Source organism: Ranitomeya imitator, chromosome 1 (genome assembly GCF_032444005.1).
Source record: "Ranitomeya imitator isolate aRanImi1 chromosome 1, aRanImi1.pri, whole genome shotgun sequence".
NCBI classification, from domain to species: Eukaryota; Metazoa; Chordata; class Amphibia; order Anura; family Dendrobatidae; genus Ranitomeya; species Ranitomeya imitator.
In genome coordinates this window covers 704963982-705521602 of record NC_091282.1, presented here as the reverse complement: position 1 = coordinate 705521602, position 557621 = coordinate 704963982, and the positions used below count along the sequence as shown (strand labels likewise).

Below are 557621 nucleotides of genomic sequence, written 5' to 3'. Positions count from 1 at the left end.
CTCATCTCACAAAAGTCGCTACATGCATGTCGCCACACGCAACTCAACACACACAACTTGACAAACGAAACTCGCCCTAAAACACACACAAGTCTGGTATTATCCTTCAAAAATAAAAATCTGATTAATAAGCAGACAAACTACAAGAGCAACAAATGTACCATATAGGAAATACGGCAGCTGTCAGTCACATGACCTGTCTATTATGTGTATGTGTGAGCTAATATATACTGCCAGGGGGAGGGCTTCCTGTTGGCTGGGGATTTATCAGGCTGCCAATTTAGCTTACAAATGCTGAGGTAAAAATACTGAGCAAATAACGTGTGAACGAGGTCTAATACAGGAGGAGATGACACACAGGTATATACTATATAGAGGAGAGATGACACACAGGTATATACTATATAGAGGAGGAGATGACATACAGGTACATACTATATACAGGAGGAGATGACATACAGGTATATGCTATATATAGAAGATGACATACAGGTATATACTATAGACAGGAGGAGATGACACACATATATACTATATACAGGGGAGATGACACACAGGTATATACTATATACAGGAGGAGATGACATACAGGTATATACTATATATAGAAGGAGATGACATACAGGTATATACTATATATTGGAGGAGATGACATACAGGTATATACTATATACAGGGGAGATGACACACAGCAGGTATATACTATATACAGTTGAGATGACATACAGGTATATACTATATACAGGAGATGACATACAGGTGTATACTATATATAAGGGAGATGACAAACGTATATACTGAGGTGAAAATGAGAGGTGTGAGGTGAAAATGAAAAGATGTGAGTGCAAAATGAGAGGAGTGAGGGAAAATAGTGGAGTGATCGGAAAATGACAGATGTGAGGTCGAAATGACAAGTGTTAGGGGGGAATGAGAGGAGTGAGGGAGAAAATGAGATGGGAGGGGGAAAATGAAAGATGTGATTGGGAAAATGAGAGGCGTGATGGGAAAATAAGAGAAGTGAGGTGCTTTAACTAACCACAGATATTTACTATGCCCAGGCAACGCCGGGCTCTTCAGCTAGTCTAATATATAAAGCTGAATGTGTGTGTGTGTATGTGTATATGTCCGGGATTGGCATCTGCACCGTCGCAGCTACAGCCACAAAATTTTGCACAGTCACACATCTGGACCCCGAGAGCGTCATAGGCTATGTTGTGAGGCAAAATTTTAACCCCGCGCGTTCCAATTCACCAAACAATTTTGCCCCTATCTACATAATGGGGAAAAAGGAAAAGGAAAAGAGTTGGAGGCAAATTGACAGCTACCAGATGTGAACAAGGGGGACTTAAAGAGTGAGAGCGATGGCGCCAAAGAGTATATACCGTACAGTTGCTAAGGTGGGGCCCCGACATGGGATATTCACCACACACGGGGATATGAACACACACACACACACAAAATGCGCCACACACTACCACGTGCTTGAACACATATACCACCCTCAGCACACATTTCACCACACATACACCAACCTCGCCACATAAAAGTCGCCGCTCAAAACTCGCCACGTTCAAAACACGCCACGTGCAAAACTAGGCTCACGCAAAACTCGCCACACGTGTAAAACTCACCTCATGGAAAACTCGCCACACGCGGAAAAATTGCCACATGCACAAAAGTTGCAACACATGCAAAAGTTGCCTCACATAAAACTTGCACATACTCAAAACGCACCACACATAAAACTCGCTACGCGCAAAACTCGCCATGCGCAAAACTTGCTGCACACAACTTGCTACACTAACCTGTCACATGCAACTCGACACAAAAAGTTGCTACACGCATGTCGCCACACGCAACTCAACACACACAACTTGGCACATGAAACCCGCCCTATAACACACACAAGTCTGGTATTATCCTTAAAAAAAATCAGAATAATAAGCAGACAAACTACAAGAGCAACAACTGTACCATATAGGAAATACGGCAGCTGTTAGTCACATGACATGTCTATTATGTGTATGTGTGAGCTAATATATACTGCAAGGGGGGAGGGCTTCCTGTTGGCTGGGGATTTATCAGGCTGCCAATTAAGCTTCCAAATACTGAGGTAAAAATACTGAGCAAATAATGTGTGAACGAGGTCTAATACAGGAGGAGATGACACACAGATATATACTATATACAGGAGGAGATGACACACAGATATATACTATATACAGGAGGAGATGACACACAGATATATACTATATACACGGGAGATGACACACACATATATACTATATACAGGGGAGATGACACAGGTATATACTATATACAGGGGAGATGACACAGGTATATACTATATACAGGAGGAGATGACATACAGGTATATACTATATACAGGAGGAGATGACACACACTTATATACTATATACAGGGGAGATGGCACATAGGTATATACTATATACAGGAGGAGATGACACACAGATATATACTATATACAGGGGAGATGACGCACACATATATACTATATACAGGGGAGATGACACAGGTATATACTATATACAGGGGAGATGACACAGGTATATACTATATACAGGAGGAGATGACATACAGGTATATACTATATACAGGAGGAGATGACACACACTTATATACTATATACAGGGGAGATGGCACACAGATATATACTATATACAGGAGGAGATGACACACAGATATATACTATATACAGGAGGAGATGACACACAGATATATACTATATACAGGGGAGATGACACACACACATATATACTATATACAGGGGAGATGACACAGGTATATACTATATACAGGAGAGATGACACAGGTATATACTATATACAGGAGGAGATGACATACAGGTATATACTATATACAGGAGATGACACACACTTATATACTATATACAGGGGAGATGGCACATAGGTATATACTATATACAGGAGGAGATGACACACTGGTATATACTATATACAGGGGAGATGACATACAGGTACATACTTTATACAGGGGAGATGACACACAGCTACATGCTATATGCAGGGGGGATGACACACAGGTATATACTATATACAGGGAAGATGACACACAGGTATATACTATATACAGGAGGAGATGACACAGGTATATACCATATACAGGATCTGGCCGGTACACTGCTCCAGCTCCCCTCCGTCCTGTGCTCCGCTCCCCCCCCGTGCTCTTGTCCGCTCTCCCCGTGCTCCAATCACCCCCCCGTGCTCCAATCACCCCCCCTGCACTCCGATCCACCCCCCCGTGCTCCGTTCCACCCCCCCGTGCTCCGTTCCAGCCCCCCCGTGCTCCGTTCCACGCCCCCCGTGCTCCATTCCACGCCTGCCGCGCTCCGATTCCCCCCCCCATGCTCCCCCCCACCCCATCATACTTACCGATCCTGCTGGGCTCCGTCCGTCATCTCCCTGGGCGCCGCCATCTTCCAAAATGGCGGGCGCATGCGCAGTGCGCCCGCCGAATCTGCCGGCCGGCAGATTCGTTCCAAAGTGCATTTTGATCACTGAGATAGATTATATCTCAGTGATCAAAATAAAAAAAATAATAAATGACCCCCCCCCTTTGTCACCCCCATAGGTAGGGACAATAAAAAAATAAAGAAATTTTTTTTTTCCACTAATGTTAGAATAGGGTTAGGGTTAGGGGTAGGGTTAGGGGTAGGGTTAGGGTTAGGGGTAGGGTTAGGGGTAGGGTTAGGGTTAGGGTTAGGGGTAGGGTTAGGGGTAGGGTTAGGGGTAGGGTTAGGGTTAGGGGTAGGGTTAGAGGTAGGGTTAGGGTTAGGGGTAGGGTTAGGGTTAGGGGTAGGGTTAGGGCTAGGGTTAGGGGTAGGGTTTCGGTATGTGCACACGTATTCTGGTCCTCTGCGGATTTTTCCGCTGCGGATTTGATAAATCCGCAGTGCTAAACCGCTGCGGATTTATGGCGGATTTACCGCGTTTTTTTCTGCGCATTTCACTGCGGTTTTACAATTGCGATTTTCTATTGGAGCAGTTGTAAAACCGCTGCGGAATCCGCACAAAGAAGTGACATGCTGCGGAATGTAAACCGCTGCGTTTCCATGCAGTTTTTCCGCAGCATGTGTACAGCGATTTTTGTTTCCCGTAGGTTTACATTGAACTGTAAACTCATGGGAAACTGCTGCGGATCCGCAGCGTTTTCCGCAGCGTGTGCACATACCTTTAGAATTAGGCTATGTGCACACGGTGCGGATTTGGCTGTGGATTCGCAGCAGTGTTCCATCAGGTTTACAGTACCATGTAAACATATGAAAAACCAAATCCGCTATGCCCATGGTGCGGAAAATACCGCGCGGAAACGCTGCATTGTATTTTCCGCAGCATGTCAATTCTTTGTGCGGATTCCGCAGCGTTTTACACCTGTTCCTCAATAGGAATCGGCAGGTGAAATCCGCACAAAAAACACTGGAAATCCGCGGAAAATCCGCAGGTAAAACGCAGTGCCTTTTACCCGCGGATTTTTCAAAAATGATGCTGAAAAATCTCACACGAATCCGCAACGTGGGCACATGGCCTTAGGGTTAGGGTTGGAATTAGGGTTGTGGTTAGGGTTGTGATTAGGGTTATGGCTAAGAGTTGGGATTAGGGTTAGGGGTGTGTTGGGGTTAGGGTTGTGATTAGGGTTATGGCTACAGTTGGGATTAGGGTTAGGGGTGTGGGGGGGTTAGTGTTGGAGTTAGAATTGAGGGGTTTCCACTGTTTAGGCACATCAGGGGGTCTCCAAACGCAACATGGCGCCACCATTGATTCCAGCCAATCTCGTATTCAAAAAGTCAAATGGTGCTCCCTCAATTCCGAGCCCTGACGTGCGCCCAAACAGTGGTTTACCCCCACATATGGGGTACCAGCATACTCAGGATAAACTGCGCAACAATTACTGGGGTCCAGTTTCTCCTGTTACCCTTGTGAAAATAAAGAAATGCTTGCTAAAACATCATTTTTGAGGAAAGAAAAATGATTTTTTATTTTCACGGCTCTGCGTTGTAAACGTCTGTGAAGCACTTGGGGGTTCAAAGTGCTCACCACATATCTAGATAAGATCCTTGGGGGGTCTAGTTTCTAAAATGGGGTCACTTGTGGGGGGTTTCTACTGTTTAGGCACACCAGGGGCTCTGCAAACGCAATGTGACGCCCGCAGACCATTCCATCAAAGTCTGCATTTCAAAAGTCACTACTTCCCTTCTGAGCCCCGACGTGTGCCCAAACAGTGGTTTACCCCCACATATGGGGTATCACCGTACTCAGGAGAAACTGGACAACAAATATTGGGGTCAAATTTCTCCTGTTACCCTTGGGAAAATTAAAAAATTCTGGGCTAAATAATTATTTTTGAGGAAAGAAAACGTATTTATAATTTTCACGGCTCTGCATTATAAACTTCTGTGAAGCACTTGGGGGTTCAAAGTGCTCACCACACATCTAGATAAGTTCCATTCGGGGTCTAGTTTCCAAAATGGGGTCACTTGTAGGGGGTTTCTACTGTTAAGCCACATCAGGGGCTCTGCAAACGCAACGTGACGCCCACAGAGCATTCCATCAAAGTCTGCATTTCAAAACGTCACTACTTCACTTCCGAGCCTCGGCATGTGCCCAAACAGTGGTTTACCCCCACATATGGGGTATCAGCGTACTCAGGAGAAACTGGACAACAACTTTTGGGATCCAATTTCTCCTGTAACCCTTGGGAAAATAAAAAATTCTGGGCTAAATAATTATTTTTGAGGAAAGAAAACGTATTTATTATTTTCATGGCTCTGCATTATAAACTTCTATGAAGCACTTGGGGGTTCAAAGTGCTCACCACACATCTAGATAAGTTCCTTTCGGGGTCTAGTTTCCAAAATGGGGTCACTTGTGGGGGGTTTCTACTGTTAAGCCACATCAGGGGCTCTGCAAACGCAACGTGACGCCCACAGAGCATTCCATCAAAGTCTGCATTTCAAAACGTCACTACTTCACTTCCGAGCCCCGGCATGTGCCCAAACAGTGGTTTACCCCCACATATGGGGTATCAGCGTACTCAGGAGAAACTGGACAACAACTTTTGGGGTCAAATTTCTCCTGTTACCCTTTGGAAAATAAAAAATTGCAGGCTAAATGATCATTTTTGAGAAAATAATTTTTTTATTTTATTTTCATGGCTCTGCGTTATAAACTTCTGTGAAGCACTTGGGGGTTCAAAGTCCTCACCACACATCTAGATTAGTTCCTTTGGGGGTCTAGTTTCCAAAATGGGGTCATTTCTGGGGGATCTCCAATGTTTAGGCACACAGGGGCTCTCCAAACGTGACATGGTGTCCGCTAATGATTGAAGCTAATTTTCCATTTAAAAAGCCAAATGGCGTGCCATCCCTTCCAAGCCCTGCCGTGCGCCCAAACAGTGGTTTACCCCCACATATGGGGTATCAGCGTACTCAGGACAAACTGGACAACAATATTTGGGGTCCAATTTCTCCTAATATCCTTGGCAAAATAGGAAATTCCAGGCTAAAAAATCATTTTTGAGGAAAGAAAAATTATTTTTTATTTTCATGGCTCTGCGTTATAAACTTCTGTGAAGCACCTGGGGGTTTAAAGTGCTCAATATGCATCTAGATAAGTTCCTTGGGGGTCTAGTTTCCAAAATGGGGTCACTTGTGGGGGAGCTCCAATGCATAGGCACACAGGGGCTCTCCAAACGCGACATGGTGTCCGTTAACAATTGGAGCAAATTTTCCATTCAAAAAGTCAAATGGCGCGCCTTCCCTTCCGAGCCCTGCCGTGTGCCCAAACAGTGGTTTACCCCCACATATGAGGTATCGGCGTACTCGGGAGAAATTGCCCAACAAATGTTATGATCCATTTTATCCTACTGCCCATGTGAAAATGAAAAAATTGAGGCGAAAAGAATTTTTTTGTGAAAAAAAAGTACTTTTTCATTTTTACAGATAAATTTGTGAAGCACCTGAGGGTTTAAAGTGCTCACTAGGCATCTAAATAAGTTCCTTGGGGGGGTCTAGTTTCCAAAATGGGGTCACTTGTGGGGGAGCGCCAATGTTTAGGCACACAGGAGCTCTCCAAACGCGACATGGTGTCCGCTAACGATGGAAATAATATTCCATTCAAAAAGTCAAATGGCGCTCCTTCCCTTCCGAGCCTTACCATGTGCCCAAACAGTGGTTTACCCCCACATATGAGGTATCGGCGTACTCAGGAGAAATTGCCCAACAAATTTTAGGATCCATTTTATCCTGTTGCCCATGTGAAAATGAAAAAATTGAGGCTAAAAGAATTTTTTTGTGAAAAAAAAGTACTTTTTCATTTTTACGGATCAATTTATGAAGCACCTGGGGGTTCAAAGTGCTCACTATGCATCCAGATAAGTTCCTTGGGGCGTCTAGTTTCCAAAATGGGGTCACTTGTGGGGGAGCTCCAATTTTTAGGCACACGGGGGCTCTCCAAACGTGACATGGTGTCCGCTAAAGAGTGGAGCCAATTTTTGATTCAAAAAGTCAAATGGCGCTCCTTCCCTTCCAAGCCCTGCCGTGCGCCCAAACAGTGGTTTACCCCCACATATATGGTATCAGCTTACTCAGGACAAATTGGACAACAACTTTCGTGGTTCAGTATCTCCTTTTAATATTGGGAAAATAAAAAAATTGTTGCTAAAAGATAATTTTTGTGACTAAACAGTTAAATGTTCATTTTTTCCTTCCATGTTGCTTCTGCTGCTGTGAAGCACCTGAAGGGTTAATAAACTTCTTGAATGTGGTTTTGAGTACCTTGAGGGGTGCAGTTTTTAGAATGGTGTCACTTTTGGGTATTTTCAGCCATATAGACCCCTCAAACTGACTTCAAATGTGAGGTGGTCCCTAAAAAAAATGGTTTTGTAAATTTCGTTGTAAAAATGACAAATCGCTGGTCAAATTTTAACCCTTATAACTTCCTAACAAAAAAAAATTTTGTTTCCAAAATTGTGCTGATGTAAAGTAAACATGTGGGAAATGTTATTTATTAACTATTTTATGTCACATATCTCTCTGGTTTAACAGAATAAAAATTCAAAATGTGAAAATTGCGAAATTTTCAAAATTTTCGCCAAATTTCCGTTTTTATCACAAATAAACGCAGAATTTATTGACCTAAATTTACCACTAACATGAAGCCCAATATGTCACGAAAAAACAATCTCAGAACAGCTAGGATCCGTTGAAGCGTTCCTGAGTTATTACCTCATAAAGGGACACTGGTCTTTAAGGTCAAAATAGGCTGGGTCATGAAGGGGTTAAGAGTCTCCTCTTTCCTCCACTCATTACCTGTAGTAATGGCACCTGTTTAAACTTGTTATCAGTATAAAAAGACACCTGTGCACACCCTCAAACAGTCTGACTCCAAACTCCACTATGGTGAAGACCAAAGAGCTGTCAAAGGACACCAGAAACAAAATTGTAGCCCTGCACCAGGCTGGGAAGACTGAATCTGCAATAGCCAACCAGCTTGGAGTGAAGAAATCAACAGTGGGAGCAATAATTAGAAAATGGAAGACATACAAGACCACTGATAATCTCCCTCGATCTGGGGCTCCACGCAAAATCCCACCCCGTGGGGTCAGAATGATCACAAGAACGGTGAGCAAAAATCCCAGAACCACGCGGGGGGACCTAGTGAATGAACTGCAGAGAGCTGGGACCAATGTAACAAGGCCTACCATAAGTAACACACTACGCCACCATGGACTCAGATCCTGCAGTGCCAGACGTGTCCCACTGCTTAAGCCAGTACATGTCCGGGCCCATTTGAAGTTTGCTAGAGAGCATTTGGATGATCCAGAGGAGTTTTGGGAGAATATCATATGGTCTGATGAAACCAAACTGGAACTGTTTGGTAGAAACACAACTTGTCGTGTTTGGAGGAAAAAGAATACTGAGTTGCATCCATCAAACACCATACCTACTGTAAAGCATGGTGGTGGAAACATCATGCTTTAGGGCTGTTTCTCTGCAAAGGGGCCAGGACGACTGATCCGGGTACATGAAAGAATGAATGGGGCCATGTATCGTGAGATTTTGAGTGCAAACCTCCTTCCATCAGCAAGGGCATTGAAGATGAAACGTGGCTGGGTCTTTCAACATGACAATGATCCAAAGCACACCGCCAGGGCAACGAAGGAGTGGCTTCGTAAGAAGCATTTCAAGGTCCTGGAGTGGCCTAGCCAGTCTCCAGATCTCAACCCTAAAGAAAACCTTTGGAGGGAGTTGAAAGTCCGTGTTGCCAAGCGAAAAGCCAAAAACATCACTGCTCTAGAGGAGATCTGCATGGAGGAATGGGCCAACATACCAACAACAGTGTGTGGCAACCTTGTGAAGACTTACAGAAAACGTTTGACCTCTGTCATTGCCAACAAAGGATATGTTACAAAGTATTGAGATGAAATTTTGTTTCTGACCGAATACTTATTTTCCACCATAATATGCAAATAAAATGATAAAAAAACAGACAATGTGATTTTCTGGATTTTTTTTTCTCAGTTTGTCTCCCATAGTTGAGGTCTACCTATGATGTAAATTACAGACGCTTCTCATCTTTTTAAGTGGTGGAACTTGCACTATTGCTGACTGACTAAATACTTTTTTGCCCCACTGTATATCTGCAACTCCAGAGACTACTAAACTCAGAGCAGGAATACAATCAAAAACAAGCACACAGCTTGTGTGCCATAGAAAAAGAAACAGACACTTATCATTGCTGAATTGGCAGCTAAACAGGAGAAGCCAGGCAGAGATCCAATACTTCCCAAGAAACATTGACAACTGGCAAGGACTAATGAGTCCTGCAAACCTAAATACTCCAGTCAGAACTGCAATCAGCAGATACACCTGTCCAGGACTGCAGCCCAGAGACAACTGCATTACCACCTACAACCACCGAAAGTGAACCCAAAAGCAGAATTCACAACAGTACCCCCCCCTTGAGGAGGGGTCACCGAACCCTCACCAGAGCCCCCAGGCCGATCAGGATGAGCCAGATGAAAGGCACGAACCAAATCAGCGGCATGGACATCAGAGGCAAAAACCCAAGAATTATCCTCCTGGCCATAGCCCTTCCATTTGACAAGGTACTGAAGCTTCCGCCTCAAGAAACGGGAATCCAATATCTTCTCAACAACATATTCCAACTCACCATCAACCAACACAGGGGCCGGAGGATCAACAGAGGGTACAACGGACTCCACATATTTCCGCAATAAAGATCTATGGAAGACATTATGCATAGCAAAAGAGGCCGGAAGCGCCAAACGAAAAGACACCGGATTAATAATCTCAGAAATCCTATAAGGTCCAATAAACCGAGGCTTAAACTTAGGAGAAGAAACCTTCATAGGAACATGACGGGAAGACAACCAGACCAGATCCCCAACCCAAAGACGGGAACCAACACACCGACGACGGTTAGCAAAACGTTGAGCCTCCTCCTGAGACAACACCAAATTGTCCACCACATGAGCCCAAATCTGCTGCAACCTGTCAACCACAGAATCCACACCAGGACAGTCAGAAGACTCAACCTGCCCAGAAGAAAAACGAGGATGAAAACCAAAATTACAAAAGAAAGGCGAAACCAAAGTAGCCGAACTAGCCCGATTATTAAGGGTAAACTCGGCCAATGGCAAGAAAGCCACCCAATCATCCTGATCAGCAGACACAAAGCATCTCAAATAAGTCTCCAAAGTCTGATTAGTTCGCTCGGTCTGACCATTTGTCTGAGGATGAAACGCAGAAGAAAAAGACAAATCAATGCCCAGCCTAGCACAAAAGGCCCGCCAAAATCTAGAAACAAACTGGGAACCTCTGTCGGACACAATATTCTCCAGAATACCATGCAAACGGACCACATGCTGAAAAAACAACGGAACCAAATCCGAAGAGGAAGGCAATTTAGGCAAAGACACCAAATGGACCATCTTAGAGAACCGGTCACAAACAATCCACATAACTGACATCCTCTTGGAAACCGGAAGATCAGAAATAAAATCCATAGAAATATGCGTCCAGGGCCTCTCAGGGACCAGCAATGGCAAAAGCAACCCACTAGCACGGGAACAACAGGGCTTGGCCCGCGCACAAGTCCCACAGGACTGGACAAAACAACGCACATCACGCGACAAAGAAGGCCACCAAAAGGACCTACCAACCAAGTCTCTGGTACCAAAAATGCCAGGATGACCAGCCAACACGGAACAGTGAACCTCAGAAATCACTCTACTAGTCCATCTGTCAGGAACAAACAGTTTCCCCACAGGACAGCGGTCAGGTTTGTCAGCCTGAAATTCCTGAAGAACCCGTCGTAAATCAGGGGAAATAGCAGAAAGGACCACCCCTTCTTTCAGAATACCGACCGGTTCTAAGACCTCAGGAGAATCAGGCGAAAAATTCATAGAGAGGGCATCAGCCTTAATGTTCTTAGAACCCGGAAGGTACGAGACCACGAAATCAAAACGGGAAAAAAACAAGGACCATCGAGCCTGTCTAGGATGCAGCCGTTTGGCAGACTCGAGGTAAATCAAATTCTTATGATCGGTCAAGACCACAATACGGTGCTTAACTCCCTCAAGCCAGTGTCGCCACTCCTCAAACGCCCACTTCATAGCCAACAACTCCCGATTGCCGACATCATAATTGCGTTCAGCAGGCGAAAACGTACGGGAAAAGAAGGCACACGGTTTCATTAAGGAACCAACAGGATCCCTCTGAGACAAAACGGCCCCTGCCCCAATCTCAGAAGCGTCAACCTCAACCTGAAACGGAAGAGAAACATCCAGTTGGTGCAACACCGGAGCAGAAGTAAATCGACGTTTAAGCTCCTGAAAGGCAGAGACAGCCGCAGAGGACCAATTCGCCACATCAGCGCCTTTCTTCGTCAAATCGGTCAAGGGTTTAACCACGCTGGAAAAATTAGCAATGAAACGGCGATAAAAATTTGCAAAACCCAAAAATTTCTGAAGGCTCTTCACGGATGTGGGCTGAATCCAATCATGAATGGCCTGAACCTTAACCAGATCCATCTCTATAGACGAGGGAGAAAAAATAAAGCCCAAAAAAGAAACCTTCTGCCCCCCAAAGAGACACTTAGACCCTTTCACAAACAGGGCATTGTCACGAAGGAACTGAAATACCATCCTCACCTGTTCCACATGAGACTCCCAATCATCGAAAAAAATCAAAATATCGTCCAAATATACAATCAAGAACTTATCAATATAAGTCCGGAAAATATCATGCATGAAGGACTGAAAAACAGATGGAGCATTAGTGAGCCCGAATGGCATCACAAGGTATTCAAAATGGCCTTCGGGCGTGTTAAACGCAGTTTTCCATTCATCACCCTGCTTAATATGAACAAGATTATATGCCCCCGAAGGTCAATCTTCGTAAACCAACTAGCTCCCTTAATCCTAGCAAACAAATCGGTAAGCAAAGGTAAAGGTTATTGAAACTTGACCGTGATTTTATTCAAGAGGCGATAATCAATACAGGGTCTCAAGGAACCATCTTTTTTAGCAACAAAAAAGAACCCCGCTCCCAACGGTGAAGAAGATGGCCGAATATGCCCTTTCTCCAAAGACTCCTTAATATAGCTCCGCATGGCGGTATGTTCAGGCACAGACAGGTTGAAATGTCGACCCTTAGGAAACTTACAGCCTGGAATCAAGTCAATAGCACAATCGCAGTCCCTGTGCGGTGGAAGGAAACTGGACTTGGGCTCATCGAATACATCCTGAAAATCAGACAAAAACTCTGGAATTTCAGAAGAGGAAGAAGAGGAGATTGACATGAAAGGAACATCATTATGAACCCCCTGACAACCCCAACTAGTCACAGACATGGACTTCCAATCCAACACAGGATTATGTACCTGCAACCACGGAAAACCCAGCACGATAGCATCATGCAAATTATGCAACACCAGAAATCGACAATCTTCCTGATGGGCTGGCGCCATGCGCATGGTCACCTGTGTCCAAAACTGGGGCTTATTTTTAGCCAAGGGTGTAGCATCAATGCCCCTTAAAGGAATAAGGTTCTGCAAAGGCTGCAAGGGAAAACCACAACGCCTGGCAAACTCAAAGTCCATTAAGTTCAAGGCGGCGCCTGAATCCACAAACGCCATGACAGAAAATGATGACAATGAGCAGATCAAGGACACAGATAAGAGAAATTTAGGTTGTACAGTACTGATAGTAAATGAACTAGCGATCCTCTTTGTCCGCTTAGGGCAGACTGAAATGACATAAGAAGCGTCGCCACAATAATAACACAACCTATTCTGTTGTCTGAATCCTTGTCGTTCCGTTTTAGACAGAATCCTATCACACTGCATTGGCTCAGGAGTCTGCTCTGAGAACAACGCCACAGCGTGCACAGTTCTGCGCTCCCGTAAGCGCCGGTCAATCTGAATGGCCAGAGACATAGAATCACTCAGACCGGAAGGCGTTGGAAACCCCACCATAACATCTTTAACGGATTCAGAAAGACCCTTTCTGAAAATTGCCGCCAAAGCATCATTATTCCATTTAGTCAACACAGACCATTTTCTGAATTTCTGACAATACAATTCTGCCGCCTCTTGACCCTGAGACAGGGCCAACAAGGTCTTCTAAGCTGGATCCACAGAATTAGGTTCATCATATAGTAATCCTAAAGCCTGAAAAAAGGAGTCTACATTAAGCAAAGCCGGATTCCCAGATTCCAGGGAAAACGCCCAATCCTGCGGGTCACCACGCAGCAGGGAGATGACGATTTTAACCTGCTGAATGGAATCACCAGAGGATCGAGGTCTCAGAGCAAAAAATAGTTTACAGTTGTTTTTAAAACTGAAAAATTTGGACCTGTCTCCAAAAAACAAATCAGGAGTAGGAATCTTCGGCTCTAAAACAGGAGTTTGAACAATATAATACCCTAGCAGCAAGCTGATCTACACGAGAAACTAATTCCTGAACATCCATGCTTGCACAAGGCTCCTCAGCCACCCAGAGATAAAGAGGGAAGAGAAGATAAAGCAGACTGAAGAAAAAAAAATGGCTCAACACCTTTCTTCCCTTCTTCTGAGATGCATTTAACTCATTATGGGCCAGTTGTACTGTTATGATCCGGTGACCTTGGAGCAGCATGAAAACTTTCCCTGGAGTAGGTGGTAACTATACTGACCGCAAATCCTGATCTTAACACTGCAACTAGAAGTAGCCGTGGGGTGTGCCTAACAAACCCTAGACACCTCGTCACAACCGGAGGACTAAATACCCCTAAAGATGGAAATAGGAATACTATCTTGCCTCAGAGCAGAACCCCAAAGGATAGGCAGCCCCCCACAAATATTGGCTGTGAGTAGGAGAGGAAAGACACACACAGTCAGAAAACAGGATTTAGCACAAGAGGCCGCTCTAGCTAAAATAGGAAAGGATAGGACAGAGTTCTGTGCAGTCAGTATTAAAACTCTTCCAAAAATATCCACAGCAGATTATACAAAAATTCCTCCATCTAACTAAAGACGTGGAACGTATATCTGCAACTCCAGAGACTACTAAACTCAGAGCAGGAATACAATCAAAAACAAGCACACAGCTTGTGTGCCATAGAAAAAGAAACAGACACTTATCTTTGCTGAATTGGCAGCTAAGCAGGAGAAGCCAGGCAGAGATCCAATACTTCCCAAGAAACATTGACAACTGACAAGGACTAATGAGTCCTGCAAACCTAAATACTCCAGTCAGAACTGCAATCAGCAGATACACCTGTCGAGGACTGCAGCCCAGAGACAACTGCATTACCACCTACAACCACCGGAGGGAGCCCAAAAGCAGAATTCACAACAGTATATACTATGTAAAAGAGGAGATGACACATAGGTATATAGAGGAGGAGATGATATACAGCAGGTATATATTATATTCAGGGGAGATGACATACAGGTATATACTATATACAGGAGATGACATACAGGTATATACTATATATAGGAGGATATGACATACAGGTATATAGTATATACAGAAGAGATGACATACAGGTATATACTATATACAGGAGGATATGACACATGGGCATATACAATATACAGGAGAAGATGACATACAGCAGGTATATACACTATTTACATGGGAGATGACATACAGGTATATACTATATACAGGAGATGACATACAGGTGTATACTATATATAAGGGAGATGACAAACATGTATATACTGAGGGGAAAATGAGAGGTGTGAGGTGAAAATGAGGGGTGTGCAGTGAAAATGAAAAGGTGTGAGTGCAAAATGAGAGGAGTGAGGGAAAATAGTGGAGTGATCAGAAAATTACAGATGTGAGGTCGAAATGACAAGTGTTAGGGGGGAATGAGAGGAGTGAGGGGGAAAATGAGAGGAGTGAGAGGGAAAATGAGAGGTGTAAGGGAGAAAATGAGAGATGTGAGGGAGAAAATGAGAGATGTGAGGGGGAAAATGAGAGGCTTGATGGGAAAATAAGAGAAGTGAGGTGCTATAACTAACCACAGATATTTACTATGCCCAGGCAACACCGGGCTCTTCAGCTAGTATATATATATATATATATATATATATATATATATATACACAGTATTTTTCTGACTATAAGATGTACTTTTTTCCTCTATGCACTGAAGCCGATGTAGAAAGGTGGGAGGGACTATGGGCGTAGGGAGCAGTGAATATTCATTTTCTTTTATAGCAGGCACAGTGTCAGCTGCAGCCACCAGGCTATCTTGTGTGCCTGCTATTAAAGAGAATGAATATTCACTGCTTTCCACATCCATGGGAGTGGAAAGCAGTGAGTATTCATTCTCTTTCAAAGCAGGTACACGTGATAGTCACAATGGCTGGGTGAACACTGTGTCCACTATTAAAGAAAATGAATATTCACTGCTATCCTGCAGTGAATATTCTAGCAGCTGTCCTCAGTATATGAGGGTGCATGGCAGTGACGTTATGCGCTGCTTACACACTGCAGACAGCTGCCGACATCAAAACAGCACGCCGCTGTGAGGGAGTGGAGTGAAGGAAAGTAGAAGGGTTTATGTTACAGTCATGACTGAAAGTTTAGGCACCCTTGAAATTGTTCCAGAAAATGAAGTATTTCTCCCGGAAAATTATTGCAATTACACGTGTTGTGTTATTGGAGCAACACACACAAAAAAAGCGAAAAAAGGGAAATTGGACATAATTTCACACTAAACCCCCAAAATTGACAGAACAAAATTGCTGGCACAATACCAAAATTGTGGTAATGTGATGCTCGTTCAAACTTAACTGTGGCAGGTAACAGGTGCGTCCAATATGAAAATCACACCTGAAACCAGATAAAAGAGGAGTCGTTGTCTCTATTTTTGCATTGTGTGTCTGTGTGTGCCACACTAAGCATGGGGAACAGAAAGGGGAGAAGAGAACTGTCTGAGGACTTGAGAACCAAAATTGCTGAAAGATACAGTTATATGAAAAAGTTTGGGCCCCCCTATTAATCTTAAGCTTAATGTTTTATAAAAATTGTTTTTTTTTGCAACAGCTATTTCAGTTTCATATATCTAATAACTGTTGGACACAGTAATGTTTCTGCCTTGAAATGAGGTTTATTGTAACAGAAAATGTGCAATCTGCATTCAAACAAAATTTGACAGGTGCATCCTGAAAAGTGACATTAATATTTAGTAGATCCTCCTTTTGCAAAAATAGCAGCCTCTAGTCGCTTCCTGTAGCTTTTTAATGAGTTCCTGGATCCTGAATGAAGGTATTTTTGACCATTCCTCTTTACAAAACAATTCCAGTTCAGCTAAGTTTGATGGTCGCCAAGCATGGACAGCCCTCTTCAAATGATCCCACAGATGTTCAATGATATTCACGTCTGGGGACTGGGATGGCCATTCCAGAACAGTCTAATTGTTCCTCTGCATGAATGCCTGAGTAGATTTGGAGTGGTGTTTTGGATCATTTTCTTGCTGAAAGATCCATCCCCTGCGTAACTTCAACTTTGTCACTGATTCATGAACATTATTGTCAAGAATCTGCTGATACTGAGAGGAATCCATGCTTCCCTCAACTTTAACAAGATTCCCGGTGCCGGCATTGGCCACACAGCCCCAAAGCATGATAGAACCTCCACCAAATTTTACTGTGGGTAGCAAGTGTTTTTCTTGGAATGCTGTGTTTTTTGGCTGCCATGCATAACGCCTTTTTGTATGACCAAATAACTCAATCTTGGTTTCATCAGTCCACAGGACCTTCTTCCAAAAAGAAATTGGCTTCTCCAAATGTGCTTTGGACTCTGTTTGTGGCGTGCTTGCAGAAACGGCTTCTTTCGCATCACTCTCCCATACAGCTTCTCCTTGTGCAAAGTATAGTTGAACGATGCACAGTGACACCATCTGCAGCAAGTTGATGCTGCAGCTCTCTGGAGTTGGTCTGAGGATTGTCCTTGACTGATCTCACCATTCTTATTCTCTGCCTTTCTGATGTTTTTCTTGGCCTGCCACTTCTGGCCTTAACAAGAACTGTACCTGTGTTTTTCCATTTCCTTACTATGTTCCTCACAGTGGAAATTGACAGGTTAAATCTCTGAGACAGCTTTTTGTATCGTTCCCCTGAACAACTATGTTGAATAATCTTTGTTTTTAGATCATTAGACAGTTGTTTTGAGAAGCCCATGATGCCACTCTTCAGAGGAGATTCAAACAGGAGAACAACTTGCAAGTGGCCACTTTAAGTAGCTTTTCTCATGATTGCATACACCTGGCTATGAAGTTCAAAGCTCAATGAGGTTAGAAAACCAAAAAAAGTGCTTTAGTAAGTCAGTAAAAATTATGTAGGAGTATTTAAAACAAGAAAATGATAAGGGTGCCCATACTTATGCACCTGTCAAATTTTGTTTGAATGCAGAGTGCACATTTTCTGTTAGTACAATAAACCTCATTTCAAGGCAGAAACATTACTGTGTCCAACAGTTATTAGATATATGAAACTGAAATAGCTGTTGCAAAAAAAAAAACAATTTTTATAAAACATTAGGCTTAAGATTAATAGGGGTGCCCAAACTTTTTCATATAACTGTATCAACAATTTCAAGGCTACAGGTCCATCTCCAGAGATCTTGATGTTCCTTTGTCCGCGGTGCACAACATGATCATGAAGTTTACAACCCATGGGACTGTATCTAATCTCCCTATAAGTGAATGACAGAGAAAAATTGATGAAAGGTTAAAATGCAGGATAGTCCGGATGGTGGATATGAAGCCCCTATCAAAGGCGTTGGCCAAAATGAACGGCGAGGTAGATGCCACTCATGAGAGGGAGTCTTTTACTATTATTGAGCAAATATTGTCCAGCATTGAAACTTGTTGGGGAAATAGAAAACGTTCAACTTATCTTGGTCTTAAGGATTCTTCCTTACCAGCGCAACCTGATATCGTGCTATCTTTCAAATTGGTTTACTATGTGCAATGCATCATGAAATCTGATGATTACCAGTGGAGTTTGGGTTACAATATAGTGTCCAGTATCAGAAAGCTGGGTTTGCGTCCTAGGTCATGGGTCTTCCAGCAAGACAATGACCCCAAACATGCTTCAAGAAGCACCCAAAAATGGATAGAAACAAAGCACTGATAGTAATATAGGAAGGTGACGAATGATTAGAAATAAATTAAAAACCTGTATTGAACACTAGATTATTTTCTGATGAACCATTCCTTTTAAAGAAGTAAAAGTTAAGGGGAAAAAAGGAACTCTGATGGTCAGACTTTATGGGCTAGAAGATATTTTGAAGCAGTTTTACAGCATTATTCTTGGTTGAACCCATATGCCAGATCATTGCAAACATACCGGTATATGAAACTGCTCTTTACCTTTTTATTATTTTACCCAGTTGTATCATATTAAGCAGATGCATAATTTTGTTTTCTTATTACAGAGTAGTATTTTTATAGTATAAGTATTTAATCTCGATACTGTATAATCTGTCTCAGATTATAAATGTTTGCTCCAGTACCAGCCATGTTGTTTCAGGTCCGTAGGGCAATGACTATCACTGTTTATCACTACTTGGAATTTTATAGCAAGATCGTAACTATTCAAAAATAGGCAATAATTTCCATTATTTATGGAGTAGAAAAGTTCAAGAAGAACATGCTTTTTTCTTAGAATTCAATAGAAGATGCCTTCAGAAACAGACCAATCGGGAATGAAAAGCAAATGCTTTCATAGGTGTAATTGATGGTGTGCCTGGTCCCACAAGAAGCCTCCGAGTCCAAGAAAAGAGAATGAATTCTTAGGTCACCTGCGGTCTAAATGTAATGTGAAGAAAAACTAATATAAACCCATGTTTAAAGATGTCTGTTTGCATTTCCCCTCTGTTACTTTGCCGTAGAGCCTAAGAAAGGCAGTGTCGCCTTTCTTACAGAAAGAAACAAATGTATAATAAACAGGACAATGACAGCCACTTAAACAAAAACCATGCCTACCCCATTATAGTCAATGGAGTCTATAAGGCACAGATTGTGGTTAACATACGATGGATCAGTTTATTGCAGGAAATTTGATTCCATTCCTGCAAGAACTTTGGGCTGTGTGAACACAGCCTTATGGAAATTGCAACTTGCATGCAAAGAACTAATGGGGCAGACTTCTGTCAAGCATCCTTGTGGGTGTAAGTAATACACATTGAACATACTGCTCCATTCTAAGTAGTCGGCTACTTCTTGTTGCCAATACATGAATGGAAACAAATGCCCAGATAGTAGGAGATTGACCATACTCTTTCTTTTAAATATTGATTTTAAGAAAATAGGGATCATAGGGTGCTTTACAGGCAATGACATTGGCTTGTAAAAAAACATGAAAAATTAATTTGATCTGTCTTTTCTGCTTAGATGAACTCTTGGAGGTTAGGAGTAAATTGAAGGGTGGATTGATTGAAGAAACACTAAATACAGTAAACTAGACATTTTGTAACCAACCCTCTTCCTTCCAGTCCCTTCCATGATAAGTTTGCAATACTACAGCAATTATGTGAGAATTAAAAACTACAAACTACTTTCATTAATTACCGTATTCTTTAACCCCTTCATGACCTTGGGATTTTTCGTTTTTCTGTGTTCGTTTTTCACTCCCCTCCTTCCCAGAGCCATAACTTTTTAATTTTTCCGTCAATTTGGCCATGTGAGGGCTTATCTTTTGTGGGACGAGTTGTACTTTTGAACGACATCATTTGTTTTAGCATGTCATGTACTAGAAAACGGGAAAAAAATTCCAAGTGTGGTGAAATTGCAAAAAAAGTGCAATCCCACACTTGTTTTTTGTTTGGCTTTTTTGCTAGGTTCACTAAATGCTAAAACTGACCTGACATTATGATTCTCCAGGTCAGTACGAGTTCATAGACACCTAACATGACTAGGTTATTTTTTACCTAAGTGGTGAAAAAAAAATTCCAAACTTCGCTAAAAAAAAAATTAAAAAAAATTGCGTCATTTTCCAATACTTGTAGCGTCTCCATTTTTCATGATCTGGGGTCAGTTTAGGGCTTATTTTTTGCGTGCCGAGATGACATTTTTAATAATAGCATTTTGGTGCTGATACGGTCTTTTAATCGCCCGTTATTGCATTTTAATGCAATGTCGCGGCGACCAAAAAAACATAATTCTGGCATTTCGAATTTTTTTCTCGCTACGCTGTTTAGCGATCAGGTTAATGCTTTTTTTTAATTGATAGATCGGGCGATTCTGAGTGCGGCGATACCAAATATGTGTAGATTTGATTTTTTTTTAATTGATTTATTTTGATTGGGGCAAAAGGGGGATGATTTAAACTTTTATATTTTTTTTATTTTTTTCACATTTTTTAAACTTTTTTTTTTTACTTTTGCCATGCTTCAATAGCCTCCATGGGAGTCTAGAAGCAGGCACAGCACGATCGCTTTTGCTACATAGCAGCGATCTGCTGTTCGCTGCTATGTAGCAGAATTGCAGGAGTGCTGTGAGCGCCGACCACAGGGTGGCGCTCACAGATACTGGCGATCAGTAACCATAGAGGTCTCAAGGACCTCTATGGTTACAATGGAGAAGCATCGCCGACCTCTGATCATGTGACGGGGGTCGGCGATGACATCATTTCCGGCCGCCCGGCCGGATGCGGTAGTTAAATGCCGCTGTCTGCGCTTGACAGCGGCATTTAACTAGTTAATAGGCGCGGGCAGATCGCGATTCTGCTTGCGCCTATTACGGGCACATGTCAGCTGTTCAAAACAACAGAAATGTCCGGGCTTTGGTGCGGGCTCACCGCCGGAGCCCTGCATCAAAGCAGGGGATCTAACCTCGGACGTACTATCCCGTCCGAGGTCAGAAAGGGGTTAAAAAGGTGTGTGACCAATATAGACGAAGGACAATAAATTCTACAAATATTCGTCTTGTCCCAATAAATACAAACAAATAATCAGTATATGGTGCCGTCTGTAGTCTCCACAGCACTCACAAAATGTATAAAACAATGTTGGAATCTACAATGACCATTTTCCTTTTTTGTATCCAGATAAATCAAAAAACAGCGCCTCAAACTGTAGTGAAGGTAAATCTTACATTTTATTCTGCCTCCTTTGGCGACGTTTCGGTCCAGAGACCTTTTTCAAGCACAGTCTCTCTCTGGACCGAAATGTCACCAGAGGAGGCAGAATAAAATGTAAGATTTATCTTCACTACAGTTTGAGGCGCTGTTTTTTGATTTATCTGGATATGGGACACGTTCTGGGATGGACTCTCTGATTTTGACGTTCGCCTCTCAGACTTTAAAGACTTGGACACTTAAGCGTGCGGTTTAACAACTTTTTTTGTTTGCATTTTCCTTTTTTGGTCATTGATGTGAAGTATCACTCTGATATCTTAATCTATATACAAATATAATGCAATCTACTGTATAGGTATTGTCTAACAGGCAATACCTACAGGTGTTGTGGCTGTCGAACAGCTGTGAGACATGCAGGTGCGGGGCCTCAAACAAATTTTTTGAGCACGCTGAAGACAGTGGGTTAGCACCTGAGCATGCTCAGATATCACCTCATCTGAGCACATCACTAGACATTATCACCTTCCTCATTACACAAATACACATCACCTGATCTGCTTCATCCAATAAGCATTCAAGTTTATAGAGCTTGGAGTTGGAAAATCTGCATAAAATGATATGATCAAAATACTTGCCCAATAATTCTGCATAACGTGTATGTGCATATAAATATTATATATAAAATATAACGTATATTATGTAAACTCACTGTGAAGTATGTATTCAGCAGATAGGAAAACTGAGCCCATCTAGCTCCAAGCCAGTTTTGTTTGTGCTGCCACGGTCTTGTGCCTCCGCATGCCATGCCTTGAGGGTCCGGATTAATATTTGCATAATTCATCCATGCAAAATGTTCATGAAGCTCAATGTCTAAGCATAAGAATGATTGAAAGTGTTGCATTTTTTTGGGAGTACGTGATATTTGACTAACACAAAAAAAGGTTTATTAAACTGTGGTGTTGTGGGGAAAAGTTTTTCGGTATGTTTGCCCTATATTCCTCTGCATTTCCATTCCCTATCTCTATATAGATGTGAAATACTGCTGGGCTGTGCAGTTTATTCAAATGGAGCCATATTAAGGGAGAAATAGGAAAGACCCCTATTGATGCATGACTACAGCGTGTTTAGCATATGGTACATTATTTAGAAATTTAGGCCACGTGACTTGAGATAGCGCCTAAATTTCCAACAGGGCTCCCAACTTTAATTTCTTTAATATTAGTCTATTCATATGGGCCAAAGAAGACAAAGTTTTGGGCCCTCCTAGGTTCTGGGGCCCCATGTGCAACTGCAAATCCTGCACTCACTATAGCCTTGCCCCTGGACAAAGATGACCTCCTAGATTTTATAACATCAGCTACAGCAGCAACAGCACAACACTAGAACCCACAAACAGTCTTTGTAAAAATGAGGAGTGCTGAGGAATTTGTTTAATTGAACATACTGTAGGGCCGGGGTGGGCAATTCATTTTTTTTGAGGGGCCTCTAAAGTTACTTGTAATTATTATTTCATAATTACAATTATTATCAAATAATAATATTGCTAAACATTGAACAAAATAAAGCATGTTGATGCCCCCATATACCGTATGAGCCAACACAAAGCCCCCTATATTTAATAAGCAATAAGCTCCCAAACAGACCCTCTATGTTATGGCTGGCAATCAGGCAACACAGCGTGCAGTAATCAGCGCACATACAGAGATCTGGCAATAACCAAAAACAATAGGACGAGCTCTGAGACGTGGAATCTCTGTAGAATGCAGTACCTGATCTATCCTCACACAACTATAAGCAGCAGTGGATTGCGCCTATCACTACCTATGCAACTCGGCACTGCCTGAGGAGCTGACTAGCCTGAAGATAGAAATACAAGCCTGACTTACCTCAGAGAAATACCCCAAAGGAATAGGCAGCCCCCCACATATAATGACTGTTAGCAAGATGAAAAGACAAACGTAGGAATGAAATAGATTCAGCAAAGTGAGGCCCGATATTCTAGACAGAGCGAGGATAGCAAAGAGAACTATGCAGTCTACAAAAAACCCTAAAACGAAAACCACGCAAAGGGGCAAAAAGACCCACCGTGCCGAACTAACAGCACGGCGGTGCACCCCTTTGCTTCTCAGAGCTTCCAGCAAAAGTTAATAGCAAGCTGGACAGAAAAAACAGAAAACAAACTAGAAGCACTTATCTAGCAGAGCAGCAGGCCCAAGGAAAGATGCAGTAGCTCAGATCCAACACTGGAACATTGACAAGGAGCAAGGAAGACAGACTCAGGTGGAGCTAAATAGCAAGGCAGCCAACGAGCTCACCAAAACACCTGAGGGAGGAAGCCCAGAGACTGCAATACCACTTGTGACCACAGAAGTGAACTCAGCCACAGAATTCACAACAGTACCCCCCCCTTGAGGAGGGGTCACCGAACCCTCACCAGAACCCCCAGGCCGACCAGGATGAGCCACATGAAAGGCACGAACAAGATCTGGGGCATGGACATCAGAGGCAAAAACCCAGGAATTATCTTCCTGAGCATAACCCTTCCATTTGACCAGATACTGGAGTTTCCGTCTAGAGACACGAGAATCCAAAATCTTCTCCACAATATACTCCAATTCCCCCTCCACCAAAACAGGGGCAGGAGGCTCCACAGATGGAACCATAGGTGCCACGTATCTCCTCAACAACGACCTATGGAATACATTATGTATGGAAAAGGAGTCTGGGAGGGTCAGACGAAAAGACACCGGATTGAGAATCTCAGAAATCCTATACGGATCAATAAAACGAGGTTTAAATTTAGGAGAGGAAACCTTCATAGGAATATGACGAGAAGATAACCAAACCAGATCCCCAACACGAAGTCGGGGTCCCACACGGCGTCTGCGATTAGCGAAAAGCTGAGCCTTCTCCTGGGACAAGGTCAAATTGTCCACTACCTGAGTCCAGATCTGCTGCAACCTGTCCACCACAGAATCCACACCAGGACAGTCCGAAGACTCAACCTGTCCTGAAGAGAAACGAGGATGGAACCCAGAATTGCAGAAAAATGGAGAGACCAAGGTAGCCGAGCTGGCCCGATTATTAAGGGCGAACTCAGCCAACGGCAAAAATGACACCCAATCATCCTGGTCAGCGGAAACAAAACATCTCAGATATGTTTCCAAGGTCTGATTGGTTCGTTCGGTCTGGCCATTAGTCTGAGGATGGAAGGCCGAGGAGAAAGATAGGTCAATGCCCATCCTACCACAAAAGGCTCGCCAGAACCTCGAGACAAACTGGGAACCTCTGTCAGAAACAATATTCTCAGGAATGCCATGTAAACGAACCACATGCTGGAAGAACAAAGGCACCAAATCAGAGGAGGAAGGCAATTTAACCAAGGGCACCAGATGGACCATTTTAGAAAAGCGATCACAGACCACCCAAATGACCGACATTTTTTGAGAAACGGGAAGGTCAGAAATGAAATCCATCGAAATATGTGTCCAAGGCCTCTTCGGGACCGGCAAGGGCAAAAGCAACCCACTGGCACGTGAACAGCAGGGCTTAGCCCTAGCACAAATTCCACAGGACTGCACAAAAGCACGCACATCCCGTGACAGAGATGGCCACCAGAAGGATCTAGCAACCAACTCCCTGGTACCAAAGATTCCTGGATGACCGGCCAGCACCGAACAATGAAGTTCAGAGATAACTTTACTAGTCCACCTATCAGGGACGAACAGTTTCTCGGCCGGACAACGATCAGGTTTATTAGCCTGAAATTTCTGCAACACTCTCCGCAAATCAGGGGAGATGGCAGACACAATGACTCCTTCCTTGAGGATACTCGCCGGCTCAGATAACCCCGGAGAGTCGGGCACAAAACTCCTAGACAGAGCATCCGCCTTCACATTTTTAGAGCCCGGAAGGTATGAAATCACAAAATCAAAACGAGCAAAAAATAACGACCAACGGGCCTGTCTAGGATTCAAGCGCTTGGCAGACTCAAGATAAGTAAGGTTCTTATGATCAGTCAATACCACCACGCGATGCTTAGCACCCTCAAGCCAATGACGCCACTCCTCGAATGCCCACTTCATGGCCAGCAACTCTCGGTTGCCCACATCATAATTACGCTCAGCAGCAGAAAATTTCCTGGAAAAGAAAGCACATGGTTTGAACACTGAGCAACCAGAACCTCTCTGTGACAAAACCGCCCCTGCACCAATCTCAGAAGCATCAACCTCGACCTGGAACGGAAGAGAAACATCAGGTTTACACAACACAGGGGCACAGCAAAAACGACGCTTCAACTCCTGAAAAGCTTCCACGGCAGCAGAAGACCAATTAACCAAATCAGCACCCTTCTTGGTCAAATCGGTCAATGGTCTGGCAACGCTAGAAAAATTACAGATGAAGCGACGATAAAAATTAGCAAAGCCCAGGAATTTCTGCAGACTTTTTAGAGATGTCGGCTGAGTCCAGTCCTGGATGGCCTGAACCTTAACCGGATCCATCTCGATAGTAGAAGGGGAAAAGATGAACCCCAAAAATGAAACTTTCTGCACACCGAAGAGACACTTTGATCCCTTCACGAACAAGGAATTAGCACGCAGTACCTGGAAAACCATTCTGACTTGCTTCACATGAGACTCCCAATCATCTGAGAAGATCAAAATGTCATCCAAGTAAACAATCAAGAATTTATCCAGATACTCACGGAAAATGTCATGCATAAAAGACTGAAAAACAGATGGAGCATTGGCAAGTCCGAACGGCATCACCAGATACTCAAAATGACCCTCGGGCGTATTAAATGCCGTTTTCCATTCATCTCCCTGCCTGATTCTCACCAGATTATACGCACCACGAAGATCAATCTTAGTAAACCAACTAGCCCCCTTAATCTGAGCAAACAAGTCAGAAATCAATGGCAAGGGATACTGAAACTTAACAGTGATCTTATTAAGAAGGCGGTAATCAATACACGGTCTTAGCGAACCATCCTTCTTGGCTACAAAAAAGAACCCTGCTCCCAATGGTGACGACGATGGGCGAATATGTCCCTTCTCCAGGGACTCCTTCACATAACTGCGCATAGCGGTGTGTTCAGGTACGGACAAATTAAATAAACGACCCTTAGGGAATTTACTACCAGGAATCAAATCGATAGCACAATCACAATTCCTATGCGGAGGTAGGGCATCAGACTTGGACTCTTCAAATACATCCTGAAAGTCAGACAAGAACTCTGGGATGTCAGAAGGAATGGATGACGAAATAGACAAAAATGGAACATCACCATGTACTCCCTGACAACCCCAGCTGGTTACCGACATAGAGTTCCAATCCAATACTGGATTATGGGTTTGTAGCCATGGCAACCCCAACACGACCACATCATGCAAATTATGCAGTACCAGAAAGCGAATAACTTCCTGATGTGCAGGAGCCATGCACATGGTCAGCTGGGCCCAGTACTGAGGCTTATTCTTGGCCAAAGGTGTAGCATCAATTCCTCTCAACGGAATAGGACACCGCAAAGGCTCCAAGAAAAATCCACAACGTTTAGCATAATCCAAATCCATCAGATTCAGGGCAGCGCCTGAATCCACAAACGCCATGACAGAATACGATGACAAAGAGCACATTAAGGTAATGGACAAAAGGAATTTGGACTGTACAGTACCAATAACGGTAGAGCTATCGAACCGCCTAGTGCGTTTAGGACAATTAGAAATAGCATGAGTAGAATCACCACAATAGAAACACAGTCTGTTCAGACGTCTGTGTTCTTGCCGTTCTACTTTAGTCATAGTCCTGTCGCACTGCATAGACTCAGGTAAACTCTCAGACAATACCGCCAGATGGTGCACAGATTTACGCTCGCGCAAGCGACGACCGATCTGAATGGCCAAGGACATAGACTCATTCAAACCAGCAGGCATAGGAAATCCCACCATTACATCCTTAAGAGCTTCAGAGAGACCCTTTCTGAACAAAGCCGCTAGTGCAGATTCATTCCACAGAGTGAGTACTGACCACTTCCTAAATTTCTGACAATATACTTCTACATCATCCTGACCCTGGCATAAAGCCAGCAGATTTTTCTCAGCCTGATCCACTGAATTAGGCTCATCGTAAAGCAATCCCAGCGCCTGGAAAAATGCATCAACATTACTCAATGCAGAATCTCCTGGTGCAAGAGAAAACGCCCAGTCCTGTGGGTCGCCGCGCAAAAAAGAAATAATAATCAAAACCTGTTGAATAGGATTACCAGAAGAATGAGGTTTCAAGGCCAAAAATAGCTTACAATTATTTCTGAAGCTCAGGAACTTAGTTCTGTCACCAAAAAACAAATCAGGAATCGGAATTCTTGGTTCTAGCATCGATTTCTGATCAATAGTATCTTGAATCTTTTGTACATTTACAACGAGATTATCCATTGAGGAGCACAGAGCCTGAATATCCATGTCCACAGCTGTGTCCTGAAGCACTCTAATGTCTAGGGGAAAAAAAAGACTGAAGACAGAGCTAAGAAAAAAAAATGATGTCAGGATTTCTTTTTTCCCTCTATTGGGAATCATTGGTGTGGCTCCTTGTACTGTTATGGCTGGCAATCAGGCAACACAGCGTGCAGTAATCAGCGCACATACAGAGATCTGGCAATAACCAAAAACAATAGGACGAGCTCTGAGACGTGGAATCTCTGTAGAATGCAGTACCTGATCTATCCTCACACAACTATAAGCAGCAGTGGATTGCGCCTATCACTACCTATGCAACTCGGCACTGCCTGAGGAGCTGACTAGCCTGAAGATAGAAATACAAGCCTGACTTACCTCAGAGAAATACCCCAAAGGAATAGGCAGCCCCCCACATATAATGACTGTTAGCAAGATGAAAAGACAAACGTAGGAATGAAATAGATTCAGCAAAGTGAGGCCCGATATTCTAGACAGAGCGAGGATAGCAAAGAGAACTATGCAGTCTACAAAAAACCCTAAAACGAAAACCACGCAAAGGGGCAAAAAGACCCACCGTGCCGAACTAACAGCACGGCGGTGCACCCCTTTGCTTCTCAGAGCTTCCAGCAAAAGTTAATAGCAAGCTGGACAGAAAAAACAGAAAACAAACTAGAAGCACTTATCTAGCAGAGCAGCAGGCCCAAGGAAAGATGCAGTAGCTCAGATCCAACACTGGAACATTGACAAGGAGCAAGGAAGACAGACTCAGGTGGAGCTAAATAGCAAGGCAGCCAACGAGCTCACCAAAACACCTGAGGGAGGAAGCCCAGAGACTGCAATACCACTTGTGACCACAGAAGTGAACTCAGCCACAGAATTCACAACACCTCTATACATACTGTAAGAGCACCCACACAGTCCCCCTTTATATAATATGAGCCCCCACACATGCAGACCTCCTATATACAAACACACATCCCACGCACATATAAAAAAAGACAAAACAACAAATACTCATCTTGCTTTCGTTCCCCCGACTTCTGTCTTTAATGTGGGCACTGATACTCTGCACATCAGACGCAATGTAGTGACTTATGTCATCGCATTTCCTGTCTCTGTTTCACATGCTGAGTGATGGAGGGAGGAAGGAGCAGGCGGCTCCCTCCTCCACCATTTGTATTAACCTTTATTTGCATTGTGAGGCTACAGATAGTGGTAAAATAGGGATGGCGGGCGAATGGTACTACCTGTGGACCAATGTTTTCAGTCCTTTGGCTGTCTCGGTTCACGGGCTGGACTGGATTCAGGCACTGCTGAAGGAAAAATATTGCTGTCTCTTCTAATGAATGGCCTCCTATGTACCATATTATGTAGAGGGGTCTGGTCCACTAGGACGGGGAATCCTCCTTTATGACATCGGTATGCCCTAATACATGGAAATAAAGGAACAAATTGTCACACAACACCCAATCATCACATACAATGCTTTCAAAAAAAATCTGTAGCGTACCCAATATGCCAATATATTCCTGATTTAAGGCTTAAATGTAGTGGTGACTCCTATTTTTAACCCTCCGTCACATACAATATTCGGACTAACGAGTTCACATACAATGTGCCTGTCAGGCGCCTGCTGGAAAAATACCTATAATATCTAATGTTTGCAATTTCAGTGCTCTAGAAGTGATCAGTGACCTTCATAGGGATGTAATAAAAGAGACTACACATAATCAGTTGCAAAAAAAAACATTTACTTAACATAAAACTAATAACTATGAAATACAAACTTTTCAAAACTCCCGCCAAATAGTCCCCAGTTCGACTCTCTCAAAAAAATGTACAGAGAATATTTTTGAACACAAACTTAATTTTAAGGTACCTTAAGTACTATTAAAAACATATTCAATCAGAAGTAGATGCTGAGGTTTCCCCAGAAAAGTCACACTTGCAGAGCAAATAGCAAGAATTACACACCATTTTTGCATGTGTCAGGCAAATTGCTTTATGACATTTGAGACATTCATAATTTGAAAGCCTTCTGGTTCCGCTTTCCGTTTGGCAGGTGGTGCATCTCCTTCTTTTGTGAGGTGGTGCAGATGGTGACTTTTCACCATCATCTTCTGGGCGGAACCTTTTGAGCTGAACTTGAAGGCGAGAGGGGATACCGATTGTTTTCACGCTTCTCCTGCGTAGCTCTCCAAGTACTAGTTCATGGGCCAATTTTTTTAGATACAATCGTCTACGGAGTGGTTCAAGCTTGTTTTCAAGATCACTGTCACCATCTTGCTCTGTTTCAGAATCCAGGACACATTCTTCCACCTCATCATGAGAATCAATCTCACTTTCCTCTCCTAAATCCTCATTCAGTGTGAGGTCTCTATCATCTAACAGCATGTTTGTTACTTCCTCAACATCAAGTTGTTTGGATAAATTGTACATTTTCCTCTCCATTTCAGCAGATAATCTGAAGCAAGAGAATGAATATGTTAGGGAACTACTGTATTTGCCTGAGCAGCACATTTTCTTTTATAAAATCTCCCTTATTTCTATGAAATATCCTCACATTTTGTGCTATACATTCATAAAACAAGCTAAATAAACTATTGTGATGAATAAAAACATAAAATACCAACCTTACTGAATGTGACGTATTCACATACAATGAGCCTGAGAGATCTGTGCAGCTATGAAGCTCTGAAATCCAACTGTGATATCAGGTTTCACAGACCTTCAAGAGACAGGAGACTACCTGGAGGGAGGGGGTTTCCTCACAATCTGGTGAGGAAGGAGAAATGAAAGTAAAAGAGAAGCGCCTGTCAGATCAGTTGTATGTGACGGAGGGCTAAGGCTATGCTCCCATGTGTGGAAATGCTGTGGGGGTTTTTTTCCAGCAGGTTTCTGCTTCAGAATATTGCAACAGCAATCTGCTCTATTTATTGCATTTTTTGTTGCATTTTTTTGAGTTTTTCCCTTTATTTGCAGTAACTCAAATGCTGGTATCCCACATTTAAAATGTAATTCCATTTTTTTAATTGTAGTTTTTCAGGCTCATGTGAGGCAGTGACTGGTGTTATATGTGAGGGTCGCTATATGTTCCCCCCCAGGATGCGCACGGAGGTGTATTGAGGCCATGAGAGTGCATCGCTAGTTGTCCAAGGCAGGGGTAGGGAAAACCTGCTCTGGGTTTTTGTGTTTTGAAACAAACTACAGTATAGTAGTGGTGCAGTCCGTTTCATTCCGGGCCAGGTTTTCCATGTGGCTGAAGGCCACAGTTTCAAGTTAAGAACCCTGCAGTATAGGGTTTGGGTGTGTCAGGTTCAGAGTTAGTGTCAGACTGATGTTTGGAGGAATACAGAGCAGAAGGCTCTGCAGCGCTCCACCTGTGTGAGGCAACACAGGTCAGCGGAGTCAAACAGCCAAGGCAGATGAAAAGCCAGGCACCCCACAGTGTACACAGTGGTGCAGTTGCCCACGGTAACTGGTCTCAGGAGGTGGACTGGCATGTTTAGTAACTGTAAACTGGAGGATATGGTTCCCGGCTGCGATCCAGAGGATATCTTGTACTGTGTAATGCTGTGAGTAGAGACGTTAACACGGCGGTGCAGTCGCCCATGGCAATCAGTCAGAGGTGGACTGGCATGTTTAGTGTCTGTAATCCAGAGGATATGTGCCTGGCTGTGATCCGAAGGATATCTTATGCTGTGTTTATATGAGTTGAACATTAAAGAGACATTTTGCTTTGAACTTTGCTGGGTCACTGCCTCATGACTGCATAAGTGTGCTACCGCTGCACTACACTCCCCATAGAAGTTTAATGTGAAAGATAAAAATACACCCAAAACCCCATATCTGAACCGCATCTTTAAACACATGACGGGCATGGTTTTTCATGAAATTACATCTCCTTTGCTTGAAATGTGGAGTGCAGCAGATTTTATGCTCAGAAACTGTTATATCTTGTGGCAACATGGTCTTAAAGAGGATCTCTCATAAACATGCCACTGTTTTCCTGAATCTGACTTTTTTTAATTGTTCTTTCATCTCTCTGTTGCTGAGATATGTCTCCCTCTTCCTTGAATTTTAATCTGGTCTTTTTAGGCTAATGTGAGTGGTCCTCCACTCTCCTCTGTTGGCGTCTTCATGAATACCACACTCACTTGGCTAATAAGACTTAATTTCCATATAAAGAAGAGAGAGCTATATCTCAGGAATGGACGGGTGCAGGAATGAAAAATGCAAAACTGGATTACGATTTCTTGTGTGGAGACTCTTAACACATGGCCACCGTTCCGGGTGATCCCCTGTGATCCCTTGTGATCTAGATGCAACTGTTTTCTTTTACTCTTGTTTTCCATTTCCTTTTTTAATTTTTCACATAATTCACTCTGAGATGCAATGGACCATAGATATGCGGCTCATTCACTCGTCTACCCATACTGCAGATACAAAATTGCTTTGCTTTTAGCTATAGGAGAAGCAGTAACGTTATTTCTGGCTCGGAACCGCATAATGTGTAATTATCCCTATGCACTAATTTTCTGCTTCTCTCTAATACCGGACACCCACAGAGTTTTAATATTTTATCCAAATGAATAATTGCCTCACTGCATCCCATGGCTTATTAGAGAAGAAAAAGTTCATTTGGCACAACGTTGCCAATAATTGGGGCCCAATTATTTTACGTAGTTTGTAGCTGGGGTCCTTTTAATTACCGGCATGCTGTTTACCGTAAACAGGCTCTGAGGGAAGTCTGACTTATGTTGGTGATGGAAATGGTTTCACGTGTAGATTGTTCTACATATACACTGCTCAAAAATATAAAGGGAACACTTAAACAACAGAATATAACTCCAAGTAAATCAAACTTCTGTTAAATCAAACTGTCCACTTAGGAAGCAACACTGTTTGACAATCAATTTCACATGCTGTTGTGCAAATGGAATAGACAACAGATGGAAATTATTGGCAATTATCAAGACACACTCAATAAAGAAGTGGTTCTGCAGGTGGGGACCACAGACCACATCTCAGTACCAATGCTTTCAGGCTGATGTTTTGGTCACTTTTGAATGTTGGTTGTGCTTTCACACTCGTGGTAGCATGAGATGGACTCTACAACCCACATAAGTGGCTCTGGTAGTGTAGCTTATCCAGGATGGCACATCAGTGTGAGCTGTGGCAAGAAGGTTTGCTGTCTGTCAGCGTAGTGCCCAGAGGCTGGAGGCGCTACCAGGAGATAGGCCAGTACACCAGGAGATGTGGAGGGGGCCGTAAGAGGGCAACAACCCAGCAGCAGGACCGCTACCTCAGCCTTTGTGCAAGGAGGAACAGGAGGAACACTGCCAGAGCCCAGCAAAATGACCGCCAGCAGACCACAAATGTGCATGTGTCTGCGCAAATGGTTAGAAACCGACTCCATGAGGATGGTCTGAGTGCCTGACGTCCACAGATGGGGGTTGTGCTCACAGCCCAACACCGTGCAGGATGCTTGGCATTTGCCACAGAACACCAGGATTGGCAAATATGCCACTGGTGCCCTGTGCTCTTCACAGATGAAAGCAGGTTCACACTGAGCACATGTGACAGATGTGACATAGTCTGGAGACAGCGTGGAGAGCAATCTGCTGCCTGTAACATCCTTCAGCATGGCCGGTTTGGCAGTGGGTCAGTAAAGGTGTTGGGTGGCATTTCTTTAGAGGGCCACACAGCCCTCCATGTGCTTGCCAGAGGTAGCAGAACTGCCATTAGGTACCGAGATGAGATCCTCAGACCCCTTGTGAGACCATATGCTGGTGCGGTTGGCCCTGCGTTCTTCCTAATGCAGGACAATGCCAGACCTCATGTGGCTGGAGTGTGTCAGCAGTTCCTGCAAGATGAAGGCATTGAAGATATGGACTGGCCCGCCCGTTCCTCAGACCTGAATCCGATTGAATACATCTGGGACATCGTGTCTCACACCATCCACCAACGTCACGTTGCACCACAGACTGTCCAGGAGTTGGTGGATGCTTTGGTCCAGGTCTGGGAGGAGATCCCTCAGGAGACCATCCGCAGCCTCATCAGGAGCATGCCCAGGCATTGTAGGGAGATCATACAGGCACGTGGAGGCCACACACACTACTGAGCATCATTTCCTTGTCTTGAGGCATTTCCACTGAAGTTGTATCAGCCTGTAACTTAATTTTCCACTTTGATTTTGAGCATCATTCCAACTCCAGACCTCCGTGGGATATTAGTTGTGATTTACGTTGATCATTTTTAGGTTTTATTGATCTCAACAAATTCCACTATGTAATGAATAAAGATTTACAACTGGAATATTTCATTCAGTGATATCTAGGAGGTGGGATTTTAGTGTTCCCTTTATTTATATATTTTGAGCAGTGTATAATGTACTGTATATTAAAAGCATTTTTTATTGCTATGAAATTACCTTGGAGCCATTGTGAAGTCTGAACTCAAGGGCAAAAGAAATAGCATAGGGCTCTATAGAAAATATGTCCACAGACAAAGTAGCCAGCTCTTGGCCTGCACAGAATTAGAGGCTCTTGTTTTTATGTAAAGTTCTTCTTTTTTACTTCTTTTTTTGAAGGACCTACTCCACTTTCTTCTCCACAGTTTTTTTTTTACATTTTGTGCCAAATTATTGAAAAAATAATTGCAAAAAGTTCCACTGGATGAAAAAATTTAAAGTGGGTATGGAAAGTATTCAGACCCCTTTAAATTTTTCACTCTTTGTTTCATTGCAGCCATTTGGTAAATTCAAAAAAGTTCATTTTTTTCTCATGAAAGTACACTATGCATCCCATCGTCATTGAAAAAAACAGAAATGTAGTAATTTTTGCAAATGTATTAAAAAAGAAAAACTGAAATATCAAATGGTCATAAGTATTCAGACCCTTTGCTCAGTATTGAGTAGAAGCACCCTTTTGAGCTACTACAGCCATGAGTCTTCTTGGGAATGATGGAACAAGTTTTTCACACCTGGATTTGGGGTTCCTCTGCCATTCTTCCTTGCAGATCATCTCCAGTTCCGTCAGGTTGGATTGTGGACAGCCATTTTCATGTCTCGCCAGAGATGCTCAATTGAGTTTAGGTCAGGCCTCTAGCTGGGTTAAACAAGAATGGTCACAGAGTTGTTCTGAAGCCACTCCTTTGCTCTGTGCGTAGGGTCATTGTCTTGTTGGAAGGTGAACCTTTGTCCAAGTCTGAGGTCCAGGTCACTCTGGAAGAGGTTTTCATCCAGGATATCTCTGTACTTGTCCGCATTCATGTTTCCTTCAATGACAACCAGTCGTCCTGTCCGTGCAGCTGAAAAACACCCCCATAGCATGATGCTGCCACCACCATGTTTTACTGTTGGGATTGTATTGGGCAGGTGATGAGCAGTGCCTGGTTTTCTCCACACATACCATTTAGAATTATCACCAAAAAGGTCTATCTTTGTCTCATGAGACCAGACAATCTTATTTCTCATAGTCTGGGAGTCCTTCATGTTTTTTTTTTTAGCAATCTCTATGCGGGCTTTCATATGTCTTGCACTGAGGACAGGCTTCCGTCAGGCCACTCTGTCATAATGGACCAATTGGTGGAGGGCTGCAGTGATAGTTGACTTTGTGGCAATTTCTCCCATCCCCTTTCTGCATCTCTGGAGCTCAGCCACAGTGATCTTGGGGTTCTTCTTTACTTCTGTCACCAAGGCTCTTCCCTCATGATTGCTCAGTTTGGCTGGAAGGCCAGGTCTAGGAAGACTTCTGGTGGTCCCAAACTTCTTCCATTTAAGGATTATGGAGGCCACTATGCTCTTAGGAACATTGAGTACTGCAGAAATTCTGTTGTAACCTTAGCCAGATCTGTGCCTTGCCACAATGCTGTCTCTGAGTTTCTTGGCCAGTTACCTTGACCTCATGATTCTCATTTGGTCTGACATGCACTGTGATGTGTGAGGTCTAATACAAACAGGTGTGTGCCTTTCCAAATCAAATCCTATCAGTTTAATTAACACAGCTGGACGCCAATGAAGGAGTAGAACCATCTCAAGGAGGAGCACAAGGAAATGGACAGCATGTGACTTAAATATGAGTGTCTGAGCAAAGGGTCTGAATACTTATGACCATGTGATATTTGAGTTTTTCTTTTTTAATAAATATGCACAAATTTCTACATTTCTGCTTTTTTTCAGTCAAGATTGGGTGCACAGTGTACATTAATGAGAAAAAAATGAACTTTTTTGAATTTACCAAATGGCTGCAATGAAACAAAGAGTGAAAAATTTAAAGGGGTCTGAATACTTTCCGTACTAACTGTATAATGGACACAAACAATTCCCGCTTTTCATAGGTACACACTGTGTCTGTTTTCTGTAATGTATTTTGACCTTTCATAAGCCATTAAATTGAACATTGAAAGCTATTGAGTATTTCCTTTCAAACCTTCCAAAGTGACTATGAGTCGTAGGGAAGCAAAACCTGTTCTTCAGTGCTGTAATAGAAGGAATTGTAAGCAGGAATTGAAAAAATGTCATTATGTAAGCATCGATGTGTGAGGAGTTAACACAACCTTTCAATATGAATCCAGGTGTAAAAAATATGAGTACAGTGACCCTGATACAAAAAAATAATTACATAAAGTAAAATGAGTAATGCAGCTTATTTTTAGTGATGAGCGAATTTGTTCGGAAAATGATTGCCAAACATAAATTCAGCATGAATATGGCACATTCGAATTTGTGATCAGAAACCAGAGCAAGATTTGATAATATCGGTAAAAATCGGTACATTCGGTAAAAGTGTGGGAAAATATTTGCGTTGCAACAAAAATATTTTCAGCACTTTAGCAATGATAATGGTGGTGTACCATGAGCGTTTAGCATGTGTTTGAGGGGAGGGGGTTTGCAGAGCTCAGAGGCGTGGCGTACTTGTAAACAGTCTTTTTTTCCCTAACTTTATGTGTGCACATTGCTGCTAGCCAATCAGGGTGCAGGAAACACCCACAGTGTCCTGACACTATGGCTTGTCATTGGCTGCTGAAATCACATGTCCCTTTCCATATAAATAGCGGATTTCTTGTTTTAGCGCCATTTTGACACTGTAACAGTACAGAGAGGCTGCTTCTGACATTGCCACTGTTAACAGCCAGATTTTAGCTAGTTTGCTAGGTGGTTGTATATCAGTCAGATATACCTAGCTACCTAGCTACCTAGCTATAGCTAGCTAGGGTCATGTCCTACATGTGTGATGTGCACTGCTTCTATTGTGCTCCATGCACAAGTATAGCATTCTAAATAATATTTTTTCACTAGCTAAATGTGAAACAGCCTGCTGTATCCCATGTTGCATGTTGTGGCGGTGATATGAACCTGTCTGCAAACCTAACGCGCATTAAAAAAATTATAATATTTTCATTTGCTGAATGAGATACAGCACGCCGTATCCCACATTGACATGTTGTAGCGGTATTATGAACCTGTCTGCAGACCTAACGCGCATTAAAATATATATTTTTTTCTATTGAAACTGTTATGTGTGCAGAGCTGTTGCACATTAAAATATATATATATATATATATATTTGTTTATAAACGTGATACAGCAGCTGAGATCTGAGTTTGAAATTGTTTTGTGCCTATCTTCTAGATTATGTGCATCTTTGGCATTCAATGTCACTTTTAAATTGTTTGGAGCATCTTGTCAATGTTAAACAGGCCTTATCGACAGGCCCCCAGAAATTCTTCTGTTACTAACGTCATACAGTAGGGGATATGTGACTTTGAAATTGCTTGGAGCATCTACTCAATCTTATACGGGCCTTATGGACAGGACCGAAAAAATTCTTCTGCTACTAACGTCATACAGTAGGAGAGATGTCACTTTTAATTTGTTTGGAGCATTTTGTCAATTTTAAGCAGGCCTTATCGACAGGCCCTAAAAAATTCTTCTTTTACTAACGTCATACAGAAGGGGACATGTGACTTTGAAATTGTTTGGAGCATGTACTCTATCTTATATAGTAGGAGTGTATGTAGAGTAGCTGTTAATATTTCTGAAAGCACTAGTGACCCACTAATGTGACGTTCTATCCAAAGACAACTGATAACTTCTGTTAAGGTACCTTCACACTAGACGATATCGCTAGCGATCTGTGACGTTGCAGCGTCCTGGCTAGCGATATCGTCCAGTGTGACAGGCAGCAGCGATCAGAATCCTGCTGTGATATCGCTGGTCGGGGAAGAAAGTCCAGAACTTTGTTTCGTCGCTGGATCTCCCGCTGACATCGCTGAATCGGCGTGTGTGACACCGATTCAGCGATGTCTTCACTGGTAACCAGGGTAAACATCGGGTTACTAAGCGCAGGGCCGCGCTTAGTAACCCGATGTTTACCCTGGTTACCATCGTTAAAGTAAAATAAACAACCACATCATACTTACCTACCGCTGTCTGTCCCCGGCGCTCTGCTTCTCTGCACTCCTCCTGCACTGGCTGTGAGCACAGCGGCCGGAAAGCAGAGCGGTGACGTCACCGCTGTGCTTTCCGGCTGCCCGGCGCTCACAGCCAGAGCAGAGAAACACAGCGCCGGGGACAGACAGCGGTAGGTAAGTATGTAGTGGTTGTTTTTTTTACTTTAACGATGGTAACCAGGGTAAACATCGGGTTACTAAGCGCGGCCCTGCGCTTAGTAACCCGATGTTTACCCTGGTTACCGGCATCGTTGGTCGCTGGAGAGCTGTCTGTGTGACAGCTCTCCAGCGACCAAACAGCGACGCTGCAGCGATCCGGATCGTTGTCGGTATCGCTGCAGCGTCGTTAAGTGTGACGGTACCTTTACTGAATGTCGTAGTTTTTAGTGTGCTGCATTGTTCTTGCGTAATTGCAGTCTCTTATGTTTTTAGTGGGGCTTATATGCCTGCTGTTGCTGCTGCTGCTGGAGATGTTAACAATAATTTGTGGAAATGTAAACCGTCCTGCTTGCGTGTCCATCTGCTGCGTTGGGTGTAGTGGAAGACCTGTCGGTACCTTTTATACTATGTGTACTGTGGTAAAATTGATGCTACTTTGTTAGAGCCTGACACTAATTTTTGTAAATGTGTAGATTCCGCATTGGGTCTCCTTCATATGTGTGGCCTGTATCAGTAGTCCTCCGATACCGGCAGTCCTCCACTGTCTTTCAGTCAACTACCCGTGTTACTATCCTTACATTTTTCTGACAATAGTAATCTATAAAACTGATATGTGTGCCACCTCATAGACTCGGAAAAGATGGAGTGCCGCTTGCCTGAGGAGAAGCTGTTGGCTTTACGGCAGGAGGTGATGAGATGTGAAAAGTTGCGCAAGGTTACGTTGAAAGAGCTGCAGTCACTGTTGGGGCATTTGAATTTTGCGTGCCGTATTATGCCTATGGGCAGGATATTTTGTAGGAGATTGTCGAGGGCTACGGCTGGAGTGCGGTCGGCACATCATTTTGTACGGTTGAACAAAGAACACAGGGAGGATTTGGTAGTTTGGCGGCGTTTTTTGGACAATTATAACAGCAGGGCCCTTATCCAACAGGAGGATTTGAACGATTTTGATTGCGAAATTTTTACGGACGCGGCTGGTAGTGTTGGATACGGGGCTTATTGTGCTGGAAAATGGAGTGTTGGAGGATGGCCTGATTGGTGGCGTGAAGCTGGTTTCACCAAAAATTTGGCATTGTTGGAGCTGTTTCCAATTGTGGTTTCGGTGTTAATTTGGGGCAGTACTTTTAAGGATAGGCGAATACGTTTTCATTGTGATAATTCGAGTGTGGTGTCGGTGATCAATAGTCTTTCTTCGTCCTCTCCCCAATCAGATTGGTTCGGGAGTTAGTTTTGCGGTGCCTGGAGTTGAATACATGGATTTCGGCAGTACATGTTCCCGGCGTTCAAAATTCTATAGCCGATGCTCTGTCTCGTTTGCAGTGGGAACGTTTCCGGGAGTTGGCTCCAGAAGCGGAAGATGCAGGAACGACATGCCCTTTTCATTTGTGGCGGATTGTTGCGGACGTGGAGGTCGGCTGATACAGTCCTCGGTGTCCGGAAGGACGTGGTCAGGTTATGAGGCATCATGGCATCTCTGGGAAGGGTGGTTGGAGCAGTTAGGTTCAGTTGAATCGGATGGTGACAGGGTGATGGCGATTTTGCTTTTGATTGGGTCGGTGGAGGAATGGGGTTGGTCTGTGTCGAAGCTGAATAAATTTATAGCTGGTGTGGCTTTTGGTTTTAAGCTCCAGGGTGTCGTGGATGCTACTAAGGATTTTTTGATATGGCAGGCGTTAAAAGGTTTTCGGAAGGGTTTTTCAACTTGCGATACACGAAGGCCCATATCTTTCGGGACGTTGGAGCGGTTGGGGGAAGCGTTGGGGGAAGTTTGTAGTTCTTACTTTGAGGCTGTTCTGTTTCGATTGGCCTTTTCGTTGGCTTTTTTCGGGGCGTTGAGAATAGGGGAGCTGGTTTCCCCTAACAGGTTTGCAGCCGGGGGTTTGTTGGCAGAGGATATTGAATTTTGGTCAGGTGGGATTGCCTTTTGGATCCGGCGGTCGAAGACCGATCAGTTAAGAAAAGGAAGACGTGTGGTTTTAGGGAAGGTGGTTGGGGGTTCGATGTGCCCTCATCGGTGTTTGGAGGATTATTGGGGGCTAGAGCCGGATAGGTCAGGCCCACTTTTACGGCACCGTCAAGGTGAGTTTTTGTCGCGGTTTCAGTTCACGGCAGTTTTGAGACAGGCGTTGACATTTTTAGGCCTGGATCCCTTGTCATTTGGGACGCATTCATTTAGAATTGGGGCAGCATCTGAGGCTGCTGGTTTGGGGCTGGGACCGGAGGTTATTCGTCGTATTGGCAGGTGGTCGTCGAATCGTTATTTATCCTATGTGCGTAATTGATTTTGTTACTTGCTGGGTGGGGTATTAATTATCGTTGTATTTTGCAGGTCGGACCCCACTTCTGGCGTGGATTTTCGGACATTCTTTTGTGCATTGGGGGGCGATTCGTGCCAATGTTAGACAAGATGGTAGGCAATTGGGTTTTCAGAGAGATGCGGTGGTGGTCCGATGGTTGGGTTTTCGGGGCATGTTGTGGCGCGGGTTACTGGCTGAGTTTGCCCGCTCTGCTAGTTTGGATCGTTCCCCGGACATTGTAGTTGTACATTTGGGTGGGAATGACTTGGGGTTGAAGCCGGTGAGGGAGTTAATTAGGGATATCCGGTACGATTTTTTAAGATTATGGGTATCCTTCCCAGGGATGGTTACGGTTTGGTCGGACATCGTGCCCAGGAAAACGTGGAGGGCAGCATGTTCTATGAAAGGGATCAATAGGGCCCGGGTAAAGTTGAACAGGGCTGTGGCGAGTTTTGTTTCCCGTAATGGGGGTGTGGCGGTTCGCCATTTTGAGTTGGAAGCTGGTGTTGGAAATTATTGGAGGAATGATGGCGTTCATTTGAACGATATTGGCTTGGATTTGTGGATGTTGGCAATACAGGAAGGGGTGGAGAGGGCCATGGCGGTGGTGGGGCACTCGCGAGCCTGAGGTGTTCAGTGCTGCTCGTGGTTGGCGGGGGGGCGGGGTTCTTGGAGTTGGTTTTATGGGGCTGATCTGGCTTTGGTTTACTGGCTCTGGACGGGGATTTTACCTCGGGAGCTTTGGGGTTGGTTTGCCCGGTAAACGGGTTACATGGTGCCCTCGAGCTGGTGGTTACGGCTGAGGGTAAAGAAGGGTTTTTCGCTTCAAGTTGGTTTGGGCTTTTGCCTATTAGGTGCCAGATTTATTAGTTCCAAGAACCCTCCCCTCAAGTTTTATACAAATGTATAAATGGTTGTTTATGTTTGTTATTAATAAAATGGCCGCTGTGGCCAAATTATCCAAAGAAATAACTGTCATGTCTTAATTTAGGGGTAGAAACATTCCTTTGGTAAATGATCAGGGGGGGGGTAAGTTCAGCGTGGTATCTCGGAGGTCCTATCTTGGGATACGCAGTCAAGCGGGGGGGGGGGGGCTGTAGGAACGCAGTTAAACGAAAGCCCCCCATGACTGCGTTACCAAGGGAACGCAGGGGAGCAATTTTTGAAATAGGGCAGGGACGAGGGTGATTGGTTTAAGGGATGGGGAGGGAAAGGGGCTGGTCCGTGAACTATGGGGCGGGTTGTAGGAAAAGTGCGGGGAAAGGGGCCATTACCTTTTGGTAGCAGAGCTGAGAAGCCCACCCACCCTCCCTTGTTTTTGTTATTGCTTGGGGTGCTTGATATGGGTTAATGGGGGAGCAGTAAGGGAACTTAGGAGCTAAATTAGTCAATTTGTAGGGGTTTGAATTGTACTGTTGTCACAGTGGCTGGTTGGCGGGGGGCGGGGTTCTTGGAGTTGGTTTTATGGGGCTGATCTGGCTTTGGTTTACTGGCTCTGGACGGGGATTTTACCTCGGGAGCTTTGGGGTTGGTTTGCCCGGTAAACGGGTTACATGGTGCCCTCGAGCTGGTGGTTACGGCTGAGGTTAAAGAAGGGTTTTTAACTTCAAGTTGGTTTGGGCTTTTGCCTATTAGGTGCCAGATTTATTAGCTCCAAGAACCCTCCCCTCAAGTTTTATACAAATGTATAAATGGTTGTTTATGTTTGTTATTAATAAAATGGCCGCTGTGGCCAAATTATCCAAAGAAATAACTGTCATGTCTTAATTTAGGGGTAGAAACATTCCTTTGGTAAAGGATCAGGGGGCGGGGGGGGTAAGTTCGGCGTGGTATCTCGGAGGTCCTATCTTGGGATACGCAGTCAAGTTTTCTTACTCCATCCCCTCCTGACAACCAAGGACAACTTAGAGGGAATCATTTTCATTTTATAACTGTTGCGCGTCCCTCACCTCTTCTCGTCCTTTTCATGGTCTTTCTCCATTTGTTCCTCCCATGGCAAACATCTGTGAGACCACAGACCTGAACTTAAAGATATTGTTAACCCTTAAGATATCATCCTCTTCTTCCTCCTCTTCTCCCAGGATCACCACCACCACCTCCTCACCCACACTATTTAACCCCTTTATCTCCAAGGGTGGTTTGCACATTAATGACCGGGCCAATTTTTACATTTCTGACCACTGTCCCTTTATGAGGCTATAACTCTGGAACGCTTCAACGGATCCCGGTGATTCTGACATTGTTTTCTCATGACATATTGTACTTCATAATAGTGGTAACATTTCTTTGATATTACCTGCGTTTATTTGGGAAAAAAATGGAAATTTGGCGAAAATTTAGAAAATTTCGCAATTTTCCAACTTTGAATTTTTATGCCCTTAAATCACAGAGATATGTCACACAAAATACTTAATAAGTAACATTTCCCACATGTCTACTTTACATCAGCACAATTTTGGAAACTAAATTTTTTTTTGTTAGAGTTATAAGGGTTAAAAGTTGACCAGCAATTTCTAATTTTTACAACACCATTTTTTTAGGGACCACGTCACATTTGAAGTCATTTTGAGGGGTCTATATGATAGAAAATACCCAAGTGTGACAACATTCTAAAAACTGCACCCCTCAAGGTGCTCAAAACGACATTGAAGACATTTATTAACCCTTTAGGTGTTTCACAGGAATTTTTGGAATGTTTAAAAAAAAATTAACATTTAACTTTTTTTCACAAAACATTTACTTCAGCTCCAATTGGTTTTATTTTACCAAGGGAACAGGAGAAAATGGACAAAAAGTTGTTGTACAATTTGTCCTGAGTATCTGGATAACCCATATGTGAGGGTAAACCACTGTTTGGGCGCATGGCAGAGCTCGGAAGGGAAGGAGCACCATTTGACTTTTCAATGCAAAATTGGCTGGAATTGAGATGGGACACCATGTTGCGTTTGGAGAGCCACTGATGTGCCTAAACGTTGAAACCCCCCACAAGTGACACCATTTTGGAAAGTAGACCCCCCACAAGTGACCCCATATTGGAAACAAGACCCCCCAACGAACTTATCTAGATGTGTTGTGAGAACTTTGAACCCCCAAGTGTCTCACTACAGTTAATAACGCAGAGCCGTGAAAATAAAAAAATGATTTTTTTTTCCACAAAAATTATCTTTAACACCTAGTTTTGTATTTTCCCAAGGGTAACAGAAGAAATAGGTCCCCAAAAGTTGTTGTCCAATTTGTCCTGAGTATGCTGATACCCCATATGTGGTGCATGGCAGAGCTCGGAAGGGAAGGAGCGCCATTTGGAATGCAGACTTAGATGGATTAGTCTGCAGGCGTCACGTTGCATTTGCAGATCCCCTGATGTACCTAAACAGTAGAAACCCCCCACAAGTGACCCCATATTGGAACTTATACCCCCAAGTAACTTATCTAGATGTGTTGCGAGAACTTTGTACCCCCAAGTATTTCACTACAGTTTATAACGCAGAGCCGTGAAAATAAAAAATAATTTCTGTCCCACAAAAATGTTTTTTTAGCCCCCCAAATTTTTATCTTCCCAAGGGTAACAAGAGAAATTGGACCCCAGAAGTTGTTGACCAATTTGTCCTGAGTACGCTGATACCCCGTAGTTGGGGTAAACCCCTGTTTGGGCGCATGAGAGAGCTCAGAAGGGAAGGAGCACTGTTATACTTTTTCAATGCAGAATTGGCTGGAATTGAGATCAGACACCATGTTGTGTTTGGAGAGCCCTGATGTGCCTAAACAGTGGAAGCCCAAAATTCTAGCTGAAACCCTAATTCAAACACACCCCTTAATCCCAACCACACCCCTAACCCTAACCACACCCCTAACTCCAACACACCCCTATCCCTAATCCCAACCATAACCCTAACCACACCCCTAACCCTGACAGACCCCTAACCCTAATCCCAACCGTAAATGTAACCCTAACCCTAGCCCCAACCCTAACCTTAGCCCCAACCCTAACCCTAGCACCAACGCTAACCCTAGCCCCAACCCTAACCCTAGCCCTAACCCTAGCCCTAACCCTAGCCCTAACCCTAACCCTAGCCCTAAGCCTAACCCTAGCCCTAACCCTAGCCCTAACCCTAATGGGAAAATAGAAATAAATACATTTTTTTAATTTTATTATTTTTCCCTATCTAATGGGGTGATGAAGGGGGGTTTGATTTACTTTTATAGCGGGGTTTTTAGCAGATTCTTATGATTGGCAGCTGTCACACACAAAAAGATGCTTTTTATTGCAAACAATACTTTTTGTTGTTACCACATTTTGAGAGCTATAATTTTTCCATATTTTGGTCCACAGAGTCATGTGAGTTGACGTTTTTATTGGTAACATTTTCGGGCACGTGACATTTTTTGATCGCTTTTTATTCCGATTTTTGTGAGGCAGAATGACCAAAAACCAGCTATTCATGAATTTATTTGGGGGGGGGGGGGCGTTTATACCGTTCTGCGTTTGGCAAAATGGATAAAGCAGTTTTATTCTTCGGGTCAGTACGATTACAGCGATACCTCATTTATATCATTTTTTTATGTTTTGGCGCTTGTATACGATAAAAACTATTTTATAGAAAAAATAATTATTTTTGCATCGCTTTATTCTGAGGACTATAACTTTTTTATTTTTTCAGTGATGATGCTGTTTCGTAGCTCGTTTTTTGCGGGACAAGATGACGTTTTCAGAGGTACCATGGTTATTTATATCTGCCTTTTTGATCGCGTGCTATTCCACTTTTTGTTCGGCAGTATGATAATAAAGCGTTGTTTTTTTAAAAATTTTTACGGTGTTCACTGAAGGGGTTAACTAGTGGGACAGTTTTGTGGGGGGGGGGTCGTTACTGACGCGGCGATACTAAATATGTGTACTTTTATTGTTTTTTTTTATTAGATATTTTTTACTTTGCCCCGGGGGGACATCACAGTAAAGTGACAGATCGCTGATCTGACACTTTGCTGTGCACTGTGTCTGATCAGCGATCTAACATGCACTCCTGGAGGCTTCCCGGCGCCTGCTCTGAGCAGGCGCTGTGAAGCCACCTCCCTGCAGGACCTGGATGCAGCCCCGTTGCCATTTTGGATCCGGGGCTGCAGGGAGAAGAAGGTAGGAGACCCTCGGAGCAACGCGATCACATCGCGTTGTTCCGAGGGTCTCAGGGAAGCCCGCAGGGAGCCCCCTCCCTGCGCGATGCTTCCCTATACCGCCGGAACACTGCGATCATGTTTGATCGCAGTTTGCTGGGGGTTCATGTGCCGGTGGTGGTCCGTGACTGCTCCTGGCACATAGTGCCGGATGTCAGCTGCGATAGTCAGCTGACACCCGGCCATGATTGTGAGCGCGGACGATCGCTATGACGTACTATCTCGTCGGTGGTCATACGGATCCACCCCACCTCGACGGGATAGTACGTCTAATGTCAGAAAGGGGTTAAAATGTGCTCCAGAATGTAGATGACAGTAATAGGGATGCTGATGATGGCATCATCACCGCTAACCATCTTAGTAGCCATTAAGAAAACGTACAGAAGGATGCAGAGGTCCTTCAGCTGTATCCAGTACGCAAGTGCGAATTGCACTACATCCTACTGCGTTTTGCCAGGCAATGAAAAATGTCATTGTGCACCAGGTGTCTGTGCTGCTGCCACAGTCGCTGCAACATGTGCATAGTTTAATTCCATGGTGTGGTCATATTGCATATCAACTGGTTAACTGGTAGTTCGAAAGATCTAATTTCCAACTGAAGTGGAATGGTGGAGGTCAGCACGACAGTGGTTTCTGCAGCAGCGCATCCAGGTTGGGATAGTGGCAGAGGAATTGCTGTACCATCAGGTTGAGGATGCGATCCATGCAAGCAGGTGTGTAAGGTTGGCGGGCATAGAGCCGACACCAGGTTTGCACCGTTATCACACACTGCCTTTCCTGGCTCCAGGTTGAGTGTAGACAGCAAATGCTCAAACTCGGCATGGATAACTGTTGATCTGTATGACTGCGATCTCCAAGGCATATTATTGTAAACAGTGCCTGATTACGGTGAGCCCTGGCTGCGCAGTACAAAGGTGGGGGAGGGATTATCTCTGCAGTTTTGTAAGGTGTGTTTAATTAAGGCAGAGGTTGAGGGCGGAGGTGGAGGCCCTAGAGTAGGTGGAGGAGGCAGAAGCTCTGCAGGAACTGTTACATACAGAGGTTTGTTCTGCAAGCCCTGGGGATTGAAAGACTTGATGTCTAGTTACACCTTGTTGTCTACTGCTTTAGTTCTCCATGTTGTCTATTTGCTTAGTTCTCCATTTTCTGGTGTTAATTTGTTTAATTCTGCAATCATAGCTGTTTAGTAGTTTACTATTAGTTTAGTTATCCATTGTATGGTGTGTAGTGGTTTAGTTCTGCAACCCTAGCTGTTTAGTAATTTAGTTCTCCAACCCCTGTTGTCTACTAGTTTAGTTATCCATCTTATGGTGTGTAGTGATTTATTTCTCCATCCCCAAGTGCCCTGCAAGCCTTGGGGATTGCAAGACTTTAAGAACAGCCATTTCCCTGACTGCCCCTACAGCCACCATAGCCACCCAATGCCAATTCATCTAACTGTAACTCCCCTGTCCTTGCTTGCTCGTTCAGGTGTTACTGTTGGATTGCTCCATGACAGACATAGAATTTTTCAGGGAACAGGTGATGTTGTGTGCGACTTGTTGCTGTAGCGCAGGTACATCTTTCCTAGAGAAGTAAGGGTGACTGGGCAACTGGTATTGGGGGACTGAGACTATCATCAGCTTTTGGAAACCATCTGCATCCATAAGGGGGAAAGGCTGCATTTCCAATTGAAGTGGCCATGCAATAATCACAGAGATCACAGGCCATAAGTCATACAGAAACAAGCGCTGTGAGCTTAGCAACGAATAGCTCTCAGCTGGCCCCTATCGTCCAGACAATGACACGATTGAGTGACGAGTCATCCGAGGAGGCCACAGGCTGTTCACAAAAATTAGTTCTCAGAAAAGTAATAGTGAGCCTATGGCTTATCTACGTCCAGATTAAAACATGGAATATGTGTATATCCCGCTGTGCGATCACTGCTATCTCCACAATAACCTTAAGGTACCTTCACACATAACGATTTCGTTAACGATATCGTTGCAACGTCACGCTTTTTGTGACGTAGCAACGATATCGTTAACGAAATGGTTATGTGTGACAGCGACCAACGATCAGGCCCCTGCTGGGAGATCGTTGGTCGCTGGGGAATGATCAGGACCTATTTTTGGTCGCTGATAACCCGCTGTCATCGCTGGATCGGCGTGACGCCGATCCAGCGATGTGTTCACTGGTAACCAGGGTAAACATCGGGTTACTAAGTGCAGGGCCGCGCTTAGTAACCCGATATTTACCCTGGTTACCATTGTAAAAGTAAAAAAAAACAAAACAGTACATACTCACATTCCGATGTCTGTCACGTCCCCCGCCGTCAGCTTCCTGCACTGACTGTCAGCGCCGGCCGTAAAGCAGAGCACAGCGGTGACGTCACCGCTGTGCTCTGCTTTACGGCCGGCGCTGACACAGTCAGTGCGGGAAGCTGACGGCGGGGAACGTGACAGACATCGGAATGTGAGTATGTACTGGTTTTTTTTTTTTACTTTTACAATGGTAACCAGGGTAAATATCGGGTTACTAAGCGCGGCCCTGCACTTAGTAACCCGATGTTTACACTTCATGTCCTCAGGATTGACACTCCTTATCCTGAGACTTCAATAGCTCCACCTCCCCAACTGAAACCCAGCTTCTTTCTCTATTCAATTCTCGTGGCCTCTCACAGCTTTCAAACTCTGAGACCTTCAAAGACAGTAACACCCTTGATCTGGACTTTGTCTGGCTCAGTTCAATTTCCTACCTAGATAACTCAGATCTTACCCTTTGTCTTCTTGAAATTAGGAGTATAACCACAACTTAGACATTTTTAGGTGCTCCATAAAAACCACATCTGTTTAGGGCTGCCTATCACGTGCCCTAATCAACGTCCTTTATATATATATATAGCTTATTCTCTACTTCTCTGAACATAATTCACCATTAAACTCAATCGTACCCATAAAGCTCATGCAGCCTTTATCTACCCCCATTATCTCAAGATGGTGATACATTCATTGTAAATAACCACCTCTAATTGGTGTCACCCCAACCTCATTGTAGACTGTAAGCTATGAAGAGCAGAGTGGTCATTATTTTAGCTTGAATTGTTTTATTATCTTAAAATTCAAGCTGTTAGCTTTGCCATGTGTACGATTTTTTTATGTGAGCACAACTGCACAAACGAGAGTTTGCTGCTGTGCCGACACAGGGTGGAGTAGGGTGAACATGACAAGCTGCTGGAGTGTGAGAGAGGGGCAGGCTGGGATGTTATGGTGGATTGAGAAAGATGGGGTGTGCTTGGTATGTAAGATCAGTCAAAAACAGCAGGCATGTTCAATTCCATATTAGCTGACAGGCTCTCAATCACCTCATCTGTAGGGGGTAAACAATTGGAGGTCCTTCGGCCTGTGTGACAACACTTGCCACGGTGAGGGAGGATGAAGAATCAGAAGATGCGGTTGATGGGGTGGACAGTGGATGGTGAGACCACGCTAGTCTGCATTTTAGCACAATGACATTCCCAGATTAACGCATGTTGATCACGCATGTGCCATTTCATGCATGTAGTACTCAAAATATTTCATTTTTTTCTACTCTACAATGTCTTTTTTTACTAATTTGACAGCGAACATGATTTTTTAGATTTTTGCCGGTCTGAAAAAAGATGCATTGGTTATCGTGGTTGCATATCTCTGTGTCTGTGTAGCCTCCTTATCTTTCTCCTCTTCCTCCTCTGATGAGAAACTCAGCTGCATGCCTCAGGGTTTACACCAAGTGTGATCTACTACCTCATCGTCCTCCTCTCTGTTTTCCCACTCCTTGCCCTGAGAATCACTCTCCTCCTCTTCCTGCCTTGACAACACAGTACAGTCCAAGGGCACCTAAAATATCAGTGTCTCGCCACAAATGGATCACCTTCTCCCAACGGGGTTAACGTCTGTTGATGAGGGTTTGGTTTATGCTCAGACAAAACTTTGTTTGGCCATGGATCAAAGTGAGAAAAATGTGGCCATTGGTGCATATGATTTCCTTCTCTTGACTCTGTGAATCTTTACAGTATACTTCCTATGCCCATGGCATACAATGTGTTAAGAGATCTGCAAACATCTGTGGTTCCCAACGGTCAGTTGTGCACTTGGAGACTTATGATGTGCGGGAAAAAGGTTAATTGGGGTGCCACCACTGAGGACTGTACTGTGTGTGAAGTTAAGGTGGAGGAAGAGGAGCAGAGTCCACTTGATGCAGAGATTGACATTTACTGGAGCACATGTTCTTTCTGGCCCTCATCTACAAAGTGTACTGTTGTATGGCTGCCAAAGAAAGGGAGCAGAGTTGCTCATCCAGTCACAGAAGTTGTAAAAATGGTGTGCAAATTCTGACTGCAGCAAAACCAACTGACTTCTCATCCCTCATATCATACCTGTCTCACAACCCTAAACAGCTATTCAGTACTTTCAATTCTTTCCTGCATCCACCAGTTCCCCTCCCACTCCTCTCATCTCAGCTGAATACTTTGCCTCACCACCTGTGAACTTAACACAATAACGTCTCACCTCATTCCAAACTTTACCACAATCTTCATCACAAGCATAACCCTCCTCTTCAACCTGTCACAAACAACTGATGTCTTCCATCCTGAATGAAACATACCTCGATCACACCCATCTTCAAAAAGCCCACCCTTTGCCTTGAAACTACTGGAACAACATGTCCATTTTGAACTGTCCTCCCACCACTCCTCTTGCTCCCTCTTTGACTGCGTACAATCTGACTTCAGACCGCACCATTCCACTGAAACTGTCCTGACTAAAGTCACCAACGACCAACTAACCACCAAATGAAAGTGACATGAGTTTGTCCTCCTCCTTCTCCTGGACCAGGCATCTGTCTTTGACACAGTGGACCATTCCCTCCTACTACAGACTTTCTGATCTGTTGACATTACAGACTTGGCCCTTTATTCAATCTCCTCGTACCTAACAGACAGGACATTCAGTGTCTCCCACTCACACACCACCTCCTCATCTTGCCCCGTATGTTTCGGTGTCCACCAAGGTTCAGTTGTAGGACCGGGAACTATGCTTAGAGGGCACACATGCGCGCTCCCTTCCTCTTAAAGTGACTGCCCGTTTCAACCTAAGATATTCCTAACCTATAGCTGGGTGACACCTTCTATTTAAGGCTCCTCCTCCAATATGGAGGTGCGTGAGTTACGTTGTTAGTCTGCCTTGCATGTTTGCTTGTTGTCAGGCTCCTCAGGTCCGCCTGTCTGCTTGTCTACCCTGTACCCGTCTACTCTTACCTTTCTGTTCCCGTCTGCTCGTACCTGTCTGTGGTCTTCTGTCCATCAGCCAGTCCAGATCGCACTTGCCAGCGCCCATCTGTCTAACACCCGGTCCAGCCAGCAGCTGCCAGTGCTTTTCTGTTCTTCAGCCTGCCCATCTGTACCCATGGTTCCAGAGTCCCTACAGTGCCTGCATTTTTCATCCCTTCTTTGGGCCGTAGCAGCTTACCCACTGTAGGAGGTCCGCTGCCACGTTCTTTAAGTCAGCCATGGAGTAGCACCTTGTGCCACCTCTTTGTACCTCCTTGGGTCGCAGTTTTCGCCTGCTGCCACTTGTCTGAGTAGGGATTTGGTAGGCCACCTATTTACGCCCCTTCAGAGGGATTCAGAACAGTGATTCCACCACCTTGCCCATTACAGTCTCTATCTGCTGGGTTGGCTGTAGTGGAAGAGATGTTGGTCCCCACTATACTAATTTTACTTTATTACAATTGATGCCACTTTGTTGGTGTCTGCCACTAATTTTTGTAAATGTGTAGACTCCTGGTTGGGTCTCCCTCATTCGTGTTTCCTGTAGCAGTAGCCTCCGTGACCATCAGACCTCCACTTCCTTAGACTCAACTACCCGTGTTACTATCCTTAAATTTTTCAGACAATAGTAGTTTACAAAACTGATATTTGTGCCACCTGAGTGTGGCTCAGCATGAAAGCAGGTAGAGGTATTGCATGTGGTATCAGGGCTCCCAGCACAGGAGGCCTACACCGCTCCCTCACCCTCCTCATTTTACTGTGACATTCAATTGAAAGATGTAAATGCTGTCCCAGACCCCAATACCTCATTGCTGGCTGATTTCTGCAGGGCCATGCTACAATTAGTACTGTGGGTGAATTGAGGCCACTTTCCTGGTGTCTGCCCCTAATTTGATGTGTTTTGGCAGCATTTGGGGCCGTTACAAGGTGTTGTGCATGCCTTTGTTTTTGCCTCCCATTGACATGAATGGTGTTCGGTTATGTTCAGTGAATATTCGACAAATTAATCGCTGAATATTGCAAGTTCGGCTAACGTAATCCGAACCAAACATTGAAATATTCGCTCATCTCTACTTACTCAGTTGAAGACAGCAAACCGGTATTCACAAGTAACTAAGCTAAAGTCTTGTGTGAGGACTATGGACCTGTCATAAGGAATAATTAGGGCTTGTTCACATGCTGCATTTCTGATGCGCATTTTTCAAGGGTAAAAAAATGCAGCGCTATACAATACCATTAACCCCTTTATCCCCAAGGGTGGTTTGCACGTTGATGACCGGGCCAATTTTTACAATTCTGACCACTGTCCCTTTATGAGGTTATAACTCTGGAACGCTTCAACGGATCCCAGTGATTCTGATATTGTTTTCTCGTGACATATTGTTCTTCATGATAGTGGTAAAATTTCTTTGATATTGCAGATATGGCAGAGCTCAGAAGGGAAGGAGTGCCATTTGACTTTTCAATTAAAAATTGACTGGAATTGAGATAGGACGCCATGTCGCGTTTGGAGAGCCCCTGTGCCTAAACATTGAAACCCCCCACAAGAGACACCATTTTGGAAAGTAGACCCCCTAAGGAACTTATCTAGATGTGTGGTGAGCACTTTGACCCACCAAGTGCTTCACAGAAGTTTATAATGTAGAGCCGTAAAAATAAAAAATCATATTTTTTCACCCCCAATTTTTTATTTTCCCAAGGGTAAGAGAAGAAATTGGACCCCAAAAGTTGTTGTGCAATTTGTGCTGAGTACGCTGATACCCCATATGTGGGGGTAAACCACTGTTTGGGCGCATGGCAGAGCTCGGAAAGGGAAGGAGCGCCGTTTGACTTTTCAATGCAAAATTGACTGGAATTGAGATTGGACGCCATGTCGAGTTTGGAGAGCCCCTGATGTGCCTAAACAGTGGAAACCCCCAATTCTAACTGAAACTCTAACCCAAACACACCCCCAACCCTAACACCAACCCTAACCCTAACCACACCCCTAACCCAAACACGCTCCTAACCCTAATCCCAATCATACCCCTAAACCCAACACACCCCTAACCCTAATCCCAACCCTAACCACACCCCTAACTCCAACACACCCCTAACCCTAATCCCAACCATAACCCTAACCACACCCCTAACCCTGACACACCCCTAACCCTAAACCCAACCGTAACTGTAATCCAAACCCTATCCCTAACTTTATCCCCATTCCTAACTTTAGTCCCATCCCTAACCCTAACCCTAACTTTAGCCCCAACCCTAACCCTAACCCTAATGGGAAAATGGAAATAAATATATTTTTTTAATTTTATTATTTTTCCCAAACTAAGGGGGTAATGAAGCGGGTTTGATTTACTATTAATAGCAGGTTTTTTAGCGGATTTTTATGATTGGCAGCTATCAAACACTAAAAGACGCTTTTTACTGCAAAAAATTGTTTTTGCGTCTCCACATTTTGAGAGCTATAATTTTTCCATATTTTGGTCCACATATTCATATGGGATCTTGTTTTTTGCGGGACGAGTTGTCGTTCTTATTGGTACCATTTTTAGGCACGTGACTTTTTTTTTATAGCTTTTTATTCCGATTTTTGTGAGGCAGAAGGACCAAAAACCAGCAATTCATGAATTTCTTTGGGGGGGGGCATTTACACCATTACACTTTTGGTAAAATTGATATATCAGTTATATTCTTTGGGTCAGTACGATTACAGCAATACCTCATTTATATCATTTTTTTATGTTTTGGCGCTTTTATACGATAAAAACTATTTTATATAAAAAATAATTATTTTTGCATCGCTTTATTCTGAGGACTATAACTTTTTAATTTTTTCGCTGATGATGCTGTATGGTGGCTCGCTTTTTGCGGGACAAGATGACGCTTTCAGTGGTACCATGTATTTTTATATCCCTTTTTTTGATCCCGTGTTATTCCATATTTTGTTCGGCGGTATGATAATAAAGTGTTGTTTTTTGCCTCTTTTTTTTTTTTACGGTGTTCACTGAAGGGGTTAACTAGTGGGACAGTTTTATAGGTCGGGTCGTTATGGACGCGGCGATACTAAATATGTGTACTTTTATTGTTTTTTTTTTATTTAGATAAAGAAATATGTTTATTGGAACAATATTTATTTATATTTTTTTCTTTATTTAGGATTTTTTTTTTACACATGTAAATATTTTTTTTTTACTTTATAACATTGCCCCAGGGGAAAGCATGACTATATAGTGTCGGATTGCTGATCTGAGCAGGCGCTTGCAAGCCACCTCCCTGCAGGACCCGGAAGGAGCCCTGTGTCAATTTTGGATCCGGGGCCTGCAGGGAGGAGAAGGTAGGAGACCCTCGGAGCAACGCGATCACATCGCGTTGTTCCGAGGATCTCAGTGAAGCACGCAACGAGCCTCCTGCTCGATGCTTAACCAATGCCGCCGGAACGCTGCGATCATGTTTGATCGCAGTGTTCCAGGGGTTAATGTGCCAGGAGCGGTCAGTGCCGGATGTCAGCTGCGATAGTCAGCTGACACCCGGCCCCTATCGGCCGCACTCCACCTGTGACCGCGGCTGATCGGTGATGACGTACTATCCCATCGGTGGTCATACGGGCCCATACCACCTCGACGGGATAGTACGTCATATGTCAGAAAGGGGTTAAAGTGAATGAGATTTCTGAAGACTCATGAACATACTGCTTATTTTTTCCTTGCGGATTTGAACCAAGTGTTTTTTCACATCTGCAATGTGTAAATTCTTTCACCTTTCTTGCAACAGTTTCATAGGGAAAAAGCAGGGAAAAATTAATCGAAAGCACGCACAAAAAATGCTCCAAAAGTCCATGTTTTATGCAGAAGTTTTCCTGCCAATACTCTGTTTTTTGGTGCAGAAATATCTGCTACAAATACTCAACTTGTGCGCATAAGCGAAGCTTCTATGGCGAATCTGTTGTCTCATGGAGACATCCAAGGGCAGCTCATAGGTCGCCAATGCGTTGGTAATAATTCACTGTCATGCTCGAGCCCTTAGGTGTTACGAATAGGGTTGAGCGACTTTTAGTTTTTTAGGGTCGAGTCGGGTTTCACGAAACCCGACTATCTTAACAGTCGAGTCGAGTGGAATTGGCCGATTATCGCAAAAAGTCGGGGATCGACCGAAACACGAAACCCAATGCAAGTCAATGGGGGAGCATAGTCGGCAGTGAGTGGAGGCCAGGAAAACATGTACAGTGCCCATTTTAATGGCAAAAACATCCATTCTTGTTACTGAAGCTTGTCAATCTTAATTTACCTTATAATAATAGTAAGGCATTGGAAATTGGGGGTCATTTGGCTAAAGTTGTGGGGGGTAGGGCTGGTTCAAGTATTTAGTGGGCCCAGGAAATCTGGACCACGTCACGGCAGTGGAGCAGGGAGAGGTAAGTATTTCAACTTTGCAAGTGCTGTGATCCTGAGCAAGCAGGGGGGGCCCACTCGCTGGCATTGGCACTGGCACAGGGCCCCTCAAAGTACGGCGGTGTGTTTGCACGGCGGCGGCGCCTCCCACCGGCAGCGACACTTTTGCGTACTATGAGAGGCCCTGTGCCAGTAACGTCGCCAACGAGTATTCCTCCCCCCACCTGATGAAGGAACCTGCACTTTCATCTGCACCTTCTTCTTTGTCCCCGTGTAAGGTGGTATGGTATGCGGGAAGAGGAACCTGACTTTCAGCAGGGTCACAATCTTGCTGTGTAGCGTGCACGGGGAATGTTGCGTTATGGGTCAATGTACCAGCAGACTCATCTATCACTGGCTGGGCAATGGGCAGGATGAGGAGGACACACAGATATAGGCCCAAAGAATAAAGTGGGCTAAATGCAGTTCAAAATTGGTAACAGGACTAACCAGGGGGCATTGCAGTGGAGGACAACTGTAATGAGAGGCTGACACAGAGAGTAGGCCCAAATCAGTAAGTAGTCTAAATGCAGTTCAAAATTGGCAACAGTAGTAAACAGGCGGCACAGCTTTGTTCAGTGGAGGAGAACAGCAAGGAGCGGCAGACACCGATAGTAGGCCCCAACCCAACTAGTAGGCCAAATGCAGTCTAACATTAACAACTACTTAACGAGAGCCTGAAAATGGAATTTCAGGACAGGAAACCAGGAGAACAGCAAGGAGTGGCAGACACTGTTAGTAGACCCCAACCCAACTAGTAGGCCAAATGCAGTTGTTCCATTTACAACTATTTAACAAGAGCCTGAAGATAGAAGCTCAGGAAAGGCAACCTTGAGAACACCTTGGAGCGGAAGACACCGTCTCTGCAACCCAGACCCAACTTGTAGGCCTAATGCAGTGTTGATTCAACAACTACTTAACGAGAGCTAGAAGATAGAAGCTATGGAGAGGCAACCTGGAGAACACGTTGGAGCGGAAGACACCGTCTCTACAACCCAGATCCAACTTGTAGGCCTAATGCAGTGTTGTTTCAACAACTACTTAACGAGAGCTAGAAGATAGAAGCTATGGAGAGGCAACCTGGAGAACACCTTGGAGCGCAAGACACCGTCTCTACAACCCAGACCCAACTTGTAGGCCTAATGCAGTGTTGTTTCAACAACTACTTAACGAGAGCTAGAAGATCGAAGCTGTTGTGAATTCTGTTGTCAAGCTCCCTCCTGTGGTCATGAGTGGTACTTCGGCTGGTTCTGTCTATGAGCTTCCTCTGGTGGATGTGAGTGGGGCTGCGGCCTCTGAGTTCCCTTCCTCAGGTGACGAGGTTAAGTCGTTAGGTGCTGCTCTATTTAACTCCACCTAGCTCTTTGCTCCTGGCCTCCAGTCAATGTTCCAGTATTGGTCTTGCTCTCTCTCCTGGATCGTTCTTGTGGCCTGTCTGCCCTGCATAAGCTAAGTTCTGCTTGTGTTACTTTTGTTTGCTATTTTTTCTGTCCAGCTTGCTATATTGGTTTGTCTTGCTTGCTGGAAGCTCTGGGACGCAGAGGGAGCACCTCCGTATCGTTAGTCGGTGCGGAGGGTCTTTTTGCGCCCTCTGTGTGGTTGTTTGTAGGTTTTTGTGCTGACCGCAAAGCTATCTTTACTATCCTCGGTCTATTCAGTAAGTCGTGCCTCACTTTGCTAAAACCTATTTCATCTCTGTGTTTGTATTTTCATCTTTACTCACAGTCATTATATGTGGGGGGCTGCCTTTTCCTTTGGGGAATTTCTCTGAGGCAAGGTAGGCTTATTTTTCTATCTTCAGGGCTAGCTAATTTCTCAGGCTGTGCCCGAGGCGCCTAGGTCTGGTCAGGAGCGCTCCACGGCTACCTCTAGTGTGGTGTGATAGGATTAGGGATTGCGGTCAGCAGAGTTCCCACGTCTCAGAGCTCGTCCTATGTTATTAGTAACTATCAGGTCACTTTGTGTGCTCTTAACCACCAGGTCCATTGCGTTTCTGAATCACCAGTTCATAACAGTACTGGAGGCCCAAAGTACTAATGCTTCTCAATAGAGGGAAAAGAGAAGTTCTGAGACCATTTTTTTTTCTCTGCACTGTGTTTTGTCTTTCTTTTCCCCTAGACATTTGGGTGGTTCAGGACACAGGTGTAGTGATGGACATTAAAGGTCTGTCTTTTGTGGATCATCTCACTGCAAGAGTACAAAATATTCAAGACTTTGTGGTTCAGAATTCTATGTTAGAACCAAGAATTCCTATTCCTGATTTGTTTTCTGGAGATAGAGCTAAGTTTCTGAGTTTTAAAAATAATTGTAAACTGTTTCTGGCTTTGAAACCCCGCTCCTCTGGTGACCCAGTTCAACAAGTTATGATCATTATTTCTTTATTACGTGGCGACCCTCAAGACTGGGCATTTTCCCTTGCGCCAGGAGATCCTGCATTAGGTAATATTGATGCGTTTTTTCTGGCGCTCGGATTGCTTTATGATGAACCTAATTCAGTGGATCAGGCAGAGAAAAATTTGCTGGCTCTGTGTCAGGGTCAGGATGAGGTAGAGATATATTGTCAGAAGTTTAGGAAGTGGTCTGTGCTCACTCAATGGAATGAATGTGCGCTGGCAGCAATTTTCAGAAAGGGTCTCTCTGAAGCCCTTAAGGATGTCATGGTGGGATTTCCTATGCCTGCTGGTCTGAATGAGTCTATGTCTTTGGCCATTCAGATCGATCGACGCTTGCGTGAGCGTAAAACTGTGCACCATTTGGCGGTATTACCTGAGCATAAACCTGAGCCTATGCAATGTGATAGGACTTTGACCAGAGCTGAACGGCAAGAACACAGACGTCGGAATGGGCTGTGTTTTTACTGTCGTGATTCCACTCATGCTATCTCCGATTGTCCTAAGCGCACTAAGCGGTTCGCTAGGTCTGCCACCATTGGTACGGTACAGTAGAAATTTCTTTTGTCCGTTACTTTGATCTGCTCTTTGTCATCCTATTCTGTCATGGCATTTGTGGATTCAGGCGCTGCCCTGAATTTGATGGACTTGGAGTTTGCTAGGCGCTGTGGGTTTTTCTTGGAGCCCTTGCAGTATCCTATTCCATTGAGAGGAATTGATGCTACGCCTTTGGCCAAGAATAAGCCTCAATACTGGACCCAGCTGACCATGTGCATGGCTCCTGCGCATCAGGAGGATATTCGCTTTTTGGTGTTGCATAATCTGCATGATGTGGTCGTGTTGGGGTTGCCATGGCTACAAGTCCATAACCCAGTATTGGATTGGAAATCAATGTTTGTGTCCAGCTGGGGTTGTCAAGGGGTACATGGTGATGTTCCATTTCTGTCTATTTCGTCATCCGCCCCTTCTGAGGTCCCAGAGTTCTTGTCGGATTACCGGGATGTATTTGATGAGCCCAAGTCCAGGGCCCTACCTCCGCATAGGGATTGCGATTGTGCTATCGATTTGATTCCTGGTAGTAAGTTTCCTAAGGGTCAACTGTTTAATTTGTCTGTGCCTGAGCACGCCGCTATGCGGAGTTACGTAAATGAATCCTTGGAGAAGGGTCATATTCGCCCGTCGTCGTCGCCATTGGGAGCAGGGTTCTTTTTGTGGCCAAGAAGGATGGTTCGCTGAGACCTTGTATTGATTACCAGCTTCTAAATAAAATCACAGTCAAATTTCAGTACCCCTTGCCGCTGCTGTCTGATTTGTTTGCTCGGATTAAGGGGGCTAGTTGGTTCACCAAGATAGATCTTCGTGGTGCGTATAATCTTGTGCGTATTAAACAGGGCGATGAATGGAAAACAGCATTTAATACGCCCGAGGGCCATTTTGAGTACCTGGTTATGCCATTCGGGCTTTCTAATGCTCCATCAGTATTTCAGTCCTTTATGCATGACATCTTCCGAGAGTACCTGGATAAATTCCTGATTGTATACTTGGATGATATTTTGGTCTTCTCGGATGATTGGGAGTCTCACGTGAAGCAGGTTAGAATGGTGTTCCAGGTCCTGCGTGCGAATTCTTTGTTTGTAAAGGGGTCAAAGTGTCTCTTTGGTGTTCAGAAGGTTTCATTTTTGGGTTTCATTTTTTCCCCTTCTACTATCGAGATGGACCCTGTTAAAGTTCAGGCCATTTATGATTGGACTCAGCCGACATCTCTGAAGAGTCTGCAAAAGTTCCTTGGCTTTGCTAATTTTTATCGTCTCTTCATCAATAATTTTTCTAGTATTGCTAAACCGTTGACTGATTTAACCAAGAAGGGTGCTGATGTGGTCAATTGGTCTTCTGCTGCTGTGGAAGCTTTTCAGGAGTTGAAGCATCGTTTTTCTTCTGCCCCTGTGTTGTGCCAACCAGATGTTTCGCTCCCGTTCCAGGTCGAGGTTGATGCTTCTGAGATTGGAGCAGGGGCTGTTTTGTCGCAAAGAAGTTCTGATGGCTCGGTGATGAAGCCATGTGCCTTCTTTTCCAGGAAGTTTTCGCCTGCTGAGCGTAATTATGATGTTGGCAATCGAGAGTTGCTGGCCATGAAGTGGGCATTCGAGGAGTGGCGTCATTGGCTTGAAGGAGCTAAGCATCGCGTGGTGGTCTTGACTGATCACAAGAACTTGACTTATCTTGAGTCTGCCAAACGGTTGAATCCTAGACAGGCTCGTTGGTCGCTGTTTTTCTCCCGTTTTGACTTTGTGGTTTCGTACCTTCCGGGCTCTAAAAATGTGAAGGCGGATGCCCTGTCTAGGAGTTTTGTGCCCGACTCTCCGGGTTTGCCTGAGCCGGCGGGTATTCTCAAAGAGGGGGTAATTTTGTCTGCCATCTCCCCTGATTTGCGGCGGGTGCTGCAAAAATTTCAGGCTAATAGACCTGACCGTTGCCCAGCGGAGAAACTGTTTGTCCCTGATAAATGGACGAGTAGAGTTATCTCTGAGGTTCATTGTTCGGTGTTGGCTGGTCATCCTGGAATCTTTGGTACCAGAGATTTGGTGGCTAGATCCTTTTGGTGGCCGTCTCTGTCACGGGATGTGTTAGGTGTCAAGTTCCCGCTTCTGCACAAGGGGAATCTCGAGCCATCTCCGCTGCGGTCTCCCATTCTTCTCCAGCCGCAGTGGAGTCTGCTCAGCGGAGACGTCGGTCCCAGCGTCTTGCTCAGTCTCACTCTGTGCAGAGAGTTACTGCTGCTTTTCCTGCTTCTGCCATTGAAGTCAGTGTTGGGCAGCGGCGAGCAGATGCCTTTGGGGCTAAGTCCTGCTTTTCTCTTTCTGAGCATGCCCAGGGCAGGATCTCCCATTGGAGATCGAGGGTCACATGCTCAGGTACTGCAGCACATCCCATTGGTCCTCCAGGAAGGTCCTGAAAGGGCAAAACTTTGGTAGCAGCTTCCCATTAGTCCTTTATTGGAAGGTCCTGAACGTGCTGCAACTATATAAGCTGCGCATGACCGCACGGCCATGCGCTAGTGTACATTTGTAAATGTGTGTGTGTTGTGAGTGAAAGTCGCTCTTTAAATAACCCTCCCTATTGGATGACTGTTCGCGGAAGGTGTATGTTTGCTATCTAGCGCCCGACTTAGCCATCAGCACGTAAACACACAATACAGCGTCTTATTGCTGTGACCGCCAGTGCGGCGCCTTGTGCTTTCACAGCGCTTTCCTGACCCAAGCCTGGGTGGTTAGTGGCGTTCGCCAGTGCGGCACTGCATGCACTCTCGTGCTTCTATTGCTGTCACTCTGACACCTCAGTAGCGGTGTCGAGCGCATGAGGTCTATGTACTCAAATCCTTGGGATTGAGTTCTGGGACTCCTTGCTTGCGCTCTTGGTGCGGTACCGCGGCCCTGTGACGTAACAGGGTTCGCTTCCTTCACACAGGGTGAGGTTAACCCATGTGTGTATTCACTTTGTACCGCCATATAGTCCGTCATTACTTGGCAGCAGGATCCATCTCTGCACGGTGGACCCCGGGCTGCGAACGCACCATACTCTATCTGTCTTATTATTTGGTGCGTTCCGCTAGCCCTAACATTACACTAGCGCCAGGGTCTGGCTAGTAATGATGGCCAAACAGCAATCCTTGCGGTATATCCAGCAGCTGGAGGGTAGGTTGGCGGCTCTCGAGAGCTCAACCTCAGCTGTGGATGTTACCGCAGTTGCTGTACAGGCTGCTAGCGTGGCTGCATCAACCTTGTCCATTGCCACCCCTGTTCCGACATTATCTCGCCTCCTGCTGCCAGAAAAATTTTCTGGTGATAGCAAATTTTGTAGGGGATTTGTGAGTCAGTGCTCTATTCACCTCGAGCTCCTGGCTGCACGTTTTCCCACAGAGCGGGCTAAGGTGGGATTTAGAGTGTCTCTCTTGTCAGACAGGGCGTTGGAATGGGCTACGCCGCTGTGGGAGTGTGGCGATCATGTGGTGCAGAGTGCTCCGCTGTTCCTGAGCACTCTGAAACAGGTCTTTTTAGGACCTCAAGTCACCCATGATACTGCGCTCCAACTGCTGGCATTAACTCAGGGTGAGTCCTTGGTCAGTCATTTTGCCGTCCAATTCCGCACTTTAGCTTCTGAGCTGGACTGGTCGGATAAAGCCCTTATCCCCATATTTTGGAGGGGCCTGGCTGATCACGTTAAGGACGCTCTGGCCACTAGGGAGATTCCTGCCACACTGGAGGAGTTAATAACTGTCTCCACTCGAATTGACCTCCGTTTTTACGAGCGGAGGTTAGAGCAAGCCCAGTGTAGGCAGAGGTTTCGGCTGGCTCCTACCTTCGCCAAACCTCTGGAATCTCCGGTCCTGGTTCCTGAGTCACATGAGGCCATGGAAGTGTCACAAGCGGGATCTAAGTCCCGGACCGCTTGTGCACTCAAGGTCTGTCATGTTTGCCAGCAGTCAGGACATCTAGCCACCAGATGTCCTCAACGGTCGAGGAAACGTCAGCGTCTAGTGGTAGTAGGTGGAGGTACACTAGACACGGCGACGTTTGCCTCTAAATTGTCCTTTAAGGGGACAATTATTATAGGCTCATTCTCCCACTCGGTAGAGCTCTGCGTGGATTCTGGGGCGGAGGGCAATTTTATGTCTTCTGCCTTCGTCCAACGTCACGCAATACCCCTGGTTATGCTAGCTCAACCAGTAACGGTACGAGTGGTGAATGGGTCGACACTGCCCACACAGATAACACACCAGACCATCCCTTTTACTCTGTCCATGTCGCCATCTCATCAGGAGATTATATCTCTGCTCGTCATTCCTGAGGGAATTGATGAGGTCCTGTTGGGAATACCTTGGCTACGGTACCACTCTCCTCATATCGAGTGGTCCTCAGGCAGAATTCTGGGATGGGGCGAATCTTGTGGGGGTAGGTGTCAGAGGGAGTGCGTTCAGGTTGCCACTACAGAGGTACCCTGTTGTGAATTCTGTGGCAGAGCTCCCTCCTGTGGTCACAAGTGGTACTTCGGCTGATTCTCTCTATGAGCTTCCGTTGGTGGAGGAGAGTGGTACTGCGGCTTCTGAGTTTCCTTCCTCAGGTGATGTGGTGAAGTCGTTAGGTGCTGCTCTATTTAACTCCACCTAGTGCTTTGATCCTGGCCTCCAGACAATGTTCTAGTATAGGACTTGCTTCCTCCTGGATCGTTCCTGTGGCCTGCTGCTCTGCATAGCTAAGTTCCACTTTTGTTATTTTTGTTTGCTGTTTTTTTTCTGTCCAGCTTGCTCGGTTGGTTTTCTTGCTTGCTGGAAGCTCTGGGACGCAGAGGGTGTACCTCCATGCCGTTAGTCGGTACGGAGGGTCTTTTTGCCCCCTTTGCGTGGTTGTTTGTAGGGTTTTGTGTTGACCGCAAAGTTACCTTTCCTATCCTCGCTCTGTTCAGAAAGTCGGGCCTCACTTTGCTAAATCTATTTCATCTCTACGTTTGTCTTTTCATCTTACTCACAGTCATTATATGTGGGGGGCTGCCTTTTCCTTTGGGGTATTTCTCTGAGGCAAGGTAGGCTTATTTTCTATCTTCATGCTAGCTAGTTTCTCAGGCTGTGCCGAGTTGCATAGGGAGCGTTAGGCGCAATCCACGGCTGCTTCTAGTGTGGTTGGAGAGGATTAGGGATTGCGATCAGCAGAGTTCCCACGTCTCAGAGCTCGTTCTATGTTTTTGGGTTATTGTCAGGTCACTGTATGTGTTCTGACTTCTATGTCCACTGTGGTACTGAATTACCAAATCACAACAGTACTGGAGGCCCAAAGTACTAATGATTCTCAATAGAGGGAAAAAAGAAGTTCTGAGACCAATTTTTTTTCTCTGCACTGTGTTTTGCCTTTTTTTTCCCCTAGACATTTGGGTGGTTCAGGACACAGGTGTAGTGATGGACATTAAAGGTCTGTCTTCATGTGTGGATCAGCTCACGGCAAGAGTACAAAATATTCAAGACTTTGTGGTTCAGAATTCTATGTTAGAACCAAGAATTCCTATTCCTGACTTGTTTTTTGGAGATAGAACTAAATTTCTGAGTTTCAAAAATAATTGTAAACTATTTCTGGCTTTGAAACCTCGCTCCTCTGGTGACCCAGTTCAACAAGTTAGGATCGTTATTTTTTTTTTAAGTGGCGACCCTCAGGACTGGGCATTTTCTTTTGCGCCAGGAGATCCTGCATTAAGTAATATTGATGCGTTTTTCCTGGCGCTCGGATTGCTGTGCAATGAACCTAATTCAGTGGATCAGGCAGAGAAAAATTTGCTGGCTCTGTGTCAGGGTCAGGATGAGATAGAGGTATATTGTCAGAAATTTAGAAAGTGGTCCGTACTCACTCAATGGAATGAAGGTGCGCTCGCAGCTATTTTCAGAAAGGGTCTCTCTGAAGCCCTTAAGGATGTCATGGTGGGATTTCCTATGCCTGCTGGTCTGAATGAGTCTATGTCTTTGGCCATTCAGATCGGTCGACGCTTGCGTGAGCGTAAATCTGTGCACCATTTGGCGGTATTATCTGAGCATAAATCTGAGCCTATGCAGTGCGATAGGACTTTGACCAGAGTTGAACGGCAAGAACACAGACGTCAGAATGGGTTGTGTTTCTACTGCGGTGATTCCACTCATGCTATCTCTGATTGTCCTAAGCGCACTAAGCGGTTCGCTAGGTCTGCCACCATTGGTACGGTACAGTCAAAATTTCTTTTGTCCGTAACCTTGATCTGCTCTTTGTCATCTTATTCTGTCATGGCATTTGTGGATTCAGGCGCTGCCCTGAATTTGATGGACTTGGAGTATGCTAGGCGTTGTGGGTTTTTCTTGGAGCCCTTGCAGTGTCCTATTCCATTGAGAGGAATTGATGCTACGCCTTTGGCCAAGAATAAGCCTCAGTACTGGACCCAGCTGACCATGTGCATGGCTCCTGCACATCAGGAGGTTATTCGCTTTCTGGTGTTGCATAATCTGCATGATGTGGTCGTGTTGGGGTTGCCATGGCTACAAGTGCATAATCCAGTATTAGATTGGAAATCCATGTCTGTGTCCAGCTGGGGTTGTCAGGGGGTACATGGTGATGTCCCATTTCTGTCTATTTCGTCATCCACCCCTTCTGAGGTCCCAGAGTTCTTGTCTGATTACCGGGATGTATTTGATGAGCCCAAGTCCGATACCCTACCTCCGCATAGGGATTGTGATTGTGCCATCGATTTGATTCCTGGTAGTAAATTCCCAAAAGGTCGACTGTTTAATTTATCTGTGCCTGAGCACACCGCTATGCGGAGTTACGTGAAGGAGTCCTTGGAGAAGGGGCATATTCGCCCGTCATCGTCGCCATTAGGAGCGGGGTTCTTTTTTGTGGCCAAGAAGGATGGTTCGCTGAGACCTTGTATAGATTACCGCCTTCTAAATAAGATCACGGTTAAATTTCAGTACCCCTTGCCGCTGTTATCTGATTTGTTTGCTCGGATTAAGGGGGCTAGTTGGTTCACCAAGATAGATCTTCGTGGTGCGTATAATCTAGTGCGTATTAAGCGAGGCGATGAATGGAAAACTGCATTTAATACGCCCGAGGGCCATTTTGAGTACCTAGTAATGCCATTCGGACTTGCCAATGCTCCATCAGTGTTTCAGTCCTTTATGCATGACATCTTCCGAGAGTACCTGGATAAATTCCTGATTGTATGCTTGGATGATATTTTGGTCTTCTCGGATGATTGGGAGTCGCATGTGAAGCAGGTCAGAACGGTGTTTCAGGTCCTGCGTGCTAATTCTTTGTTCGTGAAGGGATCAAAGTGTCTCTTTGGTGTTCAGAAGGTTTCATTTTTGGGGTTCATTTTTTCCCCTTCTACTATCGAGATGGACCCTGTTAAGGTCCAAGCCATCCATGATTGGACTCAGCCGACATCTCTGAAAAGTCTGCAAAAGTTCCTGGGCTTTGCTAATTTTTATCATCGCTTCATCTGCAATTTTGCTAGTATTGCTAAACCATTGACCGATTTGACCAAGAAGGGTGCTGATGTGGTCAATTGGTCTTCTGCTGCTGTGGAAGCTTTTCAGGAGTTGAAGCGTCGTTTTACTTCTGCCCCTGTGTTGTGTCAACCAGATGTTTCGCTTCCATTCCAGGTCGAGGTTGATGCTTCTGAGATTGGAGCAGGGGCTGTTTTGTCGCAGAGAAGTTCTGGTTGCTCGGTGATGAAACCATGCGCCTTCTTTTCCAGGAAGCTTTCGCCTGCTGAGCGAAATTATGATGTTGGCAATCGAGAGTTGCTGGCCATGAAGTGGGCATTCGAGGAGTGGCGTCATTGGCTTGAAGGAGCTAAGCATCACGTGGTGGTCTTGACTGATCATAAGAACTTGACTTATCTCGAGTCTGCCAAGCGGTTGAATCCTAGACAGGCTCGTTGGTCGCTGTTTTTTGCCCGTTTTGACTTTGTGGTTTCGTACCTTCCGGGCTCTAAAAATGTGAAGGCGGATGCCCTGTCTAGGAGTTTTGTGCCCGACTCTCCGGGTTTATCTGAGCCGGCGGGTATTCTCAAAGAGGGAGTAATTGTGTCTGCCATCTCCCCTGATTTGCGGCGGGTGCTGCAAAAATTTCAGGCTAATAAACCTGATCGTTGCCCAGCGGAGAAACTGTTTGTCCCTGATAGGTGGACGAATAAAGTTATCTCTGAGGTTCATTGTTCGGTGTTGGCTGGTCATCCTGGAATCTTTGGTACCAGAGAGTTAGTGGCTAGATCCTTTTGGTGGCCGTCTCTGTCGCGGGATGTGCGTTCTTTTGTGCAGTCCTGTGGGATTTGTGCTCGGGCTAAGCCCTGCCGTTCTCGTGCCAGTGGGTTGCTTTTGCCCTTGCCGGTCCCAAAGAGGCCTTGGACACATATCTCTATGGATTTTATTTCAGATCTTCCCGTCTCTCAAAAAATGTCAGTCATTTGGGTGGTTTGTGATCGCTTCTCTAAGATGGTCCATTTGGTACCCTTGTCTAAATTACCTTCCTCCTCTGATTTGGTGCCATTGTTCTTCCAGCATGTGGTTCGTTTACATGGCATTCCAGAGAATATTGTTTCTGACAGAGGTTCCCAGTTTGTTTCGAGGTTTTGGCGAGTCTTTTGTGCTAGGATGGGCATTGACTTGTCTTTTTCCTCGGCTTTCCATCCTCAGACTAATGGCCAAACCGAACGAACCAATCAGACCTTGGAAACATATCTGAGATGCTTTGTTTCTGCTGATCAGGATGACTGGGTGTCCTTTTTGCCTTTGGCTGAGTTCGCTCTTAATAATCGGGCCAGCTCGGCTACCTTGGTTTCGCCGTTTTTCTGCAACTCTGGGTTCCATCCTCGTTTCTCTTCAGGGCAGGTTGAGTCTTCGGACTGTCCTGGTGTGGATACTGTGGTGGACAGGTTGCAGCAGATTTGGACTCATGTAGTGGACAATTTGACCTTGTTCCAGGAGAAGGCTCAACGTTTCGCTAATCGCAGACGCTGTGTGGGTCCCCGACTTCGTGTTGGGGATTTAGTTTGGTTGTCTTCTCGTCATATTCCTATGAAGGTTTCCTCTCCTAAGTTTAAACCTCGTTTCATTGGTCCGTATAGGATATCTGAGGTTCTTAATCCTGTGTCTTTTCGTTTGACCCTTCCTGATTCTTTCTCCATCCATAACGTATTCCATAGGTCATTGTTGCGGAGATACGTGGCACCTATGGTTCCATCTGTTGATCCTCCTGCCCCGGTTTTGGTGGAGGGGGAGTTGGAGTATATTGTGGAGAAGATTTTGGATTCTCGTGTTTCAAGACGGAAACTCCAGTATCTGGTTAAGTGGAAGGGTTATGCTCAGGAAGATAATTCCTGGGTCTTTGCCTCTGATGTCCATGCTCCCGATCTTGTTCGTGCCTTTCATATGGCTCATCCTGGTCGTCCTGGGGGCTCTGGTGAGGGTTCGGTGACCCCTCCTCAAGGGGGGGTACTGTTGTGAATTCTGTGGCAGAGCTCCCTCCTGTGGTCACAAGTGGTACTTCGGCTGATTCTCTCTATGAGCTTCCGTTGGTGGAGGAGAGTGGTACTGCGGCTTCTGAGTTTCCTTCCTCAGGTGATGTGGTGAAGTCGTTAGGTGCTGCTCTATTTAACTCCACCTAGTACTTTGATCCTGGCCTCCAGACAATGTTCTAGTATAGGACTTGCTTCCTCCTGGATCGTTCCTGTGGCCTGCTGCTCTGCATAGCTAAGTTCCACTTTTGTTATTTTTGTTTGCTGTTTTTTTTCTGTCCAGCTTGCTCGGTTGGTTTTCTTGCTTGCTGGAAGCTCTGGGACGCAGAGGGTGTACCTCCGTGCCGTTAGTCGGTACGGAGGGTCTTTTTGCCCCCTTTGCGTGGTTGTTTGTAGGGTTTTGTGTTGACCGCAAAGTTACCTTTCCTATCCTCGCTCTGTTCAGAAAGTCGGGCCTTACTTTGCTAAATCTATTTCATCTCTACGTTTGTCTTTTCATCTTACTCACAGTCATTATATGTGGGGGGCTGCCTTTTCCTTTGGGGTATTTCTCTGAGGCAAGGTAGGCTTATTTTCTATCTTCAGGCTAGCTAGTTTCTCAGGCTGTGCCGAGTTGCATAGGGAGCGTTAGGCGCAATCCACGGCTGCTTCTAGTGTGGTTGGAGAGGATTAGGGATTGCGGTCAGCAGAGTTCCCACGTCTCAGAGCTCGTTCTATGTTTTTGGGTTATTGTCAGGTCACTGTATGTGCTCTGACTTCTTTGTCCATTGTGGTACTGAATTACCGAATCACAACAGTGTTATGTTTGCTAATGACAGGTGTTATGAAGGCAATCCAGAAACACAGTGTGCTTAGCGATCAGAGCGCACACAGTGATCTGACAAATACCCAAAAATACAAGAACGAGCTCTGAGACGTGGAAACTCTGTAGACTGCACACCTGATCCTATCCTAAACACAACTAAAAGCGGCTGTGGATTGCGCCTAACAACTACCTAGGCAACTCGGCACAGCCTAAGAAACTAGCTAGCTTGAAGATAGAAAAATAGACCTGACTTGCCCCAGAGAAATTCCCCAAAGGAAAAGGCAGCCCCCCACATATAATGACTGTGAGTAAGATGAAAAGACAAAACGTAGGGATGAAATAGATTCAGCAAAGTGGGGCCCGATATTCTAGGACAGAGCGAGGACAGTAAAGCGAACTTTGCAGTCTACAAAAAACCCTAAAGCAAAACCACGCAAAGGGGGCAAAAAAAACCCACCGTGCCAAATTAACGGCACGGCGGTACACCCTTTGCGTCTCAGAGCTTCCAGCAAAACAAAAGACAAGCTGGACAGAAAAAAAGCAACAAAAAAGCAAAAAGCACTTAGCTATACAGAGCAGCAGGTTACAGGAACAATCAGGAGAAGCTCAGATCCAACACTGAAACATTGACAAGGAGCAAGGATAGCAGCATCAGGCGGAGTTAAGTAATGAAGCAGTTAACGAGCTCACCAGAACACCTGAGGGAGGAAGCTCAGAAGCTGCAGTACCACTTGTGACCACAGGAGTGAATTCAGCCACAGAATTCACAACAGTACCCCCCCCTTGAGGAGGGGTCACCGAACCCTCACCAGAGCCCCCAGGCCGACCAGGATGAGCCGCATGAAAGGCACGAACAAGATCGGAAGCATGAACATCAGAGGCAAAAACCCAGGAATTATCTTCCTGAGCATAACCCTTCCATTTAACCAGATACTGGAGTTTCCGTCTAGAAACACGAGAATCCAAAATCTTCTCCACAATATACTCCAATTCCCCCTCCACCAAAACCGGGGCAGGAGGCTCAACAGATGGAACCATAGGTGCCACGTATCTCCGCAACAACGACCTATGGAATACATTATGTATGGAAAAGGAGTCTGGGAGGGTCAAACGAAAAGACACAGGATTGAGAACCTCAGAAATCCTATACGGACCAATAAAACGAGGTTTAAATTTAGGAGAGGAAACCTTCATAGGAATATGACGAGAAGATAACCAAACCAGATCCCCAACACGAAGTCGGGGACCCACACGGCATCTGCGATTAGCGAAAAGTTGAGCTTTCTCCTGGGACAAGATCAAATTGTCCACTACCTGAGTCCAGATCTGCTGCAACCTATCCACCACAGAATCCACACCAGGACAGTCCGAAGACTCAACCTGTCCTGAAAAGAAACGAGGATGGAACCCAGAATTGCAAAAAAATGGAGAAACCAAGGTAGCCGAGTTGGCCCGATTATTAAGGGCGAACTCAGCCAACGGCAAAAAGGACACCCAATCATCCTGGTCTGCAGAAACAAAACATCTCAGATATGTTTCCAAGGTCTGATTGGTTCGTTCGGTCTGGCCATTAGTCTGAGGATGGAAAGCCGAGGAAAAGGATAGGTCAATGCCCATCCTACCACAAAAGGCTCGCCAAAACCTTGAAACAAACTGGGAACCTCTGTCAGAAACAATATTCTCAGGAATGCCATGCAACCGAACCACATGCTGAAAGAACAAAGGTACCAAATCAGAGGAGGAAGGCAATTTAGCCAAGGGCACCAGATGGACCATTTTAGAAAAGCGATCACAGACCACCCAAATGACTGACATCTTTTGAGAAACGGGAAGGTCAGAAATGAAATCCATCGAAATATGTGTCCAAGGCCTCTTTGGGACCGGCAAGGGCAAAAGCAACCCACTGGCACGAGAACAGCAGGGCTTAGCCCTAGCACAAATCCCACAGGACTGCACAAAAGTACGTACATCCCGTGACAGAGATGGCCACCAGAAGGATCTAGCCACTAACTCTCTGGTACCAAAGATTCCAGGATGACCAGCCAACACCGAACAATGAAGTTCAGAGATAAGTTTATTAGTCCACCTATCAGGGACGAACAGTTTCTCTGCTGGACAACGATCAGGTTTATTCGCCTGAAATTTTTGCAGCACCCACCGCAAATCAGGGGAGATGGCAGACACAATGACTCCTTCCTTGAGGATACCCGCTGGCTCAGATAAACCCGGAGAGTCGGGCACAAAACTCCTAGACAGAGCATCCGCCTTCACATTTTTAGAGCCCGGAAGGTACGAAATCACAAAGTCGAAGCGGGCAAAAAATAACGACCAACGGGCCTGTCTAGGATTCAAGCGCTTGGCAGACTCGAGATAAGTCAAGTTCTAAGCGATGCTTAGCTCCTTCAAGCCAATGACGCCACTCCTCGAATGCCCACTTCATGGCCAGCAACTCTCGATTGCCCACATCATAATTACGCTCAGCGGGCGAAAACTTCCTGGAAAAGAAAGCACATGGTTTCATCACTGAGCAATCAGAACCTCTCTGTGACAAAACCGCCCCTGCTCCAATCTCAGAAGCATCAACCTCGACCTGGAACGGAAGAGAAACATCTGGCTGACACAACACAGGGGCAGAACAAAAACGACGCTTCAACTCCTGAAAAGCTTCCACAGCAGCAGAAGACCAATTAACCAAATCAGCACCCTTCTTGGTCAAATCGGTCAATGGTTTGGCAATGCTAGAAAAATTACAGATGAAGCGACGATAAAAATTAGCAAAGCCCAGGAACTTTTGCAGACTTTTCAGAGATGTCGGCTGAATCCAATCCTGGATGGCTTGGACCTTAACTGGATCCATCTCGATAGTAGAAGGGGTAAAGATGAACCCCAAAAATGAAACTTTCTGCACACCGAAGAGACACTTTGATCCCTTCACAAACAAAGAGTTAGCACGCAGGACCTGAAAAACCATTCTGACCTGCTTCACATGAGACTCCCAATCATCTGAGAAGATCAAAATGTCATCCAAGTAAACAATCAGGAATTTATCCAGATACTCACGGAAGATGTCATGCATAAAAGACTGAAACACAGATGGAGCATTGGCAAGTCCGAACGGCATCACTAGATACTCAAAATGACCCTCGGGCGTATTGAATGCAGTTTTCCATTCATCTCCTTGCCTGATTCTCACCAGATTATACGCACCACGAAGATCTATCTTAGTGAACCAACTAGCCCCCTTAATCCGAGCAAACAAGTCAGATAACAATGGCAAGGGATACTGAAATTTAACAGTGATCTTATTAAGAAGGCGGTAATCAATACACGGTCTCAGCGAACCATCCTTCTTGGCTACAAAGAAGAACCCTGCTCCCAATGGTGATGACGATGGGCGAATATGTCCCTTCTCCAGGGATTCCTTCACATAACTGCGCATAGCGGAGTGTTCGGGCACGGATAAATTAAATAATCGACCTTTAGGGAATTTACTACCAGGAATCAAATTGATAGCACAATCACAATCCCTATGCGGAGGTAGAGCATCGGACTTGGGCTCTTCAAATACATCCTGATAATCAGACAAGAACTCTGGGACCTCAGAAGGGGTGGATGACGAAATCGACAAAAATGGAACATCACCATGTACCCCCTGACAACCCCAGCTGGATACCGACATGGAATTCCAATCCAATACTGGATTATGGGTTTGTAACCATGGCAACCCCAACACGACCACATCATGCAGATTATGCAACACCAGAAAGCGAATAACTTCCTGATGTGCAGGAGCCATGCACATGGTCAGCTGGGCCCAGTATTGAGGTTTATTCTTGGCCAAAGGTGTAGCATCAATTCCTCTCAATGGAATAGGACACCGCAAAGGCTCCAAGAAAAACCCACAACGTTTAGCATAATCCAAATCCATCAGATTCAGGGCAGCGCCCGAATCCACAAACGCCATGACAGAAAACGACGACAAAGAGCATATCAAGGTAATGGACAGAAGGAATTTGGACTGTACAGTACCAATGACGGCAGACCTAGCGGACCGCTTAGTGCGCTTAGGACAATCAGAAATAGCATGAGTGGAATCACCACAGTAGAAACACAGACCATTCAAACGTCTGTATTCCTGCCGTTCAACTCTAGTCATAGTCCTATCGCACTGCATAGGCTCAGGTTTAACCTCAGGCAGTACCGCCAAATGGTGCACAGATTTACGCTCGCGCAAGCGTCGACCGATCTGAATGGCCAAAGACAAAGACTCATTCAAACCAGCAGGCATAGGAAATCCCACCATGACATCCTTAAGAGCCTCAGAGAGACCCTTTCTGAACAAAGCCGCTAGTGCAGATTCATTCCACAGAGTGAGTACTGACCATTTCCTAAATTTCTGACAATATACTTCTATATCATCCTGACCCTGGCACAAAGCCAGCAAATTTTTCTCAGCCTGATCCACTGAATTAGGCTCATCGTACAGCAATCCGAGCGCCAGGAAAAACGCATCGACACTACTCAATGCAGGGTCTCCTGGCGCAAGAGAAAATGCCCAGTCTTGAGGGTCGCCGCGCAAAAAAGAAATAATAATCAAAACCTGTTGAATAGGATTACCAGAAGAATGAGGTTTCAAGGCCAGAAATAGCTTACAATTATTTTTGAAACTTAGAAACTTAGTTCTATCTCCAAAAAACAAATCAGGAATAGGAATTCTTGGTTCTAACATAGATTTCTGATCAATAGTATCTTGAATTTTTTGTACATTTATAACGAGATTATCCATTGAAGAGCACAGACCCTGAATATCCATGTCCACACCTGTGTCCAGAATCACCCAAATGTCTAGGGGAAAAAAAAAAAAGTGAACACAGAGCAGAAAAAAAAAAAAAATGATGTCAGAACTTTTTCTTTCCCTCTATTGAGAATCATTAGTTTGGCTCCTTGTACTGTTATGTATGCTAATGACAGGTGTTATGAAGGCAATCCAGAAACACAGTGTGCTTAGCGATCAGAGCGCACACAGTGATCTGACAAATACCCAAAAATACAAGAACGAGCTCTGAGACGTGGAAACTCTGTAGACTGCACACCTGATCCTATCCTAAACACAACTAAAAGCGGCTGTGGATTGCGCCTAACAACTACCTAGGCAACTCGGCACAGCCTAAGAAACTAGCTAGCCTGAAGATAGAAAAATAGACCTGACTTGCCCCAGAGAAATTCCCCAAAGGAAAAGGCAGCCCCCCACATATAATGACTGTGAGTAAGATGAAAAGACAAAATGTAGGGATGAAATAGATTCAGCAAAGTGGGGCCCGATATTCTAGGACAGAGCGAGGACAGTAAAGCGAACTTTGCAGTCTACAAAAAACCCTAAAGCAAAACCACGCAAAGGGGGCAAAAAAAACCCACCGTGCCGAACTAACGGCACGGCGGTACACCCTTTGCGTCTCAGAGCTTCCAGCAAAACAAAAGACAAGCTGGACAGAAAAAAAGCAACAAAAAAGCAAAAAGCACTTAGCTATACAGAGCAGCAGGTCACAGGAACAATCAGGAGAAGCTCAGATCCAACACTGAAACATTGACAAGGAGCAAGGATAGCAGCATCAGGCGGAGTTAAGTAATGAAGCAGTTAACGAGCTCACCAGAACACCTGAGGGAGGAAGCTCAGAAGCTGCAGTACCACTTGTGACCACAGGAGTGAATTCAGCCACAGAATTCACAACACAACAGTACCCGCAGATCTATTCTCTCTCTCCAAGCAGTATTGGTCTTATGCAGACGTGTTCTCCAAAAAGGCAGTGGAGATCCTTCCGCCCCATCGCCCCTATGACTGTTCTATTGATCTCTTGCCGGGTGCTGAGCCTCCCCGGGGTCGAGTCTATCCGTTATCTCTCCCGGAGACGGAGGCAATGTCACAGTACATCCAGGAAAATCTGGCAAGAGGATTCATTAGGAAGTCAGTGTCACCTGCTGGGGCAGGGTTCTTCTTCGTGCAGAAGAAGAATGGGGAATTGCATCCATGCATAGACTACAGGGGTCTTAACGCCATCACCATTAAGAATAAGTATCCTTTGCCTTTGATATCTGAGCTCTTCGATAGGCTTCGGGGAGCAAGGGTATTTACTAAATTAGATCTGCGGGGTGCTTACAACCTGATTCGCATCCGTGAGGGGGACGAATGGAAGACGGCTTTTAACACCAGGGATGGGCACTATGAATATCTGGTGATGCCCTTCGGGCTCTGTAATGCCCCAGCCGTTTTCCAAGACTTTGTGAACGACATCTTCCGGGATATGCTTTCCACCTCGGTCGTAGTCTATCTGGATGATATTCTCATCTACTCTCCAGATATTGACTCCCACCGGAGAGATGTTTGCAAAGTCTTCGACCTCCTATGGGCAAACTCCCTCTATGTCAAGTTGGAGAAGTGTATGTTTGAGCAGGAGTCCTTACCTTTCCTAGGCTACATCATCTCTGCCCAGGGATTGGCTATGGATCCTGCCAAACTACAGGCTCTGATGGACTGGCAGGAACCCCATTCTCTTAAAGCGGTGCAGCGCTTTATGGGGTTCATTAATTATTATCGCCAGTTCATTCTGCACTTCTCAACTTTGGTAGCTCCCTTGGTTGCCCTCACCAAGAAGGGGGCAAATCCCAAATTGTGGTCTGAGGAGGTCTCCAAGGCCTTTACCTCCATAAAGTCACACTTCGCTAGCGCTCCCATCCTACATCGCCCCGATGTTGATAAGCCATTTATCATGGAGGTGGATGCCTCTTCTGTTGGTGCTGGAGCAGTCCTCTTCCAAAAGGATGCTCAAGGTCGGAAGCATCCTTGCTTCTTCTTTTCTAAGACCTTTTCACCAGCAGAGAGGAATTATTCCATCCGGGTCAGGGAGTTGCTAGCCATGAAGTTGGCTTTCTCCGAGTGGAGACATCTCTTGGAGGGAACTCGTTTTCCCTTCCAAGTCTTCACAGACCATAAAAATTTGGTGTACCTGCAGACAGCCCAGCGGTTGAATTCTCGCCATGCCAGATGGTCCTTTTTCTTCTCCCGGTTTCATTTCACCCTCCATTTTCTTTCTGGGGAGAAGAACATTCGGGCCGACGCTCTCTCTCGCTCCGTTGTGTCATCTGCGGAGGAGGAAGAGGAGCCTCGGCTTATTGTCCCCACCGAGAGCTTGAGAACTGTGGCCCCGGTTTCGCTAGAGTCTGTGCCTCCGAGCAAGACTTTTGTACCATCCAGTTTGCGACCGGAGGTTCTCTCTTGGGCACACTCGTCCAGGGTGGGTGGACATTTTGGTTCCAAAAGGACATCTGAGTTACTGGCGAGGACATACTGGTGGCCGCATATGGCTCGTGATGTCGCAGAATATGTTCGGGGGTGTGTCTCTTGTGCCAAGAACAAGTCCCCTTGGCAACGGCCAGCTGGTTTGCTTCACCCTCTGCCGGTGGCGGACAGGCCCTGGGAGATGGTCGGGATGGACTTTGTGGTGGGCTTACCCAAGTCTCGTAACTGCACCATTATCTGGGTGATCACCGACCATTTTTCCAAAATGGTGCACTTGGTGCCTCTTCCACGGCTACCTTCTGCACGGGCGTTGGCTGTCTTGTTCATCAAACATATCTTTCGCCTACACGGTATGCCAGACAAAATTGTTAGTGACCGGGGTCCCCAGTTTGCGTCTCGATTCTGGAGAGAGCTTTGTCGTCTACTCAGTATTGAGTTGAATCTCTCTTCGGCATATCATCCCGAGACGAATGGGTTGGTAGAGAGGGCCAACCAGACCTTGGTCACATATTTACGACATTTTGTTTCTGCCAGGCAGGATGACTGGGCATCCTTGCTACCGTGGGCAGAGTTTGCGCTTAACAACGCCGTAGCCGACTCCACCGGTCAGACTCCATTCCTCCTAAATTACGGCCAGCATCCGCGTGTCCCTGTGCCCATGCCTGTGTCTTCTGCTGACTCCAGGGTGGCAGACTGGGCTGTGGAGGCACGGGACATTTGGGACCGCACTCAGGATGCCATTCGGGCCTCCAAGGAGAGAATGAGGTCCTCCGCCGATGCTCATCGGCGCCCCGCTCCGACCTTTGCTCCTGGCAACTTAGTGTGGCTCTCCGCCCGTAACATCAGGCTGCGTGTTGAGTCCACTAAGTTTGCACCTTGCTACTTGGGTCCCTTCAAGGTCCTTGAACAGGTTAACCCTGTGGTCTACCGTCTGGCCCTTCCTCCACGCTTGGGTATCACCGACACCTTTCATGTGTCCCTCTTGAAACCCGTATACATGTCCCGGTTTTCCGAGTCATCTGCCGGGACATCGGGTTCATCTACGGACGATTACGAGGTGAACGCTATTTTGGGGTGCAAGGTGGTACGTGGCAAAAAGTTCTATCTGGTGGATTGGAAGGGTTATGGCCCAGAGGACAGGTCCTGGGAGCCTGCTGAAAACATTCGGGCCCCACAGCTCATTGCTGCCTTCGAGCGTAGCGAGGCCAAAAGAGGGGGGGGGGTCCTAGGAGGGGGGGTAATGTTAGGTGTCGAGTTCCCGCTTCTGCACAAGGGGAATCTCGAGCCATCTCCGCTGCAGTCTCCCATTCTTCTCCAGCCGCAGTGGAGTCTGCTCAGCAGAGACGTCGGTCCCAGCGTCTTGCTCAGTCTCACTCTGTGCAGAGAGTTACTGCTGCTTTTCCTGCTTCTGCCATTGAAGTCAGTGTTGGGCAGCGGCGAACAGATGCCTTTGGGGCTAAGTCCTGCTTTTCTCTTTCTGAGCATGCCCAGGGCAGGATCTCCCATTGGAGATCGAGGGTCACATGCTCAGGTACTGCAGCACATCCCATTGGTCCTCCAGGAAGGTCCTGAAAGGGCAAAACTTTGGTAGCAGCTTCCCATTGGTCCTTTATTGGAAGGTCCTGAACGTGCTGCAACTATATAAGCTGCGCATGACCGCACGGCCATGCGCTAGTGTGCATTTGTAAATGTGTGTGTGTTGTGAGTGAAAGTCGCTCTTTAAATAACCCTCCCTATTGGATGACTGTTCGCGGAAGGTGTATGTTTGCTATCTAGCGCCCGACTTAGCCATCAGCAGTAAACACACAATACAGCGTCTTATTGCTGTGACCGCCAGTGCGGCGCCTTGTGCTTTCACAGTGCTTTCCTGACCCAAGCCTGGGTGGTTAGTGGCATTCGCCAGTGCGGCACTGCATGCACTCTCGTGCTTCTTATTGCTGTCACTCTGACACCTCAGTAGCGGTATCGAGCGCATGAGGTCTATGTACTCAAATCCTGTGTCTTGGGATTGAGTTCTGGGACTCCTTGCTTGCGCTCTTGGTGCGGTACCGCGGCCCTGTGACGTAACAGTGTTCGCTTCCTTCACACAGGGTGAGGTTAACCCATGTGTGTATTCACTTTGTACCGCCATATAGTCCGTCATTACTTGGCAGCAGGTTCCATCTCTGCACGGTGGACCCCGGGCTGCGAACGCACCATACTCTATCTGTCTTATTATTTGGTGCGTTCCGCTAGCCCTAACAGGATGTGCGTTCGTTTGTGCAGTCCTGTGGGATTTGTGCTCGGGCTAAGCCCTGCTGTTCTCGTGCCAGTGGGTTGCTTTTGCCCTTGCCGGTCCCAAAGAGGCCCTGGACACATATCTCTATGGATTTTATTTCGGATCTCCCCATCTCTCAAAAGATGTCGGTCATTTGGGTGGTTTGTGATCGCTTCTCTAAGATGGTCCATTTGGTACCCTTGTCTAAATTGCCCTCCTCCTCTGATTTGGTGCCATTGTTTTTCCAGCATGTGGTTCGTTTACATGGCATTCCGGAGAACATCGTTTCTGACAGAGGTTCCCAGTTTGTTTCGAGGTTTTGGCGAGCCTTTTGTGCTAGGATGGGCATTGATTTGTCTTTTTCCTCGGCTTTCCATCCTCAGACAAATGGCCAAACTGAACGAACCAATCAGACCTTGGAAACATATCTGAGATGTTTTGTTTCTGCTGATCAGGATGATTGGGTGTCCTTTTTGCCGTTGGCTGAGTTCGCCCTTAATAATCGGGCCAGCTTGGCTACTTTGGTTTCGCCGTTTTTCTGCAATTCTGGTTTCCATCCTCGTTTCTCTTCAGGGCAGTTTGAGTCTTCAGACTGTCCTGGTGTGGATACTGTGGTGGATAGGTTGCAGCAGATTTGGACTCATGTAGTGGACAATTTTACATTGTCCCAGGAGAAGGCTCAACGTTTCGCTAACCGCAGGCGCTGTGTGGGTCCCCGACTTCGTGTTGGGGATTTGGTTTGGTTGTCGTCTCATTATATTCCTATGAAAGTTTCCTCTCCTAAGTTTAAGCCTCATTTCATTGGTCCGTATAGGATTTCTGCAGAGGCGTAGCTAGAGCTTTTGCCGCCCGGGGCTGTTCCCGAGTTTGGCGCCCCCCCCCCGGCTCAATACACACAAAGGTTACCAAAAATGGTTTTCCTGTTTTGTAGAACTTAAACTGGGCCTCATGGTGTCACCCCCACATGCCACACCTGTGACTTAATACCACCACACCATGACCAGGCCACATAGTGACCGAATAATACTACATACAAGGGACAAATACCACAACACCATTTCCAGACCACATATTACCACCACATAGTGACTGAATACTACAATACTGATCAGTAATAAAAAAAAACCCACAATACTATCACCATAAGTGCCAGTATTCACAGGAGATCTGTACTTAGTATGCAGTGTCTGTGTAGAGGTAATACAGAGATCACTGGTGACATTATACACAGGACCTCTATATAGTATACAGTGTATAGTGTCAGTGTATAGGTAACACTGACTCACCAGTGACGTCTCTAGGTGAAGTCCTTCATCTTTCATCCAGCACAGACCGCCATCATTCCTTCCAGCCAGGACTCGTTTCTGCAGGAAATAACACAGTTATCTCGAGCTCCGCTTGCAGAACACATTACTTAATTTTTCACAACTTCTACATTACATCACATGAAGAAAAAAAGGTGATATAGTGTCACTCTGCACAGTAACAGGACCGCCCCCCCATTTAAAACAGTATACTCAAAAAATAAAATAAATACATCACTGCAGTAATAATATCCCTTAATTATCCCCTATGGTAACACTATTCCCCACCCTGGCCCCGTTTATCTCATTCCTGGCTCCAGCCATATGTTCTCGCATCCTGCCCTCATGAGTATCCATTCTACCCCATATGATCTCCCCATCCTGCCCCACCAGCCTCCATCGTATCCATCCTGCCCCATGATCCAATCCTGCCCCGTGTCTCCAATCATGCCCCGTGTCTACATTCTGCCCATGCCTCAAGTCCTGCCCCCAGTGTGTCCAGCATATTACCCCCATGTTGTCCAGCAATCTGCCACAGTGTGTCCAGCATATTACCCCCATGTTGTCCAGCAATCTGCCCCAGTGTGTCCAGCATATTACCCCCAGTGTGTCCAGCAATCTGCCCCAGTATGTCCAGCACTGCCCCCAGTGTGTCCAGCAATCTGCCCCAGTGTCCAGCCTTTCCCCAGTGTGTCCAGCAGTCTGCCCCAGTGTGTCCAGCATATTACCCCCAGTGTCCAGCATTGCCCCAGTATGTCCAGCATATTACCCCCAGTGTGTCCAGCAATCTTCCCCAGTGTCCAGCATTGCCCCAGTGTGTCCAGAAGTCTGCCCCAGGGTCTCCAGCATTGCCTCAATGTGTCCAGAAATCTGCCCCAGGGTCTCCAGTATTGCCCCAGTGTGTCCAGCAATCTGCCCCATGGTCTACAGTATTGCCCCAGTATGTCCAGAAGTCTGCCCCAGGGTCTCCAGCATTGCCTCAATGTGTCCTGAAATCTGCCCCATGGTCTCCAGTATTCAGTGTATCCAGCAATCTGCCCCATAGTCTCCTGTATTGCCCCAGTGTGTCCAGCATTCTGCCCCATGGTCTCCAGTATTGCCCCAGTGTGTCCAGCATTCTGCCACATGGTCTCCAGTATTGCCCCAGTGTGTCCAGCAATCTTCCCCATGGTCTCCAGTATTGCCCCAGTATGTCCAGAAGTCTGCCCCAGGGTCTCCAGCATTTCCTCAATGTGTCCTGAAATCTGCCCCATGGTCTCCAGTATTCAGTGTGTCCAGCATTCTGCCCCATGGTCTCCAGTATTGCCCCAGTGTGTCCAGCATTCTGCCCCATGGTCTCCAGTATTGCCCCAGTGTGTCCGGCAATCTGCCCCATGGTCTCCAGTATTGCCCCAGTATGTCCAGAAGTCTGCCCCAGGGTCTCCAGCATTGCCTCAATGTGTCCTGAAATCTGCCCCATGGTCTCCAGTATTCAGTGTGTCCAGCATTCTGCCCCATGGTCTCCAGTATTGCCCCAGTGTGTCCAGCATTCTGCCCCATGGTCTCCAGTATTGCCCCAGTGTGTCCAGCAATCTGCCCCATGGTCTCCAGTATTGCCCCAGTGTGTCCAGCATTCTGCCCCATGGTCTCCTGTATTGCCCCAGTGTGTCCAGCATTCTGCCCCAGGGTCTCCAGTATTGCCCCAGTGTGTCCAGCAATCTGCCCCATGGTCTCCAGTATTGCCCCAGTGTGTCCAGCAATCTGCCCCATGCTCTCCAGTATTGCCCCAGTGTGTCCAGCAATCTGCCCCATGGTCTCCAGTATTGCCCCAGTGTGTCCAGCATTCTGCCCCATGGTCTCCTGTATTGCCCCAGTGTGTCCAGCATTCTGCCCCATGGTCTCCAGTATTGCCCCAATGTGTCCAGCATTCTGCCCCATGGTCTCCAGTATTGCCCCAGTGTGTCCAGCAATCTGCCCCATGGTCTCCAGTATTGCCCCAGTGTGTCCAGCATTCTGCCCCATGGTCTCCAGTATTGCCCCAGTGTGTCCAGCATTCTGCCCCATGGTCTCCAGTATTGCCCCAGTGTGTCCAGCATTCTGCCCCATGGTCTCCAGTATTGCCCCAGTGTGTCCAGCAATCTGCCCCATGGTCTCCAGTATTGCCCCAGTGTGTCCAGCAATCTGCCCCATGCTCTCCAGTATTGCCCCAGTGTGTCCAGCATTGCCCCCAGACAGTCAGACAAAAAGAAAAAAAAAAGTAAAATCCTCACCTCTCCCGTTCCTAGCGCAGGTCCGGTGCAGTCAGCGTCTCTCTGGCTCTGCGACGCTCAGGACAGAGAGGCAGAGCGGCGCACACAGTAGTGACGTCATCGCGCCCTCTGCTCTGAGACGTCGCAGAGTCAGAGGACGCTGAAGCCGCAGGAACCAGGAGAGGTGAGTATTAGAGCGGGGGGCGGGGGGCGGGGGGAGCTGGTCGTGGTGGCGGACGGCGCCGCCCGAAGATTTAAAGGGGCGTCTTTTTTTTTTTTTTTCTTCTCCTGCAGCGCCGGCCGCCCCCCGCATTGTGCCGCCCGGGGCGGACCGCCCCCCCCGCACCCCCCTTCCTACGCCACTGGATTTCTGAGGTTCTTAATCCTGTGTCTTTTCGTTTGACCCTTCCAGCTTCTTTTTCCATCCGTTGATCCTCCTGCCCCGGTGTTGGTTGAGGGGGAGTTGGAGTATATAGTGGAGAAGATTTTGGATTCTCGCATTTCGAGACGGAAACTCCAGTACCTGGTTAAGTGGAAGGGTTATGGTCAGGAAGATAATTCCTGGGTCTTTGCTTCTGATGTTCATGCTGCCGATCTGATTCGTGCCTTTCATTTGGCTCATCCTGGTCGGCCTGGGGGCTCTGGTGAGGGTTCGGTGACCCCTCCTCAAGGGGGGGTACTGTTGTGAATTCTGTGGTCAAGCTCCCTCCTGTGGTCATGAGTGGTACTTCGGCTGGTTCTGTCTATGAGCTTCCTCTGGTGGATGTGAGTGGGGCTGCAGCTTCTGAGTTCCCTTCCTCAGGTGACGAGGTTAAGTCGTTAGGTGCTGCTCTATTTAACTCCACCTAGTTCTTTGTTCCTGGCCTCCTGTCAATGTTCCAGTATTGGTCTTGCTCTCTCTCCTGGATCGTTCTTGTGGCCTGTCTGCCCTGCATAAGCTAAGTTCTGCTTGTGTTCCTTTTGTTTGCTATTTTTTCTGTCCAGCTTGCTATATTGGTTTGTCTTGCTTGCTGGAAGCTCTGGGACGCAGAGGGAGCACCTCCGTATCGTTAGTCGGTGCGGAGGGTCTTTTTGCGCCCTCTGCGTGGTTGTTTGTAGGTTTTTGTGCTGACCGCAAAGCTATCTTTACTATCCTCGGTCTGTTCAGTAAGTCGGGCCTCACTTTGCTAAAACCTATTTCATCTCTGTGTTTGTATTTTCATCTTTACTCACAGTCATTATATGTGGGGGGCTGCCTTTTCCTTTGGGGAATTTCTCTGAGGCAAGGTAGGCTTATTTTTCTATCTTCAGGGCTAGCTAGTTTCTCAGGCTGTGCCCGAGGTGCCTAGGTCTGGTCAGGAGCGCTCCACGGCTACTGTTGTGAATTCTGTGGCTGAGTTCACTTCTGTGGTCACAAGTGGTATTGCAGTCTCTGGGCTTCCTCCCTCAGGTGTTTTGGTGAGCTCGTTGGCTGCCTTGCTATTTAGCTCCACCTGAGTCTGTCTTCCTTGCTCCTTGTCAATGTTCCAGTGTTGGATCTGAGCTACTGCATCTTTCCTTGGGCCTGCTGTTCTGCTAGATAAGTGCTTCTAGTTTGTTTTCTGTTTTTTCTGTCCAGCTTGCTATTAACTTTTGCTGGAAGCTCTGAGAAGCAAAGGGGTGCACCGCCGTGCTGTTAGTTCGGCACGGTGGGTCTTTTTGCCCCTTTGCGTGGTTTTCGTTTTAGGGTTTTTTGTAGACTGCATAGTTCTCTTTGCTATCCTCGCTCTGTCTAGAATATCGGGCCTCACTTTGCTGAATCTATTTCATTCCTACGTTTGTCTTTTCATCTTGCTAACAGTCATTATATGTGGGGGGCTGCCTATTCCTTTGGGGTATTTCTCTGAGGTAAGTCAGGCTTGTATTTCTATCTTCAGGCTAGTCAGCTCCTCAGGCAGTGCCGAGTTGCATAGGTAGTTGATAGGCGCAATCCACTGCTGCTTTCAGTTGTGTGAGGATAGTTCAGGTACTGCAGTCTACAGAGATTCCACGTCTCAGAGCTCGTCCTATTGTTTTTGGTTATTGCCAGATCTCTGTATGTGCGCTGTTTACTGCACGCTGTGTTGCCTGATTGCCAGCCATAACAGTACAAGGAGCCCTTCAATGATTTCCAATAGAGGGAAAAAAGAAATCCTGACATCATTTTTTTTTCTTAGCTCTGTCTTCAGTCTTTTTTTTCCCCTAGACATTAGAGTGCTTCAGGACACAGCTGTGGACATGGATATTCAGGCTCTGTGCTCCTCAATGGATAATCTCGTTGTAAATGTACAAAAGATTCAAGATACTATTGATCAGAAATCGATGCTAGAACCAAGAATTCCGATTCCTGATTTGTTTTTTGGTGACAGAACTAAGTTCCTGAGCTTCAGAAATAATTGTAAGCTATTTTTGGCCTTGAAACCTCATTCTTCTGGTAATCCTATTCAACAGGTTTTGATTATTATTTCTTTTTTGCGCGGCGACCCACAGGACTGGGCGTTTTCTCTTGCACCAGGAGATTCTGCATTGAGTAATGTTGATGCATTTTTCCAGGCGCTGGGATTGCTTTACGATGAGCCTAATTCAGTGGATCAAGCTGAGAAAAATCTGCTGGCTTTATGCCAGGGTCAGGATGATGTAGAAGTATATTGTCAGAAATTTAGAAAATGGTCAGTACTCACTCTGTGGAATGAATCTGCACTAGCGGCTTTGTTCAGAAAGGGTCTCTCTGAAGCTCTTAAGGATGTAATGGTGGGATTTCCTATGCCTGCTGGTTTGAATGAGTCTATGTCCTTGGCCATTCAGATCGGTCGTCGCTTGCGCGAGCGTAAATCTGTGCACCATCTGGCGGTATTGTCTGAGAGTAAGCCTGAGCCTATGCAGTGCGACAGGACTATGACTAAAGTAGAACGGCAAGAACACAGACGTCTGAACAGACTGTGTTTCTATTGTGGTGATTCTACTCATGCTATTTCTAATTGTCCTAAACGCACTAGGCGGTTCGATAGCTCTGCCGTTATTGGTACTGTACAGTCCAAATTCCTTTTGTCCATTACCTTAATGTGCTCTTTGTCATCATATTCTGTCATGGCGTTTGTGGATTCAGGCGCTGCCCTGAATCTGATGGATTTGGATTATGCTAAACGTTGTGGATTTTTCTTGGAGCCTTTGCGGTGTCCTATTCCGTTGAGAGGAATTGATGCTACACCTTTGGCCAAGAATAAGCCTCAGTACTGGGCCCAGCTGACCATGTGCATGGCTCCTGCACATCAGGAAGTTATTCGCTTTTTGGTACTACATAATTTGCATGATGTGGTCGTGTTGGGGTTGCCATGGCTACAAACCCATAATCCAGTATTGGATTGGAACTCTATGTCGGTAACCAGCTGGGGTTGTCAGGGAGTACATGGTGATGTTCCATTTTTGTCTATTTCGTCATCCATTCCTTCTGACATCCCAGAGTTCTTGTCGGACTTTCAGGATGTATTTGAAGAGTCCAAGTCTGATGCCCTACCTCCGCATAGGAATTGTGATTGTGCTATCGATTTGATTCCTGGTAGTAAATTCCCTAAGGGTCGTTTATTTAATTTGTCCGTACCTGAACACACCGCTATGCGCAGTTATGTGAAGGAGTCCCTGGAGAAGGGACATATTCGCCCATCGTCGTCACCATTGGGAGCAGGGTTCTTTTTTGTAGCCAAGAAGGATGGTTCGCTAAGACCGTGTATTGATTACCGCCTTCTTAATAAGATCACTGTTAAGTTTCAGTATCCCTTGCCATTGATATCTGACTTGTTTGCTCGGATTAAGGGGGCTAGTTGGTTTACTAAGATTGATCTTCGTGGTGCGTATAATCTGGTGAGAATCAGGCAGGGAGATGAATGGAAAACGGCATTTAATACGCCCGAGGGTCATTTTGAGTATCTGGTGATGCCGTTCGGACTTGCCAATGCTCCATCTGTTTTTCAGTCTTTTATGCATGACATTTTCCGTGAGTATCTGGATAAATTCTTGATTGTTTACTTGGATGACATTTTGATCTTCTCAGATGATTGGGAGTCTCATGTGAAGCAAGTCAGAATGGTTTTCCAGGTACTGCGTGCTAATTCCTTGTTCGTGAAGGGATCAAAGTGTCTCTTCGCTGTGCAGAAAGTTTCATTTTTGGGGTTCATCTTTTCCCCTTCTACTATCGAGATGGATCCGGTTAAAGTTCAGGCCATCCAGGATTGGACTCAGCCGACATCTCTAAAAAGTTTGCAGAAATTCCTGGGCTTTGCTAATTTTTATCGTCGCTTCATCTGTAATTTTTCTAGCATTGCCAGACCATTGACCGATTTGACCAAGAAGGGTGCTGATTTGGTTCATTGGTCTTCTGCTGCCGTGGAAGCTTTTCAGGAGTTGAAGCGTCGTTTTTGCTGTGCCCCTGTGTTGTGTCAACCTGATGTTTCTCTTCCGTTCCAGGTCGAGGTTGATGCTTCTGAGATTGGTGCAGGGGCGGTTTTGTCACAGAGAGGTTCTGGTTGCTCAGTGTTCAAACCATGTGCTTTCTTTTCCAGGAAATTTTCTGCTGCTGAGCGTAATTATGATGTGGGCAACCGAGAGTTGCTGGCCATGAAGTGGGCATTCGAGGAGTGGCGTCATTGGCTTGAGGGTGCTAAGCATCGCGTGGTGGTTTTGACTGATCATAAGAACCTTACTTATCTTGAGTCTGCCAAGCGCTTGAATCCTAGACAGGCCCGTTGGTCGTTATTTTTTGCTCGTTTTGATTTTGTGATTTCATACCTTCCGGGCTCTAAAAATGTGAAGGCGGATGCTCTGTCTAGGAGTTTTGTGCCCGACTCTCCGGGGTTATCTGAGCCGGCGAGTATCCTCAAGGAAGGAGTCATTGTGTCTGCCATCTCCCCTGATTTGCGGAGAGTGTTGCAGAAATTTCAGGCTAATAAACCTGATCGTTGTCCGGCCGAGAAACTGTTCGTCCCTGATAGGTGGACTAGTAAAGTTATCTCTGAACTTCATTGTTCGGTGCTGGCCGGTCATCCAGGAATCTTTGGTACCAGGGAGTTGGTTGCTAGATCCTTCTGGTGGCCATCTCTGTCACGGGATGTGCGTGCTTTTGTGCAGTCCTGTGGAATTTGTGCTAGGGCTAAGCCCTGCTGTTCACGTGCCAGTGGGTTGCTTTTGCCCTTGCCGGTTCCGAAGAGGCCTTGGACACATATTTCGATGGATTTCATTTCTGACCTTCCCGTTTCTCAAAAAATGTCTGTCATTTGGGTGGTCTGTGATCGCTTTTCTAAAATGGTCCATCTGGTGCCCTTGGTTAAATTGCCTTCCTCCTCTGATTTGGTGCCTTTGTTCTTCCAGCATGTGGTTCGTTTACATGGCATTCCTGAGAATATTGTTTCTGACAGAGGTTCCCAGTTTGTCTCGAGGTTCTGGCGAGCCTTTTGTGGTAGGATGGGCATTAACCTATCTTTTTCCTCGGCCTTCCATCCTCAGACTAATGGCCAGACCGAACGAACCAATCAGACCTTGGAAACATATCTGAGATGTTTTGTTTCCGCTGACCAGGATGATTGGGTGTCATTTTTGCCGTTGGCTGAGTTCGCCCTTAATAATCGGGCCAGCTCGGCTACCTTGGTCTCTCCATTTTTCTGCAATTCTGGGTTCCATCCTCGTTTCTCTTCAGGACAGGTTGAGTCTTCGGACTGTCCTGGTGTGGATTATGTGGTGGACAGGTTGCAGCAGATCTGGACTCAGGTAGTGGACAATTTGACCTTGTCCCAGGAGAAGGCTCAGCTTTTCGCTAATCGCAGACGCCGTGTGGGACCCCGACTTCGTGTTGGGGATCTGGTTTGGTTATCTTCTCGTCATATACCTATGAAGGTTTCCTCTCCTAAATTTAAACCTCGTTTTATTGGTCCGTATAGGATTTCTGAGATTCTCAATCCGGTGTCTTTTCGTCTGACCCTCCCAGACTCCTTTTCCATACATAATGTATTCCACAGGTCGTTGTTGAGGAGATACGTGGCACCTATGGTTCCATCTGTGGAGCCTCCTGCCCCTGTTTTGGTGGAGGGGGAATTGGAGTATATTGTGGAGAAGATTTTGGATTCTCGTGTCTCTAGACGGAAACTCCAGTATCTGGTCAAATGGAAGGGTTATGCTCAGGAAGATAATTCCTGGGTTTTTGCCTCTGATGTCCATGCCCCAGATCTTGTTCGTGCCTTTCATGTGGCTCATCCTGGTCGGCCTGGGGGTTCTGGTGAGGGTTCGGTGACCCCTCCTCAAGGGGGGGGTACTGTTGTGAATTCTGTGGCTGAGTTCACTTCTGTGGTCACAAGTGGTATTGCAGTCTCTGGGCTTCCTCCCTCAGGTGTTTTGGTGAGCTCGTTGGCTGCCTTGCTATTTAGCTCCACCTGAGTCTGTCTTCCTTGCTCCTTGTCAATGTTCCAGTGTTGGATCTGAGCTACTGCATCTTTCCTTGGGCCTGCTGCTCTGCTAGATAAGTGCTTCTAGTTTGTTTTCTGTTTTTTCTGTCCAGCTTGCTATTAACTTTTGCTGGAAGCTCTGAGAAGCAAAGGGGTGCACCGCCGTGCTGTTAGTTCGGCACGGTGGGTCTTTTTGCCCCTTTGCGTGGTTTTCGTTTTAGGGTTTTTTGTAGACTGCATAGTTCTCTTTGCTATCCTCGCTCTGTCTAGAATATCGGGCCTCACTTTGCTGAATCTATTTCATTCCTACGTTTGTCTTTTCATCTTGCTAACAGTCATTATATGTGGGGGGCTGCCTATTCCTTTGGGGTATTTCTCTGAGGTAAGTCAGGCTTGTATTTCTATCTTCAGGCTAGTCAGCTCCTCAGGCAGTGCCGAGTTGCATAGGTAGTTGATAGGCGCAATCCACTGCTGCTTTCAGTTGTGTGAGGATAGTTCAGGTACTGCAGTCTACAGAGATTCCACGTCTCAGAGCTCGTCCTATTGTTTTTGGTTATTGCCAGATCTCTGTATGTGCGCTGTTTACTGCACGCTGTGTTGCCTGATTGCCAGCCATAACAGGCTACCTCTAGTGTGGTGTGATAGGATTAGGGATTGCGGTCAGCAGAGTTCCCACGTCTCAGAGCTCGTCCTATGTTATTAGTAACTATCAGGTCACTTTGTGTGCTCTTAACCACCAGGTCCATTGCGTTTCTGAATCACCAGTTCATAACACGAAGCTATGGAGAGGCAACCTGGAGAACACCTTGGAGCGGAAGACACCATCTCTACAACCCAGACCCAACTTGTAGACCTAATGCAGAGTTGTTTCAACAACTACTTAACGAAAGCTAGAAGATCGAAGCTATTGAGAGGCAACCTGGAGAACACCTTGGAGCGGCAGACACCGTCTCTACAACCCAGACCCAACTTGTAGGCCTAATGCAGTGTTGTTTTAACAACTACTTAACGAGAGCTAGAAGATAGAAGCTATGGAGAGGCAACCTGGAGAACACTGGAACACTTGGAAAGCTAGGTGTCAGCCGGGAAAGGTGGGGCAAAATAATTCGAAATCCAGTAGTGGTTCATTTTAATGAAGGTTAGATCATCAACATTTTGGGTAGCCAGACGAGTCCTTTTTTCGGTTAATATTGAACCAGCAGCACTGAATTTTCTTTCTGATAGCACACTAGCTGCTGGGCAAGCAAGCTACTGCAATGCATATTCTGCCAATTCTGGCCAGGTGTCTAATTTGGATGCCCAGTAATCAAATGGGAATGACGGGAAAGGGAGAACATCGATAAGGGATGAAAAATAGTTAGTAACCATACTGGACAAATGTTGTCTCCTGTCACTTTGAATTGATGCTGCAGTACCTGTCCTGTCTGCGGTCATAGAAAAATCACTCCACAACCTGGTCAGAAAACCCCTCTGTCCAACGCCACTTCTGATTTGTGCACCTCTAACACCTCTGGTCTGCTGCCCCCTGCAACTCGTGTGAGAACGATCACCGGCGCTGTGTGCTGGAAATGCCTGAATCAAACGGTCAACAAGAGTTAATTGTTTGGTTGCTAATATTTGTTCCAAGTTCTCATGTGGCATAATATTTTGCAATTTGCCTTTATAGCGAGGATCAAGGAGGCAGGCCAACCAGTAATCGTCATCGGTCATCATTTTAATAATGCGTGTGTCCCTTTTGAGGATACGTAAGGCATAATCCGCCATGTGGGCCAAAGTTCCAGTTGTCAAATCTTCGGTTGTGCTGGGTTGAGGGGCAATTACAGGCAAATCTACGTCACTTGTGTCCCTCAAAAAACCAGAACCCGGCCTTGCCACGCCACCAATTTCCAGTGGCCCCAGAGAAGCTTCCTCATTAAAAAATACTCATCCCCATCATCCTCCTCGTCCTCCTCCTCCTGTTCGCCCGCTACCTCGTCCTGTACACTGCCCTGGCCAGACAGTGGCTGACTGTCATCAAGGCTTTCCTCTTCCTCTGCTGCAGACGCCTGCTCCTTTATGTGCGTCAAACTTTGCATCAGCAGAAGCATTAGGGGGATGCTCATGCTTATTATGGCGTTGTCTGCACTTACCAGCCGTGTGCATTCCTCAAAACACTGAAGGACTTGACACATGTCTTGTACCTTCGACCACTGCACACCTGACAACTCCATGTCTGCCATCCTACTGCCTGCCCGTGTATGTGTATCCTCCCACAAATACATAACAGCCCGCCTCTGTTCGCACAGTCTCTGAAGCATGTGCAGTGTTGAGTTCCACCTTGTTGCAACGTCGATGATTAGGCGATGCTGGGGAAGGTTCAAAGACCGCTGATAGGTCTGCATACGACTGGAGTGTACGGGCGAACGGCGGATATGCGAGCAAAGTCCGCGCACTTTGAGGAGCAGGTCGGATAACCCCGGATAACTTTTCAGGAAGCACTGCACCACCAGGTTTAAGGTGTGAGCCAGGCAAGGAATGTGTTTCAGTTGGGAAAGGGCGATGGCAGCCATGAAATTCCTTCCGTTATCTTGCCTGCCTCAAGATCTACAGTGCCCAGCCACGACTGCGTTTATTTCTGCAAGAACTCGGACAGAACTTCCGCGGTGTGTCTGTTGTCGCCCAAACACTTCATAGCCAATACAGCCTGCTGACGCTTGCCAGTAGCTGCCCCATAATGGGACACCTGGTGTGCAACAGTGGCAGCTGCAGATGGAGTGGTTGTGCAACAGCGGTCTGTGGACAAGCTCTCGCTTCTGCAGGAGGACGAGGAGGAGGAGGGGGGGCGAACGCCTACAGCCAACTGTTTCCTAGACCGTGGGCTAGGCAGAACTGTTCCAATATTGCTGTCCCCTGTGGACCCTGCATCCACCACATTCACCCAGTGTGCCATGATGGACACGTAACGTCCCTGGCCATGCCTACTGGTCCATGCATCTGTTGTCAGGTGCACCTTTGTACTCACAGATTGCCTGAGTGCATGGACGATGCTCTCTTTAGCATGCTGGTGGAGGGCTGGGATGGCTTTTCTTGAAAAGAAGTGTCGACTGGGTAGCTCGTAGCGTGGTTCAGCGTAGTCCATCAAGGCTTTGAAAGCTTCGCTTTCAACTAACCGGTAGGGCATCATCTCTAACGAGATTAGTCTAGCTATGTGGGCGTTCAAACCCTGTGTACGCGGATGCGAGGATGAGTACTTCCTTTTTCTAGTGAGAGTCTCATGTAGGGTGAGCTGGACTGGAGAGCTGGAGATCGTGGAACTAGCGGGGGTGCCGGTGGACATGGCAGACTGAGAGACGGTTGGAGACGGTATTCTTGCCGGTGCCCTAGATGCAGTGTTTCCTACTACGAAACTGGTGATTCCCTGACCCTGACTGCTTTGGCCTGGCAACGAAACCTGCACAGATACTGCAGGTGGTGCGGAAAATGGTGGCCTTACTGTGACGGAAGGGATGTAGCGTTGCTGACTAGCTTCATTGGCCGAGGGTGCTACAACCTTAAGGGACGTTTGGTAGTTAGTCCAGGCTTGCAAATGCATGGTGGTTAAATGTCTATGCATGCAACTTGTATTTAGACTTTTCAGATTCTGACCTCTGCTTAAGGTAGTTGAACATTTTTGACAGATGACTTTGCGCTGATCAATTGGATGTTGTTTAAAAAAATGCCAGACTGCACTCTTTCTAGTATCAGATACCTTTTCAGGCATTGCAGACTGAGCTTCTTTAACCGGATGGCCACGCTGTCCTCCAACTGGTTTTGGCTTTGCCACGCGTTTTGGGCCAGATACGGGACCGGCAGATGGAACCTGTTGCGATGTTGATGCCTGTTGCGGCCCCTCCTCCTCCGCTTCAGAACTACTGCCGCCTGCACCCTGTTCCCCCAATGGCTGCCAATCGGGGTCAATAACTGGGTTATCTATGACCTCCTCTTCTATCTCATGTGCAACTTCGTCTGTGTTACCATGTAAGCCGGTGGTATAGCGTTTGTGACGGGGCACCGTAGTCTCATCAGGGTCTGATTCTGAATCAGTACACTGCGAGGGCAATGTGGTGGTCTGAGTCAAAGGAACAGCATAGTAATCTGGCTGTGGCTGTGCATCTGTGCACTCCATGTCCGATTCAACTTGTAATGGGCAAGGCCTGTTAACTGTTTCACTTTCTAACCCAGGAACGGTATGTATAAAGAGCTCCATGGAGTAACCCGTTGTGTCGCCTGACGCATCCTTCTCTGTTGTTGTTTATGCTGAACAGGACAATGGAGCGACTTGTCCCTGAGCGTGAACATCCACTAACGATGTGCTGCTTTTACATTTACCAGTTTCAGAAGAGGAGGCAAAAGAGCTAGAGGCTGAGTCAGCAAGGAAAGCCAAAACTTGCTCTTGCTGCTCCGGCTTTAAAAGCGGTTTTCCTACTCCCAGAAAAGGGAGCGTTCGAGGCCTTGTGTAGCCAGACGACGAACCTGGCTCCACAGCTCGAGACTTAGGTGCTATATTGTTTTTCCCACGACCACCTGATGCTCCACCACCACTACCATCATTACCAGATGGCAATGAACGCCCACGGCCACGACCTCTTCCACCAGACTTCTTCATTGTTTTAAAAACGTAACCAAAGTAACGGTATTTGTTACTGTAAAACAACTTACAAGGTGAACTCAAACTTCTGTAGGATTTAGATATCCCTTTATAAGTGGGTGAGACTGCAAGGAAAATCAGGCACAATGTTACACACTCGGTTTTCTGTGGCACAAAATGAGACAGATGCCACACACGCAGGACTGGCACTGAAGCACAAATGCCAATATTAATCTCCCACTATTTTTTTTTTTTCAAGGAGAATTTAAAAACCAAAATAAAAAAAACAGACACTAGGCTTTCTGTGGCCCACAATTTGAGAGAGATGGCACACACGACTGGCACTCAAGCACAAATGCCAATATTAATCTCCCACTATTTTTTTTTTTCAGGGAGAATTTAAAAACCAAAATAAAAAAAAACAGACACTAGGCTTTCTGTGGCCCACAATTTGAGAGAGATGGCACACACGACTGGCACTGAAGCACAAATGCCAATATTAATCTCCCACTATTTATTTTTTTTCAGGGAGAATTTAAAAACAAAAAAACAAAAAAACAGACACTAGGCTTTCTGTGGCCCACAATTTGAAAGAGATGGCACACTGTCCTCCAAGCACAAATGCCAATATTAATCTCCCACTATTTATTTTTTTTCAGGGAGAATTTAAAAACAAAAATAAAAAAACAGACACTAGGCTTTCTGTGGCCCACAATTTGAGAGAGATGGCACACACGACTGGCACGCAAGCATAAATGCCAATATTCCTCTCCCACTATTTATTTTTTTTCAGGGAGAATTTAAAAACCAAAATAAAAAAAACAGACGCTAGGCTTTCTGTGGCCCACAAGTTGAGAGAGATGGCACACACGACTGGCACTCAAGCACAAATGCCAATATTAATCTCCCACTATTTATTTTTTTTCAGGGAGAATTTAAAAACCAAAATAAAAAAAAACAGACACTAGGCTTTCTGTGGCCCACAGTTTGAGAGAGATGGCACACATGACTGGCACTGAAGCACAAATCCAAAATATTAATCTCCCACTATTTATTTTTTTTCAGGGAGAATTTAAAAAACAAAAAACAAAAAACCAGACACTAGGCTTTCTCTGGCCCACAATTTGAGAGAGATAGAACACACGACTGGCACTGAAGCACAAATGCCAATATTAATCTCCCACTATTTATTTTTTTTCAGGGAGAATTTAAAAAAACAAAAAACAAAAAAACAGACACTAGGCTTTCTGTGGCCCACAATTTGAGAGAGATGGCACACACGACTGGCACTCAAGCACAAATGCCAATATTAATCTCCCACTATTTATTTTTTTTCAGGGAGAATTTAAAACCAAAATAAAAAAAAAAACAGACACCAGGCTTTCTGTGGCCCACAATTTGAGAGAGATGGCACACACGACTGGCACTCAAGCACAAATGCCAATATTAATCTCCCACTATTTTTTTTTTTTCAGGGAGAATTTAAAAACCAAAATAAAAAAAACAGATACTAGGCTTTCTGTGGCCCACAATTTGAGATAGATGGCACACACGACTGGCACTCAAGCACAAATGCCAATATTGATCTCCCACTATTTATTTTTTTTCAGGGAGAATTTAAAAACCAAAAAAAAAAAAAAAAAAACAGACACTAGGCTTTCTGTGGCCCACAATTTGAGAGAGATGGCACAAACGACTGGCACTCAAGCACAAATGCCAATATTAATCTCCCACTATTTATTTTTTTTCAGGGAGAATTTAAAAACCCAAATAATAAAAACAGACACTAGGCTTTCTGTGGCCCACAATTTGAGAGAGATGGCACACACAACTGGCACTCAAGCACAAATGCCAATATTAATCTCCCACTATTTATGTTTTTCAAGGAGAATTTAAAACCAAAATAAAAAAAAAACCAGACACTAGGCTTTCTGTTGCCCACTATTTGAGAGAGATGGCACACACGACTGGCACTGAAGCACAAATGCCAATATTAATCTCCCACTATTTATTTTTTTTCAGGGAGAATTTAAAAACCAAAAAAAAAAACAGACACTAGGCTTTCTGTGGCCCACAATTTGAGAGAGATGGCACCCACGACTGGCACTGAAGCACAAATGCCAATATTAATTTCCCACTATTTATTTTTTTTTCAGGGAGAATTTGAAAACCAAAATAAAAAAAAACAGACACTAGGCTTTCTGTGGCCCACAATTTGAGAGAGATGGCACACACGACTGGCACTGAAGCACAAATGCCAATATTAATTTCCCACTATTTATTTTTTTTTCAGGGAGAATTTGAAAACCAAAATAAAAAAAAACAGACACTAGGCTTTCTGTGGCCTACAATTTGAGAGAGATGGCACCCACGACTGGCACTGAAGCACAAATGCCAATATTAATTTCCCACTATTTATTTTTTTTTCAGGGAGAATTTGAAAACCAAAATAAAAAAAAACAGACACTAGGCTTTCTGTGGCCCACAATTTGAGAGAGATGGCACACACGACTGGCACTGAAGCACAAATGCCAGTATTAATCTCCCACTATTTTTTTTTTCAGGGAGAATTTAAAAACCAAAATAAACAAAAACAGACACTAGGCTTTCTGTGGCCCACAATTTGAGAGAGATGGCACACACAACTGGCACTGAAGCACAAATGCCAATATTAATCTCCCACTATTTATTTTTTTTCAGGGAGAATTTAAAAACAAAAAAACAAAAAAACAGACACTAGGCTTTCTGTGGCCCACAATTTGAGAGAGATGGCACACACGACTGGCACTCAAGCACAAATGCCAATATTAATCTCCCACTATTTATTTTTTTTCAGGGAGAATTTAAAACCAAAATAAAAAAAAAAAAACAGACACCAGGCTTTCTGTGGCCCACAATTTGAGAGAGATGGCACACACGACTGGCACTCAAGCACAAATGCCAATATTAATCTCCCACTATTTTTTTTTTTTCAGGGAGAATTTAAAAACCAAAATAAAAAAAACAGATACTAGGCTTTCTGTGGCCCACAATTTGAGATAGATGGCACACACGACTGGCACTCAAGCACAAATGCCAATATTGATCTCCCACTATTTATTTTTTTTCAGGGAGAATTTAAAAACCAAAAAAAAAAAAAAAAAACAGACACTAGGCTTTCTGTGGCCCACAATTTGAGAGAGATGGCACAAACGACTGGCACTCAAGCACAAATGCCAATATTAATCTCCCACTATTTATTTTTTTTCAGGGAGAATTTAAAAACCCAAATAATAAAAACAGACACTAGGCTTTCTGTGGCCCACAATTTGAGAGAGATGGCACACACAACTGGCACTCAAGCACAAATGCCAATATTAATCTCCCACTATTTATGTTTTTCAAGGAGAATTTAAAACCAAAATAAAAAAAAAACCAGACACTAGGCTTTCTGTTGCCCACTATTTGAGAGAGATGGCACACACGACTGGCACTGAAGCACAAATGCCAATATTAATCTCCCACTATTTATTTTTTTTCAGGGAGAATTTAAAAACCAAAAAAAAAACAAACACTAGGCTTTCTGTGGCCCACAATTTGAGAGAGATGGCACCCACGACTGGCACTGAAGCACAAATGCCAATATTAATTTCCCACTATTTATTTTTTTTTCAGGGAGAATTTGAAAACCAAAATAAAACAAAACAGACACTAGGCTTTCTGTGGCCCACAATTTGAGAGAGATGGCACACACGACTGGCACTGAAGCACAAATGCCAATATTAATTTCCCACTATTTATTTTTTTTTCAGGGAGAATTTGAAAACCAAAATAAAAAAAAACAGACACTAGGCTTTCTGTGGCCCACAATTTGAGAGAGATGGCACCCACGACTGGCACTGAAGCACAAATGCCAATATTAATTTCCCACTATTTATTTTTTTTTCAGGGAGAATTTGAAAACCAAAATAAAAAAAAACAGACACTAGGCTTTCTGTGGCCCACAATTTGAGAGAGATGGCACACACGACTGGCACTGAAGCACAAATGCCAATATTAATCTCCCACTATTTTTTTTTTCAGGGAGAATTTAAAAACCAAAATAAACAAAAACAGACACTAGGCTTTCTGTTGCCCACAATTTGAGAGAGATGGCACACACAACTGGCACTGAAGCACAAATGCCAATATTAATCTCCCACTATTTATTTTTTTTCAGGGAGAATTTAAAAACAAAAAAACAAAAAAACTGACACTAGGCTTTCTGTGGCCCACAATTTGAGAGAGATGGCACACACGACTGGCACTCAAGCACAAATGCCAATATTAATCTTCCACTATTTATTTTTTTTCAGGGAGAATTTAAAAACCAAAATAAAAAAAAACAGACACTAGGCTTTCTGTGGCCCACAATTTGAGAGAGATGGCACACACGACTGGCACTGGAGCACAAATGCCAATATTAATCTCCCACTATTTTTTTTTTTTATTTCTGGGAGAATTGGCAAGAAATCAGGCCCACTGTTAGACTGTATGTTTTCTGTGCCAGAAAATGAGACACAGATGCCACACACAGGACTGCCACTGATGCAGATTTGCCAATTTTAATCTGCACCCTTTTTTTTTTATTCAGGGAGACTAGTGAATAAATCTGGGCCACTGTGTTAGAGTATATTTTCTGTGGCAGAAAGTGGCTTGAACAGATGTAACGGAAAAAAAAAAAAAGGGACTGTCCTACAATTACTATCTCCCTGCAGTAATCTCAGCAATGTATGGCAGGCAGCAATAACAAGGAGTGGACTGCTGCACAAATTAAATAAAAAGTGTGGACAAACAAACAAGATAGCTGTGCAGAAAGGAAGGAACAACAGAATTTGTGCTTTGAAAAAAGCAGTTGGTTTGCACAGCGGTGTACAAACAGCAATGCAGCTATCAGGGAGCCTTCTAGGGCAGCCCAATGAGCTACAGCGCTGAGGAAAAAAATGTAGCCTCCACTGTCCCTGCAAACAAAAGGTGGTGTTGGACAGTGGAAATCGCTACAGCACAAGCGGTTTGGGGGTTAATGGACCCTGCCTAACGCTATCCTTGCTTCTGACGAAGCGGCAGCAACCTCTCCCTAGGCTCAGATCAGCAGCAGTAAGATGGCGGTCGGCGGGAACGCCCCTTTATAGCCCCTGTGACGCCGCAGACAGCAAGCCAATCACTGCAATGCCCTTCTCTAAGATGGTGGGGACTGAGACCAATGTCATCACGCTGCCCACACTCTGCATCCACCTTTATTGGCTGAGAAATGGCACTTTTCGCGGCATTGAAACGCGACTTTGGCGCGAAAGTCTCGTACCGCATGGCCGACCCCACACAGGGATCGGGTCGGGTTTCATGAAACCCGACTGTGCCAAAAGTCGGCGACTTTTGAAAATGAACGATCCGTTTCGCTCAACCCTAGTTACGAATATTTTTGGAATTAGAAATGTATAACTAAGTTAGTGGGATTGATCCAGTAAAAAAGAGATAAGGCAATGACCATTAACGATACAGATTTTTTGTTTAATTCAGTCTTCTCCATTCAACCCTTTTATTCATGACATAGTATTGGCAGCAGTTCTGTGGTAGTTGCAGATGTTTCAGCCGCACCTTTGAAGTGGAGGTGACGCCATAATCTTTTGGGCACAGGGCAAAATAATTTGTTGAAAACAGCAATGCAGATTTGTGATGGCTTATAACACCTACACAATAATGTGATAGGCCTAGACCACTAGTAAGTGGTTACAATGGGGGTTTCATCTAAATTGTATTTTTGTGAGATTTACAGGGAAACCCCCATGTAAGTACTCAGCGTAGAACACTATAATGTGTTTCCAGTCTTATACTGAAAGCAATCAAAAAATAAATCAATAAGCAATGAAGTTTCCAATATGGGTTTAGTTGTGTTTTTTTTCAGATATGACGCCTCAGGGGTTCGGCTAAGAAAGCCCACAATCTATTCAAGCGGAATATGCATGCTAAATGCCGATTAGTAGGGTTGAGCGAAACAGATCGGCACTTTTCAAAGATCGCCGACTTTTAGCAAAGTCGGGTTTCGTGAAACCCGACCCGATCCCACTCTGGGATCGGGTCGGGGTCGGCGATCTCTAATTAAAAGTCGGGTTTCGTTTTATATATATATATATATATATATATATATATATATATGTCATTCAGACACATATATATATATATTTATATTAACTTCAGCGCGATATAGCAGGAAAGCCGGTAATTCAATTACCGGCTTTTCATTTCTCCTGCCAAAACCCAACATGATTTGAGACATGGTTTACATACAGTAAACCATGTCATATCCCCCTTTTTTTGCATATTCCACAATACTAATATTAGTAGTGTGTATGTGCAAAATTTCAGAGCTCTAGCTCTTAAATTTAAGGGTTAAATCGCGCAAAAAATTGGCGTGGGCTCCCGCGCAATTTTCTCCGCCAGAGTAGTAAAGCCAGTGACTGAGGGTAGATATTAATAGCCTGGAGAGGGTCCACGGTTATTGCCCCCCCCCCCTGGCTAAAAACACCTGCCCCCAGCCACCCCAGAAAAGGCACCTCTGGAAGATGCGCCTATTCTGGCACTTGGCCACTCTCTTCCCATTCCCGTGTAGCGGTGGGATATGGGGTAATGAAGGGTTAATGCCACCTTGCTATTGTAAGGTGACATTAAGCCAGATTAATAATGGAGAGGCGTCAATTATGACACCTATCCATTATTAATCCAATTGTATGAAAGAGTGAAAAAAAAACACGGGAATGGGAAGAGAGTGGCCATGTGCCAGAATAGGCGCATCTTACAGATGTGCCTTTTCTGGGGTGGCTGGGGGCAGATGTTTTTAGCCAAGGGGGCCAAAAACCGTGGACCCTCTCTAGGCTATTAATATCTGCCCTCAGTCACTGGCTTTACTACTCTGGCGGAGAAAATTGCGCGGGAGCCCACGCCAATTTTTTCAGCGATTTAACCCTTAAATTGCTGAAAGCTATTAAATTTAAGGGTTAAAGGCTACGATTTGCAGCGTAGCATTGGCAAGCTTACCACACTTAAGATGGCCGCTGGGTGCTGCAGCGTTGTTCTTGGCCCTCCTCCTGCTCGACATTATTCACCGCTTGTTGTTATGGTCACATGGGGCCCCATGTGTACCAGCATCAGCGGTGACGTCGGCGCCGGGGGAGGCATGCCTTCAGCAGCAAGCAAGGGTGATTACATCCGGTTTGAGTTCTATTTATATCGCTCCGGCGTTCTTTTTGGCACGCCCCCTGAGGAAGGAAGCGTAGTGCTTCCGAAACGCGCATCGGGGAGGTTGGGAGCTCACACGTGCTTCTTTATACGATCCTAGGTAAGGTCACCCTAACATGCTGTTATGGTGTTATATTGTTTTTGCTAATTGGGCTGCGCACTTGCGCTGGTGACCATTTATTAGTATGTGTGTACTCCCACTTTTATTGTTGCTAAGTGTGCTGTGCCGCTGTGTCCGGCTTTGCCCCTATCTTTTCCTTGTATGTGTAGATTTTAATAAATAAAGGTTTTTCTACTTTGTGTACCCTGTGGACGTTTCCACCATTTTTTCTTTGTGGTTGCTTATAGTGTAGTTTGGTGGGTCCTGATTGTCCCTTACCTGGTTGTGGGGGCCTCATATTAATTATGTGTTATTAATTATTCTCTATCATTATGAGGTGTTCCTCAGGCTTGGTGCGTTTTTCAGTCTGTTACTATTTGTTTTCTGTGTTATGCACAGGTTATTTGATCAACGCAATGGATTTTCGAGCCAGAGAGAAGGCATGGCTTGAGCATATGGACAAGGTTTTTGATGGCGGCGTGGCTGGTTCACATCAGCAGGGGGACCCTGGTTGGGATATGAAATTTTCTAATATGAAATCATTGTTGGACAGACGTTTGAGACTGTGGTGGAATCGGTTATTTCTTGGCAAATATATATCAAATGGAATGATCCCAAGAGGATTACTGGTGCGGGTAATCCCATCTTTTCCAGTGGATGATGTTACATTTACTACTAAATGGGAGGAAGCGTGCAACAATTGTTCCGCTGTTCTTATGCAGCTCTTAATAGATTTGAACACTACCAGCATCAACGAGCTTGATGGTCAGATTGACACAGCACAGGCTGAGATTCAAAGTGGATGTCCACCTGATAAGATTCAGCAGTTTGAGGCTAATTTAGAGAAATCCACAGATGACCTAGTTAAAAGAATCCAGAATAATCAAAAGATCAAATACACTAGGGACCTAAAAGACTATCAGTCTAAAGGTGTCTAACTCTGGAGGAAAAGGAATAGCTCTCATTTACAGAGGAGTGGATCAAGTGTTTCTATTTCTTCCCTGAGTGGTCAGTCAGATGTGTCATCCATATCGGGATCAACGGCTGATAATTTGGGGGCCGTAAGACTCCGTGATCACGCTTACCACCCATATAAAAGAAAATCATTTTCGGTGTCGCACAAAGACAATAAGGTGATTAATTTGACTCAACATCCTCTGTCTGCTACTGATTTGTCTCTACTTGGTAGGGGCCTGTCCTTTGCTCCCACCTCGGGTTTTGATTTATTTTCTACAATTAAAGATTTGCACATTTTCGTGAGGTCATTGCTGTTCAAAAGATACTTTAACACCAATCATTTGCATTCTATCTTCCCCACAGAAGAGGAACAGGAGGCTCTAAGGATACTTGAGGAACTGGCCAGTGAACACATAGGGGAAGGAGGTAAGGTTCCACCTTCTATTCGTCCACAATCCACTAAGTTCCCTCCCTTATCATCATGTTCCAGTATTGATGTGTTTGTACAGGTGGTGATGGAGGATTTGTATAAAATACCACAATTTTGTGTGAATGACAATCTTACACGGGAGGAGAGACACAGGCTGAGTTATCTTTAGGGACTACCTAATACAGTCATTAAGCCGGCTGATAAAGGTGGCAATGTCGTCCTGTGGCCTACCAATATGTACGAGAGGGAGGTGTACCGTCAGCTGAACAATACCACTTGCTATAGACGGCTTACGTATAACCCCCTCTCGGCATATAGTGGTCAGTTAGATGTCATCCTTACACGGGCCCTCCAGGACGGCATTGTCACCACGGAGTTAGCAGCGGCTTTGGTGGTCCCTGAGCCAACGATTGCCACATTGTATCTCCTCCCTAAGATACATAAGAATATCTCCACGCCACCTGGCAGACCTATCGTATCTGGTAGAGGGAACTTTTTGGACCATATTAATAAATGGATTGATTACCACCTCCAGCCCCTCATGATGAGCCTCCCTTCCTTTCTGAGGGATACGGGAGATCTCTTGCGCAGGGTCGACGGGTTGTGTCTTGAGAGTGATACTCTTCTAGTTTCAGCGGATGTTTAATCATTATATACCAACATCAGGCATAAGGATGGCATTGCTGCCGTACGATATTTTCTCGGGTCATCATCTTTGCCGTTAGGCTTGAGAGAGCTTCTGCTGGAACTATTGGAGTTCAATCTCACCCACAACTTTTTTGTTTTTAAGGGGTCCTTCTACCTTCAGCTCCAGGGGACAGCCATGGGTGCGGCCTTTGCGCCCGCCTATGCCGGTCTTTTTCTTGGGCTGTGGGAGAGGGACCTCTTCCTGTCAAATGAACAGGGGTTAATGGACCGTGTCCCATTGTGGACACGGTACATTGACGACATCTTCTTCATTTGGCAGGGCACTCCCGTCGACCTTGAGCAATTGATTCTTACCTTGAACAGCAATGACCTCAATGTGCATTTGACTTTTTCTTTTGACTATCAGTCATTGGATTTTCTCGATGTCACCATCAGACATGATGCCTCCGGTGTATTACAAACGGATATCTTCAGAAAGGAGACGGCTACTAATACACTGCTTCTTGCCTCCTCGGGTCATCCTAGGCACATGATTCGCTCTGTGCCAGTCGGGCAATTTCTCCGTCTCCGTAGGATATGCTCGTCTGATGGTGACTTCGAGTCTAGGGCTGAGGAGCTTAGGCAGCGCTTCTACGCACGTGGATATAGTCGCAGGATGGTGAAGATAGCATACCATCGAGCTAAGTATGCTTCTCGCCATAACCTCCTATATGACAATACATTCAGGCGGAGGAAGGATGATAATATTAGATTTGTGATGACATTTAGTTCCCGCTCTGATAGGGTTCGTTCCAGTTTGCTGAAGGCATGGCCGATTCTTAAAGCTGACCCAGTTCTTAAAAAGCTTCTCCCTCCGGTACCATTGATATCTTTCAGGAGGGCAAAAAACCTTAGAGACCATTTGGTCTCTAGCCATTACCCGGAGCAGGTGTTACCTACTTTTTTGGATAAGTTTTCTATGAGGGGTGGTTGCGTTTCGTGTGGCAAATGTGTCGCCTGTCCTAATGTGGTGCGGTGTGATAGCTTTACTAACGCGGATGGTATGAAATCGTTTACTATCCGTCAGCGTATCACCTGCACCACAAGATACGTCATCTATTATGCTACGTGCCCGTGTAAGCTTATTTACGTTGGTTTGACTACACGCCAGCTTAAGGTGAGGATTCGCGAGCACATACTAGGGATCCAGGCGGCAGTTGGTCACACGGACGCCTCCACCCTGAAAACAATACCACGCCACTTCAGGGACTTTCACATTTCTGATGGTAATCTTTTAAGGGTGCGTGGCATTGAGTCCCTGAAAATAAATATACGTGGTGATGGTTTATCCAAACGCCTGTCTCAGCTTGAGACCAGATGGATTTGGGCTCTGAACACTGTTCATCCCAATGGTTTGAATGAGTGTCTCTCATTCGCTCCCTTTCTGGGGTCGTCTGTTGTGAATTTTGCTCTTGGGCTCCCTCCGGTGGTTATGAGTGGTAGTGCTGCTGTCTTTGGATCGCAGCATTTATCAGGTGTGTCCACTTATTGCAATTTGGACTGGGCTATATAGTCTTGCTTGATCCTTTAGTCAGTGCCAGTTGTCCATTGTTTTTGGAGGATTCACATCCCTACCTGGTCTCTCCTGTTTTGCTGTTCTTTTCAACAAAGATAAGTTCTGGCTTTGTTTTTGCTGTCCACATGCTGTGGGCCTCATAGTTCAGTGCATTTTCATGTTTTGTCTTGTCCAGCTTTGTCTGTGTAGGGATTTTTTTGCAGCCAAGCAGTATCTCTGGAGATGCAGATATACCCTCCATGTCTTTAGTCAGATGTGGAGATTTGTACTTTCTCTGGTGGATATTTTCTAGTGTTTTTATACTGACTGCATAGTACTCTGTCCTATTCTTTCTTTTTAGCTAGAAAGGCCTCCTTTGCTAAATCCTGATTTCAGTCTGCGTATGTCATTTCCCTCTCCTCTCACAGTCAATATTTGTGGGGGGCTGTCTATCCTTTGGGGATTTTCTCTGAGGCAAGATAGTCTTCCCATTTTTATCTTTAGGGGAAGTTAGTTCTTAGGCTGTGTCGAGGTGTCTAGGGAGTGTTAGGTACATCCCACGGCTACTTCTAGTTGCGGTGCTAAGTTCAGGGTCTGCGGTCAGTACAGGTACCACCTTCTCCAGAGTACGTCTCATGCTGCTTCTAGGCCACCAGATCATAACAGTCATCCTGCTGATGTGTAATAGGGTGGTACGGCATATTTGCTTCAGTAATTTTACTTTATTATGTTTTATTAATTTTGCGTTTTATTTTAGTGTCTCTACTCTTTGATGTCTTTTGGTGCCTGGGAAGTATCGTTGAGCCATCAAGATGAAGATACGCTGTGTTTGCTATACACATGTTTATATATATATGGATACTCTTTGTCTACCATTTCTTTATTATTGAGCTTTTATTACTGCTTAGGTGTTTTTCCTAGATACTGCGGGTATATATGTATATACAAATGGGTTATATGTATTTGTATCCCTTTATGGCAGAGGTATCTGTTTTAGCATGACATTTGTATATTTGTGCTTGTATTTGTGTATTCCTGTGTGCAGTTCTTCCTCTTTTTTCTTTTTTGGATGTAGTCCCTGTTATGTAATTGCTTTTCCCTTGTATGTTTTTTATATTTTGTAATATAGTTGGCTTGCATTTTGCTGAGCTGCGATTTGCAGCGTAGCATTGGCAAGCTTACCACACTTAAGATGGCCGCTGGGTGCTGCAGCGTTGTTCTTGGCCCTCCTCCTGCTCGACATTATTCACCGCTTGTTGTTATGGTCACATGGGGCCCCATGTGTACCAGCATCAGCAGTGACGTCGGCGCCGGGGGAGGCGTGCCTTCAGCGTGCAGCAAGGGTGATTACATCCGGTTTGAGTTCTATTTATATCGCTCCGGCGTTCTTTTTAGCAGGCCCCCTGAGGAAGGAAGCGCAGTGCTTCCGAAACGCGCGTCGGGGAGGTTGGGAGCCCACACGTGCCTGTTTATACGATCCTAGGTAAGGTCACCCTAACATGCTGTTATGGTATTATATTGTTTTTGCTAATTGGGCTGTGCACTTGCGCTGGTGACCATTTATTAGTATGTGTGTACTCCCACTTTTATTGTTGCTAAGTGTGCTGTGCCGCTGTGTCTGGCTTTGCCCCTATCTTTTCCTTGTATGTGTAGATTTTAATAAATAAAGGTTTTTCTACTTTGTGTACCCTGTGGACGTTTCCACCATTTTTTCTTTGTGGTTGCTTATAGTGTTATTTGGTGGGTCATTGATTGTCCCATTACCTGGTTGTGGGGGCCTCATATTAATTATGTGTTATTAATTATTCTCTATCATTATGAGGTGTTCTTCAGGCTTGGTGCGTTTTTCAGTCTGTTACAAAGGATGACTTGGAAGATTGATGGGCGCTTGAGGAGGACCGGGATGAGAGATGGACAGCAGACAACGTTCATGACAACCATGACCCTAGCGGAGTATTTCTCCAGAGCAGCAATCAAGGACTGGCTTGTGCGACCTGAGCCAGGGCAGACCTAAGAACAGAGCAGGAGACAGATTGGGCAAAACATAAAATGCAATCCTCTCCCGGTGTAGAGCTCCAATTTGCATCTCCAACTCGAGAGTAACCATGGTAATGGGAACAGGTAACGGTTTGCCGTCTACTGCAGAAATTACATGCTGACTCTCAAGAGTAACAACTGGTATCCAAAACTTGTTCACCTCCTCCTCTCGAATGAAATTACCAGCCGCACCCGAGTCCACCTACGCCTCCACAGATCTACACTCAAGACCTAGAAAAATCAAAGCTGAAATAGTTAGGGGTAGAGAGGGATTTGGGTCACCTAGAAAGGCCTCTCTTACTTGGCCTAGGTGGAGGAGTTTCCCGGCCTCTCTGGACAGGAATGCAAGAAATGATTAACCCCTCCGCAGTAGAGACACAAGCCCTGTGCTAACCTCTCCCTGCGCCGCTGCTCCGACAACTTAACCCGATCTACCTGCATAGGCTCTGGAATGGGAGAAGCAGGAGACTTGATCGGAGAAGGACCAGGTACCCAATTAGTCCTAAAGGATCTCCTCTCCCTGACCAGTTCACGAGAGCGTTCCTGGAATCGTAAATCAATACGTGTGGCCAGGGATATGAGATCCTCCAAGGTAGTAGGGGTGTTCCAACCAGCGAGCTCATCCTTTATCTTGGACGAAAGCCCTCTCCAAAAAGCCCCTACCAATGCCTCATTATTCCACCCGAGCTCAGAGGAAAGTGTCTGAAAGAGGATAGCGTATTGCCCCACAGTAAGGTTTCCCTGTTGAAGGTTAAAGAGGGACTCGGTGGTTGAAGCCACCCGTCCTGGCTCATCAAAGACCTTACGGAATGTGTCCAAAAAGATCTCTTTACTGGAAACTACCAGGTCATCCCACTCCCACAAATGTTTACCCAAGACAGAGCCTCTCCTCGAAATGAGACACAATAAAGGCCACTTTAGCACGATCTGAGGGGTATTGCTGGGGCAGGAGCTCAAAGTGTAGACGGCACTGGTTCAAAAAACCCCGACATAATTTGGGATCACCGCTATATTTAGGAGGCTTTCCCATATGAGGGGGAGGGAGAGGTACTGGATCACGGTGAGAGACTGAAGCGGCGGCCGAAGACTGAAGAGCGAGTAGACGGCTGTCGACGGACGCCATGTAGGAAAGAATATGAGACTGAGTATCTCGCTGCTGCGCGAGCTCTTGCTGGAGTCCCACCAGCAGAGGAGCGTTCCCAGGATCGGAAGTCTGTAGAGCAGTTAACCCGGGTGCCCATAGACTTCATAACGGACATGATCCGGGTCTGGTTCTCCCGTAAAAAGAGCAACTCTTTCTGAGTTGCTGTAGAGGCACCAGCGGGGTCCATGGCCTGATTATACTGTGACATCTGGAATGGACGAGAAGAGAGTGGACCCTCTGGGTCACGGTACTGACGCACCCACGAACGAGCGAACCCGGGAGTGCCAACCCCTATACAGGGATAGTTGGGAGCAGGCCCAAGGGGGTCAAATACCGCAACAGCTGGCACCAAGAGGGACGGCTCAGGAAGAGACTGGAGAGGGAGGACGGGAGTGAGGAGGGAAAAAACAAATAAGACTGTATGGAAAAGGGAAGCGGGAACACAGAACGGACTACAGGAGGCAGGCTAGGAAATGGAAGGAGACAGGAGGATGACACGGGAAAGTAGTCTGCAAGAGCAAAATAGTCTAGAGCGGACAAAGAGTCAGAACCAGACAAGGCCTAAACTGAGCACGAATAGCACACAATAATCAGGCGCCTCCAATATGGAGGAAATAAAAATAGATAAACACGGCACTCTGTGAGGATATGAGTTTTGGTGCTCGAGTAGGGTATCCAACCCTCAGTCACAAGTATTCAAGAATCACCCGGTACTCAAAAATTGTGAAAAGTTACAATTACAGTTTATTATTATCCAGACATAGAACCAGTTTGTTTGTTGAACGTTTTCGATCCCAGATGGACCTTCTTCAGAACAGTTCAATTTATCTGGAATGGAAGGATAATGCGTATGGCCAGTAGGGGGATCCCTCTGACAATGTACTGGCTATCACCACACTAAATGCAATGTGTACATCTGGGGTGTGTAGTGCACAGCGGCGCTACAGAGATCCGGAGGTCAGCACGTGGTGAAGCAGCAGCACTGGTGGCGTGCTAGGTCGCCGAGGGGAAGCGTGCCATATGCATTATCCTTCCATTCCAGATAAATTGAACTGTTCTGAAGAAGGTCCATCTGGGACCGAAAATGTTCAACAAACAAACTGGTTCTATGTCTGGATAATAATAAATTGTAATTGTAACTTTTCACAATTTTTGAGTGCCGGGTGTTTCCAATATGGAGGAGATGCCTGATATAGCCTGAGCAGTTACCTGATTGGAGGACCCAGGACCAGAGAGGACACGGGAAGGGTTAAGAAGAGGGAGGAGCGCGCGCCCGAGACCTAAGGCGCATCTGCGGAGCAGACACAGTACGGGGGAAGGAAGAAGCACGAACACCATGCCGAAACCCCCGAGCAGCAGGAAGATGAACCGGGGAACCAGCACAACACCCAGAGCGGTGGGCGGAGACGCAGCGGGATGACCCGACAGGAAGCAGCCGCAGCGACAGTGGAGACCGGTATGACACTAACTAATATGATTTTTTGCGTCCTTTCAGCTTCCTGTCAACTGGATTGTCTTATGCGGGACTACACCTGGAGTTTCTCATTGGTCGCTCCACGATTTCTGGCATTGTGCGCTCAACATGTAGTGAAATATGGGCGAAACTACATGAACTTGTCATGCCTGAGCCAAAAATGGCTGATTGGCTCAAAATAGCCCGTGGGTTCAATGACACTTGTGACTTCCCACACTGCATTGGAGCCCTCGATGGGAAACATATCAGGGTGCGTAAGCCGCCAAACTCTGGCTCCCAATTCTACAATTATAAGCAGTTTTTCTCTGTAGTTCTGTTAGCTGTAGTTGATAGTAACTACAGGTTTATAATTGAAGACATTGGGGCCTATGGGTGAACAGGAGACTCAAGGGTGTTCAATTCGTCCATTTTGGGTCGGCGGCTACATGAAAACCAGTTAGATCTCCCACAACCACAACAACTCCCAGGCTCCAATGCTGAAGCAGTGCCATATGTTCTTGTGGGAGATGAGGCCTTCCAATTGACAAGGAATGTCATCAGGCCTTATCCCAGGCGCAACCTGGATCACCGGCGGCGTGTTTTTAATTTGAGGCTTTCCAGGGCAAGTAGATTGGTGGAGTGTGCCTTTGGGATTCTGTGTGCCAAATGGCATCTCCTCCAGTCTGCCATTCAGCTGAATGAGGCTACTATTAATGAAGTTATTAAAGCGTGTGTTGTTTTGCACAATTTTATTAGACTTCATGATTGCCCGTCATCTGTTATTGGTGAAGAAATGTTGCCCAATGTGAGTAGGCCTACACCACATGGCCCTCCTCGGCGCCGTTCCCTTTCTGGACTAAAAGTGAAAGATATTTTCACAAATTATTTTGTTTCTCCTCAGGGTGCTACTCCCTGGCAAGATTATGCTGTTTCTCAGTTGTGATTTCCTTATTTTCAAAATATATTAGCACTATAAAATATTTTATGCCTACAGAAACTGTACTCTGTTTGTTGTATTTACTTAATTACCAGATGTTTAAGAAAAGAGCGTATGTGTGTGTTGTAAGAATGATTGTCCCACAAACGTCATTTGGCTTTTGACAACATTTTTTACTTATAGCAAAAGCCTTTCGTTGTAAACTTTAAGGCCATTTTCACACAGTGCGTTTTTTACTGCGGAACCGCAGCGGTATTGCCGCTGCGGTTCCGCAGCAGTTTTCCATGCAGGGTACATAACAATGTAACCCTATGGAAAACAGTCACTGCTGTGCACATGGTCCGTAATTTCGTTTAAAAAGCCGCGCAGAATAGCTGCGGCAAAAAAGAAGGAGCATGTCACTTCTTTTTCCTGAACCGCAGCGGTTCTGCACCCATAGACCTCCATTGTGAGGTCAAAATCGCAGTAAAACCCGCAGATCAAAAATATATCTGCGGGTTTTACTGCGATTTGATGTGCAGAACCGCTGCAGCAGGAAGTGCGGGGAAGCGGGCGGAAGTGCGTGGGCGGAGTGTGGCTGCCCCCCCGTGCTCCGATCCCGCCCCCCCGTGCTCCGATGCCCCCCCCCGTGCTCCGATGCCCCCCCCCCAGTGCTCCTATGCCCCCCCCATGCCCTAATCTCCCCCCCTTATACTTACCCGGCGTCCCGGTGTCCGTCCGGCCGTCTTCTCCCTGGGCGCCGCCATCTTGCAAAATGGCGGGCGCATGCGCAGTGCGCCCGCCGAATCTGCCGGCCGGCAGATTCGCTCCAAAGTGCATTTTGATCACTGAGATATAACCTATCTCAGTGATCAAAATAAAAAAATAGTAAATGACACCCCCCCCACTTTGTCACCCCCATTGGTAGGGACAATAAAAAAATTAAGAATTTTTTTTTTTTTTCACTAAGGTTAGAATAGGGGTAGGGGTAGGGTTAGGGGTAGGGTTAGGGTTAGGGGTAGGGTTAGGGGTAGGGTTAGGGTTAGGGGTAGGGTTAGGGTTAGGGTTAGGGGTAGGGTTAGGGGTAGGGTTAGGGGTAGGGTTAGGGTTAGGGGTAGGGTTAGGGTATTTTCAGCCATTTTAGCCCTAAAAAGCTTCCTAGGAAACACACAGTCTCTGCATAGAAAACTGCATAAAAAAAGGATAAAAAAAGCATCAAAAAACGCATCAAAAAAGGACAAAAAAAGGACCAAAAAAAGGACCTGCGTTTTCTGCCAAGAGCTGCAGTTTTTTAAAAAAACTGTCCTGAAAAAAAAAGGATGGAAATCCTGAACGTGTGAACATACCCTAAACCATATTTGTTTTATATGTTTTTTTTTGTTTGTTTGTTTTTGTAAACCACAACAGAACAAAGTGCAATCACAGCACAAAGTTAACCAAAACATGGTTAGGCGGAACAAATATAAACAAAAATAACTTTCGGTTACAGATTTCTGTACGTTAGTGGAGGTGATGGAGGCAGCTCAGGGTCCTGCTCAGGTGGCCTTTGTTGGGCCAATTGTCCTTCACCCTGTGTGAATGCTGTGTGTGGCGGATCCAAATACAGGCCTTGAACATATTGGCCAGTTGGGTATTGGCCATAAGGGATTTGTCTCTGGCCCTCATGCTGCTGAACATATTGGCTGAACTCATAGCCACCCCCAATATGGCCATGTCGTCCAAACCCAGGTTGGGACCAGCCTACAGCACTGGATCTGAAAAAGTGGGCATATTGGGAAGGTTGGTTGTAGGCTGCCATATGGTACGGTGCTGGCTTTGGTTGATTTTGTGTGGGGAGGGGTTGAGGTGTAGGCACACGTGGAGGAGGTGCTTCAAATCCTGATTGACCATGCACCTGTTAAGTTCATGGAAGGCGCAAGAGGTTATGTGGTGAAAGCTGCCTTCTCTCAATAAATTCCAAAACCTCATAGGGGTCATTTGGGAAGGTGCATAAATCAATCAGGATTTGAATACACCCTCTCACACGTAGCCTCACCTCACGGGGAAGGGGACGAAGGTATCGGGCCAGGCTGCGAGCAAAGGCCCCCTCTCCATCATCCGTGGCTGCCCTGGCCAAATAATTGAGGACCCCAGCGTCCACATTCCTCCTACTGTCTTGCAGCTCTCTCCTTCTGTGGCCTCTGCGTAAAGGCCCAGCTGCCTGTGGGGAGGACACCAGTGGGACAGTAGGGCTGCTGTGTCCATGCTCTTCCTGGCTTACAGAATCAGGTGCTGCTGAGGGTGGTGGTGCTGCATCTTGGACACTTGTTGCTGTCTCTTGGGATGCAGAAGCCGATGGGCCAGGAAGGATGGAGGTAGAAGAGGACAAAGATGGGCCTGCCACCTCTTCTTCTACACCAACCAGATCTATGACACCTCCGAGTCCGACCCAGTCTCCCTCTCAGTGAGGTTGGACTGTGTTCTGTTATAAAAAAAATAAAATTAATACCCCTAATTAATAGTTGAGTCAATTGCTAATATAAGTTTATTATACATCTGTGACCTCATCTCCCGGTACTTACCTACACGCAACCTACGATCCTCACAAGACCTCCTTCTCTACTCCTCTCTTATCTCCTATTCCCACAATCGTATACAAGATTTATCTTGTGTATCACCCCTACTCTGGAACCCTCTACCACAACACATAAGACTCTCGCCTACCATCGAAACATTCAAAAAGAGCCTGAAGACCCACCTCTTCCGACAAGCCTATATCCTGCAGTAACCACCGATCGACCAAACCGCTTCACGACCAGCTCTACCCTCACCTACTGTATTGTCACCCATCCCTTGTAGATTGTGAGCCTTCGCGGGCAGGGTCGTCTCTCCTCCTGTACCAGTTATGACTTGTATTGTTTAATATTATTGTACTTGTTTTAATTATCTATACACCTCCTTACATGTAAAGCGCCATCGAATAAAATTTGTGTTCCAAAAATTAGCATCCTTTGCTTTTTGAGTTTTGCCATATGGGTTCAAAATGCTCAGTGCATCCCTAGATGAATTCCTTTATTTGTCTGGTTTCCAAAATGGGGTCATTTGTGGGGGTTTCTGCTGTTTTGTTACCACATAGGCTCTGCAAACAAGATATGGTGTTTGCATTTTATTCCAGCAACATTTACGCTCCAAATAGCAAATCGTGCTTCTTCCCTTCTGAGCCCTGCTGCGTTCCCAGGCAGCAGATTTTGTCCACATATATAAGATCTTGCCACGTTCAGGAGAAACTGTGTAATACATTTTATGGTCCATTTTCTCCTATTATCCCGTGTGAAAATCTAACATTTCCATCTAAAATATTATTTTAGTGGAAAAAATATAGAGATAAAGTTCCTAAGGGATGAAAAAACGTGGCGCTATTTAAGCATAATAAGGTTTAATCAATTGAAAAAGCAATTATCTATAGGAAATTGCTTATCTGATGCGGTTGTGCATACTGAAGCACAACTACCACTTGAAGTATGGATGTATTTGCAAAAGACTGCCGCCGACCCGGTGATGAGGGATTAGACCCTGAAACAAGAATATCTCACAGTTTGGATGCCAGAATGGAGGACCAGGGAATGACGCTGTCTTTGCCACCGAAATCAAGGTGCTGGAACTTTGTTACGCTCGCTCCCAGACTAGTTAGCGCGAGGGTGGATTGTAGCTCCACTGAACCACGTACCAGCCTTACCCCTGAGGGGCATGACTAAGCAGGTACTTTGGTGTTTGCTGAAGCCTCTAGTGGTGAGGTCAGGCTTGTGCGGCAGGTAGCTGCCAGGTAAACTCCAGGGCGGTGTCTGGCAGTAGCAGCTGACCCTCAACGGGACAGGACACTTTCATGACAGGTGCAGGCAGGTACTGTAGGTATGCTGTCTGACTCGGCTGATTCATAGACAGGCAGGTACTGATAGCCACGGCTAGTATGCAGCTAGGTGCAGTTGGATATGGATGATGTGCAGGAAGACACTGCTGGTTTACAGGCAGGTTGGGGCAGGCTTATGATACACCTGAAGTGGGCTCCAAATAGCCGAAACACATTGTGTATATATAGTTTTTGTTTTGTTTTATATCTGTGTGAATAAAAATTTTAACCTACAAGCAACCTGAAGTTCCTGCTCCTTGATTTCTGTCAGCCACAAATGCGGCGCCCCCAAGGGCTGTGGGGATTACTCAGTACCGGGCCCTTCTGTTCTCGGTGGGGATGTCACGGTGGCTGACCCGGTCCGTGGCCCTTGGGAGGTCCGTTGATGTTGTGGGGGGAAAGGTCTTTAAAGGGATAATGTTCGTGACGCCACCAGTGTTATTCGGTCAGGGTGACCGACGCTGCTTAGGGGTCTGCTGGGGTGATGTTAGATGTTATGGCAGCTAGATGGCATACCTTCCCACAGGTGAAGTATGTCCCCAGGGCTTCCCAGAGAGCAGATGGTGGATGATGTAAGGCGCAGTGAATAACGAGGACACAAGGTTGCAGTCTCTTTACCTTTACTGAAGGCTTCAGCATCCACAGTCCAGAGTAGGGACCACAGGGTAGGCAGAGTCCGGCCGGTCTGAAGGCAAATCCAGAGTCCCCTTATCCAGGTGGAATTCAATAGCCTTCCTTTAGCGCCTGGGCATTGTAGTACCTCCCTGCTGAGCAACTCAGTAAGGTCCTCACAACTATTGTAGATGTTAAGTCTCTTCTCTCTGCCCCCCTTACGGATAGGACAAACCTATATAACTGGTGGCCTGAGGCTTTTTACAGGGACCCTAGAGATGCCCCGACCCCCACAAGTTGCCACCCTGCCTCCTGGGTAAATGGTCGGGCAGCTAACGTGGAATTAACTGTCCTGCCAGTCTCTGAAGTAACGGCATAGAGATCCTTACTCCCTCAGCGTTCTGGCTACCAGTAGTGCGCTTCAGAAGGAGGCAGCCTGCTTCTAGCTGGTCTCCCTCTGATGTTCCTCTCCTTTTGCTATGACTTCGTTGCTCACTCACTGCAACACAATTCCTTTTGTGTCCTTTCTTAGGATGCTGCCGCATGGGATGCAGGCGCAGCTCCGTATACCTTCCTCTTCCACAGACCGCAGTCTGGAGCTGGCTGGAACCCACTCCAACCAGCCTCTGCCAAACTCAGTCGGGGCTCACTGTCTGGGTGAAGCCCAGACAGCTTCTGCCTAGGTCGATGCCCAGTCAGTTTCTGCCTAACTTCCTAACCATCCCACCAGTTTTACCTAAGTGTGAGGAGTGCCCTAATAGATAGAAGCATGGCTCCCCCTGGCGGACTGGAGTGTGAAGTGTGTATTGTGGTTGTGATACCTGGACAGAAGATCTCCTTCATTGCCTTCAGACGTAACATCACTCCACCTGGTGGAAGAACAACATTACTGCAACGAACCAGGACTCTGGGGCGCTACACAAAGACCGCACCATTCCCTGGTTCTCCATTCTGGCATGCACAGTGGAAAAAAAATGTCATTTTTTCAATTCACTTGGCTTATTCATGTGAAGCACCTGATGGGTTAACAAATTTCCTAACAGCAGTTTAGAATAATATGAGGGCTGCAGATATTTAAATAATTTCTGTGGGGTTTCTGTTACATATCAAAACCGAATAAGTCCGTTTAAAAATGGACTTGTACAGTTTAAAAAAAATATGAAAAATTGCTGCTAAATTTTAACCCTTTTAACACTGTAACTGATAGGATGTTTGAAAAATGGTGCTGGCATGAATTACTTTCCCATATGTCTACTTTATTAACTATTTTGTGTAACTATAAGGTTTAAAGGGAACCTGTCATCATGAAAATGCAGTGCAAACTCCTGGCACCATGTTATAGAGCAAGATACATTGTTTTGTGAAAAAAATTTCAGTATAACCTATCAATCTACTCAGCTCTCCCTACTGTTATAACATGGTGACTGCAAATTGCACTGCATTTTCATGGTGACAGGTTCCCTTTCTGGTTATAAGCATTGAAAGTTTGAAAATTTGCTAATTTTTAAAAATTTTCATCAAATTTCAGATACTTTTACAAAAAGCAAATAAAAATCTATCAACCTAAATTTACCACTAACATAAAGTACGTGTCGTGAAAAAACATTCTCATAATCATCGGGATATATAGAAGTATTCCAAAAGTTATTACTACATAAACTGACATTGGTCAAATTTGAAATATGGAGCTTGGAGATAATTCTTCTCTTTTCCATTAGGTCTATGGCATCATGTGATTAACCCCTTTCTGACCTCTGACAGGATAGTACATCCGAGGTCAGAACCCCCGCTTTGATGCGGGCTCTGGCGGTGAGCCTGCATCAAAGTCGGGACTCGTCAGCTGTTTTGAACAGCAGACGTGTGCCCAGAATAGTGGTTGGTGAAATCGCGATTCACCCGACGCTATTAACTAGTTAAATGCCGCTGTCAAATGCAGACAGCGACATTTAACTGGCGCTTCCGGCTATTGGTCCGGAAATGCCCGCTGACCCCTGTCACATGATCGGGGGTCAGCGATGCTTCTGCATAGTAACCATAGAGGTCCTTGAGACCTCTATGGTTACTGATGCCAGTTTGCTGTGAGCCCCATACTGTGGTCGGTGCTCATAGCAAGCCTGCAATTCAGCTACATAGCAGCGATCTGATGATCGCTGCTATGTAGCAGAGCCGATCGAGTTGTGCCAGCTTCTAGCCTCCCATGGAGGCTATTGAAGCATGGCAAAAGTAAAAAAAAAAGAAGTAAAAAAAAAGTGTGAAAAAAATAAAAAAAATATAAAAGTTTAAATCACTCCCCTTTTGCCCCATTCAAAATAAAACAATAAAAAAAAATCAAACCTACACATATTTGGTATCGCCGCATTGATAATTGCCTGATCTATCAATAAAAAAAAGCATTAACCTGATCGCTAAACAGCATAGCGATAAAAATTTGAAACGCCAGAATAACTTTTTTTGGGTCATTAAAATGCAATAAAGGGCGATCAAAAGAACTTATCTGCACAAAGTGGTATCATTAAAAACGTCAGCTTGGCACGCAAAAAATAAGCCCTCAACCGACCCCAGATCACGAAAAATGGAGACGCTACGGGTATCGGAAAATGGCACAATTTTTATTTATTTATTTATTTATTTTTAGCAAAGTTTGGAATTTTTTTTCACCACTTAGATAAAAGAGAACCTAGACATGTTTGGTGTCTATGAACTCGTAATGATCTGCGGAATCATAATGGTCAGTTTTAGCATACAGTGAAACTAGCAAAAAAGCCAAACAAAAAACAAGTGTGAGATTGCACTTTTTTTTGCAATTCACCGCACTTAGAACTAATGATGTCGTTCAAAAGTACAATTCATCCCGCAAAAAATAAGCCCTCACATGGCCATATTGATGGAAAAATAAAACAGTTATGGCTCTGGGAAGGAGGGGAGCAAAAAACGAACACGGAAAAACGGAAAATCCCAAGGTCATGAATGGGTTAAAAACAGACTATCAGCTGATTCAGGAGGTGAATAGGGGAATAAGTACAGTGACAAAAGAGACTTCCTGTTTCTACATAGAACAAAGAAAAGAGAAGAATTAGCTGGGTAGAAAGGCAAAATGAGCAATTGTAAGTACACAGTGCTGTATAATATGATGACTGCTATATATTAAGAGGATAAAAACATTGATTGGAGTGCTTCTGTAAACTCAAAATTGGCTCTGTCACTAAGGGGTTAATGGATTGGTTGTTGATTTATACATAGTATAAGACATGATAGTTATATACTTATTACAAGTAAACAAAGAAAGAATGGGGGAATAAAATATTTCAATTTGCATTTCAAGTCTGTTTCCTTGGCGATGAGAATAATTATTATGCTATTAATCCATAGGTGTGATGGCCATATCCTATATATACATGGATATTTACTTGTTAAATCTTTTGACTTACAAATATCGTCAGTATTACTTGGTTCCACTTCCTCTTACAACCATATATGCTAGATTCAGTTTAAACATAAAGAAAAATAAACAGGAACATTGCACTTTAACCCCTTTACCCCCAAGGGTGGTTTGCACGTTAATGACCGGGCCAATTTTTACAATTCTGACCACTGTCCCTTTATGAGGTTATAACTCTGGAACGCTTCAACGGATCCCAGTGATTCTGACATTATTTTCTCGTGACATATTGTACTTCATGATAGTGGTAAAATTTATTTGATATTACCTGCATTTATTTGTGAAAAAAACAAATTTGGCGAAAATTTTGAAAATTTTGCAATTTTCTAAATTTGAATTTTTATGCAATTAAATCACAGAGATATGTCACACAAAATACTTAATAAGTAACATTTCCCACATGTCTACTTTACATCAGCACAATTTTGGAACCAAAATTTTTTTTGTTAGGGCGTTATAAGGGTTAAAATTTGACCAGCAATTTCTCATTTTTACAACACCATTTTTTTTTAGGGACCGCATCTCATTTGAAGTCATTTTGAGGGCTCTAAATGATAGAAAATACCCAAGTGTGACACCATTCTAAAAACTGCACCCCTCATGGTGCTCAAAACCACATTCAAGAAGTTTATTAACCCTTCAGGTGTTTCACAGGAATTTTTGGAATGTTTAAATAAAAATAAACATTTAACTTTTTTTCCACAAAAAATTTACTTCATCTCCAATTTGTTTTATTTTACCAAGGGTAACAGGAGAAAATGGACCCCAAAAGTTGTTGTACAATTTGTCCTGAGTACGCCGATACCCCATATGTGGGGGTAAACCACTGTTTGGGGCATGACAGAGCTCAGAAGCGAAGGAGCGCCATTTCACTTTTCAATGCAAAATTGACTGGAATCGAGATGGGACGCCATGTTGTGTTTGGAGAGCACCTGATGTGCCTAAACATTGAAACCCCTACACAAGTGACACCAATTTGGAAAGTAGACCCCCTAAGGAACTTATCTAGAGGTGTGGTGAGCACTTTGACCCACCAAGTGCTTTACAGAAGTTTATAATACAGAACCGTAAAAATAAAAAATCATATTTTTTCACAAAAATGATCTTTTCACCCCCAATTTTTTATTTTCCCAAGGGTAAGAGTATAAATTGGACCCCAAAAGTTGTTGTACAATTTGTCCTGAGTACGCTGATACCCCATATGTGGGAGTAAACCACTGTTTGGGTGCATGGGAGAGCTCGGAAGGGAAGGAGCGCCGTTTGACTTTTCAATGCAAAATTGACAGAAATTGAGATGGGACGTCATGTTGCATTTGGAGAGCCATTGATGTGCCTAAACAGTAGAAACCCCCAACAAGTGACACCATTTTGGAAAGTAGACCCCCTAAGGAACTCATCTAGATGTGTTGTGAGAACTTTGAACCTCCAAGTGTTTCACTACAGTTTATAACGCAGAGCCGTGAAAATAAAAAAAAGCTTTCCCCAAAAAATTTATTTTTAGCCCTCAGTTTTGTATTTTCCCGAGGGTAAGAGGAGAAATTGGACCCTAAATGTTGTTGTCCAATTTGTCATGAGTACGCTGATACCCCATATGTGGGGGGGAACCACCGTTTGGGCGCATGGGAGGGCTTGGAAGGAAAGGAGCGCCATTTGGAATGCAAAATTAGATGGAATGGTCTGCAGGCGTCACATTGCGTTTGCAGAGCCCCTAATGTACCTAAACAGTAGAAACCCCCCACAAGTGACCCCATATTGGAAACTAGACCCCCCAAGGAACTTATGTAGATGTGTTGTGAGAACTTTGAGCCCCCAAGTGTTTCACTACAGTTTATAATGCAGAGCCGTGAAAATAAAAAATATTTTTTTTCCCACAAAAATTATTTTTTAGCCCCCAGTTTTGTATTTTCCCAAGGGTAACAGGAGAAATTGAACCCCAAAAGTTGTCCTATTTGTCCTGAGTATGCTGATACCCCATATGTTGGGGTAAACCCCTGTTTGGGCACACGGGAGTGCTCGGCAGGGAAGGAGCACTGTTTTACTTTTTCAACGCAGAATTGGCTGGAATTGAGATCGGATGCCATGTCGCATTTGGAGAGCCCCTGATGTGCCTAAACAGTGGAAACCCCCCAATTATAACTGAAACCCTAATCCAAACACACCCCTAACCCTAATCCCAACAGTAACCCTATTCCCAACTGTAAATGTAATCTAAGCCCTAACCATAACTTTAGCCCCAACCCTAGCCTTAACCCTAACCCTAACCCTAGCCCTAACCCTAGCCCTATCCCTAACCCTAGCCCTAACCCTAGCCCTAATGGGAAAATGGAAATAAATACATTTTTAAAAATTTTCCCTAACTAAGGGGGTGATGAAGGGGGTTTGATATACTTTTATAGCGGGTTTTTTAGCGGATTTTTATGATTGGCAGCCGTCACACACTGAAAGACGCTTTTTATTGCAAAAAATATTTGTTGCGTTACCACATTTCGAGAGCTATAATTTTTCCATATTTGAGTCCACAGAGTCATATGAGGTCTTGTTTTTTGCGGGACGAGTTGACGTTTTTATTGGTAACATTTTCGGGCACGTGACATTTTTTGATCGCTTTTATTCCGATTTTTGTGAGGCAGAATGACCATAAACCAGCTATTCATGAATTTCTTTTGGGGGAGGCGTTTATAAAGTTCCGCGTTTGGTAAAATTGATAAAGCAGTTTTATTCTTCGGGTCAGTACGAATACAGCGATACCTCATTTATATCATTTTTTTATGTTTTGGCGCTTTTATACGAAAAAATAATTATTTTTACACCGCTTTATTCTGAGGACTATACCTTTTTTATTTTTTTGCTGATGATGCTGTATGGCAGCTCATTTTTTGTGGGACAAGATTTCGTTTTCAGCTGTACCATGGTTATTTATATCTGTCTTTTTGATCGCGTGTTATTCCGCTTTTAGTTTGGTGGTATGATAATAAAGCGTTGTTTTTTGCATCGTTTTAGTTTTTTTTCTTACGGTGTTTACTGAAGGGATTAACTAGTCCGACAGTTTTATAGGTTGGGTTGTTACGGACGTATGTGTACTTTTATTGTTTGTTTTTTTTACTTAGATAAAGAAATGTATTTATGGAAATAATATATATATATTTTTTTTATTATTTAGGAATTTTTGTATCACAGATCGCTGATCTGACAGTTTGCACAGCACTCTGTCAGATCAGCGATCTTACTTAGAGCACTGCTGGCTTACCAAGCGTCTGCTCTGAGCAGGCACTTGGTAAGCCACCTCCCTCCCTGCAGGACCCGGATGCCGTGGCCATCTTGGATCCGGGGCCTGCAGCGTTGCTCCGGGGGTCTCAGAGAAGCAAGCAGGGAGCCCCCTCCCTGTGCGATGCTTCATACCGCCGGCACACCGCGATCATGCTTGACCGCTCCTGGCACATAGTGCCGATTGTCAGCTGCGATAGGCAGCTGACACCCGGCCGCGATCGGCCGCGCTCCCCCCGTGAGCGCAGCTGATCGCGTATGACGTACTATCCCGTCGGTGGTCATACAGGCCCACCCCACCTCGACGAGATAGTACGTCATATGTCAGAAAGGGGTTAAAGGGCAAACTATTTTGCTAACTGTATCCCTAGCGTTAACCCCCACTGGTGTTTCCCTAGGGAGGGATCTTCTGTTTTATTAGAGCACAATGTATTGTCCGGCCCTTATGATAGCACAAAGGAAGGCAGCGTTTTCCAGGGCCTTGGGTCTCAGCAACACAAAGAACAGGAGACTTGTTTCTGTGTTTCTGAACAAGAACTTAAAGGGGTTTTCCAATGAGCAAAGTACATTTTAATTAATAGATCTATAGATTAATAGAAAAGCCATCCACAACCTGTCTCCTCCATATATCTCTGAACTAATCTCCCGACATCTTCCCTCACGTGATCTCGGGTCCTCCCAAGACTTCCTTCTCTCCTCCACACTTATTCGCACCTCATCCAATCGCCTCCAAGACTTCTCCCGAATATCCCCCATCCTCTGGAATTCTTTGCCCCAACACGTCCGACTATCAACCACTTTCGGATCCTTCAGATGGAACCTGAAAACCCATCTCTTCAGGAAAGCCTACAGCCTGCACTGACCCCGCTTCCTCCTCATCACTACCGAAGCTACCGCCTCACCAACACCGGAGCTACCGCCTCACCAACACCGGAGCTCCTGCAACCCTCAACCTACTGTCTCCTTCCCCAACATCCTGTAGAATGTAAGCCCACAAGGGCAGGGCCCTCACCCCTCTGTATCAGTCTGACAGTATTAGTTTGTTTACTGTAAGTGATATCTATAACTCTGTATGTAACCGCTTCTCATGTACAGCACCATGGAATCAATGGTGCTATATAAATAAATAATGATAATAATAATAATAATAATCTTAGAATTAAAATAAGTTCCACAATTGGATGTGGTAAGAAAAAATGTTACTGTGTGGAGTGGAGTGCAGCGGTAGCACTGTACGCAGTGAAGAGGCAGTGACCCACAAAATTCAAGCACAAAAGTCTCTTTAATGTGTTATCTTCACAGCATTAAAGTTCCAATTCACACAAGTGCATCTCATTAGTGTTCAGTTCACATCAGTTCATAGTACTACATAGAACACGGCTTTAAATCACAGTCCCTAAACACGCCGGATTTCCCTGTGTCCAGTTTCTGTGGGCAACTGCGCACGTATCAAAGTCTCTTACACACAACTTCATTTCATTAGTTTGCACGGTACATGGCTTTCAAACACAGTCCCTAAACACGCCTGACTTCCTTATGTCTAGTTTCCGTAGGCAACTGCACGTAGTGAGAAAGTTTCTGACCAGTTCCCGTGGGTGACTGCAGTGCTGTGTTAGCTGTTGATGCCAAGCATCTCAGCTCCCCTGGCTGTTTGTCTCTGCTCTGTCCTGTGTCTCTTCATACCGACAACGCTCCGCAGAGCCTCTCGCTCTCCTTCAAAAACCAGCCGGACACTCTGACCATGACACCCCATACCTTTCCTTGCAGAGCTTTTAACAAAGAATCCTGTGGCCTTCAGCCACATGGAAAACCTGGACTGGAAATAAAATGGACCGCACCACTGACATACTGCAGTCAGTTTCACAACACAACATCCCAGAGCAGGTTTTCCCTACATCTGCCTTGGACACTAACATGTCCAATACTAACCTTATTTATTATTACATTCAGGGCCGTATTTAGAGTTTATGCCGCCCTAGGCACTTTTCGTGCTGCCTCCCCCATTGGTGAGTATGACTAATGCAGACACTGTCGGCAGTGACTTACGCTACTTTCACATCAGCGATTTTTGCCATTTGCGGCAGATCCGGCAGTTTTTCGCATCTGCCGCATAACGGATCACTTACGGTAACACTGCGTTCGGCCTCATTCATTCCCTATGGAACTTGCAGACATGTGCGGCACTTGCGGTTTTGCTGTGATCCTGCAAATGCGGTACTTGCAGCAACGGAAAAAAAACGCTGCTAGCGGTATTTTTTTGTCTCACCACAAGTGCAAAACCGCAAGTGCTGCACATGTCCGCAAGTTCCATAGGGAAGGAATGAGGCCGAATCTATGTATATGCCCATGTAGCTCTATATTTTTATTTTTTTTCGTGCTGACAGTGGTCATTTAACTAGAGCTTCCGTCACGCAGCCGTAAATACTTGCAGCACTGACCCCCGTAACGTGATCGGGGGTCAGTGCTGCGTTGCCATAACAACCTGAGGTATCCTCTAGACCTCTGTGGTTGTTGATGCCGGATTGCTATAAGTGCCACCGTGTAGTCGGTGCTCATAGCAATGCTGTAATTCTACTACATAGAGGTGATCTATGCATCACCTCTATATAGCAGAGCTGATCAGACTATGCCAGCTTCTAGCCTCCCATGGAGGCTACTGAAGCATGTCAAAAGTAAAAAAAAAAAGTGTTTAGAAATAAAAAAAAATAAAAAAACATAAAAGTTTAAATCACCCCCTTTCACCCAAATCAAAATAAAAATAATTTTACACATATTTGGTATCGCTGTGTTCAGAATCACACGATCTAGCAATAAAAAAAAAAAATGAATTACCCGATCACTAAACAGCATAGTGGAAAAAAAAATAAAAATCAAAACACCAGAATTACTTTTTCTGGTTGCCGCGACATTGCATTAAAATGCAATAATGGGCGATAAAAAGAACATATCAGCACAAAAGTGGTATCACTAAAAACGTCAGCTCGGAGTCGGCACGCAAAAAATAAGCCCTCACCCAACCCGAGATCCCGAAAAATGGAGACGCTACAGGTCTCGGAAAATGGCGCAAATTTTTGGTGAGATTGCACTTTTGCAATTTCACTGCACATGGACTTTTTTTTCCCCCATTTTTGAGTACACTATATGGTAAAACCAATGGTGTCTTTCAAATGTACAACTAGTCCCACAAAAAATAAGCCCTCACATGGCAATATTGACGGAAAAGTAAAAAAGTTATCGCTTTGGGAAGGAGGGGAGTGGAAAACGAAAAAAGCTCCAGTCGTGCAGGGGTTAATATAATCAAACAAGTCCCATTGTGTTGATAAAGGAGATTCTTAGACTTGTAGTTCCACTAACTGCTGAGCCCCATCCTCTTTTAGAGGGGGGAGATGGGACACATCAGAGGCGGATAGCTGCACATAACTGTAAACTATCAGATGTAGCAGAGCTGAAGCGGTCATGCTGCCCTGTATGTGCTGTGTGTTAGACCAGCAGCCCCCGGGTTTATGCCAGAACATCACAGGGAACATGATGGGACATTAGTACAAGACGTAATGTGAGCAGAGTCGCCTGGTGCCCAATAAATGTGGTACTAAGAAATCACAATGCGATTCCCCCAGATAACACACGACTCCCTCAGCTCTGCTACATCCATACTGATGCCGCCTCTGCTCTGCTACTTCCATACTGATGCCGCCTCTGCTCTGCTACTTCCATACTGATGCCGCCTCTGCTCTGCTACATCCATACTGATGCCGCCTCTGCTCTGCTACATCCATACTGATGCCGCCTCTGCTCTGCTACTTCCATACTGATGCCGCCTCTGCTCTGCTACATCCATACTGATGCCGCCTCTGCTCTGCTACATCCATACTGATGCCGCCTCTGCTCTGCTACATCCATACTGATGCCATCTCTGCTCTGCTACATCCATACTGATGCCGCCTCTGCTCTGCTACTTCCATACTGATGCCGCCTCTGCTCTGCTACATCCATACTGATGCCGCCTCTGCTCTGCTACATCCATACTGATGCCGCCTCTGCTCTGCTACATCCATACTGATGCCGCCTCTGCTCTGCTACATCCATACTGATGCCATCTCTGCTCTGCTACATCCATACTAATGCCGCCTCTGCTCTGCTACTTCCATACTGATGCCACCTCTGCTCTGCTACATCCATACTGATGCCGCCTCTGCTCCGCTACATCCATACTGATGCCACCTCTGCTCTGCTACTTCCATACTGATGCCGCCTCAGCTCTGCTACTTCCATACTGATGCCGCCTCAGCTCTGCTACTTCCATACTGATGCCGCCTCTGCTCCGCTACATCCATACTGATGTCGCCTCTGCTTTGCTCCATCCATACTGATGCCGCCTCTCTGCTACATCCATACTGATGCCACCTCTGCTCTGCTACATCCATACTGATGCCGCCTCTGCTCCGCTACATCCATACTGATGCTACCTCTGCTCTGCTACATCCATACTGATGCCGCCTCTGCTCCGCTACATCCATACTGATGCCGCCTCAGCTCTGCTACTTCCATACTGATGCCGCCTCTGCTCTGCTACATCCATACTGATGCCACCTCTGCTTTGCTACATCCATACTGATGCCGCCTCTGCTCTGCTACATCCATACTGATGCCACCTCTGCTCTGCTACATCCATACTGATGCCGCCTCTGCTCTGCTACTTCCATGCTGATGCCGCCTCTGCTCTGCTACTTCCATACTGATGCCGTCTCTGCTCTGCTGCATCCATACTGATGCCGCCTCTGCTTTGCTACATCCATACTGATGCCGCCTCTGCTCTGCTACATCCATACTGATGCCGCCTCTGCTGTGCTACATCCATACTGATGCCGCCTCTGCTCTGCTACATCCATACTGATGCCGCCTCTGCTCTGTTACTTCCATACTGATGCCGCCTCAGCTCTGCTACTTCCATACTGATGCCGCCTCAGCTCTGCTACTTCCATACTGATGCCGCCTCTGCTCTGCTACATCCATACTGATGCCACCTCTGCACTGCTACATCCATACTGATGCCACCTCTGCTCTGTTACTTGCATACTGATGCCGCCTCAGCTCTGCTACTTCCATACTGATGCCGCCTCTGCTCTGCTACATCCATAGTGATGCCGCCTCTGCTCTGCTACATCCATACTGATGCCGCCTCTGCTCTGCTACATCCATACTGATGCCACCTCTGCTCTGCTACATCCATACTAATGCCGCCTCTGCTTTGCTACATCCATACTGATGCCGCCTCTGCTCTGCTACATCCATACTGATGCCACCTCTGCTCTGCTACATCCATACTGATGCCGCCTCTGCTCCGCTACATCCATACTGATGCCACCTCTGCTCCGCTACATCCATACTGATGCCACCTCTGCACTGCTACATCCATACTGATGCCGCCTCTGCTCTGCTATTTCCATACTGATGCCGCTTCTGCTCTGCTACATCCATACTGATGCCGCCTCTGCTCTGCTACTTCCATACTGATGCCACCTCTGCTCTGCTACATCCATCCTGATGCCGCCTCTGCTCTGCTACTTCCATACTGATGCCGCTTCTGCTCTGCTACATCCATACTGATGCCGCCTCTGCTCTGCTACATCCATACTGATGCCGCCGCTGTCCGGTCTCCTAGTAACAATTTTGCACAAGTCTTGACACCTGGAGATGTCACATTGTGTAACATAGTAACATAGTAACATAGTTAGTAAGGCCGAAAAAAGACATTTGTCCATCCAGTTCAGCCTATATTCCATCATAATAAATCCCCAGATCTACGTCCTTCTACAGAACCTAATAATTGTATGATACAATATTGTTCTGCTCCAGGAAGACTTCCAGGCCTCTCTTGAACCCCTCGACTGAGTTCGCCATCACCACCTCCTCAGGCAAGCAATTCCAGATTCTCACTGCCCTAACAGTAAAGAATCCTCTTCTATGTTGGTGGAAAAACCTTCTCTCCTCCAGATGCAAAGAATGCCCCCTTGTGCCCGTCACCTTCCTTGGTATAAACAGATCCTCAGCGAGATATTTGTATTGTCCCCTTATATACTTATACATGGTTATTAGATCGCCCCTCAGTCGTCTTTTTTCTAGACTAAATAATCCTAATTTCGCTAATCTATCTGGGTATTGTAGTTCTCCCATCCCCTTTATTAATTTTGTTGCCCTCCTTTGTACTCTCTCTAGTTCCATTATATCCTTCCTGAGCACCGGTGCCCAAAACTGGACACAGTACTCCATGTCCGGTCTAACTAGGGATTTGTACAGAGGCAGTATAATGCTCTCATCATGTGTATCCAGACCTCTTTTAATGCACCCCATGATCCTGTTTGCCTTGGCAGCTGCTGCCTGGCACTGGCTGCTCCAGGTAAGTTTATCATTAACTAGGATCCCCAAGTCCTAATCCCTGTCAGATTTACCCAGTGGTTTCCCATTCAGTGTGTAATGGTGATATTGATTCCTTCTTCCCATGTGTATAACCTTACATTTATCATTGTTAAACCTCATCTGCCACCTTTCAGCACAAGTTTCCAACTTATCCAGATCCATCTGTAGCAGAATACTATCTTCTCTTGTATTAACTGCTTTACATAGTTTTGTATCATCTGCAAATATCGATATTTTACTGTGTAAACCTTCTACCAGATCATTAATGAATATGTTGAAGAGAACAGGTCCCAATACCGAACCCTGCGGTACCCCACTGGTCACAGCGACCCAGTTAGAGACTATACCATTTATAACCACCCTCTGCTTTCTATCACTAAGCCAGTTACTAACCCATTTACACACATTTTCCCCCAGACCAAGCATTCTCATTTTGTGTACCAACCTCTTGTGCAGCACGGTATCAAACGCTTTGGAAAAATCGAGATATACCACGTCCAATGACTCACCGTGGTCCAGCCTATAGCTTACCTCTTCATAAAAACTGATTAGATTGGTTTGACAGGAGCGATTTCTCATAAACCCATGCTGATATGGAGTTAAACAGTTATTCTCATTGAGATAATCCAGAATAACATCCCTCAGAAACCCTTCAAATATTTTACCAACAATAGAGGTTAGACTTGCTGGCCTATAATTTCCAGGTTCACTTTTAGAGCCCTTTTTGAATATTGGCACCACATTTGCTATGCGCCAGTCCTGCGGAACAGACCCTGTCGCTATAGAGTCCCTAAAAATAAGAAATAATGGTTTATCTATTACATTACTTAGTTCTCTTAGTACTCGTGGGTGTATGCCATCCGGACCCGGAGATTTATCTATTTTTAATCTTATTTAGCGGCTTTCGCACCTCTTCTTGGGTTAGATTGGTGACCCTTAATATAGGGTTTTCATTGTTTCTTGGGATTTCACCTAGCATTTCATTTTCCACCGTGAATACCGTGGAGAAGAAGGTGTTTAATATGTTAGCTTTTTCCTCGTCATCTACAACCATTCTTTCCTCACTATTTTTTAAGGGGCCTACATTTTCAGTTTTTATTCTTTTACTATTGATATAGTTGAAGAACAGTTTGGGATTAGTTTTACTCTCCTTAGCAATGTGCTTCTCTGTTTCCTTTTTGGCAGCTTTAATTAGTTTTTTAGATAAAGTATTTTTCTCCCTATAGTTTTTTAGAGCTTCAATGGTGCCATCCTGCTTTAGTAGTGCAAATGCTTTCTTTTTACTGTTAATTGCCTGTCTTACTTCTTTGTTTAGCCACATTGGGTTTTTCCTATTTCTAGTCCTTTTATTCCCACAAGGTATAAACCGCTTACAGTGCCTATTTAGGATGTTCTTAAACATTTTCCATTTATTATCTGTATTCTTATTTCTGAGGATATTGTCCCAGTCTACCAGATTAAGGGCATCTCTAAGCTGGTCAAACTTTGCCTTCCTAAAGTTCAGTGTTTTTGTGACTCCCTGACAAGTCCCCCTAGTGAAAGACAGGTGAAACTGTACAATATTGTGGTCGCTATTTCCTAAATGCCCGACCACCTGCAGATTTGTTATTCTGTCAGGTCTATTAGATAGTATTAGGTCTAAAAGTGCTGCTCCTCTGGTTGGATTCTGCACCAATTGTGAAAGATAATTTTTCTTGGTTATTAGCAGAAACCTGTTGCCTTTATGGGTTTCACAGGTTTCTGTTTCCCAGTTAATATCCGGGTAGTTAAAGTCCCCCATAACCAGGATCTCATTATGGGTTGCAGCTTCATCTATCTGCTTTAGAAGTAGACTTTCCATGGTTTCTGTTATATTTGGGGGTTTGTAACAGACCCCAATGAGAATTTTGTTACCATTTTTCCCTCCATGAATTTCGACCGATATGGACTCAACATCATCATTCCCTTCGCTAATATCCTCCCTTAAAGTGGACTTTAGACAAGACTTTACATAGAGACAAACCCCCCCTCCTCTCCGATTTTTACAATCCTTTCTAAACAGACTGTAACCCTGTAAGTTAACTGCCCAGTCATACCTTTCATCTAACCATGTCTCGGTTATTCCCACTATGTCAAAGTTACCTGTAGATATTTCTGCTTCTAGTTCTTCCATCTTGTTTGTCAGGCTTCTGGCGTTTGCGAGCATGCAGTTTAGAGGATTTTGTTTTGTTCCAATCTCCTTGCTGTGGATTGTTTTAGAAATGTTCTTACCTCCCTTCTGAGTATGTTTTCCTGGGTCTTCTTTGTTCGAGTCTAATGTTTTTCTTCCCGTCCCCTCTTCTTCTAGTTTAACGCCCTCCTGATGAGTGTAGCGAGTCTTCTGGCAAATGTGTGTTTCCCAGGTTTGTTGAGGTGTAGTCTGTCTCTGGTGAGGAGTCCATCGTACAAGTAATTCACACCGTGGTCCAGGAATCCGAATCCTTGTTTTAAATGGGGGGGCGGTCCTGTTACTGTGTAGAGTGACACTATGTCGCCTTTTTTTCTTCATGTGGTGTAATGTAGAAGTTGTAAAAAATTAAGTAATGTGTTCTGCAAGCGGAGCTCGAGATAACTGTGTTATTTCCTGCAGAGACGAGTCCTGGCTGGATGAAGTGATGGCGGTCTGTGCTGGATGAAAGATGAAGGACTTCACCTAGAGACGTCACTGGTGAGTCAGTGTGTTACCTATACACTGACACTGACACTATACACTGTATACTATATGCAGAGGTCCTGTGTATAATGTCACCGGTGATCACTGTATAACCTGTACACAGACACTGCATACTAAGTACACATCTCCTGTGTATAATGGCACTGATGGTGCTATTAGTATTGTGTTTTTTTTATTACTGATCAGTATTGTATTCTGTCACTATGTGGTGGTAATATGTGGTCTGGTCATGGTGTAGTGGTATTTGTCCCTTGTATGTGATATTATTCGATCACTGTGGTGGTAATATTTGGTCTGGTCATGGTGTTGTATTTGTTCCTTGTATGTGATATTATTCGGTCACTGGTGGTAATATGTGGTCTGGTCATGGTGGGGTGGTATTTGTTCCTTGTATGTGATATTATTTGGTCACTTTGTGGTGGTAATATATGGTCTGGTCATGGTGCGATGGTATTTGTTCCTTGTATCTGATATTATTCGATCACTGTGGTGGTAATATGTGGTCTGGTCATGGTGTTGTATTTGTTCCTTGTATGTGATATTATTGGTCATTTTAAAAATTGAAAAACAAATAAAAATATACCTAAATTGTATTGCATATTTTAACAAATATTTAATAGGTTGCAGCAGAGTAGAGCCCGGCCAAAAGTGTCTACCGTGTTATGGTGGTGGCTTAAAAAATCTTTTGGCCAAAACAAAAGCTGCTGGCTATATGTGTGATCCGGTGATGGGAACTGTTAATGTGTGATAGGTGAGAAGTGGAGTTTTCCAAGAGAGAGCCGTGGGACTGTGGACAGTTCGAGGGGTGGAGCGTGGAGGCGGGCTGGGGTGGAGCCTGGGCAGAGTCTCAAGGGGGCCCAGAAAATTTTGCCAGTATGGGGCCCCGAAATTTCTAGTGGCAGCCCTGAGCAAAGTGACTTTGGTTCATAAGTTACTTGTAATGCTGTAATGTCTGTATCCTCTCTTTTGCTTCGTCCCCTGCCCAGGAGTTGTGGTATGATGAGACCATGTCTCTGTACTGTTAGACACAGCCATGTTCTGATCATACCACATCTCCTGGCCAGGGAAAAAGGCAAAAGAGAGTATACAGACATTTCAGAGAAAGACAGATTTGTGATCCTGTACTGTCCTGTCTGTATACTCGCCTTTGCTCCCTCTCCTGCCCCAGAGATGTGGTATGATCAGACTATGTTCATGTATGCTAAAATATATAATCACTGCACTTGTACAGGAGAAGGTTTGCTTCAAGTGGATAATTTATTGGTGAAAAGTGAGGCGACAGGAAAAAATTTTTTTTTCTGTGGCCTCACTTTTCTCCAATAAACTATCCACTTGAAGCAAACCTTCTCCTGTATGAGTGCAGTGATTATATATTTTATTATCGATGGGACTACTGGCTCCGTTCACTAGCACCGTCACCTCCACAGAAGTCGAGTGCTAGCCTTCTTCTTCTTCTATGTTCATGTATGATCAGACACAGCCATTACACACCACATAGCAGGGGCACATTTAGAAGATTATCTCAGCACTGGAATATTTTTTATAACACATCCAATTGTGAAAATGATTTTTATTCCAAGAAGTATAGATTAAAGTTTCCTTTTTTCTTGGGACAATCCCTTATAATTGTCCATGAGGGACGGACATACTATTGATACAAAATGTGTAACCACACAGGGTTGAAGAAGTAAAGGGTGCTGTTCTACCTCCAGAGCAACTTCTGTCACACAAAGTGCAATATGACAAGCTATAGCAGAAGGAAGATTTAAGGCATCTGTCAGTAGGTTCTACCCACTTAAGCCGTCTGTATAGGCATGCAGCTCATTGAACATTGAATAAAATGATACCTTGCTATCTACAATTTGATGATTTATTCCGGAGAAATCCACGTTTTTGTTAGTATGTAAATGAGCTTGTTAAGATCTATGGGCCAGACAGAGATCTCCCTGAGAATCTGCCTCCAGAGCTTATTTTACATGGAAGGGGGCATTTACCAGTGTGAGACATGTAGATCAGGAGAGCAGACTGTCAGTCATTACATATAACCAAAAACAAAAACAACCATGGATATCTGCAAATGTCTAAATAAGACTAGTATGCACTTGCAAGTGTGGCACCCCAGAGTCTGTTTGCCACAGTGGCATTGCCTCCCTCTGTAGGATGATGTCATGCCTGGAAGCAGGAAGAGGTCCACATGCCAGGTAATACACAGCATGCATCACAATTCCTGCTCCAGGCCAGAGGGGTGAGCTCTAGACCCGACTTCTGGAGAGCTGCTCCCTCTGGTCTCGAGGAGGAGTCAGTAGTCTGTGAGGAGATAGTCTGAGGAGAGAGAAGCAGAGACAATGACTCTGGGGAATTGCAGCTGCGTCAGAGCTGACCCCGGAGCAGAGCGCTGATAAGGAGGATGCCAGAGTCCTTGGCCGTGCAGGTGCTGTACACCCCGACAGCCGAATCTGCAGGGGACTGCAAGGTTAAAATCATCATATCCTTGCTGCGTGGTGACCCACAGGATTGGGCATTTTCCCTGGAAACTGGCAATCCTGCTTTGCTTAATGTTGATTCTTTCTTTCAAGCATTGGGGTTATTGTATGATGAGCCTAATTCTGTAGATCAAGCTGAGAAAATCTTGCTGGACCTGTGTCAAGGTCAAGAAGCGGCAGAATCGTATTGCAAGAAATTTAGAAAATGGTCTTTACTGACTGAATGGAATGAGGATGCCTTGGCGGCAATTTTCAGAATGGGTCTTTCTGAATCCGTTAAAGATGTTATGGTGGGGTTCCCCACGCCTGCTGGTCTGAGTGATTCTATGTCTCTGGCCATTCAGATTGATCGGCGCTCACGCGAGCGCAGAGTTATGCACACTGTGGCGTTGTCCTCTGAGCGGAGCCCTGAGCCTATGCAGTGTGATAGGATTTTGTCTAAAGCTGAACGTCAAAGATTCAGGCGTCAGAATAGGTTGTGTTTTTACTGCGGCGAGTCTGCTCATATTATTTCTGATTGCCCTAAGCGTACAAAGAGAATCGCTAGTTCTGTTACCATCAGTACTGTACAACCTAAATTTCTGTTATCTGTGACCTTGATCTGCTCATTATCATTATTTTCTGTTATGGCATTTGTGGATTCAGGCGCTGCTCTGAACTTAATGGACTTAGAATTTGCCAGACATTGTGGTTTCCCCTTGCAGCCTTTGCAGAACCCTATTCCTTTAAGGGGCATTGATGCTACACCGTTGGCTAAAAATAAACCTCAGTTTTGGACACAGCTGACCATGCGCATGGCGCCAGCCCATCAGGAAGATTGTCGTTTTCTGGTGTTGCATAATTTGCATGATGATATTGTGCTGGGTTTTCCATGGTTACAGCTACATAATCCGGTGTTAGATTGGAAATCTATGTCTGTGACTAGTTAGGGTTGTCAGGGGGTTCATGGTCACGTTCCTTTGATGTCAATTTCCTCTTCCCCCTCTTCTGAAATTCCTGAGTTTTTGTCAGATTTCTAGGATGTATTTGATGAGCCCAAATCCAGTTCCCTTCCACCACATAGGGACTGTGATTGTGCTACTGACTTGATTCCAGGTTGTAAGTTCCCTAAGGGCCGACTTTTCAACCTGTCTGTGCCAGAACATGCCGCCATGCGGAGCTATATTAAGGAGTCTTTGGAGAAGGGGCATATTCGGCCATCTTCTTCACCATTGGGAGCAGGTTTTTTTTTTTGTTGCCAAGAAGGATGGCTCCTTGAGACCCTGTATTGATTATCGCCTCTTGAATAAGATCACGGTCAAATTTCAATACCCGTTGCCTTTGCTTACTGATTTGTTTGTTAGGATTAAGGGGGCTAGCTGGTTTACTAAGATTGACCTTCGAGAGGCATATAATCTTATTCGTATTAAGCAGGGTGACGAATGGAAAACTGCATTTAATACGCCCGAAGGCCATTTTGAATGCCTTGTGATGCCATTCGGACTCTCTAATGCTCCATCTGTGTTCCAATCCTTCATGCATGATATCTTTCGGAGTTATCTTGATCAATTCATGGTTGTATATTTGGATGATATTTTGATTTTTTCCGATGATTGGGAGTCTCATGTGAAACAGGTCAGGATGGTATTTCAGATCCTCCGTAATAATGCTTTATTTGTGAAGGGGTCAAAGTGCCTCTTTGGAGTGCAGAAGGTTTCTTTTTTGGGCTTCATTTTTTCTCCCGCATCTATAAAAATGGATCCGGTTAAGGTTCAGGCCATTCATGATTGGATTCAGCCAACTTCTGTGAAGAGCCTTCAGAAATTATTGGGCTTTGCTAATTTTTATCGTCGTTTCATTGCCAACTTCTCCAGTGTGGTTAAACCTCTGACCGATTTGACGAAGAAATGCGCTGATGTGACGAATTGGTCACAATAAAATCATCATATCCTTGCTGCGTGGTGACCCACAGGATTGGGCATTTTCCCTGGAAACTGGCAATCCTGCTTTGCTTAATGTTGATTCTTTCTTTCAAGCATTGGGGTTATTGTATGATGAGCCTAAGGGTACCGTCACACTATACAATTTACCTACGATCACGACCAGCGATATGACCTGGCCGTGATCGTAGGTAAATCGTAGTGTGGTCGCTGGGGAGCTGTCACACAGACCGCTCTCCAGCGACCAAGATGCCGAGATCCCTGGGTAACCAGGGTAAACATCGGGTAACTAAGCGCAGGACCGCGCTTAGTTACCCGATGTTTACCCTGGTTACAAGCGTTAAACTAAAAAAAAAAAAACAGCACATACTTACATTCTGGTGTCCGTCAGGTCCCTTGCAGTCTCTGCTTCCCGCACTGTGACTGCCGGCCGTAAAGTGAAAGTGAAAGCACAGCCGCTGTGCTCTGCTTTCACTTTACGGCCGGCAGTCACAGTGCTGGAAGCAGACTGCAAGGGACCTGACGGACACCAGAATGTAAGTATGTGCTGTTTGTTTTTTTTTAGTTTAACGCTTGTAACCAGGGTAAACATCGGGTAACTAAGCGCGGTCCTGCGCTTAGTTACCCGATGTTTACCCTGGTTACAAGCGAACGCATCGCTGGATCGCATCGCTAGATCGCTAGATCGGTGTCACACACACCGATCTAGCGATGACAGCGGGAGATCCAGCGATGAAAGAAAGTTCTAAACGATCTGCTACGACGTACGATTCTCAGCAGGATCCCTGATCGCTGCTGCGTGTCAGACACAGCAATATCGTAACGATATCGCTGGAACGTCACGAATCGTACCATCGTAGCGATCGAAATGTTATAGTGTGACGGTACCCTAATTCTGTAGATCAAGCTGAGAAAATCTTGCTGGACCTGTGTCAAGGTCAAGAAGCGGCAGAATCGTATTGCAAGAAATTTAGAAAATGGTCTTTACTGACTGAATGGAATGAGGATGCCTTGGCGGCAATTTTCAGAATGGGTCTTTCTGAATCCGTTAAAGATGTTATGGTGGGGTTCCCCACGCCTGCTGGTCTGAGTGATTCTATGTCTCTGGCCATTCAGATTGATCGGCGCTCACGCGAGCGCAGAGTTATGCACACTGTGGCGTTGTCCTCTGAGCGGAGCCCTGAGCCTATGCAGTGTGATAGGATTTTGTCTAAAGCTGAACGTCAAAGATTCAGGCGTCAGAATAGGTTGTGTTTTTACTGCGGCGAGTCTGCTCATATTATTTCTGATTGCCCTAAGCGTACAAAGAGAATCGCTAGTTCTGTTACCATCAGTACTGTACAACCTAAATTTCTGTTATCTGTGACCTTGATCTGCTCATTATCATTATTTTCTGTTATGGCATTTGTGGATTCAGGCGCTGCTCTGAACTTAATGGACTTAGAATTTGCCAGACATTGTGGTTTCCCCTTGCAGCCTTTGCAGAACCCTATTCCTTTAAGGGGCATTGATGCTACACCGTTGGCTAAAAATAAACCTCAGTTTTGGACACAGCTGACCATGCGCATGGCGCCAGCCCATCAGGAAGATTGTCGTTTTCTGGTGTTGCATAATTTGCATGATGATATTGTGCTGGGTTTTCCATGGTTACAGCTACATAATCCGGTGTTAGATTGGAAATCTATGTCTGTGACTAGTTAGGGTTGTCAGGGGGTTCATGGTCACGTTCCTTTGATGTCAATTTCCTCTTCCCCCTCTTCTGAAATTCCTGAGTTTTTGTCAGATTTCTAGGATGTATTTGATGAGCCCAAATCCAGTTCCCTTCCACCACATAGGGACTGTGATTGTGCTACTGACTTGATTCCAGGTTGTAAGTTCCCTAAGGGCCGACTTTTCAACCTGTCTGTGCCAGAACATGCCGCCATGCGGAGCTATATTAAGGAGTCTTTGGAGAAGGGGCATATTCGGCCATCTTCTTCACCATTGGGAGCAGGTGTTTTTTTTTGTTGCCAAGAAGGATGGCTCCTTGAGACCCTGTATTGATTATCGCCTCTTGAATAAGATCACGGTCAAATTTCAATACCCGTTGCCTTTGCTTACTGATTTGTTTGTTAGGATTAAGGGGGCTAGCTGGTTTACTAAGATTGACCTTCGAGAGGCATATAATCTTATTCGTATTAAGCAGGGTGACGAATGGAAAACTGCATTTAATACGCCCGAAGGCCATTTTGAATGCCTTGTGATGCCATTCGGACTCTCTAATGCTCCATCTGTGTTCCAATCCTTCATGCATGATATCTTTCGGAGTTATCTTGATCAATTCATGGTTGTATATTTGGATGATATTTTGATTTTTTCCGATGATTGGGAGTCTCATGTGAAACAGGTCAGGATGGTATTTCAGATCCTCCGTAATAATGCTTTATTTGTGAAGGGGTCAAAGTGCCTCTTTGGAGTGCAGAAGGTTTCTTTTTTGGGCTTCATTTTTTCTCCCGCATCTATAAAAATGGATCCGGTTAAGGTTCAGGCCATTCATGATTGGATTCAGCCAACTTCTGTGAAGAGTCTTCAGAAATTATTGGGCTTTGCTAATTTTTATCGTCGTTTCATTGCCAACTTCTCCAGTGTGGTTAAACCTCTGACCGATTTGACGAAGAAATGCGCTGATGTGACAAATTGGTCCTCTGCGGCTGTTTCTGCCTTTCAGGAGCTTAAACGCCGATTTACTTCTGCCCCTGTGTTGCGTCAGCCGGATGTTTCTCTTCCATTTCAGGTTGAGGTTGACGCGTCTGAGATTGGGGCAGGGGCCGTTTTGTCTCAGAGGAAATCTGATGGTTCCTTGATTAAACCGTGTGCCTTCTTTTCTTGGAAATTTTCACCTGCGGAACGCAATTATGATGTCGGCAATCGGGAGTTGTTGGCTGTAAAGTGGGCATTTGAGGAGTGGCGACATTGGCTTGAGGGGGCCAAGCACCGTATTGTGGTCCTGACCGATCATAAGAATCTGATTTACCTCGAGTCTGCCAAACGGCTGAATCCTAGACAGGCTCGATGGTCCCTGCTTTTCTCCCATTTTGATTTTGTGGTCTCGTACATTCCTGGTACTAAGAATGTTAAGGCGGATGCCCTCTCTAGGAGTTTTTTCCTGATTCCCCTGGGGTTCTTGAGCCGGTCGGCATTCTGAAGGAAGGGGTGATTCTTTCTGCCATCTCCCCTGATTTATGACGGGTTCTTCAGGAGTTTCAGGCTGATAAACCTGACCGCTGTCCAGTGGGGAAACTGTTTGTTCCTGATAGATGGACTAGTAAAGTGATTTCTGAGGTTCATTGTTCTGTGTTGGCTAGCCATCCTGGGATTTTTGGTACCAGAGATGTGGTTGGTAGGTCCTTTTGGTGGCCTTCTTTGTCGCGGGATGTGTGTTCTTTTGTGCAGTCCTGTGGGATTTGTGCGCGGGCTAAGCCTTGCTGTTCCCGCGCTAGTGGGTTGCTTTTGCTTTGCCGGTCCCTTGGACGCATATTTCTATGGATTTTATTTAAGATCTTCCGGTTTCCCAGAGGATGTCGGTTATCTGGGTGGTTTGTGACCGGTTTTCTAAGATGGTTCATTTGGTACCTTTGCCTAAATTGCCTTCCTCTTCTGATTTGGTTCCGTTGTTTTTTCAGCATGTGGTTTGTTTGCATGGCATTCCGGAGAATATTGTGTTCGATAGAGGTTCCCAGTTTGTTTCTAGGTTTTGGCAGGCCTTTTGTGCTAGGCTGGGCATTGATTTGTCTTTTTCTTCTGCATTTCATCCTCAGACAAATGGCCAGACCGAGCGAACTAATCAGACTTTGGAAACTTATTTGAGATGCTTTGTGTCTGCTGATCAGGATGATTGGGTGGCTTTCTTGCCATTGGCCGAGTTTGCCCTTAATAATCGGGTTAGTTCTGCTACCTTGGTTTCGCCTTTTTTTTGTAATTTTGGTTTTCATCCTCGTTTTTCTTCAGGGCAGGTTGAGCCTTCTGACTGTCCTGGTGTGGATTCTGTGGTTGACAGGCTGCAGCAGATTTGGGCTCATGTGGTGGACAATTTGGTGTTGTCTCAGGAGGAGGCTCAACGTTTTGCTAACCGTCGTCGGTGTGTTGGTTCCCTGCTTCGGGTTGGGCATTTGGTCTGGTTGTCTTCCCGTCATGTTCCTATGAAGGTTTCTTCCCCTAAGTTCAAGCCTCAGTTTATTGGTCCTTATAGGATTTCTGAGATTATCAATCCTGTGTCTTTTCATTTGGCCCTTCCAGCCTCTTTTTCCATCCATAATGTGTTCCATAGATCTTTGTTGCGGAAGTATGTAGTGCCCGTTGTTCCCTCTGTTGATCCTCCGGCCCCGGTGTTGATTGATGGGGAGTTGGAGTATGTGGCTGAGAAGATTTTGGATTCTTGTTTTTCGAGGCGGAGGCTTCAGTATCTGGTCAAATGGAAGGGTTATAGCCAGGAGGATAATTCTTGGGTTGTTGCCTCCGATGTTCATGCTGACGATTTGGTTCGTGCCTTTCATTTGGCTCGTCCTGATCGGCCTGGGGGCTCTGGTGAGGGTTCGGTGACCCCTCCTCAAGGGGGTAGTACTGTTCTGAATTCTACTCTTGGGCTCCTTCCGGTGGTTATGAGTGGTAGTGCTGCGGTAGTTGGATCAGGTGTATCTATTTTTTGTAATTTGGGCTGGGCTATATAGACTTGCTTGATCCATTAGTCAGTGCCAGTTGTCCATTGTTTATGGAGGATTCACATCCCTTCTGGTCTCTCCTGTTCACTGTGCTTTTCTTCAAAGATAAGTCCTGGCTTTGTTTTTGCTGTCTACCTGCTGTGGACCTTCTAGTTCTGTGCATTTTTTCATGTTTTATCTTGTCCAGCTTTGTTGTGAAGGATTTTTTGCAGCCTAGCTGTGTCTATGGAGATGCAGATATACCCTCCATGTCTTTAGTCAGATGTGGTGTTTTGTATTTTCTGTGGTGGATATTTTCTAGTGTTTTAATACTGACTGCATAGTACTCTGTTCTATCCTTTCTTTTTAGCTAGTATGGCCTCCTATGCTAAATCCTGATTTCATGTCTGCGTATGTTATTTCCCTCTCCTCTCACAGTCAATATTTGTGGGGGGCTGTCTATCCTTTGGGGATTTTCTCTGAGGCAAGATAGGTTTTCCTGTTTCTGTCTTAAGGGGTAGTTAATTCTTAGGCTGTGTCGAGGGGTCTAGGGAGCGTTAGGTACCCCCCACGGCTGCTTCTAGTTGCGCTGCTAAGTTCAGGGTTTGCGGTCAGTATAGGTGCCACCTTCTCCAGAGTACGTCTCATGCTGCTCCAAGGCCACCAGATCATAACAGCAGTGCCCATAATAGGTTTGCATTGTCTGCCATACGGGTCAAAGCCAACACGCAGGAGAGGGCCGCAGCTTAGCTATAGACAGCAGGCACCCGAAAAGAGAGCAGAGAAAGAAGGCATCCAACCCCACCTGGCAAGGTGGACCACCTGAATGCTCCCAGGCTAGCCGGACTCCTTCTGTCATCTGTCATCTGGTACCCCGGATTGCCTTGTCATCTATTAAGAAGTAAAAAGGTAAAGAAAACTGCACTTTCCTGCGTCCCTCGCATATTATCTGCACCCCAACTTTCAGCACCACCTGAACCAACTGTTATATCTGCCCTGGGGCCCTGCTCTACCCATGGGGAGCTGTACCATCTTTGATGGGTCTTCACCGGCCCCAGTGGACCTGAACTGCCATCTGTTGCTGAACACCATGGGTGGCGTCACTACTAAATCCCATATAATTTTCCCCCTTGCATTTTATTTCACGTCCATAGCCACAGAGTCGGGTCACGGCCTGTGACTTCCCCCAAAGAATTGTCCGACCTGGTTCCGAGTACCCCACGGCCCTGGTGGGCATCGCACAAGTAAATATCATATGAAAAACCCAGAGAATGACTAGGATAAAAGAAGAAAAATATCAAAGTGTATTTGCAATAATATTTTGGGATGTGCAGTTCATGCTCTTTATTTTTTTCTTTTTTGCAAAGCATGTTCTAGTCTTCTTCTTGGACCAGCACTCCTCCCATTTGGCTCAGGTGATTTTAATTAGCAGGAGACTGCAAAGTAAGGGGTCTAGCCCATTTTGGCTCTCACTGAAGAGCTGGAGGAAGGTGAGTTTAAGTGCTCCTTTTATTTTGGTGTTGGTGCTGTGTGGCGGCCATTGTTGCTGTGGCTTTGTGCTGGTGGGGCGGCGCGGTCTGGAGTCTTGGGGACTCAGTCTTGCAGCATGGGTGCTGTAGGGCAACAGGCCGTCCGCCCTGCTGGTGGATGGCCGCTGTGGCGGTGGGCGCCGCACGGCTCCGCTCCGTTAGGGCGATAGGACCCACTACGAGGTTTGCCGTGAAGGGGCAGTGGGCTTCATACAGTCTGATCAGAATGTTAAACTGAAAACCACATATTCAGTTATATTAATTTTTGCCTAGCAGGCTTTAGATCAACGTATGATTTTGGGATGTGCGGTTCATGCTCTATTTTTATTTATTTATTTATTTATTTCTTATTTGCAATAATATGATGCACTTTATAATACAATAAACAATTGGTGAGGACAATTGCTAAAATGAAGGAGATAAGGGGTGGAACATATTGGGGAAAAATAATGGACTCCTTGTAAAGACTTGTCCACAAGGGCAGCAGAGGTGGTTAATGACTGTCTCTGTCTCGCAGGTAAGGTGATGTACTATTTTGTATGTTTTATCATTTCTGGAGTTGAGAGAGTCTGTTTTTTTGAGAATGTATTTGCAAACCCTTGCTGTCAAAGAGGTAGCGGTTGTTTGAAGTGTCATAATGGCTTTTTGTAAGCATATCTCCAAGTGTACAGGATTTATATCATGAGACCAAAGGATTTTTAGCTAATTGGAGTCTAAGGACGTTGTTGGTGACAAGGATCTGCCAATGTTCGGATAGAATGTCCTTATTAGAGCACCAGTTGGAATAAACGTGGAAATAAATCTCGGCATTGAGTTAGATGTTACTTGGGCTGTTCTCCCAGATTTTTTGGTTGCAGAAAGTAAGTCTGTCTATCTGTGTTAGTGGCTCTATGAAAGCCTTTATTGATGTTGTAACTTGTATAGCCTCTAGCTTTAAATCTATGGGTCAAATCGTTAGCTTGTTTGAAGAACTTACTATCATTTGAGCCGGTACGACTGGGTCTTAAGAATTGATCTATTGAGATTGAACTTTTCAGTTTGGGTGGGTGGGACAAGAAAAAATGTAGGAGGAAATTTGTGGAGGTTTGTTTCCTGAAGATATCAGTTTCAATAGTAACATTAGGTGACGTCGTGATCAGGATACCTAATAAGTCCATCGATGTCTGGGTATATTTCCATGTGAGTTTAACATTGAAGTAATTTGTATTAAGGTGGCCTAAAAATTTCTCCAATTGTGACGTGGAGTCCTGCCAGGTGAAAAGTACGTCATCAATATAGCATGACCAGGAGACAACGGCTTCATGACCAGGTGTACCAAGGACCGTATCCCTCTCCCACAGCCCCAGGAACAAATTAGCATGCGAGTACACACAAGATGCCCCCATAGCTCTGCCCTGAACACATAGAGATGAAAACAGCATTAAGGCGCTCCTGCTCACTCCCCACCTAGCACCAGACTGTTCTCAGCATGTCCTAAGGTATTTAACCAACCACACATAGTACGATGTCTGTATTCCTATTTACCCCCCTGCACAATTGACTGCCTGAATTATGAGCTCTGATCACAAGCACTGCAGGATATAGACTTACCAGCTTGACTTTTTGGTCTTTTGTTTACCTTTGTGCTTGTTCATGTGACATCTGGTATTTTCACTACCATTGACTGCTCTTTGCATCTCAACCAGTGCTGTCGGGTGTCGCTTTCTAGCAATAGATAGAAATCGTTGCAGCGCTATTAATATTTCATTATCCTGATAATACTTGCGTTGGTTCCAGATGTCATCTGGATATTCCTTAGTACTGGCCCATTAGTTTTGTGCTTCAGACATCTGTACAATACATTTCCATCTTTGTATGATAGTTATGGGTCCATAATCCCGCTATATCTTTTATTACATTGACAGTCAGGCAATGCATACGTAGTATTGTCCTCATAGTTAAAATTTGACAGTATTGAAAGTGTGTAGATTATGTTGCCTGCATGCATAGTGTAAGGAGCGATACAAGTCTTTAAAAAAGGGGGTCCACTATTTGTTTTGCCTATGGGGGGCTGCCTTATTGCAGAGTCTGCCTATGGAGGCTACCTTATACTACAGAGTCTGCCTATGGGGACTGCCTTATACTGCAGGATCTGCCTATGGGGTGCTGTCTTATACTACAGCGTCTGCCTTATACTACAGGGTCTGCCTATGGGGTGCTGTCTTATACTACAGGGTCTGTCTATGGGCTGCTGTCTTATACTACAGGGTCTGCCTATGGGGTGCTGTTTTATACTAATGGGTCTGCCTATGGGGTGCTGTCTTATGCTACAGGGTCTGCCTATGTGGTGCTGTCTTATACTACAGCGTCTGCCTATGGGGGTCTGCCTTTTATTACAGGGTCTGCCTATTGGGTGCTGTCTTATACTGCTGGGTCTGTCATTGGGGTGCTGTCTTATACTACAGGGTCTGCCTATGGGGGTCTGCCTTAGGCTACAGGGTCTGCCTTTGGGGGTGCTGTCTTATACTACAGGGTCTGCCTATGGGGTGCTGTCTTATACTACAGGGTCTGCCTATGGGGAGCTGTCTTATATTACAGGGTTGGCTACGGAGACTCTCCGCTCCCCCCTGCTCACTTGAGCTTCGGCTCCGTCGTTGCCCGACCTTGGACTTTTATATGTTGGATTAATAAAGTGATCTTTGCACAATAAGAAGACTGGTGAGTGCCCTCGTTTTCTTCTTTTACGTCGACTATGCAGTTGGATCTGTTTTCTTCGAGGAGCACCCGAAGTGTGTGATGTGGCAGCGTTGGTTAACCCATGAAGCACTGAAGTGTTAATACATCACTTGGCTTTGTGTCCTTGTTTTGAAGGCTGTGCCGCCCCATTTACTTTTTTATCTACAGATAAGACATATATCAGAGACAGTGTGCTTCCTGTATGTGTTTTCTCTGCTTCTACAACATCATCACTGAGTTGCACCCTCAAGTACACTGTCCTGGGCTTGTTCCACACCTAACCTTATCATGCTGGACCTAAAATGAGGTGACGAGCTTTGGCATCACCAGACATATCGCGGCTCATACCGGCTTTCACTGACTCTCCTGACCGCTGAGGCGCTTACCGCTAGAACCGCAGCACGACTGGGCACATGATGACCCAAGGCAGATCTCAGAAGAAGGCCTCTCCTCCTCGCCTGCCAGACTTCTTTCCGCGGTCTCAAACCGCACATGCCGCAGGGAAAATGGCGGCGGCTTCTCCCTCCAGATCATCACACTCCTCCCGCGGCTCCCAGGATTCAGAAAGAGGTGAGACCTCAGCGGGAGCACAATATAGCAGCTCTGCACCTATGACCAGGGGGGATATGAAAGAATTCCTCACATCTATACGCGCCTCATTAAAAGAGGATATGCAGGACATGTTGAAGGAGATAAGAGGAGACATTAACTCCTTAGGGGCCCGCACGGATCATTTGGAAAACAAAATGTCCGAATATGTCTCTGTAATTAACGCTCTGGTGGATGAAAACCAAGTTATAAAAGGCAAGTTAGCAAGGGCATTTAATAAATTGCACGACTTAGAGGACAGATCCAGGAGGAACAATATTCGTGTGAGAGGAATCCCTGAGAATGTTGCAGATAAAGATTTAGCTGCTTTCCTCCAGAATTTTATGCAGGCTGCCCTGCCCTCACTTTCCTCGAGATCTACTGGCGGACAGGGTACATAGAACACCCAAGCCCAAGCATCTAGACCCATCTCTTCCTAGAGACATCCTTGCACGGATTCATTTGTACACTACTAAAGAGACATTCCTGCGGCAGATAAGGAGCCCCCTTGACCTTCCCCCTGAATTCCGGGATCTCCAGGTCTTCCCGGATTTGTCAGCTGCTACCCTGGCCAAAAGGAGAGAATATGCCCATGTCTGTAAAGCATTGAGGGACATCAACATACGTTACCGTTGGGGGTTTAATCCTGTGCGTTTGATTATCACTTATGAAGGACGCACGGTCGCCTGCCCCTCGCCTAAACAGGCAGAGGAGAGGCTTACGGCCTGGAAAATACCCTTTGCTCCCAGACCTGCGGATACAGGAAAGAAAATAGCCTCAGACTGGTCTACGGTTTGACAGTGCCACATGGACGGTGTCTGGATTGCTGAGCTCTCCTACTGCACCCCTCAGTGGGCCTTTGGATTGTGAACCTCTCACTTCCACCCCTCCACGCAGATTCTGTTCTGCGGACTGTCTGGACTGTTCTGGACGTTCCTACGAGGATTCCTCGTATATTGACCTATGTTTTGTTTTGTTTTCCTTTGTTTTTACTTTTTATTTTTTGGTTCTTTTTACTACATACTTGCCCTTCCCCTTTCTTCCCTCCAGATTTTTTCTCTCCAAATCCCCGGGCATTCTCTGTCTATGTTGATTTTTGATTGTTATTATGGAACTGGCAGTTATTTGAATATAAGTTTTGGTACACCGCCAGTGGGGTCACTGGGTAATACCAGCAGTATAGACTTTAGTATAATGGTACCATGACTTTACAAATTCTTTCTTTGAATGTCAGGGGTTTAAACTCCCCTGACAAGAGATCTATGATGTGGAGGGAGGTGAAGCGGTCGAGGGCAGATATTATCTGCTTGCAGGAGACCCATTTGTTGGTCGAGGATAATTTTAGGCTTCGTCATCCCCTCTTCCCACACATTCTATTTGCTAATGGCCCATCCAAAAAGGCTGGTTTGGGCATCATGGTGAAAAATACAATCGCTTTTAAATTGATAGCGCAAAATAATGACCCCACGTGTAGGTGCTTAACTATCACGTGCTTATTGAATGGTGAGTTACACACGTTGACAAACACGTTGACAAATCTTTATGCTCCCAATGAGGGACAACATAAATTCCTGAGAACAACCCTTCATGAGGTCTCTGAGAATGTGAAGGGCAGCAATATAATATGTGGTGACTTTAATCTCCCCATGCATGTAGACCTTGATTGCTCTTCTGGTAGCAGACGACCTAGAGGGGACTTGACTCTCCTCACAGGCGAGTTTCACCTACATGATTATTGGAGATATTCACATGCATCTGAGAGGGATTATACCTTTTACTCTTCCAGGCATTCCACATACTCCCGTATTGATTATTTTCTAACAGACAGTGCAACCTTGTCCAGATGTAGATCCGCAACTATAGGCTTAATAACGTGGTCTGATCACGCTCCCATCACTCTAACTCTTACTTTAGCACACCAAGCTAACCCAGCCTTTAGGTGGCGATTAAACGACGCATTGCTGTTGAATGGGGAGGTGTTAGATAGAATCTCTTCGGAGTTGGAACACTACTTTCAGATAAATGATAATGGAGAGGTTTCTGATGAGTCCTTATGGTTGGCGCATAAAGTAGTGATTAGAGGTGTGCTTCTCCAACAAGCTTCGTACCTGAAAAGGAAGAGGGAGAGTGGCAGAGAGGCCTTACTGTCCCACCTGCAATATTTAGACAATATCAACAAGTCTGCTCCCACGCCTTCTATCTCTGAGGAGATCTATCAGATTAGGTTTAAATTGAGAGAAAATCTCTTGGCCAGATATGCACATAACATGAAGAAATTCAAGACTAATCTATATGCCGCAGGTGATAGGGCAGGTGCACTCCTGGCGCGCAGAGTACGTAAGAGGGAAGCTAAATCAAGAGTGGACCATATCTTAGATAAAAATGGGAAGGTCCTCAGGAACCCTCAGGACATAGTCCAAGCTTTTGCAGAATATTATACCGGCTTGTATAATTTGAAAGATGACCCTTCTACTCCCCTGCCGGATCACCAATCTATTTATAAATATCTAGACTCTATAAAATTACCCCGTATTACATCTGAGCAGCTAAACTACCTTATTTCTCCCTTCACAGATGTAGAAATTAACTCGACGATTAAACAAACTAAATCTCATAAGGCCCCAGGCCCAGACGGGTTGACGAATGACTATTATAAATCCTTTTATCTGTTGCTGACTCCATATTTGCAGAGATTATTCTCGGTGTGGAGAGACTTGGGTACTGTGACGGCTCCTGGTTTGGAAGCTACCATATCTACCATACCCAAGCCTGGGAAACCCCTCACACACCCTGGTGACTAGGGTTGAGCGACCTTGACCTTTTTAGAGTCGAGCCGTGTTTTGCGAAACCCGACTATCTTAGAAGTCGAGTCGAGTGGAATCGGCCGATTATCGCGAAAAGTCGGGTATCGCCCGAAACACGAAACCCAATGCAAGTCAATGGGGGAGCATAGTCGGCAGTGAGTGGAGGCCAGGAAAACACCTACACTGCCCATTTTAATGGCAAAAACATCCATTCTTGTTAAAGAAGCTTGTCAATCGTAATTTACCTTATAATAATTGGAAGGCATTTGAAATTGGGGGTCATTTGGCTAAAGTTGTGGGGGGTAGGGCTGGTTCAAGTAATTAGTGGGCCCAGTAAATCTGGACCACGTCACGGCAGTGGAGCAGGGAGAGGTAAGTATTTCAACTTTGCAAGTGCTGTGATCCTGAGCAAGCAGGGGGGGCCCACTCGTTGGCATTGGCACTGGCACAGGGCCCCTCAAAGTACAGCGGTGTGTTTGCACGGCGGGGGCGCCTCCCACCGGCAGCAACACTTTTGCGTACTATGAGAGGCCCTGTGCCAGTGACGTCGCCAACTAGTATTCCTCCCCCCACCTGATGAAGGAACCTGCACTTTCATCTGCACCTTCCTCTTTGTCCCCGTGTAAAGTGGTATGGTATGCGGGAAGAGGAACCTGACTTTCAGCAGGGTCACAATCTTGCTGTGTAGCGTGCACGGGGAATTTTGCGTTATGGGTCAATGTACCAGCAGACTCATCTATCACTGGCTGGGCAATGGGCAGGATGAGGAGGAAACACAGATATAGGCCCAAAGAATAAAGTGGGCTAAATGCAGTTCAAAATTGGTAACACAGGACTAACCAGGGGGCATTGCAGTGGAGGACAACTGGAATGAGAGGCTGACACAGAGAGTAGGCCCAAATCAGTAAGTAGTCGACATGCAGTTCAAAATTGGCAACCGTAGTAAACAGGCGGCCCAGCTTTGTTCAGTTGAGGAGAACAGCAAGGAGTGGCAGACACCGATAGTAGGCCCCAACCCAACTAGTAGGCCAAATGCAGTCTAACATTAACAACTACTTAACAAGAGCCTGAAAATGGAATTTCAGGACAGGAAACCAGGAGAACAGCAAGGAGTGGCAGACACCGATAGTAGGCTCCAAACCAACTAGTTCGCCAAATGCAGTTGTTCCATTTAACTACAATTTAATGAGAACCTGAAGATAGAAGTTCAGGAAAGGCAACCTGGAGAACACCTTGGAGTGGAACACACCATCTCTCTACACCCCATACCCAATTTGTAGGCCTAATGCAGTGTAGTTTCCAACAACTACTAAACAAGAGTCGGAAGATCGAAGCAATGTGGACGAAACCTGGGGAACACCTTGGAGTGTAACACACCGTCTCTCTACACCCCATACCCAATTTGTAGGCCTAATGCAGTGTAGTTTTCTACAACTACTAAACGAGAGTCGGAAGACCGAAGCAATGTGGACGAAACCTGGGGAACACCTTGGAGTGGAACACACCATCTCTCTACACCCCATACCCAATTTGTAGGCCTAATGCAGTGTAGTTTTCTACAACTACTAAACGAGAGCATGAAGATCGAAGCAATGGAGAGGAAACCTGGGGAACACCTTGGAGTGGAACACACCATCTCTCTACACCCCATACCCAATTTGTAGGCCTAATGCAGCGTAGTTTCCAACAACTACTAAACGAGAGCATGAAGATTGAAGCTCAGGAAAGGCAACCTGGAGAACACCTTGGAGTGGAACACACCATCTCTCTACACCCCATACCCAATTTGTAGGCCTAATGCAGCGTAGTTTCCAACAACTACTAAACGAGAGCATGAAGATTGAAGCTCAGGAAAGGCAACCTGGAGAACACCTTGGAGTGGAACACACCATCTCTCTACACCCCATACCCAATTTGTAGGCCTAATGCAGCGTAGTTTCCAACAACTACTAAACGAGAGCATGAAGATTGAAGCTCAGGAAAGGCAACCTGGAGAACACCTTGGAGTGGAACACACCATCTCTCTACACCCCATACCCAATTTGTAGGCCTAATGCAGCGTAGTTTCCAACAACTACTAAACGAGAGCATGAAGATTGAAGCTCAGGAAAGGCAACCTGGAGAACACCTTGGAGTGGAACACACCATCTCTCTACACCCCATACCCAATTTGTAGGCCTAATGCAGCGTAGTTTCCAACAACTACTAAACGAGAGCATGAAGATTGAAGCTCAGGAAAGGCAACCTGGAGAACACCTTGGAGTGGAACACACCATCTCTCTACACCCCATACCCAATTTGTAGGCCTAATGCAGCGTAGTTTCCAACAACTACTAAACGAGAGCATGAAGATTGAAGCTCAGGAAAGGCAACCTGGAGAACACCTTGGAGTGGAACACACCATCTCTCTACACCCCATACCCAATTTGTAGGCCTAATGCAGCGTAGTTTCCAACAACTACTAAACGAGAGCATGAAGATTGAAGCTCAGGAAAGGCAACCTGGAGAACACCTTGGAGTGGAACACACCATCTCTCTACACCCCATACCCAATTTGTAGGCCTAATGCAGCGTAGTTTCCAACAACTACTAAACGAGAGCATGAAGATTGAAGCTCAGGAAAGGCAACCTGGAGAACACCTTGGAGTGGAACACACCATCTCTCTACACCCCATACCCAATTTGTAGGCCTAATGCAGCGTAGTTTCCAACAACTACTAAACGAGAGCATGAAGATTGAAGCTCAGGAAAGGCAACCTGGAGAACACCTTGGAGTGGAACACACCATCTCTCTACACCCCATACCCAATTTGTAGGCCTAATGCAGCGTAGTTTCCAACAACTACTAAACGAGAGCATGAAGATTGAAGCTCAGGAAAGGCAACCTGGAGAACACCTTGGAGTGGAACACACCATCTCTCTACACCCCATACCCAATTTGTAGGCCTAATGCAGCGTAGTTTCCAACAACTACTAAAGGAGAGCATGAAGATTGAAGCTCAGGAAAGGCAACCTGGAGAACACCTTGGAGTGGAACACACCATCTCTCTACACCCCATACCCAATTTGTAGGCCTAATGCAGCGTAGTTTCCAGCAACTACTAAACGAGAGCATGAAGATTGAAGCTCAGGAAAGGCAACCTGGAGAACACCTTGGAGTGGAACACACCATCTCTCTACACCCCATACCCAATTTGTAGGCCTAATGCAGCGTAGTTTCCAACAACTACTAAACGAGAGCATGAAGATTGAAGCTCAGGAAAGGCAACCTGGAGAACACCTTGGAGTGGAACACACCATCTCTCTACACCCCATACCCAATTTGTAGGCCTAATGCAGCGTAGTTTCCAACAACTACTAAACGAGAGCATGAAGATTAAAGCTCAGGAAAGGCAACCTGGAGAACACCTTGGAGTGGAACACACCATCTCTCTACACCCCGTACCCAATTTGTAGACCTAATGCAGCGTAGTTTCCAACAACTACTAAACGAGAGCATGAAGATCGAAGCAATGGAAAGGAAACCTGGGGAACACCTTGGAGTGGAACACACCATCTCTCTACACCCCATACCCAATTTGTAGGCCTAATGCAGCGTAGTTTCCAACAACTACTAAATGAGAGAATGAAGATCGAAGCAATGGCGATGAAACCCGGGGAACACCTTGGAGTGGAACACACCATCTCTCTACACCCCATACCCAATTTGTAGGCCTAATGCAGTGTAGTTTCCAACAACTACTAAACGAGAGCATGAAGATCGAAGCAATGGCGATGAAAGCTGGGGAACACCTTGGAGTGGAACACACCATCTCTCTACACCCCATACCCAATTTGTAGGCCTAATGCAGCGTAGTTTCCAACAACTACTAAACGAGAGCATGAAGATCGAAGCAATGGCGATGAAACCTGGGGAACACCTTGGAGTGGAACACACCATCTGTCTACACCCCATACCCAATTTGTAGGCCTAATGCAGCGTAGTTTCCAACAACTACTAAATGAGAGCATGAAGATTGAAGCTCAGGAAAGGCAACCTGGAGAACACCTTGGAGTGGAACACACCATCTCTCTACACCCCATACCCAATTTGTAGGCCTAATGCAGCGTAGTTTCCAACAACTACTAAACGAGAGCATGAAGATCGAAGCAATGGAGAGGAAACCTGGGGAACACCTTGGAGTGGAACACACCATCTCTCTACACCCCATACCCAATTTGTAGGCCTAATGCAGCGTAGTTTCCAACAACTACTAAATGAGAGCATGAAGATCGAAGCAATGGCGATGAAACCTGGGGAACACCTTGGAGTGGAACACACCATTTCTCTACACCCCATACCCAATTTGTAGGCCTAATGCAGCGTAGTTTCCAACAACTACTAAATGAGAGCATGAAGATCGAAGCAATGGCAATGAAACCTGGGGAACACCTTGGAGTGGAACACACCATCTCTCTACACCCCATACCCAATTTGTAGGCCTAATGCAGCGTAGTTTCCAACAACTACTAAACGAGAGCATGAAGATCGAAGCAATGGCGATGAAACCTGGGGAACACCTTGGAGTGGAACACACCATCTCTCTACACCCCATACCCAATTTGTAGGCCTAATGCAGCGTAGTTTCCAACAACTACTAAACGAGAGCATGAAGATTGAAGCTCAGGAAAGGCAACCTGGAGAACACCTTGGAGTGGAACACACCATCTCTCTACACCCCATACCCAATTTGTAGGCCTAATGCAGCGTAGTTTCCAACAACTACTAAACGAGAGCATGAAGATTGAAGCAATGGAGAGGAAACCTGGGGAACACCTTGGGGAGGCAGACACCGTTAGTAGGCCCTACCAAAGTTGTACACCCAATGCAGTTTTAAAATTCCTAGAGGCTGAAAACAAGACTATTGACGCTCAGCTTTTTTCAAAGGAACACAGCTGAATTGAGTGGCGCAGACAGACACAGGTAGTAGGACTCAACCCAAAAATGTGGCTCACTGCAGCAGAAAAAAGTTACAGGGGTACACAAGCTGCAGTGCTCTGGGCAGTGGAGGACAATTTCAATAGTGAACCGCAGACAGACTTTGTATGCCTACTATTAAAAAAAGGATGCTCTATGCAATTATAAATAGGTTCCAGGGGTACACGGGCAGCAGTGGTGTGGTCAGTGGAGGCCTAGTGGAAGGAGTGACCGCAGACAGGCATCGAAGGCCTAAAATAATAACACATGGCTGTAGGCAATTTTAAATTGGTTCCAGGGGTACACGGGCAGCAGTGATGTGGTCAGTGGAGGCCTAGTGGAAGGAGTGACCACAGACAGGCATCGAAGGCCTAAAATAATAACACATGGCTGTAGGCAATTTTAAATTGGTTCCAGGGGTACACGGGCAGCAGTGGTGTGGTCAGTGGAGGCCTAGTGGAAGGAGTGACCGCAGACAGGCATCGAAGGCCTAAAATAATAACACATGGCTGTAGGCAATTTTAAATTGGTTCCAGGGGTACACGGGCAGCAGTGGTGTGGTCAGTGGAGGCCTAGTGGAAGGAGTGACCGCAGACAGGCATCGAAGGCCTAAAATAATAACACATGGCTGTAGGCAATTTTAAATTGGTTCCAGGGGTACACGGGCAGCAGTGGCCTGGTCAGTGTAGTAGTAGTAGAAAGAACGGACCGCAGACAGGCATCGAAGGCCTAAAATAAAAAAATTGGGCTGGCTGTAGGCAATTTTAAATTGGTTCCAGGGGTACACGGGCAGCAGTGGTGTGGTCAGTGGAGGCCTAGTGGAAGGAGTGACCGCAGACAGGCATCGAAGGCCTAAAATAAAAAAATTGGGCTGGCTGTAGGCAATTTTAAATTGGTTCCAGGGGTACACGGGCAGCAGTGGTGTGGTCAGTGGAGGCCTAGTGGAAGGAGTGACCGCAGACAGGCATCGAAGGCCTAAAATAATAACACATGGCTGTAGGCAATTTTAAATTGGTTCCAGGGGTACACGGGCAGCAGTGGTGTGGTCAGTGGAGGCATAGTGGAAGGAGTGACCGCAGACAGGCTTCGAAGGCCTAACATAACAAAAATGTCAATACAATGGTATTGTCAGTGGCAGGCATTGAAGGATGTCAGCGCATACACTAAACATTGGTGGAGCTGTGAGATAATTTTGCAAGTGGTAGAGCACTGTTTGAGCTGGGGGGGGGGGGACTGTCTTGTGGCCGGCGGTACAGGCCCAGGGCCCCTCATATTACAACGGTGTGTCTGACGTTGGGTGCGCACCACCACCGCCAGAGACACTTTATTGTACTAGGAGGGACCCAGTGGCAGTGCCGTCGACCAAAAGCGGGCAAACCCACCTCTTCAGACAAACAGCACTCTCACGGGTGCTGTCGCCAAGTGTCGATACCACGGCCCCGTGTGGGGAGTTTGGCCATTTAGTGAGGTGTAAACATGTCGTATGCTGGACAATCAGGTGCAGAAAATTACGAGATTGGAAAAGGCATTCAGAATAGTCCACAGGCAAGACCTTTTCATAGGAAAGCTAGGTGTCAGCCGGGCAAGGTGGGGCAAAAGATTTCGAAATCCAGTTGTGGTTCATTTTAATGAAGGTTAGATCATCTACATTTTGGGTAGCCAGACGAGTCCTTTTTTCTGTTAGTATTGAACCTGCAGCACTGAATACTCTTTCTGATAGGACACTAGCTGCCGGGCAAGCAAGCTCCTGCAATGCATATTCTGCCAATTCTGGCCAGGTGTCTAATTTTGATGCCCAGTAATCAAATGGGAATGACGGTTGAGGGAGAACATCGATAAGGGATGAAAAATAGTTTGTAACCATACTGGACAAATGTTGTCTCCTGTCACTTTGAATTGATGCTGCAGTACCTGTCCTGTCTGCGGTCATAGCAAAATCACTCCACAACCTGGTCAGAAAACCCCTCTGGCCAACGCCACTTCTGATTTCTGCCCCTCTAACTCCTCTGGTCTGCTGGCCCCTGCAGCTCGTGTGAGAACGATCACGGGCGCTGTGTGCAGGGAAGCAAATGGTCAACAAGAGTTGATTGTTTGGTTGCTAATATTAGTTCCAAGTTCTCATGTGGCATTATATTTTGCAATTTGCCTTTATAGCGAGGATCAAGGAGGCAGGCCAACCAGTAATCGTCATCGTTCATCATTTTAGTTATGCGTGTGTCCCTTTTGAGGATACGTAAGGCATAATCCGCCATGTGGGCCAAAGTTCCAGTTCTCAAATCTGCGGTTGTGCTTGGTTGAGGGGCAGTTTCAGGCAAATCCACGTCACTTGTGTCCCTCCAAAAACCAGAACCCGGCCTTGCCGCGCCACCAATTTCCAGTGGCCCGGAAAAGCTTCCTCATTAAAAATATAATCATCCCCATCATCCTCCTCGTCCTCCTCCTCCTCTTCGCCCGCTAACTCGTCCTGTACACTGCCCTGGCCAGACAATGGCTGACTGTCATCAAGGCTTTCCTCTTCCTCAGCTGCAGACGCCTGATCCTTTATGTGTGTCAAACTTTGCATCAGCAGACGTATTAGGGGGATGCTCATGCTTATTATGGCGTTGTCTGCACTAACCAGCCGTGTGCATTCCTCAAAACACTGAAGGACTTGACACATGTCTTGAATCTTCGACCACTGCACACCTGACAACTCCATGTCTGCCATCCTACTGCCTGCCCGTGTATGTGTATCCTCCCACAAAAACATAACAGCCCGCCTCTGTTCGCACAGTCTCTGAAGCATGTGCAGTGTTGAGTTCCACCTTGTTGCAACGTCTATGATTAGGCGATGCTGGGGAAGGTTCAAAGAACGCTGATAGGTCTGCATACGGCTGGAGTGTACGGGCGAACGGCGGATATGTGAGCAAAGTCCACGCACTTTGAGGAGCAGGTCGGATAACCCCGGATAACTTTTCAGGAAGCACTGCACCACCAGGTTTAAGGTGTGAGCCAGGCAAGGAATGTGTTTCAGTTGGGAAAGGGAGATGGCAGCCATGAAATTCCTTCCGTTATCACTCACTACCTTGCCTGCCTCAAGATCTACAGTGCCCAGCCACGACTGCGTTTCTTTCTGCAAGAACTCGGACAGAACTTCCGCGGTGTGTCTGTTGTCGCCCAAACACTTCATAGCCAATACAGCCTGCTGACGTTTGCCAGTAGCTGCCCCATAATGGGAGACCTGGTGTGCAACAGTGGCAGCTGCGGATGGAGTGGTTGTGCGACTGCGGTCTGTGGACGAGCTCTCGCTTCTGCAGGAGGACGAAGAGGAGGAGGAGGGGGTGCGAACGGCTACAGCCAACTGTTTCCTAGACCGTGGGCTAGGCAGAACTGTCCCAAACTTGCTGTCCCCTGTGGACCCTGCATCCACAACATTCACCCAGTGTGCCGTGATGGACACGTAACGTCCCTGGCCATGCCTACTGGTCCATGCATCTGTTGTCAGGTGCACCTTTGTGCTCACAGATTGCCTGAGTGCATGGACGATGCGCTCTTTAACATGCTGGTGGAGGGCTGGGATGGCTTTTCTGGAAAAAAAGTGTCGACTGGGTAGCTCGTAGCGTGGTACAGCGTAGTCCATCAGGGCTTTGAAAGCTTCGCTTTCAACTAACCGGTAGGGCATCATCTCTAACGAGATTAGTCTAGCTATGTGGGCGTTCAAACCCTGTGTACGCGGATGCGAGGCTAAGTACTTCCTTTTTCTAACCATAGTCTCATGTAGGGTGAGCTGGACTGGAGAGCTGGAGATCGTGGAACTAGCGGGGGTGCCGGTGGACATGGCAGACTGAGAGACGGTGGGAGATGGTATTGTTGCCGCCGGTGCCCTAGATGCAGTGTTTCCTACTACGAAACTGGTGATTCCCTGACCCTGACTGCTTTGGCCTGGCAAAGAAACCTGCACAGATACTGCAGGTGGTGCGGAAAATGGTGGCCCTACACTGCCGGAAGGGATGTTGCGTTGCTGACTAGCTTCATTGGCCGAGGGTGCTACAACCGTAAGGGACGTTTGGTAGTTAGTCCAGGCTTGCAAATGCATGGTGGTTAAATGTCTATGCATGCAACTTGTATTGAGACTTTTCAGATTCTGTCCTCTGCTTAAGGTAGTTGAACATTTTTGACAGATGACTTTGCGCTGATCAATTGGATGTTGTTTAAAAAAATGCCAGACTGCACTCTTTCTAGCATCGGATACCTTTTCAGGCATTGCAGACTGAGCTTTAACCGGATGGCCACGCTGTCCTCCAACAGGTTTTGGCTTTGCCACGCGTTTTGGGCAAAATACGGGCCCGGCAGATGGAACCTGTTGCGATGTTGATGCCTGCTGCGGCCCCTCCTCCTCCGCTTCAGAACTGCTGCCGCCTGCACCCTGTTCCCCCAATGGCTGCCAATCGGGGTCAAGAACTGGGTCATCTATTACCTCTTCTTGTAGCTCGTGTGCAACTTCGTCTGTGTCACCGTGTCGGTCGGTGGTATAGCGTTCGTGATGGGGCAACATAGTCTCATCAGGGTCTGATTCTTGATCATTACCCTGCGAGGGCAATGTTGTGGTCTGAGTCAAAGGACCAGCATAGTAGTCTGGCTGTGGCTGTGCATCAGTGCACTCCATGTCAGATTCAACTTGTAATGGGCATGGACTGTTAACTGCTTCACTTTGTAAGCCAGGGACGGTATGTGTAAAGAGCTCCATGGAGTAACCCGTTGTGTCGCCTGCTGCATTCTTCTCTGTTGTTGTTTTTGCAGAAGAGGACAAGGAAGCGACTTGTCCCTGACCGTGAACATCCACTAACGACGCGCTGCTTTGACATTTACCAGTTTCACGAGAGGAGGCAAAAGAGCTAGAGGCTGAGTCAGCAAGATAAGCCAAAACTTGCTCTTGCTGCTCCGGCTTTAAAAGCGGTTTTCCTACTCCCAGAAAAGGGAGCGTTCGAGGCCTTGTGTAGCCAGACGACGAACCTGGCTCCACAGCTCCAGACTTAGGTGCAATATTTTTTTTCCCACGACCAGCTGATGCTCCACCACTACCACTACCCTCATTACCAGCTGACAATGAACGCCCCCGGCCACGACCTCTTCCACCAGACTTCCTCATTGTTTTAAAAACGTAAACAAACTAACGGTATTTGTTGCTGTCACACAACTTACACGGTGAGCTATAACTTCAGTATGATTTAGCTACCCCTTTACAGGTGAGTGAGACCACAACGAAAATCAGGCACAATGTTACACACTCTGTTGTTGGTGGCAACAAATGAGAGAGATGCCACACACGCAGGACTGTCACTGAAGCACAAATGTAAATATTAATCTCCCACTGATTTGATTTTTTTTTTTTTTCAGGGAGACTTTAGGAAAAAAAAATAATAGAATAAAATGATTTTTTCAGGAAGAATTTAGAAACCAAATAAAATAAAATGATTTTTTCAGGGAGAATTTAGAAAACAAATAAAACAAAAAAAGGCTTTCTATGGCCCACTGAGTGAGAGATGACGCACACAGGAGTCAGGAGTGGCACACAAGCCCAGAGGCCAATATTTATCTCCCACTGATTGATGTAGTGATTTTTTCAGGTAGATTTTGGAACCCAAATCAAGCTAAAAAAATAATAGGCTTTCTATGGCCCACAATTGGAGAGAGAGAGAGAGATGGCACACCCAGGAGTCAAGACTGGCACACAAGCAGAAAGGGCAATATTAATCTCCCACTGATTTGTTTTTTTTTTTTTTTTTCAGGGAGACTTTAGGAAAAAAAAATAATAGAATAAAATGATTTTTTCAGGAAGAATTTAGAAACCAAATAAAATAAAATGATTTTTTCAGGGAGAATTTAGAAAACAAATAAAAGAAAAAATAGGCTTTCTATGGCCCACGGAGTGAGAGATGACGCACACAGGAGTCAGGAGTGGCACACAAGCCCAGAGGCCAATATTGTTCTCCCAATGATTGATGTAGTGATTTTTTCAGGTAGATTTTGGAACCCAAATCAAGCTAAAAAAATAATAGGCTTTCTATGGCCCACAATTGGAGAGAGAGAGAGAGATGGCACACCCAGGAGTCAAGACTGGCACACAAGCAGAAAGGGCAATATTAATCTCCCACTGATTTGATTTTTTTTTTTTTTTCCAGGGAGACTTTAGAAAAAAAAATAATAAAAAAAAAAGATTTTTTCAGGAAGAATTTAGAAACCAAATAAAATAAAAATGATTTTTTCAGGGAGAATTTATAAAACAAATAAAACAAAAAATAGGCTTTCTATGGCCCACTGAGTGAGAGATGACGCACACAGGAGTCAGGAGTGGCACACAAGCCCAGAGGCCAATATTTATCTCCCACTGATTGATTTATTGATTTTTTCAGGTAGAATTTAGAACCCAAATCAACCAAAAACATAAATAGGCTTTCTATGGCCCACTATTTGTGAGAGAGATGGCACGCTTAGGACTGGCACACAAGCCCAAAGGCCAATATTAATCTCCCTTTTTTTTTCAGGGAGAATTTATAAAACCAAAAAAAATAAAATAAATAGGCTTTCTATGGCCCACTATTTGTGAGAGAGATGGCACGCTCAGGACTGGCACACAAGCCCAGAGGCCAATATTAATCTCCCACTTTTTTTTTTTTGTTCCAGGGAAAATTTATAAACCCAATAAAAAAAATAATAAATAGGCTTTCTATGGCCCACTATCTGAGAGAGAGAGATGGCACGCTTAGGACTGGCACACAAGCCCAAAGGCCAATATTAATCTCCCTTTTTTTTTTCAGGGAGAATTTATAAAACCAAAAAAATAAAAATAAATAGGCTTTCTATGGCCCACTATTTGTGAGAGAGATGGCACGCTCAGGACTGGCACACAAGCCCAGAGGCCAATATTAATCTCCCACTTTTTTTTTTTTTGTTCCAGGGAAAATTTATAAACCCAATAAAAAAAATAATAAATAGGCTTTCTATGGCCCACTATCTGAGAGAGAGAGATGGCACGCTTAGGACTGGCACACAAGCCCAAAGGCCAATATTAATCTCCCACTGATTGATTTATTGATTTTTTCAGGTAGAATTTAGAACCCAAATAAAGCAAGAAAAGAAAAATAGGCTTTCTATGGCCCACTGAGTGAGTGATGATGCACACAGGAGTCAGGAGTGGCACACAAGCCCTGAGGCCAATATTTTTCTCCCACTGATTGATGTAGTGATTTTTTCAGGTAGATTTTAGAACCCAAATCAAGCAAAAAAATAAATAGGCTTTCTATGGCCCACTGACTGAGAGATGGCACACACAGGAGTCAAGAGTGGCACACAAGCCCTGAGGCCAATATTTTTCTCCCACTGATTGATGTAGTGATTTTTTCAGGTAGATTTTATAACCCAAATCAAGCAAAAAAATAAATAGGCTTTCTATGGCCCACTGAGTGAGAGATGGCACACACAGGGATGGCACTCTAGCAGAAATGTCAATCTTAATCTCCCACAAAAAAAAAACAAAAAAAAAAAAAACAGGGAGTGTCCAACAATTACTATCTCCCTGCAGTAATCTCAGCCAGGTATGGCAGGCAGCAATAAGGAGTGGACTGATGCACAAATTAAATAAAAAGTGTGGACAAACAAAAAAGATAGCTGTGCAGAAAGGAAGGAACAAGAGGATTTATGCTTTGAAAAAAGCAGTTGGTTTGCACAGCGGCGTACACACAGCAATGCAGCTATCAGGGAGCCTTCTAGGGCAGCCCAATGAGCTACAGCGCTGAGGGGAAAAAAAAAAATGTAGCTTCCACTGTCCCTGCACACCGAAGGTGGTGTTGGGCAGTGGAAATCGCTACAGCACAAGCGGTTTGGTGGTTAATGGACCCTGCCTAACGCTATCCCTGCTTCTGACGAAGCGGCAGCAACCTCTCCCTAAGCTCAGATCAGCAGCAGTAACATGGCGGTCGGCGGGAACGCCCCTTTATAGCCCCTGTGACGCCGCAGACAGCAAGCCAATCACTGCAATGCCCTTCTCTAAGATGGTGGGGACCAGGACCTATGTCATCACGCTGCCCACACTCTGCGTTTACCTTCATTGGCTGAGAAATGGCGCTTTTCGCGTCATTGAAACGGGACTTTGGCGCGAAAGTCGCGTACCGCATGGCCGACCCCGCACAGGGGTCGGATCGGGTTTCATGAAACCCGACTTTGCCAAAAGTCGGCGACTTTTGAAAATTAACTACCCGTTTCGCTCAACCCTACTGGTGACTTTAGACCCATTGCTCTGCTCAATTCAGATGTCAAAATATTCACTAAAATTATAGCGTCCAGACTAAAGCTTATTATCCCAACTATAATTTCACCGGACCAAGTGGGTTTTGTGGCCGGACGGGAGACAAAAGATGGGGTGCGGCGCATGCTGAATCTGATTAAAATAGCCGAGCTGTCTGGCCTACCCAGTGCATTCCTGTCGCTTGATGCTGAGAAGGCTTTTGACAGGGTGCACTGGGGGTATCTTCGGGCAGTGTTGGAAAGGTTTGGACTGTCGGGCCCAATATTCCCAGCAATCTGTGCTATGTATTCGACTCCTTGTGCCAGGGTCTTGACGTCCGGTTTTTTATCTGGTCCGTTTCAGATCACAAATGGCACTCGTCAGGGTTGCCCACTCTCTCCTATTATTTTCGCACTGTGCATGGAGCCGCTTGCTGAACGCATTAGAACCTCTATTAATATCACCGGCATCAAGGTTGGACAGATGGAGCACAGAATTGGCTTGTATGCTGATGATGTTATTCTATCCTGTATCAACTTGGAGACATCCTTGACAGCTATTACCTTGGATCTCAGGGAATTCAGTAATGTGTCATACTACAGGTTGAATCCCACGAAGTCCTTGTTGTTTCCGGTGGCGGTTCCGTGCGCGGCCAGGTCGAAAATGGAGGCTGAGTTTCCATTTAAATGGATGACAGAGGGTATCCCGTACTTGGGAGTTATATTGACGGGCTCTGAACAGATTGTCAAGAAGAATTTCTCTAAATTGATCACACAGGTTAGGGCACAACTTGACCATTTTCACAAAGTTATGACATCCTGGATTGCCAGGATTAATGTTTTCAAAATGATGATCCTGCCTAAAATACTGTATCTCCTTAGGTGTATCCCATTAAAAATCCCCAAACGTTTGATTTTGAAATTACAAACTATGACATACGATTATATTTGGTCACACAAAAAATCCAGAATCTCTAGGACCTTGATGTACTATCCGTACAAACGGGGAGGGCTGGGAAAGCCGAACCTCATAGAGTGGCCATACTAACTGGACTTAGAGACTGGTGGCAGGCAGACAAAGACCACAGATGGCTCCAAATAGAAAACTATTATGCCAAAACTAGATCTACCCGCACAATTCTTGAGGCTGAATCTATTGCAATCACTGATTATTCCCCTCCTTTACCAACCATAAAAATCGCGATCCACTATTGGAGGACACTGGTCCCTTCCTTAATTAAATTATCTCATGACTCCCTATCCTTAAAAGCCCTTGAGACACACATCCCATTTATTAATCTCCAGCCTTGGGTTGATGCTGGAATCTTAACATTACGGCAGATATTGGATGCCGCTGGCCTTGTCCCCTTTGACCGCTTGGCCTCCATCTTCCCGAATGTCCGGAGATATTTCTATCAATATTTGCAGATACGTCATCTACTTCATAATTCCCCAAACTCGCCTTTCTTCAACTCCCATTTAAATAACAGGGTTAATGGTTATTTCTTGTTGCCTGACTCTGGCTCGAAGGGAATTTCAATATTATATAAAGCCTTAAACGACCCAGCAGAAGATGTTAAACTGCCATATATGATCAAGTGGGAACAGGATCTGGACTTCCTATCGGACCCGATAGATTGGGAGGAGGGACTGGGTGAAGTATTACGGGTATCAGCCTGTGTCAATCATCTCGAACAATTGAAAAAAGTACACCTTAGATGGTATCAATATCCGGTTCAGGTGACTCACTATGACCCTGCCGGGTTGGACAAATGCTGGAGGGGGTGCGGTCACAGGGGAACTCTGGAACACACCTGGTGGTCGTGTCCAATTCTTCAGCCCTGGTGGAGAGATATGGACCTTTAATTGCACAGGTCTTGGGGATCCAGCTGACTATGTCACCTAGGCAGGCCATTCTTCACATCGGCCTGGAGGACATTCCACACATACTTCGAGGTACACTATCACATATTCTAATAGCTGCCAGGTTATTAGTCGCCTCAAGATGGAAAGACACTAATACTCCCAATATTAGTGAATTAATTAATAAACTTAATGTCCACTGCCAATATGAACTCGCTTTGGCTCACTCCATGACTGCCAAAACCAAAAGACAAAATATTTGGCACCCTTGGTTACATAGTGGTCATTCCTCTATTGACCCGCACCACCTTGTTTGATCGTTTACTTGAGTGGGAATAAGTAAGCATAATTGACACGTCTGTTTTTGTGTTTGTAATATTCTTATTCTGCCATAGTTTGCCAGGACCCCTTGTCTATAACTGAATTGCTAGATAATGTCTTGTGAATGCCTATACTCCTTTCCTCCCCCCCCCCCCTATTCTCCCTACTGTACCTATCCCTCCCCCCGCCTTTCTCCCCTACTTCTTCCTTTCTGATTGGTTTTGTTTTTCTCCTTACTTATTTCTGGTCATTTTTAGTTGACCTCTGTTACTGTTATTACTGTTTGATTGCACTGTATTGTTTTGGAAATCTTCAATAAACACTAATTGATAAAAAAAAAAAAAAAAAAGAAAGATCATGATTTTGTGGTCCTGATGTTTGCGATTGACAATTTTCATGACCAAATTCTGACCTTAGAGTCTGATGGCTGTAGTAACCTGTTCAGAAGTTAGAGGCATTTAGGTGGTAAAAATGCACATTGTCATTTCTGTCATATCATTTTGCATTAATTCCTGAAAAGCACATGAAGAGTTAATAAACTACCTGGGCTAAGTCCCTAAAAAAAAAAAAAAAACATTTTGTAAATTTCCTTGAAAAAGTGAAAAGTTACTGCTACATTTTTAAACCTCCTAAAATGCTAACAAAATAAAAGAACATTTTACAAATGGTGCTGATGGAAAGTCGACATGAGGGAAATGTTATTTATTAATGTTTTGCTGTGGCATGACTATCTGGATTAAAGGGATAATCATTCAAAGTTTGAAAATTGCTAATTTTTTAACATTTTTCTATTTTTGATAATTAAACACAAAAGATATCGACCTAAATTTAACATTATCATAAAGTATAATGTGTCACGAAAAAACAAAATCAAAATCACTGGGATATGTTGAAGCATTCCAGAGTTATTGCCACATAAAGTGACACTGGTCAGATTTCAAAAATTTGGCTCCATCACTAAAGGGTTAAACTAGAGGGTCTGCCTATGGGGTGCTGTCTTACACTACAGGGTCTGCCTATGGGCTGCTGTCTTATACTACAGGGTCTGCCTATGGGGGTCTGCCTTATGCTACAGGGTCTGCCTATGGGCGTGCTGCCTTATACTACAGGGTCTGCCTATGGGGTGCTGTCTTATACTGCAGGGTTGGCCTATGGGGGCTGCCTTATGCTACAGGGCCTGTCTATGGGGTGCTGTCTTATACTAAAGAGTCTGCTTATGGGGTGCAGTCTTATACTGCAGGGTCTGTCTATGGGGTGCTGTCTTATGCTGCAGAGTCTGCCTATGGGGTCTACCTTATACTACAGGGTCTGCTATGGGGTGCTGTCTTATATTACAGGGTCTGCCTATGGGGTGCTGTCTTATACTACAGAGTCTGCCTATGGGGTGCTATCTTATACTACAATGTCTGCCTATGGGGGTCTGCCTTATGCTACAAGGTCTGCCTATGGGGTAGTGTCTTATACTACAGGGTCTGCCTATGGGGTGCTGTGTTATACTACAGGGTCTGCCTATGGGGTGCTGTATTATACAACGGGGTTGGCCTATGGGGGCTGCCTTATACTACCGGGCCTGCCTATTGGGTGCTGTCTTATACTGCAGTCTGCCTATGGGGTACTGCTTAATACTGCAGGGTATGTCTATGGGGTGCTGTCTTATACTACAGGGTCTGCCTATGGGGTGCTGTCTTATACTACAGGGTATGCCTTATACTGCAGGGTCTGCCTATGGGGTGCTGTCTTATAATACAGGTTTGGTCTATGGGGGCTGCCTTATACTACAGGGTCTGCCTATGGGGGTCTGCCTTATGATACATGGTCTGCCTATGGGGGTACTGTCTTATACTACAGGGTCTGCCTATGGGGTGCTGTCTTATACTACAGGGTCTGTCTATGGGCTGCTGTCTTATACTACAGGGTCTGCCTATGGGGTGCTGTTTTATACTAATGGGTCTGCCTATGGGGTGCTGTCTTATGCTACAGGGTCTGCCTATGTGGTGCTGTCTTATACTACAGCGTCTGCCTATGGGGGTCTGCCTTATATTACAGGGTCTGCCTATTGGGTGCTGTCTTATACTGCTGGGTCTGTCAATGGGGTGCTGTCTTATACTACAGGGTCTGCCTATGGGGGTCTGCCTTAGGCTACAGGGTCTGCCTATGGGGGTGCTGTCTTATACTACAGGGTCTGCCTATGGGGTGCTGTCTTATACTACAGGGTCTGCCTATAGGGTGCAGTCTTATATTACAGGGTTGGCTATGGGGCTGCCTTATACTACAGGGCCTGCCTATGGGGTGCTGTCTTATACTACAGAGTCTGCCTATGGGGTGCTGTCTTATACTGCAGGGTCTGTCTATGGGATGCTGTCTTATACTACAGAGTCTGCCTATAGCTTGCTGTCTTGTACTACAGTGTCTGCCTTATACTACAGGGTCTGTCTATGGGCTGCTGTCTTATACTACAGGGTCTGCCTATGGGGGGTGTTATGACCTGGTGGTTAAGAGGCCACACTGAAATGACCTGGTGGCTAAAACGCAACATGGAACGAGCTCTGAGAAGGTGGTATCTCTACTGACCGCAGTCCCTAATCCTAACAACACAACTAGAAATAGCCGTGGGATGTTCCTGACACTCCCTAGACACCTCGTCACAGCCTAAGATATAACTACCCCTAAAGAAGGAAATAGAAAGCTATCTTGCCTCAGAGAAACCCCCAAAAGGAAAGATAGCCCCCCACAAATATTGACTGTGAAAGGAGAGGGAAATGACGAACACAGAAATGAAATTAGAATTCAGCAAAGGGGAGGCCAATACTAAACAAGATAGACAGAGAGCAAAGGATACTGTGCGGTCAGTATTAAAAACTACAAAATCCACGCAGAGTTTACAAAAATGAACTCCACACCGACTCACGGTGTGGAGGGGCAAATCTGCTTTCCCAGAGCTTCCAGCTAGCCTCAATAAGAAATAGTGACAAGCTGGACAAAAGAGACAAAATGCAAAGCAATAGAGTCCAAACAAATGGACAAACAAACTAGCAAGACTTATCTTTTGCAGACAAGGACTGGCCATATGAGAAATCCAAGGGAAGAATCAAATCCAACCAAGAACATTGACAGCAGGCATGGACTAAAGCCCAGAGCAGGTTTAAATAACAAACCCAGGCAAGGCGATTAGTGAAGGCAGCTGCTACAGCTACCTAACGGAGCAGCAGTTCCACTCGAAACCACCAGAGGGAGCCCAAGGGCAGAACTCGCAAACACACCATTAGCAACCACAGGAGGGAGCTCCAGAACGGAACTCACAACAGGGGGGCTGCCTTATACTACAGGGTCTGCCTATGGGTGCTGCCTTGTTCTATAGTGTCTGCCTATGGGGGTGCATTATACAATATAGATTAGACTTATGGGGAGTGCATTATACTATGTGGAGGCCTATGGGGAGTGCATTATACTATATTGAGGACTATCTGGTGCATTATATTATATGGAGTCTATCTAGGGGGCCATCACACAGTGTGAAGATTACAGTGAGGGGGCCATCATACAGTGCTGGAGCCATCAAACAGTTTGGGGGCTACTAAGGGGTCAGTATACTGTGTGGTTGGTACTATACAGTGAGGGGGCATCATACTGTGTATAGGGGAGCTGTACAGGGGGAGACTCAGGACATTACTTGTATTACATTTAAAGTGAGCACTTATAGTTATAGGGGAACTCAGGTTACTGTGACTATCAAAGGGGCATTATTACTTTTTAGGGGTGCCAAATATGGGTACTGTTTTCTAGGGCACTTGCACCTGGCATTACTATATTCTAGATGGTTGCTTTAGACTTTAGAGGGCACATAGTGCCGCACAGTAGGTGCAGTAAAAGGGACACATACGGCAGCATCGGCTCCATATTGGGATATCAGCAGGATGAGGAGTTTGTGCAGGTTGGGAATAGATGGTAATGGGGCTGGAATATGAGAAGTGAAATATGTCTTTGTTGTATTCTCTGCAGACGAGTCGTGGCTGGAAGAAGTTGTCATGTCGGTCTGGGCCAGTTGGAAAAGACGGGAAAAATGAACTATTCCATCAGAAAGAATGTCAGCAGGAAGTTATTATCTGTAACTGTGCTGTGATCTCTTATATGTTCTATAGGACTGGTATTTACCATTGACCATATGGCGGTAATATCCATGTTGGTCGTTAAATATAGATTATTTTCAGTAACATCGCTGTCATCTGCTGAGGCTCTACTACACTATTAGGGTGCGTTACCCAGTTGTAATCAAGTGTACCTGGTTAGGGGCCCACGGAGAATTTTGGCCCCCTCCCCCGAACCAAAACTCTAGCTACGCCTCTGTACACACATAATTTTTTTTCTGTTGAACCACAACTCAAAAGCAATCTCTGATTTTCATTAGGTGATATTCCGTGAATCTAAATTGAAAATTACATTTGTCAGTTTCAAGTTATTTCAGTGACAATTGTGTTTTTTTATTTTACCAGAAGGTACCAACAATTTTGTCCTTGTGTGTAAATGGCAAAAAATGTGGGACGTATTCTATAGAGCAGAGGTGTCAAGCTGCATTCCTCCAGCGCCGCAAACAGGTCATGTTTTCAGGATTTCAGGTGCTGGAATCATTCTGTGCAGGTGATTAAATTATCACCTGTGCAATACAAGGAAATCCTGAAAACATGACCTGTTTGCTGCCCTCGAGGAATGCAGTTTGACACCTCTGCTATAGAGTAATCTACAGTAGAGGCTCCAGTCATGTGTATAAAACCTAAATCCTAAATCTAGAATCTAGAGTGACTTTATTTGCTGACTTTTTCTGAAGACATCAAAACTTGTGCATTATTTAGGATTTAACAGCATACTTCACACACTGGAGTTAAATGAAAAGTCTTGGCAGGAGACTGCATTTGCATATGGATTTCTTCTCATACACTTGAGAAGCACATAATACATTTATTAGTTGCCGAGCAACTGTTCAGTGTTACAACCAGAATAGTGACTCAATTTGAAATACAAATTTATATTAAACTTTTATGAAAATGTGATTTTTTTTCCATCATATTTTAATAAAGCTAACTGTTCATAGATTTTAGATATCCTTGAACTTTCCCGCTGATGTGCCCAGAAGGATCACAAAGCTGACAGTATGTTAGGAGTAGAGATGAGTGAATATTTCAATGTTCAGTTTGGATTACGCTTGCCGAATTTGCAATATTCGCCAATTAATTCTTCGAATATTCGCCGAACATAACCGAACACCATTTATGTCAATAGGAGGCAAAAACAAATGCATGCACAACACCTATTAACGGCCTCAAATGCTGCCAAAACACATCAAATTAGGGGCAGACACCAGGAAAGTGGCCTCAATTTACCCACAATACTAATTGTAGCATGGCACTGCAGCAATCAGCCATGCATGAGGTATCGGGGTCAGGGACAGCATTTACATCTTTCAATTGAACGTCACAGTAAAACGAGGTGGGTGAGGGATTGGTGTAGGCCTCTTGTGCTGGGAGCTCTGATAACACATGCAACAGCTCAACCTGCTTTCATACTCAGCCACACTCAGGTGGCACAAATATCATATAAATTTCGTAGACTACTATTGACAGAAAAATCTAAGGATAGTAACACGGGGAGTTGACTCCATGGAAGTGGAGACCTGACGGTCTTGGAGGCCTACTGCTACAGGCAACATGCATGAAGGAGACCCAACCAGGAGTCTACATATTTCCAAAAATTAGTGGCAGACACCAACAAAGTGGCATCAATTGCACAAGAGTAGAACTAGTATAGTAGGGACCGACACCTCTTCCACTACAGCCAGTCCAGCAGATGGAGACTGTAATGGGCAAGGTGGTGGAATCACTGTTCTGTATCCTTCTGAATCCCTGGAAGGGGTGTAACTAGGTGGCCTACCAAATCCCTTCTCAGGCATGTGGCAGCAGGCAAAAACTGTGACACAAGGAGGGACAAAGAGGTGGCATCAGGTGTTACTCCATGGCTGACCTACAGAAAGTGGCAGCTGACCCCTTTTACAACGGGTAATCTGCTACTGCCTGAAGGAGTGATGAAAAATGCAAGCAGGCCCTGTAGGGACTCTGGAACCACGGGTGAGGAACAGTAAAGCACTTCAGGTGCGGGCTGGACCAGGTGTTAGACAGATGGGAACTGTCAGGTGTGATCTGGATGGGCTGATGGACAGAAGAGCACAGACAGGTACAAGCACACAGGCTAGAGCAGGCTGGTAAAGGGTAGACAAGCAGACAGGCGGCCCTGTGGAACCTGACTTCTAGCAAGCATGCAAGGCAAACTAACAACGTAGATCATGCACCTCTATATTGGAGAAGCCTTAAATAGAATGTGTCGCCCAGATATAGGCTGGGAATACCTAAGGTTGATGTGGACTGTCCCTTTAAGAGGGAGGGAGCGCGCGTGTGCACCCTCTAAGCACAGTTCCTGGTCCTACAACTGAACCTTGGTGGACACCAAGGGGGCGAGATGAGGAGGAGGTGGTGTGGGAGTGAGAGACACTGAATGCCCTATCTATTAGGTACGAGGAGATCCAACAAAGGGCCAAGTCTGTAATGTCAACAGATCAGAAAGTCTGTAGTAAGAGGGAAGGGTCCACTGTATCAAAGACAGATGCCAGGCCCAGGCGAAGGAGGACAAACTTGGATTGCTTTCATTTGCCGGTTAGTAGGTCGTCGTTCGTGACTTTAGTCAGGGTAGTGTCAGTGGAATGGTGCGGTCTGAAGCCAGATTGTAAGCGGTCAAAGAGAAAGCAAGAGGAGAGATGGGAGGACAGTTCAAAATGGACATGTTGTTCCAATAATTTGGAGGCATAGGGGAGAAATGATATAGGGCGATTGGTAGACACAGAGAATGGGATATGGGTGGGCTTTTTGAGGATGGGTGTGATCAAGGTATTTTTCAATCAGGATGGAAGATACCAGTTGTTAGTGACAGGTTGAAGAGGTGGGTTAGGCTTGTGATGAAGACTGTGGTAAAGTCTGGAATGAGGTGAGACATTATTGTGTCAAGTTCACATGTGGTGAGGCAAAGTAATCAGCTGAGATGAGAGGGAGGGGTAGCCGGAGGATGCAGGAAAGAAATGATAGTACTGAATAGCTGTTTAGGGTTGGGAGACAGGTATGATATGAGGGATGAGAAGTCAGTTTGTTTTGCTGCAGTGAACAATTGCACAGCATTTTTTCAACTTCTGTTACTGGATGGGCAACTCCGCTCCCTTTCTTTGTCAGCCGAACAATGGTACACTTTTTAGATGAGGGCCAGAAAGAACATATGCTCCAGTAGATAGCAAGTAGTACATCAAGTGCCTCTGCTCCTCTTCTTCCACCTTAACATCACACCCAGTACTGTGCTCAATGTTGGCACCCCAATTATCTTTTTTCCCCCACATCACAACTCTCCATGTTCCCAACTGACTGTTGGAAACCACAGATGGCTGAGTCTGCAATCTCTTCACATATTGCATAATACGGGCATAAGAAGTGTACTCTAAAGATTCACAGAGTCAAGAGGAGGGAATCATCTGCACCGATGGCCACATTTTTTCTCTTATTGATCCATGGCCGGACAAAGTGTTGTCCAAGCATAAACCAAACCCTCAGCAACAGATGTTAACCCTGTTGGGTGAAGGTGATTTATTTGTGATGATACTTAAGTTACCTGTGGACTGTACTGTGCTGTCAAGGCAGGAAGAGCAGGGTGATTCTCAGGGCGAGGAGTGGGAGAACAGAGAGGATGATGTTGAAGTAGTAGATCACACTTGCTGTAAACCCAGAGGCATGCAGTTGAGTAGCGCAGCAGAGGAGAAGGAGGAGGAAGATGAAGAGGATACGTAGACAGAGTTATGCAACCACGACAACCATTACATCCTGAGCCCAAACTCTGGAAGTGCTTAGCAACATTCGTGGTTCTGCAGTTGGCTATATTGGGTCTTTTTTCAGACTGGCAAAAATCTAAAAAATCATGTTAGCTGTCAACTTTTTAAAAAAAGACCTAGTAGAGTAAAAAAAATGAAATAATTTGAGTACTACATGCATGAACTGGCACATGCGCGATCAACATGTGTTAATCTTGGAATGTCACTATGCTAAAATGTAGACTAGCGGGCATCGCCAACCATCGTCAACCCTATCAACCACATCTTCTGATTCTTCCTCCTCCCTCACTGTGGCACGTGTTGTCACACAGGTCTCCGGCCGAAGGACCTCCACTTGTTTACCCCCTACAGTTGGGGTGACTGAGAGCCTGTCAGCTGATACGGAATAGAAATGGACATGCCTGCTGTTTTTCACTGATCTTACATACCAAGCACACCCCATCTTTCTCAATCCACAGTAATATCTCCGCCTGCACCTATCTCACAGTCCAGTAGCTTATCGTGTTCACCCTACTCCACCCTGTTTCAGCACAGCAGCAAACTCTCATTTGTGCAGTTGTGCTCACGTAAAAGATTCTTTCCTCCTACACATGGCAAAGCTAACAGTTGAACTTCACCATCTTCAATCTACTAATAATAATAACTAGCGATGAGCGAATATACTCATTGCCTGGTTGCTAGGGAATCCCCACATGTACAGTTAGGGCCAGAAATATTTGGACAGTGACACAATTTTCGCGAGTTGGGCTCTGCATGCCACCACATTGGATTTGAAATGAAACCTCTACAACAGAATTCAAGTGCAGATTGTAACGTTTAATTTGAAGGGTTGAACAAAAATATCTGATAGAAAATGTAGGAATTGTACACATTTCTTTACAAACACTCCACATTTTAGGAGGTCAAAAGTAATTGGACAAATAAACATAACCCAAACAAAATATTTTTATTTTCAATATTTTGTTGCAAATCCTTTGGAGGCAATCACTGCCTTAAGTCTGTAACCCATGGACATCACCAAACGCTGGGTTTCCTCCTTCTTAATGCTTTGCCAGGCCTTTACAGCCGCAGCCTTCAGGTCTTGCTTGTTTGTGGGTCTTTCCGTCTTAAGTCTGGATTTGAGCAAGTGAAATGCATGCTCAATTGGGTTTAGATCTGGAGATTGACTTGGCCATTGCAGAATGTTCCACTTTTTGGCACTCACGAACTCCTGGGTAGCTTTGGCTGTATGCTTGGGGTCATTGTCCATCTGTACTATGAAGCGCCGTCCAATCAACTTTGCAGCATTTGGCTGAATCTGGGCTGAAAGTATATCCCGGTACACTTCAGAATTCATCCGGCTACTCTTGTCTGCTCTTATGTCATCAATAAACACAAGTGACCCAGTGCCATTGAAAGCCATGCATGCCCATGCCATCACGTTGCCTCCACCATGTTTTACAGAGAATGTGGTGTGCCTTGGATCATGTGCCGTTCCCTTTCTTCTCCAAACTTTTTTCTTCCCATCATTCTGGTACAGGTTGATCTTTGTCTCATCTGTCCATAGAATACTTTTCCAGAACTGAGCTGGCTTCTTGAGGTGTTTTTCTGCAAATTTAACTCTGGCCTGTCTATTTTTGTTATTGATGAATGGTTTGCATCTAGATGTGAATCCTTTGTATTTACTGTCATGGAGTTTTCTCTTTACTGTTGACTTAGAGACAGATACACCTACTTCACTGAGAGTGTTCTGGACTTCAGTTGATGTTGTGAACGGGTTCTTCTTCACCAAATTAAGTATGCGGCGATCATCCACCACTGTTGTCATCCGTGGACGCCCAGGCCTTTTTGAGTTCCCAAGCTCACCAGTCAATTCCTTTTTTCTCAGAATGTACCCAACTGTTGATTTTGCTACTCCAAGCATGTCTGCTATCTCTCTGATGGATTTTTTCTTTTTTTTCAGCCTCAGGATGTTCTGCTTCACCTCAATTGAGAGTTCCTTTGACCGCATGTTGTCTGCTCACAGCAACATCTTCCAAATGCAAAACCACACACCTGGAATCCACCCCTGACCTTTTAACTACTTCATTGATTACAGGTTAACGAGGGAGACGCCTTCAGAGTTAATTGCAGCCCTTAGAGTCCATTGTCCAATTACTTTTGGTCCCTTGAAAAAGAGGACGCTATGCATTACAGAGCTATGATTCCTAAACCCTTTCTCCGATTTGGATGTGGAAACTATCATATTGCAGCTGGGAGTGTGCACTTTCAGCCCATATTATATATATAATTGTATTTCTGAACATGTTTTTGTAAACAGCTAAAATAACAAAACTTGTGTCACTGTCCAAATATTTCTGGCCCTAACTGTACTTATGCTGGCTAACAGATGTAAATCATTCAGCTGCGGCAAGAAAAGCTAAATATCCAAGCACTAAAAAATACTCGGAGGACCCCTGAGCATGGTCGAGAAATCTCGAGTAACGTGTATATTTGCTCATCACTAATAATAACCTTTATTTATATATCGCAAACACATTCCGCATAGCTTTACAAGTCAGCAGTTCATATAAAACAGTCAAAAGTTACCAAGTTTAAGATAAATAAAGCAAAAATAGTGACAACCCTGCTCTTCAGAGTTTACAATCTACAATGAGGTGGGAGTGACACAAATTACAGGTGTTATTTACAATGATGGATAAGCCTTTTGGGTGCGGTTACGTTTGATGGCGAATTATGTTCAGAGAAGTAGAGAATAAGCTATATTTATAAAAAGGACTTTGATTAGGGAACATGATAGGCCTCCCTAAACAGATGTGTTTTTAAGGATCACCTAAAAATGTGTAAGTTGTCGTTATACTCCTAATTTCATGGGAAACAAAGGGTAAGAGGTGAGTCATCTAGGTAGGAGATTGAACTGAGCCAGCCAAAGTCCAGATCAGGGGTGTTACTGTCTTTGTGTGTCTCAGAGTTTGAAAGTTGTGAGAGGCCACGAGAATTGGCTAGGAGCACACTTTTAGCAACTAAAAATTAGATTTTTTTACTCTGCACAACCTCTGCACACAGCTGAATTTCAGGGGCCCAAAATTAGAAGATGAAATATGGTGTGATGAATCACGTTACTCACAGCAGAAAGAATTGTTTCAGTGTGGATGAGGCCTGTATGACAAAGAAGATCTGCTCAAAAAAAATTCAAAGCGAGATGTTCCCTACTGTATGACATTAGTAGCAGAATAATTTTTTGGGGCCTGTCGATGAGGCCTGTATAACATAGACTAGATGCTCAAAACAATTTCAAACTAAGATCTCTCCTTCTGAATCACGTTAGTAACGTAAAAAAAAATATTTTTAGTGTGGATGAGGCCTGTATAATCTAGAAGTTTGTCCGTGGCACTGGAGCGCCTCTATCCTATAGTTGGTGCCGGTAAGGTGCAGGTTTGCTGCAGAAATATTGCCGACTTGTCGTTACATGAACTGATCAGGAAAAGGGCCATGGTGACGGCGGGAATGGGATCAGACAACAAGATCAATAATATGGTGGCTATATGACGTATGAGATCCAGAATCCAGCCTACAATGATTACTCATTTACCCAACACCAATTACCAGAGAGCGTTTCATGCTCGTCAGAAGATAGGTGTAACAGATGGGCGTCTCAAGCTAGGTATAAAAGATGCCTGTGAGAAATTGGATGTCAAAGATGCACATAATCTAGAAGATAGGCTGAAAACAATTTCAAACTCAGATCTTGGCTGCTGTATCACGTTTGTAAAACAAATTAAAAAAAAAAACTTTAATGTGCAACAGCTCTGCACACAGAACAATTTCAACACCACTAAATGAAAAGGTTGGCTATAGCGGGCTGTATCACGTTTATCAACAGAAAAAAATGAATATTTTAATGTGCTTGAGGTCTGCAGACAGCTTCATATCACCGCCATAAAATGACATCTTGTGATACCGCGGCTGTAATCACATTCAGCAACAGAAAAATTATATATTTTTTTAATGTGCGTTAGGTCTGCAGACAGTTTCATATCACCACAGCACTAAATGACAAGGTGGGATAAAGCAGGCTGTTTCACATTTAGCTAGTGAAAAAATAAGATTTAGAATGCTATACTTGTGCACTGTAGGACATGTTGCCTGCTGACTTTGTCTTTGGACCTCAATAATGATAAAGAAAAAGGCTGGAAGGTAAATTTTACAGCCACACTGGACACTAGCTAGCTACACTATCTGACTGATATACAACCTCCTAGCTAACTAAGTAAAATCTTGCTGCTAACAGTGCCAGCGTCAGGAGCAGCCTCTCCGCGCTGCTACAGTGTCAAAATGGCGCTAAAACAAGATGTCCACTCTTTATATGGATAGGAACATGTGATTTCAGCAGCCAATGACACAAGCCGTTGTGTCAGGACATTGTGGGTGCTTCCTGCGCCCTGATTGGCTAGCCACAATGTGCACACATAAAGTTAGGAAAAAAATGACTGTTTACAAGAACTCCGCACCTCTGAGCTCTGCAAACCCCCTCCCCTCATCCAACATGTGCCAAACGCTCATGATATACCACCATTATCATTGCTGAAGTGCTGAAAATGCTTTTGTGGCAACGCAAATATTTTCTTGAACTTTTTACCAAATGTTACCTATTTTTTCCAATTTTATAAAATTTTGCTCGTGTTTCTGATCACAAATCTGAATGTGCCATATTCGTGCAGAATCTATGTTTGCCGATCGTTTTTCGAACAAATTAGCTCATCACTAGTTAGTAGCTCCAAGCTTAAAAATATCGTAGAGAAATTGAACTGTGTTTTTAATCGTCTGCAAATTAAGCAAATTACTTTTTTTATCAAAATAAAAACTTTGTAAAAAAATAAAACTTTCGGTAGAAACCAAAATATTCATGTCTTCAACGTAATAAGATATAAGAGTGTATTCTGCAATGAATAATAATAATGTAGGGTTACATACTGTAGACTTTTTTTGTGTTCCTGATGGATCCTTTATTATTTTTTTTCAAGTTGCGCATTTCTCATTAATGGGGTTCTCCAAGAAATGCTTAATATTTAAATGTGTATTATTTATTATATTAAACATTTTTCTAAATACCTTTATTTAGCAAACAAGAATGCTTTACCTAGTGCACTCTGTCAAGTTTTTAAAGATGGCAACTGCCATCACTCACAACCAGTCCTAGATTTTAGAGGACACATATTAAAATGATAACAGTCGTACAAAGAACTGGGTACAAAACTTTTTTACACCTTTATTTTGCATGCAAATATTCAATATTCTAACACATTACTTAGAGGGTGGCCATAGGAAAAGTGGTGGAGGAACCAATGAATTGGGCACCATTTAATTAGTCATGGTAAGAATGTAAAGAAATACACAGTACTGGCATTAACTATAATAAAGTGCTAGTGCAATTCTTATACTCACAGAGTGTGTTTATTATAAATCTGTTAAACAGTGCATATGTATATTATAAAGTTAGCATTTAACCATGATAAAGCATATGCATTAGTGGGTAGTAATGACCTTTATATGGTAAAGCGCTATGTGCAAATCATAAGGCCCAGGTATGGGTGGTCATTACAAAGTATAGTTAGACACAACTGCATTTTTAATGCATTACCATAGATAGGACACAGTACCTTAGCCAAGCGATGGTGCCACTTCCTCTTATGCGCATTTCAGCAGGTGTGCCTTCTTCTGGGGGAGTGGCATCATGGCAAACCTGCGTCCCTTTAAGTATATAGACTCAGCCAATCAAAAACCACATAACACATCTGAAGTCCTATAAATTTATTAATGTGGCACATGAGGCGCCAACGTCACCATGATCAGCGTCACTGATGGTGTGAGCAGTGGGAAGGATACTTGCGGTGAGGTATGGCTACATAAACGATGTCACGTCAGTGGGGCCACAGTCACGCGGTGCACCCGCCACAATGGAAAGATGCTGTCTGTGACACCGAGCAAGAAGACGCCAATGCGCACGTGCACTAGCACATCGAAAGGGACAGTTGTGAACTGTTACGGGCTGAATCAGACTATATTATACCATACAAAGAACAAACAGGACACAAAGGACAGGATACACAGGATGGTACACAAAGGGAAATGCGATGAAGGGACAATGGGGTTTCAAGGATAAACAATTACAAGTATCAAGTGAAATATATAAGTTTGCATGTAAAGATCTGAGAGCATATTGCCATATATTTCAATACTAATACATGACTGTTTAGAATGACAAGATGTTGTAAATAAAGTGGATTTTTAAGTTAAATGGCGGCATAAAGTGTTCAAATGTGTCAAATGATAGTAGGATGAAGCCATAAAATTATATATCCCATATACTCTATGCATTATTACTCTATGCATTATTATATACAAGAATTGGAAACATGGGCATCTGAAGGACACACATAACCTGTAAATCTCTTATACAAGCATGAATATTACTTAAATGGAAAAACACTGGCAACAATTATAGAAAAAAGGGGGGGGTGATGAGACAAAATGGAAAAATAAAAAAAATTGAAAATAAAACAATTTAAAGAAATTTAAAAAGGTAATAAATAAAAATAAAATAAACAAGCCAAACTTTTTGGGGGTAATAATTAAAAAGTAAAAAATAAAATATAAATAAATACAAATATTACTGAAAAAATGTAACATAGAAAGAAAGATAAAAACTGATAGGTAATAGGATTTGCACACGTTAACTTAAGGGTGTGTATTGTGTTCAAAGTTTATGTAGAATAATAAGGTAAAAAACCTGATGTGTACATCTATAACTTGATGCTCATATGAATAATAAAGAATCTGTGCAGCAAGTCTCTAAATACCGAATATGTCCATGCATTGGATGATGGTGAATAAAGTGTAGAAAAATAGCATGGATATCTTAGTGGCAAGGAGAAAAACAATTTTCCATTGAAAAAAGGGATATTGTGTTTTCTCTACAAATCACCGTAAAATACTAAATTATAGAAAAAATCCACAGAAAAATAATAATTCTAACAATATGTTGGCAATTGGAAGAGGGAAGGTCCTTTTCAGATGTATACAACCAAATGGTTCTCAAATTCAAGAAATGGTTCAAGCAGATTGGATACAGTATATTCAGTATATTCACTAAAGATGAAAAGTTGAGATAATTTTAATTTTGTTTTTTGTGTTGTTTTTAACATTTAACATTGATAAAAAGGATAAATGGTGCTGAAAACGAATATGCCTGCTTGTAGGAGGGGTAAGGAAGCTTTTCAAAGAAACTGAGCATAACTCAAAGACTTAAAACCATGTGGATGTAAAGCAGGCCACAATCGAGCAGCCAATGCATTAGCCACAAGGAGCACATCTCCAACTTCTCGGTTAGTCCGTTGGAGTTTTTGTTGATTGATTGGTCGGTGTGTAGTAACTCCTGACTAGGTGGTCACGTAGATTGAGAACGTCGTGGTGCGATAGATAATTTGGGCAGTAAGTATTGTTTCAAAATTTGATCTGCCAACAAAATTGGCCAGTGTTTTTTGAAGATTCCGTACATCTTTTATGATTGGAAATGGTATTGAGTGAACATTCTTACTAGGTTGTCTTGGATAGGTTTCCTAGAAGGATAGACTAATTGTTGGCAGTTATAATTTCTCACTCTATAAGCATATTTAATGCTCCTTTTACTATAGCCTCTGTTGAGGAATCTACCTTTCATTTCTTCCACACGTTCCTCAAAATCTTTGTCTGTGGAACAAATACCTCTAATCCTGAGGAACTGATTTACAGGTCCCGACTTAACCACATCACTCAGATGTGATGAAGAGGCGGAGTGCTCGATCAGAAGGCTAAAGAATACATTTCAAAAACCTGACCGTCACATCCAAACATAGACTAAGTGTGAACAGGTGCTGAACCTAGAGTCGCCAACTCGTATACAGTCAAGTAAGTAAATAAGGCAGCACACTGCAGCGCTAAAACATGCAAACATGAAACACGAAAATTGAACTGCATTACTGCACTAGAAATATGAAAGCGTTTAGCGCATAAAAATGGCCAATTTTATGTGTACCTGGTAGCCACTTTACGGCCATTTTTATGCGCTAAACGCTCTCATTTTTCATATTTCTAGTGCTGTAATGCAGTTCAATTTTCATGTTTCATGTTTGCATGTTTTAGTGCTGCAGTGTGCTGCCTTATTTACTTACTTGACTGTATACGAGTTGGCGACTTTAGGTTCAGCACAGGTTCACACTTAGTCTATGTTTGGATGTGACGGTCAGGTTTTTGAAATGTATTCTCTAGCCTTCTGATCGAGCACTCCGCCTCCTAGACACAGGTGTTTTAATTACAGCAGGTCCAATACCCCTCCACAGAAAGAGAGAATTTTAGTCTAAGAAGAGGTTTCACAGGTACCCACTCAGATAGAGACGTTTATTCTCAGCGAGGAAAGGCAAGTGTAGGACCTGGTATAAGAGAGATGCCGTAAAGTGGCTACCAGGTACACATAAAATTGGCCATTTTTATGCGCTAAACGCTCTCATTTTTCATATTTCTAGTGCAGTAATGCAGTTCAATTTTCGTGTTTCATGTTTGCATGTTTTAGCGCTGCAGTGTGCTGCCTTATTTACTTACTTGACTGTATACGAGTTGGCGACTCTAGGTTCAGCACCTGTTCACACTTAGTCTATGTTTGGATGTGACGGTCAGGTTTTTGAAATGAGTATTTTGGGAGTGCTCGGAAATTATGTTTAAGTCGCCGCAGCTGAATGATTTGTGGCTGTTAGACAACTTGAACACATGCAGGGATTGCCTGTTTGTTAGGGAATCCCAACATGTATTCAAGCTGTCTACCTTAGAACTTACTTATCACTAGTCCTAAGGTATCCTGTAAAAAAGATGGAATTTTTCCTACCAGTGGTTTGAGGAACGAGTCAATGTATTTATCGATGATTTCTTTCTGTCCTCCAATGCCTGCAATGATTGGTCTGCTTGGAGGTGTTTGAATATTCTTATGAACCTTCGGTAATGAATAGAATAACGTTGAAATCGGTGAATCCTTAATCAGGAGTAGGTCACGTAATTCTTGAGTAATGATGTTCTTTTCCAGAGCTGTTTGAAAAAACTCGTGCAGTTTTTCCCTATAAGCGGGCAGAGGGTTAAAAGTAAGTTTCTTGTAACAGACATGATCTTTCAACATTATGTAAACCTCTATCATACATCTTCACCATCACTTGGCTAAGGTACTGTGACCTATATAGAGTATATAGGCAAGTATTACAAATGCACTTATGGTCATGTTTTATAAATGCACTTTTGTATAACTATACTTTGTAATGACCATCCATACCTGGCCCTTATGATTAGCACATGGCACTTTACCATATAAAGGTCATTACTACCCACTAATGCATATTCTTTGTCATGGTTAAATGCTAACTTTATTATATTCATCTGCACTGTTTAACATATTTATAATAACACACTCTATGAGTGTAAGATTTGCACTAGCACTTTATTATAGTTAATGCCAGTACTGTGTATTTACATTCTTACCATGACTAATTAAATATCATCTATACGGCATTTATTGTTACCAGTACTTGTATATTGCCAATCCATTCATTGGTTCTTCAGCCACTTTTTTTTCTATGGCCACCCTCTAATGTTTTAGAATATTGAAAATTTGTGTGCAAAATAAAGGTTTCAAAAAGTTTTTTACCCAGTTCTTTGTACCCGTTTTCCTTTTTATATGTTCCCCTTTAAAATGGGGTAGAACAAGGTCTTACTATAGTTGCTTATAGGTGCTTTTAATGTAGTGTTGGATACGCTAGGTTATATAAGAGTATGGCATCTTACTAGGGATCATCGTCTGATTTACCTATTTTAGAGGACACGCAGTAGGACAGGCTTGGTGAAGAACATCTGCTTGCGGCAGAAGTCACATCACAGAAGGGTCTGGTCAGGCATCGTGAACGCACATTTCTCTGTTCAGTAAACCTGTCAGGACACTGAGTGGAGTTGAACTAATGGAGAAGACAAACGCCTTTCTTTAGCTGACTGAAAAGGAACATCCATCCCAATTTTAGTGAGTCTCGTTCTTCACGCAGCTTGTCCTACTACGTGTCATCTGAAATCTAGAATGGGCTGCACAATAATATAGATGGCAGTTGGCATCTTTAGAGTGTGCATTACATAAAGCACACCTTTCCGCTAAATAAAGGTATTTAGAAAATTGTTTTAATATTTAAATGTGTATGATTGATTTATTTTATTAAATTTTTTGGGAAAGCCTTTTAAAAGACAAAATCAATACATGGATCAAAAGTTTAGGCCTCAGCACTGGCGACTAATTCCTTTTTCCATCACTGAGAACAGGTATACTGGTGTCAATAGCCTTATATAATGATGGCATTGTGATAAAGAAATGTGAAGGACTTGCTGAAGGGCGTATATACATATTTCTTCAAAGTTAGGCCTCATTCGGCTTTAGTGATGACTTCATATTGATAGCACTGCAGACAGTCACTGAGCTCAGCACCTTTTGCCATCTATTTTGGCAGGGCATCTCATTGATTGGCTGTAGCAAGGGCTAGATTACGTCTAAAATTCATCCCTGGAAATGAAAAACACACAGGCCTTTATAATAAGATACCACACCCCCATGTCTCCATGTAGTAGTAATGTCCCTATGCCTCCTTTATACAATCAACGGCTGGAGGCACACTAACGATAGTAAAATCGGTCCGATTTTGATGCAGAAGAGTCGGACATGTGTAATACAAGTGTCATGCGACTTTCATGCATTTCTCATGCGATTACAATCCGATTTTTCACACCAAGTAGCCAATTTACATCCGAGTGCATTGTGATTGCTATCCGACTGCAATGCAATTTTAACATTAGTTTGTGTGTGGAGACATTCTCTGTCATTTACACATCATTTTCAAAGGAAATAGTCTTCAAAACATACATATATATATATATATATATATATATATATATATATATATATATATATATATATATATATATACAGTGGGGCAAAAAAGTATTTAGTCAGTCAGCAATAGTGCAAGTTCCACCACTTAAAAAGATGAGAGGCGTCTGTAATTTACATCATAGGTAGACCTCAACTATGGGAGACAAACTGAGAAAAAAAAATCCAGAAAATCACATTGTCTGTTTTTTTAAAATTTTATTTGCATATTATGGTGGAAAATAAGTATTTGGTCAGAAACAAAATTTCATCTCAATACTTTGTAATATATCCTTTGTTGGCAATGACAGAGGTCAAACGTTTTCTGTAAGTCTTCACAAGGTTGCCACACACTGTTGTTGGTATGTTGGCCGATTCCTCCATGCAGATCTCCTCTAGAGCAGTGATGTTTTTGGCTTTTCGCTTGGGAACATGGACTTTCAACTCCCTCCAAAGGTTTTCTATAGGGTTGAGATCTGGAGACTGGCTAGGCCACTCCAGGACCTTGAAATGCTTCTTACGAAGCCACTCCTTCATTGCCCTGGCGGTGTGCTTTGGATCATTGTCATGTTGAAAGACCCAGCCACGTTTCATCTTCAATGCCCTTGCTGATGGAAGGAGGTTTGCACTCAAAATCTCACGATACATGGCCCCATTCATTCTTTCATGTACCCGGATCAGTCGTCCTGGCCCCTTTGCAGAGAAACAGCCCCAAAGCATGATGTTTCCACCACCATGCTTTACAGTAGGTATGGTGTTTGATGGATGCAACTCAGTATTCTTTTTCCTCCAAACACGACAAGTTGTGTTTCTACCAAACAGTTCCAGTTTGGTTTCATCAGACCATAGGACATTCTCCCAGAACTCCTCTGGATCATCCAAATGCTCTCTAGCAAACTTCAGACGGGCCCGGACATGTACTGGCCTAAGCAGTGGGACACGTCTGGCACTGCAGGATCTGAGTCCATCGTGGCGTAGTGTGTTACTTATGGTAGGCCTTGTTACATTGGTCCCAGCTCTCTGCAGTTCATTCACTAGGTCCCCCCGCGTGGTTCTGGGATTTTTGCTCACCGTTCTTGTGATTATTCTGACCCCACGGGGTGGGATTTTGCGTGGAGCCCCAGATCAAGGGAGATTATCAGTGGTCTTGTATATCTTCCATTTTCTAATTATTGCTCCCACTGTTGATTTCTTCACTCCAAGCTGGTTGGCTATTGCAGATTCAGTCTTCCCAGCCTGGTACAGGGCTACAATTTTGTTTCTGGTGTCCTTTGACAGCTCTTTGGTCTTCACCATAGTGGAGTTTGGAGTCAGACTGTTTGAGGGTGTGCGCAGGTGTCTTTTTATACTGATAACAAGTTTAAACAGGTGCCATTACTACAGGTAATGAGTGGAGGAAAGAGGAGACTCTTAAAGAAGAAGTTACAGGTCTGTGAGAGCCAGAAATCTTGATTGTTTGTTTCTGACCAAATACTTATTTTCCACCATAATATGCAAATAAAATGTTAAAAAAACAGACAATGTGATTTTCTGTTTTTTTTTCTCAGTTTGTCTCCCATAGTTGAGGTCTACCTATGATGTAAATTACAGACGCCTCTCATCTTTTTAAGTGGTGGAACTTGCACTATTGCTGACTGACTAAATACTTTTTTGCCCCACTGTATATATATATATATATATATACATAACTTGAGAAGATTTTGGGTGCAATACTTCCTGAATAATGCGGTTGGCCAACACCAAGTATAAATACAAAAAAATCAGACAGCACTCCAGTTCAAGAAAAATTGTGGACTTTAACCCCTTAACCCCCAAGGGTGGTTTGCACGTTAATGACCGGGCCAATTTTTACAATTCTGATCACTGTCCCTTTCGGAGGTTAAAACTCTGGAACGCTTCAACGGATCCTGATGATTCTGACATTGTTTTCTCGTGACATATTGTACTTCATAATAGTGGTAACATTTCTTTTATATTACCTGCGTTTATTTGTGAAAAAAACGGAAATCTGTGACACCATTCTAAAAACTGCACATCTCAAGGTGCTCAAAACCATATTCAAGAAGTTTATTAACCCTTCAGGTGTTTCACAGGAATTTTTGGAATGTTTAAAAAAAATGAACATTTAACTTTTTTTCACAAAAAATTTACTTCAGCTCCAATTTGGTTTATTTTACCAAGGGTAACAGGAGAAATTGGACCCCAAAAGTTGTACAATTTGTCCTGAGTACGCTGATACCCCATATGTGGGGGTAAACCACTGTTTGGTCACATAGCAGATCTCGAAAGGGAAGGAGCGCCGTTTGACTTTTCAATCCAAAATTGACTGGAATTGAGATGGGACACCATGTCGCGTTTGGAGAGTCCCTGATGTGCCTAAACATTAAAACCCCCCCCACAAGTGACACCATTTTGGAAAGTATACCCCCTAAGGAACTTATCTAGATGTGTGGTAAGCACCTTGACCCACCAAGTGCTTCACAGAAGTTTATAATGTAGAGCCATAAAAATAAAAAATCATATTTTTTCACAAAAATTATATTTTTGCCCTCAATTTTTTATTTTCCCAAGGGTAACAGAAGAATTTGGACTGCAAAAGTTGTTGTGCAATTTGTTCTGAGTACGCTGATACCCAATATGTGGGGGTAAACCACTGTTTGGGCACATGGCAGAGCTCGGAAGGGAAGGAGCGCCGTTTGACTTTTCAATGCAAAATTGACTGGAATTGAGATAGGATACCATGTCGCATTTGGAGAGCTCCTGATGTGCCTAAACATTGGAACCCCCCACAAGTGACACTATTTTGGAAAGAAAACCCCCTAAGGAACTTATCTAGATGTGTTGTGAAAACTTTGAACCTCCAAGTGTTTCAGTACAGTTTATATCGCAGAGCCGTGAAAAAAATTTTCTTTTTTTTTCCACAAAAATTATATTTTGGCACCCCGTTTTGTATTTTCCCAAGGGTAACAGGAGAAATTGGACCCCAAAAGTTGTTGTCCAATTTGTCCAGAGTATGTTGTTACCCCATATGTGGGCGGGAACCCCTGTTTGGGCGCACGGGAGAGCTCGGAAGGGAAGGAGCACTGTTTTACTTTTTCAACGCATAATTGGCTGAAATTGAGATCGGATGCCATGTCGCGTTTGGAGAGCCCCTGATGTGCCTAAACAGTGGAAACCCCCCAATTCTAACTGAAAGCCTAACCCAAACACAACCCTAACCCTAATCCTAACCCTAACCACACCCCTAACCCTAATCCAAACCCTAATCCAAACCCTAAATGTAATCCAAACCCTAACTTTAGCCCCATCCCTAACCCTAACTTTGGCCCCAACCCTAACCCTAACCCCAACCCTATCCCTAACTTTAGCCCCAACCCTAACCCTAACTTTAGCCCCAACCCTAACCCTAACCCTAATGGAAAAATGGAAATTAAAACATTTTTTAAAATCGTATTATTTTCGTATTATTTTTCCCTAACTAAGGGGGTGATGAAGGAGGGTTTGATTTACTTTTATAGAGTTTTTTTAGCAGATTTTTATGATTGGCAGCCGTCAGACACTAAAAGACGCTTTTTATTGCAAAAAATAGTTTTTGCGTCTCCACATTTTGAGAGTTATAATTCTTCCATATTTTGGTCCACAGAGTCATATGAGGTCTTGTTTTTTGCGGGACAAATTGACGTTTTTATTGGTACCATTTTCGGGCACGTGACATTTTTTGATCGCTTTTTATTCCAATTTTTGTAAGGTGGAATGAACAAAAACTAGCTATTCATGAATTTCTTTTGGGGGGTGGTTATAGCATTCCACATTTGGTAAAATTGAAAAAGCAGTTTTATACTTTGGGACAGAATGATTACAGCGATACATCATTTATATAATTTTTTATGATTTTATACGATAAAAACTATTTTATATAAAAAATAATTATTTTTGCATCGCTTTATTCTGAGGACTATAACTATTTTCTTTTTTCTTTGATGACGCTGTATGGCGGCTCATTTTTTTGCGTGACAAGATGACGTTTTCAGCGTTACCATGGTTATTTATATCCGTCTTTTTGATCGCGTGTTATTCCACTTTTTGTTTGGAGGTATAATAAAGCGTCGTCTTTTGAATTTTTTTTTCTTTTTTTTATGGTATTATTTGTTTTACTTTTTTACATTGCCCCAGGGGGGACATCACATTATAGTGACAGATCGCTGATCTGACACTTTGCAGTGCACTGTGTCAGATCAGCGATCACACAGGCACTGAGCAGGCGCTTGAAAGCCACCTCCCTGCAGGACCCGGAAGGCCCCCCGAGGCCATTTTGGATCCGGGCCTGCAGGGAGGAGGAGGTAGGAGACCCTCGGAGCAACGCGATCACATCACGTTGCTCTGAGGATCTCAGGGAAGCACGCAGGGAGCCCCCTCCCTGTGCGATGTTTACCTGTGCCGCCGGAACACTGCGATCATCTTTGATCGCAGTGTACCGGAGGTTAATGTGCCAGGAGCGGCACATAGTGCCGGATGTCAGCTGCGATAGTCAGCTGACACCCGGCCGCGATTGGACGCCCTGCCCCCATGAGCGCGGCTGATCGTCCTGGATGTACTATCCCGTTACTGGGAATTAAGTACCAGGTCACCTCGATGGGATAGTACGTCCAATGGGATTAAGGGGTTAAAGGGAATCAGTCACCCCTTTTTTATATTAGGTAAAAATAATGAAAAACACTTGATATTGAAAAAAGTCATTTTAACGCTTTTTTCTAAAAGAAAAAATAACAAAACTTCTCAAATCAGCAAATAACATTGACTTACTGGTGTCCCTGTAATTGTAACTACCTGCACAACACAGCGATCAGATTATTTATGAGGATCGGTAAATGGCGTTAAAAGATGGCATACCGTAATTGATTTTTAAATAACGCTTAAAAAATGTAATAAAAATGTAATGCTGAGGCCGTGTTCACACGTAGCGTGAATGCTACGTTATTTCTACTGCTTTTTCTATGCACGTTTTTTACATGTATCCACACCACACGACACAATAACAATCTCCTCTGGTTAATGCGGATTTGCTACGTTTCTTTTATGCGCTTCCCCTTTTTTATGTGATTTTGGTGCAAATAATACAGAAAAGCTTTAATTTTGTGCTTAAAAATGCAACAGCTTTTTTTTTTATGTGTTTGTTTCAGAAGCCTATAGAGAGAAAAAGCACCAAAACAGCAAAATAAAGCAGCATCTTTAGATGCAACGAGGGCGGAAATTTCCTGGAATCACATCCACGTTGCTTAGACTTGTACGGTAGCATAAATATCTTCTGTGGCTTTTTTTTGCACAGTAATTCTGCTCTTTAAAGGGACTCTGTCACCCCAAAAATCGTATCTGAGCTAAGCCCACCGACATCAGGGGCTTATCTACAGCATTCTGTAATGCTGTAGATAAGCCCCCGATGTATCCTGAAAGATGAGAAATAAAGGTCAGATTATACTCACCCAGGGGCGTTCCCGCTGTGGTCCAGTCCGATGTTCGTCGCGATCAGGGTCCAGCGCCTCCTATCTTCATTCGATGACGACCTCTTCTTGTCTTCTTGCCACGGCTCCGGCGCAGGCTTACTTTGTCTGCCCTGTTGAGGGCAGAGCAAAGTACTGCAGTGCGCAGGCGCTGGAGCTCTCTGATCTTTCCCGATGCCTGCGCACTGCAGTACTTTAATCTGCCCTCAACAGGGCAGACAAAGTACGCCTGCGCCGGAGCCGCTGCAAGAAGTCAAGAAGAGGACGTCATCAAGTGAATGGGTCTATGCACATGTCCGTGTGACCCACACGTATACATGTCCATTTTTTTCTGGCAGCAAGGGCCGCAAAATGTCCTGCACACGGATGACACACTGGTATGTCATCTGTGTGACATGTCCCGGCGCCTGAGAAGCAGAGGTACAATATGCGCTGTTTCTCGGCACCGGGTGCTAAAGGTGGGTCTCTTCATTCTCCCCTGCTCTGCCAGCGATCAGTGCGAGCACAGGAGAATGATGAGTTGTATTCAGTTGAGAATAATGATCGCAGGCGGCAGCTGATGGGACTGTTACTCCCATCAGTCTACATCTGCTGCCGCTAATAACAACAACCGCTAACTGTGCTATAAATAAATACATTTTAAAAATGGCATTGGTTCCCCTGTATTTTCTATAACCAGCCAGGCAAAACTCACAGCTGGGGGCTGCAACCCTCAGCTGTCAGCTTCAGCAAGGCTGGTTATCAAGAATAGAGGGGGCCACCACACCATTATTTAAATAAATAACTTTAAAACCACTGTGGGGTCCCCCCATTTTTGACAACCAGCCTTGCTAAAGCTGATAGCATGCGACTGGTATTCTCAAGCTTGTAAGGGGCCATTTGCATAGGCCCCCCCAGCCTAAAAATAGAAGCCCACAGGTACCCAGAAAAGTGCATCTATTAGAATCGCCAATTCTGGTGCATTGCCTAGCTCTTTCTACTTGCCCTGTAGCGGTGGCAAGTGGGGTTCATATTTGTGGGGTTGATGTCACCTTGGTATTGTCAGGTGACATCAAGCCCACAGCTTCAAGCCCACAGCTTAGTAACGGAGAGGCGTCTATAAGACACATCCATTACTAATTGTATAGTTGTATTGTAAATAAAGACACAGCAAGAATAAAGTCTTTTACTAGAAACAAAAAAGTACAGTTTTCCATTTTTATTTAAAAATAACAAACACAGTTATACTCACCTAATGCCTAGTTCCACTGAATCCCTCGTCTCCTGTAATAAACTAAAACTAGAAAAACAATGACATTCTTTGCTGTGTTCTCAGAAGGGCTGAACTGCGGCGACCTCAGCACCGTGAGAAAAAGTCAGTGATGAGGTCACCGCAGTTCAAGCTCAGTGGCTTCACAGCAGTTCACCATGACAATTTCTCACCATAATCTGCTGTGAACTTACTGAGTTGAACTGTGGTGACCTCATCACTGACTTTTTCCCATGGTGCTGAAGTCACCGTAGTTCAGCCTTGCTGGAAATGCAGTCTCACTGATCGGCGGTAAGCTCATTCACCAGTGGTTCCCACCCTGGGCGGTTGCATGTTGGCAGCATCTAGGTTGAAAAACTATTTATCCACAAGATATGGATTATGGAATGGGACAGAACTACAGACAGGTAAGAGATATTGTTGTTTTTTATTTTTGGTCTTTATTTACAATACAACCCCACATATATGAACCCCACTTGCCACCACTACAGGGCAAGTGGGAAGAGCTAGGCAAAGCATCACAATTGGTGCATCTAATAGATGCGCTTTTTCTGGGCAGCTGTGGGCTGCTATTTTTTGGCCTGAGTGGGCCTATATAAATAGCCCCTTAACAGCCTGAGAATACCAGCCCCCAGCTGTCTGCTTTAACAAGGCTGGTTGTCAAAAATATAAGGGGGAGCCCACATCTTTTTTTAAATTATTTAAATGAAAAAAACAGTGTGAGGACCCTTTATTCTTGATAACCAGCCATGTTAATGCCGACAGCTGAGGGTTTTGCCTGTCTGGTTATACAAAATACAGGGGGACCCACGCAGGTTTTCTAATTAATTTATTTATTTATTTATAATGCAGGTGGCGGCTGATGAATACTCCCATCAGCCGCTCCTGCTCTCACTCTTATTAGCAGCAGCAGGTGTAGGCTGATGGGAGTAATAGTCCCATAAGCTGCCGCCTGCTGTCATTGTTATCACTTGAATATAACTGTCATCATTCTCCCCTGCTTGAGATGATCGCAGGCAGAGCAGGGGAGGATAATGAGAGCCATTTTCAGCACACAGCAGCGGGGAACAGCACTTACTGTACCGCTTCTTCCGTGGCGCTCATTTGTGTGGTACTGATGCAGCACACGGTTGCCACATGTGTGCTGCAAGTATTACACACATGGACACTGACATCTCAGGTACCGTTTTTTCCGGTACCGGAAATATCAGGATGTGTGAAACCGGCTTTAGTCCCATGAATTGATCCACTCATCTCTAGTCCCAACTGACCCAGATCTGGCTCTATTCCCTGCAGTCTCAGGCATCTGCTGAATGCACCTCACTTCCAGCACCCCTCTGACAACTCCTCCTGCCAGGGGAGAAAGAAATGGTAAATGGGCGTGGATTATGGCGTAACCAGGGACGTGGCCAAGATTTGACGTCACCCATTGAGTAATTTGCTATCTTCCTGTTCTTCAAAAGTTTGGAGGTATGATTATGGGTTTCAAAATATTCTTTGAAACGCAGTCTTGCCAAATGTTTGGAAATTATTTTTGTGCTCATTGAGATATTGTTTAAAACCTTTTCAAAGGGATGTGCTCATTTATGCAGAGCACTGTGTGTGTGTGTGTGTGTGTAAATATATAATAAAAAATATTTATTGGCATATTTGTGGACTCTCCAAGAGCAATAATAACAGCCCATTTGTGCCTCTATATTTCCCATTTCCAGAAAAAAAAGAAGCTGTTCTCCGTTTTAATTTTTTACTAACTGGTGCTGAAAGGAAGTGTAAAGGAAGAGCAGCGAATGTGACCTGCTAATTCTCCAAAATGAATTCACCTACAATGTAACAGTTTCCAGGCCATTTAGTAAGATAGTTAGATTCATTACTTTTCACAAAATGTGGTATAGATGTGTTAAGATGCAGTGTGAAATTGCTGTAAGAGGTGCTAATTTATGTAGATACTTCAGTTATGTTTAGAGCGTTGAAGTTAAGCACCAGCAAAGCTGCCGTGTGACATAATAATTGTTATATGGGTGTTATGTCGGCGTTGTGTAGATGTGCATGGCTGCACTCATGGTTTGTTCAAAATTGGGAAATTTATGATGCAACTTGTGCCAAAATTCTCGAGAAAAAAAAATTTGCATATGTTGGCCCAAAAACTGTTTTGGTTGTTTTTCTTCATTTTTATGCCTTCCTCAGCCTAAAAAATATACTATTTTGTTTATGCCATTATATAGCCTTAATCTACACCAGCCCATTGCTGTTTTATTTCTAATCAATAGCTTTATAAAGACCGTTTTGTAGCCAAAATGCTGCTTGTTACAGAACCCCAAGCACCAAGAATATGTTATGCTATATATATATTCTGTACAATAGTTTCCATGTGAAATGCATCAGTCCACAGGCTGCGCCCCTGGACAAGATATTCTCTTTCTGACCTCCCCCCACCTTTGTAATTCCCACAGTAAATACCAGCAGCTCCGGCCCCCTGCGGCTATTGTAATGTATGTCTGGCCAGCTGTTTTCCTATTGGCCCGCCCTGTGTATCTGTGTTATATATTCGCTGTGCTGTAAATAAAGTGTGTTCTTTTAGACTGGAAATACCTGGAGTAGCAGTCAGCTTTTATATGCTCCCATGTAGTCAAGAAATGCTAGTCAGCGTCCTTCATTCAGAATCCAGAAAAAGCAGAGTGGACCTCCTGAAACACGGGGGGTGCTGTAAGAGGTACTACAGCACAGTAGACCCCGTTACACTGGTGGGAGACAGCGGGATGTGATACCCCTTCTACAGGAGGAAAGGAATGAATGGAAGACAACTACCAGAAGTTAAAGAGGACTACACTAAAAGATCTGGTGGAAGCCTGAGGGTTAATCGCCAGCAACAAAACAAAAGCGGATTTGATAGCAGCCATCATGGAACATGACAGTGCAGCACCCCCCAATGTGAACGTGGAGGAGACTGAATTCCAGAGGGAGGTAAAGAACAGACTGGCGTTCTATGGCCCAAACACTGCAGTAGAGATCATACGAGAGGTGATGGCTGATGTGCGTACTGATCTGAAGGAAGAGATGGCCGAGTGGACCAGGATAGAGCTAACCAAGATGGAGATGGCAGAGCGGACCAAAGTGGAGCTGGCCAAGATGGAGATGGCAGAGCTGAGAGAGGAGAGTCAGCGAGCAAGGGGAGCTCTGGCCTCCGCCCAGGTACCTTCAACAGTAAACCACAAAAAGATCCAGTATAATGCCTTCCGACAGTTGGGGGAGGCAGAGGAAGACATTGATGGCTTTCTGCAGGACTTTGAGCGGCAGTGTGCCCTTCATCAAGTGAAGCCGGAGGAATGGGTTCAAATTCTGTCCAGCAAGCTGACAGGCCGGGCAGCGGACGCCTATCGCACGGTACCTGATGAGGACTGTATGGACTATGAGCGGATCAAAGAAGTGATCTTGGCCCGGTATGCACTGACACCAGAGGCATACCGCCAAAAGTTCCGCGGACTTATAAAACGAGTAACCGATACCCACGCTGAATGGGCCTGTACATTACGGTGGTCACTGCTACAGTGGGTACAAGGGAGCCAAGCAACCACTAAGGAGGACGTCCTCCAGCTCTTCTTGTTAGAACGATTCTTTAATGGACTAAACCCCGAGACACAGGAATGGCTTCAGGCGGCCAATGACTCTTGAGGAAGCTGCTCGTCTGGCCGATGAACATCATGATGCCAGGAGGCCTCAGTTGTCCGGATCAAAGATGGTCACTAGGGGTCCGCCCATGGACCTGGAGGGCCCCAAACCACCAAAGATTGTAGGGGGACCAGCTAGAAACCCGGCCTACCACAGTTCCCCTGGGGTGCGATGCCACACCTGCCGTCAGCTGGGCCACCTGCAAAGACAATTACCCAACCGCACTCAGCATACCCAGTGGCCAAAGGCGGGAACAGCTACCTTCCACCGGGCCGCTGTACACTGCTACCAAGGCGAAGCTGACCCGGCATTGGGGGCTACAACTAACCAAGGGGTGGAAGACATGGAGAAAGTGCGGCATGAAGTAGAACCTGTACAGGCAGCCCAGGCAGATATAATCGACAACAGCATCGACAGGTTGTGTGGGTTAATGGGAAACGTATGCAGGGACTAAGAGATTCCGGAGCAACTTTGACCCTTGTGAAGCCTCATCTCATCCGGGACCAAGAGAAGACGGACCGGACAGTGGCAGTCCGTGTAGCAGGGGGAGCCATACATCGACTGCCCACTGCCAGGATTCACCTGAACTGGGGAGTTGGGGATGGCTTGTTGAGGTCGGCTTGATGGAGGATTTGCCTGCAGACGTTTTGCTGGGAAATGACTTGGGGCCCATGTTGTATGCATTCTCGGTTGCCCCTCTGGCTGAGACATATCCTGTGACCACCCGGAGACAAGCTCGAGCTGCGGAGGCGGAATCACACTCAGAGGAGGCCCAGGTAAGACATCCCAGCCCTATACGTATTCCCATAGCCAGTCACATTTCTTGGGCCACCCCAGATGAATTTAAGTGGGAGTTACTTGAGGATTCTTCATTGGAGGGATATCGAGGGAAGGCACAGGAGGGGAGAGGCGTATTGGAAGGGGAACAGTTTATATGGAAGCAGGGACTCCTCTACCAGACAACAGAGCAGCACCACACAGGGACGAGCCCCACTATAAAACGACAGCTGGTAGTTCCCAAGAAGTATAGGCAGGAGTTACTGCGAATCTCTCTTGACATACCCTTTGCCAGGCACTTCGACGTCAGTCGCACCAGGCATCGTCTGACACAAAACTCCTTTTGGCCGGGGGTAACCTATGATGTTCGTCAATACTGCCAGACCTGTGACAGTTGCCAGCGCATTGGCAAGAGGGGAGATCGATGCAAGGCCAAATTACGCCCCCCTCCCCATTGTGGAGGAACCATTTAGTCAAGTAGTGGTCGATCTGATAGGGACGTTAGCCAAACCCAGTCCGTCAGGGAAAAGGTATATATTGACAGTGGTAGAGTATGCTAGACGGTATCCAGAGGCGGTTGCGTTACCTAACATACTGGCAGAGACGGTGGCGGCTGCCCTGCTCCAGGTTTTCTCACGGGTTGGATTTCCCCGGGAGATTATCTCAGACCAGGGTACCCAGTTTACAGCAGAGGTGACCAACCAACTGTGGAAGCTGTGCGGCGTAAAGTCCATTAGAAGCGCCCCGTACCACCCGCAAACCAATGGGTTGTGTGAACGCTTTAACGGGACGTTAAAACAACTCATTGGGACTTTTACCAGGACCTACAGGGACTGGGAGAAAATCTTGCCTCACCTCCTGTTTGCCTATCGAGATGTGCCCCAAGAATCCACGGGGTTCTCCCCATTTGAACTTGAATACGGGATACGGGTAAGGGGACCCCTAGACTTAGTACTAGAACACCGGGAAGGGGAGGGCATCATAGAAGGGGTTCCTATTGTACCCTATGTGCTGGAATTCCGGGACCGCCTACAGGAGCTGACCTAGGCTGTACGTGGGAACATGCAGGTGGCCCAGCAGCGCCAGCGCGTATGGTATGATCGGAGGGCCAGAGAGCGTACCTTGGAAATAGAGCAGAAGGTCCTGGTGTTAGAGCCCACTAAGCAGAACAAGTTCCAAGCTGCTTGGCAGGGGCCCTACCAGGTAGTGGGGAAAATAGCCGACACCACCTATAATGTCGCCGATTGTGACGACCCCAGGGTTATCCGCATGTTCCACGTGAATATGCTGAAGCCCTATCGGGAGCGCCCTGAAGAGGTTGTGGCCATCTGTGCACCTGAAGCAGAGGATTTAGCCGGACTTCCCGTGCCTGATGTCTTAGGGGAGAGGACTCAGTCTAAAACATGGGACCAGGTACACTGGGGTGAAGACTTAGGTCCCCGGGAGAGACAGCAGGCGGAGGAGTTGTTAAGGCAGCGACAGAGGATGTTTTCGGGGAAACCCGGGTACACTCACCTGGCACAACACAAGGTTGAGACCCAGGATCAGACCCCCCTGCGACAACCCCCCTTCCGCATTCCTGAGTCAGTACGAGAAGGGATGCGACAAGAGATACAAGAGATGTTGCGTTTAGGGGTCATTGAAGAGTCAGTTAGTCCCTGGGCATCCCCCGTAGTGTTAGTGCCCAAGAAGGATGGGACTACACGGTTTTGTGTAGACTATCGTAAGCTCAATGAGAAAATAGTGACGGATGCATATCCCATGCCGCGTGTGGATGAGTTGTTAGACTGGCTGGCGGGGGCAAAGTATTTGACCACCATCGATCTATGCAAAGGATACTGGCAGATTCCCCTTAGTCCTGATGCTATTCCCAAGTCGGCATTTGTCACCCCGTTTGGCTTATTCCAGTTTCGAGTTATGCCATTTGGGATGAAGACTGCCCCGGCAACCTTCCAGAGGCTGGCTGACCGGCTTCTAGATGGTCTCCAGGACTATGCGTGTGCCTACCTGGATGACATCGCCATCTACAGCGCGACATGGCAAGAGCATCTAAATCACCTAGAGACAGTATTAGACAGGATCCACAAGGCCGGAATCACCCTGAACCCAAACAAGTGTCACGTGGGCAAAGCAGAGGTTCAGTATTTAGGGCATTGGGTGGGAAGTGGGAAACAGAGACCAGAACCAGCCAAGATTGAGGCCATAGCCAAATGGCCCACCCCACGCACTAAAACCCAGGTCATGGCGTTTCTAGGGACAGTGGGGTATTACAGGAAATTCGTTCCCAATTACAGCAGCGTGGCCAAGCCCCTCACTGATCTGACCCGTAAGAACCAACCCCGCCAGGTAACCTGGACCCCAGAGTGTGAGGAAGCCTTTCGCCAGCTAAAGAACGCCCTCACCAATACCCCTGTACTGGCCGCACCCGATCCAACTAAACGTTTCCTGGTTCACACAGACGCTTCTATGTTTGGATTGGGGGCAGTACTAAGCCAAGTCGGGCCAGACGGCCAAGAACACCCGGTAGCTTACCTGAGTCGGAAACTACTGCCCCATGAAGTAAGCTATGCGGCCATCGAGAAGGAGTGCCTGGCAACAGTATGGGCACTCAAAAAGTTACAACCATATTTGTATGGACGACAGTTTTCCCTCTTAACGGACCATAATCCCCTAGTCTGGCTTAATCGGGTCTCCGGAGACAACGCCAGATTACTGCGGTGGAGTTTAGCCCTACAACCTCTGGACTTCACCATCCACTACAGACCCGGCAAACAAAACTGTAATGCCGATGGACTAAGTCGACAAACGGAACTTGTACCAACCCCATAAACTTCGGTCATCCCCAAACCGATCCATTAAGGATCAGACTGTGTATGCCGATCGCGTCGCTGAAAAGGGGAGCCGTGTTACAGAACCCCCCAGCACCAAGAATGTTATGCAGTATATGTATGTATAATAGTTTCCATGTGAAATGCATCAGTCCACAGGATGCGCCGCTGGACAAGATATTCTCTTTCTGACCTCCCCCCACCTTTGTAATTCCTACAGTAAATACCAGCAGCTCCGGCCCCCTGCGGCTATTGTAATGTATGTCTGGCCAGCTGTTTTCCTATTGGCCCGCCCTGTGTATCTGTGTTATATATTCTGTGTGCTGTAAATAAAGTGTGTTCTTTTAGACTGGAAATACCTGGAGTAGCAGTCAGCTTTTATATGCTCCCATGTAGTCAAGAAATGCTAGTCAGCGTCCTTCATTCAGAATCCAGAAAAAGCAGAGTGGACCTCCTGAAACACGGGGGGTGCTGTAAGAGGTACTACAGCACAGTAGACCCCGTTACGTTGCTTTTTTGGGGAATTTGTATGCTGTGATCAGTAAAGAAATCTCTAAAAGCATATACGGTACTTCTTTTTGGATGTGCTTTTAATCAGAGTTGAGAGTTGCCCCTAGATAGCGCTGCCTTTGTGAGTAGCGCACGGAAATCCTTGACTGCAAACCATAGCTGGTACACCGACAGACGAAGATGCCACAAGTTTATTCAGAGGCCTAGGCTTCTTTATAAACTTGCCACATTTGCTATTTTTTATTAAGACAGACATATGAAAGCCTAGTAAGTAAATGTTCCCAAAAGTTTCTAAAAAGTACAATGCAAATTGCCTCTTCAGAGAAGAAGAGGACTTGAACTCAATAGTGCCACCTATTGGAAGCAGCAATCCTAAAAGTCATTATTGACCCTTTAACAAGTCTTGCAATATGACATAGGATAAAAGCTAAATCAGAACCTCAATTTGCAGACACCATGTTTCAGGGCATTGCCCCTCATCAGTGCAAAGTATTACAACTGATTAGGCTAGGTGAGAGACTTAGAGAGAGAGTTCTAAAGGGTAAGGTTTCTCCTTGTGGAGAATGACATACTGGCTGTGCCATGCCAATGTAAGGAGACTTATTCGCTATACAATGCTCCTCTGGGAAATTTAATATGCAAATTGCCTCTACAGACAGGAAATGTACCAGGAATTATAAGCTCGAGCAGTTCAGCTTTACCCAATGTGCTTCTAACAATTACTACATCATTAGACTTTTAAACAGAATCTGTCAGCAGGTTTTTACAGTGTAATCTGACAGCAGCATGCAGTAGGGACACAGACCCTGATTCCAGCAATGTCACTTAGTTTAGTGGGTGCAATAGTTGTGTTTTCTCTGCTGCAGATCTTGCAATGCTGAACCCTGTATAACCCCGCTCACACCACTGGTATCTTTTTTGTGTATTCTGTGCATAGGAAGAAGGAGGTATGAGACACTAAGTCCTCTAGTGATAATTTCCTACTGATAAAACACTGATTTTTTGAAACAGCAAAACACAGCCCAGTAAGTGATACATTGATGGTGTCGGGGTCTCTGCTCCTATATTATGCTACTCTCGGATTACATAGCATTCCCTTTAAAGTGGCTCTCTGTTTTTAGTGCATCCCATAAAGACCCCCTCTACTGGGTGTGAAGCTGCTGCAAGAATGGCTCTCCATCTGGAGAAAACCACGTGGATGTTCCTTTAATTAAAAACTTACAGTCTATTGATGTGTTTTTTTCCCACCTGGGGAGGTGGATCCTCCAAGCCCAACATCCGGGCATCTGTGCAGCAGGCAGGTGCCGCACAAGGAAATGGGTAGTAGAAATACTGGAGACCGCGGGTAGCAGAGGCACTGGAGTCTGCAGGCAGATGGGACCCGGGAACACAAAGTCTTAATACCATGACACAGGTGTGTGACTTGGTAGGCCTCATATAGGCCCAGGTAGATGATCAAGCAGTCAGGGCCACCTACAAAGCCCTACATGGAACACAAAACAGAGTTCAGCGGACCTGGGTGAAGGGAGCAAAGCCCAATCCGGGACAGGTGTGTAACAATGAGTTGCCAACTGCTTCATCCAGCAAAAACAGCTGATTACCGGGGAGCCCTCTCCAGTGGGAACCATGGCCATCGGCTCATTGTTGGTAGATCATTGATGTAGGAAAAAATCTCCTTAATTATAATTAAATTTGCGGATTCCAGTCCCCATTGCCCAGGGATGGAATATAAACACATGTTGGTAATGCAACAGCACTACAGTCTTAAATGGAATTAATGTTGTTCTATAATTGGGTCCCCAGGACTCCAGGAGCATATCCAGCACACAGTAGCATTTCGCACCTGTGGTCCTTCATCTGGATTTCAAGGTACAGGAGCTTCTTTATGCTCCTTCAGCACTGAAACCCAGAAGAAGGATCATGTAGCCAAAACATTGTTATAATTGGCTCCACAGGAGCATATCAAAGCACCTTAATTACATTCAAAACTGTACTATGCTTCCATTTCTGCTGATTGGGATGAGTGAGAGAATGGAGGCACACTAGCTGAATATATTTATCTGATTGTTGAGGGATGACATAAGATTTGATGTTTTGGTTATTTCTTGTAGCACATTAAAAGGACAAACCCTTTTAAGTGCCTTCAATTAGCCTTGAGAACATCTGGTTTCGGAATAAGTTGATGAGCTGCACAATGCGCCGATGTGTTCTTCTTGGTGACTCATTGTTTGTCACAGTTGTTGCATGATCTCTTTAAAAGATTTCTCTTGCTTTAGATCTTATTTTATCTCATCTAAGGAATAATGTAATAAATATTGCTTAGCAGCGCCCGTCACAGTACTTGTGTAGGACGAAGGAAGGCACAGATATAGGTAGCTCGTGCTTCTCCTTGAGTCTCCCTGTAATTCGTAGAGGAATAATAATTTTATTGTACTGTTTTCGTAGCTGCAAATGACTTTCTGAGGTATGTGACTGCTAAGAGATCATCATAATATCGAAGCGATGAGCAGTCATATATGGCTTATTTTAATAGTGTTGGTAGATGTTCCTGTGTACCATCATGAAGAACACATGGGTATGCTGCCTGCACAAGCAGGAACAACATTTCCCTGAAAAAGCCACGTGAGTCATCTCATCCTTATAAATGACACATCCTTTCAGCTAGCTAATAGAACCAATTTAACTAAGACATTGTTCAGACGGCTGAAATGCTGGCATATTTTAGCATCAGTATTATGGCCACTAGTCCTTACCTGATTACAGGTCTACCCAAGCGAATTAATAGCACCAGAGATCCCTATCATTCTGTTAGTTTGAGTGACAAACACAATTCTAAAATTGTTGAAATCTGTGACCGGATTTCCCTACACATTTAGTCCTCTACGGGGTCTTGTCTAAATCACTGAAAAATGAGATTCAGACGTCCCATAGGCAGAATCACTGAGTTTAATGATGCAAACTCTGTCCAACTTTGGACTTTGTTCTGCCTTCTTTCAATTGGTTTCTGCCTTTTTAGCCAGATGCAATAGTGTATAGACTACATTCTTGTGTCTTGCCAAAAAAAGAAAACCCATACTACTGGAGATTTGGTCAAAGAAAGTCAAAAGCTTCATGGTTTTGACTCTGGTTGCCTCGTCTTTGTTGGGGACAAATACTGTTTTTTTAAGGATGCCATGCGAGATCTTGTGCTTGCACTACGAGAGGGGCAGCGTTGGGACGTCTGACCCTGCTTTCCATACTGAGATGCCACAACTTGGAATTTTGAACCCATAAAGCTTGGTGCTTTTAAGAGGCCATTACAGATAATAGCCAGCATTTTTTCATAGATGCCAATTACTAAAATCACTTATCTGTGGTTGCCCTTTGTTTTCTTAAATAAAAAGGGCAGCCACAGACTGATGATGGGTACTCTTTAAGAACCTGACAGAGTTTCTCTTATAAAGATGTGTTCCGCACAGGATACCTGTATTATAAGTAGCAGTTATCCAGCGGAGAAACGCACTCAGGGGCATTATACCTAGTTTTTTCAAGATCAGATTTTTTTGTGGAGGTTCTGGAGTAGAAACTGAGCAGGATGTCTTCAAATATTTCTCAAAAACTTGGAGGTTCTGCTCAGTTTCTGATATTTGTACCATGTTTTTGCAGACACTGTTAGAGCAGCTGTTTTGTACTTTGATGTGGTATTATATAATAATTATACTAGAGGGTGGCCCGATTCTAACGCATCGGGTATTCTAGAATATGTATGTAGTTTATTTATGAAGTTCTCAGAATAATGCAATTTATACACAGGATTTGGCCGGCCGTAACCAATTAGCGAAGCGTGGTTCAAATTCCGCTCCAATTCGCGGGCTGACTGTGCCTGTCGCTGATTATTCGCGGCCGGGCGTGACCAATCAGTGAAGCCAGGGCCGGCTCCAGGTTTTTGAGGGCCTTGGGCGAAAAAGTCTCAATGGGCCCCCCTCTTTAACACATACCACGATTCATGATGCACAGATACAGCAGAGAAATATAGCACAGCCAAGAAGCATATAACACAGCCAACGTAGCATATAACACAGCCCACGTAGCATAACACAGCCCACGTTGTTAGAGCTAGCAGAACGCACCAAATAATAAGACAGATAGAGAAAGGTGCGTTCGCAGCCCAGGGTTCACCGTACAGAGATGGAACCTGCTGCCAAGTAATGACGGACTATATGGCGGTACAATGTGAATACACACACGGGTTAACTTCACCCTGTGTGAAGGAAGCGAACCCTGTTGAGTCACAGGGCCGCAGTACCGCACGTAACAAAACTAATAATTGAATAGCACGAGAGTGCGAACTGTGCCGTACTGGCGGACGCCACTAACCACCCTGACTAGGGTTAAAGAAGCGCTCTAATGGCGCGTGGCACCGTACTGGTGGTCACAGTTGAGTGGATAGTCGGGCGCTAGGTAGCAGCCATACTCCTTACGCGAACAGTCATACAATAGGGTAGGGGTATTTAATGAACGACTTGCACTCACAACAAACACACGTATACAAATGTACACTAGCGCATGGCCATGCGAGCCTTATATAGCTGCAGCAAGTAAAAGACCTTCCTAGAAGGACCAATGAGAGACTGCCATACCTGAGCATGTGACCCTAAATCTCCACTGAGAGATCTTGCCCTGGGCATGCTCAGTGTGTGCAAAGCAGGACTTAGTCCTAGCACTTAAAGGACCTTCCTGAAAGGACCAATGGATTTAGCTGCAGTATCTGACCATGTGACCCTCAATCTCCACTGAGAGATCTTACTCAGGACATGCTCAGAACGAGAAAAGCAGGACTTAGTCCCAGAAGCGTCTGCTCGCCGCTGCCCAGCACTGACTTCAATGGCAGAAGCCGGAAAAGCAGCAGTAACTCTTTGTACAGAATGGGACTGAGCAAGACGCTGGGACCGACGTCTCCGCTGAGCAGGCTCCACTGCGGCTGGAGAAGAATGGGAGATGCCTCGAGATTCCCCCTGTGCAGAGGCGGAAACTCGACACCTAACACACATAGCATATAACACAGCCCACGTAGTATATGTCACAGACACGTAGTAAATAGCACAGCCACGTAGTATACTGTATTGCCCAGACACGTATAATGCCCAGCCACGTAATATATTGCCCAGCCACATAATATATTGCACAGCCACGTAATATATTGCAAAGTCACGTAGTATATAGCACAGCCATGTAGTATATAGCACAGAGACGTAGTATATAACACTACCCATGCAGTATATAACACAGGCCACATAGTATAGAGCACAGCGATGTAGTATATTGCCCAGCCACGTAATATATACCACAGCCATGTAGTATATAGCACAGAGACGTAGTATATAACACAGCCCATATAGCAATGTGGGCACCATATCCCTGTCAAAAAAAGAATTGAAATAAAAAATAGTTATATACTCACCCTCCGTCGGCCCCCCGGATCCAGCCCAGGCATTTACCGATGCTCCTCGCAACTCTCCGGTCCCAAGAGTGCATTGCGGTCTCGCGAGATGATGACGTAGCAGTCTCGCGAGACCGCTACGTCATCATCTCGCGAGACCGCAATGCATGGACCGGTCACCGGAGCGTCGCGAGGAGCGGGAAAGGCACAGAAGATGAGTATATAATGATTTTTTTTTTTTTATTATTTTTAACATTAGATCTTTTTACTATTGATGCTGCATAGGCAGCATCAATAGTAAAAAGTTGGGCACACAGGGTTAATAGCAGCGTTAACGGAGTGCGATACACCGCGGCATAACACGGTGTAACGCAGCCATTAACCCTGTGTGAGCGCTGACTGGAAGGGAGTATGGAAGGGGCACTGACTATCGCCGGACTCTGCCTGTCGCTGTTTAGTCGTGGCCATTTTGCCGCGACCAATCAGCGACTTGGGATTTCCGTGACAGACAGAAAGACAGACAGAAAGAAAGACAGACAGAAAGACGGAAGTGACCCTTAGACAATTATATAGTAGATTCTCCTGTGGACATATTTGATATACTTACAATGTGGTGTTCAATGGAGCAAAAAAAGAGTCTCTGTAATCAAAGACATGGTGCTGTTTAGTATGGCCTGTATATCTCTGTGGGTGCCAAGCTTACAGTATGTGCAGGTGTTTTTACAGCTTTTTTTCATCCATAGAAAGCAATGAAAAAGTACAAAAACGCAGCAAATAGGTTTTGATGTGTTTTTGCGGCGTCTTCTTCTGCATTTTTGGTGGATAAAACTAAGTTTATTAAACATGTACTGTAGACAAAGCACACATGTAATCTGCAGAAGAAAACACCAAATAATGCAGCAAAGCCTGAGTTTTGAACACTTTTTTTAATGCCAAAAATAGGTTTTGGCTGCAGGAAAAAAGCTTTGTATGGTCATAGACTTATTCTGACAATGCACAAAAAGAGCAAAAGGGATATAGAATCTTGTACATAAAAAAACATATTTTTTTATATGGTCACACATATGAGATTGTCAGCTCTACATAAGCTTTTGATTGGGAATAGTTTATGTGTAGATCATGTTTGATCAATAAATCGAAGCACTTTAGGCCGGTTTCACACGTCAGTGGCTCCGGTACGTGAGGTGACAGTTTCCTCACGTACCGGAGCCACTGACACACGTAGACACATTAAAATCAATGCATCTGTGCAGATGTCATTGATTTTTTGCAGACCGTGTCTCCGTGTGCCAAACATGGAGACATGTCAGTGTTCGTGGGAGCGCACGTATTAAATGGACCCATTAAAGTCAATGGGTCCGTGTAAAACACGTACCGCACACGGACGTTGTCCGTGTGCAGTCCGTGTGCCGTGCAGGAGACAACGCTACATTAAGCGCTGTCCCCCCCACTGGTGCTGAAGCCGCGATTCATATCTTCTCTGCAGCAGCGTTTGCTGTAGAGAAGATATGAATAATTGTGTTTAAAATAAAGATCTATGTGCAAGCCGCCCTCCCACCCCCTGTGTTCCCCCCCCCCCCCCGCTGTTCTGAAAATACTCACCCGGCTCCCTCGCTGGCGCTGCTTCCTGTTCTGGCCGCATCTTCTACTGTATCAGCAGTCACGTGGTGCCGCCGATTACAGTCATGAATATGCGGCTCCACCTCCCATAGGGGTGGAGCCGCATATTCATTACTGTAAATGAGCGGCCCCAAGTGACCGCATACAGGAGAAGATGCGGCCAGAACAGGAAGCAGCGCTGGCGAGGGATCAAGCCGGGTGAGTATTTTCAGAACAGCGGAGGGGGCCGCACAGGGGGAGGGAGGGCGGTGGGCACATAGATCTTTATTTTAAACACAATTATTCATATCTTCTCTACAGCAAACGCTGCTGCAGGGAAGATATGAATCGCGGCTTCAGCACTAGATGCTGGTACGTGTGGTACCCAGCACAGTGCGTGTGGTACCCAGTGGGCACACGGGCGGCACACGTGTGCCGCACGTGTGCCACACTGATGTGCCACAGAAACGTAGGGGCACACGGACACGGATAATTCCGGTACCGATTTTTTCCGGTACCGGAATTATCTGGACGTGTGGGACTGCCCTTATATATACTTGATGCTGCAGTTTCCTTATTTTATTACAAAAACTTAATGCAGGTAACGAGTTGATTAGGAGTGTCTAAATGGTCTGTAGGAGCCAGTACTCTTAATGGTTGGTAGAGGATCAAATACTTATTTCTCACTGCAAAATGCAAATAAATTTATATAATTTATACAATGTGATTTTCTGGATTTTATTTTTGATATTCTATCTCTCAATGTTAAAATTAACCTACCCTTAAAATTATAGATTGTTCATGTCTTTGTCAGTGGGCAAACTTACAAAATTAGCAAGGGATCAAATACTTATTTCCTTGGCTGTATCAAAATAAATCTTGTCAAATGTTCCAGAGCTTTTCATATAGACAAATGTGGAGCTTCTGGTCAGCCCAACATAATCATTAGCGCTCATTCACATGTCAGTTTTCTGCGTACGAGTTATATCTGAGTTTTAGCACTTGTATCTAGGATTGTCTTTGGGGTTGTTCATATGTCTGTGACTTTTCACTGACCAAGCAGTCTGTACAAAATCACAGAGATACGTTCGAAGTTTATCCAAGTGTCTGAATAAACTCGGCAATGAAAGTTTAGGGGTCCGTGAGAAAAAATGACTGTGAGGCCATGTGCACACGTTCAGTATTTTTCGCGTTTTTTTCGCATTTTTTCACTATAAAAACGTGATAAAAACGCGAAAAAAACGCTTACATATGCCTCCTATTAATTACAGTGTATTCCGCATTTCTAGTGCAAATGTTGCTTTTTTCTTCCGCGAAAAAATCGCATTGCGGAAAAAAAAGCAACATGTTCATTAAAAATGCGGAATTGCGGGGATTCCGCACACCTAGGAGTGCATTGATCTGCTTACTTTCCGCATGGGGCTGTGCACACCATGCGGGAAGTAAGCAGATTATGTGCGGTTGGTACCCAGGGTGGAGGAGAGGAGACTCTCCTCCACGGACTGGGCACCATATAATTAGTAATTAGTAAAAAAAAAAAAGAATTAAAATAAAAAATAGTCATATACTTACCCTCTGATGGCCCCGGTGTCTTCCCGCCTCTCATCGGTGCATGCTGCCGCTTCTGTTCCTATAGATGGTCTGTGTGAAGGACCTGCGATGACGTCGCGGTCCTGTGATTGGTCGCGTGACCGCTCACGTGACCGCGACGTCATCGAAGGTCCTGCACACACACACCATCTATAGGAATGGACGCCGATGAGGAGATCGGCTGTCTGCGGGTGAGTATAACCATTTTTTTTATTTTTTTTATTATTTTTAAACATTCTATCTTTTACTATTGATGCGGCATAGGCTGCATCTATAGTAAAAAGTTGGTCACACTTGTCAAACACTATGTTTGACAAGTGTGACCAACCTGTCAATCAGTTTTCCAAGTGATGCTACAGATCGCTTGGAAAACTTTAGCATTCTGCAAGCTAATTACGCTTGCAAAATGCTAAAAAAACGCAAAAAAAAAATGCGGATTTCTTGCAGAAAATTTCCGGTTTTCTACAGGAAATTTCTGCAAGAAATCCTGACGTGTGCACATACTGCCTTCCATGTGCTGTTGGTTTTTCACAGGCTGATAGCAGAAGGTGGAGAAACTTTTTTTTTTCCTCATTAGAAACACTATACGTAAACTCAGAATGATTTCCTCGTTTTATCATAGGAAACCGACCAACCACAAATGGTCAATGTCAATAGGACAAAGATACAATATCAGATATAAATGAAAGTAGAGATGTGTTTTGTTTAGTTCACATGGGATGCGGTTATTTATTGTTTTGCTGGGTCTGGGTCCCAGTGGTCCGGCCCTCAACAGGCATTCGTAGATGCAGAGGGCATTAGTATTATAGGTGCAGGGGTTACAGTCACACCCAGGCCCTAGAGACAAGAGGGGCCCAAAAGGTTAATTTGCCCAATATTAAAAGACTCTTCCTGTTAAAGTAACACAATAGTGTCTTATCCAAGCGGTAGCGAGGAACCAGTGGGTAAGTGTGCTCACCTCATGGGGTTGTGTGTGACTCAACTACTAATAATTAGAGTTGAGCGACCTTGACCTTTTTAGAGTCGAGCCGGGTTTTGCGAAACCCGACTATGTCCAAAGTCGGGTCGAGTGAAATCGGCCGATTATGACGTAAAGTCGGGATCGACCGAAACACGAAACCCAATGCAAGTCAATGGGGCAGCATAGTCGGCAGTGAGTGGGGGCCAGGAAAACACCTAGAGTGCCCATTTTAATGTCAAAACCATCCATTCTTCTTAATGAAGCTTGTCAAGCGTAATTTACCTTAAAATAATTGGAAGGCATTTGAAATTGGGGGTCATTTGGCTAAAGTTGTGGGGGGTAGGGCTGGTTCAAGTAATTAGTGGGCCCAGTAAATCTGGACCACGTCACGGCAGTGGAGCAGGGAGAGGTAAGTATTTCAACTTTGCAAGTGCTGTGATCCTGAGCAAGCAGGGGGGGCCCACTCGTTGGCATTGGCACTGGCACAGGGCCCCTCAAAGTACAGCGGTGTGTTTGCACGGCGGGGGCGCCTCCCACCGGCAGCAACACTTTTGCGTACTATGAGAGGCCCTGTGCCAGTGACGTCGCCAACTAGTATTCCTCCCCCCACCTGATGAAGGAACCTGCACTTTCATCTGCACCTTCCTCTTTGTCCCCGTGTAAGGTGGTATGGTATGCGGGAAGAGCAACCTGACTTTCAGCAGGGTCACAATGTTGTTGTGTAGCGTGCACGGGGAATGTTGCGTTATGGGTCAATGTACCAGCAGACTCATCTATCACTGGCTGGGCAATGGGCACGATGAAGTGGAAACACAGATATAGGCCCAAAGAATAAAGTGGGCTAAATGCAGTTCAAAATTGGTAACACAGGAATAACCAGGGGGCATTGCAGTGGAGGACAACTGGAATGAGAGGCTGACACAGAGAGTAGGGCCAAATCAGTAAGTAGTCGAAATGCAGTTCAAAATTGGCAACCGTAGTAAACAGGCGGCACAGCTTTGTTCAGTGGAGGAGAACAGCAAGGAGTGGCAGACACCGATAGTAGGCCCCAACCCAACTAGTAGGCCAAATGCAGTCTAACATTAACAACTACTTAACGAGAGGCTGAAAATGGAATTTCAGGACAGGAAACCAGGAGAACAGCAAGGAGTGGCAGACACCGATAGTAGGCCCCAAACCAACTAGTACGCCAAATGCAGTTGTTCCATTTAACCACAATTTAATGAGAGCCTGAAGATAGAAGCTCAGGAAAGGCAACCTGGGGAACACCTTGGAGTGTAACACACCATCTCTCTCCACCCCATACCCATTTTGTAGGCCTAATGCTGTGTACTTTTCTACAACTACTAAACGAGAGTCGGAAGACCGAAGCAATGGCAAGGAAACCTGGGGAACACCTTGGAGTGTAACACACCATCTCTCTCCACCCGATACCCATTTTGTAGGCCTAATGCAGTGTAGTTTTCTACAACTACTAAACGAGAGTCGGAAGATCGAAGCAATGGCGAGGAAACCTGGAGAACACCTTGGAGTGTAACACACCATCTCTCTCCACCCCATTCCCCATTTTTTAGGCCTAATGCAGCCTACTTTCCGACACCTACTAAACGAGAGCATGAAGATCGAAGCTCAGGAAAGGCAACCTGGGGAACACCTTGGAGTGTAACAACAACCTCTCTCTACACCACGGAAGGGCTGATTCTTAGGAAGGAAGGCTGTTGTAAATAAGCATTGCGCGTCCGAGGGTGATTATATTCTTATTCGGTATCTACTCACCCTCGGACGCGCCATGCTTCTTGATTTGTAATTAATGTTTATTTGCAATGTGCTTTTGACTTACTCAATTATTTTTTTAATTATTGATTTTATTAAATTAATAGTTTAACATCTTATTGGAAATAATTTAAAGGAGACGCGACAGGACAACACTCGGTGGATGCCATATCTGTGTTAACAACTCCAAAAAACTTTCAGTTAACTTCTTGCAGGAGAAAGAAATTGTAGCTGTTGGACCTTTGTAGTACAGTTCCAGATATTTGTTGTGTGTTTGTTTTGATTGTTAAAATGTCTGCATTTGAGATCTCAACACGATCTTATTTTTTATAATCAAATTAATTTTTTAAATATTTTATTAGGTTGGTTCAAGGGGTACACGGGCCGCAGTAGACAGGTCAGTGGAGGCCTAGTGGAAGGAGGGACCGCAGATGCGCCACTGTTTCACCCATACACAATTTGTAGGCCTAATGCAGCGTAGTTTCCAACAGCTACTAAACGAGAGCCGGAAGATCGAAGCTCAGGAAAGGCAACCTGGGGAACACCTTGGAGTGTAACAACAACCTCTCTCTACACCACGGAAGGGCTGATTCTTAGGAAGGAAGGCTGTTGTAAATAAGCATTGCGCGCCCGAGGGTGATTATATTCTTATTCGGTATCTACTCACCCTCGGACGCGCCATGCTTCTTGATTTGTAATTAATGTTTATTTGCAATGTGCTTTTGACTTACTCAATTATTTTTTTAATTATTGATTTTATTAAATTAATAGTTTAACATCTTATTGGAAATAATTTAAAGGAGACGCGACAGGACAACACTCGGTGGATGCCATATCTGTGTTAACAACTCCAAAAAACTTTCAGTTAACTTCTTGCAGGAGAAAGAAATTGTAGCTGTTGGACCTTTGTAGTACAGTTCCAGATATTTGTTGTGTGTTTGTTTTGATTGTTAAAATGTCTGCATTTGAGATCTCAACACGATCTTATTTTTTATAATCAAATTAATTTTTTAAATATTTTATTAGGTTGGTTCAAGGGGTACACGGGCCGCAGTAGACAGGTCAGTGGAGGCCTAGTGGAAGGAGGGACCGCAGATGCGCCACTGTTTCACCCATACACAATTTGTAGGCCTAATGCAGCGTAGTTTCCAACAGCTACTAAACGAGAGCCGGAAGATCGAAGCTCAGGAAAGGCAACCTGGGGAACACCTTGGAGTGTAACAACAACCTCTCTCTACACCACGGAAGGGCTGATTCTTAGGAAGGAAGGCTGTTGTAAATAAGCATTGCGCGCCCGAGGGTGATTATATTCTTATTCGGTATCTACTCACCCTCGGACGCGCCATGCTTCTTGATTTGTAATTAATGTTTATTTGCAATGTGCTTTTGACTTACTCAATTATTTTTTTAATTATTGATTTTATTAAATTAATAGTTTAACATCTTATTGGAAATAATTTAAAGGAGACGCGACAGGACAACACTCGGTGGATGCCATATCTGTGTTAACAACTCCAAAAAACTTTCAGTTAACTTCTTGCAGGAGAAAGAAATTGTAGCTGTTGGACCTTTGTAGTACAGTTCCAGATATTTGTTGTGTGTTTGTTTTGATTGTTAAAATGTCTGCATTTGAGATCTCAACACGATCTTATTTTTTATAATCAAATTAATTTTTTAAATATTTTATTAGGTTGGTTCAAGGGGTACACGGGCCGCAGTAGACAGGTCAGTGGAGGCCTAGTGGAAGGAGTGACCGCAGACAGGCATCGAAGGCCTAAAATAATCACACATGGCTGTAGGCAATTTTAAATTGGTTCCAGGGGTACACGGGCAGCAGTGGTGTGGTCAGTGGAGGCCTAGTGGAAGGAGTGACCACAGACAGGCATCGAAGGCCTAAAATATTAACACATGGCTGTAGGCAATTTTAAATTGGTTCCAGGGGTACTTGGGCAGCAGTGCCCTGGTCAGTGTAGTAGTAGTTGAAAGAATGGACCGCAGACAGGCATCGAAGGCCTAAAATAAAAAAATTGGGCTGGCTGTAGGCAATTTTAAATTGGTTCCAGGGTTACACGGGCAGCAGTGGTGTGGTCAGTGGAGGCCTAGTGGAAGGAGTGACCGCAGACAGGCATCGAAGGCCTAAAATATTAACACATGGCTGTAGGCAATTTTAAATTGGTTCCAGGGGTACTTGGGCAGCAGTGCCCTGGTCAGTGTAGTAGTAGTTGAAAGAATGGACCGCAGACAGGCATCGAAGGCCTAAAATAAAAAAATTGGGCTGGCTGTAGGCAATTTTAAATTGGTTCCAGGGGTACACGGGCAGCAGTGGTGTGGTCAGTGGAGGCCTAGTGGAAGGAGTGACCGCAGACAGGCATCGAAGGCCTAAAATAATAACACATGGCTGTAGGCAATTTTAAATTGGTTCCAGGGTTACACGGGCAGCAGTGGTGTGGTCAGTGGAGGCCTAGTGGAAGGAGTGACCGCAGACAGGCATCGAAGGCCTAAAATAATCACACATGGCTGTAGGCAATTTTAAATTGGTTCCAGGGGTACACGGGCAGCAGTGGTGTGGTCAGTGGAGGCCTAGTGGAAGGAGTGACCACAGACAGGCATCGAAGGCCTAAAATAATCACACATGGCTGTAGGCAATATTAAATTGGTTCCAGGGGTACTTGGGCAGCAGTGCCCTGGTCAGTGTAGTAGTAGTTGAAAGAATGGACCGCAGACAGGCATCGAAGGCCTAAAATAATCACACATGGCTGTAGGCAATTTTAAATTGGTTCCAGGGTTACACGGGCAGCAGTGGTGTGGTCAGTGGAGGCCTAGTGGAAGGAGTGACCGCAGACAGGCATCGAAGGCCTAAAATATTAACACATGGCTGTAGGCAATTTTAAATTGGTTCCAGGGGTACTTGGGCAGCAGTGCCCTGGTCAGTGTAGTAGTAGTTGAAAGAATGGACCGCAGACAGGCATCGAAGGCCTAAAATAAAAAAATTGGGCTGGCTGTAGGCAATTTTAAATTGGTTCCAGGGGTACACGGGCAGCAGTGGTGTGGTCAGTGGAGGCCTAGTGGAAGGAGTGACCACAGACAGGCATCGAAGGCCTAAAATAATCACACATGGCTGTAGGCAATTTTAAATTGGTTCCAGGGTTACACGGGCAGCAGTGGTGTGGTCAGTGGAGGCCTAGTGGAAGGAGTGACCACAGACAGGCATCGAAGGCCTAAAATAATCACACATGGCTGTAGGCAATATTAAATTGGTTCCAGGGGTACTTGGGCAGCAGTGCCCTGGTCAGTGTAGTAGTAGTTGAAAGAATGGACCGCAGACAGGCATCGAAGGCCTAAAATAAAAAAATTGGGCTGGCTGTATGCAATTTTAAATTGGTTCCAGGGGTACACGGGCAGCAGTGGTGTGGTCAGTGGAGGCCTAGTGGAAGGAGTGACCGCAGACAGGCATCGAAGGCCTAAAATAATAACACATGGCTGTAGGCAATTTTAAATTGGTTCCAGGGTTACACGGGCAGCAGTGGTGTGGTCAGTGGAGGCCTAGTGGAAGGAGTGACCACAGACAGGCATCGAAGGCCTAAAATATTAACACATGGCTGTAGGCAATTTTAAATTGGTTCCAGGGGTACACGGGCAGCAGTGGTCTGGTCAGTGGAAGTCTAGTGGAAGGAGTGACCGCAGACAGGCTTCGAAGGCCTAACATAACAAAAATGTCAAAACAATGGTATTGTCAGTGCCAGGCATTGAAGGATGTCAGCGCCTAGACTACACATTGGTGAAGCTGTGAGAGATAATTTTGCTAGTGGTAGAGCACTGTTTGAGCTGGGGGGGGGGGGAACTGGCTTGTGGCCGGCGGTACAGGCACAGGGCCCCTCATATTACAACGGTGAGTCTGACGTTGGGTGCGCACCACCACCGCCAGAGACACTTTATTGTACTATGAGGGACCCAGTGGCAGTGCCGTCGACCAAAAGCGGGCTCACCCACCTCTTCAGACAAACAGCACTCTCAAGGGTCCAAGCGCAAAGTGGCGATAGCACGACCCCGTGTGGGGAGTTTGGCCATTTCGTGAGGTGGAAACATGTCGTATGCTGGACAATCAGGTGAAGAAAATTACGAGATTGGAAAAGTCATTCAGAATAGTCCACAGGCAAGACCTTTTCATAGGAAAGCTAGGTGTCAGCCGGGCAGGGTGGGGCAAAAGATTTTGAAATCCAGTTGTGGTTCATTTTAATGAAGGTTAGATCATCTACATTTTGGGTAGCCAGACGAGTCCTTTTTTCTGTTAGTATTGAACCTGCAGCACTGAATACTCTTTCTGATAGGACACTAGCTGCCGGGCAAGCAAGCTCCTGCAATGCATATTCTGCCAATTCTGGCCAGGTGTCTAATTTGGATGCCCAGTAATCAAATGGGAATGACGGTTGAGGGAGAACGTCGATAAGGGATGAAAAATAGTTTGTAACCATACTGGACAAATGTTGTCTCCTGTCACTTTGAATTGATGCTGCAGTACCTGTCCTGTCTGCGGTCATAGAAAAATCACTCCACAACCTGGTCAGAAAACCCCTCTGGCCAACGCCACTTCTGATTTCTGCCCCTCTAACACCTCTGGTCTGCTGGCCCCTGGAGCTCGTGTGAGAACGATCACGGGCGCTGTGTGCAGGGAATGCCAGAAGCAAACGGTCAACAAGAGTTGATTGTTTTGTTGCTAATATTAGTTCCAAGTTCTCATGTGGCATAATATTTTGCAATTTGCCTTTATAGCGAGGATCAAGGAGGCAGGCCAACCAGTAATCGTCATCGTTCATCATTTTTGTAATGCGTGTGTCCCTTTTGAGGATACGCAAGGCATAATCCGCCATGTGGGCCAAAGTTCCCGTTGTCAAATCTGCGGTTGTGCTTGGTTGAGGGGCAGTTGCAGGCAAATCTACGTCACTTGTGTCCCTCAAAAAACCAGAACCCGGCCTTGCCACGCCACCAATTTCCCGTGCCCCCGGGAAAGCTTCCTCATTAAAAATATACTCATCCCCATCATCCTCCTCATCCTCCACCTCCTCTTCGCCCGGTACCTCGTCATGTACACTGCCCTGACCAGACAATCGCTGACTGTCATCAAGGCTTTCCTCTTCCTCTGGTGCAGACGCCTGATCCTTTATGTGCGTCAAACTTTGCATCAGCAGACGCATTAGGGGGATGCTCATGCTTATTATGGCGTTGTCTGCACTAACCAGCCGTGTGCATTCCTCAAAACACTGAAGGACTTGACACATGTCTTGAATCTTCGACCACTGCACACCTGACAACTCCATGTCTGCCATCCTACTGCCTGCCCGTGTATGTGTATCCTCCCACAAAAACATAACAGCCCGCCTCTGTTCGCACAATCTCTGAAGCATGTGCAGTGTTGAGTTCCACCTTGTTGCAACGTCTATGATTAGGCGATGCTGGGGAAGGTTCAAAGAACGCTGATAGGTCTGCATACGGCTGGAGTGTACAGGCGAACGGCGGATATGTGCGCAAAGTCCACGCACTTTGAGGAGCAGGTCGGATAACCCCGGATAACTTTTCAGGAAGCACTGCACCACCAGGTTTAAGGTGTGAGCCAGGCAAGGAATGTGTTTCAGTTGGGAAAGGGAGATGGCAGCCATGAAATTCCTTCCGTTATCACTCACTACCTTGCCTGCCTCAAGATCTACAGTGCCCAGCCACGACTGCGTTTCTTGCTGCAAGAACTCGGACAGAACTTCCGCGGTGTGTCTATTGTCGCCCAAACACTTCATAGCCAATACAGCCTGCTGACGTATGCCAGTAGCTGCCCCATAATGGGAGACCTGGTGTGCAACAGTGGCAGGTGCGGATGGAGTGTTTGTGCGACTGCGGTCTGTGGACGAGCTCTTGCTTCTGCAGGAGGACGAGGAGGAGGAGGAGGAGGAGGGGGTGCGAACGGCTACAGACAACTGTTTACTAGACCGTGGGCTAGGCAGAACTGTCCCAAACTTGCTGTCCCCTGTGGACCCTGAATCCACCACATTTACCCAGTGTGCCGTGATGGACACGTAACGTCCCTGGCCATGCCTACTGGTCCATGCATCTGTTGTCAGGTGCACCTTTGTGCTCACAGATTGCCTGAGTGCATGGACGATGCGCTCTTTAACATGCTGGTGGAGGGCTGGGATGGCTTTTCTGGAAAAAAAGTGTCGACTGGGTAGCTCGTAGCGTGGTACAGCGTAGTCCATCAGGTCTTTGAAAGCTTCGCTTTCAACTAACCGGTAGGGCATCATCTCTAACGAGATTAGTCTAGCTATGTGGGCGTTCAAACCCTGTGTACGCGGATGCGAGGCTAAGTACTTCCTTTTTCTAACCATAGTCTCATGTAGGGTGAGCTGGACTGGAGAGATGGAGATCGTGGAACTAGCGGGGGTGCCGGTGGACATGGCAGACTGAGAGACGGTGGGAGATGGTATTGTTGCCGCCGGTGCCCTAGATGCAGTGTTTCCTACTACGAAACTGGTGATTCCCTGACCCTGACTGCTTTGGCCTGGCAAAGATACCTGCACAGATACAGCAGGTGGTGCGCTAAATGGTGGTCCTACACTGCCGGAAGGGATGTTGCGTTGATGACTAGCTTCATTGGCCGAGGGTGCAACAACCTTAAGGGACGTTTGGTAGTTAGTCCAAGCTTTCAAATGCATGGTGGTTAAATGTCTATGCATGCAACTAGTATTGAGACTTTTCAGATTCTGACCTCTGCTTAAGGAAGTAGAACATTTTTGACAGATGACTTTGCGCTGATCAATTGGATGTTGTTTAAAAAAATGCCAGACTGCACTCTTTCTAGCATCGGATACCTTTTCAGGCATTGCAGACTGAGCTTTAACCGGATGGCCACGCTGTCCTCCACCAGGTTTTGGCTTTGCCACGCGTTTTGGGCAAGATACGGGCCCGGCAGATGGAACCTGTGGCGATGTTGATGCCTGCTGCGGCCCCTCCTCCTCCTCTGCTTCAGAACTGCTGCCGCCTGCACCCTGTTCCCCCAATGGCTGCCAATCGGGGTCAAGAACTGGGTCATCTAATAACTCTTCTTGTACCTCCTGCGCAACTTCGTCTGTGTCACCGTGTCGTTCGGTGGTATAGCGTTCGTGATGGGGCAACATAGTCTCATCAGGGTCTGATTCTTGATCAGCACCCTGCGAGGGCAATGTTGTGGTCTGAGTCAAAGGACCAGCATAGTAGTCTGGCTGTGGCTGTGCGTCAGTGCACTCCATGTCAGATTCAATTTGTAATGGGCATGGACTGTTAACTGCTTCACTTTCTAAGCCAGGGACGGTATGTGTAAAGAGCTCCATGGAGTAACCCGTTGTGTCGCCTGCTGCATTCTTCTCTGTTGTTGTTTTTGCTGAAGAGGACAAGGAAGTGACTTGTCCCTGACCGTGAACATCCACTAACGACGCGCTGCTTTTACTTTTACCAGTTTCACGAGAGGAGGCAAAAGAGCTAGAGGCTGAGTCAGCAAGATAAGCCAAAACTTGCTCTTGCTGCTCCGGCTTTAAAAGCGGTTTTCCTAATCCCAGAAAAGGGAGCGTTCGAGGCCTTGTGTAGCCGGACGACGAACCTGGCTCCACAGCTCCAGACTTAGGTGCAATATTTTTTTCCCCACGACCACCTGATGCTCCACCACTACCACTACCCTCATTACCAGCTGACAATGAACGCCCCCGGCCACGACCTCTTCCACTAGACTTCCTCATTGTTTTAAAAACGTAACCAAACTAACGTTATTTGTTGCAGTCACACAACTTACACGGTGAGCTATAACTTCAGTATGATTTAGCTACCCCTTTACAGGTTGGTGAGACCACCGCGAAAATCAGGCACAATGTTACACACTCTTTTTTTGGTGGCTGCAAATTAGAGAGATGCCCCACACGCAGGACTGTCACTGAAGCACAAATGTTAATATTAATGTCACACTATTATTTGTTTTTTATTTTTATTTTTTTCAGGAACACTTTAGAAACCCCCCCCAAAAAAAAAAAATTGATTTTTGCAGGGAGAATTTAGAAAACAAATGTAACAAACTATATGCTTTCTATGGGCCACTGAGTGAGAGATGACGCACACAGGAATCAGGAGTGGCACACAAGCCCAGAGGCCAATATTTTTCTACCAATGATTGATGGAGTTATTTTCTCTGGTAGATTTTGGAACCCAAATCAAGGAAAAAAAATATAGGCTTTCTATGGACCACAATTGGAGAGAGAGAGAGAGAGAGAGAGAGAGAGAGATGGCACACCCAGGAGTCAAGACTGGCACACAAGCAGAAAGGCCAATATTAATCTCCCACTGTTTTTTTTTTTTTTTTTTTTTTTCAGGGAGACTTTAGAAAAAAAAAAAATAAAAAAAATATGATTTTATCAGGAAGAATTTAGAAACCAAATAAAATAAAATGATTTTTTCAGGGAGAATTTAGAAAACAAATAAAACCAAAAATAGGCGTTCTATGGCCCACTGACTGAGAGATGACGCACACAGGAATCAGGAGTGGCACACAAGCCCAGAGGCCAATATTTTTCTACCAATGATTGATGGAGTTATTTTCTCTGGTAGATTTTGGAACCCAAATCAAGGAAAAAAAATATAGGCTTTCTATGGACCACAATTGGAGAGAGAGAGAGAGAGAGAGAGAGAGAGAGAGAGATGGCACACCCAGGAGTCAAGACTGGCACACAAGCAGAAAGGCCAATATTAATCTCCCACTGTTTTTTTTTTTTTTTTTTTTTTTCAGGGAGACTTTAGAAAAAAAAAAAATAAAAAAAATATGATTTTATCAGGAAGAATTTAGAAACCAAATAAAATAAAATGATTTTTTCAGGGAGAATTTAGAAAACAAATAAAACCAAAAATAGGCGTTCTATGGCCCACTGACTGAGAGATGACGCACACAGGAATCAGGAGTGGCACACAAGCCCAGAGGCCAATATTTTTCTACCAATGATTGATGGAGTTATTTTCTCTGGTAGATTTTGGAACCCAAATCAAGGAAAAAAAATATAGGCTTTCTATGGACCACAATTGGAGAGAGAGAGAGAGAGAGAGAGAGAGAGAGAGAGAGAGAGAGAGAGAGAGATGGCACACCCAGGAGTCAAGACTGGCACACAAGCAGAAAGGCCAATATTAATCTCCCACTGTTTTTTTTTTTTGTTTTTTTTTTCAGGGAGACTTTAGAAAAAAAAATAATAAAAAAAATATGATTTTATCAGGAAGAATTTAGAAACCAAATAAAATAAAATGATTTTTTCAGGGAGAATTTAGAAAACAAATAAAACCAAAAATAGGCGTTCTATGGCCACTGACTAAGAGAGAGAGAGAGAGATGGAACGCTTAGTACTGGCACACAAGCCCAAAGGGCAATATTAATCTCCCTTTTTTTTTCCAGGGAGAATTTCTAAAACCCCCCCCCAAAAAAAAATAGGCTTTCTATGGCCCACTATTTGTGAGAGAGATGGGACGCTCAGGACTGGCACAGATGGCACGCTCAGGACTGGCACAGAAGCCCAGAGGCCAATATTAATCTCCCTTTTTTTCTGGGAGAATTTATAAAACCAAAAAAATATTTAAATAGGCTTTCTATGGCCCACTATTTGTGAGAGAGATGGCACGCTCAGGACTGGCACAGATGGCACGCTCACAACTGGCACACAAGCCCAGAGGCCAATATTAATCTCCCTTTTTTCAGGGAAAATTTATAAAACCAAAAAAAAAATTAAATAGGCTTTCTATGGCCCACTATTTGTGAGAGAGATGGCACGCTCAGGACTGGCACAGATGGCACGCTCACAACTGGCACACAAGCCCAGAGGCCAATATTAATCTCCCTTTTTTCAGGGAAAATTTATAAAACCAAAAAAAAAATTAAATAGGCTTTCTATGGCCCACTATTTGTGAGAGAGATGGGACGCTCAGGACTGGCACAGATGGCACGCTCAGGACTGGCACAGAAGCCCAGAGGCCAATATTAATCTCCCTTTTTTTCTGGGAGAATTTATAAAACCAAAAAAATATTTAAATAGGCTTTCTATGGCCCACTATTTGTGAGAGAGATGGCACGCTCAGGACTGGCACAGATGGCACGCTCACAACTGGCACACAAGCCCAGAGGCCAATATTAATCTCCCTTTTTTCAGGGAAAATTTATAAAACCAAAAAAAAAATTAAATAGGCTTTCTATGGCCCACTATTTGTGAGAGAGATGGGACGCTCAGGACTGGCACAGATGGCACGCTCAGGACTGGCACAGAAGCCCAGAGGCCAATATTAATCTCCCTTTTTTTCTGGGAGAATTTATAAAACCAAAAAAATATTTAAATAGGCTTTCTATGGCCCACTATTTGTGAGAGAGATGGCACGCTCAGGACTGGCACAGATGGCACGCTCACAACTGGCACACAAGCCCAGAGGCCAATATTAATCTCCCTTTTTTCAGGGAAAATTTATAAAACCAAAAAAAAAATTAAATAGGCTTTCTATGGCCCACTATTTGTGAGAGAGATGGCACGCTCAGGACTGGCACAGATGGCACGCTCACAACTGGCACACAAGCCCAGAGGCCAATATTAATCTCCCTTTTTTCAGGGAAAATTTATAAAACCAAAAAAAAAATTAAATAGGCTTTCTATGGCCCACTATTTGTGAGAGAGATGGGACGCTCAGGACTGGCACAGATGGCACGCTCAGGACTGGCACAGAAGCCCAGAGGCCAATATTAATCTCCCTTTTTTCAGGGAAAATTTATAAAACCAAAAAAAAAATTAAATAGGCTTTCTATGGCCCACTATTTGTGAGAGAGATGGCACGCTCAGGACTGGCACAGATGGCACGCTCACAACTGGCACACAAGCCCAGAGGCCAATATTAATCTCCCTTTTTTCAGGGAAAATTTATAAAACCAAAAAAAAAATTAAATAGGCTTTCTATGGCCCACTATTTGTGAGAGAGATGGGACGCTCAGGACTGGCACAGATGGCACGCTCAGGACTGGCACAGAAGCCCAGAGGCCAATATTAATCTCCCTTTTTTTCTGGGAGAATTTATAAAACCAAAAAAATATTTAAATAGGCTTTCTATGGCCCACTATTTGTGAGAGAGATGGCACGCTCAGGACTGGCACAGATGGCACGCTCACAACTGGCACACAAGCCCAGAGGCCAATATTAATCTCCCTTTTTTCAGGGAAAATTTATAAAACCAAAAAAAAAATTAAATAGGCTTTCTATGGCCCACTATTTGTGAGAGAGATGGCACACTCAGGACTGGCACACAAGCCCAAAGGCCAATATTAATCTCCCACTGTATTTTTATCAGGGAGAATTTATACACCCCACAAAAAAAAATACAGAAAAATGAAAAGGCTTTCTATGGCCCACTATGTGAGAGAGATGGCACACACAGGGATGGCACTCTAGCAGAAATGCCAAATTGCCAATCTTAATCTCCCACCAAAAAAAAAAAAAAAAAAAAAACAGGGAATGTCCTACAATTACTATCTCCCTGCCTGCAGTAATCTCAGCCAGGTATGGCAGGCAGCTACTATCTCCCTGCCTGCAGTAATCTCAGCCAGGTATGGCAGGCAGCAATAAGGAGTGGACTGATGCACAAATGAAATAAAAAGTGTGGACAAACAAAAAAGATAGCTGTGCAGAAAGGAAGGAACAAGAGGATTTGTGCTTTGAAAAAAGCAGTTGGTTTGCACAGCGGCGTACACACAGCAATGCAGCTATCAGGGAGCCTTCTAGGGCAGCCCAATGAGCTACAGCGCTGAGGGGAAAAAAAAAAAAAAAAAACTTCCACTGTCCCTGCACACCGAGGGTGGTGTTGGACAGTGCAAATCGCTGCAGCACAAGCGGTTTTGTGGTTAATGGACCCTGCCTAACGCTATCCCTGCTTCTGACAAAGCGGCAGCAACCTCTCCCTAAGCTCAGATCAGCAGCAGTAAGATGGCGGTCGGCGGGAACGCCTCTTTATAGCCCCTGTGACGTTGCAGACAGCAAGCCAATCACTGCAATGCCCTTCTCTAAGATGGTGGGGACCAGGACCTATGTCATCACGCTGCCCACACTCTGCGTTTACCTTCATTGGCTGAGAAATGGCGCTTTTCGCGTCATTGAAACGCGACTTTGGCGCGAAAGTCGCGTACCGCATGGCCGACCCCGCACAGGGGTCGGATCGGGTTTCATGAAACCCCGACTTAGCCAAAAGTCGGCGACTTTTGAAAATGTTCGACCCGTTTCGCTCAACCCTACTAATAATCATAAGATCCAGCTGCAGCAGCTTCCATGGAAATTGTGTAAGGAATATGCCAAGGGAGATGGAAATATCCCGCGCTGCTCAATAGATTACATCAGGACATCCGCAGATGAAAAACGGTTGTGGTTGTCCTGAAGAAGGAGTCGGCATGCCTCAGAAATGCATTGACATGAATCCAGCATTCCTTTAGTTCATCTTTGCTTGTCATCTGTTCAGCAGCGCAGGATACTTCCATCGCCCTTGGCATATTTGTTAAAGATCTATGATAGTTCTGGCCCATTGGAGCTTTTGCATTGGGGCCCACAAAGTTCAAGCTATGCCATGGCATAGATGCCGTATTCTAGGGATACAGAACTCATTTAATGGTTGTAACCAGGGGCAGATTATAATAGGGTCAATCTGGGTGGTAGCCCAGGGCAATGTGGTGTGGGGGGACCCTGGGCTATCGCTCAGATTGCCCGCCACCTCCGGGCATTACTGCCCTGACTGGCATATTGGCCGGGTGGGCAGAGGGGGCCCACATCAGGCCCAGTCTTGTCTGCTCACCGGGCCCCTACCGGCGCTGCGGCAGATTCACCTATTGACGTGCGGGCACGCGCGAACGTCAATAGTTAACAACAGCCGCCAGCAAATTGGAGGCAGGTAACTGAAGTCGGCCGCAGGTGCGGTGCACACGTCGCCGGCATCTGACGTCATTGTCTGTTGTTGGCGAGTGCGCGTTGCTGGAGGGAGCTCGCCGCTGGAGTGCACAGGTCAGGAGAGGAGAACTCTTTTTTTTTTTTTTGCCAACGGCAATCCAGGGGGTCCGGGCGGGCCAGAATGCTGGATACTGTCTGTGGGCAATATGCTGGACACACTGGGGCAGATTGCTGGTGGACACACTGTCTGGGGGCAATGCTGGACACACTGGGGCAGATTTCTGGACACACTGTCTTGGGGCAATGCTGGATACACTGGGGCAGATTGCTGGACACACTGGGGGCAATGCTGGACACACTGGGGCAGATTGCTGGTGGACACACTGTCTGGGGGCAATGCTGGACACACTGGGGCAGATTTCTGGACACACTGGGGGCAATGCTGGACACACTGGGGCAGATTGCTGGACACACTGGGGGCAATGCTGGACACACTGGGGAAGATTTCTGGACACACTATCTGGGGGGCAATGCTGGACATACTGGGGCAGATTGCTGGACACACTGGGGGTAATATGCTGGACACTGGGGCAATATGCTGGACATACTGGGGTAGATTGCTGGACACACTGGGGGTAATATGCTGGACACTGGGGCAATATGCTGGACATACTGGGGCAGATTGCTGGACACACTGGGGGTAATATGCTGGACACACTGGGGGTAATATGCTGGACACACTGAGGCAGATTGCTGGACACACTGGGGGCAATGCTAGTCACACTGGGGCAGATTGCTGGACACACTGTCTGGGGGCAATGCTGGACACTCTGGGGCAGATTTCTGGACACACTGGGGGCAATGCTAGTCACACTGGGGCAGATTGCTGGACACACTGTCTGGGGGCAATGCTGGACACTCTGGGGCAGATTGCTGGACACACTGGGGGTAATATGCTGGACACACTGGGGCAGATTGCTGGACACACTGGGGGCAATGCTGGACACACTGGGGCAGATTGCTGGACACACTGGGGGCAATGCTGGACACACTGGGGCAGATTGCTTGTGGACACACTGTCTGGGGGCAATGCTGGACACACAGGGGCAGATTTCTGGACACACTGGGGGCAATGCTGGACACACAGGGGCAGATTGCTGGACACATTGGGGGCAATGCTGGACACACTGGGGCAGATTTCTGGACACACTATCTGGGGGCAATGCTGGACATACTGGGGCAGATTGCTGGACACACTGGGGGTAATATGCTGGACACTGGGGCAATATGCTTGACATACTGGGGAAGATTGCTGGACACACTGGGGGCAATATGCTGGACACTGGGGCAATATGCTGGACATACTGGGGCAGATTGCTGGACACACTGGGGGTAATATGCTGGACACACCGGGGGTAATATGCTGGACACACTGGGGCAGATTGCTGGACACACTGGGGGCACTGCTGGACACACTGGGGCAGATTGCTGGACACACTGGCGGCAATGCTGGACACACTGGGGCAGATTGCTGGACACACTGGGGAAGATTTCTGGACACACTATCTGGGGGGCAATGCTGGACATACTGGGGCAGATTGCTGGACACACTGGGGGTAATATGCTGGACACTGGGGCAATATGCTGGACATACTGGGGTAGATTGCTGGACACACTGGGGGTAATATGCTGGACACTGGGGCAATATGCTGGACATACTGGGGCAGATTGCTGGACACACTGGGGGTAATATGCTGGACACACTGGGGGTAATATGCTGGACACACTGAGGCAGATTGCTGGACACACTGGGGGCAATGCTGGACACACTGGGGCAGATTGCTGGACACACTGGGGGCAATGCTGGACACACTGGGGCAGATTGCTTGTGGACACACTGTCTGGGGGCAATGCTGGACACACAGGGGCAGATTTCTGGACACACTGGGGGCAATGCTGGACACACTGGGGCAGATTGCTGGACACACTGGGGGCAATGCTGGACACACTGGGGCAGATTTCTGGACACACTATCTGGGGGCAATGCTGGACATACTGGGGCAGATTGCTGGACACACTGGGGGTAATATGCTGGACACTGGGGCAATATGCTTGACATACTGGGGAAGATTGCTGGACACACTGGGGGCAATATGCTGGACACTGGGGCAATATGCTGGACATACTGGGGCAGATTGCTGGACACACTGGGGGTAATATGCTGGACACACCGGGGGTAATATGCTGGACACACTGGGGCAGATTGCTGGACACACTGGGGGCAATGCTGGACACACTGGGGCAGATTGCTGGACACACTGGCGGCAATGCTGGACACACTGGGGCAGATTGCTGGACACACTGTCTTGGGGCAATGCTGGACATACTGGGGCAGATTGCTGTACACACTGGGGGTAATATGCTGGACACTAGGGCAATATGCTGGACATACTGGGGCAGATTGCTGGTCACACTGGGGACAATGCTGGACACACTGGGGCAGATTGCTGGACACACTAACTGGGGGCAATGATGGACATACTGGGGCAGATTGCTGGACACACTGGGGCAACGCTGGACACACTGGGGCAGATTGCTGGACACACTGGGGGCAATGCTAGTCACACTGGGGCAGATTGCTGGACACACTGTCTGGGGGCAATGCTGGACACACTGGGGCAGATTGCTGGACACACTGGGGGCAATGCTGGACACATTGGGGCAGATTGCTGGTGGACACACTATCTGGGGGCAATGATGGACACACTGGGGCAGATTTCTGGACACACTGGTGGCAATGCTGGACACACTGGGGCAGATTGCTGGACACACTGGGGGCAATGCTGGACACACTGGGGCAGATTTCTGGACACACTATCTGGGGCAATGCTGGACATACTGGGGCAGATTGCTGGACACACTTGGGGTAATATGCTGGACACTGGGGCAATATGCTGGACATACTGGGGTAGATTGCTGGACACACTGGGGGTAATATGCTGGACACTGGGGCAATATGCTGGACATACTGGGGCAGATTGCTGGAAACACTGGGGGTAATATGCTGGACACACTGGGGGTAATATGCTGGACACACTGGGGCAGATTGCTGGACACACTGGGGGCAATGCTGGACACACTGGGGCAGATTGCTGGACACACTGGGGGCAATGCTGGACACACTGGGGCAGATTGCTGGACACACTGGGGGCAATGCTGGACACACTGGGGCAGATTGCTGGACACACTTGGGGTAATATGCTGGACACTGGGGCAATATGTTGGACACACTGTCTGGGGCAATGCTGGACACACTGGGGCAGATTGCTGGACACACTGGGGGTAATATGCTGGACACTGGGGCAATATGCTGGACATACTGAGGCAGATTGCTGGACACACTGTCTGGGGGCAATACTGGACACACTGGGGCAGATTGCTGGACACACTGGGGGGTAATATGCTGGACACTGGGGCAATATGCTGGACATACTGAGGCAGATTGCTGGACACACTGTCTGGGGGCAATACTGGACACACTGGGGCAGATTTCTGGACACACTGGGGGCATTGCTGGACACACTGGGGCAGATTGCTGGACACACTCGGGGCAATGCTGGACACACTGGGGCAGATTGCTGGACACACTGTATGGGGGCAATGCTGGACATACTGGGGCAGATTTCTGGACATACTGGGGGCAATGCTGGACACACTGGGGCAGATTGTTGGACACACTGGGGGCAATGCTAGTCACACTGGGGCAGATTGCTGGACACACTGTCTGGGGCAATGCTGGACACACTGGGGCAGATTGCTGGACACACTGGGGGTAATATGCTGGACACTGGGGCAATATGCTGGACACACTGAGGCAGATTGCTGGACACACTGTCTGGGGGCAATACTGGACACACTGGGGCAGATTTCTGGACACACTGGGGGCAGTGCTGGACACACTGGGGCAGATTGCTGGACACACTGTCTGGGGGCAATGCTGGACATACTGGGGAAGATTGCTGGAAAACTGGGGGTAATATGCTGGACACACTGGGGCAGATTGCTGGACACACTGGGGGCAATGCTAGTCACACTGGGGCAGATTGCTGGACACACTGTCTGGGGGCAATGCTGGACACTCTGGGGCAGATTGCTGGACACACTGGGGGTAATATGCTGGACACACTGGGGCAGATTGCTGGACACACTGGGGGCAATGCTAGTCACAATGGGGCAGATTGCTGGACACACTGTCTGGGGGCAATGCTGGACACACTGGGCAGATTGCTGGACACACTGGAGGCAATGCAGGACACACGGGCAGATTGCTGGACACAGTGTCTGGGGCTATGCTGGACATACTGGGGCAGATTGCTGTATACACTGGGGGTAATATGCTGGACACTAGGGCAATATGCTGGACATACTGGGGCAGATTGCTGGTCACACTGGGGACAATGCTGGACACACTGGGGCAGATTGCTGGACACACTGGGGGCATTGCTGAACACACTGGGGGCAGGACTGGAGGCATGGGCAGAATGTAGATACGGGGCATGATTGGAGACACGGGGCAGAATGAAAGACATGGGGCAGGAATGCATCATGGAGCAGGATGGATACGATGGAGACAGATGGGGCAGGATGGGGAGATCATATGGGGTAGAATGGATACTCATGAGGGCAGGATGCGAGAACATATGGCTGGAGCCAGGAATGAGATAAACGGGGCCAGGATGGGGAATATTATTACCATAGGGGCTAATTAAGGGATATTATTACTGCAGTGATGTATTTATTTTATTTTTTGAGGACACTGTTGTAAATGGGGGGGCGGTCCTGTTACTGTGTAGAGTGACACTAAATCGCCTTTTTTTCTTCATGTGGTGTAATGTAGAAGTTGTGAAAAATTAAGTAATGTGTTCTGCAAGCGGAGCTTGAGATAACTGTGTTATTTCCTGCAGAAACGAGTCCTGGCTGGAAGAAATGATGGCGGTCTGTGCTGGATGAAAGATGAAGGACTTCACCTAGAGACGTCACTGGTGAGTCAGGGTTACCTATACACTGACACTATACACTGTATACTATATACAGAGGTCCTGTGTACAATGTCACCAGTGATCACTGTATTACCTATACATTATATACAGAGCTCCTGTGTATAATACCACCAGTGATCTCTGTATTACCTCTACACAGACACTGCATACTAAGTACAGATCTCCTGTGAATACTGGCACTTATGGTGATAGTATTGTGTTTTTTATTATTATTATTATTGATCAGTATTGTAGTATTCAGTCACTATGTGGTGGTAATATGTGGTCTGGAAATGGTGTTGGGGTATTTGTCCCTTGTATGTGCTATTTGGTCACCAAGTGGCGGTAACATGTGGTCTTGACATGGTGCATTGGTATTTGTTCCTTGTATGTGATATTATTCGATCACTGTGGTTGTAATTTGTGGTCTGGTCATGGTGCAGTGGTATTTGTTCCTTGTATGTGATATTGGTCATTTTAAAAATTGAAAAATAAATCAAAATATACCTAAATTGTATTGCATATTTTAACAAATATTTAATACATTACAGTAGAGTAGGGCCCGGCCATTTTTCTGGAATAATCTGATTCAGGTATATCATGACCCCGTCACATGACCCCCGTCACATGACCCCCGTCACATGACCGGGGGGGCCCACAGTGTCTGAACAGCCCAGGGCCCTGACTACCCTTAATCCACCCCTGGTTGTAACACAGAAGGTTATACAACTAATTTGCTTTTTCAATATTTGGCCCTTTTTACAACTTTTGTTTGCTGTAAGTAAAGGCTGAAAAGTCTTGGAGAGCTAGTCATGCTCTTAGCTGAGAGCTTACTACAATATTATACAGTCAGAACAATCCCTCTGTAAGCTAAATACATGACATCTCTCCTGCTTTGTTAGTCTGCTCCAATGTATCAGAGCCGGTATTGTGCATCAGATAGGGCTGGAACTGGCGCAGCTAATCTAAGCCCGGACATGACAGGTATTTGGAAGGAGGAGGTTAGGAGGGGGTTAATTGTTGGTTCTGCACGTCCAACAGAGGGTCCTTTAGAGAGCATGGGTTAGAGGCTAGGTCACATGGGGTGGGATTATTTTTGGGTAATTTGTTATGTGGAGGTGAGGTTTTTTTAGGGAACCTTTATAAGAAGAGGAGGATCCATGGACCAAAGGCTGCCATTTAGGATTCGGACACAGTGAACATCCCTTCCCTTTTTTTATGTTTGGTTGGTTTCGAACAAATTGCGGTGTTGCAGCAGATTTTCTTTTGCTAAAACTGTCATAGCAGTCGGAGGTTAGGAGGTCAGGGATGGCCTTGGTTATTGGGGCGGGGGGTCACTTCGGTGGTGACCCTATATTACTAAATTTGGTTAGCTCTCACTGGAACGGTTCTTGAGGAACAGGACTTTGTTGTATGGACAGTACCATGACCGGTTATCATCCCCGATTTGGAGCTGCTTGTATTTGATACCGTCCAGTGTTAGTGGGCCATCCAGAATCTCCTCAGGAAACTAATGGTGTGTTTTATACATGCTGTAATTAATAAAGGTAGCTATGGCCATTTATTTCCATTGTCACTCAGCTTTATGTCTTTATTCATTAATGCCGTAGATACTTTCCAATACCTTGCACTAATATAGATATTCATGCTTTCTAACTTGCAAGGAATTCCCTAGGCTGGATATATAGTTACATAGGGTGAAAAAAAGACTCAATTACATCAAATTCAACCTTTTTCCACCAATTATACATTCTTTGTCACTAACTTATCTATATCCAATCATTCATACTAAAAAAGTAATGTCCTTTTTTAATTAATGACCATTTTTATTCATAAAGAAAAATAATTTACAATCTGTTAACCAATATTTTTGGATATCTCATTATTTTCCATATCATGGTTCAGTACTGCCTGTTTTAAATTAACGTGACTCAGTGAAGAAACTTACTGATATACCATCGTAACAGCAGGGAGATCAGCGTTCTTAATTTCTACCCATTTCCTCTCTACAAACAGCTGTAGGATATTCATACCTGGGGCAAGTCCATAGAGAGCAAGCTTGGAATAATCAGGAGGCTGGTCTGTCCGCTGCTACGGCTGGCTACCAAATGTGAATATAGACATTCATAAACTCCTAACACTGTAATCCCCAGTAGAGAAACCCACTCATTTTCCAACAGGTTTAAAAGCATTATTACATTTTTATTACCTACAGATCCATAGGATGCATAAAATGAATAGTTCATGAAGTATGTCCTAATCTCAGGCTTATCCACCTGCTCTGGGCATTAAAATACAGCAATTAACACATCAAAACAATACAGGAATTGCCCACTATATTTTATTTTATTAAAAAAGGGCCCATAACAGTATTAAAACAACCAAAACCTATACACCCTTTACCTAACCTCCTCCACTCCTCAACAGTGTTGCCTGTGTCACCCGCCAGTCTCTAAACTTCCTCTTCCAGCTGAGGATATAATATGATTGGCTGCAGTGGTCACGTGATGTCTCCGGCTGGAAGAGGAACCGAGGAGACTGACTGGGGATGCTGGAGACAAAGAAGCTGGGGTCTGATAGTTGACTATAGTCTTTATTTTAATACCCCCACAGGGTCATTTTAAGATAAAAAAAAATGTAGTGGGTAAAAAAACTTTGAAGCACTTGTATTTTTACAGATTATTGAAGTCTATAAAAACAAGAACAAATGTCTCTGACTGAACACTGTTTTCCAGTGATACCCTTGTCCATGGACTAAGTCTGGTATTGTAGTTCAGCCCCCTTTAACTGAGCTGCAATACTAAAAAGAACTTATGACATGTGTAGCACTTTTTTTTGGAAAAGTAAATCATGATTTTTCTAATATTAAAAAATAATCAAAATGTATTCAGAGCTTTTGAAAATTGTTTGCCTTTATGTACCACTAGCCAGAAGATAAATGGGATTTAACAGTAGCAAATGCATCTAATAGCAAACAAAACACATAGCACTAGAAAACCACATGATGTGTCCATACAACCTGCAGAAAATGGGAAGAAAATGTTCTTGCTTCTTGCATTGTACACAATTGTACACCCCCAAGCAGGTAGTCACCAAACTGATTTTTATTTTTCCATCAACTTAGTTACTTTTTTCCCCATTGTCCATAAGATTTTTTTTAACCGTCTGTTCCTAGTTCTCCAATGCACTGGCAGTAAAGTAAAATGTGCCAGCATCATGCCATCTCCGCCATGTCCTGTGAGTCTCCTTCTTCATCACTGGAGTTATCAGTGGAGTCTGTATCACTGGCCTCGGGCTCTGCCACGGGAATTATAGATTTTTTCCTCTTGGGCTTCTTCTTTCTCACGCACATTTGTACTCCACCCCATACAAGCATTATTAATATCCCTAAAGCCACCAATCCCAGAATTAAAGGAATAACCAGATTCTCAAACAAGTTGTCATCATCATAGAATGGTGAACTGGTGGCAACATGGACCACTGGACTTGTTGACATTGCCGTAATGGAGGTATTAATTGTGCATTCTGCTCGGTCACAAGAAGTTTGATGGTCCCCACAGACACATGAGATATTACTAGATCTTACACACTGATCTAGGCAGCTTTCATTTGTGTTTTCTTGGCAGATTCTCAGATTGTAATCTCCTCCCTTATCATCCATCTGCCCACAAAAGCAGTGGGTGTCATTGCATGAATATGGAATATTCTCCACCTCACATGTAATGGTCTCGTTGTCTCTGAATTCTCGGCATAGCACATTAATTGCAGGAGGAATCATCTCTGTTGTTTGGGTCTGGAAGGATGTGAGCTCCATAGGTTGGGTTGTAGGTGCAGTAGAAAGAAAATCTTCTGTTGGAGTGAAGTCTGAAGGAAAGCGACAAATTGAGGGAAGCCTCCTGCTACATTTGTCATTTTTCCAAAACCATGTCATGTTCCCAAATCCAGAATTGGTGGAACTCCATCTGCTTTGTAGAATGACGCATCTCTTCTTTGTGGTACATGTTTTTTTAGGAATTTTATCCCATTCACTGACCTGAGTTTCTTCTTCTCCGGAAATCCAGATAAAGCCGTAAAGGTTTTTGTCTTTCACAATGCAGGTTTTCTCTGGCTGGTAAAGTCCAATCCAGAATTCACTGGCATTTCTCCGATTTTGAAATTGAGTGGCAAACTGCAATATTTCTCTCTTTTCCTGCTCGCTTTTCATGGTAGTGAGAGATCCTTTTGGCCCACAGCTCTGACTTGCATTGTTAAATGTCAGTTCAGTGATAATAATTGTGTAGCAGTTCCCAGTTGGGTAGCAGCCGGGCTTATTCCCACGATACATGGGTGCAAATCCGAGCCACACAGCGAGAAGCAGGATCCAAGAGAGCTTCATACCTAGCTTTTCTCACATAACATACTGGCTGAAATTTCTCCCTGCTCACCGTGATATGTTTCTTTCCAGGAAACTAGTGAGGATATGACTGTTCCACTTAGGAACAAAACGGAGCAACAGGAAACATGATGTAGTCTAACTCGCTAAATGGAATGTATGAGTTAAGAAGACCACTCGTACATGTAATGTGGGACTCTTTGCATGTCTACGAGAAGGGTTAAGCTATTTTTGTAAACTTTTTATAAACAGTTTATTATATTTATGTGTATAAAAAAATGTAGACTTGATGTGCTCAGTACCTGTGGATCACACAGATATGAAATGTGCTACACTGACACCTCTACTCTCTCCTGGAAGAAGCAAGTAATAATAAAGCTTGCAAGCTGCTTCTTCTCTTTTACTGACCAGAAGGAGAAAGTGCATGTAAGCAGACAGAAATAGGCAGCTCATATGTATCTGCATTCCCTCTTTTAGAGGTGGAAGTGGTTACTTCTACTCTCTGGGCCCTGAGCAGCTGAAGATTGTTGCATTAATGATGTATCGCCCCTGTTCCAACCATTGGGCAGATTCAAAACCTATCCCAAAATGTCACCCTCTGTCAGCCCTCATGGTTCTCAAATGCCAACCATGGAGCCCTTCCTTATCTGAATCAGACAGAGCCCCAGGTTTAGGAAATACTTTTATCCTCCCAGAAATAGAGTAATTTTATCTAATTGGAGCCAAGTGGAGCACTTTCATTTATGTGGCTTGTATATGCCCAAACTGGCATTGATCTGCCGAAACTTCAAAAGTATTTGGGCTAACAGAAAACACAGCAGGGACTAGAGTAAGATTTGTGGTGAGGCGCATGCCACTTGTCAGACACTCCTGATTTATCTGACGAGTGCATCCATCAGCTCCCCACCATACAAGAGGTTCTGATGGGCTTCTAAAGAGAACCTCCTAACTCTATTAAGCCATGTGGGTCAGTCATAGCTGATACCCCCTGCTGATGTGCTGGTTTATCATCCGTGGTGTAACTTAAAGCTCATGGGCCCCAGTGCAAAATCTCCAACCAGGGCCCCTAATTATCATAGAACTGTAACTCCTTCTAATATGAGACAAAGGGCCATGGTGGGGTTGCAATTCTGCATCTATTATAGTTATGCCCCTGTGCTAAGCATCTTTCTCAAGATCTAAGAGAGATTTAGGACGATTTCTCCTCTCACTTTTTTGATACGTGTGCAATCCATCATTTTTGCGGCTAAATCATGGACCCATCATTATATCTTTTCTTGTGTCCTTGTTTATTTTTATTGTTGCAATATATCAATCTAGCAGGTCATTTTGTTATATAGAATGAATGTAGTTGTGACCAGGGCCTTGGCTAAATATGCCTTTACACCAAAATACGACTTATACAATTATCCAGATATATGTCTTAAACACAAATTTTCCAATTTTCCCTGGGTCGTCAAAAAGGACACATCATAGACCATGATGGTGGGGCTACTCTGGTGGTGTGGGGAGACCATCTCTGGTTGGCCTTACGTTTGGCATCATATGCTGAGGATCTGTGCTTGGTTCCCTGTCTGTATCGGAATGGGCTGGATTGTGCCTTGTGGAGGAGATATTAGTATTTACTCTGCATATTAGAGAAAATGTTGCTCACAGCACTTGCGTCTTCAGCTCTATTTTTTGCCTATAATTCTCTCCAGAGGCAAGTTTGTAAACAGTATTGTCTCATCGCTGTACTTTAGGAAAGGTTTAATTAAGATTTTGAAGGCTCCAGCTATTAAGGTGCAAAGGAAAAGTCAACAGCATGTATTCTGGTTTTAAGAACCAATTACCAGACCTCAGGGAAGTGAAGCTGCTTGGTGGTTTGAGGCTGAGATGAAGGTTGAAGTGACATCGGCTATCAACAATATAGGATTAAGCGTTGTGGTTCTAAAAAAAGTTTAAACGGGACTTACTCTGTATTATGCCAGAGTGTGTGTGTGTTTTTATACGATATGACTATGGGGTTAGTAATGGGGGTGTCTTATTCACGTCTCTCCATTACTAACCTTGGGGCTTGATGTCACTTGATAATACAAAGATGACATCAACTTCCCCAACTATCACCCCACTTTCCACCACTACAGGGCAAGTGGGAAGAGCGAGGCTAAGTGCCAGAAATGGCACATGGTAGAGATGTACCTTTTCTGGGGCAGCTGAGAGCTGATGTTTTTAGCCTGGGGGCCAGTATCCATGGCCTCTACCTAGACTATTAATATCAGCCCATAGCTGTCTGCATAGTCTTTGCTGGTTATTAATTATAGGGAGACCCTACATAATTTATTTTTAGGGTCCCCCATTTTAATAGTCAGTTAAAGGTAAGTTAACAGTTGTGAGCTGATATTGATAGCCTGGGAAGCTCCGTGGGTATTACCCCCTTCCCAGGCTATAAACATCAGCCTCCAGCCATCGGCTTTCCCTCTGCTGGTTAAGAAAATTATGCAGGAGCCCATGCCATTTTTTCAGAAAAAATATCTTTTATGAATTAAATACATGTGCAGTAAGCTGCACACACACTATACTAATTTTATATGTCACTGACATCTGTATATCTACCTATTCTATTTGTATTTACTATATATAATATATACAGTGGGGCAAAAAAGTATTTAGTCAGTCAGCAATAGTGCAAGTTCCACCACTTAAAAAGATGAGAGGCGTCTGTAATTTACATCATAGGTAGACCTCAACTATGGGAGACAAACTGAGAAAAAAAAATCCAGAAAATCACATTGTCTGTTTTTTTTAACATTTTATTTGCATATTATGGTGGAAAATAAGTATTTGGTCAGAAACAAACAGTCAAGATTTCAGGCTCTCACAGACCTTTAACTTCTTCTTTAAGAGTCTCCTCTTTCCTCCACTCATTACCTGTAGTAATGGCACCTGTTTAAACTTGTTATCAGTATAAAAAGACACCTGTGCACACCCTCAAACAGTCTGACTCCAAACTCCACTATGGTGAAGACCAAAGAGCTGTCAAAGGACACCAGAAACAAAATTGTAGCCCTGCACCAGGCTGGGAAGACTGAATCTGCAATAGCCAACCAGTTTGGAGTGAAAAAATCAACAGTGGGAGCAATAATTAGAAAATGGAAGACATACAAGACCACTGATAATCTCCCTCGATCTGGGGCTCCATGCAAAATCCCACCCCGTGGGGTCAGAATGATCACAAGAACGGTGAGCAAAAATCCCAGAACCACGCGGGGGGACCTAGTGAATGAACTGCAGAGAGCTGGGACCAATGTAACAAGGCCTACCATAAGTAACACACTACGCCACCATGGACTCAGATCCTGCAGTGCCAGACGTGTCCCACTGCTTAAGCCAGTACATGTCCGGGCCCGTCTGAGGTTTGCTAGAGAGCATTTGGATGGTCCAGAGGAGTTTGGGGAGAATGTCCTATGGTCTGATGAAACCAAACTGGAACTGTTTGGTAGAAACACAACTTGTCGTGTTTGGAGGAAAAAGAATACTGAGTTGCATCCATCAAACACCATACCTATTGTAAAGCATGGTGGTGGAAACATCATGCTTTGGGGCTGTTTCTCTGCAAAGGGGCCAGGACGACTGATCCGGGTACATTAAAGAATGAATGGGGCCATGTATCGTGAGATTTTGAGTGCAAACCTCCTTCCATCAGCAAGGGCATTGAAGATGAAACGTGGCTGGGTCTTTCAACATGACAATGATCCAAAGCACACCGCCAGGACAACGAAGGAGTGGCTTCGTAAGAAGCATTTCAAGATCCTGGAGTGGCCTAGCCAGTCTCCAGATCTCAACCCTATAGAAAACCTTTGGAGGGAGTTGAAAGTCCGTGTTGCCAAGCGAAAAGCCAAAAACATCACTGCTCTAGAGGAGATCTGCATGGAGGAATCGGCCAACATACCAACAACAGTGTGTGGCAACCTTGTGAAGACTTACAGAAAACGTTTGACCTCTGTCATTGCCAACAAAGGATATATTACAAAGTATTGAGATGAAATTTTGTTTCTGACCAAATACTTATTTTCCACCATAATATGCAAATAAAATGTTAAAAAAACAGACAATGTGATTTTCTGGATTTTTTTTTCTCAGTTTGTCTCCCATAGTTGAGGTCTACCTATGATGTAAATTACAGACGCCTCTCATCTTTTTAAGTGGTGGATCTTGCACTATTGCTGACTGACTAAATACTTTTTTGCCCCACTGTATATACATATACTGTGTATGTTTTGAAGAATATTTCCTTTGAAAACGATGTGTAAATGACAGAGAATTGCTCTATGTAAAAGCTCATGTTAAAATCGCATTGTAATTGGATAACAATCGCACTGCATTCAGATGTAAATCGGATGCTAGGTGTCAAAAATCAGATTGTGCTCTCATGACACTCGCATTACACTCGTGCGACTCTTGGCATTGAGAATAAAGGTACCTTCACACTCAGCGACGCTGCAGCGATACCGACAACGTTGTCGATCGCTGCAGCGTCACTGTTTGGTCGCTGGAGAGCTGTCACACAGACAGCTCTCCAGCGACCAACGATGCCGGTAACCAGGGTAAACATCGGGTTACTAAGCGCAGGGCCGCGCTTAGTAACCCGATGTTTACCCTGGTTACCAGCGTAAAAGTAAAAAAAACAAACACTACATACTTACCTACCGCTGTCTGTCCCCGGCGCTCTGCTTCTCTGCACTCCTCCTGCACTGACTGTGAGCACAGCGGCCGGAAAGCAGAGCGGTGATGTCACCGCTCTGCTTTCCGGCTGACCGGCGCTCACAGTCAGTGCAGGAGGAGTGCAGCATCAATAGTAAAAAGTTGGGGACACACAGGGTTAATAGCGGTGGTAACGAAGTGCGTTACCCACGGCATAACGCGGTCCATTACCGCCGGCATTAACCCTGTGTTAGTGGTGACCGGAGGGGAGAATGCGGGCGACAGGCACTGACTGCGGGGAGTAAGGAGCGGCCATTTTGTTCCGGACTGTGCCCGACGCTGATTGGTCATGGCAGCCATGACAGGCAGCTGCCGAGACCAATCAGCGAATGAATAACCGTGACAGACAGACAGACGGAAGTGACCCTTAGACAATTATATAGTAGATGCTGTCAGGATTAGTGATGATTAGTGTCTACAAGACTGGGGAGTTCCACCACTCCTCTTGGGCTATCTGCACAAAAGCTGTTCTACCCTGTATGCACACATGGATTTTTTCCTCTCTGAACCCTGTTCACACAGGTTATATACAGATGATCAGGTTTTTAAATACATCAGATAGGGATTGCATACATTAGTTAGGACTGCTCTGATAAGGGTATACCGTGAAGATTGGTAGAGCAGCTTAGTATACATTTTTTGCAAAAAACGTATCAACCAAATACCCTGTTTTTTACATCTTTTACTAGCACTTGCGGATTACTGCAACATTTTTTCAAACTGAGTGTTTTTGGTTTTACTATTCTCTTTTGTGTCTTCAGGTTTCTTGGTGGTGTGTGAACATGATCATACAGACTTGTTCACTGTGCAAGTAGCCCATGTGTTCCTGTTTCCATAATTGTTCTCTTGTGTCTACAAGACTGGGGAGTTCCACCACTCCTCTTGGGCTATCTGCACAAAAGCTGTTCTACCCTGTATGCACACATGGATTTTTTCCTCTCTGAACCCTGTTCACACAGGTTATATACAGATGATCAGGTTTTTAAATACATCAGATAGGGATTGCATACATTAGTTAGGACTGCTCTGATAAGGGTATACCGTGAAGATTGGTAGAGCAGCTTAGTATACATTTTTTGCAAAAAACGTATCAACCAAATACCCTGTTTTTTACATCTTTTACTAGCACTTGCGGATTACTGCAACATTTTTTCAAACTGAGTGTTTTTGGTTTTACTATTCTCTTTTGTGTCTTCAGGTTTCTTGGTGGTGTGTGAACATGATCATACAGACTTGTTCACTGTGCAAGTAGCCCATGTGTTCCTGTTTCCATAATTGTTCTCTTGTGTCTACAAGACTGGGGAGTTCCACCACTCCTCTTGGGCTATCTGCACAAAAGCTGTTCTACCCTGTATGCACACATGGATTTTTTCCTCTCTGAACCCTGTTCACACAGGTTATATACAGATGATCAGGTTTTTAAATACATCAGATAGGGATTGCATACATTAGTTAGGACTGCTCTGATAAGGGTATACCGTGAAGATTGGTAGAGCAGCTTAGTATACATTTTTTGCAAAAAACGTATCAACCAAATACCCTGTTTTTTACATCTTTTACTAGCACTTGCGGATTACTGCAACATTTTTTCAAACTGAGTGTTTTTGGTTTTACTATTCTCTTTTGTGTCTTCAGGTTTCTTGGTGGTGTGTGAACATGATCATACAGACTTGTTCACTGTGCAAGTAGCCCATGTGTTCCTGTTTCCATAATTGTTCTCTTGTGTCTACAAGACTGGGGAGTTCCACCACTCCTCTTGGGCTATCTGCACAAAAGCTGTTCTACCCTGTATGCACACATGGATTTTTTCCTCTCTGAACCCTGTTCACACAGGTTATATACAGATGATCAGGTTTTTAAATACATCAGATAGGGATTGCATACATTAGTTAGGACTGCTCTGATAAGGGTATACCGTGAAGATTGGTAGAGCAGCTTAGTATACATTTTTTGCAAAAAACGTATCAACCAAATACCCTGTTTTTTACATCTTTTACTAGCACTTGCGGATTACTGCAACATTTTTTCAAACTGAGTGTTTTTGGTTTTACTATTCTCTTTTGTGTCTTCAGGTTTCTTGGTGGTGTGTGAACATGATCATACAGACTTGTTCACTGTGCAAGTAGCCCATGTGTTCCTGTTTCCATAATTGTTCTCTTGTGTCTACAAGACTGGGGAGTTCCACCACTCCTCTTGGGCTATCTGCACAAAAGCTGTTCTACCCTGTATGCACACATGGATTTTTTCCTCTCTGAACCCTGTTCACACAGGTTATATACAGATGATCAGGTTTTTAAATACATCAGATAGGGATTGCATACATTAGTTAGGACTGCTCTGATAAGGGTATACCGTGAAGATTGGTAGAGCAGCTTAGTATACATTTTTTGCAAAAAACGTATCAACCAAATACCCTGTTTTTTACATCTTTTACTAGCACTTGCGGATTACTGCAACATTTTTTCAAACTGAGTGTTTTTGGTTTTACTATTCTCTTTTGTGTCTTCAGGTTTCTTGGTGGTGTGTGAACATGATCATACAGACTTGTTCACTGTGCAAGTAGCCCATGTGTTCCTGTTTCCAGGATTAGTGATGAGTGAGTGTGAATGGATAAGATGTTATCAGAGCATGTCTGTGTCCTAAGGCCGGTTTCACACTTCCTGATATTACCGGTACTGGAGATATCAGTGTCCAGTGTGTGCACTACGTGCTACACACATGTGGCAACCGTTTGCCACCCGTGTGCCGCATCAGTACCACACGGACGGATGCCGGGGAAGTGGCGCTACTATAAGCGCTGTTCCCCGGTGGCTGGTGCTGAAGCTGACTGTCATCCGTTCTCCCCTGCTCGGCCGACAAGCAGCGGGAGAAGAGGAGAATAAATGAATGATACGCAGCGGGCACAACCTCAGTAACTAGCACTGACGTCACTGAGTCTGTGGCATGAACTCTTGTAACCTCAGGACCGTGGGAGAATGCAAGTGATGAGGTCACGGCAGTTCAAGCTATGTCAAAGTGACCTCATCACTTGCCGGCAGCAAGAACAGACTTAGTGACGTCACCGCTAGTTACTGAGCCTCTTCCCGCTGTGTATCATTCATTCTCCAGTAATTTACAGCTGGGCCAGTCGCATTAGCACTGCTCCCAGTTGTAAACTGTACTTTCCCCAGATATGGATTATGGTGTGGGACTGACTGAACGATGGACAGGTATGGGCATATTGTTAGTTTATTTTTTTACAGGAGATCGAAGGCATCGCTTGGATTACCAGTACAATAAAGATGGCAAACTGTGTGGCATATGATTTCATTAAAATACTTTATTCTTACTGTGTGGTGTGTTTAATTAACCCTTTACCAACTATAGGATTAGAAATGGATAGGTGTCGTATGACATCTCTTAATTACTAAGCAGGCTTAATGTCACCTTTCAATAGGAAGGTGACATTAACCCCTCATTACCCCACTTTCCACCCCTACAGTGAAAGTGGGAAGAACTGGGCAAAGCTCCAGAATTGGTGCATCTAATAGATGCGCCTTTTCTGGTCAGCTGTGGGTTGCTGTTTTTAGGCTGGGGGGCATATTCATGGCCCCTTACCAGCCTGAAGATAGCAGCCCGCACCTGTGAGTTTTGCCGGGTTGGTTTAAAAACATAGGGGGATCCCATGTCGGGTTTTTCATTCATTCATTCTCCACTGTTTGCGCTGCAGAGCAGGGGAGAATGGGTGAAAGCTGCATTCAGCAGTACCACATGCAAGGGAACAGCGCTCACAGTAGCGCTACTTCCCCGGCGGCTGTCCGTGCACATGGAGGAGAGTGTGCACTGTTCTCCGTGTGCACGTGTGTGGCACGTTTTGCGGCCTGTGTGTTCGGGTGAAAATGGACATGTCTGCGTGTTTTGCACATGGACACACGGTCCGTGAAAAGATGCTGACATGTTCATAGACCCATTCATTTGACTCGTGCGAGTTTCTCGCATTGCACTTGCAAGTGTAACTCCGGCCTAAGACATAGACTGAAGTATGGGAGTGACTTTTCCCACCCAGGTTCTTTTGGTTGCTCCTAAAATTCTGGACCTAAAATCTAGTAACATAAAAACTCATTAACCTAATGCTGCTGGTACAGACTTTACATTACCCAGGCCAACCTCAATGGTGACAAATACCTGCTATCCAGCTGGTGCGACCAATCAGCGACATTGCCGCGGGATTTAAATCCTGCTTCGCTGATTGGGCGACATTGGCACGGGATTTAAATCACGCTTTGCTGATTGGTCGCGCCCAGCACTCTTGGGACCGAAGCGTCGCAAGGAGCATCAGTAAACGCCTCGGCTGGATCCGGGGGCCTGACGGAAGGTGAGTATATAACTATTTTTTATTTTAATTCTTTTTTTAACAGAGATATGGTGCCCACATTGCTATATACTACGTGGCCTGTGTTAGATACTGCGTGGGCTGTTATATACTACATCTCTGTGCTATATACTATATGGGCTGTGCTATATACTACGTGGCTGTGGTATATATTACGTGGCTGGGCAATATACTACATTGCTGTGCTCTATACTACGTGAGCTGTTATATATTACGTGGGCAGTGTTATGTACTACATATCTGTGCTATATACTACGTGTCTGAGCAATATACTATGTGGCTGGGCAATATACTACATCGCTGGGCAATATATTACGTGGCTGGGCAATATACTGCGTCGCTGGACAATATACTACGTGGCTGGACAATATACTACGTGGCTGGACAATATACTACGTGGCTGGACAATATACCACGTGGCTGGGTAATACACTACGTGGCTGGGCAATATACTACGCGGCTCGGCAATATATAGTACGTGGCTGGGCAATATACTACGTGGCCTGTTACTCACTTGTTTATTTTCACCAGGTAAACCAACGTAACTGCACAAAAGTTAGAAATAAACATTTCTAACATGCAAAAACAAACCCCCCCAAAATTAGTGACCAATATAGCCACCTTACTTTATGATGACACTAACAGCCTTCCATCCATAGATTCTGTCAGTTGCTTGATCTGTTTACGATCAAAATTGCGTGCAGCAGCCACCACAGCCTCCCAGACACTGTTCCGAGAGGTGTACTGTTTTCCTTCCCTGTAGCTCTCACATTTTATGAGGGACCACAGGTTCTCTATGGGGTTGAGATCAGGTGAACAAGGGGGCCATTGCATTTTTTCTTCTTTGAGACCTTTACTGGCCAGTCACGCTGTGGAGTAGTTGGAGGCATCTGATGGAGCATTGTCCTGCATGAAAATCATGTTTTTATTGAATGATACCGACTTCTTCCTGTACCACTGCTTGAAGAAGTCTTCCAGAAACTGGCAGTAGGTCTGGGAGTTGAACTTCACTCCATCCTCAACCCGAAAAGGTCCCACAAGTTCATCTTTGATGATAATAGCCCATACCAGTATCCCACCTCCACCTTGCTGGTGTCTGAGTTGGAGTGGAGCTCTCTGCCCTTTACTGATCCAGCCTCTGGCCCATCAAGAGTCACTCTCATTTCATCAGTCCATAAAACCTTTGAAAAGTCAGTCTTAAGATATTTCTTGGCCGAGTCTTGACTTTTATCTTATGTCTCTTGTTCAAAGGTGGTCGTTTTTCAGCCTTCCTTACCTTGGTCATGTCCCTGAGTATCGCACACCTTGTGCTTTTTGTTACTCCAGTAATGTTGCAGCTCTGAAATATGGCACAACTGGTGGCAAATGGCATCTTGGCAGCTTCACACTTGATTTTCCTCAATTCATGGGCAGTTATTTTGCGCCTTTTTTGCCCAACAGGCTTCTTGCGACCTTGTTGGCTATTTGCCATGAAAAGCTTGATTGTTCGGTGATCACGCTTCAAAAGTTTGGCAATTTAAAGACTGCTGCATCCCTCTGCAAGAAATCTGACAATTTTTAACTTTTCAGAGCCCATCAAATCTCTTATCTGACCCATTTTGCCAAAGGAAAGGAAGTTGCCTAATAATTAATCACACCTTTTATAGGGTTTTGATGTCATTAGACAACACCCCTCCTCATTACAGAGATGCACATCACCTAATTTACTTAATTGGTAGTTGGCTCTCAAGCCTGAACAGCTTGGAGTAGGACAACATGTACAAAAAGTATACATTGATCCAAAAAACAACTTGCCTAATAATTCTGCACACTGTGTATAGTCCAGCTCTTATTATGTTTTTTTATCAGGTACATCCTGGTATGACTTAGAAAATGTAAGCTTTAGTACTTCTGTACTTCCTAAATTCCCTTGTTCTAAATGACTTATGTTCTATTTAATTCTAAGCATCGAGGAAACAACAGGAAGTTCTCAAGAACAACAAAACCATAAACATGAAAGGAAAGCCGACTCGGAGATGGTTATTGTTCGCATGCAGTAATAAATGGGATAGTAACACTGATTATCAAAATATCGGGTTTGACTGAAATTAAATATGCACATTTATATGTAATCATTCCTGATGCTCACTGAAACAAAAGAATAAAACAAAAAAGTGAAAAGACAAAAGACGATGGATGACAATAGCGTCCAAAAAGAAGAAATCCATCAGCTTGGAAACACTTTGATGAATTGAGGCTATAGTCTTTAGACTGGCATAATATAAGGGCTCGTGCAGATGTCCATGTCATATTGCCTGAGAACGGGCCACAATGCACGGACTGGCCGCGGGTCTCCTGATCTCAGCATCACAGCCTCATAGACTTTATGAAGTTGTCTCGCTCAGGTCGCTAGTCTCGTGGCCAGTCCGTGCATTGTGGTCTGTGCTCGGATAGTGTTGCACGAATATCTGCATGAGCCCTAAAAACAATAAAATATATAATGTGAAACCAAGAAGACCTACAAAATTATCACAGGAAGCAGTTAGTGCAATGTGCATTGGGTTATAAGCTATGAAGACTGTCCCTTTCTACATATCATGTATCTAGCCGAGGGGAGTCTTCCACTTGAGAAACCATTTACTGGCTAGATTGGACAGTCGCTGCAACATTTCTGGAATTGGCAACCAATATAGTACATGGCCGACCATTCTTTAAGGCCACGTGCGCACGTTCAGTATTTGCGTAGTATTTTACATCTGTATTTGTGTTTCAATAATAATAGAATTTCAAAAATTTAAAAGGGAAAACAGGCATTATACACATGATATACACAAAAAAAACCCTATTAATAAGGAAAATTGGAAGGGTAAGAGAAAAGCCAAAACCAGGAGTGGGTGATAAACAGTGTTGGACTGGAGCACCTTGGGCCCACCAGAGAAAATCATTCTTGGGGCCCACTATGTAGCTACATAGAAATAAATACAAGACCACCAATTGTGTGGTAAAATGTGCTAATATCAGGGTATAATATAAGGTAGTACACATCTTAATTATGTAGCAGGGGTTGGGGTAGAATCATAGAGGGGTAGCCCCCTCATAGAATATAATGTTGCCCCCTCATAGAATATAATGTCGCCCCCTCATAGAATATAATGTCACCCCCTCATAGAATATAATGTTACCCCCTCATAGAATATAATGTAGCCCCCCTCATAAAATAATGTATTCCCTCTCATAGAATATAATGCAACCCCCTCAGGTATAACACAATCCCCACCATAGAATATAATGTAGCACCCTCATAGTGTATAATGCAGCTCCCCTCATATAGTATAATGCAGCCTCCCCATAGAGCATACTGTAGCCCCCTCATAGGGCATAATGCTGCCCATCTCATATTGTATGAAGTAGCCCCCCAGAATATAATGTAGTCCCCTGAGAGAATAATGCAGCCCCACCACAGAATATAATGCAGCCCCCCTTAGAGTTTACTGTAGCCACCTCATATAGTAATATGTAGCCCCCAGAATATAATGTAGTCCCTTGAAAGAATAATGCAGCCCCACCAGAATATAATGCAGCCCCCCATAGAGTATACTGTAGTCCCCTCATATAGTATGATGTAGACCCCCAGAATATAATGTAGTCCCCTGAGAATAATGCAGTCCCCCCACAGAATATAATTTAGCCCCCTTATAAAGTATAATGCAGCCCCTCTCCACCCCCATCATTGTCCTCATCACCACCTCCATCATTGCCTTCTCCCCCACCACCCCTATCACTGCCCATTCCACCACCTCCATCATTGCCTCCCCCCCACCATCATTGTCCATTTCATCACCTCCATCATTGCCTCCCCCACTGCCATCATTGCCCATCACCTCCTTCATTGCCTCCCCCACCATCATTGCCTAATCACCTCCATCATTGCCTCCCCACACCATCATTGCCCTGTTATGATCCGGTGACCTTGGAGCTGCATGAGAACTTTCACTGGAGAAAGTGGCCACTGTACTGACCGCAATCCTGAACTTAACAACGCAACTAGAAGTAGCCGTGGAGTGTACCTAACACAACTAGACACCTCGTCACAGCCGGAGGACTAATTACCCCTAAAGATGGAAATAGGAATACTATCTTTCCTCAGAGAAAATCCCCAAAGGATAGACAACCCCCACAAATATTGGCGGTGAGTCGGAGAGGAAAAAACATACACAGGCAGAAAACAGAATTTAGCACAGGAGGCCACACTAGCTAGATAGGACAGGATAGGACAGAGTTCTGTGCGGTCAGTAAAAAACCCTTCAAAAACATCCACAGCAGAAATTACAAAAACTTCCTAGATCTAACTAATAGATGTAGGAGAGTAAATCTGCAACTCCAGTGAATCCTACAATCAGAGCAGGAATAAAACTGAAACAAGCACACAGCAGTGTGCCACAGATACAAAAAACAAACAAACACTTATCTTTGCTGAATTTGGCAACAAGCAGGAGAAGCCAGAAAGTGATCCATCACTTCACAAGGAACATTGACAACTGGCAAGGGCTAAAGGATCCTGCACACCTAAATATCCCAGTCCGAATTGTAATCATCGGATACACCTGGCCAGGTGTTATGAACAGGTAATTCAGAACCACAATGGACATAGAAGTACAGAGCACACAAAGTGACCTGACAATTACCAAAAACAAAGGACGAGCTCTGAGACGTGGGAACTCTGCTGACTGCAATCCCTAATCCTAACACACCACATTAGAGGTAGCCGTGGATTGCGCCTAACGCTCCCTATGCAACTCGGCACAGCCTGAGAAACTAACTAGCCCTGAAGATAGAAAAATAAGCCTACTGTAAGTACTCGGGCAGAAATCCGAGAGTGGACCCTCTGGGTCGTGACTCTAGAGCCCCCGGGGTCGAGCGGACCAGATGGAATCACCCCCTATACAGGGAGTGTTAGGAGCAGGACCTCGGGGGAATGGAGACACAACAGCTAGAGCCAAAGGGGCGACCCAAGATAAAGAAGGAAACCAAAGGCTAAAAGGATGGCAGGGAATAATAGGAAAACAAGACTTAACTGAAAATGACTGGAACACGGAACGGCAGAACACAGCAGGAACACGGACTGGCAGGCCTTAGCAGGAACACGGACCGGAAGGACTCAGCAGGAACACGGGCTGGCAGAACACAGCAGGAACACGGACTAGCAGGATACAGCAGGAACACGGACTGGCAGGATACAGCAGGAACACGGACTGGCAGGATACTAAGACAAAGTAAAGACTGGGCTGAGAGAAGACACTGGTGCAGGGGAGCCTAGGGCATAGGGACACTGACGGCAGACAGTGCACCTACAAAGCAAAGGCGTCTTACCTAGGGAGACGCCGGGAAGAAATACCCGATGGGCGCCACCATGTTGGGGCGGAGCCACCAGGTCGCGACCTCCCAGAAGGCTCTGCGATGGAGGAGACGCGACCGCGCATGCGCAGAGGGACCGGACGCCGTGAGCCGGCAAAGGAGGAAGCAGAGCGGCACTGGACAGGAACGCGAGTGCGCAGAGGGACGGGAGAAGCCGGGTAAGTATGCGCAGCGTGCGCAGCGTACGTAACAGTACCCCCCTCCTTAGTCCCCCTCTTTTTAAGGCTAGAAAGGAATCTTTTCATGATAAGAGGAGCATTGATGTTCTCTCGGGGCTCCCAGGACCTCTCCTCAGGGCCAAATCCCTCCCAATCAATCAAAAAATAAGTTTTACCCCTAACTACCTTTTTGGCAAGAATGTCTTTAACATTAAAGATTCCATCAGAAGTACAGAGCTGAGGAGAGGAAGAGGTAGCGGAGTGAAAACGATTAAAGACTGCAGGCTTGAGAAGAGACACATGGAAGGCATTGGGAATGCGTAAAGAGGCAGGCAACTTCAACTTATAAGAAACATCATTAATGCGACTCAAGATAGGAAAAGGACCAATATAGCGGGGACCCAGTTTGCAAGAGGGAATTTTAAGCTTGATATAGCGAGAGGAAAGCTAAACTTTATCACCCGGAGAATATGGCGGAGCATCCAAACGCCTTTTGTCAGCAAACTTTTTCATATTAACCCTTGTCAGGCTGCATAATTTTACAACCTTAACAGGCTGCATAGGTACAATTGTACCTTCACATATACCTCCACTGTGGGAAGACTTTACTTGGTTTCAGAAACTAAAGTTCATTCAGCTACAAATGTTATGCTGATATCTATTGTTCAGTGTTGTTACTGGTCACTTATGTTGCTGTCAATTAAGTTAATTCAAACTGGGAGTGGCTTCTACTTGTCTTCCTGCCTCCCTCCTCTCATTAGCCATTTTGCTGTTCATCTCATTGCTGTGAGCACACATTTCTAGGCTTGTGAAGTCTTCAATTTCTTGGAAACGAAGGTAGGAAAGTCTCACAGCATCTAACAGCCAGTTATACCTTTATTCTCATTATGTGGGGACAGAACAGTCAAATTGTCTTTCAGCCTGGACTTGGCTTACATATATTTTGTATGAAACTTATCACTATAGGTATAATTTTTATACGAAAAATGGATAATAATTAGTATCTACATATTGTTTTACGATGTTTTATTTATATTCAGCACAAAATACGAAGCCAAAATTCATCTAGCAAGTCATCATGAGTGATAGTAATGCTGGATCTAGTTTCCGCCATAATCCAAGAAAACGTGTTTGCAGGTTAGTATAATTTTGTGAAAAGCCAATAATGTAGTATTTCGGAAAATTATTTATTTTACATTTTTTCATATTTACAGATTTACGTCTGACGAAATAATGCGAATGCTAGAAGAATCTGATTCTGAGCATGAGGATGAACCATATGTTCCATCTGATGATGAAAACTATGTACCACAAGTGGATGTTACTGAAGAAGATTCAGACATTGAACAAGAAATGGTCATAGAGCATGAAAATGAATACGAATCAGACGAAAGTGTTGAGGATGATTCTGTGCCTCAAAGTGCAGGCGACATTTGGACTGCTAAGGATGAAACTCAATGGTGCAGTAATCCACTGCCAAATGCACAAACAAAATCTCGTAATGTCCTACGACAAAGAGGTGGCCCTGCAGCAATCAGCAACCTATATACAGCAAAAGAGCTATTCAAGTCCATCATGACTCCCGAGATGTGTGACATCATATTACGGGAAACGAATCGAAAGGCCAAGAGAGTTTGTGATGCTTACAACAACGAACTGGTACAACGTTTTCCTGATTCTTCCAAACGGCCACCACAAAAAACATTCAAGCAATTTACTGAAACTGAACTTCATGCATTTTTGGGCATACTGATTGCTGCTGGTGTGCACAGAGCCAACAAAGAGAATCTGGAGGAAATGTGGAATGTTGCTGCTCTGCCTCTTATACGTGCAGCCATGTCTCGTGACCGCTTCAAGATGATACTCAGATTTATCAGGTTTGACAACGAAAATACACGTGCAGAACGTGTGCAAACAGATAAAGCTGCACCAATACGGGACATCTGGACAATGCTGAACAGTAATCTGGAGAGAGCCTACAAGCCATATCATTGTATCACCGTCGACGAGCAATTATTTCCATTTAGAGGTCATACTAAATTTACCCAGTATATACCTTCAAAACCAGCTAAATATGGCATAAAGATTTTCTGGGCTTGTGACTCATCAAATGCCTACCCTTTACAAGGTCAGCTCTACACTGGGAAACCAACTGATGGTCCTCGACAAGTAAACATTGGAGAACGAACAGTATTGGACCTAGTGAGCTCGTATAAAGGCTCTGGAAGAAATGTCACCACCGATAACTTCTTTACAACCATGGAACTAGCTAAGGTATTGAACTCCTGGAACATGACACTAGTTGGTACAGTGAGAAAAAACAAAAGGTTCCTACCTAACAACATGCAGCCTGCCAAAGAAAGGCCTGTATACTCGACAAATTTTGCCTACAATCATGATGCAACAGTCTGTTCATATGTACCAAAGAAGAACAAATCAGTCGTGCTTCTATCATCTATGCACATGACGGGAGAAGTTGAAGAGACACTAGCAGCCAAGCCAGAGATAATAAAATACTACAACATAACAAAAGGTGGCGTTGATGTTATGGATAAAATGTTGGGAGAGTACACTGTGAAACGACGAACATCACGTTGGACTTTGGCATTTTTCTACAATATGATTGATGTCAGTGGGTTAGCATCCTACATCATCTACAGAGAACACAATCCAAGCTTCAGGGCAAAGGATCAACGAAGAAAGTTCCTGAAAGATCTCGCAAATCAGCTGTGTATGATTGCAATTGAAGATCGTAGTACAAACAAAATGATAATGAGAAACCATTTTCTTCGAGGTGCAGTAGAAATGGTGCTTGGACGATGCATTGTGGTAGCATCGCAGCCAGCAGCTGGCCCCAAAATACCTCATGGTAGTCGTGGACCCTCCCCTGTTGTTGGTAGTTGCTATGTCTGCAGAGACCTGAGGCGAAAACAACGCAAGACTAGAAAGTCTTGTGTGGTTTGTGTGAAACCCATTTGCGATGAACACTCTGTAGCAAAGCCAACATGCATTACTTGCAAAGAAAATCAATAAAAAAAAGTTTCTTACATTTTCTTTTATAATGTAAATGAACAGTTTTTTACTTGTTTATAATAGTTAAATAGCATTATCATTAAAAAAAAATTTATGCTTTTTCCCTTGCATTATCTTCATTCAAAATATATGAGGTACATTTGTACCTATGCAGCTTGTTATGGATGCAAAAAGATCTCGACCCCTTATCTCGGAAGCGGGTGGAGATATTTTATTGAAATTTGGCCAATATATTCTGGACCAAAAATGTAGAGATGTCACGAAATTTCAGCCCTCTACGTCTTTTCAAAAAAAAGTTATTGCAATTTTAAAACGGAATAGTTACAATTGTACCTATTCAGCCGGATAAGGGTTAAGGCTAGCTTTCTCAAGAGCCACTTTGGTCTCACTCCAAATCGAAGAGAATTCCCGGGACAAGAAATCCGCTGCCGGTACCCCCGAGGAAAGAGAAACAGGAAGAGGAATGTTCGGATGTTGACCATAGACTACAAAAAAGGGGGTTTTGGAGGAAGACTCGCTGGGAAGATTGTTATATGAGAATTCGGCCCAGGAGAGAAGAGAGATCCAGTCATCTTGGTGTGCATTGGAGAAATGTCGCAGATATGTAGTCAGGACTTGATTAACTCGCTCCACTTGTCCGTTGGACTGAGGGTGATAGGCGGAAGAAAAGTCCAAGTTAACCTTTAATAGACTGCAGAGAGCTCTCCAAAAACGTGAGGTAAATTGTACTCCACGGTCTGAGACGATATGATGAGGAAAACCATGAAGACGGAAGACTTGGTGTAAACAGATCTTTGCCAACTCAGGAGCGGAAGGCAGACCAGGTAATGCGATGAAGTGAGCCATCTTGGAGAACCGATCTACAACAACCAAGATGACAGAGCAATTCGAGGAACAAGGTAGATCAGTGATGAAGTCCATAGCTATATGACTCCAAGGAACGGAAGGCACAGGCAGAGGATGCAGGAGACCGGAAGGAAGCTGCCTAGGGACTTTATTTTTTGCACAAGAAGGACAAGAAGCGATGAATTTGGTGATGTCTTGTCGGAGAGATGGCCACCAGTAATGCCGAGAGATAAGAGAAAGTGTCTTCTTGACTCCTACGTGACCTGCAATTTTGGAGGAGTGACCCCAACGTAAAACTCTCTCCTTGTCTTGGTTAGCCACAAGAGTCTTGCCAGGAGGAGTTGAAATCACTCTTAGAGGAGCAAGAGTGACGATCTTCGCAGGATCAATGATGTGAGCCGGAGAATCCTCTAGGTCCAGAGGCTGAAAGGATCTTGAAAGAGCATCTGCTTTGACATTCTTATTTCCGGGTCGGAAATGAAGTTCAAATTCGAATCGTCCGAAGAATAAAGACCATCTGGCCTGTCGTGGATTTAGTCTTTGGGCAGACTGAATATAGGCCAGATTCTTGTGGTCTGTGTAAATGGTGAATGGATGAAGAGCCCCCTCAAGGAGATAACGCCATTCCTCCAAGGCTAGCTTGATAGCCAAAAGTTCTTTATCTCCAATAGAGTAGTTACGCTCAGGAGCGGAAAAGGTTTTGGAAAAAAAACCACAGGTCACCAAACGTCCGGACGAGGATCTTTGCAAAAGTACAGCACCAGCTCCAATAGAGGATGCGTCGACCTCAAGGACAAACGGTCTATTAGCATCAGGACGATGAAGCACAGGGGCCGTAGCGAAGCTTTGTTTAAGAGACAGAAAGGACTCTTCAGCCTCAGGGGTCCAAAGACTGGAGTTGACTCCCTTGCGAACTAGAGCAGAGATAGGCTTGGTCATGGAAGAAAAATGAGGAATAAATTGTCTATAGTAGTTGGCAAAGCCAAGAAAACGTTGGATTGCTTTTGTTCCAAGAGGACGAGGCCAATTCAGGACAGCAGAAACCTTCTCTGGATCCATCTCTAAGCCAGATCTTGAGACAATATATCCCAGGAAGGGAAGAGAAGATTGTTCAAAGACGCACTTCTCAATCTTAGCGAACAGATGATTCTCTCTTAGCCTTTGCAGAACACGACGGACATCTCGCCTGTGAGTGGAGAGATCCGGAGAAAAGATGAGAATGTCGTCAAGGTAAACTACGACCGAGGAGTAGAGAAGATCCCGAAATACATCGTTCACAAATTCCTGGAAAACCGCGGGGGCGTTGCAGAGACCAAACGGCATAACCAAGTACTCGTAGTGACCATCACGAGTATTGAAGGCAGTCTTCCACTCATCGCCTGCACGAATACGAACCAAATTATATGCGCCACGTAGATCTAATTTGGTAAAAATTTGCGCACCCCGAAGACGGTCGAAGAGTTCCGGAATGAGTGGCAGAGGATATTTGTTCTTCACCGTGATGTTGTTTAGGCCTCGATAATCAATGCAGGGACAGAGAGAACCGTCTTTCTTCTTCACGAAAAAAAACCCTGCTCCGGCCGGAGAGGAAGACTTGCGAATGAATCCTTTAGCAAGATTTTCTTGAATGTACTCTGACATAGCTTGAGTCTCAGCAGGAGAGAGAGGATAGATCCTGCCCCTGGGTGGGTTAGTTCCAGGCACGAGATCTATGGGACAATCATAAAGCCGGTGAGGCGGAAGACCCTCAGCCTCCTTCTTGTTGAAGACATCAGAATAAGCGCTGTAGACACAGGGTAAAGCGGGAAAAGAAGAGGAAGGAGAAGAATTAGAGGAAGATCCCACAGGACGCACCGGCAGCAGACAACGTTCCCGACAAAGCTCACCCCAGCGCAAGATATTACCATTGCGCCAATCTAAAATGGGCTCGTGGTTCCGTAACCAAGGGAGACCTAAGAGCATAGGATGAGACAGACCCGCTAAAACATAAAATGCAATTCTCTCCTTGTGTAGAGCCCCAACCTGAAGTTCCACCTCAAGTGTTACTTGAGTAATGGTCTCCTGTAACGGTTTACCATCCACAGATGCAAGAATCACTGAAAATTTCAAAACCTCCTCCAACCTAATAAAATTCCCTGCTGCGCCCGAATCCACATACGCATCCAGAGAAATGCCTTTGCCCGCAATATGCAAAAGAACGGACAAAGTAAGGGGTTGAGAGGGATCACACACACCTAGGGAGGCCTCTCTTACCTGACCTAGGCGGAGGAGTTTTCCGGACGTTCAGGGCAAGAGCGTAATAAATGAGCAGCACTCCCGCAGTAAAAGCATAACCTCTGAGTGCGCCTCTCTTTACGACTTTGTTCGGACATCTTAAGACGGTCCACTTGCATAGGTTCCGGTGCGGACGCCTGAGAGGAGGTTCTAGGCTGAGGACTGAGTGGCTTACGGGTGGCAGAAGAAGGACGAAGAGACCTCCGCTCACGGGCGCGTTCTTGGAACCGAAGGTCAATACGGGTAGCTAAGGAAATTAATTCCTCCAAAACAGTAGGGGTGTCCCGACCGGCTAACTCATCTTTTATGTGCCCAGAGAGACCCCGCCAAAAAGCACCCACCAACGCCTCATTGTTCCAGCCCAAGTCAGAGGAGAGTGTGCGGAACTGAATAGCGTACTGGCCTACGGATAACGACCCCTGATGGAGAGAAAATAGGGCTTCAGTTGTAGAGGCCAGACGTCCAGGTTCGTCAAAGACAAGACGGAAAGTCTCCAAAAATTCAGACAACCGGGAGACTAGAGGATCGTCTCGCTCCCAGAGTGGATTAACCCAAGCCAAGGCGTCACCCTCCAGATGGGAAATCAAAAACGCAACTTTGGACCGATCCGTCGGGTAATGCAGGGGCAGAAGCTCAAAGTGAAGACGGCATTGGTTTAGAAATCCTCGGCAGGACTTAGGATCCCCATTGTACCGAGGCGGTTTAGCCAAGCGGGGTGGAGGGTGGGACGCAGGAGCAGACGTAGAAGCGGCTGTCTGGATGGAAAGCAGCCGATCGTCAATAGAAGACATATAACTAAGTATATGGGCCTGGGGGTCACGCTGCTGAGCTAACTCTTGCTGTAAGCCAACGAGTAGAGCGGCGTTGCCAGGATCGGAGGACTGGAGCGTGGACAAACAAGAATCCATAGCTTTCATAAAAGACATCATGTGGGACTGATTCTCTCGCAAAAAGAGTAGCTCTTTCTGCGCAGCAGAGGCCCCAGCGGGGTCCATGGCCTTTGCTTACTGTAAGTACTCGGGCAGAAATCCGAGAGTGGACCCTCTGGGTCGTGACTCTAGAGCCCCCGGGGTCGAGCGGACCAGATGGAATCACCCCCTATACAGGGAGTGTTAGGAGCAGGACCTCGGGGGAATGGAGACACAACAGCTAGAGCCAAAGGGGCGACCCAAGATAAAGAAGGAAACCAAAGGCTAAAAGGATGGCAGGGAATAATAGGAAAACAAGACTTAACTGAAAATGACTGGAACACGGAACGGCAGAACACAGCAGGAACACGGACTGGCAGGCCTTAGCAGGAACACGGACCGGAAGGACTCAGCAGGAACACGGGCTGGCAGAACACAGCAGGAACACGGACTAGCAGGATACAGCAGGAACACGGACTGGCAGGATACAGCAGGAACACGGACTGGCAGGATACTAAGACAAAGTAAAGACTGGGCTGAGAGAAGACACTGGTGCAGGGGAGCCTAGGGCATAGGGACACTGACGGCAGACAGTGCACCTACAAAGCAAAGGCGTCTTACCTAGGGAGACGCCGGGAAGAAATACCCGATGGGCGCCGCCATGTTGGGGCGGAGCCACCGGGTCACGACCTCCCAGAAGGCTCTGCGATGGGGGAGACGCAACCGCGCATGCGCAGAGGGACCGGACGCCGTGAGCCGGCAAAGGAGGAAGCAGAGCGGCACTGGACAGGAACGCGAGTGCGCAGAGGGACGGGAGAAGCCGGGTAAGTATGCGCAGCGTGCGCAGCGTACGTAACACCTACCTTGCCTCAGAGAAATTCCCCAAAGGAAAAGGCAGCCCCCCACATATAATGACTGTGAGTAAGATGAAAATACAAACACAGAGATGAAATAGATTTAGCAAAGTGAGTCCCGACTTACTGAATAGACCGAGGATAGGAAAGATAGCTTTGCGGTCAACACAAAAACCTACAAACAACCACGCAGAGGGGCAAAAAGACCCTCCGCACCGACTAACGGTACGGAGGTGCTCCCTCTGCGTCTCAGAGATTCCAGCAAGCAAGAAAAACCAATATAGCAAGCTGGGCAGAAAAAATAGCAAGCAAAAATAACACAAGCAAAACTTAGCTTATGCAGGATAGACAGGCCACAGGAACAATCCAGGAGGAAGCAAGACCAATACTAGAACATTGACTGGAGGCCAGGATCAAAGCACCAGGTGGAGTTAAATAGAGCAGCACCTAACGACTTAACCTCATCACCTGAGGAAGGAAACTCAGAAGCCGCAGTACCACTCTCATCCACCAAAGGAAGCTCATAGACAGTACCAGCCGAAGTACCACTCTCGACCACAGGAGGGAGCTTGGCCACAGAATTCACAACAGTACCCCCCCCTTGAGGAGGGGTCACCGAACCCTCACCAGAGCCCCCAGGCCAACAAGGATGAGCCACATGAAAGGCACGAACCAGATCGGCAGCATGGACATCAGAGGCAAAGAAACAGGAATTATCCTCCTGACCATAACCCTTCCACTTAACCAGATACTGGAGTTTCCGTCTCGAAACACGAGAATCCAAAATCTTCTCCACTATATACTCCAATTCCCCTTCAACCAAAACCGGAGCAGGAGGATCAATAGATGGAACCACAGGTGCCACGTATCTCCGCAACAATGACCTATGGAACACGTTATGGATGGAAAAAGAAGCTGGAAGAGTCAAACGAAAAGACACAGGATTAAGAACCTCAGAAATCCTATATGGACCAATAAAACGAGGCTTAAATTTAGGAGAGGAAACCTTCATAGGAATATAACGAGATAACAACCAAACCAAATCCCCAACACGAAGTCGGGGACCCACACAGCGCCTGCGGTTAGCAAAACGTTGAGCCTTCTCCTGGGACAAAGTCAGATTGTCCACTACATGAGTCCAAATCTGCTGCAACCTATCCACCACAGTATCCACACCAGGACAGTCCGAAGACTCAACCTGCCCTGAAGAGAAACGAGGGTGGAACCCAGAATTGCAGAAAAACGGCGAAACCAAAGTAGCCGAGCTGGCCCGATTATTAAGGGCGAACTCAGCCAAAGGCAAAAAGGACACCCAATCATCCTGATCAGCAGAAACAAAACATCTCAGATATGTTTCCAAGGTCTGATTGGCTCGTTCAGTCTGGCCATTTGTCTGAGGATGGAAAGCCGAGGAAAAAGACAAATCAATGCCCATCCTAGCACAAAAGGCTTGCCAAAACCTCGAAACAAACTGGGAACCTCTGTCAGAAACGATGTTCTCTGGAATGCCATGTAAACGAACCACATGCTGGAAAAACAACGGCACCAAATCAGAGGAGGAAGGCAATTTAGACAAGGGCACCAAATGGACCATCTTAGAGAAGCGATCACAAACCACCCAAATGACCGACATTCTTTGAGAGACGGGGAGATCCGAAATAAAATCCATAGAGATATGTGTCCAAGGCCTCTTCGGGACCGGCAAGGGCAAAAGCAACCCACTGGCACGAGAACAGCAGGGCTTAGCCCGAGCACAAATCCCACAGGACTGCACAAAAGAACGCACATCCCGCGACAGAGACGGCCACCAAAAGGATCTAGCCACCAAATCTCTGGTACCAAAGATTCCAGGATGACCAGCCAACACCGAACAATGAACCTCAGAGATAACTTTATTCGTCCACCTATCAGGGACAAACAGTTTCTCCGCTGGGCAACGGTCAGGTTTATTAGCCTGAAATTTTTGCAGCACCCGCCGCAAATCAGGGGAGATGGCAGACAAAATTACCCCCTCTTTGAGAATACCCGCCGGCTCAGGCAAACCCGGAGAATCGGGCACAAAACTCCTAGACAGGGCATCCGCCTTCACATTTTTAGAGCCCGGAAGGTACGAAATCACAAAGTCAAAACGGGAGAAAAACAGCGACCAACGAGCCTGTCTAGGATTCAACCGTTTGGCAGACTCGAGATAAGTCAAGTTTTTGTGATCAGTCAAGACCACCACGCGATGCTTGGCTCCTTCAAGCCAATGACGCCACTCCTCGAATGCCCACTTCACGGCTAGCAACTCTCGATTGCCAACATCATAATTTCGCCCAGCAGGCGAAAATTTCCTGGAAAAGAAGGCGCATGGTTTCATCACCGAGCAATCAGAACTTCTCTGCGACAAAACAGCCCCTGCTCCAATTTTGGAAGCATCAACCTCGACCTGGAACGGAAGCGAAACATCTGGTTGGCACAACACAGGGGCAGAAGAAAAACGACGCTTCAACTCCTGAAAAGCTTCCACAGCAGCAGAAGACCAATTGACCACATCAGCACCCTTCTTGGTTAAATCAGTCAACGGTTTAGCAATGCTAGAAAAATTAGTGATGAAGCGACGATAAAAATTAGCAAAGCCCAGGAACTTCTGCAGACTCTTCAGAGATGTTGGCTGAGTCCAATCATAAATGGCCTGAACTTTAACAGGGTCCATCTCGATAGTAGAAGGAGAAAAAATGAACTCCAAAAATGAAATCTTCTGAACACCAAAGAGACACTTTGACCCCTTCACAAACAAAGAATTAGCACGCAGGACCTGGAACACCATTCTGACCTGCTTCACATGAGACTCCCAATCATCCGAGAAGACCAAAATATCATCTAAGTATACAATCAGGAATTTATCCAGGTACTCTCGGAAGATGTCATGCATTAACCCTGCTGTTCTGTTGGTCAAAAATGACCGACTTTGAACTTCAATATTCTTTAAAATATTCAAGATGCGGCTCTGAAACCCGTGGCCGACCGACCCATCCTCATTTAAGTCAATCAACCACAAGTTTCAGAACCGCATCTTGAACACCCCAAAAAATACCAAAGTTCAAAATAGGTCTCCCCAGACCGAACAGAACAGCAGGGTTTTAAGGACTGAAACACTGATGGAGCATTAGAAAGTCCGAATGGCATAACCAGGTACTCAAAATGGCCTTCGGGCGTATTAAATGCTGTTTTCCATTCATCGCCCCGTTTAATACGCACAAGATTATACGCACCACGAAGATCTATCTTGGTGAACCAACTAGCCCCCTTAATCCGAGCAAACAAATCAGACAGCAGCGGCAAGGGGTACTGAAATTTGACCGTAATTTTATTTAGAAGGCGGTAATCAATACAAGGTCTCAGCGAACCATCCTTCTTGGCCACAAAAAAGAACCCCGCTCCCAATGGCGACGATGACGGGCGAATATGACCCTTCTCCAAAGACTCCTTCACGTAACTCCGCATAGCGGCGTGCTCAGGTACAGATAAATTAAACAGTCGACCCTTAGGAAACTTACTACCAGGAATCAAATCGATAGCACAATCACAATCCCTATGCGGAGGTAGGGCATTGGACTTGGGCTCATCGAATACATCCCGGTAATCAGACAAGAACTCTGGGACCTCAGGAGGGGTGGATGATGAGATAGACAGAAATGGAACATCACCATGTACCCCCTGACAACCCCAGCTGGACACAGACATTGATTTCCAATCTAATACTGGGTTATGGACTTGTAGCCATGGCAACCCCAACACGACCACATCATGCAGATTATGCAACACCAGAAAGCGAATATCCTCCTGGTGCGCAGGAGCCATGCACATGGTCAGCTGGGTCCAATACTGAGGCTTATTCTTGGCCAAAGGCGTAGCATCAATTCCTCTCAATGGAATAGGACACTGCAAGGGCTCCAAGAAAAACCCACAGCGCCTAGCATACTCCAAGTCCATAAAATTCAGGGCAGCGCCTGAATCCACAAATGCCATGACAGAATAGGAAGACAAAGAGCAGATCAAAGTAACGGACAAAAGAAATTTCGACTGTACCGTACCAATGGTGGCAGACCTAGCGAACCGCTTAGTGCGCTTAGGACAATCGGAGATAGCATGAGTGGAATCACCACAGTAGAAACACAGCCCATTCTGACGTCTGTGTTCTTGCCTTTCAGCTCTGGTCAAAGTCCTATCGCACTGCATAGGCTCAGGTTCATGCTCAGATAATACCGCCAAATGGTGCACAGATTTACGCTCGCGCAAGCGTCGACCGATCTGAATGGCCAAAGACATAGACTCATTCAGACCAGCAGGCATAGGAATTCCCACCATGACATCCTTAAGGGCTTCAGAGAGACCCTTTCTGAAAATAGCTGCCAGCGCACATTCATTCCATTGAGTGAGCACGGACCACTTTCTAAACTTCTGACAATAAATCTCTATCTCATCCTGACCCTGACACAGAGCCAGCAAATTTTTCTCTGCCTGATCCACTGAATTGGGTTCGTCGTACAGCAATCCGAGCGCCAGAAAAAACGCATCAATATTACATAATGCAGGATCTCCTGGCGCAAGGGAAAATGCCCAGTCTTGAGGGTCGCCACGTAATAAAGAAATAATGATCTTAACTTGTTGAACTGGGTCACCAGAGGAGCGGGGTTTCAGAGCCAGAAATAGTTTACAATTATTTTTAAAATTCAAAAACTTTGCTCTATCGCCAGAAAATAACTCAGGAATAGGAATCTTAGGTTCTAGCATAGGATTCTGAGCCACTAAATCTTGAATATTCTGTACATTTATAGCGAGATTATCCATCAAAGAGAACAGACCTTGAATGTCCATGTCCACACCTGTGTTCTGAACTACCCTGATGTAAAGGGAAAAGAAAGACAGAACACAGTGCAAAGAAAAAAAAATGGTCTCAGAACTTCTCTTTTCCCTCTATTGAGAAGCATTAGTACTTTGGGCCTCCAGTACTGTTATGAACAGGTAATTCAGAACCACAATGGACATAGAAGTACAGAGCACACAAAGTGACCTGACAATTACCAAAAACAAAGGACGAGCTCTGAGACGTGGGAACTCTGCTGACCGCAATCCCTAATCCTAACACACCACACTAGAGGTAGCCGTGGATTGCGCCTAACGCTCCCTATGCAACTCGGCACAGCCTGAGAAACTAACTAGCCCTGAAGATAGAAAAATAAGCCTACCTTGCCTCAAAGAAATTCCCCAAAGGAAAAGGCAGCCCCCCACATATAATGACTGTGAGTAAGATGAAAATACAAACACAGAGATGAAATAGATTTAGCAAAGTGAGGCCCGACTTACTGAATAGACCGAGGATAGGAAAGATAGCTTTGCGGTCAACACAAAAACCTACAAACAACCACGCAGAGGGGCAAAAAGACCCTCCGCACCGACTAACGGTACGGAGGTGCTCCCTCTGCGTCTCAGAGCTTCCAGCAAGCAAGAAAAACCAATATAGCAAGCTGGACAGAAAAAATAGCAAGCAAAAATAACACAAGCAAAGCTTAGCTTATGCAGGATAGACAGGCCACAGGAACGATCCAGGAGGAAGCAAGACCAATACTAGAACATTGACTGGAGGCCAGGATCAAAGCACCAGGTGGAGTTAAATAGAGCAGCACCTAACGACTTAACCTCATCACCTGAGGAAGGAAACTCAGAAGCCGCAGTACCACTCTCATCCACCAAAGGAAGCTCATAGACAGTACCAGCCGAAGTACCACTCTCGACCACAGGAGGGAGCTTGGCCACAGAATTCACAACAGCCAGGACTGTGACTCAGAGACAACTGCATTCCCACCTACAACCACCGGATGGAACCCAAGAGCAGAATTCATAACATTGCCCATCACCTCCATCATTGCCTTCCCCACATCATTGTCTATCACCTCCATCATTGCCTCCCCCACCATCATTGCCTATCACCGCCATCATTGCCTCCCCCACCATCATTGCCCATCACCTCCATCATTGCCTCCCCCACCATCATTGCCCATCACTTCCATCATTGCCTCCCCTCACCATCATTGCCCATCCCCTCCATTATTGCCTCCCCCACCACCATCATTGCCCATCACCTCCATCATTGTCTTTCCCCACCACCATCAATGCCCAGCACCTACATCATTGCCTCCCTCACCAATATCATTGTCCTTCCCCATCATCCCTCACACACACACACACAAAGCTCTGCCTCACTCTCTCACACTCACACACACAGCACCGCACCACTTACACACATGCAGGCACACAGACACACAGCACAGCTCACCTCGCCGCAGCAGTAGCACATCCCGGCAACCTTTTCATCACCGGCAGCTTTCTGTCTGAGACAGCGCACTAGAAGATGACGTTATCCAGCTGAGCTGTCTCAGACAGGAAGCAGGACACCGGGATGTGCTGTGTGTCTGTGTTCTTGCGTGTGTGTGTGTATGTGCTGCGGTGCTTTGTGTGTGTGCATGTGTGTGGTGCGGTGGTGGGGCTTTACATGTGGGCAGTGTTAGCTGCAGCCTGCAGCTAACGCTGCCCGCTATTAAAGAGAAATGGTATTCACGCCTCTCCACGCCCATAGGGCGTGGGGAAACGTGAATATTCATTTTGCTTTAGCAGCGGGGACATGATCCTGTCTCCAGCTGCTGCTAGGCTGGCACAGGGCAGGTCCCCTTGACTCAGGGGCCCCATATCCACTGGCTGGGGGCCCCTGGAGCAGTGGGGGCCCTTGAAGCAGTGGGGGCCCTATGCAGCTGCTGCCAGTATGCCAGCAGGTGTCAGTGCCTGGGCCCACCGGAGAATCCTTCGGTTCTCCGGTGGGCCAGTCCGAGCCTGGAGATAAATACAGAAGTGGTGACATGTTTCTATTATACTTTTCCTCTGATTGTTCCACTCCTGGTTTTGGCTTACAAATACTGATGGAACATCCTGACCAAATACTGTGGACTTAGGCTGTGCAGAGAAAATGTATATCACGTTGGAGCTTTCCCTGGAGGTTAGAGTAGGTCATCAGAGGTTTCTGAAGCCGGCTAACGATCAGTCGTATGGCAGATCAGCTTCATTATGTAAAAAGTTTAAGTTCAACATCATTAAATTCCTGTTAAGGGATCATATTTACTTGGAAGAAGACAAAATATTGTATATACGAAATATTATTGGTGACTATAGATTGAGGTGACACTAATATGTTTGGCCCTTTTTTTAGTTGTCTTTTTTAATTGAGCACTAGGTGTTTCTACCTAATAGAAGTGATAGAGAGGGTAAGACATCCAGTCCCAATTAGAGTGTGTTTGTGTGCCGATAAGTCAATTTATGCTATGGAAAGTCCTAATGAAGGTAGTATGGACTTTGTTTCCATGGTGACTGTGTTTTATTTAAGGCATGACAGACCACCTTTAACCTACCTAGCAAGAAATATGCATTTATTATATACTGATTTTCTGGTATACATTTCATTATTTGTACAGCATATTTACAGTTGTTTAGTAATTCTTATAAAGATATGAATACTTATTGATGGGTGAGGCATACATTTTCAGAGTCTATATGGGCTGTAATGTGACTAGTTTTTGCTTTGAGATATTGGGATTTTCCAAGGTAGTAATCTATGAGGTAGCAGAGTTGATGGGGTGGATCCCTGAAGTCCTCTGTCCAGAAGAGCTGTTGGAATGCAGCAGGACTGATGATGGTGGTGCAGCAGCTGATGGACAGTTTGATTACAACTACAAAGGCTGTAAAAACTGGACAGCAAGCAGAGAAATAGAGTAGTAATACAGAGCCGAGTAGATCAGGAGGCTCACTGAAGCCATGAAGATGAGTCAAGTAATGTAATGGAGTAAGGGAACCCGTGAAGCAGATATGACATTCAATTTTAGCAAAGCTGAGTTTGTCACAGAGTCCAATGCAAAGCTGCGAGCAATACAGCTTTGTTGACTCAGTGATATAGCAGATCTTAGGTTGCCACAAGTTCAAGGCACAGCTGACCAGTGGTGTAGGAGAGTACTTAGAAATGTAGCAGAGCTGGGTTTGTCATAAGTCTAAGGCCGGGGTCACACTAGAGAGGAATACGGATGTATGAGAGGCGCAAAAAAAAACGCATTGCACACGAACCAATGATTCTCTATGGGGCAGCTCCTATCTGCCGTATATATTTCTCGGCTGTATTTTACGGGCTGATAAAATTGCAGCATGCTGCTTTTGTTAGCGTATTGCGCAAAAAATAAGCCAATGAAAGTCTATGGGGCGAGAAAAATACGGATTACACACGGACCATGCGTGTGACTTGTGAGAAATACGCACTGGTGTTCTACAGAAAAGCCGGTAATTCAGTGCGGTGTACAGTAAAATCACACTGACAGGTTAGAATAGAGTAGATAGAATAAATGTGTACACATAGTATAGGTAGATATATATACTCATTATGTCAGTGAGACACACACATATATATATATATATATATATATATATATATATACATATCTATATATATAATTGTCTAAGGGTTTTTCCGTCTGTCTGTCTGTCTGTCTGTCTGTCCTGGAAATCCCGGCTCTCTGATTGGACCAATCAGCAACGGGCACAGCGACGATGATGTCATAATGGTTGCCATGGCGACGATGATGTCATAAAGGTTGCCTCGACCAATCAGCGACGGGCACAGTCTGCCTCGAATTCTGGAATCATCATTGGCCATATACTACGGGGACATGTATATTCTAGAATACCCGATGCGTTAGAATCGGGCCACAATCTAGTGTATATATATATATATATATATATATATATATATATATGTTTAATACAGAGCTAGATAGCTTAAAAGCCGGTAATTCAATTGCCGGCTTTTGCCATCTCCTTATCAAACCCGACAGGATATGAGACGTGGTTTACATGCAGTAAACTATTTCATATCCCTTATTTTTTTACATATTCCTCACTACTAATATTAGAAGTATGTATGGGAGCTCTAGGTGTTAAAATAAAGGGTTAAATCACGGAAAAAACTAGCTCCCATGCAATTTTCTCCGCCAGAGTAGGAAAGCCAGTGACAGAGGGCAGATATTAATAGCCTGGACTGGGTCCATGGTTATTGGCCCCCCTGGTTAAAAACATCTGCCCCCAGCCACCTCAGAAAAGGAACATCTGTAAGATGGCACTTAGCCACTCTCTTCCCACTCCCCTGTAGTGGTGGGATATGGGGTAATAAAGGGTTAATGTCACCGTGCTATTGAAAGGTGACATTAAGCCTGGTTAATGATGGAGAGGTGTCAATACTGAGCAACCATGGGAGTAGAGCCTTGGTGAGAGTGGTAAAGAAGAACCCCAGGATCACTGTGGCTGAGATGCAGTAGGGACATGAGAGAAAGTTTCACAAAGTAGACTATCACTGCAGCCCTCCACCATTTGGCCCTTTATGGCAGAGTGACCCGACGGAAGCCTCTCCTCAGTGTAAGACATATGAAAGCCCGCACAGAGTTTGCTAAAAAAACACATGAAGGACTCCCAGGCTATGAGAAATAAGATTCTCTGGTCTGATGAGACGAAGATAGACCTTTTTGGGGGTAATTCTAAGTGGTGTCATGACTCTTGGGTATTACTGCTGCAGGGAGCACTGCGCGACGCAGCAAGGGAGCTGAGAGCAGAGTCGTCGGGAACTCAACAGATAGCAAACAGGACCTGAACCACGTGATAGGGAAGGAGGGGGTCGAGGGCGGTGCCAAACACCGGGGTGCAGAGGAGACAATGTACACTGGAGAGAAATTAAACGTTCCATGGTCGAAACCAGGAGATAACGAGGTAACCAAGGGGTGTGGAGGAAGGAAAGTCAGAAAGGGAACCAAAGGTCAGAAAGCCAAGAGAACAAACAAGCAGAGTAAAGCATGGAGAGAAAAACAAGCACACACTCAAGGGGCCAGACACACAGACTAAACGAAAGTATAGCTGACAGGGAATCCTAGTCTGGAGTGTGTACATACCCCTCCCAGATACACAGAGGCCAGCAATATTAACCCTGAGAGAGCAGGATATGAACCATGTCCTATACCATGACAAGTGGTATGTGTGGAGAAAACCAGGCATTGCTCATCACCTGCCCAATACAATCTCAACAGTGAAACATGGTGGTGCCAGCATCATGCTATGGGGGTGTTTTTCAGCTGCAGGGACAAGACGAATGATCTCGACCTCAGACTTGGCCGAAGGTTCACCTTCCATCAAGACAATAACCCTAAGCACACAGCTAAAATAACAAAGGAGTGGCTTCAGAACAACTCTGTGACCATTCTTGACTGGCCTAGCCAGAGCCCTGACCTAAATCCAACTGAGCATCTCTGGAGAGACCTGAAAATGCCTGTCCGCCAACGTTCCCCATCCAACCTGACGGAACTGGAGAGGATCTGTAAGGAAGAATGACTGAGGATCCCCAAATCCACGTGTGAAAAAATTGTTGCATCATTCCCAAGAAGGCTCGTGGCTGTACTAGCTGAAAAGGGTGCTTCTACTCAATGCTGATGAAAGGGTCTGAATACTTATTACCATGTGATTTTTCAGTTTTTCTTTTTTAATAAATTTGCAAAAATTACTACATTTCTGTTGTTTTTTTCAGTCAAGATGGCGTGCAAAGTGTACATTAATGAAAAATTTTTTTACTTTTTTGAATTTACAAAATGGCTGCAATGAAACAAAAAATGAAAAATTTAATGGCATCTGAATACTTTCCATACCCACTGTACCTACTGAAAGATAGAGTGAAAATGGAGCAAGGTGACAGAGTACACTATAAAGCTCTTATCCTCCATTGACCAAATAAATTCAAACTTTCTTATGGTGGAATCAATATGCCCGTGTGTGGATAATTTCCCGGAATCATAGAATGATCCGTTCAGCCTCCTCTCACCCTGACACACGTTTCACCTCCAGTTTCTTTTGAGGGCGTGACAAGGTGAGGGGCAAACATATATTTAACCCCTTCGAGACCTGTGACACAGCGTATGCGTCATGAAAGTCGGTGCCAATCTGACCTGTGACGCATATTCTGTGTCACAGAATGATCGCGTTCCTGCAGATCGGTTGAAAGGGTTAACTCAAATTTCACCCGACCTGCAGGAAAGGGGGGACTTGTACTTTAGCCCAGGGAGGTGATTTTGCCCCCCTTTGGCTACAATCGCTCTGGTGACCCTTTTTGTCACCACCCCCAGATCTGATTGGAGCTAGCATCCATGTGACCTATCTCTCCATTCAGATGTGGAGAGGCGGAGTGAGCAATAGCTGCCTCACTGTCCAGCTTCATGGTGTCCGTGGAAGGGTTAGGGTTGAGGGTAGAGTAGGGTTAAGATTGGGATTAGGGGTAGGGTTAGGGTTGGGATTAGGAGTAGGGTTAGGATTAGGGGTAGCGTTAGGGGTGTTTTGGGGTTAGGGTTGGAGTTAGAATTGGGGGGTTTCCACTGTTTAGGCACATCAGGGGGTCTCCAAACATGACATGATGCCCACAGACCATTCCATCAAATTCTATCTATCGATCTATCTGTTATCTATAATTTATCTGTCTGTGTGTGTAAACATTATTCTTCAATGGAGTATGTAAATGAATAGGTTGGACAAGAAATGACATCACCCTTTTTATTTGGTATCTTTATTGAGCTTACAAAAACACACACAAAGCCACATGAAAAAAAACGCATGAAAACGTGTCAACAACACATACAAACGCGTCAAAAACGCATGAAAAATGCAGGTGACCTGTCAGTGACCTCAGGTGCAGATTTGGTGCAGATTTTACCTGCGTCAAATCCTGATCAAATCCTGATGCAACCCTGAACATGGAAACATACCCTTAAGGGGTGCAGTTTTTAGAATGTTGTCACTTTTGGGCATTTTCAGCCATATAGACCCCTCAAACTGACTTTAAATGTGAGGTGGTCCCTGAAAAAAAGGCTTTATAAATTTTGTTGTAAAAATGAGAAATCGCTGGTCAACTTTTAACCCTTATAGCTTTGTAACAAAAAAAAAATGTTGTTTCCAAAATTGTGCTGATGTTAAGTAGACATGTGGGAAATGTTATTTATTAACTATTTTGTGTCACATAACTCTCTGGTTTAACAGAATAAAAATTCAAAATTTGAAAATTGCAACATTTTTTCCAAATTTTCAATTTTTTCACAAATAAACGCAAAAATTATCGACATAAATTTACCACTAACATGAAGCCCAATATGTCACGAAAGAACAATCTCAGAATCGCTAGGATCCATAGAAGCGTTCCTGAGTTATTACCTCATAAAGGGACACTGGTCAGAATTGCAAAAAATGGCAAGGTCATTAAGGTCAAAATAGGCTGGGTCATGAAAGGGTTAAATAAAGAACCTTTCCTTCAGCACTAAAAGGGGCCGGAGGTACCGCTGACGTTAGCGGCGCATGTCATGACCACCCGTCTCTTCATAATGTTGTTCGTGGAGACACTCTATGAGACGCAAGCTTGATAGGCTATGTGTCCCTGTGTTAGCCTCCCCGGAAACACCAGATGCATGGGAGGCAGCGCACGTGTACTGTCTGCATGTAGCAGAACTAAGCAAAAGGAAGAATGCGGGACAGGATGGTTTAATGGACATGGACATCAATTGACTATATGTAATAAGTGTGAGAAAAAGTGATGAATCCTAAACATACAAACAATCATATCAGAGGTGCCACTGTTTTTACTGTAAAATTGTAAAAATAAGTGACAGTGAAATAGACATGTTTATTGTAATATTAATAAGTGACTGAAATAAAGTGACACTGCATGAAAAAACCTAGTGAATATAAACGGAGTGACCAAAATTATTGGCCACATCCTATAATTCTATATACTTGAGTATAAGCTGAGATTTTCAGCCCATTTTTTTAGGCTGAAAGTGCCCCTCTCGGCTTATACTCGAGTCATTGTCCGAGGGGGTCGGCAGGGGAGGGGGAGCGGTGGCTGTCACATCATACTCACCCTCCCGGTCGCAGTCCCTGATTCTCCGATGCGATGGTCTCTGGCGCCTGCAGCTCTTCCTGTGTTCAGCGGTCGTGTGGTACCACTCATTAAAGTAATGAATATGGACGTGACTCCACTCCCATAGGGGTGGAGCGGTATCATGTGACCGCTGAACACAGGAACAAGCTGCCGCATCGGAGAAGCAGGAACCGCACCAGGAGGGTGAGTATGAAGGGGGAGGGTGAGCACTGCGATATTCACCTGTACCCGTTCCCACCGCCACACGCTGTAACGTTCAGGTCAGAAGGCGCAATGACGTGTTTAGTGTGCTCGCCGCCGTCTGCCTGAACAGTCACTGCCAGAGGATGCGGAAGACGGAGCCCGGCGGTGGGATGGGGACAGGTGAATATCGCAAGTGCTGGTGTCCTGCTCAGGACAAGAGGTGAGTATGTCATTTTTTTTTAATCGCAGCAACAGCATATGGGGCATAATATTGTATGGAGCATCTTATGGGGCCATAATCAACCTTTACACAGCATTAAATGGGGCATATTTTCTAAGGAGCATCTTATGGGGCTATTTGTTATGGACCTGGTGGTTAGGAGCACCCGGCACGACCTGATAGTTAAACTCACACAGGACAAGCTCTGGGATGTGGGAGCTCTGCTGACTGCGGGACCTGATCCTATCACAACAACTAGAAATAGCCGTGGAGCGTACCTGACTCTCCCTAGACACCTCTTCACAGCCTAAGAGCTAGCTAGCCCTAGAGATAGAAAATAAAGCCTACCTTGCCTCAGAGAAATTCCCCAAAGGAAAGGGCAGCCCCCCACATATATTGACTGTGAGTAAAGATGAAAGTCACAAACGCAGAAATGAAACAGGTTTCAGCAAAGGGAGGCCAGACTTACTAAACAGACAGAGGATAGGAAAGGTATCTTTGCGGTCAGCACAAAAAACTACAAAAGACCACGCAGAGTGTTTTCAAAAAGACCTCCGCACCGACTAACGGTGCGGAGATGCCACTCTGCATCCCAGAGCTTCCAGCTAGCAAGACAAAATCATGATAACCAGCTGGACAAGGAAACAATGAACAAATAATAACTATCAGGAACTTAGCTTCTGCTGGAGAAGACAGGTCACCAGAAAGATCCAAGAGCGAACTGAACCAATGCAGGAACATTGACAGCTGGCATGGAGTAACGATCTGAGTGGAGTTAAATAGAGCAGCCAACCAAAGGATAAACCACGTCACCTGTGTAAGGAACCTCAGAAGCAGCAGCTTCACTCACAGCCACCAGAGGGAGTCCATGGACAGAACTCGCCGAAGTACCATTCACGACCACAGGAGGGAGTTCGACAACAGAATTCACAACAGCTATTATTAAGCTATGTGTAGCATTATATGGGGCAAATGTTTCTATGGAGCATCTTATGGGGCCATAATCAACCTTTATGCAGCATTATATGGGGCACATTTTCTATGGAGCATCTTATGGGGCCATAATCAACCTTTATACTGGATTGTATGGGGCAAATGTTTCCATGGAGCATCTTATGGGGCCCATCATCAACTTTATGGAGCATTACATGGGGCATATTTTTGTATGGAGCATCTTATGGGGCCCATCATAAACTTTATGGAGCATTATATGGGGTGTATTTTGTATGGAGCATTATATGGGGCTCCTGATTCAATATGGATATTCAAAAACACTTAACCTAGTACTGATGTCTTAATTAATTTTACTTTTATTGGTATCTATTTTTATTTTTGAAATGTACCAGTAGCTGCTGCATTTTCCACCCTAGGCTTATACTTGAGTCATTGCGTTTTCCCAGTTTTTTGTGGCAAAATTAGGGGTCTCGTCTTATACTGTGGTCGGCTTATACTCAAGTATATACGGTATATATTATTATCAGTAAACAAGTAGCAATATCAATAAAGTGACAGAAGGTGATAAATGACACCAGAACTAATACTGGCAAAAAAGAGGGGAAATAAAAAGGAACATTAAAATCACCAAATGGCATCAAAAATAAAAAGGCTTAAGGCCCCTAACAACACGAGCACCCAACCAGCCCTAAAAAAGATATCTACTAAAGAAGAAACCCTGTGGACTTAGGGTACCTAGCCGGTAGATCTACCATCATTCAATCTGCACCAAAACCTACCTATATCTCCCCCATGGGAACCTAGATCTACCTGGTCAATGCCCTTAATGCATAGGCTCTGGGGATTTTACACTTTTGGTACCTTTTAAAATGGCAGTGTAGCATCTTGAGGAGGGTTTCATCATCTATAAACAGGCTTTTTCAGTGTCCAGATCGTGTTCCCTTACTCTGATCTTTAATTTTCGGGTGGTTAGTCCAATATACAATTTAGCATACGGGCATTCTGCGTGGTAGATCACCCCCCTAGATGCACAGTAAAAGCGTTTCCAGATTTCATATATTCGTGAGCCATCAAAATTTCAGAAGTTTTTCGTCTTAGTGAAATTTAGGCTTGCCTTGCACAGTCAGACCACACGGAAAAAATCCAAGCGATGAAGAATCTATCCTCATCCTATCCTTTTTAGGTTCATAGTGGCTGTGAACTAATAAATCCTTGAGCCACACATTGGGGGAAGATGGTAAAACCTGTTTGAGGATAGGATCAGTCTGGAGGACTTTCCAGTGTCTTTTGATGATATCAATTAACTTATGCCATTGACCATTATAGGTTGAGATAAAGCATACCTGTGTATTATCTTTTTATTTATCTGTTTTTCTGGTCCCGTAAAGTAATGCATTTCTTGATGTCCTCTTCTAATCAACCATCTGCTGCACACTCCGTCCTCAAATCTTCTCACTAGGTCTTTGTACTGTCTCTCAAAAGCCCTGCGTCTGAACAAATTCTCTTTGCCCTGAGGAACTGGCTGACAGGGTCACCACGGATCGTACTTCTAGGGTGGGCAGAGTCAGCCATCAGATAGGAGTTTGTTGCAACGTTCCAGCTATCTCCCTTTGTATCTAATATTACTGTTCTCATTACAATAACTGTTAGCCTTATTGCCCGGCATGAAATCCTCTGTTTTATAATAAAGCCGGTGTTTTATTTCTGCCTCCTCGTCTACTGTTCCGTATTTGAGTCCTGCTTGATCTTTACAAAACACGACTGTACCACTAACAATATTATTAATTCTGCAGTGTAGAGATAAATAATACCTTCAGACTATAAACATATATTACCAGCATATATAGTGGTGATAAAACTACCATACTGATAGTTAACCACAGCTATGGTACTAAGACTGATATTGCAATTATACAGTAAATATCAGTGACTCGCCGACAGTGTAATTTGAGAGCAGAATGATGTAGGAGCCGAGACCCTGATTCCAGTGATGTATCATTTACTGGGCTGTGTGCTTGTGTTTCTATAAGATCAGTGTTTTATCAGCAAGGGATTATGACTAGAAGATAATCTAGTGCTTCTTCATTGGTGTCTTGTGCTTCATCATTAAATGCTATGGGTAGCACCGCTCCTATCACGGATTGGCAGCTTTCTGTCTATGCACAGTGTACATAGAAAGCTGCCAATTGGGTGTGGGCGGGGTTATGCACAGCTCAATATTCTGAGCTCTGTTAGATTTGCAGCAGAGAAAAGTGTGATTGTATCACAACTGCTGCATCCATTCGACTAAGTGAAACATCTCTGGACTCAGGGTCTCTGTCTCTATATCATGCTGCTGTCAGATTATTTAGCAAAATCTGCTGACAGATTCCCTTTAATGAGTCTTGGGCCCATTTTCATCAAGGCAGGCGTCTTGATAAATTGTGTGCTGGGTTAAGATGGAACAATGATTTTCGTGTGTATTTTTGTTGCTGTAGACCTCCACAAGAAATGTACGCCAGTCATTGTTAAATGACTGCTGACCGGTGTTAGATGAGCACTGAATGATCTGTAATAGATCGTTCAGGTGCACATAAGCTGCCATAGTTCAGAGCGGGTCCTGTTTACACAACGTGCTGCCGAGAACGATGATCTTTTGTGCAGTTCCAAAGATGATTTCGTCTGACAAATGAGCTTTTTTCTCCTTTGGAGGATTGACAGCTTTTTTGATTATCATGAAATAAATGTTCCCAGGATCATTTGTTCACAATAATCATGGAGTGTAAATGGATTATTAGGTACTAAATCATTTATCTTTCTTGAAAAGGAATTTCAAGAGATCTGCCTTTCAACAAAGTTTTACCTTGGAACTCAATGTTCCTTTGCTCTGTCACTAACTTCTACTAATGGGTAGAAGAATTAGCCATCGAGCTTTCTTCGTTTTCCTAACGGTAATAGGTGGTGGTTGTCGTTTCCTCCCATGACCTGTTGCTTGGTGGCCCCAAGTCATCTTAGACTAGGATAATCGTCTGATAGCCCTATAGGACCCATTATTATGTTAGAACTTGGACCCAAGAAAGGTTTCTCTTGCTTACCAGCCGAATCCTGGGTATCCACTTACGTCATTGGGATTGAATGAATGGCAACACATTTTGAGGGTTTCTCGAAGACCTGTTTCACATGTCTGAAAATCGCATTCTTTCAATGGGCTACAAAGTCTGGACTTTCCACAGGTTTACAACTAAACAACCTCATAAACTGTTGAGTTTGACTTGGGAGACCAGCGATCAAACTGGATTTTGTGATCTGCCCTCTGATAGTGAAAACTCGTATGAAAAACGCACTAAGCCAATCATCATCTTGTATTATTCCATTTAAAACCAGTTTTGTATATACTAATGTGACGAATAGTCAGCAATTACTATGTGTCTGTGTTCTCATCTGTTTTACTATTAAACTGTTATCACTTGCTCAGATTATACATTTTTCATTTCTGAAAATGACTATATTTTTCCAGATTAGCCAATTATGTCAACAGTGGCTTTCTACCTGTCCGAGGCTGATAAGTCCTGCGCTATTGAGATAAGCGGTATGGCATCTGTTATGTGCACAGTGATTGCACAGCTATAAATGGAATGACTTCTGCCTCATTGCTCACCGTCTGATGATTCATGCGGACGGGCATCGAGAACAGGAAGTTGAAAATCATCTCTTGCCTCTTGCTGGTAACATACAAATCAATTCTAAAGGATGTTTGTCCTGCGAGTTGAAAAGGGAACCTGTCAGGAGCTTGAGGTTCACCAAATTAATTACGTTGCTCGTTTGTGGAAATAAACAACGAGTATATACTTCGGCCTCACTGGCTAGAGGTGGATTTTCCATTGTGGAGAAAAATAATTTGAACTTTTAATGTAAATGATGCTGCAGGTGCACAGAGGGCTGCACAAATCATGGCTAGTGCATCAATTTTGTCTTTATTCCATGCAGAAGAGAACTCGCTCAAGTCTATGATGATGGCGCTAGGAAGGAAATCGTGGGGAAAATTGATACAGTAGCTAAGAATCTGTCCTCCATGCACTCTGTTTTTAATTAGGACAGATAATAGCTGTATTTTAGTCTTCTCCGGTTGTTTTGAGGTCTAGACAGAGAGAGAGTTTGACCTTTAGTGTAAGGTCCCAGCAAAAAGTGGGCACCCTGACATTGGCATAGTAACATAGTAACATAGTTATTAAGGTTGAAGTAAGACTTTAAGTCCATCTAGTTCAACCCATAGCCTAACCTAACATGCCCCAACATGTTGATCCAGAGGAAGGCAAATAGTAAGCTCCACTTTGGGGAAAAAAATTCCTTCCCAACTCCACATACGGCAATCAGACTAGTTCCCTGGATCAATGCCCTATCAAGCAATGTAGTATATATACCCTGCAACATTATACTTTTCAAGAAAGGTATCTAATCCCCTCTTAAATTTAAGCAATGAATCACTCATTACAACATCATACGGCAGAGAGTTCCATAATCTCACTGCTCTCAAAGTAAAGAACCCGCGTCTTTTATTATGCCAAAACCTTCTTTCCTCCAGACGTAGAGGATGCCCCCTTGTCCCTGTCTCAGGTCTATGATTAAAAAGATCATCAGAAAGGTCTTTGTACTGTCCCCTCATATATTTATACATTAAAATAAGATCACCCCTTAGTCTTCGTTTTTCCAAACTAAATAGCCCCAAGTGTAATAACCTATCTTGGTATTGCAGACCCCCTAGTCTTCTAATAACCTTGGTCGCTCTTCTCTGCACCCGCTCCAGTTCAGCTATGTCTTTCTTATACACCGGAGACCAGAACTGTGCACAGTATTCTAAGTGTGGTCGAACTAGTGACTTGTATAGAGGTAAAATTATGTTCTCCTCATGAGCATCTATGCCTCTTTTAATGCATCCCATTATTTTATTTGCCTTTGTAGCAGCTGCCTGACACTGGCCACTGAATATGAGTTTGTCATCCACCATACACCCAGGTCTTTTTCATTGACGGTTTTGCCCAGAGTTTTAGAATTAAGCACATAGTTATACATCTTATTACTTCTACCCAAGTGCATGACCTTACATTTATCCCCATTAAAGCTCATTTGCCATTTATCAGCCCAAGCTTCTAGTTTACATAAATCATCCTGTAATATAAAATTGTCCTCCTCTGTATTGATTACCCTGCAGAGTTTAGTGTTATCTGCAAATATTGAAATTCTGCTCTGAATGCACCCTACAAGGTCATTAATAAATATGTTAAAAAGAAGAGGGCCCAATACTGAACCCTGTGGTACCCCACTGCTAACCGTGACCCAGTCCGAGCGTGCTCCATTAATAACCACCCTTTGTTTCCTATCCCTGAGCCAGCTCTTAACCCACTTACACATATTTTCCCCTATCCCCATTATTCTCTTTTTATGTATCAACCTTTTGTGTGGCACCGTATCAAAAGCTTTTGAAAAGTCCATATACACTACGTCCACTGGGTTCCCTTGGTCCAGTCCGGAACTTACCTCTTCATAGAAGCTGATCAGATTAGTCTGACATGAACGGTCCCTAGTAAACCCGTGCTGATCCTGGGTCATGAGGTTATTCCTCTTCAGATATTCCAGTATAGCATCCCTTAGAATACCCTCCAGGATTTTACCCACAGTAGAGGTTAAGCTTACTGGCCTATAATTTCCGAGTTCAGTTTTTGTCCCCTTTTTGAATATTGGCACCACATTTGCTATACGCCAGTCCTGTGGTAAAGACCCTGTTATTATGGAGTTTTTAAAGATTAAAAATAATGGTCTATCAATGACTGTACCTAATTCCTGCAGTACCCGAGGGTGTATCCCATCCAGGCCCGGAGATTTGTCAATTTTTGTGATTTTTAGACGCCGACGTACTTCCTGCTGGGTTAAGCAGGTGACATTTAATGGGGAATTTTTATCACTAGTCATTTTGTCTGCCATGGGATTTTCTTGTGTAAATACTGATGAAAAAAAGTCATTTAGCATATTGGCTTTTTCCTCATCCTCATCCACCATTTCACCCAGACTATTTTTAAGGATGTCAACACTATCATTTTTTAGTTTCTTACTATTTATTTAGTTAAAGCATATTTTGGGATTATTTTTACTCTCCCTGGCAATGAGTCTCTCTGTTTCAATCTTTGCTGCCTTGACTTGCTTTTTACAGAATTTATTTAATTTTCTGTATTTATTTAATGCCTCATCACTACCTACTTCCTTTAATTCTCTAAATGCTTTCTTTTTGTCACTTGTTGCGCCCCTTACAGCTCTATTTAGCCATATTGGTTTCCTCCTATTTCTAGTATGTTTATTCCCATACGGTATATACTGTGCACAGGTCCTATCCAGGATGCTAATAAACGCCTCTCATTTTCTTTGTGTATTTTTATGTCTCAGGATATCGTCCCAGTTAATTGCACCAAGATCCTCTCTCTGAACAGTCAGTGCGGAGAGACGGGACGCTGAGGAGCTGCGGGCAGCAGGAGAGGTGAGTAGGTAATTTTTTTTTAATTGCAGCAGCTGCATTATATATGGCACAGCTTTAAATGGAGTATCTATGGGGCAATAATGAACGGTATAGAGCATTATATGTGGCACAGCTTTATATGGAGCATCTATAGGGCAATAATGAACGGTATGAAGCATTATATGTGGCACAGCTTTATATGGAGCATCTATGGGGCAATAATTAACGGTATAGTGCATTATATGTGGCACAGCTTTATATGGAGCATCTATGGGGCAATAATGAACGGTATGGAGCATTATATGTGGCACAGCTTTATATGGAGCATCTATGGGGTAATAATGAACGGTATGGAGCATTATATGTGGCACAGCTTTATATGGAGCATCTATGGGGCAATAATGAACAGTATGGAGCATTATATGTGGCACAGTTTTATATGGAGCATCTTATAGGGCCATAATGAACTGCATGGAGCATTATATGGGGCACATTGTTATATGGAGCATCTATGGGGCCATAATGAACTGTATGGAGCATTATATGTGGCACATTTTTATATGGAGCATGTATGGGGCCATAATGAACTGCATGGAGCATTATATGTGGCACATTTGTATATGGAGCATCTTATGGGGCCATAATGAACTGCATGGAGCATTATATGTGGCACATTTGTATATAGAGCATTATATGGGGCGTATTTTAATATGGAGCATCTTATGGGGCCATCATGAACTGTATGGAGCATTATATGGGGCTCCTGATTCAATATGGATATTCAAAAACACTTAACCTACTGATGTCTCTATTAATTTTACTTTTATTGGTATCTATTTTTATTTTTGAAATTTACCAGTAGCTGCTGCATTTTCCACCCTAGGCTTATAATCGAGTCACTAAGTTTTCCCAGTTTTTGTGGCAAAATTAGGGGGGTCGGCTTATACTCGAGTATATACAGTACCTTTGCTGGAACTGCAGGTTTCTGTTCCCCAATCTATTTCAGGGTAGTTGAAGTCCCCCATAATAATGACTTCCCCTTGAGTCGCAGCTTCATCTATTTGCTTTACGAGGATATTCTCCATTGCTTCCATTATTTTTGGAGATTTATAACAAACCCCTATCAGTAATTTATTATTTTTTCCCCCTCCCCTTATCTCCACCCACAGGGATTCTACATTTTCATTAGATTCACCTATATTATCACGCCGGATGGGTTTTAAGGATGATTTTACATACAGACACACCCCTCCCCCTCGCTTATCTGTACGGTCATTTCTGAACAGGCTATAGCCCTGCAAGTTAACAGCCCAGTCATGGCTCTCATCCAGCCACGTTTCAGATATCCCCACCATGTCATAATTATGCTCCAACAACATTAGTTCTAATTCGTCCATTTTGTTGGCAAGGCTTCTGGCATTAGTATACATGCACTTGATGTTCCTCTCTGTACCTCTATTCTTTCTTAAATTATTAACTGTTCTAACCCCACCCCCCATGCCACCGCCACCCCCATCTTCTTTATTTGTGCCCAGGTCTCTATCTGCACTATCTTCCCCTGGCAGATGGGCTTCCAGACTTTACCATATCTGGTCAATTGGTGTGTCCTTACATAGTCCTACTGCTGACACTGTTGGACTATTAAGGACCTTAGTCTGTGTTCTGAAATGGCTCTTTCTTTTCCAAACCCAGAAGAATCGTTAGCACTTCATATACTGTATATAAAGCACTCATTCAGCACTGTGTACACAGCAATAGAGAAGGCTGAGACCATAATAAACCATTTCTACCTTCTGCATAAGGAATCCGGCTGTCTGACAGTCAGCTATTGGCAACCGCAAGCCGAATGATCGTGTGCAGCTAACCTATTATGCAATGATGTTTTATGACGTCACTGCAAATAAGAACATTGTCCCCTCGAATGATTATAGTCTATGGACGGTCCGAAAGAAGTTAATAATTCACTGTGCAGCTATGTTATGGCAGGCTTGGCACAGATAACTATGTGTTTTGTACCTATGAATGTAAGAAATGTCCTATGTAACAAAAAGACTAAATGTTCTATATTGGCATTTAGATCAAGGGATTTGGATATTTTTGATGATGCACATGTTTCCAGAAAGCATTGCCTATATATTTCCTTGTATAATTGTACAAAACATTGGCACGGAATGAAGCAATGGGACTTGCGGTAAATGTGTTGAGTGTACTGTGCTTTCTCTGCGTCTGAAAACAGGAAGCTCCAAATGAGTGAACAATTACTGGAAATAATCTAATATTGAAAAAGTCATTATCACAATTACCTGCGCCTACTCCTACAACATCCTTTTCATTATGTATACTTAATATAGTGCTAAACTGAGACTTAAAATATTGGATTTGTGTTATGAAAAATGTCAGATTAATGCTGAATTATTAATATACACGATGTAATGCAGCAAAAGAACAAACCTTTGTAAGAGATGTTGGGCAAACAAGATAAACTGGTGAGTATAAGGCTGTCAACAACTTTGATATTGGCCCAATTGTTGTTAATAGGTGACTGGCTCACAACATCTCCTAAATCGCAAGCCTTGTTCAGTGTTCCAGGGGTGTAGTGGTGGTAAGTGTCTACCAAAAGTGGTCCAAGGAAGGGCAATCATTCAACTGATGATTGATTCATGGGCACCACTTATTCCTGGTGGAGAACAAAGGTTTTCCCATGTGGTCCGAACATACAGAACAGCTACTATATCAAAAATAGTTAGAAAAGGTAAATCTGGTTAGGATATAAAGGTTCTCGGAAGACACAGCAATTTTGTCTACAGCTATATTGTCTCAGATGCAGCAGTCGGTGCCAATGCTGACCTTTCTAGTGCCTACAGTACTTGAGTATCCAAAAGAGTGCATGGAGCAAAGCAAGAAGATGGACTGGTCTGATGTAGAAGAAAATGTGATGCATCTTGTAAATGGCCTGATATATTATTTACCAGGGAGAAGAAACATGGCATGTCTGCTGATGTATGTCCTTTACGATGAGAAGAAAGATGGCCTGCTCCTGGATAAAATATCTACTGAACATTGCATCCTAGGTTTTTACCACCATCTTTATTGACCACACTGCTTTCTGTATTAACTTAAATAACCGTTTTTTTCCAACCGTACTTAAGCTTCCTTTTCTTTTATAACAATATTATTTTCTAATGTGATCAACTGCAGCTTACAAAAGTTGTTCGTGTGCATATAAATGGAAGTAAATCCAGTGGAGGCCATGCGATGCTCTGGACAATGTTTAGCTAGGAAAGCTTGGGTTCTGGTATTCATGTCTATGTTACTGTAACACCTACATAAACTTTATCAAAGACCGAGTAGACCCCTTCACTGCAGAAGTCATCTTGAATATCAGTGGCTCCTTTTTAACAGGATAATGTCTTCCTGGCAAACTTCAATACCTTGAAACAGTTTTTAACGGATATTAATAAAAATCAGTATTTTTTAAATTTTACTTCCACCACCAGTTCCTCGGAAATTAATTTTTTAGATTTAAGGATTTTTATTGAAGATTTAAAAATACACACATGCACCTTTGTAAAACCCACAGACACTAGTAGTTATATCCCCCTTGACAGCTGCCATCTTCCGGGTTGGCTATTGAACATTCCGGATAGTCAGTTCACTAGGATTCATCGAAATTGCTCTAGGCCCCAGGACTTTGAGGCGGAATCACACATCCTTACTAGAAAGTTCCTGGAAAAAGGCTACAATGAAACAATGCTGGAGGAATCCAAAAAAAAGGCCAGTAGTAAACCCAGACAAGAATTGATCAATCCCGCCCCAAAGCCCAAAGCCACTCTGGAATTCATTCCCATTATTACTAAATACAATTCGAACTCATATTTTTTCCGCAAAATAGTCAGCAAACACTGGCATATTTTAAAAAATGACAAAATATTGGGAGACATTATTAGCAACAAACCGCGCTTTGTTTTTAAAAAAGGTCAGAATTTGGGAAATTTAATCGCTCCCACAGTTCAAAATAAATTACCCATGGTACAGACGTCCCTTATACATGCGAAATTAAAAGGTTTTTTCCATGCCGCAAATGTATAGCATGCAAGGAAACAATTATGTCAAAATGTACTGACATCAAAAAAGGAAATAAGATTTTTCAAATCAGGGATGGTATTACATGCTCCACTACTGGGGTAATCTATACCATAGAATGCCCATGTGGAAAATTCTATGTGGGGAGAACAAAGAGACCATTAAAAATCAGGATAAATGAGCATATCCGCAATGTTAAAAATAAATTTTTGGGTCATCCACTCTCCCAACATTTTGTGGAATATCATGGCGGAACAGTACAAGGGATGAAAGTAACGGCATTGCAGTGGTACGCCACCACTAGAGAGGTGGCGACTTCATTAAAGCAATGTCTCGTGCAGAGACCAAATGGATTTTCCTTTTGGATACTATCGCACCAAGAGGACTGAATATGGGTGCTGAACTTTTCGGTTTCCAATGAACAAGTGTACAAGACCAGTAGCTATATATAGAACTATGAGTACGGGGCAGGGACCAACCCTGAGGAAGGAGACAGGCGTCTCCGAAACGCGTCGGTTGTTTGGCCCCATTCGCACTCCGTACTCACTTACTCGATCACCCGGGGTTACGGTCACGTGACTTACCACGTCACCCAGGTCCTGCGCACTGCCGGCACGTACCGCCGCTGACACACGCGGCGTCGGCTCTGCAGGATCTCCGTCTCCTCCCGGAGACCAGCTGTTTGTGGCTTGCCGCCGGCCGGGACAGCCACTTGTCCAGACTTTCTGTGCCCGCTGAAGGACTCATCGCGCAACAAGAGCGCTCAAGATTTCTCATCCTACGATACAGGTAGGAACTACTGCTAAGTGTTCCGAAGTGCTATTGCCTCTGCCAGGTGAACATACTGGCATTCTGCCAGCGGCCATTTGTCTATTTAGAGGATTGAGATCGGGACACTTTTCTGAGCAAGGCAGTTTTTATTGTGTTACAATTTAATTCATTTCTCTTTTACCATCCTCCGTTATTTTCCTAGCGCTTACCGGTATATATTACTCGCGTATATATACATATTTATGTGTCAAACTTCAATAATTGTTCAAGAATCTTCAGGTACATGAGAAAGAGTTCAAGATTTTAACTTGATCTGCAAATTCCCCAGATCCCATTCAAATCAGGTATCCAGGGGATGTGCTGGAAAAACAAATTTGATCCACGAAGGCCCCATGTCACAACATACTTATTGGATCTGCTGCTAATAACATGGCGCTTGACTTCACAGAAGACATCCAGAGTCTTGTGGAGTCTGTGCCTTCACAGGTCAGAACTGTTGTAGCAGCATGAGGGCAACCGGCTACACAAAATAGGGCCATTAGTTTTAATGTGTTCTATTATTATATGAATGACAAAATTTGTTTTTTAAGGCAAAATCTGAGATGGTCCTAACAGTGGTGGAGGCAACTGGAACTGGTAAGAATTTAATAGGCTGAAGATATGGACTTGGGCAACTAGATTAATAAACAGGCCATGTTTATACATAGAACATAGTTAGGCTGCCATATATTGTAAACTGACAAGAAATAGCTTCATTAAAAAGTTGCTGTATCTGTTCCAAACAAGAATGCATGGGTGAAAATGTCTAATTACGTTTTTGACCTGTGATTATTTACTGCACTACTCTTCTAAATCCATAGAAAGCAATAAGCAGTGACCTGGTATTGAGGCACAGCAAGGAGCAGCTTGGGCCAGTGTTAGGGTTGTTGGAAGACAGACTTCCACACTTAAAGGGAACCTGTCACCCTCTGACTTTTCCGGTGCCTGCGCACTGCAGTACTTTGTCTGCCCTCAACAGGGCAGAGCAAAGTACGCCTGCGCCGGAGCCGTGGCTGAAGCTCAGAAGAGGACGTCTTGTAATGAAGATGGGAGGTGCCACAGCGGATCGGAGACACCCATCCGAAGTGACCAGCAGCGGGACCGCCCCTGGGTGAGTATAATCTAACCTCTTTTTTTCCTCTTTCAGGTAACATCGGGGGCTTATCTACAGCATTACAGAATGCTGTAGATAAGCCCCTGATGCCGGTGGGCTTACCTCACCTGCAATTTTCGGGGTGACAGGTTCCCTTTAAAGGGAATCTGTCAGCAAGATTTTACCCCCAAAACAATTTATATGTAGCTCTTTCAAAGACCATTCCAGCAAAAACTTTACATTTCTATTACTGAGAAATCAGCATTTGAAATTATATGAAAATGAGGCTGAAGAGCTATTGTAGATTTGAAGCCTCTGTCACTCCAGCTCTATTTCTCAACAGGTGCCGTCTTCTCCTGTGTCACGAGTGTGTCGTGTCCATCACTACATATTGTGAATTTAGCCTGTCTGTTTGGGTTTCATATTAATTTAATTTTGTTTCCTTTGGTGCTGAAGAGGTTCATGACCATTTCTATGTTAGAAACCTGCAGCTCCATTTCACAGGTGTTCCTGACCTGGTCATTTCCTCTCGTTATAAAATCTGTCCAGATCTTCTTTTTGGCCAGTGAAAATTTTACTTCCTAGCTCCCTGGAGTTGCTGTTGTGAGCTGGAGATCGTTGTTGCTGCTGGAAATTGTTGCATGTTATTTTGGGGTGTATGATTTCCTCATTGTCCTATTCCTATTTGGTTTCAACATTCTTACCATTCCTTATTTACATCTCTACCTTTGGTGAGTGTTTTGTATGTTAGTTGTTTTTTGCTGTTTGTCCCCTGAGTGAGGGTGAGGGGACAGCTTATGGAATTACAGGAGAACAGTAAGTCTGGTGGCCCAAACCTGATCACCTTTAGAGGTATCTTTGGGAGCTGAGATAGTTAGGGCCCCAGTCTTAGGGACAGTTCATTGCCCCTTACCCAAATCACGTACAGTTACAGCATAACATCCTGCTTGACTGACTCTGTGACTTCAGGCAAAGGGGTCGTCCATCAAACAGGAGGAGCTAGTGCTGGCAGTGAATAGAGCTGAATGACAGAGGCTTCAGATCTACCATAGCTCTTCAGCTCATTTTCATATCAAGGGAATGCAACGCTAATTTTTCAGTAACATAAGAGCATACTGGCCGTTTAAAGGTGTTGCTAGACTTATATTTGAAAGAGTTATATGCACAAATAAATAGTTTGGGGGTAAAATCATGTGACAGATAAGTATGGCCATTAATGAGTATGAGCTGATATTGAAAAAAACTGACTCAAAAGGGATGTATGAAAAATTCAGCCTCAAACAAAATATAAACAATAAGCACACAGTAATCCACTTTGAGACCTGAGCGGAGTTTCTGGTAAATTCAGCCTTTATCCCAGTGGTTTAAATGGCATAAAATAACTACCTAAAATTGCAACCTAAGATAGATGCATCCCTGAACACTTCCATCTAATCGTCCAACACAGCTTCCTGAATCACAAGAGGTCCCTTTCGACCTTAGTGAAGCCGCCTTTTTTTGAGAACTACCGGTATTTATTTTTCTGATGGTGTACCATTACCTATTGTGACCAAGTGCAACTTACAAAAGTTGGTGCCAGAAGTTGCTGGTCCAAACTGGAAACCAACCATCACCATAATTGTTATATTGACTCCTATGGTTGCCTATTGTTTTTAATAGAACCTCTTGTATATTTTCTCCTCATCTTTGAATACAGTGCCAGGAGTCATGTGCAAGCCTTTTACTGATCGTGACCTGACCAGCTAAATTTCCATTAGTGTATGTAGTAGTCTGATCTTTCAAAAGTCTCAAATATGGACCATTAATTATTATATTGTGGACTATTCATTTTCTTTAGTACCAGCCATATTTTTGAGGCAACTATATAGGCTACTTGGTTTTTTATAGCTGTCTCCATTTTGGATCCATAATTGCTCTTATCCAGCATTTCTGGCTTCTCATTCCATTGTCTTGGCGTGCTCATTTCATGCAGAGCATCTCAGCAGGAATTCCATTGATTTTGTCAGAAAATACTTCTTGCCAATATTCCCGCTGAGCAGTCACATAAACATTACCGTATATTGTTTTCCATCACGCGGTGAAGAAAGGCATCCTTACTTAGAAGGGATGAGGTTACAGAAACCGTAAGAAAACTTCACCAGCTAGGGTTATTTAGTCGTATGGCTGTAAAAACAAACTAAAGCTTTCCCAAAAGATCGGACTGTAGAAAAAATTAATTATACAGCAGTTCATTTACAGACAACAATGTGTATGAGATAAAGGCCCCCCATGCTTGGCTCTTATGCACATTGATCACTTACAATGACAAGAACAGTTTCACAGGAAAAATGTTCATATTAGAGAAAATTAAAACCACTATTTTCTATAGTATCACAATGTTTGCCAACATAGTCTGCAATTCTTGGGCATACACAGGCTCCAAACAAACCTCAGTCATACGGAGCCCTAATATGATATCCTCAGACTTTATAGTCTTAGCTCTGCAGCTGCCAGAAAAAAAACGCTTTATTAAATGTCTAACTATATTGGTGTCCTCCAAGATATGGATGTGCATTGGGCATGTGTCCATGGTTATGTCCTACAGAGCCATAGGGAATTTTTGTACTTCCATGGACATTGCTCCACCTTGTGCTTGAGAGTTTCCAACTTTACTGGGACGTCTGGGACATTTCCCCAGCTTCGGAAAGAATTGGAAAGTCTCTTGGGTGCTGCTCAAAGTTGATGCAAAACTGTATTTCTCCAAAATTTTCTCCACTATGATGCTTAGACACGGCATCCAGATGAACATGCAGGGGGGCAAGAACTGGGCACGGATGCGGTGTCCCACTATGTGCCTACAAAACATGAACACCCTAAAACATCCCCCTGCTTCTTAAAACCTAAAGGTAATGAGTAGGCAATGACCAACCAGTCCATGAGTATCCTTTGTACAAAGAAAACACTACCTGTAAAACAGAGATTTTTGCATAAAATCTGGGAACTCCTTTGCCTTTTATGCTGATAACTTTGTGTGACGCCCAAGAGACCGGGGTACCCAGCACCGGACCAATGGGGTCTGTCTCTTGAGGGGGGTGTCACGGGTGGCTTGACCCGGTGCTGTGGCCTCAGGCAATGCACAGTGTAAAGGGTATCGTGAGGGAACAGGCACTTACTTGATCAGCAGCAGGTTCTCCCAGCGGTGATGATCCCAATCCTGGATAGATGGCTATTGTCCAAATGAAAGGCTGAGGCACTGAAACGTTTAACCAGTTTACTTTAACAAAAAAAGATTTACAACCAGTCCTGTCACCGGAGTCTGTATGGGAACTCTGAGTTACTTTGACCCTGCCGAGGTCTTCGCCTCTTATTGTACGCAATATCTGTGTGGCCCTGCTGCTGTATGTGAACTGGCTGCCGGCCCAATCTGTCCCCTCCGGGTCCTGGTTCGACGGGCAACCCGAGTCCTTTTATCGGCTTACCCCCTCCAGGAGTACCGCTGAACTCTGTGTCTGTTGCTGCGTCCGACCCTAGTGAAGCTGATATCACCTCACGTTTTTCCGGTTGCTGTATTATATGTAATGAATACAGCCACGGATCCGGTATCCGTCTTTGTGCCTGTTCTGGGTAGTGATTAATGCTACCCGGTTCTCACAATGTCCTTTTTCTCTATCCCTCTTCTCCTCAGGCCGGTGATTTAGGCCTGGTAACAGTCACAGGGCTGTTAGAGATTCAACTGTATGACCTCTCACTATCAGCTCCTTAGCCCAACTGCCAGTTCTTCTCTCAGACCAGAATGGATCAAGGGGAGTCTCTGGAGCTCCCCCTTCTGGCCGGAGGTGGTAGTGCAGTCTTGCTATTTTAGTATTTGCATTTACTGTCAGTAACTATTTTTGTGGCAAATACCCCTAGGGGTGCCACATTCCCCCTTAGTTAAGAACAGTACTCCGGGACTGTGGGACAATAACATTTTGAAATAACAATTAATATGTACAGAGTCTTAAAAATGAAAAGTTACAAAAACCACTCGAGGAAACAAAAATATAGTTCTGTACAAAGTCACTTCAAATAGCGTCCATTAATACAGTTCTATCCTTGAAGGTACTAGGAAAGGCACTGCACTTTGTGTCCAGGAATTTAGTTCCATTTTTCCAACGGAGTTATCAATATAAAGTCTAAAGAAAGTTCAAAAAGAGCGAGGAGCAAAGTTCAAAAAGCAGTCTTTCCGGAGCTTTGATTTAGTGCCTCCGGGCTGATAAAAAGTTCAAGAATATGCAAGAAGTTCATACAGACAAGTCTCTGTAGGCACTGGGCTTAAACGTTGCAGACTGATAACAATGACTATACTACATTTTCTGTTTAACTATATACGGCATAACATATATACAATTCACATTATGAGCTTTATAGTTGGTAATCTGCATACCTGGCCGGTAATTGACCCTGGGTACTACGCTGTGATCTACGTAATAGCGGTGTCTCTTCATGTGGTGTACTACTGTCTACTGCGGATGTAGTATCTGCCCGCTCTGCTAAAGATAATTCCACGACTATGGAGTTGGCAAGTCCACCGTGAATGGGACTACTCTGACCAGGAATCTGTTCTTCCTGGCCTGGAACCTCCTGTAGTACGGGGTCAGCCTCTTCCTGTCTTGGGACTTCTGGTATTGGGTTTGGTGTTGGGTAAAAGGCCACCATGGGAACCACTACTGCACCATGGTATGTTAGTAGGGTTTTGGGAAAGTCTCCTATACAGGTGTGATACACTTCCTCTTCTTTTTCCTTTACTGGTTGAACCTGTATGGGTTGAATAACTTCTGGTTCTGGCTGGACAACGTCTGGCTCTTTCAATGCTTCCGGACATAATTTAAGATTGTCTCTTGACACTAGTACAGATGTTAAGCCTCCGTTTTTGCTAATGAGACACATTTTAGGATTATCCACTCTTGTTGGTAAAACTGTGTAGGGTACGGCTTCCCACTAATTGTCCAGTTTATTGGTTCGACGATTTCTCTTGAGCACTTGGTCACCTGGTCTTAATGGGGTCGCTAGAGCATTCTGGTTGAAAGTTCGCTCTTGTCTTTCTCTAGTTTGCTGAAGGCTTCTTTCCACACTCTCTTGCACTTGGCGATACTGCTTTTGCCGTATGATATCCCAATTGGAGTCTTGGACTTCTGCGTCTGGTTTCAGAATTCCCATTTCTAGATCGATTGGTAATTGGCCGGGTCTTGCACGCATAAGGTAAGCTGGGGTGCAATTGGTGGAACTCACCGGGACATGATTATACAGATCCACCAAGTCAGGCAATTTCTCTGGCCATTGATTCCTTTCTGCCTCAGGTAAAGTCTTTAGTAGTTCTATTACAATATGGTTCATCTTCTCGCATAAGCCGTTTGTTTGTGGATGATAGGCCGTCGTCCGGATCTTTTTGCAACCATACATATTACAGAATTTTCTGAAGATCTCTGATTCAAAGGCTGTACCTTGGTCGGTGAGAACCTGTTCCGGATATCCATGGGGTCTACAAAAGTACGTTTGGAACGCTTTGGCTGCTGTTTTTGCTGTCAGATCTTTTACGGGTACTACTACCAAGAAGCGTGAATAATGGTCCACGATGGTCAAGGCATAGACATAGCCAGACTGGCTTGGTGTCAACTTCACGTGGTCCATGGCTACAAGTTCAAGTGGTTGTTTGGTGATTATGGGCTGCAGTGGTGCTCTTTGGTTCTTTTGATCGTTTCTTCTGAGGTTGCACGGGCCACAATTTCTGCACCACTGTTCGATTGATTTTCTCATCCCGACCCAATAAAATCTTTCTCTTAGAAGTACTTCTAACTTTTTCCAACCGAAGTGACCAGCACCATTATGGTAAGCTTCGAGGACCATCTTGACATCTTGTTTAGGCACGATAATCTGCCAAACCAATTCATGTGTTTTCGGATTGGTGTACCTTCTACAGAGCTTCCCTTGATACAGGAACATTTTGTCTCTCTCTTTCCAGAGTTGATGCGTCTCTTCTGGGGCATACTCATCGGGATATGCACTTTGCTCAGTTAACAGTTCCTTCACCAACTTCACAGCCGGATTGCTGTCTTGGGTGTCAGCCCATCTATGGTGTGCTAACGGATTTAAATTCACCTCTTGTTGTTTCTGATAGGTACTTGACTGATGATGTTTTGCCTTGGGATGATGGAAGGCTGGTAGTTCAATTTCTTCAAGCTCCCCCATTTCTTCTTCTACATCTCTCAAGTGTGGCATCCGGGATAGGGCATCGGCATTTCCATTCTTGCGACCTGCTCGATACTTGATCTTGAAGTTGTAATTAGATAACCGGGCTATCCATCGCTGTTCTAACGCACCTAATTTGGCTGTGTCCAGGTGGGTCAACGGATTGTTGTCAGTATAGACAATAAATTCTGCAGCGGCCAGATAGTGTTTGAAATGTTCAGTCACAGCCCAAACTACTGCCAGTAGTTCCAATTTGAAGGAGCTGTAATTTTCTGAATTTCTTTCAGTAGGCCGGAGCTTTCTACTTGCAAAGGCGATGACTTTCTCCCGACCTTCTTGCTTTTGTGACAGCACCGCTCCTAGTCCCACATTACTGGCATCGGTGTAGAGGATGAAAGGTTGATGGTAATCTGGGTATGCCAGAACCTCTTCTCCGGTTAGTGCCTTCTTTAGTTGTTCAAAGGAGTCTTCCCTTTCGTCGTTCCACTGAAAAGGAGGGTTTCGGATTGAAGGTTTCTTCGTCTGCCCTACCAAGGTGTCTTGCAAGGGTGCTGCCAACTTGGTAAATCCTTTTATAAATCTGCGATAGTAACCCACCAATCCCAGGAATTGTCTCACTTCTTTTGCCCTGGTAGGTCTTGGCCAATCCCTTATGGCGCTTATTTTCTCGGGATCTGGTGCTAGTCCCTCCGAACTCACGATGTGTCCCAGGTACTGTACCTTTGGCTTGAGAAGGTGACATTTGGATGGCTTGACTTTCATGCCATACCTGGATAAGGCTTCGAACACTTCTGCCAGGTCTATTAAGTGTTGTTCGTAAGTCTTTGAGTAGACGATCACATCATCTAGGTACAGGAGGACGGTCTCGAAGTTCTTGTGTCCGAGGCAGCATTCCATCAGCCGCTGGAAGGTACCGGATGCGTTGCAGAGTCCGAACGGCATGCGATTAAATTCACATAGACCCATTGGTGTGGTGAATGCCGTCTTTTCCTTATCTCGCTCAGCCACAGGGACTTGCCAATACCCGCTTGTTAAGTCTAAGGTGGAAAAATAATTAGCAGATTTCAAAGCAGTTAAGGACTCTTCTATCCTAGGCAAAGGGTAGGCGTCTTTATGGGTGATGTTATTAATCTTCCGGTAGTCTACGCACATTCTCATGGTTCCGTCCTTCTTTTTGACAATCACCAGAGGGGCCGCCCAGGGGCTACAGCTGTCTCTTATTACCCCGGCTTGTTTCATCTCCCTCAGCATATCTTTTGCACATTGATAATGAGCAGGCGGTATGGGTCTATATCTTTCTTTTATTGGGGGATGGTCACTGGTGGGGATTGTGTGTTCTACCCCTTCTATCCGTCCGAAGTCCAATGGGTGTTTACTGAAGACTTGTTCATATTCCGTCACTAGCCTATACACCCCTTGTTTTTGATGGGTAGGTGTTGAATTTATGCCCACGTGTAGCTGTTGGCACCAATCCTCCATTTCTCCATCTGAGCCACTGCCCTCCACCTGACAGGTTGGTTCCAAGGGCTCAATGGTTGTGATGGCATTGTTGTCAACAGTATATAGCTTTGCCATTGTAGCATACCTTGGCAAAGTGACCTCTTCCTCTCCACAGTTCAAAAGTCGTACCGGCACTCGTCCCCGGTGTACCCCGACTATCCCTCGTGCTGTGAGTATAGTGGGCCTGCTGTCGGTGTACACTGGTTCTATTAAGGCTTGATAATCTCGTCCCTTAGTACCAATGGCTGCTCTACACCATACCAGCATTTCTGTTTTTGGTGGGATTACAATAGATGTTGGATCACTTACCCTCACACTGCCGATTTCTCCACCTGCAACTTCTACCTGTTGCCTTAACATCAATACTTTTATTTCCCTCCGGAGAACTCTCTGCTGGCAGGATTGGGCAGTTTCAGCAATTTGCTGTAAGACAGAAATGACTTCGGAAAAGCAGTTCTCTAACACATTCATTCCTATCAATACAGTTGGTTCACAGTTCCGCCGGTCAACATCAACAACAATTATACCCTGTTTCTTCAATTCTACTTTACCAATCTTTATGGTCATCTCCCTGAATCCTAGTTTCGGTACCAACTTACCATTACTGGCCCATATATCTAGTTCAACATCAGAGGGCCCTTTATCAATATCTGCATCAGCCCAGTACCTCTTATAAAGGATATACGGTATAGATGAAATCTGGGAACCTGTGTCCAGCAAAGCGTTGAGGGGCATTCCGTCCAGCACGATAGGGATAATGGGTCGTCCTCCGATGTACCTCTCGTGCCAGGGTGTTGGGCCTTGAAAGTTCATTCCTGCGAAGCGGCCCGCATTCCCAGGGGATTCCCGTTTAAATCACAATCTCGTGCAAAGTGGCCTGGCTGCTGGCAACGGCGGCAAATGGGCTGTCCATCCGGTTGGTAGCGGTCGCGGGGTCGTCCTCTCCATGTCGGGTATCTCCGGGGTCTCATCCATGGAACACCTTCTCTACGGTTTGACAACTCCATCTTGGGTCCTCTCATCTCCTGCATGGTTTTAGCCATTGAAGCAACAACATCAGTTAAAGAGTCAAGCTTTTGTTGAAGAGCCTCATTAGTACTGGGCCCCAGGGGCTTAGCAATGGCCCCAGACATAGCTGATGTCACTGGTACTCCATGTTGTTGAGGAGCCTCTGCCATGAGTTGTGCAGGATCCTGATCCCGAGGTGCCTCTGCCAGCTGGAGACGTATAACGCTCTCCTTTAATTGGGCAAATGTCAATTCAGGGTTCTTAAAAACAAGCATGCTCACATGCCCCCGGTGAGAAGGGGTGTAGAGTCCCTCAATAAATTGATCTCTTAGCAGTTTATCCGCTCCGGTGTTAAAAATGGGTTCAGCCAGTGTAAGTGATTTAAGGGCTTCCTGCAGGTTTAAGGCAAAGTCTCTCACGCCCTCATTAACTTTTTGTTTGCAATTAAAGAATCGTACTTTAGCTTTGCTGCTGGCAGTGGTTTCAAATGTAGCTTTTAATCCAGCAAATATGCGTTCAACAGTGCCTTTTAGATCAGCTGCCCATGCTGTGACTTCTCGCTTAGCATGGCCACTTAACTGCATCATCAGGAGACTAACACGCTGAACTTCACCCACAGGGAACATGTCAAAATGGGCCAGCATCTTTTCTCTGAAATCGTCAAGGGTATTAGGCTCACCTTCATACATTGGAAGCCATGGGCCACCCGGGGTATATGGCATCAGCACCGGCATGATGGGCGCCACTCCTTGCACCGCTGCGCTACCGGACTCTCTATCGACACTCTGTCTTTCAGCTGCATTAGCGTCGCCGGGTGCTGCGGCGTCTCCGTGCTGCGACATACTGTGCCCCCTTAGTTAATCCGGACCCTTCCGGTCCTCCGCTTCCGTCGGGATAGTGTAGATTCGTTCCGCTGTGCAGCAGGATCGATTTTCCCCTTGCTCTGATGTCAGAGCGCTCAGCTTGGTGCCGCTCACAATGACACGCCCCCTGCTGCTCCCACCCACCGCGCTCTGTAATGGCGGATTCTGAAGTTTTTCAGTTAGACTGGGGCTCAGGTGATGGCGTATCTCAATTAACAGTCTCGTGCCTAACGGTTATGAAGTGATTACCTCAGGGGATGGCGGCCATCTTTACTCCATTATAACCAATGGGGAAAAGTCACTTTCAATAGTTTTCAATGGAGAATGGATTTTTCTTTAATAAAGTCAATTTTCAAGATTTTTCATCCAACTTTTCACAGTTTTGGGCTCCAATCACGGCACACAATACCCGGTATACGGGCTGGCTAGATCCTGTTCGTGACGCCAATTGTGACGCCCAAGAGACCGGGGTACCCAGCACCGGACCAATGGGGTCTGTCTCTTGAGGGGGGTGTCACGGGTGGCTTGACCCGGTGCTGTGGCCTCAGGCAATGCACAGTGTAAAGGGTATCGTGAGGGAACAGGCACTTACTTGATCAGCAGCAGGTTCTCCCAGCGGTGATGATCCCAATCCTGGATAGATGGCTATTGTCCAAATGAAAGGCTGAGGCACTGAAACGTTTAACCAGTTTACTTTAACAAAAAAAGATTTACAACCAGTCCTGTCACCGGAGTCTGTATGGGAACTCTGAGTTACTTTGACCCTGCCGAGGTCTTCGCCTCTTATTGTACGCAATATCTGTGTGGCCCTGCTGCTGTATGTGAACTGGCTGCCGGCCCAATCTGTCCCCTCCGGGTCCTGGTTCGACGGGCAACCCGAGTCCTTTTATCGGCTTACCCCCTCCAGGAGTACCGCTGAACTCTGTGTCTGTTGCTGCGTCCGACCCTAGTGAAGCTGATATCACCTCACGTTTTTCCGGTTGCTGTATTATATGTAATGAATACAGCCACGGATCCGGTATCCGTCTTTGCGCCTGTTCTGGGTAGTGATTAATGCTACCCGGTTCTCACAATGTCCTTTTTCTCTATCCCTCTTCTCCTCAGGCCGGTGATTTAGGCCTGGTAACAGTCACAGGGCTGTTAGAGATTCAACTGTATGACCTCTCACTATCAGCTCCTTAGCCCAACTGCCAGTTCTTCTCTCAGACCAGAATGGATCAAGGGGAGTCTCTGGAGCTCCCCCTTCTGGCCGGAGGTGGTAGTGCAGTCTTGCTATTTTAGTATTTGCATTTACTGTCAGTAACTATTTTTGTGGCAAATACCCCTAGGGGTGCCACATTTGCATCAGATTTTCTTGGACTAAAAGAAACTTGTTGGTAAATCCATTAATTTTTAGCAGAGGATTTTGTGCAGGAACTCCTGAAATTTTCCATAAATGCCAACTGTTCAAACACAGAAATGCCTAGAAATAATTTTTAAATGATTGAAGAAATAAAAACACCATTGCACAATTTTTTAAAACACCTGGACATGAAAAGAGGGAATGTAATATTACAAACCGCCTGGCTCCCTATTCTGGATGCCTCGATGACCACACTCAATTACATCATTATGCCCTAACTGCGTGTACATAAAGGGGAAGGCTTGATTAAACAACCTCTTCAAAAAGAAAGCTGTATAAGTCCATAAAGATGAGCCGATAATATGGAAATAAGTGTTTGTAGGAACTTGGTCCCGATCTGCCAGTGTAAGCATGTCGCTTACATGGATGATTTTTTAATTTTTTTTGTTCTGGCATAAAAATCATCGTTATCGGCCACATTTCACTCCCTGTAAATAGGAGATGTGCTGCCAACAACATGTACTGTATATGGTGGCAGAGCGATCATATTAGTTATCACTTTGTCCTCATTGTGAATGAGTATCAAATGACTTGTATACAGTTGATTGACACTCTTTTAACCCCTTCACGCAGTGGACAATTTCCGCTTTTGTTTTTTCCTCCCCTTCTTCCCAGAGCCACAACTTTTATTTTTCTGTCTACATAGACAAATGAGGTTTTGTTTTTTGCTGGATGAGTTGTACTTTTGAATGACACCATTTATTTTTGCACATAGTGTCCTGGAAAATGTGAAAAAAAAAAATCAAAATTGAGGTGATATTGTAAACAAAAACACAATTCTGATATTGTTTTTTTGGGGGAATTGTTGTTACGGTGTCCATTTTGTGGTTAAAATGACCTTGCAATAGGATTGTCTTCAACAATTTGATTATGGCAATACCGAACATGTCAAGTTTTTTTTATTATTCTAGTGGTGAGACAAAAATTAGATGTCTGATAACAATTTTTTGTGTTGTAGTGCCATTTTTTCCGAGACCTGTACATTTGTATTTTTTGGCCAATGGTTAGCTTATTTTTTGTGTGGCGAGATGACATTTTATTAATACCATTCTGGGATAGAATTGACTCTTCGAATGCTTGTTACAGCCTTTTTTTGTAAACATAGAAAAACGTGAAATTGGCATTCTTGAATTATTATTGTTTACGGTGTTTACCGATCAGGTAAATTTTTATATTTTGATAGTTTGCACTTTTCTGAATGCAATGATAACACATAAAACTTCTTAAGTTTTCACTTTTATTGTTAACCCCCTCAGTGGACTTTAAGATGCGATTGTCCGATGGTTTTTGCTACTGTATATAAAACATTACTGCATACAGTTATATGAAAAAGTTTGGGCACCCCTATTAATCTTAAGCTTAATGTTTTATAAAAATTGTTTTTTTGCAACAGCTATTTCAGTTTCATATATCTAACAACTGTTGGACACAGTAATGTTTCTGACTTGAAATAAGGTTTATTGTACTAACAGAAAATGTGCAATCTGCATTCAAACAAAATTTGACAGGTGCATAAGTATGGGCACCCCACCAGAAAAGTGACATTAATATTTAGTAGATCCTCCTTTTGCAAAAATAACAGCCTCTAGTCGCTTCCTGTAGCTTTTAATGAGTTCCTGGATCCTGGATGAAGGTATTTTTGACCATTCCTCTTTACAAAACAATTCCAGTTCAGTTAAGTTTGATGGTTGCCGAGCATGGACAGCCCTCTTGAAATGATCCCCCAGATGTTCAATGATATTCAGGTCTGGGGACTGGGATGGCCATTCCAGAACAGTGTAATTGTTCCTCTGCATGAATCCTGAGTAGATTTGGAGTGGTGTTTTGGATCATTGTCTTGCTGAAAGATCCATCCCCTGCGTAACTTCAACTTTGTCACTGATTCATGAACATTATTGTCAAGAATCTGCTGATACTGAGAGGAATCCATGCGTCCCTCAACTTTAACAAGATTCCCGATGCCGGCATTGGCCACACAGCCCCAAAACATGATGGAACCTCCACCAAATTTTACTGTGGGTAGCAAGTGTTTTTCTTGGAATGCTGTGGTTTTTGGCCGCCATGCATAACGCCTTTTTGTATAACCAAACAACTCAATCTTGGTTTCATCAGTCCACAGGACCTTCTTCCAAAAATAAATTGGCTTCTCCAAATGTGCTTTTGCATACCTCAGCCGACTCTGTTTGTGGCGTGCTTGCAGAAACGGCTTCTTTCGCATCACTCTCCCATACAGCTTCTCCTTGTGCAAAGTGCGTTGTATAGTTGACCGATGTACAGTGACACCATCTGCAGCAAGTTGATGCTGCAGCTCTCTGAAGGTGGTCTGAGGATTGTCCTTGACTGATCTCACCATTCTTCTTCTCTGCCTTTCTGATGTTTTTCTTGGCCTGCCACTTCTGGCCTTAACAAGAACGCACCAAATAATAAGACTGATAGTGTACGGTGCGTTCGTAGCCCGGGGTCCACCGTGCAGAGATGGAACCTGCTGCTGAGTAATGACGGACTATATGGCGGTACTCATAAGTATACTCGCGTGGGTTAAACTTCACCCAACGTGAAGGAAGCGATCCTGTTGCGTCACAGGATCGCGGTACCGCACATAGAAGGCGAGCAAGCAGTCAGCGAACTTAACCCCAACTAGGATTGAAGTCCGATTAGACCACTTGCTGACACAACACCGCAACAGGGTGTGTTAGGCAACTCTTATAATTAGAGCACCGAAGTGCGAACTGTGCCGTGCTGGCAGGCACCACTAAGCACCCAGACGTGGGTCAGGAAGCGCACTACTGGCGCGTGGCGCCGCACTGGCGGTCACAGCAATAGACGCTGATACGTGTGTGACACGTTGAGTGATTTGTCGGGCGCTAGAAAGCAGCCATACTCCATACGCGAACAGTCATACAATAGGGTAGGGGTATTTAATGAACGACTTGCACTCACAACAAACACACGTATTCAATTGTACACTAGCGCATGGCCGTGCGGTCATGCGCAGTTTATATAATTGCAGGACAGGAAGTGGCCACAGAAACTTTGCCCTTCCAGGGCCTGCCAAGAGGACCAATGGAATGCGCTGCAGAGCCAGAGCACATGACCCTCGATCTCCAACGGGAGATCTTGCTCTGGGCATGCTCAGTGTGCGCAAACAAGGACTTAGTCCCAGGGAAGTCCGCTCGCCGCTGACCAGCACTGACTTTAATGGCAGGAGCTGAAGAAGCAGCAGTAACTCTCTGTACAGAGTGAGAGCGAGCAAGACACTGGGAGCGGCGTCCCTGCTGAGCAGACTCCACTGCGGCTGGAGGAGAATGGGAAACGGATCGAGATTCCCCCTGTGCAGCAGAGGAAACTCGACTCCTAACAAACTGTACCTGTGTTTTTCCATTTCCTTACTATGTTCCTCACAGTGGAAATTGACAGGTTAAATCTCTGAGACAGCTTTTTGTATCCTTTCCCTGAACAACTATGTTGAATAATCTTTGTTTTCAGATCATTAGACAGTTGTTTTGAGGAGCCCATGATGCCACTCTTCAGAGGAGATTCAAACAGGAGAACAACTTGCAAGTGGCCACTTTAAGTAGCTTTTCTCATGATTGCATACACCTGGCTATGAAGTTCAAAGCTCAATGAGGTTAGAAAACCAAAAAAAAGTGCTTTAGTAAGTCAGTAAAAAGTAGGTAGGAGTATTTAAAACAAGAAAATGATAAGGGTGCCCACTGCCCATACTTATGCACCTGTCAAATTTTGTTTGAATGCAGATTGCACATTTTCTGTTAGTACAATAAACCTCATTTCAAGGCAGAAACATTACTGTGTCCAACAGTTATTAGATATATGAAACTGAAATAGCTGTTGCAAAAAAAACAATTTTTATAAAACATTAAGCTTAAGATTAATAGGGGTGCCCAAACTTTTTCATATAACTGTATATAGTGATGAGCACAAGTGCTCAGTTCTTGAAATTGCATAGGGCGCTCTGATATACACCGAGTATCGTGGGTCCTTGAGTGACATGTTCGAATCTCCAATGCCCCATACAGAAAATTAACATGAAAAGTTTTTAATTGCCTCTTCCATATCATTCTCATACCCGATCTGACACTTTGTATAAAGAAATACTATTACATGTTTGGTAGCTCAACTGTCTAAGGCACCAAACAGTCCCACATGTCAGATTTTTCAGGCATTGCACTGCCCTGCACACTCAAACTCCAAATTATCAATTACTGGGACTCCTTTCTGTAAATCCTTTTTTACAATTTTGCACTATATTTTATGTAAGTGGCACTTTTGTTGCCATATAAGTATATGATTAAACTGCTTTTTATGCCTCCAAAATACTCTATATTCTAAAAAAAAGGAACACTAATATACCACATACTAGATATCACTGAATGAAATATATATTCCAGTTGCAAATCTTTATTCATTACATAGTGAATGCATTGAAAACAATAAAATTTATATCCCATGGAGGTCTGGATTTGGAATGATACTCAAAAGTGGAAAATCAGATTACAGGCTGATCTAACTTCAGTGAGAATGTCTCAAGACAATGAAATGATTCTCAGTAGTGTGTGTAGCCTCCACATGCCTGAATGATCTCCCTACAATGCCTGGGCATGGTCTTGATGAGGCAGCGGATGTTCTTTTGAGAAATCTCCTCCCAAACCTGGATTAAAGCAACAGTCAACTCCTGGACAGTCTGTGGGCCAACGTGGCTTTAGTGGATGTAACGAGACATGATGTCCCAGATGTTCTCGATTGGATTCAGGTCTAGAGAATGGGCAGACCAGTCCATAGCATCAATGCCTTCATCATGCAGGAACTGCTGACACACTTCAGCCACATGAGGCCTAGCATTGTCATGCATCAGAACCCAGAGCCCAGTGCGCCTGCATATGTTCTCAGGGTCTTAGGATCTCATCCCGGTACCTAATGTCAGTTAGGGTATCTCTGGCCAGCATATGGAGGGCTGTCAGGCCCTCCAAAGAAAAGCCTTCATACACCATTACTGACCCACTGCCAAACTGGTCATGCTGGAGAATATTGCATGCAGCAGAACGTTCTCCATGGTGTCTGCAGACTCTGTCATGGTCTGTCAGGGTGGACCTGCTCTCATCTGTGAAGACCATAGGGCGTCAATGTCAAATCTGCCAATCTTGATTTTCTCTGGCAAATGCCAATTGCCCTGCACTTGTGAATGTTGGGCCCTCATACTACCCTCATAGAGTCTGTTTCTGACAGATTGAGCAAACAAATGGATGTTCGTGGCCTGCTGGAGCACTCTAGCACTGCTCATCCTGTTCCTTCTTGCACACAGGAGAAGGTAGCAGTTCTGCTGCTGGGTTGTTGCCCTCCTATTTTGTATAATGTAAAATCACCATTTTGTGCAAATTAAATCTTACACAATATAGAGATATTACAGAAATATCTGTTTTGGTAGATTTTTGGGACCCCTTGATTTTCAAGGCACTGTAATCCATGAAAGTGTAAAAGGATGCGCTGCTTCCCTGCATGCCCCGTGGCCTTGATCAATGTTTTATACAGAACTCATTGAGAAATATGACCCTGGCACACAGTACCTGGTGATGTTGACTACTTTAATGAACTTCTTACGTGGCAAAGACCTTACACTGTTTTACAGGCTGTGAAAGAAAAAAATGTTTTCACCACATCTAATTAGAATCCCATCTGGTTTAAAAAATATATATATTTATGAAATTAAATTAATTTAGTAGGTTTGAGTGCCATGTTACAGACCATTATCTACTAGCTATTTCTGTCCAGCTATTACACTGATGCCTCCATTCTGTGCCAGTCATTGCACTGGTTGCCCATCTGCTACAGAGCACAATATAAATATATCTACCTCACCTACAAAGCTCTCCACAGATTTGCACTGCCCAACATCTCCTCCCTCATCTCCATCTACCACACTACCCATGCTCTCCATTCCGCTAATGACCAAAGAGTGACATCCTCTATGATCTGAACCTCTCACTCCTATCTACAAGACATATCTCGTGCTGCATCAGTTCTCTGAAATCAGTTGAACTGTAAAGTACTATGGAATATGTTGGCGCTATACAAATAAAAATAATTTCTTATTATTAGCCAAAGCATATTCAAAACAATTCCTCTTTTTCTGGAGGATCCATTACATCCATGCATTGTTTGGTTTGCCCACTTATGTAATGGTTTATCTGTCCCGATGGGGCTGAATTAAACACTTACTGCTAGTTCCTTACCAGATTATTGCTGATAGCAGGTAACTCATAGTTTGAGGAGCCGTCAAATATTAATGTTCTTTAAGTATTTTAAGTAATACTATTGAAGCGCATGTCAAAATAATGAATGTGTTGTTTGCCAACTTCTAGGGAAAATGTTACTTATCTCCATCTTCCCCGGTCTTGATTTTACTGCAGATACAAATGTAGATTCTATGATCTATTGTAACCGTGTGTTTCAATAGTGATTACTTTGTTTTGCTTTCCTGCTTTTTTGTGACGTACTGTAATCATAACTTTGGCAGTGGGATGAATGGAGTTTGAGACTCTGAACACAATTGTTGCGGAAAGCTATTCTCTTAAAAAAAAAAGTCAAGGTCAAAATGCAATTAAATTTGAACAGCAATCAATAACTTGTAATGGGTGGACTGACCCTTCAAGTAAGGCTTTATTGGTCAGGTTACAGCAGGTCAAGATCATTTTTCTGTTGAGTTATTTTAGTAACAAAGAGACTTACTATCACAAGCACAAAAAAAATTTCAGGGACTATTACAAATACTGTAAAGTATTTGCTGCCCCATAGATTGATGTTGCTGTAGCTGTAGTTCTTTTTAGCTTCTACTCTAGTGCACTGCTAGTTAGTACAGACAAAAAAAAATAAGATGGCTTAAATCTCATTTTAGAGACTGGTGACAATGTTCCTTCATTGGATGCTGATTGGCTGCAGCATTACCGTGACACAACGTCATATCATCCACCATGATAAAACAGTGCCGATATCACAGGAACAGTGCCACTGTTTTTACTTTAGAGGACAGTTTTTCCCTTTTATCTTTTTATAATAATTAGCTGGTATTTATCCTCCTCAGGTCCATTCCGTTGTCAATGCCATTGATCCAGTAATGGTATAAAGCTTGCAGCAGTGATGTCTGTCTACAGCTCTGCAGCCGACTGAGCTCAGCAGCTTGTGCTGTCTACATAAGAGAGCCGCTGAGCTCAGTGACAGGTTGCAGCACTGTAGACATGATGGCACCGTTGCAGCCTATAAATAATCGTGTAGTATCATCTGATTTTGTTGTTTATCATGGCAAGCATGAAATTTTACAAAAGATTGAAAGGGGAAGACCCATTTAAACTAGGTATACCATGAGCAACCTTTATCACCGATCCACAAGGTAACTGATAAATGTATAATCCCAAGAATAGGTGGTTAAAAATCTCATTTAAAAAACAGATGTAATGAGCATGTGGGACCACCACGTCTATACATGGTGAAAGGAGCAGTGGTCACACGTGCTCACTCTTGCTCCATCCATACAAGGAATATTCAGATCCATGTTCTGATTAGATGTGGATCCCAGTCATCACATCCTCAGCAATCTTACCTTTATAACATATCCTTTGAAGAGGTTTTTATGTTACTGCCCCCCTTAAAGATGAAGTTACAATATGTCACGGGTTTACCATGAAAGAGAGGGTCCAGAAGACCGCAGCATCTGATTTCACGTACTCCTGCACTGATTAGAACGACTTCTTCTTCACAGTAAATGGTGAAGTTTCTGTTACCAGTGCAGGGGTTAAACTGTTCAGCTTAGTCTCTAATGCTATCCTGCTTGGATGATCTCAGCTGTTCAGTATTGGCCTCTCCCTTCCCCTATATATACTCACCTCTGCCAATCTGGATTGCCAGTGTTAGTCTTGTAATGCCTGATGTGGAGGTGTCGATTGTTGGAGTGTTGAACTGTGACTGTTGCTTGGTGTTTCTGCTGTGTGCAAATTCTCTTCCTCTCTTATTTGATTTTCCTTCCTTTTCTCCCCGGTATTATTCTCTGTTGTCTGTGAGTTTATGTTTGTATATTTGGTATTTAATTTATCCCTGTATGTCCTCCCTTGTTAGTCTGGTTTATGTATACATATACACTATAAGGCTGCCGTCACACTAGCAGTATTTGGTCAGTATTTTACATCAGTATTTGTAGCCAAAACCAAGAGTGGAACAATTAGAGGAAAAGTATAACAGAAACATATGCAAAACTTCTGCATTTATCACTCACTTCTGGTTTTGGCTTACAAATACTGATGTATAATACTGACCAAATACTACTATTGTGACGGCAGCCTTACTCCCCACTTCCCAGGCTGGGTGTGGAGGATAGATAGAGGGCTGATTCAGAAGTTCAGCAAAGTATGTGGCCCTGGCCTTTTCACCTTTAGAAGTATTCTGGGGAGCAGGGATAGCTAGAGTGCCCCTAGCATTAGGGACAAGGAAAGAGTCCGTGGCTCTGGGTATTCTGACAACAGAGTCGTGACACAATTGTTCTCATGACATGTCATATTTTATGACCTTCCCAGAACATTGATGTACTTCTTAATGCTTCTCAGTGTACCGTAAATTATGCATGACCAACTTTCACCTTCTAGACCCAGACTTAATAGTGTAGTCCCTTACTGTACAACCTCTTTTGAATGTCTTCAGGGTACTTAAAAAAGCAAATTTACCTCCTGGACGGGGGCTGCTCATCAATCAGATGGAACAGTACTCATGACCTAATATGATATGATCAGTGGGGAACATAGTGCTCAGAGCCGAGACTGGCAAAGAGGTAAGTATGCTACTTTATTATACATACTGAGGGCATTCAAAAGGGGCTGTCTCGGGCTGGTCAACCTCTTTAACTTTTCATATGCAGGGGAGAAAATTCTTTTCGGGTTTGCTGGAGTCACAGGAGCATATCACTAAATTATCTTGTGCCCCGGTCATTACAATTCCTGTTTCAGAATAAATGTGAAAAAAATTGACACAAACTGATTTTCATCGTAATGATATGAATGATTAAGCTTTTTCCATTGTCAAACCTAAACAGTTACCATTGTATATTACATCATTATGAAAACGGACAGATGTCACGTTCTGCTTAGAAATCACTATTGGTTACATACAGCTTTTCTTTGGATACATTACATTGTTCTAGAAACAAGACATGAGTTCTCATTTCAGTGTTTTGTGCTGCCTCCACCTATACTGCTGGGGTCCTGAATGCTTCTGGCAGCAGAGGCAATGGTGTAAGCAATTATAGAAATTTCCTTTTTAACTTGTTTCCAGCGTCTTTCCTGATTTGGATCACTTTCAATATCAAACATTGCTGAAGCCAATCCTGGAAAACTGGAGGCGGCGTACAGATTGTGCTGATTAGGGGCATAAATCACATGCCTGGGGAGATGAGAAAAGTATCTGTCAGTGCAAGATTTGATCAGCAGACAAAAGAAGTTAAACTTTAACTGTTCTACGATGCACATTGCAATATTATTTTCTCCGGAAAAAGAGGGATTCGACAATATGACCTTTTGTTATATACGTAGTCATATACATCTGTTTAGAAAATACCTTTACTTTACTTGTCAGCTCCTTATAGAAGGGACCAATAGTGATAGCAGCCGCTATGGGGTCCAGGGTCTGAGTAGGCGAAACAGGTACTGAAAGGAGTTTCGTGATGACTTTCTGCTGAATTATCCAGTTGTTTGCACTACTAATTTTCAGTTTACTGTCCATATATAGGAATATGAGTTTTAGATGTGCTTGTAGAAGGGATCTGACTATCCTCAAGAACAATTTAGCTGTTGCTGATTCTAGCAGGTGGTAAAAAGCTAATGCCCCTCTCACCATGCAGTGGTCACAAAAATCTGAGTAATACGTTGTTTTTTTTCAAGATCACTGCCACTTGATCATGGGCAGTGTCTGATCTGATACAAAGAAAAACACACGGGGCCCAATTCATTAAGAATGGTGTTTTGCAAACAGGTCCGCTGGAGAGAGATGATTCATTAAAGCACCACTCCAGTATATATATATTTTTAATTGCACTGTTGGAGTGGTGCTTTAAATGTTATTCCCCTGTCTTATTATCACCTGCCACCTTCAGCCTATTCCAGCGTCGCATTCGTCGGTCTCCGGTGAAAAGTGTCCTACCGGCAGCTCCAGTGTTTCATGGAACACGCCAGGGGTCACTTTTCAATACATCTCATTCTGGATCTCATAGACTTGCACTCAGCTCTAGTGATGTAACTTTTGACTTCCAGCCATTCAAAAGTTACAGGCACAAGATGGCACCGCGGGACCTGAGCGATGCCAGAAAAAGGTAAAGCCGCCGGAAGGTAAGTATAAGAATTGGGGTAGGAGGCTTACATTTTATAGCGCCACTCCAGCACTGAAAAAACAATGATGCTGGAATGATACTTTTAAGAGGTGTATGCCACTTAACACTGCTGTACTGTTCGGGTCAATATGACCCGAAATGATTTTTGAGACCCTGTAGATTTTTTTATATGAGGATTTGAAACTAGTGGTATCTTGACTTCTCCTCATTTGTGGAGCTCTATATATATATATTTTTTTTGTTTACTTTTTGCTACACGCTGATTGTTACACTTGTACTGTTCGGGTCAATATGACCCGATAGCATTTTATACTGTTCTACAGGTCTCTGATTGTTTCTGACTGCAAAAGTTATGTTTTTTTATGTGTACTTCATCTCAAAATGGTGGTGGTTTCACTGTTCTTATCAGTAAACAAGTAATTATCTAGTATTATCCATTTGCTGTTTGTGAGAGGAGACTGGTTGTCTATCATTCAAAGGCTGGGGGTATGCGTGTTGTTCTCGATTTGACTCATGGACTAAAAGGACAAAATGTCACACGTGACAACTTTTTTACATCCTAACAACTAGGCCAGATGTTAAAGAAAAAACAAATTACCATGCTGGGTACTATAAGAAAAAACAAACCTGAACTACCGCAAGGTATCCTTAGCAAGAGAGAGGGGTACAGTTCTACTTTTTTTTCTGGAAATACAACTGTTGTTTTTTATGTTCCAAAAAAAAACAAGCAGGTAATTCTAATGAGCACAATGCACCATGACAATGCCGTAAGTGATAGAGAAGACAGAAAGCCTGACATTATTTTGGATTATAATGCCACAAAGGCAGCAGTTGATACTTTAGACCAAGCAATATCAACATATACATGCAAACGCAAAACCAATCGGTGGCCAATGATTTTATTTTATAACATACTGGACGTTTCTGCATACAATGCATTTGTCTTATGGAGAGAAATCGACCCCGATCGAAACCGGAATAGGCTGCATAAAAGAAGATTATTTCTTGAGGAATTGGGCAAATCCTTGGATAGACCATATACTGGGAGCAGAAAAGTGACCCCCAGAAGCGAAGGAGCAACAGCCATTGTAAAAAGTGTCCAGCATGCTCAAGAAAGAGATTCCACATCCACGGCCTCCACCAGCGCAGCTACCAGCAGCGCAGATACCAGCAAAAAAAGGAAGAGAAGTAGCTTCTGTCCATCTTCCTGTGACAATAAGACTAATCTGACATGTGCTGGACGTTCAAAATATCTGTGTAAAGGACATGTGTTTTATTATTGTGTTCAGTGTAAAAACGCATGAACATGATCAGTTTTTCTTTTTTCTTTCTAAAAAGGTTGAAGTTTTTATGATTTTTCATTTGTTGATTTATAAATATTGTTTTCAAAAAGTTAAATTTGTTATTTGTGTGCAGAATGCAAAGATAATTGTAAAAAGCCTGTGTAACCTTTTCATGAAAAAAAATAAATTATTAAGTTTTAATGTCAATTTTTCATTTGTTTATGATCAACCATGTTCACATACAGTATAATAATGAAAAAAGTATTCAAATAAAACACTTAGGCCGGCTTCACACTTGCGAGTTTTACGGACGTAAGAGCGCAGAAACTACGTCCGTAAAACTCGCAAAAAATACGGCACAATTATTCTCTATGCCCCTGTTCTTATCTGCCGTATTTTACTGATCAGTATTATACGGCTTTCTACGGCCGTACATAATCGCAGCATGCTGCGTTTGTCACCGTACTGCGCAAGAAATACGCCAATGAAAGTCTATGGAAGCGTGAAAAATACGGATTACACACGGACAAGCAGTGTGACTTGCGAGAAATACGCAGCGCTGTTAGAGAGAAAAGCCGGTAATTCAGTGCGGTGTACAGTAAAATCACACTGACAGCTTACAGTCCAATAGGTAGAATAAATGTGTACACATAGAATAGGTATATATATATATATATGTCAGTGAGACACATATATGTATATATATTCTTACTTCATACAGCCGCGATATAGCAAAAAGCCGGTAATTCAATTACCGGCTTTTTCTTTCTCCTTCCTAAACCCGACATGATTTGAGACATGGTTTACATACAGTAAACCATGTCTTCTCTCCATTTTTTTTTGCAGATTCCACACTACTAATGTCAGTAGTGTGTATCTGCAAAATTTGGCCGTTCTAGCTCTTAAAATAAACGGTTAAATGGCGGAAAAAATTGGCGTGGGCTCCCGCGCAATTTTCTCCGCCAGAGTAGTAAAGCCAGTGACTGAGGGCAGATATTAATAGCCTGGAGAGGGTCCACGGTTATTGGCCCCCCCCTGGCTAAAAATATCTGCCCCCAGCCACCCCAGAAAAGGCACATCTGTAAGATGCGCCTATTCTGGCACTTGGCCACTCTCTTCCCATTCCCGTGTAGCGGTGGGATATGGGGTATTGAAGGGTTAATGCCACCTTGCTATTGTAAGGTGACATTAAGCCTAATTAATAATGGAGAGGCGTCAATTATGACACCTATCCATTATTAATCCAATTGTAGTAAAGGGTTAAATAAAACACAAACACATTATTTAAAATTATTTTAATGAAATAAAGCTCCCAGGCTTTCTAGGAAAGTTCCCACGATCTATGAACATCCAGCAGAGGGCGCCTCACCGCAAATGAAGCTAAATATAGATCATTGATCTATATTTAGCCTCATTCCCCGGGGTTTTGCAGCAAGGAGCAGCCTGCATTAGCGGAACTCCTTGCTGCAAAATGTTTTAACCCCTTCAGAAGGATTTACATCGTTGGACGTTACAGATCTGCGGAGGGTAAGTATATTGTTGGTTTATTATGTTTTTTTACTTACAGAACGAGGGTCTTCAGTGACTGGATTGGGCGTAGAATAAAATACTCCAACAACCATTGTTTTTATTTCATTAAAATAATTTTAAATAATGTGTTTGTGTTTTATTTAACCCTTTACTACAATTGGATTAATAATGGATAGGTGTCATAATTGACGCCTCTCCATTATTAATTAGGCTTAATGTCACCTTACAATAGCAAGGTGGCATTAACCCTTCATTACCCCATATCCCACCGCTACACGGGAATGGGAAGAGAGTGGCCAAGTGCCAGAATAGGCGCATCTTCCAGATGTGCCTTTTCTGGGGTGGCTGGGGGCAGATGTTTTTAGCCAGGGGGGGGCCAATAACCGTGGACCCTCTCCAGGCTATTAATATCTGCCCTCAGTCACTGGCTTTACTACTCTGGCGGAGAAAATTGCGCGGGAGCCCACGCCAATTTTTTCCGCCATTTAACCCTTTATTTTAAGAGCTAGAACGGCCAAATTTTGCAGATACACACTACTGACATTAGTAGTGTGGAATCTGCAAACAAAAAAGGAAAGAAGACATGGTTTACTGTATGTAAACCATGTCTCAAATCATGTCGGGTTTTAGGAAGGAGAAAGAAAAAGCCGGTAATTGAATTACCGGCTTTCAAGCTGTATAGCGCTGGAAAAAATATTAATATATATACATATATGTGTCTACTGACATATATATATATATATATATATATATATATATATATATATATATAGACAGTATATATATATTTTTTTTCTTTTTGGGACACATGGATCACTTCTATAGCGGTATGTTGGTTTTGCAAGCCTGCGAGAAAACCACGCAGTACGGATGCCATACGGATTACATACGGAGGATGCCATGCGCAAAAAACGCTGACACACTCTGCCTACAGAGGAGCTAGGGACCACTATTTTCGGGACTTTTCAGCGTATTACGGCCGTAATATACGGACCGTATTTTCATACGCTGAGTGTGAAGCCGGCCTTAGAGTAGCTAAAAATCAAGAATTAATAGGTCGGGTCATATTGACCCGGGAACAGTAGAAGTGTATAGCAAATGCAAACAGAACAGCAGGGTTAATAAATTAGGCGCATCGCACAACTAGCGCTGACCTCCACCAGAAATGTTACTCCTGTGAGGGATTTGAATACATACACAAAAGTGGCATAAATTTTACAAAATTTGCTGGGTGGGCTTCACCACGTCCTGTTAGAGCTCTACCCACTTTGCGACTGGTGGAGAAATGCTAAATGTCAGAAAAATGTTGTGCAACCATGATTTGTGCAGAAATGTAGCAACGTTTCAAGATGTTTTACTGCATAAACACCTTGATGAATCTGGAGTTTAGCTGCAATATCAGATACAATCATGTACAACAGTGGTGCTGTTTCTGGAAAATTTATACCCTTCTAATCTCATTCAGTACATCCCTCTGTTAAAGTAATGCGTACATTACTTCTTTCTTAAACGGTAATCCACTCAGGTCTGTATTCGGTGGTAATGTTACCTCGTGTGCATGAGCAGCAGGTATCCTGCACCTGTTCTGTTTATTAGCCCCTTTTCATCTTCCTGACCAAGCCAAATTAAACAATTCTGACCAGTGTTACTTTTATGTGGTAATAACTCAGGAATGCTTCAAAGAATCCTAGCGATTCTGAGATTTTTTTGTGACACATTGTACTTTGTTAGTGGTAAATCTAGGTCAAAATTTTTTTGTGTTTATTTTTAAAAACATTGGAATATTGGCAAAAATTTTGAAAACATTTATATCCTTAAACCCGATAGTCACGTTGTACAAAATAATTTATAACTAACGTTTACCACATGTCTACTTTTCATATACATAATTTTTTGAATACTTTTTTTGTTAGGAAGTTAAGAGTTAAAAGTTTATCAGGAATTTTCTCATTTTTCCACAAAATTTACACAACCATTTTTTTTTAGGAACCACATCAAATGTTACACCATTTTAAAAACTGCACCCCTCAAAGTGCTCAAAACATTAAAGAAGTTAATTAACCCTTTAGGTGCTTCACATGAATTAAAGCAATATGAAAAAAAAACTATAATGAGTAGGGTGTCCTCTCGACTCCTCTGACTGATGATGTATGGGTAGATAAGGATACACCAGTTTGAATTCAAACACCCAATACCTTTTTTTTTTCAAGGGAGATAAGCCACAGCCATGAGTGTTTGGCAGCAACTTTCTACCCTTTACACATTGAAAACACATGGCTGCTTGGCCAATCGTTCTCGTTCATGCACGTCAGCACTTCTACTGTGCAAAACTTTGTGGTGATAGAATGAGTGAGACTAATAAATTATATTACTATAAATAAACCAGTTTATGGTTTCTTTTCTATAAACATGATTTTTGGACAATTAAATTAAACACAAGGTTAAAAAAATCCTCTTCTGTGGGAACACGGTACGGAGCAGTGTGGATTCTTCCTTCCCATCTATTATGAGTCACACCTAGAAAAGCTGGAAATGTAGAAAGTCACACATTCCGAGCGACAAATCTCAGATACATGTAGTCCAGGACACATCCTAGTATTGTTAGTCTGAATAATTTAAAACTGTTTCATTAATAGCTGCTGAGAATAAAAAAGCGAGAGGTCATGCCTTAAGTGTTTGAAAAAGACAGTGGCCCAAATTAAGTAAATTACACACACTAGAGGGCCATCTGATCTTTCTGACATCAACTTTATTGTTTTTGGGGTCTTATTGATGTATTGTTTAAATTGGGATTCTGTGTTACATGCATTTTTTTTAATTATGCTCAACAACCGCAACACATGTAGGGGTCGCCTAAGAAATGTGTGCCTAAACGACATTTAGTGTCCACATGTTTGGCATTTCTTTTGTGATGAGAGCCCACCTAATTTACGGGTGCATGTCTCCAGAAGCATGAGCTGGGCACTACGTACTGGTTACTATAGCGTATTGGGCACTACAATGGCAGTTTGCAATTTGCCCTCCGCAACATCCATTACTACTTGTTCCTGGAAAACATCCATGGAGTCCAAATTGTCCCTACACCTGTAGATAAATTCCCAAAGGGGTAAAATTTCCAAAATGGGGTAACTTGAAGGGGAATTCTGCTCTTCTAGCACTTAAGGGCTTTATATATGAAGTCTGCAAACTATACAAAGAAATTCTGCACTCCAGGAGGCAAATAGCTCTCCCTTCCTCCAGAGTCTCGCCGTGTGGCTAAGTAGTACTGTATAGCCACATATTTGGTATTTCCACATTCAGCAGAAATTGTGAGACACATTTTGGTGCAATTTTTACCCATTTCCAAATGTGAAAATGTAAAATCTGAGGCTAAAGCAAAGTTTTCATGGTAAAAATGTAATTATTTTTTCTTCACAGCCCAAAGGTATAAAATTTTCCACCTATGGTTTACCACCTGTGGTATCAATATTATCACTGCACCCCTAGATGAATTCACAGAGAGGTATAGTTTGTAAAATGAGGTGTCTTGTGGGGTGTTCTGCTGTTCTGGAACTTTAGGGGCTCTGCCAATGTGATATGGCACCCTCAAACCAGTCCAGCAAAATCTGAACTCCAATATGGCGCTTCTTCCCTTCTGAGCTTTGCACTGTGCCTCAAACTTTCGGGTCAATTTTCTCCTGCTATCCTTGTGAAAATAAAAAAAATTGTGGCTAAAACAACATTTTTGGGTGAAAAATATTTTTTCATTTCCACAGATCAACGTTGCAAAATTCTGTGAAGCACCTGTGGGTTGAAAGTGCTCACAACACAGCTAGATTCCTTAATAAGTCTAGTTTTCAAAATGGGGTCACTTGTGGTGGTTTTCCACTGTTTAGGCACATCAAGGGTTTTTCAAATGCGTCATGACACCGGCAGACAGGTCCATCAGTTTGCATTTCAAAACATCCCTTCTTATTTTCTGAGCCCTGTCATGTGCTGAAAGATTAGTTTACCCCCACATTTGGTGAATCTGTGTACCCAGGAGAAATTGCACATCAAATGTTGTGTTCCATTTTCTCCTGTTACTTTTTGAAGATAAAAAAATTGGAGCTAAACTTTCTTGTGGGAAAAATGATATATATATATATATATATATATATATATATATATATATATATATATATATATATATATATATATTTTACATTTTCTCAGCTCAATGATATAAACTTCTGTGAAGCACCTGGGGATTCATGGTGTTTACCACACATCTAAATAAGTTCCCTGTGGGGACTAGTTTAAAAATGGTGTCACATGTGGGGGGTTTCCACTGATTAGGGACTCTCTAAACGCAACATGGTGTCTGCTAATTATTCCTGCAAATTTTGCATTCAAAAAGTCAAATGGCGCTCCCTCCCTTCTGAGCCCTGCCATGCACCCAAACAGTGGTTTCCCCTCACATATGGGCTATTATCATGCTCAGGAGAAATTGCACAACATATTTTGAGGTCCATTTTTTCACCCTTGTGAAAATAAAAAAAAGGGTCTAAAGTGATTTTTTTGTGAAAAAAGATTAAATGTTCATTTTATCCTTCCACATTCTAAAAATTTCTGTGACGCACCTGAAGGGTTACTAAACTTATTCAATGTGGTTTTTAGCTCCTTGAGGGGTGCAGTTTCTACAATGGTGTCACTTTTGGGTATTTTCTATCTTATAGACCACTCAAAGTTATTTTAAATGCAATGTGGTCCCTGAAAAAATTGTTTGTTGTTTATTTTTTTAAATATGAAATCGCTGGTCAACTTTTAACCCTTATAACTTCCTAAATAATTTTATATATTTAAAAAATTACATAGATGTAAAGTAGACATGTGGGAAATGTTGATCATGAACTGTTTTGTGTGACATGACTCTCTGATTTAAGAGCATAAAAATTAAAAGTTTGAAAATTGCAACATTTTCAACATTTTTTGCCAAATTTACTATTTTTTTTATATCGAATAAATTTTACCACTATCATGAAGTATAATATGTCATGAAAAAAAAAACAATCTCAGATCAGTGGAATCCATTGAAGCATTCCAAAGTTATTATAACGTAAAGTGACAGAGGTCAGAATTGGTAAATTTGGCCTGATCGTGAAGGTTCAAATAGCCATGTGGGGTGACGGGGCTAATGTCTAAAATAATCTTGCTTCAGTCCAGCATATTTGATGAGTTTCTCTAAAGAAGATGTTGTATTTTAATTTAAGTTTTAGAAAATATTTGTTTTCTTTGGGTAATATTATACATTTTGCAGTTTTACTCATAAAACGTGGTAAAAGTTTCCCTTTTGTTCCCGTGTATTTTTTCAGGAAATTTGTTTAGTTTGTATAGTGCGATACAATCCTACCGCCATATACTAATGATGTATTTGTACTAAGTGCTGCATTATTCTCCATGGTGCACTAAGAGCAGAAAAGATTGTTGTGCCACACAATTGCTAAAGATACTAATGATGTTTCTTGTTTGCTGAGCCTGTGAAAAGCATGGTAATATAAAAATAGAATGAAAATGAACACATTATGAAACATACAAATAGTACAATGCAGTTATCTCTGTTTCTGGCTCACATAAAAGGCTTTGCTTAGGGTGTGAGGTATGTTTACAAGACTGATAGATGTTGTTAGTTTTTTTCAAAGATGGCAGCAGGGTCACTTCTGCAATGAGGTGAGATGATCATGTTGTCTTACGTGGCAGTCTATGGTTTCTCCCAGAAGGGCAGCATTTTCCCGTCCCCAAAAGTGAATTTCGGCTGTTCTCCGAATCGCTTGCTAAACTGGCATCCGATTGGGAAAATAGTTAGAAAGCCACCACCTAGCAGTCAACTGTATTCTCATCTTTCAATTGACGGTATGATTAGCAGGTAGAACCTAGAGTCTCTGGGTTCCTGCTAGGTATGACACCATTTAGCCATGTGCCTCTATGGTCATGTGTGAGTGCTTGCAGGTGTATTTTGTTCTTGAGGAAAACACGTGATCCACTTTGTGAACTCCAGCATTGAGTATGAGCAAGGTGTAAGAGTATCTAGTTGAAAAGAGAGGGGAAGGCGAGTAGCATTCTCAGAGTGTATGAGGGTATGTGCGCACGGTCAGTAAACACTGTGGGTTGGACGCTGCGTACTTGAACAGCTTCCAACCCGCAGCGTCCAGATGTTACAGCATAGTGGATGGGATTTCAAGAAATCCCATGCCCACTATGCATCCACAGACACCAGCAGATCAGCTGCGGAGACGGACATGCGGCGCGTCTCTCCAGACCGCAGCATGTTTAGTTATCTTGGAAAAGACAAATTGCACCCATACAATGAACACATGTGGATTCACCTGCGTTCAATAGCCGGCAGCGCTTTGGACGCAGCGGACATGTTCTGCATCCAAAGTGCTGCCACTTCCAGATCGTGTGCACATACCCTAAGGGTATGCACAATTTCTTTCCCCTTGACAAAGCTAGAACGCGAAACGCGTGTCGGGGCTCTTCTTGAGACTGAGAACAGGCGGACTATATGGGTATGTGTCGGTAACTATTAGTCTTTTATGCACTTGCACTTTGGACCTTGACTCACAATGGTTAATCTCTTATGCATGCTTTATGAAACTAGTAGACTATGGATATCTACTCTTAACCCATAGCCTGTGCTACCCTTTACCTCGATCTCTGATTGTTGTGCACTTTACTCGGGTACCACCCTTCCTCTTATTACTTATTTATTGTTGTTATTATATGTGTATCTTTAATAAAATTTGTTACTCTTTTATATTGCCTCTTGAGCGGTGTGTTCTGATACTTTGTATCTTTTGGGTTAGCCTAAGGGTTGTGGGTTGCATGAGAGACTGTCTGTGTTGAGATTTGAGGGGTGTATAAGGAGGGGCAGTTTGTGGTGGAATTTTGGGGGTGTATAATGAGGGTCTATCTATGGTGAGATAGCGGGAGGGTGTAAAGAGAAGGGTCTGTGGTGGTATTTGAAGGTATGTATAATGTATTGGGGGTGTCTTTGGGACTTGGAGGTGTATAAATGAGGGAAGCTGTGTGTGAATTGGGGATGTATATCGAAGCAATTTCTTTGATGGTATTTTGGTGAGTGCATAATGAGGGGGAGTCTGTGGTGTGATTTGGGGGAGAGTTTATATTACCGGCTTTTTTGTGGTGGGATTTGTGGGTCAGGTGTATAATGGGGTGTTTCTGTGGTAGGATGTAGAAGAGTGAGTGGGGTGTCTAGTAAGAATTGAGAGGTTGATAAGTGGGAGATTTAGGGATGTGTATAAAGTTGGGTTGGTATGTGGGGGGATACTTGGATCATATTAAGGTGGGTTTGTGAGGAGGATTTGCATAGTGTATAGCAGTGTTTCTCAAACCCCGTCCTCACGGCCCTCCAGAACAGCATGCTTTTAGGATTTCCTTAATATTTCTTAGGTGAGAGAGCCTGTGGCAATTTCTGATGCCTTAATAATAATTCCATCACCTGTGCAATACTAAGGAAATCCTGAAAACGTGATGTGCTACATGCCGTGAGGACTGGAATTTGGGAAACGCTGGTGTATACAGTTGGATTCCTTGTATAAAAATGGGTTTCAGTTCTTGGGAGTATATAAAGGGGGTTTATGTTGAAGGTTTTCTTTAGTAAGGGGGTTCTGTAATAAGGTAGACCTGTTCTTGGTTATAGGTTTCTGAATAATGCATTTTTAGAGGTCTGTATTTTGTAAGTTTTGGGATGTCTACATTTGTGGTGATTTTATTCATGTGCTGATGGTGTTTGTCAGAAATTACATTTTTTGTGAAAATTGTAAAAATTAAAATGCATAACTCAATGTCCATCTCCACATTCACCGGGTGCTTCTACCTAACAGCACTAGGGCATTGATGATCATGTAGAAGTTGCCGTTCTTCCTTGCTGTTATAATCCTAAAGTTGTCCCTACTCACAAATTTAGTAGCCTCTTCGAATGGCCTATGTAGGCGACATGCGTCTTTCATCAGCTGCCGATGGCAGATTTTAAAGAAACCCAAATTTCATTTTTCTGCATTATACAATCAGTAACCACTTTGTATTACTCATACAGATGCTCCAACACATGCAGCATTACTTTTCATTGGGTTGCAATGTCGCAAATTAGGTGGTGCTGGCCTGAGACAGATCGCTCTGATTATAAAAAGCTTGCAAAGTGTGTTTCACCATGTAAGAACTGTTCAAATACACAGACACTCTCCTCGCAATGGGAACCAACTTCTTCAAGCAGGTATATTTTTAAAAAAATCACAATCAAATTTAAGACTTGTATCACGCAAGGAACAAGTTTCCCTTTGCCCAAAAGTAGTGCAGCCACAATGTTCTGACATCTTTGCTTACTACAATGCTCAGTTGGAGTAGACAAGGAGCCATTCAGCGTGAAATTTGTTCCTTAATGCAGCGTAACAAATAGTTTGCTGTTTGGCTTTGGATCCCTATGGAAATGAGCTGCAAAAAAAAAAATCAGCTTGCAGGGCTTAAAGAGTAAGGGTATGTGCACACGTTGCAGATTCCATTGCGGATTTTTCCGTGCAGATTCTGCAGAAATATATTTTATAAAATAAATAAGCTTTTTTATAGTTGCAAAATTTATCCCGTTTTTGATAGGGATGCGGTGATGTCAATTGAAGAGGATGTGGATAAGGGCCACCTGGTATTTGGAATGAGACCTACAGGCCAACCTTAGGAAGAATCACCATCCCTTCTGGTTTCTGTGGTACATAGCTACCACTCAAAACATTTACTCTGTGGGCTGTGGAAGACTTATATTGTCCCTTTCCATAAGTCCTGCTCTGTGTTGACGGTGCACTTCATTTTCAAATATTCAAAGACAAGTCTTGCAAGTTAGTGAAATAATGGTAGTAGGATATCTGTCAATGAGGTTGAGTAAATGCCATCATTTTTCAAATGACAGTGAGATCCACTAAATGGTATGGCAGTAACTGCCCCACAAGCAGCTGGACAGTTAAGTTGAGAGCTGAGTTGGCACAAAAGTAGATTACTGGGAGCAAATTATTTTTTCCTGGCCACATAATCATGTATAACTATCTAATAGTGCGACTGAGAAGTCAGAATAAAAAACAGTAGAAGATGATGACACCAACCAAGTACTACCTAAGGATGTGTCCTGGCTACCAGAAAGAAAATTGAGAAGCGGAAGAGGACAGCTTGAGCCTTGCTCATTTTGTTGGCCAGTTTCTCCCCATGTGCCTACTTCATGTGTTGATACTGAGCAGTGGTTCATAATTGATTTGTGCCAGAACTTCCACTGCTTATTTTCCCCCTAAACAGCATGCACTATGTAAAAGATTTGTTGGCTGGCAACAATGAAAATAATTCCCACATCCATGATGGTTGCACATAGGATTTTACACTACCATGACCAAGACCAGAGCTTTCAGGCGCTGTTGAGTAGAGTCGCACAAACCCAAATAGTAAAGTTTAGGGTCCATCCCGAACACCTACTATTCCGTCTCGGACACCCAACACGGACTTTACCAGGAAGTCCATGTTACTGTTCGGGTTTGGCACCCTGAACACCGGGTGTTTCTCATGCTGTCATCTGTATGGCAGCGCGAGAAACACTGGTAGCTCTGATCAGCTGTAACATTAATCATCATCCTAAGCCTGCTGCTGATAACAGCGAGAGCAGCCGACAGCGTATGGGAGTATTCATCAGTCGGTGCCTGCGCTCTAAATAAATAATTACAAGAAAAAAGCGGTGTGGGTTCCCCTGTATTCTCCTGTTTTGTTGATAACCAGCCTCAGTTGTCAGCTTTAGCAAGGCTGGTTATCAAAAATACAGGGGGGAACCCACGTTGTTGTTTTAAATTATTTAAATAAGTCATTTTAAAAACGTGGGGTCCAGCCCATATTTGATAAACAGCCAAGCTAAAGCAGAGAGCTGGGGGCTGGTATTCTCAGGCTCGTAATGAGCCTTGGCTATTGCCACCCCAGCATAAAAATAGCAGCAGAAAATTAGATGCACCAAATCTGGCTTACTGCCCTGCTCTTTCCACTTTCTCTGGTTTATATGGGGTTTATATTTGTGGGGTTGATGTCACCTTTGTATTGTCCGGTGGCATCAAGCCCATGGTAAAGGACAGGTGTCTATAATACTCCTATCCATTACTAATCCAATAGTTCTATTGTAAATTAAGACTCAACCAGAATAAAGTCGTTTGTTTGAAATAAAAAAACACAGTTTTACTTTATTAATTTTAAAATTATTAATTTTATATAATTTTATTATTGTACTTTAAAAATAACAAACACTGTTATACTCACCTAACACCCAATTCCACTGAAGCCAATGTCTCCTGTAATAGAACAAAACTAAAAACAGCCATATCCCTCACCTGTCTGTCATTGTGTTGCACACTGTAATCTCAGTCTGCGAGGTCAGCCTCAGTCACTAGTGGTGACGTCATGGAGATTACCACAAGACACTGAGGCTGTGTTCCGATTCAGGCTCCTGAATGGCAGTGACCTTGGTAAGATCACCACTAGCATAGTGAGAAAAAGTCTTAAGGTACCTTCACACATAACGATATCGTTAACGATATCGTTGCTTTTTGTGACGTAGCAACAATATCGTTAAGGAAATCGTTATGTGTGACAGCGACCAACGATCAGGCCCCTGCTGGGAGATCGTTGGTCGCTGAACAAAGTCCAGAACTTTATTTCGTCGCTGGATCTCCCGTGGACATCGCTGGACTGGCGTGTGTGACGCCGATCCAGCGATGTCTTCACTGGTAACCAGGGTAAACATCGGGTAACTAAGCGCAGGGCCGCGCTTAGTAACCCGATGTTTACCCTGGTTACCAGCGTAAAAGTAAAAAAAAAAAAAAAAACACTACATACTTACCTACCGCTGTCTGTCCCTGGCGCTGTGCTCTGCACTCCTCCTGCACTGGCTGTGAGCGTCGGTCAGCCGGAAAGCAGAGCGGTGACGTCACTGCTCTGCTTTCCGGCCGCTGTGCTCACAGCCAGACCAGAGAAGCAGAGCGCCGAGGACAGACAGCGGTAGGTAAGTATGTACTGTTTGTTTGTTTTTTACTTTTACGCTGGTAACCAGGGTAAACATCGGGTTACTAAGCGCGGCCCTGCGCTTAGTTACCCGATGTTTACCCTGGTTACCCGGGGACTTCGGGATCGTTGGTCGCTGGAGAGCTGTCTGTGTGACAGCTCTCCAGCGACCAAACAGCGAAGCTGCAGCGATCGACATCGTTGTCGGTATCGCTGCAGCGTCGCTTAATGTGAAGGGGCCTTTATGGTATAGTGTGTTTTTTTTACAGGAGACGATGGCTTCAGTGGAATTGGACGTTAGGGGAGTATAATGGTGCTTGTTATTTTTAAATAAAAAAAGTGTGTTTTTTATTTCAAATAAAGGACTGTCTACTGTCTGCTGTAGCTTGGCTGGTTGTCAAAAATGGAGAGACCCCATGCCGTTTTTTTAATTCAATTATTTTGATAGCCAACATTGCTAAAGCTGACAGCCGAGGGTTTCAGCCCACAGCTTTCAGTTTTGCATTTGCTGGTTATCAAAAATACAGTGGAACCCACGCTGTTTTTTTTTTTATTATTTATTTAGAGTGCCAGCTGATGAATACTCCCTTCAGACACCTGCCCTCGCTATTATTAGTGCCAGCAGGCATAAGCTGATGGGAGTAATAGTCCCATCAACAGACGCCTGTGAGTAAAAGTAAACTTTTTATTTCCAGTCACAGCTGCGTTATTTGACAGCATGGGAACCACAGCTCTCTGACCTGCTGTAATGATTTTACCGCCAATCAGAGTCAGTATTTCCCGCGCTATCATAAACATTACAGTTTGGCCAACACTGGATGTTCACCCTCCCATTCAAGTGAATGGGTGTCCGGGTTCGGGTTCTGTTCTGGTACCTGAATCAAACTTTTTTAAACTGCTCGGCTGAACCCGAACATCCAGGGGTTCACCCATCACTACTGTTGAGCATTCTCCACCAGTAGCAGTTGTGACATCAACTGCTCCTGAATTGACCACAGAAGAAGCAAATCTGCACCTAGAGATCTTTTGGACAGACATTGGCTCTGCTCTTTTCAGCCAATGCCACCACCCTCCTCCTTTTGAAATCACCTACTCATCAATTTGATCTGGCTCCCTGGTCCTATCCACCACACAATCATTAGAACTATCATAAATGCCCCATATTTGGCTGACTGATGCCTCTGTGTTGGAAATGTCTGAAGTATCCATCTTATCCACCTCCTGATTCCCACCTCCAGATTTCCCTGGACTGCAACTAAGCCTTTGTCTACCAGTGTCCCTACAATTACTGCCTACCACCTCCAACATAACAAGGCATATTTGAGTCAAGTCCTCTACCTCCTCCGTCTCATCTCATCCAAGTCCAAACAATACATGAAATGGCAGAAACTGTTGAGAATGATCTCCTTAGCACCCAGAGTGCTGTATTTTAGGGAAATCAGAGTCATAAAAGACAGAGATGTCATTAACTGAATTGAAAGTTTGCAATAGAAGATTAACTGTTATGATAGTGAAGAAGTAAAAATGTGCAGGCCACGGACTCAAACTGATGATGGGTAACATCATCCTGCTGTGCCTGAAATGAGTCATGTGCTATGTAGTCCATTGGTCCTCCTGTTCCTTCGCACTAATATGCTTGTAACCTGTTTTTGTAGTGGGTTCAGCAAATTCCTAATAAGCCTCCTTGCTTTGACCAGCCAGAGCAGGTATGTCACTCTCCATAAGGAGAAATGTTACCCCTTAGACTCCAGTCCAGAGCCTCTCACCTAGCCAAATCAGTTCTCATACTTTGCACTGACGAGGTCCAATAGTCCGAAACACAGTGTCAGCAAATTGAGATTCTGATTTGGCTTTTATCCTAAGTCATACTGCAAGACTCGTTAAAGAGTTGATTGTGACTTGTAGGATCGCTACTTCCAGCAGGTGGCGCTAGAGTTCAAGTCCTCTTTCTCTCTGAAGAGGCAATTTGCATATAAAATTGAAGCACAAATTCGATATGCATATTTTATATATTTTTCATAGCAGATTCTTTAAGCTTTACCTATAATATAAGTTGCCAGCTACTCCAAGAGGATCGATGAAAGCTCTCTCAAGTTGCATCAGTTGATCATTAATCATTCTCACCTCCAGTGGACTGAAAAGGAAAACAGGAGAAAGTTATATCATTTTTTTTTTAAACTCTTTGATACGATGATTTTGGACAGTGCTCCTCCAACTCTGAAGCGTCCCTTAGTTATTGGAGAGGTGCAACTGGGGAGGCAGTCTTCACAAAAACTCTCATATGCCGCAAAGTTCTTCATAGGTTTAGCAAAAATATTGACTCATTTTGCAGATGAGACAATTGAAAACTTAAAGGGGTTTTACACTACTTGGACAAACCCCACCTCATTCCTCATATTTGGCCCCGTTAAAATAAACACACCTATACTCAACCCTCTGTCCCTCAAAGTTCTGTCGCTTTTGAGCCAAAAACAGCTTCACATTGAGCTAAAAGATTCACAGGACCCATGACCAGTGGCCACATCCGTAGTCCGTGGCACGTCATGCATGTCATGTTGCAATGATGATGTTGCGCCAGGCCTACTAATCGTCAAGAGGAGATTTGTAGGGTTTGGTCTGCTGGCCACGAACTGTTGGCGCTAATTTATTTGCTCAACTTTACTTTCCCCTTGTCCACTGGTTTGCTCTGGAATTAACTCTGACCCATTAAAGCAAATGAGACTGAACTCTTATCACATGCACAATGTGTGTGTGTGTGTGTGTGTGTGTTGGTTGTGGATTTAAGAAAGTTGCCATGATATTTAATTCTTTAAAACCCCTTCAACTCTGAGCGCTCTTCTGCCTACCATGGAGTTGTGAAATGCAGAATTTAATTATCGTAATTTCCATGTTTAATAGGATACAGCTAAGGCATATAATAGAATAGGCCGTGTCTATATCCTCAGGATCAAATATAACAATAGCTGAGGAGGATATCCGCTAAATAAAACATAACTTTTAATAAGTCTAATTAAAATATTCGGATCCTAACAAACACATAAACAAAAACGTGCTCAAGTGAAACAGTGCTCAAGGTAAAAAATTGGAACGGTCTTACCAATTAGACGGACATATGGAGGAAATCCCTCAATTTGTAGAAAGGGGGGTGGTTCCAAGTATAATAGTCAGGTCAGAGGGTAGGGAAATATGTCACCACTGCCTTCCCTGTAAAACCCTCCCAAGAGCTCCTGTCCTGACAAGGACAGGCCCCAAGTAGGTCCTGCTATGGACACCCACCAACCAGAAAGAAAAAACAAAAAATTGTGTCTCTTATCTCCCAACGCGTTTCAACTCCGGGACCTTTTGCAAGTTGCAGACACAACTGACATCTGTGAACTTTATATGGGTATTCCCTGCCACTGCGGGACCCATACTCTATACGGACCCTCATGGATAAGATTTGACTACATTTTTCCTGGACTATTATAAAGACCCATTGGTCGTGACTCATACAACTCCCCTGATGATTCTCCCTCATCGGAGTTGAAACGCGTTGGCAGATAAGAGACACAATTTTTTGTTTCTACAAATTGAGGGATTTCCTCCATATGTCCGTCTAATTGGTAAGACCGTTCCAATTTTTTACCTTGAGCACTGTTTCACTTGAGCACGTTTTTGTTTATGTGTTTGTTAGGATCCGAATATTTTAATTAGACTTATTAAAAGTTATTATTTATTTAGCGGATATCCTCCACAGCTATTGTTTTATCCATGTTTAATAGGGCAGCAAACAGGCAGGAGGACTACTGCATGTATTGGCTGTGACATGTGAATTGATCCCAGAAGACGCCCTTTTTCACCGTTGATATTAACATAATCTTTTGCTGTATATATGTTACAGTTTGACCCATCTTACTGAAAATAAGGACTTGAATAGTCCCAAGATATTTACATACCGACCTATCAAACCCGAAACCCAGACGTACAGAATACATTTAAACACGTTTAACAAGGAGCACATTGCCAGTCGGGGAGCATAAATTCACACAGACAAAGAAGGTTACGCTTATTCTGGTGGTAGAATGTTTTCCGAAAGGAAAATTGCTCTCTGGAGTAAGGAGTCAGGAATAATCTAACCTACAATAGCAGCTTTGACATTTCCTTTATTCCCCAGTGTAAGAACATGTTGCGGCTGTACATTGTAGAAATATTTCCGTTCTTGTATTTTGCCATAAACCAGTAAAGCAGATTATTCATAGCATAGGTTTTCCCCTTTTGGAGTCATTTTTCTGCACATTTCTAGTTTGACTTTTGGATACCTTTTATTCCAGTGTGTATATATACATATAAATGAAACCTAGTGCAGTATTTGAAGGGAATTATGTTAACCAGGTTTTATTCTAAGCAATTTTACAAAAGCGTAAAATGCAATCTGGAAGCATGTATTTTTGGGTGCACTACTTTTTTACTCTTATTGTTATTGGAGGATCAAAAACCTATTGTATTTGACCAATTTCCAATTATTTAAAAAAGGAATCCATTTATATTTCAGTGTTACTTACTTTTCTCTATCTACTGTCTCTGCACGTGACTGCATGGCCTTAGCTGCTTGAAGAAATTCACCAACGGCCTCCTCGACTGAATCTGGAAATAGATAATGCAGAACTTCTGATATACAGATACTTACCATATATATCAAATTATCGTTAAAGGGACTCTGTCACCAGGTTTTTGCTATCTGAGAGTGCAGCGCCCCAGAGATCTGGTCGTTGTAGTATGACACTCTGCCACTAAGGGGAGTGATGGTACGTCTGATGGCACTAAAGGAGTTCTCCTGACCAGGTATCACCAGAACACATTACACTTCACACTCCGGCCACTAGGGGGAGAAAAAGGCTTTATTTATTGGGCCACTCCTCACACTGGTAAAACTAAGGGTTGGATAGGAAGTTAGTCAGAAGCTGACTGGGTTGGATTCAGGCAACATCCCGTGGCAGGGGGTGTTGCAAGGAGAAGACACAGGGGGTCCGTGTCAGGCGTGGGAACCTGGCAGGTGCCTAGCAAACAGGGCAGAACGTAACGGAACCGCGCCTGCACCTCCTGCAGCGGTATCCTAAGAAAGAGACACGAAGGGAAGGATATTGTGGAACAGTGTAAACGAGATCAAGCAAAAAGGAGTACCAGTAGGAGTCGTGCCCCGAGAACGGCAACATCCTACTGAGGCGCGTAGACGGAACACCGCGGGAGTAACTGACTTTAGGCCTTACTTCAAACTCCGCAGGACAGTTAATTATAGGTTGACTGTCTACCTTAACTTTCCTACGAAGACATAGGGGGCAACAGTGTGAGAGGGGCGTCTCTAGGGTCCCGGAAGAACTCCAAGCCTTCCCGCCATACGGGTGCATCCTAGCCATAACATATCTGGGGGACGAGAAACTAGTAACATCTGGAACTAAAGAGAGAGAGAGCTGTAGAGAACGAACGAACGGGAACAGCAGTTGTGAGGACTATTCCGAATGCTCAGCAGGGTAGCACTACAACACACAGGTGCTAGGGTGGGCAATGATTTCCATCTGCGAGGGAAACTCTGGAAGTGCCCATCAGACCGGCCTGTCTCTGATAGCCCTGTTAAACGTGCTCTGGATTGAGAATCCTGAAGTCTTCAGTAAAGAGGTAAAGAGACTGCAACCTTGTGTCCTCATTATTGACTGTACCTCACACCATCACCATCCACCTTAAAGGGAAGCCCTGGGGACATACTTCACCTGTGGGAAGGTGTTCCATCCAGCTGCCATTCCATCACCCCAGCGGACCCCACAGCAGCGTCGGTCACCCTGACCGAACACCACAGGTGGCGTCACGAACCCCTGACAGACTGCACCACCTTTATTGGACGCCCCTTAGCAGGGTCGCGGACCGGATCTAACCACCGTGACAGCCTCAGAACCGAATCAGAGAGGCCCGGTACTGAGAACTCGTGGCCCTGTGTCTGGGGGCGATCCAACTTCAGCATGATCTATGGGCAGAGACCCGATTCTAGTGATGTGTCACTTACTGGTCTGCTTGGTGAAGTTTTGATAAAACCACTGTTTTCCCTCCTGCTGATCTAGCAGTTCTGTGAATGCTGAGCTGTGTATAACCCCACCCACACCACTGATTGACAGCTTTCAGTGTACACTGTGCATAGGCAGAAACTTGCTAATCCGTAGTGGGTGTGGGGTTATACAGAGCAGGGTGACTAATATGGTATGAGACAACCAGTCCTCCGGGGATCATTTCCTGCTGATAAAACTTTGATTATCTGGAAACTATGACAAGCAGCCCAGTAAGTAACACATCACTGGAATCAGGGACTCAACCTCTACAGCATGCTGCTATTAGATTACATTGCATAAATCTACTGACAGATTCCCTTTACATTTTCATATATTTACAATATTCACAAGGATACCAGAATTTACCCAATTATTTTTTATACTTACATACACATCAAATACATTGATGCTGTAGTTCGGGGCTCCACTTTAAGACTATTAAATCTTTACTGATATGGCATGTGACTATTTGAATTTTTTTCTCCTTACGCCATTTAGTGATCGGGTTAATTTTTTTTATATTGATAGAGCGGGCAATTCTGAACACGGCGATACCAAATATGTGTGTATTTGAATTTTTTTTAATTGTTTTATTTTGAATAGGGCAAATGGGGGGTTGATTTGAACTTTTATATATATATTTCTCTTTTTTACATGGGAGATTAAAAGCTGCAGTACATTGATCTATTCTGCTTCACACAGGTAATGATCAGATCGCCTGTGTGTAGCAGAAATGCTCACAAGCTATGAGCGCCGACCACGGGGTGATGACAACTATTGAGGTCTGCTACAGATCTCTGGTTGTCATGCCGACCCATTGGTGACCTGTGATCATGCGACGAGGTCACTGATTGGTGAAATTTACGCCGCGCTTCCGGCAAGTGTGAGTTAAATGCATTTAACTAGTTAACAGACGCTGGTGGATCGCAATTCCACCCGCGGCTGTTGCGGGCTTATGTCAGCTGTATAGATTAGGAATTCACTGTGGGGGTATAGAACTGTGGTGGCACTTTTGTTGGAAACATACTTTACCTGCATTATTCAAGGATTTTTATCCTTTTGTTATTACATATTTTAATTAGGAATTTGCGCCATATGCTTTTTACTGCTCTTACGTAGCATATTATGTTATCCCAGTATTTTATTCTAACTTCTATTAATTAAAATATACTTTGTTCGTGGCACAAGCCTTTTAAATTTGTTTCCATATGAAAAAGTTCATCAATATATTTCATAAGGAAAAACGTCCTCAATTGTAGACCTTTTTTTTTTTATACATATCAAGGTTGGCTCACCTCTTTGTCCAAATTTTTTATTTTGGCCCTGTTTTCATATTTGAGTTTGACATCCCTGCTCTAAAGCGTACTTTCTTGGAACTGTACATTGTATTATTCCTCTTTTATTGATACATTTTTCCTTTTCTTGTCCAACTCCCTACTATTTACTACTCAGTACAGCTACCAATTTTCCAATCTGCAACAACGTATAAAGTAATGCAATAAATTCTCACTGTCTCAACACACAACATACTGTAATTTGGTTTAGAGACATCTGTGCTGTTTTGTTGCTTTCTGACTGTCTCTCAAAATCTACTGCTGAGCATGAAAAATTCTTTCAGAGGGAAGGAGGAATAGCAGGCAAATACTGAAGATAAAAGGGATGCAAAGTACTACATGGGGAGGGAAGAACCACATGCACTAAGTAGACAACATCACACAACCTGGAAGTGCCAGGGGCCTGCTCATGTAACTGCACAAGACTGGTTTACACAATCACTTTAGCTGCATAGATGGAGAATATTAGTAGAGGACTCATTTTAAACAATCTGCACTTAAACTCCTCCCAAAAAGTCTATGATGTACAGTACAGACCAAAAGTTTGGACACACCTTCTCATTTAAAGATTTTTCTGTATTTTCATGACTATGAAAATTGTACATTCACACTGAAGGCATCAAAACTATGAATTAACACATGTGGAATTATATACTTAACAAAAAAGTTTGAAACAACTGAAAATATGTATTATATTCTAGGTACTTCAAAGTAGCCACCTTTTGCTTTGATGACTGCTTTGCACACTCTTGGCATTCTCTTGATGAGCTTCAAGAGGTAGTCACCGGGAATTGTCTTCCAACAATCTTGAAGGAGTTCCCAGAGATGCTTAGCACTTGTTGGCCCTTTTGCCTTCACTCTGCGGTCCAGCTCACCCCAAACCATCTCGATTGGGTTCAGGTCTGGTGACTGTGGAGGCCAGGTCATCCGGCGTAGCACCCCATCACTCTCCTTCTTCGTCAAATAGCCCTTACACAGCCTGGAGGTGTGTTTGGGGTCATTGTCCTGTTGAAAAATAAATGATGGTCCAACTAAACGCAAACCGGATGGAATAGCATGCCGCTGCAAGCTGCTGTGGTAGCCATGCTGGTTCAGTATGCCTTCAATTTTGAATAAATCCCCAGCAGTGTCACCAGCAAAGCACCCCCACACCATCACACCTCCTCCTCCATGCTTCACGGTGGGAACCAGGCATGTCGAGTCCATCCATTCACCTTTTCTGCATCACACAAAGACACGGTGGTTGGAACCAAAGATCTCAAATTTGGACTCACCAGACCAAAGCACAGATTTCCACTGGTCTAATGTCCATTCCTTGTGTTCTTTAGCCCAAGTCTCTTCTGCTTGTTGCCTGTCCTTAGCAGTGGTTTCCTAGCAGCTATTTTTACCATGAAGGCCTGCTGCACAAAGTCTCCTCTTAACAGTTGTTGTAGAGATGTGTCTGCTGCTAGAACTCTGTGTGGCATTGACCTGGTCTCTAATCTGAGCTGCTGTTAACCTACGATTTCTGAGGCTGGTGACTCGGATAAACTTATCCTCAGAAGCAGAAGTGACTCATGGTCTTCCTTTCCTGGGGCGGTCCTCATGTGAGCCAGTTTCTTTGTAGCAATTGATGGTTTTTGCCACTGCATTTGGGGACACTTTCAAAGTTTTCCCAATTTTTCAGACTGACCGACCTTCATTTCTTAAAGTAATGATGGCCACTCGTTTTTCTTTACTTAGCTGCTTTTTTCTTGCCATAATACAAATTCTAACAGTCTATTCAGTAGGACTCTCAGCTGTGTTTCCACCAGACTTCTGCACAACACAACTGATGGTCCCAACCCCATTTATAAGGCAAGAAACCCCACCTGTTAAACCTGACAGGGCACACCTGTGATGTGAAAACAATTCCCAGTGACTACCTCTTGAAGCTCATCAAGAGAATGCCAAGAGTGTGCAAAGCAGTCATCAAAGCAAAAGGTGTGAATGTACAATTTTCATAGTCATGAAAATACAGAAAAATCTTTAAATGAGGTGTGTCCAAACTTTTGGTCTGTACTGTATATACATTAAGGAGTTTCCCCCTACACTACTTCAACCAATATTAACCCCTTCACTACCCGGCGATTTTCAACTTTTTGGTTTTCTTTTTTTTACCAAGAGCCAAAACTTTTTTTTACATTTTTTTGGGCCATACAGCTATATGAGGGATTGTCTTTGTGGGAGCAGTTGTACTCTTGAACGACACTGTACATTTTACCATATATTGTACTCGAAAACAGGAAAAAAAATTCCATGTGAGCTGAAATAGCAAAAAAAAAGTGCATTTCTACAATTATTTTTTTATTCATTGTATGGTAAAACTGACCTGGCAATATGATTCTCCCGGTCAGTACGAATAGACAGATACCAAATATACATTGTTTTTTAAATTTATTTAGGTGGTGGAAAAAAAAATCTGAAAATTTGTATTGTGTTGTGTTGCTATTCTCCAAGACCTGTAACATTTTCATTTTTTGCAATCTGGGGCTGTATGAGGGCCTGTTTTTTGCCCTGAGTTGGTGTTTTTAATGATACAATTTTGGGGTAGATATATTGTTTTGATTGTCTCTTATTGCATTTTATTGCAATGTTGACAGCCAAAAACACATAATTCTGGCTGTGAAGGAAATATATAATCAATAAAGGAAAATTATAACCGCAGTAGAGTTATATTTAGTTGACAAAAAGGGGATATACCAGTATTGTAAGCACAAAGGGGCTCTGCAGGAGGTATCAAACATGAGACCTCAGCTCCTGGACCCTGAGCTTCAAAGCGAAACACATGGTCTGTAATTAGGCAGGATATTTCCTATTCAATATATAGAGAAGAGTAGGGTAAGATACTTGAAATGCAAGGCCCATAATTCACCGTCCAGTCGCCAAACAACAATTTTGAAATAATCCAATCAGGTTATCCTGGAGATATGAGCATATGGTCAGGACTATAAAAAGCTGGGTGACACAAAATAAGTTGTTCACATGTGAAGGCTGCCTAGGATGCTGGTATTGCCCATGATTACTTTCTCCTTCCCTCAAGGAAACAGAAGATAACTGTGGATGGAAACGTTTAAGTATTTCTGTTGTTGCTCCTTTTTATTTTATAACTGTTTTGCATATTTGTGTCATTTTATTTTTTACATTTTTATATCTTCCATTGTAAGCACTGTTTGTTTTTATACTAAAGCTTAAAATATTTAATAATAACATACTGTATTTTGGGGACTCATCATCCTGTGCGTTTTATGCTAAGCATCTCATGTGTTTTTTCATAGATTTCACAAGCCATTATGCTATACACATTTCATGTATCACACATTCATTTGCTTTAGTACAATTGAGTGCAGCCATTTATCTATTTGCTATGTAAGTTGTTTTTTGGTTATGCACCAGTTCAGACTAGTTCTCTGTTCAGTCAGTTTACCATTACTTGCTATGTACTATTTTTTTCTGACTTGAACAACCCGCCCTTCACCATGCTGTGATTTTAGTTACATCCAAACATATTTGGTTTTGACCATCCTATAAATACAGACTTTGCCATGATATTAACCAGAGGTAAGTGTTCACACTAGGCAGTTAGGTCAGGGAGCATCTGATTCACGAGATTACCTTGACGTTGGTGGATGGGCTCACATTTTTTGGCCAAATTTTGTGCTAAGCATCTCGTGTTTTTTCATAGATTTCACAAGCTATTATGCTATTCACATTTCATGTATCACACATTTCCTTGCTTTAGTACAGTTGAGTGCAGTCATTGATCTATTTGCTATGTAAGTGGTGGCAGCGCGTTAAGAAATCGGGGTTTGCTGAAGGTGTCGGGTGCAATTTATGCTCACTTTACAGTCTAGAAGAGAGGTTGGGTGCTGGCTTTTTTTCTTGTTATGCTGTTTACAATCTGATAAATTTATTTTAGATTTTTATCAGATGTTTCTGAATGTAGCTATACCAAATATGTGTTTTTTTTATTTTTAATGGAGCAAAAGGGGCGTGATTTGAACTATATATATATATATATATATATATATATATATTATTATTTTTTAAACTTTTACTTTTCACTGTCCTCAATAGTCCCCTTAGGAGACTTGAAGCTGCGATCGTCTGATTGCCAGGGCTATATATACTGTATATTGCCTCAGCACTGCTGTGTATAGCAAAAATGACGATCTCCTATGAACGCCAGTGACAAGCTGTCGTTCACGGGCACTGCACCGCCCCATTGCCATCAAGTGCTTGGAAAGATGTGGGCTTGGTGTCCCAGCCCACATCAAAAGCAGGGACAGTTCCTTTGACGTACATGTACCTCTAAGGTAGTTAGGGTATTATAGGTCGGAGAGCTGCTGTCATGTTACTTACTCAGCGTGATGTTATGCTCCAGTAGCTTAGAACCGTAACTCCTTTGCACTTCATTGACAATTCTTTGCAATGTCTCTGCATACTGCACGCAGTCAAAATGCAGTATAACATCATCCGCTAGACGCAAGGCCAATTCACCCCACAGCCGCGATACAGCTTGATGATATTTGAAACCTTTGTCCATAAGACGAGAAACCAAGTCCACCGTTTCATAAACCGAATGATACATGGGGTATGAAGCTAGGGAATAATTCTAAAGAAAAAAAATATTTTTTGCATTTTATAGGACTAGAACATGTATCAGACATATTATTATTGCTATTATTAATTTCTGCCTGTCTAACACCAAATAATCTAATGAGTGAATTCTTTGGATCATTACAGTCGCCTGGATAATTAAAAGCAATTTGTCACCAGGTTTTTTATTCTCTTAATCTCAGAGCAGCATAATGAAGAAAAAGAGGCTCTAATTTCAGTGATGTGTCATTTACTGGGGTGCTTACTGCAGTTTAGATAAAATCAGTGTTTTATCACCAGGAGATTATCACTAGAGAACTAGTACACCTGCTGTCATTTATTCCTTCATATTTATGCGCTCTGTATAACCGCACCCCCACCACTGATTGGCTGCTTTCTACCTATGCACAGTGTACAGAGAAATCTGCCAATGAGTAGCGTGGGTGGGGTTATACAGGGCTCAGCATTTAGAGAACTGGTAGATCTGAAGCAGAGAAAACTATGATTTTATCAAAACTACAGCAAGCAGCCCAGTACGTGATACATTGCTGGAATCAGGGTCCCTGCCTCCACATCATTCTGGTCTCAGAAACAGGAGTAAAAAGCTGGTGACAGATTCCCTTTATTATGTGTAGGTTTCTTGCGATGACTGTATACAAGGGAAATGCGTTTTCATTCATTGACATCCACTTTGCTTGGACAGTGAAATAAAGGAGATATGTACACACAAAAATGCAGCAATGTGGGAAATGAAGCATTTCGGCATAGTTTTCATCCTAAAGCATTTTTTTTTCTGCAGCCTTTTGATTTGGTAATGCTCTCATTTTTTCCACTATGTGTCATCTTTGGTTGTATTTTAAGACTCTTTATGGCCGGCCTCACACTAGCGAGTTTTACGGACGTAAGAGAGGTGCAGAAAATACGGATTGCACACGGTACAATGATTCTCTATGGCCAAGCTTCTACCTGCCGTATTTTACGGATCCGTATTATACGGCCTTCGACGGCCGTAGAAAATCGCAGCATGCTGCGTTTGTCACCGTATTGCGCAAAAAAATCGCCAATGAAAGTCTATGGGGGCGAGAAATATACGGATTACACACGGACCAACAGTGTGACTTGCGTTAAATACGCCAGACATCTCCAGACATCGCCAGGTGCAAGGAATTGAGACAAGCCCTCAATCATGAAACTCAGACATGCTAATTAGCTCAAAAAGCCACAAGACATCCCGGAAGTCTGGTGCTCGCCTCCACAGAGTTCCAAGCAGCATGGCCAGTATAATAAACGTGGATATGCTCCTCATCCTGGTCCAAGAAAGGCCAGAAATATGGGACCAGCGGGATCCTAACTACTCCAACCGGGCCAGGAAAGAGGCAGCTTGGAGGGCCATCTGTGGGCTCCTATTCCCTGATTATGCCCAACGGCCACGTGCGGAGCAGACAAGTCTATGTAAGTACACTCATGTATTCACAAGATTCAACTTTACAAGATGCTTTCCCTACATGATTACTTGAGCAATCTTTTTTATCTTTATATGTCATTTATGGCCATTTTTGGCATTTTCTAAAGCTGAGGAACATGCAAAAGTGTTTCTGGACATAGTTCATGTTGATCTTGCCCTGCTAAATATTTTCTTGGCCTCATACCCCGTCCAGAGGGTTCTTGTCCCTTGTCTTATTTTGACATAATTTCGCACATTAGGCTCATTATTGCACAAGGCATTTTTCTTTCCTATCCTAGCATATCTTACCTAATGTATGTTTGCAAGAACAGGGTTCTCTCCCCTCTCAACCAGTCTGATACGGTCAAGTTAGTAACTGTGGGCGATATATAGACCTCTGCATGTAACCCCTTTATCATCTGTCTCACCATGGAAATTCTGGTGCTATACCAAATATTTACACAAAAAAACAAAACATGACTGACAAATGGACTAAGCTATGTTCAGAATGATATTGAACAATATTTCTGACCATGTAGTTGCAGTGGATGATGTTATGACACGATGGCGCAGCATCCGGGACCAATACCGGCGGGAAAGACAGCAGCGGGCTAGGAGTGGGTCAGCAGCCCCACTGAAGAAGCGGAAGTACATATATTATGACCGTCTTTCCTTTTTGGATGTCAGTATGGATCTTAGGCAGTAAGTAAAAACCACTCAACACATTTGTAATGAAACTAAATCTTAGTCTGTTTTGTGGTTTAGGGTTATTACATTGCAAATTACATGTAAGGATGTGTCAATATAGTGCAAACAATAATGTAAACAAGCATAAATTCCAAAAGTGTCCTGGAGGAGAGAGGACCATGGCCGCCAAGCATCCCAAGCTTCAACAAGGGATGGGTGAGAATGTAGTATGCGAGTTTAGAGATGTTCAGGCAGTGTTTTGTGGGATGGGTTGTTACTGCATGTTATCTGATTGTTTGAAGAGGTGGGTCTTCATGGTTTTTGTCTAGCTTGAAATGGTATGCCACATTATGATGTGTCGTGATAGTGTTTGGTACATTTGTGGGGATCCACAAGACAAATCTTGTATATTCTTGTGTGAATATGAGATAATAGGGGAGTAGAGAAGGAGATGTTGTGCTGATCTGAGGTTGCGTTTTTTTTGTGGTAATATTGCACACAGATGTGTAATTAAACAATGTCCACAAAATAATTACCTTTTATTGTTTTATTAACAGAACACAGTCTAACCTCACAGAGAGGGAAACCGAATCTGAATCTGAGGCTCTCATAGATCCTGTAAGTGTGGAGGAAGAGGTTGCAGGACCATCTTTGGCTGCATCAGCATCCATCCTTGAGGACCTATCAGCATCATCATCACTGCAGGCAGCAGCAAGTGATGAAGATGCTGCACCACCACCATCAGCAGCACATGATGCGGAAAGGCTGGAGGAACATGGCCAGAACAGCAGCCCTACAGGCCCACTGGTGTCATCCCCACAGGCAGCTGGGCCTTTACGGAGATCCCGCCGAAGGAGAGAGCTGGAAGCCAGAAGAAGTGATGTTGATGCTGGGGTCCTCAATTATTTGGCCAGGGCAGCCACGGATGATGGCGAGGAGGCCTTTGCCCGCAGCCTTGCCCGTTACCTTAGACCCCTTCCCCGTGAGGTGAGGCTACGTGTGAGAGGGTGTATGCAAATCCTGATTGATTTAAGCACCCCTCCAAATAACCCCTATGAGGTTTTTGAATATCTGGAGCGAAGGCAGCTTGGCCAAACCAACCTCTTGCGCCTTCAATTCCCTCAACAGGAGCACAATCAATCAGGATTTGCAGCACCTACTCCACGTATGCCTCCACTTCAACCCCTCCCACCCCAAAATCTACAAAGGCCATTAGAGTACCAAATGGCAGGCTACAACCCCCAATCCCAATATGGCCACTTCTCCAGACCCAGTGATGTTGGCTGGTCCCAACCTGGGTTTGGACAACATGGCCATTTTGGGTTGGGGTATGATGCAAGGCAATCTGTACGTCAGCATGATGCACAGAGCCAATTGGCTTATGCTCACCACACATCTGGCCAATATGGACAAGGCCAGTATTCTGGGCCACAAGCCACTGCATCCTCACAGGATGAACTCCCATCGGCCAAACAAAGGCCCCCTGACCAGGACCCAGAGCTGTCAACATCTCCCCCACCAACTTACAGGGATCTGTAATAGTTTTGTTTTTTTGCTGGTTTATTTTGTTTTTATATTGGTAGCTGGCTACCATGTTAACCCCTTCATGACCGGGGGATTTTTCAATTTTCCGTGTTCATTTTTCGCTCCCCTCCTTCCCAGAGCCATAACTTTTTTATTTTTCTGTCAATTTGGCCATGTGAGGGCTTAGTTTTTGCGGGACGAGTTGTACTTTTGAACGACATCATTGGTTTTAGCATGTCGTGTACTAGAAAACGGGAAAAAAATTCCAAGTGCGGTGAAATTGCAAAAAAAGTGCAATCACACACTTGTTTTTTGTTTGGCTTTTTTGCTAGGTTCACTAAATGCTAAAAATGACCTGCCATTATGATTCTCCAGGTCATTACGAGTTCATAGACACCAAACATGACTAGGTTATTTTTTATCTAAGTGGTGAAAAAAAATTCCAAACTTTGCTAAAAAAAACAAACAAAAAAATTGCGCCATTTTCCGATACTCGTAGCGTCTCCATTTTTCATGGTCTGGGGTCGGTTGAGGGCTTATTTTTTGCGTGCCGAGATGACGTTTGTAATGATAGCATTTCGGTGCAGATACGTTCTTTTGATCGCCCGTTATTGCATTTTAATGCAATGTCGCGGCGACCAAAAAAACGTAATTCTGGCGTTTCAAATTTTTTTCCCGCTACGCTGTTTAGCGATCAGGTTAATACTTTTATTTAATTGATAGATCGGGCGATTCTGAGCGCGGCGATACCAAATATGCGTAGATTTGATATTTTTTTTATTGATTTATTTTGATTGGGGCGAAAGGGGGGTGATTTAAACTTTTATGTTTTTTTTATTTTTTTCACATTTTTTTAAACTTTTTTTTTAACTTTTGCCATGCTTCAATAGCCTCCATGGGAGGCTAGAAGCAGGCACAGCACGATCGCCTCTGCTACATAGCAGCGATCTGCTGATCGCTGCTATGTAGCAGAATTGCACGTGTGCTGTGAGCGCCGACCACAGGGTGGCGCTCACAGCGACGGGCGATCAGTAACCATAGAGGTCTCTAGGACCTCTATGGTTACCATCCAGACGCATCGCCGACCCCCGATCATGTGACGGGGGTCGGCGATGACGTCATTTCCGGCCGCCCGGCCGGAAGCGGTAGTTAAATGCCGCTGTCTGCGTTTGACAGCGGCATTTAACTAGTTAATAGGTGCGGGCAGATCGCGATTCTGCCCGCACCTATTACGGGCACATGTCAGCTGTTCAAAACAGCTGACATGTCCCAGCTTTGATGCGGGCTCACCGCGGAGCCCTGCATCAAAGCAGGGGAGCCGGCATCGGACGGTATAGTACGTCCGATGCCGGTAAGGGGTTAATTTTGTGTTTGCCCACCATTTCCACTTTGTCGTGGATCCTTGTTATAAAGCAACCCATAAAAAACGGGTATACAAACCATATGCCTAAAATATGGTGTAAAGATAAAAAAAAGGGTTCATATGTTAGTAAAAAGTTATCACCAAAGCCAATTGATGTTTGTGGATTAATCATTTTTGCATCACACACATATTCAGAAAACATAAACATATGGTCAGTAAGGAAACCAAACACACACAGTACTGTTTCAGTGGATGAAAATAGTATATTTCACAAACATATCTTTAAAATAATGAAATCACAACTGAGAAACAGCATAATCTTGCCAGGGAGTAGAACCCTGAGGAGAAACAAAATAATTGGTCAATACATCCCTAACTTTTATGCCAGAAAGGGGACGGCGCGGAGGAGGGACATGTGGTGTTGGCCTAATTACACTACGCAACATGTGTTCATCATTACCATCTGAGAAGCAATCATGTATGCGAGTATAGTTGTGCAAAATGACTGATGCTTTGATTACTTCATTTACTGTAGCCTCACTGAGCTGTATGGCAGTCTGTAGGACACGCCATTTGGCCACCAGAATACCAAAGGCGCACTCCACCAGTCTGCGCTCCCTAGAAAGGCGCAAATTAAATATCCTCCGACGGTGGTCCAGGTTGCGCCGGGGATAGTGTCTGGTGAGTTGGAAGGCCTCATCTCCAACCAAAAAAAAAAGGCAGTGCTTCTGCAGTGGAGCCTGGGAGTTGTTGTGGTGGTGGGAGGTCTAACTGGTTGTCACGTAGCCGCCGACCCATTATAGACGAATTGAAGACCCTAGAGTCTCCAGTTCGGCCATAGGCCCCAATGTCTACAATTATAAACCTGTAGTTACTGTCAACTACAGCTAACAGAACTACAGAGAAAAACTGCTTATAGTTGTAGAATTGGGAGCCAGAGTTCGGCGGCTTACGCACCCTGATATGTTTCCCATCCACCGCTCCAATGCAGTTTGGGAAGTCACAATTGACCTGGAACCCACGGGCTATTTTGAGCCAATCAGCCTGTTTTGGCTCAGGCATCACAAGTGTTATGACCTGGTGGTTAGGAGCACCCGGAATGACCTGATAGTTAAACCACATACAGGACGAACTCTGGGATGTGGGAACTCTGCTGACCGCAAGCCCTAATCCTATCACACACACTAGAAATAGCCGTGGAGCGCTCCTGACCAGACCTAGGCGCCTCGTCACAGCCTAAGGGCTATCTAGCCCTAGAGAAGGAAAATAAAGCCTACCTTGCCTCAGAGAAATTCCCCAAAGGTAAAGGAAGCCCCCACATATATTGACTGTGAGTAAAGATGAAAGTCACAAACGCAGAAATGAAAACAGGTTTTCAGCAAAGGGAGGCCAGACTAACTAAATAGACAGAGGATAGGAAAGGTAACTGCGATCAGCACAAAAACCTACAAAGACCACGCAGAGTGTGCAAAAAAGACCTCCGCACCAACTCACGGTGCGGAGGGGCCACTCTGCATCCCAGAGCTTCCAGCTAGCAAGACAAAATCATGAAAACCAGCTGGACAAGAAAACAGAGAACAAAATAAGACTATAAGGAACTTAGCTTCTGCAGGAGAAGGCAGGTCACCAGAGAGATCCAGGAGTGAACTGAACGAATGCATAAACATTGACAGCTGGCCTAGAGTAACGATCTGAGAGGAGTTAAATAGAGCAGCCAACCAAAGGATAAACGTCACCTGTGTAAGGAACCTCAGAAGCCGCAGCTTCACTCATAGCCACCAGAGGGAGCCCATAGACGGAACTCGCCGAAGTACCATTCACGACCACAGGAGGGAGCTTGACAACAGAATTCACAACAGTACCCCCCCTTGAGGAGGGGTCACCGAACCCTCACCAGAGCCCCCAGGCCGACCAGGATGAACCAAATGAAAGGCACGAACAAGATCGGCAGCATGAACATCAGAGGCAAAAACCCAGGAATTATCTTCCCGACCATAACCCTTCCACTTGACCAGGTACTGGAGTTTCCGCCTCGAAACACGAGAATCCAAAATCTTCTCCACCACATACTCCAACTCCCCCTCGACCAACACCGGGGCAGGAGGATCAACGGAGGGAACCATAGGCGCCACGTATCTCCGCAACAACGACCTATGGAACACATTATGGATGGCAAAAGAAGTTGGAAGGTCCAAACGAAATGACACAGGATTAAGAACTTCAGAAATCTTATATGGCCCAATGAACCGAGGCTTAAACTTAGGAGAGGAAACCTTCATAGGAACGTGACGAGATGACAACCAAACCAAATCCCCAACACGAAGTCGGGCACCAACACAACGCCGGCGGTTAGCGAAACGTTGAGCCTTCTCCTGGGACAATGTCAAATTGTCCACCACATGAGTCCAAATCTGCTGCAACCTGTCCACCACCGCATCCACACCAGGACAGTCCGAAGGCTCAACCTGCCCTGAAGAGAAACGAGGATGGAAACCAGAATTACAGAAAAACGGAGAAACTAAAGTAGCCAAGCTGGCCCGATTATTAAGGGCGAACTCAGCCAAAGGCAAGAAGGACACCCAATCATCCTGATCAGCAGAGACAAAGCATCTCAGATATGTCTCCAAAGTCTGATTAGTTTGTTCGGTTTGGCCATTAGTCTGAGGATGGAAAGCCGAAGAAAAAGACAAATCAATGCCCATCTTAGCGCAAAAGGACCGCCAAAACCTCGAAACAAACTGGGAACCCCTATCCGAGACGATGTTCTCTGGAATGCCATGCAAACGAACCACATGCTGGAAAAACAATGGCACCAAATCAGAGGAGGAAGGCAATTTAGGCAAGGGTACCAAATGGACCATCTTAGAGAAGCGATCACAAACCACCCAAATGACCGACATCCTTTGAGAAACAGGGAGATCAGAAATAAAATCCATGGAAATATGCGTCCAGGGCCTCTTCGGGATCGGCAAGGGCAAAAGCAACCCACTGGCATGAGAACAGCAGGGCTTAGCCCGAGCACAAGTCCCACAGGACTGCACAAAAGAACGCACATCCCGTGACAAAGAAGGCCACCAAAAGGATCTAGCCACCAAATCTCTGATACCAAAGATTCCAGGATGACCAGCCAACACTGAACAATGAATCTCAGAGATAACTCTACTAGTCCATCTATCAGGGACAAACAGTTTCTCCGTAGGACAACGGTCCAGTCTATCAGCCTGAAACTTTTGCAGCACACGCCGCAAATCAGGGGAAATGGCAGACAAAATTACCCCTTCTTTAAGAATACCCGTCGGCTCCGGAACACCCGGAGAGTCAGGCACAAAACTCCTTGACAGGGCGTCAGCCTTCACATTCTTAGATCCCGGAAGGTATGAAACCACAAAATCAAAACGGGAGAAAAAGAGCGACCATCGAGCCTGTCTAGGATTCAACCGTTTGGCAGACTCGAGATAAGTTAAATTCTTGTGATCAGTCAAGACCACCACACGATGTTTAGCTCCTTCAAGCCAATGTCACCACTCCTCGAATGCCCACTTCATGGCCAACAACTCCTGATTGCCCACATCATAATTGCGCTCAGCAGGTGAGAATTTTCTAGAAAAGAAGGCACAGGGTTTCATCACCGAGCCATCAGAACTTCTTTGCGACAACACAGCCCCTGCTCCAATTTCAGAAGCATCAACCTCAACCTGAAAAGGGAGCGAAACATCTGGCTGGCACAACACAGGGGCAGAAGCAAAACGTCGCTTCAACTCCTGAAAAGCCTCTACAGCCGCAGAGGACCAATTGACCACATCAGCACCTTTCTTGGTCAAATCAGTCAACGGTTTAGCAATACTGGAAAAATTAGCGATGAAGCGACAATAAAAATTAGCAAAGCCCAGAAACTTCTGCAAGCTCTTCACAGATGTCGGCTGAGTCCAATCATAAATGGCCTGAACTTTAACAGGGTCCATCTCGATAGTAGAAGGGGAAAAAATGAAACCCAAAAATGAAACCTTCTGAACTCCAAAGAGACACTTTGACCCCTTCACAAACAAGGAATTCACACGAAGGACCTGGAACACCATTCTGACCTGCTTCACATGAGACTCCCAATCATCCGAAAAGACCAAAATGTCATCCAAATATACAATCATGAATCTATCCAGATACTCTCGGAAGATGTCATGCATAAAGGACTGAAACACAGATGGAGCATTAGAAAGCCCGAATGGCATAACCAGGTACTCAAAGTGGCCCTCGGGCGTATTAAATGCCATTTTCCATTCATCACCCTGTTTAATTCGCACAAGATTATACGCACCACGCAGATCTATCTTGGTGAACCAACTAGCCTTCTTAATCCGAGCAAATAAATCAGACAGCAGCGGCAAAGGATACTGAAATTTGACTGTGATCTTATGAAGAAGGCGGTAATCAATACAAGGTCTCAAAGAACCATCCTTCTTGGCCACAAAAAAGAACCCTGCTCCCAACGGTGATGACGACGGACGAATATGACCCTTCTCCAAGGATTCCTTTACATAACTCCGCATAGCGGCGTGCTCTGGCACAGATAAATTAAACAGACGGCCCTTAGGAAACTTACTACCAGGAATCAAATTAATAGCACAGTCGCAATCCCTATGAGAAGGTAGGGCACCGGATTTGGGCTCTTCAAATACATCCCGGTAATCTGATAAAAACTCAGGGACTTCAGAAGGAGTGGAAGGCGAAATTGACAGCAATGGAACATCACCATGTACCCCCTGACAACCCCAGCTGGACACCGACATAGATTTCCAATCCAACACTGGATTATGGACCTGTAGCCCTGGCAACCCCAAAACGACCACATCATGCAGATTATGCAAGACCAAAAAGCAAATATCCTCCTGATGTGCAGGAGCCATGCACATGGTCAATTGAGTCCAGTACTGAGGCTTATTCTTGGCCAAAGGCGTAGCATCAATTCCTCTCAATGGAATAGGATACTGCAAGGGCTCCAAGAAAAAACCACAGCGCCTGGCAAACTCCAAGTCCATCAAATTCAGGGCAGCGCCTGAATCCACAAATGCCATTACAGAAAAGGATGACAGAGAGCAAATCAGAGTAACGGACAAAAAAAATTTAGACTGTACCGTACCAATGGTGGCAGACCTAGCGAACCGCTTAGTGCGCTTAGGACAATCGGAGATAGCACGAGTGGATTCACCACAGTAAAAACACAGCCCATTCCGACGTCTGTGTTCCTGCCGTTCAGCTCTGGTCAAAGTCCTATCACACTGCATAGGCTCTGGCCTATGCTCAGAGAACACCGCCAGATGGTGCAAAGCTTTGCGCTCACGCATGCGCCGATCGATCTGAATGGCCAAAGACATAGACTCATTCAGACCAGCAGGTGTGGGAAATCCCACCATGACATCCTTAAGGGCTTCAGAAAGACCCTTTCTGAAAATTGCCGCCAGGGCACATTCATTCCACTGAGTAAGCACTGACCACTTTCTAAACCTCTGACAGTACACCTCCGCTTCATCCTGACCCTGACACAAAGCCAGCAAGATTTTCTCTGCCTGATCCACTGAATTTGGTTCATCATAAAGCAATCCAGGCGCCAGAAAAAACGCATCAACATCACGCAATGCCGGATCTCCTGACGCAAGGGAAAATGCCCAGTCTTGAGGGTCACCACGTAGCAAAGAAATAATGATTTTTACTTGTTGAGCGGGGTCACCAGAGGAGCGGGGTTTCAAAGCTAGAAACAGTTTACAATTATTTTTGAAATTCAAGAACCTAGATCTATCCCCAGAAAATAAGCCAGGAATAGGAATTCTAGGCTCTAACATAGGATTCTGAACCACAAAATCTTGAATGTTTTGTACTCTTGCAGTGAGATGATCCACAGAAGAGGACAAACCTTGAATGTCCATAACTACACCTGTGTCCTGAACCACCCAAAGGTCTAGGGGAAAAGAAAGACAAAACACAGTGCAAAGAAAAAATAATGGTCTTAGAAGTTCTCTTATCCCTCTATTGAGATGCATTAATAATTACGGGCCAGCTGTACTGTTATGACCTGGTGATAGGAGCACCCGGAATGACCTGATAGTTAAACCACATACAGGACGAACTCTGGGATGTGGGAACTCTGCTGACCGCAAGCCCTAATCCTATCATACACACTAGAAATAGCCGTGGAGCGCTCCTGACCAGACCTAGGCGCCTCGTCACAGCCTAAGGGCTATCTAGCCCTAGAGAAGGAAAATAAAGCCTACCTTGCCTCAGAGAAATTCCCCAAAGGTAAAGGAAGCCCCCACATATATTGACTGTGAGTAAAGATGAAAGTCACAAACGCAGAAATTAAAACAGGTTTTCAGCAAAGGGAGGCCAGACTAACTAAATAGACAGAGGATAGGAAAGGTAACTTTGCGATCAGCACAAAAACCTACAAAGACCACGCAGAGTGTGCAAAAAAGACCTCCAGCTTCCAGCTAGCAAGACAAAATCATGAAAACCAGCTGGACAAGAAAACAGAGAACAAAATAAGACTATAAGGAACTTAGCTTCTGCAGGAGAAGGCAGGTCACCAGAGAGATCCAGGAGCGAACTGAACGAATGCAAAAACATTGACAGCTGGCCTAGAGTAACGATCTGAGAGGAGTTAAATAGAACAGCCAACCAAAGGATAAACGTCACCTGTGTAAGGAACCTCAGAAGCCGCAGCTTCACTCATAGCCACCAGAGGGAGCCCATAGACGGAACTCGCCGAAGTACCATTCACGACCACAGGAGGGAGCTTGACAACAGAATTCACAACACACAAGGTCCTTAAGTCTATCCCATATTTGGTGACAGGTTAACCGCACAATGCCAGAAATGGTGGAGCGGCCAATCAAAAATTCAAGGTGGAGACCCGCAAAGGACAATCCAGTGGACAGAAATCTGTAAGTGAAAAAAAAAAAAAAAATCAGGTCAGTTTCAAGAGTGAACACAAAACTTGAATAAGCACAATCGTATTTGCATTTGTCTGATACTAGATTAACGCTGGAAAGGGAAAAATGTCCTTAAGGGGCTTAACTATAACGGTTACGTCACTTTGTCACATCTGCTTGGGACATAATGTACACATATTCCGACAAAAAACAGATTAAAACCAAAAAAAGGGAAAAAAAAAGATCATCAACATACAGTATGTGAGGATGTAGAATACATACCGTAACGTGAGGAGAAGACGCTCCTCAGCGGAGATGGCTTTGCGCAGCCTTGTGTCCTGAAATGTTATTCCTGGGCGTAATATCTCCAACAATCTGTCAAATGTTTGGATTGTCATGCGACAGTAGAGATAAAACTTTTCTGGATGTTCCCGCAGAGCTGTATATAGCTGATGAAAATGGCCTTTAGTGAGGCGTTTAGTCAGAAGAGGATGCACCCACATTCTTCTGCTCCTCCTTCGCGGATCCACAATCACAGGGTATGGCTGCCCAAACCGACGAGACAATAGCCAGTTAAACAAAACCCGCTGCGTTGGGGTGAACTGCAGGTGGTCAGACATGGTACAAATGTTACACCAACACTCCAACAGTTGACAAACCACAAAATGACCATATGGGAGTGAGCCACTTGTTGTAGAGGCCTTAAATAGGGTTGATGAGGGTAATTTAAATCAAGTTCAGCCGCCAAAACCGTTAAATGTCCATTTTATCAGGTTGCGTGAAAAATACGCATTACGGTGGGCATACGGATTACATACGCAACATTACATGCGCAAAATACGCGACCACACCTTGCCTATGGAGTTCTTACGGATCACCGTATTTCTAATTTTGAGGCGTATTACGGCCGTAAAATACGGACCGTATTTTTCAACGCTGAGTGTGAGGCCGGCCTATGACTGTATTTTTTTTTCTATTATGTTTTGATACAGAAATTATTGAATTATTTAAAAAAGGAATAAACATAAAACAGAATCAGGTTTCAAAATGCCATTTTCATACAAAGATAAAGTTTAATTTTATTTATTTTTCTATATGCATTTTTGACTTGACTTTGAGTGACATATAGCTTTACCTTCTATGTCTTGGTACAGTACCTGGTCATACGTGTATCTCATATTTGTTGCAGTTACTCCAAGAGTTTGCAGGAATGGTGTGTAGTCACTTCCTGAACCCAAGGCCCCCACACTGTAAAACCACCAAAAAAGTTAAACAATCTGTACTCTACTATAGGTGACTTGACTATTTGGGTATTAAGCTGATGAGATAGGGCTCAGGTCTGAGAGCAGCATAATGTAGGGACATGGACCCAAGGATGTGTCACTTGCTCAGAAGCTTGCTGTAGATTCAATACAATCAGTGTTTAATCAGCAGGGCATTATCACCAGAGGACTAGGTGTCACATGCCAGGCAGTCCAGCTAATCTGTGTAATCCTGCCCCACCACTGATTGACAGCTTGCTGGCAATGTACAGAGTGCTCAGTGGTGTGGGTGGGGTTATACAGAGCTCAGCATTCTGAGAACTGCTAGATCTGCAGCAGAAAAAAACTTGGATTTTATCAAAACTGCACCAAGCAGCTCAGTAAGTGACACATCGCTGGAATCAGGCTCTCTGCCCCAATATCAGGCTACTCTCAGATTCCTGCTGAAGACTTCCATTTAATATCCAATGGCTCACCTTCAGCCCACCTGCTATTGTACATCTATGCAATCATTTGTAATGACTGACTATAAGAAACATGCAAAAAAAAATTTAATGATCACATTTTTTTTTCTGATATGCTTAGCAAAAATGGCGTACCGCGGGACGTTTGGATCATATGGTGATGGCTGATTCTTTAACCATGTGTCGTACACAGTCTTGCGTCCTGCTCGTATCTCACACGGATTAGGGTTTTCTACCTAGGTAGTTAAATGCAATACTTTAGATTAATATTGGCTTTTTTTGCCATTTTAGGCAACATGTATATTGCTAGAAAAGTCCTGTCCAACATGATCTTCAACTATGCCTTCTAGATTCTACCTGAAACAGCCATATAGTCATATAAAACACAAAGCTACCCTATATGAAGTTGCTGATAAAATGCTGACCAGTGTTCCCTTGCCACCCGCAGTCGGTAACGCAATACAATCTACAATTATCCGGGCAGAGACTACCAGACAATGTAGATAACATAAAACTATAGTAAAATGAGGCATAAAGTCAAAACAGTAAAATGTTTGTGCAAGCGGAAAAAGTAATAGTCGGAGTCTTCTCAGTAGTGATGAGCGAACGTGCTGGGGTAAGGTTATCTGAGGATGCTCAGGTGCTAACCGAGTGTCTTCTGCGTGCTCGAATAATATGTTTGAGTCCCCGAGGGGAAAATGAAGTATTACATAATGTTCACATAAATTAATGGGCTGTCTGTGTAATGCTGCACAAGGACAGTTCTTCCAGCACTAGAAATGCCCTATAAAACCATTCTCTACTGTAGCTAAGAGATGAAAATCCGAGGAAAGCCCTCTTAAGTGTTGTCACTATTGAGATGAATTATTACAGTAGTATTTTCGGTCCGAGTGCTATCGGTGAAAAAACTGACCGGATTCAGATCAATGTTATTCAATGGGGCTATACAGATGACTAATTCTTTTTTCAAGGACTCAATCGCCGCATGAAAAAAGTCACTAATCTTTTGCATGCACCAGAGTAGACTCATTAATTCATGGGTGCAAAACAAAACTAGGATCATCCGTGTAGCATCCAATTTTTACACATACATTGCAATTCTTTAATATAGGAAAGTGTATTTAATCTTGTAAATTTTAATGCTGATGTATTAAAAAAGGCTGTCTTATGAATTGTATAAGGATGGCAGTACAAATGGCAAACCATGCTTTTATTCTAGATGATAGCTAGATGATTTCTGTCTTACGTTCATGTAAAAAAACAAAAAACTGGAGCACGTTAAGAGAAGAGCTACAAGAATGGTGAGTAGACTGCAAACTATGTCCTAAGAGGAACGGTTAAAGGATCTGGGAATGTTTAGCTTGCAAAAAAGAAGGCTAAGAGGAGACTTAATAGCTGTCTACAAATATATGAAATATCACAGTGTAGAGGGATCATCATTATTCTCATTTTCACATGGAAACATGAGAAGTAGGGTTGAGCGACTTTTAGTTTTTCAGGGTCGAGTCAGATTTCACGAAACCCGACTTTCTCAAAAGTCGGGTCGTGTGAAATCGGTCGATCCTATTGAAAAGTCGGGGTCGGGGATCGGCCGAAACTCGAAACCCAATGTAAGTCTATGGGGGTTTTTGTTTTTTTTTTTACATTTCCTTCAGGGCGATATAGCAGAAAAGCCGGTAATTCAATTACCGGCTTTTCATTTCTCCTGCCAAAACCCAACATGATATGAGACATGGTTTACATACAGTAAACCATGTCATATCCCCCTTTTTTTTGCATATTACACACTACTAATATTAGTAGTGTGTATATGCAAAATTTCGGCGCTCTAGCTCTTAAATTTAAGGGTTAAATCGCGGAAAAAATTGGCACGCAATTTTCTCCGCCAGAGTAGTAAAGCCAGTGACTGAAGGCAGATATTAATAGCCTGGAGAGGGTCCACGGTTTTTGCCCCCCCCCCCCCCCCCGGCTAAAAACACCTGCCCCCAGCCACCCCAGAAAAGGCACAGCTGGAAGATGCACCTATTCTGGCACTTGGCCCACGTCAATTTTGTCCGTGATTTAACCCTTAAATTTAAGAGCTAGAGCGCTGAAATTTTGCACATACACACTACTAACATTGGTAGTGTGGAACATGCAAAAAAAAGGGGGATATGACATGGTTTACTGTATGTAAACCATGTCTCAAATCATGTCGGGTTTTGGCAGGAGAAATGAAAAGCCGGTAATTCAATTACCGGCTTTTCTGCTATATCGCGCTGAAGTTAATATAAATATACAGTGGGGCAAAAAAGTATTTAGTCAGTCAGCAATAGTGCAAGTTCCACCACTTAAAAAGATGAGAGGCGTCTGTAATTTACATCATAGGTAGACCTCAACTATGGGAGACAAACTCAGAAAAAAAAATCCAGAAAATCACATTGTCTGTTTTTTTAACATTTTATTTGCATATTATGGTGGAAAATAAGTATTTGGTCAGAAACAAACAATCAAGATTTCTGGCTCTCACAGACCTGTAACTTCTTCTTTAAGAGTCTCCTCTTTCCTCCACACATTACCTGTAGTAATGGCACCTGTTTAAACTTGTTATCAGTATAAAAAGACACCTGTGCACACCCTCAAACAGTCTGACTCCAAACTCCACTATGGTGAAGACCAAAGAGCTGTCAATGGACACCAGAAACAAAATTGTAGCCCTGCACCAGGCTGGGAAGACTGAATCTGCAATAGCCAACCAGCTTGGAGTGAAGAAATCAACAGTGGGAGCAATAATTAGAAAATTGAAGACATACAAGACCACTGATAATCTCCCTCGATCTGGGGCTCCACGCAAAATCCCACCCCGTGGGGTCAGAATGATCACAAGAACGGTGAGCAAAAATCCCAGAACCACGCGGGGGGACCTAGTGAATGAACTGCAGAGAGCTGGGACCAATGTAACAAGGCCTACCATAAGTAACACACTACGCCACCATGGACTCAGATCCTGCAGTGCCAGACGTGTCCCACTGCTTAAGCCAGTACATGTCCGGGACCCTCTGAAGTTTGCTAGAGAGCATTTGGATGATCCAGAGGAGTTTTGGGAGAATGTCCTATGGTCTGATGAAACCAAACTGGAACTATTTGGTAGAAACACAACTTGTCGTGTTTGGAGGAAAAAGAATACTGAGTTGCATCCATCAAACACCATACCTACTGTAAAGCATGGTGGTGGAAACATCATGCTTTGGGGCTGTTTCTCTGCAAAGGGGCCAGGACGACTGATCCGGGTACATGAAAGAATGAATGGGGCCATGTATCGTGAGATTTTGAGTGCAAACCTCCTTCCATCAGCAAGGGCATTGAAGATGAAACGTGGCTGGGTCTTTCAACATGACAATGATCCAAAGCACACCGCCAGGGCAACGAAGGAGTGGCTTCGTAAGAAGCATTTCAAGGTCCTGGAGTGGCCTAGCCAGTCTCCAGATCTCAACCCTATAGAAAACCTTTGGAGGGAGTTGAAAGTCCGTGTTGCCAAGCGAAAAGCCAAAAACATCACTGCTGTAGAGGAGATCTGCATGGAGGAATGGGCCAACATACCAACAACAGTGTGTGGCAACCTTGTGAAGACTTACAGAAAACGTTTGACCTCTGTCATTGCCAACAAAGGATATATTACAAAGTATTGAGATTAAATTTTGTTTCTGACCAAATACTTATTTTCCACCATAATATGCAAATAAAATGTTAAAAAAACAGACATTGTGATTTTCTGGATTTTTTTTTCTCAGTTTGTCTCCCATAGTTGAGGTCTACCTATGATGTAAATTACAGACGCCTCTCATCTTTTTAAGTGGTCGAACTTGCACTATTGCTGACTGACTAAATACTTTTTTGCCCCACTGTATATATATATATATATATATATGTGTCTGAATGACATATATATATATAAAACGAAACCCGACTTTTAATTAGAGATCGCCGACCCGATCCCAGAGTGGGATCGGGTTTCACGAAACCCGACTTTGCTAAAAGTCGGCGACTTTTGAAAAGTGCCGATCTGTTTCGCTCAACCCTAATGAGAAGCAATGGAATGAAACTCAAACGGAGAGGATACAGTTTAGATATTAGAAAAAACTTTTTGACAGTGAGGGTGATCAATGAGTGGAACAGGCTGCCATGAGAGGTGGTGAGTTCTCCTTCAATGGAAGTCTTCAAACAGGGGCTGGACAGACATCTGTCTGCGATGGGTTAGTGAATCCTGCATTGAGCAGGGTGTTGGACACAATGACCCTGGAGTTCCTTCCAACTATAACATTCTATGAACTTAGCCTAAGGCTGCCATCACACTATCATTATTTGGTCAGTATTTTACATCAGTATTTGTAAGCCAAAACCAGGAGTGGGTGATAAATGCAGAAGTGGTGCATATGTTTCTATTATACTTTTCCTTTAATTTGGCTTACAAATACTGATGTAAAATACTGACCAAATACTGATAGTGTGACAGCGGCCTTACAGTCAGGATTGCACAATTATTTCACCCTCCTCGTAGATGCTCTGCTTGTAAACATTTAATAATGGCAACAACTCTTTTCCAGAATATAGAATGTTTCGCCTGCCTTTATGATAACTTTAAAAAAAATATATAGAATCTTGAATTCCTTGGTAGAAGAAAGTTTCAAGGCTCCCACATGGTTCATCTTTTGCTTAGAAATCACTGCTGCAACATCCCTGGTAGTCTAGGGGACTGAAAGGCCGCAATGTGAAACTCACATGGTGGTCTAAGGCAATTGAAGGAGTTATGCAAATCCGTATTATGTGCTCGTAGATGTGTTGCGGCCATGCTGGGTCCCTATTATGGTGCTCATAGATGTGTTGCGGCCATGCTGTACCTCTATTATGGTGCTCGTAGATGTGTTGCGGCCATGCTGTACCCCTATTATGGTGCTCGTAGATGTGTGGCGGCCATGCTGTACCATTATTATGGTGCTTGTAGATGTGTTGCGGCCATGCTGTACCATTATTATGGTGCTTGTAGATGTGTTGCGGCCATGCTGTACCCCTATTATGGTGCTCGTAGATGTGTTGCGGCCATGCTGTACCTCTATTATGGTGCTCATAGATGTGTGGCGGCCATGCTGTATCCCTATTATGGTGCTCGTAGATGTGTTGCGGCCATGCTGTACCTCTATTATGGTGCTCGTAGATGTGTTGTGACCATGCTGTACCCCTATTATGGTGCTCGTAGATGTGTTGCGGCCATGCTGTACCATTATTATGGTGCTTGTAGATGTGTTACGGCCATGCTGTACCATTATTATGGTGCTCGTAGATGTGTTGCGGCCTGTTGTGAATTCCACTCTTGGGCTCCCTCCGGTGGTTGTAAGTGGCACTTTTGTGAGTTCTGCTCTTGGGCTCCCTCTTGTGGTTTCTAGTGGTATGGCTGCTCCTTGGAGTTAGCTGTCATCAGCTGCCTCCACTTATCGTCTCTTCTGCTCAGCTGTTTAGGCCTGGCTCTTTCTTCAGCCAGTGCCATTTGTAAATGGTTCCTGGTTGGATTCACATCTCTTGGGAGTTCCCTGTTATCCTGACCAGTTCAGCAAAGCTAAGTTTTTGCTTGCTCTTTTCTGTCCATAGATTGTGGACTTATCCATTCTGTGCTTTCTATGTTGGTCCAGCTTATCAGTGTGAATTAATTCTGTCTTGCTGGAAGCTCTGGGAGGCAGATTTGCCCTCCACACCTTTAGTCAGGTGTGGAGATTTTTTGTAAACTCTGCGTGGATTTTTGTAGTGTTTTATACTGACCGCACAGTATTCCATCCTGTCCTATGTATTTAGCTAGACTGGCCTCCTGTGCTCATCCTGGTTTCATTCTGTGTATGTCTTTTCCCTCTCCACTCACAGTCATTATTTGTGGGGGGCTAATCTGTCCATAACAGCGGCCATGCTGTACTCCTATTATGGTGCTCGTAGATGTGTTGCGGCCATGCTGTACCCCTATTATGGTGCTCGTAGATGTGGTGCGGCCATGCTGTACCCCTATTATGGTGCTCGTAGATGTGTTGCGACCATGCTGTACCCCTATTATGGTGCTCGTAGATGTGTTGCGGCCATGCTGTACCCCTATTATGGTGCTCGTAGATGTGTTGCGACCATGCTGTACCCCTATTATGGTGCTCGTAGATGTGTTGCGGCCATGCTGTACCCTTATTATGGTGCTCGTAGATGTGTTGCGGCCATGCTGTACCCCTATTATGGTGCTCGTAGATGTGTTGCGGCCATGCTGTACCATTATTATGGTGCTCGTAGATGTGTTGCGGTCATGCTGTACCCCTATTATGGTGCTCGTAGATGTGTTGCGGCCATGCTGTACCCTTATTATGGTGCTCGAAAATGTGTTGCGGCCATGCTGTACCCCTATTATGGTGCTCGTAGATGTGTTGCGGCCATGCTGTACCATTATTATGGTGCTTGTAGATGTGTTGCGGCCATGCTGTACCCCTATTATGGTGCTCGTAGATGTGTTGCGGCCATGCTGTACCATTATTATGGTGCTTGTAGATGTGTTGCGGCCATGCTGTACCCTTATTATGGTGCTCGTAGATGTGTTGCGGCCATGCTGTACCATTATTATGGTGCTTGTAGATGTGTTGCGGCCATGCTGTACCCCTATTATGGTGCTCGTAGATGTGTTGCGGCCATGCTGTACCCCTATTATGGTGCTCGTAGATGTGTTGCGACTATGCTGTACCCCTATTATGGTGCTCCTAGATGTGTTGTGACCATGCTCTACCCCTATTATGGTGCTCGTAGATGTGTTGCGGCCATGCTGTACCCCTATTATGGTGCTTCATAAAATACTAACTCCATAAAATACCCTATTGCAGTTATTCTCCTGCGAACGCATTTCTTGCAGGGAAGTGTAATCATGTACAAACTCCTGCAGCATGCAAAACATTTATGACACCAGGCAGAGCATGCTACAATTTCTTTCTATATGCCACTGTGCTTTTATATGATCGAATGCATGGTCCTATTTAGATGCATCACTACTGTATTCGGAATCCTACCGTTTGCAATAAACCTCCGAAAAGTGACTCAAGATTCATACTGCACCTACAATCCTTCTGCTCTATATCAAGGTTTGCAATTCTCCACAAATCCAGACATTTAATGGAACCACACCATGCCTTCTTATTTCGTGTTCGACAACACACCATAAGGAAGGTCTTTGGCGCTAGAAGAATTATCTGTCTGGAAGCTACACATGAGTCATGCTTCTTTTATAGCTCTCTGATGATTATGAAATGACAATATTTATCTTTCCAGATGACTCCAGATATTGGTGTTTGAAATGTCACGGATAAATATGTCACAATCCACTTATCCTTTTAAAATGTTGCTGTCAAAGGATAGTGGATTGTAAATTCTACTGCTTGTAAGTCCAAGGTATGTCCTGGGAGAAATTATGGGGTGTTGTCTGCTCATCATTTCAGGACATTTTCTTTCTAAAGAGGTCTTTATTATTTACACATAATGTCCATTAACTGAGGGTTGTAAAACGCACTAGGATTCTAAAAATTCACTGCTCAAAGAAATTTAGGGAACACCAGCACTTCTCAGTATAACCCCAAGTCGAGTAAACTTAACATAGTAACATAGTTAGTAAGGCCGAAAAAAGACATTTGTCCATCCAGTTCAGCCTATATTCCATCATAATAAATCCCCTAACTGTCCAGTTGACAAACACAAGCGACTGTGAATCAATGGAACCAGCTTGGGATGAAATGAAAGTGACAACAGGTGTGCTTGAGAGGCAGCAATTTGACCAGGATATATTGGTGCAGCCGCACCGGCGGGGCCAAAGAGGTGGTAGTGGTCCCCTTGCCCCTTGGGCCCCTGCGGCTGCACCAATGATATGTCCGCCCCTGGTCAAATTGCTGCCTCTCAAGCACACCTCCAAAGCAGGTGGAGTTGTGATTATGATGAAAGATTGGACTTCAAAGGACCCATATACTGCTCTTTCACAGGGGCCCTCCCCTCTTCTTACTGAGTCTGCTACTGAGTAAGACAACCCTCAAAAAGGGAAAGATTTTGAGGTGGTGAGCACAAACAATAACTTTCTCCATATCTTTCCTGACTCATTCTTCTCTAGCATTTTGCCAGGGTCTTTGTCATGAAGCACTACCTGCAACCCTTCCAGTTTGCACAGGTAGCCCGGCTCCTCTAAGATGGCATATTCGTATGCTCCATCACAAGAAGCTTTTCTGTGTCTTCCTGTGTCAATACCATGGAGCTGATACCAGGACACCAAGAGTTGCACAAGGAGAGGTAGACAGGGCCCGAGAAGGGCATCAATTAGGACTTGTATCAGCTGCTTTGTGAAAGGAGGAACAGGAGGAGCACTGACAGAGGTTACAGGTGTACATGTTTCTCACCAATACTGTTAACATGAGGGCCACTCATCCTGCAGTGCAACCTGTGGCTAACAGCCCAGCACTGTGCAGCTCAAGTGCATTTGCAGAACACCAGAACTTGCAGGTCCACCCAGGGCCGCCATCAGGGCATTACAGCCGTGACTGGCGTAAGGGGCCCGGTGAGCAGAGGGGGCCCGCATCGGGCCCCCTCTTACCTGCTCACCGGGCCCCTACCGGCAGCCGCAGGCTGAACCGGGCCCTTAGCGGCGGCCGGCGCTGCAGCTGTACGCTATTGACATGCGGGCCCGCGCCCGCACGTCAATAGTTAACAGCCGCCAGCCGCAGCGTGCAGGTCGCCGGCGTCTGACGTCATTGTCAGTCGCCGGCGAGTGCACAGTGCAGCTGCGTGGAGAGAGGAGCGCGGCAGGTAAGTAGAACTTTTTTTTTTTCTATTAAGAGCGGAGAGCGGAGAGCGGCGATCGGGGGGGGGGGGGGGGTTGGGCAGAAGGCTGGACACAGAGGGGGCAGAAGGCAGCTGGACACAGGGGGGCAGAGGGCCGCTGGACACAGGGGGGCAGTAAAGCTGGACACAGAGGGGGCAGAAGGCAGCTGGACACAGGGGGGCAGAAGGCAGCTGGACACAGAGGGGGCAGAAGGCAGCTGGACACAGAGGGGGCAGAAGGCCGCTGGACACAGGGAGGCAGAAGGCCGCTGGACACAGGGGGGCAGTAAAGCTGGACACAGAGGGGGCAGAAGGCAGCTGGACACAGAGGGGGCAGAAGGCAGCTGGACACAGGGGGGCAGAAGGCAGCTGGACACAGGGGGGCAGAAGGCAGCTGGACACAGAGGGGGCAGAAGGCAGCTGGACACAGGGGGGCAGTAAAGCTGGACACAGAGGGGGCAGAAGGCAGCTGGACACAGGGGGGCAGAAGGCAGCTGGACACAGAGGGGGCAGAAGGCAGCTGGACACGGGGGCAGAAGGCCGCTGGACACAGGGGGGCAGAAGGCCGCTGGACACAGGGGGGCAGTAAAGCTGGACACAGAGGGGGCAGAAGGCAGCTGGACACAGAGGGGGCAGAAGGCAGCTGGACACAGGGGGGCAGAAGGCAGCTGGACACAGAGGGGGCAGAAGGCAGCTGGACACAGAGGGGGCAGAAGGCAGCTGGACACGGGGGCAGAAGGCCGCTGGACACGGGGGCAGAAGGCCTCTGGACACAGGGGGGCAGAAGGTCGCTGGACACAGGGGGGCAGTAAAGCTGGACACAGAGGGGGCAGAAGGCAGCTGGACACAGGGGGGCAGAAGGCAGCTGGACACAGAGGGGGCAGAAGGCAGCTGGACACAGGGGGGCAGTAAAGCTGGACACAGGGGGGCAGAAGGCAGCTGGACACAGAGGGGGCAGAAGGCAGCTGGACACAGGGGGGCAGAAGGCAGCTGGACACAGGGGGGCAGAAGGCAGCTGGACACAGAGGTGGCAGAAGGCAGCTGGACACAGGGGGGCAGTAAAGCTGGACACAGGGGGGCAGAAGGCAGCTGGACACAGAGGGGGCAGAAGGCAGCTGGACACAGGGGGGCAGAAGGCAGCTGGACACAGAGGGGGCAGAAGGCAGCTGGACACAGGGGGGCAGAAGGCAGCTGGACACAGAGGGGGCAGAAGGCAGCTGGACACGGGGGCAGAAGGCCGCTGGACACGGGGGCAGAAGGCCTCTGGACACAGGGGGCAGAAGGCCGCTGGACACAGGGGGGCAGTAAAGCTGGACACAGAGGGGGCAGAAGGCAGCTGGACACAGAGGGGGCAGAAGGCAGCTGGACACGGGGGCAGAAGGCCGCTGGACACGGGGGCAGAAGGCCTCTGGACACAGGGGGGCAGAAGGCCGCTGGACACAGAGGGGGCAGTAAAGCTGGACACAGAGGGGGCAGTAAAGCTGGACACGGGGGGGGGCAGAAAGCTGGACACGGGGGGGCAGAAAGCTGGACACGGGGGGGGGCAGAAAGCTGGACACGGGGGGGGGGCAGAAAGCTGGACAGGGGGGGCGGGGCAGAAAGCTGGACACGGGGGGGCAGAAAGCTGGACACATGGGGGGCAGAAAGCTGGACACATGGGGGGCAGAAAGCTGGACACGGGGCAGAGTGCTGGACAGAGATGGGGCAGAGTGCTGGACAGAGATGGGGCAGAGTGCTGGACAGAGATGGGGCAGAGTGCTGGACAGAGATGGGGCAGAGTGCTGGGCAGAGTGCTGGACAGAGATGGGGCAGAGTGCTGGACAGAGATGGGGCAGAGTGCTGGACAGAGATGGGGCAGAGTGCTGGGTAGAGTGCTGGACAGAGATGGGGCAGAGTGCTGGACAGAGATGGGGCAGAGTGCTGGACAGAGATGGGGCAGAGTGCTGGACAGAGATGGGGCAGAGTGCTGGACAGAGATGGGGCAGAGTGCTGGACAGAGATGGTGCAGGATTGGAAACAGATGGGGCAGGATGGATACGATGGAGACAGATGGGGCAGGATGGGGAGATCATATGGGGTAGAATGGATACTCATGAGGGCAGGATGGGAGAACATATGGCTGGAGCCTGGAATGAGACACACGGTGGCCAGGATGGCGAATATTACCATAGGGGCTAATTAAGGGATATTATTATTGCAGTGATGTATTTATTTTATTTTTTGAGTATACTGTTTTAAATGGGGGGGCGGTCCTGTTACTGTGTAGAGTGATACTATGTTGCCTTCTTCATGTGGTGTAATGTAGAAGTTGGGAAAATTAAGTAATGTGTTCTACAAGCGGAACTCGAGATAACTGTTTTATTTCCTGCAGAGACGAGTCCTGGCTGGATAAAGTGATGGCGGTCTGTGCTGGATGAAAGATGAAGGACTCACCTAGAGACGTCACTGGTGAGTCAGTGTTACCTATACACTTACACTATACACTGTATACTATATACAGAGGTCCTGTGTACAATGTCACCAGTGATCACTGTATTATCTATACATTATATACAGAGCTCCTGTGTGTAATGTCACCAGTGATCACTGTATTACCTGTACACAGACACTGCTTACTAATTACAGATCTCCTGTGCATAATGGCACTGATGGTGATAGTATTGTGGGTTTTTTTTGTATTACTGATCAGTATTGTAGTATTCAGTCATTGTTGGTAATATGTGGTCTGGTCATGATGTGGAGGTAATATGTGGTCTGGTCATGGTGTAGCGGTATTTGTTCCTTGTATTTTATATTATTCGATCACTGTGGTGGTAATATGTCATCTGGTCATAGTGTTGTGGTATTTGTTCCTTGTATGTAGTATTATAGGTCATTTTAAAAATTGAAAAATAAATAAAAATATACCTAAATTGTATTGCATATTTTAACAAATATTTAGTAGGTTACAGTAGAGTAGGGCCCGGCCAAAAGTGTCTACCTTGTTGTGGTGGCGGCTTAAAAAATCTTTTGGCCAAAACAAAAGCTGCCGGCTATATGTGTGATCTGGTGATGGGAACTGTTAATGTGTGATAGGTGAGAAGTGGAGATTTTCCAAGAGAGAGTGGTGGGACTGTGGACAGATCGTGGGGTGGAGCCTGGAGGCGGGGCTGGGGTGGAGCCTGGGCGGAGTTTCAAGGGGGCCCCGAAAATTTTGCCAGTATGGGGCCCCGAAATTTCTAGTGGCAGCCCTGGGTCCACCATTGGCAACCTGTACTTTCACAAATTTTGAAATTTTTTTTTTCCATCAATAGAGCTGTGTACAATGTGCAATGAGCTTTACTTTTTATGTATCTATTCTGGGGTAAATATGATTTTTATTGCTTAATCTATCTTTTTGAGAGGTTGGGCCAGCAAAAACACCAATTCTTACATTATATTGGTCAAAACGTTGCAAATGCAGTGGTTCTAAAGATGTTCTTTTTTATTGTTTCTTTTATATTTTTACAATATAAAGTGTTTTTAAACTTTTTTAACTTTTTATTTTAACTTGAACTTCATTTATGTCAATTGCTTGTATAATAAACTGCAATACTTCTGTATTGCAGTGTATTATGTCTATTAGATCATGTCTTGGGGCCTAAAAGGACAAGTAAGATGGCAGCAATGGGGGCCATTATTAGGCTTCCAGCTGGTATAGCAACTCATATTCATTTGCAAATTACAAATGAGTGAAAGCGGGAGCCTACTTTGTCTAATCATCTAGATGCTGCAGTCACTATTGAACGCGGCAACTAGAGGGTTATATTTCCACGATCAGTGCTGTAAGAGTTGGGCTAAGTAAAAATGCCCCGCTTCTGCTGCTTATTTTGTGGGAGCACTGACAGCACCCACAAGATCCGCCTGAAGAAAATATATGTTGTAGAGCAGGAACTGACACCCGAATGCTATGTAGATGTTCAGTGCTGGTTGGGAACTAGTTAATGCAATATTGGGTGGTCTTCTCATAAAGGCCTGGTTATGGTTAGAGTTGAGCAAACCGATTTCTCCAGTGAATTCGTGTAGAAAATGGCAGATAAGGAACATCCCAGTGGCGTCACCATTGCTGGTAAGTGAACGTACCAGTTTAGAAGGCAAAAGGGTACCTGCACTGTTGGGGTTCATAAAAACATTTTGTATGACAAAAACTAGAACATTAAGAACATTTTGAGATGTACGTATGAATATTTCGCTCATGTCCTCAAATTCAAAAGTTCGTTGCTAACTGCACCCCGTGAATGAAGCATCCTGGTGAACATGACCTCATGAATGAATGAATCTTAAAGCTGTGGTCATTAAATCCTTTGATCAGCCCTAGTGAAAATGTCCAGACTGTATAATGAATTGCTGATATACTGAGCTAATTTTGGCTAGTTCTTGCTATTGTACGGATTCAATGGATGTACCTTTTTGGCTGCAGCATGTAGAAGTTTATGCAGGATGGGAGTAGCAAATGCGCTGAGGGTGGAATTTCCTGTAAGGAAGAGGTGTAATCATGAATCAAGAAGTGTTTTCACAAGAACAAGTAATGTCAAGACCAAACTAAACACAACCGAAATGTTAATAAGATAAAGCTGCGGCTGCATGAAGTTATTGGCTTAGCTAATGTTATCAGGCTTGTAGGAAAGCCATATTGAAATGAAAATCTGCAGAATCGTTTAACACAATAAACTTATTTTTTGAGGGGGGGGTGGGGGCTCTACTAGAAAGAATTGTAAAATAGGTCAATGAGTTTTTTAAGCCTCCGCAGTAAGCAACATTCAGTCTGCAAGTCTTGTTCTTTTTCAGTCTCAAAAATCCTACATTATTTTACTATTTGCTCCATTACTTACCATCTGTTACCAGCTAGAAGCTAGTAGTATAACCATCCTGCAAGTCAGAATAGCATATTGCATGCATATTTTCCATATTCAGTGTTGCTTTGATGAATTGTACATTTAGATTCCTTGTTCATTCATTTAACAATACACGATAAAAAAAAAAAAAACTTGGGCAGATATGGAGAAATGAGGTTCTTTGTAAAATTGTTGTGGGATCTACATGGTGTTCTCCATGGTACAGCAGCCAGGATACATTGTGGAGAATATATAATACTCACGGCCGCTTGGCTGATCAAACTAGAGGACACGATACTCATATATGGCAATGATTATAAAATTCATGATATCTTTAGTTGGAGTAAGAATAATCAATAATTTGGGATTTAAAAGTAGAGTGAACAGATCTTTTGAAATTCGATTTTGCAGGCTTTGCTTAGTTTTCCCCAAAATTTGATTTGTAGCAAATACATTTGTGTGACTTTCATTATCATTACTGGAAAGCTTGAAATTGTTTGGAAAATACACGTGGGGAGAGGAGAGAGAAAACGGTGCTTGATCAGAAGAGCTCACATTCTACAGAAGAGAGAGGACCCCACAGGGGAGAGCAAGAGAGGAGACCCTGCTGATCATAAGAGCTTACACTGTACGAGAGAGAGAGGACCCTGCTGGCCATAAGAGCTTGCACTCTACAGAAGAGAGAGGACCCCGCTGATCATAAGGGCGCATACTCTACAGGGGAGAGCAAGAGAGAAGACCCCGCTGTACGAGAGAGAGAGAGGACCCTGCTGGCCATAAGAGCTTATACTCTACAGGAGATAGAGGACCCCGCTGACCATAAGAGCTTACACTCTACGAGAGAGAGAGAGGACCTTGCTGGCCATAGGAGCATATGAGTCACCCACCAGGGCGGTGGGGTACTTGGTACTAGGTCCGATACTTAAAGGGGATGTCACGGTGGCTGCGACCCAGTACGTGGCCCTGGGCACCCAATTAAAGGGGAAAGGTCTTTAAAGGGGTTTTGAATAGTTTGTGTTTGTGACGCCATCTGTGGTATTCGGTCAGTGGGGACCGACGCTGCTCAAAGGGTTCCTCTGGGGTGATGATATGGCAGCTGGATGGTATAACTTCCCTCAGGTGAAATAGGTCCCCAGGGCTCCTGCTTTATAGATGAAGATGGTGAATAGGGTAGTAAAGAACGAGGACACAGGTTTGCAGTCTCTTTACCTGGTTTACTGGAGACTTCAGGTATTCAGCAAGTTCAAAGTCTCCTCTACCAGGTGGAGATGAAAGCCTTTCTCATAGCGCGGTGCTATTGTAGTCCCTTACTGCCAATGGCTTCTAGCAAGGTCCTCACAGTGACTCTCTGTCCTCCATAAAGGTGGGACACAAACCCGTATGACAGGTGCTTGAGCCTTTTTACAGGGTCTCTTTCATGACCCGGGCCCTATGTGCCACTGTGCCTCCTGGGTATTAACCCCTTTCTACCATTGTACATACTATTCCGTCCATGTGGGGTGGGGTGGGGCCCTACTTCCCATGGACGGAATAGTACGTCCAGCGCGATCAGCCGCTCTCACGGGGGGAGCGCGGCCAATAGCGGCAGGGTGTCAGCTGACTATCGCAGCTGACATCGGGCACTATGTGCCAGGAGCAGTCACGGGCCGTTGCCGGCACATTAACCCCTCAGCACACTGCGATCAAAGATGATCGCAGTGTTCCGGCGGTATAGGGAAGCATCGCGCAGGGAGGGGGTTCCCTGCGTGCTTCCCTGAGACCCTCAGAGCAACGTGATGTGATCGCGTTACTCCGAGGGTCTCCTATCTCCTCCTCCCTGCAGGCCCGGATCCAAAATGGCCGCGGGGGGCCTTCCGGGTCCTGCAGAGAGGTGGCTTTCAAGCCGGGAAGCTTCCCTGCAGTGCCTGTCAGATCGCTGATCTGACACAGTGCACTGCAAAGTGTCAGATCAGTGATCTGATAATATATAGTGATGTCCCCCCCTGGGGGAATGTAAAAAGGTTTAAAAAAAAACAAACATTTACATGTGTAAAAAAAAAAAAAATCCTAAATAAAGAAAAAAAATATATATTGTTCCAATAAATGCATTTCTTTTTCTAAATAAAAAAATAAAAATAAAAGTACACATATTTAGTATTGGTGCGTCCATAACGACCCGACCTATAAAACTGTCCCACTAGTTAACCTCTTTAGTGAACACCGCAAAAAAAACCACGAGGCAAAAAACGACGCTTTATTATCATACCGCCAAACAAAAAGTGGAATAACACGTGATCAAAAAGACGGATATAAATAATCATGGTACCGTTGAAAACGTCATCTTGTCCCGCAAAAAACGAGCCGCCATACAGCATCATCAACGAAAAAATAAAAAAGTTATAGTCCTCAGAATAAAGCGATGCAAAAATAATTATTTTTTATATAAAATAGTTTTTATCGTATTAAAGCGCCAAAACATAAAAAAAGATATACAGTTATATGAAAAAGTTTGGGCACCCCTATTAATCTTAAGCTTAATGTTTTATAAAAATTGTTTTTTTTGCAACAGCTATTTCAGTTTCATATATCTAATAACTGTTGGACACAATAATGTTTCTGCCTTGAAATGAGGTTTATTGTACTAACAGAAAATGTGCAATCTGCATTCAAACAAAATTTGACAGGTGCATAAGTATGGGCACCCCACCAGAAAAGTGACATTAATATTTACTAGATCCTTCTTTTGCAAAAATAACAGCCTCTAGTCGCTTCCTGTAGCTTTTAATGAGTTCCTGGATCCTGGATGAAGGTATTTTTGACCATTCCTCTTTACAAAATAATTCCAGTTCAGTTAAGTTTGATTGTCGCGGAGCATGGACAGCCCTCTTCAAATGATCCCACAGATGTTCAATGATATTCAGGTCTGGGGACTGGGATGGCCATTCCAGAACAGTGTAATTGTTCCTCTGCATGAATGCCTGAGTAGATTTGTAGCGGTGTTTTGGATCATTGTCTTTCTGAAAGATCCATCCCCTGCGTAACTTCAACTTTGTCACTGATTCATGAACATTATTGTCAAGAATCTGCTGATACTGAGAGGAATCCATGCGTCCCTCAACTTTAACAAGATTCCCGGTGCCGGCATTGGCCACACAGCCCCAAAGCATGATGGAACCTCCACCAAATTTTACTGTGGGTAGCAAGTGTTTTTCTTGGAATGCTGTGTTTTTTCGCCGCCATGCATAACACCTTTTTGTATGACCAAACAACTCAATCTTGGTTTCATCAGTCCACAGGACCTTCTTCCAAAAAGAAATTGGCTTCTCTAAATGTGCTTTTGCATACCTCAGCCGACTCTGTTTGTGGCGTGCTTGCAGAAACGGCTTCTTTCGCATCACTCTCCCATACAGCTTCTCCTTGGGCAAAGTGCGTTGTATAGTTGACCGATGCACAGTGACACCATCTGCAGCAAGTTGATGCTGCAGCTCTCTGGAGGTGGTCTGAGGATTGTCCTTGACTGATCTCACCATTCTTCTTCTCTGCCTTTCTGATGTTTTTCTTGGCCTGCCACTTCTGGCCTTAACAAGAACTGTACCTGTGTTCTTCCATTTCGTTACTATGTTCCTCACAGTGGAAATTGACAGATTAAATCTCTGAGACAGCTTTTTGTATCCTTTCCCTGAACAACTATGTCGAATAATCTTTGTTTTCAGATCATTAGACAGTTGTTTTGAGGAGCCCATGATGGCACTCTTCAGAGGAGATTCAAACAGGAGAACAACTTGCAAGTGGCCACTTTAACTAGCTTTTCTCATGATTGCATACACCTGGCTATGAAGTTCAAAGCTCAATGAGGTTAGAAAACCAAAAAAAGTGCTTTAGTAAGTCAGTAAAAAGTAGGTAGGAGTATTTAAAACAAGAAAATGATAAGGGTGCCCATACTTATGCACCTGTCAAATTTTGTTTGAATGCAGATTGCACATTTTCTGTTAGTACAATAAACCTCATTTCAAGGCAGAAACATTACTGTGTCCAACAGTTATTAGATATATGAAACTAAAATAGCTGTTGCAAAAAAAAAACAATTTTTATTAAACATTAAGCTTAAGATTAATAGGGGTGCCCAAACTTTTTCATATAACTGTACATTTTTATTTTCACGGCTCTTTGTTATAAACTGTAGTGAAACACTTGGGGGTTCAAAGTTCTCACAACACATCTAGATAAGTTCCTTTGGGGGTCTAGTTTCCAATATGGGGTCACTTGTGGGGGGTTTCTACTGTTTAGGTATATCAGGGGCTCTGCAAACGCAATGTGACGCCTGCAGACCATTCCATCTAAGTCTGCATTCCAAACGGCACTCCTTCCCTTCCAAGCTCTGTCATGCACCAAAACAGTAGTTTTCTCCCACATATGGGGTATTAGCGTACTCAGGACAAATTGGACAACAACTTTTGGGGTCCAATATCTCCTGTTACCCTTGGAAAAATACAAAACTGGGGGCTAAAAAAGAATTTTTGTGTAAAAAAAAAAAAAAGAATTTTTATTTTCACGGCTCTGTGTTATAAACTGTAGTGAAACACTTGGGGGTTCAAAGTGCTCACCGCACATCTAGATAAGTTCCTTAGGGGGTCTACTTTCCAAAATGGTGTCACTTGTGGGGGGTTTCAATGTTTAGGCACATCAGGGGCTCTCCAAACACGACATGGCGTCCCATCTCAATTCCAGTCAATTTTGCATTGGAAAGTCAAATGGTGCTCCTTCCCTTCCGAGCTCTGCCATTCGCCCAAACAGTGGTTTACCTCCACATATGGGGTATCAGCGTACTCAGGACAAATTGCACAACAATTTGCTGGGTCCAATTTATTCTGTTACCCTTGGGAAAATAAAAAAATTGGGGGCAAAAATCATTTTTGTGAAAAAATATAATTTTTTATTATTACAGCTCTACATTATCAACTTCTGTGAAGCACTAGGTGGGTCAAAGTGCTTACCACACATCTAGATAAGTTCCTTATGGGGGTCTACTTTCCAAAATGGTGTCACTTGTGGGGGGTTTCAATGTTTAGGCACATCAGGGGCTCTCCAAACGCGACATGGCATCCTATCTCAATTCCAGTCAATTCAGCATTGAAATGTCAAATGGCGCTCCTTCCCTTCTGAGCTCTGCCATGCGCCCAAACAGTGGTTTACCCCCACATATGGGGTATCAGCATACTCAGAACAAATTGTACAACAACCTTTGGGGTCTAAATTCTCCTGTTACTTTTGGTAAAATAAAACAAATTGGAGCTAAAGTAAATTTTTTGTGAAAAAAGTTAAATGTTCATTTTTTTTTAAACATTCCAAAAATTCCTGTGAAACACCTGAAGGGTTAATAAATTTCTTGAATGTGGTTTTAAGCACCTTGGGGGGTGCAGTTTTTAGAATGGTGTCACACTTGTGTATTTTGTATCATATAGACCGCTCAAAGAGACTTCAAATGTGATGTAGTCACTAAAAAAATGGTGTTGTAAAAATGAGAAATTGCTGGTTAACTTTAAACCCTTATAACTCCCTAACAAATAAAATTGGATTCCAGAATTGTGCTGATGTAAAGTAGACATGTGGGAAATGTTACTTATTAAGCATTTTGTGTGACATAACTCTGTGATTTAAGGGCATAAAAATTCAAAGTTGGAAAATTGCATAATTTTCCAAAATTTTGCCAAATTTCCGTTTTTTCCACAAATAAATGCAGATAATATCAAATAAATTTTACCACTAACATGAAGTACAATATGTCACGAGAAAACATTGTCAGAATCATCAGGATCCGTTGAAGCGTTCCAGAGTTATAACCTCATAAAGGGACAGTGGTCAGAATTGTAAAAATTGGCCCGGTCATTAACGTGCAAACCACCCTTTGAGGTTAAGGCAGATAGATGATTTGTAATCCAGCTGTCCTGCCGGTTTCTGCTGTGGCTCTTAGAGTCAGACACAACCTAGGTCTTCCCGCTACCGAAATCTGCACTCTGCCAGGGAGGTAGCCCAAACGCTACTATGCTCCCGTGGTGTCTCTCTCATGTGCTTTGCTCTCCTGCACACTCTACAAACTGTTCTTCTTACTTAATTCTCTTTTCCCCGGAGCTGCAGCAACTCTGGCTGCACGGCCTCTTCAGTCCTTCCGACACTCATTATCTGACTGCTCACATCTCTGTCCTCCTGACAGACTGCTCACTAACTTCCCCTCCAGCCAGAATATGTCTCAAGGGCAGTTCCCCGGAAAACCAGGTTCAGAGCTTCCCCTTCTGACCGGGAGTGCAAACATGTTGCACGTTTGTGTTTCCCTGATAGAAGAGATCTTCCCTTGCTTCCGAGTATGACATCACTCTCCCCGTGAGGAAAGCAATGCCACTGTAACAACCAGGACCCTGGGGTGTTACACATACATTCTACAGGAGAGTGAGAGGACCCCACTGACCATAAGAGCTTACACCCTACAGGAGAGAAAGGACCCCGCTGATCATAAGAGCTTACACTCTACGAGAGAGAGAGGACCCTGCTGGCCATAAGAGCATACACTCTGAAAGCGAGGACCCTGCTGGCCATAAGAGCTTACACTCTATGAGAGAGAGAGGACCCTGCTGGCCATAAGAGCTTACACTCTACAGGAAAGAGAAGACACTGCTGACCATAAGAGCTCACAATTTATGAAAGAGAAGACCTCTCTGATCAGAAGAAATTACACTCTACTGGAGAAAACGAGGACCCTGCTGGCCATAAGAACTTACACTCTACAAGAGAGATCAGAAGAGTTTACACTTTACAGAAGAGAGAGCTGGCTTGCAGATCATAAGAGGAGAGAGAGACTTACCCAGTGATTCTGAAGATAGAAAACAACTCTGCTTAACAAACTATGCTCCACTGGGAACCGTTGATCTGTGATGGCCCCAGTACTGACCGCCACTGTACAAGGTGTGACAATCCGTAAGATGTCATAGCTGCAGGGCAATATTGGAAGGCTCACATGTCCACATAAAAAGACATTAGCATGATCTCTGATACTTTAGCAGTGTGGCAAGATTTTTTTTCTGAATTGTGAATTGAAACTCAAACATTTTCAAATCGTGTGGAACTGCGGAATTTAGGAAATATGACTCGAACACCTCAGATCTACTCATCTGTATTTAAAAAGCCTGTAAACAATTACTGTGGCTTCAAGAGTAGCGGTATCGTCAGCTTGAGTCTAGATGCTAGACTCCAGAATAATCTTATGCTCATGAAATAGTTAAAGTTGAAAAAGTGTAATAGAAAATGTCTGATGATATCGATTAATGGATCCGAAATACAGAACAAAGTGCAAGATGAAAAGGAGCATTTCAAAGCATATCCATAAAAGTAACTGGCAAACTTGATCATTACGGTAGAAGGTCAAAGTGTTCTAGTTCATCAAATGAAGTGGTTGTCTTAGAAAAGGCTCTTAATGCAATACTGAGCTTTGTGCTTTGTTGCGTAGTATTCCATTAATAGGTTCTGTAGTGAACAGAGCAAAAGGGCTAGATGTTTGCGGTATAATGCATGAACGTGGGGTATTGAATTCTGCATATGTTCAGTATTTACAGTAAAGTTTCATCTCAGTTCTTCAAAGTTAGGTCTGCAGAGAAGCTACATGCAGATTAACATGCTGTAGATTAGCAGCAGAATTCACTGCAGGTTTCACCCTCTCCCCTCTAGTTTTTGTTTTTTCCTTTTTTTTTCTTCTTTCACTTCTTCCAACAAACAATCTATTTTATTTTTACATTGACAGCCATGAAGGCATGATTTTTTGCTATATGGAATACAATGTACTGAAAAACAGGAACATTTCCAATTACACCATTGACTTTTGGCTTTACTTTTTAATGGATTATTTGTGCTGTAAAAATGACCTAGAAACATGATTCTTCAGGTCAGTATAATTACAGCAATCACAAGCAAGTATAGTTTTTATATTTTAGTGGCTAAAAAAAACAGAAAAGGGAACTTATTATTATTAATTTTTTTTTCTGTCATCATTTTTTGAGACAGAGCTTTTTTTGGTTCATGGACCATTGTGAGAATTTGTTTTTTGTGTGTGGTGAGCTGACTTTTTTAAATTTATAGATAATTAACCTTATATTTTGGTATCTTATATTTTTGCATTCGTAGAAAAGTCATCTATGTTGTTTCTTTTTATATAGTTTTAATGTATTCACAGAATGTACACTGTTAAAGCCTTTTCTTTATTAGCTACTCATTAAAACCTAGAAGTTTTAGATACTTTACTATGTATTCCCAAACCAACATTAACTCAGGTGATTATTTAAAATAGTAAGTGAAAAAAAAGAGAGAAAAGCAAAAAAATGGCAATGGGTAGAGGGGAATCTGAAGTGTCCTAACAGGAAGATCACCTTATTAACAACTAGTGTCAATGCTACCTAAGCCCACGGATTAGTAATGGAGAGGCATCTATAAGACACCTATCCATTACTAATTCTATAGTTATTTTGTAAATAATCACACACCCAAAATAAAGTCTTTTAATTAAAAGTATGACACAGACTGCTTTAATTATTCTAAATTAAATCATACTCACGCCAACGCCCATTCCATTGAATCCCTCGTTTCCTGCAATAAAAGAAAAAAAAACAACCATATCCCTCACCTGTCCGTCAATCTGTCCCACACCATAATTCATGTCTGGGGGATAAACAGTGACTAGCGATGACGTCATCGAGGTTACTGCCAGTCACTGAGAATGCATTCCCAGCAAGGCCAATGAACTGCGGTGACTTCAGTGCGATCACCGCTAGCACTGTGAAAAAGTCTCACGGTGCAGAGGCGAGTTCACCGCAGTTCACCAAGTGAATTTCACTGCGGTGAATTTGAACTGCGGTAAACTCGCCTCTGCACTGTGAGACTTTCTCAATTTGCTAGCGGTGATCGCACTGAAGTCACTGCAGTTCATTGGCCCATCTAAGAACACAGCCTCGATGATGTCACTGATGCTGCACTTGCAGCAGCTCATTCATCAGTGGTTCTCAGCCTGGATGGTCACATCTTGGCACCGTCCAGGTTGAAAACTGTTTATCCCCCAGACATGAATTACAGAGTGGGACAGAACAATGGACAGGTGAGAGATATTGTTTTTTTTTAATTTTTGTTTTATTACAAGAGATAAAGGATTCAATAGAATGGGCAATAGGTGAGTATAGCTGTGTTTGTTATTTTTAAATAAAAAGTAAAAGTTTGTTTTGTTTTATTTTAACTAAAATACTTTATTCTGGCTGTGTGTTTATTTACCATATAATTATAGGATTAGTAATGGATGGGTGTCTTATAGATGCCTCTCCATTACTAATCCGTGGGCTTGATGTCACCTGACAATACAAAGGTGATATCAGCCCCACAAATATGAACCCCAATTGCCACCACTACAGGGCAAGTGGGAAGAGATGGGCAAAGTACCAGAATTGGTGCATCTACAGTTAGGTCCATATATATTTGGACAGAGACAACATTTTTCTAATTTTGGTTATAGACATTACCACAATGAATTTTAAACAAAACTATTCAGATGCAGTTGAAGTTCAGACTTTCAGCTTTCATTTGAGGGTATCCACATTAAAATTGGATGAAGGGTTTAGGAGTTTCAGGTCCTGAACATGTGCCACCCTGTTTTTAAAGGGACCAAAAGTAATTGGACAATTGACTCCAAGGCTAGTTCATGGACAGGTGTGGGCAATCCCTTCGTTATGTCATTGACAATTAAGCAGATATAAGGCCTGGAGTTGATTTGAGGTGTGGTGCTTGCATCTGGAACGACCCCCAGGAAGAAGCTACTTTGCGAAACGTACTTAACACTTTGTGCAATACTTTTCCATGACCAATATTGCCTTCAATTTAGGGGCCATCTACTTATTTATTTATTTATTTAGGCGTCATTATTGCTTATGTGGACACACATCACAGACAGCTTTTCTTGCTCACTCTACAAAAAACTTTTTTGTCATACAATCCAGAGCTTGCTGATGCATCTGTGTTTTATATGTGTTGCATTCACTGTTTTTTTCATGTTTTATCATTCATGCAACTGCATTTAGTATATGGATTGCCTGGAGCTCACTCTGCCTTGTTTCATTTTCCCTTTTTTCTATATTAATATGTAATAATTTTTTGTCTTTTAAATTGTTATCAATAAAATTATCTATATTTTATTTTTTGGTCTGTAACTCCCTTCTTTCTTGGTCTAACCGACAACCAACGTAATACACCACGGAATAAAGTATACACAATTTAGACCAAGGCAGGGAATATGGAAAATATATGGCTATATTAATAGGGTGCCTATGATTACATATCACAAAAAAAATGAATCAATACATTAGACAAAAAATTATATAAAATAAATAGAATACGTACACTGACAGAATAAAAAAGGGGGGGGGCTATATGTTTATCTTTATAGCAATAAAACCACCAACAGGATAAAATATAAGACTCCACAGATTGGATATTTTATATAGCTGCACCAGAAGTCCAAAAAAAATAAAGATAATACTGAAAAAAGAGTAGGCTCTGTATTTAAAATAAAAAATATATATGTATATATATGGGGAGAGGGGAAAAAATATAATTGAGTCCACAGCTGTTGAGTTTAGTAAGCGTGTGAAGTAAAGTGACGAGTGCAACCCATATCAATGAGGAATGGGCTTTCAATCAATCAATTAAATAGATTACTGGCTGGCCATAATCGAACTATAATATCACACAGCCTATGTGTAAAAAAAGGGGGGGAGGAAAATTATACAGTGAATTAATATATATAGAAAAACAAGTTATATATATGTGCCTCACAAAATAATGTGCAAATATGCCAACTAAAGTGATCAAGTGCCGAAGAAAGAGAGCCAATAAAACTAACAACACGCTACTCCTACTATACTAAATCAGTATCAATTCCAGGGACTATAAACAGACTGTGGGTGGGGAAAAAAACTCCAAACGGAATTGTAAAGGTGATGAAGGTAAAGTGCACCTGTGCAGTGTAATGGTTAAACTAGCATGGTGCCATGATCTGCCAGGGAAAGACGAAACCCCTGACGAAGGAAAGAGTATACATTCCGAAACGCGCGTCGGGTCAGCGCGCACACTGGCAGAACCACCTCAGGTACATAGCTATTATTATTGTGGCACCAGTTGTTTAGTCTCCGATCATGGCACCATGCTAGTTTAACCATTACACTGCACAGGTGCACTTTACCTTCATCACCTTTACAATTCCGTTTGGAGTTTTTTTCCCCACCCACAGTCTGTTTATAGTCCCTGGAATTGATACTGATTTAGTATAGTAGGAGTAGCGTGTTGTTAGTTTTATTGGCTCTCTTTCTTCGGCACTTGATCACTTTAGTTGGCATATTTGCACATTATTTTGTGAGGCACATATATATAACTTGTTTTTCTATATATATTAATTCACTGTATAATTTTCCTCCCCCCCTTTTTTTACACATAGGCTGTGTGATATTATAGTTCGATTATGGCCAGCCAGTAATCTATTTAATTGATTGATTGAAAGCCCATTCCTCATTGATATGGGTTGCACTCGTCACTTTACTTCACACGCTTACTAAACTCAACAGCTGTGGACTCAATTATATTTTTTCCCCTCTCCCCATATATATACATATATATTTTTTATTTTAAATACAGAGCCTACTCTTTTTTCAGTATTATCTTTATTTTTTTTGGACTTCTGGTGCAGCTATATAAAATATCCAATCTGTGGAGTCTTATATTTTATCCTGTTGGTGGTTTTATTGCTATAAAGATAAACATATAGCCCCCCCCTTTTTTATTCTGTCAGTGTACGTATTCTATTTATTTTATATAATTTTTTGTCTAATGTATTGATTCATTTTTTTTGTGATATGTAATCATAGGCACCCTATTAATAAAGCCATATATTTTCCATATTCCCTGCCTTGGTCTAAATTGTGTATACTTTATTCCGTGGTGTATTACGTTGGTTGTCGGTTCTCCTTTCGCAGTGGTTTTTCCACTGTACCTCTTCACAGCACACCTTGATGGTTTTGGTTACTATTCTATTTAGATTATAATAAGTTATTATTATTATTTTTATGATTTTTGGGTGTACTGTGTATTTTTAATTTCTTGGTCTAAGCAGATATAAGGCCTGGAGTTGATTTGAGGTGTGGTGCTTGCATTTGGAAGGTTTTGCTGTAAAGTAAACATGCGGTCAAAGGAGCTCTCCATGCAGGTGAAACAAGCCATCCTTAAGCTGCAAAAACAGAAAAAACCCATTCGAGAAATTGCTACAATATTAGGAGTGGCAAAAGCTACAGTTTGGTACATCCTGAGAAAGAAAGAAAGCACTGGTGAACTCATCAATTCAAAAAGACCTGGGCGCCCACGGAAGACAACAGTGGTGGATGATCGCAGAATAATCTCCATGGTGAAGAGAAACCCCTTCACAACAGCCAACCAAGTGAACAACACTCTCCAGGAGGTCGGCGTATCAATATCCAAATCTACCATAAAGAGAAGACTGCATGAAAGTAAATACAGAGGGTTCACTGCACGGAGCAAGCCACTCATAAGCATTAAGAATAAAAAGGCTAGACTGGACTTTGCTAAAAAACATCTAAAAAAGCCAGCACAGTTCTGGAGGAACATTCTTTGGACAGATGAAACCAAGATCAACCTCTACCAGAATGATGGAAAGAGAAAAGTATGGCGAAGGCGTGGTACAGCTCATGATCCAAAGCATACCACATCATCTGTAAAACACGGCGGAGGCAGTGTGATGGCTTGGGCATGGATGGCTGCCAGTGGTACTGGGTCACTAGTGTTTATTGATGATGTGACACAGGACAAAAGCATATATAATATATAACACCAAAGAAGCACTAGGCGACACTAATAAAAAATGTATAAATTTTATTCATAAGCAAATGTAAAAATATATAAAGATCAAATATAAAATCAGGGAAAACCAAACAAAATGCAGGAGCAACCAATAGGTATGGCTGGAAATAAGTGGTAATAGTCCATGTAGCGTTACCTTCACCGTAACAATATTATTATCAATAAATTTAACCATGCATTCAAGAAAAACCATAAGAAAGCAGTTACCACACCACCCGACGCTGCAGCTGTCAGTGAAAAATGCACCCAAAAATAGTGCATATGTATCATAAAGGTAAGTCAGTAATTTACCATAGGTGTGCAAATCACAGCATAAAATCGTATACATCTAGGTTTTTAGGAGTGCAAAATCACTGTGAGCGGCAGCATCAGGGAGTGTACAGCAGTACAATCAAAACATACCAGATGGAAGGAACGTATTTACCTAATGTAGACCACCAGCCAGGGACCCACGACACCCGACGCGCATTTCGCTGAGAAAGCTTCGTCCAGGGGTAGTGGGTAACTGAAAAGGAGGCTTATTTGTGTATGTCATTGGCCAATGACAGAGAGGCACACTGACTCTCTTTTAAAGTATCCCCCCCCCAAAAAAAAAAAAAAAGGACAAAAGCAGCCATAAGAATTCTGAGGTATTCAGAGACATACTGTGTGCTCAGATCCAGCCAAATGCAGCAAAATGGATTGGTCGTCGTTTCATACTACAGATGGACAATGACCCAAAACATAAAGCCAAAGCAACCCAGGAGTTTATTAAAGCAAAGAAGTGGAATATTCTTGAATGGCCAAGTCAGTCACCTGATCTCAACCCAATTGAGCATGCATTTCACTTGTTAAAGACTAAACTTCAGACAGAAAGGCCCACAAACAAACAGCAACTGAAAACCACCACAGTGAAGGCCTGGCAGAGCATCAAAAAGGAGGAAACACAGCGTCTGGTGATGTCCATTGGTTCAAGACTTCAGGCAGTCATTGCCAACAAAGGGTTTTCAACCAAGTACTAAAAATGAACATTTTATTTAAAATTATTGAATCTATCCAATTACTTTTGGTCCCTTTAAAAACAGGGTGGCACATGTTAAGGAGCTGAAACTCCTAAACCCTTCATCCAGTTTTAATGTGGATACCCTCAAATGAAAGCTGAAAGTCTGAATGTCAACTGCATCTGAATTGTTTTGTTTAAAATTAATTGTGGTAATGTCTATAACCAAAATTAGAAAAATGTTGTCTCTGTCCAAATATATATGGACCTAACTGTAATAGATGCCTTTTATGGATGGCTGCGGGCTGCTATTTTTAGGCTGGGGGCCCAAATCCATATCCCCTTACTAGCCTAAGAATACCAGCCCCATCTGTCTGCTTTAGCAAGGCTGGTTGTCAAAAATGGGGGGACCCCACATCGTTTTTTTAAATTATTTAAGTAATTAAAAAATACATGTGGGGACCCCTCTATACTTGATAACCAGCCTTGCTGAAGCTGACAGCTGAGGGATGCAGCCCCTAGCTGGTTATCAAAAATACAGGGGAACCTACATGGTTTTTTTTTTATTATTAATTTACAGTGCAGGCACTGGCTGATGAGTACTCCCATCAGCAGCTCACGGGAGTAGTCCCATCAGTTGACACCAATGACCAGAGGTAAACTTTATACCTCTGATCATAGCTGTGGGCTCACACTGTCATTTGACAGCGTGGGTACTGGGGCTCTCTTACTGGTGGTGATGACTTTACCACCAATTAGAAGCAGTGTTTGCCACGCTGTCATGCACATGACAAAGTGACAAACACCTGGTGTTCGGGGGCCCGAACCCGAACTTTAACACGGACTCCCTGGTGAAGTCAGTGTTTAGTGTCCGTGCCCAAACAGTAGGTGTTCGGTACGGACGCCGAACTTTACTCTGGGGTCACCTATCTCTACTGACAAGCGGAATCCTTCTAAGTTCTATGTAGAAATAGGAGGTCAATATTCCCTGTATGACTCATAGGTGGCATTTACCATTTACCATTGTAAAAGTCACTGGCAGGGGGAGAAAGGAGGAGCTGGGTTAGGAGTTGAAGAGGGGAATGATAAATTTAGGGATAAGAGGCTTGCTTTTTCTACATAGAGCAGAGAAAAAATAAGAATTAGCTGGGTAGAAAGTCGAAATGAGCAATTTACAGTACACTGTGCTATATAATATCATGACTGCAGTATATAAAGAGGATAAAAATGTTGATTAGGGTGCTTCTTTAAGTCAGACTAGGAAAGGGGTCTGCACTTTGTGCAGAATCATTGCAACTAATGTCAATATGTGGCTAGACTGGTATTCAGTTTAATAAATTCTAAGATCAGACATACTGTAAATGGCAGCAAAAAAAATCACATGAAATTCCTTAATAGAATATTAAATTGTAAACCAGTGTTGTTTATTATACTTAACCTGAAAGGGACAAGTCCACATTGAGGTAGGCTACAGTTCGTGCTCCTAAAGCTTTTCCTAATTCCTGTTGAGAGGTAAAATGTATTTATTTATATTTATTTCTAATCTGCATTACCATATTATGCTATTCTGTACTCTGCATTACAATACTATATGTAAGGAAATTCAATAAGTAAGCATAATGTAAGCCAAAACTGATTGGTTCCATTTGTTGGATACACTCTTCCTTGCAAACAACTGACAATTCCGGCTAGTAACAGGTTGACAATTGTGTCCTTCTATATTGTACCCGATGCGACTTGGTGTAGAAAAAAAATAATTAGATAGTGGCACACTATATTCTCTCTATTTTAAACTATATTTTTATTGGAAATTTTACAAGTACAAAATGTTGAAACACATAGGGTCTGATACATCAAAACTTTCTCACCATAATTCTGGCACACGGTATAACCTTTGTAAAGTCAAAAAATTTAGGCACAACTCAGAGTTCTGCCAAAATACTGCAAGCTTTGCTAATTACAAGCTAGTTTCTTCCAGCTCCGACAAAATGAGTGGAACTGGTGTGGAGTTGGGGAGGGGGCATGCTCCTCTTGATGGAATTGTTAGTTAAGGTACCGTTACACTAAACGACTTACCAACGATCACGACCAGCGATACGACCTGGCCGTGATCGTTGGTAAGTCGTTGTGTGGTCGCTGGGGAGCTGTCACACAGACAGCTCTCTCCAGCGACCAACGATCAGGGGAAAGACTTCGACATCGTTGAAACTGTCTTCAACGATGCCGAAGTCCCCGGGTAACCAGGGTAAATATCGGGTTACAAGGCGCAGGGCAGCGCTTAGTAACCCGATATTTACCCTGGTTACCATTGTAAAAGTTAAAAAAAAAAACAGTACATACTCACATTCCGATGTCTGTCACGTCCCCCGGCGTCAGCTTCCCGCACTGACTGTGTCAGCACCAGCCGTAAAGCAGAGCACAGCGGTGACGTCACCGCTCTGCTTTCCGGCCGCTGTGCTTACACAGGGCAGAGAAGCAGAGCGCCGAGGGACAGACAGCAGAAGGTAAGTATGTAGTGTTTTTTTTTTTTTTTACTTTTACGCTGGTAACCAGGGTAAACATCGGGTTACTAAACGCGGCCCTGCGCTTAGTAACCAGATGTTTACCCTGGTTACCAGCGAAGACATCGTTGAATCGGCGTCACACACGCCGATTTAGCGATGTCAGCAGGAAGTCCAGCGACGAAATAAAGTGCTGGACTTTCTGCAGCGACCAACGACATCACAGCAGGATTCTGATTGCTGCTGCCTGTCAAACTGAACGATATCGCTAGCCAGGACGCTGCAACGTCACGGATCGCTAGCGATATCGTTTAGTGTGACGGTACCTTTACTCTACATTTACATTAAACCTAATTTGTCAAGTGTTTGCCCATTCAGACATCTTATCTTGATCGTTTTGCAATATTGTAATGTCAAGTTCAGATTTTGTTATCCTACATAGTTTGGTGTCCTCAGCAAAGACTGACACTTTACTCTCAATCTCATCCACTAAATCATTAATAAAAAGATTAAAAAGAATCGGTCCTAGCACAGATCCCTGTGGTCCCCACTGCTGACTATATCCAATTTAGAGAACTTAACATTTATAACAACTTTGTTTCCTGTCAATTAGCCAATTCCTTACCCATCTGCATATGGTTTCCCCCAGTCCTTACCTCTGGAGCGTCAGTATAAGGCTGTTATGTGGTACAGTATCAAATGTCTTTGCAAAGTCCATATAAATCATATCAGCTGCATTACCAACATCCAGATTTGCACTTATCTCCTCATAGAAACCCAACATGTTAGTTAGACATGACCTATCTTTCATGAATCCATGCTGGTTGTCAGTTATTATATTATTCTCTGCAGTATATTTTTACAGGTCATCTCTCAAAATGTCCTCAAAAAATTTGCACACTACTGAAGTTAGGCTTACCGGACGATAGTTGTCTGGCTCCACCTTCTTACCTGTCTTAAATATTGGTACCACATCACCCATCCTCCAATCCTGTGGCACCACCCCTGTTCTAAGAGAATCTAAGAATATAAGATACAGCGGTTTGTCAATTACTGAGCTCAACTCCCTCAGTATCTGTGGATGAATGCCATCTAGGCTGGGGGATTTGTTAATGTTTAATTTGCTCAGATGCGGGCGTACTTCTTATTGTGTTAAACTAGTTATATCAGGTGGTGAACTTAGTATTTTGCCTTGTTGAATGATCCCTGGAACAGACAGATCATTGGTGAACATGGATGGAAAGTGCCTGTTTAATATCTCATCCTTTTCTTTGTCCTTTTTTATAAAGGGGAAATCACAACAATAAGTGTAGCACTGTGTAATAACAGTCCTCAGGGGGCAAAGCAAAAAACATAAACGTGGCCAAGTAAGTCTATACTTAGGAGACAGAATAAAAAATTGACATTTGATAAAAGGCTCCATGAAGGGCTGAAACATCGGTGAATATAAAAGTATTTTTTTTAATCAGAGTGCTGCTACTCCTCTTTGCTGTTGAAAAATTGAGTGAGGGAGATGAGCAGGCAGACTCTCATTTTATAGAGATAATGTCTGAGAGAGGAAGGTCAATCATGGGGCTGTAGTCCTTCACATTGGTACTTTTTTAAATATCCACCCTTAGGGTAAGTCATCAATATCAGATTAGTAAGGGTCCAACACCGGACACCCCCAAATGTAATGTTCTCCCTGACGGCAGCAGCTGTATGTTAGCTTTGTCAACTAAGTTGCTTCCCTGGCAGACTATTGATTTCATGTCAATGATTTATATGCTATTTGGCATGGGACGATAAAGCCCCATCCCCATGTGCAGCTGTAACAGGACACCCATCTCAGGATGGGGTCAAGCCTCAAAAGGCTGTGAGTGACAGATCTCACACCTTGTGCTAGCTAAGCTCAGAACAAAAGACTTGCTTGCAAAATAGATTTGGGACAGGTGGCACCACAGAGTCTCAGGTACCTTTTAGGCAAATACTGTACTATTTGTTTTCACCCATTTTTGCTCTGCACTATTTGTACGTGATGTGGTACACAGCCTTCTTGGACATTTGCCTTATTCCCTGATATGGACACACTTATTCTCCAGGCTATATCATTGGGTATGTTATATTGCACCTATGCACTTGCATGTTTTGCGCAAAACTGTTTACCTTTTATATGCCTGCTGGTTTACCTGACTCCTACTGTGGGCCCACCTTATTTGGCTTACCTCTGACATATCCCTACTTACCCTCAGTTATATAGTTTTATATAGTTTGGTCTCAAAAAGCTTTATATTTTATGATTACTTGTTTCTTTTTGGTGCTCTTTCTTTTATGATTTTCATGACCTTTGCACTAAACTTACTTTACTCGTCCTTGCACCTTCACACTGATCAGTTGATCAGGATTTCATTGTGAGTGTTGGCCTTGTGATAGATTTTCTAAAATACCGTATATACTAGAGTATAAGACGACCCGAGTATAAGCAGAGACCCCTAATTTTGCCACGTAAAAATTGGGAAAACTTAATGACTCGAGTATAAGCCTAGGGTGGAAAATGCGGTAAATTTCAAAAATAAAAATAGATACCAATAAAAGTAAAATTAATTGAGATATCAGTAGGTTAAGTGTTTTTGAATATCCATATTGAATCAGGAGCCCTATATAATGCTCCATACAGTTCATGATGGGTCCCATAAGATGCTCCATACAGTTCATGATGGGCCCCAATAGATGCTCCATATTAAAATATGCCCCATACAATGCTGCACAAAGGTTAATAATGGCCCCATAAGATGCTCCATAGACACATTTGCCTCATACAGTACTGCATAAAGGTTAATAAGGACTCCACAAGATGCTCCATAGAGACATTTGCCCCATATAATGCCGCACAAACGTTGATTATGGCCCCATTAGATGCTCCATAAAGATATTTGCCCCATATAGTGCTGCACAAACGTTGATTATGGCCCCATAAGATGCTCCATAAAGATATTTACCCCAGATAGTGCTGCACAAATGCTGATTATGGCCCCATAAGATGCTCCATACAGATATTTGCCCCATATAATGCTGCACAAAGGTTAATAATGGCCCCATAAGATGCTCCATAGAGACATTTTCTCCATATAATGCTGCACAAATGGTGATTATGGCCCCATAAGATATTCAATAAAGATATTTGCCCCATATAATGCTGCACATGGCCCCATAAGATGCTCCATAAAAATATTGGCCCCATATAATGCTGCACATGGCCCCATAAGATGCTCCATAAAGATATTTGCCCCATATAATGCTGCACAAACGTTGATTATTGCCCCATAAGATGCTCCATAAAGATATTTGCCCCATATAATGCTGCACATGGCCTCATAAGATGCTCCATAAAGATATTTGCCCCATATATTGCTGCACATGGCCCCATAAGATGCTCCATAAAGATATTTGCCCCATATAATGCTGCACAAACGTTGATTATGGCCCCATAAGATGCTCCATAAAGATATTTACCCCATATGCTGTTGCTGTGATAAAAAAAATCACATACTCACCTCTCGTCGCTCAGGCCCTCGACACTTGCAATATTCACCTGTCCTCCTTCCGGCGCCGCTGTGTCTTCCACATCCTCTGCAAAACGTTCAGCAGAGGGCACATACTAACCACGTCAACGCGCCCTCTGACCTGAGCATCACTGCAGAGGATGCGGAAGACGGAGCGGTGCCGGAACGTGGGACAGGTGACTGTCGCACAATGCTCCCCCTCCCCATTATACTCACCTGCTCCTGGCGCTGTCCCTGCACGTCCCTGGTTCTCTGGGTGCTGACAGCTTCTTCCTGTATTGAGCGGTCACATAGTACCGCTCATTACAGTAATGAATCTGCGGCCTCATCCCAAAGGGAGTGGAGTCGGGTCCATATTCATTGCTGTAATGAGCGGTACCATGTGACCGCTCAATGCTGGAAGAAGCCGTCAGCCCGAGACCATAGGAGATGCAGGGACCGCACCAGGAGCAGGTGAGTATGTCACAGCTGCCACTCTTCCTCCCCTGCCGACCCCCCCAGGGACAATGACTCGAGTATAAGCCGAGAGGGGCACTTTCAGCCTAAAAAAATGGGATGAAAGTCTCGGCTTATACTCGAGTATGTACGGTTGATACCATGCAGTGTAACTGCTTTGTTGAGTCAGCTATATTTTCATAAGGAGAATATGGACTTATTTTATATCCTGGTCACATACCAGTTATGTTTTCAAGATCTCTGGACTGGACTGAATGCCTTTCAGTGTCTCGATCTGTTCTAGCACCGCAGGGTGGGGAGATACGTAAAATGGCTAGTAGAAGCCAGGTAGCAAAATTGTGTTTGGTCTCAATGTCTAGCCCAGCTGGATGTGATGGCGCCAAAACTGCTTCTTTAGAACCATCCATTAAGGAGTTATGACCAACTTCAGTTTTGGTTCAGCCCAGGGAGCAGGAGGGCAGTGACCCAAAGGGGATAAAGGCTAGTTGAAGGCCATGTTGGCTCTCCCTCTTTTATGTTTGCTGTTCACTTTGGAAGTGGGGACCACATCAAGGAACGTGCTCTGAAGGACCCGGGAACCAGCTGGCAACCCATGTCCCCTGTGGCCCAGTGTACACATGGCATAACATCAAACCGGTAATTGAAATGATCCATCTGCTTATATCTTTTGTACTACTGTCAAGGTGAAAAAGACATATCTTTATACACTTTTTGTACTTTTATATTCTTATGCTGTGAAACAATAAGTTTTCCCCTTTGCTTGCTGATGCAAATGTAACTGTATTTAAAATGGCTGCCAGTATTCACCTATGCCCTAGTTTCGTTTCTGAGAAGCTAAGTATCGTTTCTGCTGAAGTCGAAACCTGAGATACGTGGAGAGAGGAGGATCCACCAGATGACGTCAGGACTAACCAGAAAGACCGGATACTAGACATATATTGCTTAAACCCCGCCTAATCCCGCCTATTGCACGCCTTTCCCTAATACACTACATAATGCTGTGTATCAGGAAATAAAGTTCAGTTGCTGTGACCGTTGCTAAAACTTGTAGAAGCACGAGCATGCACTGAGATTGAACCAGCTCTTTGTCTGACTCATTCTTACCCGGTACCAATGCTCATAGTCTAATTTGGGATGACTGGTGAATGAAGGGTATTGTCGTGACGACCCCGACAATTTGGCGCAAACAACGTGGGGCGTGGCCAGCGATCGGAGACCCCCTGGACCCATCCCTGGACGTCCGTGGATGACACCCGTAGTGGCTGACCTCGAGGACTGATCACCCTCCAAACACGGTAAGTGGAGTTCATATACTCTGTATGTGTCACACTTGCTAGTGTTTCAGCCATTATTGGTTTGTCTGTGGTCTCCTTGGGTCTGAGGGGTGACCGGTCGAGTGGTGAGACCGAGCGCGATCCCGTGCCACGCTTCGAACCAGCAACTGAGAGACGTCGCATTCTGCGCGTCCTCGTGTACACCATACCTCCTCCACCGGTCATCGTACTCCATTCAACCACCCTACCCGTGACTATTGTCTAGTGGTGAAATAGAATGAAAGATTGAGAAAGTTGTAGATTGGGGGGCGGCTTAGAGAAAGGGATAGGAGACGCAGCCTCTGTGATATTGTATAGATAGGTAACTAAGACGTAACGAGAGGGGACCACCTGTATTTCAGTGGAGGGCTCTCATTAGGAGACCGCCTCCCAACGGTTTGGAATACCATGACAGGACAGTCTGTAATCACTGTTGTTCAGGTTAGGGACAGGAAATATCGAGCGCGAGGCTCTATATTTATAGTACGTTGAACGCGAGGTTCCGTGCTTTAGGACACAGTGTTGATTGTCGTTGTCAGCGGCCTGAGCTGCAGCAGGGCGTAGTATTCTGTGAGTCATGTTGTGTCTCTTAAAGCAGAAGAAGTCCGTGCCCCACAAGTTAGATGAGGAATGCTGTGATGTTCTTATCTGTTCTGTGTCTCTGGTATGGAGGGGGCAAGTCGCTGCGTTCTCTCAGAATTTTATGTCCTTGGTGTAGAACGCGCTGGGAGATCTGTGTTTTGTTTAAAACAACAATATTGTATTGAATTAGAAAGAAATATTGCAAGTTTAAAGTAAAATATGGTGTCTTGTTTTAGAAGGAAACTTGTAAGTGATAGTTTGGTTATCAGTGTAATTGAAAGATTGGTAAAAGATTCACCTGCTTCAAGTTGAGTGGTTGATATATAGCAAATTAAGGATTAACAGAGGAAGTGAATTCTGATTTGTTTTTGTTACGTTGAAAAAGGAAAGTTGTCTATTACTATGAGAAAGTGGCTGAATGTTTTGTGGTGCAGGAAGGAACTGAGAAAGTGACTGAGATTAATGTGTTGGGAAAGCAAACAATTAAAAATTTGGGAGAGGGGTGCTCCCTGCTAGATAATATGGTCCCTCCCCAGGAAATTAAGCCTCTTCTCCCGACTTTAAGCCCTATGCCCCTTAACCCCAAGGCACCAATATATCCTGGACTGCCAAGAAGTTCTATGGGCGTCTTATGGTAGTATTTAAAGATCTGGGGTTTTCACTGTATAATAAAGCCCATTTACACCTTTTTGTGGCAGCTTTAATGTCCGGCCTTAAATCTGAATTGAAAAAGGCAATAATGTCAGTCAGACCCGATATTGAGATTTCCATTCCGGACGATGCATTAAAAAAAGTAGTACAAAGTTTTCAGAAGAACTTAACCCATTCTGCATCAGCAGGGAAATTAGAGGTTAAACCAGCAGCTGCAGCGATTTTTGCTCGCTCTCTAGCCCCCACCGCAGCTTCAAGGAGCCGCAGCTTCAAGGACACAGCTCTGTTCCTTATCAGTGGCCCAAGCAACAGACTTTAGCTCCTGCCCTCCCACCTTACACAAATCCAGTCCCATACTCCAATATCCATTTTAACCCTATGTCTGGGAATCTCCAAGCCCTGCCATGTCAATTCTCAGATCAAGAGCTTGTTTTAATTAGAGTAGATGGCAGACCCAATAAACATACTCTCACAAAACCCATCCCTGTGGGACCTTTCCCTGAAGTTACTGCTCAGTTCGTAATCTCTCCCTCATGTCCGGTAAATTTACTGAGGGCAGATTTATTATCACAGTTCCGCTCCAGAATATAATTCCAAGATGATGGTCAGATGGTACTTACGTTATATAACCCCTATGCAGATGAACATAATGAGATCTGTATCTTACACGCCCTTTCCACGGTTATGATGGCCCTGATAGGCCCAGATTCACCCCCAATAATGCCTGTAGAACCAGTAAAAGTGTTTCTCAAACCTGGTGCCCCTTTTCCCAAAGTCCATCAGTACCCTTTGAAATATGATCAGGAGCAGGGCCTCAAGGGGCAAATACAAACGTTACTCGATAATGGTGCCCTGGTAACCTGTGTTTCTCCATGTAACACGCCCTTGTTTCCCGTTAAGAAAAAGACCCCACCCGGCCAACCCCGTGCACGTGTTGTGTGCACGGACAGAGCAGGAAGCCATTGTTGCCACTGTTAGCCTTCTCAAGTATCTGGCAGATCTGAACTGTCGGGTTTCGGCCTCGAAACTTCGGTTCTGCCTTGGTCAAGTGATATTTTTGGGTCACTGTCTCCTTCAGGGTGCCAGATACCTCACAGAAGAAAGAAAAATAGCCGTCAGCTCCCTTCCTTTTCCAAAAGATGAGACTGAACTCCAGCGGTTTCTTGGACTATGAACTTATTGTCGTCAGTGGATACGGACGCATCCCGCATAACACAACCTCTCTACAATGCCCTGAAAGACGGTTCAAAATATGCTGATGATTTTGGCAGATTCCACACAGGTTACACTGTTACTACAGAATACACTGTAGTGCACGCAGCTGCACTCCCTCCCTCACAGTCAACACAAGAAGCAGAACTTCAGGCTCTGTCTACTGCATTTGTTCTGGCCAAAGACAGGCGGGCTAATATATACATGGACTCACAGTATGCACTTGGTATTGCTCATGATTTCGGAGCCCTATGGGCCAATCGAGGGTTTGTTACTACTGCCGGGACTCCAGTGAAGAATGCTGAAGCTGTTAAAACACTTATGGACTCAATCAAATTACCTACTCAGGTGGCCATTATCAAAGTTAAGGAGCACGGTCCTAGGAACAGTCCACAGACTGTTGGTAACGCCTTTGCGGATATGCAAGCAAAAGTTGCTGCTCTCCTACCCGTTGAACCGACTATACCAGCTATGGTGACCACATGCTCTCAGCGTAAACAGTTACAAGAAACACTGACTCTACAGGAACCTGATGATCTATGCCAGACTGAGGTTTTCTGTCGGACCCCGCGAGACCGCTTAATGACTATGCAGAGAATGTCTCCCAAAGGAAGAAGTGAAGCAGTGGAAAGCTGATGGAGCACGTATGGACAATGGTCTCTCGAAAAAGGACCAACTTGTGTGTCTCCGTTAGTGAATGTACTCTGCTATTGCCACGTGGGCACATGGGCCCACACATCGAGGAAAAAACAGGCCCTAGCCCTGGTACAAAAATTCTACTGGGCTCCAGGTATTTCTACAGTCCTGACAGCACTCAACCGTACATGTAATATCTGTCAGACCTGCAGTCCCGGTCAACTTCAACGTGTACCCCCGAAACACCTTGCTAAGCCCGACTATCCTTTCCAAAGGCTCCAGGTGGACCACATCATGTTGCCTAAGTCTGAAAGGTATGAATATTGTCTGGTGGTTGTCGATATGTTCTCCAATTGGCCGGAAGCATTCCCGGTTACCAACATGACTGCAAAGACCACAGCAAAGAAACTGGTGATGGAAGTTATATGCAGATATGGTGTTCCAGAAATTGTTGAAAGTGACCAAGGTCCGGTCTTTTCTTCTCATATGTATCAGGAGGTTCTGACAATGCTTGGATCCACTGTAGCCCTCCATACTCCGTACCATCCACAATCTAGTGGGAAAGTTAAGAGGCTGAACGGCACACTGAAGGGACAATTGACCAAAATGATGCAGGAGACTACGGCTCCATGGCCAGAGCTCCTACCCATTGTACTGTACCACATTTGTACTGCCCCTATTGCAAAACATGGCCTGTCCCCTAATTGAATATTGTTTGGTGCTAGGCCCTCAGTTGCAAAATTCAAGCCTCAGTAGTTATCAGAAGAAACTGACCGTGCTGTTCAATATGTTATTCAGCTTAGTAAAAATGTTAAATGTTGCTAACACCCATGTTTTAGTTTCTTCTTCCATTCCAGATTCAGCAGAAACCGACACTTGTCACAATTTGAAGTCTGGTGGTTTTATGGTCGTGAAAAGCTATATCAGAAAACACGGACTAGAACCCTTGTATGACGGTCCCTACCAAGTCCTCCTCATCACTCCTATGTCAGTAAAGCTGGAAGGAAGGCCAACGTGGATCAACGTATCACACTACAAGCTGGTCAAACAGACTAGTAGCAAATAAGGGAACATAATGTTTTAGTTTTTCGTATGTCCATTTAATAATATTGGTAACCGCATGGGACAGCCTAAATTCCCCAACATCCTTGAATAATAAGTTTGTACAATATCATGAAAGATTAGTAGTACAGATGGGTAGAGCCAATAAAATTGTCAGTTCTATTTTTATTTACCCTATGATTACACAAATGTGGGATAAATTGCTTAGGGCCACAGATTATCCAGATGATCAAATTTGGGATATATTGGATATACTTAATACTACTGTTGCTGTCCAAAACTAACTTATCATAGTCACTAATCAATACACTGTAGTACTGGACTACTTAACAGCAGCACAGGGTGGTATGTGTCAGGTTATTGGACCCACTAGAGTATGATGGCACTGATCCAGGGGAGATCCCTAAGTACGTCCCCCTCAAGAAATTAGACAATACCCCCTACTCTCAGATGAAGCTAAGAGATTTACTCTAGGGACAGCGGGAGAACTCTATGTGAGGCTAGGGAAGGGTTTAGCTGCCTGGAGGCCTCTCGCAAGGGGAGAGCTTCTGAGGTGTCTGGATGAAGAAATCCACCTCCCCTTTCCCCATCACATGGACAGTCTCAAAGGTTCTTTCTTTTTAGGGAAAAACTTAGTGTTTAGGGGGGATTGTCAAGGTGAAAAAGATATATCTTTATACACTTTTTGTACTTTTATATTCTTATGCTGTGAAACAATAAGTTTTCCCCTTTGCTTGCTGATGCAAATGTAACTGTATTTAAAATGGCTGCCAGTATTCACATATGCCCTAGTTTCGTTTCTGAGAAGCTAAGTATCGTTTCTGCTGAAGTCGAAACCTGAGATACATGGAGAGAGGAGGATCCACCAGATGACGTCAGGACTAACCAGAAAGACCGGATACTAGACATATATTGCTTAAACCCCGCCTAACCCCACCTATTGCATGCGCATGCCTTTCCCTAATACACTACATAATGCTGTGTATCAGGAAATAAAGTTCAGTTGCTGTGACCGTTGCTAAAACTTGTAGAAGCACGAGCATGCACTGAGATTGAACCAGCTCTTTGTCTCACTCATTCTTACCCGGTACCAATGCTCATAGTCTAATTTGGGATGACTGGTGAATGAAGGGTATTGTCGTGACGACCCCGACACTACCACTGTTTGTATTTGCATATCTGACCATTGTATATGTTTAACAATTGTGTATACAGTGTATTGTCTACTACGCTATTAAGATGATTAAATATATCATTTAACCTTGGGCTGCTCTTTTATTTTGATCCACGAATCTACACATCCATTTCTCCATTTCCATGCTACCAGGGCTGGTTTCTGGCCTGATATAAACTCGTTAATGGACCAGGCTTATATCTAACGTGGAAATAGTGGGAGTCCTATCAGGTTGGCAGCGGTCTGTTTCACTGGTGATAGTAAAAGAGGCCTCTCAACCTGTCAGGGTTGTGAGCGAGTGTGGTGCCAGATCAGTGACTGCATGGGCCACATCTTCTCACTCTCCATGCCTCCCTGGGCCATGTAGACAGGGGGTGTCTGTGTAAAATTGTGCCAAACTGACCTTACGTGTCCCCGGAGGTGCGGAACGTCATGTTGGTGTATGTGGGGAGACTATATTACATGATCCTTCTGACATAACAGTGATGTCAGTCGGGTGAGGAGGTGCGGGATCGTTATACTGTCTATACATATACTAAGGAAAATTAATTATGGCACTGAGTACTCTTCAAGTCCATTAAAGTTTATTAACGCTCTGCTGCTTCATAGACGGGTCCTGAGCAAAGAATCTTTCTACTATGATGTCCTTCACCTAATAGGCCTTGGTAGCAGGTTTTGTGAGGACTGGTCAACTCCTGAAAAATCAATTATGACAATAAAATGAATCTAGAAATCATTAACAATGATAAGAAATAGCAGTGCCAAATAAGGTCAAATGATGGTTGTCGCCCTATATTGGACATCTACTCTATAATCAAAACACTAAAGAGTTTTTTTTATTAAGCCATACACTCTCTTTAAAATAATATGCACCTACAGTTAGGGCCAGAAATATTTGGACAGTGACACAATTTTCGCGAGTTGGGCTCTGCATGCCACCACATTGGATTTGAAATGAAACCTCTACAACAGAATTCAAGTGCAGATTGTATCGTTTAATTTGAAGGGTTGAACAAAAATATCTGATAGAAAATGTAGGAATTGTACACATTTCTTTACAAACACTCCACATTTTAGGAGGTCAAAAGTAATTGGACAAATAAACATAACCCAAACAAAATATTTTCATTTTCAATATTTTGTTGCAAATCCTTTGGAGGCAATCACTGCCTTAAGTCTGGAACCCATGGACATCACCAAACGCTGGGTTTCCTCCTTCTTAATGCTTTGCCAGGCCTTTACAGCCGCAGCCTTCAGGTCTTGCTTGTTTGTGGGTCTTTCCGTCTTAAGTCTGGATTTGAGCAAGTGAAATGCATGCTCAATTGGGTTTAGATCTGGAGATTGACTTGGCCATTACAGAATGTTCCACTTTTTGGCACTCATGAACTCCTGGGTAGCTTTGGCTGTATGCTTGGGGTCATTGTCCATCTGTACTATGAAGCGCCGTCCAATCAACTTTGCAGCATTTGGCTGAATCTGGGCTGAAAGTATATCCCGGTACACTTCAGAATTCATCCGGCTACTCTTGTCTGCTCTTATGTCATCAATAAACACAAGTGACCCAGTGCCATTGAAAGCCATGCATGCCCATGCCATCACGTTGCCTCCACCATGTTTTACAGAGGATGTGGTGTGCCTTGGATCATGTGCCGTTCCCTTTCTTCTCCAAACTTTTTTCTTCCCATCATTCTGGTACAGGTTGATCTTTGTCTCATCTGTCCATAGAATACTTTTCCAGAACTGAGCTGGCTTCTTGAGGTGTTTTTCTGCAAATTTAACTCTGGCCTGTCTATTTTTGGTATTGATGAATGGTTTGCATCTAGATGTGAACCCTTTGTATTTACTGTCATGGAGTTTTCTCTTTACTGTTGACTTAGAGACAGATACACCTACTTCACTGAGAGTGTTCTGGACTTCAGTTGATGTTGTGAACGGGTTCTTCTTCACCAAATTAAGTATGCGGCTATCATCCACCACTGTTGTCATCCGTGGACGCCCAGGCCTTTTTGAGTTCCCAAGCTCACCAGTCAATTCCTTTTTTCTCAGAATGTACCCAACTGTTGATTTTGCTACTCCAAGCATGTCTGCTATCTCTCTGATGGATTTTTTCTTTTTTTTCAGCCTCAGGATGTTCTGCTTCACCTCAATTGAGAGTTCCTGTGACCGCATGTTGTCTGCTCACAGCAACAGCTTCCAAATGCAAAACCACACACCTGGAATCCACCCCTGACATTTTAACTACTTCATTGATTACAGGTTAACGAGGGAGACGCCTTCAGAGTTAATTGCAGCCCTTAGAGTCCATTGTCCAATTACTTTTGGTCCCTTGAAAAAGAGGACGCTATGCATTACAGAGCTATGATTCCTAAACCCTTTCTCCGATTTGGATGTGGAAACTATCATATTGCAGCTGGGAGTGTGCACTTTCAGCCCATATTATATATATAATTGTATTTCTGAACATGTTTTTGTAAACAGCTAAAATAACAAAACTTGTGTCACTGTCCAAATATTTCTGGCCCTAACTGTATTTTAACTAAATGTATCTATTAAAGTCAAGTCATTGAGGCAATCTGAGAACCTCCTAAAAATGTTGACGTGTACAACTAAGTGTGCATGTACTGATTGGTTGCAAACTTATGGTGTAGACCAGTGTTTCACAAACTTCAGTCCTCACGGTCCCCAACAGATAATGATTTCAGGATTTCCTTAGTATTGCACAAGTGATGCAAATATTATTAAGGCATCAAAAACTGCCACAGGTTCTCACCTGTGCAGTACTAAAGAAAAACCTGAAAACATGATGTGTTGAGGGCCGTGAGGACTGGAGTTTGGGAAACACTGGTGTAGACCATGGTAGGAGTGTAATGCTTTATAGATTTAGTAAGAGATCAAGATTATGTTTATTTTGACATATATTGCCAAATTTTGCAAAATGCATGGAGGGCAATGCATTAATAAGTGTTGAGATAACATCTAGAATACTCACTTCTACACTCTCTGTAGAGCCAATAAGTCCATATTCTTCGGCTCCCCAGCTACAGAACAAAACAGATCTTCTTGGGCGCCAACCTGTAGCAAACAATGGAGATATTTCTTATGTATTCAAATACAGTGGGTATATATTATATTTTACTTGTGAGTCTATATTAAAGGATATAAGAAGGGAATGGGCAAGATATTTTTCCTCTGGTTTGGAGATGATTGTAAATAATATATTAGAGTTTTTTTTATTAATAAAATATCCTTATATGCTTTGAGAAGCCAAAATGATTGTACTGGAAGTTAAATCTAGAGCAGGAAAGTTACATTGAGATTAATGATAATAAATGAACTAGTAATGAAAATGTTCTGCTGTCTCCACTGAATAGAAGAATTCATCACATAAACACTGGAGAGTAAGTACAGTAATAAAGAAAAGGCAGCAGATGATCCGGCATACCAGGGAATTCAGTCTGGATGCGGCTCGATCACACAACCCAATCTACAATTTAACCATGTAATGTTTAATAAAATTCCTAAATCTGCTAGCCCATTTTTTCTGCTAACATCAGGCCATGATAATCTGACAAGAGTTATATAAAGATAAACGTAAGACATGTCACCTTATTAATGTTACAATATTAAAGTATTTTCAATAATGTAAGAGGTGGGTTCTAATCCCACCTTGGACAACATCTGCAAGGAGTTTGTATGTTCTCCCCATGTTTGCGTGGGTTTCCTCCGGGTTCTCCGGTTTCCTCCCATATTCCAAAGACATACTGATAGGGAATGTAGATTGTGACCCCCATCGGGGACAGCGATGATAATGTGTGCAAACTGTAAAGCACTGCGGAATATGTTAGCGCTATATAAAAATAAAGATAATTTATTTTATTTATAGTAATGTAGCAAGTGAGTTTTGCACTATGTGGCTCCTAGGCTTCTAGTATGTGACTGCCCAGCTCTTACCAGCTGTAAATACAAGAATACAAAACAATAGTCTGCAGAAAAGGAAAGAAACGGTACCAGAATCGGGGTGTTGTTGTTTGTATGCCTTGCTGAAAAGCTACTGTGAAAATCCGGTTACAAAATTGTTTCTTATTTTGGACAAGAATATAAAAACCAGGGGTATAGCTATAGCAGCAGCCAACTAGTGCCCCGGCGCTGCCTCTGCCAACCAGTGCCCCAGCACTACCTCTGCCAACCAGTGCCCTGGCGCTGCCTCTGCCAACCAGAGCCCCGGCGCAGCCTCCCTGCTTCTGCCTTCTTTGTTTATTCTGCTGCAGCCTCTGATGCTACAACTACAGCATGTGACTGCTGCATGCAGCCACTGGATTCAGCGTTCTTGTACTGGCTTGGACATTGACATATAAGAGGGCCTATATATCCCTCTGCATAGGAACAACCCAGAATATATAAATTGCTGGAACTTTTATTTGATGACTTAGGCTCAACTGCATTGTAAAGCATGGTTCTCTATTGCATGCTCAATACATATGATTTATATATTCATGTTGATTCCTGTGAATATGGTCACTTTTGATATTTCAACATAATTTTCTCTTCAAAATAACGTTTCATAACTTCAAAAGTTGCAATGTATTTTATAAGATTTTCTTATCTATACTGGAGACAGTTTCAGTAGGAGATTCCCAATGACTCACAATATAATATCTATGGTTGCTTTTTTAGAAATAATCTAATATTCCTCCACAAGTTGTCCCACGCTATGTTTTAATGTACAGTATATGGCATGTAGATGTGAGCAGACAGGAGATTCCATACTATCTGTGGATTCCAAGAAGAACACAACCACCACCTGGTGTTATTGTAATGCCACTGAATTACAAGCCCAATAATGCAGAGAACGCAGATAACAGGATATCAATGATGCCAGGATTCATGAATGTCAAGAATCTCAACTCCGTTCTTTAGATTGATGAAAGTAATGAAATGTTTCTTTAAATTGAAAAAATAATCATATTTTCATTCAGAAAAACTGACAATTTTTTATTCATGCTGTCATCAGCATGTCATCCATATGCCATCAGCATGTTTGATTTTTACATCCATATGGCATTCGTCTGAGATTCATTTTTAATCAATAATGTAAAAAAAAAGTCATCTTTCCTCCCCTACTCTCCCTTCCTATAGAATCTTTTGTGTATATTGTTTTTGTTTTTTCCAAAATCCTTTGAAAAATTATTGAAACAGAATAATTAAATTACACAAGTCTACATACAGTCATGGCCAAAAGTATTGACACCCCTGCAATTCTGCCAGATAATACTCAGTTTCTTCCTGAAAATGATTGCAAACACAAATTCTTTGGTATTATTATCTTCATTTAATTTGTCTTAAATGAAAAAACACAAAAGAGAATGAAGCAAAAAGCAAAACGTCGATCATTTCACACAAAACTCCAAAAATGGGCCAGACAAAAGTATTGGCACCCTCAGCCTAATACTTGGTTGCACAACCTTTAGCCAAAATAACTGCGACCAACCGCTTCCGGTAACCATCAATGAGTTTCTTACAATGCTCTGCTGGAATTTTAGACCATTCTTCTTTGGCAAACTGCTCCAGGTGTTCTATGGGATTCAGGTCTGGACTCATTGCTGGCCACCTTAGAAGTCTCCAGTGCTTTCTCTCAAACCATTTTCTAGTGCTTTTTGAAGTGTGTTTTGGGTCATTGTCCTGCTGGAAGACCCATGACCTCTAAGGGAGACCCAGCTTTCTCACACTGGGCCTTACATTATGCTGCAAAATTTGTTGTTAGTCTTCAGACTTCATAATGCCATGCACACGGTCAAGCAGTCCAGTGCCAGAGGCAACAAAGCAACCCCAAAACATCAGGGAACCTCCACCATGTTTGACTGTAGGGACAGTGTTCTTTTCTTTGAATGCCTCTTTTTTTCTCCTGTAAACTCTATGTTGATGCCTTTGCCCAAAAAGCTCTACTTTTGTCTCACCTGACCAGAGAACATTCTTCCAAAACGTTTTAGGCTTTTTCAGGTAAGTTTTGGCAAACTCCAGCCTGGCTTTTTTATGTCTCGGGGTAAGAAGTTGGGTCTTCCTGGGTCTCCTACCATACAGTCCCTTTTCATTCAGACGCCGATGGATAGTACGGGTTGACACTGTTGTATCCTCGGACTGCAGGGCAGCTTGATCTTGTTTAGATGTTAGTCGAGGTCCTTTATCCAACATCCGCACAATCTTGCGTTGAAATCTCTTGTCAATTTTTCTTTTCCGTCCACATCTAGGGAGGTTAGCCACAGTGCCATGGGCTTTAAACTTCTTGATGACACTGCGCACGGTAGACACAGGAACATTCAGGTCTTTGGAGATGGACTTATAGCCTTGAGATTGCTCATGCTTCCTCACAATTTGGTTTCTCAAGTCCTCAGACAGTTCTTTGGTCTTCTTTCTTTTCTCCATGCTCAATGTGGTACACACAAGGACACAGGACAGAGGTTGAGTCAACTTTAATCCATGTCAACTGGCTGCAAGTGTGATTTAGTTATTGCCAACACCTGTTAGGTGCCACAGGTAAGTTACAGGTGCTGTTAATTACACAAATTAGAGAAGCATCACATGGTTTTTCGAACAGTGCCAATACTTTTGTCCACCCCTTTTTTATGTTTGGTGTGGAATTAAATACAATTTGGCTTTAGGACAATCATTTTTGTGTTTTTCCATTTAAGACAAATTAAATGAAGATAATAATAACAAAGAATTTGTGTTTGCAATCAGTTTCAGGAAGAAAAGAATAGGCATGCATTGACTGAGGTCAAGGAAGGCTGTGAGTGATTGCTCAGCCACCCTATGGGATCTGGAGTGTTCTGGACTCAGTTTTGTGAGTGACCTTTATCGAATTTAGCGACCAGTTATCCAATCTTATCCTGGGGCGTGCTGGGTTGTCAACAGTTTGACAGCTCTGCTGCTAAATCTTGTTTAGTCTGCGGGCGTTATTTCAGGTGCTTCCCATCCATAATCATTTACAAGGTATTTAGCTGGCTAGTTTCTAGTTGTCTGTGTCAGTTGTAGATTTGCTTTAAGTAAGTGTGTTTGCTTGCTCTGTATCTGTCTGTGATCTTGCTGATGACCCTGGATTTTGTTGTGACAACTCTTTTGGATTTCCCTTTCTGCTTTTGACTTAAGGTACCTTCACACATAACGATATCGTTAACGATATCGTTGCTTTTTGTGACGTAGCAACGATATCGTTAAGGAAATAGCTATGTGTGACAGCGACCAACGATCAGGCCCCTGCTGGGAGATCGTTGGTCGCTGAGGAAAGTCCAGAACTTTATTTTGTCGCTGGATCTCCCGCTGACATCGCTGGATCGGCGTGTGTGACGCCGATTCAGCGATGTCTTCACTGGTAACCAGGGTAAACATCGGGTTACTAAGCGCAGGGCCACGCTTAGTAACCCGATGTTTACCCTGGTTACCAGCGTAAACGTTAAAAGAACAAACACTACATACTTACCTTCAGCTGTCTGTCCCCGGCGCTGTGCTTCTCTGCACTCCTCCTGCATCCTGTGTCAGCGCCGGCCAGCTGAAAAGCACAGCGGTGACGTCACTGCTCTGCTTTCTGGCTGACCAGCGCTAACAGTGCAGAGGAAAGCAGAGCGCCGGAGGACAGACAGCTGAAGGTAAGTATGTAGTGTTTGTTTTTTTTAACGTTTACGCTGGTAACCATGGTAAACATCGGGTTATCACCCCTCTGTACTATGGGCCCTCCTGGTATGTGACACCAGACATCCTGACTACCTAGTCGCTTGGCTTGCCCTTGAGTAGTGACTCAATGTCACACTGCCCATGAGTAGTGACTCAACATCACATACAGGTGCTTCTCACAAAATTAGAATATCATCAAAAAGTAAATTTATGTCAGTTCTTCAATACAATAAGTGAAACTCCTATATTATAAAGAGTCATTACAAACAATGATCTATTTCAAATATATTTTTCTGCTAATGTTGATGATTATGGCTTACAGCCAATGAAAACCCTAGTCATTATCTTAGTAAATTAGAATAATTAACAAAAACACCTGGGTCATAGGCAGCATTTCTCTTCCTCCAAACACGGCGAGTCGAGTTAATGCCAAAGAGCTCAATTTTTGTCTCATCTGACCACACCACCTTCTCCCAATCACTCACAGAGTCATTCAGATGTTAATTGGCAAACTTCAGATGGGCCTGCACGTGAGCCTTCTTGAGCAGGGGACCTTGCGGGCACTGTGGGATATTAAACCTTTATGCCTCCTGATGATCCGGATGTGACACATCCATACATCAATGTCTCCTGATGATCCGTTAGGTGAAACGCGTTGAGGCGCATTATGACATCTTCTGAACGATGAGTATCTTTTTTCCTTGCTAACTGCTCAGCCTGATCACTGCATGTACACACGGATAAACTATTGTGGATAAATGTGCAGATATTGTTTGACTATGGGTTGGTTGTGGCAATAGTTATGCATGTGACCTCTAATTCAATGCAACATCAAAGCATGAATATCTTTTGAGGCACATGATATCCCGTACATGATATATTTATACCTCTTTATTTGATGACATATATGGAATATACATGGTTTAATAGTGTGTGGGTTTATTAAGATACTTGTTGTCTTGCTAGCAATTTGGTCTTTACATCATGATATATCATTCTAACAACAAAGTATATACGTTTCCTGCCAATTTATATAGTTACCTATAGGGAATCCAAGGGATAGCCGACGAGGAGTGGGGGTGCCATTTCCGCTGTACAGTAGGGTGCCAACCCCCGCGGCAAGGCAGAAATTGAGATTATAGGGAGCAGTGTAGCCAGGTATTTTTGTTCACTATAGCACCTTATTTTTGCACTGTTTTGCACTTTGTATGTCTGTGTCTCTCACCCTATCAAATTTTTGTGCCTGGTAAATTTTGGGCAATATCGGCTAAGATTTATCTTTACCCAATTATTTCCTGTTGTACAATTGGGGGCCCAAATGTGACACGTTGTTAGGGCACCAACAGGAGAATTAGGGTTAGCCGACGTTGAGTGGGGGCGCCAATCTCAATTGTGTTTAGGGTGCCAACCTCCGCTGATAGGCAGTGGGCATCAAGGGCCCTTTGATAGGGTTACGTAGAGAGCACAGTTGTTTGTAGTGTTATGTCTGTGGTTGTGTTTTATGGATTCATTTATTAATAAAAAAGGTATTGTTGTATATTTCTCATGAGTATAGGTTAACTGTGTTGTATTATAAATTTTCGGACCTATAAATAATATTTTCTTGGTTATTTTCACTATCATCACAGGCAGGATAATGAAAGGTAACACCTCTATACACAGCAGATAACACAGGATTTACCTTTCACAAAAGGTGATATCACAGCTTATCCTGCTCCTTTATCCCTACACAATTTAATTACCTTTTTGAAGGTCATGGAGCATGCCTAGATCACTTTGTTCATGGGACAACCCCTATAAGGGATTGTATCACCTATATGGTTACAAAAGCAAGTACAATTTAATTAATAGATCTAAAAATACAAGTTCTACAATTGGATGTGATAAAAAATATATATATTCCTGTCTCGAAATAATCTTATAAATGTGCCCCTGTGTAATGGATGCATCCATGTGCCACTCCTGGCTGGAGGGGGGGAGGGATCACAGTTGGTACCTTCTGTGAAATATGGCAAGTATTTAAACAGGCACTATACATGCTGTCCTGTCTGTATGCTCTTCTGCTTCTCCCCTGCCCAGGAGCTTGTGGTATGATCAGACAATTTTCCTGCACGGTCAGACACAGACATTACACAGTACACAGCAGGGGCACATTTATAAGATTATCTCGGCACAGGAATATATATATATATATATATTTTTTTTTAATACATCCAGATGTGAAATTTATATACCAAAATCTATGTATTAATGTGTACTTTGTTTGTGGGACAACTTCTTTAAAATAGCTAAACATTTGTTTGGCTTCTATCCTGACGTAATGGATATTTGAGCATCTTTTTTGTTTGATTGTCTTGTGCCATTCCTCTGTTATTCCTACAGGAAATGTATAGATAATTTAGTAACTGGGTGTTTCATTCCCTTTGTCAATGCGGCAAAACTCTATACTCTTTGATGCTGCTAGACAGGGTATTGAAAGTGAAGAATTTTGCAAGAAATTGTCCTTTTTTTTTGCTGGATCTCGCTGAACAGCGAAGTGCAAAGTATGGTGAAATTTTTAATTTATAGACCTGGCATCTTTTCTGACACCAATAGATGTCGTTCCACTCCCTGAGAAGTCACCACCTACCTGCCTTCATCCCTGGCAATGACATCAGGTTCTGTGACATCACAGCTATGTAGCCTTAAAGTAGACACAACATCTCTCTGAAAAAGTCCAAACCTGACAAATTACTTAGAGACATTGTAGGAAGATGGACCAGAATAGTAGTCTCTTGCGTGTTCGGACCGAAACTGTTGGGACTGTCACCATTGTTGCCAGGGGAAGCACTTTCTGACCGGAGTAGACCTTTGCACTTGACTGCTGTGGGCGAGTGTGATATAAAAGAGACTGTGCGCTCGGAAACAGGGCTTTTGGCGGGGTCCCATCGTTTGCTATAGGAGAAGGTTGACTCCCTCTCCACTGACCAATGCCAATTGACATGCCCGCTTTGCAGCGCACCATCCTCCGCGCATACAGACTCTTGAGACTGACTCCTCGATATTCCCTGACCCTGACAGCACTAACCGGTTGGTGCATCATATATCTGCTGACTCTCTTTGCAACGCTGATCTGGCGTTGCATGTGGCTCGCAGCGGTGAGACTGCGGCCTCCACCATCGTCCAGGAACCAGAGACTGATAAGTTAATCTGTTATTTCACCCATTGCATTTACTTTATTGCTATATACAGTACACATCGAGGGCCTGTATGTTTACACCCCCTTACTCCCTGTGTGGAGTATTTACTGTTGAGACATTTATAAATATAAAAACCTGTTAACTCTTGCTCTGCCTCCTGATCGTCACTGCATCCCGCGTTCCTGCTAGTACCTTACAATATCATCACTATTGATGTTTGGTGGATGAAAGTGTGCAGAAAGACATCGTACAGATATCATAATTTTCACATTCTCTTTTTAGATACTGATACGTGTGCGTGTCTAAAAGATATTTTACCTTTGGGACTTGTACTTATCTTTAACACTAGAAGTCCCTGAAATTTCGAGCTCCCCTGAAGTCCCGAAAGAGGGTCAAATGACCCTTAAGGTACCGTCACACTCAGCGACGCTGCAGCGATATAGACAACGAGACGATCGCTGGAGCGTCGCTGTTTAGGTCGCTGTAGAGACGTCAAACACAGCAGCTCCAGAACAATGCAGGAGCGATCCTGTGACATAACGGTGACTCACTTATCGTTCTCGCTGGTTGTTAGCTCCATGTAAAACGTTGCTGGTGTCGTTGCTTTTGATGTCAAACATGACACGACCTGATGACGAAATAAAGTTCTGGACTTCTAGCTCCGACCAGCGATGGCACAGCGGGATCCAGATCGCTGCTGCGTGTCAAACACAACGAGATCGCTATCCAGGACGCTGCAACGTCACGGATCGTTGTCATTCTCGTTGTAAAGTTGCTGAGTGTGAAGGTACCTTTAGTCCAAACTGACAACTCTGATGGCTCTAATTAGCATCCTTTCATTTGTAAATGTGGCCATTGGCTGAGGAATCTGCAGGGGGCAATTGTGTTGATCCACCTCAACAAAGGTCTTGTAAGAGAGTGTAAACAAAAGAATGTAAGCTGCACCTGAGTGTGTCTGCCCACCCCCCAGCTGCCACCTTAGCAAATTTGCATGCAGCCTTTTGTGATGTGGGGGATAAATAGGTGACTGCTTCACCTATTTGGTCACAAGAAACAAAATGCAGAGAAGGCACACCATTCAACAGGCATTGGAACCTATCCTGAGCAACACCAACCCTTCTGACTCAGATGGAGAAGACATAGTCCTTCAAACGGATTCGGACTCTGAGCTGTCTTCAGGTTAATTTTTTCAAATTACCTATTTTTATTTCCTGACTATCTTTTTGCTAGGTTCACTTTTGAGAGAATTTCAGTTCCCTGTGAATCCAGCAGGGAACTTAGAAATGTTCTCAGCCTCCGCATGTTCCCTGCATGCGGGAGAGCGGGGAACGCTGTCCCTAACAACCCGCTGTGTTTACTGGTTACCAGCCACAAAGCGGGCTGTGGGGAGTGCGATTCGCACCCCTGCATCCCCCTCCCCAGAGAACGCATCTTGAAGAGTTCTCTGTGCCGGAGGGATGCAGGGGGTGCGAATCGCACTCCCCGGAGCCCGCTGTATGGCTGGTAATGAGTAAGCATAGTGGGTTGCTAGGAACCGCGTTCCCCGCTCTCCCGCATACGGGGAACATGCAGAGGCTGAGAAAATTTCTAAATTCCCTGCTGAATTCGCAGGGAACTGAAATTCTCTCAAATGTGAACCTAGCCTTATTTAGAACCAAAACAAAATGTTAATTTGAAATTATTTATCTTGCAGTAGAGGAGACTCCTCCTCTACCAAAAAAGACAGCTCCGTTGGCAAGTGAGCTGATAGAGACCGCAAAAGATGGCACAGTGTAACGTGAAGTACAAGTGGGGAAATGTCTCCATTTCACCCCAATAGATCCATACCCTACAGATGGAGAGCCAAGTGCTCAGACGAAGTGTCCAGAGTCACCTTCAGAGCTTCCTCTGTTTTTATCACTCTTGACATGCTTCGTAGCATTCAAGAATGGACTACTCAACATGCACATCACACGGAGCAGGTGGATTGGTTCATGGGTCTCCCGGAACTAATGCATTTATTTCAGTCATTATCTTGCGGGGGGTGACCAAGGTTCCATCACTACGTGACAGCTGGTCAGCAAACCTGGCAAACCCAAGGATCATTGCAACTATGACCCAAAACTGCTTCCAAGACATCATGCAACATCTACACTTTGATGACATGTTCACACGCAGTGAGCCAGTGGAGACCGATAAGTTTGCTGAAATCTCCGATGTGTGGAGATCGTTTGTCACCAACTGCATCGCATCCTACAACCCTGGTCGACACATCACTATTGATGAACAGCTTTTCCCATCAAAGACTCGCTGCTGTTTTCTGCAATACATTGCAACAAAACCAGACAAGTTTGGCATCAAGTTTTGGGTGGCTTGCAACTTGAAATCAAAGTACATCTGTAATGTCCTCCCATATCTTGGCAAGGACCCCAGTTGTCCCAGCGGGGAGAGACTGTCCGAAACTGTAGTGATGAGGCTGATGGAACTATTCATGGACAAGGGCAGAACTGTAACCACGGGCAATTTCTTTACATCATTGTCACTTGCACAACGACTGCTTAGCCGGAAAATCACTATCTTCGGCACAGTCAACAAGAGTCGCCGGGAGGTGTTTTCAACCACTGGTGCCACACTGACAGTGTATGCACCCAAACGAAAGAAGGCCATCTACATTCTCAGCAGCATGCACAGCGTGGTTGAGACTGAGGATACCAAGAAAAGGAAGCCAAACACGGTCACACAATACAACCACACAAAGTGCGGTGTAGATGTAATGGACCAAATGGTGCGGGAGTACAGCATGCGTGCAGGAACACTGAGATGGCCAGTCGCCGTGTTCAAGAACATGATTGACATGGCAGCACTGAATGCTCATGTTCTTTATCAGGCATGCACTGTGGTGCAGGAGAGACGGGTGGACTTCCTGGTTGAGCTTGCAAAAGAGTTAGGTGGCTCTCATGTGACTGAAAAGAAGGCACGCAAGGAGAAACTCCTTCGGCAACAACCTTCCACACCCAGCCTTGGCAAAAGGGCAAAGTGTCAGGTCAACCATCGACGCATGAACAATTGTGCAACTGAGAGATGTGTTGACTGCTACAAATACACGTGTGGCAAATGTACCAGGGACATACCCAGGCAGTGCCAGGTATGTTCCGACAGTGCAGACAGACTGCTGAGTGAGTGCTGAAATGCTAGTCACACAAGAAGGACATGCCACTCACACACACGCAGCCCCCCACTGCAGCCTATTGTAAATATGTGTGGAATTGTTTTATTCCTTGTATTTTTTTTATTATTTTTATAACAAAAATAAAAAGCATGGAAACAAATAACAGTTGTTCTTTTGTATATTTTTCACACTGAAATTTCAGTCTTCTTGTGCAATTTTTTTTCGCTAGTGTGTTTGAGGCCTAAAGGTACCGTCACATTAAGCGACGCTGCAGCGATCCAGACAACGATCCCGATCGCTGCAGCGTCGCTGTTTGGTTGCTGGAGAGCTGTCACACAGACAGCTCTCCAGCGACCAACGATGCCGATCCCCTGATAACCAGGGTAAACATCGGGTTACTAAGCGCAGGGCCGCGCTTAGTAACCCGATGTTTACCCTGGTTACCAGCGTAAACATAAAAAAAAAAAACACTACATACTTACCTTCCGCTGTCTGTCCCCCGGCACTCTGCTTCTCTGCACTGACTGTGAGCGCCAGCCGGAAAGCACAGCGGTGACGTCACAGTGCAGAGAAGCACAGCGCGGGAGGACAGACAGCGGAATGTAAGTATGTAGTGTTTGTTTTTTTTAACGTTTACGCTGGTAACCAGGGTAAACATCGGGTTACTAAGTGCGGCCCTGCGCTTAGTAACCCGATGTTTACCCTGGTTACCAGTGAAGACATTGCTGAATCGGCGTCACACACGCCGATTCAGCGATGTCTGCGGGGAGTCCAGCGACGAAATAAAGTTCTGGACTTTCTGCACCGACCAACGATGGCACAGCAGGATCCTGATCGCTGCTGCCTGTCAAACTGAATGATATCGCTAGCCAGGACGCTGCAATGTCACGGATTGCTAGCGATATCGTTCAGTGTGAAGGTACTTTTAGACACAAATACTTCTGGTCATTACTCACAGCTGTACCTTGCTCTAAAATTTCTAATTCTCTTTTTAAAATATATAAAAAATGATTAATTGTTTCAGTGCTTTTTTGCTCAAATAAAACTAAACTAAATACAATATGTATAGTCTTTATATTATCAAATACAATAAACTGAATAGAGCTAACTAGAAACTAAAGGCCCCTTCACATTTAGCGACGCTGCAGCGATACCGACAACGATCCGAATCGCTGCAGCGTCGCTGTTTGGTCGCTGGAGAGCTGTCATACAGACCGCTCTCCAGCGACCAACGATGCCGGTAACCAGGGTAAACATCGGGTAACTAAGCGCAGGGCCGCGCTTAGTAACCCGATGTTTACCCTGGTTACCATGCTAAAAGTAAAAAAAAACAAACACTAGATACTTACCTACAGCCGTCTGTCCTCCAGCGCTGCGCTCTGCTTCTCTGCTCTCCTCCTGTACTGTCTGGGAGCCGGAAAGCAGAGCGGTGACGTCACCGCTCTGCTTTCCGGCTCACAGCCAGTAAAGGAGGAGTGCAGAGCACAGCGCTGGAGGACAGACGGCTGTAGGTAAGTATGTACTGTTTGTTTTTTTTTACTTTTAGCATGGTAACCAGGGTAAACATTGGGTTACTAAGCGCGGCCCTGCGCTTAGTTACCCGATGTTTACCCTGGTTACCAGTGAAGACATCGCTGGATCGGTGTCACACACGCCGATCCAGCGATGTCTCCAGGGAGTCCAGCGACGAAATAAAGTTCTGGACTTTATTCAGCGACCAACGATCTCCCAGCAGGGGCCTGATCGTTGGTCGCTGTCACACATAACGATTTCATTAACGATATCGTTGCTACGTCACAAATAGCAACGATATCGTTAACAATATCGTTATGTGTGAAGGTACCTTAAATGGCTAAACTCAATGGAAAACAACAACCTCTTGTGGTGCGACAGTTTTGGCCTTAATTACAAAACAAAAGATGGTGATTAGAGGATGTTCACTAAAATCCTTCAGGTCATTCGATCCGTCTCTGGGTTCCAAAAGTAGAAATGTTAAATGAACCCTCTCTGGGACTTCTAGTGTTTAAACAGGAGTTCCTGACCCATTTATGTGACTGGTATGATTTGGAAAATGGCCTCTTTATTCACTTCTGTGAGCGTTCCAAAGGCTCAAGTTAATGGTGATCATCAAACCTTCCCATAGCTCTCTACCCCTGTTCTAGAGATAGTAGAGACTCACAACTCTGAGATACTCATGACATTTCCTGTGAATATGCTATAAATGTCCAAAAATGGAAATACCCTTTAAGATGTTAATATGGTGGTTCCCCCTCAGTAATTACCTCTTTGAAGTAGCTTTGATAAAGCTCTGCTCAATTCCATCATTGTTGCTGTCCCACTGGATGGATCAATGGCACCAAACACCCAAGCATCTCGGTGATTGCCCAGAATCATATAACGATCTATACATTAAAAAAGAGACAAAAAATGCTTTATGCTTTTTATGTAGCTATTAAGAAATTCAGTTTTATTATAAGATGATTATCATGATGATTATACTCTAAAGTTCCCTGTGTGAATGGAGCGGAGGTGTCAGTTTGTGGCTCTCCAGGGTGCTGTTAGCAGTTGACCATAATGCTGACTAAAGGTACCGTCACACTCAGCAACGCTGCAGCGATATAGACAACGAGCCGACCTAAACTAGATCGCTGGAGCGTTGCTGTTTAGGTCGCTGTAGAGACGTCAAACACAGCAACTCCAGAACGATGCAGGAGCGATCCAGTGATGTAACGGCGACTCACTTCTCGTTCTCGCTGGTTGTTCGCTCCATGTCAAACAGCCGGTGTGTACCGATCCGACACACATCTAGGGGCCCTATGCTCGTTGCTGGCGTCGTTGCTTTTGATGTAAAAAATGACGATACACGCCGACCTGGAGACAAAATAAAGTTCTGGACTTCTAGCTCCGACCAGCGATGGCACAGCGGGATCCAGATCACTGCTGCGTGTCAAACACAATGAGATCGCTATCCAGGACGCTGCAACGTCACGGAGTCACGGATTGTTGTCGTTCTCTTTGCAAAGTTGCTGAGTGTGACGGTACCTTTAATACTGACTGTCCCGAAGGAACTAACTTGGATCAGATTATTGTAATTTTTTTTTAAAAACCTAATTGTTCATCACTAGTTTGAGAGGTTGCGGAGTATAAAAACATTAATAAATAATGGGCTAGGCTGCCATTTTATTTTCTTGATTAATGTCTGTCATGCTCAATTCTGGACAGTTGTTACCTTGTTTTTATCTCCATCTGCCAATGAGATACTGGTAGACCTATTAAGGAAATTCCTTCTAAGGAAATTGGTAACTTTATAAACATAAGGTGAAGTCTCATTTAATTTTTCTGTAATTTACTTACCAGGCTCATACTGCCCTTCAATAAATCCAAAGACATTCCTGATTGTTTTCTGCACATTATATGTTTTCACATACAGTTTTATTTTGCTGTTAAAAAAACAAAAAGAAGAGGAGCCCGAAAAGTGATTAATACAAAGTGATCTGCTGAGCAAACAGATATTGGGGGAGACAGCGAGGAAGACATTGGGCCCGATGCATGAAAACTTTCACCGTCAAAGCTGGAGACCTCTTGCTTCTTCATTCTGGTTTCACCCAGCTGCGCCAACATGGGCAAAGCTGTGGCGAGACAGGGACATGGAGACCACTGCTTGTCAAATTCATGATAAGCAGTAGCATTTGCTCCAGCAAGGGCTGGAGTAAGATTTGTGGCGAGACGCACATCGAGATGTATGTCGCTCATCCAATTCTCCTGGCATCATGAGCCACAATGCCAATCTTCATGAATCAGGCCCATTGTCTATATGACTAACATAATAACTTGCTAAACTTCATGGCTATCTGATACCAGTTGTGTAAAGCATTACCGTACTTTTTTTTTTCTTTTATTAAAACACAGCATCATTGGGGGTTTTTCCTTCTGTGCTTTTTGTAAAAGAAAACCTGTCACCATGTCAAAACGGCCAGTTTTTGCTCTGATTTCTGTGGCTTCCCTGAGTATGGCATTTTTTTAATATACTAACCGACTCCAGAGTTATAGGCCTTTTTATTAGGTGAAAATTGTGATGGTCTCTACAAGGGAATGTGGTAGCAGGGTAATTTTGCAGAGCACTTAATTTAAAGACCCATATCTCTGAAACTGTATGACGGAATTAAAAAAATAAATAAAAAAATTGCATACTTAACCCCTTTACCCCCAAGGGTGGTTTGCACGTTAATGACCAGGCCAATTTTTACAATTCTGACCACTGTCCCTTTATGAGGTTATAACTCCGAAACGCTTCAACGGATCCTGGTGATTCTGACATTGTTTTCTCGTGACATATTGTACTTCATGATAGTGGTAAAATTTCTTTGATAGTACCTGCGTTTATTTGTGAAAAAAACGGAAATTTGACGAAAATTTTGAAAATTTCGCAATTTTCAAACTTTGAATTTTTATGCAATTAAATCACAGAGATATGTCACACAAAATACTTAATAAGTAACATTTCCCACATGTCTCCTTTACATCAGCATAATTTTGGAACCAATTTTTTTTGTTGTTAGGGAGTTATAAGGGTTAAAAGTTGACCAGCAATTTCTCATTTTTACAACACCATTTTTTTTTAGCGACCACGTCTCATTTGAAGTCATTTTGAGGGGTCTATATGATAGAAAATGCCCAAGTGTGACACCATTCTAAAAACTGCACCCCTCAAGGTGCTCAAAACCACATTCAAGAAGTTTATTAACCCTTCAGGTGTTTAATAGGAATTTTTGGAATGTTTAAATAAAAATGAACATTTAACTTTTTTACACAAAAAATTTACTTCAGCTCCAATTTGTTTTATTTTACCAAGGGTAACAGGAGAAATTGGACCCAAAAAGTTGTTGTCCAATTTGTCCTGAGTACGCTGATACCCCATATGTGGCAGTAAACCACTGTTTGGGCGCATGGGAGAGCTCGGAAGGGAAGGAGCGCCGTTTGACTTTTCAATGCAAAATTGACTGGAATTGAGATGGGACGCCATGTTGCGTTTGGAGAGCCACTGATGTGCCTAAACATTGAAACCCCCCACAAGTGACACCATTTTGGAAAGTAGACCCCCTAAGGAACTTATCTGGATGTGTGGTGAGCACTTTGACCCACCAAGTGCTTCACAGAAGTTTATAATGCAGAACCGTAAAAATAAAAAATCATATTTTTTCACAAAAATTATATTTTTGCCCCCAATTTTTTATTTTTCCAAGGGTAAGAGAAGAAATTGGACCTCAAAAGTTGTTGTCCAATTTGTCCTGAGTACGCTGATACCCCATATGTGGCAGTAAACCACTGTTTGGGCGCATGGGAGAGCTCGGAAGGGAAGGAGCGCAGTTTGACTTTTCAATGCAAAATTGACAGAAATTGAGATGGGACGCCATGTTGCGTTTGGAGAGCCACTGATGTGCCTAAACATTGAAACCCCCCACAAGTGACACCATTTTGGAAAGTAGACCCCCTAAGGAACTTATCTAGAGGTGTGGTGAGCACTTTGACCCACCAAGTGCTTCACAGAAGTTTATAATGCAGAACCGTAAAAATAAAAAATCATATTTTTTCACAAAAATTATATTTTTGCCCCCAATTTTTTATTTTTCCAAGGGTAAGAGAAGAAATTGGACCTCAAAAGTTGTTGTCCAATTTGTCCCGAGTACGCTGATACCCCATATGTGGCAGTAAACCACTGTTTGGGCGCATGGGAGAGCTCGGAAGGGAAGGAGCGCCGTTTGACTTTTCAATGCAAAATTGACTGGAATTGAGATGGGACGCCATGTTGCGTTTGGAGAGCCACTGATGTGCCTAAACATTGAAACCCCCCACAAGTGACACCATTTTGGAAAGTAGACCCCCTAAGGAACTTATCTGGATGTGTGGTGAGCACTTTGACCCACCAAGGGCTTCACAGAAGTTTATAATGCAGAGCCATAAAAATAAAACAAAATTTTTTTCCCACAAAAATTATTTTTTAGCCCCCAGTTTTGTATTTTCCCTAGGGTAACAGGAGAAATTGGACCCCAAAAGTTGTTGTCCAATTTGTCCTGAGTACGCTGATACCCCATATGTGGGGGGGAACCACCGTTTGGGCGCATGGGAGGGTTCGGAAGGGAAGGAGCGCCATTTGGAATGCAGACTTAGATGGAATGGTCTGCAGGCGTCACATTGCATTTGCAGAGCCCCTAATGTACCTAAACAGTAGAAACCCCCCACAAGTGACACCATTTTGGAAAGTAGACCCCCTAAGGAACTCATCTTGATGTGTTGTGAGAGCTTTGAACCCCCAAGTATTTCACTACAGTTTATAACGCAGAGCCATGCAAATAAAAAATATTTTTTTTCCACAAAAATTATATTTTAGCCCCCAGTTTTGTATTTTTCCAAGGTTAGCAGGAGAAATTGGACCCTAAATGTTGTTGTCCAATTTGTCCTGAGTACGCTGATACCCGATATGTGGGGGGGAACCACCGTTTGGGCGCAAGGGAGGGCTCGGAAGGGAAGGAGCATCATTTGGAATGCAGACTTAGATGGATTGGTCTGCAGGCGTCACATTGCGTTTGCAGAGCCCCTAATGTACCTAAACAGTAGAAACCCCCCACAAGTGACCCCATATTGGAAACTAGACCCCTCAATGAACTTATCTAGATGTGTTGTGAGAACTTTGAACCCCCAAGTGTTTCACTACAGTTTATAACGCAGAGCCGTGAAAATAAAAAATCTTTTTGTTTTCCCACAAAAATTATTTTTTAGCCCCCAGTTTTGTATTTTCCCAAGGGTAACAGGAGAAATTGGTCCACAAAAGTTGTTGTCCAATTTGTCCTGAGTACGCTGATACCCCATATGTTGGGGTAAACCCCTGTTTGGGCACACAGGAGAGCTCGGAAGGGAAGGAGCACTGTTTTACTTTTTCAACGCAGAATTGGCTGGAATTGAGATCGGACGCCATGTCGTGTTTGGAGAGCCCCTGATGTGCCGAAACAGTGGAAACCCCCCAATTATAACTGAAACCCTAATCTAAACACACCCCTAACCCTAATTCCAACGGTAACCCTAACCACACCTCTAACCCTGACACACCCCTAACCCTAATCCCAACCCTATTCCCAACTGTAAATGTAATCTAAACCCTAACCCTAACTTTAGCCCCAACCCTAACTGTAGCCCCAACCCTAACCCTAACCCTAGCCCTAACCCTAGCCCTAGCCGTAACCCTAGCCCTAACCCTAGCCCTAACCCTAACCCTAGCCCTAACCCTAGCCCTAACCCTAACCCTAACCCTAGCCCTAACCCTAGCCCTAACCCTAGCCCTAACCCTAGCCCTAACCCTAGCCCTAACCCTAGCCCTAGCCCTAACCCTAGCCCTAACCCTAGCCCTAACCCTAGCCCTAACCCTAACCCTAGCCCTAGCCCTAACCCTAGCCCTAACCCTAGCCCTAACCCTAGCCCTAGCCCTAACCCTAGCCCTAATGGGAAAATGGAAATAAATACATTTTTTTTTATTTTTCCCTAACTAAGGGGGTGATGAAGGGGGGTTTGATTTACTTTTATAGCGAGTTTTTTAGCGGATTTTTATGATTGGCAGCCGTCACACACTGAAAGACCCTTTTTATTGCAAAAAATATTTTTTGCAATACCACATTTTGAGAGCTATAATTTTTCCATATTTTGGTCCACAGAGTCATGTGAGGTCTTGTTTTTTGCGGGACGAGTTGACGTTTTTATTGAAAACATTTTTGGGCACGTGACATTTTTTTATCGCTTTTTATTCCGATTTTTGTGAGGAAGAATGACCAAAAGCCAGCTATTCATGAATTTCTATTGGGGGAGGCGTTTATACCGTTCCGCGTTTGGTAAAATTGATAAATCAGTTTTATTCTTCGGGTCAGTACGATTACAGCGATACCTCATTTATATCATTTTTTTATGGTTTGGTGCTTTTATACGATAAAAACTATTTTACAGAAAAAATAATTATTTTTGCATCGCTTTATTCTCAGGACTATAACTTTTTTATTTTTTTGCTGATGATGCTGTATGGCGGCTCTTTTTTTGCGGGACAATATGACGCTTTCAGCGGTACCATGGTTATTTATATCTGTCCTTTTGATCACGTGTTATTCCACTTTTTGTTCGGCGGTATGATAATAAAGCGTTGTTTTTTGCCTCGTTTTTTTTTTTTTTTTCTTACGGTGTTTACTGAAGGGGTTAACTAGTGGGACAGTTTTATAGGTCGGGTCGTTACGGACGCGGCGATACTAAATATGTGTACTTTTATTGGTTTTTTTTTTTATTTAGATGAAGAAATGTATTTATGGGAATAATATTTTTTTTTTTTTTTCATTATTTTGGAATATTTTTTTTTATTTTTTTTACACATTTGGAAAATTTTTTTTTTACTTTTTTACTTTGTCCCAGGGGGGGACATCACAGATCAGTGATCTGACAGTTTGCACAGCACTCTGTCAGATCACTGATCTGACTTGCAGCGCTGCAGGCTTCACAGTGCCTGCTCTGAGCAGGCTCTGTGAAGCCACCTCCCTCCCTGCAGGACCCGGATCCGCGGCCATCTTGGATCCGGGGCTCGAGCAGGGAGGGAGGTGAGGAGACCCTCGCAGCAACGCGATCACATCGCGTTGCTGCGGGGGGCTCAGGGAAGCCCGCAGGGAGCCCCCTCCCTGCGCGGTGCTTCCCTGCACCGCCGGCACATCGCGATCATCTTTGATCGCGGTGTGCCAGGGGTTAATGTGCCGGGGGCGGTCCGTGACCGCTCCTGGCACATAGTGCCGGATGTCAGCTGCGAGAAGCAGCTGACACCCGGCCGCGATCGGCCGCGCTCCCCCCGTGAGCGCGGCCGATCGGCTATGACGTACTATCCCGTCCAGGGTCAGATAAGCCCAGGGCACCTCGACGGGATAGTACGTCTAAGGTCACAGAGGGGTTAAAGGAGCAGTGGGAATAAGATAAAAGTAGAAAATGGCCATTTTTGACCCAGTGATAGGTCCCCTGTAACTTAATTTACATCTTCCAGCTCCATTTTTCAAATCAAAAGAAATTAAGATTTTGTAAGTACAGAATTTTAGACGTATCTGTATATCACTCGAAGCTCAATCATCTGCATAGACATGGAACTAAAAATATTTTTGCTCTCTGCAGCCAACAATCAAACTGAGTTTAAGAATGCAGCAGTCGTTCGAAACACATCTGGTTTCACCTCCTTCCACCCCTTTTCCTCAATCATGCCTTTGTGTAGGCATAATTTAGTGTTGCCATATCTATTTTAATTATAAAATACAGAATTTGATTTTATGTACTGAAGCTGGACTATTTCCTTCACAAGCAATACTAAGGTTTGGCAGCGAGACTCCGGGATTCTCCACACCAGAAGCTTACCTGGTTCCATCAAGATTGAGCTGAATTTTTTCATTGCTTTTTCAGCAACATATACATTGAGCCTGATTTTGTGGCTGCATGGTGACTTTAGCCATGACACGCTTTACATTGCACTATATACAGTGAGTACGGAGAGCATTTAGACCCCGTTAAATGTTTCACTCTTTGTTCCATGAACTTTTCTAAATTTACCAAATGATTGCAATGAAACAAAGAGTGAAAAATTTGGTACTTTCAAGATACCTGAAGGTGCTTCGTTCATTTATACAAACCATTATAAGCAAGTACAGGTAAGAAGGGAATGTCCAGCCACCATACTGCTCAGGAAGGAGAGAGGTTCTGTGTCCCAGAGATAAAAGTGCTTTGTTTCAATATGTGCATGTCAATCCAAGGACAAAAGCAAAAGACCTTGTGAAGATGATGGCATAAGCTGATAAGATTGTGTCAATATCCACAGTGAAAGGAGTATTGTATTAACATGGGCTGAAAGTCCACTCTGCCAGGAATAAGCCATTACTCCAAAAGAAACATAAAAAATCTGGATTCATGTTAGCAAATGCACACAGGAAGAATCACCTTAATTTTTGGAGACTTGTCCTGTGGTCTGATGATACTAAAATTGAACTTTTTGGGCATATTGACCATCATTACGTTTGGAGTAAAAAGGGAGAAGCTTGGAAGCCTAAGAACACCATCCCAACTGTGAAATACAAGGGTGGCAGCCAGTGATGAGCGAGTATACTCGTTACTCGAGATTTCCTGAGGACGCTCGGGTGTCCTCCGAGTATTTTTTAGTGCTCGGAGATTTAGCTTTCATTGCCGCAGCTGAATGATTTACATCTGTTAGCCAGCTTGATTACATGTGGGGATTCCCTAGCAACTAGGCAACCCCCACATATACTTATGCTGGCTAGCAGCTGTAAATCATGCAGCTGTGTCAACAAAAACTAAATCTTCAAGCACTTACAAATACTCGGAGACCCCCCGAGCATGCTCGGGAAATCTCGAGCAACAAGTATACTTGCTCATCACTAGTGGCAGCATCATGTTGTGGGGTTGTTTTGATGCAGGAGGGACTGGTGTACTTCACAAGATTATGTGGCAATACTGAAGCAACATCTCAAGACATCAGCCAGGAAGCTTCGGCGACCAAGCAGTTAGCATAAAGTCACAGAGTAATGTTCAATATTGAGCAAAGTATTCGCTCAAAATTGTCAATGCAAATCTATGAGTATGTGAAAAAAATTAGAGACAACGCTCAGATGCCATCAGGGTGAGGTCGATATTCAGACACTGTTAGATATGAAAAGTTAAAGAAACTTTTTTTTTTAAATGGGAAAAACTTTGTGAACATCAGACCTAACTCTTATAGAACTTGGATAACACTATGATAAAACAATGTCTGATTTTTTCGTTCTTGAAAAAACTGACATCTGAATCGGCATTTACACAAAGGCAGAATTGGTACTGCCAAAGTGACCTCAACATACAGCTGGTGAAACAAGTATGTCACCGGTTTTCTAAGTAAATCTATTTTAAAGATGCTATTGACATGAAATTCTCACCGGATGTTGGTGAGGTGTCTCATTACCAAAGTGCCACACAAGAAACATCTTGTGATGGGAAAAACCAGTGAGCTGTCTCAAGACCTTTGCAACCTTTTTGTTGCAAAACGTACTGATGGCATTGATTACAGAATAATTTCTAAACTACTGAGGGTTCCAGTTTGTACTGTCGAGTCCATAATCTTGAAGAGGAAAGAGCATCATTTCACCATAAAGGGGCCACGACCAGGTGCTCCCCACAAGATTTAAATTAGAAGAATGAAAAGAATTATCAGAAGAGTTGTACAAGAGCCAATGACCACCTGTGGAGAGCTACAGAAACACCTGGAATCAGCAGGTACAACTGTTTCAAAGAATACCATAAGTGATGCACTCAACCTCCATGGCTTGTATGCATGCTCACCACGCAAGACTCTATTGCTGAACAAAAAGCATGTTCAAGCACATTTATAGTTTTCACAACAACATTTAGACAAGCATGTGAAATGCTGGGAGAATATAGTCTGGTCAGACCAAATTTGAACTTTTTGGATGCCGTAATACACACCATGTTTGAAGGCCAAAAGGCACTGCATATTGCCTCAAAAACACCATAGAAACGGTGAAGTCTGGAGGTGGCAATATCATTGTGTGGGGCTGTTTCAGCATATGGAACTGGCAAACTTCATATCATTGAAGGAAGGATGAATGGACAAATGTATTGAGACTTTCTTGATCAAAATCTGCTGTCATCTATTAGGATGGTGAAGATGAAACAAGGGTGGAAATTTCAGCAAGACAATGATCCCAAACACAAAGCTAAGAAAATGCTTAATTGGTTTCAGAGGTATGAAATAAAGCTGCTGGAATGGCCCTGCAAATTACCTGATCGGAACACAATAGAAAATGTATGGAAGGAACTAAAGCTGTGTTCATAGAAGGAGCCCACAGAGTGTTGAAGAGTGTTTGTAAGGAAAATGGGCAAAACTCACACCTAAGCAATGCATGCAGCTAGTTTCTCCATGCAGGAAGAGTCTTGAACCTGTCATCACCAAGAAAGGCATTTGTACGGATTATTAGAGGAAACCTGTCAAGTGAAAAAAGCTATTAACCAGCAGGTATGGGGTTAATCTGCAGGTTTATAGCATTCTGAACCTGTTCGGTGCTTAGACCCCCGCTGCCTGGATGAAATTAAATTTATTTCATCCGGTAGCATTTAGGTTTCAATCACGGGGATGGCGCCAATGTGTTTTCAGTCTATGGATACACCGGCATCTGTAACCGTGCTCCTGGTACTGACTGCCAGTAGGCTTAGCATTCGAGAAAATGACTCTTCCTACAAACTGTGCTCCACTGGGAACCGCTGATCTGTGATGGCCCTGATACTGACCACCACGGTGCAAGGTATGATAAACCATAAGATGTTATCGCTGTAGAGCATTATGGGGAGGCCTGTGTGCTACGCAAAAATACATTATCTCATTTTCTGATGCATCAGCAGTTTGGGAAATGGTGACAGGGATTTTGTTTTTTCAAATCAAATCTAAAAATGCTCAAATTTGAGTGAATTTCAGTAAATTTGACTCTGACTTTGATATGACATAGTATTTTGCTTGCTGATCATGGTTAAACCTTCAGCAGTAAAATTAGTATTTAATGATGCAAAATAGATATATGGAAAAGTCCAAGAAGGTGAAATAAATCATTTCCATAGATGCTATGCTATTTTGACCACTCCAATATTACGTAGATACTACTTTATTTATCACTTTGACAGCTCGCTAGAATGAATTTAAGATGCCATCAAGAGATTCATTCAATGGGGAAGAATATCTATAATTAAAATCATACATCTCAGATACTTCCAAGGTCTCCTTTAGATGCTCTTTCTTTAAGAATATATCTTTTTTCTTTTAAGTTCCCAGGGAGTGTGGGTACCCCGCTGTGACATTTAGATATTCTTTCATCCTCAACGCATAGTAGATAAACATCGTATTCTGCATAGATTACAAGTGGCTATTACAATGGTCCTGATGTGGAATTATCATCTACGACGATGGTTACTTGGGCAGTTTTTATCAAGAAACTTCTCCAACCGATCAAGATAAAATATACATTGTTCATCGTACTACTAGTAGCCATTGCTGCAGGGAATAAATATGGGCACATTAATTTTCCTTCCCATTATTAGCAATTTTGAGGTTGATTTCCACATATTCAGTGTCTCGGCCATTTAGAAGGTTTCTGTAATGGACCATCATTTGAGTCACCAGATTTCCCTTCCATGGTTTTCTGAGAATCACAAGCAATAATGATGATAACAGAAAAGAGCGTTATTATAATGATAATGGTAATCTGTGGAATTTCAAGTCCTTGATTAAACAAAATCTTAGAAAATGTGCCACCACGGGACTCCTGAAAATGAAGAATAAAGAGTTTGAGGTGTTTGGAATGCAAGTTGCATGAAGCAATAGTCTGGCTCTCTGACTCCTATGGACCCTATTGTACCCTGTGTCCACAAAGAAAATAGGAGGAAACTACACATACAATCTTGGTGCAGCTATAAATTCCAGGTTTACACGGTCCTACTCTACTGACCACAATTCCCGGACTGACCACCGGTCTCCCAACCCAAACTTAGACACATACAGTATGAGGCTGCAAGTTCATGTCCCCATCATCAGACCAAGAATTGCCATCTATAAAGGGGCTGTAAAATATCCCCTGTGAACAAGACATATTGCAGCTTGTGCTTCAGGGATGAAATAACATTTTAACAGCAAGTTCTGTGATGTAGCTATTTGTTTAAAAATTATTCCTACTTTTTAATAAAAAATATAACTATAGCATTCCATAATGTATATTAATGTGAAATCTAAATAATCACAAATTTAATAATAAACCACTTTTGACCAGTCACAGACAGAATAAACATTAATATAAAATTTACATTCCAGGCACCAGTGACCGGTTATGGCAGTCCTTTTCCTTTCCATCTGGCTCAGACCATCACGACAACTTCTCTCTGCCACAAGTGGTCTCTGTAGAGTTTGCCAATTAGATGTCTTTGGCATCTCACTTTTATAGCACTACTTTATGCACACACTCACACACTCTGCCTCCTGAATACAACACCGTAACACCCAGTGAACCACAATAATGTAACAGCACTAGGCACGGTGCCATCTGAAAATCACAGCAGATCATGTATCTATAAATTAAATTACACTACAGCTTGTGCCCCATATATGCTACCACCACACACTGCACCTTTTATCTATTTGCTCCACACCCTCTGTACTGTTAATATAAAGCTGGCACATGCTAAAAATAAAAAATCTACATTAATTGCCTTTTGATTATAGTGCCATACACCATGCCGCCTGAATGTCAGTGACCACATGATGGAGTGCAACAAACTGAGCCTGCTCAATATAGTGCGACACATATTGTCCTCTGAGGATCTCAGCGCCACCATAGTGGCCCCTTAAATATCAGTGCCATGTAAAGCACATCCTGATTACAGTGCCACACGTTTCCTTCTGAAAATAACAATTCCTGTAATTCAGAATAAAATCACTGCACTACAATTGAAGTACTAGTGGTGTACTTCTATACATGAGTCAACGTAAGGCTGCAGTGTGCTGAGGACTGGCAGCCACTGATGAGACTTATTCCTGCTGTCCGGGCCTGACAGGCTGAATCCGTGCTGATGTAACCCTGATGAAAAACGACGGCATACTTCGAAACGCGTTGGTTGGATCTGACCCCTCCACGCACCCATCCTTGTCAGTCACGTGACGTCATGGGCCGGAGCCCACCGTTAGCTTCTATCCCAGCGCATTTCTGCCTTCAGTGCCTTTGCACCTGTACCAGCCGCTATCACGCGAGGACGCTACCTGCATCCTGGCATCTCCGCACACCAGCAACATTAGCACGGAACCAGCCTGTCACGCCTAGACAGCAGAAGTAAGTCTCATCAGTGGCTGCCAGTCATGAGCACACCACAGCCTTACGTTGATTCATGTATAAAAGTACACCACTAGTACTTCAATTGTAGCACAGTGATTTTACACCGTGTGCAGAATTATTAGGCAAGTTGTATTTTGATCATATGATACTTTTTATACATGTCCTACTCCAGGCTGTTCAGGCTTGAGAGCCAACTACCAATTAAGTAAATCAGGTGATGTGCATCTCTGTAATGAGGAGGGGTGTTGTCTAATGACATCAAAACCCTATATAAGGTGTGCTTAATTTTTAGGCAACTTCCTTTCCTTGGGCAAAATGGGTCAGAAGAGAGATTTGGCGGGCTCTGAAAAGTCCCAAATTGTGAGATGTCTTGCAGAGGGATGCAGCAGTCTTGAAATTGCCAAACTTTTGAAGAGTGATCACCGTGATAAAGCGTTTCATGGCAAATAGCCAACAGGGACGCAAGAAGCGTGTTGGGCAAAAAAGGCGCAAAATAACTGCCCATGAATTGAGGAAAATCAAGCGTGAAGCAGCCAAGATGCCATTTGCCACCAGTCTTGCCATATTTCAGAGCTGCAGCGTTACTGGAGTAACAAAAAGCACAAGGTGTGCGATACTCAGGGACATGGCCAGTAAGGAAGGCTGAAAAACGACCACCTTTGAGCAAAAAACATAAGATAAAACGTCAAGACTGGGCCAAGAAATATCTTAAGACTGACTTTAAAAGGTTTTATGGACTGATGAAATGAGAGTGACTCTTGATGGGCCAGATGGATGGGCCAGAGGCTGGATCAGTAAAGGGCAGAGAGCTCCACTCCGACTCAGACGCCAGCAAGGTGGAGGTGGGGTACTGGTATGGGCTGATATCATCAAAGATGAACTTGTGGGACCTTTTCGGGTTCAGGATGGAGTGAAGCTCAACTCCCAGACCTACTGCCAGTTTCTGGAAGACAACTTCTTCAAGCAGTGCTACATGAATAAGTCGGTATCATTCAAGAAAAACAGGATTTTCATGCAGGACAATGCTTCATCACATGCCTCCAACTACTCCACATCATGGCTGGCCAGTAAAGGTCTCAAAGAAGAAAAAATAATGACATGGCCCCCTTGTTCACGTGATCTGAACCCCATAGAGAACCTGTGGTCCCTCATAAAATGTGAGATCTACAGGGAGGGAAAACAGTACACCTCTCGGAACAGTGTCTGGGAGGCTGTGATGGCGGTTGCACGCAATGTTGATCATAAACAGATCAAGCAACTGACAGAATCTACGGATGGAAGGCTGCTGAGTGTCATCATAAAGAAAGGGGGTTATATTGGTCACTATTTGGGGGGGGGGGTTGTTTTTGCATGTCAGAAATGTTTATTTCTAAATTTTGTGCAGTTATATTGGTTTACCTGGTGAAAATCAACAAGTGAAATGGGAATATATTTGGTTTTTATTAATTTGCCTAATAATTCTGCACAGTAATAGTTACCTGCACAAACAGATATCCTCCTAAGATAGCCAAATTAAAAAAAAAAAAACACTCCAACTTCCAAAAATATTAAGCTTTGATATTTATGAGTCTTTTGGGTTGATTGAGAACGTAGTTGTTGATCAATAATAAAAATAATCCTCTAAAATACAACTTGCCTAATAATTCTGCATACAGTGTATTCCTTATTTTTACCATTTTTGAATCGCAGGATTTGCACAGAGCCTGCCTTCTGACTTGCAGCTGCTAACCTTTGTTTTAGTCCCAGGCGCACCAGTGTGCTTTTGTACATTCTTTTAATTCCTGTAATTCCCCTAAAATAAACTAGTGGTACATTTATTACGATAATACTATAATTATAAATGATCAAAATCTGAACTCATTATCTTTCCTCCAACTCGCATACCTTCCGTACCTGATCTATCACAATAAATGACATCACGCATTCCCCTGTACCAGAAATCTACTGCCTCGGATTAACCCTTGACTCTGCTCCGTCTTTCAGACCACACTTCCAAGCTCTCGCCACGTCCTGTCACCTCCAACTCAAAAATATTCCCAGAATCCGTCCTTTCGTCAACACTCAATCTACTAAAATGTTATTCCATGCCCTCATCATCTGCCGCCTCGACTACTGCAACATCCTCCTGTGTGGCCTCCCTTCTAACACTCTCGCACCTCTCTAGCTTAACTCTGCTGCCCAACTAATTCATCTCTCTCCTCACTACTCCTCTGTTTCTCCAATGTGCAAATCCCTTCATTGGCTCCCAGTTCCCCAGCGTATCTAGTTCAAACTACTAATACTGACCTACAAAGTCATCCATAACATTTCTCCTCCATATATCACCGATCTAATCTCCTGATATCTTCCCTCACGTAATGTTAGGTCCTCCCGAGACTTTTTCTATCCTCCACAATTATACGTTCCTCACCCAATCGCCTCCAAGACTTCTCCCGAATATCCCCCATCCTCTGGAACTCTTTGCCCCAACATGTCCACCACATTCGAATCTTTCAGATGGAACTTGAAAACCCATCTCTTCAAGAAAGCTTACAATCTGCAATGACTATGCTGCAATGTCCACACCACCGGAGCTGCTACAATCCTCAACCTACTGTCCTGCAAGGGCAGGGTCTTCTCCCCTCTGTATCAGTCTGTCATCAATCAATGGTGCTATATAAATAATAATAATATAATACCCTTCTACTGTCTTATTGCCACACAGAGTCGGCTGAAAATTATAGCAGATATGAAACCTGACATTTGTGCCCCCTTACACTGCAGCTGTTGACCCTTCTTGTGTCATCTTCTAAAGAAGGGAAAGGCGCCTGTGTCAAATTTACACTCAATTCTGCCTTAGCACGACAGCAAAATATATTGATTGAGGCAACGATTTAACTTGAGACCCTGAAATGAGACACTAAAACTATGTTCATACGATGCGTTTTTACATTATCAGCAAAGCTATAAGATTTTAGAAATCTCATGCACACGCTTGGTTTATTTTCTGACTGAATTGGAAAACTGCGTTTCTTTAAATCTGCAGCATGTTGATTCTTTCAGCATTTTTAGCAGTGTTCTTTCACCGGTAGAAAGCAATGAGAATGTAAGGAAAAACGCAACTGCAGTTTTAAATGTTTTTGGCGAATGAAACTATCTTTGTGATAAATATACTGTAGCAAAAGCACACATGTAATCCACACCAAAACAGGCTGCAAAAACGCATACCGTAGAAAATGCCGCAAAAATGATGAAAAACAATTGTTTTGAATGCAGCATTTTTACTGTCAACAGAGCAGGTTTTGGCTGCAGAAAAAAAACGCACGCACGCACGCACAAACACTGCATGTGAATATGGCTAATTGTCTGAGCGTTAATACTAGTATTCCCCATTCACACTCTAACTTTTAGGATGCTTTCACAGGGCGTTCTGTGTCCTCATCGGAGCATACGTCCGAAATCCCTAGCAAAACAGTCCGGACGCATATGCCGATGGGGCCATAGACTGTAATAGTGACAGCAAAAACAACATGCGCTTTCCTGTGCATCATTTTTGGGAGTGTACGTCTACTCATCTTTGCCATTTTCAAGCTTCGTGTATTCACGTCTTGGGGACACATAGGGGATTGAATAAAGAATGTATCCAGACTGTTTCTTCCCTGCTGCTGTTTTGACATATGGCTCCAGGGTACCGCCGGCTTAATCCCACCCATACTTTTAAAAAACGAAAAAATCCTGCATGCGTGAATCAAACACCCTCTAGAAAATGAACAAAATGTTCTAAATGTGCCAGAGGATCTGTGTTTGCCAAGTGCAACATATATAGAATGGAGAAAAAGGTTTATGGCTTCCCCTGGAAAACTTCTTCAAAACAAAATCTGAAAATATTTGGAAGCTTTTAAAGAAAATGTAACTTTTTCAAAGTGCTTTTAGAAAAGGAGACAGATTTATAGTGCTCTAAGATTTCTGATAAACAGTGATAAATGCATTAAGTAGATGAGTGAAGATCTCTGGGATGGCGACAATAAAGAGGGAGATTGTATACAAATGAATCATCCTTAGAGGCTCAAATACGTAAAAGAAAAATTGTGCTCCATTTTAGATTCAACGAAGTAGTAAAGTGCAAAATAGAAGTGTGGGCTGCAGACTATGTAAAGGCTGGCGGAAGAACTTGGCTAATGGAAAATGTAGGATGCAGAAATAACAAATAATCACACGATAGGTCTTCATATGCAAAGCATATTGCTATGAGACCCCCTATCTCTTACATTTACACTAATGCCCACGTGTACACTGAATATGTGTGTACATACTGTGTATGTACAATATATATATATATATATATATATATATATATATATATATATATACAGCTCTGGCAAAAGTTAAGAGACTTACCACATCTGAACCCTGTCATGGGCAGCCCAATCTCCAGACCTGAACCCCATTGAAAACCTCTGGAATGTAATCAAGGGGATGATGGATAGTCACTCACAAGCCATCAAACAAAGAAGAACTGCTTACATTGATGGAAAGCATGCCAAGATGCATGAAAGCTGTGATTAAAAATCATGGTTATTCCACAAAATATTGATTTCTGAACCCTTCCTGAGTTAAAACACTAGTATTGTTGTTTCTAAATGATTATGAACTTGTTTTCTTTGCATTATTTGAGGTCTGAAAGCACTGTTTGTTTGTTTTTTAAATTCTGGCCATTTCTCCTTTTCAGAAAAAAGCAAACAAAATTTATTGCTTGGAAATTCTGAGACATGTTGTCAGAAGATTATTAAAGGGAACCTGTCACCCCGTATTTTAAAGATGAGATAAAAATGGCATTAACAAGGGCCAGAGCTGAGCTTTACAGTACTGTCTTCTGTGTGTTTATATTCCGCACCTATGTTGCCGAAATACCTTTTGAAAGTCGGCGTTTGGTGCTGTCACTCAGTCAGGTCTGGTCAGATGGGCGTTGATAAGTTGCGGTTCCTCCCCCACCTCTTGCGTTTCCCTGCGAATGTTATTCCCGCCGTCAGCGTTGTGCTTAGCGCCTGCGCACTAACGTATAATTTGGCGCCTGCGTATTATGGTTTTCCCAACTGTGGGCATATCATAATGGACATTACTGCGCATGCGCGTGTCGGCACTTTTACCTGTGTGCCCCGGAAGTGGTCATAGGCGCATACTGTATAGCTGGATGCCGGTAACAGTTTCTCAGCCCCACCTGCGATCATAAGTTTTACCGGCATCCAGCTATACATTAAATGCGCATATAACCACTTCCGGGGCACACAGGTAAAAGTGCCGACAAGCGCCTGCGCAGTGATGTAACGTACGCTATGCCCACAGTTGGGCACAGCATAATGCGCAGGCGCAAGAGGCTCATTTAATGCGCAACTGCTAAAAAAGTGCGCGATCTGTGTGATTCACAGAGCGCATTTAAGTCATACACGCCGAGGAGCAGGGGGGAGGAACCGCAACTTATCAACGCCCATCTGACCAGACCTGACTGAGTGACAGCACCAAACGCCGACTTTCAAAAGGTATTTCGGCAAGATAGGTGCGGAATATAAACACACAGAAGACAGTACTGTAAAGCTCAGCTCTGGCCCTTGTTAATGCCATTTTTATCTCATCTTTAAAATACGGGGTGACAGGTTCCCTTTAAATAAATGAAAAATTTACATTTTACTCAAAAATGTTCAGTTTCTATAAAGAGAAAAATCAGACAATCTGAAAATGTTGCAGTGGTCTCTTAATTTTTGCCTTCTTGACAAAAATCTGCAATAAAAGCCATGAACTGTTACGGAGAACAAGCGAACCCATTATAACCTGTGTGCTAGTGCACATGGACAATTTTATACACGGACTAATGATAGGGTGAAAAACATTGCAGCATGCATTATCCTGGTTTGTATCAGAATAATGCATGTCATCTAAAGGCAGCTCTGACCCCTGTCCCCGATACAGATGAGCAATTGGAACCATTTAATCTGCAGTTTGCATTCGCGATTGTCCCATTTTTCAATACCAGTGATTTACACTTATGCCTCAGAGGAATAACTTCCATATTTAGAGACTTGGCTTGTAGCTTTTCAGGGATTTTCTGCCCAGGCGCCGTAGAGTCACTGTGGGTACTGATTAGATGCTCTCCGCATATCCTCCCTGCATAATCATCGCTAGGAACCATGTGTACATAGGGATGACTATGCAGGGAGGAAGTGGGGAGAGCATCTTATCGGCGCGCAGACCCAAGGTCACTGGAGCGGAAGTTGCCTGCGCAGAAGATCCCTAAATACACTGCCCATAGAAGGGAGGATGAGGTATGTATTTCTGAGGAAGTGCAGGGTGCAGGAACAGGATTCGGGGGCCTTAACTAACATGCATGGGAGGGGGGTAATAGTACAATGAAGACAGGAAGCAGGGATTTCTTCCAGGCACCGCACACCCCGGAGCCTGGAATAAATCATCAGCATGAGAAAAGAGTGGGGACATAGAATAACGGACAGATGAAAGAGCAACACGTTTCAATCAACAAAGTGATCTTTATCAAAGAGAAAAGAGTATAAAATGTCTCCACAATAAGACCATTAATATGAGGCATACAGGTAGGATTAGTATAACATTTCTATTACCTGTATACTCATATTAAAAGGTCATATACACCCCAGGGGGGGGGGGGGGTTTAACAGATTTGCTTTAACTTTTTTCACACAAAAAATTACTTTTAGACCCACTGTTTGGGCATACTGAGGTCTCTGGAGGGAGTGAGCATCAATTGACTTTTTCAATGCAAATTTTGCTGAAATCATCAGTGGAAACCCCTGTAAGATTGCTCTCACTAAGTGTATTGGGGGACACTCACTTGGCACGGGATTAACGTAGTCAGGCACGATTTTTGAACACAAAACAGTCCACACGGTTTATTAAAGGTCATAAACCGGGTTATGCACAGTCCATATTATACATTCCATAGAGAACACAATAGGCACCGACTGGTGATATTAACTTGCAGTTTTATATTGCACACTTCATATACGGCTTGAACTCATGGACACTAAACATGCTGGACCTCGCACTTCGTCCAGTTACCATGAGTGTCCATATGCCGTACAGTTCACCAATGTCCCAAGTCACATACAGCGCATATGACACTGGGTCACGGTCTCTAAACACGCCGAACCTCACTCCGTTCAGTCACTGTGGGAGACCACACAGTTCATAGAACATTACAAGCACCAACAGTCTGTAAAGGTACCTGACGGGAGCTCCTGCTCCACCTGCTGATTCCTTGTCAGTCCACTCCTCCGGGAAAGCTGCCTCACAGGGATCACCAACTTGCCTGGGCGGCATATCTTAGTCAGTCCAGACCCATCAAATGACGGTAGCTTCCCCACATGAACCGCACATGTGACCTGTCCAGGTGCTATTCAGGACCTCGTCCAACACCCCAGGCCACCCGCAAGTCCAAAGCCCCACCATGTGCTCTTCAGAACTCCTACTCCCAGGAAATCCAACACACCAGGCTCACCAGGTCCAAAGCTCCACCATGTGCTGTTCAGGACTCCTACTCCCAGGAAATCCAACACAGGTGGTTCAGTGTGCTATTCAGGGATCCTGTCCTACTCCCAGGACCTCCCAACACACAGGCTCTCCAGGACCTTCCACTGGAACCACACGGGAACATGTGACCCACACCCTGGTCACCTTATATATCCTTAACCACTCCCCTGGGTTGGAGTGTGGATGTGTGGCTAGTTTGTCCCGCCCATCTCACACAACTAGCCTAGAAAGTCTCCCTTACAGATACACCATACATATACACTCTTGAGGGACTACAGGTCCCAGAACAACAACATTGCATCAGACTTACTACACAAACTCCCTCTGCGACACATATTGGCCATTCACAACACAGCCAGTCACTGTTTCACCACGATTATCACAATAGATATGCCTCCATGCACATCCCAAGGAGCACTCATAGCGCCTCCTAGCTGTCACAGGGGTCACTGCATCACCCCCACCACAAGTGAACCCATTTTGGAGACTAGACCCTTCAGGGAACTTATCTAGATGTGTGGTGAGTACCTTGAACCCCCAGGTGCTTCGCAAAAGTTTATAACGTTGAGCCATGAAAATAAAAAAATCACATTTTTTCCACAAAAAAGTTATTAGCCCCAATGTCTTTATTTTCACAAGAGTAACAGGAGAAAATGGACCCCAAAATGTGTTGTGTAATTTCTCCTAAGTACACAGATACTCCATATGTGCTCGAAAACTACTTCTGAGGCACAGTGCAAAGTTCAGAAGGGACGAAGCGCCATATTGGAGTTCAGATTTTGCTGGACTGGTTTGTTGGTGCCATGTCATGTTGGTAGAGCCTCTGAGGTGCCGAAACAGCAGAATCTCCTCCATAAGTGACCCCATTTTACAAACTACCCCTCTCAATGAATTCATTTTGGGGTGCATTTATCATATTGACACCAGTGCAGTTGCACTTACATTGGGGTTTACATCTAAATTTCCTAGCGATGTGATTCAGATGAAACCCCTGAGGGATCCATTCACTATAATGAGGCAGCAAAATTACTCTGGACTCTTTCAAGGCTCTGCTCAGCGGTGTCCTTTTTTCAGAGGTGCACAAAACGGTGGCAGACCATGCTTTTATTCATACCTAAAAAAGACGGACTCTTACGGATCACAGGCCAGACAGCATCCAGAGTGACTCTATTTGTCTCAATATAGGGAATCTTCTGCCAGAGGTTTCATTTGAATCACGCATTTCTGAGATTTACAAGGAAACCCTGGTGTAAGTGCTTAATGCAGAGTGCAGGATTAATGTGCATCGAGCTTTACAGCGATCTTTGGGAGGCAGAATGAAAAAATCAGCAGCAGGTGAAGACTTGGTTTTATTTATTTTTTACACCGTTCTTCATGCAGTATAAATGATTAAACAACTTTATTCTTTGGGTGAGTGCAATTACAGCTATACCAGATTTATATTTATGTTTGGCTGCTGCCACACACTAAAATACACGTTTTATTGCAAAAAGCATCGCCATATTTTGAGAGCAAAATTTTTTCCATATTTCAACTGACAGTCATGTGAGGGTTTATTTTTTGCCAGACAAGTTGACATTTTTATTGGTACCATTTTTGAGCACATGACATTTTTTGATCACTTTTTTATTCCAATTTTTGGGAGGCAGAGTGAACAAAAGCCAGAAATTCAGGAATTGTTTTTTTGGTTTTCTTTTAATGCTGTTCCATGTGTTGTAAAATTGATAAGGCAGCTTTATTCTTCGGGTCAGTACAATTACAGCGATACCTCATTTGTATCTTACCCTCTGTGTGGCAGGGTGCAAGAAGAGTACCTATCAGGTGCTTGGGAAAGTTGGGTGGCAGGTGTACTAGTGTGTGACCTAGTGCAGGCATCTCACTGGCCTATCAAAACTGCAAGTAGTGAAAGTTGTGTAGATGTATTGGCTGTTGGGTGCCCGGAGTTGAAAGCTGGTGATGTAGTCACACTCAGCTCTGCAGCAGCTGCAAGGGTATTATTAAATAATACAAAGATCAGTTTTGCTGTTCTTTCCCCTACCCACACAATGACTGCTAAAACGTGTATGTAATGAAAGCTGAAAGGTGTCTGCATCAAGCTTCCTATTTTCTCTGACTGTCTGTCATACATGTCCCACACTGAGAAACCCTGCTCTAAGTTATTCTGGGGGTCTGTTCTTTTTTTCCCCTGTTACTTTCTGTATGCTTATGATTGGTCAACTTCTTTGAGGTGAAGAAGTATAAACCCACAGTAAAAAAAATAATCATTGGTAACGTTATCATTGGTTGGCGTTATAATTTAGAATCTAAAGATTGCAAGCTAATATTTCTGCTATGGAGAGGAGGAATGTAAAAAATAAACACTGTTTACTCAGCACTGCAGCCAGTATTCCATGATGTCACTAGTTTAACATGCTCAAACAGGTGAAAGATCCTCCTTAAAACATCGTATTTCTTTCAAAAAGATACAAAATTAAGCTGTTACCCATGTTACATGTCAAAGAAGATGTATGCATAGACATTAATGATACATTACGAGAATATGTGCTTGTGACCCTCATCGATTACTCAGAAGGCCAGGTGTGTTTATGAAAAACTTCTCACCTTTTTTCATAAGGAGATGCAAACCCTGGTCCAACTCTGTATGTCATGTTCATCCTGCCTTTCCACGCACTTGGTACCTCCAATCCAGACATCTTGCTAGGAAATATAAGCAAAAGTAAATTATTAAGAATCATATAATGTTAGAGTTTGAAGTGACTTCAAGGGTCATTGTGTCCAACCTTCAGCTCAATGAAGGATTCACTAAACCAGTGGTCCCCAACTCCAGGCCTCGAGGGCCGCCAACAGTGCAGGTTTTCAGGATTTCCTTAGTATTGCACAGGGGTTGGAATCATCACCTGTGCAGATGATCACATTACCACCGATGCAATACTAAAGAAATCCTGAAAACCTGCACTGTTGGCAGCCCTCGAGGCCTGGAGTTGGGGACCCCTGCACTAAACCATCTCAGACAGATGTCTGTCCAGCCTCTGGTTGAAGACTTGCATTGAAGGAGAACTAGTCATCATCTCTTGTGGCAGCCTGTTACACTCATTGATCACCCTAATGCTCAAAAAAAAATCTTAATATATAATCTGTATATTCTCCCTTTCAGTTTAATTCCATTGCTTCTTGTGTTTCCATTTGCAAATGAGAATAATGATGATCCCTCTGCACTGTGACAGCCCTTCAGATATTTATAAACAGCTATTAAGTCTCCTCTTAGCCTTCTTTTTTGCAAACTAAACATTCCCAGATCCTTTAACCGTTCATCATAGGACATATTTTGCATTCCGCTTACCATTATGGCAGCCCTTCTCTGAACTTGCTCAAGTTTTTCAATGTCTTTCTTAAAATGTGATGCCCAGAACTGGACACAGTATTCCAAATGTAGTCTGACCAAGGAGGAGTAGAGGGGATAATTACTTCACGTTATCTAGACTCTATGCTTCTTTTAATACATCATAGAACTGCATTGGCCTTTTTTGCTGCTGCATCACACTGTTGACTAATGTGCAGTGTGTGATCTATTAGTATACCCCAGACTTTTTCATATGTTGTGTTGCTTAGTTCTATTCCTCCCATTCTATAGATGTAATTTTCGTTTTTCTTGCCCAGATGTAGAAGATTGCATTTCACCCAGTTAAAACCATTCTATTAGTCACCGCCCATTGTTCAAGTTTATATAAGTCCTTCTGAATCCTTTCTTTTTCTTCTCTAGTGTTTGCTAGCTTTACATCGTCTGCAAATTTGATTAGTTTATCTTTGCTGAAGTTGATGTATACTATATCTACCACATTTCCTTGATCCACCCAGTTGATTCCATCATAGAAGGAAATTGGATTAGTCTGGCATGACTTGTTTGCTAGAAACCCATGCTGGCTCTGCTAATTACTGTATTCTTATCTAAGTACTTACAGTACATACATGCTCTTTAATAATTTGTTCAAAGATCTTTCCTAGTATAGAAATGCAGCGCCCCAGAGACCTGGTCGTTGCAGTAACGTCACTCTGCGACTAAGGGGAGTGATGATACGTCTGATGGCACTAAAGGAGTTCATCTGACCAGGTATCACAAGCACACACTACACTTCACACACCGGTCACCAGGGGGAGCAAAAGGTTCTATTTATTAGGCCACTCCTCACACTGGTAAAACTAGGGGTTGGATAGGAAGTTAGGGAAGAAGCTGACTGAGTTTTGTCCAGGCAACATCCCGTGGCAGGGGGTGTTGCGGGGGGAAGATTCAGGGGGGTCCCTGTCAGGCATGGGAACCTGGCAGGTACCTAGCGACAAGAACGGAACGAAAGGAACCGCGCCTGCACTACCTTGCGGCGGTATCCTTAGAAAGGACATGAAGCGAAGGATATTGTGGACAGTGAGAAACGAGATCAAGCACAAAGGAGAGCCAGTAGGAGTCGTGCCCGGAGAACGGCAACATCCTACTGAGGCACGTAGCCGGTGCCCGGAACACCGAGGAAGTAACTGACTTTATGCCTTACTTCAAATACCGCAGGACAGTTAATTATAGGTTGGCTGTCTACTTTACATCACCTAAGCAGACATAGGGGGCAACGCGTGGAGAGGGGCGTAACAAACCTGGGGGACGGAGAATAGAAAGAACTAGAAAGAGCTGGAACGAACGAGAATAGAAGTTGTGAGGACTATCCCGAAAGCTCAGCAGGGAAGCACTACAACACACAGGCGCTAGTGGTAGGCAACGATTTCCACCTGCAAAGGGAACTCTGGATATGCCTTCGGACCGGCCGGTCTCAGACAGCCCTGTTAACTGTGCTCTGGATTGAGGATCCTGAAGTCACCAGTAAAGAGGTAAAGAGACTGAAACCCTGTGTCCTCGTTATTGTCTGCACCTCACATCATCACCACCTACACTACTGGGAAGCCCTGGGGACTCACCTCACCTGTGGGAAGGTAAACCATCTAGCTGCCATCACATCACCCCAGTGGTCCCCAAGCAGCGTTGGTCACAAAATCTTGACAGACTCGTATCACCTTTCATTGGACGCCCCTTAGCAGGGTCACAGACCGGGTCCAGCCACCGTGACATCCCCAGAACTGAGCCAGCAGAGGACCGGTACCGAGTAACCCGTGGCCCTGCATCTGGGGGCGCTCCAAAAACATAGTAGTCCTTATGCATAAAGACTCTTCAGAAAGTTTCATGATTGCCCAGTGTATTTTTCTAATTTTAGTTGCTTAGCCTGAATTAGGCTAGTGATCTTGTTTGCTTTGTCTCATAAATATGGAGAAAAGGAGCAGCACATACAAAGAATACAATAATGAAATGTTCTTTATTGCTTAACAAAAATGAAAAAAAAATATTTGCAATGGAAAAGGGGTCACATGATAGCCATGAAAGACTGATGTGTTTCCAGTATAATAATAATGCCCTTACTTATATTCTAAACCAAGGAACCATAAGAGAGTATATGTAAAACCATGGCAGACCAATCACATGTAAATACTTAAAAAAGTTATCAGAATTTTTTTTTTTACTATGCGCCTAAAGACAGTCTAACAGAGGCAGCTATCTGTCTGTTCTACTCAGCGTCAGCTCAGAGCAGTCATTGTCCGCTCCTGCCAGCGATTCAGCTACTTAACTTCAACAGAGCAGTTCTTCTTCCGGGATGCTCTGTGCCTTCTGACATCATGCTGATTGACAGTTTGGTTCCTGCAGTTATGACGGGGGAGTGAGGTGTCAATCAGTATGATGTAAGCAGTCACATCCCAATGATAGAGCAGGGCAGAAAAGAAACCACTGCTCTGCATACGTAATGTCAGCTAAAAACTGCTGAATCTCTGGCAGGAACCATCTGGGACTGCTTTGTGCTGACAGAGATTGGTGACAGGCACAAAAGGCTGGTAGTCAGCAATAACCTGCCTGTTATTCCTTAGGCACATTGAAAAAAAAGTCCCAAATAATCCTTTTATTAGACATGATTATTTCAAGCTGTGCACTCCATATGCATGAATACATGACGTTGGTATTGGTGACTGTCCGGTGGTTCCTATAGCCATCAAACCCCTTTATAGAAACCTCATCCACATACCTATAATAAGGACAGACATCAAAGGTTGGATAATATTGGCCACAGTGGCCTTTATTACAAGCATTACAAATAACCATTTTTAAAATGTGCTAAGGTCCTTGAAGCTACAACACTCTGGTGACCCCAAGAAATTGACCGTAAGAGAACCACACTTAGTCCCAGCTGCAATGCACAGGCTCAGGAGCACCAGAAAGTCTGTGGGTTGCGGACCACCAAAAAGCCAATGGTTAACCGCTAACCCAAGACTCGACATTCCTTTGCCGTAAGCACCACCAATCACTTTTCCAAAGAACCAACTTATAACAGAGGGGTCAAGGTTCTGATGAATTCCCTCTACCAATTTAAAATCAACTTCAAGGACCCCCATCCACACCACTAGCCATTATGATCCAAGATTGAACAGCCTCTTACTGAACACTATAAGTATATACAGTGGGGCAAAAAAGTATTTAGTCAGTCAGCAATAGTGCAAGTTCCACCACTTAGAAAGATGAGAGGAGTCTGTAATTTACATCATAGGTAGACCTCAACTATGGGAGACAAACTGAGAAAAAAAAAATCCAGAAAATCACATTGTCCGTTTTTTTAACATTTTATTTGCATATTATGGTGGAAAATAAGTATTTGGTCAGAAACAAACAATCAAGATTTCTGGCTCTCACAGACCTGTAACTTCTTCTTTTAGAGTCTCCTCTTTCCTCCACTCATTACCTGTAGTAATGGCACCTGTTTAAACTTGTTATCAGTATAAAAAGACACCTGTGCACACCCTCAAACAGTCTGACTCCAAACTCCACTATGGTGAAGACCAAAGAGCTGTCAAAGGACACCAGAAACAAAATTGTAGCCCTGCACCAGGCTGGGAAGACTGAATCTGCAATAGCCAACCAGCTTGGAGTGAAGAAATCAACAGTGGGAGCAATAATTAGAAAATGGAAGACATACAAGACCACTGATAATCTCCCTCGATCTGGGGCTCCACGCAAAATCCCACCCCGTGGGGTCAGAATGATCACAAGAACGGTGAGCAAAAATCCCAGAACCACGCGGGGGGACCTAGTGAATGAACTGCAGAGAGCTGGGACCAATGTAACAAGGCCTACCATAAGTAACACACTATGCCACCATGGACTCAGATCCTGCAGTGCCAGACGTGTCCCACTGCTTAAGCCAGTACATGTCCGGGCCCATCTGAAGTTTGCTAGAGAGCATTTGGATGATCCAGAGGAGTTTTGGGAGAATGTCCTATGGTCTGATGAAACCAAACTGGAACTGTTTGGTAGAAACACAACTTGTCGTGTTTGGAGGAAAAAGAATACTGAGTTGCATCCATCAAACACTATACCTACTGTAAAGCATGGTGGTGGAAACATCATGCTTTGGGGCTGTTTCTCTGCAAAGGGGCCAGGACGACTGATCCGGGTACATGAAAGAATGAATGGGGCCATGTATCGTGAGATTTTGAGTGCAAACCTCCTTCCATCAGCAAGGCCATTGAAGATGAAACGTGGCTGGGTCTTTAAACATGACAATGATCCAAAGCACACCGCCAGGGCAACGAAGGACTGGCTTCGTAAGAAGCATTTCAAGGTCCTGGAGTGGCCTAGCCAGTCTCCAGATCTCAACCCTATAGAAAACCTTTGGAGGGAGTTGAAAGTCCGTGTTGCCAAGCGAAAAGCCAAAAACATCACTGCTCTAGAGGAGATCTGCATGGAGGAATGGGCGAACATACCAACAACAGTGTGTGGCAACCTTGTGAAGACTTACAGAAAACGTTTGACCTCTGTCATTGCCAACAAAGGATATATTACAAAGTATTGAGATGAAATTTTGTTTCTGACCAAATACTTATTTTCCACCATAATATGCAAATAAAATGTTAAAAAAACAGACAATGTGATTTTCTGGATTTTTTTTTCTCAGTTTGTCTCCCATAGTTGAGGTCTACCTATGATGTAAATTACAGACGCCTCTCATCTTTTTAAGTGGTGGAACTTGCACTATTGCTGACTGACTAAATACTTTTTTGCCCCACTGTATATATATGTATATATATATATATATATATATATATATATATATATATATATATATATATATCTACATTGATCATTTTTAGGTTTTATTGCTCTCAATACATTCCACTATGTAATGAATAAAGATTTACAACTGGATTATTTCATTCAGTGATATCTAGGATGTGGGATTTTAGTGTTCCCTTCATTTTTTTGAGCAGTGTATATATATATATATATATATATATATATATGTATGTATATATATATATATCTATAATATAACGCTGGGAGCGTCACTCTGTCCCGTTCCAGCGCTGCGTGCGGCTCCGTGTTCCGGGTCCTCTGCCTGTGACGTTCACAGTTCAGAGGGCGCGATGACGTGCTTAATGCGTGTCGCCCTCTGACTGAACAGTCACAGCCAGAGGAGCCTGAACACGGAGCGGCACGCAGCGCTGGAACGGGACAGGCGAGTATAGCAAGTGTCGGGGGCCTGAGCTAGCGGCGACTCCGGCACCTGACCCCCAAAGCGCGCCGGTGTCCCCGCCTGCTCAGGCCCCCCCAGCACTCGGCGCCCAGCGACAATAGGTGAGTATGGTATTTTTTTTATATATATATCGCAGCAGCATACAGGGCATATACAATGGAGCATCTTATGGGGGCCATCAACCATAATGGAGCAGTGTATGGGGGCATATACAATGGAGCATCTTATGGGGGCCATCAACCATAATGGAGCAGTGTACGGGGGCATATACAATGGAGCATCTTATGGGGGCCATCAACCATAATGAAGCAGTGTACGGGGGCATATGCTATGGAGCATCTTATGGGGGCCATAAACCATAATGGAGCAGTGTATGGGGGCATATAATATGGAGCATCTTATGGGGGCCATCAACCATAATGGAGCAGTGTACGGGGGCATATAATATGGAGCATCTTATGGGGGCCATCAACCATAATGGAGCAGTGTACGGGGGCATATACTATGGAGCATCTTATGGGGGCCATCAACCATAATGGAGCAGTGTACGGGGGCATATACTATGGAGCATCTCATGGGGGCCATAAACCTTTATGGAGCAGTGTACGGGGCATATACTAAGGAGCATCTTATGGGGGCCTGTTATGGACCTGGTGGTTAGGAGCACCCGGAATGACCTGATGGTTAAACTAACACAGGACAAGCTCTGGGAAGTGGGAGCTCTGCTGACCGCAACCCCTAATCCTATCACACACACTAGAAATAGCCGTGGAGCGTACCTAACTCTGCCTAGACGCCTCTTCACAGCCTAAGAGCTAACTACCCCTAGAGATAGGAAATAAAGCCTACCTTGCCTCAGAGAAATTCCCCAAAGAAAAAGGCAGCCCCCCCACAAATATTGACTGTGAGTTAAGATGAAAGTCACAAACACAGGAATGAAACAAGTTTCAGCAAAGGGAGGCCAGACTTACTAAACAGACTGAGGATAGAAAAGGTAACTTTGCGGTCAGCACAAAAACTACAAAAAGACCACGCAGAGTGTGCAAAAAGATCGCCGCACCGACTCACGGTGCGGAGGTGCCACTCTGCCTCCCAGAGCTTCCAGCTAGCAAGGCAAAATCATGATAGCAAGCTGGACAAGAAAACAAGAACAACAAATAAACTAGCAGGGACTTAGCTTCTGCTGGAGTAGACAGGTCTCCAGAAAGATCCAAGAGCGAACTGAACCAGTACTAGAACATTGACAGCTGGCATGGAGTAACGATCTGAGTGGAGTTAAATAGAGCAGCCAGCCAAAGAATAAACTAGGTCACCTGTGGAAGGAACCTCAGAACCAGCAGCTCCACTCACAGCCACCAGAGGGAGTCCATGGACAGAACTCGCCGAAGTACCATTCATGACCACAGGAGGGAGTTCGATAACAGAATTCACAACAGTACCCCCCTCTTGAGGAGGGGTCACCGAACCCTCACCAGAGCCCCCAGGCCGATCAGGACGAGCCAAATGAAAGGCACGAACCAGATCGGCAGCATGAACATCAGAGGCAACAACCCAGGAATTATCTTCCTAATCATTACCCTTCCACTTGACCAGGTACTGGAGTTTCCGTCTCGAAATGCGAGAATCTAAAATCTTCTCTACCACATACTCCAACTCCCCCTCGACCAACACCGGGGCAGGAGGGTCAACGGAGGGAACCATAGGCGCCACGTATCTCCGCAATAACGACCTATGGAACACATTATGGATGGCAAAAGAAGCTGGAAGGTCCAAACGAAATGACACAGGATTAAGAACCTCAGAAATCTTATATGGTCCAATGAAATGAGGCTTAAATTTAGGAGAGGAAACCTTCATAGGAACATAACAAGACGACAACCAAACCAAATCCCCAACACGAAGTTGGGGACCAACACAGCGACGGCGGTTAGCGAAACGTTGAGCCTTCTCCTGGGACAATGTCAAATTGTCCACTACGTGAGTCCAAATTTGCTGCAATCTGTCCACCACAGAATCCACACCAGGACAGTCCGAAGGCTCAACCTGCCCTGAAGGAAAACGAGGATGGAAACCAGAATTACAGAAAAAAGGCGAAACCAAAGTAGCCGAGCTGGCCCGATTATTAAGGGCGAACTCAACCAAAGGCAAGAAGGACACCAATCATCCTGATCAGCAGAAACAAAGCATCTCAGATATGTCTCCAAAGTCTGATTGGTTCGTTCGGTTTGGCCATTTGTCTGAGGATGGAAAGCCGAAGAAAAAGACAAATCAATGCCCATCTTAGCACAAAAGGACCGCCAAAACCTCGAAACAAACTGGGAACCTCTGTCCGAGACGATGTTCTCCGGAATGCCATGCAAACGAACCACATGCTGGAAAAACAATGGCACCAAATCAGAGGAGGAAGGCAATTTAGACAAGGGTACCAAATGGACCATCTTAGAGAAGCGATCACAAACCACCTAGATGACCGACATCCTTTGAGAGACAGGGAGATCTGAAATAAAATCCATGGAAATATGCGTCCAGGGCCTCTTCGGGACCGGCAAGGGCAAAAGCAACCCACTGGCACGAGAACAGCAGGGCTTAGCCCGAGCACAAGTCCCACAGGACTGCACAAAAGAACGCACATCCCGTGACAAGGAAGGCCACCAAAAGGATCTAGCCACCAAATCTCTGGTACCAAAGATTTCAGGATGACCAGCTAACACCGAACAATGAACCTCAGAGATAACTCTACTAGTCCATCTATCAGGGACAAACAGTTTCTCCGCTGGACAATTGTCAGGTCTATCAGCCTGAAATTTCTGCAGCACCCGCCGCAAATCAGGGGAGATGGCCGGCAAAATTACCCCCTCTTTGAGAATACCAGCCGGCTCAAGAACACCTGGAGAGTCAGGCACAAAACTCCTTGAAAGGGCATCAGCCTTCACATTCTTAGAGCCCGGAAGGTATGAAACCACAAAATCAAAACGGGAGAAAAACAGCGACCATCGAGCCTGTCTAGGATTCAACCGTTTGGCAGACTCGAGATAAGTTAAATTCTTGTGATCCGTCAAGACCACCACGCGATGCTTGGCTCCTTCAAGCCAATGTCGCCACTCCTCGAATGCCCACTTCATAGCCAACAACTCTCGATTGCCAACATCATAATTTCGCTCAGCAGGCGAGAACTTTCTAGAAAAGAAAGCACATGGTTTCATCACCGAGCCATCAGAACTTCTTTGAGACAAAACAGCCCCTGCTCCAATCTCAGAAGCATCAACCTCGACCTGAAACGGGAGCGAAACATCTGGCTGGCACAACACAGGGGCAGAAGAAAAATGACGCTTCAACTCCTGAAAAGCCTCAACGGCCGCAGAGGACCAATTGACCACATCAGCACCTTTCTTGGTCAAATCAGTCAACGGTTTAACAACACTAGAAAAATTAGCGATGAAGCGACGGTAAAAATTAGCAAAGCCCAGGAACTTCTGCAGGCTCTTCACAGATGTAGGCTGAGTCCAATCATAAATGGCCTGAACCTTAACAGGGTCCATCTCGATAGTAGAAGGGGAAAAAATGAAACCCAAAAATGAAACCTTCTGAACTCCAAAGAGACATTTAGACCCCTTCACAAACAAGGAATTCGCACGAAGGACCTGGAACACCATTCTGACCTGCCTCACATGAGACTCCCAATCATCCGAAAAGACCAAAATATCATCCAAATATACAATCATAAATCTATGCAGGTACTCTTGGAAGATGTCATGCATAAAGGACTGAAACACAGATGGAGCATTAGAAAGCCCGAATGGCATCACCAGGTACTCAAAATGGCCCTCGGGCGTATTAAATGCTGTTTTCCATTCATCGCCCTGTTTAATACGCACAAGATTATACGCCCCTCGAAGATCTATCTTGGTGAACCAACTAGCCCCCTTAATCCGAGCAAACAAATCAGACAGTAGCGGCAAAGGGTACTGAAATATGACCGTGATCTTATTAAGAAGGCGGTAATCAATACAAGGTCTCAAAAACCATCCTTCTTGGCCACAAAAAAGAACCCTGCTCCCAACGGTGATGACGACGGGCGAATATGCCCTTTCTCCAAGGACTCCTTTATATAACTCCGCATAGCGGCGTCTTCTGGCACAGAAAAATTGAACAGTCGGCCCTTAGGAAACTTACTACCAGGAATCAAATTAATAGCACAATCGCAATCCCTATGAGGAGGTAGGGCACTGGATTAGGGCTCATCAAATACATCCCGGTAATCCGACAAAAACTCAGGGACTTCAGAAGGAGTGGAAGACGAAATTCACAGCAATGGAACATCACCATGTACCCCTTGACAACCCCAGCTGGACACAGACTTTGATTTCCAATCCAACACTGGATTATGGACCTGTAGCCAAGGCAACCCCAAAACGACCACATCATGCAGATTATGCAACACCAAAAAGCGAATATCCTCCTGATGTGCAGGAGCCATGCACATGGTCAATTGAGTCCAGTACTGAGGCTTATTCTTGGCCAAAGGCGTAGCATCAATTCCTCTCAATGGAATAGGATACTGCAAGGGTTCCAAGAAAAAACCACAGCGCCTGGCAAACTCTAAGTCCATCAAATTCAGGGCAGCGCCTGAATCCACAAATGTCATAACAGAATAGGACGACAAAGAGCAAATCAGAGTAACGGACAAAAGAAATTTAAACTGTACCATACCAATGGTGGCAGACCTAGCGAACCGCTTAGTGCACTTAGGACAATCGGAGATAGCATGAGTGGAGTCACAAAGTAAAAACACAGCCCATTCTGACGTCTGTGTTCTTGCCGTTTAGCTCTGGTCAAAGTCCTATCACATTGCATAGGCTCAGGCCTCTGCTCAGAGAATACTGCCAAATGGTGCACAGCTTTGCGCTCACGCAAGCGCCGATCGATCTGAATGGCCAAGGACATAGACTCATTCAGACCAGCAGGCGTGGGAAATCCCACCATAACATCCTTAAGGGCTTCAGAAAGACCCTTTCTGAAAATTGCCGCCAGGGCGCACTCATTCCACTGAGTAAGCACAGACCACTTTCTAAACTTCTGACAATATACCTCCGCTTCATCCTGACCCTGACACAAAGCCAGCAAGATTTTCTCTGCCTGATCCACTGAATTTGGTTCATCATAAAGCAATCCAAGCGCCAGAAAAAACGCATCTACATCACGCAATGCAGGATCTCCTGGCGCAAGGGAAAATGCCCAGTCTTGAGGGTCGCCACGCAACAAAGAAATAATGATTTTTACTTGCCGAACGGGGTCACCAGAGGAGCGGGGTTTCAAAGCAAGAAACAGTTTACAATTATTTCCGAAATTCAGGAATTTAGATCTATCCCCAGAAAACAAATCAGGAATTGGAATTCTAGGCTCTAACATCGGATTCTGAACTTCAAAATCTTGAATGCTTTGTACCCTTGCAGTGAGATGATCCACAGAAGAGGACAGACCTTGAATGTCCATATCTACACCTGTGTCCTGAACCACCCAGAGGTTAAGGGGAAAAGAAAGACAAAACACACTGCAGAGAAAAATAAAATGGTCTCAGAACTTCTCTTATCCCTCTATTGAGATTCATTAACACTTTGGGCCAGCTGTACTGTTATGGACCTGGTGGTTAGGAGCACCAGGAATGACCTGATGGTTAAACTAACACAGGACAAGCTCTGGGAAGTGGGAGCTCTGCTGACCGCAACCCCTAATCCTATCACACACACTAGAAATAGCCGTGGAGCGTACCTAACTCTGCCTAGACGCCTCTTCACAGCCTAAGAGCTAACTACCCCTAGAGATAGGAAATAAAGCCTACCTTGCCTCAGAGAAATTCCCCAAAGAAAAAGGCAGCCCCCCCACAAATATTGACTGTGAGTTAAGATGAAAGTCACAAACACACGAATGAAACAAGTTTCAGCAAAGGGAGGCCAGACTTACTAAACAGACTGAGGATAGAAAAGGTAACTTTGCGGTCAGCACAAAAAACTGCAAAAAGACCACGCAGAGTGTGCAAAAAGACCCCCGCACTGACTCACGGTGCGGAGGTGCCACTCTGCCTCCCAGAGCTTCCAGCTAGCAAGGCAAAATCATGATAGCAAGCTGGACAAGAAAACAAGAACAACAAATAAACTAGCAGGGACTTAGCTTCTGCTGGAGTAGACAGGTCACCAGAAAGATCCAAGAGCGAACTGAACCAGTACTAGAACATTGACAGCTGGCATGGAGTAACGATCTGAGTGGAGTTAAATAGAGTAGCCAGCCAAAGAATAAACTAGGTCACCTGTGGAAGGAACCTCAGAACCAGCAGCTCCACTCACAGCCACCAGAGGGAGTCCATGGACAGAACTCGCCGAAGTACCATTCATGACCACAGGAGGGAGTTCGATAACAGAATTCACAACAGGGGCCATAAACCTTTATGGAGCAGCGTATGGGGCACATGGATGGGAGCAGCAAATTACAGAACAGTGGCGCAGGATGGGAGCAGCACATGACAGAACGGGGGCGCAGGATGGGAGCAGCAAATGATAGAATAGGGCAGCACATGACAGAACGGGGGCGCAGGATGGCAGCAGCACATGACAGAACGGGGGTGCAGGATGGGAGCAGCACATGACAGAACGGGGGTGCAGGATGGGAGCAGCACATGACAGAACGGGGGTGCAGGATGGGAGCAGCACATGACAGAACGGGGGTCCAGTATGGAAGCAGCACATGACAGAACGGGGGCGCAGGATGGGAGCAGCAAATGACAGAATGGAGGCGCAGGATGGGTGCAGCACATGTCAGAATGGAGGCGCAGGATGGGTGCAGCACATGTCAGAATGGGGGCGCAGGATGGGAGCAGCACATGTCAGAATGGGGGCACAGGATGGGAGCAGCAAATTACAGAATGGAGGCGCAGGATGGGAGCAGCAAATGACAGAATGGAGGCGCATGATGGGTGCAGCACGTCAGAATAGAGGCGCAGGATGGGTGCAGCACATGTTAGAATGGGGGCGCAGGGTGGGAGCAGCACATGTCAGGATGGGGACGCAGGATGGGAGCAGCACCTGACAGGATGGGGACGCAGGATGGAGCAGCACATGACAGGATGGGGACACAGGATGGAGCAGCACATACCAGGATGGAGACCATATACCAATATAAATGCTCGCCACCCGGGCATAGAACGGGTTCAATAGCTAGTATATATATATATATATATATATATATATATATACTGTATATATATATATATATATATATATATATATACAGTACAGACCAAAAGTGTGGACATACCCTCTCATTTAAAGACTTTTCTGTATTTTCATGACTATGAAAATTGTACATTCACACTGAAGGCATCAAAACTATGAAATAACACATGTTGAATTATATACTTAACAAAAAAGTGTGAACAACTGAAATTATGTCTTATATTCTAGGTTCTTCAAAGTAGCCACCTTTTGCTTTGATGACTGCTTTGCACACTCTTGGCATTCTCTTGATGAGCTTCAAGAGGTAGTCACCGGGAATGGTTTTCAATTCACAGGTGTGCTCTGTCAGGTTTAATAAGTGGGATATCTTGCCTTATAAATAGGGTTGGGACCATCAGTTGTGTTGTACAGAAGTCTGGTGCATACACAGCTGATAGTCCTACTGAATAGATTGTTAAAATTTGTATTATGGCAAGAAAAAAGCAGCTAACTAAAGAAAATTGAGTGGCCATCATTACTTTAAGAAATGAAGGTCAGTCAGTCCGAAAAATTGGGAAAACTTTGAGTGTCCCCAAGTGCAGTGGCAAAAACCATCAGGCGCTACAAAGAAACTGGCTCACATGAGGACAGCCCCAGGAAAGGAAGACCAAGAGTCACCTCTGCTTCTGAGGATCCAAGTCACCAGCCTCAGAAATCCTTGTCTTGAGGTATTTCCACTGAAGTTGGATCAGCCTGTAACTTCATTTTCCACTTTTTTGAGCATCATTCCAACTGCAGACCTCCGTGGGATATTAGTTGGGATTTACGTTGATCATTTTTAGGTTTTATTGCTCTCAACACATTCCACTATGGAATGAATAAAGATTTACAACTGGAATATTTCATTCAGTGATATCTAGGATGTAGGATTTTAGTGTTCCCTTTATTTTTTGGAGCAGTGTATATATATATATATATATATATATATATATATAGTACAGACCAAAAGTTTAAAATGAGGAGAGGCTTCCATCGGGCCACTCTGGCATAAAGGTCCGACTGGTAAAGGGCTGCATTGAGGGTTGATTTTGTGGAACTTTCTCCCATCTCCCTACTGCATCTCTGGAGCTTAGCCACAGTGATCTTAGGGTTCTTCTTTACCTCTCTCACCAAGGCTCTTCTCCCTCGATTGTTCAGTTTGCCAGGACGGCCATATCTAGGATGAATTCTGGTGGTCCCAAACTTCTTCCATTTAAGGATTATGGAGGCTCAGGCCACTAATGCTCTTAGGAACCTTGAGTACTGCAGGAATTCTTTTGTAACCTTGGCCAGATCTGTGCCTTGCCACAAGTCTCTGAGCTCCTTAGTCAGTTCCTTTGACCTCAAGATTCTCATTTGGTCTGACATGCACCGTGAGCTGTGAGGTCTTATATAGACAGGTGTGTGCCTTTCCAAATCAAGTCCTATCAGTTTAACTAAACACAGCTGGACTCCAATGAAGGAGTAGAACCATTTCAAGGAGGATCACAAGGAAATGGACAGCATGCGACTTAAATATGAGTGTCTGAGTAATGGGTCTGAATACTTATGACCATGTGATATTTCATTTTTTCTTTTTTACTAAATTTGCAAAAATTACTACATTTCTGTTTTTTTTTCAGTCAAGATGGTGTGCAGGGTTACATTAATGTGAAAAAAAATGAACTTTTTTGAATTTACCAAATGGCTGCAGTGAAACAAAGAGTGAAAAATTTAAAGTGGTCTAAATGCTTTCCATACTCACTGTGTGTGTATATATATATATATTAGACCATGTTTTGCAATTATACGAACAGTAATGTTTGTGTTTTAACTTAACACCATTGCGTTTAACACATCGGCATTTCGTAGCTATCGTGATCCTTTATTATTGCAAAGGGTTTTTATTAATCCATTTTTGTTATGCAATAAAGAATAGTCTGTTATTTTATTTCTTGGATGCACAGCTCTTTTTCGCTATATTTGTGAAATGGACAGCTTGTAGCCATACACAGTAAGCCAAGAAACACTATATGGACTATAGATGTGGTGACTCCCATAAAACCCATTTAAATTCATTCATGGTTTGGAAAATATACAAATATGAACATGAAGCTTGTCATACTTGCATCAAAAATGTTATCATTAAATATCACGGTTTGCAATGTTTTTGTCTGCAGAGCTTCTACCTGTGAAACACATTGGCATTATGGCACACTACTAGTACAGAGAGGGAGAATATACCCTAAGGCTATGTTCACACGTTCCTGATTTCCCTCCTTTTTTTTTCAGGACTAAAAACCGCAGCTCTTGGCAGAAAATGCAGGTCCTTTTTTTGGTGCTTTTTTGGTGCTTTTTTTGTGCGTTTTTTGATGCAGTTTTCTATGCAGAGTCTGTGTGTTTTCTAGGAAGTTTTTTAGGGTTAAAATGGCTGAAAATACCCTAACCCTACCCCTAACCCTACCCCTAACCCTAACCCTACCCCTAAACCTAACCCTACCCCTAACCCTAACCCTACCCCTAACCCTACCCCTAACCCTACCCCTAACCCTACCCCTAACCCTACCCCTACCCCTAACCCTAACCCTATTCTAACCTTAGTGGAAAAAAAAATTCTTAATTTTTTTTATTGTCCCTACCTATGGGGGTGACAAAGGGGGGGGGGGGGTCATTTACTATTTTTTTTATTTTGATCACTGAGATAGGATATATCTCAGTGATCAAAATGCACTTTGGAACGAATCTGCCGGCCGGCAGATTCGGCGGGCGCACTGCGCATGCGCCCGCCATTTTGCAAGATGGCGGCGCCCAGGGAGAAGACGACCGGACGGACACCGGGAGGCCGGGTAAGTATAAGGGGGAGAAATGAGGGCACGGGGGGGCGTCGGAGCACGGGGGGTGGCATCGGAGCATGGGGGGGTGGGATTGGGGCACGGGGGGGCAGCCACACTGCAGCGGTTCTGCACCACAAACCGCAGAAAACCCACAGATATTTTTTTCATCTGCGGGTTTTACTGCGGGTTTGACCTCACAATGGAGGTCTATGGGTGCAGAACCGCTGCAGTTCCGCAAAAAGAAGTGACATGGTACTTCTTTTTTACTGCGGCTATTCAGCGCGGCTTTTTTCGCGATTTTCCACAATGTGGGCACAGCAGTTCCTGTTTTCCATAGGGTACATTGTAATGTACCCTGCATGGAAAACAGCTGCGGACCCGCAGCGGGAAAATCGCGGCGATTCCGCATGAAAAAAAGGATGGTGTGAACATGGCCTAAGTCAGACCTGGGCAAAGCGTGGGCCACATCCGGCCCTCTGGCTGTCTCAGTCCGGCCTGCGGACCGAGACAGCCGTGGAGCTGAAAACCCCACAGTCTCCTGCAGTCAGCATGGTGGAGGAGGGGCCTCCAGCCACCTACTTCACCAATCAGTGTGTGAAACAACTGACGCGATGTCGTCATGTCATCGCGTCAACTGTGTACCGCCGGAGAGTCAGCGCATCGGAGACAGCAACAGAAGCAGGGCGCCTGGGAAAGGGACCAAGGTGAGTATGTGGTGGTTTTTTTTTTCTTGTGTATGAACATGGGGAATCTATGGGGTGAACATGGGGATTCTGTGGGAGTGAACATGGAGATTGTATGGAGTGAACATGGGGATTCTATGGGAGTGAACATGGGGATTGTATGGAGTGAACATGGGGATTCTTTGGGGTGAACATGGAGATTCTATGGGGTGAACATGGGGATTCTATGGGGGTGAACATGGGGATTCTATGGGGTGAACATGGGGATTCTATGGGGTGAACATGGGGATTCTACAGGGGTTAACATGGGGATTCTATGGGGTAAACATGGAGATTCTATGGTGGTGAACATGGGGATTCTATGGGGTGAACATGGAGATTCTAAGGTGGTGAGCATGGAGATTTTATGGAGGTGAACATGGGGATCCTATGGGGTGAACATGGGGATACTATGGGGGTAAATATGGGGATTCTATGGGGGTGAACATGGGGATTCTATGGTGAACATGGAGATTCTATGGGGGTGAACATGGGTGTTATGAACAGGTGATTCAGAACCACAATGGACCTAGTGGTTAAGAGCACACAAAGTGACCTGATAGTTACTAACATAGGACGAGCTCTGAGACGTGGGAACTCTGCTGACCGCAATCCCTAATCCTATCATACCACACTAGAGGTAGCAATGGATTGCGCCTAACGCTCCCTATGCAACTCGGCACAGCCTGAGAAACTAGCTAGCCCTGAAGATAGAAAAATAAGCCTACCTTGCCTCAGAGAAATTTTCCAAAGGAAAAGGCAGCCCCCCACATATAATGACTGTGAGTTAAGATGAAAATACAAACACAGAGATGAAATAGATTTTAGCAAAGTGAGGCCCGACTTACTGAATAGACCGAGGATAGGAAAGATAGCTTTGCGGTCAGCACAAAAACCTACAAACAACCACGCAGAGGGAGCAAAAAGACCCTCCGCACCGACTAACGGTACGGAGGTACTCCCTCTGCGTCTCAGAGCTTCCAGCAAGCAAGAAAAACCAATATAGCAAGCTGGACAGAAAATATAGCAAACAAAAGTAACACAAGCAAAACTTAGCTTATGCAGGGCAGACAGGCCACAAGAACGATCCAGGAGAGAGCAAGACCAATACTGGAACATTGACTGGAGGCCAGGAACAAAGAACTAGGTGGAGTTAAATAGAGCAGCACCTAACGACTTAACCTCGTCACCTGAGGAAGGAAACTCAGAAGCCGCAGCCCCACTCACATCCACCAAAGGAAGCTCATAGACAGAACCAGCCGAAGTACCACTCATGACCACAGGAGGGAGCTCGACCACAGAATTCACAACAATACCCCCCCCTTGAGGAGGGGTCACCGAACCCTCACCAGAGCCCCCAGGCCGACCAGGATGAGCCAAATGAAAGGCACGAACCAGATCGGAAGCATGAACATCAGAGGCAAAGACCCAGGAATTATCTTCCTGACCATAACCCTTCTACTTAACCAGGTACTGGAGTTTCCGTCTCGAAATACGAGAATCCAAAATCTTCTCCACTATATACTCCAACTCCCCCTCAACCAAAACCGGGGCAGGAGGATCAACGGATGGAACCACAGGTGCCACGTATCTCCGCAAGAATGACCTATGGAATACGTTATGGATGGAAAAAGAAGCTGGAAGGGTCAAATGAAAAGACACAGGATTAAGAACCTCAGAAATCCTATACGGACCAATGAAACGAGGCTTAAACTTAGGAGAGGAAACTTTCATAGGAATATAACGAGATGACAACCAAACCAAATCCCCAATACGAAGTTGGGGACCCACACAGCGCCTGCGGTTAGCGAAACGTTGAGCCTTCTCCTGGGACAATGTCAAATTGTCCACCACATGAGTCCAAATCTGCTGCAACCTATCCACCACAGTATCCACACCAGGACAGTCAGAAGACTCAACCTGCCCTGAAGAGAAACGAGGATGGAAACCAGAATTGCAGAAAAACGGCGAAACCAAAGTAGCCGAGCTGGCCCGATTATTAAGGGCGAACTCAGCCAAAGGCAAAAAGGACACCCAATCATCCTGATCGGCAGAAACAAAACATCTCAGATATGTTTCCAAGGTCTGATTGGTTCGTTCAGTCTGGCCATTTGTCTGAGGATGGAAAGCCGAGGAAAAAGACAAATCCATGCCCATCCTAGCACAAAAGGCTCGCCAAAACCTCGAAACAAACTGGGAACCTCTGTCAGAAACGATGTTCTCCGGAATGCCATGTAAACGAACCACATGCTGGAAGAACAATGGCACCAAATCAGAGGAGGAAGGCAATTTAGACAAGGGTACCAAATGGACCATCTTAGAGAAGCGATTGTAAGTATTCGGACAGAAATCCGAGAGTGGACCCTCTGGGTCGTGACTCTAGAGCCCCCGGGGTCGAGCGGACCAGATGGAATCACCCCCTATACAGGGAGTGTTAGGAGCAGGACCTCGGGGGAATGGAGACACAACAGCTAGAGCCAAAGGGACGACCCAAAATAAAGAAGGAAACCACAGGCTATAAGGATGGCAGGGAATAATAGGAAAACAAGACTTAACTGAAAGAATGTCTGGAACACGGAACGGCAGGACTCAGCAGGAACACGGACCGGCAGGATACAACAGGAACACGGACTGGCGGGATACAGCAGGAACACGGACAGGCAGGATACAGTAGGAACACGGGCTGGCAGGACACAGCAGGAACACGGACTGGCAGGATACAGCAGGAACACGGACTGGCAGAATACAGCAGGAACACGGACAGGCAGGATACAGCAGGAACACGGACTGGCAGAATACAGCAGGAACACGGACTGGGAGGATACAGCAGGAACACGGACTGGCAGGATACAGCAGGAACACAGACTGGCAGGATACAGCAGGAACACGGGCTGGCAGGCCACAGCAGGAACACGGACTGGCAGGATACAACAGGAACACGGACTGGCAGGATACAGAGACAAAGCAAGGACTGGGCTGAGAAAAGACACTGGTACAGGGGAGCCTAGGGCATAGGGACACTGACGGCAGACAGTGCACCTACAAAGCAAAGGCGTCTTACCTAGGAAGACGCCGGGAAGAAATACCCGATGGGCGCCGCCATGTTGGGGCAGAGCCACCGGGTCGCGACCTCCCAGAAGGCTCAGCGACGGGGGAGACGCGACCGCGCATGCGCAAAGAGACCAGACGCCGAGAGCCGGCGAAGGAGGAGGCAGAGCGGTGCGGGACAGGATCGTGAGCGCGCCGAGGGATGGGAGAAGCCGGGTAAGTATGTGCGGGCGTGACAGTACCCCCCTCCTTAGTCCCCCTCCTTTTAAGGCTAGAAAGGAATCTTTTCATGATAAGGGGAGCGTTGATGTTCTCTCGGGGCTCCCAGGACCTCTCCTCAGGGCCAAATCCCTCCCAATCAATCAAAAAATAAGTTTTACCCCTAACTACTTTTTTGGCAAGAATATCTTTAACATTAAAGATTCCATCAGAAGTACAGAGCTGAGGAGAGGAAGAGGTAGCGGAGTGAAAACAATTAAAGACTGCGGGTTTAAGAAGAGACACATGGAAGGCATTGGGGATGCGCAAAGAGGCAGGTAGCTTCAACTTATAAGAGACATCATTAATGCGACTCAAGATAGGAAAAGGACCAATGTAGCGAGGACCCAGTTTGTAAGAGGGAATTTTAAGCTTGATATAGCGAGAGGAGAGCCAAACTTTATCACCCGGAGAATATGGCGGAGCATCCAAACGCTTCTTGTCAGCAAACCTTTTCATATTAAGGCTAGCTTTCTCAAGAGCCACTTTGGTCTCATTCCAAATCGTAGAGACAGGGCTGCCACTAGAAATTTCGGGGCCCCATACTGGCAAAATTTTCGGGGCCCCCTTGAAACTCCACCCAGGCTCCACCCCAGCCCCGCCTCCAGGCTCCACCCCACGAACTGTCCACAGTCCCACCACTCTCTCTTGGAAAATCTCCACTTCTCACCTATCACACATTAACAGTTCCCATCACCAGATCACACATATAGCCGGCAGCTTTTGTTTTGGCCAAAAGATTTTTTAAGCCGCCAAAACAACAAAGTAGACACTTTTGGCCGGGCCCTACTCTACTGTAACCTACTAAATATTTGTTAAAATATGCAATACAATTTAGGTATATTTTTATTTATTTTTCAATTTTTAAAATGACCTATAATACTACATACAAGGAACAAATACCACAACACTATGACCAGATGACATATTACCACCACAGTGATCGAATAATATAAAATACAAGGAACAAATACCGCTACACCATGACCAGACCACATATTACCTCCACATCATGACCAGACCACATATTACCAACAATGACTGAATACTACAATACTGATCAGTAATACAAAAAAAACCCACAATACTATCACCATCAGTGCCATTATGCACAGGAGATCTGTAATTAGTAAGCAGTGTCTGTGTACAGGTAATACAGTGATCACTGGTGACATTACACACAGGAGCTCTGTATATAATGTATAGATAATACAGTGATCACTGGTGACATTGTACACAGGACCTCTGTATATAGTATACAGTGTATAGTGTAAGTGTATAGGTAACACTGACTCACCAGTGACGTCTCTAGGTGAAGTCCTTCATCTTTCATCCAGCACAGACCGCCATCACTTTATCCAGCCAGGACTCGTCTCTGCAGGAAATAAAACAGTTATCTCGAGTTCCGCTTGTAGAACACATTACTTAATTTTCCCAACTTCTACATTACACCACATGAAGAAGGCAACATAGTATCACTCTACACAGTAACAGGACCGCCCCCCCATTTAAAACAGTATACTCAAAAAATAAAATAAATACATCACTGCAATAATAATATCCCTTAATTAGCCCCTATGGTAATATTCGCCATCCTGGCCACCGTGTGTCTCATTCCAGGCTCCAGCCATATGTTCTCCCATCCTGCCCTCATGAGTATCCATTCTACCCCATATGATCTCCCCATCCTGCCCCATCTGTCTCCATCGTATCCATCCTGCCCCATCTGTTTCCAATCCTGCACCATCTCTGTCCAGCACTCTGCCCCATCTCTGTCCAGCACTCTGCCCCATCTCTGTCCAGCACTCTGCCCCATCTCTGTCCAGCACTCTGCCCCATCTCTGTCCAGCACTCTGCCCCATCTCTGTCCAGCACTCTGCCCCATCTCTGTCCAGCACTCTGCCCAGCACTCTGCCCCATCTCTGTCCAGCACTCTGCCCCATCTCTGTCCAGCACTCTGCCCCATCTCTGTCCAGCACTCTGCCCAGCACTCTGCCCCATCTCTGTCCAGCACTCTGCCCCATCTCTGTCCAGCACTCTGCCCCATCTCTGTCCAGCACTCTGCCCCATCTCTGTCCAGCACTCTGCCCCATCTCTGTCCAGCACTCTGCCCCGAGTCCAGCTTTCTGCCCCCCATGTGTCCAGCTTTCTGCCCCCCATGTGTCCAGCTTTCTGCCCCCCCGTGTCCAGCTTTCTGCCCCCCCCGTGTCCAGCTTTCTGCCCCGCCCCCCCATCCAGCTTTCTGCCCCCCCCCCGTGTCCAGCTTTCTGCCCCCCCGTGTCCAGCTTTCTGCCCCCCCCGTGTCCAGCTTTACTGCCCCTTGTGTCCAGCTTTAATGCCCCCTCTGTGTCCAGCTTTACTGCCCCCTCTGTGTCCAGATTTACTGCCCCCTCTGTGTCCAGATTTACTGCCCCCTCTGTGTCCAGATTTACTGCCCCCTCTGTGTCCAGCTTTACTGCCCCCTGTGTCCATCTTTACTGCCCCCTGTGTCCAGCTTTACTGCCCCCTCTGTGTCCAGCCTTCTGCCCCCCCTGTGTCCAGCTTTACTGCCCCCCTGTGTCCAGCCTTCTGCCCGTGTCCAGCTTTACTGGCCCCCTGTGTCCAGCGGCCTTCTGCCCCCCTGTGTCCAGCTTTACTGCCCCCTCTGTGTCCAGCTTTACTGCCCCCTCTGTGTCCAGCCTTCTGCCCCCCCTGTGTCCAGCTTTACTGCCCCCCTGTGTCCAGCCTTCTGCCCCCCCTGTGTCCAGCTTTACTGCCCTTCTGTGTCCAGCGGCCTTCTGCCCCCCTGTGTCCAGCTGCCTTCTGCCCCCTCTGTGTCCAGCTGCCTTCTACCCCCCTGTGTCCAGCTGCCTTCTGCCCCCTCTGTGTCCAGCTGCCTTCTGCCCCCCTGTGTCCAGCTGCCTTCTGCCCCCTCTGTGTCCAGCTTTACTGCCCCCCCGTGTCCAGCGGCCTTCTGCCCCCGTGTCCAGCTGCCTTCTGCCCCCTCTGTGTCCAGCTGCCTTCTGCCCCCTCTGTGTCCAGCTTTACTGCCCCCCTGTGTCCAGCGGCCTTCTGCCCCCGTGTCCAGCGGCCTTCTGCCCCCGTGTCCAGCTGCCTTCTGCCCCCTCTGTGTCCAGCTGCCTTCTGCCCCCTCTGTGTCCAGCGGCCTTCTGCCCCCCTGTGTCCAGAGACCTTCTGCCCCCGTGTCCAGCGGCCTTCTGCCCCCGTGTCCAGCTGCCTTCTGCCCCCCTGTGTCCAGCTGCCTTCTGCCCCCTCTGTGTCCAGCTGCCTTCTGCCCCCGTGTCCAGCTGCCTTCTGCCCCCTCTGTGTCCAGCTGCCTTCTGCCCCCCTGTGTCCAGCTTTACTGCCCCCCTGTGTCCAGCTGCCTTCTGCCCCCTCTGTGTCCAGCTGCCTTCTGCCCCCCTGTGTCCAGCTGCCTTCTGCCCCCCTGTGTCCAGCTGCCTTCTGCCCCCTCTGTGTCCAGCTGCCTTCTGCCCCCCTGTGTCCAGCTTTACTGCCCCCCTGTGTCCAGCTGCCTTCTGCCCCCTCTGTGTCCAGCTGCCTTCTGCCCCCTCTGTGTCCAGCGGCCTTCTGCCCCCCTGTGTCCAGAGGCCTTCTGCCCCCGTGTCCAGCGGCCTTCTGCCCCCGTGTCCAGCTGCCTTCTGCCCCCCTGTGTCCAGCTGCCTTCTGCCCCCTCTGTGTCCAGCTGCCTTCTGCCCCCGTGTCCAGCTGCCTTCTGCCCCCTCTGTGTCCAGCTGCCTTCTGCCCCCCTGTGTCCAGCTTTACTGCCCCCCTGTGTCCAGCTGCCTTCTGCCCCCTCTGTGTCCAGCTGCCTTCTGCCCCCCTGTGTCCAGCTGCCTTCTGCCCCCCTGTGTCCAGCTGCCTTCTGCCCCCTCTGTGTCCAGCTGCCTTCTGCCCCCCTGTGTCCAGCTTTACTGCCCCCCTGTGTCCAGCTGCCTTCTGCCCCCTCTGTGTCCAGCTGCCTTCTGCCCCCCTGTGTCCAGCTGCCTTCTGCCCCCTCTGTGTCCAGCTTTACTGCCCCCCTGTGTCCAGCGGCCTTCTGCCCCCCTGTGTCCAGAGGCCTTCTGCCCCCGTGTCCAGCGGCCTTCTGCCCCCGTTTCCAGCTGCCTTCTGCCCCCTCTGTGTCCAGCTGCCTTCTGCCCCCTCTGTGTCCAGCTGCCTTCTGCCCCCTCTGTGTCCAGCTGCCTTCTGCCCCCCTGTGTCCAGCTGCCTTCTGCCCCATCTGTGTCCAGCTGCCATCTGCCCTCCTGTGTCCAGCTGCCTTCTGCCCCCCCCCGTGTCCAGCGGCCTTCTGCCCCCGTGTCCAGCTGCCTTCTGCCCCCTCTGTGTCCAGCTGCCTTCTGCCCCCTCTGTGTCCAGCTTTACTGCCCCCCTGTGTCCAGCTGCCTTCTGCCCCCTCTGTGTCCAGCTGGATTCTGCCCCCCTGTGTCCAGCTTTACTGCCCCCCTGTGTCCAGCTGCCTTCTGCCCCCTCTGTGTCCAGCTTTACTGCCCCCCTGTGTCCAGCGGCCTTCTGCCCCCGTGTCCAGCTGCCTTCTGCCCCCTCTGTGTCCAGCTGCCTTCTGCCCCCGTGTCCAGCTGCCTTCTGCCCCCTCTGTGTCCAGCTTTACTGCCCCCCTGTGTCCAGCGGCCTTCTGCCCCCCTGTGTCCAGAGGCCTTCTGCCCCCCTGTGTCCAGCTGCCTTCTGCCCCCTCTGTGTCCAGCTGCCTTCTGCCCCCTCTGTGTCCAGCTGCCTTCTGCCCCCCTGTGTCCAGCTGCCTTCTGCCCCCTCTGTGTCCAGCTGCCTTCTGCCCCCTCTGTGTCCAGCTGCCTTCTGCCCCCCTGTGTCCAGCTGCCTTCTGCCCCCTCTGTGTCCAGCTGCCTTCTGCCCCCCTGTGTCCAGCTGCCTTCTGCCCCCTCTGTGTCCAGCTGCCTTCTGCCCCCCTGTGTCCAGCTTTACTGCCCCCCTGTGTCCAGCTGCCTTCTGCCCAAACCCCCCCCCCCGATCGCCGCTCTCCGCTCTTAATAGAAAAAAAAAAAGTTCTACTTACCTGCCGCGCTCCTCTCTCCACGCAGCTGCACAATGACGTCAGACGCCGGCGACCTGCACGCTGCGGCTGGCGGCTGTTAACTATTGACGTGCGGGCGCGGGCCCGCATGTCAATAGCGTACAGCTGCAGCGCCGGCCGCCGCTAAGGGCCCGGTTCAGCCTGCGGCTGCCGGTAGGGGCCCGGTGAGCAGGTAAGAGGGGGCCCGATGCGGGCCCCCTCTGCTCACCGGGCCCCTTACGCCAGTCACGGCTGTAATGCCCTGATGGCGGCCCTGCGTAGAGAATTCCCGGGACAAGAAATCCGCTGCCGGTACCCCCGAGGAAAGAGAAACAGGAAGAGGAATGTTCGGATGTTGACCATAGACTACGAAAAAGGGAGATTTGGAGGAAGACTCGCTGGGAAGATTGTTGTAAGAGAATTCAGCCCAAGGGAGAAGAGAGACCCAGTCATCTTGGTGTGCATTGGTGAAGTGTCGCAGATATGTAGTCAGAACTTGATTAACTCGCTCCACTTGTCCGTTGGACTGAGGGTGATAGGCGGAAGAGAAGTCCAAGTTAACCTTTAATAGACTGCAGAGAGCTCTCCAAAAACGTGAGGTAAATTGTACTCCACGGTCTGAGACAATATGATGTGGAAAACCATGAAGACGGAAGACTTGGTGTAAAAAGATCTTTGCCAACTCAGGAGCGGAAGGCAGACCAGGCAAAGCGATGAAGTGAGCCATTTTAGAGAACCGATCTACAACAACCAAGATGACGGAGCAATTCAAGGAAGAAGGTAGATCAGTGATGAAGTCCAAAGCGATATGACTCCATGGAACGGAAGGCACAGGCAGAGGATGTAGGAGACCGGAGGGAAGCTGCCTAGGGACTTTATTTTTAGCACAAGAAGGACAAGAAGCGATGAATTTGGTGACGTCTTGACGGAGAGATGGCCACCAGTAGTGCCGAGTAGAGTTGAGCGACCTTGACCTTTTTAGAGTCGAGCCGGGTTTCGCGAAACCCGACTATCTCAAAAGTCGGGTCGAGTGAAATCGGCCGATTATGACGTAAAGTCGGGAACGACCGAAACACGAAACCCAATGCAAGTCAATGGGGCAGCATAGTCGGCAGTGAGTGGGGGCCAGGAAAACACCTAGAGTGCCCATTTTAATGTCAAAACCATCCATTCTTCTTAATGAAGCTTGTCAAGCGTAATTTACCTTATAATAATTGGAAGGCATTTGAAATTGGGGGTCATTTGGCTAAAGTTGTTGTGGGTAGGGCTGGTTCAAGTAATTAGTGGGCCCAGGAAATCTGGACCACGTCACGGCAGTGGAGCAGGGAGAGGTAAGTATTTCAACTTTGCAAGTGCTGTGAACCTGAGCAAGCAGGGGGGGCCCACTCGTTGGAATTGGCACTGGCACAGGGCCCCTCAAAGTACAGCGGTGTGTTTGCACGGCGGGGGCGCCTCCCACCGGCAGCAACACTTTTGCGTACCATGAGAGGCCCTGTGCCAGTGACGTCGCCAACTAGTATTCCTCCCCCCACCTGATGAAGGAACCTGCACTTTCATCTGCACCTTCCTGTTTGTCCCCGTGTAAGGTGGTATGGTATGCGGGAAGGGGGACCTGACTTTCAGCAGGGTCACAATCTTGCAGTGTAGCGTGCACGGGAAATGTTGCGTTATGGGTCAATGTACCAGCAGACTCATCTATCACTGGCTGGGCAATGGGCAGGATGAGGAGGAAACACAGATATAGGCCCAAAGAATAAAGTGGGCTAAATGCAGTTCAAAATTGGTAACACAGGACTAATCAGGGGGCATTGCAGTGGAGGACAACTGGAATGAGAGGCTGACACAGAGAGTAGGCCCAAATCAGTAAGTAGTCGAAATGCAGTTCAAATTGGCAACAGTAGTAAACAGGCGGCACAGCTTTGTTCAGTGGAGGAGAACAGCAAGGAGTGGCAGACACCGATAGTAGGCCCCAACCCAACTAGTAGGCCAAATGCAGTCTAACATTAACAACTACTTAACGAGCGCCTGAAAACGGAATTTCAGGACAGGAAACCAGGAGAACAGCAAGGAGCGGAAGACACCGATAGTAGGCCCCAAACCAACTAGTACGCCAAATGCAGTTGTTCCGTTTAACCACAATTTAATGAGAGCCTGAAGATAGAAGTTCAGGAAAGGCAACCTGGAGAACACCTTGGAGTGGAACACACCATCTCTCTACACCCCATACCCAATTTGTAGGCCTAATGCAGCGTAGTTTCCAACAACTACTAAACGAGAGCCGGAAGATTGAAGCAATGGAGAGGAAACCTGGGGAACACCTTGGAGTGTAACACACCATCTCTCTACACCCCATACCCAATTTGTAGGCCTAATGCAGCGTAGTTTCCAACAACTACTAAACGAGAGCATGATGATCGAAGCATTGGCGAGGAAACCTGGGGAACACCTTGGAGTGGAACACACCATCTCTCTACAGTGGAACACACCATCTCTCTACACCCCATACCCAATTTGTAGGCCTAATGCAGCGTAGTTTCCAACAACTACTAAACGAGAGCCGGAAGATTGAAGCAATGGAGAGGAAACCTGGGGAACACCTTGGAGTGTAACACACCATCTCTCTACACCCCATACCCAATTTGTAGGCCTAATGCAGCGTAGTTTCCAACAACTACTAAACGAGAGCCGGAAGATCGAAGCTCAGGAAAGGCAACCTGGAGAACACCTTGGAGTGGAACACACCATCTCTCTACACCCCATACCCAATTTGTAGGCCCAATGCAGCGTAGTTTCCAACAACTACTAAACGAGAGCCGGAAGATCGAAGCAATGGAGAGGAAACCTGGGGAACACCTTGGAGTGTAACACACCATCTCTCTACACCCCATACCCAATTTGTAGGCCTAATGCAGCGTAGTTTCCAACAACTACTAAACGAGAGCCGGAAGATCGAAGCAATGGAGAGGAAACCTGGGGAACACCTTGGAGTGTAACACACCATCTCTCTACACCCCATACCCAATTTGTAGGCCTAATGCAGCGTAGTTTCCAACAACTACTAAACGAGAGCCGGAAGATCGAAGCAATGGAGAGGAAACCTGGGGAACACCTTGGAGTGGAACACACCACCTCTCTACAGTGGAACACACCATCTCTCTACACCCCATACCCAATTTGTAGGCCTAATGCAGCGTAGTTTCCAACAACTACTAAACGAGAGCCGGAAGATCGAAGCTCAGGAAAGGCAACCTGGGGAACACCTTGGAGTGGAACACACCATCTCTCTACACCCCATACCCAATTTGTAGGCCCAATGCAGCGTAGTTTCCAACAACTACTAAACGAGAGCCGGAAGATCGAAGCTCAGGAAAGGCAACCTGGGGAACACCTTGGAGTGTAACAAACCCTCTCTCTACACCACGGAAGGGCTGATTCTTAGGAAGGAAGGCTGTCGGAAAGAAGCAGGGCGCGTCCGAGGGTGATTATATTCTTATTAGGTATATACTCACCCTCGGACGCGCCCTGCTTCTTTATTTGTAATGAATGTTTATTTGCAATGTGGTTTTGACTTACTCTATTTTTTTGGTAAATAATGATTTTATTATTTTCATTGTTTTGCATCTTCTTGGCAATAATATAAAGAAGACGCGACAGGACAACACTCGGTGGATGCCATATCTGTGTTTAAAATTGAAAAAACCTTTCAGTTAACTACTTGCAGGAGAAAGTTATTGTAGCTGGTGGCCATTTTTAGTACTGTACCAGATTTTTGTTGTATGTGTTTGTTTTTAATGTTAAAATGTCTGCATTTGATATCTCTCCAGTATTTTCTTTTTTATAAGCAAAATACTTATTTTTATATTTTCTGATGTTGGTTCCAGGGGTACACGGGCAGCAGTGGTGTGGTCAGTGGAGGCCTAGTGGAAGGAGTGACCGCAGACAGGCATCGAAGGCCTAAAATAATAACACATGGCTGTAGGCAATTTTAAATTGGTTACAGGGGTACACGGGCAGCAGTGGTGTGGTCAGTGGAGGCCTAGTGGAAGGAGTGACCGCAGACAGGCATCGAAGGCCTAAAATAATAACACATGGCTGTAGGCAATTTTAAATTGGTTCCAGGGGTACACGGGCAGCAGTGGTGTGGTCAGTGGAGGCCTAGTGGAAGGAGTGACCGCAGACAGGCATCGAAGGCCTAAAATAATAACACATGGCTGTAGGCAATTTTAAATTGGTTCCAGGGGTACACGGGCAGCAGTGGTGTGGTCAGTGGAGGCCTAGTGGAAGGAGTGACCACAGACAGGCATCGAAGGCCTAAAATAATAACACATGGCTGTAGGCAATTTTAAATTGGTTCCAGGGGTACACGGGCAGCAGTAGTGTGGTCAGTGGAGGCCTAGTGGAAGGAGTGACCGCAGACAGGCATCGAAGGCCTAAAATAATAACACATGGCTGTAGGCAATTTTAAATTGGTTCCAGGGGTACACGGGCAGCAGTGGTGTGGTCAGTGGAGGCCTAGTGGAAGGAGTCACCGCAGACAGGCATCGAAGGCCTAAAATAATAACACATGGCTGTAGGCAATTTTAAATTGGTTCCAGGGGTACACGGGCAGCAGTGGTGTGGTCAGTGGAGGCCTAGTGGAAGGAGTCACCGCAGACAGGCATCGAAGGCCTAAAATAATAACACATGGCTGTAGGCAATTTTAAATTGGTTACAGGGGTACACGGGCAGCAGTGGTGTGGTCAGTGGAGGCCTAGTGGAAGGAGTGACCACAGACAGGCATCGAAGGCCTAACATAACAAAAATGTCAATACAATGGTATTGTCAGTGGCAGGCATTGAAGGATGTCAGCGCATAGACTAAACATTGGTGGAGCTGTGAGATAATTTTGCAAGTGGTAGAGCACTGTTTGAGCTGGGGTGGGGGGAAACTGTCTTGTGGCCGGCGGTACAGGCCCAGGGCCCCTCATATTACAACGGTGTGTCTGACGTTGGGTGCGCACCACCACCGCCAGAGACACTTTATTGTACTAGGAGGGACACAGTGGCAGTGCCGTCGACCAAAAGCGGGCTCACCCACCTCTTCAGACAAACTGCACTCTCACGGGTGCTGTCGCCAAGTGTCGATACCACGGCCCCGTGTGGGGAGTTTGGCCATTTAGTGAGGTGTAAACATGTCGTATGCTGGACAATCAGGTGCAGAAAATTACGAGATTGGAAAAGGCATTCAGAATAGTCCACAGGCAAGACCTTTTCATAGGAAAGCTAGGTGTCAGCCGGGCAAGGTGGGGCAAAAGATTTCGAAATCCAGTTGTGGTTCATTTTAATGAAGGTTAGATCATCTACATTTTGGGTAGCCAGACGAGTCCTTTTTTCTGTTAGTATTGAACCTGCAGCACTGAATACTGTTTCTGATAGGACACTAGCTGCCGGGCAAGCAAGCTCCTGCAATGCATATTCTGCCAATTCTGGCCAGGTGTCTAATTTTGATGCCCAGTAATCAAATGGGAATGACGGTTGAGGGAGAACATCGATAAGGGATGAAAAATAGTTTGTAACCATACTGGACAAATGTTGTCTCCTGTCACTTTGAATTGATGCTGCAGTACCTGTCCTGTCTGCGGTCATAGCAAAATCACTCCACAACCTGGTCAGAAAACCCCTCTGGCCAACGCCACTTCTGATTTCTGCCCCTCTAACTCCTCTGGTCTGCTGGCCCCTGCAGCTCGTGTGAGAACGATCACGGGCGCTGTGTGCAGGGAATGCCAGAAGCAAACGGTCAACAAGAGTTGATTGTTTGGTTGCTAATATTAGTTCCAAGTTCTCATGTGGCATTATATTTTGCAATTTGCCTTTATAGCGAGGATCAAGGAGGCAGGCCAACCAGTAATCGTCATCATTCATCATTTTAGTTATGCGTGTGTCCCTTTTGAGGATACGTAAGGCATAATGTTACAAACCCCCAAATATAACAGAAAGCATGGAAAGTCTACTTCTAAAGCAGATAGATGAAGCTGCAACCCATAATGAGGTCCTGGTTATGGGGGACTTTAACTACCCGGATATTAACTGGGAAACAGAAACCTGTGAAACCCATAAAGGCAACCGGTTTCTGCTAATAACCAAGAAAAATTATCTTTCACAATTGGTGCAGAATCCAACCAGAGGAGCAGCACTTTTAGACCTAATACTATCTAATAGACCTGACAGAATAACAAATCTGCAGGTGGTTGGGCATTTAGGAAATAGCGACCACAATATTGTGCAGTTTCACCTGTCTTTCACTAGGGGGACTTGTCAGGGAGTCACAAAAACATTGAACTTTAGGAAGGCAAAGTTTGAACAGCTTAGAGATGCCCTTAATCTGGTAGACTGGGACAATATCCTCAGAAATGAGAATACAGATAATAAATGGGAAATGTTTAAGAACATCCTAAATAGGCAGTGTAAGCGGTTTATACCTTGTGGGAATAAAAGGACTAGAAATAGGAAAAACCCAATGTGGCTAAACAAAGAAGTAAGACAGGCAATTAACAGTAAAAAGAAAGCATTTGCACTACTAAAGCAGGATGGCACCATTGAAGCTCTAAAAAACTATAGGGAGAAAAATACTTTATCTAAAAAACTAATTAAAGCTGCCAAAAAGGAAACAGAGAAGCACATTGCTAAGGAGAGTAAAACTAATCCCAAACTGTTCTTCAACTATATCAATAGTAAAAGAATAAAAACTGAAAATGTAGGCCCCTTAAAAAATAGTGAGGAAAGAATGGTTGTAGATGACGAGGAAAAAGCTAACATATTAAACACCTTCTTCTCCACGGTATTCACGGTGGAAAATGAAAAGCTAGGTGAAATCCCAAGAAACAATGAAAACCCTATATTAAGGGTCACCAATCTAACCCAAGAAGAGGTGCGAAACCGGCTAAATAAGATTAAAATAGATAAATCTCCGGGTCCGGATGGCATACACCCACGAGTACTAAGAGAACTAAGTAATGTAATAGATAAACCATTATTTCTTATTTTTAGTGACTCTATAGCGACAGGGTCTGTTCCGCAGGACTGGCGCATAGCAAATGTGGTGCCAATATTCAAAAAGGGCTCTAAAAGTGAACCTGGAAATTATAGGCCAGTAAGTCTAACCTCTATTGTTGGTAAAATATTTGAAGGGTTTCTGAGGGATGTTATTCTGGATTATCTCAATGAGAATAACTGTTTAACTCCATATCAGCATGGGTTTATGAGAAATCGCTCCTGTCAAACCAATCTAATCAGTTTTTATGAAGAGGTAAGCTATAGGCTGGACCACGGTGAGTCATTGGACGTGGTATATCTCGATTTTTCCAAAGCGTTTGATACCGTGCCGCACAAGAGGTTGGTACACAAAATGAGAATGCTTGGTCTGGGGGAAATTGTGTGTAAATGGGTTAGTAACTGGCTTAGTGATAGAAAGCAGAGGGTGGTTATTAATGGTATAGTCTCTAACTGGGTCGCTGTGATCAGTGGGGTACCGCAGGGGTCAGTATTGGGACCTGTTCTCTTCAACATATTCATTAATGATCTGGTAGAAGGTTTACACAGTAAAATATCGATATTTGCAGATGATACAAAACTATGTAAAGCAGTTAATACAAGAGAAGATAGTATTCTGCTACAGATGGATCTGGATAAGTTGGAAACTTGGGCTGAAAGGTGGCAGATGAGGTTTAACAATGATAAATGTAAGGTTATACACATGGGAAGAGGGAATCAATATCACCATTACACACTGAACGGGAAACCACTGGGTAAATCTGACAGGGAGAAGGACTTGGGGATCCTAGTTAATGATAAACTTACCTGGAGCAGCCAGTGCCAGGCAGCAGCTGCCAAGGCAAACAGGATCATGGGGTGCATTAAAAGAGGTCTGGATACACATGATGAGAGCATTATACTGCCTCTGTACAAATCCCTAGTTAGACCGCACATGGAGTACTGTGTCCAGTTTTGGGCACCGGTGCTCAGGAAGGATATAATGGAACTAGAGAGAGTACAAAGGAGGGCAACAAAATTAATAAAGGGGATGGGAGAACTACAATACCCAGATAGATTAGCGAAATTAGGATTATTTAGTCTAGAAAAAAGACGACTGAGGGGCGATCTAATAACCATGTATAAGTATATAAGGGGACAATACAAATATCTCGCTGAGGATCTGTTTATACCAAGGAAGGTGACGGGCACAAGAGGGCATTCTTTGCGTCTGGAGGAGAGAAGGTTTTTCCACCAACATAGAAGAGGATTCTTTACTGTTAGGGCAGTGAGAATCTGGAATTGCTTGCCTGAGGAGGTGGTGATGGCGAACTCAGTCGAGGGGTTCAAGAGAGGCCTGGATGTCTTCCTGGAGCAGAACAATATTGTATCATACAAGTATTAGGTTCTGTAGAAGGACGTAGATCTGGGTATTTATTATAATGGAATATAGGCTGAACTGGATGGACAAATGTCTTTTTTCGGCCTTACTTACTAACTATAATCCGCCATGTGGGCCAAAGTTCCAGTTCTCAAATCTGCGGTTGTGCTTGGTTGAGGGGCAGTTTCAGGCAAATCCACGTCACTTGTGTCCCTCAAAAAACCAGAACCCGGCCTTGCCGCGCCACCAATTTCCAGTGGCCCCGGAAAAGCTTCCTCATTAAAAATATAATCATCCCCATCATCCTCCTCGTCCTCCTCCTCCTCTTCGCCCGCTACCTCGTCCTGTACACTGCCCTGGCCAGACAATGGCTGACTGTCATCAAGGCTTTCCTCTTCCTCAGCTGCAGACGCCTGATCCTTTATGTGCGTCAAACTTTGCATCAGCAGACGCATTAGGGGGATGCTCATGCTTATTATGGCGTTGTCTGCACTAACCAGCCGTGTGCATTCCTCAAAACACTGAAGGACTTGACACATGTCTTGAATCTTCGACCACTGCACACCTGACAACTCCATGTCTGCCATCCTACTGCCTGCCCGTGTATGTGTATCCTCCCACAAAAACATAACAGCCCGCCTCTGTTCACACAGTCTCTGAAGCATGTGCAGTGTTGAGTTCCACCTTGTTGCAACGTCTATGATTAGGCGATGCTGGGGAAGGTTCAAAGAACGCTGATAGGTCTGCATACGGCTGGAGTGTACGGGCGAACGGCGGATATGTGAGCAAAGTCCACGCACTTTGAGGAGCAGGTCGGATAACCCCGGATAACTTTTCAGGAAGCACTGCACCACCAGGTTTAAGGTGTGAGCCAGGCAAGGAATGTGTTTCAGTTGGGAAAGGGAGATGGCAGCCATGAAATTCCTTCCGTTATCACTCACTACCTTGCCTGCCTCAAGATCTACAGTGCCCAGCCACGACTGCGTTTCTTTCTGCAAGAACTCGGACAGAACTTCCGCGGTGTGTCTGTTGTCGCCCAAACACTTCATAGCCAATACAGCCTGCTGACGTTTGCCAGTAGCTGCCCCATAATGGGAGACCTGGTGTGCAACAGTGGCAGCTGCGGATGGAGTGGTTGTGCGACTGCGGTCTGTGGACGAGCTCTCGCTTCTGCAGGAGGACGAAGAGGAGGAGGAGGGGGTGCGAACGGCTACAGCCAATTGTTTCCTAGACCGTGGGCTAGGCAGAACTGTCCCAAACTTGCTGTCCCCTGTGGACCCTGCATCCACCACATTTACCCAGTGTGCCGTGATGGACACGTAACGTCCCTGGCCATGCCTACTGGTCCATGCATCTGTTGTCAGGTGCACCTTTGTGCTCACAGATTTCCTGAGTGCATGGACGATGCGCTCTTTAACATGCTGGTGGAGGGCTGGGATGGCTTTTCTGGAAAAAAAGTGTCGACTGGGTAGCTCGTAGCGTGGTACAGCGTAGTCCATCAGGGCTTTGAAAGCTTCGCTTTCAACTAACCGGTAGGGCATCATCTCTAACGAGATTAGTCTAGCTATGTGTGCGTTCAAACCCTGTGTACGCGGATGCGAGGCTAAGTACTTCCTTTTTCTAACCATAGTCTCATGTAGGGTGAGCTGGACTGGAGAGCTGGAGATCGTGGAACTAGCGGGGGTGCCGGTGGACATGGCAGACTGAGAGACGGTGGGAGATGGTATTGTTGCCACCGGTGCCCTAGATGCAGTGTTTCCTACTACGAAACTGGTGATTCCCTGACCCTGACGGCTTTGGCCTGGCAAAGAAACCTGCACAGATACTGCAGGTGGTGCGGAAAATGGTGGCCCTACACTGCCGGAAGGGATGTTGCGTTGCTGACTAGCTTCATTGGCCGAGGGTGCTACAACCTTAAGGGACGTTTGGTAGTTAGTCCAGGCTTGCAAATGCATGGTGGTTAAATGTCTATGCATGCAACTTGTATTGAGACTTTTCAGATTCTGTCCTCTGCTTAAGGTAGTTGAACATTTTTGACAGATGACTTTGCGCTGATCAATTGGATGTTGTTTAAAAAAATGCCAGACTGCACTCTTTCTAGCATCGGATACCTTTTCAGGCATTGCAGACTGAGCTTTAACCGGATGGCCACGCTGTCCTCCAACAGGTTTTAGCTTTGCCACGCGTTTTGGGCAAGATACGGGCCCGGCAGATGGAACCTGTTGCGATGTTGATGCCTGCTGCGGCCCCTCCTCCTCCGCTTCAGAACTGCTGCCGCCTGCACCCTGTTCCCCCAATGGCTGCCAATCGGGGTCAAGAACTGGGTCATCTATTACCTCTTCTTGTAGCTCGTGTGCAACTTCGTCTGTGTCACCGTGTCGGTCGGTGGTATAGCGTTCGTGATGGGGCAACATAGTCTCATCAGGGTCTGATTCTTGATCAGCACCCTGCGAGGGCAATGTTGTGGTCTGAGTCAAAGGACCAGCATAGTAGTCTGGCTGTGGCTGTGCATCAGTGCACTCCATGTCAGATTCAACTTGTAATGGGCATGGACTGTTAACTGCTTCACTTTCTAAGCCAGGGACGGTATGTGTAAAGAGCTCCATGGAGTAACCCGTTGTGTCGCCTGCTGCATTCTTCTCTGTTGTTGTTTTTGCTGAAGAGGACAAGGAAGCGACTTGTCCCTGACCGTGAACATCCACTAACGACGCGCTGCTTTGACATTTACCAGTTTCACGAGAGGAGGCAAAAGAGCTAGAGGCTGAGTCAGCAAGATAAGCCAAAACTTGCTCTTGCTGCTCCGGCTTTAAAAGCGGTTTTCCTACTCCCAGAAAAGGGAGCGTTCGAGGCCTTGTGTAGCCAGACGACGAACCTGGCTCCACAGCTCCAGACTTAGGTGCAATATTTTTTTTCCCACGACCAGCTGATGCTCCACCACTACCACTACCCTCATTACCAGCTGACAATGAACGCCCCCGGCCACGACCTCTTCCACCATACTTCCTCATTGTTTTAAAAACGTAAACAAACTAACGGTATTTGTTGCTGTCACACAAATTACACGGTGAGCTATAACTTCAGTATGATTTAGCTACCCCTTTACAGGTGAGTGAGACCACAACGAAAATCAGGCACAATGTTACACACTCTGTTGTTGGTGGCAACAAATGAGAGAGATGCCACACACGCAGGACTGTCACTGAAGCACAAATGTAAATATTAATCTCCCACTGATTTGATTTTTTTTTTTTTTTTCAGGGAGACTTTAGGAAAAAAAAAATAGAATAAAATGATTTTTTCAGGAAGAATTTAGAAACCAAAGAAAATAAAATGATTTTTTCAGGGAGAATTTAGAAAACAAATAAAACAAAAAAAGGCTTTCTATGGCCCACTGAGTGAGAGATGACGCACACAGGAGTCAGGAGTGGCACACAAGCCCAGAGGCCAATATTTATCTCCCACTGATTGATGTAGTGATTTTTTCAGGTAGATTTTGGAACCCAAATCAAGCTAAAAAAATAATAGGCTTTCTATGGCCCACAATTGGAGAGAGAGAGAGAGAGAGATGGCACACCCAGGAGTCAAGACTGGCACACAAGCAGAAAGGGCAATATTAATCTCCCACTGATTTGTTTTTGTTTTTTTGTTTTTCAGGGAGACTTTAGGAAAAAAAAAATTGAATAAAATGATTTTTTCAGGAAGAAATTAGAAACCAAAGAAAATAAAATGATTTTTTCAGGGAGAATTTAGAAAACAAATAAAACAAAAAAAAGGCTTTCTATGGCCCACTGAGTGAGAGATGACGCACACAGGAGTCAGGAGTGGCACACAAGCCCAGAGGCCAATATTTATCTCCCACTGATTGATGTAGTGATTTTTTCAGGTAGATTTTGGAACCCAAATCAAGCTAAAAAAAATAATAGGCTTTCTATGGCCCACAATTGGAGAGAGAGAGAGAGATGGCACACCCAGGAGTCAAGACTGGCACACAAGCAGAAAGGGCAATATTAATCTCCCACTGATTTGTTTTTTTTTTTTGTTTTTTTCAGGGAGACTTTAGGAAAAAAAAATAGAATAAAATTATTTTTTCAGGAAGAATTTAGAAACCAAATAAAATAAAATGATTTTTTCAGGGAGAATTTAGAAAACAAATAAAACAAATAAAGGCTTTCTATGGCCCACTGAGTGAGAGATGACGCACACAGGAGTCAGGAGTGGCACACAAGCCCAGAGGCCAATATTTATCTCCCACTGATTGATGTAGTGATTTTTTCAGGTAGATTTTGGAACCCAAATCAAGCTAAAAAAAATAATAGGCTTTCTATGGCCCACAATTGGAGAGAGAGAGAGAGATGGCACACCCAGGAGTCAAGACTGGCACACAAGCAGAAAGGGCAATATTAATCTCCCACTGATTTTTTTTTTTTTTTTTTTTTTTCAGGGAGACTTTAGGAAAAAAAAATAGAATAAAATGATTTTTTCAGGAAGAATTTAGAAACCAAATAAAATAAAATGATTTTTTCAGGGAGAATTTAGAAAACAAATAAAACAAAAAAAGGCTTTCTATGGCCCACTGAGTGAGAGATGACGCACACAGGAGTCAGGAGTGGCACACAAGCCCAGAGGCCAATATTTATCTCCCACTGATTGATGTAGTGATTTTTTCAGGTAGATTTTGGAACCCAAATCAAGCTAAAAAAATAATAGGCTTTCTATGGCCCACAATTGGAGAGAGAGAGAGAGATGGCACACCCAGGAGTCAAGACTGGCACACAAGCAGAAAGGGCAATATTAATCTCCCACTGATTTGTTTTTTTTTGTTTTTTTCAGGGAGACTTTAGGAAAAAAAAAATAGAATAAAATGATTTTTTCAGGAAGAATTTAGAAACCAAATAAAATAAAATGATTTTTTCAGGGAGAATTTAGAAAACAAATAAAACAAAAAAAGGCTTTCTATGGCCCACTGAGTGAGAGATGACGCACACAGGAGTCAGGAGTGGCACACAAGCCCAGAGGCCAATATTTATCTCCCACTTTTTTTTTTTTGTTCCAGGGAAAATTTATAAACCCAATAAAAAAAATAATAAATAGGCTTTCTAAGGCCCACTATCTGAGAGACAGAGAGAGATGGCACGCTTAGGACTGGCACACAAGCCCAAAGGCCAATATTAATCTCCCTTTTTTTTTTAAGGGAGAATTTATAAAACCAAAAAAAAAAAAATAAATAGGCTTTCTATGGCCCACTATTTGTGAGAGAGATGGCACGCTCAGGAGTGGCACACAAGCCCAGAGGCCAATATTAATCTCCCACTTTTTTGTTTTGTTCCAGGGAAAATTTATAAACCCAATAAAAAAAATAATAAATGGGCTTTCTATGGCCCACTATCTGAGAGACAGAGAGAGATGGCACGCTTAGGACTGGCACACAAGCCCAAAGGCCAATATTAATCTCCCTTTTTTTTTAAGGGAGAATTTATAAAACAAAAAAAAAATAAATAAATAGGCTTTCTATGGCCCACTATTTGTGAGAGAGATGGCACGCTCAGGAGTGGCACACAAGCCCAGAGGCCAATATTAATCTCCCACTTTTTTTTTTTTTCCAGGGAAAATTTATAAACCCAATAAAAAAAAAAATAAATAAATAGGCTTTCTATGGCCCACTATCTGAGAGAGAGAGATGGCACGCTTAGGACTGGCACACAAGCCCAAAGGCCAATATTAATCTCCCACTGATTGATTTATTGATTTTTTCAGGTAGAATTTAGAACCCAAATAAAGCAAAAAAAAAAAAAAAAAAGGCCTTTCTATGGCCCACTGAGTGAGTGATGATGCACACAGGAGTCAGGAGTGGCACACAAGCCCTGAGGCCAATATTTTTCTCCCACTGATTGATGTAGTGATTTTTTCAGGTAGATTTTAGAACCAAAATCAAGCAAAAAAATAAATAGGCTTTCTATGGCCCACTGAGTGAGTGATGATGCACACAGGAGTCAAGAGTGGCACACAAGCCCTGAGGCCAATATTTTTCTCCCACTGATTGATGTAGTGATTTTTTCAGGTAGATTTTATAACCCAAATCAAGCAAAAAAATAAATAGGCTTTCTATGGCCCACTGAGTGAGAGATGACACAGACAGGGATGGCACTCTAGCAGAAATGTCAATCTTAATCTCCCACAAAAAAAAAAAAAAAAAACAGGGAGTGTCCTTCAATTACTATCTCCCTGCAGTAATCTCAGCCAGGTATGGCAGGCAGCAATAAGGAGTGGACTGATGCACAAATTAAATAAAAAGTGTGTACAAACCAAAAAGATAGCTGTGCAGAAAGGAAGGAACAAGAGGATTTGTGCTTTGAAAAAAGCAGTTGGTTTGCACAGCGGCGTACACACAGCAATGCAGCTATCAGGGAGCCTTCTAGGGCAGCCCAATGAGCTACAGCGCTGAGGGGGAAAAAAAAAAAATGTAGCTTCCACTGTCCCTGCACACCGAAGGTGGTGTTGGGCAGTGGAAATCGCTACAGCACAAGCGGTTTGGTGGTTAATGGACCCTGCCTAACGCTATCCCTGCTTCTGACGAAGCGGCAGCAACCTCTCCCTAAGCTCAGATCAGCAGCAGTAACATGGCGGTCGGCGGGAACTCCCCTTTATAGCCCCTGTGACGCCGCAGACAGCAAGCCAATCACTGCAATGCCCTTCTCTAAGATGGTGGGGACCAGGACCTATGTCATCACGCTGCCCACACTCTGCGTTTACCTTCATTGGCTGAGAAATGGCGCTTTTCGCGTCATTGAAACGCGACTTTGGCGCGAAAGTCGCGTACCGCATGGCCGACCCCGCACAGGGGTCGGATCGGGTTTCATGAAACCCGACTTTGCCAAAAGTCAGCGACTTTTGAAAATGAACGACCCATTTCGCTCAACCCTAGTGCCGAGAGATAAGAGACAGTGTCTTCTTGACTCCTACATGTCCTGCAATTTTGGAGGAGTGACCCCAACGTAAAACTCTCTCCTTGTCTTGATTAGCCACAAGAGTCTTGCCAGGAGGAGTAGGAATCACTCTTAGAGGAGCAAGAGTGACGATCCTCGCAGGATCAATGATGTGAGCCGGAGAATCCTCCATGTCCTGAGGTTGAAAGGATCTCGAAAGAGCATCTGCTTTGACATTCTTATTTCCAGGTCGGAAATGAAGTTCAAACTCAAATCGTCCGAAGAATAAAGACCATCTGGCTTGTCGTGGATTTAGTCTTTGGGCAGACTGAATATAGGCCAGATTCTTGTGGTCAGTGTAAATGATGAATGGATGAAGAGACCCTTCAAGAAGATAACGCCATTCTTCCAAGGCTAGCTTGATAGCCAATAGCTCCTTATCCCCTATAGAGTAGTTACGCTCAGGAGCGGAAAAAGTTTTAGAAAAGAAACCACAGGTCACCAAACGTCCGGACGAAGATCTTTGCAAAAGTACTGCTCCAGCTCCAGTAGAAGATGCGTCGACCTCAAGGACAAACGGTCTATTAGCATCAGGACGATGAAGCACAGGGGCCGTAGCGAAACTTTGTTTAAGGGACAAAAAAGACTCTTCAGCCTCAGGGGTCCAAAGGCTGGAATTGACTCCCTTGCGAACTAGGGCAGAGATAGGCTTGGTCATGGAAGAAAAATGAGGAATAAATTGTCTATAGTAGTTGGCAAAGCCAAGAAAACGTTGGATTGCTTTTGTTCCAAGAGGACGAGGCCAATTCAGGACAGCAGAAACCTTCTCTGGATCCATCTCTAAGCCAGATCTTGAGACAATATACCCAAGGAAGGGAAGAGAGGACTGTTCAAAGACGCACTTTTCAATCTTAGCGAACAGATGATTCTCTCTTAGCCTTTGCAGGACTCGGCGGACATCTCGCCTGTGAGTGGAGAGATCCGGAGAGAAGATGAGGATGTCGTCAAGGTAAACCACGACTGAGGAGTAGAGAAGATCCCGAAATACATCGTTCACAAATTCCTGGAAAACCGCGGGGGCGTTGCAGAGACCAAACGGCATAACCAAGTATTCGTAGTGACCGTCACGAGTATTGAAGGCGGTCTTCCACTCATCGCCTGCACGAATACGAACCAGATTGTATGCGCCACGTAGATCTAATTTGGTAAAGATTTGCGCACCCCGAAGACGGTCGAAGAGTTCCGGAATGAGTGGCAGAGGATATTTGTTCTTCACCGTGATGTTGTTTAGGCCTCGATAATCAATGCAGGGACGGAGGGAACCGTCTTTCTTCTTCACGAAAAAAAACCCTGCTCCGGCCGGAGAAGAAGACTTGCGGATGAAACCTTTAGCAAGATTTTCTTGAATGTACTCAGACATAGCTTGAGTCTCAGCAGGAGAGAGAGGATAGATTCTGCCCCTGGGCGGGTTAGTTCCAGGCACGAGATCTATGGGACAATCATAGAGACGGTGAGGCGGAAGCTCCTCAGCCTCCTTCTTGTTGAAGACATCAGAAAAAGCGCTGTAGACAGAGGGTAAGGTGGGAAAGGAAGAAGAAGGAGAAGAATTAGAGGAATATCCCACAGGACGCACCGGCAGCAGACAACGTTCCCGACAAAGCTCACCCCAGCGCAAGATATTACCATTGCGCCAATCTAAAATGTGCTCGTGGCTCCGTAACCAAGGAAGACCTAAGAGCATAGGATGAGACAGACCCGCTAAAACATAAAATGCAATTCTCTCTTTGTGCAGAGCCCCAACCTGAAGTTCCACCTCAAGTGTCACTTGAGTAATGGTCTCCTGTAAAGGTTTACCATCCACAGATGCTAGAATCACAGGAGCCTCTAAGGTTCTGACTGGAACGGAGAATTTCAAAACCTCTTCCAACCTAATAAAATTCCCTGCAGCGCCCGAATCCACATACGCATCCAGAGAAACGCCCTTGCCCGCAATATGCAAAAGAACGGACAAAGTAAGGGGTTGAGAGGAATCACACACACCTAGGGAGGCCTCTCTTACCTGACCTAGGCGGAGGAGTTTTTCGGACGTTCAGGGCAAGAGCGCAATAAATGAGCAGCACTTCCGCAGTAAAAACATAACCCCTGAGTGCGCCTCTCTTTACGATGTTGTTCGGACATTTTAAGACGGTCCACTTGCATAGGTTCCGGTGCGGACGCCTGAGAGGAGGTTCTAGGCTGTGGACTGAGTGGCTTACGGGTGGCAGAAGAAGGACGAAGAGACCTCCGCTCGCGAGCGCGTTCTTGGAACCGAAGGTCAATACGGGTCGCTAAGGAAATTAATTCCTCCAAAACCGTAGGGGTGTCCCGACCAGCTAACTCATCCTTTATGCGCCCAGAGAGACCCCGCCAGAAAGCACCCACCAACGCCTCATTGTTCCAGCCCAAGTCAGAGGAGAGGGTGCGGAACTGAATAGCGTACTGGCCTACGGATAACGATCCCTGATGGAGAGAGAATAGGGCTTCAGTTGTAGAGGCCAGTCGTCCAGGTTCGTCAAAGACAAGACGAAAGTCTCCAAAAATTCAGACAACCGGGAGACTAGGGGATCGTCTCGCTCTCAGAGTGGATTAACCCATGCCAAGGCGTCACTCTCTAGATGGGAAATCAAAAACGCAACTTTGGACCGATCCGTCGGGTAATGCTGGGGCAGAAGCTCAAAGTGAAGACGGCATTGGTTTAGAAATCCTCGGCAGGACTTAGGATCCCCATTGTACCGAGGCGGTTTAGCCAAGCGGGGTGGAGGGTGGGAAGCAGGAGCAGACGTAGAAGCAGCTGTCTGGATGGAAAGCAGCCGATCGTCAATAGAAGATATATAACTAAGTATATGGGCCTGGGTGTCACGCTGCTGAGCTAACTCTTGCTGTAAGCCAATGAGTAGAGCGGTGTTGCCAGGATCGGAGGACTGGAGCGTGGACAAACGAGAATCCATAGCCTTCATAAAGGACATCATACGGGACTGATTCTCCCGCAAAAAGAGTAGCTCTTTTTGCGTAGCAGAGGCCCCAGCGGGGTCCATGGCCTTTGCTTCCTGTAAGTATTCGGACAGAAATCCGAGAGTGGACCCTCTGGGTCGTGACTCTAGAGCCCCCGGGGTCGAGCGGACCAGATGGAATCACCCCCTATACAGGGAGTGTTAGGAGCAGGACCTCGGGGGAATGGAGACACAACAGCTAGAGCCAAAGGGACGACCCAAAATAAAGAAGGAAACCACAGGCTATAAGGATGGCAGGGAATAATAGGAAAACAAGACTTAACTGAAAGAATGTCTGGAACACGGAACGGCAGGACTCAGCAGGAACACGGACCGGCAGGATACAACAGGAACACGGACTGGCGGGATACAGCAGGAACATGGACAGGCAGGATACAGTAGGAACACGGGCTGGCAGGACACAGCAGGAACACGGACTGGCAGGATACAGCAGGAACACGGACTGGCAGAATACAGCAGGAACACGGACAGGCAGGATACAGCAGGAACACGGACTGGCAGAATACAGCAGGAACACGGACTGGGAGGATACAGCAGGAACACGGACTGGCAGGATACAGCAGGAACACAGACTGGCAGGATACAGCAGGAACACGGGCTGGCAGGCCACAGCAGGAACACGGACTGGCAGGATACAACAGGAACACGGACTGGCAGGATACAGAGACAAAGCAAGGACTGGGCTGAGAAAAGACACTGGTACAGGGGAGCCTAGGGCATAGGGACACTGACGGCAGACAGTGCACCTACAAAGCAAAGGCGTTTTACCTAGGAAGACGCCGGGAAGAAATACCCGATGGGCGCCGCCATGTTGGGGCGGAGCCACCGGGTCGCGACCTCCCAGAAGGCTCAGCGACGGGGGAGACGCGACCGCGCATGCGCAAAGAGACCAGACGCCGAGAGCCAGCGAAGGAGGAGGCAGAGCGGCGCGGGACAGGATCGTGAGCGCGCCGAGGGATGGGAGAAGCCGGGTAAGTATGTGCGGGCGTGACAGCGATCACGAACAACCCAAATGACCGACATTTTTTGAGAGACGGGGAGATCCGAAATAAAATCCATAGAGATATGTGTCCATGGCCTCTTCGGGACTGGCAAGGGCAAAAGCAACCCACTGGCACGAGAACAGCAGGGCTTAGCCCGAGCACAAATCCCACAGGACTGCACAAACGAACGCACATCCCGTGACAGAGACGGCCACCAAAAGGATCTAGCCACCAAATCTCTGGTACCAAAGATTCCAGGATGACCAGCCAACACCGAACAATAAACCTCAGAGATAACTTTATTCGTCCACCTATCAGGGACAAACTGTTTCTCCGCTGGGCAACGGTCAGGTCTATTAGCCTGAAATTTTTGCAGCACCCGCCGCAAATCAGGGGAGATGGCAGACAAAATTACCCCCTCTTTGAGAATACCCGCCGGCTCAGACAAACCCGGAGAGTCGGGCACAAAACTCCTAGACAGGGCATCCACCTTCACATTTTTAGAGCCCGGAAGGTACGAAACCACAAAGTCAAAACGGGAGAAAAACAGTGACCAACGAGCCTGTCTAGGATTCAACCGTTTGGCAGACTCGAGCTAAGTCAAGTTCTTGTGATCAGTCAAGACCACCACGCGATGCTTAGCTCCCTCAAGCCAATGACGCCACTCCTCGAATGCCCACTTCATGGCCAGCAACTCTCGATTGCCAACATCATAATTACGCTCAGCAGGCGAAAACTTCCTGGAAAAGAAGGTGCATGGTTTCATCACCGAGCCATCAGAACTTCTTTGCGACAAAACAGCCCCTGCTCCAATCTCAGAAGCATCAACCTCGACCTGGAACGGGAGCGAAACATCTGGTTGGCACAACACAGGGGCAGAAGAAAAACGACGCTTCAACTCTTGAAAAGCTTCCACAGCAGCAGAAGACCAATTGACCACATCAGCACCCTTCTTGGTTAAATCAGTCAACGGTTTAGCAATACTAGAAAAATTATTGATGAAGCGACGATAAAAATTAGCAAAGCCCAGGAACTTTTGCAGACCCTTCAGAGATGTCGGCTGAGTCCAATCATAAATGGCCTGAACTTTAACAGGGTCCATCTCGATAGTAGAAGATGAAAAAATGAAACCCAAAAATGAAACCTTCTGAACACCAAAGAGACACTTTGACCCCTTCACAAACAAAGAATTCGCACGCAGGACCTGGAACACCATTCTGACCTGCTTCACGTGAGACTCCCAATCATCTGAGAAGACCAAAATATCATCCAAGTATACAATCAGGAATTTATCCAGGTACTCTCGGAAGATGTCATGCATAAAGGACTGAAACACTGATGGAGCATTAGAAAGCCCGAATGGCATAACCAGGTACTCAAAATGGCCCTCGGGCGTATTAAATGCTGTTTTCCATTCATCGCCCTGTTTAATACGCACAAGATTATACGCACCACGAAGATCTATCTTGGTGAACCAACTAGCCCCCTTAATCCGAGCAAACAAATCAGACAGCGGCAAGGGGTACTGAAATTTGACCGTGATTTTATTTAGAAGGCGGTAATCAATACAAGGTCTCAGCGAACCATCCTTCTTGGCCACAAAAAAAAACCCTGCTCCCAATGGCGACGACGACGGGCGAATATGACCCTTCTCCAAGGATTCCTTTACGTAACTCCGCATAGCGGCGTGCTCAGGCACAGACAAATTAAACAGTCGACCTTTAGGAAACTTACTACCAGGAATCAAATCGATAGCACAATCACAATCCCTATGCGGAGGTAGGGCACTGGACTTGGGCTCATCAAATACATCCCGGTAATCCGACAAAAACTCTGGGACCTCAGAAGGGGTGGATGATGAAATAGACAGAAATGGAACATCACCATGTACCCCCTGACAACCCCAGCTGGACACAGACATTGATTTCCAATCCAATACTGGGTTATGGACTTGTAGCCATGGCAACCCCAACACGACCACATCATGCAGATTATGCAACACCAAAAAGCGAATATCCTCCTGATGCGCAGGAGCCATGCACATGGTCAGCTGGGTCCAGTACTGAGGCTTATTCTTGGCCAAAGGCGTAGCATCAATTCCTCTCAATGGAATAGGATACTGCAAGGGCTCCAAGAAAAACCCACAGCGCCTAGCATACTCCAAGTCCATCAAATTCAGGGCAGCGCCTGAATCCACAAATGCCATGACAGAATAGGATGACAAAGAGCAGATCAAAGTAACGGACAAAAGAAATTTCGACTGTACCGTACCAATGGTGGCAGACCTAGCGAACCGCTTAGTGCGCTTAGGACAATCGGAGATAGCATGAGTGGAATCACCACAGTAAAAACACAGCCCATTCTGACGTCTGTGTTCTTGCCGTTCAGCTCTGGTCAAAGTCCTATCGCACTGCATAGGCTCAGGTCCATGCTCAGATAATACCGCCAAATGGTGCACAGTTTTACACTCACGCAAGCGTCGACCGATCTGAATGGCCAAAGACATAGACTCATTCAGACCAGCAGGCATAGGAAATCCCACCATGACATCCTTAAGGGCTTCAGAGAGACCTTTTCTGAAAATTGCTGCCAGCGCACATTCATTCCATTGAGTGAGCACAGACCACTTCCTAAACTTCTGACAATATATCTCTACCTCATCCTGACCCTGACACAGAGCCAGCAAATTTTTCTCTGCCTGATCCACTGAATTAGGTTCTTCATACAGCAATCCGAGCGCCAGAAAAAACGCATCAATATTACATAATGCAGGATCTCCTGGCGCAAGGGAAAATGCCCAGTCTTGAGGGTCGCCACGTAATAAAGAAATAATGATCTTAACTTGTTGAACTGGGTCACCAGAGGAGCGGGGTTTCAAAGCCAGAAACAGTTTACAATTATTCTTAAAGCTCAGAAACTTAGCTCTATCTCCAGAAAACAAATCAGGAATAGGAATTCTTGGTTCTAACATAGAATTCTGAACCACAAAGTCTTGAATATTTTGTACTCTTGCAGTGAGATGATCCACACAAGAAGACAGATCTTTAATGTCCATCACTACACCTGTGTCCTGAACCACCCAAATGTCTAGGGGAAAAGAAAGACAAAACACAGTACAGAGAAAAAAAAATGGTCTCAGAACTTCTCTTTTCCCTCTATTGAGAAGCATTAGTACTTTGGGCCTCCAGTACTGTTATGAACAGGTGATTCAGAACCACAATGGACCTAGTGGTTAAGAGCACACAAAGTGACCTGATAGTTACTAACATAGGACGAGCTCTGAGACGTGGGAACTCTGCTGACCGCAATCCCTAATCCTATCATACCACACTAAAGGTAGCCATGGATTGCGCCTAACGCTCCCTATGCAACTCGCAAACTAGCTAGCCCTGTAGATAGAAAAATAAGCCTACCTTGCCTCAGAGAAATTTCCCAAAGGAAAAGGCAGCCCCCCACATATAATGACTGTGAGTTAAGATGAAAATACAAACACAGAGATGAAATAGATTTTAGCAAAGTGAGGCCCGACTTACTGAATAGACCGAGGATAGGAAAGATAGCTTTGCGGTCAGCACAAAAACCTACAAACAACCACGCAGAGGGGGCAAAAAGACCCTCCGCACCGACTAACGGTACGGAGGTACTCCCTCTGCGTCTCAGAGCTTCCAGCAAGCAAGAAAAACCAATATAGCAAGCTGGACAGAAAATATAGCAAACAAAAGTAACACAAGCAAAACTTAGCTTATGCAGGGCAGACAGGCCACAAGAACGATCCAGGAGAGAGCAAGACCAATACTGGAACATTGACTGGAGGCCAGGAACAAAGAACTAGGTGGAGTTAAATAGAGCAGCACCTAACGACTTAACCTCGTCACCTGAGGAAGGAAACTCAGAAGTCGCAGCCCCACTCACATCCACCAAAGGAAGCTCATAGACAGAACCAGCCGAAGTACCACTCATGACCACAGGAGGGAGCTCGACCACAGAATTCACAACACATGGGTATTTCATGGGGTGAACATGGGGAGTCTATGGGGTGAACATGGGGATTGTATGGGGGTGAACGTGGGGATTCTATGGGGGTGACATGCAGCACATGGGGAGGCTATGGGGGTGACATGCTGCACATGGGGAGGCTATGGGGGTGTCATGCTGCACACGGGAAGGCTATGTGGGTGTCATGCTGCACATGGGGAGGCTATGGGGGTGTCATGCTGCACATGGGAAGGCTATGGGGGTATCATGCTGCACATGGGGAGGCTATGGGGGTATCATGCTGCACATGGGGAGGCTATAGGGGTGACTTGCTGCACATGGTGATGCTATAGGAAGGCTGTATACTGTCATGCAATATATGGGAAGGCTGTGTGGGGCTCAAACAGTATATGGGGAGGCTGTGGGGCCTCATGCAGTATATGGGAGGCTGTGTGGGGCCTCATTCAGTATGTGGAGAGACTGTGGGGCTCATGTTTTATATAAGAAGGCTGAGTGGGGCTCATGCAGTTTATGGGGAGGTAGTGTGGGTCTCATGCTGTACATGGGGAGTCTTTGTGGGGCTCATGCTGCACATGGGGAGGCTGTGTGGGACTCATGCTGTACATGGGGAGGCTGTGTGGGGCTCATGCTGCACATGGGGAGGCTGTGTGGGGCTCATGCTGCACATGGGGAGGCTGTGTGGGGCTCATGCTGTACATGGGGAGGCTGTGTGGGGTTCATGCTTTACATGAGGAGGCTGTGTGGGGCTCATGCCATATATAGGGAGGCTGTGTGGGGCTCATGCCGTATATAGAAAGGCTGTGTGGGGCTCATTATTATTATTATTATTATTATTATACATTTTTATAGCGCCATTTATTCCATGGCGCTTTACATGTGAATACGGGGCAAATATAGACAAATACATTAAACATGAGCAGATAACAAGGCACACGAGTACATAAGGAGGGAGGACCCTGCCCGCGAGGGCTCACAGTCTGCAGGGGGTGGGTGAGGACACACTAGGAGAGGGAAGAGCTGGCTGTACGGCTGTTCAGTAGGTTGAGGATCACTGCAGGCTGTAGGCTTGTCGGAAGAGATGAGTCTTCAGGTTCTTTTTGAATGTTTCTATGGTAGGCGCAAGTTTGATGTGTTGGGGTAGAGAGTTCCAGAGTATGGGGGAAGCACGGGAGAAGTCTTGGATGCGGTTATGGGAAGAAGAGATGAGAGGGGAGTAGAGAAGGAGGTCTTGGGAGGATCGGAGGTCGCGTGTAGGTAGGTACCGGGAGACCATGTCACAGATGTATGGAGGAGACAGGTTGTGGATGGCTTTGTATGTCAGTGTGAGGGTTTTGAACTGGAGTCTCTGGGCGATAGGAAGCCAGTGAAGGGCTTGACACAGGGGAGAGGCTGGGGAATAGCGGGGGGACAGGTGGATTAGTCGGGCAGCAGAGTGTAGGATGGATTGGAGTGGTGCCAGAGTGCTAGAGGGGAGTCCAGAGAGTAGGAGGTTGCAGTAGTCGAGGCGGGAGATGATAAGGGCATGCACTAGCGTTTTTGCAGTGTTGCGGTCAAGGAAAGCACGGATCCGGGAAATATTTTTGAGTTTGAGACGACAGGAGGAGGCAAGGGCTTGGATATGTGGCTTGAAAGAGAGGGCACATGCCATATATAGGGAGGCTGTGTGGGGATCATGCTGTATATAGGGAGGCTGTGTGGGGCTCATGACGTATTTAGGGTGGCTGTGTGGGGCTCATGCCGCATATGTAGGCAGTGTGAGGCTCATGCTGTATATAAGGGGCTGTGGGGGGTTCAAAGATATGTAAGGGTTGTCAGCATACTTACCGTATATACTCGAGTATAAGCCGAGATTTTCAGCCCAAATTTTTGGGCTGAAAGTGCCCCTCTCGGCTTATACTCGAGTCAAGGTGGGTGGCAGGGTCGGCGGGTGAGGGGGAGAGGGCACTGAGGCATACTTACCTAGTCCCAGCGATCCTGGCGCTGTCCCTGCCGTCCCACGGTCTTCGGTGCTGCAGTTCTTCCCCTCTTCAGCGGTCACCGCTGATTAGAAAAATGAATAGGCGGCTCCACCTCCCATAGGGGTGGAGCCGCGTATTCATTTCTCTAATCAGCGGTGCCGGTCACCGCTGATGGAGGAAGAGGCTGCGGCACCAAAGACCAGCTGTGACAGGCAGAGTGAGCGTCAGGATCGCTGGGACTAGGTAAGTATTTTATATTCACCTGTCCGCGTTCCAGCCGCCGGGCGTCGCTCCATCTTCCCGGCGCCTCCATCTTCCCGGCGTCTGCGCTCTGACTGTGCAGGTCAGAGGGCGCGATGACGCATATAGTGTGCGCGGCGCCCTCTGCCTTATCAGTCAGAGCAGAGACGCCGGGAAGATGGAGGCGCCGGGACCGGACGCTGGGAGCTGCAAGCAAGAGAGGTGAGTATTTTTTTATATTTATTGCAGCAGCAGCAGCGGCACAGATTTATGTGGAGCATCTATGGGACAAAATGAACGGTGCAGAGCACTATATGGGGCACAGCTATGGGACAAAATGAACGGTGCAGAGCACTGTATGGGGCAGAGCTATGGGACAAAATGAACGGTGCAGAGCATATATGGGGCACAGATATGGGACAATAATGAACGGTGCCGAGCACAGCATGGGGCACAGCTATGGGACAAAATGAACGGTGCAGAGCACAGTATGGGGCAGAGCTATGGGACAAAATGAACGGTGCAGAGCACTATATGGGGCACAGATATGGGGCAATAATGAACGGTGCAGAGCATATATGGGGCACAGATATGGGGCAATAATGAACGGTGCAGAGCACTATATGGGGCACAGCTATAGGGCAATAATGAACGGTGCAGAGCACTATATGGGGCACAGCTATAGGGCAATAATGAACGGTGCAGAGCACTATATGGGGCACAGATATGGGGCAATAATGAACGGTGCAGAGCACTATATGGGGCACAGCTATAGGGCAATAATGAACGGTGCAGAGCACAGTATGGGGCACAGCTATGAGACAAAATGAACGGTGCAGAGCACTATATGGGGCACAGCTATGGGACAAAATGAACGGTGCAGAGCACTGTATGGGGCACAGCTATGGGGAAATATGAACGGTGCAGAGCACTATATGGCACAGCTATGGGGAAATAATGATCTATTTTTATTTTTGAAATTCACCAGTAAATGCTGCATTTCCACCCTAGGCTTATACTCGAGTCAATAAGTTTTCCCAGTTTTTTGTGGCAAAATTAGGGGGGTCGGCTTATACTCGGGTCGGCTTATACTCGAGTATATACGGCAATTATGCTCAATATTAAGTGATACAATTAATATTAATAAATTAATATTAAGTAGAATTAATTTCAAGCTATTAGTTCGGCCCTCCACAACAGTCATGGTCTCTCATGTGGCCCCTCGGGAAAATTAGTTGCCCACCCCTGCCCTAAGGTCATTCGTAGTGATTTCTGCATTCACATGACTGATGATAGACAGAAAATATATACAGCTCTGGCAAAATTAAAGAGATCACCACATCAAATCCCTGTCATGGGCAGCCCAATCTCCAGACCTGAAACCCATAGAAAACCTCTGGAATGTAATCAAAACGATGATGGATAGCCACCAGCCATCAAACAAAGAAGAACTGCTTACATTTTTGCACCAGAAGTAGTGTGAAAGACTGGTGGCAAGCATGCCAAGACGAGTGAAAGCTGTTATTAAAAATCATGGTTATTCCACAAAATATTGATTTCTGAACTCTTCCTGAGGTAAAATATTAGTATTGTTGTTTCTAAATGATTATGAACTTGTTGTCTTTGCATTATTTGAGGTCTGAAAGCACTGTTTTGTTTTGTTTTTATTTTGACCATTTTTCTTTGTAGGAAAAAAATGCAAAATGTATTGCTTGTGGAAATTCGGACACGTTGTCAGAAGTTTATAGATTCAAAGAACAATTTATGTTTTACTCAAAAATATACAGTACCTATAAAGAGAAAAATCAGACAAACTGAACATTTTGCAGTGGTCTCTTAATTTTTGCCAAAGTTATATATATATATATATATATATATATATATATATATATATATATATATATAAATTTTGTTTACTGTTTCTGAAACTAAACACATCCTTTAGGATTACCTGAGATAGGTGACAGCATTATTGTAACCGATTGGTGTCACTGGAATTTTGGATAGTTTCATGTCCTTTTGTTCCAAGAAAAATGCAGAGTCTAAACAGAAAGAATATATTCTATGTTTACTATGGCAATTCATAAAACCTACTATGGGAATATGACAAATTAAAGGGCACCACCCCTGAATCACTGGGCTCACTGGTGATAAAAATTTAGACAGCACCAGAAAGCTGAACCTAGTGATTGACTGCAGCTGTCACGGGATGTCAACCTGACATCATTGCGGGATGCAGTGACGCAAGAGAGGTAGAGCAAGGGTTAACAGTTTTAATTTAACAGGGGATACTCCACACAGGGAGATAAACAGTTAAATGAGGGTTGAACAGTTCAAGGGTAGGCAATAGGTACAGTTAATGAGCAATAAACAAGATAATGGCAGTTCCTTAAATCACTTATCATGTCAAAAGCTTCCCAGTCTTCTGCTGATGCTTTGATTGCGGCGGCGCCGACAACAGCCAGCGCGGTGCTGTTCCAGTAGGGTCCTGCAAACAACGGTCCGTTTTCTGGCGGCAGCTGTCGGTCTCCGGTACCTTCCGCTGAGCCCCTAGTCCATAAGTTGGCGCGTCCAGGATGAGAAAGGCCGCGGCACTTGCAGGATCCAACGTGAGGTGATCAGCAGCAATGGGCCAGGTCGGCTGTACAAGTTTGTCTGCTACCCGGCTCTTTTTAGGCGGCCTGTGCACTGTATCCCCAGCCACGGGACATGCGGTACCTCCCAGTGGCGCAGAGGCAGGGCACCCGACACCCTGGACCCTGACAGTCACTTGGATGGTGGCAGAAGCTGGTGGGCAGAGACCGACACGGTGCTGGTGCCCTCAGCCGCCTTGTGAGGATGCACTTGGCATTTCAGATAGAGGCATCCAATCCTTTTAAAACTTTAAGAGTATCAACTGATAAATGAACTGGAAAAGTCTTGAAAATAGATTTCGGCAATGTTATCATCTTGATGACTGCCACATAGCTCTGTAGTGAGCTGTGTAGGGTTTTCCATTTGACTACAAAAAAAGAAAAAAATAGAATGGCACTAGGTAAGGCAATGTTCGATGGATGGTAGGACAAAATGCTGCACAAGCCAATATCTCATGTGACCATGAAGCGGTGGTAGTTTCAACTCGCACTGCGGTGCTCAACCAAAAAGTAATTCATAATGAGAAATTTTGTATTTGCTCTTTTTATTATATAGGTAAGACTAGTCGCTCCATGTGTACGAGGTTTAGAGAACATTTTAGTTCAATAACCTCAGGAAAAGGCTCTTTGCGACTTATTAGTCATTTGCACGAAAAACATGATGCTAACCCTAGATTATTGAGCTTTGAAGGTTTAGTAATAGTTAAGCACCCTTCGAGGGGAGGAAACCACAATAAGATTCTCTTGCAGCATGAAGCTAAATAGATTATGAGAACAAATGCTCAGGGTCCAATGGGAATGAATGATAAATTAGACATGTCTGTCTTTTTATGATTATTGTTTGTTGTTTGTTCTGCATTTGTATGTGATTATTGCTGTGCTTTTTAGATTGTATATATTGTTTGTGCACAATTTATTAATCAGAGACTTGTGCCATACAGATGATTCAGAGTTCCCTATAAAGGAACTGACATGAGTCCTAATCACACACCTGGACCCGTTGAAGTGCAGTCGGCGCAAAATGGCCGTTGTCCTATTTGCTCCTTGCACCTTCTTGTACACCCGCTGCCCTAGAGAATAAAAGGACTTTTAAACGCATCGCTTGGTGAGCGCCACTATTTCTTTTTCTTCATATTTCTCATTTTCCATTTGACTGGCAGCTGCAATCCATGTGGTGTCGCACTGCTGAGTACTGCAGAACAGGAGGTGGTCATGATTCCCCAGCAGCACAGGAAAAGAGGGAGTAGAGTGCAAAACCACACCAGGCAGACCCTAGCCAGTACACAGGCTTCTACTGCCCACCGCGCTGAGGAAATGAGCAAACCAAAGCTAGCTCAAAAGAGCTCCCTGGTGTGGTATTTCCTCAGCCAATGTGCTGACGATAAGACACAGGTGGTTTGCAAGCTGTGCCATCAGAGCCTGAAGCAAGGCATACATCTTCTGAACTGTATCTGTAAGCAGGTGCACGGGATGCAGTGACGGATAGGAGGCAGAGCAAGGGATAACAAGTTTATTAACAGGGGAATACTCCACACAGGGAGGTAAAGGGTCAAATAGGGGATAAAACAGTTCAATGGCAAAGGATATGGTGAGGTGAAGAATAACGGTAATAGTAATGGCAGTTTTGATGAGAGTCAATGATTCCTAGGTCCATGAAATGGTTAGCGCTGACAACAGCTGGCATGGTATCTTTTCCTTGAAGGTCTTCTGGCGGCAGTGGTCGGTTTCCGGTACCTTCTGCTGAGCCCTAGTCCATATATTGATGTGGCCGGAAGAGTTTGGCCACGGCACTGTCTGAGCCCGACATGGGCCCTGCATGACTCTTCTCACAGTCTGTCAGCGGTGGCGATGGTGGTGCTTGGATGCGGGCCTATGCTGTACGGATGCTCTGCGACCGAAGCACTCACTGGCCCCTGCTGTAGTGTCTGACAAGGGTATAGGCCACAGTCCTGTATGAGCCCAACGTGGCTCAGCAAATCTATAATAGCACAGTCAGAGTGCAAGGGTCTGTCCTGTCCCCGGTCACTCTTATGGGGCACGTTGTGTCATACTCACAGACACGGTGCGTTTGGCGCCTTGCTTTCTGGTAGTCACCGGTACATTGCACCTCTCTCTGTATTTGCCAGGCACACACTGCACATCACTCTCCCTCTCTAATCCCCGCTGCTGATGGCGGAAGATGGCGGACGCTGGCCTGCAATATGCTGGTACTCCCTGGACAGAGCACTCCTCTCTCTGGCTGCTGCTGTTGCTAGACACACAGCTCCCCCTGTGCAGCCGTCACTGTCCTTCTGGTCTGCTCAGTGTGCATGGCTCTGCTCTGTTCTGTAGCGGTCCCTCTGCAGGCGATGGGGGCTCTCTCTATGCTACCTGTTTCAGCGCTGGTACTCTGTGGTGAGGGCAGGGAAGGCAGAACGTGCTGTTCACTGCTCTGCGCGCTGCTCTGCGTTCATGCCAAACTGACCTCCTGTGCTTGCTTTTCTCTTTTATCCCCCCCGCTGCTGCTCGCACTTTCTCCTCTTCTTTCTCCGCCCTCCTGAGACAGCAGGAAGGTCCACCCCACTAGCACTTCCCCCAGGCAATAGGAGAAGATCCGGCTCACTCAGGCTTCTCCCCAGGAACGGGGGATGCAGCCTCTCTAGTTCCGGACCCAGCATGCAGGTACTCACACTGCTGTCGACCCCCTTACATATCACCACCTGCATGAGGTGGCATCTGAATTCCATGCATGAGGTGCAGTGGAAAACACACCTTAAAAAGCTGAACAGATCTGAGCCTCCTCCTGCTCCCTGCCTCCCTGAAAAGAGAGGATGTGACCGAACTACAACCACTACCAGCAATGTCACTGAGCATCTCCACACCATCCTATGGAAGTGTTCAGCTCTCCATCTCCCAAACACTCAAGAAAAAGAGGAAATTACACCCTACCCACCCTCGAACCATGGTCCTGAATGACAGCATTTCCAAATTCCTGGCCTTTGAAACGCTGCCATTCCGACTGGTGGAGACGGATAGTTTTACAAAACTGATGACTGTGGCTGTCCCGCAGTATGTTGTTCCCAGCCACCACTAGTTTTCCAGGTGGGCCATTCCTGGTGTGCACTGCGCAACACCATCAGTGGGAAGGTCCATATAACAACTGATACATGGACCAGAAAGCATGGCCAGGAACATTACATCTCCCTAACTGCCCACTTTGTATGTGTAGTGGTGTAGGATGCTAGCAGGTGCGTAGGATGCAGTGACACACAGGAGACAGAGCAAGGGTTAACAGGTTCTTTATATATATGAGCAGCAATTATACAAGCAGAGGGGTAAAAGATGTGATTGAAGGACAGGGGAAAAGTCAAATGCAATGGAATGTAACAGGTTAATTTATCAGTCTCTGGGCGCTGGAGGAAGATGGCTGGAAGATCCCTCGGCGGCGCCTCAGGTGGAGCAAGATGTCTCTGATCCAGTCCTGCAGATGAGCGATGCACTTTCTCCTTGTGACCACGAATCCTGATCCGTGCACATGGTGAGGCAGAGGTGATGGTCGGCGGTACAGATTTAGAAGCAGAGGGTTCAGTGAGAAAGGCCGCAATAGGAGCACACAGTCCAGCGGACACAGCCACAGGCATGGGCCAGTCCTAAGCAGGTACCGCAAGGATGGGAGTAAGCGGTGCTTCCGCGGTGGTGAGCGCAGCGAAGGTTCGTACTCTATCCTGGTCACCACCCGGTGAGGAAGTCTCTCTGGGCTGAGGGTAGGATGCGTTGGCAGTCTGGCTAGCTGGGGGTGTAGGCTAGCGAGCGTGGGTCCATGAAGAGGGAGTTATCCGTCTTACTACTCACAAGCTTGGTCCCCGCCAAGTGTCCTGTCTTCCCGCTCATACTGCTATATAAGTCGGACCCGCCCCCATCAGTCAGGTGTCATGTACTGCTCTGATCAGCAATCTCTTCCCCCTGCAACACTGGTGACAGCCCCAACGGTTCTGGTCCAGACACGAAGGAGAGACCATTAACTTGTCTCTCCTCCCTACAGTGGCAGCTAGGACAGAGGTGGAATGTGTTCTAGCGCATGTCCTACCACCACCCAGGATGGTTGGATGTTTCTCTGTATAAGTCACCTTTTCATACTCTACTTCCTCCATCACCTCCTCATCCAGTCATAGTAAGACCTGCACCACCAATTTCACTGCACTGTTGGCGTTCTCATTCTGCTGCTGCTCGCCTGTCTGCACTGCAGCGTCACTTCTGCCTTACCACTCATGTGTGACGAACTAACAAAGTGGAACTCCACCTTGCATATGTTGGAGAGAATGTGAGAGCAGCAGCTGGTAATAGTGGAGTTTCATCTCCAACACGCATGGCTTAGTCGCTCTCTGTGCCGTGTTGTGCTGCTTCCAATACTCCAGCAGCATGGCAAGCACTGATGACTCCATCATGAGCGTTAATATACTACTTCTATGCCTGCTGGAAAAAAACATTTCAGGAGATGAGAGAGTGGCTCAGGAACAGGAACAGTGGCCATTCACACCTTTATCAGGCCTGTTGTCCACACATGGCTCGAAGGGTGGGTTGTTTTTGCACATCAGCCAGGTACACAACTGTCCAGCCAGTGGACACATATGGAGAAGTAGGATTAGTTTTCACAACAGGTTGACATTCAAAGCAGCTCATGGGCATCACTGGAGCGGGGCTGAGGGATACAGAGGGCCCCGACGAAACACCTCCCACCAAAGATAGCTTGTTGATGCCTCTGGGCAAAAAAGCAATATGTGAACATACCTTATACTACAGATAAATATATTGGGCTTAAAATATAAAACATTAATAATACAGCAATGATTTGATTCACAACAGCATACTCCTTACTAGTAGATGGGTAGAATGGCGTTTGGGGATCACCATAGTTTGTAAAAAGAGATCCTCTCTGAGCCCCTGTCCCTGGCAGCCACCAGTCCACTGGGTATACTCTGTCAAGGCGGCCAACCACATAGTCTGCTGGATCAGAATACAAAATCATTCCAATGCATCCAAACCGTTCTCCATTGTTCACCTAAGGATACAAAATGAGAAGTAGTGATGATCCTAATTGTAAATATATTAATGATATTTTCTACTATTTTTCATTTTAGTTATGTTACGAACCTTGTCGCCTCTGAAAATTTTACCGTATCTGGCAATTGCTACAGTGCCAGTTAGATTCATAGACAGATTCCTTGTTAGGTATTGAAAGTCTTCCACTGTTCCATAATTGACATAAACGGGATCTCCCTGCAAAATAAAAGTACCACAATGATCACAATTTACAGTTCCATAGTTGGTATACATATCAAATGAAGAATTAAAAATATAAATAAATATATATATATATATATATATATATATATATATATATATATATATAAACAAACACCACTTATTGAATAATTGATGTTTCATAATAATATTTGAACCTTTTTGAGATGAGGGCATAACAGTGAAATAGACAGATGGTGTTGCAGCTTTCTAATCATTTTTATCTCTCCCAAGTGCTGGTTTCACAGCTACATTGCTCAGTGCTACTGTACAATGTACTCCATACTGCTGCTGTTTGTCTGTTTGCTACATAAAGATGGGTGAGCAGTTGATATGGAAGGATCAATTCACAGGACTCAAGTCCATCAGTCCTGGTCAATAATCTTTCTCCTCTTATCCACGTGCATTCCTGACTCCTCTGTCACGCCGCTGCAATGCAGGTAATTGCAAGCTTCACTAGGTGGCAATAGAGTGGATGGAGGACTGCACACAGCAGGACCAGACCTGCAATGCAGTGGCAAGTGGCAGCAGAAAAGTCAAAACAAGCTGGGTCGATGTAAGACTGTAACGCAGTACAAAGGGAATAAGCAAACACAGAGTCAATGACAAGCCAAATGGGTCAGTACCAGTCAGGAGTAGATATGCCAAAGACAAGAGACAAAACAACAGGTCAGGGTCCAAGCTGAGTCAAAACCAGTGAGTCAATACACGAAAGGGGAACACAGAGTTGGAAAGGGAAGAGGGGATAAACAGACATGGGTTCAGTAAGCAAGCAGCAGGACAAATCAAGGCAAACAGGGTCAGCTACTCACGCCGTAGGCAGAAACTATAACTGACATGGTCTGCAGGGCACAGCGGGGATAAATAGCAAATCTGAGACCAGAATGAGGCTGAAAAGTGAACCCCTGGCATGACCAGACCGGAAAAAGGGGAAGACAGTACTCAAAACCCGGTCTGGATCATGACATCCTCTTTTGATTAGCTTGGAATGCCCAGAAGTAAGGCAATTTGAAGGCCTTATATCCAGTAGTCACAGATTACTGACATAGTTTATGGACAGGAGTCATACGAATCAATTCTCCCATGTCTACCGAGGAGGAATCCATTTCTTTATGTGTACTTTGTACATTATGTATGTACAGGAGACATCTTAGCAGCTAGTCTCCACCCACTAGCTCAAACAAAATTTGATAATTAGATAGAGGTTGCAAAGAGAAAAACTGGTTAAAAATAGCAATATACAAGTCATATAATGGCAAGAAAACATGTTATTTCTCATGTTCACATGACCGCTTAGTCTGAAAAGTCACCCTAAGTAACAGATAATTAATATTTGTTTTGGAGGATTAAAGGGGTTCTCCGAGAATTAGCTTAAATGGCATCCCTGATACAATGCAATCTACAGCCCGTCCTAGTCATGTGTTAGAACGTGCTGCAGACTGAATATATACAGCTCCCGAGACCTGTGTCTCAATTGCCAGAGCTCAGAGCTGTACCACACATACTGTACCTCAGTCAGCTGGGAGCACAGCTGTGCTATGTTTAAAAATATATCAACCCCTGTTGTAATCAGCGAGGAGTAATCTCCAGCTTCATTCTCCTCAATGTTTGCTTATTTTCCGGTTGGGCGCAGTCTCTGTGTACTGCAGTAAAGGGGTCAGACTGACAGAGGAGGATGAAACTGAGATCTCCTCATCAAGCACAACATGGGTGAAAACCTATTTCTTCATATATCACAGCCGTGCTCCTGGCCGCCTATTCAGGTATGTACGATACAGCTCCGCTCTTGTCAGTTTAGACACAGGTCTTGGGAGCTGTGTATCTTCAGTCTATAGTTTGTCCTTACATGTGAGCAGGACAGGTTACAGTTAGAATTATATCATGTGCACCATTTTATCTAATTTTTTGAGAATTCCTTTAAGCAACTTTAAAAGTTCATAGACACTTATTTATTTGCAGTAAAAACAGTTTAGATTTAAAGAAATATATATCTATCTCTCTCTCTCTCTATATATATAGATAGATAGATAGATAGATATACTGTAGATACATATAAATAGGTGTATATAGATAGATAGATTGCATTGCTCCTCGAGGTTCAATGGTGGAATTACAAGAGATGGAGATTACAATATTTTGTAAGGTCACCTGTCTGTTTCTGAGCCACAGACACTGGCAGTCTAGGACACATGTGACTGTGTGTGTACCACTTTCCACTTGACCTTTACTGGGATCATTTTTACTTGAAAACTGCTGGCTCAGTCATGATCGGGACTCAGTTTGACTTTCAATATCTTCTCTATAACTAACTTGAAAGTTTATTGGATAAATTAAGGTGTACCTTGAAACTCCTGGTCCTCAAATGAAAATATGAGACTGAACCACCACCTCCCATGTTCCATTTATACTATTAGTCTCCTTTGAGTCCACCTCTCCAACCCAATAGACATTGGGATCCAGTTGTGGTGTGCTATCGCCAACCTGAGTAAACCAAATACAACAATGTGTATCTAAATATGTAGTCCATGTCACTATCCCGTGAAACCCTTTGCTGTCGCATGTGTAAATTAACTTTCTTGAGAATTTGAGACATCCAAATGAAGTAATATGCATATATACTAGTTTTTTCTTTTTTTTAAGTAACATGTTGCAGACATTCTTACCACAATATTGCCTGGCGGTGAATAGGCATTGAAGGGATTTACTACAGAAGAATCATTCTGGTCAGGACTGAGAATTTTTTCAACTTTGTCTGAGATATCGCTTTCAGTGCCATCATCGGACAGTATGGCCACATAATTGGGATCACTTGCATTGGGGTACGAGAGAAGAACTGTGAAGTTATATATCTTGGATCCATCCAGACTTGATTTCCAAGTGCTATGAATATACTTCGCAAGGACCTCCTCCTCCTGGAGACTTCCTGCTATATGAGGTCTCTTAGAAAAAAACCTGCAGAGTTTAAAAAAAAAATCCATTCTTAAACCTTATCTCATATGTAATTGCTGCACACATGATCATTTATTTCTACAAAGATGCATCTTGCGGGTCACATGCCTCAGATTCATTGTAGACAATTCATCTGAAGCGAGTTTGCAGAAATTCAAGCATACAGGGTGTAAGACTCATGCTGGTGTGGTAGTTGGAGGCAGGTATATCTCGCCCAGGTGTTTGTCCTATGTGAATTAGGCCACTCAGTATCTTCAGGGTGCTAATGGGTTAATGATTGCAGGAATAAAAGTTGACCAGCTGGGGGTTTCCAGTGTCTGCCTGGGGCACACAGATTGCCTGCCTGTGTGAGACAAACGTGAGTGAAGAGCTGTGCTCAAGATCTGGGTGATGTTAGCTGGGTGGGAGAAGCCCCCCCAGTGGTTGAGATAGCAACGTATTTGTTTAGTTAGTGCTGGACAGGCTAGGATTTATTTTTATGTTTTGTTTTGTTCATGTTGCTTTCACGTTAATAAATCTGACCTGAGGTCAGCCTGCTCAGAAACCTGCTGTACGCCTCAGATTCAATGCACAAACCACGTGACCTTTGACCCCAGCAAAGGCGATCCCAGAGTGTTTTGTCACATTGTGGTGGAGAATGCGGGCATACCGTGGCACAGGCGACAGCATGGAAGACGTGGTGAAAGCCTTAGTACAGTCCACTGCCGTACAGCAGCAGGCCACTGCCGCACAGCACGAAGCTAATCGCTTGATGGCCGCACAGCTGAAGGAGTTAGTGGACATGACGGTTGCAGACCGCCAACTTCTCCAACAGGTGGCGCAGCGCCTGGTGAGCATGCCTGACGCTGACCCGGAAGCAGAGTCCAGAAGGATCCATGTGAGTCGATACTGGCAAAAGCTGACTGCAGAAGATGACGTCGAGGCATACCTGACAACGTTTGAGCGGACGGCGTTGAGAGAGAAGTGGCCGAAGGCACGATGGGCCGATTTGATCGCCCCGTTTCTCTCCGGCGAGGCCCAAAAAGCTTACCATGATTTGTACCCGGAGGTCACTCAGGACTTTGAGAAACTGAAAGCTGAGATCCTGGCCCGGCTGGGTGTGACGACGGCTGTCCGGGCACAGAGGGTACATCAGTGGACATACCAGCAAGATAAACCGGCGCGGTCTCAGATGTTCGACCTGATCTACTTAACAAAGAAATGGCTGCAACCCGAGGTACTGACAATACCCGAAATAATCCAGCGGGTTGTCCTGGACAAGTACCTGAGAGTACTACCCCCAGCGCTGAAAAGGTGGGTAAGCCAAGGAAATCCCACGAAAGCGGATCAACTTGTGGAGTTGGTCGAGCGTTATTCCGTGGCAGAAGGACTTCCCGACGACACCGCCAACCCCCGGTCTGTGCCTCCTCCTCGTGGAACCGGTAAGACTGTTCCAGGGACCACGGGTGAAGGAAAATCGCTTAAAACTGTGGGGGAGGAGTCCGGGACTGCTCGCACTCCGAGACCAAGAGTATTGGACGGTGGTCTCAGTAGGGGACCTGTTAGGTGTTTCCGCTGCCATGAGAAGGGTCATGTTTCTGCGAACTGTCCTGTTACCGCTGAACCCATGCAGTGCGACGTTATAGACTCTAGAAAACGCATGTCTTTGGTTACACAGCTAGTGAGTGTGAATGCGGGTCAAAATGATACAGTGAAACACCTGTGTGAATTATCTGTTGATGGGAAAAATGTTGTGGCATTACTAGACTCTGGAAGTGTGGTGACTCTGGTGAAAGCTAGTCTGGTGGCACTTCCGTCTGGTCCGTCTGACAAGTTTTCTGTGACGTGTGTGCATGGTGACACCCGCTCGTACTTAACAGCGGTCATATGGATTTCTACTCCCTATGGGTCAGTGCAGCACACTCATTCCCGCATTGTTACAGGATGTAATCCTGGGCAGGGATTTTCCCTATTTCTGGCAGTTGTGGGAGAATCAGTTGCTCCTTCACGGTAGCTGTACCCGTGAATCTTCTCCCATGCCATCTGGAGGTCCCGAGTCCCTAGAGGAGACCCCACAGGAAGATGTTGCTGGGGAGGTTAGTGAATCTAACCTTCAGTACCCCTTCTCCGTCATGGCGGGGGAAACGGAGGAAACTGAGGAACCTCAGCGAGAGGCGGAGGCAGACAGCCATCCGGCACCCTGCCTGCCAGATTTTTGGGAGTCCAGGTGGATGACTTCCACAGCAAGCAAATGAAAGATCCTACCCTGACTCCGGCTAGGAAAAATGTAAAAATGATAGATGGGGTACCCGTAGAACCTGACACTAGGCTAGCGTACCCGTAGATGGTTCTTGAAAATGATTTGCTCTACCAGGTAGAAAAAAAAGGTTACGGTTAGTGCAACGGTTAGTGGTACCCAAACCTTATCGGCGGAAGGTACTGGATTTGGCCCACGGACATATAATGGGGGGACATCTGGGGGTACAGAAAACCACAGAAAGGATATTGCATTGTTTTGTGTGGCCTGGAATACATTATGATGTGCGTAACTACTGTGAGTGCTGTACAGAGTGCAAAATCGCGGCCCCTAAATCTCAGTTCCGTAGCCGTTTGGTACCCCTTCCTATCATCGGGGTCCCTTTTGAGAGAATTGGGATGGATTTGGTTGGGCCCCTTCCCCGATCCGCACGTGGGCACCAACATATCCTCGTCATCGTGGACTATGCCACTCGTTACCCGGAAGCTGTCCTGTTGTGAGTTCTGTTTTTGGGCTCCCTCTGGTGGTTACTGATGGTACTGGGTGACTTGTGTTCTCTGCGGTCTCTGGTGTCCACCTGTTCCATCAGGTTATGGGAGTTTCCTATTTAACCTGGCTTTTTTGTCATTTCCTCGCCGGCTATCAATGTAATCAGCGTGTCTTTTTACCTCTGCTCCCTGCGTCTGTTATCTTCAGGACAAGCTAAGTTTTGATTTTCCTGTTCCACGTTTTGCTTTACTTTTGTCTTAGTCCAGCTTGCAGATATGTGATTCCTTGCTGCTGGTTGCTCTAGTGGGCTGAAATTACTCCTCATGTTCCATGAGTTGGCACATGAGTTCAAGTAATTTCAGGATGGTTTTTTGAAGGGTTTTTCGCTGACCGCGCAGTTCACTTTTGTATCCTCTGCTATCTAGCTTTAGCGGGCCTCATTTTTGCTGATTCTATTTTCATAACTACGTATGTGCTTTCCTCTCATTTCACCGTTATTACATGTGGGGGGCTGCTATTTCTGTGGGGTGTTTCTCTGGAGGCAAGTGAGGTCTGTGTTTCTTCTAATAGGGGAAGTTAATCCTTCGGCTGGCGCGAGACGTCTAGGAATCATCGTAGGCACGTTCCCCGGCTACTGCTAGTTGTGTGTTTAGGTTCAGGATCGCGGTCAGCTCAGGTTCCATCACCCTAGAGCTTGTTTTGTTTTTGTGCTTGTCCTTTTGTGATCCCCTGCCATTGGGATCATGACAGTATAGCCGGCCAGAAAAAATTGGTCATCGTTTTGGCTGAAGTAGGAGGAAAAGTAGTCTGAGGAAGTTTTTTTTTTTTTTTTTTTTTTTTCCCTCCTCAGTGTTTGCTGCCTAGCCTTAATTGCAGCTTGGCTGCTTCTTTCCTCCTCTTAATCCTTGAATGGCTCTGACCTCAGCTGTTTATCATGGACGTCCAGAGTTTGGCTTCCAGCCTGAATAATCTTGCTGCTAAGGTTCAAAATATACAAGATTTTGTTGTACATACGCCTATGTCTGAACCTAGAATTCCTATCCCAGAGTTTTTTTCTGGAGATAGATCTAGTTTTCTGAATTTTAGGAACAATTGCAAGTTGTTTCTTTCCTTGAAATCTCGCTCCTCTGGAGACCCTGCTCAGCAGGTCAAGATTGTTATATCTTTCCTGCGGGGTGACCCTCAGAATTGTGCATTTGCATTGGCACCAGGGGATCCTGCGTTGCTCAATGTGGATGCGTTTTTTCTGGCATTGGGTTTGCTCTATGAGGAACCTAACCTAGAGATTCAGGCTGAAAAAGCTTTATTGGCTCTCTCTCAGGGGCAAGATGAAGCAGAAATATATTGTCAGAAATTTCGGAAATGGTCGGTGCTTACTCAGTGGAATGAGTGCGCTCTGGCTGCAAAATTCAGAGATGGCCTTTCTGAGGCCATTAAAGATGTTATGGTGGGGTTCCCGGCGCCTACAGGTCTGAATGAGTCCATGACTATGGCTATTCAGATTGATCGGCGTTTACGGGAGCGCAAACCTGTGCACCATTTGGCGGTGTCTTCTGAACAGGCACCTGAGATAATGCAATGTGATAGAATTCAGTCCAGAAGTGAACGGCAAAATTATAGGCGGAAAAATGGATTGTGTTTTTATTGTGGTGATTCAGCTCATGTTATATCAGCATGCTCTAAACGCACAAAAAAGGTTGATAAGTCTGTTGCCATTGGTACTTTACAGTCTAAGTTCATTCTGTCTGTGACTCTGATTTGTTCATTATCATCCATTTCCGTCGATGCCTATGTGGATTCAGGCGCTGCCCTGAGTCTTATGGATTGGTCATTTGCCAATCGCTGTGGATTTAGTCTGGAACCTCTGGAAGTTCCTATTCCTTTGAAAGGAATTGACTCTACACCTTTGGCTATGAATAAACCTCAGTACTGGACACAAGTGACCATGCGTATGACTCCCGTTCATCAGGAGGTGATTCGCTTCCTGGTACTGTATAATTTACATGATGTTTTAGTGCTTGGTCTGCCATGGTTACAAACTCATAACCCAGTCCTGGACTGGAAAACAATGTCTGTGTTAAGCTGGGGATGTCAGGGGGTTCATGATGATGCATCTCCGATTTCTATCGCTTCATCTACTCCTTCTGAGGTTCCGGTATTTTTGTCTGATTATCGAGAGGTTTTTGAGGAGCCTAAGCTCAGTTCGCTTCCTCCTCACAGGGATTGCGATTGTGCTATAGATTTGATTCCTGGCAGTAAATTCTCTAAAGGTCGTTTGTTCAATCTGTCAGTGCCAGAGCATACTGCTATGCGGAATTATGTTAAGGAGTCCTTGGAAAAGGGACATATCCGTCCATCTTCGTCCCCTTTGGGAGCAGGTTTTTTTTTCGTGGCCAAAAAAGATGGTTCCTTGAGGCCTTGCATAGATTATCGTCTTTTGAATAAGATTACAGTCAAATATCAGTATCCTTTGCCATTGTTGACTGATTTGTTCGCTCGCATTAAGGGGGCTAAATGGTTCACTAAGATTGATCTTCGGGGTGCGTATAATCTTGTGCGGATAAGGCAGGGTGATGAGTGGAAAACCGCATTTAATACGCCTGAGGGTCATTTCGAGTATTTGGTGATGCCTTTTGGACTTTCTAATGCTCCTTCTGTCTTCCAGTCTTTTATGCACGATATTTTCCGTGAATATCTGGATAAATTTATTATCGTGTATTTGGATGATGTTTTGGTTTTTTCTGATGACTGGGAGTCTCATGTTCAGCAGGTCAGGAAGGTTTTTCAGGTCCTGCGGGCCAATTCTTTGTTTGTAAAGGGTTCTAAATGTCTCTTTGGAGTCCAGAAGATTTCTTTTTTGGGGTATATTTTTTCCCCTTCTACTATTGAGATGGATCCCGTCAAGGTTCAGGCTATTTGTGACTGGACGCAGCCTACATCTCTTAAGAGTCTACAGAAGTTCTTGGGCTTTGCTAATTTTTATCGTCGCTTCATAACTAATATTTCTAGTGTTGTTAAGCCTTTGACGGATTTGACTAAGAAGGGTGCTGATGTTACTGATTGGTCTCCTGCGGCTGTGGAGGCCTTTCAGGAACTTAAGCGCCGGTTTTCTTCTGCTCCTGTGTTGCGTCAGCCAGATACGTCGCTTCCTTTTCAGGTTGAGGTTGATGCTTCCGAGATCGGAGCGGGGGCGGTTTTGTCACAGAGAAGCTCCGATGGCTCAGTGATGAAGCCATGTGCGTTCTTTTCTAGAAAATTTTCACCCGCTGAACGGAATTATGATGTTGGTAATCGGGAGCTTTTGGCCATGAAGTGGGCATTTGAGGAGTGGCGTCATTGGCTTGAGGGTGCTAGACATCGTGTGGTGGTCTTGACTGATCACAAAAATCTGATGTACCTTGAGTCTGCCAAGCGTCTGAATCCTAGACAGGCTCGTTGGTCACTGTTTTTCTCCCGTTTCAATTTTGTGGTTTCATACCTGCCAGGTTCAAAGAATGTGAAGGCAGATGCTCTTTCTAGGAGTTTTGTGCCTGACTCCCCTGGAAATTCTGAGCCCACTGGTATCCTTAGGGATGGGGTGATTTTGTCGGCTGTCTCCCCAGACTTGCGACGTGCTTTGCAGGAGTTTCAGGTGGATAAACCTGATCGTTGTCCGCCGGAAAGACTGTTTGTTCCGGATAATTGGACCAGTAGAGTCATCTCCGAGGTCCATTCTTCTGTGTTGGCAGGTCATCCTGGAATATTTGGTACTAGAGACTTGGTGGCCAGGTCTTTTTGGTGGCCTTCCTTGTCGAGGGATGTGCGTTCTTTCGTGCAGTCTTGTGGAGTTTGCGCTCGGGCTAAGCCTTGCTGTTCTCGGGCCAGTGGATTGTTGTCACCTTTGCCTATCCCGAAGAGGCCTTGGACGCACATTTCCATGGACTTTATTTCGGATCTCCCTGTCTCTCAAAAAATGTCCGTCATATGGGTTGTGTGTGACCGCTTTTCTAAGATGGTTCATCTGGTACCCTTGCCTAAGTTACCTTCCTCCTCTGAGTTGGTCCCTCTGTTTTTTCAAAACGTGGTCCGTTTGCATGGCATTCCGGAGAACATCGTTTCTGACAGGGGATCCCAGTTTGTGTCTAGATTTTGGCGGACGTTCTGTGCTAAGATGGGCATTGATTTGTCCTTTTCGTCTGCATTCCATCCCCAGACGAATGGCCAGACGGAACGAACTAATCAGACTTTAGAAACTTATTTAAGGTGTTTTGTTTCTGCTGATCAAGATGACTGGGTTTCCTTTTTGCCGCTTGCCGAGTTTGCCCTTAATAATCGGGCTAGTTCTGCTACCTTGGTTTCTCCTTTCTTTTGTAATTCGGGGTTTCATCCTCGTTTTTCCTCTGGTCAGGTGGAGCCTTCTGATTGTCCTGGAGTGGACATGGTGGTGGATAGGTTGCATCAGATTTGGAGTCATGTGGTGGACAATTTGAAGTTGTCCCAGGAGAGGGCTCAGCAGTTTGCTAATCGCCATCGCCGTGTGGGTCCTCGACTTCTTGTTGGGGACTTGGTGTGGTTGTCTTCTCGTTTGGTTCCTATGAAGGTCTCTTCTCCTAAGTTCAAGCCTCGGTTCATCGGTCCCTATAGGATCTTGGAAATTCTTAACCCTGTGTCGTTTCGTTTGGATCTCCCGGCATCGTTTGCTATTCATAATGTGTTCCATCGGTCGTTGTTGCGGAAGTATGAGGTACCTGTTGTTCCTTCGCTTGAGCCTCCTGCTCCGGTGCTGGTGGAGGGTGAATTGGAGTATGTTGTGGAGAAGATCTTGGATTCTCGTGTTTCCAGACGGAAACTCCAGTATTTGGTCAAGTGGAAGGGTTATGGTCAGGAGGATAATTCTTGGGTGATTGCCTCTGATCTTCATGCTGCCGATTTGGTCCGTGCTTTTCATAGGGCTCATCCTGGTCGCCCTGGTGGTTCTCGTGAGGGTTCGGTGACCCCTTCTCAAGGGGGGGTACTGTTGTGAGTTCTGTTTTTGGGCTCCCTCTGGTGGTTACTGATGGTACTGGGTGACTTGTGTTCTCTGCGGTCTCTGGTGTCCACCTGTTCCATCAGGTTATGGGAGTTTCCTATTTAACCTGGCTTTTTTGTCATTTCCTCGCCGGCTATCAATGTAATCAGCGTGTCTTTTTACCTCTGCTCCCTGCGTCTGTTATCTTCAGGACAAGCTAAGTTTTGATTTTCCTGTTCCACGTTTTGCTTTACTTTTGTCTTAGTCCAGCTTGCAGATATGTGATCCCTTGCTGCTGGTTGCTCTAGTGGGCTGAAATTACTCCTCATGTTCCACGAGTTGGCACATGAGTTCAAGTAATTTCAGGAGGTTTTTTTGAAGGGTTTTTCGCTGACCGCGCAGTTCACTTTTGTATCCTCTGCTATCTAGCTTTAGCGGGCCTCATTTTTGCTGATTCTATTTTCATAACTACGTATGTGCTTTCCTCTCATTTCACCGTTATTACATGTGGGGGGCTGCTATTTCTGTGGGGTGTTTCTCTGGAGGCAAGTGAGGTCTGTGTTTCTTCTAATAGGGGAAGTTAATCCTTCGGCTGGCGCGAGACGTCTAGGAATCATCGTAGGCACGTTCCCCGGCTACTGCTAGTTGTGTGTTTAGGTTCAGGATCGCGGTCAGCTCAGGTTCCATCACCCTAGAGCTTGTTTTGTTTTTGTGCTTGTCCTTTTGTGATCCCCTGTCATTGGGATCATGACACCGTCCCTTTGCGTAACACAGCTACCAAGACGATCGCCAAGGAATTGGTACAAGTGTTTAGTCGGGTGGGAATTCCAAAACAGATACTCACCGACCAGGGGACTCCCTTTATGTCGAGGGTAATGAAGGAGCTCTGCAGGCTCTTACAAATAGACCCGTTGCGTACGTCTGTCTATCACCCTCAAACAGATGGCCTGGTTGAGCGCTTCAACAAAACCTTAAAACAGATGCTCCGGAAGGCGATAGACAAAGATGGGAAGAACTGGGATTACTTTTTACCCTATTTGCTGTTTGCCATTAGGGAAGTTCCCCAGTCTTCCACAGGGTTTTCGCCTTTCGAACTGTTGTACGCCCGTCGTCCCCGGGGACTGCTGGACGTCGCAAAAGAAACCTGGGAAGGTCAAGTCACTCCCTTTAAAACGGTGATCGACCATGTAACACAAATGCAGGATCGTATTGCCGCTGTCATGCCCATTGTTAGGGACCATATGTTACAGGCCCAGGGAGCCCAGAGGCAAAGTTATGATAGAGGAGCTAAGGTCCGTACATTTGCACCCGGCGATAGGGTGTTGGTCCTAATCCCTACGGTGGATAGTAAATTCCTGGCGAAATGGCAGGGCCCATTTGAGGTCCGAGAAAGAGTTGGTAAAGTGAACTATAAAGTGTACCAGCCAGGTAAGAGAAAACCGGAACAGATTTATCATGTGAATCTGATAAAATCCTGGAAAGACCGCTCTGCCCTAACGGCGGATCTGCCCTGTCCGGTTTGTTCACCTACTGTACCGGAGGTGCAGGTTGTCGAGACTCTCTCAGAACGACAAAAATCTGAGGTTAAGCAATTTTTGTTACAGAACCGACAGTTTTTCTCCGAAAAACCTGGCCGGACTAAGTTGGTGAAACATGAGATTGTCACAGAGCCTGGCGTCACTGTTCATGTGAAGCCCTACCGGATTCCGGAAGCCCGCCATGAAGCCGTCTCCCGGGAAGTGATGGCAATGTTGGACTTAGGAGTCATTGAGGAGTCGCACAGTGCCTGGTCCAGTCCAATTGTGTTGATACCTAAACCGGATGGCTCCATCCGGTTTTGTAATGACTTTAGGAAACTGAATGCAGTTTCTAAATTTGATGCGTACCCTATGCCCCGGGTCGATGAGTTGATCGACCGGCTTGGTAAAGCCCGATACATTACGACCCTGGATTTAACAAAGGGGTACTGGCAGATTCCTCTGGCCGAGGCGGCCAGAGAGAAGACGGCATTTGCTACACCGGAAGGTCTGTTCCAGTATGTCTATATGCCGTTTGGACTTCACGGAGCTCCCGCAACATTCCAGAGATTGATGGATCGAGTCTTGAGGCCTCACAGACAGTACGCTTCTGCCTACCTGGATGACATCGTAATTTACAGCATGGACTGGGAAACTCATCTCCAGAAGGTACAAGCGGTGATTGATGACCTGCGAGATGCAGGTTTAACGGCAAACCCCAAGAAATGCCACATCGGGCTTGAAGAAGCCCGATACTTGGGCTACGTGATTGGCCGAGGAGTGGTTAAACCCCAGATCGACAAAATACAGGCAATTCAGGGCTGGCCACAACCAGTGAACAAAAAACAAGTACAGGCTTTCCTGGGGATTGCCGGCTATTATCGCCGGTTCATACCCAATTTTGCAGCCATGGCTACTCCCTTGACGGATCTTACCAAGGGGAAGGGTTCCGTCATGGTAAAATGGACCTCAGCTGCTGAAGAGGCCTTCCACAGCCTGAAACGGGCTTTGTGCTCTCAGCCCGTACTAGTGACTCCTGATTTCAGTAGCGAGTTTGTGGCACAAACTGATGCCTCTGATACTGGTGTCGGAGCTGTACTTTCCCAGGTGAGGGACGGAGTCGAACACCCGGTCCTCTATCTCAGTCGGAAACTGAATGTACATGAGCAGAGGTATGCGGTGGTTGAAAAAGAGTGCCTAGCCATTAAATGGGCTCTCGACTCCCTCAAGTATTACCTGGCCGGTAGGAAGTTTAGGCTGGTCACAGACCATGCCCCTCTCAAGTGGATGCACCTCCACAAAGACCGTAATAGTCGGGTAACCCGGTGGTTCCTTGCCCTGCAGGCTTACTCTTTTACGGTGGAGCACCGACCTGGGGTGCAGATGGGGAACGCCGATGCCCTATCCCGAGTGCACTGTTTCAAAAGTGTTCTTGCTCGACCGGAGTGGTCTGAGCAAGGGGGGGATATGTAAGACTCATGCTGGTGTGGTAGTTGGAGGCAGGTATATCTCGCCCAGGTGTTTGTCCTATGTGAATTAGGCCACTCAGTATCTTCAGGGTGCTAATGGGTTAATGATTGCAGGAATAAAAGTTGACCAGCTGGGGGTTTCCAGTGTCTGCCTGGGGCACACAGATTGCCTGCCTGTGTGAGACAAACGTGAGTGAAGAGCTGTGCTCAAGATCTGGGTGATGTTAGCTGGGTGGGAGAAGCCCCCCCAGTGGTTGAGATAGCAACGTATTTGTTTAGTTAGTGCCGGACAGGCTAGGATTTATTTTTATGTTTTGTTTTGTTCATGTTGCTTTCACGTTAATAAATCTGACCTGAGGTCAGCCTGCTCAGAAACCTGCTGTACGCCTCAGATTCAATGCACAAACCACGTGACCTTTGACCCCAGCAAAGGCGATCCCAGAGTGTTTTGTCACAAGGGGTATATCTAGGGGAAAGTGGAGAATTTTCCCTGCATGCAGCTGGCAGAGGGGGCAGCATCAGGCCATCTAATGCAGTGATCCAAGGTGTCTCCCCGGCAGCTGCATTTTCCTGCCCTCATAGTGCGAACACAGTATGGGAAGCGAGGGGGAATGGGTGTAGAAACAGTGTTGGGAGTGTATATGGACATGGTATGGGAGCAAACAGGGGAAGAAATTTGTGGACATAGTATGGGGAGCGACTGGGTGATGGGTTCGAACACAGTATGGGGAGCGAGGGGGGATTGAAGACACAGTATGGGGAGCAAGGGTGGATGGGTGTAGACAAAGTATGGGGAACAATGGAGGGATGGGTGGAAACACAGTATAAGGAGCAATGGGATGAGAAATTTGAGGACAGTATGAGAAGGGGGTAAATTTAAGGACACTGCATGGGAAGTGAGGGGGCGGGAGTGGAGTGGACACTGTATGGGGAGAGAGGGGGAATGTATGCAAACACAGTATGAGGAGTGAGTGGGGAATGTATACAAACACAGTATGAGGAGTGAGGGTTGATGGGTGCCAACTCAATATGGAAAGCGAGGAGGGGATGGGATCGAAAACCATATGGAGCAAGGGGGCATGTGTCAGGAGACTATTGAAGGAAATAGTGTGAATAGACAGTATGTGATGAGAAAAATGGGAGGGGCATAGAATAGAGACTGGGTAGTGTGGGCGGGGCCATATGGAGAGGGGGCAGCATGAGGGAACATTGTGAGGCCACAGCAAGGAGAGGACAGTATGTCGAGGAGGGTGAGTGTGAGGGCACAATGTGAGAGGACAGTGTGAAGATGGGGTATAGAAAGGAGAGGGCAGTGTGGAGGCATGTACCAAAAGAGGGACAGTATGTGTGTAATAGAGTGCAGGGTTGAGTATGTCACCACAGAACAGACAGACCAACTGTTGGGGGGAATTTATTAGCAGGAGTAAGATTCTCCTTGCAGGGAGTAAACAGGGGGTTAATAGAGATAAAGCAAACAGTAAACAGTTAAGCGAAATCGCAACGGTTAATGAATGTTCTTGTAACTTATCAATCCAGGGAGGTCCTGACTGGAGGGTCCTTATTCCAACGCGGGTACAGTCACCAGCAGTGCTTGAGATCTTGAAGTCTCTCCTCTGTCTCTGGGGAACTGGAGACTCTGGGGTTAAGTTTTTTCTTCCAGTGAAGATGAAAGCAGGAAGTAACTCAGCCACTCTGAGGCCAGTCTCTGTATATCAGGCTGGCAGGCTTTCTGCAGTTGCAATGCTACACACACACACTGAGCAGTTTACTTGTCACACTCAGGGGTTCTGGCTTGTCACTGCAGTCACCGGGGCTTCGCGCTCAGGTCACTGTCAGGAGATGCGTCTTTTCGGATTATGGAGGCTGCCAAGTCCACACTCTCACATCCAGCCTTCACTATGGTGGGTAACTCAGCCTCAGTGCCCTCACGGGGAGCACTACCTTTAGGGGAGCATGGCACTGCAGCCTGCTCTCTCTTTGGCACGCTGCCCTCTCTCTGCTCTCCCGCTCTTTTCTGACCACACCTCTCTCTCTTCCTCTCTCCTCCCAGCAGTCACCTGGTCCCTTGTGTCCAGGGCAGAAAGTCTTCCCCCCAACAACCCAGCTGTCTGACTAAGTGGTTCCAGGCAAGGAGCAGGGAAAGCAACCTCCTTACATGTGGATGATATTTTGTGCAGAGAACACAATGAGGAGCAATTATTTATTCTAAAGCACAGCATAGGAAAGATATTAATCCCTTAGTGACCACCAATACATCTTTTTACTGACCTCATGTATTGCAGCAGCTGTCGACTGTACACTATAGCTGACACCTTGCTGTGTCAGCCTTGAGTGGTTTTGGCACTAACCATGGCTTTTTAACCCCTTTACCCCCAAGGGTGGTTTGCACGTTAATGACCAGGCCAATTTTTACAATTCTGACCACTGTCCCTTTATGAGGTTATAACTCTGGAACGCTTCAATGGATCCCAGTGATTCTGACATTGTTTTCTCGTGACATATTGTACCTCATGATAGTGGTAAAATTTCTTTGATATTACCTGCGTTTATTTGTGAAAAAAATGGAAATTTGGCGAAAATTTTGAAAATTTCACAATTTTACAACTTTGAATTTTTATGCAATTAAATCACAGAGATATGTCACACAAAATACTTAATAAGTAACATTTCCCACACGTCTACTTTACATCAGCACAATTTTGGAACCAAATTTTTTTTTTGTTAGGGAGTTATAAGGGTTAAAAGTTGACCAGCAATTTCTCATTTTTACAACACCATTTTTTTTTAGGGACCACATCTCATTTGAAGTCATTTTGAGGGGTCTATATGATAGAAAATACCCAAGTGTGACACCATTCTAAAAACTGCACCCCTCAAGGTGCTCAAAACCACATTCAAGAAGTTTATTAACCCTTCAGGTGTTTCACATGGATTTTTGGAATGTTTAAATAAAAATGAACATTTAACTTTTTTTCACAAAAAATTTACTTCAGCTCCAATTTGTTTTATTTTACCAAGGGTAACAGGAGAAAACCCCAAAAGTTGTTGTACAATTTGTCCTGAGTACACTGATACCCCACATGTGGGGGTAAACCACTGTTTGGGCGCATGACAGAGCTTGGAAGCGAAGGAGCGCCATTTGACTTTTCAATGCAAAATTGACTGGAATTGAGATGGGGACACCATGTTGCGTTTGGAGAGCCCCTGATGTGCCTAAACATTGAAACCCCCCACAAGTGACGCCATTTTGGAAAGTAGACCCCCTAAGGAACTTATCTAGATGTGTGGTGAGCACTTTGACCCACCAAGTGCTTTACAGAAGTTTATAATGCAGAACAGTAAAAATAAAAAATCATATTTTTTCACAAAAATTATCTTTTCACCCCCAATTTTTTATTTTCCCAAGAGTAAGAGAAGAAATTGGACCCCAAAAGTTGCGTTTGGAGAGCCACTGATGTGCCTAAACAGTAGAAACCCCCCACAAGTGACACCATTTTGGAAAGAAGACCCCCTAAGGAACTTATCTAGATGTGTGGTGAGCGCTTTGACCCACCAAGGGCATCACAGAAGTTTATAATGCAGAGCCGTAAAAATAAAACAAACATTTTTTCCCACAAACATTATTTTTTAGCCCCCAGTTTTGTATTTTCCCAAGGGTAACAGGAGAAATTGGACCTCAAAATTTGTTCAATGCGTGCGCTGATACCCCATATGTGGGGGGGACAACTGTTTGGGCGCATGGAAGGGCTCGAAAGGGAAGGAGCGCCATTTGGAATGCAGACTTAGATGGAATGGTCTGCAGGCGTCACATTGTGTTTGCAGAGCCCCTAATGTACCTAAACAGTAGAAACCCCCCACAAGTGACCTCATATTGGAAACTAGACCCCCCAGGGAACTTATCTAGATGTGTTGTGAGAACTTTGAGCGCCTAAGTGTTTCACTACAGTTTATAACGCAGAGCCTTGAAAATAAAAAATCTTTTTTTTCCCCACAAAAATTATTTTTTAGCCCCCAGTTTTGTATTTTCCCAAGGGTAACAGGAGAAATTGGACCCCAAAAGGTGTTGTCCAATTTGTCCTGAGTACGCTGATACCCCATATGTTGGGGTAAACCCCTGTTTGGGCACACAGTAGAGCTCGGAAGGGAAGGAGCACTGTTTTACTTTTTCAACGCAGAATTGGCTGGAATTGAGATCGGATGCCATGTCACGTTTGGAGAGCCCCTGATGTGCCTAAACAGTGGAAACCCCCCAAATTATAACTGAAACCCTAATCCAAACACACCCCTAACCCTAATCCCGTAACAGTAACCCTAACCACACCTCTAACCCTGACACACCCCTAACCCTAATCCCAACCCTATTCCCAACCGTAAATGTAATCTAAACCCTAACCGTAACTTTAGCCCCAACACTAATTGCAGCCTTAACCCTAGCCCCAACCCTAACCCTAACCCTAACCCTAACCCTAGCCCTAACCCTAGCCCTAGCCCTAACCCTATCCCTAATGGGAAAATGGAAATAAATACATTTTTTTAATTTTTCCTTAACTAATGGGGTGATGATTTACTTTTATAGCGGGTTTTTTAGCGGATTTTTATGATTGGCAGCCGTCACACACTGAAAGACGCTTTTTATTGCAAAAAATATTTTTTGCGTTACCACATTTTGAGACCTATAATTTTTCCATATTTTGGTCCACAGAGTCATGTGAGGTCTTGTTTTTTGCGGGACGAGTTGACGTTTTTATTGGTCTATAGAAGATTAGGTGCTCACTGTCCTTAGATAAGGTGCTCAGGAGAAAAATAGTAGAATCAATAGAGAAAACTCCGGCACACAATAGAAGTCAATGCAATTTTCTTGTGAATTTATTAGAAAAATAACAGCGTTTCAAATAATGTTAGATCCGTTAGAAAAAAATATGTAACACCGCATACGGAGGAAAAAGAATTCTATGCATCAATTCACAGGTAACAATTTCATTTCAACGTTTCGGCCTGTAAGCCTTTCTCAAGAAAACCTGTACATGAATCCGTGGCAGAGGTCCAACCGTGCGAGGTCCGTGGTGTTACATATTTTTTTCTAACGGATCTAACATTATTTGAAACGCTGTTATTTTTCTAATAAATTCACAAGAAAATTGCATTGACTTCTATTGTGTGCCGGAGTTTTCTCTATTGACGTTTTTATTGGTAACATTTTCGGGCACGTGACACTTTTTGATCGCTTTATATTCCGATTTTTGTGAGGCAGAATGACCAAAAACCAGCTATTCATGAATTTCTTTTGGGGGAGGCGTTTATACCGTTCCGCGTTTGGTAAAATGGATAAAGCAGTTTTATTCTTCGGCTCAGTACGATTACAGCGATACCTCATTTATATCTTTTTTTATGTTTTGGCGCTTTTATACGATAAAAACTATTTTATAGAAAAAATAATAATTTTTGCATCGCTTTATTCTCAGGACTATAACTTTTTATTTTTTTGCTGATGATGCTGTATTGCGGCTCGTTTTTTGTGGGACAAGATGACGTTTTCAGCGGTACCATGGTCATTTATATCCGTCTTTTTGATCGCGTGTTATTCCACTTTTTGTTCGGTGGTATGATAATAAAGAGTTGTTTATTGCCTCGTTTTTTTTTTTTCTTACGGTGTTTACTGAAGGGGTTAACTAGTGGGCCAGTTTTATAGGTCGGGTCGTTACGGACGCAGCAATACTAAATATGTGTACTTTTATTGTTTTTTTTTTATTTAGATAAAGAAATGTATTTATGGGAATAATATTTTTTTTTTTCATTATTTAGGATTTTTTTTTTTTTTTTTTTTTACACATTTGGAATTTTTTTTTTTACTTTTTTACTTTGTCCCAGGGGGGGACATCACAGATCAGTCATCTGACCGTTTGCATAGCACTCTGTCAGATCACTGATCTGACTTACAGTGCTGCAGGCTTCACAGTGCCTGCTCTAAGCAGTGTTGTGAATTCCACTCTTGAGCTCCCTCCGGTGGTTGTAAGTGGCACTTTTGTGAGTTCTGCTCTTGGGCTCCCTCCGGTGGTTTTGAGTGGAATGGCTGCTCCTTGGATTTAGCAGTCTGCAGCTGCTTCCACTGATTGTCTTTCTGCTCAGCTATTTTTGCCTGGCTCTTTCCTTCAGCCAGTGCCACTTGTCAATGGTTCCTGGTTGGATTCACATCTCTCTTGGATTTCCCTGATATCCTGACCAGTTCAGCAAAGATAAGTCCTTTCTTTGCTCTTTTCTGTCCACATGTTGTGGACTTATTCGTTCCGTGCATTCTTTGTTTTGTCCAGCTTGTCAGTATGGATTAATTCAGTTAAGCTGGAAGCTCTGGGAAGCAGATTTACCCTCCACACCTTTAGTCAGGTGTGGAGATTTTTGTAAACTCTGTGTGGTTTTTTGTAGTTTTTAATACTGACCGCACAGTATTCCGTCCTGTCTTATCTATCTAGCTAGACTGGCCTCCTGTGCTACATCCTGGTTTCATTCTACGTATGTCTTTTCCCTCTCCACTCACAGTCATTACTTGTGGGGGGCTATCTATCCTTTGGGGATTTTCTCTGAGGCAAGTCAGTTTTCCTGTTTTTATCTTTAGGGGTAGTTAGTTCTCAGGCTGTGACGAGGTGCCTAGGGAGTGACAGGAGCATCCCACGGCTACTTCTAGTGTTGTGTTGAGCTTAGGGACTGCGGTCATGTTGCTCCTAAACCACCAGTTCATAACAAAGCAGGCTCTGTGAAGCCACCTCCCTCCCTGCAGGACCAGGATGCTGCGGCCATCTTGGATCCGGGCCTGGAGTAGGGAGGGAGGTAGGAAGACCCTCGTAGCAACGCGATCACATCGCGTTGCTGCAGGGGGCTCAGGGAAGCCCGCAGGGAGCCCCCTCCCTGCGCGATGCTTCCCTGTACCGCCGGCACATCGCGATCATGTTTGATCGCGGTGTGCCAGGGGTTAATGTGCCGGGAGCGGTCCGTGACCGCTCCTGGCACATAGTGCAGGATGTCAGCTGCGTTAGGCAGCTTACCCCCGGCCGCAATTGGCCACGCTCCCCCCGTGAGCGCGGCCGATCGCACATGACGTACTATCCCGTCGGTGGTCATAGGGGCCTACCCCACCTCGACGGGATAGTACGTCTAATGTCAGAAAGGGGTTAATGGTGCTAATGTAATGGTGCTTTTTAATGCTAATGGTGCAGTGATTATGGCATCTAAATGGCTAACAGAGTGTGGAGGCTCCCTCTTTAACCCCATTGGCACACTGAGATCTTGATTGTGTCATCCTGATGTTTTCCTTGGCAATTCACGACCAAATAACGTCTTTAGTGTCTGCCAGCTATAGCGGCCTGTTTAGAAGCAACATTTAGGTGGAAAAAATAAAATTTTTCCTTCCTGTCTTGTCACTTTGTAGTAATTCCTGAAAAGCACCCGAATGGTTAATAGACTACCTGACAGCGGTTTTGAATATGTTGATGAGTGCTGTTTTTAAAGGTGTCTCAAAAATGGGGATTTTAAGACATACAGTATATGGCAGTTAAAGTCACTTCAAAACTGAATAGGTCCCTATAAAAGTAAGTTTTGTAAATTTTCTTGGAAAAAATGTAGAATTGCTAACATCTAACAACCTAACAAAATAAAAGGATTTTTTTTAAACGGTGCTGATGTAAAGCAAACATGAGGTAAATATTATTTAATTACCATTTTATGTAGTATGACTACATGGATTAATCATTCAAAGTTTGAAAAATGCAAATTTTTAAAAAATGTTCACAAATTTCTGACAAATATTTTTATAAATAAACGCAGAAAATATTGGCATATATTTACCATTAACATACAGCACAATGTGTCACGAAAAAACAGTCTCAAAATCAATGAGATCTGTTCAAGCTTTCTAGAGTTATTACAGTTAAAAAGTGACACTGGTCAGATTTGAAAAATTTGGCCTGGTCACTAAGGGGTTAAGGGTATCGTGTGGGGATGTGCTGCATAAGACCGGAGAAGATGGAAGTCTGCAGAGACAAGCTGTTGCTGTGAAAAGTGATAATGGCGTCTGGACAAAATGAAGAAAAGGAGAACAACTGCAATCAGAGACCATGTCATCTGTACCTGGATGTAAATTTTAATATGTGATACTGACTAATTTTCATCAGTACTGTGGTTTCTGTATAGTACACAGTCTGATGATGACTGATAGCAAGAACTCCCAGTATCTTCTTACCATTGTTAAGGACATAATGGAAGTTGAAGATTCATTTTATACAAATGTATATGGGCCTGATCTAACATTACAATTGATGTGCCATGAACTGATGGTGGTTCTGGTTCTGAATTCATGGTCCTGGTGATAAATTCCAGTACTGATGAGGGTTTTGATGCTGTACTGATGGGTGTTATAATGATGAATTTTTGTACTGCTGGTGATTCTGATTATTTATTTGCTGATGAGGGCTATGATACTGTATTTCTATACTGATGGGGGTTCTAGTGATGTATTTCCGTACTGCTGTTGGTTTATGGTGATGGATTCTTGTGCTGTTATTGGATCTGTTCTTGTACGCATCTAACAATTCAAAACTTGTAAGATTGCATGATCCATAGCTATGTATTACTAAAGTGTTGTGCCATCTGACAAGTTATGAGTTACTATGTTTTTATTTAAGTTAGGAACATTAACCCCTTTCCGACATCGGGCATAATAGTCGGACACCCTCCCTTTGATGTGGGCTTCGACTGTAATCTCACATCTTTCCTGGCACATGTCAGCTGTATTGAACAGCTGACTTGTGCTCGGTACAGTCGCTGGTGGAATCGTGATCCACCCACAGCTATTAACCCATTAAATGCCGCTATCAAACGATAACAGCGGCATTTAACATGCAGTTCCGGCAATCCATCAGTGACCCCAGTGATCGCAGGTCACCGATAGGTTGGCATGACAACCAGAGGTCTCCTGGAGACCTCTATGGTTGTCACTGCCGGATTGCTATGACCGCCGCCTGGTGGTTGGTACTCATAGCAAGTGAAGTATTCTGCTACATACAGGTAATCTGATCATCACCTGTATGTAGCAGAGCTAATTGGGTTATGGCAGCTTCTATGGCTGCTGCAGAGAAGATATCAATGGCGGCTTCAGCACCAGTGGGTGGGACAGCGCTTACTGTAGCGCTGTCTCCTGCACGGCACACGGACTGCACACGGACAATGTCCGTGTGCGGTACGTGTTTTACACGGACCCATTGACTTTAATGGGTCCGTGTAATCCGTGCGCTCCCACGAACACTGACATGTCTCCGTATTTGGCACACGGAGACACGGTCCGCAAAAAATCAATGACATCTGCACAGATGCATTGATTTGAATGTGTCTACGTGTTTCAGTGGCTCCGGTACGTGAGGAAACTGTCACCTCACGTACCGGAGCCACTGACGTGTGAAACCGGCCTAATATATAAAGCTGAATGTGTGTGTGTGTGTGTGTGTGTGTGTGTGTATGTATTTATGTGTGTATGTCTGGGATTAGCATGTGCACCGTTGCAACTACAGCTACAAAATTTTGCACAGTCACACGTCTGGACCCCAAGAGCGTCATAGGCTATGTTGTGAGGCGAAATTTTAACCCCGTGCATTACAATTCACCAAACAATTTTGCCCCTATCTACATAATTGGGAAAAAGTGAAAGGAAAAGTGTAGGAGGCAAATTGACAGCTGCCAGATGTGAACAAGGGGGACTTAAAGAATGAGAGCGATGGCGCCAAAGAGTATATACCGTACAGTTGCTAAGGTGGGGCCCCGACATGGGATACTCACCACACACAGGGATATGAACACACACACAAAATGCGCCACACACTACCACGTGCTTGAACACATATACCACCCTCAGCACACATTTCACCACACATACACCAACCTCACCACATAAAAGTCAAAACACAAAAGTCGCCACTCAAAACTCGCCACGCGCAAAATTCGCCCCATGCAAAACTCACCACATGCAAAACTAGGCTCACGCAAAACTCGCCACACGTGCAAAACTCACCTCATGGCCACACACAAAACTTGCACACGCGGAACATTTTTCCCATTTTCCAGTACATGATATGTTAAAACAAATGGTGTTATTCAAAAGTACAACTTTTCCGGAAGCGCACATTTAATGCTGCTGTCAGAGATTGACAGCAGCATTTAACTAGTTTGCAGCCTCGGGTGGATCGCGATTCCACTTGCGACTGTTAGAGGCAAATGTCAGCTGTTCAAAACAGCTGACATGGGACAGAAAAGAAAAGCGCTGGAGCCAACATCAAAGGGAGGGAGTCTGACATCGGCGTACTATTATGCCCAATGTCGCAAAGGGGTTAATACTTCAGTCCTGGGGTCCAGTGGTTTCTCGTCTCTTCAGGTAAGTGTTGTCTTGGTTGTCCTTTCCTGATCCTAGAGATTAATGTAGAGAAGGGACCAATAGGACTTTTCTGCTAAAAGAGCCCAACCACTACAGTACCTGTTATGATTGGGCAGAGCACATCTTGAGTGTTCTGCCCAATCTCTAAGGATGGGGTGCACAAGATATGGAACTAGCAGTGCTTTGGACGCAGCACATTTTCTCTGCGTCCAAAGTGCTGCCGTCTATTGAACATAAGCGAATCCGCATCTGTTCACTGAACCATGTGAATTCACTGTGTTCAACAAATTCTATTGGTGAAATTTCTTTTGACCTGCTGCGGTCTGGAAAGACGCACATCATGTCAGTCTCCGTGGGCATCTGTGGATGCATAGAGGATGTGAGATTTCTTGAAATCCAATCCACTACTCTGTAACATTTAGCTGCTGTAGATTTGATGCTGCATAAGTACACAGCATCAAACCGGCAGCAACTCCGGATCGTGTGCAGATACCCTAAAGGTTAATCTCTGATGGTTGTAGAACTTTTTGGGCCAGTAATGTTCACAAATTATGGATATAACTGGATCTGTCGAAAGGTCTATGTAGAAAATGTCTTGTGTGCACTTGTACATTGGTCAGTGTGAAGTCCATGAATGTGGCTTGTTGTGCACATAGACAGCCCACTGACCAAAACACGGCCATCTTAAAGAGGTCTAAAGATTCTGGCTTGGTGACATTCTCGCTCCTCCTTGCAACACTCGTACAAGACTGGGGAACAATGCCGTACCTTGTCAGCACCGTTTTTTGCACAGATCGGCACCTTGTGAGATCTCACAACTGACAGGGCGCAGTCAGACGGCTGTAATCAGACAGATATCTGGCCACAGTGCTCGGACTGGCATTACAGACTTGAAGCTGCATGGTAACAATACATTGTGACACTACTTGATAATTAAAACTGCAAACACAAATTTCCTGAGCTTTACTTTACCAGTGCCCAGCATTGCTCGCCAGCTGAATCTTGAATTTCTAATTGTAGCCTACAAATTATTTTATTTTGTGTTCTTTTAAAGACACCCTACAAATTAATAGGTGAGCAATCATGTGTGTGAGGGGCTAAAACTACCTGCTTCATATATGTACATCTACTATATAATTGTCTAAGGGTCACTTCCGTCTGTCTGTCCTTCTGTCTGTCCTTCTTTCTGTCACGGATATTCATTGGTCGCGGCCTCTGTCTGTCATGGAAATCCAAGTCGCTGATTGGTCGCGGCAAAACAGCCACGACCAATCAGCGACGGGCACAGTCCGGAAGAAAATAGCCGCTCCTTCCTCCCCGCAGTCAGTGCCTGGCGCCCACATACTCCCCTCCGGTCAGCGCTCACACAGGGTTAATGGCAGCGTTGACAGCGGTGTAACGCACTCGGTTAACGCTGCTATTAACTCTGTGTGACCAACTTTTTACTATTCATGCTGCCTATGCAGCATGAATAGTAAAAAGATCTAATGTTAAAAATAATTAAAAAAACTAAAAAATAGTTATATACTCACCCTCCGGTGGCCCCCCAGATTGAAGCGGTTACCAACGCTCCTCGCGACGCCCCGGTGACTGCTCCATGCATTGCGGTCTCGCGAGATGATAACGTGCGGTCTCGCAAGACCGCTACGTCATCATCTCGCGAGAGCGCAATGCACTCTTCAGACCGGAGCGCACGAGGAGCGTCGGTAACCGCTTCAACCGCTTCGATCCGGGGGGCCAACGGAGGGTGAGTATATAACTATTTTTTATTTTAATTCTTTTTTTTAACAGGGATATGGTGCGCACATTGCTATAGACTGCGTGGGCTGTGCAATATACTACATGGACTGTGCAATATACTACGTGGGCTGGGCAATATACTACATGGACTGTGCAATATACTACGTGGGCTGTGTTATACACTACATGGGCTGTTATGTACTATGTGGGCTGTGCAATATACTACGTGGGCTGTGCAATATACTACGCGGGCTGCGCAATATACTATGTGGGCTGCGCAATGTACTACGTGGGCTGGGCAATATACTACATGGGCTGCGCAATATACAACGTGCGCTGCACAATGTACTACGTGGGCTGCGCAATATACTACGTGGGCTGCGCAATATACAACATGTACTGCTTGGGCTGCGCAATGTACTGAGTGGGCTGGGCAATATACTACGTGGGCTGTGCAATATACAACATGCGCTGTGCAATGTACTATGTGGGCTGGGCAATATACTACGTGGGCTGCGCAATATACAACGCGGGCTGCGCAATATACAACGTGGGCTGCGCAATATACTACGTGGGCTGCACAATATACTACGTGGGCTGCGCAATGTACTACGTGGGCTGGGCAATATACTACGTGGGCTGCACAATATACAATGTGGGCTGTGCAATATACATCGTGGGCTGTGCAATATACTACGTGGGCTGGGCAATATACAACGTAGGCTGCGCAATATACTATGTGGGCTGCACAATATACACCGTGGACTGTGCAATGTACTACGTGGGCTGGGCAATATACTACGTGGGCTGCGCAATATACTACGTGGGCTGTGCAATGTACTACGTGGGCTGGGCAATATACTACATGGGCTGCGCAATATACAACGTGCGCTGCACAATGTACTATGTGGGCTGCGCAATATACTACGTGGGCTGCGCAATATACAACATGTACTGCTTGGGCTGCGCAATGTACTGCGTGGGCTGGGCAATATACTACGTGGGCTGTGCAATATACAACATGCGCTGTGCAATGTACTATGTGGGCTGGGCAATATACTACGTGGGCTGCGCAATATACTACGTGGGCTGCACAATATACAACATGTACTGCGTGGGCTGTGCAATGTACTGCGTGGGCTGCGCAATATACTGAGTGGGCTGCGCAATGTACTGCGTGGGCTGGGCAATATACTATGTGGGCTGCGCAATATACAACGTGCGCTGCGCAATGTACTACGTGGGCTGAGCAATATACTACGTGGGCTGCGCAATATACTACGTGGGCTGCGCAATATGCAATGTGTACTGCGTGGGCTGCGCAATGTACTGCATGGGCTGTGCAATGTACTGCATGGGCTGCGCAATGTACTGCGTGGGCTGTGCTATACACTACACATACATATTCTAGAATACCCGATGCGTTAGAATCGGGCCACCATCTAGTATTTAATAAGTGATCAACTGTGTAACGCTTTAAGTAAAGTTTTAACATAAGTGAATTTCATCAAGAGTTAAAGTTTAATTCATAGATAATTAATGATTTATGGAACTAACTAAAATGTGTTTCTTTAACAAAACAATGACCATGAACTGCAGTGATCATGTATCACTTATTACAGATACATAAGCTTGAATCTTAAAAGGGGTAGTCTCAGGTTTGAATGTTGTCCCCTGTCCCCTTTTAACTATGTGTATAGCCCTGTGCAGGTTGTTCGTGTGCACTGCCGCTCCATTCATTCTAGTGTGCGCTGCGATCTCTGGTGGTCTCATTAATAATGAATAGAATGGCACTATACGTCATAGCGCAGTCTACATGAACCTTAAGTCATCTGTCATGGAAGAGAATTCTTGGCCACATATAGTTAATATGACCTTGACATTCAAAGGATAAAGAGAAATAACATAGTCATATAGGGAACCAGTAGAAAGAACTAAGAACAATGGCATGTAAGAGTTTGAACAGCTAAACAAGTTGAAGATGAAATGATCTCTGGAAGGCTTAAAGTTCAAGAAGACACATTTCCTTTGAATTTTAGGTAAAAAATATATATATTTTGTATCTTTTACATGTTAAAATTTACAAAAAGGAAAATGGGTTGACTCAAAAGTTTGGGCACCCTTGGAGATTTGTGTGCTCAGATAACTTTGACCAAGGTTTCAGACCTTAATTAGCCTGTTAGGATTATGGCTGTTCACTCTCATCATTAGGAAAATTGTTAGGAAAGGCCAGGTGATTCAAATTTCCCTGCTTTATTAAAACCCAGCCTTCTCTAACCTTGGGCCAAAAAACAACAGCCATGGGTTCTTCTAAGCAGTTGCCTAGCAATCTGTAAATGAAACTGATGGAGGCCCACAAAGCAGGAGAAGGATATAAGAAGATACCAAAGCGTTTTCAAGTTGCCCTTTCCTTAGTTCGAAATGTATTTGAGAAATGACAGTTAACAGGAACAGTGGAGGTCAATATAAGGTCTGGAAGACCAAGCACAATTTTAGTGAGAGATGGTTGCTAGAGAGGCAAAACAGAACCCCTGCTTGATTGCAAAATACCTTCAGAAAGATTTAGCAAACTTTGGAGTTGTGGTACATTGTTCTACTGTTCAGAATGGCCTGATGGATGGATGAAAGAGTCATCTTAAGAAAATCTCTACTGCGTCCTCACCATAAAATTCAGAGTCAGAAATATGCAAAAGAACATCTAAACACGCCTGATGCATTTTGTAGACAAGTCCTTTGTAGCGGTGAGATTAAAATAGAACATTGGCCACAATGATAAAAGGTATGCGTGGAAAAAAAAGGGTACAGAATTTCAGGAAAAGAGCATCTCGCCAACCATTAAGCATTGCATAGCAAACATTTCACGATTAGAGGGAGGAATTGATTCAATTAAATTTCAACAGATTCTTGATGCAAACATAACACAATCTGTAAAAAAGCTGAAGTTTAAAAAGGATGGCTTTTATAAATGGATAATGATCCTAAAACCATTTGAGATTCCACAATAGACTACTTCAGAAGGCGCAAGCTGAAGATTTTACGATGGCCCTCACAGTGCCCTGATCTGAAGATCATTGAAAATCTGTAGCTAGACCTCAAAATAGCAGTGCATGCAAGATGACCCAAAAATCTCACAGAACTGGAAGAATTTTCCAAGGAAGAATGAATGAAAATTCCTCAAACAAGAATTGAAAGACTCTTGTTTGGCTACAAAAAGTATTAACAAGCTGTGATCCTTTCAAAGGGGGTGCTACTAGGTACTTAAAACCATAGAGGGTGTCCAAAGTTTTGCATCAGCCCATTTTCCTTTCTGTATTTTTTAAAATGTAAAAGATGAAAATATATATATTTTTTGCATAAAACACAAAAGAGATGTGTCATCTTTAACTTTAGGCCTTTTAGAGATTATTTTATCTTCAACTTGCTTAACTGTTCACAATAACAGTAATTTTGACCAGTGGTGCCCAAACTTTTACATGCCACTGTATTGTATCTCAACATTGACTATAAAAAAATACCCATTGTTCAAGATGGGGGCGGGAATCAAAGCTAAATGAAAGCCCCCCATGACTGCTGTTGGCTAGGGGAAGGTTTCAAAAAAGGCTTTTTGCGGGGTTTAAATGGGATTGGTGGTGCTAGGTGTTTAGGGGCAGTTGTAAAAAAAAGTGCGGGAAAACTGTCACTTTCAATGAGAGAATCTGAGAGGAAGCTGGAAAATCTGAGAGGAAGATAAATTTGAGATTCGGGAGTTTTACCTTATGGAGTCAGTGGATGATCTGATGGATAGACATGGCCCGCTCTCGACGTGGAGGGTGGCTGCAGGAGCAGCTGTCTACTATCCTTGGGGCCTCCGGATCGCAGGAGTCAAGCAGGAGGGGCAGCAGGACAAGGCCCCTGGAGAGACTGTTGCTGGACATTGTGGCGCGCAGCAGGCGCAGGCTCAGAAGCCCCTCCGGGGACACTGCGGACAGCGGGCGCGGTTGTGCAGCTTCCCCCCGATGTGCCCGTCCCGGCAGGAATCCACCAAGCCGGCCTGCTCAGGTCTTTTCTGCTATTTGGATGCGATCGGGGAAGCGCACCGTACATACGGGGGTATGGCATGGCTTCATTATGACGAGCAATTTAGGCAGAGGAAAGCAGTCAGACCTGAGTCTAAGTGGGATCAAAAAGATATTGGGCTGTGGCTGAAAGTTATGGCGCCGGTCGGGTATGGGCAGTCCTTTCACGGAACTGGTGGTAGCAGCAGCCAACAAGCAGGACATGGGAGCAGCGGACAGGGTGCACAGAGTTCAAAAGAGAAGTCCGGAACGTGTCAATGATGGCCAGTGCAATTACGGCAGTACATGTAAGTTCAGGCATGTGTGCTTCTTTTGCAATGGAAGCTCCCATGGAGCTGCAAAATGTTTTAAGAAAGCAAAGGGTAAGCCCTCAGTGGGTGACGGTCATGGGGGTGACACCAGTGAGACTTCAAAAGATGGCCCCCTTTCTAAATAGGTATCCGGACCAGGAGAAGGCAAAGGTCATTTATAGTGGATTTGCAGAAGGTTTTAGAATTCCTCCCCCCAATCACACAGTTCCGTTTTCTGTTAAGAATTTGAGTTCGGCTGATTTGCATTCAGAGGTCGTTACTTTAAAATTGCAGAAAGAGGTTGAATTGGGTAGGATGGCGGGTCCGTTCTTGTCTTTGCCTGTTGCAGGGATGATCATTTCTCCGCTGGGGGTTGTGCCAGAGAAGGATCCAAATAAGTTTCGATTGATTCAACATTTGTCGTACCCAAAAGGTCGGTCGGTTAGTGACGGTATTGCGCAGAAGTTGTGTACAGTGGAATACACATCGTTTGATATGGCTGTGCGATGGGTTCGACAATACGGGATGGGCGCTTTGTTGGCAAAAAACGATATCGAATCGGCTTTTAGGTTACTTCCGGTTCACCCAAACAGTATTCCGCTTTTAAGTTGCTTTTGGAAGGGCGGATATTACTTGGATAGATGCTTACCGATGGGTTGCGCATTTTCATGTTCTTATTTTGAAACGTTCAGTACCTTTTTAGAGTGGGTGGTTAGGGTCGGGATATTGCTGGCGTCCATTCAGTGATTCATTATCTGGATGATTTTTTATTTATAGGTCCGCCAGATTCGTTGTTGTGTACGAATACGTTGGTAGCCATAGAATGGGTGGCGGTTAGGGTTGAGCGACTTTTAGTTTTTTAGGGTCAAGTCGAGTCGCGAAACCCGACTACCTCAAAAGTCGAGTTGAGTGAAATCGGCCGATTATCGCGAAAAGTCGGGGATCGACCGAAACACGAAACCCAATGCAAGTCAATGGGGAAGCATAGTCGGCAGTGAGTGGAGGCCAGGAAAACATATACAGTGCCCATTTTAATGGCAAAAACATCCATTCTTGTTACTGAAGCTTGTCAATCTTAATTTACCTTATAATAATAGTAAGGCATTGGAAATTGGGGGTCATTTGGCTAAAGTTGTGGGGGGTAGGGCTGGTTCAAGTATTTAGTGGGCCCAGGAAATCTGGACCACGTCATGGCAGTGGAGCAGGGAGAGGTAAGTATTTAAACTTTGCAAGTGCTGTGATCCTGAGCAAGCAGGGGGGGCCCACTCGTTGGCATTGGCACTGGCACAGGGCCCCTCAAAATACGGCGGTGTGTTTGCACGGCGGGGGCACCTCCCACCGGCAGCGACACTTTTGCGTACTATGAGGGGCCCTGTGCCAGTGACGTCGCCAACGAGTTCCCCCCCCCCACCTGATGAAGGAACCTGCACTTTCATCTGCACCTTCCTCTTTGTCCCCGTGTAAGTGGTATGGTATGCGGGAAAGGGAACCTGACTTTCAGCAGGGTCACAATCTTGCTGTGTAGCGTGCACGGGGAATGTAGCGTTATGGGTCAATGTACCAGCAGACTCATCTATCACTGGCTGGGCAATGGGCAGGATGAGGAGGAAACACAGATATAGGCCCAAAAAATAAAGTGGGCTAAATGCAGTTCAAAATTGGTAACAGGACTAACCAGGGGGCATTGCTTTGTTCAGTGGAGTACAACTGTAATGAGAGGCTGACACAGTGAGTAGGCCCAAATCAGTAAGTAGGCTAAATGCAGTTCAAAATTGGTAACAGAAGTAAACAGGCGGCACTGGTTTGTTCAGTGTAGGAGAACATCAAGGAGCGGCAGACACCGTTAGTAGGGCCAACAAAACAAGTAGGCCAAATGCAGTGTTATATTAAAAACAATTTAACGAGAGCCTGAAGATAGAAGCTAGGGAAAGGCAACCTGGAGAACACCTTGGAGCGGAAGACACCGTTTGTAGATCCCAGACCCAACTTGTAGGCCTAATGCAGTGTTGTTTCAACAACTACTTAACGAGAGCTTCAAGATAGAAGCTAAGGAGAGGCAACCTGGAGAACACCTTGGAGCGACAGACACCGTCTCTACAACCCAGACCCAACTTGTAGGCCTAATGCAGTGTTGTTTCAACAACTACTTAACAAGAGCTTGAAGATGGAAGCTAGGGAGAGGCAACCTGGAGAACACCTTGGAGCCGCAGACACCGTCTCTACATCCCAGACCCAACTTGTAGGCCTAATGCAGTGTTGTTTCAACAACTACTTAACGAGAGCTTCAAGATAGAACCTAGGGAGAGGCAACCTGGAGAACACCTTGGAGCGGCAGACACCGTCTCTACAACCCAGACCCAACTTGTAGGCCTAATGCAGTGTTGTTTCAACAACTACTTAACGAGAGCTTGAAGATAGAAGCTAGGGAGAGGCAACCTGGAGAACACCTTGGAGCGGCAGACACCGTCTCTACATCCCAGACCCAACTTGTAGGCCTAATGCAGTGTTGTTTCAACAACTACTTAATGAGAGCTTCAAGATAGAACCTAGGGAGAGGCAACCTGGAGAACACCTTGGAGCGGCAGACACCGTCTCTACATCCCAGACCCAACTTGTAGGCCTAATGCAGTTTTGTTTCAACAACTACTTAACGAGAGCCTGAAAATGGAATTTCAGGACAGGAAACCATGAGAACAGCACGGAGCGGCATACACCGTTACTAGGCCCCAACCACACTAGTAGGCCAAATTCAGTGTAATATTAACAACTACTTAACGAGAGCCTGAAAATGGAATTTCAGGACAGGAAACCAGGAGAACAGCAAGGAGCGGCAGACACCGTTAGTAGGCCCCAACCCAACTAGTAGGCCAAATGCAGTTGTTCCATTTAACAACTATTTAATGAGAGCCTGAAGATTGAAGCTCAGGAAAGACAACCAGGAGAACACCTTGGAGCGGCAGACACTGTTAGTAGGCCCCAACCAAACTAGTAGCCCCACTGCAGTTGTTCCATTAAAAAACTATTTAACGAGAGCCTGAAGATTGAAGCTCAGGAAAGGGAACCAGGAGAACACCTTGGAGCGGCAGACACTGTTAGTAGGCCCCAACCAAACTAGTAGCCCCACTGCAGTTGTTCGATTAAAAAACTATTTAACAAGAGCCTGAAGATTGAAGCTCAGGAAAGGCACCTTGGAGTGGCAGACACCGTCTCTACAACCCAGACCCAACTTGTAGGCCTAATGCAGTGTTGTTTCAACAACTACTTAACAAGAGCTTCAAGATAGAAGCGAGGGAGAGGCAACAGAGAGAACACCTTGGAGCGGAAGACTCAGTTTGTAGACCACAACGGAACTTGTGGCCCCAATGCAGCTTTATAATTCTGACAGGCTGAAAACCAGCCTTTTTTCTTTTTTTTTTAAGAGGAGGACAGCTGTATTAAGTGGCGCAGACAGACACTGCTAGTAGGCCTTACACCACAAAGTAGGCTCACTGCAGGTTGAAAAAAAGTTACATAGGCACACGGTCGGCATTGGTGTGCTCAGCGGAGGACAAATGGAAGGAGGGACTGCAGACATACTTAGTAGGCCTAAAATTAAAAAAAATAGGCTCAAAACACCTTTGATTATGTGGCAGGGGTACACAGGCAGCATTGGTGTGGTTAGCGGAGGACGATTGGAAGGAGTGTCTGACACAGTTAGTACTCCCAAAAAATAAATAGATGTTAATGTCTCACAAAACAAGAAAGCCCCCAAAAAAGGGTGGCATACTTAGGTACAGGGGTGGGCTCCTCTGCTGAGTTTCAGACATAGTAATTTGGCGCTAAGTATTTACTGGTGTCAATATAGGACACTGACCCTGACTATTTTAACTAGCATCATACATGTCAACAAATTGGTATTGTCAGTGCCAGGCATTGAAGGATGTCAGTGCATAGACTAAACATTGTTGGAGCTGTGAGAGATAATTTTGCAAGTGGTAGAGCACTGTTTGAGCTGGGGGGGGAAATCTCTTGTGGCTGGCGGTACAGGCCCAGGGCCCCTCATGTTACAACGGTGTGTCTGACGTTGGGTGCGCGCCACCACCGCCAGAGACACTTTATTGTACTATGAGGGACCCAGTGGCAGTGCCGTCGACCAAAAGCGGGCACATCCACCTCTTCAGACAAACGGCACTCTCACGGGTGCTTGCGCCAAGCGGCGAGACCACGGCCCCGTGGGGGGAGTTAGCCCATTTAGGGAGGTGTAAACATGTCGTATGCTGGACAAACAGCTGCTGCAAATTAAGAGATTGGAACAGTCAGTAAGACCAGTCCACAAGCAAGACCTTTTTATAGGAAAGCTAGGTGTCAGCCGGGAAAGGTGGGGCAAAATAATTAGAAATCCATGAGTGGTTCATTTTAATGAAGGTTAGATCATCAACATTTTGGGTAGCCAGACGAGTCCTTTTTTCGGTCAATATTGAACCAGCAGCACTGAATACTCTTTCTGATAGCACACTAGCTGCTGGGCAAGCAAGCTCCTGCAATGCATATTCTGCCAATTCAGGCCAGGTGTCTATTTTGGATGCCCAGTAATCAAATGGGAATAACGGTTGAGGGAGAACATCGATAAGGGATGAAAAATAGTTAGTAACCATACTGGACAAATGTTGTCTCCTGTCACTTTGAATTGATGCTGCAGTACCTGTTATGTCTGCGGTCATTGCGAAATCATTCCACAGCCTGGTCAGAAAACCCCTCTGTCCAACGTCTGATTTGTGCACCTCTAACACCTCTGCCCTGTTGCCCCCTGCAGCTCGTGTGAGAACCATCACCGGCGCTGTGTGCTGGGAATGCCTGAATCAAACGGTCTACAAGAGTTGCTTGTTTGCTTGCTAATATTTGTTTGAGGTTCTCATGTGGCATGATATTTTCCAATTTGCCTTTATAGCGAGGATCAATGAGGCAGGCCAACCAGGAATCGTCATCGGTCATCATTTTAATAATGCGTGGGTCCCTTTTGAGGATACGTAAGGCATAATCCGCCATGTGGGCCAAAGTTCCAGTTGTCAAATCTGCGGTTGTGCTGGGTTGAGGGGCAGTTTCAGGCAAATCTACGTCACTTGTCTCCCTCAAAAACCTGAACCCGGCCTTGCAACGCCACCAGTTTCTATTGGCCCCGGAGAAGCTTCCTCATTCAAAAAATACTCATCCCCATCATCCTCCTCGTCCTCCTCCTCTTAGCCCGCTACCTCGTCCTGTAGACTGCCCTGACCAGACAATGGCTGACTGTCATCAAGGCTTCCCTCTTCCTCGGCTGCAGATGCCTGCTCCTTTATGTGCGTCAAACTTTGCATCAGCAGACGAATTAGGGGGATGCTCATGCTTATTATGGCGTTGTCTGCACTAACCAGCCGTGTGCATTCCTCAAAACACTGAAGGACTTGACACAGGTCTTGTACCTTCGACCACTGCACACCTGACAACTCCATGTCTGCCATCCAACTGCCTGCCCGTGTATGTGTATCCTCCCACAAATACATAACAGCACGCCTCTGTTCGCACAGTCTCTGAAGCATGTGCAGTGTGGAGTTCCACCTTGTTGCAACGTCGATGATTAGGCGATGCTGGGGAAGGTTCAAAGACCGCTGATGGTTCTGCATACGGCTGGAGTGTACGGGCGAACGGCGGATATGCGAGCAAAGTCTGCGCACTTTGAGGAGCAGGTCGGGTAACCCCGGATAACTTTTCAGGAAGCACTGCACCACCAGGTTTAAGGTGTGAGCCAGGCAAGGAATGTGTTTCAGTTGTGAAAGGGCTATGGCAGCCATAAAATTCCTTCCGTTATCACTCACTACCTTGCCTACCTCAAGATGTACACTGCCCAGCCATGACTGAGTTTCTTGCTGCAAGAACTCGGACAGAACTTCTGCGGTGTGTCTGTTGTCGCCCAAACACTTCATTGCCAATACAGCCTGCTGACGCTTGCCACTAGCCGTCCCATAATGGGACACCTCGTGTACAAAAGTGGCAGCTGCGGATGGAGTGCTCATGTGACTGCGGTCTGTGGACGAGCTCTCGCTTCTGCAGGAGGACGAGGAGGAGGAGGAGGAGGGGGGCGAACGCCTACAGCCAACTGTTTCCTAGACCGTGGGCTAGGCAGAACTGTCCCAATATTGCTGTCCCCTGTGGACCCTGCATCCACCACATTAACCCAGTGTGCCGTGATGGACACGTAACGTCCCTGGCCATGCCTACTGGTCCATGCATCTGTTGTTAGGTGCACCTTTGTACTCACAGATTGCCTGAGTGCATGGACGATGCGGTCTTTTACATGCTGGTGGAGGGCTGGGATGGCTTTTCTCGAAAAGAAGTGTTGACTGGGTAGCTCGTAGTGTGGTACAGCGTAGTCCATCAGGGCTTTAAAAGCTTCGCTTTCAACTAACCGGTAGGGCATCATCTCTAACGAGATTAGTCTAGCAATGTGGGCGTTCAAACCCTGTGTACGCGGATGCGAGGATGAGTACTTCCTTTTCCTAACGAGAGTCTCATGTAGGGTGAGCTGGACTGGAGAGCTGCAGATGGTGGAACTAGCGGGGGTGCCAGTGGACATGGCAGACTGAGAGAGGGTTGGAGATGGTATTCTTGCTGGTGCCCTACATGCAGTGTTTCCTACCACGAACCTGGGGATTCCCTGACTGCTTTGGCCTGGTGACGAAATCTGCACATTTACTGCAGGTGGTGCGGGAAATGGTGGGCTTACAGTGAGGGAAGGGATGTAGCGTTGCTGACTAGCTTCATTGGCCGAGGGTGCTACAACCTTAAGGGACGTTTGGTAGTTAGTCCAGGCTTGAAAATGCATGGTGGTTAAATGTCTACGCATGCAACTTGTATTTAGACTTTTAAGATTCTGACCTCTGCTTAAGATAGTTGAACATTTTTGACAGATGACTTTGCGCTGATCATTTGGATGTTGTTTAAAAAAATGCCAGACTGCACTCTTTCTACTATCGGATACCTTTTCAGGCATTGCAGACTGAGCTTCTTTAACCGGATGGCCACACTGTCCTACAACTGGTTTTGGTTTTGCCACGCGTTTTTGGCCAGATACGGGCCTGGCAGATGGAACCTGTTGCGAGGTTGATGCCTGCTGCGGCTCCTCCTCTTCCGCTTCAGAGCTACTGCCACCTGCACCCTGTTCCCCCAATGGCTGCCAATCGGGGTCAACAACTGGGTCATCTATGACCTCCTCTTCTATCTCGTGTGCAACTTCGTCTGTCTCACCGTGTAAGCCGGTGGTATAGCATTCGTGACGGGGCACCATAGTCTCATCAGGGTCTGATTCTGGATCACTACACTGCAAGGGCAATGTTCTGGTCTGAGTCAAAGGAACAGCATAGTAATCTGGCTGTGGCTGTGCATCTGTGCACTCCATGTCCGATTCAACTTGTAATGGGCATGGCCTGTTAACTGTTTCATTTTCTAACCCAGGAACGGTATGTGTAAAGAGCTCCATGGAGTAACCCGTTGTGTCGCCTGACGCATCCTTCTCTGTTGTTCTTGGTGAAGAAGACAAGGAAGCGACTTGTCCCTGACCATGAACATCCACTAACGATGCACTGCTTTTACATTTAGCAGTTTCAGAAGAGGAGGCGAAAGAGCTAGAGGCTGAGTCAGCAAGGAAAGCCAAAACTTGTTCTTGCTGCTCCGGCTTTAAAAGCGGTTTTCCTACTCCCAGAAAAGGGAGCGTCGAGGCCTTGTGTAGCCAGACGACAAACCTGGCTCAACAACTCGAGACTTAGGTGCTATATTGCTTTTCCCACGACCACCTGATGCTCCACCACCACTACCATCATTACCAGCTGGCAATGACCGCCCACGGCCACGACCTCTTCCACCAGACTTCCTCATTGTTTAGAAAAACGTAACCAAACTAACGGTATTTGTTACTGTAAAACCAGTTACAAGGTGAACTCAAACTTCTGTTGGATTTATATATCCCTTTATAGGTGTGTGAGACTGCAGGGAAAATCAGGCCCAATGTATAACAGCACACAGCTTCTGTGGCAGACAGATATGCCACTAACAGGACTGACGCAGATGCAGACACTACCAATAAAAATCTCCCCCTTTTTATTTTTTCTGGGAGAATATTGAAGAAATGTGGCCCACTCTTATACAGTATATGCTCTGTGGCATAAAATGAAAGACAGATGCCACACACACACGACTGGCACTGAGGCAGAATTGCCAATCTTAATCTCCCACTATTTTTTTATTTATTTATTGGAGAATTGGCAAGAAATCAGGCCCACTGTTAGACTGTATGTTTTCTGAGGCACAAAATGAGAGAGAGATGCCACACACAGGACTGGCACTGAGGCAGAAATGTCAATCTTAATCTCCCACTATTTTTTTTTTATTTATGGGAGAATTGGCAAGAAATCAGGCCCACTGTTAGACTGTATGTTTTCTGTGGCACAAAATGAGAGACAGATGCCACACACAGGACTGGCACTGAGGCAGAAATGCCAATCTCAATCTCCCACTGTTTTTTTGTTTTCCAGGGAGAATTATGAAAAAATCAGGCCCAGTATTACACACTAGGTTTTCTGTGGCACAAAATTAAAGACAGATGCCACACACACGACTGGCACTGAGGCAGAATTGCCAATCTTAATCTCCCACTATTTTTTTTTCTGGGAGAATTTAAAAAAAATCTTGCCCAGTATTACACACTAGGTTTTCTGTGGCACAAAATTAAAGACAGATGCCACACACAGGACTGGCACTGAGGCAGAAATGCCAATCTTAATCTCCCACTATTTTTTTTCCAGGGAGAATTATAAAAAAAAATCAGGCCCAGTATTACACACTAGGTTTTCTGTGGCACAAAATTAAAGACAGATGCCACACACACGACTGGCACTGAAGCAGAATTGCCAATCTTAATCTCCCACTAATTTTTTTTTATTCATGGGAGAATTGGCAACAAATCAGGCCCACTGTTAGACTGTATGTTTTCTGTGGCACAAAATGAGAGACAGATGCCACACACAGGACTGGCACTGAGGCAGAAATGCCAATCTTAATCTCCAACTTTTTTTGTAACTTTATTGTGCGAGAATTGTCAAGAAATCAGGCCCAGTGTTACACACTAGGTTTTCTGTGGCACAAAATTAGAGACAGATGCCACACACAGCACTGGCACCGAGGCAGAATTGCCAATCTTAATCTCCCACTATTTTTTTTTAATTTATGGGAGAATTGGCAAGAAATCAGGCCCACTGTTAGACTGTATGTTTTCTGTGCCAGAAAATGAGACACAGATGCCACACACAGGACTGCCACTGATGCAGATTTGCCAATTTTAATCTGCACCTTTTTTTTTTTTCTTCAGGGAGACTAGTGAATAAATCTGGGCCACTGTATTAGAGTATATTTTCTATGGCAGAAAGTGGCTTGAAGAGATATAATGGAAAAAAGGGACTGTCCTACAATTACTATCTCCCTGCAGTAATCTCAGCAAAGTATGGCAGGCAGCAATAACAAGGAGTGGACTGCTGCACAAAAAAGTCAAAAGTGTGGACAAACAAACAAGATAGCTGTGCAGAAAGGAAGGAGCAACAGGATTTGTGCTTTGAAAAAAGCAGTTGGTTTGCACAGCGGCGTACAAACAGCAATGCAGCTATCAGGGAGCCTTCTAGGGCAGCCCAATGAGCTACAGCGCTGAGGAAAAAAAAATTTAGCCTCCACTGTCCCTGCAAACAAAAGGTGGTGTTGGACAGTGGAAATCGCTACTGCACAAGCGGTTTGGTGGTTAATGTACCCTGCCTAACGCTATCCCTGCTTCTGACGAAGCGGCAGCAACCTCTCCCTATACTCAGATCGGCAGCAGTAAGATGGCGGTCGGCGGGAACGCCCCTTTATAGCCCCTGTGACGCTGCAGAAAGCAAGCCAATCACTGCAATGCCCTTCTCTAAGATGGTGGGGACTGAGACCTATGTCATCACGCTGCCCACACTCTGCGTCCACCTACATTGGCTAAGAAATGGCGCTTTTCGCGATCCTACACAGGGTTCGGATCGGGTTTCATGAAACCCGACTTTGCCAAAAGTCGGCGACTTATGAAAATGACCGATCCATTTCGCTCAACCCTAGTGGCGGTGCTTTTTGGCGTGCCTTTAGCACAAGAGTAGACGGAAGGCCCTGGCACAGTTTTAAGCTTCCTTGGAATTTTGATTGATTCAGAGAGGATGGAATGTCGGTTACTGGACGATAAATTGTTGTTATTGAAACAGGAAGTGAATAGGGTTAGAAAGCTGCATAAACTGACGTTGAAGGAGTTGCAGTCGTTACTAGGTCGTTTAAATTTTGCGTGAAGAATCACACCAATGGGCAGAATTTATTTGCCGAAGGCTGGCTGGAGCGACAGCGGGAGTGCGTGCAGCGTACCATTTTGTCCGTTTAAAAAGGGAGCACATGGAGGATTTAAAGGCGTGGCAGCGATTTTTTGGAACAATATAACAGACGGTCGTTGATTCAGCATGAGGTTTTGAGTAATTTTGACTGTGAAATCTACACTGATGCAGCCGGCGGGGCTGGTTATGGAGCCTATTGTAAAGGGAGATGGAGTGTAGGAAGATGGCCAGAGGAGTGGCATCGAAGGGGTCTGACAAAAAATTTAGCGTTATTGGAGTTGTTTCCGATTGTAGTATCTGTTTTCATTTGGGGCAAATTGTTTGTTAAACAGAAAGTTCATTTTCATTGCGATAATATGAGCGTGGTGTCAGTAATTAATAGTTTGTCGGCGTCATCTCCCCTGGTGATTAAGTTGGTGCGGGAGTTGGTTTTAAGGTGCCTTGAATTGAATGCTTGGATTTCAGCGGTGCATGTGCCGAGTGTTAAAAACTCTATAGCGGATTCTTTATCTCGTTTTCAGTGGAAAAGGTTCCGGGAGTTGTCACCAGAAGCGGAGGCATTGGGAGAGGAATGCCCTTCGCGCTTGTGGCAAGTGGTTATGGAAGAGCAGGACGACTTATTTGTGAGTCCGTTACGCGCCAGACCTGGGCGTCTTACGAGGAATTGTGGAGTGTTTGGAAAACTTGGCTGTTGCAGTTAGGAGCGTTTGAGTCTGATGTGGATACGGTACAAGCTTTGTTACGGTTCGTGGGGTGTGCAGCTGATAATGGTTGGTTTCAAAAGTTAATAAATTTGTGGCGGGTATGGCTTTTGGTTTCAAGTTGGAGGGTTCTATTGATGTCACAAAATGTTTTTTGGTTTAGACAGGCTTTAAAGGGTTTGCGAAGGGGTAATAAAAGTTCTGATAGGCGCAGACCGATTTCATTCAACATGCTTGAACGGTTAGGTGGTGTGTGGGAAGAGATTTGTGTTTCGACTTTTGAAGTTGCATTGTTCAGGTTGGTGTTTTCTTTGGCGTTTTTCGGAGCTTTGCGAATTGGTGCATTCTTGTCGCACAACAGAGTTAGCGCCGGGGATCTGATGTCAGAAGATGTTGAAATCCAAGCAAGGGGCATTAGTTTTTGGATACGATGGTCAAAAACTGATCAGTTGGGAAAAGGTAAGCGTGTAGTGTTTGGTAAGGTGGAAGGGGCCCTGATGTGCCCACATAGATGACTGGATTTGTACTGCAACTTGTCAGCACGAAGGGTGGGTCCATTGCTGTGTCATGCAGGTGGAGCATTTCTGTTCCGATTCCAATTTATTGCCATTTTGAAAAAGGGTTACAAGAGTTGGGATTGCCACCGGATATGTACGGTTCTCATTCTTTTAGGATCGGGGCTGCGTCAGAGGCACATATGAGGGGTTTAGGGGCCGAGGCAATTCGGCAGGTTGGTAGATGGTGCTCTGACCATTATTTAACTTATGTGTGTTAGTACTATTGAGGGGAGATGGGGGGCAGTTATTGTCGTTGTTTTTCAAGTAAATGGTTTTTGTGTCTTTTCAGGTCGCTCCCCTTTCTAAGCAGGGAACATCGGACATTCGTTTGTGCATTGGAAGGCCATACGGGCAGATGTGAGGCCCGACGGTAGGCAATTAGGCTTCGGTAGGGATCAGGTTGTCATTCGTTGGCTGGGTTTTAGAATCATGGTTTGGGGCAGGGTTTTAAGTGAATTTTCGAGAGCTTCTCGTTTGGGTATGGAGCGCCCCCAGATACAGGGCCATGGGTTACTTGGTAGCGGTCCTCTGCTGGCTCAGTTCTGGGAATGTCACGGTGGCTGGACCCGGTCCGTGACCCTGCTAAGGGGCATCCAATAAAGGGTGATAGGAGTCTGTCAAGGTTTCGTGACGCCACCTGTGGTGTTCGGTCAGGATGACCGACGCTGCTTGGGGTCCGCTGGGGTGATGGAATGGCAGGTAGATGGTATACCTTCCCACAGGTGAAGTATGTCCCCAGGGCTTCCCAGTCATGTAGATGGCGATGGTGTGAGGTGCAGACAATAACGAGGACACAAGGTTGCAGTCTCTTTTCCTCTTTACTGAAGACTTCAGGATCTGCAATCCAGAGCACGATTAACAGGGCTTTCTGAGACCGGCCGGTCCGATGGGCACATCCAGAGTTCCCTTTGTAGGTGGAAATCCGTGCCTACCACTAGCGCCTGTGTGTTGTAGTGCTACCCTGCTGAGCATTCGGAATAGTCCTCACAACTTCTGTTCTCGTTCGTTCGTTCTTTCTAATTCTCTCTCTCTTGTTCCAAATGTTACTAGTTTCTCATCCCCCAGATATGTTATGGCTAGGACGCACCCGTATGACGGGAAGGCTCGGAGCTCTTCCGGGACCCTAGAGACGCCCCTCTCCACGCGTTGCCCTCTATGTCTTCGTAGGAAATTTAAGGTAGACAGCCAACCTATAATTAACTGTCCTGTGGAGTTCGAAGTAAGGCCTAGAGTCAGTTACTTCCGCGGTGTTCCGGCCACTGACTACGCGCCTCAGTAGGATGTTGCCTCGGTCTCACGGCACGACTCCTACTGGCTCTCCTTTGTGCTTGATCTCGTTTCTCACTGTTCCACGATACCCTTTGCTTTGTGTCTCTTTCTTAGGATACCGCCGCAAGGTAGTGCAGGCGCGGTTCTGTAATGTTCTGCTCTGTTCGCTAGGTACCTGCCAGGTTCCGATGCCCGACAGGGACCCCCCTGTGTCTTCTCCCTGCAGCACCCCCTGCCACGGGATATTGCCTGAATCCAACCCAGTCAGCTTCTGACTAACTTTCTACCCAACCCCTAGTTTTAACAGTGTGAGGAGTGGCCAAATAAATAAAGCCTTTTTCTCCTCCTAGTGGCCGGAGTGTGAAGTGTAATGTGTGCTGGTGATACCTGGTCAGAGAATTCCTTCAGTGCCATCAGACGTACCATCAATCCCCTTAGCGGCAGAGTGTCATACTGCAACAACCAGATCTCTGGGGCGCTGCAGGTAGAGCTCCTGTTATTTGGGTCACGCACTTGGGCGGTAACAATGTAGTAACTAAGCCAGTCAGAGAATTGATTAGGATTATTCGCTTTAATTTTTTAACGTGGACGTCATTTCCAGAAATGTTGACAGTTTGGTCAGATATTGTTCCCAGAAAGACGTGGAGAATGGCAAGATCGTTTAAGAGAATTAATAGGGCGAGGATTAAGTTGAATAGGGCCATGTTGAGTTTTGTGTCTAGAAATGGTGGCATAAGTGTGAGACACTTCGAATTGGAATCCGGAGTTGGCAATTTTTGGAGGGACGATGGGTTGCATTTGAGTGACATATGGATTGATTTGTGGGCACTCGCAATACAGGAAAGTGTTGAGAGAGCATTGGCGTTGTTGGGGCACTCACGAGCCTGAGGTGGTCAGGGCTGTTCGTGGTTGGCGGGGTTCTTGAAGTTGACGCTGATTCGTCGGGGAAGGAATTTTGAGGAAATTCGGGACAGTTTAAATGAGGTGGGGTTGATCTGGCTATGGGCTCTGGTCGGGGTATTACCCTGGGAGCTTTTTGGTGGTTAGTCTTCCCTGAATGGGTTGTTTGGTGCCCTCGAGCTGGTGGTTTACGGCTGAGGGTAACATGGTGGTTGAAGTTTGTTGGTTATTGCCAAATATAAGCCAGATTTTTTTTAGCTCCAAGAACCCTCCCCTCATGTAGAGTTTATATCAAATTATTGATATGCATTTGTTATATGTTATTGTTTGTTAATAAACTGGCCGCTGTGGCCAATATTAATCAAAGAATCGTTGAATAATGTTTTTATTTCAGGAGGGTGTATGTTTTTATAGGTTCTGGTCGATGAATGGGGTATGTGTCAAAGAAAGAAACCCATATTGCCATACGCGGTCATATACTGTAGACCTAAATGTTTCTATAAATATTTGCCAAGTCCTTCACAATTAGAAATTGAGTAATCATATCGCATCTCATCACATAACATCTCTCCGGTGAAAAAATCAACTGATATTTCAAAATATAAACAACAGTAACAATGGCATCAAATATTGGAAGAGAACTGAAAGAAAATGTTGAAATCAAGTCTACAAATAAATGCTTAAAGGTACCTTCACACTGAACAACTTTCCAACGAGAACGACAGCGATCCGTGACGTTGCAGCGTCCTGGATAGCGATCTCGTAGCGATCAGGATCCTGCTGTGACATCGCTGGTCGTAGCTAGAAGTCCGGAACTTTATTTGGTCGTCAGGTCAGTATGATTCGTCATGTTTGACAGCAAAAGCAACGATGCCTGCAATGGTTTTTCATGGAGGGAACAACCAGCGAGAACGATAAGTACGTCACTGGATCGCTCCTGCATCGTTCAGCTGTTGCCGGTGTTTGACGTCTCCTAGCGACCTAAACAGCGACGCTGCAGCGATCGGCTCGTTGTCTATATCGCTGCAGCGTCGCTTAATGTGACGGTACCTTAAGAAACCGGAAGATGTGTCGTAATCTAATCAAAGTAGAATATTTTACCTGTGTGCAGCCAATTGCACGATTCAGGATTTTGATCAGTGTTTTGCGAAAGTAATTGTAAGCCAAAACCAGGAGATTAATATAGTTCTATTTTTACTATTTTCACAAATACTGAAGTAATCCATCGACCAAAACATTGTCGTGTAATAGTGGCGCAAAGAATTCTACAAGACTATTGTTTATGCTATGTGACTTGTATTTCCCTTTCGTTTAGATTATGCTCACAGGAAGTAGTGATGAGCGAGTGTGATCGTTACTCGAGATTTCCGAGCATGCTCGGGTCTTCTCCGAGTATCTTGGGTGTGCTTGTAGATTATGCTTGTGTCCCACCGCAGGTGCATGATTTGCGGCTGCTAGACAGCCTGAATACATGTGGGGATTTCCTAACAAGCAGTCCCAGCATGCGTTCAGGTTGTCTAACAGATGCAAATCATGCAGCTGCGGTGACTCAAGCATAATTTCCGAGCACGCCCAAAATACTTGGGAGACCAGCCGAGCATGCTCGGAAATTTCGAGCAACGAGCACACTCGCTCATCACTAAGAGGAAGATTTTGCTTTGTGTTTTTTTGCCGTAATATTTAGAACCATTTAAAATGACATCATTTGTGCCGTGATCTTACAGAATCACAGCAAAAAAAGTGGCAATTATAAAGAGATTCCAGAAAATTGCTTCAAAAAATGCAGCATGATTGCATCATGTCAGTATACCATCAATATGACGTATATTGCAGCAAGAAGTTTTTATTCTCATGGAACCTGAGAGCAATAAAACCCTGTGTGCCTCTGTGTCTCCTCCTGGAGAAATTCGCAGCAGACCTTGGAAGCATGTCCTACCCTGGAGACACAAAGGAGTATAGTAAGAGATTATAAAATTCTGTGGATGCCATAAATGGGATCTGAGTCACTTGGAACCCAAAAATGCAACCAGGGAAAGACATGCCTTTGAGGAAACCACCGTTTGAAGGCAATGCTATCAGTAAATGTGATCTTCTGTATACAGATTCCTTTATTATGACAAGTCTTCAAGTGGTTGGGGATGGTGTTGGGGGGAGCAAGAAACTGAGATCTTCTCTGATTTTAGGGAAAGCTGGTAAAGAATTCTGATTTAATATAATTAAATGCACAATAGGGAGTGCTCCTGTTGGGAGAATTCAACCCACTCTTTACTGAGCACAAATTAATAATATTAATGGTCCAGTTTGTTACAAATATTTAGACTTACTGTAAGTTTTTGCGAATTTCCTCAGCCTGGATCTCTTGATGAAGTTGTTGGCTGTATACAGGATCTCCATCTTTGCTCATTTTCTTCAGCCATGAAAGTTGTGGAGGAATAATTGAAAAATGTCCAATCAATATTCCAATTCCCAGCGAGGCTACTGCCAACGTTATCAGTCCCGGAATTTTCATCCAGTTCATTGTAATTAGCACTAGAATGACGTATGAATTCATGATTGATTATTGGTCATGTAATAAACCATTTTTATAGTTACGGTACATGTGAAAGGATGTATATTGCATATACAGTATGTCCCCTTGTTGTATATCAAAGAGAACTGAGCCTGAGCACATTCTTGGTTATGTAAAAAGAGCAGAAAAAAAACATGGTGAACATATGTTATTATGACTGCATAACTTAATTTATGACAATGGTATTATACTGGAAACATGACTCTTGATGGTTTTTTTTGGCTTTTTTTTTATTTTACAGCCAAACACAGAAATGCATGCAGAAGACAGGAGATGTTTTAAATGTTTCTTTATATTGTTCCCCTGCTTTTTTTTAATCCATTTCAGGCTTTGACTCCAATAAGTGTGTCAGAAACGACAAGAACATAACTAAAGCTCACATTCTGTAATATAAATATTAAAAAGAAAACCTTTCAAATTGCATTTTGACTTTTTTTTCTATACAGATTTTGTTCAATAATACAATTTTCTGGGAGAACGACGCATATTTCTCCTGACATTTGTTTCAATATTGTCACATCTAATTTTCACATGTTTCGTAGCTCGCAGAATATCGCAGCCCAGGGCGAGGACGGAGGTGTTTCTTCATGTCAAAGGCAAAACTGCACAGATCGTCTGTCACTTGATGTTGGTATAATGTACTGGATGGCTGGCTGGTGTCTCTATGTCAGTACGTATCATATGTCAGTCTACTCTATAGCCATATGGTCCTTGCTCCAGTCAACAAGACCACATTGTTTGACAGTGCATACAGTAATGTATGTATAATCGGGCTGAGAATCTAGAATTAAGCGTTTTTTCTAGTCTGCGGCATTCTTTCAGCAATTTTGCAGTGTTTTTTACCCATTCCCATTGAATGGGACAAAAAAATGCATGTAAAAATTGTGCATTCTTTATGTAGAATTTTTCCTGCTCATGCTGTTTTTTTTGCAGCAGAAAAATTTGCTACAAATACTCAAACCTTAGGAAACGAACATTGTTTTACCCTTTTCATAATGGATAACCTTCTAAAAGAGCTGCTAGTGTCTAGAGCATGTGTAATTTAAAGGGTTAGTCCACTTTCAGCTGATCTTGTTCCAGCTCCTTCTGTCAGGTGCCGACTCTCTGGCTGTCTCAATGGCGGTGACAGCAAGGGAGGAAGCAATGGTATCATCGCTAGGTGGCTCGCTCATCGCCCAGTTCTTTCTCCATATGCTGGTGGAGTGATTCTCTTCCATTGGTCGACATATTCACTGCTAAGCCCCTAATATGTCTCCTCCTGCTGGATGGTGTGATAAGTACCCTGCCACTTGGTCATTGCTTTGATATATGTATTTTTGGCCTTGTTGACTGTCCGCTGGCTGCAGTCCGTCACTGGGCCAATTGTCAGTGCGGACGCAGTGTCTGTTGAGGACATGCTACTTTACTTTTTAATCCACTGCTGTCATTCTGCCATTGTTTGTTATTGAATTGTATACCTCGGCTCCTGTTATGCATTATTGGAGTGATTCCTAGAATTCTGACCCAGCTTTTGCACCTTTTTTTTTCTACGCCTAATCACCCTTTATGTGCTTTTCTGTAATTTGCTGGAATTCACTTTGGACTTTGGTTACTTCACTGTCTTTCCCCTAGACTTGATCCTGACTATTCTCCTAACTACATTCCTACCCCCCTATCCTCTGTCTTACTGTCACTGACCCAGGTCCTTCGCTATTTTACTGTCAACTTGCTTCTTCGGCCAGCAACTGCTCAATCAAAGCAACCCAGGGGCCTTGGGCAGCGAATGCTTGATGCCTGTATAAGGGTGAAAATTAAAGAGTTCATTGGGAACTGCTAAGTGGAGTGGCTTTCTCTATCAATTCCTCACATCTTTAAAGATCTCTAATGTTCTGGTCATATGATGGACTTGTGTGTCTTAATAGGGTAGGGTCTTATGCACATCTGAGATGCAGGGACAGTGCAGCCGCTTCGTGAAAGTCACAGTGACTTTTATCTTTATTATTAGAAATTGTCAATTGCCCAGACAATATGGCCTCGTAGTTTCTGTACAACCGAGTGACTGAATGCAATGAGCAATCAATTTACAATTAATTCTGTAAAACGCCTTACGACATTGCATCTGGGCAAGCTGAAAGTATATCACCCACAACGTGGTACCCATGTGCTATGAATCCATTGTGTGACCAGGATGGATTTTTCTTTCAAATGGGTGTGAATGATGAAAGATTCTATTGAACAGCAAGCCAAGATCTTACAAACAATAAGAAAGTTTTTCAAGCAGAACAGACAAATGGAGTATCAAAAAAGATCGGTTGCGTTATTAAAACACATAGTAGCAGTGGGACCCCGTTCATTTTATGAGGTTCATCTGGGTTCTGTTCTGTCCATTTTTACAATGGAAGGAAAATCGCAGCATGCAGAAATATTTCTTCTGTTCTAAAAGATGACACAATGCAGAATATGGACAGTCTGCTTCCATTTGTATCAGATATACAAAGGGTTAATATTTTACCTTATTCCAGTTGTCTGTTCCTCCAAACTGAACACACAATCTGAATATTAAAACTGAAGTATGAACACGGCTGGAAAATGATATCGCTTTCATTATATGAAGGATGATATTTGGGTAAACCGTGATTAAGATTTTATATATTTCCTGCTTAGTTTTCTTTAAACTGGGTCTACTTCAGTCCTTGTCAATCACATCATTAATAGGGCCCATTATTTACCGTACATACTCGAGTATAAGCCGACCCAAGTATAAGCCGTGACACCTACTTTTGCCACAGAAAGCTGGGTATGCATTTGCAGCGCCCCAGAGTCCTGGTCGTTGCAGTAATGTTATTCTTCCACCAAAGGGAGTGATGTTACATCTGAAGGCAATAAAGGAGATCTTCTCATCAGGTAACACAATGCATGCAACATGTTCACACTCCAGACCAGAAGGGGGAGCTCTAAGCCTGTTTAAGGTGAACTCCCCTTTATAAGATCCTGATCTGGAGGGAAAAGGAGTTCAGAGTGCAGTTCCTGTCAGGAAGACAGAAGGACAGGACGGAGTCCTGGAGCCTGAAGTGCTGCAGCTCCTGAAGGAAGTCACTAAGCGAACATATTTCAGAGAATGTGCCGGAAAGCAGAGCACAGGGGAGAAATATCAGAGGGAGATCAGCCAGGAGCAAGCTGCTTCCTTCTGAAGCGCAGAAGCCGGTAGCCAGCATACCGAGGGAGTAAGGATCTCTATGTTTTACTTCAGAGACTGGCAGGACAGTTAATTCCACGTTGGCTGCCCGACCTTATACCCAGGAAGCACGGTGGCAACCTGTGGGGGCTGGGGCGTCGTAGGGTCCCTGTAAAAAGCCTCAGGCTATCAGTCATACGGGTTTGTCCTATCCTATCCATCAGGGGGACAGAGAGAAAGAGACATTGCATCTACAATAGTTGTGAGGACCTCACCGAGTTGCTCAGCAGGGTGGAACTACAACACTCAGGCGCTAGAGGAAGGCTATTGAATTCCACCTCGATAAGGGGACTCTGGAATTGCCTTCAGACCAGCCGGACTCTGCCTGCCCTGTGATCTGGTGCTCTGGACTGTGGACGCTGAAGCCTTCAGTAAAAGTAAAGAGACTGCAACCTTGTGTTCTCGTTATTCACTGCGCCTTACATCATCCACCATCCACCATTTACACTCTGGGAAGCCCTGGGGATACACATCATCTGTGGGAAGGTATACCATCTAGCTGCCATAACATCACCCCAGCAGACCTCTAAGTAGTGTCAGTCACCCTGACCGAATACCATAGGTGGCATCACGAACATTACCCCTTTAAAGACCTTTCCCCTCATTTTCAACGGACGTCCCCTAGGGCCACGGACCGGGTCAGCCACTGTGACATCCCCACTGAGAACCGAAGGACCCGGTACCGATTACCCCATTGCCCTACATGGCGGGAGCGCTCCATATTGTCCCCTCATCCCTGTCCTGCTATGCATGCCTCCCCTTCCCTGTCCTGGTATGAATGTCTCCCCCATTCTGTCCCTGTATACATGTCTCCCCCGTTCAGTCCCTGTATGCATGCCTCCCCCTTCCCTGTCCTGGTATGAATGCCTCCCAGTCCCTGCCCCTGTCTGCATGCCTCCCTCATTCAGTCCCAGTATGCATGCCTCCCCTTTCCCTGTCCTGGTATGAATGCCTCCCCCATTCTGTCCCTGTATGCATGCCTCTTTATCACGTACCACGTGACCGCTGAGCACAGGAAGAGCTGCAAGCAGGCGCCGGTGGCCGGAACGAGATGCAGTGCCAGCACCGAGGGCGCGCAGGTAGGAGAGTATGATGTGTGCGCCGGCTCCTGACACCCGCTGCTCCGATGCCAAAAATGTGATGAAAAACTCGGCTTATACACGAGTTTATATGGTATTTATTAATTATGCATTACTTATACAGCACTATCATATTCCGCAGCGCTTTACAGACATTATCATCGCTGTCCCCAATGGTGCTCACAATCTAGATTCCCAAACTGTATGTTTTTGGAATGTGGATGGATACTGGAGAACCAGGAGGAAACCCGCGCAAAAACTGGGAGAACAAATAAACTCCTTGCAGATTTTGTCTTTGATGAGATTTGAACCCAGGATTCCAGCACTTGAAAGCAACAAACACTGAGCTATCGGGCTACCATTAACATCCAGATATTCATTGCATGGTCCTTATACCTTATCATTATTAGTAAATCTGCCCAACTATGTTGCTCTTCCTTTGCCACCTGCCCTTGCCTATCCTGTGCCACCCATTCTCGCCAATCCACTGCAACCCATCTTTGCTAATTCAATGCCACCCATCCTTGCCTATCCAATGCCACTGATCCTTGCCTATCCTGTGCCACCCATCCTTGCCTATCCTGTGCCACCCATCCTTGCCTAGCCTGTGCCACCCATCCTTGCCTGCCCTATGCCACAAGTCCTTACTTATCTTCGCCATCTGCTTTTCCTGCAGCAGTGATGAACCCTGAGTAAGGTGGGCATCCCTTACTTCCCCTCCCTTCTTCAGGTTTAAGTGTGTTCTGGACAAGAAAAGCAAATATTGTGGCTTCCACTTTCTCCTTTCCTTTACCTCCCAGGGATCTGTCTTTTATTTTTCAATACCAATTTCACTTTTTCCATTTGGCATCTTCATTAATAAGAATGGAAGTGGAGCTATTGGTTGCTATTAGTGATGATGAGCGAATGTGCTCAGATAAGGTGCTATCATTTGATCGCTTCAATACAGACTGCAATAGAGCTATAGTGCTTCCTTATTAGACCCCAGTGATCATGTAATTGCTAGGTGCCAGAAGGAACAGTAGCTGTTGGGTCCTAATTAGTGATCAGCAAACGTGCTGGTATAAGGCATTGTCCAAGCATGCTCGGGTACTAGCCGAGTGACTTTGCCGTGCTCGAATACTATGTTCAGCTGCATGTCTCATGGCTGTTAGTCAATCCCTGCATGTGTTGCGGCTGTTTGTTATGATTTTTGTTAGCAGCAGTGAAATTCATTGCTGGACCTGGGGAGGGCAAGTAAAGTTTTGTTTTTTCAGTTTGTTTTTTTGTTAAAACAAACATGGCTTGGAAGAGAGTTCTGAAACCGGAAAACTCCCTTAAGAATGGATACTTACATGGGGCTGAAATCATACAAGATATCTTAGGCTACTTTCACACATCAGGTTTTTAGCATCAGGCACAATCCGGCGAATGTTGTAAAAACCGGATCCGGCGCAGATTGTGAAAAACTGATGTGACCGATCCGTTTTTTTGATGGATCTGACTAGCATATCCAGATAATTGGATAAAAAAAATTTGGAGCATGCTCAGTTTAAGAAAACGGAATCTGGCGCTGGAATCCGTCATTTTCCGGATCTGGCACCTTCCGGCTCCCTTAGGCTTCCATTCTAGCAAACAGCCGGAAGCGCCGGATCCGGCGCTTCCGGCTTTTTCGCCGGAGACAAGAAACGTTGCTATGGACAGGACATTTTTTCCAGAAACCGGAAACGGCAGATTTGCCGGATCCAGCGAAAACCGGACGAAACACAAGGTCATACAACGCAATCCAGCACTAATACAAGTCTATGGGAAAAAAAACAGATCCGGCGGCAACATTCGCCGGATCCGAGATTTTGAAAATTAGCCAGATTGAGCCTGACTGCGAAAACCTGATGTGTGAAAGTAGCCTTATTGAGGTTCATCAAAGTGCTTTATGTTTGTAAAGATAGATGACCTTGATTTCAATATTTAAATATTGCTGATAATCATGGAAAATACTTAGATGAAATAAAATCTACCGTGCGGCGCAGTTCAGCGGCTCTCGTCCTGCAGTCTGCTGGGTTCTTGCTCGTCGGTCTTCTGATGTCTTTGTCTTGTCACCAATCTCCTCTCTTGCTCACTTCAAGTTATTCAGTTTGTCTCCTGGTAATTGATTTATGGATCTTTGTATTTTCACAAATGACTTCCTATCAACAATTTACTATTATCCAAAGGTCACTAAGTGGTGTTAGATGGCGGAGATAATAAGTAACGTGTGGACAGCCGAGTGAATTAGTAGAAGACAAGGAAATAGTGTTATTGCCAAATTTTGCAATCATGTTATTGAAGATTTTGCCACCCATGATTTGTAGCAGATAACCATATCAATAATGCATGCTAACTGCTCTGCTCTGTTTTCCAAATGCTAGAGAAGCAAAGATGAGTAAAGAAGAATAGGACAATTCATTAAAAATGAAAGAGCAAAATACATGTGAATAGAATAAAATTCTGGCAATTTTTTTAATACATCTACATAGTGGTCAGTGCAAAGTTCTTCTAATACAAAGCTCCGATTCCCCTACATATTGTAGATATGGAGTACCTTGTAAGAAGCTTTGATCTCCCATGATTCTGCTACTTTTTTCCATTTTGTGCTTCATCACTGCATTGATATTCACACCTATTTTTTTTTTAGGAGCTTAATATGTGAAATCTCTACTTGTAGTTCAAGTGAGCTTTTCTTTAGAGTCATCTCTGGGGGCATGTGCTTTCAACCCTCCCTCTCAGATTCTGCCAATCACAGTTCAGAATCTGATTTAGCAGCCTACCATTCACAGATGCAGCTAAGCTGTGATTGGCAGCATCTGGGAGGAAGGGAGGGAGGAAGGTGAATAAGCCGATGCTCCAGAGAAGACTCTGAACTACAAAAAGAAATTTCTCTTATTTTCTGCTCCAAAATAAATGAGAATATATAAAAGCAATGGAGCAACACAGCCCAAAATGGTAAAAAGCGGCAGACTCATGGGAGCTCTGGGATTTTCACGAGGTATTTATCTCACATTTTGAGCAAATGACAGGTTCTCTTTAAGTCGTGTGATCACAAGATATTTGGTCCACCATGAGGTCAAATCAAGGTTTGTCAAAGCAGTGCAGTGTTCTGGGAATAGGGGTGAGGTCTTCTCACTGTAAAGTGTATAAGAAGTATGTTTTTTCAAATGCCTTAGGCCAGGTCTGTGCAAAATACAGCCCACCAAGCCGTCCGGGATGTGCCAGCTCTTTTTTTTCCTACATTCAGATGTACTAACATCTTTCAGATGCCAATACATTTGAACACTGCGGCAGAGGAACGCATGTAGCAGTGTGATGAGGTGAGCATGCTGCTGATGTCATTACGCTGCTGCTGAGGCCGCACAGGCAGAGGAGACATCGGGCACAGGTAAGCGCTCCATGGAGAATTCGAAGATTAAATATCATATTATTTTAGCTGAGGGCCCGGGGAGGGAAGTGTTGTGTTACTGTGAGGGAACATAATGTAGCAATTAGGGACATTATGGGTAAATTTGAGGTATGGGCAGTTTGGGACATTATGGGGTAATTAGGGGAGTTTCAAAAGGGGCATGGTATACCAAGGGACTTGGAAAGGGGCAGTTTGGGTGAGCTATTGAAAGGGGCAGTATGTGTAGGAACACTATGAAGAGCGGTTGTGTGGGGGTTATTATGTGGAAGAGATATTATTCAGAGGAGCAGTGTGGGGAGATATTTTGTAGAAAAGCAGTGTGGGGGGATATTATATAGATGGGCAGAGTGGGTGAACATTTTGAAGAGCAATGTGGGTGGGGATATTTTGGAAAGGGGCAGTGTGTGTGGGCATATTTCGGAGAAGGGCGGTGTATGTGTATGGGAGTATTTTGTAAGCACAATGAGGGGTAATTTGTTGAGGGCAGAGCATGAGAGATTTTATTTCTGGAGCAGTATAATGATACTTTCATTTTTAAAGGCACTGTGTTGGAATGTGCTGCTGAAGAAGGAGATGAGGGAGGTTTGGAGAGATGTGTTCTGGGCATTACATTTTAGAATGGTGTCTGTGCTACATGGATACAAAGGGATGGGAATTACTTTTTAATCAGAGATGATTTTTGTTTCCCCCATCTCTCCAAGGCTGCAGGGGGTCATGCCTCTCCCAGTACCTTCTTATCTCAAGGTGTTGCTTGAAACCTCTTGCTCAGTTTTACTGCTGTCTTTACGGAGAGCAGGTGTGACCTCCGTGGGCTCTCAGGCTCATTGCGTCTGAAGGTTCTCACTTTTGAAGGTTCATACTTTCTTGGGGTTGTTAATCACAATTGTTTATTTTGCTTGTTTATGATGAATAATGCAAAGTTTGTATATTAAGTAGAAATAAGTAGGGTTTTCTTATAAATAAGTGGGTCTTCTTAGAAATCGCCTCACAGGTACTTTTTGTTTCATTACGTTTATAGTTATTAAATTGATTTTTTTCCATCTGATTTCTGATAAAACATCCCTATGAAGGTCACTGACTTACTTTTAGACCCCAGAAATTGCGATAATTAGATTATCAACTCTGGAGTGCCTGAGATGCTCCTGACCCAGGGTTAAGAACATACTGGGAATTGTAGGTTCATGCAGTACAAATGTATATGGGGCTGACCTGACATTACAGTTGATCACTGTGCTAAGCTTGATGCTGCATTCATGTACTGATGGAGGTTCTTTCACTGCATTCATATTCTGTCTGTGTTTCTGGTGCTGCATTTATACATAAATAATAATCTTTATTTTTATATAGCGCTAATATATTCCGCAGCGCTTTACAGTTTGCACACATTATCATTGCTATCCCCATTGGGGCTCACAATCTAAATTACCTATCAGTATGTCTTTGGAACGTATTGGAATTTATGTATTGATGGTGGTTCTAGTGCTGAATTCATGTACTGGTAGTGTTTCTAGCTCAGCATTCATGTAGGGATGGTGTTTCTAAGGTAACATTCATGTGCTGATGGTGGTTCTGACGCAGCATTCATGTAATGATGGTGGTTCTGATGCTGCATTCATGTACTGATGGTGATTCTGGTGCTGCACTTATATGCTGACAGTGGTTCTGATATTGTACACATGTAGCAATCCATAATGTGTTTCATAGCTATGTTAAAACTTAAATGTCCAAACTTAGATATTTGAGATTATGACAAGTGTAGCGCAGTGGTGCCCACGCTGTGCAGTGATGAGGCAGTGGCCCAGCAAAGTTTAAAGCAAAACATGTTTAATGTCTAAACTCACACAGTGCACATCACATGGTATGCTCCGGATCGCAGCCGGGAAATAAGACAGTCCATAACGTGTCCGGTTGCTGAGGGCGACTGCACCGCCGTATCATGTTGCGGAGTGCCAGAAGTTTGCTCTGCTTGGCTCTGTGCTTCCTCACATAGACTGAACTTTTGCAGAGATGTCTGTTCTGCTCCCTGCAAACTCCACACTGACACACCCAACCCTCTGCTGCAGGGATTTTTACCAAAGAAACTGTGGCCGTCGGCCACATGGACAAACCCGGGCCGGGCAGCGGCGTATCTAGGGGGGGCAGCCAGGGCATGTGCCCCAGGCGCAGCCGACAGGGGGCACCATCGGGCAGCCTGATGCGCGATCCAAGGAGGAGGCTCCCCGTCGGCGGCATTCTGCTGCCCCCACACTGAAATTCTGCTGTTCTCTGAGCCGGCTGTCAAACTGACAGCCGACTCACAGAAGGGGCTGCGCGTCAGTTCATGGTGATTTGTACTGGGTGGCGTCTTCAGACGTGAGTACACTTGAACAAAGTCCTGACCGCCCCCGGCACTTCCTGCTCAGTGAAACGCCAGCAGCGTAATCATCAGGTCATATGATCATGAATGCTGCTGATGTCACTCGCAGGCTCTTCATAGGTGATAAAACAAGACATAGCGTTGCGGTTGGTGGTAAGTGCTCCAGATGGGGTAATGGAGCTGAAGACACCAAAGAATTTAAGGACAGCATGGGGACAAAAGTCTGAGGACAGCATGGGGGGAGAAAGCTGAGGACAGCATGGGGATAGAAGTCTGAGGACAGCATGGGGCAGAAAGCTGAGGACAGCATGGGGCAGAAAGCTGAGGACACAGCATGGGGCAGAAAGCGGAGGACACTGCATGGGGGGAGAAAGCTGAGGACAGTATGGGGGCAGAAAGCTGAGGACACTGCATGGGGGCAGAAAGCTGAGGACAGTATGGGGGCAGAAAGCTGAGGACACTGCATGGGGGCAGAAAGCTGAGGACAGTATGGGGCAGAAAGCTGAGGACACTGCATGGGGGCAGAAAGCTGAGGACAGCATGGGGCAGAAAGCTGAGGACACTGTATGAGGGAGAAAACTGAGGACACTGCATGGGGGGAAAAAGCTGAGGACACTGCATTGGGGGAGAAATCTGAGGACAGTATGGGGGGAGAAAAGTGAGTGGGCACAGAATAAAAACTGAGTAGTGGGGGCGTAGCATGGGGGACAGTGTAAGGGCACAGCCAGGAGGGGACAGTATACCAAGGAGAAGGAGTGTGATGAGAGAGTACAGTATAAATACTGGGCCCTATAGGGGGGACACAGTGTGAGAGGACAGTGTGAAGAGGGGGCCGGTATGGAAAGGAGAGGTCAGTTTGAAGAGCATGTACCATAAGAGGGACAATGTGGGGGTCATATTTTGTGCAGACAATATAATGAGGGGCAATTTTTTATTCAGGAGCATTATAATGACACTTGTATCTTTAAGGGCATCATGTGGAGATTTGCTGCAGAAGAGCGGAGAAGATGGAAGTCTGCAGAGACGGCTGTGGATGAGAAAAATCATCATGGGGTCTGGACAAGATGAAGAAAAGAAGGAGAAGGACTCCAGAGATTACGTCATCTATAAGGTACCTGGATGTAAATGTTATTTGTGATACTAACTAACTCTCATGTTTTATTTATGTTAGGAGCATTAAAGGGGTTGTCCAGGTTTGTGATGTGTCTGCAGTCATTCTTTGTGACTGCAGACTTCTGAGTTCTCACAGTGCGCACTGCACGCTGTCAGGATTCTCTCGTACTGGCGATTTACATACATGTGGTCACGTGCTGTCTAGACATGTGTGGCCTCAGTCAATGAAAATGAACTGAGCGAGGCCGGGCACATCTAGTCAGAATGTGGCCAGAAGTATACAAATCACATGCTTGTGCTGACATGACTGTCCACCGGCAAGGAAGAATCCTAAAAGTGTGCAGTGCATTAGTTGTGAGAATCCAGAAGCCTGCGATGTCAGGATTCAGGTCAGCAGGTTCCAGTAGTCGTCACATGGACACTTCACTCACATGTGATTTTCATACTTATGGTCCTGTGACAACGAGCTTCTCTTCTGCTTCTCTCAGTTTTTCACTGAACATTGAGAGCATTAGGGAGAGGAGCTTGTGGGTACATGACTGAGTGTGCAAATCACATATGTCCTTGGGGAGCCAAACTGAATTCTTGCCCCAGGTGCCAGAACACCTAGATACGCCTCTGGCCTGGCCGGGGGAATGAAACGGACTGCTCCACTACCAGGTTTTCTTAAATCTGCCTTGGACAAATAGCTTGCCCAAAGCCAATACTCACTTTTATTCTGCATTGCAATCACAGCTATGCATGTGACTGCAATACACTCCCATGGCCTCAATATGCTTGTGTGCGCATCCTGGGGGACACATAGTCATACCTCCCAACTTTTGAAGCTGGGAAAGAGGGACAAAGTTAGCGGCGCGCAACGCGGCAAATTTTAGGCCACGCCTCTGACCACACCCATTCACTAGTCACACCCATATCCACGTCTCAACCACACCCATTTAGCACTGCTGATCACACTGTTCATAAAGAATAATTATAAACAAAAAAATATGGCCACACAGTGCTCCATACTGTATAATGGCCACACATGATGCTCAATACTGTATAATGGCCACACAGTGCTCCATACTGTATAATGGCCACATATGATGCTCCATACTGTATAATGGCCACACAGTGCTCCATACTGTATAATGACTGCACATGATGCTCCATACTGTATAATGGCCACACATGATGCTCAATACTGTATAATGGCCACACAGTGCTCCATACTGTATAATGACTGCACATGATGCTCCATACTGTATAATGGCCACACATGATGCTCAATTCGTATAACGGCCACCACACATGATGCTCCATAGTGTATAACGGCCCTACATGATGCTCAATACTGTATAACGGCCACACATAATGCTCCATACTGTATAATGGCCACACATGATGCTCAATACTGTATAACGGCCACACATGATGCTCAATACTGTATAACGACCCCACATGATGCTCAATACTGTATAACGGCCACACATAATGCTCCATACTGTATAACTGCCGCACATGATGCTCAATACTGTATAATGACCCCACATGATGCTCAATACTGTATAACGGCCCCACATGATGCTCCATACTGTATAACAGCCACACATGATGCTCCATACTGTATAACGGCCACACATGATGCTCCATACTGTATAATAGCCACACATGATGCTCCATACTGTATAATAGCCACACATGATGCTCCATACTGTATAACGGCCACACATGATGCTACTGTATAACGGCCACACATGATGCTCCATACTGTATAATAGCCACACATGATGCTCCATACTGTATAATGGCCACACATGATGCTCCATACTGTATATTGGCCGCACATGATACTTCGTACCGTATAATGGCCACACATAGCTACTCCTACACACGCGGCTGCGCTCCGTACACTTTGCATACACGGCTCCGCTCCATACACACGGCTCCACTCCATACATCTCAAACACACACGGCTCCGTTCCGTTCACCTCGTACACATTCAGCTCCGCTCCATACACCTCATACACACACGGCTCCGCTCCATACATCTCGTACACATGGCACTACGTACACCTCATACACACACCGCTCCGCTCCATACACATTGCAGAAGCTACTCCGCTCCGTATACCTTGCACACACACAGCTCCGCTGCGTACACCTCATACACATACGGCTCCTCTCCATACATCTCGTACACACACGGCTCCGCTCTATACACATTGCACACACTGCTCCGCTCCGTATACCTTGCACACAAGTGGCTCTGCTCCGCACACCTCGTACACACGTGGCTCCACTCCATACACCTTTCACACTCTGCTCTCATCCGAACACCTCTTACACGACTCCGCTCCGTACACCTCGTACACACGCGGCTGTGCTCCGTACACCTCGTACACACGACTCCGCTCCGTACACCTTTCACATGCTGCTCTGCTCCGTACACCTTGTACACACGCGGCTGTGCTCTGTACACCTCGTACACATGGCTCCGTACACCTCTTACACACGACTCCGCTCCGTACACCTTTCACACGCTGCTCCGCTCCGCACACCTCGTACACACGCGGCTGTGCTCCATACACCTCTTACACACGACTCCGCTCCGTACACCTTTCACATGCTGCTCCGCTCCGTACACCTTGTACACACGCGGCTGTGCTCCGTACACCTCATACACATGGCTCCGTACACCTCGTACACACGACTCCGCTCCGTACACCTTTCACACGCTGCTCCGCTCCGTACACCTCGCACACACGCGGCTGCGCTCCGTACACCTCGTACACACGCGGCTGTGCTCCGTACACCTCCTACACGCGGCTGTGCTCCGTACACCTCCTACACATGTGGCTGTGCTCTGTACACCCCTTACACACACGGCTCCGCTCCGTACACCTTTCACATGCTGCTCTGCTCCGTACACCTCGTACACACGCGGCTGCGCTCCGTACACCTCATGCACACGGCTCCGTACACCTCGTACACACGCGGCTGCGCTCCGTACACCTCATGCACACGGCTCTGTACACCTCGTACACCTCATGCACACGGCTCCGTACACCTCGTACACACGCGGCTGCGCTCCGTACACCTCATGCACATGGCTCCGTACACCTCGTACACACGCGGCTGCGCTCCGTACACCTCATGCACACGGCTCCGTACACCTCGTACACACGCGGCTGCGCTCCGTACACCTCATGCACACGGCTCCGTACACCTCGTACACACGCGGCTGCGCTCCGTACACCTCATGCACACGGCTCCGTACACCTCGTACACACGCGGCTGCGCTCCGTACACCTCATGCACACGGCTCCGTACACCTCATGCACACGGCTCCGTACACCTCGTACACACGTGGCTGCGCTCCGTACACCTCATGCACACGGCTCCGTACACCTCGTACACACGCGGCTGCGCTCCGTACACCTCATGCACACGGCTCCGTACACCTCGTACACACGCGGCTGCGCTCCGTACACCTCGTACACACGGCTCCGTACACCTCATGCACACGGCTCCGTACACCTCGTACACACGCGGCTGCGCTCCGTACACCTCGTACACACGGCTCCGTACACCTCGTACACACGGCTCCGTACACCCCTTACACACACGGCTCAGCTCCATACACCTCGTACACACACGGCTCTGCTACATCCACCCTGTAAACCCCTCCTGACCTCACACATACGCTGCCTTACCCTCCTCCGGCGCCATGGCAACCAGCAAAGTCCTGTACATGGAGGTCCTCCTCCCGAATCCGATCATGTGACCCCTGACTCCTCCCATCCTGTGACCTCATCACAGGTCCTGTGCACAGAGCAGCCATTATGTGCTGCTGTGCTGGCCAGGTGCAGGGAGCTCTCAGCTGACCGACCGGGTGATTCACATACCTCCCAACCAGTGCGGGACAATTAATGTCCCACCCGGGATCGCGGGGCTGCCTGTCAAAATCAGGACAGTCCCGCTGGATCCGGGACGGTTGGGAGGTATGCATAGTGACTCTCGCATATGACCCCGGTCACAGCCTCACACGAGTTACTGCTCACAAAAACTCATTTTAAGTTGAGTAATTTACAGTAAGTTATGCAGAAACTTTCTAAATCCTTCTCCAGTACTTAAAATTTGGTTCCGGTAATGTATTAATGCACTGGTGGTCTTTCATGTAAGTACCCCTTTAAAAAAAAAATTGTGGCCCTTAGGATTGGTTCATTATGGCAATGTTGCCCTTGAACCAAAAATTGTGGTGCACCCCTGCTTTAAACCAAAGCTATGTGTAACATATTTGTCTGTAACTGATAGAATGAGACCAAGCATGATGTAAAGGAAATTTTTAATTCCAATCCTTACATTAGCAGTGTCAAAAGTTAAATCCCCTGTAATTCTATATTGGTTATTGTAAACTGATTTGACTGTTGATGAATTCATCATTTTCTTCCACAAAGTACACACAGAGCTCTGTAACTCTTCGCTAAATCAATCCTGGCAACCTGTCTGAATCTGATAGAATCAGGACATATACCATTAAGCAAACATACAATCAAATTCTACCACTAGAGGGTGCTGGCATTCCTTGTAAGTTAGACAGTGCTTGTGTCAAATAAAGCTGCCTGGTACATGCCTGTGTGTAAAGCTGGTTAATGGGTTGTAACTGGTTTAACATGTTAACATGTCAAGAGCTGAACATTAACAGCAATAAAATTACTGTGTATTATCACTTTTTTCACATTTAGCACTGTGTACTGTGAAACAACTGAGCGAATCAGTTCAGTACTGTGCCAACACAGTATATATTAGCCCAGTACTGTGACATCACTATGTATTATCCCTGCATTGTGACATCACTGTAATAGCCCTGTACTATGAAATTACTGCGTGTATCGGCTCTGTACTGGGACTTCACTGTATGTATTAGCCATGTACTGTGACATCACTGTGTACATTGTCTTTTTACTGTGACATCACTGTGTGTATTATCTCTGTACTGTGACATAATTGTGTGTTTTATTTCCAGGACTATGACATCCCTGTGTTTATTATCCCTTGTGAGGCAGTGACCAGTATCACAGGTAGGGATCGCTGTGTGTTCCCCCTGGATGTGCACAGAGGCGTATTGAGGCCATGGGAGTTTATTGTAGTCACAGGCGTAGCTGTGATTGAAATGCAAAATAAAAAGTAAATGTTAGTCCTGGACAAGCTATTTGTCCAGGATGGATTTAAGAAAACCTGCTGGGCTTTTGTATTTTGAAACAAACTACAGGATGATAGTCGTGCAGTTCGTTTCATTCCTGGCCGGGTTTTCCATGTGGCTGAAGGCCACATATTCCAGTTAAAAACCCTGCAGTATAGGGTTTGGGTGTGTCAGGCCAAGACTCAGTTTGGTGTTTGCTAGAGAGCAGAGTGTCGGCTCTGCACAGCTGCACCTGTGTGAGGCAACACAGGCAACTGGAGCCAAACAGCCAAGGGAGCTGAGAGGTCTGGCACCCACAGCTTACACAGCGGTGCAGTCGCTCACGGTAACTGGTCTCGGAGGTGAACTGGTGTATTTACTGGCTGTAATCTGGAGGATATGGTTCCCGGCTGAGATCCGGAGGATATCGTGTACTGTGAAGTGCTGTGAGTTAAACATTAAAGAGACTTTTGTTTTGAACTTTGCTGGATCACTGCCTCATCACTGCATAAGTGTGCTACTGCGGCTCTACATATGGCTGGAGAATGCGGGGCAGTGTGAACTGAGGCATACCCCAAAGCATGCTGCATATCTGTGAGCAAGCTGGCATGGCTACAGCTCAAGCCTGCTGGAAAAATGGAGGAGCTTCTGAAGCACATAGTCCTCATGCAGCAGCAGCAAGAGGCGCTGCAGTTGCAGTAGCAGCAGCTGCAGCAAGAGGCACTGCAGTTTCAGTGGCAGTAGCTTCAGCAAGAGAGACTGCAATTTCAGTGGCAGCAGCAAGAGGAGCTGCAGTTCCAGCGGCAGCAGTAGGAGCTATGGGACCAGCAGCAAGAGGCGCTGCCGTTCCAGCAGCAGCAGCAAGAGGTGCTGCAGCAGCAACCGGAGCGTCAGCGGTGTAAAGAGGAGGCCCCTAAGGTGAGGGGCGATCAGCGATATAAAGAGGGGGCCGCTAAGGTGAGGGGCGATCAGCAGAGTCAAGAAGAGACCCCCTAAGGTAAGGGGCGATCAGAGTGTGTACCAGTGGTCCTTTGCAGAGACTCATCCTGCCAGGACTCAGGCGCATGACTTATTAAAGTTGGTGGAGGAATGGCTCTAGTCTGAGACTTTGACCCCAGCGCAGATGGTAGAGAGTGTGGTGGTCGATCCGCTGGTGAGGGCTCTGCCGACCGCCATGCAGCGTTGGGTGGGGCGAGGGGACCTGGACACTCTGGACCAGCTGATAAGTTTGATTGAGCGGTATATAGCCACTCAGGATGTTGTACGGGTCACTGCTCTACTTCGGCTGACATGTTGGGCCTCACCAGCACAGGAGCGTGGGAAAGGTCCACAAACCTCTGTTGGAGCAAACCAGGGCAGAGCCCGTGATGAGGGGGTAGCCCAAAGTGAAGCTGACGAAAGTCCCGTTTCCCCTAGAGCGGCTCCAAGGTGTTTTCGTGCCACAGCGATTAAGTGTTGGCGGTGCCAAGGGCCTGGACATGTGGCTGTCAACGGTTCCCTGATATCTGAGCCCATGGACGGCAGGTATGCTTGCCGGGAGTCTATGTATGTCCAGCCTGTCTGTACCGCCACTATGGGAACCACCGACAGCGATGCCTAGCTGTGCCAGATACTCGTGAATGGGTACCAAACAGAGGCTCTCCTGGACTCGGGGAGCATAGTAACTTTGGTACATGGGTCCCTTGTTGTCGGGGACAACTCCAAAGGACAGAAAGTGGAGGTGATGGGTATCCATGGGGAAATCCGAGAATACCCAACTGCGGAGGTTAATTTTTCCACACCATGTGGGGACTTTAAACATGTGGTGGGAGTGGTGAAGACCCTTCCATATGGGACTATGTTGGGAAGAGACTTGCCCCTGTTATGGTCCCTGTGAGAGACCAGGGTCAATCCTCTTAAGGTAAATATTGTTCAGGGCATAGAACCTGAAGATTCCAAGTCGGGGATACCTGCCAGATGGGGTCGCCAACCTAGGGACAGAGTGTAACTCCAATAGGTTCCCCCTAGAGGTTGTGGCAGGAGAGGTCGTGGAGACCCCACCGAACCCTGAGTTGGAAATGTCCCCTGGTAAGTTCGGGACAGTTCAGTTCCAGGGTCCCATGCAGAGACGCACGTATAAAAAGAAAGCCAGGAGGAACTGGGAGTGTCTGGTCGTGGAGGTGAATAGGGACATAAGCACGAGGAACCCTCTGGCACCAGCCAAGGATGTGGCAGGGGGTCAGGGTAAAATGGATAGAGCTCTTGCTAGATAGCAGCATCGGGAGGCTCGGGTTCGGGTGCAATGTGGTATGGATGTATGCCCGGAGGTGCTGGGGCAGAAATTGGTGTTTCGACAGGACGGTCACCGAGGCGCGGGTAAGGGTACAGAGGAAATGGCACCAAACGCCCGAAGGCAGGTATTTAGGTAATTTGATGAGCTGTGGTGTTAATGAAACCCAAATAAACAAGGTTGAGACCACCCAAAACTGGCCCAAATCTACGGTTAGTCACAAAAGTGGGTGTGTCGGCCACAACGGAGAATGGAAAGGAGGGTGGTCACGTAACAAAGTATGGAGGAGAAATGCAAAAAGGAGCGTCAACCGATGGTTCTGGTCCCTACTTTGGTTTCTCAGTACAATGTTGGGCAGGGGTGTCACAGGGTCATGCGGATGCCCTGTCACGCGCCCATATGGGGTGACAAGTGTTCAACCCCACAGGTTTGAACAAAGGGGGATATGTGAGGCAGTGGCCGGTGTCACAGGTAAGGGTCGCTGTGTGTTCCCCCCCCCCCCCAGGATGTGCACGGAGGCTTATTGAGGCCATGGAAGTGCATTGCAGTCACAGGCGTAGCTATGATTGCAATGCAAAATAAAAAATAAGTGGTGCTCCTGAACAAGCTATTTGTCCAGGGCGGATTTAAGAAAACCTCCTGGGCTTTTGTGTTTTGAAACAAACTGCAGGATGGTAGTCGTGCAGTTCGTTTCATTCCTGGCTGGGTTTTCCATGTAGCTGAAGGCCACAGATTCCAGTTAAAAATCCTGCAGTATAGGGTTTGGGTGCATCAGGGCCAGAGTCAGTTTGCTGTTTGCTAGAGTGCAGAGCAGTCGGCTCTGCAGAGCGCCACCTGTGTGAGGTAACACAGGCAAGTGGAGCCCAACAGCCAAGGGAGCAGAGAGGTCTGGAACCTACAGCGTAGACAGCAGTGCAGTCACCCACGGTAACTGGTCTCGGAGGTGGACTGGCGTATTTTCTGGCTGTAATCTGGAGGATATAGTTCCCAGCTGCGAACCGGTGGATATTGTGTACTGTGTAGTGCTGTGAGTTAAACATTAAAGAGACTTTTGTTTTGAAAATGTGGCACCCCTAGGGGTATTTGCCACAAAAATAGTTACTGACAATAAATACAAATACTAAGATAGCAAAACTGCACTACCACCTCCGGCCAGAAGGGGGAGCTCCAGAGACTTCCCTTGATCCATTCTGGTCTGAGAGAAGAAATGGCAGTTGGGCTAAGGAGCTGATAGTGAGAGGTCATACAGCTGAATTTCTAACAGCCCTATGACGGTTTCCAGACCCAAATCACCGGCCTGAGGAGAAAAGGGACAGAGAAAAAGGACATTGTGAGAACCGGGTAGCATTAATCACTACCCAGAACAGGCGCAAAGACGGATACCGGATCCGTGGCTGTATTCATTATATATAATACAGCAACCGGAAAAACGTGAGGTGATATCAGCTTCACTAGGGCCGGACGCAGCAACAGACACAGAGTTCAGCGGTACTCCTGGAGGGGGTAAGCCGATAAAAGGACTCGGGTTGCCCGTCGAACCAGGACCCGGAGGGGACAGATTGGGCCGGCAGCCAGTTCACATACAGCAGCAGGGCCACACAGAAATTGCGCACAATAAGAGGCGAAGACCCCGGCAGGGTCAAAGTAACTCAGAGTTCCCATACAGACTCCGGTGACAGGACTGGTTGTAAATCCTTTTATGTTAAAGTAAACTGGTTAAACGTTTCAGTGCCTCAGTCTTTCATTTGGACAATAGCCATCTATCCAGGATCGGGATCATCACCGCTGGGAGAACCTGCTGCTGATCAAGTAAGTGCCTGTCCCCTCATGATACCCCTTACACTGTGCATTGCCTGAGGCCACAGCACCGGGTCAAGCCACCCGTGACATCCCCCTCAAGAGACAGACCCCATTGGTCCGGTGCTGGGTATCCCGGTCTCTTGGGCGTCACAATTGGCGTCACGAACAGGATCTAGCCATCCAGTATACCGGGTATTGTGTGCCGTGATTGGAGCCCAAAACTGTGAAAACTTGGATAAAAAATCTTGAAAATTGACTTTATTAAAGAAAAATCCATTCCCCATTGAAAGTGACTTTTCCCCATTGGTTATAATGGAGTAAAGATGGCCGCCATCCCCTGAGGTAATCACTTCATAACCGTTAGGCACGAGACTGTTAATTGAGCTACGCCATCACCTGAGCCCCAGTCTAACTGAAAAACTTCAGAATCCGCCATTACAGAGCGCGGTGGGTGGGAGCAGCAGGGGGTGTGTCATTGTGGGTGGCACCAAGCTGAGCGCTCTGACATCAGAGCAAGGGGAAAATCGATCCTGCTGCACAGCGGAACGAATCTACACTATCCCGACGGAAGCGGAGGACCGGAAGGGTCCGGATTAACTAAGGGGGCACAGTATGTCGCAGCACGGAGACGCCGCAGCACCCGGCGACGCTAATGCAGCTGAAAGACAGAGTGTCGATAGAGAGTCCGGTAGCGCAGCGGTGCAAGGAGTGGCGCCCATTATGCCGGTGCTGATGCCATATACCCCGGGTGGCCCATGGCTTCCAATGTATGAAGGTGAGCCTAATACTCTTGACGATTTCAGAGAAAAGATGCTGGCCCATTTTGACATGTTCCCCGTGGGTGAAGTTCAGCGTGTTAGTCTCCTGATGATGCAGTTAAGTGGCCATGCTAAGCGAGAAGTCACAGCATGGGCAGCTGATGTAAAAGGCACTGTTGAACGCATATTTGCTGGATTAAAAGCTACATTTGAAACCACTGCCAGCAGCAAAGCTAAAGTACGATTCTTTAATTGCAAACAAAAAGTTAATGAGGGCGTGAGAGACTTTGCCTTAAACCTGCAGGACAGGGCTGCCACTAGAAATTTCGGGGCCCCATACTGGCAAAATTTTCGGGGCCCCCTTGAAACTCCGCCCAGGCTCCACCCCAGCCCCGCCTCCAGGCTCCACCCCACGAACTGTCCACAGTCCCACCGCTCTCTCTTGGAAAATCTCCACTTCTCACCTATCACACATTAACAGTTCCCATCACCAGATCACACATATAGCCGGCAGCTTTTGTTTTGGCCAAAAGATTTTTTAAGCCGCCACCACAACAAGGTAGACACTTTTGGCCGGGCCCTACTCTACTGTAACCTACTAAATATTTGTTAAAATATGCAATACAATTTAGGTATATTTTTATTTATTTTTCAATTTTTAAAATGACCTATAATACTACATACAAGGAACAAATACCACAGCACTATGACCAGATGACATATTACCACCACAGTGACCGAATAATGTCACATACAAGGAACAAATACCGCTACACCATGACCAGACCGCATATAACCAACAATGACTGAATACTACAATACTGATCAGTAATAAAAAAAAAACCCACAATACTATCACCATCAGTGCCATTATGCACAGGAGATCTGTAATTAGTAAGCAGTGTCTGTGTACAGGTAATACAGTGATCACTGGTGACATTGTACACAGGACCTCTGTATATAATATACAGTGTATAGTGTCAGTGTATAGGTAACACTGACTCACCAGTGACGTCTCTAGGTGAAGTCCTTCATCTTTCATCCAGCACAGACCGCCATCACTTCATCCAGCCAGGACTCGTCTCTGCAGGAAATAAAACAGTTATCTCGAGTTCCGCTTGTAGAACACATTACTTAATTTTCCCAACTTCTACATTACACCACATGAAGAAGGCAACATAGTATCACTCTACACAGTAACAGGACCGCCCCCCCATTTAAAACAGTGTACTCAAAAAATAAAATAAATACATCACTGCAATAATAATATCCCTTAATTAGCCCCTATGGTAATATTCGCCATCCTAGCCCCCGTGTGTCTCATTCCAGGCTCCAGCCATATGTTCTCCCATCCTGCCCTCATGAGTATCCATTCTGCCCCATATGATCTCCCCATCCTGCCCCATCTGTCTCCATCGTATCCATCCTGCCCCATCTGTCTCCAATCTTGCCCCATCTGTCTCCATTCTGCCCCATCTGTCTCCATTCTGCCCCATCTGTTTCCAATCCTGCCCCATTTATGTCCAGCACTCTGCCCCATCTGTGTACAGCACTCTGCCCAGCACTCTGCCCCATCTCTGTCCAGCACTCTGCCCCATCTCTGTCCAGCACTCTGCCCCATCTCTGTCCAGCACTCTGCCCCATCTCTGTCCAGCACTCTGCCCCATCTCTGTCCAGCACTCTGCCCCATCTCTGTCCAGCACTCTGCCCCATCTCTGTCCAGCACTCTGCCCCGTGTCCAGCTTTCTGCCCCCCATGTGTCCAGCTTTCTGCCCCCCCCGTGTCCAGCTTTCTGCCTCCTCTGTGTCCAGCTTTCTGCCCCCCCCGTGTCCAGCTTTACTGCCCCCTCTGTGTCCAGCCTTCTGCCCCCCGTGTCCAGCTTTACTGCCCTCCTGTGTCCAGCCTTCTGCCCCCCCTGTGTCCAGCTTTACTGCCCCACTGTGTCCAGCGGCCTTCTGCCCCCTCTGTGTCCAGCCTTCTGCCCCCCTGTGTCCAGCTTTACTGCCCCCTCTGTGTCCAGCTTTACTGCCCCCTCTGTGTCCAGCCTTCTGCACTCTGCCCCGTGTCCAGCTTTCTGCCCCCCATGTGTCCAGCTTTCTGCCCCCCCTGTGTCCAGCTTTCTGCCCCCCCTGTGTCCAGCTTTCTGCCCCCTCTGTGTCCAGCTTTCTGCCCCCCCCGTGTCCAGCTTTACTGCCCCCTCTGTGTCCGATGCGGGCCCCCTCTGCTCACCGGGCCCCTTACGCCAGTCACGGCTGTAGTGCCCTGATGGCGGCCCTGCTGGCTGAACCCATTTTTAACACCGGAGCGGATAAACTGCTAAAAGATCAATTTATTGAGGGACTCTACACCCCTTCTCACCGGGGGCATGTGAGCATGCTTGTTTTTAAGAACCCTGAATTGACATTTGCCCAATTAAAGGAGAGCGTTATACGTCTCCAGCTGTCAGAGGCACCTCGGGATCAGGAGCCTGCGCAACTCATGGCAGAGGCTCCTCAACAACATGGAGTACCAGTGACATCAGCTATGTCCGGGGCCATTGCTAAGCCCCTGGGGCCCAGTACTAATGAGGCTCTTCAACAAAAGCTTGACTCTTTAACTGATGTTGTTGCTTCAATGGCTAAAACCATGCAGGAGATGAGAGGACCCAAGATGGAGTTGTCAAACCGTAGAGAAGGTGTTCCATGGATGAGACCCCGGAGATACCCGACATGGAGAGGACGACCCCGCAACCGCTACCAACCGGATGGACAGCCCATTTGCCGCCTTTGCCAGCAGCCAGGCCACTTTGCACGAGATTGTGATTTAAACGGGAATCCCCTGGGAATGCGGGCCGCTTCGCAGGAATGAACTTTCAAGGCCCAACACCCTGGCACGACAGGTACATCGGAGGACGACCGATTATCCCTATCGTGCTGGACGGAATGCCTCTCAACGCTTTGCTGGACACAGGTTCCCAGATTTCATCTATACCGTATATCCTTTATAAGAGGTACTGGGCTGATGCAGATATTGATAAAGGGCCCTCTGATGTTGAACTAGATATATGGGCCAGTAATGGTAAGTTGGTACCGAAACTAGGATTCAGGGAGTTGACCATAAAGATTGGTAAAGTAGAATTGAAGAAACAGGGTATAATTGTTGTTGATGTTGACCAGCGGAACTGTGAACCAACTGTATTGATAGGAATGAATGTGTTAGAGAACTGCTTTTCCGAAGTCATTTCTGTCTTACAGCAAATTGCTGAAACTGCCCAATCCTGCCAGCAGAGAGTTCTCCGGAGGGAAATAAAAGTATTGATGTTAAGGCAACAGGTAGAAGTTGCAGGTGGAGAAATCGGCAGTGTGAGGGTAAGTGATCCAACGTCTATTGTAATCCCACCAAAAACAGAAATGCTGGTATGGTGTAGAGCAGCCATTGGTACTAAGGGACGAGATTATCAAGCCTTAATAGAACCAGTGTACACCGACAGCAGGCCCACTATACTCACAGCACGAGGGATAGTCGAGGTACACCGGGGACGAGTGCCGGTACGACTTTTGAACTGTGGAGAGGAAGAGGTCACTTTGCCAAGGTATGCTACAATGGCAAAGCTATATACTGTTGACAACAATGCCATCACAACCATTGAGCTCTTAGAACCAACCTGTCAGGTGGAAGGCAATGGCTCAGATGGAGAAATGGAGGATTGGTGCCAACAGCTACACGTGGGCATAAATTCAACACCTACCCATCAAAAACAAGGGGTGTATAGGCTAGTGACGGAATATGAACAAGTCTTCAGTAAACACCCATTGGACTTCGGACGGATAGAAGGGGTAGAACACACAATCCCCACAGGTGACCATCCCCCAATAAAAGAAAGATATAGACCCATACCGCCCGCTCACTATCAATGTGCAAAAGATATGCTGAGGGAAATGAAACAGGCCGGGGTAATAAGAGACAGCTGTAGCCCCTGGGCGGCCCCTCTAGTGATTGTCAAAAAAAAAAGATGGAACTATGAGAATGTGCGTAGACTACCGGCAGATTAATAACATCACCCATAAAGATGCCTACCCCTTGCCTAGGATAGAAGAGTCCTTGACTGCTTTGAAATCTGCTAATTATTTTTCCACCTTAGACTTAACAAGCGGGTATTGGCAAGTCCCTGTGGCTGAGAGAGATAAGGAAAAGACGGCATTCACCACACCAATGGGTCTAAGTGAATTTAATCGCATGCCGTTCGGACTCTGCAATGCATCCGGTACCTTCCAGCGGCTGATGGAATGCTGCCTCGGACACAAGAACTTCGAGACCGTCCTCCTGTACCTAGATGATGTGATCGTCTACTCAAAGACTTACGAACAACACTTAAAAGACTTGGCAGAAGTGTTCGAAGCCTTATCCAGGTATGGCATGAAAATCAAGCCATCCAAATGTCACCTTCTCAAGCCAAAGGTACAGTACCTGGGACACATCGTGAGTTCGGAGGGAGTAGCACCGGATCCCGAGAAAATAACCGCCATAAGGGATTGGCCGAGACCTACCAGCGCAAAAGAAGTGAGGCAATTCCTGGGATTAGTGGGTTACTATCGCAGATTTATAAAAGGATTTACCAAGTTGGCAGCACCCTTGCAAGACGCCTTGGTAGGGCAGACGAAGAAACCTTCAAACCGAAACCCTCCTTTCCAGTGGAACGACGAAAGGGAAGACTCCTTTGAACAACTAAAGAAGGCACTAACCGGAGAAGAGGTTCTGGCATACCCAGATTACCATCAACCTTTCATCCTCTACACCGATGCCAGTAATGTGGGACTAGGAGCGGTGCTGTCACAAAAGCAAGAAGGTCGGGAGAAAGTCATCGCCTTTGCAAGTAGAAAGCTCCGGCCTACTGAAAGAAATCCAGAAAATTATAGCTCCTTCAAATTGGAACTACTGGCAGTAGTTTGGGCTGTGACGGAGCGTTTCAAACACTATCTGGCCGCTGCAGAATTTATTGTCTATACTGACAACAATCCGTTGACCCACCTGGACACAGCCAAATTAGGTGCGTTAGAACAGCGATGGATAGCCCGGTTATCTAATTACAACTTCAAGATCAAGTATCGAGCAGGTTGCAAGAATGGAAATGCCGATGCCCTATCCCGGATGCCACACTTGAGAGATGTAGAAGAAGAAACGGGGGAGCTTGAAGAAATTGAACTACCAGCCTTCCATCATCCCAAGGCAAAACATCATCAGTCAAGTACCTATCAGAAACAACAAGAGGTGAATTTTAATCCGTTAGCACACCATAGATGGGCTGACACCCAAGACAGCAATCCGGCTGTGAAGTTGGTGAAGGAACTGTTAACTGAGCAAAGTGCATATCCCGATGAGGATGCCTCAGAAGAGACGCATCAACTCTGGAAAGAGAGAGGCAAAATGTTCCTGTATCAAGGGAAGCTCTGTAGAAGGTACACCAATCCGAAAACACATGAATTGGTTTGGCAGATTATCGTGCCTAAACAAGATGTCAAGATGGTCCTCGAAGCTTACCATAATGGTGCTGGTCACTTTGGTTGGAAAAAGTTAGAAGTACTTCTAAGAGAAAGATTTTATTGGGTCGGGATGAGAAAATCAATCGAACAGTGGTGCAGAAATTGTGGCCCGTGCAACCTCAGAAGAAACGATCAAAAGAACCAAAGAGCACCACTGCAGCCCATAATCACCAAACAACCACTTGAACTTGTAGCCATAGACCACGTGAAGTTAATACCAAGCCGGTCCGGCTATGTCTATGCCTTGACCATCGTGGACCATTATTCACGCTTCTTGGTAGTAGTACCTGTAAAAGATCTGACAGCAAAAACGGCAGCCAAAGCGTTCCAAACGTACTTTTGTAGACCCCATGGATATCCGGAACAGGTTCTCACCGACCAAGGTACAGCCTTTGAATCAGAGATCTTCAGAGAATTCTGTAATATGTATGGTTGCAAAAAGATCAGGACGACGGCCTATCATCCACAAACAAACGGCTTATGCGAGAAGATGAACCATATTGTAATAGACCTACTAAAGACTTTACCTGAGACAGAAAGGAATCAATGGCCAGAGAAATTGCCTGACTTGGTGGATCTGTATAATCATGTCCCGGTGAGCTCCACCAACTGCACCCCAGCTTATCTTATGCGTGCAAGACCCGGCCAATTACCAATCGATCTAGAAATGGGAATTCTGAAACCAGACGCAGAAGTTCAAGACTCCAATTGGGATATCATACGGCAAAAGCAGTATCGCCAAGTGCAAGAGAGTGTGGAAAGAAGCCTTCAGCAAACTAGAGAAAGACAAGAGCGAACTTTCAACCAGAATGCTCTAGCGACCCCATTAAGACCGGGTGACCAAGTGCTCAAGAGAAACCGTCGAACCAATAAACTAGACAATCAGTGGGAAGCCGTACCCTACACAGTTTTACCAACAAGAATGGATAATCCTAAAATGTGCCTCATTAGCAAAAACGGGGGCTTAACATCTGTACTAGTGTCAAGAGACAATCTTAAATTATGTCCGGAAGCACTGAAAGAGCCAGAAGTTGTCCAGCAAGAACCAGAAGTTATTCAACCCATACAGGTTCAACCAGTAAAGGAAAAAGAAGAGGAAATGTATCACACCTGTATAGGAGACTTTCCCAAAACCCTACTAACATACCATGGTGCAGTAGTGGTTCCCATGGTGGCCTTTTACCCAACACCGAACCCAATACCAGAAGTCCCAAGACAGGAAGAGGCTGACCCCGTACTACAGGAGGTTCCAGGCCAGGAAGAACAGATTCCTGATCAGAGTAATCCCATTCACGGTGGACTTGCCAACTCCATAGTCGTGGAATTATCTTTAGCAGAGCAGGCAGATACTACATCCGCAGTAGACAGTAGTACACCACATGAAGAGACACCGCTATTACGTAGATCACAGCGTAGTACCCAGGGTCAATTACCAGCCAGGTATGCAGATTACCAACTATAAAGCTCATAATGTGAATTGTATATATGTTATGCTGTATATAGTTAAACAGAAAATGTAGTATAGTCATTGTTATCATTCTGCAACGTTTAAGCCCAGTACCTACAGAGACTTGTCTGTATGAACTTCTTGCATATTCTTGAACTTGTTATCAGCCCGGAGGCACTAAATCAAAGCTCCGGAAAGACTGCTTTTTGAACTTTGCTTTTTGCTCTTTTTGAACTTTCTTTAGACTTTATATTGACAACTTCGTTGGAAAAATGGAACTAAATTCCTGGACACAAAGTGCAGTGCCTTTCCTAGTACCTTCAAGGATAAGACTGTATTAATGGACGCTATTTGAAGTGACTTTTTACAGAACTCTATTTTTGTTTCCTTGAGTGGTTTTTGTAACTTTTCATTTTTAAGACTCTGTACATATTAATTGTTATTTCAAAATGTTATCGTCCCACAGTCCCGGAGTACTGTTCTTAACTAAGGGGGAATGTGGCACCCCTAGGGGTATTTGCCACAAAAATAGTTACTGACAATAAATACAAATACTAAGATAGCAAAACTGCACTACCACCTCCGGCCAGAAGGGGGAGCTCCAGAGACTTCCCTTGATCCATTCTGGTCTGAGAGAAGAAATGGCAGTTGGGCTAAGGAGCTGATAGTGAGAGGTCATACAGCTGAATTTCTAACAGCCCTATGACGGTTTCCAGACCCAAATCACCGGCCTGAGGAGAAAAGGGACAGAGAAAAAGGACATTGTGAGAACCGGGTAGCATTAATCACTACCCAGAACAGGCGCAAAGACGGATACCGGATCCGTGGCTGTATTCATTATATATAATACAGCAACCGGAAAAACGTGAGGTGATATCAGCTTCACTAGGGCCGGACGCAGCAACAGACACAGAGTTCAGCGGTACTCCTGGAGGGGGTAAGCCGATAAAAGGACTCGGGTTGCCCGTCGAACCAGGACCCGGAGGGGACAGATTGGGCCGGCAGCCAGTTCACATACAGCAGCAGGGCCACACAGAAATTGCGCACAATAAGAGGCGAAGACCCCGGCAGGGTCAAAGTAACTCAGAGTTCCCATACAGACTCCGGTGACAGGACTGGTTGTAAATCCTTTTATGTTAAAGTAAACTGGTTAAACGTTTCAGTGCCTCAGTCTTTCATTTGGACAATAGCCATCTATCCAGGATCGGGATCATCACCGCTGGGAGAACCTGCTGCTGATCAAGTAAGTGCCTGTCCCCTCACGATACCCCTTACACTGTGCATTGCCTGAGGCCACAGCACCGGGTCAAGCCACCCGTGACATCCCCCTCAAGAGACAGACCCCATTGGTCCGGTGCTGGGTATCCCGGTCTCTTGGGCGTCACAAACTGTGCTGGGTCACTGCCTCATCACTGCATACAGTGGGGAAAAAACTATTTAGTCAGCCACCAATTCTGCAAGTTCTCCCACTTAAAAAGATGAGAGAGGCCTGTAATTTACATCATAGGTAGACCACAACTATGAGAGTCAAAATGAGAAAACAGATCCAGAAAATCAACTTGTCTGATTTGGCAAGATTTATTTTGCAAATTATAATGGAAAATAAGTATTTGGTCACCTAAAAACATGCGAGATTTCATGCTCTCACAGACCTGTATCTACTTCTTTAAGAGGTTCCTACAGTTAGGGCCAGAAATATTTGGACAGTGACACAAGTTTTGTTATTTTAGCTGTTTACAAAAACATGTTCAGAAATACAATTATATATATAATATGGGCTGAAAGTGCACACTCCCAGCTGCAATATGATAGTTTCCACATCCAAATCGGAGAAAGGGTTTAGGAATCATAGCTCTGTAATGCATAGCGTCCTCTTTTTCAAGGGACCAAAAGTAATTGGACAATGGACTCTAAGGGCTGCAATTAACTCTGAAGGCATCTCCCTCATTAACCTGTAATCAATGAAGTAGTTAAAAGGTCAGGGGTGGATTCCAGGTGTGTGGTTTTGCATTTGGAAGCTGTTGCTGTGAGCAGACAACATGCGGTCAAAGGAACTCTCAATTGAGGTGAAGCAGAACATCCTGAGGCTGAAAAAAAAGAAAAAATCCATCAGAGAGATAGCAGACATGCTTGGAGTAGCAAAATCAACAGTTGGGTACATTCTGAGAAAAAAGGAATTGACTGGTGAGCTTGGGAACTCAAAAAGGCCTGGGCGTCCACGGATGACAACAGTGGTGGATGATCGCCGCATACTTAATTTGGTGAAGAAGAACCCGTTCACAACATCAACTGAAGTCCAGAACACTCTCAGTGAAGTAGGTGTATCTGTCTCTAAGTCAACAGTAAAGAGAAAACTCCATGACAGTAAATACAAAGGGTTCACATCTAGATGCAAACCATTCATCAATACCAAAAATAGACAGGCCAGAGTTAAATTTGCAGAAAAACACCTCAAGAAGCCAGCTCAGTTCTGGAAAAGTATTCTATGGACAGATGAGACAAAGATCAACCTGTACCAGAATGATGGGAAGAAAAAAGTTTGGAGAAGAAAGGGAACGGCACATGATCCAAGGCACACCACATCCTCTGTAAAACATGGTGGAGGCAACGTGATGGCATGGGCATGCATGGCTTTCAATGGCACTGGGTCACTTGTGTTTATTGATGACATAAGAGCAGACAAGAGTAGCCGGATGAATTCTGAAGTGTACCGGGATATACTTTCAGCCCAGATTCAGCCAAATGCTGCAAAGTTGATTGGACGGCGCTTCATAGTACAGATGGACAATGACCCCAAGCATACAGCCAAAGCTACCCAGGAGTTCATGAGTGCCAAAAAGTGGAACATTCTGCAATGGCCAAGTCAATCTCCAGATCTAAACCCAATTGAGCATGCATTTCACTTGCTCAAATCCAGACTTAAGACGGAAAGACCCACAAACAAGCAAGACCTGAAGGCTGCGGCTGTAAAGGCCTGGCAAAGCATTAAGAAGGAGGAAACCCAGTGTTTGGTGATGTCCATGGGTTCCAGACTTAAGGCAGTGATTGCCTCCAAAGGATTTGCAACAAAATATTGAAAATGAAAATATTTTGTTTGGGTTATGTTTATTTGTCCAATTACTTTTGACCTCCTAAAATGTGGAGTGTTTGTAAAGAAATGTGTACAATTCCTACATTTTCTATCAGATATTTTTGTTCAACCCTTCAAATTAAACGTTACAATCTGCACTTGAATTCTGTTGTAGAGGTTTCATTTCAAATCCAATGTGGTGGCATGCAGAGCCCAACTCGCGAAAATTGTGTCACTGTCCAAATAATTCTGGCCCTAACTGTATGTCCTCCACTCATTACCTGTAGCAATGGCACCTGTTTAAACTTGTTATCAGTATGAAAGACACGTGTCCACAACCTCAAACAGTCACACTCCAAATTCCACTATGGTGAAGACCAAAGGGCTGTCGAAGGACACCAGAAACAAAATTGTAGCACTGCACCATGTTGGGAAGACTGAATCTGCAATAGTCAAGCAGCTTGGTGTGATGAAATCAACTGTGGGAGCAATAAAAAGAAAATGGAAGACATACAAGACCATTGATAATCTCCCTCGATCTGGGGCTCCACGCAAGATCTCACCCCGTGGTGTTGTGAATTCTGTGGCAGAGCTCCCTCCTGTGGTCACAAGTGGTACTTCGGCTGATTCTCTCTGTGAGCTTCCGTTGGTGGAGGAGAGTGGTACTGCGGCTTCTGAGTTTCCTTCCTCAGGTGATGTGGTGAAGTCGTTAGGTGCTGCTCTATTTAACTCCACCTAGTGCTTTGATCCTGGCCTCCAGTCAATGTTCTAGTATTGGACCTGTTTCCTCCTGGATCGTTCCTGTGGCCTGCTGCTCTGCATAGCTAAGTTCCGCTTTGCTATTTTGTTTGCTGTTTTTTTCTGTCCAGCTTGTCTATTTGTTTTTTCTTGCTTGCTGGAAGCTCTGGGACGCAGAGGGTGTACCTCCGTGCCGTTAGTTCGGTACGGAGGGTCTTTTTGCCCCCTTTGCGTGGTTTTTGTAGGGTTTTGTGTTGACTGCAAAGTTACCTTTCCTATCCTCGCTCTGTTCAGTAAGTCGGGCCTCACTTTGCTTAATCTATTTCATCTCTACGTTTGTCTTTTCATCTTAACTCACAGTCCACAGTCATTATATGTGGTGGCTGCCTTTTCCTTTGGGGTATTTCTCTGAGGCAAGGTAGGCTTATTTTCTATCTTCAGGCTAGCTAGTTTCTCAGGCTGTGCCGAGTTGCATAGGGAGCGTTAGGCGCAATCCACGGCTGCCTCTAGTGTGGTTGGAGAGGATTAGGGATTGCGGTCAGCAGAGTTCCCACGTCTCAGAGCTCGTTCTATGTTTTTGGGTTATTGTCAGGTCACTGTATGTGCTCTGACCTCTATGTCCATTGTGGTACTGAATTACCATATCATAACAGTACTGGAGGGCCAAAGTACTAATGATTCTCAATAGAGGGAAAAAAGAAGTTCTGAGACCATTTTTTTTTCTCTGCACTGTGTTTTGCCTTTTTTTTCCCCTAGACATTTGGGTGGTTCAGGACACAGGTGTAGCGATGGACATTAAAGGTCTGTCTTCATGTGTGGATCAGCTCACGGCAAGAGTACAAGATATTCAAGACTTTGTGGTTCAGAATTCTATGTTAGAACCGAGAATTCCTATTCCTGATTTGTTTTTTGGAGATACAACTAAATTTCTGAGTTTCAAAAATAATTGTAAACTATTCCTGGCTTTGAAACCTCGCTCCTCTGGTGACCCAGTTCAACAAGTTAGGATCATTATTTCTTTTTTACGTGGCGACACACAGGACTGGGCATTTTCTCTTGCGTCAGGAGATCCTGCATTAAGTAATATCGATGCGTTTTTCCTGGCGCTTGGATTGCTGTACGATGAACCTAATTCAGTGGATCAGGCAGAGAAAAATTTGCTGGCTCTGTGTCAGGGTCAGGATGAGATAGAGGTATATTGTCAGAAAT

At 44.9% G+C, this 557621-nt stretch overlaps 2 protein-coding genes across 2 annotated transcripts; both read right to left on the bottom strand.

The window, feature by feature from the left end:
- Positions 1 to 226646: 226646 nt before the first annotated feature.
- LOC138643114 (complement component C1q receptor-like) lies at positions 226647 to 229263 on the bottom strand. The gene has a single exon (XM_069731870.1). The coding sequence runs from the start codon at positions 229214 to 229216 to the stop codon at positions 228056 to 228058; it is 1161 nt and encodes a 386-aa protein (XP_069587971.1). The 5' UTR covers positions 229217 to 229263; the 3' UTR covers positions 226647 to 228055.
- A 67007-nt stretch (positions 229264 to 296270) lies between these two features.
- On the bottom strand, positions 296271 to 530840 carry LOC138643106 (putative N-acetylated-alpha-linked acidic dipeptidase). Its single transcript, XM_069731859.1, has 18 exons — positions 530758 to 530840; positions 524223 to 524427; positions 480595 to 480883; positions 477782 to 477907; positions 477506 to 477689; positions 471970 to 472060; positions 419362 to 419457; positions 397646 to 397731; positions 396574 to 396693; positions 383289 to 383371; positions 368609 to 368672; positions 352836 to 352903; positions 339703 to 339803; positions 338999 to 339089; positions 325667 to 325919; positions 318420 to 318501; positions 315920 to 316012; positions 296271 to 299070 (listed from the first exon to the last, which is right to left on the bottom strand). The coding sequence occupies exons 2-18, from the start codon at positions 524414 to 524416 to the stop codon at positions 298854 to 298856; spliced, it is 2238 nt and encodes a 745-aa protein (XP_069587960.1). The 5' UTR covers positions 524417 to 524427; positions 530758 to 530840; the 3' UTR covers positions 296271 to 298853.
- Between the last annotated feature and the right edge of the window lie 26781 nt (positions 530841 to 557621).

Excerpts from the sequence above, each read along its gene's own strand:
- LOC138643114 (XM_069731870.1), bottom strand. The coding sequence starts at position 229,216 with ATGAAGCTCTCTTGGATCCTGCTTCTCGCTGTGTGGCTCGGATTTGCA.
- LOC138643106 (XM_069731859.1), bottom strand. The coding sequence starts at position 524,416 with ATGAACTGGATGAAAATTCCGGGACTGATAACGTTGGCAGTAGCCTCG. Across the intron at positions 397,732-419,361 it reads GCATCTCCTTATGAAAAAAG|CAAAATAAAACTGTATGTGA; the intron begins GTGAGAAGTTTT and ends TTTTTTTAACAG. Across the intron at positions 318,502-325,666 it reads GGAGCATAACATCACGCTGA|ATTCAGTCGAGGAGGCCGTT; the intron begins GTAAGTAACATG and ends ATCTATTTCCAG.